General features: G+C 44.7%; 3 protein-coding genes, 2 long non-coding RNA genes and 1 other non-coding gene across 19 annotated transcripts; 2 read left to right on the forward strand and 4 right to left on the reverse strand.

Annotated features, from left to right (window-relative positions):
* Positions 1-16,784: 16,784 nt before the first annotated feature.
* LOC132687439 (uncharacterized) lies at positions 16,785-39,473 on the reverse strand. The gene is made up of 2 exons (XR_014136099.1): positions 39,367-39,473; positions 16,785-16,982 (listed from the first exon to the last, which is right to left on the reverse strand). It is a non-coding gene; the product is annotated as an uncharacterized LOC132687439 (long non-coding RNA).
* LOC132687438 (uncharacterized) lies at positions 31,748-39,486 on the forward strand. The gene is made up of 3 exons (XR_009614125.3): positions 31,748-32,011; positions 32,143-32,287; positions 39,400-39,486. It is a non-coding gene; the product is annotated as an uncharacterized LOC132687438 (long non-coding RNA).
* A 9,309-nt stretch (positions 39,487-48,795) lies between these two features.
* On the reverse strand, positions 48,796-72,528 carry NOL11 (nucleolar protein 11). 2 transcript variants are annotated; one of them, XM_060645638.3, is made up of 18 exons: positions 72,327-72,528; positions 70,473-70,586; positions 70,287-70,343; positions 67,083-67,231; positions 65,648-65,705; positions 65,198-65,342; positions 62,811-62,999; positions 61,058-61,134; positions 58,345-58,468; positions 57,665-57,753; positions 57,033-57,101; positions 56,117-56,301; positions 55,839-55,964; positions 55,456-55,623; positions 54,944-55,022; positions 53,968-54,060; positions 49,371-49,478; positions 48,796-49,205 (listed from the first exon to the last, which is right to left on the reverse strand). In XM_060645638.3, the coding sequence occupies exons 1-18, from the start codon at positions 72,465-72,467 to the stop codon at positions 49,089-49,091; spliced, it is 2,088 nt and encodes a 695-aa protein (XP_060501621.2). In that variant the 5' UTR covers positions 72,468-72,528; the 3' UTR covers positions 48,796-49,088. The 2 variants fall into 2 exon arrangements, with proteins under 2 accessions (XP_060501621.2, XP_060501620.2); XM_060645637.3 differs by having other exon boundaries at positions 55,456-55,683.
* A 14,402-nt stretch (positions 72,529-86,930) lies between these two features.
* PITPNC1 (phosphatidylinositol transfer protein cytoplasmic 1) lies at positions 86,931-355,071 on the reverse strand. 12 transcript variants are annotated; one of them, XM_078438266.2, is made up of 11 exons: positions 355,015-355,071; positions 353,029-353,154; positions 352,002-352,066; positions 343,845-345,608; positions 218,994-219,142; positions 202,153-202,249; positions 179,044-179,115; positions 137,575-137,670; positions 110,892-111,047; positions 107,449-107,512; positions 86,931-91,614 (listed from the first exon to the last, which is right to left on the reverse strand). In XM_078438266.2, the coding sequence occupies exons 4-11, from the start codon at positions 343,890-343,892 to the stop codon at positions 91,298-91,300; spliced, it is 999 nt and encodes a 332-aa protein (XP_078294392.1). In that variant the 5' UTR covers positions 343,893-345,608; positions 352,002-352,066; positions 353,029-353,154; positions 355,015-355,071; the 3' UTR covers positions 86,931-91,297. The 12 variants fall into 12 exon arrangements, with proteins under 12 accessions (XP_078294392.1, XP_078294391.1, XP_078294395.1 ...); XM_078438265.2 differs by having other exon boundaries at positions 354,795-355,036; XM_078438269.2 differs by lacking the exon at positions 343,845-345,608 and having other exon boundaries at positions 354,795-355,037.
* Positions 355,072-355,178: 107 nt separating this feature from the next.
* PSMD12 (proteasome 26S subunit, non-ATPase 12) lies at positions 355,179-385,602 on the forward strand. Of its 2 annotated transcripts, XM_060645634.3 has the most exons (11): positions 355,180-355,382; positions 364,861-364,920; positions 365,008-365,136; positions 370,004-370,111; positions 373,972-374,076; positions 377,158-377,307; positions 377,402-377,536; positions 378,502-378,614; positions 379,300-379,474; positions 382,097-382,174; positions 383,127-385,602. In XM_060645634.3, the coding sequence occupies exons 1-11, from the start codon at positions 355,275-355,277 to the stop codon at positions 383,334-383,336; spliced, it is 1,371 nt and encodes a 456-aa protein (XP_060501617.1). In that variant the 5' UTR covers positions 355,180-355,274; the 3' UTR covers positions 383,337-385,602. The 2 variants fall into 2 exon arrangements, with proteins under 2 accessions (XP_081647220.1, XP_060501617.1); XM_081791094.1 differs by lacking the exon at positions 383,127-385,602 and having other exon boundaries at positions 355,179-355,382; positions 382,105-382,173.
* On the reverse strand, positions 376,441-376,527 carry LOC132688664 (small nucleolar RNA SNORD35). The gene has a single exon (XR_009614643.3). It is a non-coding gene; the product is annotated as a small nucleolar RNA SNORD35 (small nucleolar RNA).
* Positions 385,603-443,905: the final 58,303 nt, after the last annotated feature.

Here is a 443,905-nt window from a genome sequence, read left to right on the forward strand (position 1 = left end):
TCACTAGATCTCAGCTTAGCCCAGGGAATGAATCATGATGATGAAGTGTCAGGCACCGCCAGACCAAGTCAGGTGTTCAACTCACAGGAATCAAGGTCAGCTCGGGATTAGAGAAAAGTTTTATACATGTATTAATATCTATCAAGGGGCGTATGGGTGGCTCAGTCGGTTAAGGATGGGACGCTTGATCTCAGCTGAGGTCTTGATCTCAGGATCCTGAGTTGAAGCACTAAGTTGGGATCTGCGCTGTTCCTGAAGCCTACTTAAAAAAAAAAAAAACAACAAAAAAAAAACAAAAAAAAAAACGAATATGTGACAACCAAAAAGTGATATTTTTTTTAATGTTTTTATTTATTTTTGAGGGAGAGAGAGAGACAGAGCACGAGCTGGGGAGGGGCAGAGAGAGGGAGAGAGATACAGAATCTGAAGCAGGTTCCAGGCTCTTTGCTGTCAGCACAGACCCAAGGCGGGGCTGGAACTCAAACACGAACTCATGAACCTCGAGATCATGACCTGAGCCAAAGTCAGGTGGTTAACCGACTGAGCCACACAGGCGCCCCCAAAAAGTGATTTAAAAATAGTTAGGAGGATTCTGTCCACCAAGTGGCTTAGTACAACCTAATTAGAAGAATAGAACACAAGTGAAATGAAAATGAAAATACAAGCGTTAATTGCCAAGTAAACTCAGTATAATTCTATTTCATCAAGGGTGGCGAATTTATAGGCCTTCAAGGACCACGTAAGCAAAGAAAACAAAGTGGGCAAAGTGAAGACTGGCAAATGGAAGAGCCTGTGCTTTGTTTACAGAGGGCAGCTATAGAAATATGGGTGTAAAATAGTGAGATCTTCAAATTCTTCGAGGGAAGGTGGAAGTGTGCATTTCATAGGAAATCTCTTGGTTTATATAGGGCCACCAAGTCGATTAAAAAAACAAAAACACGGGGTGCCTGAGTGGCTCAGTTGGTTGAGCATCCGACTTCAGCTCAGGTCATGATCTCATGGTTCGTGAGTTTGAACCCCGCGTCCGGCTCTGTGCTGACAGCTCAGAGCCTCGAGCCTCTTTGGATTCTGCGACTCCCTCTCTCTCTCTCTGTCCCTACCCCGTTTGCACTCTGTCTCTCTGTCTTCTCTCTCAAAAATAAACATTTTAAAAAATTAAAAAACAAAAAACAAAACACTTCAGACTGGTCAAAATAAATGCAGTTCAGATATAGTCCAGAGTCTACAAGTTTGCAACCTGTATCCTTCCCTATGTAAAGCACAGCATTCTGGGACATCTGGCTGGCTCAGTTGGTAGAACCAGCAAAGTGCCAAAAGTCGGTAGACTTCTAATCTCGGGTTGTAGGTTTAAGTCCCACATTGGGTGTAGAGATTTCTTAGAAACAGTCTTTAAAAAATAAAATCTTTAAAAAAAAGTTTAGGGGGCGTGGGTGGCTCAGTTAAGCATCCGACTTTGGCTCAGATCATGATCTCACAGTTCGTGAGTTCGAGCCCTACCTTGGGCTCTTTCCTGTCAGCGATGAGCCCATTTGGCATCCTCTGTCTCCCTCTCTCTTTGCCCCTCCCACCTCACCCCCCTCTCAAAATGAAATAAACATTTAAAAGAATCTTTTTTTTTTTTAACGTTTATTTATTTTTGAGACAGAGACAGAGCATGAACAGGGGAGGGGCAGAGAGAGAGGGAGACACAGAATCGGAAGCAGGCTCCAGGCTCTGAGCCATCAGCCCAGAGCCCGACGCGGGGCTCGAACCCACGGGCTGCGAGATCGTGACCTGAGCTGAAGTCGGACGCTCAACCGACTGAGCCACCCAGGCGCCCCTAAAAAAATCTTTTTAAACACAGTGTTTTATATACTATAGGGAATACAAAGATAGTAAAACTGCGGACAGCCTTTAGGGTTTGCAAGCTAGTAGTGGAGGAAGACCTTTACAAAAAAAAAAAAAAAAAAAAATTAGATGCCATAAACCGAGGTCGGTTGGTTGTTTTTACGTAAGCTCTATGCCCAGTGTGGGGCTTGAATTCACAAGCTTGAGATCAAGAGTGCCATGCTCTACCAACTACGCCAGCCAGATACCCGAGAGGTATTTTTGTTGCAAGCAATGGAAACTGACTCTAGCTCATTTAAACAGAAAAGGAACTCCTGAGAAAGACACGAACACCTCCAGAAGTGCTGGGTCCAAGTATAAATGGAATCCACACTCTCGAGCTTTTGTCTTCCACCTGGCTGGGTAGCTGTATTCCATGGACCATTGACTACAAAGCCAGTTGTTGGGGTCCACAACAGGGCTAGGAGTCCAGTAGGACAGCCAGTTTCTTTCCTCCTTTCACTGTTTAGTTCCTCGGTCAGATGCTGTTTTGGACCCAATGTTTGCATACCCAAAAATTCATATGTTGAAACTGTACCTCCCAATGTGATGGTATTAGGAGATGGGGCTGGGGCGCCTGGGTGGCTCAGTTGGTTGAGCACCCAACTTCAGCTCAGGTCACGATCCCACAGTGAGTTTGAGCCCTGCATTGGGTATTGTGCTGACAGCTCAGAGCCTGGAGCCTGCCTCAGATTCTCTCTCTCTCTCTCTCTCTCTCTCTCTCTCTCTCTCTTTCTCTCTCTCTCTGCCGCTCCCCTACTTGCACTCTGTCTCTCCCTCTCTCTCAAAAATAAATAAACATTAAAAAGAAAAAGATTCCCCAGACTATGGTAATTTGCCCAAAGTGACTAAGACAGGTGCCATGATGTATATATAAGACACCGTGATGGCGAATAAGGTCTGTAGTAAACCCATCTAGGAGAGCGATGGTGAAAGCATTGCTGGTGGGAAAAGCAAATCCAAATTCAGTGTAAGCCTCTTCCCAAAGAGGCTTGACTCACTGTACCCACCGTGAGAGAAAGAATCCATTCTAATGATTCCTGCAAACATGGGCACTCAGCAGTAGCCACAGCCAGGTCAGCCTCACCGAGGAGAAGCCCATGTTTGTGTGACCCCAACCAACAGGCATTAGCTTGACTAGAAAAGGAGCTTGATCTACAACCACAAGGCGGGTCTTCTTGTCCACAAGCTTTAACCTTCTTTAGCCGTGGGAGCATTCTGGTAAGTGTTCATGCAGGACACAAACGCTCTTACTTTCTCGGTCTACTCTGAGAGGTTCGTCTATGTTCTCTCACTCAGACCTTGTCACCAATCGAAGTCCCTGACCACCTGCCCATGAATTGGTATAGAGTCTTTCTCCAGGCAAAGAGGACCACGAGAATACCCCTCAAAGCTCTACCCACTGGGCGATTCCCTTGCGCCATTGTCCTTCCAAGACCATTTGCAAGCGCAACTATAACCCCTTAGCAATCCACTCCCGGCTGACACCATCTGTAAAACGAGCTCAAGTGACCTCCTTTGTCACACGGTCATAGGAGTTTCCCAGGAGGCCGCAGTTGTGAATTGAGGGAGGATGATAGTAAAATGTGAGTAAACATATCGGGAGTTGCACGATTGTGTCTTTTCCAAAAAAATGCTCAGGCCTGCTCTTATATATTCCACGTCCTCTTGAGGAAGGGAGGACTCCTGGGCACTTGATGGCCAATGGGGACAGATAACTCGGCTCATGATAAGCCATGTAGGTTACATGGTCACCTGGTACTCCAGGGCCAGACTGTCAGTCTTGCCAGGGCCCAGCAGCAGCTTAAGAACAGTTTCCAGAGGGGCACCCGGGTGGCTCAGTGGGTCACACATCTGACTCTTCGTTGCGGCTCAGGTCACGATCTCACAGCTCGTGAGTTTGAGTCCCACATCCGGCTCTGTGCCGACAGCTCAGAGACAGGAGCCTGCTTCGGATTCTGTGTCTCCCTCTCTGCCCCTCCCCAACTTGTGCTCGCTCTCTCTCTCTCTCTCTCTCAAAAATAAACATTAAAAAAATTTTAAAAACAAAACAGTTTCGAAAAAGGAGAATGGTTGTTAGCCAAAGAGAGCAAGCTTTGCTCCAAAAACCCTAAGCACATCATAGTGATGCTCTTTTGGGGGCTTGCCACAGGTTCTATACAGCATCCCAGCATGTGGTTGTTCACGGAGCACCAGTGGACCCACCGGGTCATGAGGAACCACTTAGCACAGTTCCTTGCGCTGCAGCCTAGATCTGCTGAAGAACCTTTTGCTTCGTGCTGTTGCTCAACGTTAGCGAGCTTTCGGGTCATTTAGAAAACGTGTTAGGGGCGCCTGGGTGGCTCAGTCGGTTAAGTGTCCAACTGCGGCTGAGGTCGTGATCTCATGGTTGGTGAGTTCGAGCCCCTCGTTGGGCTCCCCGCTTCGGATCCTCTGTCTCCCTCTCTCTCGGCCCCTCCTCTGCTCAAGTTCTCTCTCTCTCTCAGAAACAAATAAATAAACAGAAAATGTGTTAAGCAGCATATATCTAAATGTGGTATATATTTGTCTTGTGAATCTAAGAGAGTCGCCAAATATTCAGCACTGTCGGAAGAAAGCTCCACACCCCACAGTCAAAATTTTCACATCCATTGTATGTTCTATGGTTACAGCCATTCAGTCTTCTAAAGACTTGCCTTTAATTCCAGGTGACGCATATTCTGTTGAATCATTTTGCCGTGGGGTGTTTAAATCTCAAATCTCGGGGCGCCTGGGTGGCTCAGTCCATTAAGCGTCTGACTTCGGCTCAGGGCATGATCTTGTGCTTCGTGAGTTCGAGGCCCGCGTCGGGCTCTGTGCTGACAGCTCACAGCCTGGAGCCTGCGTCCGAGTCTGTGTCTCCCTCCTGCTCTGCCCCTCCCCTGCTCATGCTCTGTCTCTCAAAAGATAAATAAATGTTAAAAAATAAAATAAAATAGAAAATAAATCCCAAATATTAGAAGAAGCATTTTCTCTCTCATCCAGCTCAAAAGACTCTCCAGACCATCCCCACCCCATTTCCCTGAGAGTCTATAGACTTCATCCAGTCTGGTTCCAATTTCTTTATCCAGTTGGGTTCTTGGTTGTAAGCAACAGAAACCAACACTGCCTGATTGCAGCTCACAGGATCTCTGGGAGGGCCCAAGAACCAGACTTTGAGTATGCAACCAGGAAGTGCCACAAAATCAGGCTGGCGATAGCCTGGTTGTTGCCTCCTGGCACAGGTCCCAGCTTGTCCTGGTAACACACTGACACTAGGCCCCGGGCACTGCCCCACAGCGCTGCCAGCTTCCAGTTCCGAAGCTGGGATGCGTGTGTGCGTGAGTACAGAGTCTGGCTGCGGGGAAGGCCGGGAGGGGAGGACCTGGGTTTCAGCTCCCATAATGTGAAGGGTTCCTTCCCCCCGGGGAGGGGATAGAGACCGAGGGAGATCTGACACACAGAGAAAGAAGTCAACACGAGTTGACTTGGACTTGAGTGACTCAGAGAGTGATGGTCACAGACCTGCTGTTAAGACTCAGAAAGTCAGCACAGGCGCTGCTTTAGGAAGGAAGTGATTAGCTCTGTGACCTTAGCTCACTCAACCCTGGTGGAGCCCGGGTTTCCTCATGAATAAGTGAGGGGGACTAGGTCAGACCTGTGCTTTCCAATCCTTTCACATGACAGCATCCAGTGGAACTAGAGGGTCATTTCAGGGGCATACTGCATTTGTAAAAATAAAGTGTTCTCTTCCTAAGTACAATGGTACTAAAAATTAAACTTAAACATATAGCGGTAGATAGAAGATATCAAACAGTGAATTTGTAACGCTTCCCCCAAAGCCCTTTTTTTTTGTATTAAATGACAAACTTGAATTTGAATCCCGGGACCTAACTTTATATTCTCAGCTTTGTGTTTTAAATAGCTCTTGCAATTCCTGATCCAGACGCTTTAACAGTGATCTCTTTAAATGACAAGAAACTGTTTGCAGCAGTAGGTGATAAAAAAATCGAAGCGTCTTTTATAACCGTTGCAACACTTACCACGGTAGAAATTATACTTGAGTTATATTTAAAGCTCTTCCTTTTCTTTCATTGACAAACGCGCCCATGAAATTTCTTGTTCATGTTAGAGCCAATCAAACTTTTTCGTGGCTAGTATTTCCAGATAACAACGAGACACAGGCATCATTAGAATGGCTTGTACGTCGTTTGCGGCACATCAGCCACAGGCAAAATTGTCCAACATAAAAGAGTGCGAGGGGGCGCCCGGGTGGCTCAGTCGGTTAGGTGTCCAACTTCGGCTCGGGTCACGATCTCGAGGGGTGTCAGCCCTGTGCTGGCAGTGGGGAGCCTGCTTGGGATTCTCTCCCCCCACCCTCTCTTCCCCTTGCTCTCTGCCCCTCCCCTACTTGAGCTTTCTCTCTGTCTCTCTCTCTCAAAATAAATAAACGTAAAAAAATAAAAGTACGCGAAGACAGTTTCTGAGCTTCTGCGCTAGGATCTTCACCCCTACACCCCCCCACCCCCCCACACACACTCACCCATACCCCCCTCTCCACCAGATTGCTCCCCACAACCCTTGGGCACCTGGGTCCCAAACCCCTCCAGCCTCTCTATGTAGACACTGATGTGCCCTGCAGCTGACTGCCAATGGTTGTCTTTTGCTCACTATCAGACCCCACTCTCTTAAGGCCATCAGAGAACGAGGCCATAGTGGACAGAGAGGTAAAATGTCCAGGGAGGATGATGAACTCTGAGGGCAGGGAGGATGAACATCTCCACCTGCCCAGATCTCATTCACCGTGCTCTAGTGTGTGCCATAGCTCCCTGGTGTGGCAGGTCTGGATTAGGTCATCTCTACGGTTCCTTCCAATGCTAACGTCTATGATTATGATCCTGCCACGGTTCATACTAAGTAGGCTGGATTTGGCTTGTTGGTGGGGAAATGAAGTGGAAATGTCCAGGAGATTGTTTGAAATGCGGATGGAAGCTCTGAAGAGATTGACACTGGAGGTAGAATTTGAGAACCGGCCTCGTTGAGATGTAAACGGCGGCCATGCGGGTAAATTAAGTCATCGTGGAAGAGAGTGCAGAGAGAAAAGAGTATCTCATACAGACTTTGGGGAATCACTTACATTCCAGGAACTAGAAGAAAAGGAAGAGAAGTCTAGAGACAGATCAGTCAGTATTAAGAATGGCTCTGGGGTAAGGCGTGGCCAAACGGAAACCAAGAACTGATTGGGGAGACTGGGCCCCAAAACTGCAAACCTCAAATTCGACTTTTCCTCCTATCTCTTTAGCCACTCCCCTCATTTCTTTTGTGGATTTCTTTCCCTACACCTGTTGGCTCACATGTCATTATTTTCAAGCTGCTGTCCTAATTACAAATTTCCCAGATCCGCTAGTCCGCTTCCTTGACTTCATGAGCCACCATAAGTTCACATCCCCCAGACCAGCACCTGTTGTCCAGACCTATGCTTCGATCGCTTGTTTCTCAAGCAACCTTTTGATTGGTTGTCTCACTTCCCTGGGAGCAGAGAAAAGTCCCCCGAATCCAAGCCTAAATCTTCTACTCACCTAGTCCTCTGTGTGATCCATCAGGCCTTACTCTGGGAGGAACACAGCCTGGTTCCTGCCGAGAAGACAAACCTCACCTAAGAACTTTGTGGCCTTGGAAGTTCCCTGTGCAGTGAGATAGGAGGGCCAACGTATCCCAGTTTGCTAAGGACTCTCCCAGTTTGGGTACCAAATGGCTGGCATCCCAAGAAGGGCCTCAGGCCCTGGCAAACCAGATGGTTGGTCACCCTACAGGGGGGCGTCCTTTGTGAGGTTGGCAAGGGCAAAGTCCTGGAAAAAGAGTAGCTGTGTCTATCAAGTACCTACGTTTTGAATACTGGGGACATGGGACGGAGGGGCAAGTAGGTTCTAGCTACGCCCTAGGTCCCTTAGGGCCTTTGTAGAGGTCTGCAGGAGCAGGTGGGGGCAATGAGGCAGAGAAATTTGGGTAAAAGGTGAATGTAGCTTCATTAAACCCACAGGCTGGAAAGGCCCAGGGACGTTGGGGATGTATTTACATAGCCAAGATGAGGCCACATACACCCATTTTGTCCAGTGCCTTTGTATCTATGACTCTACAATACGTTCTCACAATTTAATGGCTGCAGAATGCTCCGACAAGAGGATTTTGCTGGCTTCAAATTTTTGCCGGCACTTCACAAACATCTTTGTGCCGACAGCTTCTTTTGCTGTATGTAAAATTTGTGTTGATTCGGCTCAGGTCATGATCTCACGGTTCATGAGTTCGAGCCCCACATCAGGCTCGGCGCTGAACGCTCCCTCTTTCTCTGCCCCTCCCCGGCTTGCTCTCTCTCTGTCTCTCTCTCAAAAAATAATTAATTAATTAATTAATTAATTTTTTAAAAACATGAAAAACTTTTTTAAAAAAGTTTTTTGTCAGGGCAGCTGGCTGGCTCATTCAGGAGAACATGCAACTCTTGATCTTGGGGTTGTGAGTTTGAGCCCCACGTTGGGGGTAGAGTTTACTTAAAAACCAAATTAAAATTGGGGCGCCTGGGTGGCTCAGTCGGTTAAGCGTCCGACTTCGGCTCAGGTCACGATCTCGTGGTCCGTGAGCTCGAGCCCCGCGTCAGGCCCTGTGCTGACTCCTCAGAGTCTGGAGCCTGTTTCAGATTCTGTGTCTCCCTCTCTCTCTGACCCTCCCCCTTTCATGCTCTGTCTCTCTCTGTCTCAAAAATAAATAAACGTTAAAAAAAAAACAAATTAAAATTTTTGTCAGCAGTAATTCAAACATATCATTGATTAAGTGTATTATATTATGAAATGTTATCTCATTTAACCCTCTCAGCGCTGCTCTGGATTAAGTATTATTTCCCCTAGGTAGAAACGAGAGCCCAGGGATTACATAATTTGTGTAGGTCACATAGCTGGTGCACGGAGCCAGGATGTGAAACCCGAGGCACCATACGTGTTTTAAAATATGTTGATGGCGAATTCTGATTCGTTCAGGGCCGCATCGACTCTTGCCTGGGTTTGCTATACTGAGCCTTACAGATGCATCTCTTTATTTGTGGTCATATGTTGAGCAAGTGATCACCTGTGTCTCTCTTTTGCACTTTTCTCGCCATGTTGTATTTGCTTGTTCACACATCTGTTCCACCTGCAAGTGGAGAGAGCCCCTTAGGGTAGAACTGCCTCTTGTTCATCTCCTTCCAGCGTATCTAGCATGATGGAGGAGAAACTGAAGAGAGACTCGTGGTTGAAGGCACAAAAAAAAGACATCGATTGGTAGCTTGAGACTGAAGGGAAGGACCACTTCAGGGTTGAAGGGACTGGAACAGCTTGATGGGTGAAAGCTGATCATTTGGTAGGTGCTCAGAGGAGGTGGTATCCTTGGGGGGGAAAGGACTTGAGCCAGGCAGACAAACCATCCTGGCCTGTGGGAATGGGGGAAGCAAATTTAGGGGGTTGGGAATGTCCATGGGGCACCTTCCCTTACTCAATAAAGATTTACTTTTATTATTTATTTACTTATTTTTAAATAGGCTCCATATGCAACGTGGGGCTTGAACTCACGACCCGAGATCAAGAGTTGGATGCTCCACCAACTGAGCCAGCCAGGCGCCCCACTCAATATTTATTTTTATTTATTTTTTAATGTTTATTCTTATTTTTGGGAGAGAGGGAGACAGAGTGCGAGTTGGGGAGGGGCAAAGAGAGAGGGAGACACAAAATCTGAAGCAGGCTCCAGGCTCTGAGCTGTCAGCACAGAGTCCGACGCGGGGCTCGAACTCACAAACCGGGAGATCATGACCTGAGCCGAAGTCACAAACCACGACATCATGACCTGAGCCAAAGTCGGCTGCTTAACCAACTGAGCCACCCAGGCGCCCCTGAACTGTACACTTTAAAATGCCTAAAATGGAGGCAGATGGGTGGCTCAGTCGGTTGAGCGTCCGACTCTTGATGTCAGCTCAGGTCATGATTCCAGGGTCAAGGGATGAAGCCTGGAGTTGGGCTCTGTGCTGAGCGCAGAGCCTGCTTAAGGTTCTCTCTCTCACCCTCTGCCCATCCCCCGTTTGCTCACTCTCCAAAATAAAAACAATTAAAAACTTAAATGCTTAAAAATAACTAAGTACATAAATAAAATGTTTAAAATGGTAAATGGATTTTAAGTTAAGTGTATTTTTCCACGATTAGAAAACTTATGCTTAGTGAAAGAAGCCAATCACAAAAGGCCACATATTATATGATTCATTCACACGAAATGTCCAGAATAGGCAAATTCATAGAAACAGAAAGTAGCTTAGTGGTTGCTGGGAAATGGAAGAGGGGAGAATGGGGAGTGACTGCCAATGGTCACCAGGCTTCTTTCTGAGGTGATGAGAATGTTCTGGAACCAGATAGTGGTGATGGTTACACAACGTTGTGAATACACGAAAATCTACTGAATTGTACCTTTATTTAAAAGGGTGAATTTTACGGTATGTGAATTATATCTTGATAAAAATTAGTAAGAAATACGTAAGTGCTTTAAGGAATGGGGGAAAGTTATAGGTATGCTTCAAGTCTTCTTTTTTTTTAATTTTATTAAGTTATCTCTACACCCAATGTGGGGCTCGAACTCACAACCCGAGATCAAGGGTCACATGCTCTACTGACTGAGCCAGCCAGGTGCCCCTCTTTAGGCTTCCTGTAATCAGTTCTCTTCACCCTTTCAGCAAAAAATTTATTTTCAGATGACAGTGTGTTGTTTTGTTTTAAGTAAACTGTACCCCCAACGTGGGGCTCGAACTCACCACCCAAGATCAAGAGTCACATGTTGCATGGACTAAGCCAGCCAGTCTTATATTATTAACTATTATTACCTCTGATAATTCTGATAACTGTTATTACCCATTAGTAAACTTTCTAGTCCCTTTTCTAAGATTTAGAGAGACAGACACACACACGGAGACGGACACAGAGAAACAGAGAAAATATGCAAGGTGATTTGTGGACCTGTTTTTCTTTGTGATTTTTACACTCTTCAAAATTAAAAAAGTATTTTTAATGCTTATTAATTTTTGAGAGAGAGAGAGAGAGACAGAGTGCAAGCGGGAGAGGGGCAGAGAGAGAATCCGAAGCAGGCTCCAGGCTCTGAGCTGTCAGCGCTGAGCCCAATGCAGGGCTTGAACTCATGAACCGCAAGATCATGACCTGAGCCAAAGTCAGACGCTTAATGGACTGAGCTGCTCAGGCGCCCTGATACTTTTCAAATTTTTTCTTTTACTGTGTCTCTGCTTCTACACCTTCCTTTTTTTTTTTTTTTTTTTTTCCTTCCCCTCCATGGACTTTCTTTCTGTCTCATTTGGACTCTGCTTAAACTGACCTAGTTTTGTCTTTAATCAAATCTTCAGGAACCAATTCATTACCATTAGAAATGATCTAACAAGCTTCATTTTGATCATTGTTAAAAACCCTTTTTTATTTTTGGATAACGCAATCACAAAGTAAAGAACGTTATCATTTATTTGACCGGTAAAAGACAACACTTGTGAATAAAATTTGAAAAAAAACATATGCCAGCAGGTTTACCTTGATGATAAAAATGATTGCAGCTGAAACCTGCATCAGCCAGACAATGGTTTTAGATCTGCCGTGTGCCCTGAAAGCCGTGAAAAATGTATCACCCGGCATCTTGATAAGGAAATCAATTACCTCCCTCATTCTGAGCGAAGGGAATGAAGAGATTAAAATAATAATAATAACAACCCAAAGGGCAAGGATAAAACAAACTGGCAAGAGACGCACATTTCCAGCTAGTGTTGCTTTGCCTGAAAATAGGCTTTATGCTTTCAAATATTCACAGTGATTTTTAGTCCTTCATTCCCGAGTCTCAGAAGCCACTGGGAACACCCATCCTAGAAGCAGCCAGCTGCCAGCCTTCAGCCACACCCGGTGCCATTCTTCTGAGATTGTCAGGACAGTGACAGGGTCGCCTCTGATCCTCCCTACCACAGGCGCACCATTCAAGAATCCGGACCCCCCCACCCCCACCCCGCCCCCGTGGGCCTGGCAGTACAAAACAAATTTAGTTTCCGGGGGGGCAGTGACACACGAGCTTTTTTTCTAACCGGGGACTCCATCATACTCTTTGGGACCTCGCTGCTCCCTGAACAGCCCTGGCAAATAGGCAGTGAAGCAAGTGCAAGTATATCCAAGCCCCATTTGGTCTTCCGAACAGGTCTTTTTCCCTGAGCGATACGGAGACGGAATATTTTTATTTCCTGACCGTGGAAAGCTACCCCGAGTAACATCGGCCCCTTCGTTCTCTCCTCACCCTCACGAATGCCGCTTTCTCAGCCAGGCAGCTAGAAAGCCAACGTCTTAGGAGAGTCCAGCTTTTATTAAACATTTATTTGCTTTACTCCAAAGTGAATGCATGTGAGCTTGGTCATAAAACGAATGACCTTTTTTTAGGGGAAGGGAAGGTGGTGAATGAAACATGGGACTCATTTGCCAGCTGATGCTGGAGGCATAGAGTAAATAAGAGGCTATGGGGAGAGCTCCCCACGCCTCAGCTGGGATGGTGTACCCGTGGACTGAGACTAGAAGGAAAGGGTCCGCTTTGCCCTGCCGTGGGAACGCAGGCACACACACAGGCACACACACGCGCACACAGTGGATCACGCTTGAGGGCAGTCATGGCCAGGCTGGACCTAATTTCACAGGCTCTGCTGTTTGGAAAACTAGAAGCAGATCACAGAGGCAGGGAATGGAAGGCAGTCTTGCAGACATGCCTCAACCTTTTTGCAGAGAGGGGGTCCCCTGGTCAGAGCAGTGGCCCAGAGATGGAAGAAACAGAAGCGCATCTAGCAAGGGGCCTCAGATTGCCTGTAGCTCTGCCTCCTTCCTGACCCCTCCACTAGGGGACCCTGGGCTCAACATAACTGAGGAGGGGGCTGGCCAGGCTGCAGGACTCAGGGGGGGAAAGTATAGTGGATCCTCAATCTAGCCCTACTTGCAATCCTTTCCTTAAGGATGTCAGCTGTATCTTTGGCCTTTGAACACTCAGAGTACATTTTGATCAAGAAGAATTTTTTCTTTAAGTTTGACTTATTTAACCTATCTCTACACCCGATGCGGGGCTCGAGCTCACAACCCTGCAATTAAGAGTTGCGTGCTTTTCCGACTAAGCTGGCCAGGCGCCCCTTAATCAAAAGAGTTTTTAAGCTGTGTCCTGGAAGGATTCGTGGTAAGGCCAGATTCGAAATGGTTTACGATGGGGCGCCTGGGTGGCTCAGTCGGTTGAGCGTCCGACTTCAGCTCAGGTCACGATCTCGCGGTCCGTGAGTTCGAGCCCCGCGTCGGGCTCTGGGCTGATGGCTCGGAGCCTGCTTCCGATTCTGTGTCTCCCTCTCTCTCTGCCCCTCCCCCGTTCATGCTGTGTCTTTCTCTGTCTCAAAAATAAATAAACATTAAAAAGAAAAAAAAAAAAAAGAAATGTTTTACGAAGAAATCGGAGAAATCGGGGTGTCGTATTTAGAACCCAGATCACTCTGGATCTAAGGGGATGGGATTTAAACACAGATTTCAAGATAGACCTGGAGCAATTCAAAGACGTGGCAGTGCTCTTAGGCTTGGGCGATGCCCCTGTTCTCTTCCAGGAGATGAAAGGGACCAGGCTAGCCCTCAGGACATCTTCCACTGGGTAACATCCTCCTCCAGACCTGCCTGAGCCTCCGTCCAGTGGTTCCAGACCAACAGCAAGGGCGCCACCTCCAGGCCAATCCCAAGAAGTGTAGTTTGGTGATCCAGACTGATGTTCCTGGACACATCTGTGTATCCTCGAGACGAAAGGTAAAAAGGTCTGGCCTCGTGGGTTAGGAGCACCTTCCCCCGGGGAATTCTGGAATCTAGGGTTTCTTTGGGGATCAAGAATCTGAACAGCCCATGCCCTATTTTCCCACCCTGATTGCCCCAAGGGACTTCAGAAAAGAGTTGGGATTCCTCCCATACCAGCCTCGCTGTGTGTTTTATTCCAGGGATTGTTCTTTATTTCTAACTTGTCCTTGACCTCCATCTAAACCATTCTAACTTTATATCCTCAAAGCCAACTCTTCCAGCCTGTCTCAAGAAGTCCCCAGCCTAAGCGACTTCTGTTGTGACATCATGGGAGGAAACACGTAATGGCTAACGTATATGACTCTGTCAGGGAGACATTGCTACTGAGCCAGTGGTTGTCTGGGAGGGTAGTTCCCATCAGCTGACAGCCAGCTCCTGTGCCTGGAGCTCTCTTGGTTCAGCGCCTACCTCATCGCAGTCTTCAAAGAGTTGTATATTCACATTTGCCAGCTGAGCAGCCCAAACTGTCCGGTAGGTATCCTGTCGCATTAGCTGAGGGTGGCAGGAAAGCCCCACCTCCAAAGCCCCATGGCCTGAGACCTTTGCATCATGCCAGTTTGGTTGCTGCTGGTCTAAGCAATTCTGCAAGACTATCACCGAGTTGGCTGAAATTCAAGTCCACCCAAAGGTAAGGAATGCATGGATCCTCTACCTCCTGAACAGCCACCCGTACCCCGGCAGCATATACTGCACATCAGGGTTGAGATCAGACGAGGCATCACTCAGCGTGTCGTTGAGGATCATTCAAAATCCTGAACGTGATCGTTCAAGGGGACTTTTGGTGGCCCTGTGGTCTGGAAACTGCCCCTGAGGTCTATCAGCTGTTGAGTCCCAGGTACTCTGGCTGAGGACAGACAGTAATGGTTCTAAGGATCAATGGCCGCCTGCCTTGATGCCCATGGCCATCACGTCATCACGGTGGGAAGCAGGTAGCCTAGCTAAGGTGGCACAGTTCACCCTCACCACTGAACCTTACCACTAGATTCCTGATGGAATACATCAGTCAAGCTCTAGAGAACTCTCTCTGCTGCTCCCTGACCACCAGGTAACACAGCTGCACCGCCCACCTTAACTCTGCAAAATTTGCATACAGTTCACTACATTGCCATGTCTACAATACGCTGACACGCATCTCCCCTTCAACCTTCTAAATCATGAACCACCTTACCAGCAAATGGTCAGGACCCCAAGGGTGTACATTAGAATCACCTGAGGGGCTTTAAAAACCCAGAGGTCCTACCAGAAGTAGACACGTATACGGCCACCTGGTTTTCAACAATGGCATAAAAGCAATCCAGGGGCACCTGGGTGGCTCAGTCAGTTAAGCATCTGACATTGGCTCGGGTCATGATCTCGTGATTTGTGAGTTCGAGCCCCGTGTCAGGCTGTCTGCTATCAGCACGGAGCCTGCTTCAGATCCTCTGTCCCCCTCTGTCTCTGACCCTCCCCTGCTCACGCATTCTCTCTCTTAGAAATAAATAAACATTAAAAAAAAAAAAAAAAAAGGAATCCAGTGGGGAAGGGAATGTGTGCTTTCACAAATATTTCCAGGAAACTGTATATCCATATGGAGGTAAAGAAACAAACAAACCCCAACCTCTTACCTCACATCATATACAAACATCGATCCATGATGGATCCTAGACCTAAATATAAAAGCTAAAACTTTAAAGCTTTTAGAAGAAAACATAGAATATCTTCATCACTCAAATATAGGCAAAGGTTTCTTAGGATACAGAAAGCAACAACCATAAAAGAAAAAAAGCCAATAAAATAGACTTATCAAAATTTATAACTTTTGCTTATCAAAAGACATCATTAAGAAAATGAATAGATGAGCCACGGACTGAGTAAAAGAATTCTCAAAATATATATCTGACAAAGGAAAGGTATCCAGGATTCAAAAAGCATTCTTAAAACCCAGTAATGAAAACAATCCAATTTTAAAAATAGGCAAGGGATTTGAAAAGACACTTCACAAAGACAGATGGATAGCCAATATGCACATGAAAAAGTGCACTCCATCATTTGATCAGCAGGGAAACTAAAATCACAATGAGATACATCTACACTGCCACCAAAATGGCTAAAATTCAAGACTGAACACACCAAATGTTGAAGAGAACATAGAGTAACCAAAGTTCTTTTTGGGTAGAAGCTTAAAAATGGCACAACACGCCTGGCTGGCTCTGTTGGTGGAGCATGCAACTCTTGATCTCAGGGTCATGAGTTCGATCCCCACGCTGGGTGTAGAGATTATTTAAAGTGAATAATAAAACTTTTTTAAAAAATGGCACAACTTTGGGAAAATGTATGACGGTTCCTCATAAAATTGAACATGCACCTTACCTATGACCCAGCACATCTGTTCCCCTGTATTTACCCAAGAGAAATGAAAACAGGTGACCACACACAGACTCAAAGTTGTACAGAAATGTTTATGGAACTTTTGTTTGTTTGTTTGTTTGTTTGTTTTCCTTTAAGTGGGCTCCATGCCCAACGTGGGGCCTGAACTCACAACCCCAAGATCAAGAGTTGCATGTTCTATTGACTGAGCCAGCCAGGCACCAATGTAATTTACTTTGAAATGCATGAAAAATGAGACGATTTGATGGATGGATAGATGGGTGGAGAGATGAATAATTGTGTAATAAGACAAATAGTAAAAGGTGAATTATAGAATCTAATGGTGAGGAGATCTACAATCACTACACAGGCTTTTCAATTTTTTTGAAGTCACAGGATCACTAAATTCTTATTTCTCCAGTGGTAAACACACGTGGATGTTTGTTACACATCTATCATATTTTTGCTATTGAAATATTCCATAATAAACACATGAATTACCAGATAAATAAGTAAATGTCACCTGGTGATTCTGACACCCACCACATTGGGCCCTGACGGCTCAGAAGTCTCTGTGTATAGCATGATGAGGAGCTATACGGCACTTATCCTGAAGGCTGGAGAAGAGTTTCCTGTGTCTGTTGGAACAAAACATCACAAACACAAAGGTTTACAATCACACACGTTTACTATCTCACAGTTCTGGAGGTCCGAAGTCAGAAATGGGTCTCGCTGAGCGAAACTCAAGGTGCTGTCAGGGCTGTCTTCCTTCTGGAGACTCTAGAGAATCAATTTCCTTACTCTTTCCATCTTCTAGAGGCCATTTTCTGGACGCCTGGCCACTTCCTCCACCTGTGAGATAATGACCTGAGCCAAAATCAAGAGTCAGACATTTAACCAACTGAGCCACCGAGGTGCCCCCCAAATTTCTTTTTTAAGTAGGCTATATGCCCAACATGGGGCTCAGACTCATGACCCAGAGATCAAGAGTCCTGTGCTCTTCTGACTGAGCCAGCAATTAACGTTATTTCCCATATAGAGTTCTATGTGTCAATGGGTCCATTATACTGATAGACTTTCCTTTGTCAAAGTCTATGTCACGTCTATGTTTTTAGCTTTAGGGACACTGCCAATCTGTGGTTATTATAAATATCTCTGGGGGTGCCTGGGTGGCTCAGTTGGTTAAGCATCTGACTTGAGCTCAGGTCACGGTCTCATGGTTCATGGGTTGGAGCCCTGCATTGGGCTCCAAGCTAACAGCACAGAGCCGACTTTGAATCCTCTTTCTCCTTCTCTCTCTGCCCTTTCCTCCCTCCCTCTCTCTCTCTCTCAAAAATAATTAAATAAACATTAAATAAATAAACAAATATCTCTGCAATGAACATCTTTATTCAAATTCCTTCAGTTTCCTTTTGGGTTATTTACTTGGGACTAATCACAAACACAAGATAATTGGGTTGAGGTATTCACCTGTTCCTTCTTTGTCTGATGCACATCCCTTTCCACTGGGAACAGCCTCTCTCCACTTTATGGTTCTGATGTGCTTTCAAGCAAAAGTCCCCACCCGTCCTATCCCTGGGGCGGGCATTTGAGCCAATTTGCTCATGGTAGAGTGATAACAACAAACCACAAATCTCGGTGGTTTATTTCTTGGTCATATCATTGCTTGATAAGAGTTTTTGGGAGATAGAGGGGGTGGGACATGGGAAGGCCCTTTTATAAGTAGAAGTTCATATATAAGTTCCTTCCTTTTAGTGTCTTCAGGGTTCGCTAGGGCTTCTTTGGGGCCCTTCATTAGACCTGTCCACCATTAATGAGCAGAGAGTAGGGAAGATTGGGGGAGGGGGTACATTTTAGGAGTCTGCTCAGAAGTTGTACACCTTACTTCTGCCGTATTTCATTGGCCAGAATTAGTCACATGCTTTCATTAGCCATGAGGGCCCCTGGGAACTGTAGTCTTCTATGCTGCCCAGGAAGAAATGAAACAGTCTAGTCAACACACAGCATTGTCTTTGCCAATTCGAGTACCCCATACTTGAACATGAGGTTGCTCAGTAATGGGCATATGACCTAAGTAGATTTCTCAGAGTTATTCTGTCGGATTACTATGGATTCTGGGAATTTTTCTAAGGATGGTTAGCTGTGTAGCTCTTGCCAACATGGAGGAAGCAGGGCTTCTTCCCCAGCAAAAAAAGAGAGGAAGGCTGCTAGAAAACAAAGCCAGAGGGGGAGAGCCCAGAAGCTCAGACCCCCAGGTTTGTGCTTTGAACTCTTGGATCCAGGATCAACTCTCTTGGATAGATTCCCTTTGCTTGAGCCAGTCTATGTTGGATTTCTGTCACCTTCAAACCAAGGGAGTCCTGACAAATGATACATAGGTCAAGACACAAAAAGATTTAATAATATTTGAAATCTACTTCTAGATTGCTCTCTAAAGCAACCTAGTAAGTCAGCTTGTTCCCCAACTTTTGTTTTCATCACTTACATTTTTAAGCATGATGCCTTAATATTGTCATACTCAAATGTTTTATTGCTGGGAGAGCTGAATCTTTTTCACGGTTTACATGCTGTGTTTTCTCGGGTTTATCTCTTCTAACCACATGTTAAAGATATTGACTATATAAGTCTGGATAAAGATATTGACTATATAAGTCTGGATAAGACTGGACTAAAGCAGTCTATGAGTCTTACTTTCCTTATATATTTTGAAGGGTAACCTGTTATTGGTTACATCCATCATGTAGAAACGTGCACAGAGGCTTAGGTGGATGGTTGTAGCAGGAATGTCTTCCATTCTCTCAGCAGAAATGTACTTATTATGAGAGCTAGTATAGCACAAGGGTTGAGCGTAGAGGCCTTGAAGCAGACTTCCTGGGTCCAAAATCTGGTCTATATACTTACTAGCTGTGTAATCTTGAGCAATACCATTAACCTCCTCCTTGTCTTGGAAATGCAGATAACATCTACACTGCAGATTTTTTTTTTTCCTACAAGGTTTTTTATGAGGATTGGATGAGGTAATGTATATAGAATGATCAGAACAGTAACTGGCTTCAGGAAACACTCATTAGGACGCTGGCTTTGTTATTATTATTACCAAGCACCTACAGCTGGCCAGACACTGGCCTAGCCACTTGGGATACAGCAGCAAAGAAACCAGATAAAACTCCTGATTACCCATATGGAGCTTATGTTCTAAAACAGACTGATTAAATAAGGGAAGTATAGAGCATGCCAGATGGTGATTAATGCAGCGGAGGGAAATAAAGCAAGGAAAGGAGATACAGAGTAGTGGGGAGGGTGTTCTGATAAAGGCATCACTGAGACACTGATGTTCAAGTTCAGACCTGAAGCTGGGGAAGAAATGAACCACATGGCTATCTGGGAGAAAGGTGCTCCAGATAGAGGGAGAGGCAAAAGCAGGGGTGCGAAGGTAGGAACAGACTTAGCCACGCTGACCTCCGTATTGGTTAGAGTTGAGTGGAGTGGAGAAGTCAAGGCAAGGGAGGGGGATGGGACCTGATCATGTGGGGCCTTGATGGCCTTCTTTGTAACATATTTGGATTTTACTGAGAATAAAGTAGGAGCCATTGGAGGGTATTGAGCAAGGGAGTGGCATGTGGTGACATGTTTTAAGGGCACTGCTCTGAAAAAGCAGAGAGACTAGCTAGGGGGCTACTCAATAATCCCCGTGGAAAATAATGCCGACAGCTCAGAGCAGGCAGCCAGCAGTGAAATGAGCAGAGTGGAGTCAGAGTCCGTATGTATACTGCAGACAGAGATGACAGGATTTGCAGGTGGGTATGACACAGGGAGAAAGGTCCTTCAAGAATGACTCCAAAGTTTTGGCCTGAACAACTAGAAGGAATGCCTAGCAGATGTGGGGAAGACTAGGCAAGGAACAGGTTAGATCAGAGTTCAATTTCACACTTGTTCACTGTGAGAAACCTACTAGTTCTGCATTTATTCCTCGTTACGTTTGTGCAAACTTTCGCATAGCACGAGTGGTAACTACTTATGATTGGTCATATTTGTTGTAAATAAAACCTTTATCTCAATATTTTTCCTATTCCACTGGTTCTGTTGGTTTTTCAGTAGACAGAAGATGAAAAACCTCACAACACTGTGCTAAGGTCTCCGTGATTTCTCAGAGGGCTTCAGAGTTCTTTCATTCTGGGTTCTTTCCTGTTGCCCACGGAGAGAATATTTTTTTAAGTAACCTCTACCCCCAGCGTGGGGCTCAAACTCACAACCCCAAGATCAAGTGTCGTCACTTGCTCTACCAACTAAGCCAACCAGGTGCCACGCCAGGGCACCAGGGCACCTGGGTTGGCTCAGTCAGTTGAGCATTGGGTTCTTGATTTTGGCTCAGGTCATGATCTCACAGTTTGTGAGATGGAGCCCCCCGCCTTGGGCTCTGTGCTGACAGTGTGCAGCCTGCTTGAGATTCTCTCTCTCCCTTTCACTCTGCCCCTTCCCTGCTCCCACACACACTCTCTCTCTCTCTCAAAATAAATAAACATTAAAAAGAAGAAGAAGAAAAAGAACATGCACCAGAGGGGATGCCTGGCTGATTCGCTGGGTAGAGCGTGTGACTCTTGATCTTGGGGTCGTGAGTTCGAGCCCCATGTTGGCCGTAGAAATTACAAGAAAGAAAGGAAGAAAGAAAGATGCGCCAGAGGATGATGGAAAAGACCACTTTGTTACAGTTAGAAATAACCCTTTGGAAACTATTAGTTTTCATTTTACTCTAAAACTGCAAAGGTAAATGGGATTGATGGTAGATCTGACCTTTTCAGTTTAATCTCATCTAGTTTTAAAATTCCATGAATAGGAGGTCAAATATGTCAAATGACATTTATCACTGGCTTTTAACCAGTGTTTCGTGGAGATGTTTGGGGGAGGGGAAGCACTGAAAGGATGGGACTCCAGGGTCACTCTCTGTGTCCACGGGGAGCTCGCTCTTACATATTACATAGACCCTGTCCTATATATAAAGCTTCTGAGCAGGAAGGACTTCCTATGAGACAAGTTTCTGCCATTTAAAAAAAAAAAAAAAAACTGTGAAAATAATGTGGCACCATGTTATTTCAAGAATTAGGGTCACAGTCACATGTCCTATTTTCCCAACCAGTATTGTTTTATAATGGCTAAATTTGAGAAATGTGCACTTTCTTTTTCTTTCCTTTTTGTTTTTAAGTAGGTTTCACGACCGGTGCAGAGCCCAATGGGGGCTTGCACTCACAACCCTGAGATCGAGACCTGAGCTGAGATCAAGTGTTGGACACTTCACTGAGTGGCCCCCCGCAGGCCCCCCAGAAATATGCATTCTCTTTGAGTGGCTCTTATATGTCCAAAGTGAAGTTAATTCCTAAATATTTACTGGTTGATTTGCATTTACCATCGTCTGTGGGACCTTTCCCTTCCCGCTGAATTTTCCACCTGTTTTTCCAGCAATGGACTCTTTATAACCTAAACTCTTTTTTTTTAATAATTTTTTTAATGTTTATTTATTTTTGGGAGTTAGAGAGACAGAGTGGGGGACGGGCAGAGAGCGTGGGAGACACAGAATCTGAAGCAGGCTCCAGGCTCGGAGCCTGTCAGTGCAGAGCCCGACATGGGACTTGAACCCACAAAGCAGGGGATCATGACCTGTGCTGAAGTCAGACACTCAACTGACTGAGCCACCCAGGCGCCCCTCTTATAACTTAAAATCTTGCTGAACCCATTGCTGAACTCCAGTAGGTTTTTTTTGGTTTTTTGTTTTTGTTTTTTTTTTTAATTTTAAGAGGGCTCCACATCCAATGTGGGGCTTGAACTCATGACCCTGAGATCAAGAGTTGCTCGCTCTACCAAGTGAACCAGCCAGGTGCCTCTGAACTCCAGTAGTATTTGGGAAGATTTTCCTAAATATAAATATCTTGACTTCCAAAAATGATACATGCACTTCTTTCTTCTCAATTCTTTTGTATCTTACTTTTCTTTCTTAGAGAATTATGACAAACATGTCTAATATAGCATCTACTAAACTAAATTGTATCAGTTAAACTAATCAAACTAGGGGCACCTGGGTGGCTCAGTCGGTTAAGCGGCCGACTTCGGCTCAGGTCATGATCTCGTGGTCCGTGAGTTCAAGCCCTGCGTCGGGCTCTGTGCTGACAGCTCAGAGCCTGAAGCCTGTTTCAGGTTCTGTGTCTCCCTCTCTCTGACCCTCCCCTGTTCATGCTCTGTCTCTCCCTGTCTCAAAAATAAATAAAAAAACGTTTAAAAAATTAAAAAAAATAATAAACTAATCAAACTACATTAAGTTAGGTCATCTTGGTTTCATGCTTTGAAAAATTCATCATATATATATATATATATATATATATACAGGTTTGAAGATTCAAAGGTTACAGATAAAAGCTAAGTGAAAAGTAGTCTTTCTTCCTTACCACTTATCCTACTCCCTATAAGGCAAATCGTTTCTTGAGCTTTGAAAACAAATAACTATATATGTGAAAATTTGATGTGTGTGTGTGTGTATGCACAAGTTCTTTTTTTTTTTTTCAAAAGTTCTTAATTATACAATTACACCTGTCTTTAATGATTCTACTGCTTGTCAATTAAGTGAGGATTCTGGGTAGGAGCAGCACTCCTTAGCCTCTTAAACCAGGAAGGACGAGAAAGAATGCATTCACCTGGTCCTCTTCAGCATTTGCCATTTTGGGATGAAATTCTTTCTGGGCTGTTGCATAGCCTCTCTTGTCATCATTATTATTTCTTTTCTGATTAAAAATACTCTGGTTAATGCTTTTTTGCAAGTCTTTCCTTTCTTGAGATATGTTCATTGGGAGTTCCTTTTCGGCTCCCCTTCCCCTTTGTGGTGGACTTACTGAGGCTCCGAGGGGTGCCTGCGAGGGGTGCCTGTGCTCCTTCGGGTCTTGGAATGTGAGCATGCCCCCGGGCGGGGGCAAGCCCTGCCAGGAGCCTGGCTGCCTATAAGCGAGTTATCTCCTGGGGAAGAATGAATCCTAAGAGAAAGCAGCAGCATCCAGGCAGACAGACCTGGCCTCAAGAATAAACCTCAGGTGACAATGTAGAGGGGGTGTTTGTTGCTCATGCTTGTCTAGTCTCCAACCTACCCAACTGGACTGAGCTGTCTCAGTCCCTAGGCAATATATATAAACTAAATCTGGAAGAGCTGTTTCCAGTACAAAGTCTATACAGGACTGGAAGGAATGACGGCCCCTTTTACTTTGTCCATGTGACACAGTATGTTGGTAAAGTAGGGAGAGTGGCCTTGCTCTCCACTTCTACGTGGACATGTATGGAAGACAGAGCCCTGAGTCTGCCAGAAAATACAACACAGCTTTGGCCTCCTGCTCATCAATATGGTTGGCACTCATGCATGATGATCTGTTCAATGGGTCAACGTGGCTGTTAAAATATCCGGTTATTCAATCAAATAGTAATCGAAGTGTTGCTGTGAAGGCATCTTGTAGATGTGATTAATATCTACAGTCAATTGGTTTAAGTAAAGGAGATTATCCTTGATAATCTGGGTGGGTGTTATTCAATCTATTGAAAGGCCTTAAGAACAGAACCGAGATTTCTCTCAGGAAGAAATTTGTAGATTGTAACATCAGCCCAAGAATTTCTTGCTCAAGAGTTTCCCCGCCTGCCCTGCCCTACAAATTTCAGACTTGCCAGTCCCCACAATCACAATTCCTTACAATACATCTTTTTTTTTTTTTTTTTTTTTTTTTTAAGTAATCTCCACACTCAACTTGGGACTTGAACCCACAACCCTGAGATCAAGAGTCACATGCTCTTTCAACTGAGCCAGTCAGGGGTCCTTAGAATAAATCTTTTTAAATCTGGGGCTGCCCGGGTGGCTCAGTCGGTTGAGCATCTGACTTCGGCCCAGGTCATGATCTCACGGTTTGTGAGTTCAAGACCCACGTCAGGCTCTATGCTGACAGCTCAGAGCCTGGAGCCTGTTTTGGATCCTGTGGCTCCCTCTCTCTCTGCCCCTCCCCAGCTCTCGCTCTGTCTTTCTCTCTCAAAAATAAACTAAAAACATTAAACAAACTAAAAAAAAAATCTGTCTATCCATCCATCCATCCATCCATCCATCCACCTTGGCTCTATTTCTCTGGTAGAATCCTGACCGATATACCATGAAAGTGGCTGTGGTCAAGAAAGGCAGTGGTGAAGCCTTTGGTAAAAATGGCAGTGCCTATGTGACGTTGGCCTGATTGTGGGTATCAGAAAAATGCCAAGATGCGACCCTGTACCTTCTTCACTGGACGTGTCACTGAAAGAAGCCAGGGTAGAAGAAAGAGCTGGTTGGTGAACACGTGTGCACACCCTCTGGGGATGTTCAGACCTATCTAGGTGAGACTTGAAGGTTGGTCGGGGATCCTTCCTCATCAGCAGGTGTCAGTGGGAACCCAAATAATACAGTTAAGCCTCATGTGACCCCATTCATAGTTCCAGAACAGTGTGGTGCAGAAAAACACAGGGCTCGGGTTCCAGCAGGAAAAGGACGGCACACCCAGATTATGATCACGCAAGGCGGGTCTGACAAACGGACTCTTGGACACCGCAAGGGACAGTCCAGTGCTCCGGGGGCTGGTAACGGCCTGTTACTTCTCCTGGGCTGAAGGGACAAGAGGAGAGAAAGATTCCCAAAACTGGAAAGAGAGTTGTGTACGGAAGTTTGCCTTGCAAGGACCAGGAAGCGGAGGGACAGTCAGAGCAGGGTGACCCCTTAGGAAGGGAGCTGATCTTCCTTTTTTTCTTTCTCTGATGTCTTGATGGGCTCTTCCCATCTAGGAGCCAGGGACACAAGAGGCCCTTTATGAGATCCATACAGGTCAGCCTCTAGCTAGAAAGCCAGATAGAGAATGATGGAGAATCATCTGGAAGGGTAGAGAAATGCTGTCTGGCCTATACAGATTGCACTGAAATACTGAACTTAGGTAGATCTTTCCTCTCCCCAGAAGACATTTTTTAGTGTTATGTTATATTTATAGTTTCTCTTTCTTCTGGAGATTTTTTTTTTTTTTGAGTTTATTTATTTGTTTTGAGAGAGAGTGACCAAGTGAGTTGGTTTTATTTACATATGTGTTGCATATAAGATGTCATCAATCGTAAAACACATCCCGATTTCAGATGTAATATATGAAAAAAAAATCAAGAATCTTAGACTTGATGAAATACAGTTCTTTGACTCGGTTCTCTCAGCAACCCTAAAAAATGTAGGTGATGTTATTTCTATGTACCAATGAGAAATTTGAGGCTCAGAGAGAGTAGGTAACTTCCCAAACGGGAGGTTTTAATCCAACAGGGAACTTATTTCTTCCAGAGCTTTCTCTGGAGCCAGAGATGCTCTGACATGTCCGTTTAGCAGGAATTGGGGAACAGCAAGTGGCTTGGAAGGAACTGGAAGCTAGCTTGTCTTGAAACCTATCTGGGAAAAGTCATAGGCTTACTTGGGGTGTGTTGGGGGACTCCTAGAGATACCGGTGGGGATTCAAATGTCCCCAAGCCACCCCCTTGGGGCTGCCACTGCTTGGAGATGTGAACCGTGAGCCCCGACTTATCTGTCAGACACCAGCAGTCCGGGCTGGGGACTCCACCCTTGCCAGACCCTCTCAGGACACTGACTGACTCCGCCCACCCCGCCCTTTGACCCCAGCTTGCCTGAAGCCACGGTGAGTGTCAGGTTTCCTGGAACCAGGTTCCTGATACCTCAGGGATGACTCTGGAATGCTGAGGGATCGTGGGGACTCCACATAGGCCACAAGCCCAGCCAGTGCTTACTCTCTGCCTGGGGCCCCACCGATTCCGGGCAGGCCCCGCTCTCCCTTGAGATCTTCTGTCTCTTCCAGAATCAAGTCTGAAGTGTCTAAGAAACAAGTCCAGAACCCTGGGCTCCATCCCCAGAGGCCCCATCAGCTCTATGTAGAAGAAAGACTGTGGCTTCAGGCTCTCGTCTGACCCTGCGTGTTACGGAAACTTCTGCTTGGATATTGGGCATATCTGAGAGAAACCGGAGGCCCAGGCGTGCCTCTCAACATGGATGCCCTTGCTTCTAGAAAGGTGTGCTGGAGCATCTTTGCGAATAAAGAAAGCACGTTTGGCCTACGTTGGCTTATATGTTCAGCTAAGAATCTTGGTTTAAGACTCTAATGTATTAAGAATCCTAGCGAATTGGCCCTTAGTAGGGCCTTGTGGTTTCTCCAGGGCTTTGGAAGCCAATGTAACATTAAAGCAAATTTCAGACAAAGAAAAAAACCTCAAACCAGAAGAGAGTCTTAAATACAGAGAACAAACTGAGGGTTGCTGGAGGGATATTGGGTGGGGGGATGGGCTAAATGAGTGATGGGCATTCAGGCGGGCACTTGTTGGGATGAGCACTGGGTGTTATATGTAAGTGATGAATCACTAAATTCTGCTCCTGAAATCCTTATTACACTCTATGTTAAGTAACTTGGATTTAAATGTTTAAAAATACTGAAACGTTAAAAAAGGAAAAAGAGACAACCTTATCCCCAACCCCGGCACCTTAGCACTGTTTCCATAGCTACACATCACTCCTGCTACTTATTTATTGAGCATGTACTACGTGCCAAGCACTGCACATACATCACTATGTGCAGTGCTCTTAATTACATCCATCCTGGTTCCATCATACATTCTGCTTAAAAGAGCAGGCTCGTAACTGATTCGTAAACATTATCCACATTTTCACATAAGCCTCATGATTATTTTTTCATGATGACTATCAAAATGTAATACATTATACAAATTTCGCCAACTAAGCAGGAAAATATCCTATCTCAGCACCTAACAACCCATTACCTTCCCTGTGTATTTCTCTACGCCCTTCTATACAAAACAGTAATCCCGCACGCTGCTTTTCCTAACGTTCGTGTCCACAGTGTTTCCCCATCTCGTTACCCAGCCCTCTTTCAAAATAGCCTTTGCTTCTAGAAATTTCCAGCTTACTGGCATCTTCCTGCCCCTCACTTCCGAAGCATTGCTGGAAAGGTGCCAAGATGATTGTCTGAGTTGGGATTTGTTCTAGGTGGTTTCTTGTGTTCTTGCGGGAGTCCGTCCTGTCCCTGTGTGAGCAAGGGCTCTCCTCCATGAGCCCCCCTCAGAAAAAGGGATGAGATCGACAGAGTTTTGCAGCTTCTTCCTTTGCCCCCCTCGCTCGCCCTCTCCCCCCATCTCTGATGCCCATTTCTTCCGGTCGTGGAGTCAGATGGTCCCGGGCTCGGCCATTCGGCAGAGTGACCGAATCTCTGAACCTCTGCGTTTCCTCAGCTGTGGGACACAGCCCCTGTCTTCACGGGGACGTCCCTACACCCGAGGGACGGTGCAGGTAAAATACAAGCAGAAGACTTGCTACAATTGATGCTCTGAAGTCGTTCTGTGCCTGGAGTTTGATCTCCACCACTGAGTCTCTCTGTCTGGACCTGACCCGTGGACTCCCAACCCTGGGATCCAGCTACGAGCGAGTTTGGCAGATGAACCGAGTTCTCTGGGCCCGAGATTCTATAACCCTGTTACCCAGAGCCTCCACATCCTGACCTCTGCCACGCCTCGGTTTGACCTCCTCACCAGAACAGTAATCCTCTTACTGACCGGTGGCAACGTCCCCAGGCCCCAGACTTCAACAGCCCCGTTCCGTCTTTGCTGCCTAACTCCTTCCCCTCTTTGCTTTGGGTCTCTTGACGCAAGCACCCATCCAGACACCAAAGCACTGAGACCAGCCGGTGCCTTCTACTCAGGACCTGGCTCCTGACGTGCCTTGCGCATCTGTCACGTGGCTGCCTACAGCGAAGTGTCTTGCACACACGTCCTTGGCCGTGTTAAGAAAGCAGTGTGATTCGACGAGTCACTAAGATAAATAAAAACAAAACCTTGCATGTGTAATGGCAACTGACACTATGTATAAGGCACCTGCTGGCAAGTTATCACCTTGGATTATCACAGCAGTTTCATGCGCGAAATGAGAATAATTTCACTTACTTTGAAGATGAAAGATGAAGGCACAAAGGAGTGAAGTGCCCAAGGTTGGTGACTTCGTGGTGGCGCCAGAATGAGTATCCCAGGGGCGCCTGGGTGGCTCAGTCAGTGGAGCGTCTGACTCTCGATTTTGGCTCAGGTCTTGATCCCATGGGTTCGTGGGTTCGAGCCCCGCATCGGGCTCCACGCTGACCGTGCAGAGCCTGCTTGAGATTTTCTCTCTCTCCTTCTCTCTCTGCCCCTCCTCCCACTCTCCCTCAATAAATAAACTTTTAAAAAATTAAAAAAATAAAATAAAATGAGGGGCACCTGGGCGGCTCAGTCGGTTAAGTGCCAGACTTCGGCTCAGGTCAAGATCTCCTGGCTTGTGATTTTGAGCCCCGCGTCGGGCTCTGTGCTGACCGCTCAGACCTTGGAGCCCACTTCGGATTCTGGGTCTCCCTCTCTCTCCGCCCCTCCCCCGTGGCTGCGTTGAAGGCTACAAAAGCCACAGAAGCGAGCTGCCATGCCAATTTAAAAAGGAGGAGGAGGGGCACCTGGGTGGCTCAGCCAGTGTAGGCCTCGGACTCTTGATTTCGGCTCAGGTCATGATCTCACACTTCAGGAGTTTGAGCCCCGCGTCAGGCTCTGCACGGACAGTACAGAGCCTGATTGGAATTCTCTCTCTCTGCCCCTCCCCCTCTCACGCTCTCCCAACAAATAAATAAGTAAACATTAAATAAAAATTAAAAAATAAAAAAGGAGGAGGACTGAGAGAGGAGCGACTCCGAGGGCAGCAAGGGGGGACAGAGGGAAGGAGAGAGAACTTTTAGTCCCAAGGGTAGGGGCCCCCAAGCTTACACTTTGGCACGCTTCACAGAAATGGCAAGTGCTCAGAGGAGATGGCCCACTGGTGTCCCCAGGAGTCTAGAGCCTTGGCTCTGGGGCGCCCACTCCGGCCACAGTGAGAATTCCTGGATGTCAGACATGGCACAGAAACAGAGATCTGCAAGACTTCAAGGGACTTCAGGGGTTTGGACAAAAACCATGGTGGACTGACCATCCCCCATATCTCTGGCATCATCAAAACCTCCTGGTAGCTATGGAAGGGGAGGGAAACCCGATCGTGACTGAGATGGAATTGCCTAGAAGTCTGCTGAAACAAACGCTTGAAGTAGGATTTAAGTTGATTTGATTTAAAGAAGATAATTAGAATGGTTCTTGAACCCCTGGGGCTGTGGATGCAACAGCTACCATTCCTCCTTCATTCGTTCATTAAGAATTTAGCTAATATGGGGAGCCTGGGTGGCTCGGTCGGTTAAGCGCCTGACTCTGAATTTCCGCTTAGGTTGGGACGTCACCGTCGTGTGATGGAGGCTCAAGTCGGGCTCCGGGCTGGGTGTGGAGCCTGCTTGGGATTTTCTCTCTCCCTCTTTCTCTGCCCCTCCCCCACTGGCATGCTCACACGTGCACTCTGTCTCTCCGAAAAGAAACAAATAAATACAAAGGGGCACCTAGGCGGCACAGTCAGTTAAGCGTCCAACTCGCTCTTGGCTCAGGTCATGATCTCATGGTTGAGGAGTTCGAGCCCCCATCTGGGCTGTGCGCCGATGGTGCGGAGCCTGCTTGGGATTCTCTTTCCTTCTCTCTGCCCCTCCCTTGCTTGTGCTCTCTCTCTCTGTCTCACAAAATAAATAAATACACCTTTAATACATTTTTAATGTTTATTTATTTATTTATTTTGAGACAGAGAGAGAGAGCAAGCCGGGCCAGGGCAGAGACAGAGGGAGAGAGAGAGAATCTCAAGCAGGCTCCACAATCGCTACACAGAGCCCCACACGGGGCTCAAACCCACGAACTGTGAGATCATGACCTGAGCTCAAATCAAGAGTCGGTCGTTGAACCGACTGAGCCACCCAGGCACCCCCAAATAAACTTTAAAAAAAATAAAAAAGAGTTTAGCTCATTTGATTGAGCTCTTAGGAGGTACCAGGCATTGGAATACCTTTTGTATTGATATTACCCTTACCTGATAAAGCAAATAAATAATGGTAAATAGTGAGGCACCTGGCTGGCTCAGCCAGTAGAGCACGAGGCTCTTGATCTTGGGGTCATGAATGCAAGCCCCATGTTGGGTGTAGAGATTGCTTAAATAAGCTTAAAAAACAAAGGGTAAAAAGCCATACATAGCAAAAAAAGGAATTGAAGAAGTTGAAATGATAGAACATAAGGTAAGAAAAAGGCAAACGAACCCTACTAAGATAAGGTAGTCGGGGAGTCTGGCTGGCTCAGTCAGTGGTGCATGCAACATGCAACTCTCGATCTTGGGGTTGTGAGTTCAGGCCCCACGTGGGGTGTAGAGCCTACCTAAGGGGTACCTGGGTAGCTCAGTTGGCTGAGTGTCCGACTCTTGATTTTGGCTCTGGTCATGATCGCGAGGTTTGTGAGTTCGAGTCCCACGTCAGGCTGTGTGCTGGTGGTGTGGAGCCTGCTTGGGATGCTCTCTCTCTCTCTCTCTCTCTCTCTCTCTCTCTCTCTCTCATAAATGAATGAATGAATGAATGAATGAATGAATAAACTAACATTAAATCACATAGGCCTCCCTGAAGAATGCTGTCCATTATCTTCTGAGAGTCCTGTTAAAAATGCAGATTCTGGGGGCACCTGGGTGGCTCAGTCAGTTTAAGCGTCCGACTTCGGCTCAGGTCATGATCTCACAGTTCATGAGTTCGAGCCCTGCATCGGGCTCTGTGCTGACAGCTTAGAGCCTGGAGCCTGCTTCAGATTCTGTGACTCCCTCTCTCTCTGCTCTTCCCCTGCTCATGCTCTGTCTTTCTCTCCTTCAAAAAGAAAGAAAAACATTAAAAAAAAAAAAAAAAAAGAAAGAAAGAAAAAGGGGCATCTGGGTGCTCGGTCTGTTGGGCATCTGACTCTTGGGTTCAGCTCAGGTCATGATCTCACAGTTTCATGAGTTCAAGCCTCACATTGGGCTCTGTGCTGCCAGGGAGGAGCCTGCTTGGAATTCTCTCTTTACCTCGCTCTCTGCCCCTCCATTCATGCTGTCTGTCTCTCTTAAAATAAATAAACCTTAAAAATTTTTTTTTAAAAAGAAAGAAAAAAAATTGTTTTAACTTAAAAAAAAATTGTGTCTTCAAAAAAAAGTTGTGTCTTCTTTTGGGGTGCCTGGGTGGCTCAGTTGGTTAAGCATCCAACTTTGGCTCAGGTCATGATCTCATGGTCTGTGAGTTCGAGCCCCGCGTCGGGATCTGTGCTGACAGCTCAGAGCCTGGAGCCCACTTTGGATTCTGTGTCTCCCTCTCTCTCTACCCCTCCCCCGTTCATGCTCTCTCTCTGTCTCAAAAATAAATAAACATTAAAAAAAAAAAAAGTTAAAAAAAATACTCATTCCTTTCAGAGACTCCTTATCATGAGTTCTGGGATTCCTTCCAGCCTACGGGTCTGGGGGTGAACGCCCACTGGGGGCGTCCTCCACGCAGAACACTTTGGGACCATTTGATCCTCTCCCACCAGCAGCTCAGTAAGGTTGTCCTGTGTGGCCATGAAAGAAAACCCTATGTGGAATATCCCTGGGAGCTCCAGGACCACCTGGGAGGACCTGGGGAGAAGCAGAATTCAGAGAGAGCTGTGGCATGGGGTTGGGCACCCCAGCACCTAGGACACCTCTGTGACAGAGCTGATACCCATTGATGATGCCGCCAATCACACTTTGCGTCTCCCCGATGACGAGAATGAGAACCAGAATAACTCCAAGGACGTTCCAAGGACAATGGTTCAAGGGACCGCTGCTCTCTCTAATCCCTTGAAAACTGACTATCTTGGATTTTACCTCTGAACCCGCCCACTAGCCTCATGGGAATGAGCCCGTTTTCAAGGTGGAGGATTCTTCCCCAGACCCCGTCCCTTCCAAATATCCGACCCAGGGGCCTCCATCAATCTGCCTAATGTGGTCCTACTCTCATCCAACTTCTTTTGCCCGGATCCTGACACCCTCTACTTGTCCTAGGTCCTCCATGGAGCAACCGGCCATCTCACCATCCCAGGAGCCAAGAGGCAGCCCCAGCTGTGCGGGGTGAGGTAGGAGATGCTCACTGAAGTAGGAATGGGGCCTGCGTTCTCTCAGACGACTATGAAGACAAGGGAGAACTGAGGTAACAGTTCTAGACACTGTCAATACTCTATTTCAGGTGTTCTTGTGTCATGCAAGCTTCTGTGGGCTGACCTGTGGTCTGTAAGCTCTGCGTGAGCCAGGATCCACATCTTTCTTCTTGTCTTTTCTTTTTTAAAGTTTATTCATTTAGGGGCACCTGGGTGGCTCAGTCGGTTAAACGTCCAACTTTGGCTCAGGTCACGATCTCACAGTTTCTACGTTTGAGCCCCGCAAACTGTTAGCTGTGCTGACAGCTCAGAGCCTGGACCTGCTTCAGATTCTGTGTCTCCTTCTCTCTCTGCCCCTCCCCAGCTCACACTCTGTCTCTCTCTCTCTCTCTCTCTCTCTTTCTCTCAAAAATAAATAAATATTAAAAACTAAAGAAAAAATGTTTATTTATTTAGAGACAGAGAGAGAGGAGAGGGGCAGAGAGAGGGAATCCCAAGCAGGCCCTGCACCGTCACCACGGAGTCCGATGGCAGGGTTCGAACCCACAAACCATGAGATCACGACTTGAGCTGAAACCAAGAGCCGGACGCTTAACCAACTGAGACACCCAGGCGTCCCACTGGGAGCCACATCTATCTTGTTCAGTGCTGTATTCTCTGACCCCAGAACTATGCCTGGCACAAGCAGGCACTCATTTAATATGTGCTGCATGAGAAACAGCCTGGGATCAAAACCATTGTTTAAAACATTGGCTCTGGGGGCGTCTGGGCGGCTCAGTCAGTTGAGCGTCTGACTTCAGCTCAGGTCACGATCTCACGGTCTGTGGGTCTGTGAGTTCGAGCCCCACGTCAGGCTCTGTGCTGACAGCTCAGAGCCTGGAGCCTGCTTCGGATTCTGTGTCTCCCCCTTTCTCTGCTCCTCCCCGTTGCGCCCTCTCTCTCTCTCTCTCTCTCTCTCAAAAATAAATAAACATTAAAGAATGTTTTAATAAAAATAAACAAATAAAACATTGGCTGTGGTCTAAATTCCAAATACCTAATTACCTTCATGGTGACAGCTGGCACTCACATAGAGCCGACAGTGCCCCGGGCACTCATTCACTAGATGGCTTCAAAGCAACCTGTAAAGCAAGTCTTGTTATCCCACTTGCTGGATGTGGAAACTGGGTCTCAGGGTGTGACTTGCCTAAAGTTTCATGGAGATTAAGAACTGGGGTTTGCAAAGAAAGGCTAGGGGATCCCATTGTGTCTTTCTGTTAACACATGTTCGCTGGGATACGACCCGGGTCCAGTTCCTACAGATACATTCTTCTACGAATTTATTTTGTATTTATTCTGTTCTGAGTCCCCTCTCACCAGGTGGACCCCCATGGAAGCAGCCAGGCTCAGTGCTCCCCTGGAGTTGGGTTACTGTGGACAAGTCATTTGACTCATCCTATTAGCTTCTTCAGAGAATTTTTAGAGTCCCCATTCCCCAAAGAGATACTGTGAATGTAAGGGGGAGAGAGACATGAAATTGAATACTATTCATAGTGAAGTTTTATACACTCATAAAAATGAGGTCTTCAGATGTGACCGAGTAGTGAACTTAAGAATACAAGTTAAGTAGTTTTTAAGACTTGCCTTCGAACCAAGATTTGTTTTGTTTTTTTTTTTTTTCGAACCAAGATTTGACCATAGCTCCAATCCTCTCCTATGGACAGGGCCAACTGGCCATTTCAACACACTTTACAAGTAGACTAGAATGAGCTAGAAACACCCTATATTTAGAAAGTATTTTGGGGCACCGGCTGGCTCGATTGGTAGGGCATGCAACTCTTTTTTTTTTTTTTTTTTTTTTAATTTTTTTTTTAACGTTTATTTATTTTTGGGACAGAGAGAGACAGAGCATGAACGGGGGAGGGGCAAAGAGAGAGGGAGACACAGAATGGGAAGCAGGCTCCAGGCTCTGAGCCATCAGCCCAGAGCCTGACGCGGGGCTCGAACTCACGAACGGTGAGATCGTGACCTGAGCCGAAGTCAGACGCTCAACCAACTGAGCCACCCAGGCGCCCCAATAGGGCATGCAACTCTTGATCTCCAGGTCATGAGTTCACACCCCACGTTGGGCAAAGGGTCTACTTAAAAAAACAAATGCAAGTAGGAAGTATGTTCATATTGATGGAATATGTGTGTGTATGAGTGTATTCAGTTTCCTTAAATCATTATGAAAATTAATTTCGGATGTATACAAATGTAAAGAGACTAGTATAATGAATCCCATGAACTCATATGTAGATTCAACAATCATCAAATTCATGGCTAAGCACCTTTCATCTAACCCCCTCCTTTTCTCCCTCCCCATATTATTTTGAAGCAAATATTAGAAAGCATATTTCTTACATAAATATTGTAGTCTATATCTCTGAAAGAGAGGGGCTTCCTTTCGAAAAATATAAAACAGCTAAAACAAAATAAAAATAATTCCTCTTATCGTCAAATATCTAATCAGAAATCCACCTTCTCTTTGTATTTATCATACGTTTTTTTAGGTTTGTTTAAACTGGGATCCAAATAAAGTTCCCGTATTGCAACTAACTGATGTCTTTTAAGTCTCTTTAGATGAGACTTTCCCGCTCTTTATTATACTCTTGCAATTTATCTTGTAGTCGAAAACCTAAATGATCTTTTAAAAGCCTCTAAATAATTAGAATTATCCTGAGATCACATGTTGGTCTTAAAGAAAAACTGTATCAATTAAGAGAAGACAATCATCCATGCTTTCTACCTCCCTTTTGTAGTCAAACATGGATTCATTCACAAGGTGGTCATCAACAAAAAGATACATTACCTTGTAGTACACAGGCATCCCTGCTTAAGATAATTTTTAAATTGTATAAACCAGTTTTTAAGCCATGGAAATCCTATAGAGCTACTCCTTTCATTCGCGGTTTCTAAAAGGAAAAATAAAGTCCCCGAGCACATTGTATATGAAAGAACAGCATACAGAGCTATGGCAAGGGCGAATACCCAGGGCACAGGGCAGAGAGTGTTCTGCATGGATAAGAGCATGAAAGTGCATAGAGATTAGCTGCTCTTTATTACGGGGCTCAAGGCTTCCAGAAACATGAAAGTTTAAAGATACCTGGTTGCTATGGCTGCACAAACTAAAGAGAGACAATCCTCCTTTACCTACAATGTAAGGAAGAGTTTAAGGGGCTGCTTTTATCTCCATAATTGCTTTAATTTCCCATTACCCACTGCGGGAGGAGAACGAGCGGAGCTCCTGCCGCTAACGGGCCTTGGCTGAAGCCCTGTGGTCCCAGGGATGAGCCTGGGTGGGGGAGGGGAGGGAGAGAGGACCTTCTCTCCCTCCTGTCTTCTCTGGGCCCTTTCACCCCTTGCCCTTTGAGTCTTCCCAGGGTACACCCTGCCCCGAGAGGGTGTTTCCGGGCCGAGAGCAGAGCAGCTGGGCCTGGCGGTTGGTCAGAAGGGACTGGGTGTGGACTGTGGTCTGGATGACGCGAGGGGCGCCTGCCCTGGGCACGGAGCCAGGCTGAATTATTTTTCTGGCTATTGTGGGTCTCAATATACATTCCTGCCTCCCTGTCCGGGTTGGAAATTCCATTGCGCTGAGCATGGTGTGTGTGAGCACGTGTGTGGTATGAAGAGCATGTAGGGAGAGGCTGGAAGGACCCGGCCTGGTGGCTTTCCCAGCCCTCTGCTCCCAGCCAGGGTGTCGCCCCTTTCAGGTAGAGCAAAGAGGCCCTCAGTTCCCTCCAGGCCACCTTGGCGGGGCGGGGGGTGGGGGGTGGGGGGTGTGGGGGGGGGGGCAGCGTCAGCTTGACATTGAGTGGAAAAATTACAACACTAACAGGCCTTGATGGAAGGCTCCGGACCACAGCCTGGCATTTGCTATGCATTGTTTATCCTCCTTGCAACTCCCGCCCTGGACGGGAAAGGCCTGGAGGGGACGCAAGGAACGGGAGCGAGAGCTGGGTGAGGCCAAGCAACGCGCTCGAAGTGAAGCCGATGAGCGCATTTGGCTCTGGCGCTGCGATTCTAGGCAAGTCATTTGGCCCCTCGGAGCCTCGGTTTCCATAGTTGCAAAGCGGAAATAATAGAAATACCCACCTGGAGAAGTTAATTCAAAGAAAAGATGAGCTAATGCGTGGAAGGTCGCGTGATGAACTAAAGCACTATCCAAAAATAAGGTCAGGAGGTCGGAAAGGAGCTTGCTCGGCCCAGACCCAGGTGCTCTCCTAGTAACAAGGCACAGCTTCTTGGATGAAATACTTCCGGTCGGTCAATTAGGTTATCTCTGTAAGAATATCTTGTCTCTTTGCATAACATTCAAGATTTTCATATTATGTTTTATTTACTTATTTATTTTTGTTTTATTGGGGGAGGGGCAGAGAGAGAAGGGAGAGCGAGAAGCCCAAGAATCTCCCTCCCAAGGGGGAGAGAGAACCCCGACTCGCGGCTCACTCTCATGCACTGTGAGATCAGGACCTGAGCCAAAATCAAGAGTCAGATGCTTAACCGACTGAGCCACCCGGTAAATTTGGGGGCAGAGGGAACAGCCTGAACAAGGACTGGGGGTGGGCTGGCCCCAGGTGAGGCTCAGAGTACGGGACAGGTAGCCAGGGGCCAGATCACGCAGGGCTTGGTGGACTATAATAAGCAATTTTTTTAATGTTTATTTATTTTTGAGAGACAGAGGGAGGGGCAGAGAGAGAGGGAGACAGAGGGTCTGTAGCAGGCTCTGTGCTGACAGCAGAAAGCCCGACACCGGGCTTGAACTCATGAACCATGAGATCGTGACCTAGGCCGGAGTCTGACGCTTAACCGACTGAGCCACCCGGACGCCCCTTACTTTTGTTTTAAGCAATCTCTGTACCCAACATGGGGCTCGAACTCAGTACCAAGGGGTGCATGCTCTACTGACTGAGCCAGCCCAGTACAGGCTTCTTAGAGGGCGTGTGTGGACCAGTCTGATTTACGTTTCCGGGTCCCATTTACTGCTATGGAGAGGAAGGACAGGAGAGAAGCCGGGGGGAGAGTAGGCAGGTGAGAGAGGACGGAGGCGTGGGAGGGTGGCTGCAGTAGAAATGCCGAGGAGGCGCTTTTGAAATATTTTCTGGGTAAGGTCGACAGGACTTGGTGACGGATGGGGGGGCAAGGGACGTGTGGCATCAAGTCCCCATGAAGTCCAGGCCAGGGTTATTTCCCCGATAAATACAGTGCGGTGCTGTAAGTGTATTTCCCTCATGATTTTTTTAAACATTTTATTTTTAACAGAATTTATTTATTTGTATTTATTTATTTATTTATTTTAAAATTTTATTTATTTTTTTATTTAAAAAAAAGGTTTTTTTGGTATTTATTTATTTATTTATTTCTGAGACAGAGACAGAGCATGAGCAGGGGAGGGACAGAGACAGAGGGAGACACAGAATCAGAAGCAGGCTCCAGGCTCTGTCAGCACAGAGCCCGACGCGGGGCTCGAACTCACAAACCGTGAGATCATGCCCTGAGCCGAAGTCGGTCGCTCAACCGACTGAGCCACCCAGGCGCCCCAAATTTTATTTATTTTGAGAGAGAGAGAGCACACGAACGGTGGAGGGGCAGAGAGAGAGGGAGAGAGAAAGAATCCCACGCAGGCTCCGTGCTGGTTTGACGTGGGGCTCGAACCCATGAACCACAAGACCATGACCTGAGTCAAAACCAAGAGTTGGGACGCTCAGTCAACTGAGCCGCCCAGGTGCCCCATAGTTACATTTTTTTCTCTAGCTCACCTATTGTAAGAATACAGTGTATAATACATATACAACACACAAAAGATGTTAATTGACTATTTATGTTACCAGTAAGCCTTCCGGTCAAGAGCGGGCTATTACTGGAGTTTTGGGGGAGTCAAAAGCTATACATGGATTTTCAACTGCAAGGTGGTCGGCATCCCAACCCCTGTGTTGTTCAAGGGTCGGTCAACTGTATTCATAAAGTGCTTCTACGCCGTCATGTTTTCGAGGGATTTGACTCTTCCTGGACAATCCAGGCTCCTGTATGAACGGCCATCCTAATTGTGGACACAAAGTCTCTGGGAGAAGTCCTGTAACCAAACGCCTCACAGGGGAGTCCACTTTCGCTCAAACAGCAGTGACGGGGCCCCACCCCAGCCTCTGGGTGGGCGGCACTGGGAAGGAAGGGAAGATGTAGATAGACTTCCAACAATTGTCTTCCTGGTCTTGCCCAAATCTGTTTACTTCAATCACTATAAAACCCAGGTGCAGGAACTCAGGCAAATAAGGGGAGAGAGCGGCGCAGGAGGAAGTGCCCTTGACCTCTCCAATCAAAAAGAACGCTTCTCCCTTTGCTGAAATGATCCTTTCGCGAGCAAGGGGCACGCGCTGGCGAGGATGCTTACCAATCAGATCCCTGGCTCTAGAGCTGCCTGGTGGTTCACGGTCAGCAACGTCAGGGCAGAGGGCTTCGTTTCTTTATCTCGAGGCCCTGGCTGCTCTCCTCACTCGCTCGGCAAAGAAAATGCCTCCGTGCACTAGGCGCTGACCTAATGCTTGCAGTTAAAGCAGAGAACAAGACAGGGATTCTGGCCCCATGAAGCCCAAACGGACGAAAAAACTCCCAACAGATTAAGAAGTAAAATATAAGGGGGGGGCGGGGAACCAGGTGGCTCAGTCGGTTAAGCTGCCGACTTTGGCTCAGGTCATGATCCCACGGTTTGTGAGCTCAAGCCCCGCGTCAGCTCAGAGTCCGAAGCCTGCTTCAGATTCTGTGTCTCCTTCTCTCTCTGCCCCTCTCCTCCCCTCCACGCTCTCTCTCTCAAAAATAAACATAAAAAAAACTTTTAATAGGGAAGTAAAATATAGGGGATGTTGGATAGTTAACAGTTTTCTGGGTGGAAATGAATGAGGGAAAAGCCATTGAGAGCGGCATTGTGGCCACAGAACGGGAGGCTTCGCTGAGGTCCCATTTGAGGACAAACCCCAAGGGGGCGGGGGAAGAAAAAGATTCAGGAAGAAAGAATAAAGTACAGAATTGCAGGAGCAAGACAGAACAGGAGAGCCGCAGATGAGGTCGGGAGGACTACAGTGAGGAGAGACACAGGGACGCAGGTTTGAAAGACACTCACGTGATTTGTCTTCCTCTTCTGATTTTTTAACAGGATCGCTCCATCTGTTACACTGAGAACGGACTGCAGGGAGCCAGGGTGGAAGCAGGAGGCTGTCTGGAGGCTTCTGTAGTAACCCGGTGGAGAGAGCATGCGACCGGGAGTCGGAACTAAAAAAGCAGTGCCTTTCAAATCAAAACCACGATGAGTTACCGCCTCATACCTGTTAGAACGGCGACTGTTAACAACCAAAACCACACCCAGAAAACACCAAGTGTTGGCAAGGACGCAGAGAAATTGGCGCCCCGGTGTCCCGCTGGTAGGAATGCGACACCGTGGCAGTTTCTCAAAATATTAAAAATAGAATTATCGGATGATCTAGTAATTCCACTTCGGGGCATACATCGGAAGAGTTGAAAGCAGGGTCTTGGAGAAATATTTGTACATCCGTGTCCATAGCGAAGGGGTTCAGAACACGCACCATGAAATACGCATTAAGAATTATTTGTTGTTGTTGATTTGAGTAAGCTCTACACCCAACGTGGGGCTTGAACTCACAACCCCAAGTTCACACGCTTGAGAGTCATACGCTCCATCGACTGAGCCAGCCAGGTGCCCCTGATAGAAGAATTATTTTGAGGGGTGCCTGGGTGGCTCAGTTGGTGAAGCGTTTGACCCTTGACTTCAGCTCAGGGCATGATCTCATGGTCTGTGGGATCAAGTGTGGGGCCTGCTTGGGATTCTCTCTCTCTCAAAATAAATAAATAAAACTTAAAAAAAAAAAATTATTTTGAGCTGAAAGGAATTGGAAAAAAAAAAAGGGACACAGGAAAAACTGCCCCCCCCCCCCCCTTACAGGACAGGAGGGCAGGACAATTCTTGATCATCAGAGACACCTCTAGACTCTAGCTCAGAAATAGCACCAGAGGACTCCACGTAACAAACCCTATTAGGTAACCTTTATCCTCACTCTCTCCAAATATTTACCTTCCCACAGTTTGCTGCCCGTAGAAGCACATAGTCCTGGTGCTTTGTCTTGTCACTTCTCTATCAGATTCATTGTTCTTTTGTTCGATGCACTACAAGCCCAAGTCCTAATCGCCCCTTTGAGTTCTCCGGTGCACATATGCTCATGAAGAAACCATTCTCCTCCTATTAATCTGTTTTGTGTCAGTCCACTGTGCAGGGCGCCAGCCAGAGAACCTCAGAGGGTAGAGGGAAAAGTTCATTTGCTCCTCCCCTACAACGGCAGCATTACTCCCAACAGCCAAACATGGAAACACAAGTGCGACACCAACAGAATGGATAAACAAAAAATGTATGTACGTGCGATGGAATATTATTTGACCTTCAGAAAGGGCATTCTGACACAGGCTACGACGTGGATGAACCTTAAAGATATTATGCCAAGGGAAGTAAACCAGTCACAAAAAGCCAAAGATCCTATTTCACTGATGTGAGGCATCTAGAACAGTCAGACTCAAGGACAGAAAGTAGAACGGTGATTGCCAGGCACTGGGGAAGTGGGGAAAGGGGAGTTGTTTAATGGGCACAGAGTTTCAGTTTTGCAAGATGAAAAAGTTCAGGAGATTGGTTGCACCACGGTGTGAACGTACTTAACAACACTGAACTGCACACTTAAAAATGGTTAAGATGGTAAGTTTTATGGTATGTGTATTTTGCCACAATTTTTTTTTAAAAAAAAGCCATGCTTTTATCTATTACAAGATAAAGTGGTTCAGGAACCACTGACTTAAAACCAAGAGTTGAACACAACTGACGGAGTCACCCAGGCACCCCCACTGTTCCTAACTTCTTTTGCGTCCTCCTATAAATATTCTAAGTGTAAACATATCCCATTATTTATACTAACCATAGCACTCCACCTTGCTTTCTGTTTTCACCTATTATATTCTGGAGACTGGTCCACATCAATACATGCTGACCTGTGCCCTTTTTTAACGCCACTCGCTGTGTCAAACCACTGCACAGATGTACCGTATTTATTTATTTAGCTAGTATTCTCTTGGACATGTAAGTTATTTCCAAATGTTTCCTATTGCAAAAAGGGCGGGAATGAATATCCTTCTACATGCTTCTGTGGGCGCAGGTGCCCTACATCTGTAGAATAAATTCCGGTGAGAGAGGAGTCAAAAGATACCCGATTTTCACTTTCAGGAGATACTGTCAACATTTTCTTCTGATGAGGCTATACCAAATTTACATTTACACCTAAACTGTAATGCATGCTTGATTGCCCACCTTGTCACATCTGTTCATAAAAAGCCCAAACATTTCATCAGCCAACTTAATCTGGTCTACATCCCTCTTCCCTACACTCTGACTGCAGGTGGCTCTGGATTTACTTTCCTTGTTTTATATCCAAAACACAATTTCTGATTCTTATCCTTTAACCTCAGGACTCATGAGCAGCATTCCATCCCAGAAGGCTAGTAAATAGCCCTCAGTACCATCCCCTTTCCACCCCCTTGCTATAGGGGGGCAGCGGTCTGATGATTGAGACTTCTCCATGGAGATTCTCCCTTTACAACCAATAGTTCTGCAACATGAACCGGATTATGCTTGCGATAATCCAGATTACTCACTGTGCAATTCAAACTCCCCCATCACAACCCTCATGGCACTTAGTCACTTGGGAGCCTTGCCACACGCTGCAGATCCCCTCAACTGGAAGTAAATAAGGCCCCCCGAACAGTAGGTTGATAAAGAAATATTCTCAAATGCCATTTTATCCCAACGATCTGAGGGGCAGTGCCTCAAAGTGCCCTTCTTTGGTACAATCTGCCCTTCATGACCCCAAGCCTGTAGGTAGGAACTTATCCATAGTCTGAGCTGATCTCCAGGTCCTGCCATACTCGCTGCCCTGGGACACATCATGATCTCGCGTTTTTGTTGTTTGTTTGTTAAAGGCTATATCTTTAAGTAATGTCTATACATACCTAAGATGGGTCTCGCACTCAGGACCCCTACATTAAGAGTCCCACGCTCCGCTGACTGAGCCAGCCAGGCACCCTGGGATCTCGGTTTTGACGTCGTTTATGCTGTTCCCTTCCTTTGGAAGTATCCTTCCCTTTCACTGCTGTATTTCCAGTCTTTACCATTTTATAAGACAAACTTCAAATGCCACCTCCTCCACAAAGCCTTCCATGATTCCCTAACTGGGAGCAACCTTCACCCTCCTCAAAACTCCCCCAGCGTTTAGGACACTTGACATTTTCTAACCTTTTTGCTGACAATACATCTGGGCTTCCCTGTAGGCCTGGGAGATACTTGGAGGTGGGGACGGGACAGCGCTTTACTCACCTACATACTCTGTGCCACCACAAGCAGGTTACTTAAGTCATAGGCTCCTGGATATCCTGGCAGAAGTTCCTAGGCATGGCCTGTTTCACGCTGACCCCATAGAAAACTACCTGTACCAGATGTCACAATGCCCTCATCTAGCTGCTGATTCTGCTGGTCAAATTTATTTATTTATAATGTTTATTTATTTTTGAGAGAGAGACAGAGTGCGAGCAGGGGAGGGGAGAGAGAGGGAGACACAGAATCCGAAGCAGGCTCCAGGCTCTGAGCTGTCAGCACAGAGCCCGAGGCGGGGCTCGAACCCACGGACTGCGAGATCATGACCTGAGCCGAAGTCGGACGCTTAACCGGCTGAGTCATCCAGGCGCCTCTCTTGGTCAAATTGAAACCTCTGAATAGAATCCTGGCACTACCCGTACTGCCCGCATCTGGGCGTGAGCCTCTGTAACCTTCCTGGGCCTTGCTCTTCTGGCCATACTTACCCAACCCATCCCACCGTTTCACGCACGGCAACGCAGCCACTAAGCTTAAAATTACACGTGGACTCGGAGCGCTGTCCAAATCCCAGGCTAGGCATGGTATGCTTCTTTCAGGCTGGGTTGTTTCATTTCATTTCTGCAATGATCTCGGAAGGCAGAGGTTATTGTCCTCACTTTGAATAAGGAAAATTTTTTTTCCTTTTTTTCTAATTTTTTCTAATTCATTTTTTCTAACTCAAATCACTCTTTCATCCTTAGACAAGTATACTTTTATCTATTACGGACATAAACTATCTCCATTTTGATTCCGCGTCTTTCTTGATGGTAACCGCCCAAGGTATTCAGTGTTTGATGAGAAAATTTACTAGGTCTTGGGAGTCATAATGCTTTCTGCTAATGTGTGCATGCATGCTATAGATATTTAGAATCTATCAAATAATCTTTTGAGCACTATATAGATGGCACCCGTTTCTTGTCACAAGGTGTTCCTGTAAACTACATCCCAAGAAACACTACCGTGAAGCAGGTCTTAACGTATAATTTTTCCTACATAAAATTAAATGGTAATTCAGTTATATTCCTCAGATCAAACACCAAGTTATAGATATAAGCAGCCAGGTAGCCTAAGTATAGCAGTGGTGAAGAGGCAGCACAGCGTAGGGGGTTAGGAGCAAAAACCGATAGCTAAAGCAACCTGGATTCAAATCCCGATAGTTACTTGCTACATATACTTGGAAGGGTCTCTTACTGGTGTGTGCCTCAATTTCATCAACAGTAAATCCTACTTCATGGGACTGTTAAGCAGAGTATTAAATTAATTAATTTGGGGGATGCATTTAGGACAATGGCTGGCACACACTAAGTATTACATAATCTAATATATACTAATTTATACATTATAAGCTTCAGGGGCAAATACACACCTGTACATTTGTCTTACCAGTTAAAATACAATTAAAACAATAAAACTCTTCTACTCTAAGTCTGAAAATAAGCGTAGAATAGCATAGCACCTGGGATCTGAAATGTATTAAAAGCTCAATCCTACGAACCAGGAGATCATGCCCCGAGCTGAAATCAAGAGGTGGACGCCTAACTGACTGAGCCACCCAGGCCCCCGACAGACATTTGTTTAAAACCACTTCAGGGGTGTCTGGCTGGCTCAGTTAGTAGAGCACGTGACCCTTGACTTTGGGGTTATGAGTTCAAGCCCTACTCTGGGTGTGGAGCCTACTTAAACAAAATTATATACACACACATATAACTTATTATATATTATATACATATTATTTATATATAAAATACATATATATTATTACATATATACGTATATATAAAATCACTTTAATAGTAGTACACTGCTCTCTTAAGAGAGAAAAAGTCCTGAGGAGGTAATTTAAAATGATGACTTTTTGGGGTACCTAAGTGGCTCAGTCAGTTGAGCATCTGACTTGACCAGCCGAGGTCATTATCTTGTGGTTCATGAGTTTGAGCCCCACACGGGGCTTGCTGCTGTCACTGCAGAGCTCGCTTTGGATACTCTGTTCCTCTCCCTCGGCCCCTCCCCAACTTGCATGAGGGCCTCTCTCTCTCAAAAATAAATAAATATTTAAAAAAATGATTACTCTTCAAAAAAGTTATCCAGAATTTAATCTTGTTTCCTTAAGAAACTTGTAGCAAACAGAAGCATTCCAAATATTCCACTGATTTGGGTATTCTCTTAAGTATCCCGTAAGTATAATGGAAGTGGGATGGTATAATCCAAAGTTACACTTTAGTTATGCAAAGTACAAAGCTGTGGGAACTGCGTGAGACACTTAACATTTAGGAATAAATCACTGGTAAGCCTTTTCAGTTGTACAGTTTTCTGAGTCTGAAACTTTTAAGAATCAAAACATAGTAACTAGGTAAAAATAGCTTTTGATGAAGATATTAAGTGAAGGAAAATAGACCACACATGGTACACTCAATGTGATAATAACTATTCAAATCTGTGAAACAGCTCCATCCATCTATAGATTAGAAAGCAGACCGCAGAGAGGATAATGGTGGCTACTGGCACAGCATTCGGTTTAAAGTGAAATTTATGCCAAAACAATTTTCCGCTTTGCAATCACAACCACCAAAGTAACAACTGATTCAGGCAAAAATCACCAATAGATCCAAAAAGCCATTGTTGGGCAGAATATTCCAGAATAAGATATTCACAGTCTCAAAGATACACACAGGTTACTAATGGGGTTACAAAGGAAAAAGACAGGGGCACCTGGGTGGCTCGGTTAAGCGTGTGACACTTGGTTTGAGCTCAGGTTATGATCTCATGGTTTGTGAGATCGAGTCCCATGTCAGGCTCTGCGCCGACAGTCAGGAAAACTGCTTGGGATTCTCTCTTTGGCCCTCCTTTGCTCCCTCACTCAAAAAAGAAGAAATAAAAGAGGGAAAGGCAAAAGATAGAGGCAGTCTGGTACAGCGAGGCAATCTGGTACTCTACCAAAGTGATCCAATTTAACATCACCAACGATGGGACGAGTCCCATCAATGCCTCCTGATGCTGTGCCGTCTCTGTAGCTTTCCTGTCAAAAATGTTTACTCTGAATCTAATCATGTGAAACAAGATAAATCCAAACCGAGGGACGTTGTGCAAAATAACTGGCCTAGATTCGTCAAAATTGCACTGTCTGAGGAAATTAAGGAAACATGAAAACTAAATGCAGTGCAAGATCCTTGGAAGGATTTTATAAGGAAAAAGTCCAGCTATAGGAGACATTACTGAGACAACTGTGGAAATCTGAATAAGGACTGTAATCATTCCAAATAGTACTGTATTTAATATGAATTTCTTGAACTTGATCATTTAATTATGGTCATGTAAAATAATGCTCTTATGAGATTAAACTGAATTATTGTATTAATCTGGATGTTTGCAAATCTCTCAAATGATTCATTAAAGAAAGAAAACAAACAGGGGCTCCTGGTGGCTCAGCTGGTTAAGCACCCAGCTCTCCGTTTCAGCTCAGGTCGTGATCTCACGGTTTGTGAGTTTGAACCCTGGGTCAGGCTTTGGGCTGACAGTGTGGAGCCTGCTTGGAAATCTCTCTCTGCCCCTCCCCACTCTCTCTCTAGAAATAAATAAATAAACTTAAAAAAAAAAGAAAAAATATATGCAGAGTGGTGAAACAAACATGGCAAAATGTTATCAGGTAAACTGAGGTCAAGAATAAATGGGTATTCGTGGTTTTTTCTTATAACTGTTTTGGGATTAAAAATTTTTTTAAAGAGTTGGGGCAAAAAGTCCATCTTTTTTTTTTTTAAGATTTATTTTTGAGAGAGACAGCGCAAAGAGGGAAGGAGCAGGGAGAGAGAGAGACAGAAGATCTGAACAGGCTCTGCATTGACAGCAGCGAGCCTGATGTGGGGCTCGAACTCACGAACCACAAGATCATGACCTGAGCTGAAGTTGGACACCCAACCGACTGAGCCACCCAGGCACCCCTAAAGTTCGTTCTCTCCTTTTCTTTTCTTTCTTTCTTTCTTTCTTTCTTTCTTTCTTTCTTTCTTTCTTTCCTTTTCTCTTTCTTTCTTTCTTTCTTTCTTTCTTTCTTTCTTCTTTCCTTCCTTCCTTCCTTTCTTTTTTTAAAGTTTATTTGAGAGAAAGAGAGAGACAGGAAGGGGTGGGGGGGGGAGACAGACAGACAGGCAAAGAATCCCAAGCAAGCTCAGCCCTGTCAGTGCAGAGCCCAACATGGGGCCCAATCTTATGAACCATGAGATCATGACCTGAACTGAAATCAAGAGTTGGATGCCTAACCAACTGAGCCACCCAAGCGCCCTGCTTTAAAGTTCTATACATGAAAAAAATAAAATAAACGTAAAATACTAAAGTTCTAACATGATGCAGAGGTGTCTGGCTGGCTTAGTCGGAAGAGCATGTGACTCTTGACCTCAGGGTCGTGAGTTCCAAAAAGTTCTATACATGATCCAGAATGGATTCCACTATAGTTACAGTCACCAAATATTCACAAGAAACCTAAAGAGACAAAAGGCAAACAGATGTCTAATTTCAAGTATTAAAGATAATTTGTTAGTCCACATTATCCTGGTAAAACATTAAGTTCACAGCAGGAAATCGCTTCCTAAATGGAGAATTTAAGTTTAAAAAACAATTATTTTTCTTTTTATAGATGTAGTATGTAACCAGAAACAAATCTGAGATATAATTTAGGGTTATGAAAAGTAAGTATAAAGGCAAAAGGTACGCTGACTATACGTAAACACAGAGGATTTAGTTTCCAGAAAAATTAACTGCTGCAAACCTCAGAATTTACTCAATAGCTGGACAGATAAGTTCCATTATTCAGTAACTTTATTCAGCAACCATCTACTGAACGCTAATTATGTGCCCGTGGTCCCGTGTTTAGTGTGCAGAAAGGATAAGACGTAACCCTTGCCTTGAAGGACTCGGCCTACAAGAGTCTACTGTCAATTATACTTCGATAGAAAAAAAGTCTCTACGTATCCTGATAAAATCCTTATTTTTAAATTTAGTGACTTAGGCTGTGGGCAACCTAATTTTATAGCATGTAGCATCAGCAAAATTTCCCTAATATTAAATCCACACTATTAAACTTTACAATAAAGACTTTATAAGGACCATATACAGAAACTCTACTACTATGAAAACCTGGATTTTCTATTTCTGCTGAGAAGTACCCTATCACTTTAAGAGCAAAAATTCCTGTTATGTAAAGTGAGCGTGACAATTAACATAGGCTGCTACCTTTGTAAGTCTTTTCTCTCTGGATTAAAGAGAGATTAAGAACAACTGAGGGGTGGCTGTTTGTTAAACGTCACAGTTGTAACTAAAGTTTACATGGAGTGCCTGACATAAAACGAAGCCTCTCTCTGATGCAAATTAAGTTAAGCAATCCGAATTCTGTAACTCTGGGCTCTACAATCACATTTGAACTTATATTTATGCACTAGAATTTACAGGAATTGTTTTTCACATATTGTAACTCTTCAAGTTAAAACAGGTTTCAATATGATTTACTCAACAGAGATTTCATTGCTCAGAAATGTTTCAAGTTATTTACAGGGATCTTAATTCATCACCTGAAAGAATGATTTCATTTTTAACAAAGATAAATCCTGAGTTTATCTCCAAGAAACAAAAGCATCCATTTCATCTACATAAAACCCCTCATCTGTCCTAAATCCAAAGAGTTAAAATGGGAAATTCTATGGCCAACTAACCTATAAAGCTATTTTCAGAACAGACTTTTTTACTATTTAGTAATATAAAAACCTAAATTACCTACTCATCATGAAGATGATCTGAGGGACAACAAATAGAGGGAGGTACTGTTCAACCCCTGGGCATATAAAGAAGGTAAGCAGAAGTCGATAAAGGACAGGAGAAAATGGCAGAAGACAGGCACATGCCTGTACAGACCTTTCTGCTGAGGGTCCTGCTTATGGGACTGACTTCTTCGGTCCCCCACAAGCACGGGTGAGCTAGGACACCTTCGGACTCTGATAAAACTACATTCTTCTTAGAATCACTGTTTCAGTGGTGATTTTTCCTATTATTATTATTAATTTATTATTTATTTTTTTTACTAAAAGAAGAACTAACCAAAACACATGGTAAGAAATTAGATTTTTATCAATACACAAATAAGTTTACTTAAAATCAGCTCAGTTACATATTTAAAAAAAGTTTCAGAACCTCTCCCCACCAACGTCCATAAACTAAAATAGGTTCACATGAAACCTACGTTCCAACCCAGAAGAATGCAACAGTGATGGTCCAGGTACTAGAGGACTCATTTCTCTGGTCACGGAGACAGTTACAAACAAAACACATCTCTTGCCTGGAAGAGCAGGAAGAATTCACATAAAAGAGCTTCATAAAACATCTATGAAGGAGAATCGGTAGCATCAGAAGAGTTCCAGTACTTCGATTGAATATAATTCCCTATTATTCTTTTCTTGATTTAGTTTCTGCAGCTCACGAAAACTTACTTCAATCTTGTTGAGCTCGGAACAAATGCATATCTAAAGAAAAAAGTTTCAGAGTAACTTGTACCGTAACTTCCACACACAAACAAATCCTCCACGATTACTTATAACTATGCCAAGACAAAAATGTTAAGAATAAATTATAATGTAAGTGATACTCGGGTACAAAAGGAATTCAGCATATATCAAATAATCACACACCTGGGATTTCACAAACTTATAAAGACTTAACAGTAGTCTTTTTGCTTCTGGTATCATTACCACAACGGTAAAGTTAGCATCCAGAAGGAGGCATATCCAATCCATAATCTGAGGATAAACGGGAAAAGGAAAGTTAAGATTTTAAATTTAATTTTAGGTGAATTCATTTTAGAAAGTCCAGAATTATATCAAATAGTTATAAGAAAAGTTAGTCTTGTTTACAAAAATCTAAGCATTTAAGTTTAGAAATGGAAGAATTTCTAAACAATATAAAAATGGTCTTCCTTGCTTTACACTTGTTATTTTACAAGCATAACTCAATCTTTTTCACAGCATTAATCTGTAAAAAGAAAGCCAGAGTGACATTTAATCCAAGGGAGAGTTAGAACATGGTTTTTATTAAAAATTTTTTTTGTAATCAGGGCCCCTGGCTGGCCTGGTCTGGTCGGTGGAGCATGGGGACTCGACCTCAGGGTTGTGGGTTCGAGCCCCACGTTGGGTATAGAGACTACTTAAAAATACAATCTTAAAAAAAACTACTGACAGTTACAAAAAACAACCCACTCATCTCCTACTCTGAAATATACACTATGCCCCAAGAATAGGGTGTGGTATATCAGAGATGAACTACCATGAACTAAAATACAATCGCTATACATTTATTAAAGTATTCTACATAGTTTGACACCTTCAGATGGGCTGTAGTTAACATGCAATATCACTTGTCATGAAAAAGCATTAAGGAAACTCATCCACCATTTGGGTGGAAAAGGGAAGGTTCATCCCTATGAAACTCCTTACACCAAAATAAATTTTTTTATGTGAATCAAGGAATTAAACACAGAAAAGGAAACCATGAATGTACTAAGAAAGGGTGGCTATTTTTATATTCTCTGAGTTGAAAGGGCCTCAAGCATGACCTAGCCATAACGAAGCCAAAAAGGAAAAGCTTAATAATTTTAAAAATTAAAACTTTAAAATAAGATCAGAAACTTATCTATCGCAAAAATTACACTGAAAAAAGTAAAAGGACAAGTGATAGGAAGAAAGTACTTATAATACACTCCATAGAAAAAGACAATTTCCTAATACACAAAGAATTCTTTATAAGCCAAAATGAAAAAGACAGAAAATGCAATTGAAAACTGGACATTGGGGCGCCTGGGTGGCTCAGTCAGTTAAGCGTCCGACTTCAGCTCAGGTCACGATCTCACGGTCCGTGAGTTTGAGCCCCGCGTCGGGCTCTGGGCTGATGGCTCAGAGCCTGGAGCCTGCTTCCGATTCTGTGTCTCCCTCTCTCTCTGACCCTCCCCCGTTCATGCTCTGTCTCTCTCTGTCTCAAAAATAAATAAACGTTAAAAAAAAAAAATTAAAAAAAAAAAAAAAAAAAAGAAAACTGGACAGAGAACCCAACCTGGCAGTTCACGAAAGGAAATGTAAATAGACAAGAAAAGATGGTCACAACCCTTCAGAAAGGTACTGGCATTTTGAAAACTAAAAATGCAGGGCATCTGGGTGGCTCAGTCATTAGAGCATAGGACTCTTGACCTCCGAGTTGTGAGTTCAATGCCAGGTGTAGAGATTACTTAATACGGAAAAAAAAGGGGAGGGGGAGAAATTATTTAAAACAAACAAACACCTAAAAAAAAAATGCATGTACCCTTTATCCAGTAATTTCAACTCCTGGGAATTTACTCCACAGGTGTTCCCTTATAATCATACTAGAACATCTGTGTAGGGGCACCTGGCTGGCTCAGCCAGTAGGGCATGTGACTCTTGATCTTAGGGTTTTGAGTTTGAGCCCCAGATTGGATACAGAAATTACTTAAGAAAAAGAAAGTGTGGGGGGGGGGGGAGTGCCTGGGTGGGTCAACCAGTTAAGCAGCCGACTCTTGATTTTGGCTCAGGTCATGATCTTATGGTTTGTGAGTTTCAGCGTCACAGTGGAGCCTGTTTGGGACTCAATCTCTCTGTCTCTCCTATGCTTGCTCACAATCTCTCTCTCTCTCAAAATAAATAAATAAACATTTAAAAAAATTAAAAAAAAAAGTGTGTAAAGATGTTCGCTGAAGGTTTGCTGAAGTTTTTTAATAATAAAAAAACTGTAAACAACTTAGTGCAAATCAACAGGGGACTGACATAAATTAAGATTCTCCATAAAATGAAATAGTATGCAGCGATTAAAAAGAATGAGGCAGGGAGCGCCTGGCTGGCTCAGTCAGCACAGTATGTAATTCTTGATATCGGAGTCTGAGTTTAAGTCTCATGCTGGGTGTAGAGATTACTTAAGAAAATTTTTAATTAAATTTAAAAAAAAAAAAAAAAAAAAAAAGAAGAGAAATGAGGCAGATGTTTGGTCCAGAAAATGTCTAAAACTCAGGGCTGAATAAAAAAGCAAATTGCAAATAGCATGCATACTATGACCTAATTTCTGTTAGAAAAACAAGAGGAAGATTAAGTTAGGGTATAGAAAGAAAATTCCCAGACATAAAAGAGACTTTTTTAAGTTAACTTAATCTCTTCGCCCAACACGGAGCTCGAACTCACAACCCTGAGAATGAGAAATGCACGCTCCACCACCTGAGCCATACAGGTGCCCCAAAAGAAACTCTTAATATTGGTTATCCCTAAGACGGACAAGGGGAGTGGAGAAGCAACCTCTGATAATGTTGGAATTTTTGACTCCAAAAATTAACTTCTTAGGGGCACCTGGGAGGCTCAGGTGGTTAAACATCCCACTTTGGCTCAGGTCATGATCTCACGGTTCATGGGTTTGAGTCCTATGTGGGGCTCTGTGCTGACAGCTCGGAGCCTGGAGCCTGTTTCGGATTCTGGGTCTCCCTCTCTCTCTGCCCCTTCCCCACTTGCGTTCAGTTTTTCTCTCTCTCAAAGATAAATAAAAACATTTTAAAAAATTAAAAGAAAATAAAAATTACTTAACAAAATTTTACTAAAAAAAAAAACGAAAGCAGGAGTGCCTGGGTGGCTCAGTCGGTTGAGCGACCGACTTCGGCTCAGGTCATGATCTCATGGTTTGTGAGTTCAAGTCCCGAGTCGGGCTCTATGCTGACAGCTTGGAGCCTGGAGCCTGCTTCAGATTCTGTGTCTCCCTCTCTCTCTGCCCCTCTGCCACTCATGCTCTGTCACTCATGCTCTGTCTCAGACATAAATAAACATTAAAAACAAATTTTTTTTAAATGAAAGTAGTCAAATTAAGTGTTTAAACTGCTTAATTAGGATAACATATTCTTAAACCACAATACTTTTTTTTTTTTTTTTTAAGGAATTTCTATACCCAACATGGGGCTCAAACTCGCAACTCTAAGATTGAGAGTTGAATACTCTACGGACTGAGCCAGCCATGCGTTACTGGCAACAATAAACTTTTTAATGTTTTAAACTGCTTCTCAAATAAATACTGTATTTAAAGAGATTCTCTGAAAACATTTTTTTCCATTAACCTTAATTCTCTTATTCCTAAAGAGATTTGGACACTTACACCATCTCCCAGAGAGATAAGGAAATTCTTGAAAAGGGTCACAATAGCAAGAATTTAAGATGTATTTAAGTTCTTTAGCACAGAATTTTGACCCCAAATTGAGAGATCCTCCCCACCTCTCACTCCAGTGGTTTGTATACAGGGTGAGAGAGGAAATTCATATGGACCAGGAGACAAAGAGAAATCAGTTACCGAATTCCAAGTTCTGACACTATTATATATAACATTATTTTGTTCTTACAGACTTTTCCTAGCACCAGATCAAGTTAACAAGTTAAAAAGATGATCTCACCCCTATGTTTACTCTGGCATTATTTACAATAGCCAAATTATAAAAGCAGTACAAGTGTCCATCGATATATAAACGGATAAAGAAGATGTGGGGAAGGTGTGTGTGTGTGTGTGTGTGTGTGTGTGTGTGTGTAATGGAATATCACTCAGCATTGAAAACAAATGAAATCAAGGGGCACCTCGGTGGCTCAGTCGGTTGACTATGTGACTCTTGATCTCAGCTCAGGTCATGATGTCACGGCTTGTGAGATCAAGCCCTGCATCCGGCTCTGTGCTGACAGTGTGGAGCCGGCTTGGGATATTCTCTCTCTCTCTCTCTCTCTCTCTCTCTCTCTCTCTCTCTCTCTCTCCCCACCTCTACCCCACTTGCTGCTGCTGCCCCATTCATAAATAAATACACATTAAAAAAAAAATACCTGGAAAGTTGCTATTTGCAATAACATGGATGGAGCTGGAGTGTATTCTGCCAAGTGCAATCAGTCAGAGAAAGACAAATACCACATGATTTCACTCATATATGGAATTTACAAAACAAGTGAACAAAGAAAAAAAGAGACAAACCAAAAAAACAGACTCTTCCTGTAGAGTACAGACTGCTGGTTACTAGAGTGGAGGTGGGTGGGGAGAATGGGGGAAATAGGTGAAGGGGAAATAATGAGAGTTCACTAATTACGATGAGCACTCAGTAATGCCTAGAACTGTTCAATCGCTATACTGTGCACGTGCAATTGATATAATACTGTATGTTAGCTCTACTGGAATTAAAACTAAAAAGTTAAAAAAAACTTTTAAAAAAGATGATCTTACTTGGTTCAAGGTTGGAGGGTGCAGTCCAGGAAGAGTCATAGTAGCATTTTCACTACACTTCAGATAAAGGAAATACAAATACTGGAGAAATAGCTGCGTAGGAAGAAAAAGGACAATTTATCACTTCGATAGAAAAATTTTCTCTCTATAAAGCTAACAAAGAGACTGAAGAATTTTTTTTTTTTTAAATTTTTTTTTATTTGACGTTTATTTATTTTTGAGACATAGAGAGACAGAGCATGAACAGGGGAGGGTCAGAGAGAGAGGGAGACACAGAATCTGAAACAGGCTCCAGGGTCCGAGCTGTCAGCACAGAGCCCGATGTGGGGCTCGAACTCACGGACTGTGAGATCATGACCTGAGCCGAAGTCGGTCGCCCAACCGACTGAGCCACCCAGGCGCCCCGAGACTGAAGAATTTTAAGAAGCTACTGAATTTAATTATACAGCAGACAAATATGCTAGACATCTGGGGATATAAAAAAGAATAAAACACAGTCTTTGCTATCAATGGGGAGTTCATCTGGTTGGGGAGGGGTAGCTGGGAAGCTTATCCTGTTTGTAAACAATAAGCAGAAAAGAGAGAATCCATCTCTGGGCAATTCTTTTTAGTTTCTACTTTTTTTTTTTTTTTAAATATTTGTTTCTTTAAAAGTAAGCTCTACGCCCAACATGGGGCTCAAACTCACAACTCCAAGATCAAGTGTCATATGCTCCACTGAGAGCGAGCCGGCCAGGCACCTGTTTTTAATGCAGATGGATCAACTTGGCCTTCAGGCTTGGCACCAAGCATGCCAAGATCTGCCCACCAAAAATCACTCGTCTCCTGGGCACAGTTTTTTATCGTGGGGGCTGGGAAACCTCTTATTCACATGAAGGAACCTTCACTGATCACCTTTCAAATGCCCTGAAGTCGGTCAGTTGAGCAGTGAAACGTATAGAATATAAAATTCCATAGGATGTCCACAAACACTTACAGTGACATGCTGTGCTGGGATGTCTTTCAAGTGCGGCAGAAGAAACATTTCGCTATAAGCTGAATGAAGAATTGCATTTCTACTCAGGACTAAAGGAAAACCTTGTTTCAACAAATGAAGGCTTTTCTACCGGAATTATGAGTAACGCCCTGCCTCAGTGAGATCTTTTCTAAATTTATATGAAAGTTTCACTTTTCTGAAAGAGCTCGATCACTGAACTTTCTCCTCATCACGACAGGTCACCTCGAATACTTCACTCATCTAACTGGTATTTATTCAGAAGACTAGTTTTTAGAATTGATAGAGCTTCTGCTTTCATACGCCTTCTTAAAACAGGTTTAAGTAAGTTATTTGAATCTAGCACTGAATGTATTCCACATTCAGGCAGAAACTGAAAAAAACTGAAGAAAACAAAAGCACCTGAAATGATCTACTTATTCCCGGGTTACTGCCTGGCACTCGCCTGTATCTGTGGAAAGAGACAATACGGGGGAGAGGGTTTCAAAGGATACAGCAGTGCCGCTCTCTTCGGTACCACAGGGCACGAGGTGGTCTCCTCGGCTGCGTCCTGAGGCTTTTGGTTTAACTTCCGATCACAGCTGTCACAGTTTTGTTCGTCAGCATTGAAACCGTTTTGAAGAATTTCCGTTTGCTCGTCCATTTTCTCTTGCACAGGATCACTACAGTCAGAAACTGATTCCATATTGATTTCTGTTTCTTGAAGACTGTCATCACTAATGCTATCATGTTAATTGAAAGTGAGAAATTAATTCTTATCGCTGCATGAACTTACTAGAAAAATGTTCATTCTGTAAGCATCAGACGTTTTAGAAATCAAGGACTGTAAGAGAGTAAAGATGCAGTGGAGCAAAAGGACCATCAGCTTCTAACTTACCTCAAGAAAATTTTTAAGCAAGCGCAGGTGATCGATTCAGGAATGTCGGGGAACTGCTGTAGACACAGCTGTAACATCTGCACATCTGTCTTTTCCAAGGCCGCCTCCATCAGGCCGGGGCACAAGCTGAGACAAAACACCATGAACCACTTTTGTATAGCAAGAAAGATCTCAACTGCAAATAACGTATAAGCTTTTTCAGAGTATGAATACTAGAACTGTAAAAAACAAGGTCAGAAGAGTTACAGACACAAAGCGTGGTACACAGAAACACTTACCTGTAAGAAAGCACGTGTGTCTGGATAAGTTGCATCAGAGAGTTCCGGGGGTAAAATGATGGCTCTGTTGTATGTCGTCCCAGAAGTTCTAATACTATGTCCCCAACAACAGTATGAAAGTCAGGTGTCCGCTTCACAGCCAAAAATTTACATAGTTCTACTTCAATGTCTTTTTCTGAATCTTTCTGAAAGGGTGGAAGTAACAGACTTCAGTCTAGTACAGGAAACAAACGTCACTCCGAAGTCAAAAGTTCCTAGCTCAACATTTTCTCAAATCACTTAACAACATTCATGCATTCCTGTGAAACTGGGAGTTGATACGATATGCTACACAAAGACCAAACCAAAACAGAAATTAATTCCAGGGTTTAGAGATCAAATTCTTTAAGAGGCAAAGTGACAAGTATATTCAACGCAAAGGTGAAAGAGATCCTGATGAGGCCACCTCCCTCTCACAAAATGGTCGGTAAGAGTCAAATAAGCCAAAGTATTAGGTAGCTCTGACAACCTGAAGACACTATACATATGTTAGCTGCAGATATTAAACAGTGATCAGAAAAATTAGAATGGAAAGCAGATGGGATTTCTTTTACTGCTTCGGTTGATTTTTCATATTATCTTTTTTTTTTTTTTTTAATTATTTTAATGTTTATTTTTGAGAGAGAGACAGAGAGAGAGAGAGAGAGAGAGAGAGAGAGAGAGAGAGACAAAGAGAGCGCAAGCAGGGGAGGGACAGAGAGAGACAGGGAAACAGAGAATCTGAAACAGGCTCCAGGCTCTGAGCTGTCAGCACAGAACCCGAACGCGGGGCTCGAACTCACAAATGGTGAGATCATGACCTGAGCCAAAGTCAGACGCTTAACTGACTGAGTCACCCAGGTGCCTCGATTTTTCATATTTCTAATATTTTATTTACCTTTATTGTTGATAAAAGTTGTTCGAATGCTGGAGGCGGTACATTCACTTCAATTTTCCTTCTCCTTAACTGGAATTAAGTAAATTGATTAGGATCTCAAAACATGCAAAAGATCCAACATATATTTAGAAGAATATAAAATGTCCTAAAGACACTAGAATTGCACCCTTAATGCTCTCATCACAAGCTTTTCAAAATATTATAGCTTCGTTATAGTGAAGAGTGGGTTTATTTAGAGTAATTTAAATACCTTTAAGGTTTTTGTAACACACACACAAAACTCGCTATACTCAACAAGGTATTATTACTAATTGCAAACTGTCCATTTTCACACCTGTGTCTTAGACACACACACATGCCCATAAAAATTAACTACTAAACTACACCTGACATTTTGGATAAAGGCTGTCAGGTCACTGGGTTCACGATTCAAATTGCCGTCATGAAGATCAAAGCCATAAGAGTTGTACAGATGTGAATTATTAAAATAATCCCACCTTTTTTTTTTCCTCTCTTTAAAATATTTGCACTAACATTTTTGGAGAACTTTTTTTTTCTTTTTTTAAGATCTTATCTTTAAGTAATCTCTACCCACCCTGCACTAACATTTCTATTTCAACTACCAAACTTACAATTCTCTTCGACTGCTCTGAGTTCTGGGATCCAAATCCATATCCTCGAGATGTTTCCCAGTTTACAAAATGAGGCACAGTGTGAGTGCCTAAGAAAACACAAAGCATACAATTTCTGAAAATTTTTGACCTATTGGTGTTTAGCCAAACGACAACCATTCATGCACAATTCAAGAGATGCTTTAAAGACCATTGAATTCTACTGATAACCCCACATCAGTAAGTCACAATACAGTAAAAGGGTATGTGCCCAGCAACATTAAGCCAACAGATGAGATCACTGGGAAACACGAGAGGATAAAGCAATTAGTGATTTTGCCTGGGGGACTCTTCCAATGCCCTAAAGTCAGAACACTGGTGTTCAAAACAGTGTAGCTCTTCAGCCTACACCAGTACCTGCAGTATAGACTGTTCCCAAGGTAGATACCTGGGTCAAGGAAATTTCAATGAACAGTGGCAAATTTCAACATCAAAAACAGGCTCTGTAAACTGATGGCTGTAGAAATATACATCACACTGGAAGTTAATAAAATGGTTTACATTAATAAGAAAAAAACAGAAGTTCCTGGGGTGCCTGGCTGGCTCAGTTGGTACAGCATGCGACTCTTGATCTTGGGGTCATGAGTTCGAGCCCCACATTAGGCACAGAGGTTACTTTAAAAAAAGGGGTGGCCTCCTACCTGGATCTTGACTATGCTTGAGTTTTCCAAGAGCACCTGCTAATGAAGATACTTCACACTTGTATGGAATCACAGTAAGAAATTTTCCATGTAGCATAAATAAATTTTCCCCAAAATACCAGAGCTACAAAAAATGTTACAGAAAATGTAAGCAATTTTTTTCTAAGATCTGAATCACATTTATAACAATAACTTAGTGTTAAGTAATCTTAACATAACAAAAAACAACAGGATAAAGTTAAACAACTTTCCAGAATAACCTCACATGTACAACTTATTAACTGGGTAGGCTTACACAGCTCTTATTTCTACCCACGTCTGAATGAACCACAATTTAATGTTTATTTATTTTTGAGAGAGAAAGAGAGAGACAAGCACAAACAGGGAAGGGGCAGAGAGAGAGGGAGACACGGGATCTGAAGCAGACACCAGGCTCTGAACTGTCAGCGCAGAGCCTGATGTGGGGCTTGAGCTCATGAACCATGAGATCATGACCTGAGCCAAAGTTGGGCACTTAACCGACTGAGCCACCCAGGCGCCCCTGAATGAAGCATAATTTAAAGGATACTCTCAACTCTTAAAAATCTGATCACTGTATGCATTTAAAATAATTATTTAAAAATAGTATTGCCACTATTCTAAAGCTATTAATGTGATGATTACAAAGGCTACTTAACAGGGCACTCAGTTAATGATGTGCTAGATGAAAAAAGCAGACGGGAATGCAAGCTGGTGCAGCCACTCTGGAAAACAGTATGGAGGTTCCTCAAAAAACTAAAAATAGAACTACCCTACGACCCAGCAATTGCGCTACTAGGTATTTATCCAAGGGATACAGGTGTGCTATTTTGAAGGGACACATGCACCCCAATGTTTATAGCAGCGCTATTGACAACAGCCAAAGTATGGAAAGAGCCCAAATGTCCATCGATGGATGAATGGGCAAAGAAGATGTGGTGTATATATACAATGGGAGTATATATACAAAAATTTAGTCTCTTTATCCTCTAATTACAATTATCAGTAAAGCTGTATTACCTTTATTTGCATTTTATTCGCAAATATATACAATGGGAGTATTACTCAGCAATCAAAAAGAATGAAATCTTGCCATTTGCAACTATGTGGACAGAACTAGAGGGTATTATGCTAAGCAAAATTAGAGAAAGAAATCTCCTATGACTTCACTCATATGAGGACTTTAAGAGACAAAACAGATGAACATAGGGGAAGGGAAACAAAAATAATATAAAAACAGGGAGGGAGACAAAACAGAAAAGACTCATAAATATGGAGAACAAACTGAGGGTTAATGGAGGGGTTCTGGGAAGGAGGATGGGCTAAATGGGTAAGGGGCACTAAGGAATCTACTCCTGAAATCGTTGTTGCACTATACGCAAATTTGCATGTAAATTGTAAAATAAAATTAAAATTAAAAAAAAAAAAAAAGAAAAAAGCAGAATTTAACATTGTTTCTATCTTAGGATTCCAATTATTAAAATAGTATAAATAAGATATATGAACAAAAAGCTTAAAGAAACATGGAAATCATATGTTAGAGCAGAATTGTGAATGGTTAGCTCTGTTGTAAGTATAAATTACAATTTTTTTAAATGTTCATTCATTTTTGTGAGAGAGAGAGAGGGGGTATGAAAAGGGGAGGAGCAAAGAGAGGGGAACAGAAGATGTGAAACAGGCTCCACGCTGAGAGCAGCAAGCCTGATGAATTCATGAACCGTGAGATCATGACCTGGGCCAAAGTCAGATGCCCAACTAAACCACCCAGGCACCCCTATAAATTAGAATTATATTGTGTGCTGAGAAATTTAGTCTCTTTATCCTCTAATTACAATTATCAGTAAAGCTGTATTACCTTTATTTGCATTTATTCGCATTCACTAAACCACCAATATTTACTGAGCACCTCTCCTAGACACTGAAGATAAAACGGGTAACAAAATAGACAAGGACCCCCGGCCTCAGTTTACAGTTTGGTTGGTCTAAAATTTTAATTCTTTAATAATTCTTGTGTAACTCCACGAGAATGTTTAACATATATCTAAAAGACTAATTTGTTAGAAAAGTAACAGCCCTGGCACATGGTTCAAAATACAAAGGCAGGGGTGCCTGGTTGGCTGAGTCGGTAGAGCATGTGACTCCTGCTTGGTCTCAAAGCCGTGAGTTCAAGCCCCACACCGGATACAGAAAATACTTAAAAAATAAAAACAAAATACAAAAAACAATACAGAAGTAAAAAGGTCAAACCAAAGAGCAGCTAAAAACAAAAGTTGTTTTATTTACTAATTATTCTCCCTTGGTCTAAAATTACCCCAAATTTAGTGTTTTGAAAGTAACAAACATAAAAGAAAATTCAAATAACCAAACAAGTATACTCTTGCAGATAAAAAAAACATTTCTCATTTTAATCGAAAATTGCCAAATAGGGACGCCTGGGTGGTTCAGTCAGTTGAACCATGAATCAGCTCGAGTCATGAATCCAGGGTCTTGGGACTGATCTCCACGCTCAACATGGAGCCTGCTTAAGATTCTCTCTCTCACTCTCCCTCTGCCCCCGGCTCACGTGGGCTCACACGCACTTTCTCTCAAAACAAAAACTGCCAAATTATTTAGATCGGAAGTCTCTTCCTTTACAGTGTATTTATCATGCACAAAAGTACTAAATTTGAAAAAAGAGTCAAGGACAAAAACTTACTTGACCGCTGGTCCCCTGTGGTAACTCTCTGGAAGTCTGTAGTGTTTGAAATTTTGTGTTCCATATGGAAAGGCATTCTGTAAAATAAGACATACAAATTCAGACGTCGTGCCACATGTAAATATGTGATGCTGAGGGCAGGGGGAAGTGGGGAGACTGGGGAGAGTCACAGTTAAACACACAAGTCTTGCCTCATGCAGTATAAAAATGAGTCACAAAGATAGTGAGTACCACAGAAATTCAAGGAAATGAGGCCTCATGACAAGTGGACATGTGCGAGGGCAGGGGGCATATGGGAGATCTATGTATCTTTCCCTCAATTTTGCTGTGAACCTTAAACTGTTCTAATAAAAGAAAGCTAACAATACTAACAGTAATAATAATGACAAATGTCAATATGGAAAGGGCTCTTTGATCTCTCAGGTAAGTGAGTAAATAAGGTACACAACAGCGTGTACGGTATGCTACCATTCATGGGAAAAGAAGAGGAAAAAAAATAAGCAGTAGTATTTGCCTGCATACGTATAAAAACCCTCTGGAAAGAGACGACGGAAGCTCTAACGGTGGTTACCAGGTTTCGGGGGGTAGAGCAGAACCAGAAAGAGGGAGGACGGTGGGGGAGAGAACAGCACAGGGCGGTAAAGTGGCGGGGCGCCAGGACTTGAGAAAAGTAAGGTCCGTGACCGAAGAGGCAATCTGCTTGGGCCGAACCCCCGCTCTACTGAATCCTCTAACACTTGTCTCCTGGTCTGTAAAACAGGAGTGCTATTAGTAACTACCTTCTCTCCTGGCCTTGTTGGAAGATTAAATAGCGCAAAGGGATAACACAAGTCAAATGCCTGGCCCAGGACAGCTACGCTGTGTCTAGTAGCTCCTATCTCAATAAGCAGGAGAAACAAAGAACCACAGACGAGCACAGGCAGATGAGAGTGCAAGCAGATGACGCGTACAGTCAATAGGAAGCCTGGACTGAATAAATCAAAGGGTTTTTGCTCTGCAACTGGGAAAAGAGACCGGAAAAGATGGGTGGGGCCTAGACTGTAAGACACCTGAACACCAAACAAAAGACTCTTGAGTTTTATAGCGTTGCCTAAGAGATCCCAATCGGGCACTGGTCAGGAACAAGTATGTTCTTCGTGATAGACTACAAGTCTGTGTTGTGTGGAGGGGTGTTTGGGGGCTAGGGGAGGTGCAAATGAGAATCATGCTCTGAAGTCACAGATGGAAAAGCATTCTAGTAGACCCTGAATTTCAAGACATCCAGGTCGTGTGGACTTCCATTCTGCTGAAATGCCACCAGGCTATGAATTCAATTCTCTACTGTAAGGCTTACCAATGATCAAACGCCCACGGGCTGGTACAGATATTTGCAGTTTTTATTTCTTTAAGACATTAGTCACAAGCAAGGTCATGATATAAGGAAATGTTTTTTAAAAAGATGGGGCATCTGGCTGTCTCAGGAAAGTATGTGACCCTTAATCTCGGGGTCGCTGAGTTTCAGCCCCACGTGGGGCATAGAGATGACAAAAAAAATAAATAAATAAATAACCTGGGGGGAAAAAAAAAAAGATTAACTAATGTTAAGATAAAATCAAAGACCTATTCAAGAAGAGTTAGGAAGCTACAAAAATAATTTGAGTACGATGATAAAGAAAACGAATGGGTGGTAATAAATACAAAAGAAAAAGAAGAAAAAGAGGCACACGTTGAAGGAAAAACCCAAAGGACTTCTTAATTGATCACATCCAGTCACCCTTGGAAGCTGGCAGCGGCGGTCCTAGGACTGCTACGTGATCCTGATCCAGGACGGTGAGTGCAACACCACTTCGGGCATTACCGGCCACCACAGTCTTGAGCAATAGCGATCTGACTACCCTCTGATTTTCGTCTGGGTCCCTCGGATGTATTGGTATCAAGGTTTCATATACACACCCATCAGAGCCTGTTGGGAACAAGCATTTGTTGCTCATTATCAGTTAAAGGACAGTTCTAGATCTTTTAGAGCTAAAGGTACCAGGTTATTTGTAAGTTGGACCAATTTGATAGAAGATATAATCAGAAAAATAAAGTTAACAATCACATTGCTCTTTGCTTTCCCTTAAAGAACGCACTGCACTACAAACCTAAAATTGAGCTGGGTGTGGAGCCTGCTTACGATTCTTTCTCTCTCCCCCCTGCCCTTCCCCGGCTCACTTGCTCTCAAAAAAAAAAAAAAAAACATCGTCACAACAGGTAAGAATTACAAACTGTAGATACTAGTACGAACTTAAAATATGAGAAGGAACTGTCAGGAATACAGACAATCTAGTCACCAAAAGGATGTATCTCACATTCAAGATTAATTAGCATTCGGGTCTGCACATGACATTTTTTGTTACTCCATCACCCTGAAAACTGTATGAAGTTGCCGTTTTTGGTATGTCAATTGAAGTTGGGCAATTTCACGTGGTTCTAGCTGAATAACACAAAGGTTTTAGGGCTCTTTGGTTCAGATTCCCTTATTTCTATGTTCATTCATTAACCCACAAGCTTTCATTTAATCGTAAGTATATCTGGGGTGCCTAGCTGGCTCAGTCAGTAGAGCATGCAACTTTTTTTTTTTTTTTTTTTTTTTTAATGTTTGAGAGAGAGAGAAAGAGAGCACATCCAGGGAGGAGCAGAGAGAGGGGGACAAAGGATCCAAAGCGGGCTCTGTGCTGATAGCAGAAAACCCAAAGTGAGACTCAAAGTCACAAACTAGGAGATCATGACCCGAGCTAGCATCAGACACTTAGCCAATTGAGCCACCCAGGTGCCCAAGCATGCAACTCCTAGTCTCAGGGTTGTGAGTACAAGCCTCATGTTGGGCATGGAGCCTACTTAAAAAACAAAACAGAACAAAACCAGTAAGTATATAAGTGAAACCATAAGAAAACCAGTCCTTCTTGAGCAAAGGCATTAAGTGCATTCCAAAGATCTTCTAGATAGGAATCTTTTTCTTAATAGCCATTGCAAACATTTGCACATTAAAAAACTTCACAGGTTTTTAATTGTGATAATATGAAAATGCTGCTTTTGTTTCTTTCTCCCTTTTCTCAAAACAACTTCAAGAGGAGCCATAAAGAGCAGGAGGATGAGAATCCCACACAGGCACTCTTCTTTCTCCTAGTCACATGAGATTGGATTATACTTTAGACCATTACATACAGCTAAACTCCAAGGCATTAACAAATCTATAAAATGCTGGCTGGCAGAGGCCACGAATGCTTTGTTAGTCTCCTTTAACCCATCTGCCTCCACCACTGTTCAAAGAAGGGCAAACTATACCTTAAGGCTAAACAAGAGGACTACCGGAGCCACTCAGTACCAACCTTAGGGGCGCCTGAGTGGCTCAGTCTGCTGAGCGTCTGGCTTCAGCTCAGGTCATGATCTCGCGGTTCGTGGGTTCGGGCCCCGCATCAGGCTCGCTGCGGTCAGTCTGTCAGTGCAGAGCCTGCTTTGGATCCTGTCCCCCTCTCTCTGCCCCTCCCCTGCCTGCACTCTCCCAAAAATAAATATTAAAAAAACAAAACAAAAAAAACCCTCTTAATTTATGGGCCACTATTTACAATATCAAACAACCTGACCTTATCACGATAGTGATTTTTCCTTCTTTATTGATATTACATTTATTGCTTATGATAAATTTTAAGATATAAAAGGTACCTGCCGATGGGGCGCCTGGGTGGCTCGGTCGGTTAAGCTTCCGACTTCGGCTCAGGTCACGAAATCATGGTTCATGAGTACAAGCCCCGCGTCGGGCTCTGTGCTGACAGCTCAGAGCCTGGAGCCTGCTTCAGATTCTGTGTCTCCCTCTCTCTCTGCCCCTCCCCTGCTCATGCTCTGTCTCTCTCTCAGAAATGAATAAACATTAAAAAAATTAAAATAATAAATAAAGAAATAAATAAAAAATAAAAGGTACCTGCCGACAAATACTGACTTAATGCGTGACCAGACATGACAAAGTGCAAAAAGTGAGGGCATAAATGCTTGTAAGGAAGCACGTGAAGGGAAGTGTTACAATAGACAACTGCAAAAACCTAAGACTCAAACTCCAAAAAACCACCATCCTGTGATATCCCTTTATTTACTATCTCTGAAAGTTCAAAGAAAAATACTTACTTAATGACATCAGAGAGATGAATTTCCGATCCACAGATGCAGTAAAATTCTGTATGACGGATTTTTCTTCTTGTCCATGGAAGAGTGTGTATTTGCTTAAGGTGCGAGAGCTAAATGTTTGTATGTAAGTAAAGTGATTTCCATGCTGCACACAAAAAAAGGGTTTATTTAAAAATATTTCCATTTCAACCAACTGTACCTAAATGTTAAAGCCAACTGTCACTCCAATTACTTCAACGAGTGCTTAAAAACCTCTTATCCATTTAAACGTATTCTAAAATGTATTTCCTTGTAACTAATAGGTTTTTTAGCATTTAAAAATACACACACACACACACACACACACACACACATCTGAGAGAAATACTAATGCCCGATTTTAGTTTTAAAAATAATACAGGTGAATTTGAAATGTCGCAAAACAGGCCAGGAATCAGAGCGATCACTTACTTTTTCAGTAATAAAGATTAAGACAGGATGCCTAAATACCATGAAAACCTTTGTCCACCTAAAAAACAGAACAATTATAAAACATCAAATCACCAGCTGAGAGAAACCGATCAAACTAAATTTAAGAGGATACCTTATCTTCAATATTTTTTAGAGCCAGAGAGACATCAGAGAACATTTGATTCGGTGTTTCAGGATACATATACGACAGGGAATCAGTAGGCATTTCTCTGTCAAATGCATCTCTGGATTAAATGCAAGTTCCTGAACTTCCCGGAGCTTTGAAAGACAATATGAGGGGCGCCTGGGTGGCTCAGTCGGTTAAGCGTCCGACTTCAACTCAGGTCACGATCTCGAGGTCCGTGAGTCCGAGCCCCGCATCAGGCTCTGGGCTGATGGCTCAGACCCTGGAGCCTGCTTCTGATTCTGTGTCTCCCTCTCTCTCTCCCCCTCCCCCGTTCATGCTCTGTCTCTCTCTGTCTCAAAAATAAATAAACGTTAAAAAAAAATTTAACAAAAAAAAAAAGAAAGACAATGTGAATTGTAAAGCTCCAAAGGGGTGGCTGTGGGACATTGTGCAGTGTTATTAACCTTATCTGACTCACCTCCTCTCCCTTTCCAGTCACTTTTGGGACCCGTGCTCTGAGGAAAACATGAGGCGCTCATGTGCCTTCCTCGAGCCGCAGGACAGTGGGCCGGGGGTTGGGGGGGGGGGGGGTGGTGACGGGCTTCTAGGCAAGGCCACACACAGCCAGACTCTGGCAAAGTGGCCATTAGAACCCAGGTCCTCCACCTACATCCCTTTTCCGAGGGATTTCCTCCACTTTCCTCCACACATTAGGAGCATTCAACAGGGCGGTCCAAGATACACATGGTCACTGTCCACACTGTTCACTCAGTACAAGCCTGCACCTTGACTTTCAGGAACTTAGCTTGCATCAAGTAGACCTGGACAGGGAGCAAGTTCACTAAACAGGAAATGTGATAAAATAATGGGGACTGGAGGGGATTTCCTTCTATCATTTGAGTGAGTCATTTTTCCAGTTTTATTCCAGAATGTGGGACAGCAGAGGGCTCAAAGCACTATCATGATTTTACTAACAACAAACTACTTTTGCTCAGGGGTAAGGGTTCCAATCTTGGCAGTCAGGGCAATAGGACAGAAAATAGAGATTTTGGTCTCCTGGAGTTACCCACTTCATCTTCAAATAATTGACTATCCAGTTCTCTGTCATTAGAACAGGATTCGTATGTCCCTGCAGTTTCCTCAATCGCCTAACACTCTCAAGGCTTCTGGAGGATGCTAATTTGGCCAACAGCACATACATGGTTTTTAATTAAGGTTTGTTATGTTTATAACCAAGGCAAAGAATGTTAAAAAACATGCAGAGTCTACTATTTTGGTAAAAATTCACTTACAAGTATTGGAACTTACTTAATCACTTCATCATCAGAGAGAACAGTTTCAATTTTCTGCTGGGGCTCTGCAAGCAAGGCCTCTAAACCACGAACAGCACCTTCCTTGAATAGCACTAAGGGTTCTGTCCCTTGTATTGAATGTATCCTATAGATCTCAGCTGACAACTTGAAAAACATAAGAATGCATTAATTTTAATTCTAAAACAATTGCCACCTAATAAAATAAGGACGTTTATAGAAAGCTTATTTTTAAGAACTGATTTGTTTTCATTTTGATTCAGCTTTGTATGGTTCCAAAGTCAAATGTACAACATAAATATACATAGAAGCCTTTTCTTTATAAAGTTTATTTATTTACTTATTTATTTAGAGTGCAAGCAAGAGGTTTAAGGGCAGAGAGGGAGGGAGAGAGAGAGCATCCCAAGCAGGCTCCACACTGTCAGCATAGAGCCTGACTCGGGGCGCGATCTCACGAACTGCAAAATCATGACCTGCGTGGAAATCAAGAGTGGGATGCTCAACTGACTGAACCACCCAGGCACCCCCACACAGAAGCCTTTTACTCCTATTCTGTGTACTCGGTCCCCTGCTCTCCCCCTTAAGTATTTTTTTGCATTTCTACGCATTTTTGGTTTATCCTTTCATTGTGAGTACTGGAGGTTAGGTACAACCTAGCTTTCCAAAAACTGAAGGTGGAAGAGGTATAAATAAAGCCACTAATTAGATTTAAGCAGTTGTGGTGCAAGACAAAGACTGATGCCATAATTACAACTACAGCCTGTAAACCCAAGAAAATAAGTTAACCCCACTGTAAAAATCAAGATCATGTTACCGCAGGGTAAATGAAAAGACGGGGGCCGAGAGACAACATAGTTAGCTAGCCAGAAGTTTCAAGGTTCCAGGTGATAAATGCGATTATATCTGAACCAGCTCCATTATAAGCCACGTCTACAATTTGCCAATTAGGGGCTCCTAAGTGGCTCAGTTGGTTACTCCTCCAACTTTGGCCCAGGTCCTGATCTCACAGTTCCGTGAGTTCAAGCCCCTCGTCGGGCTCTGTGCTGACAGCTCAGAGCCTGGAGCCTGCTTCAGATGCTGTGTCTCCCTCTCTCTGCACCTCCTCCACTCACATTCAGTCTCTCTCTCAAAAATAATAAATTTCAAAAATGTTTAAAATTTGCCAATTATACTTAGAATTAGACATCTTTATTTATTCACAGCACATGCAGAGTGGGGGGAGGGGGGCAGAGAAAGGGGGAGAGGGACTGAGAGAATCTTAAGCAGGCTCCACACGCAGCACGGAGCACGATGCTGGACTGGATCCCATCACCGTGAGATCATGGGAAGCTCAGTCGATTGAGCCACCCAGGCACCCTTAGAGTTAGACATCTAGAACCGGAAGGAACTTTGGAGTGCCTGGGTTGGCTCAGTCAGTTAAGTGTCCAACTCTTGATTTCGGCTCAGGTCATGATCTCATGGTTCATGAGACTGAGCCCTGTGTTGGGCTCTGCAACGGTGTGAAGCCTGCTTGGGACTCTCTCTCTGCCCTGTCCCCACTAGCGCTCTCCACTAACATAAATAAAAAGTAAAAAGTAAAAATAAATAAATAAATAAATAGATAGATAGATAGATAGAAAGAACTGGAAGGAACTTTCAAGGTTACCCTAATTTGAGACTCTCAATTTGTAAGAAAAAGTTAATTAACATACTTTAGGTCGTCACTAGAAAATGCACAGTTCCTCATGGTTATTTTTTACTGCATTCTGAGCCACTCTTAAAAATACATAATGCAGGGACGCCTGGGTGGCTCAGTCAGTTAAGCGCCCAGCTCTTGATTTCAGCTCAGGTCATGATCTCACAGTTCGTGAGTTCAAGCCCTGCATCGGGCTCTGCGCTGATAGTGGAGCCTGCTTGGGATTCTCTCTATGTATATAAATATATATGTGTATATATACACATATATATATATATGCGTGTATATATATATATACATATATATATATATATATATATAGGCGCGTGGGTGGCTCGGTCAGTTGAGTGTCCAACTTCAGCTCAGGTCATGGTCTCACAGTTCGTGGGTTCAAGCCCCATGTGGGGCTCTGTGCTGACAGCTCAGAGCCTGGTGTCTGCTTTGGATTCTGTGTCTCCCTCTCTCTCTGTCCCTTCCCCACTCTCTCTCTCTCTCTCTCAAAAATAAACATTGAAAAAACAATACATGTGTGTATACACACACACACACACACACACACATTGCATCAAAGTAGCAGGACGTGTTCTACTTATTTTAAGAAAGGGCATGGTAAGTTCTCACAAGAGACATACCATAAACACCTGAACTCGTGGAAATTAACTGTAAACTTATTCAAGAATTTAAAAAAATTTTTTTTAATTATTTATTCTTGAGAGAGAGAGAAAGAGAGCAAGCGAGCAGTGGAGAGGCAGAGAGAGAGGGAGACACAGAATCAATCCGAAGCAGGCTCCAGGCTCTGAGCTCTGAGCTGGACAGCACAGAGCCCGACACGGGGCTTAAACTCACGAATCATGAGATCATGACCTGAGCTGAAGGTGGGACACTTAACCGGCTGAGCCACCCAGGTGCCCCAGGAATTATTTAAATTCTTAATCTCATGGAATAAAAAAGTTTATATTTTCTAACATTAACTCATGAACTAAGATGTGTTACCAAGATACACTATAAGATAACTAGAACGAAAGCTAATGTAACCTTTATGCTCACTTTCACAGATGCATGAAGAGAAATGATCTACTACATTAAAAACGTTAGAAAATTCCGGGACACCTGGGTGGCTCAGCGGGTTGAGTGTCTGACTTCAGCTCAGATCTGATCTGGCGGCTTGAGTTCAAGCCCCACATCGGGCTTGCTGCTGTCAGCGCAGAGCCCACTTCCTATCCTCTGTCCTCCTCTCTCTGCCCCTCCCTCCCTCTCAAAAGTAAATGAACATTTGGGGCATCTAGGTGGCCCCGTCAGTTGGGTGTCCAACTGTTGATCTCTGCTCCCGTCACGATCTCACAGGGAGTTCGAGACTCACATCGGGCTCTGCACTGATGGTGTGCAGCCTGCTTGGGATCCTCTCTTTCCTTCTCTCTCCCCCTCATCTGCTTGTGCTCTCTCTCTTTCTCTCTCAAAATAAATACATAAACTTTAAAAACAAACAAATAAACATTTTTTTTAAAAAGTCAGAAAATTCAGACTTACTGTAGCTTTAAATACTTTATCCAGGTTTACATCTTCAGTATTCCATATTCTCAAAACCTTAAATCAAAACATACAAGCTAAGAAAGCATTCCAGTTTTCATTTACACATAACAGTTTTCATGTACACAGTTAATAAATCAACACTTGTGCTGTATATATTATTATATAAATAGTTTTAAAACTCACCTTATTGTCATGTACAACAATAAACTCTCCAGTTTGAAAGTTGCACACAGCTGGACACGTTATAATTTGGCCTTGTTTCACTGACCAGCTCCCCAAGGGTTTCTGATCAGAAACCTAGTAAAATTAACATACAATATTCAAAAGGTCAATTTCAGATATTATAAGCAATTAAAGTTACAATCAAGACAAAGGAAGAAATCATTAACATAATAGCATTTGACAAACTTCCTAAATTAAAAAAGTAAGTAGTCACAAAAGACAGTGTATGATTCCACTTAAGACAGAAAGTAGAAAGGTGGTTTTCAGGGGCTGGGAGAATAGAGATTTATTGTTTAATGGTGGAGTTTCAGTTTTGTAAGATGAAAAGAGTTTGGGAGGTGGAGGGGGGTGATGACTGCACAACAACGTAATGTACTAAATACCCTAAGCTGTATGATCAAAAAATGGTTAAGATCTAAGTTTTTTTTTTTTTAAGTAGGCTCCATGCCCAGCATGGAGCCCAACGTGGGGTATGAACTCACAACCCAGAGATCAAGACCTGAGCTGAGTGAGATCAAGAGTCAGACGCTTAACCAACTGAGCCACCCAGGCACCCTGAGATAAATTTTATGTGTATTTTACTACAATTAAAAAACATAAAAATTTTTCAAAAAGTAATTTAAATGAAAATATGACTAAGTTCCTAAAATGAAAATGTAAATAAACAACACTATTTAGTGAACAGTACATTTAAAAAATGGATTCCACTGTGCCTTTGAACAGAGGCATGGGAAACTGAGTAGGGACAGTCCCGATCATGTCAGTTCCAATCAGCCACTGTATTCCTATGCAGGAACTACAAAATTTTAAGTCCACTAGACAGCCAAGGTAAAAACCAACAGTGTCATCAGAGGAGTCAAGGGGCACCTGGGTGGCTCAGTCAGTTAAGCTTCTGACTCTTGATTTTGGGTCAGGTTGTGATGTCATGGTTCGTGAGTTCGAACCCAATATTCGGCTCTGTGCTGGACAGCAGGCAGCCTCCTTGGGATTCTGTCTCCCTCTCTCTCTGCCCCTCACCCGCTTGTTCTCTCTCTCTCTCTCTTAAAATAAATAAAACTAAACTAAAAAAAAAAAAAAAGGAATGTTGGGAACCTGTTCCCCAAACTTCCAAGCAGACAGCTAGCTTCTTAAAGACACGTGAAACTATGTTCAGCAGCCCAAATGAAACAGTTACTTTCTATGAGACCACTAAAAGCACAACGTAGAACGTGTGGTGAGCCAAGAGCGAGGATGAAAAGGGGGTGGGACGTATAGAGCCTGTCCAGGACTCAACTCCAGGATTTACAACATGGGAGTTGGCAAGAGACAGCTCACTCGGAATCAAAATTCCATCAAGCTACCAAGGACACAAACAACCAAACAAACAATAAAACAATCCACACGTCTCTTTTCCCCAAAGAGAGGGAAGAAGGGTAGGGACACAAACACTGTTCCCATGCTGCCAATCATGCTCTCCCGCCCAATCTCTGTTCAACCTTCTGCGGGCAGCTGGGGTGACAAGAAATCCCAGGAGGGGATGTTAAGGCCCTGTCGGACAGATGCGAAGCGAAAGCACAGGTTTTCTTTTCGTTTCTGAGTCTAGCCCACGTGCACTTAGACGCTCCGCCACTTGCGACTCCGAAATATGCCTCTCTCTCCAGGAAAACAGCCGAATCCTATTCTAGACCTCACTCAGCGTCCCGGAGGGGCCAAGCCAGCTCTCCAACAAGCTGCTCGGCGATCTCTTTCTGAAGCCGTGAGAAACCTGCGGCTCTAGCTCAGTGAACAGAAAGGGGCAAGACCTCAGCGGGGGCTCTCCGATCACATCGCCCTCACCTTATAGAGGATGACGGTCCTGCCACCGTGCGTCACTAGAAACTGGTCTGTTTTGTCGCTCTGCTCCACACCTAGGAGTCCGTTAGGCCCGGCACCCAAGGGTACCGTAGACAACGTGAATTCCTCCTCCAGGGCTGCCATTTTGGGCAAACCTACCGACGGCCGCGCATCCCTCCCGGCAGGCTTTGCGCTTTCTATCGCGAGAACTAGGATCGCAACTGGACAGGCGCTCGCCAAATAACAAACCTGTTTGCTGAGCCTGCGACCTCTGCCGGGCGTGGCGGGCATGCAGGGCTGTGGGCGCCGCCGGGTGGGCGGAGCCTGGACTTTCCTTCTAGACTCCGCCTCCCAGCCCCGCCCCGTCAGCGTCCCGGATGTACTCTGTGTGACGGGGATGGGCAGGCTGGGGAAAGCTTACGTTGCGTACAGCTGCCCAAAGTGCAGCGCCTTCTGCTAAGGTTTTGAGAGTCTGAAGGGTGGGCGTGGCAGGTGACCAAACAGAAATAAGCTCATTCTTGTTTTGGTTGTGGGTTTGTTTTTGTTTTGTTTTGTTTTGTTTTGTTTTGTTTTTACTTTACGTGAACTCTGGGAATTCTTTACCAAGGCCTCAAGGAACAGTGCGCTAGAGAAATTTACCTCTTTAAATAAACTCTTGATAAACTGCTGTCCCTAAGTGAGATGCCTAACCCACCTGCCTCTGTCTCAGTCGCCTTCTGTTTTCTGAGCCCTGTCTAGCTAATAAGAACTTGTCTGATAGAAGGTGAAGGCCAAGGTCCTCTTGGGCAATTTTTATTTACATCATTTCTGGGAGAGATTTCTAATGTCAACATGATTGATTTAACTAGTAATGTAAAAAAAAATAGTAGCGATAAATAGTTCATGTTCTTAGGGAGAAACCATCTAAATGGGCAATTACTAAAAAACCTATATCAGGTGTTACATCAGGGCAACATTTAAATCAAGCATCCACATGGATCGCCATATGTGTGGAGATACTTCATGGCTACAACATTACAACACTGGAGACAAGAGGATATTTAACTACTGTAAAGGAATCAAATACTGTAAACTCTTAATAAGGCTAACAGGCCTTTAATTTTTCAAAGTTGCCAAGGAATTTGACTATGAATTTGTGGCCCCTTTGTTAGTTGGAAAAGAAGTACTATGAGATTCGACCCATCTTGGCCTCTGTGAAACCTTCCTTTTCCTCCCAGGACAGTTAATCGGCCTCTCCACTGAACGTTGTCTGGTGCATACTGCCCATGGTTTGGTTCCAGCCTAGACGTTTCCTCCTTCTCCAGGAAGCCTACCCTGATTCTCTGGGACTGGATTAAATGATTCAGTGCACCGATGTTATTGTAACATGTGCCATCCAGTACTGGGAAAGCCTACTCAGATATCTGACCCATTATGTTTTATTTCTTTGAAGGAACTCTGGATTTTTCACTAGTATCTGGCATAATGCCTGTCCCATAAATATTTGTGCGACTAATGAATAAATAGTGAAAGCTTACTCATAATTTTGAATTTGTGCTTTCCCTTTTCCTTCAGCTTGAAGACTTAAAACAGGGGTTCTTGGGATACCTGGCTCACTCAGTTGGAAGAGGGATAGCTGGATAGCTCAGTGAGAGGCACATGCAGCTCTGGATCTCAGGGTTGTGAGTTTGAGCCCCACATTGGGTGTAGAGATTACTTTAAAAAATTAGATAAATACAGGGTTTCTCAAACTTTGTGATTTCAAGATTCCTTTACATTCTTTATTTTTTTTATTTTTTTTTATTTTAGGTAATCTCTATACTCACCATGGGGCTCAAACTCACAACCCCAAGATCAAGAGTCACATGTTCCATGGACTGAGCCAGCCAGGTGCCCCAGGATTCCTTCAAATTCTTAAAAATTATTGAGGATCACAAATAGCTTTTGTTTCTACGGATTATATTTATCGATATTTACTGTATTGGAAATTAAAACAGGAATCAGGAAAAAAGTTACTCATTTTAAAATAGTAATAAACTCATTACATATTAACATAAATAGTATGTTTTATGAAAAATAATTTGAAAGACAACTTGTTTGAGTTTATTCGTTTTGAGAGAGAGAGAGACAGTGAGTGAGGGAGGGGCAGAGAGAGAGAGAGAGAGGGAGAGAGAGAATCCCAAGCAGGCACTGCGCTGTCAGCACAGAGCCTGACACAGGGCTTGAACCCACAAACGGAGAGATCATGACCTGAGCTGAAGTGGGACACTTAACCGACTGAGCCACCCAGGTGCCCCTACATTTTCTTTCCATTCTTTCTTGTGATAGAGGTTATGGGCTGAATCATATCCTCCCCTAACCAAGTTAATATGTTGAAGATTTAGCCTCCAGTACCTTAGAATGGGACTGTATCTGGAGACAGAGCTTCAGAGAGATCATTAAGGTAAAACGTGGTCATTTGGGTAGGCCCTAATCCAGTATGACTGGTTTTATTATAAGAAGAGGAAATTTAAAAAGGAGAAGGAGAAGAGAATAGGACACAGACCCACACAGAGGAGGTCTTGTGAAGACATGAGGAGATAGCCATGGACAAGCCAAGGAGAGAGGTCTCAGAAGAAGTCACCCTGAAGACACCTTGCTCTCAGACTTCTAGGATCCAATTATGGCAGCACCAGGAAACGAATATGATAGGTTACGCAGAATTCCAAACATACAAAGGCTATGTGGAGTAAAAACTCTCCCATCCCTGTCTCCAGCTACCTTATCCTCCTCCTCAGAGATGATCAGTGTTAACAATTTTTATGTAACATTTCAGATAGATTTTCTACCCATATAAGTCTTGTGTACGTACACCTTTTTCCATCTCGCTTTTACGAAAAGGATGGCATAGTGTATCCAGTGCTCTGCCCTTTGCTTTTTTCACCTAAATAATATGTCTTGTAGCTCACTCCCTATCAATACATAAAGAACTTTCGTCTTCTTCTTGATTCTTGCATAATCGGTAATAGATTTTTGATGGTTTGGGGATTTCATGAAATATGCAGCCGTATATGGAGTAGCTATTGATATCATTCTATTTTTTAGGTTGGGCGGTGGGTTCAGGAATATGTGTTTTATTACGCACGTATTATGCTTTGTAACTTACATTATTATAAGTGGCAAGGAGGAAAAAAAAAAAAAGCTCAGAAGGGGGAAATGAAAAGGGGAGGGGGGAATTGGATGATAGGTGTGTATGTGAAATTTTAGTAAGGATGGGACCATAGAAGGTGTTCTTGAGAAGATGTCTTTTGAGTAAATGACATGAAAGAGGAGAGGGAGCTAATTATGGAGTTAGCCGAGACAAGAGCATTGTCGGCAGAAAGTGCAAATGTCCTGTGGCACAAGCAGGGGACTTTATTGGAAGGCTATTGCAGTTACTGTAGTTATCCAGGTGATAGATGATGAGGATACCATCATCAGGGAGGCCTTCCTGTCTACCTTGTCTAAAACAAGTCTTGCCCATCATTCTGTTAACAATTTGTTTCCTTTTTATCATAGTTTGTAAATTTTTAAAAATTAGTTTTCTCACTCACCTAGGCTCCCCAACTATATCATAAACTTTTTTTTTTAGTTTATTTATTTATTTTGAGAGAGAGATTGAGAGTGCACACACAAGCGAGCAGCAGAGGGGCAGAGAGAGGAGAGAGAGAATCCCAAGCAGGCTCCATGATGTGGAGCCCAATGCAGGGCTTGATTTCCCCAACGTGAGATCATGACCTGAGCCCAAATCAAGCAGCGGATGCTTAACTGACTGAGCCACCCAGGCTCCCCTATATCATAAACTTCTTGGGCCTAGGGAGTCCCTGTCTCTCCTATTAACCTACACATTCTCATTTCCTAACACTTAGTAGGTACTCATTAAAAATATGCTATTTGAATGAATGAATCAATCGGTCACTTTACATCTTTGCATTCCTAGCAACAGCAATTGTGTCTGATCTATATAAAGGGTTCAATACAGGGGTGCCTGACTGGCTCAGTCAGTAGAGCATGTGACTCTGGATCTCAGGGTCATGAGTTTGAGTCCCATGTAGGGCATAGGGTTTACTTTAAAAGAAGAAAGAGTTTAATACACGTTTGTTAAATAGAAGAACACTCAACTGGCAAGCCATTGTAATAAATGGGCTGTGGGCTTGATCCATTAGGATAAAGTAAGACTTGGTGGTTGAGAAAGCTGAAGCTGCATTTGCGTGTTCATCTGTCAATTCGAGTCTAAGTTTGGTAAACTATTAAAGGAGATTGCAATCCTTTCTGGAAGGACACCAGCCGTAACAAGGGAACTAGGAGGCTTCAGTAACCTAGTCTCAGATAAGAACGGGTCAAAATGTTCCACTTTCAAGATGCATCCGTCAAGGTCAATGAGCAAGAACATAGCCTGGGTATCCATCGCCAGTGAGAGACACAGAAGAGCCAGGCTTCACAGGCAGCTGTGACCCTGTACATTTTACTGTGAGCTGTGGCTGTTCCATCTGAATTGTTTGTCATGTTTATGCTGCTTGGCTGCCTAGCCGTGAAGACTGGGGGAAGTTATCGCCTCTCACATTCAATTCCTAGAATAGAATTAGGTGATAAATATACAATGAACAAGTCTAATTATGTAACGGGTAGGAAGGGATGCCTGCCCATATTCAAAAGGGAGAATGTTGCCCATTATGGATTTTTCATGGAAGGTTGACAGTTGGTGGTGTGCACATTGCATGAGTGGGTTATAGTAAGAGCTTTGCCAAAGGAACATTTCTAGAAGCACCATTCTGAAAAGAAGATACATGGCAGATATATATATTCTACCAGATCTCCATATCATATGGAAGTTATGGTGGTTCTTAAATATGGTCTAAGATGCTCCAAGATATATTTTCCGGTGTTAGAATCTCAAAGTACCTTTGAGGCAAATGTTGAGACCGCCATGATGAATTGAACAATATCACTGAAACTCGGGCAGGCACCTCTGTACTTCCCACGGTAAATTTCAGAGATAAAGGAAGAATCTAAGCTTTTTTTTTTTAATTTTTATTTTTTGGTAATTTGGGGCACACATTTCAGTCTAACGCTAATGCCCTTCCGTTGTGCCCAAACGCAACAGGTGTGTTTGGAATTTGAGGTCAGGCAAACACTTGTAATTTAATTTCACAGGACAGGGAAGGAGGAGGAAAAAACTTGAGCTGAGGAGCAGAAGAGGTTTTTGTTTTTGTTTTTGTTTTTTAAGATTTTATTTTTAAGTAATGTCTACACCCAACATGGGGCTTGAACTCCCAACCCCGAGATCAGATTAAGAGTTGCATGCTCCCCTGACTGAGCCAGCCAGACACCCCTTAAGCTGAGGACTTTTAGACAGGTGGGCGGGGTACAGTGTCCACAGAAGCCAACAATCTTCAGGAAGAATTTGGACAACTTGTCACTAAGGGTCCAAGTTGAGGTCAGAGCAGTAACCAGGGCTCTGCAAAAGTGATTGCTGGCAGGTGAACAAATAAACAATCTGGGAGGGGTCTGGCCTCTGGAAGTGGTTTCTGGACTGAGGATTGGATCTGGCCAGAAATCACTGATACTTCCTCTCCCTTGTCTCCCAGATCCAAACTGTTCCTATGTATTCATTCACTTCACAAATATTGATGAGGGCCTAGGAGTTGTGAATTTGGCAGTGAATGAGACAGATGAGGCTCCTACTCCCAAGGAGCTCTCAACCCCATGGGAAGTGGGGGAGACAGTCTGCTCAAGAAAAGTCTCCCTGAAGGTGGGACTTTCCCACTGAGATTCGCGAGACAAGAAGGGGTCAGGTGATGGGGGACAACCGATGGTGATGAGGCGGAGAAAGGCAGGAGCCTTGATCTTCTAGGACTCTCTGTAAGCCAGGGTGAGGAGCTGGCACATTCTAAATGCCATTAGGAGTGCTGGAAGGGTTTTAAGCTAAGATCTGATTTCTATTTTGAAAGGATTACCCTTGCTCCCGAGGGGAGAATGGGTTATAGGTGAAGAAAAGTGGAAACGGAAGGACCAATTTTGAGACTCTTCCATTCATCTGGGTGCGACAGATGGTGGTGACTTGTGGTTGGTAGTAATAATGGAAATAGAAGAAAGTGGACTGATTCAGGATGGGATTTGGGGTGAAGTCAACAGGATTGTAGATGGATGGAGTGTGATAGTGAGAGAGGGAGGGGAATCGAGAGCAAGCCCTGTGCTTTTGGCTTGAGTGACCAGGTGGATTGGGGTGTCCTTTACTGACATAGGAGGTCGGGGCTGGGGAGGGGAGATTTGGAGGGAGTGGTTTGGAGAGGCCAGACCTAGAGTTCTAGTCTGGCTGTGTTGAGCCTGAGGTGCCACGTAAGCAGTAGCTCTCATGGGCCCGGAGTTCCTGGCAGAGGTTCAGGTCAGAGACACGGATTTGGGCATTTCAGCACCATCGGCATGTGGAAGGTGGGACCAGAGTAGGTAGGTGTCCAACGCTGTTGATTTGATCTTCTCAACCTAGCTCAACGTGTCCACCTCGCCCCTTCTCCCCTACCATCCCTCAGGGCCAGCCCCCTGCTCTTCCTTGGGCCACTGTAATTGTTCCTTGTCCCCGTGCTTCTCTGCTTGTTCCTGTTTAATCTGTAGCCAGTGTGATCTGTTCAAAATGTAATCAGATTATGCCGCTCCCCAGCTTCAAACCCTCGAATGCCTTGGTCTCAGGAAGAACAAAATCAAATCCTTACCTGACCCACAAGTAGGGTTGCCAAAGAAAACACAGGATGCCCAGTAAAGTTTGAATTTCAGATGAAGAATCACTTTTAGTATAAATATCATCACTCGCCTTAAATTAAACTCAACCTGGCATCTTGTACTTTTTTTAAGTTTATCCGTTCATGTTGAGAGAAAGAGAGAGAAATAGAGGGCACGTGCACACGAGTGGAAGAGGGGCAGAGAGAGAATCCCAAGCAGGCTCCACACGGTCAGCCTGAAAGCCCCATTTGGTCCTCGAACTCATGACCCTTGTGCCTGTGAGATCATGACCTGAGCCCGACCGAGAGCCAGATGCTCAGCCGAATGAGCCACCCACCCTTGGCATCTTGTATTTTTATTTGCTAAGTCTGGCAACCCTACCTACCCACCAGGGCTTTGCAAGATTTGACCCCTGCCATTCTTCCCTGGTTCATCTCTCATCAGATATCCCTTGTTCTCTGACTCAAGTCATATTAGTTTTCTTCAGAACCTGAAATACACTCTGCCCTCTCCACCTCAAGGCCTTGAGGAATGCTTTGAGTATTTATTTATTATTAAAAACAATTTTTTTAACTTTTTAATGTTTATTTACATTTTAGAGAGAGAGACAGAGAGACAGACAGACAGACAGTGTGTGTGAGCGGCGGAGTGGGAGAGAGGGAGACACAGAATCCAAAGCAGGTTCCAGGCTCCGAGCTGTCAGCACAGAGCCCGACGTGGGGCTCGAACCCACAAACTGTGAGATCATGACCTGAGCTAAAGTCGGACGCTTAACCGACTGAGCCACCCAGGTGCCCCATTAAAAATTTTTTTTTGACGGGCGCCTGGGTGGCTCAGTCGGTTAAGTGTCCGACTTTGGCTCAGGTCATGATCTCACGGTCTGTGAGTTCGAGCCCCACGTCGAGCTCTGTGCTGACAGCTCGGAGCCTGGAGCCTGCTTCCGATTCTGTGTCTCCCTCTCTCTCTGACCCTCCGCTGTTCATGCTCTGTCTCTCTCTGTCTCAAAAATAAATAAACATTAAAAAAAATTAAAAAAAAATTTTTTTTTGAATGTATTATTTATTTTTCAGAGAGACAGAGACAGAATGCAAGCGGGGGAGGGGCAGAGAGAGAATCCAAAGCAGGCTCCAGGCTCTGAGCTGTCAGCACAGAGCCTGAGTGGGGCTTGAACCCATGATCCATGAGATCATAACCTGAGCTGACGTTGGACACTTAACCCACCAAGCCAGCCAGGCAGCCCTGCTAGGAATGCTTTAAGCTCCTCCTGGATTAGCTATGACTCACCTTTCAGATTTCACAGCCTTCTCCTTGTGTTGTGTACTCTCCTAGAGTGGTGTAACTTTCCTTCACTGACCCTGTGTCAGACTGCAATTACACATTTGTGTGACTATGTTAAGTATTATATCTTTTTCGCTAAACTGTAAGGTGAGAAACCAGATTTATTTTTGCTCACTCTGTGTCCCCTGTGCCTCTCCTCGTGTCTGATACATGATAGGCACTGTGAAGGGAGAGAAGAAAGGAGTTAAAGGAAAAAGGAGGGGAGGAAAGAGAGAAGGAAAGAAGGAAGGAAAGACGGAAGGAAAGAAGGAAGGAAGGAAAGAAGGAAGGAAGGAAAGAAGGAAGGAAGGAAAGAAGGGAGGAAGGAAAGAAGGAAGGAAGGAAAGAAGGGAGGAAGGAAAGAAGGAAGGAAGGAAAGACGGAAGGAAGGAAAGACGGAAGGAAAGAAGGAAGGAAGGAAGGAAAGAAGGAAGGAAGGGAGGAAGGAAAGAAGGAAGGAAGGAAAGATGGAAGGAAAGAAGGAAGGAAAGAAAGAAAGAAGGAAGGAAAGAAGGAAGGAAGGAAGGGAAAAAGATGAAGGATAGTACTAGATTACTGAATAAGTTTTATCAGGACCAGGGTGAGGAATGAAGTCTCCAGCAGAGATTGGCCCTAGGAACCAGTTTCACCGAGAAGGCAGGAAGAGAATGCAGGGTAACGACAAAATACCCAAGTCAGCTTGGGAATAGTTTTCCCAATATGTGGGGGATGGGGCCGAGGATGAGGTTTGAGGCTGCTTAAACATATTCTACCTCTAACCTCTATTAGGTCCGGCATATGGGGCAGCACGGGGGTGGGTACGAGTGAATTTCTTTGTGCAGTTGTTGCCTCAGGGAAAGGTCAAGTGGGTCTGGGCTAGGACGCTGCTCAACTATGTGGGGATTGTTCCCCTCCACCCCTGTGGCCCCAACATCTTCCTTTGTCAGCTTAGCATGAGCAAGGGTTAAAGACAATCCGTTCACCAAGCTCTTCTTCCTCAGTCAGCTCTACAAATAAATTGGTTTTATTCCTTTTTTTTTTTTTTAAGTAGGCTCTACACCTAACATGGGGCTTGAACTCACGACCTTGAGATCGAGAGTTGGGGATTCCACCAGCTGACCCAGCCAGGCACCCCTAAATTGGTTCTATTCTTTTCTTTCTTTTTTTAAAAAAATTTTTAAGTGTTTATTTATTTTTTGAGAGACAGAGTGCAAGTGGGGGAGGGGCAGAGAGAGAGGGAGACACAGAATCTGAAGCAGGCTCCAGGCTCCGAGCTTAGCACAGAGCCCGACATGAGGCTTGAACCCACGAACCGTGGGTGGCCCAGTTGGTTAAGCCACTGATTTCGCTCGGGTCATGATCTCACTGTTCATGAGATCGAGCCCCGCATCAGGGTCTCTGCTGTCAGCGCAGAGCCCGTTTCTGATCCTGTGTCTCCCTCTCTCTGTCCCTCCCCTCTCTGTGCTCCCCTCCTTCTCTCTGAAAAATAAACAAACATTTAAAAAGTATCTATCTATCTCTATGCATATGGCGCCAGGGTGGCTCAGTGGGTTAAGTGCCTGACTCTTGATTTTTGGCTCAGGTCATGATCTCACGTTTGTGGGTTCGGGTTTGAGCCCTGTGTAGGGTTCTGCAGTGACAGTGCGGAGCCTGCTTGGGATTCTCTCTCTCCCGCTCTCTCTACCCCGTCTCTCAAAAATAAATAAATAAATAAACATTAAAAAAAAAAAAAAAAAGATTCCAGAGGGAGAGGAAGAGAGGAACTCACCAAAAACACTTAAAATAATTGATTCATATTTGGATCCAGATCTGAAGAGGCTCTTGTTAAAGATATGTATGCTTCTTTGAGTACATTTGGTTTAATTTTACTTAAAAGGATTCACTGAAGAGTTTCAGCTGAGGCGGTGTTATTGCTTAGCAAATCCAAATAACAAAATGTTGGTTTTTCTAGTTAAACTTCTGCGTATTAATTAGATCTGTCTCAAAAGCCATTCATCAGGTTGGGGAGGGTGTCTTATGTGAAAAAGCTTTTTCATTTAGATGTAAATTAGACCTAGCCTATCAGGAAAAAAAGGAAAGTTCTTGACATTTTTATATTCTGAAAATACAAGGTCATGTTGCTCAAAAGAATCTGAGTATACATACTATTGACCCACCAGATAATATGAATTAGCCGGTTTTTTAAAAATGACCCAAGCACCCTCATTTAATTATCTTTATAGAAGTAAAATGTAGGGGCGCTCGAGTGGGTCAGTCGGTTAAGTGACTGACCCTTGGTTTCGGTTCAGGTCATGATCTCACGGTTTCATGAGTTCGAGTCCTGCACCTGACTCCGTGCCGACAGCGCAGAGCCTGCTTGGGATTCTCTCTTTCTCTGCCCCTCCCCCTCTGGCACACGCTCTCTCTCTCATTAAAAAAAATAAAAGAAATACATATAAATCCAAATGCTTAGCCTTTAAAGGTTTTAAACAAGATTGCCTGCCCCTAAACTCAAAGATTAGCCTTCCTCCCACATCCCCCAAAGCAGCCCCTCAGCTGTAGCTAACCCAACTGTGCACGCACTCTCTCTAAATTAATAAACATTTAAAAAATAGCCAAAAAGGGGCGCCTGGGTGGCTCAGTCGGTTGAGCGTCCAACTTCAGCTCAGGTCATGATCTCAGGGTCTGTGAGTTCGAGCCCCGCGTCGGGCTCTGTGCTGACCGCTCAGAGCCTGGAGCCTGCTTCGGATTCTGCGTCTCCCTCTCTCTGCCCCTCCCCTGCTCATGCTCTGTCTCTCTCCGTCTCAAAAATAAATAAAAACATTTAAAAAATCTTTAAAAAATACCCCCAAAACGTTTGAGAGCTGTGATGAGTATGTTATGGTGAAAAAAAGATATGGCTGCGAAATATGTCACTAACAAAATATTTCACAAAGGTTTGGGAGGCGGAACCAGTGGCCGCATGTATGAGAGGGTCCTGTGGGGATCAAACAGTTCTGTAGCTTGAATATGATGATTACATGAAGCTCCACAGGTGGTGAAATTGCACAGATCCACACACACACACAATGTGGTGCACGTAGAACCGGTGAAATCTGAATGAGCTTTATGGATTGCATCAATTTTGTGGTTATCGTATTTATTGGGGGAGGCCGGGGTAAGGATGTACGGGACATCCCTACCCATTTCTTTGTAACTCCCTGCGAATCCATAGTTCTTTCAAAATAAAAAGTTAACCCAAACACACGACACGGACAACAAAAAAGTAAAGACAGCAGTCAGATGGCGAACGAATTTGAGGGTAGATTTTATTCCTTGTCCTTGTGATATGTGAGGAATGACCATTCTCCTTGAGGAGAATTCTCTCTTCTCCAGGAGTGGCTCTCACCTGGCGTCAGTGAGAGAGGATGATGCACAGTCTGTTGACGTCCTTTTTTTCTGGGGACACACATGCAATCTATCATCATTTTCTTTCCAAGAAGTTAAAGGAAAGACTTAAGCTTCTGCTGTCCTTACCAAGGTCCTGTTAGAATCAGGAAAGCATGGATTCTAAAATAACAGTGAGCTTGAGTTCTTACTTTCATTCTCTCCTGGTTAAAAACAAAACAAAACAGGGGCGCCTGGGTGGCTCAGTCGGTTAAGCAGCCGACTTCGGCTCAGGTCATGATCTCGCGGTCCACGAGTTCAAGCCCCGCGTCGGGCTCTGTGCTGACTGCTCGGAGCCTGGAGCCTGTTTCAGATTCTGTGTTTCCCTCTCTCTGACCCTCCCCCGTTCATGCTCTGTCTCTCTCTGTCTCAAAAATAAATAAATGTTAAAAAAAAAATAAAACGAAACAAAACAACCCCAAAAAATTCTGTTGGCATTTACATGGTGGTTTTCAGGAAATCCTCAAGTAAAGATGCATTCAATGTTATCACTGAAACTGCGAACGCAAATGAGAATTGATGTTTGTTTATTCAATTAAATGGAGTTCCTTATGTTTTTGTCTCTTTCGTAGCACATGTTTCTGCAGTGTAGTAAGCCAGCGAAGACACTGAACCTCTAAATAAATCAGAGAACTTCTTTGTCTACGTTTGCCCTTCATCACATGAACACCCAAAAAGAGAGTATTAATACGTTAAACCAACAAAGGACTTCAATGGGAATTGGATGCTAGCAATTGCTTAACAAGTGGAGAGTAGTAAACTTTTAAAACTGTAAATACTTGTTTAAAAAGACAAATGTTCTCACTCATATATTGTCAGCAGAACTGTAAATTGTTACAATTTTCTTTGGAAGAGATGTTGGCAGTAAATACTCAGTCATAAAAACATTCATATCCTTTGGCCCAGTAATTCAATTTCTGGGAATTTACCCAAAACAAATCATTAGAAAGAAGACATAAACTATGTTATAAAGATGCTCCTAACAACACTCTATATAATAACAAAATCCAGAAAATAACCTAAATGCCAAATAATAAAGGAATGTTTAAGTAAATTACGGATTTCCAACCTGGGGGACTATTATATAGCTATGAAAAATGGTAAACAGGCTATGTACCAAAGGGAAAGGTGCTTATAAAACAATTAGTAATCGTCAAAGCATTTTATAGAAAGGTATGCACTTATGAGTTACCTTCCATAGAAGAAAGAGCAAACTCTACAGTGCTTAATTAAGGTGGGAAGTGAAATTCATGTCCTTGGGTCTATAGAATAGATTTTAGCAAAATGCAAATACATAGAATAAGTCTAAGATGGGTGTGAGGAAATTCAAACTTGTAGAAACATTTATCAATTTTCAAGTTACGTTCTGAGAAGAGGCATAACACACATTAGAACTGATGGCTGGTCTTGGGGCGCCTGGGTGGCTCAGTCCGTTAAGCGGCCAACTTCGGCTCAGGTCACGATCTCACGGTCCGTGAGTTCGAGCCTCGCGTCGGGCTCTGTGCTGACTGCTCAGAGCCTGGAGCCTGTTTCAGATTCTGTGTCTCCCTCTCTCTGACCCTCCCCCGTTCATGCTCTGTCTCTCTCTGTCTCAAAAATAAATAAACATTTAAAAAATTAAAAAAAAAAAAAAAAGAACTGATGGCTGGTCTTTAACCAGTGCATACAGAGGGGAGCAAAGCTATCTTTGGAATGCTCTGGATGTGATCACTAGTGTGCTTAAGATGACACAATGATTCTCAAGCGTTTCTCAGGAGCAGCGAACTGCCAGCATCTTGCATGTGGAATCGCTTAGAAGCAGGAAAGTTATTTAGAAAGATAAAGGTTTAAAAAAAAAAAAAAATCACAAAGGTCCAGATGTGGCTGTCCTTAAATATGCTCGAGAGACAGAGTGGGCAGTCTCCCTTCTATAAATTGGAGGGGAAATGATGATCTCCAGGCTTTTGTGTCTGTCTTCTAAATTCCAGGTGTTTAATTCATTTTGTAAGGTTGGTAACGTTGCTCTGTAATGTTGCTGTACCGAACAGCCACGTTCAGTAGGATTTGAAGCCATGTCGAGTTTCCTGGGGTACATCTTACCTTGAGTCCTCACTGCTGGGACCAGAGCCAGAGCATTAAGGCAGAGTACCAGACTGTTTCCAGTCTTCCCAGTTAAATGTTTGGACTTGAATGGCATATCCCACTAGGTTGCATGTTATAGAAAAGGAATTTTTGAGAGCACGGAATATTAGAGGGCTGATAATTCAACGGAGAAAGTCAACATAACAAACTTGAAAACAGGACTTTGCTTGGATCAACCACGTGGAGTTAAACACACACACACACACACACACACACACACACACACACACACACGTATGTACATGTACACACAGGTTGATTGCTGTTCCAAGGCCATCAAAGCTTCAGGTTTGAGAGGAACATTTTCATAGAGGGATATTTCAGAACAGGGCTTGGAGGAAGCATACATGATTTATCCTGAACTTGACAGGCCAAGGTACAATCGGAGGTTGGAGGCAAAAACTCCCAAAGGGAAACAGGGAATTTTAGAGAACAGTGTGGTCATTTGGACGTCTAAGAGTAATACTCAAGCAGGAAACACTGATTAAAAGCAGTACTGGTAAGCTGGTAAACTACAAACTATTTATTCACCAGTAAGCGTCCAAATACTTAGCAACCTTTCTAGTTTGGCCCCAGGAAGAAACAGCCAGGCTGGCTGTACCTGAGTTTGCTGGCACAAAGTGAAGTCTGCGTGTGTGGAAAAGAGAATTTAAAGGCGGGGTGGGAGTGGCAACGGCGAAATGAGAGCTATAAAAGCAAGCATGTTTTAGTTCATCGGCTCAGTGTGACAGGATTACGTGAAAGTTTTCGGTGTAGAAAGCCTAGTTATGGTGCAGTTATATGAAGCCTGTGGCCTGATGCAATCGGGACACGGACGTTGACATCAGCTTCAGGTTTGAAGAGAGCATAGGCTGGGAGGTAGGTAGGAAACGACTGCTGACAAAGGGCAGTAAAGCATTTCTGTCTTCACTCTACCCACTCCCACTCCTACCTAGACCTAGGCCTCAGTGCCGACCATTGGCTCATTCCTTCTTCCTTGAAGCTTCTTTTCCGGCAACCCGCAAGTTCACAATTGCTAACATTCCCTTGAGAGTGGCTGAGAAAGGGAAAGAAGGAAGCTACACTTGGAAAGAAGATTGCTTTGTAGTTTATTTACAATAGAATGTAAGAAAAAGGAAGTTATTAACAATAATAAATAACTGGGGGAAAAAAACCAACAACACTAAACAGCCATGAAATGACACAGAAGGATGGCACGTATGATGATCAAACCGTGCTTGCTCTGCTCGTAGTCTGTAACACTGTGCATTCCAAAACTTGGTCCTTCGGCAGTGGCAGTGGTATTTTGACTCCATATACGTAACTAATCCAGATCCCGGCTTGAAATGTAAACACTAAAAAATTACACTCGAAACCACATGTAAGGGGCATAGAGATAACAACAACTCAAAGAACCTCTTCTTGGTGATGACACAGAAACTGAAGGGAAACTTGCAATTCGACAGACGTTTTCCATTTTAAGCAAAAACATCCAGAGGCTTATCCTAATGCACTTGTGAACAATGAAATTGTAATAACGGCATCTGAAAAATTCTTAACATATTCACATTCTCTTATTGCACTAACTCCTAAAAAGCTTACACACTTCTATTTCAAATGCAAACAGATTGTTTTGAAGGTAGAACACAGAAGAACCCAGTAGGTGTTGTCTCTGCATGCCAACGCTGTGCTCTCGAGTAACACTTCAGTTTCAGCAAGAATGGAGAGTTTAAATGGTCTATTTATGATCAATTGCGGTTATTAAACAGACCTTTTTTTTTTCTTTTTAATTTCAAGAATTATGGCTCAGATGGCAGGTTGTCACCTAGCCTACTGAGTCAGATGATCAGAAAGGGACTAAAGCTATTTAGACAATTCTTCTCTATTGGATTATCTGAATACACATTCTATGTGACTAAATTATACTCTGGCCCTTGTAACAAGTAAAATTCCTATTGACGTAAGCCAGCCAGTGACCTTGTTTCTGAGGCCACGCAGAGATGCTAAGGTAAGTAAAATTGGAAAACACACATAAAGACAGTAGTCTTGAAATTTCCATGGAAAAAATGACTTCCTGAGAAGTGTCAGAATCTTTTCTCTTAGGTCACTGTTGATGACAGTGTCATTTGCTTTTGGAGGTCTCGTGTTTTTTTAAGTGTCTGCGTTCATTCAACACCCACAACTGCACCCCTTAGAGATTTATTTTCACAATCCAAAACATGGGTATTAAATCCTCCCAAATTAAAACCATTTCCCCACACACACAGATGCAAACCCAAAGCAGAAGGTTTATAACTTAGTTCACCAGCAAACTCTTTGTTTCTGTTATTACGTTGGTAACTGAAAGACGTCACAGACTCCTTTGTTATGCTTTTCCTTTGCTTTGCTTTATTTCAGCCCAACTGTAGGAAAATGCGATGATCTTCAGAGCTCATCTAGGAGAAAGTCTGTGCAGTAAAAACACGGAGACCTTCTTATCCTGGGACAGCACAGCCAAAGCCACAATGCTGTATTATAGCCAATGAGCAGCACAGGGGTATTTCACCATTTGAAATCCATCCAAAGCAATGATATTTATGGCCATTTTGATGGTCTCCACTAACGACAGAGATAAAGATGGGGTGAACATATGTGTTCTTGTATGGATTATTTATTTTAATTTGGCTACCAGAGACTTAAAACTGGTGGTGTCTGATTCACTATACTATATTTATATATATACAGGTATAATACAATTTCGGTGAACAAAGTTGAAGGTTTCCACACTGCAGACAGAGGCACTGAGTTAAGATTCTATGTTTCCCCAAACATGCTTAATAAATTCAAGTTTCGGCTTTGTTTTCTTCTAAGTTTCCATCATGCAAGCATTTAATTTCCATCCTTATAGGAATTATTAATGGTCTATATACACATTCATCGCAGGCTTGTATCACACAAGAAACAGACTCATGTATGGAGAATATGAAAGGACAGGTGAAAAATCAAGATAGACAAAATATTGAAGTCATTTATGCCTTGTGATGACCGGATTAAATATTCAAAGCAGCTAAGGGAATATTTGCACCCCCCACCCCCTTGTTTAAATGCACACACACCACATGTAGACAGGAAAAACTGAACATACTTGGAGTGCACACACATTTGTTGGCTAAAAACCACACGATCATTGGCAGCTTTGAAACTGATGTCTGTGTTACTGAACTGGCTACAGGAGAAAGAAAACTCACAGAAAGAAATCAGAAATCAGCTTTCTAAAGCATATAGCATTGTTGACCTTGATAGCAGAAGCTGCTTTACAAAAAAAGAAAAATGGCAACGGTATTAATGGAAAAACTGGGTGCCAGATGTGTTAACAACCTGCACAAGATAAATCTGTTCTGTGCAAAAATAACGATCCCGCCCCATCCTGGCAAATTTCAGCTGGCAAATGGTAAGCAAATACGTATACTATGTCAGTGTCTTCTGAGCGTAGAAGCTTGCACTCGAAAGCCACACATTCTCATTAAGTACTACTGTGTGGAGAGGGGACCACTGAGCAAGTCCAAGAGGTTTGAGAAGATTAAGTTTTCCCACAGGCAAAAATCATGCTACTATACCATGCAGAGAGGTCTTACTACAGCGCCGTCATTCTCAGGGAAGAGACGCACTGTGGATCAAAGCTATTTGCAACTGGTTTCCTTTGAGTTCTGGGTTTATTTATTAAGCTCAATGTCAACCTGTAGATAAAGAAATGATCTTGACAGTCTGACGTAGGACTTAGAATACTCGGTGCTGGGTTCGTGGGGCCAGCGCCTGCACCTTGGGAGAGTTGATCAATTGGAAAGACACTATGCAGCGTGCTGAGCGCTGACACAGAGAAGCAGGCAGGGTCCACTGGCTGAGAGGCTGTGTGGGAAGGAGAACACGCTCCTTGGTTTCTGTTGTTTCCTTTGGAATCTGTGTTTTGGGAAGGTCCCTTTCCTGAGGTTGGAGGTTATGGTCAGGAAGGCTAGCTGGGGCCTCGGAGTTGCCCAACTACCTTGTCGTCTTCCTCTCTTGGAGGACAAAAATAAATGCTAGGTTCTGCTTGCCCTTCCTTCTGCGTTTAAAGGCAGTGAGGCGCGATGATGGCAGATTTTTCTCTTTAGAGCAAAGGAGAGTTCGCTTTCTGCCACTTGGGTTGAATGGTCTTGCTTCCTGTCAGCCTGGGTTCTGATCCTGCATTACGGCTACTTGCAGAAAAGAAAGCTAGCCAGGGGGGCACCTTTTCTCATGCTTCCTGTATACTCTACAAACAGGAGTCATCAATTCTGCTCATTCTCTCCGCCCCCCCCCCCCCGCCCCCCGACAGCATTTACTCCACTTCTGCAGCATTCCCAATATTTGGATTTCAAGTAAGAGCAAGAGAAGGACAGTCTTTTTTAAGGTCCGGTGATGGGCAATCTGTTCCAGGGAAATCTGGATGCTATGAAAAGTAAAACCTGGAGAGGGATGGGAGACAGTTCTCTTTTTCAGGGTTCCCAAACCAGACATCCTGACAGTGCTTAAGTCCAGTTAGCTTAGGCTACCCCTGCGCTTTTTAGAATGGACAAAGAGTCAACGAATTCTACTCAATTAATTGCAAATACTGTGAATCTTAATGGATGACGGAAGGTGGACAATTCAGGGTTTGTTGGTACCTGTGGAGACAAAGGACGTTTGCCTCACCTGGGCCTCTTGGTTCCTAAACCAAGCCATCCCCAAATCAGTCAGTTACGGCCACACTCATCCATGCAATTCTGAAAGGTTTCTGAGGCCACAAGGGCACAAAGGGGGAAGTTATTAAAAGACAGAAACAAGTGGAATCTTTATTAAATTCTGCGAAAGGTATAAATAAGTTCTCACTAATTGCACTTGGAGCCTCTATAGGTTGATAATTAAAATTTTCAAAAAATTTAAAGAGTTAATTAGGCCCCAAATCCTGAGTCAGATTAATCAAAATAGGAATCTCAGTTAAGTACTAGTATTCAAGTCTTGGTGATAAACAGTTTGAAACCGAACAGTTAGGTATGTTATGCCTGAGAGTATTTTTGAGAATTCAGGTTTGATGAGAGGAGACTGACTTCACTATTTTACCACCCCTGTAACAGTGGCATAAGGTTTTCATTTATTTACTCTTTACGTCCACACCTACCTCATCAAATGCTCAATAACAAGGCTTCCTGCCTTCCTCCCGGCTTCCAGCTGTGGTTACAGAAGATTCCTTCTGTCCTTTGCAAGCCTTACATTTTACATCTAGTATGATGCTGTGTGGCATACTTAGGGAATCGTATTATATGGGAAATTACTTAACCACATGCATACTCAGAGATCGAAAGAACATGGTTGAGTGACAAAGCAGTCTTTTTCTCTATCAGAAGATTCTTAAAAACAAACAAACAAACAAACAAACAAACAACCCAAATGAAAATATAAAAACCCCATGAAAGATTCATAGGAAGTTACTCTAATTTGGGCCGACATGGCTTATCTGAAAAGTGTATGCCAGGTAAATTCAGGGTGGCTTTTTTCTCAGGGTCTGGAAGCGTGAGAGTTTCTGGGGCTGACTTTTTCCGGGGTCGATCTTTGGGAACGGACAGAAATTCTGGTGCGTCTGTGGAGAGAGGTGTGGACGGAGCACTGGAAGGGGCACTGCGGACTGAGGAAGGCAGCAGGGGGATGCTCGAGATAGAAATCGCAGGAGGGAAAACACCAATTTTCCTGTTGGTGGCTTCCTGAGTGGCTCGTTCAAATTCTCGGACTTCATCCATTGTCATGTCTTCAAAGAAAAAAAAAAAAATAGAAAAATGACCAGTCATTTAGAAGAGATGCAAATGGCTTTATCTCTACACCTGATTTTAAGGGAATTACGGGAACTGTACCATAAAGAGGTCTGTCCAGATTATAAACCAAAAGTAACATTGAAATACTAAACCCTAAAAAATTTTTTTTTTTTTTTTTACTAAGGCAAACCTCTGGGGGAAAAAAAAATTCCTTTATGAATATCCATCCAAGATTTTCCAAAGCATTCTTCAGTGAGTAGTTTAAATATTCTGAATTAGAACTGATCAGCAGAGTACAGAACAAGACTGTGTGTGTGTGTGTGTGTGTGTGTGTGTGTGTGTGTGTGCGCGCGCATGGTGGGTATATGGTATGATATATGGAGCTATTATTAGACCTAGTCATCTTTTCTATAAAGGGAAGGCAGTTAAAGCCATCAATGGCCCAGGAATGACACATATTACTACCTACTTTAGGTCATGCAAGTATACCTTTATAGGGTAAAACAGGCAAATCATCAGATTTTCTTCTTATTCAATAAATATATTTTTTTGTATTCTGGGGGTTACTGGTTTCCTGACTGTGAACCCATCCTGACTATCCATCCTGTATTTTAATTAATTCAGCTTAAAAAAACAGGTAAGATAATGACAACAACAAACCCTGCTAATTATCCCAAAGCCAAGAAAAATAAAGCCATTTTTCAAGGAAACATAAAAGAAAAAAAGCATTCAAGAAATAAATTCAGTGATGCCCCGTGTAAGAGGAATTGCCAGATGATGGAGATTTTCTAAACACCTGAGATGTTTTTATTTAAGAGAGAAAGTAAAAAAATATATCTATTTTAAATGTAAATCTTTCCCTAATCTTCTATTTATTTCTTAAACAGATTTTATTTTTAAGTAATGTCTATGCCCAGCGTGGGGCTTGAACTCACAACCCTGAGATCAAGACTTGCTCGCTCTACCAGCTGAGCCAGCCAGGACCCCACCCCGCCCTGCCGCTCCGGCCATATATTTAATGTATTATATACACTTGCTACCATTTAGACCTAATACATTGAATATATCATTGTGCTACAACACAGTGATGACTCCTCTATCACGGCCTATTTTTTTTTTTAATAGTTTGAGATCTCTAGTTTTCAAAACTCTACGACTATTACCATCATCACTATTGTTACGGATCTTATTAATTACTCTCTGGCTATCCCTGGTCCCCTTTGCCATTTTTCCTTACTGGGAACAGAGAAAATAGGTAACTGGGCTTATTAGAAAAAGCACTGAGTGAAAGTCTAAGGGCTTGTCCTTGAATAAAAGGTGAAAGCTATTGCCCATGGATTTTCTACATGTGTTTTAACTTCCCACAGACCCATTTTTCATTCTTGTCCTCTCCCATGCACCGAGTGGTAGAACCATGAGATGACAGTGCATCAGCTAGCAAGGCGCAATACATCCACTTTGGAAATATTAATTATGGGATGAATATTCATAACATGGTATTAATCATTAGGAGATATAGATGCATATATTAGGTCATATCGTAACATGAGCAGACCAGAAATGTTTCTTTGGGTGTTGAGTTTGATAAGTTCCTTATAGATTTTGGATACTAACCCTTTATCTGATATGTCATTTGCAAATATGTTCTCCCATTCTGTCGGTTGCCTTTTAGTTTTGCTGACTGTTTCCTTCGCTGTGCAGAAGCTTTTTATTTTGAAACCAGAAATATTTCTTAAAAAACTAAACCCTTAAGAGGATTTCTTGGGAGCAATTGTTAAAAGATTCTGAAAGGGGAAATTTATAAAGTAAATAAAAAATTACGATCGTATCGATATCGTAGAAAATTTAGACTATAACAAGAAAAATTGTACCTATAAATTTACCACTTAAAAAAATACTAAGACTATTAAACAAGCTAAGAAATGAGACTAAGTTTTTAAAAAAAGAAGGATTTACTCCAAAATATAATTGAGACTCCCAGAAAAATTTTAGTGAATGGAGTATGTTTCTGCTATAATAAATAAATGTCATCTTGGAAAATTAGACTTCCTAGTGGCTAGTATAATGCTCTACTCCACACATCCAGCAGGGGGCAGAGAGCATCCAAAATACAGAATTTGGTTTTTACATTCCCAGAGTCTCTTAGAAGTTCCCTTCCTTGAAGGCACTGAAACTGCTCAATGGAAAAGAAGCCTGTGATTTTCTTATTGCCATGTTCATGGATGCTAATTTTGCATAATTTCAACCTACCACGTCCTGTCTTAGGTTGAGGATTTAAATTTTACTGAGCACGCCTGCAGTTTTTACTTGTGACGGACAGCAGCCTCTTGATGTCAACTGTTTTTCATTATGATAGAGAAGAAAGACAATGGAAAAATAAATGGTCCCCAATTTGATGGAATTCCAAAGCATAAGGGAAATGTCGTCAGCACTCAAAATAACTGCTCTGTATAACTTCTGAGGAGATAGGCATCTCTTATGCTGAAGTCATGGGAACCACAGTGAATCTCAGCCAGAGAACTCATGGGGCTTCCCCATGGGAGAATCATTCTAGGTACCACTGTCTACATACATAGTAAACGGACTTTCTAATGGTAATAATCACAGCCAAACAGAAAGGAAACCAAACAAACAGCCGTAAGCCATAAACCATAAGAGCCTGGAATGAGAAAAGCGCTTCGCTTAGTATCCCTGGGAATGTGGCATTTCTCCCCCTTTCCCCTGGCTTCCTTTGTCTGGTCACACTTCCAGCAAAGCAGCTTTCAGAGCGCGGCTGAGCGAGCGCTAGCATCTAAGATTCCAAAAGGAAAGGGAATAGAAAATGATGCATATTCAAGGACAGTGTCTTCAATGAGCATTTCCAACGTGAGCACAGGGACAGAGGAAAGGGGGAGGTCCCGCTGGGACTGGCCTGTGCATAGAGAGGAACACCCCAGTTAAGTCTACCCAACAGCTTTCCGCAAATCCAATCACTGCGCGCAACCTGGGGAGGAAAGGTCAGGGCCATTTCGGCCTCAAGGACAGCCACACACACCCGGCAGGAACAAACGAGCCTTGCGGGGCACACACCAAACACGTGCTCTAAAAACTGAACCAAGAATTTCCAAAGTGCAACCAAAAGATCTTCACAATTCCGAAGCGCCCATTTACAACAATGGCCGTTGCTCAACTTTCCACAACTAGGTTACCCGTTTCTTAACAATCTAGTACGTTCTGTCCTGCGGCATGGGCCAGCTGACAGGCAGGCTCAAGCCGATACCCAGAGAGATCACGGCTCTGGCCAAAAACACATACAAACAACTTGATGATTACATTTTCTTCGTTATCTGTATCTCCCCTTCATTAGCACCAAATGATTGGGAGGGAACAATATTCAAAACGCTGACATACGCCATGCAGTCAGCTCTCCATGTCCAATGTGCCACTAAATAACCTGTGGCTCTCTGAGTCTCATTTTAAGTCCCAGGCCGGACGTGCTACATGGCCCAGCACACTCCCAGCTCACCACACCTTCACCGCTCAGCCAGTGTGTGCACAGATTGCACCCCATCTTGAGATGAACCCAAGTAAAAAGGAACTGATTGGCTAGAATAGAACAGCTATAAAGAGCCATAGAAAGCATTTCAAAGGAAATGTAAAGAAATCTCAAATACCAGATGAGTCACAAGCTGTCCCTTGAATGAATAACTTGAATGCTAACTACGTTCTTAAAAGTTACGGTCACGACGTTCTAGTTTTCCTAGGACTTCTGTTTTCACCCCTGTCTTCCTCCATGGTGCAGGCCATTCACCAGCCACAAATGTTTCCCCTCTCCACGTTCTTGGGTTGTAGGAGTGTAACAACCCCCAAATCAAGCGGCTTTTTGAAGGAGCGAAAAGTCGAGAGGGGGGTGACACTGTCCAGTTTAGACCCAGCTCAGGTTCCTCACCAACAGCCTCTGGGCGACGACGACATGTTTTTGTGGCAGGTCGAGAACTGAATGTTTGCAGTATTTCATATTATCAGTTTATGTGTACGTTTGGTAAAGGGTGGGCAACATGTTTTAAAAATTCTACATACACTTGTTTGGGCATGGCTCTCTATGTCATCCACAGTGGAGGAATGCTGATTGCAAACTTTTATGTTGGTTTGTTCATGCATGTTTTTCTCGTATTCCCGAACATCATCCATTGTCATATCTGAAAAAAGGTCAAGACGTTGGCAACTACTGTTATTAAACGCAGACTTTCAAGGGGGAGACTTTAGGGAAAGATGACAGCGGAAGCCAAAGAGAGGTTTAAAAAGCAGGGAATTCACTAACTTTATGAAGAGGATGTCATAAAGTTAGCTACACCAGCCAAACGGGGAGTGAGTGCAAGGAAGTTAAGTTGAAATAGTCTTAGAACAGAGAAGAGTGGAAATTATTTAGGGGTGAATCTTGTAACGTGAGCTAGATGGGTAGGAAGTATTAGCACGTGGGCAGAGCCATAGCCTGAGATCTCCTAAAGCGATCGTTAGAAGATCCCTTCGGGAACGGGGTCAGGTTTGTTTGGTTTAATACTTACCTTTCATACACCCTTCAAAACAGATTTGGAGATTTTTTTTTAAGTCAACGCATTCGACCATAGAAAGGACACTTTCATTGCTAGTGCAGGAGACACGACATGGAAGGCAGACAAACGATGTTTACCGGTACAAGGGATATTGGGCGAAGTGCTCACACATGGATGTATTTCTGCACAGAATTCATAGTGTTGGAGAGTGCGGGTCTACATCGAACTTCAAGTCTAGTCTAACAGCTTGGAGATGGCTGGCATTACTTCCACCTACACTGATCTATAAATAAAATGGCACATGACATTATGCTTTTGGGTCTGAGTCTGTAGTTTTTCAGCATTTCAGGATAACGATCTCCTAATCTAGTGGTTCCCAGCAGGGGACAACTTTGTGACAGTTTCAGTTGTCACACCTGGGGTGGTGGTGCCACTGGCATCTAGGGGGTGGAGGCCAGTGATGCCACCGAATATCCTACCAATGCACAGCACTCTCCCCTTCTCAACGGGGAAGTGTCTGGGCCAAAATGTCAACCGTGGTAAAGGCTGAGGAACCCCCGTCTAAATCCAACTGACAAAAAGCTGAAACAAAGAACCCATTCATCTTCAGTATGTGAAATGCGTAAAAATAACACTTATTCTCACTTTCAAGATGGCTGCTGTTTTACCCTCAACTCCCCACCCCGCTCTTTGGTTATTTTACACCACGCTACCAGCAATCTTCCCAGACAGGCATTCCTCTGTTGCTCTCATGGCAGAATTTAACTTCATGCCCCTCTACAATGAAGGTATGCTGAATTGGTTATGCGACCACCCCGATCACGAATTAGCTTGGTGGGGATTCAGAGAGGGTATTCACAGCTGGAATTTTTCCCTAAGTATTTGCTGCATCATGTGGTTTGCTGTCTTTTTATATCAACCCATGTATGTCATGTGAGCTTCTCTTCATCTCCACAGGGTACACTTGCCAGAACCCTGTGATTCAATTCAGTGTGGTCTGGGGCCAAGATGGAGGGCGGCTCTAAATCCGAACCTGGGCTATTTTATTTAGCCGATGACCCCCCTCCCGCCCACCCCAAAACCATCAATCAAAAATACTGTCCATAAAGCAATGTAAGTATCGAGGATGCTAAGCAGCAGTCTGGCCAGGCAAAGAGCATGCTTTTCTTTTAGAAAATCGAGGTAACTGGAAAGCAATAAAGAGACGCTGCTTTGTAATTAGAACAAACGTTATCTTAATTAACAATATTCTTTCAATACAAGCAACTTTAACCTCAAAGGCTAGTTATCAACATTTCTTAAACACAAATGCACCTGGAACAAATACTGAGGTCATTTTTAAGCTAAGACTTTGGGGACGTTTCTCTATATATGTGTTCATTAGACATTTCCCTCCCTCCCCTCCCTTCCCAGCCACTGGCATGACAGTATTTTGGCAAACAAAAACAAAGGCATTGTAGTTTTTTTGTCCTAGTGAATCCCAACAGAAATCGTTCTTTATCTTTAATTAGCTCAACGTGAGGAGAAGGGTTTAACTGTGTAACCGTGTGCTTTCAGAGATATTTCAATTTTGTAGATGTGAAGAAGGATTTAACAACAAAGGTATTCATTACTGCCTTGTTCGTAATAGTGAGAAATGGAAAACAACCCAGGGGACTGATAGTAATATACAACCATTCAAAAGTGATGTAGAAGAAAATTAACACTATAGAGAAATGTTCTTGGTATATTGTCAAAAATTGGAGGTGAAAACACTGTATGTATTATATGAAATCATTTTTGTCAGAAAAGCATTACATACATTTTAAAAAGACTAAAAGAATACATTTCAAAATATTAACGGTGATTGTTTTGAGGAGTTGGAATTATAGGTAATTTTCATTTTCTTCCTTTTGTTTATTATTTCCTACATCAAATCTGCTGTACTTGTGTAAGAACAAAAACGAAGAACATTATTTAAAATCTATTGTTTGGGGTCAAATACCATCAGTTTAGGATTGGTAAGGAGAAAATACAGTTTTCTAGGGGCACCTGGGTAGCTCAGTAGCTTGAGTCTGACTTTGGCTCAGGTCATGACGTCGGGGTTCGTGGGTTCAAGCCCCACTTCGGGCTCTGTGCTGACAGCTCAGAGCCTGGAGCCTGCTTCAGATTCTGTGTCTCCCTCTCTCCCTGCCTCTCCTTTGCTCATGCTCTGTCTCTCTCTCTCTCTCCCAAAAATAAATAATAAATATTTAAAAATAAAAAAGAAAATATAGTTTTCTAGAATTTCTGCTCCTTCTAGAAACATGGTACCTTTTAAACAAATTTTTTTTTTAAGTTTACCTATTTATTTATTTTGAGAGACAGCACAAGCAGGATAGGGCAGAGAGATGGGGAACAGAAAGAATCCCAAGGAGGCTCCACGCTGTCAGCACAGAGCCCGATGTGGGCCTCGAACTCAACAACCGTGAGATTGTGACCTGAGCCGAAATCAAGAGTCAGATGCTCAACCGCTGAACCGACTGAGCCATCCACGCGCCCCACCTTTTTTGTTTTGTTTTGTTTTGTTTTAAACGAAGAGTTACAAAACAAAGTTCCAGGAAATTTCACCTAGAAGAAGAAAATCTCCCAATTAGACCACATAAGACTCCTGAGTTCTCCCCATGTACCATACATACATGCTTATGGATATGATGTAAATATTTTCAATATTCCTTAGTAATTTATGGAGAGCCTAATCAGTGAAAATATTCCTGTTTAGTTTATGTGGTGAAATGCATTAGGTCTTGCTTCTGCAAAGTATATTACCTCAAAATCTATATATGAATCAATTTTTTAGTGAATTCGATTGCACTGCCCAACGACAGATTATACTTTCAGAGATGATTCATCTTCATTATGGATTGATTTTCAATGATCAGAGAATGACTTCTAACAGTTTAGGTTCAAACCTTTTTATTTCTAGTTCATGTGTACTAAGACACTCTAAAAGGAAACTTATGTTAATTGTTTTGTAAATAGACCGATAAGTAATCACCCCTCAATATACAGATTTGGAAGGTCATAATTTACTTTTCATAAATAACGTTTCTTAGATAAAAGGTTTTTAAATAAGTAACACTGGGCTAGTTCCTTGATTTAAGAGTATGTTGTAACTAGTATGATGTTTCTGTTGGTAAGAAAGGTACATCATAGTATCTCTGACATTAGGCTATCGGAAGTTTTATGTGTGTGTGTGTGTGTGTGTATATATATATATAACACTGATATGATCTGCTCTGGGAAGTATGCTGGGGGTATAAATGCCCTCATTACACTTCAGTGGCACAAGATTTCCTCTCTTTGCCCTCTTGCGAGGCCGTTTCTTTCCTTCTCTTTCTTACCCTCCTTCGGATGAGGGGAGAGCTGATCCTGTCTCCTACTCCAGCCACGTGGAGGTCACACTGAATGTGGTCCAGATAGAACCTTCCCCCCTGCCAGATGACTGGGCTGAGATGGGAACCTTCTGCTTTTATTACCAGTCCGCTTTGTCAAAGCAGCTCTGGATCCAGGGAATTTGTTAATTGAGGAATCTGCTTTGATTTCTTCAGCTGTGAACTAAAGGCTTTCATTTAAAAACAAAATATAGGGGGTGTCTGGGTGGCTCAGTTGGTCGAGTGTCCAACTTTTGGCTCAGGTCATCATCTCATGGTTTGTGGGTTCGAGACCCTCTTTGGGCTCTCTGTTGTCCGCACAGAGAGCCTGCTTTGGATCCTGTGTTCCCCTCTTTCACCCCTCCCCTGCAGCATGCACATGTGCTCTCTCTCTCAAAAAAAAAAAAAAAAAAAAAAAAAAAAAAAAAAAATATATATATATATATATATATATATATATATATATATAATATGGGGGTGCCTGGATGGCTCAGTCAGTTAAGTGTCAGATTCTTGACTTCAGCTCAGGTCATGATCTCATAGTTTGGGAGACTGAGTCCCGCTTTGGGCTCCTTGCTGACCTCAAGGAGCCTGCTTGGGATTCCGCACCCCCCCCCCGCCCCTCCCTCACTCGCATATGCACTCTCCCTCTCAAAATAAACATTAAAAAAAAAAAACGAAGAAGTGACATTAAAAAAATATATATACACCTCCACTCTATGAATGTTGGTCTGCTTCAACCATTTTCTGCTTTTTAATAAAATATGGATTTCAGTGACTGTTTATGAAATCACTCAAGTAATACATGAATTGTGTTCCATAGAAATACTTCAAATAGTACTGATTTATATTGAGAAAAGAATTTAATTCCTTGTAACCTCTCCCACTAATCCTATTTTTTCTGAATATCACTACTGTTAAGAGTTTGAGGTACAGGCTTTTCTTTTCTATGAATTCTTTCTATGAATTCACATGTATATTACTACACATATAGTCTCACTTATTTCTACATTTATGGAATCATACTATATAGTACCCTATGCCATACATCCTACAAATACTGTTCTTTTTCTTTTTAAATTTTTATTTTATTTATTTATTTATTTATTTATTTATTTATTTATTTAGAGGGAGAGGGTACAAATGAGCGAGGGGCAGAGGGGGGGAGAGAGAGAGAGAGAGAGAGAGAGAGAGAGAGAGAGAGAGAGAGAAAGCTCACCCAAAGTGGGGCTCAAGCTCATGAACCTGGAGATCATGACCTGAGTGGAAATCAAGAGCCGGATGCTTAACCAACTAAGCCAACCCGGGCACCCCATTTTTATTTTTTTAATACACTTTTTAAAAGTTTTAAAGGCGCCTGGGTGGCTCAGTTGGTTAAGGGTCTGACTTTAGCTCAAGTCATGATCTCACAGTTCGTGAGTTCCAGCTGCAAGTTGGGCTCTGTGCTGACAGCTCAGAGCCTGGAGCCTGCTTCGGATTCTGTGTCTCCCTTGCTCTCTGCCCCTCCCCTGCTCACGCTCTAGGTCTCAAAAATGAATAAATGTAAAAAAAAAATTAAACAAAATAAAGTTTTATTTATTTAAGTAATCTCTGCATTCAACATGGGGCTTGAACTCATGACCCTGAGATCAAGAGTCACATACTTTACCGATGGAGCCAGCCAGGCACCCCTATACATATTGATCTGATTTGCTTTTTCCACTAATGGAAAATATACATATTTCCATACTGGTATATATAGAACTAGCTTATTCTTTTTAACTGTCACAAACAATATTCACAGTATGGGTGTATCGTAATTTATTTGCTCATATTCCTATTAATAAAATAAACACTTAAACTGAGACTAATTTCTAGCTTTTATAAACAACACTATACTGAATAGCTTCTTTGTACCTATATTCAAGGGCACATGTATAAATATACAAATTTCTATAATAAATTTCTAAAAGTGGAATTGCTGGGTCATAGGTTTTCGTACTTAATCATTTTTATAGAAACTGTTTATTTGTTCTCCCACTTTATCCAAAACGGAATATTTTCAAGATCTTAAATTTTTTGCTATCAGATGAACAAATGTCATATTTTGTTTTCATTGTATTTCTTGTGATTAGTATCAAAGTTATTGGTCATTTGTGCTTTTTTCTATGGCGTACCTATTAATGTTCTTTACCTTTTTTTTCTACTGAGTTGCTGGATTCTTTATTTACAGGACCTCTTTATACATTATAGATATTCTCTGTTGGCTACCCTATACTACAAATATCTTCTCCTCGTCTTTCGACTTTGTTTATGGTGGCAATTTTTTTTCAATCGCTTTATTTTTTAAAGGAGGCAGGCTGACTTCACCGTTTGTGGAGGTAAGATCATATATTTGAAAGGACAGAAGTCAGTTGAACATACAGAGAAGTTACAAATGCCATGGGACAAAACGTCTGCAATCAAAAATTTTCCTTCATTGTATTGCATAGCTACAGCAGCTAAAATTTTAATGGAGTTATATACTTTAATTCAATGACCTGTCTAGTAGTACATGTTTTATTTCCTTCTACAAACATTTTCTCTCTACTTCTAGGATCTTCAGTCTAAACAGAAGCAATTTTTTCTTAATGCTAGGTCAAAATGGAAGTGTTAAACAAGTGGTTGGGTTAGGGGCGGCGGGAGGCTCCAGCAACCATGAATGAAATTTGATACTCCTCGGCTCTAGCAAAATGGCAATTATCCTTTGGCGTGGGGGGGGGGGGGTGGTGTGGGGCAGAAGGGAAAGAGAGAATGAGGTAGGGGCAGAGAAAGAAGAAGAGAGAGAATCCCAAAGCAGACTCCGCACTGTCAGCACAGAGCCTGATGCAGGGCTTGAACTCACGAACCATGAGATCATGACCTGAGCTGAAATCAAGAGTAGGACGCTCAACCAACCGAGCCATCCAGGTGCCTCCTGCCTTTAAAACTCTTTACAATGAGGGGCGCCTGGGTGGCTCAGTTGGTTGAATGTCCAACTTTGGCTTAGATCACGATCTTGTGGTCTGTGAGTTCAAGCCCTGTGTCGGGCTCTGTGCTGACAGCTCAGAACCTGGATCTTGCTTCGGATTCTGTGTCTCCCTCTCTTTCTGCCCCTCCCCCACTCACGCTTTGTCTCTGAAAAATGAATAAACCTCAAAAAAAATTAAAAGAAAAATAAAGCTCTTTAGGGTGATTATAAATTCAATACAAGCTTGTTATAAATAGCTTAGGGGTGGGCTCCACTTTGTAGTGAAAGTAGCCAATCCTCAAGTCTTGGTCAATTACCCTTTCCATGTAATTCAGACCCCTAAGATCTAGAACTGTAATACACGGTTATGATTTTTTTTATAGTTCTTAATTTGGGGAGGTAGAAGACAGTCGCAGATCCCTTTGAAAATCTGATGAGAAGCTAGGAGTTCTCTCCCCAGAAAAATGAACACAGGCACACACACATAAAACGTTGTGTCATAGCCACGGCACTGAAATTCATACTTCAGGAAACTGGAAGCCATGGGAAAATACCGGCTTGGTGAGTTCAACCAGCTAATGCTAGTCTAGTCTCTCAGTAGGCTTCCTTCTCCACCTTGGGCTAGCTCCATTCATTTTTAGGCCTGCTCTAGGGACTGGAGAATAATTTCTAAGTCACTTTCATGAGGGACTTTCACCTATACTAGCAAGACTATGCCACCCTCCCCACCCCACCCCCCACCCAGTCTCATAATTTTTTTGGAAGGGTGACTATTTCAAAGACGTTCATGAAGTTCCATTCAATCATAGCCTCTCTTTGGCAATCCTCTTTGTGCCTCTCTCAAAATACCTCCAGATTTGTGAACCTTTTGTGGACATGGTTACACTTCACAATGAACATGAGCAGAATAAAATTTGTTTAGGGAAATAGTTATGCGACAGCCACGTGCTCAGACTCAGAAAAGATACAAAATTAATCCTTGGGTAAGAGAAGAACAACCACCATGGACAATGTCCTTCCCACCGACCCCCCTCCCCCCTTCTTTCTTCTTAATTAAGCACTGGAGGTGGTTAGCTTAATTAGAGAGAAAGACATTCAGGGGTGCCACTGCCTATGGTGTAGAGTTTGTGTCCGGTACAAACACATCGCCAGGGAGGCCAATGGGACTAAAATTCAGCCCTAAGCTGAGATCACCTGCTGAACCGGCCCAGAAGGATGTTCTTTTTTCCAATTCTCACAAGGCACCGAAGCCTACCAGTTCGCCCGGAAGACATCCACCATTCTCTAATCTGTTTGGACTGAATTAATTAAGCTGTACTTGCAATCTAATCTGATTTAAAGTTGTTCTTAAACTTTAGCAAGTATCCGAATCATCTGGAGGGCTTGTTAAACCACGGATTGCTGGGCTATTCCCCCAGAGTATTTTATTCCGTAGGAGCCCAGAATTTGAATTTCTAACAAGTACCTGAGGTGGGGGCTGATGTTGGCCTGGGGACCTCACTTTGCACCAATGCTACAAACCATAGGCAAGGGTTTTTTAATTTTAACTTTATTATTATTATTATTATTATTATTATTATTATTTTTAAACTCACCATTTTCTCAATGAAGTCTTCCATTTCTATTCCATCTAATATTTTTTAATTTTTTTTTCAACGTTTTTTATTTATTTTTGGGACAGAGAGAGACAGAGCATGAACGGGGGAGGGGCAGAGAGAGAGGGAGACACAGAATCAGAAACAGGCTCCAGGCTCTGAGCCATCAGCCCAGAGCCTGATGCGGGGCTCGAACTCACGGACCGTGAGATCGTGACCTGGCTGAAGTCGGACGCTTAACCGACTGCGCCACCCAGGCGCCCCTAACTTTATTATTATTTATTATTATTTTTTTTTACTTTGGACCTTTTCTGTGTCTACTAATGAGAGCCTCACTGAGCCTACTGGGACCAAAGAAAAATAAGTAACTTCAGGTAGCCCAAACTGAAGGGCCATCCTCATGGACAGTGACACACCCATTTCCCCCGAAAGGCCCACAGTCCCTAGGATCACCTTGAATAAGGGACTGAGAAGGCACTCTGTGGGCAGGGCTATTATGACTGAGCCGTCTGTAGCTGTGTAAGGAAGGAGCCACAGTTTTCCTGGCAAGCAGTTGCGGGGAGGGGGGCGAGAATGCCAGTAATTTACATGAAATTGATGGGGTGGTTCCTAGACCCCTTGCCTAGTGAAAAGGCTGCCTGTTTTGGTTGGAGCTAAGACTGTGTATACAGGGGGTGGAGACCTTCTCTGCAGAGTACATGGCTTCCCCATGATCTACATCCACTAAACCACACACTGCTTTTCTGCACTCAGATACAGAAAGGCTTTTTGTCAATAGACTCCTTGAGTTGTTAATAGGTCCACCTAACCCATCCTGAGTAAATAGGTAGGCATTCTCCCTCTGAAAGCTCTCCAGGACTGGAGGCCTCTATTTTCCTTTGATGCATTAGTCTAGCTTTGGGCCCCCTGGAATGGTCTGAGATTTTTTTTTTTTTTTTTTTTTTTTTTGGACTAAAAGACTTTAAGTCTCTTCCTTGCTCTGGCATGTCTGAGACAGAAAAGAATAAGCCCCCATTTTTTTGTACCCTAGCCGTTCCGCATTGGATGCCCACCCACATTTTTTTTTTTCTATATCCTGCCTCTACTCAAACCCTCTTTTCTGATCAACAGGCTTGAAGTGTTTTGTCCTCTTAATCAGGAACCAGCTACCCTTTTTTTTTTTTTTTTTTAATTTTTTTTAACGTTTATTTATTTTTGAGACAGAGAGAGACAGAGCATGAACAGGGGAGGGGCAGAGAGAGAGGGAGACACAGAATCTGAAACAGGCTCCAGGCTCTGAGCAGTCAGCACAGAGCCCGACGCGGGGCTCGAACTCACGGACCGCGAGATCATGACCTGAGCTGAAGTCGGCCGCTTAACCGACCGAGCCACCCAGGCGCCCCCCAGCTACCCTTTTTGATGTTGCCTTTTCTGAAAAGACCTCTATGGCATTCTGGTACTGGAAGGAAATCTATCAAAGTGCTCTCCCTGTCTCTTCGTCTTCAAAGTGTCAGATTCTTGGCCATTCAGGTCCCCATTCACTTGCCAATTATTCTCTGAATATCCTTTTGATATTCTCTTAGTGTTGGTGGCAAGGACACCACGAGCTTAGAGAAGTCAAAGTTCAGAGAGAGCAGCAAGTCTTCAGGATTTTTTGCGTCTATGCGCCCTCTCTAAGAAGCTGAGAAAAGCTCCGGGTGTGTGTGTATAGGGGGGGGGGGGGCGGGAAGCAGAAATATTTGTTTCATGATCAGGGTAAGTAATCACAGGAGGCTCTCCCTCTACCTGCCTTGGGGAGACATCATGAAAATCATGACAATGTGGCAAGCCAACATCTGCTACACGTAAGCAGTGTCCTGGGGGTGTGCGGTAAGAACGAACAAATGATGATCTTTCAAAAGAATCTCTTCCAGAGGTCTGCCTTTGGACAAACCCAGGAAGATGCACTTGGCTCTCCAGAAGATGCAGATCTGGGAAAAATGCACACACACACGCACACATACACACACAGACCAAGCCCTCCAGAACAAGGTCTTTTGAAATGTGGCTCGAAGCAGCTAATGACATTAATGACAATCATTTTCTTTGCCTGTTTAGTCCAATGTATCTTTTCATTGTGGATTTGATATCTTCTGCTAATAAGAGGGAGGGATTGGTGGAACAATGACAGACAAGCACCAAAATGCAATGTAGGTTACACTGAGGACAAATTCAATTGACTTAGGAAGAGGCCAAGGAGGACAGCATTTCATTGGCTAATCAGATCTAACCCAAGTCACCAATTGGGTGTGTTCATCTCTATTTATAGTCAAGGACAAGAGCCTCTGATGACTGATTCTGGGAATGTAGAAGATTCATGTGGATGAAATGATAGTGCTGCGAATCTGGAAAGGGTGGTCCATCCATCACAGGATGAAGCAAACCTTATTTTCTTTTAGTGGAAATGTGCAGAACTTGTTTAACTCCTCCCAAATCATGAAAAAAAACGAAAGAAAGAAAGAAAGAAAGAAAGAAAGAAAGAAAGAAAAGAAAGAAAAGAAAGAAAGAAAGAAAGAAAGAAAGAAAGAAAGAAAGAAAGAAAAAGAAAAAAGCCACAACAGTCTTAGTTAGGATGAAGGGGCACCTATGGATCCTTGCAGAATCCTTAGGTTTTTAGTGAAAGAGTATTGCAAAGTGTCCTGTGAATCCAAGGATTCACTTTCACTTGATATGATGCTTCAGACAGTTTTGATCTTGAATCGAAGTCTGGGATAAATCAGGATGGGTTTAAAACCCATCCAACAGAAGTACAGAGCCCTTGTGTTCTCAAGTATGCCAGCAGCAAAGGTACGGAGGTCCTACTTATTAGTCAATAACTAAGTACAGTTGACCCTTGAACAATTAGGGCGTTAGGGGCGCCAACACGCACATGCTCTCCTGCGGAATCGAAAATCCATGCGTAACTTTTGACTCCCTCCAATAGCCTACGACTGACTGGAAGCCTTACTGATAACATTAACAGCTGACGAACACATATTTGTATGTTCCATGTAATCAATTCTGTATTCTTACCATCAAGAAAGCTAGAGAAAAGAAGATGTTGTTAAGAAAATCATAAGGAAGAGAAAACACATTTACAGCAGTGTACTGTGTTTAGTGAAAAAGAAAATCTGCCTAAGTGGATCCACACAGTTCAAACCCGTGTTGTTCAAGGGCCAGCTGTACCGTGGTTATTTGAGACAAAGCTTCGATCGTTATACTCTTCTTTGTTATGTTCCCACAGACAGCGCTGCTGGCAATTCAGGGCGGAATAGTCCTGCCTTTGCTGTGTCTTTCTAGGTAGCATCTGAAGCCAGGTGGGATGAAGGTGGGGAAGGTGACTTACCATACCACTCATCAACCCATGCAAAAGCCTGTCTATGTCCAATCAGCAGAATATCCCGGACCACCTAAAAAAGTAGAAGGAGGAAGGTGAAGTAATAACCACGTCTGACGAAAACGATCCAGAAAATAGGTTGTTCCCAATTCTAGGAATCCTGGCAATTACAAATTTCTCAATCACTCTGTCCATGGGACGGCAATTATAGTCTCATGGACACAGATACGGGCTCGTTCGTCCCGAGTCCTTCCATGGCGTGCTCTACTCGCTGTAAGTTAATCTCTTCATCTTGTTTGAAACTTGGACTGGGAGTGTATACATTGTGGACAACCTTACTTGGCAGTCGTACAGCAGGGGCTGGGATGGATCTCTAAGCTCATCACCCTGAGACTTTTCATTTATCTTTACCTAAAACAGGTTCAACTTTTCGCTTGTGGGACGGTGCGTGTCTCGCTGGTGCAAGGAGGTCCTAGGTGTTGGGAATCAAGAATGCTTTTCTGGATAGCAAGTGACTTCTAAGCAAAGAGCACTTAACTCTTCCCTGAGGAAATAACCTAAATATTGATAAAAAAAATTTTTTTTTAAAAATTTAATTGAAGGTGTGGGATATGAGATAAAGAAATATCATTTGGGGAGTGACTTGCACATAACAGAAGGGGAAAAAAGCAGTTTACACAAGTATTATTGAAAGAGACGAAATAGGGGCGCCTGGGTGGCTCAGTCGGTTAAGCGGCCGACTTCGGCTCAGGTCATGATCTCGCAGTCCGTGAGTTCAAGCCCTGCGTCGGGCTCTGTGCTGACAGCTCAGAGCCTGGAGCCTGTTTCAGATTCTGTGTCTCCCTCTCTCTGACCCTCCCCTGTTCATGCTCTGTCTCTCTCTGTCTCAAAAATAAATAAACGTTAAAAAAAATTTTTTTTTTAGAAAAGAAAGAGACGAAATAAAGAGACCTCAGCAGGTATAGAACAGATGGGGATGGTAAGCTTGGCTAGGAGACAAAAGGAATGAAATTGTTTCTTGTAGTGACACGCAATGGCAACAGAAGACTAAGAAAGATAATATATACATAGCTTGTGTGTATATGTGTGCCTGTGTGTAACACTGTTCATGAGTTTTAATTTTATTTATTTATTTATTTATGAATCTTCTGGTGCTCTTTTTGTCCTCTATAAATATGCCGCTTTACGTTTCTTGGATACGCACACGCTCCCTTCAACATTCCTTTCTTCCTGCCAAACAAAATCCAGCAATTGTCAAAAACCTCTCACGAAAGGTTCAAGCACGTTTCAGTAAATGAAGGAGTTTAATCTGGCGAATTTGCAGAAACAAGGGAAGCGTTTATAATGAAGTGTTTATTTCTCCATGCCTCTGGATAGCTGGTGAGGCTTTTATGATTTGGAAGGAGGAAATATGTCACGAAAATAAGAAACAACATGAAACCATACACACTCAAGTGCTGACTGTCAAATTCATGGAAATGAAAAGAACGGCATCGAGCCATCAGTAAAATATACCCTATTACATTAAGCACAACACAGCTGTCTGCTGGAACCAAGAATTCAATAATGTGCTAATGGCTCGCTTTCGAACATTTTTTTCCCCCTTAACTGTGAATAGATTCTTAAAAAACAAAAGTATTCAGAGAAAGGCATTCCTGGTACTTTAAACGCATGCAAATACTAGCCTCCTATACTCATTAGCAGCTCATGGGCCACAGCAGGTGTGGTTAGGGGGTGTAGATAACACTTCCTTATATTTGGAAACGGGCATGCCTTTTACTAGAGCATAATTCCTACAGGTATTGTAAAGAAACAGAATCTCAAAACTAGCCAAAGTCATCGGATGAGAAAAGAAACACAATAAGCCCTACAGCAATCTAAATAGGCTTTGAGAAGAGAAAGGAGGATGTGACAAGTGCTCTGTGTAGTGGCCCCGAGAAGAGGAGATCATTTTGGGCTAAAAAATAAGGGGGTAGAGATAGTGCAGGAAGTCAAAGAAGATACAGCCCAGGTTAGACACAGAGCCGGGAGCGTCTTCCCGCTTAATCGCTTGGGACACGGCTGGGAAACAGGTGGTCCTGTTTTCTTGATTTCTATGTGTCTCTCACGTGGCTCCCACCTCTTGATTTCTATGTGTCTCTCACGTGGCTTGATTTCTATGTGTCTCTTGATTTCTATGTGTCTCTCACGTGGCTCCCACCTCTGGCTGGGCCGACAGGGCTCTAGAGCGCAGAAGAACGATACACCTCTCCGTTAAAAACACACCAAAGCTCTCAGATCTGTTCTAGAGTCTGCCATTCTCATGAGCCCAGGTTCAATCTATTCCTTTGTACTTAAATTCAAAATGTATACGTGTTATTGCCAATCGGCCTTCAATCTCAGTAGACCAATCCGTCTAAGTAAGTAACACAAAGCTCAGTGCATTAACGTTAAATTCCAGCGGCCCCAAAAGAATTTCAGAAAGCTATTCTTTATCAGTTTTTAAGTGGAAAAATAAACAGATATCCAGCCTATCTGGAATGTAGAGACAATGTGGGTAGTATTTATTTTTATGAAAATGGGAGGCACTACAAAGGGTAATGCAAAACACTACATTTTCCATTTGTTTCCATGAGGTAACAGTCATACTCTAGAAGCCCCTAACAAACTTAAGTCATCACCAGGTGATGATTTCCTGCTACACAATTAACATGTTTAGCTAAAGTGGGTATACAGTTGAAATCTGTGTTTCGAGGCTATTAATAATTCTTTGGTAATAGAATTATTAAATGACCAGAAATACTGAGATGCACCATTTAGGGGACAATCGTGTTTTCTCTTGGGGCGTCTTCTACCTTAAGTGTCTATATTTGCAGAGTCTTTTGAGTGAGAATGATCTTGGGGGCTGCACACACAGACAAGCCCCGTGCCTCTGCCTGGAATCCAAGTACCCAAGTACCAAGTACAAGTACTTCTGCCTGCAACGAGGTTAGCCTGATGCCAGAGGGAGAAGTATGTTTTAAATTCAGTTAATTTCCTGAATATACTCATCCAACAGACACGGAGGTCACGGAATGAGAAATGAAGCGCAAAACATCAAATTAAGCCTGGATGTAAGAGGCATTTTCACGAAAACAGGGTTTTCTAGATGCAGTTGGCTCGTGTTGGCTCAGCACTGTACAGGTGTTGTGCGTTGTGCACTCCAGCTGACAATAAAGACAGTCACGGAGAGCCTGGGTGGCTCACTTGGTTAAGCATCCGACTTCGGCTCAGGTCACGATCTCACGGTTCGTGAGTTCAAGCCCCACATCAGGCTCTCTGCTGTCAGCCCAGAGCCTGCTTCGGATCCTCTGTCCCCCTCTCTTTCTGCCCTCCCCTCTCTCAAAAATAAATAAACATTAAAAAAACAAAAACAAAGACAAAAAAACAAGTCACTGTGTCCACAGTCCGGGAACTGCTGTTTATTCACTTACCTTGTGTACAAATTGTTCCACTCTGGTCTGAAGTCCCCAGACCTCAAACTTCACGGTCACCAGCTTGTAGGAACACATGATGGGTTGATGACTATCTCTCCAGCCTTCCCTTAATTGGCCGCGTCCTGTCTTCTCTGACTTGAAGTGTTTAGGATCCTGAAAAGGATACATCAAAGAAATGATAACTTTAAAGCTTAATTATCATTTATATAGGAAATTTCCAGAATAGGTAAGTCCATCGAGACCAGCAAGATGAGTGGTTGCCAGGTGTTGGAGTCACTACTAATGGATAAAACGGTTCCTGTTGGGGCGATGAAAATGTTCTGGAACCAGGTAATGGTGGGAGTTGCATAGCTTTTGTGAATACACTAAAACCCTCTGAATTGTACACTTAATTAAAAGGGGGAATTATATACATCTCAATCAGAAGAGGGGCTTACGGTGTAAGTAAATAGCAAAATGATAGCTCACCTATTCACATGTCAAAAACGGGATTTATTTATTTATTCACATTTGAAAGATTTTATTTTTAAGTAATCTCTACGCTCAAATTCACAAACCTGAGATCAAGAGTTGCCCATTCCACCAACTTAGGTAGCCAGGTACCCCTCAAAAACATGATTTTAAGCCAGATTTGTGCTGGGATGCCTGGGTGGCCCAGTCAGTTAAGCAACAGGCTTTGGCTCAGGTCGTGATCTCACGATTTGTGGGTTCGAGCCCTGCGTCGGGCTCTGTGTTGACAGCTCAGAGCCTGGAGCCTGCTTCAGATTCTGTGTTTCCCTCTCTGTCCCTCCCCTGCTTGTGCTCTGTCTCCCTCTCTCAGAAATAAATATTAAAAAAAAAAAAAGCCAGATTTGTGCCACTGCATTGTATTTTCTCTGACCTTAGGTTCGATAAACTTTACAAAAAAAATTTTTTTTAGGTCCAACCCATTACTGGGTGTGTAAATTTGGACAATTGCTCAACAATGTGTATAAATATCTAAGAGCTAAGCATATGCACCTACCTATGACCCGACAATTCAATTTCTAGGTGAAATGGGTGCATTTGTCCATCAAAAGACTGTACTTGAATATTCACAACAGCTTAAAACAATTTTTTTTAATGTTTATTTATCTTTGAGAGAGAGAGAGAGAGAGAGAGAGAGAGAGAGAGAGACAGAGCACAAACAGGGAAAGGCAGAGAGAGAGGGAGACACAGAATCTGAAGCAGGCTCCAGGCTCCGAGCTGTCAGCACAGAGCCCAACGTGGGGCTTGAACTCACGGACCGTGAGATCGTGACACGAGCCAAAGTCGAACACTTAACCTAATGAGCCACCCAGGTGCCCCCAAAATATATAAAATATTTAAAAACAAAGAAACAAATAAATAAGAAAGATTAAAAAAATTGTTTTAATGTTTAACCATTTAATATTTCCTCAATGATTGCCATGTGGAAATCGGCTTCTGATTTTTTATTTAAAAAGAAATTTTTTTTTAATGTTTTATTTATTTTTTGAGACAGAGAGAGACAGAGTATGAGCAGGGGAGGGGCAGAGAATGAGAGAGAGAGAGAGACAGAATCCGAAGCAGGCTCCAGGCTCCGAGCCAACAGCACAGAGCCCGACGCGGGGCTCGAACCCACAAACTGTGAGATCATGACCTGAGCCGAAGTTGGACGCTTAACCAACTGAGCTACCCAGGTGCCCCAGCTTCTGATTTATCTCATCAGAGGATTATTTTTCAGAGAGACCTCAGAAGAAATGTGTGAATTAATAAAGTAAGAGAAAATGCATATATACACCTAAAAATATTTTTATTTATTTTCCCAGCTTAGAGTTAGTAACAGATAACACTGTGTAGGCTTAAGGTGTACAACGTGTATGATTAAAAAAAATGTTTAAAAATTTATGTAGGAGAGAATTTTCGTTAACACACAGAAGACTTTGCTCTGGGGATTACTGTCCAGCTCTGTTTCGGGGCTCCCCTCTACCACAACCCTGCCCCCGCTCAGGGGGATGTAGGAATTTGGAGGAAATGAGCCCCCCAAACACAGCAGAGGCCACAAGATAAAGCAGAATGAGGCTCCCCCCACCGCCCCGTCCAAGAGAGACCTGGGGACCCTGTGCAGGAAGGGAGGTAGTCTGAGCCACGGAACTGGATTATCTCGGGCTGCCCAGCCCTTTTAACTCAGCCCGGACTGTGCCTCAGGGGTAGGTCCAGCAGGTGCAAGCAGGATCCTTACAACTAAAGAGAGTGTTATCACTGGGGTCTGGCTGAGGCTCTGGCAGGGACGTCTGGCTTGGCTCTGAGGGGCTGGCAGGCTGCCCCTGCCTTTCTTTACTGGCGTGCCTCCTGCGGACAAGACTTTGGCTGCGGTGGCCACTCCCAGAACTGTGGCTCCCCCAGAAAACACAGCACAACCCCGAGACCAACTCCCACACGAGGCTGATGCCAGGCCCTCAGCGACGTCCAGGCAGAGCCCACAGCCTCCCTGCCCCTGTGGCCTCTGCCTCTCGCCGACATTCCCCATGCTGCTGCCAGAGTGACCTCCCAAATGAAGACTTAATCCCATTGCTGCCTTCCTCAAAATCCGCCTACAGCACCGTGACTTCAGGATAACATTAAAATGCCTGGCATGAAATACAAGGCCCTTTATGATCTTGCCTACCTTTCCAGCAGCTCTTCTGGACCACTGTTCCAAAGCCACACCGTTCCCTTCAGCCTTATGAAGCTCCTGCATCCCCATGCTCCAGGGCTCCAGAACCTTCTAGGCAAGTGTCAGTTCTTCTTCCTGAAAATTTTCCTCCCCAGCCAACTCCTCCACTTTGCCTCACTCTTCTTTTCCTTCTGTAAGGCTCAGCTTGAGGGTCCCCTCCTCCCAGAACACTGTCCTATGTGGTTCCGAATGAACACTCCTCCTTTATGCTTCCAAAGCCTCTTCTGCCATGAGCCTGGCAGGTGGGAAGGACTCTCATCATTGGTGTGCTTGCCCATTTCCACAAGACCACAGTCATCTTGAGCCCAGTGGAGGCTGAATGCCCATGATGCTGGTACACAACACAGGCCGAACAAATGTTTGTTGAATGAATGCCTGAGTTGTTTGGACCCACCATACACACCCATGGCTGGGCATCACCATCTCAGCTACATTTGGGTAAATCTTAAAGTGAAAGACAGGTGAAAAATGCCACGTGCATCATTACAACTGCCGGCAAGCGTGTGAAAAAATTAGAACCCTCACACCTTGAGGATGGGAATATAAAACAGTGTGGCCACTTTGAAAAACGACGGGGTAGTCCCTCGAAAGGTTAATACGGAGTGAATTTGGCTCTGCCATTCCACTCCAAGATACCTCCCCAACAGAACTGAAACCTATGTCCATGCGAAACCTTGCACATGAACGTTCAAATTCCTAATAGGCAAAAAATAGAAACAGCCCGAGTGTCCATCATCTGATGAATGGATACGCAACATGTGGTCCATCCATACAATGGAAGATTATCCAGCCATTAGAAGGAATGAGGTACTGATCCATGCTCTATAGCACGGATGAACTTCAAAACACATTACAATAAGCAGAAGAAGCCAGTCATCAAAGGCCACATCGCATAATTCCATTTATCTGAAATATCCAGAGTAGACAAACCTACAGAGAAAGAGAGCAGAGTAGTGGCCTGAGCTGGGGTGAGCTGCTATGGAAACAGAGTTTCTCTTGGGGCTGATGAAAATGCTCTAAAATCAGGTTTTTTGTTTGTTTTTTTTTTTTTTTTTAATTTTTTTTTTTTTTTTCAACATTTATTTATTTTTGGGACAGAGAGAGACAGAGCATGAACGGGGGAGGGGCAGAGAGAGAGGGAGACACAGAATCAGAAACAGGCTCCAGGCTCTGAGCCATCAGCCCAGAGCCTGACGCGGGGCTCGAACTCACGGAGTGCGAGATCGTGACCTGGCTGAAGTCGGACGCCCAACCGACTGCGCCACCCAGGCGCCCCACTAAAATCAGGTTTAAGGTGACGGCTGACAACTCTATAAATATGCTAAAAGCCATTTAACTGTACCCCTTAAATGGGTGAGCGTTATGTAAATTATGTATCGACAAAGCTGTGAAAAACACACCAATGCAGTATAAAAATGCCACGTGCTACCTTAGTCGGATTTTTCAGGGTATGTACTAGTTCTGAGATTCCTGAAAGTCCTGCATAAAGTAATATTATAACAGTCATTATCCTAAGCATTTACTGAACGCACAATGTGGGCACAGTAGAGAACCAGATATTACATTATGCTCTCCCTTGACCTGGTTTCTTTGCCCTGAGGGGTGTGGGAGGGCAGCAGCAGCAGCTGTGTGTGTGTGTGTGTGTGTGTGTGTGTGTGCGCGCGCGCGCGCGTGCACATTCGCACGCCCTGGAAGGTGTGGGCTGTGTGTGGTCACAGAGCTCTACTTGGCTGATTTCCATTCCTTGACCTTCCCCCGGGTCCCTCATTGGCATCGGTTGCAGGAAGACATTGGGCCTGGAGGTAGCAGGGACCAGAGCGGGACAAATATATAATTAATGGAATACTCAATTGGCAAAAGAGATTCTGAAAGAGAGAAGGAAAAGAGAAGGCACAGTAAGTATCCCATAGGAATAAGTGTTCTGTGAAAGGAATAGCTGTAGATTGGAGTATGGGTAGCATTTTCGAATCTTTGATACCAATATTGTCACGCTGTGTTTTTATCACCCGAACCAGCCCAGAAACGACTACTGAAATATACATACAGGCCTGGAAAGATTATGTTAATTTAATAATAACATGATTCAGGAAAAAGGCACAGGCCTAGGGTCTGGTTCACGGCAAGTGTTCAACTGACGTTAGCTATTACGGTACTCCGAAGGCAGTCTCAGATGTGTTTGAGTAACATGCCCAATCCTGCAGTCAAGGGCAGAGCCACTGATGCTTTTCCAAAGTACCCTGGAATTGCTGGTAGGAGATTTGATGGTTTAAGGCCACGGGACTAATTCCTGCCTACCCCATGTTCCTACAGTCTACAACGCCATTGAGAATAGAAAGAGAAAACCAATAAATCAAGAGGTATCACCAGGGAGTCTCTGGTGGATAATCTCCAAAGATGGCCTCCAGCAGTTCCTTCCCTCTCTGTGCCAGTATGCTGTTCCTCCCACCAAGAGATGGAGGCTACCTCCCCTCACTTTGAATCTAGGTTGGCCTAGGTCATGCTCTGACCAATTGCAAATGGCAGAAGAGAAACTGCGTCAGTTCAGGCCTCTAAAGGAAGCTAGTAACCGGACGCCTGACACGACGTACGGAGTCTGGTCTGATTACCCTGAGCCCACCATGTTGGGGGGAAGCCCAAGATGGCCTTGCGGAGAAGTGCCCACCCATTCCAGCTAAGAAGCCAGCAGCCATGCGAGGGAACAGGTCAAATTGGATATTTCAGTCCAAACATACATCGTGAGGAACAGAAGATCTGCCCAGTTAAGTCTCGTCAAAAAATTTACAGCTGCCACGTACTCAATGTGAGTTAACAGACAGGAGCTGGAGTTAAACAGGGAGGCTTGGTTTCTTTCGCCACCTGCCTACTAACTTTCCAACAAAAGGCAAATGAGGAGTATAATTGTCAGCACGTGGACAGTAACTATCCTTTTTGAAACAATTTTTTTTTTACGTTTATTTATTTTTGAGAGACAGAGAGCACGAGGTGGGGAGGGGCAGAGAGAGAGGGAGACACAGAATCCGAAGCAGGCTCCAGGCTCTGAGCCGTCAGCACAGGGCCCGATGTGGGGCTCAAACCCGCGAAACGCGAGACCATGACCTGAGCCGAAGTCGGACGCTTAACCGACTGAGCCACCCAGGTGCCCCTGGACAGCAGCTAGCTTGAAGCTTAGAAGACATGGCCTCCATGCTTTGGCCGACCAGAATACACATAGGCAAACCCCTGAGAACCTGAGAGAACGTCATCCTTCTTGAGTTTGCAAGTGGGTAATCAAACCACAGTTACGGAGCCAGCAAGTGGCGGAAGGCGGGAAGGCAACTCTCTCAGCAACGCAGACGTGTGGGAGACAAAGGACCCCGCAAACAGAGCAAGGGGCCAGGCACAGGAGGTGGGGGAATGGGGTAAAAGCCATGGCTGGGGCCTGACTGCCTTCATGCGTCTCGGATCTTGTGCAGGGAGTCGGAGAGAGGCCTGAAGATGAAGGTCCCGGAGCCACCCGGCGGCGCCCTGCCCTGGTTCATGGACTAGCCTTAGCTCGCCTCTTGGGCTGGCAACTACTTGACTTTGAAATGGTACCTGTTCCCGAATCTTCATATACATTCTAGGCATGGGCTTCTCAAGAAACCAAGCGAGACTCTGCAACATTAAGCAGGGAACGCTGGTAGGTCACATTTTCCCAAACAGTGAAGAATCACAGGCCCTCACGGCAACCATCAGCTCTGAAGAAGACTGGAAAAGTAACGTCTGCACAGCGAAAACCATGCACATGCCAACATCTATGTGTGGCTCCTGATCACGCCACAGAAGCACTAGGTCACAAGGAGGAGACTAGAATCCCAGCTCCCCTAATTCTAGGCCAAATGTTCTTGCCACTACATTTACTTTCAATGTTAAACAGCAAAGGGTGTTTTTGTTATAGCCAGATGCCAAAGAAGCAATTAACAATTGGGCTTTTTATGGCAACAGTGGGTTGATGTTTTTGCAAGTCTGGTGTCATATCTACAGCTGCTGATTTCATCTAGTAAATCTTATACGTGGCCTATAATTAGGGATTCACTTTCAAAGAGAGGGAGGGTGGGGCACCTGGGTGGCTTGTCGGTTAAGCGTCCGACTTCAGCTCAGGTCACGATCTCACGGTCCGTGAGTTCGAGCCCCGCGTCGGGCTCTGTGCTGAGAGCTCAGAGCCTGGAGCCTGTTTCAGATTCTGTGTCTCCCTCTCTCTCTGCCCCTCCCCCGTTCATGCTGTGTCTCTCTCTGTCTCAAAAATAAATAAACGTTAAAAAAAAATATTTTCAAAGAGAGGGAGGGAGGTAAGAGAGAGGATTTACCGGAGGACTCCTTTAATCAAAACTCGAGATCTGGGGCGCCTGGGTGGCTCAGTCGGTTGAGCGTCCGATTTTGGCGCAGGTCATGATCTCGCGGTTTGTGGGGTCGAGCCCGGCATCGGGCTCTGTGCTGACAGCTCAGGGCCTGGATCCTGCTTCGGATTCTGTGTCTCCCTCTCTCGCTGCCTCTCCCTGCCCCCCCCCCCCCACTGCCCCTCACATTCTGTCTCTCTCTCCTTCAAAAATAAATAAACATTAAAAAAATTTTTTTTAAACCCCTCAAGATCAGAAATGAACGTCCAGCTGAATGCCTTTTAAGTGAGGATGGAAAAAAAAAATCAAACCACCGGGTCTTATCTGAAATATTCTGGTCACTGCACACCTTTCTCCTTGGTCATGTTCTCCCCCTCCCCCACCCTTGCCCATGCACCCCCTAATATCCATTCCACTTGAAATCATCTTCTTCAGTTTCATTTTCTCACTTGAGTTTGTGAACATAAGTGACTAAATCGCCCCATTCACACATCAGTTGACCTTTCTTCTAACCTTTTAAATTTTTTAAATTTCTGGTTTGTGTTTCTATAGCTTCTGTACTATTTTGGTCCTGACTCAAAAAAACTCTGTGATAGGATTCACTCATTCTTTATAAGACTTGGATTATTTTTAGGTTTTAAACTTTCATTTCTAGGTTTCTTTATTTTCAAATGAAGTTTGTAAAAGCTCCACCTTCATCTCCAATATTACGAATTCCACACTTTCCCACCTTGGCTTTTTTTAAATGAGGACATCAATCACATTGGATTAGGGTCCACTCAGCCTCATTTTAACTTGATTCCTTCTGTAAAGATGCTATTTCCGGGGCGCCTGGGTGGCTCAGTCAGTTAAGTGTCTGACTCTGGCTCAGGTCATGATCTCGTGGTTGGCGGGTTTGAGCCCCGCGTCAGGCTCTGTGCTTGCTATCAGTGCAGAACCTGCTTTGGGTCTTCTGTTCCCCTCTCTCTGCCCCTCCCCCACTTGGGTGCTCTTTCTCTCCCAAAAATAAAAAAACATTAAAAAAAAAAAAAGGATGCTATTTCCAAATAAGCTCACATTCTCAGGTGCCAGGGGGTTAAGGGCTTCAACATATCTCTTCTGGGGGACACAACCCAGCCCACACCAGTGGGTCATAATTTTCACAAGGCAAATCTTACAGGGTCCCCTGTAACTAGCTCTCGCGTAGCATGCCCACTCACTGGGTCACGGAACAATGAACCTCGCGCCCTGGCTGCGGGTGGATCCACGGGCTGCCGGGGAAGCAGTGCTCTTGCCTCCAGGCTGCTTGATGTACGGCTCCTGGAGCCCAGCAGCTGGCTGGGGGGCTGGGATCATGTCAGGCTGCAAGTTCCTCTGGCTGGGGGCTTCTAAATTCATCTCCGATGAGAGCTCTGGCTCTGGAGTCTGCTGGTACTCCCCAGGCTTGGCACATGGCAGATCGGGCCCTCGTAGTGAGTTACAGCCCATCTGTGTGGAGGGAGGTAATCTCCCAAGCCAGACGGACCAAATTGGTGAAGGGAAGGAAAAATTCTTCCTCTGACTTTCAAGGTCTTCCAGTTGGACTAAGAATTCAATTTACATGAGACAGATTAACAGGAGGAAAAAACCCAAAGTGGTATTATGTGCGCACAGAGGGCCAATAAGGAAATTGAGGCCTGAAGAAATTACCAAGATACATATATATATATGTATATATGTATATATATATACATATATATATATGTATTTCCCCCCCCCCCCCATGTTTATTTATTTTTGAGAAAGACAGACAGTGTGAGCAGGGGAGGGGCAGAGAAAGGGAGACACAGAATCTGAAGCAGGCTCCAGGCTCGGAGAGGTCATCACAGAGCCCAATGCAGGGCTTGAACTCACGGACCGCAAAACCATGACCTAAGCCGAAGTCAGACACTTAACTGAGCCACCCAGGCGCCCCTGTTTTCATAAATTTTACACAAAGAGAATAAATCTGTGAGGGATTGACAGGACAGAGAAAACTTTGGGAGCTTCAGTTAGGAAGGTATTCTAAACAGAATTTGGGCTGGGGTAGCAAATACACAAAAACGTAACAAGGGTTGTTTACACAGGCTTCTGCACCCTGAATTTCCCACCTCTGGTGATAAGGAGGTCTCTCTACTTCCTGATGAGGCTACCTTTCACAAGGGAGATTGATTTCCTGCATTCGGGGGACAGAGAAGGGTCTGAGTGTCCTCCTTTTTTTTTTTAAAGATTTTATTTTTTTTCAAGTAATCTCCACACCCAATGCAAGGCTTGAACTCACAACCCTGAGATCAAGCGTTGCATGCTCTACCAATGGATTCAGCCAGGTGTCCTGGAGTGTCCTTCTTGCACAGCCAATCTCTTAAGTAACTTTTATTTAAAATAACCAAATGCCAAATTGGCACATTTGGAACAGCCTGCCCTTGGCCTCCACATTGGCCACCCCTTCCATGCAGGCACATCTTCTTTAGGAGGCTTCCTCTCCCTGGAGTCACTCACGCCTCCAGGCTTCATCCATCTTGCACTTGGACAAAGCAGAACAAAGGCGAAGCCGAGGGCCTCTTCATTTAGTGCAGTCCTTTCGAGACGGTGTCTCTTTGTTTGTTAGAATCAGTCTCACATCCGGGAGGTGCAAGGAGGAGCCCCCAGGAGGTCCTGGCCTGGCTGGGGCTCAGCTAGCATCTCAGAGGCAATATTATCAGTCTACATTCACTGAGATTTAAAGTCTCCATGATTAATTATGCTTTCAACGTGAACCACAAAGGACTAAATCCAACGGGGGCTTGCCCTGTTAATTGAAATTAGAAGTTTTTGATAAATGTTAAATGAAATAGGGCTAAGCAGTAACTGGGTAGGAATTGTTACATTATGTAACTACAACGCTCAGTCCTAAAATAGGGATGAACTAACAACACTTATCGGACTTTTTTTCCTGCATTCTTGGAGTCTTGAAGGCTCCAAAGTGATGAATATATCCTCATTCCCCATCAATGAATGGCATTTCAACCAGGTAAAATTCGGCTCTGAATTTGGACTCAGATTCCTTGAACTTGAATCCTAAAAGGAATGCACATAAAAAATTAAGGAGCTTTCAAAGCAGCTAGTCACAACAGACCACATATTAAAGGATCCCATTCAGATGAAATATCTTGACCTGGGAAATCTACAGAGACAAAAAGATTAGGGGTTTCCTAGGGCTGGGGTGGGATCGGGGCGGGGGGGGGGGGTAAAAAAGCCGGGTGTGTGTGTGTGTGGGGGGGGGGGGGGTGATAGTTAAAGCATGCAGGGTTTCTTTTTGAGGCGATGAACATGTCCTAAATTTGATTGTGATGATGGCTGCCCATATCTGTGAATACACCGAAATCCGTCAAATTGGCCACTTGAAATGGGTCATTGTATGGTATGTGAACTCTTTCTCAATAAAGCTGTTGAAATAAGCAAAACAAAACTAAGGAGCTTTCAGAGTGCGTTGGAGAAGTGACCTAAAACTTTACTTAAAAGGTCAACTGCTGTGCATCAGCTTAAAAAAAAAAAAACCAAACAACAACCCTAAATGCAAATTGTAGCCACAAGCAGCCAATTCTTGCTTTGTTAGCAGTTAATACCTAAAGTGCTATTTTTAAAGCATTTGCTCTTGGCACTCGAGTATACCACAAACGCCGAGTGATTTGTGCTATTCCTCTGCAAAGTGACTCTCTTAAAGGAGCCTGACTTATAAAGTGCTACTGACATGCAGAAAGGCAGAGAAAAGGGGGGATGTAGTGGGGAGGCGTTTTGGTGTGTGTTCTGAACCCTTCTCAGTTATAATTCAGTGCCAGAAAAACTCAAAACTCTACTGGAGGAGGGAGCATGAGAATGGAAAATATGAGCACAAACCACAAAATAATTTAATAGTCGGTGGTCTCCAGCTGGAAGGGTAACCACTGTTGATGCCTGTTAGGACCGAGGGAGAAGATTAAGTCCAAAGAAAATCCTCAGAGGTGATCAGAAGAAAGAGAGGCTGGAAGGAAAAATAACCACGCTAGCTAATGTTTATTAGATGCTTCCTGTGCACCACAGCCAGGGTCAAGCACTTTATAGATACACTTTTCCTTTTCATCTTTATATAATAAGAGACCTATTTTGAGGTGACTTAGGGTGAGGTCCCCAGATGGCCTCAGAATGGAGCTGGTTACAGGAAGCTCTCGTGCTGAGGGTGGAAACCCTCAGGCCCACCCACTGACCTTTGGGGAGGGAGAAAGGGGGGCTGGAGATTGAACTAGAAAAACTCTTGACAAGATCTGGAGAGCTCCCTGTGGACACAGGGATGCGCTGGGGGGTGTGGCAGGCCCAGAGAGCGCAGGGAAACTCTGCACCTCCCCCCACCCATACCTCGGCCTGTGCCTCTTTTCCATTTGGTTGTTCCTGAGCTGTACCCTTTGTAATAAACTAGTAAACATAAGTAAAGTGTTTTCCCGAGTTCTGCGAGCCTTCCTAGCAAATTTTCCAACCAGAGGAGGAGGCTGTGGGAAGCCCTGACTTGTATGCGTGGTCCCGGACTCGTGACGGGCGTCTACAGTGGGAGCGGCCTTGGGGGACCGAGCCCTTGAACTTGTGGGGTCTGACGCCAACTCCAGGTAATGTCAGAACTGAACTGAATTGTCGGACACCAGGTCAGTGTGGCAGAACTGGAGCAACAGTTGGTCTCAGGGCAAATATACCAGAATTCTCCGGACAAATCTCTAAAACAGTACACGATAATCTTCGTTTTGCATGAGGACCAAGGGAATGTCTGCATCCTATTCCCTGACGGACTCACCCACATTTCCACCCCAGCTCCCACCATGGGCTCCTTCCAAAAGCCCCCTCCTTCAGAAATCTCCAGATGGGCAGTAGGCATCAATGTCTATGTTCCCCTACAAACTTCTGGGGCCACTTTTCAGTCTCGCCCCTGTCCCATAGGGTGGCAGTGCTACGGCTGGACCTGGAGGTTTGCAGCTTGGCAAAGAGTCAGCTTTTTTGCAGATGTCCCAATTTCTGTAATTAATGCCCTCCGAACACTCCCTTCACAAGGCTTTGGGGTTAGGCAAGAAGTGTACCCCCAATGAACTCTCCTCCCCCCTCTCCAAATACAGACTAGAAGCGGGGCAGGGGGGCAGGGGAGTGGGGTGGGAAGACGGATGGCCCGGCCATGATGAGAGGGCCAGCTGGGCCACCTCAGTCCCAGCCCTGGGGAGAACCTGGCCTCGGTGATTAGCACCTGCCCGTGGAATGTGGAGTCATAACCCCTTGGTCCCCAGCTTTGGGCCTGGCTCCCATTTCTAGAGCAACCAGAGACGGCTCCCTAAAATCCTGTTACATAACACTAACCTGTTCCTTTCAGCACTAACACATATGACTTTATATTTTTAAGATCACCTTATCAAAACCAGTACGGTCACTCAAGGGCACATTGCAAAGAACCCCCGTCTTACTGTGTGTGACAGTGAGGCCAGGCACCAGCTCTCCTAAGAGCCCATGAGGCAAGCTCTGCTCAAAAAGGAGGGTGGTTCAGACTTGGCTCGGTTTGCAGCCTTTGAACTGGGATTGCTTGCTGTGGACTGTCCCTGCTCACTCTGCTTTTAGCAGTGCTGTTTGGACACAGGCTATGACGCATGAGGAGCCTTGATCCATACCGAGGACATACAATTTGGCCCTTAGATAGCTTGATAAATCAAAAGCTTGTAATAGACTAACAAATATTCTTGATGAGTTGCAACATGGCAACAGCAATCAGCACTGGATTAACTGTCCCTAAATCGAGCTTGCCTTTCATGTACTGTATTATTTTGGGAAACCTGGACCTCCAACTTGAAGAGAAACCAGGATAGAGATGTTCACTCAGCCAATCAATCTGTAATTTGAAGGCAATACAGGATTTCCATTTTTAAAACTGGAGGAGATTTCAGACATATTTTAACTTTAGGACCCATTTCATTTTTCCAAATATAATATTATTGGGAATCCCAATACATTTATAAGGCAGGTGAAAGTGACAAGTGGAGTCCTAGGGCTATTTCAACCTTTATTGTTTGACACAATGCATTGCATTATTTACTGAGCCCAGAAGCACCTCTGAGGGGCGCAAGGTTCTGTGGAACCGAACTAAGGAGGCAACAGAAAAGGCTTTGGAACGAGACACGCCTGGGTTCGAATTTCTGTTCTAGCAACGACTACCTGCGTAAACCTGGGCAGGTTATTTAACTTCAAGACTGTCGGGGTGCCTGGGTGGCTCAAGTCAGTTAAGTGTCCAACTTTGGCTCAAGTCACGATCTCATGGCTTGCGAGTTTGAGCCCCGCCTTGGGTTCTGTGCTGACAGCTCAGAGCCTGGAGCTGTTTCAGATTCTGTGTCTCCCTTTCTGCCCCTCCCCTGTTCACACTCTGCACTCTGTCTCTCTCTCTCTCTCTCTCTCAAAAATTAATAAACATTAAAGAAAACAAAAAACCAAAAACTTCAAGACTGTTGTGGGGATGATAGGGTGAGAAAAGGAATGTTTTCCAAACTGGGGTCTGGAGAGATCTCTTTAGGGGCTAGGACATCTTTTTTTTTTTTTTCTTTAATGAGTCCCTGCATTACCTAGTTATAGGAAGGCCAGTTTTTATTTTTTCCAGTCTAGGTTTGTTTTGTCCAATCCACTATTTTCTAGAATATTCACAAAGAGGAAAATTTCCCCCAAAGATGTAAAATGGAGTGCTAGCAGATCAATAAACCCAAGGGGAGTTAAAAAGGCCCTTTCTCTTGCCCTGTCTTTCCCCCAAATCCTCCATTCATATGATCAGTGAGACTCGGGGCTAATGAGGTACATTTAGAGACGAAACCAATTGAGTGTTCTTCAAAGACAGACAACAGTTGTACCTCCAGCTTTAACCGAAGGAACCAGCTTGGTGTGGGGGAAGCTCAGTCTGTAAGCCTGGACAATTCGGGGTCTAAATCGAGGTTCTGGAAACTTCCAGCAAGTTATTTAAGATTCTCTGAGCTTCGGTTTCCTTATTTATAAAATGGAGGCAGTATCTATTCTATTGGATTGTCAGGCTTAAGCGACATAACTGAATAAAAACAACTTAGCCATGACTTTTATTTTTCTCAAAAGTTAGTTCTTGGCCCTCTAGGTCTGGGTCTAGCACTTCTGTGAGAAATCTGCTGAAACTTCTGAGGCCCAAATGAATGAGCTGGTAATTGTAGGTCTTTCTCTGGGCCCCTTAAGACGGAGACAGGCAACTTAATAACACCTATTCTTTCCTGGATATTTTTGGAGCAGAAGCTGAACAGTTGTACTTGGGAGTCTGAATAAAGAGAAGGAGTGGAGGAGAGAATCACAGGGTCACGTCTTGTCTCTCAAGGGGAAAAATATGACCTCCGTCATTAGCCTTGTAGCCACAGATTCTTGGAGAGCCAACTGGGAAAAGGCCGGGACAAGACTGGGCCAAAGGGCCTGCTGGACACGGTGAGTCTTGGAGAGAGGAAATTAACTTAAATGGGGGTCAATCTGAAGCCAGTCCCCAGCTCAGAAACCATTTAGGAGGGAACCTGCACAAATGTATATTATAATTAACACCACTGGCTGGCAAGGACAACGCTGATGTGACTCCCCAGATGGTATCAGATTCTCAACAGATGGAGTGATATTCAAAGGCATTGACCCCTCCCCTTAGTAGGGAAATAGGCAGTTTTCCAGGCTTAGGTTGCTATTACCTTCTCCCTCCACAAAATCAAATAACGATAAGTTGGCAGAAAAACGTGACCACAGAAAATAAATAATAAAAAAACCCAACAGCTCGAATACAGAAAATGGAGCTCTCTTAGGCAGAGCTGCCTTACCTTGAATAGATCATAGATGTGGAAAGATACAGATACTCTTTCTCTTGGCCACCGGCTAAGCACACTAGGCCATCTGACCCCGCGACGCTGGTCAGCTCTCACCGGGAGGTCCTCCCTGATATGCCAGTCAAAAAACTACTTTCCACATGTATCACGGCAGGCAAAAGTTGGGAAGGTCTGCCCTGAGGCTATTTCCCCAAACCCGGTGTAATTTTATGTAGATCCTTGGGTCCTGTCTTACTGCCGTCTCGTTTGGTAAGTCTAGGGTAGGGTCCAGATATCTGCTTTTTTTTTTTTTTTTTTTTTTTTTTTAAAGGTGTCAAGGTGATTCTGACCTGATTTGGGAGCTCTGCTCTAAGGGCTAAGAAATTCTGATGCTTTAATTTAATAAAACTAAAAACAGCAGAGGCTGATGTAGCTGGTCCAAGTCCTGAGCAAGTTGTGGATTTAATGCCTGTTTTCTTAAACAGGTTCTCCACGGGACAGAATTTTTTTTTAATTTTTAACATTTATTCTTCTTTTTTTTTTTTTTGAGAGAGAGAGAGACAGACCGTGAGCAGGGGAGGGGCAGAGACAGAGAAGGAGACACAGAATCCGAAGCAGGCTCCAGGCTGAGCTGTCAACACAGAGCCAGACGCGGGGCTCGAACTCACAAACCGTGAGATCATGACCTGAGCTGAAGTCGGATGCATAACCGACTGAGCCACCCAGGGGTCCCTCCATGGGACAGAATTGAAAAGCTCGGTTGCATCTATTCACTTTTGGCTCCTTCTTTCTTCTTTTAAAGTCTTAAAAGTTATTCTTCTAAAATACGCCTGGTAAGGACGCCGGACAGTGACAGAATGCCCCAAACTGCCTTGGGCACCCTCTTGGACTCCGGTGCCACAGACAGCTCGAAGTTAGCATGACAGACGGTAAGCCTAACTGCTAAGGTTTCCTAGAGGTGAAGTATCAGAGACACGCGTCACTCTGGATTCAGATGAAATAACAGCAGAAGAAATAACATAGTTTTTAAAAAGTCTCAGCAATAAAAAAATGGTTGTAGTTTCTGAAGGAGCTCGCTGTACCCTCAGAGGATTCTGTGATCTTGAGAACTAGAGGGATTGGAACCAACCCTCCTCTGTTTCTCTTCTCCATTCAGTCATGCCAATAGGTAAAACGCAATATGCAAACTCCCAGAGCACCATTCACGGCAGCCGCTTTCTGAAGACACATGGTTTCTACTGAGGAACCATCCCAGCCACACATCTGTAGATCTCAATGCCGGAGCCCAAGCAGGGGGAGGGGACGTTTATTAAATGCTTACTATGAACCAGAGACTATGCTAGTCATTTTCTTTGTTTGTTTATGTTTATCTTATTTTTGAGAGAGAGAGAGAGAGAGTGCAGAAGGGGCAGAGAGAGAGGGGAGACACAGAATCCGAAGCAGGCTCCAGGCTCTGAGCTGTCAGCACAGAGCCCAACACGGCGCTCGAACTTACGAACCGCGAGATCATGACCTGAGCTGAAGTCGGAGGCTCAACTTGAGCCACCCAGGCGCCCCTGTCCTAATCATTTTAGTGTCGTGCCTTTCACGTCATATCATCCCATCCCATCCTGCCATCTCTCCATCCACTCATTTGAAGATACAGTAATTGGTGGCCATGCAGCACAGCACAATGACTGTAATCACTTGGGAGGCGACTGGGAGCCAGGGTCCCTTATTACCTTGGGGTTGAGTCATTTTCACACGGAAAGAATGGGTGGGAATCCCCACCCGTAGGTTCTAGAGGTTATCTTTTGCATAGATCCCTCTACAACAAGCCTAATTGTTTCTCCTTTTATGGATGTTTTGCTTGGATGAGTCCTTCCCTTTGGGGCATGGAGCCATTTCCCAAGGACTTTTTCTTTTATAAAGTAGGCTTCATGCCCAGCTTGGAGCCCAATGAGGGGCTTGAACTCCAAGGCCCTGAGATCAAGACCTGAGCTGAGATCAAGAGTCGGAGGCTTATCCGACTGGGCCACCCAGGCATCCGAGCCCCAAGGACTTTTTCTATTCAGTCGGTGATCCAATGCCACAATCAGCAACTCCACTCCCGGCAGAGGCTTAGAATCTCTGGTTCCGAACTGTTATTTGGGAATTCATTTGCCTCAATTTTGTTTGACCTACTTGGTCTGGCCTTTCACTACCTGATCCAATTGGTAAGATTTGATCCTCTGAGCCCTGAGCTCTGGGGGACCTCGTTCGTGCGAATTGCTGCAGCAGTTAAAATTTTTTTTTTTCCTTTGAAAAATTAAAAAACGAAAACCTTTTCTCGAGGCTGGAGTTGGGCACTACTGTTTTCCTAGTAAAATTGGCTTTGCTTAAAACAGTGCAGTAGTTAGCTCCACATAATCAGGCCAAAAGAACAGAGGTGCTTTTAAGAATCAGCACGAGGTACGGTACTTTGTCAAGACTTGGTGACCTAGCTTTCTTTTGTTTGGAAGAAATGAGATCCCAAAGAGATTACCTATTTGTTCCTAGGGAAGTGAGCTCCTGATTATTGGTCTAAAAATGTGGTAGCCAGGGTTGCTGAGGGCTGGACTGCTGTTTAATGCCTTTTCACTTCTAAAAGTTCCTGTTCATTAACAAAATATTATTGCTGTTGAAACGGCTGAAGCCCGCTTGTTCATGAAAGGGATGGCGGAGGGAGAGAAACAGGCTGGTGGAGAATCACCAACCCGTTGGCATCCAGAAGCCCGGCCTCACCATCCCCTGGAGGAGTTAGACTCTCAGGAGAGGTCACAAATGGGAGTCCCGCTGCATGGTGGCTGGTGACCCCTGCTGTGAAGGCCCTCTGCTACTTGCAGAATAAAATCCAAATTCCTCAGCTTGGCATTCAAGGCTCTTCTTCCCTTCTGACTCAGTCAGTTATTCACTGACCCCTGAATAGGCACGGGGATTATTACTGCCTCTGCCCTCAATACACTGCTCTTCAACCTTACTCATCTTCAAAATTCAGTTTGCTCCCACACACGTGTGGATCAGAAGGTAATTTTTAAAAATATTTTTTAATGTTTATGTATCTTCGAGAGACAGAGACACAGAGCTTGAGTGGGGGAGGGGCAGAGAGAGACAGGGAGACACAGAATCTGAAGCAGGCTCCAGGCTCTGGGCTGATGTAGGTCTCAAACTCACGAACCATGAGATCATGACCTGAGCTGAAGTCGGGACGCTTACCTGACTGAGCCACCCAGGCACCCTTCTATTTTTTTTATTTGAGAGTGAGAGAGAGAAAGAGAGAGAGAGAAAGCCAAGTGGGAGAGAGGGGCAGAGGGAAAGAGAGAATCTTAAGCAGGCTCTATGCCTAGGGCAGAGCCCAATGCAGGGCTCGATCCCACGACCCTGGGATCGTGACCTGAGCCGAAATCGAGAGTCAGACGCTCCACTGACTGAGCGAGCCACCCAGGTGCCCCATAATCTGCGGCAACATTATTAGAACAACACGGAAAAGATAGCACGTGAGATGCTTCCTAGAGTACTATCCCCGCAAGAGAATGGAAAGCCCTCTCAAATGTCCAGCAAACGACGAATGGCACGAGAACGGAGGAACCACACACTGGCACGTCATACAGCCCTTACGAAACCTGCCAGGGACACGTGCGCTGCCACAAACAGGCGGCAAGCTCATATGGTTCGTGAAAACGTACACGTTGCAAACGGTACAGTGTGGTGTCGTTGCACAGGGTGGGCTTATTTTCATACAATAACGTCACTTATGCATTATGGTTAAGTATACACATCAGAAACACCGACTGTAACTACAGCTATCTCTGGGATGACACATCGCAGGACATTTGTCTTTTCGATGTCATATATTCCTATGCCGGTTTTTTTGCTCTTGTTGGTGGTGGCTGTCGTTGTCGTTTACAAGGACCACATCTTACTTTGTGAACAAAGAGGAAAGAACATCATTTTTGAAAGGTCCGGCTCAGATCCCACCATTCCTCTAAAGCCTGTCTTGGTTGCTTCTGTTTAGAGAGCTGCCCCCTCCTTGAAATCCTGTAGTGATGACAGAACAGAGTTTCAGGGGAGTAAACCTCAGCTGCGAAGCCTCCTGGTCCGCTGCCTCCTGCTGTTCCTTACTTAGCCTTTTATGTTGTGACACCTGGATTACAGGCTTCTTAAAAGTGAGGGTGTCCCACTTTTTCCCTTTATATCTGCTGCTCTGGCCGCTTCCAGAACTCCTCCCCCCCCCCCCCCCCCACCCCCCGCTCCAAGTCCTTCCCTCTCTAAAGCACTGCCCTCATGGAGACCCTGCCACCGAGGAGGGCTCCGGGTCCTGCGACCCGGCAGCTGATGTTAGCGTCTGGTCACCAGGGAGCACTTTGGTGGCAGAGGGTGTCCCCTCCTCTCCACGATACGGTCAGTCCAACTACCCAGAAGCACCTGGCCCCAGTGAGTTGGAAGCCATCACAAAACAGTTGCGTTACTCTCAGAAACAGACAGAGGGAGGGAAAGGGGGGGGGAAAGATGACGTCACGTACCCGGTGTGAGGCAGCTGTGTTAAGCCTGGCCATTTGGAGACAAGTGAAAATTATTACCACCCTAAATCGCCAACATGAGGACCAAAATGAGAAGATTTTAATCTGAGGGAGCCGAGCAGTTCGGACGAAGCACTTTGTACGGAAGGGTAGAGCGAAGCGTGACAATATTTACTCATTTGGTCTCTCGGTTCCCTTTCCGGGGCCCGTCGGAACTTAGCAAACAGCATTTAATCTCTCACCCTGGGCGGTTATTGGAAGAGTTAGATGTTTCTCTCTTTGTTCTGTTCTTTTCCCTTAAGAGAGAATTCAACAGGTGTTTAGATCGGTGTGACCAATGAACGGGCTACCGGTCCAAGAAGATTCTAGAATCCAGGGGCTTACAGGCTGAGTTCAAAGGAGTCCCCTTAGGCATCCAGCTCAAGGGGAATGCTCTCAAATTCTGCCTAAAACCTCCCTGGTACTGTCCTAATTCTATTACACCACTTCAGGAGTCCATGCTTTTGGGCAGCATCACTCACATGTGCCCTTCCCAGCGCCCGAGTTCCAAACATTGTAAATTTCTCCATTAAAATTATTATGCTCTAGGGGCGCCTGGGTGGCTCAGTCGGTTAAGCGTCCAACTGCAGCTCAGGTCATGATTTTGTAGTTCGTGGGTTTGAGCCCCGCGTCGGGCTCTGTGCTGACAGCTCGGAGCCTGGAGCCTGCTTCGGATTCTGTGTCTCCCTCTCTCTCTCTCTGCCCCTCTCCCACTCGCACTCTGTCTCTCTCAAAAATAAATAAACAGTTTTAAAAAAATTAAAAAAAAAAACTATTATGCTCTAGTGGCACCTGGGTGGCTTAGTCAGTTAAGTGTCCAACTTCAGCTTAGGTCATGATCTCACGATTTGTGGTTTCAAGCCCCCATCAGGCTCCCCACTGGCTCCCGCCCCAGATTCTTTCTCTCTCCTCTCTCTCTGCTCATCCTCTGCTCGTGCTCTCTCTCTCTCAAAATTTAAAAAAAAAAAATTTTTAAATTATTATGCTCTCTTTATCACTGGTAAGATGGGGACTTCTTTTACATCCCTGTAAATAAAGGGAAAGAGGAATTTCTGTCATTAAAAATTTTTTTTTTTATTTTTTACTTAAAAAAATTTTTTTAACGTTTATTTATTTTTTGAGAGACAGAGACAGAGCATTAGCAGGGGAGGGGCAGAGAGAGAGGGAGTCACAGGCTCTAAAGTGGGCTCCAGGCTCCGAGCTGTCAGCAAAGAACCCAACGTGAGCCTGGAACTCATGAATTGTGAGATCACGACCTGAGCCGAAGTCAGACGCTCAACCGACCGAGCCACCCAGGCGCCCCAGAATTTCTGTCATTAAAAAAAAAAAAGATCCAGTTCAAAGGCAGAGACTAGACACAATCATGGCCTCTGTAGCCTCAGTGCCCAGCACAGAGCCTGGCACACAGTAGGCCCTTAGTGAATGCAAACTAAAAAAATTCACTAAGGAGTCTTGCTACCAGGAGCACCTGGGTGGCTCAGCTGGTTAAGTTTAAGTTTCTAACTCTTTTTTTTTAATGTTTATTTATTTTTGAGAGGGAGAGACAGAGCGTGAGTGGGGGAGGGGCAGACAGAGAGAGAGAGAGAGAGAGAGAGAGAGAGGGAGGGAGACACAGGATCCGAAGCAGACTCCAGGCTCCGAGCTGTCAGCACAGAGCCCAACGAACCCATGAACCGTGAGATCATGACCTGAGCCGAAGTCGGACGCTTAACCAATTGAGCCACCCAGGCGACCCTAGGTGTCTGACTCTTGATCTCAGCTCAGGTCTTGATCTCAGGGTCATGAATTCAAGCTCTGTGTTGGTCTCTGTGCTGGGTGTGGAGCCTACTTAAGAAAGAAAGAAAGAAAGAGAGAGAGAGAGAGAGAGAGAGAGAGAGAGAGAGAAAGAAAGAAAGAAAGAAAGAAAGAAAGAAAGAAAGAAAGAAAGAAAGTCTTGCTACTACTGCTTTTACTAAATTTCCTTTCCTTGGATTGGTCTACAACACGGTTTCTCGACTTAGCCACTCCCGGTGTTTGGGGACGTCCTGTGCATTTGTAGGACGTTTAGCAGCGTATCTGGCCTTTCCACCCACTAGACGCCATAAGGACCCTATCCCCCGCAAGTGGTGACAATCAAAAATATCTCCAGACAGTGGCAGATGTCCCCTGACAGGAAAAATTGCCCCTCTGTGTGGCACAATGAAGCTCCCCTCTTTGCTTTACATAAATCAATGAAGATTAAAAACAACAACAACAACAAATAAAAACAAAGCACAAAAAAGTCCTCTATGTATAAACTTAGCTCTGGCAGGTAATTACGTTCCCTGCTCCTTTCTACGCAAGGCATGTCTGAACATTTAGAAGCATATGCCCATATGCCACCCCCCCCCCCAACATTTGTGTCCCTGGTGGAGAGCTGTGGGGGGGCAGCACCCTGGAGGCCAACACAGACATCACCGTCTCTGGTCAATCAAGGACACAGAGCGCGGACTCTACCTTAAGCCAACACCAACGGCCTCCGAGCTAGAGCTCTCTAAGCTCGACTCTGGGAATTGGCCGGGCCGGACCAGTCCCGTAGGCTGGGTGTTGAGATGTGTTCCTGCGCCCCCCAAACTGCCAACTCAGCTTTGCAGGCCCGGGCTCCCGGCCTGTGTCCTCTGCAGGCACGCTTCTGACATATTGTACAGAGTTCCTCATTCCTGGGCTGGGATCTTCACCTTGAAGCCTTGGCAGAGCATGAGAAGGTTGGGATGGAAATCTTGGCAGAGGAAAGAACCCACATATCAAGTGCCTGACAAGCACAACCTGTTCGGATTTTGGTTTCACTTCCCCTCTCCTGCTTTGGGGGGTGCTAATGTGACTTGATGCAAAGAGCTTTATGACTGATGGGGGCGGGCCCTTGGTGGGGCTGTGCTGAGGTGAATGGAGGTGCTCCCCGTTTCTGGGAAATGGCGCTGTTTTGTTTTGTTTTGTTTGCAGAGTCTTGCAATGGTCATGAGAACAAAACCTGAGGCTAAGAGGCTCTTGGGGGTTGAAGCTCAGGCCCTTGGTGTGGCGAGGAGACAGCAGCACTGCAAAACGAGAATAAGGAGAGCACCGTGTTGTCACCTGATCCGAGTCTCCAGAGCGTCCTTCTCAATCTCTGGTGAGTGGTGGCACAAGGCTCCGCCAGGCGGAGGGCACCCAGTGGAAAATTCCCAGCTCCAGTCACCTTAACGAAGGGAGGCACTCTCGCCTCTCGTGTGGCTCGGAGGTTTCCAGGGAGAAACGGGAGGAGGAAAGCAAACGCTTCAGGCCGCTGCCTCGGCCTGGACAGTGGTGCGTGTGACCGGAGCTGGGAGGAGACGGGTGACCCACATAGCCCTGGTCTGAATGCATAAGCATCAAAAATCGCAGAACGCAGTCGGCCCACGAGCGCCTGAGCTTTCTCCGTGGAAAACGTGCTCCTATTTATGATGCTGACACAGCCAACTCGGCTGCCCCGGCTTTCACTTATTCATTCAACGACCGTCTCGTAAGCGTCTGCCACGTGCTGGCCGTGGACTAGCTGGGCAGGTACGGTGATGGGAGAAGACGGCTCTTGCTTTCGCGGGTGGGGTGGGGTGCCCAGGAAAGGCCCCAGTGGAGAAGTTCGCCAGCTGAGTGGCGCAGAGGTGGGGAGCACCGGGGAGTGGAGAGGGCGGAGGGCCCTGCTAAGGCACGGGGCTTCCTCCCAGTCAGTGAGGGGGTCTGAAGCAGAGCATGACAAGGTCAGTCATTTTAGAAGAAAGCTCTTGCGGTGGGGAGGAGGATGTGAATTATTTAGGGTGCCCAGGGGAAACTTATTTGGAAGTGGTTTGCCTTCCGAATCGGCTCCTTCCCTTGTTCCCAGCCCCTGGCTGATGACACACAACCAAATGAGCCTAGGACACTCCCTTCTCTCCCTTCAGGTGGGTTCCTATGCGGTCTGGAGCCTGGAAGCGGAATGATGTGGGGTTGGGGTCACGAGGGAGTCCCACGGAGCATACTTTCCCTAAGATTTTGTCGGGGGCTCCCGATTACGCCTCTTCCTTTGTGGTCTAACTGCTAGGGCAAGTGAGGAAGAATTCCACCTGCAGTTTGGGCCAGGGATCCTCCGGGAAGGGGTACCTGATGGAAAGCGTGCAGGGCTGAGCGCTCCGGAGCCCCTTTCTTCCACAGCCGCTAAGAAATCCTGAGACTCCGGGACAGGCAGGGCTGGCTCTGCGTGGGAGCCAGAGTGGCAGGCTGGGAGAGCTGGATCCCAAGTTCCGTTCATCTCCAGTGACCGTTTCCCTATCTAGGGCAGGGTTTCCCTAGGGTGTCACTAGCCTCGGCACGAGCGACATTTGGGGCCAGGTAATTCCCTGTTGGGGGCAGGGGGCACTGTCCTGTCCATTATGGTATCTTTAGCAGCATCTTTGTCCTCCACCCATCAGCTGCTGGTAGCGTCCCCAAGTCGGGACAATCAAAAACGTCTCCAGATACTGGAAGCATCCTTGTGGGGTGAACTCCCCCAGCTGACAGCCACCGCTCTATGGGACAGTATTCCATTCTTATCTTATCGGACCTCCCGGCAGCGCTCAGTGCAACGGGTCACTCGCTTCCTCCTGAAACTTCTATTCCTTCGTGCACTCTCCGTGTCTTCCTTCCAACTTTCTGCCCGGTTCTTTAGATTCCTGGGGCCTCGCCATCTTCTTCCTGATCTCCAAATGCAGCCCCCTCCCTCAATGCTGGTACTCAAACTCATTTCCTGCTTATACTTTATGCTTTTTCCCTCTCATTCATCCCCAGGATTTTCCAAATATTCCCGCATCTGTCACCAGCCCAGATTTCTCTAGTCTATGCTCTAGACTCATTTCTCTGTGCTTTGGATGTCTCGCTGGCATCGCAAAATCCATCTATCTTTCTCAGAAATCCACTCTTCAACCCTGTCAACTTGTTGTCCGATCCATTAAACCTTAAGGTCATCCTGACACCTGCTTTTCTCTCATCTTCACATCCAGTGCATGACCGATCCCGGTCAATTCTATCTTCAAAATCGCCCCCAAAACCATCTGTTTCCAACCACACTAGTTCAAACCACCCCATAAGGTGAAAAACCAATAATGCAGATAACTCCAATGGCCTCAGTGGTTTCCTGACTTCTGCTGTGTTTCTCTCCAGTCCATTTCCCATCCCGAGAAATCTTTCATAATTTTTTACAATGTTTCTTTCTTTATTTTTGAGACAGCACACACGAGCAGGGGAGGGGCAGAGAGAGAGAGGGAGGGAGAAAATCCCAAGGAGTCTCCATGCTGTCAGCGCCCAGCCCAACACAGGGCTCAATCTCATGAACCACGAGATCATGACCTGAACTGAAATTAAGAGTCTGATGCTTGACTGACTGAGCCGCCCAGAGGCCCCCAGAGCAATCTTTTAAAAGCACAGATCAGATCACATGATGCACGGCTTTAATTTCTGCAAAGGCGTTCCGTTGCACTTGAAGAAAATCTAAGTGTCGCTTCCCTGGCCAACCGCATCCAGAAAAGAATACTTTGTGACCAAGAGAAATGAATGACCGTGGAGAATGAAGAAAAAAGCTCCTTGAATGTCTGTGTAAATGAAAAGAAGCTTTCCAGGGACGGTTCTTGAGAGCACAAAGCACAAGGAGATGAATCGGGTACCCGCTGACTGGCAATGAGACTTGTTGATTTCGTCATTAGCATTTTCCATATTTATCCTAAGACTTTCCACCAAATCAAGAGGGATCCCCGTGAGTCCCAGGCAGGATCACATCAAAGCAATCTAAGAGGCAGAGCTGAAATTAATTCAGTCTTCTGCCTTCCTGGAAGGCCTGAGCTCGCGAAGAGGGAGACGGGAGCCCCCCCACCCAGGCCGAAGGAGCCACGGAAGTGACGGGACACAGCTTCCCCCGCTGTGCTGCGTGGTGCTCTAATGCGTCCCCGAAGCCCCGTACGTACTGGGGGACTTGATATGAAACCGTAGAACATCCTCTGTACGATGAGACAAGGAGAGGCCATGTTTCTCCTCCTCCTCCGCGGGCCCAGTGACGCAGAGCGCATTTCACTCTGTTTTTCTGAAAATTCATGAGGGTGGTTGGCTGCACAGTGTTGGTGTCAGTGGATGACGCTACAAAGCTCAGCCTTGGAGGCCAACCGAGAGTAATTCACATCAGCCTCTCCCCATCGTTTGAAGAAGGGACATCAGCCCTAGAGCTCTCACGCCCGCAATCAAACAGCTAAGCATTTGCTAAGGGCAGGTTAAGATCCCAAAATGTGGAGGCAAAAAAAAAAAAAAAAAAAAAAAATCCAAAACCATACTGGGAGCCCAGTCGGTAGAACAGTGGAATTCATTTTTAACAGGTTTATTTATTATGTCTTAAATCAGCCTTAATGAATCTGAGGAAAGAGTCTCAAGGTCCATGTGTTACGGCTCAAGGACGAGCCTGGGGCCCTGAGTCCAAACATATTGTGATTGGCTGCCTGTTGCTAAACAACAGAAATAGCCCTGCATCTGCTGTCAGCGCAGGGCTGGGATGTTATTTACAAGGGGGGGTCACCCAAGTTCCGCCAGCAGCCATTAATAAAATACGAACGGGATATAAATGGCAACTCGCACCAACAGTAAAATCACAAGGTTGGATGGACTGAGGCACACGACGGATTCTAGTAGGGTGGAAGCTGTAGAAAAAGACATGCTCTTAGATTTACTCTCCATCAAGAATGGAAAAAAAGAGAAGCCCTCACGAAGGCACTTCCTGTTTTGAGAGAAAAGTTCTGTGTCAAGATGAGCTGTTTCCAGTTTCAGTATTCGCTCAGAGGATGGAGAGAGCATTTTCTTTGTGTTACACCCCAAAGATACAAATAAAACCCAGCCCCTGCCGTCACAGAGCATGCAGATGGGGAGACGGGTTGTGCAGGGCCTGGCAAAACAGGAAGTCACAGGTGACTGCTGTTTTTTTGGAGGCCGGTATGTTGGATGGTTTGGCCTAAAGGATATTTTGCTACCTGGAATGATGGCAGAGCTGGGGAGACAGGAAAACTAAACTGAAATGGAGTGGCGGCCAGAGCCCTGAGGAGTAGGAACTTAATTTTGAGACTCGTATCAAATAATCCAGCAAGATGTGAGGCCAAATTGAATCAACACAGAGATGGATGAAAGTCTCCCGGTTTAGGACTTACTTAATAACTATCTGTTGAATGAATGAATGAATGAATGAACGAATGAACGAATGAATGAATCTCTTCTATATATCATCCCACATTTACTGCTTACCTCAGATTCTTTGTAGTAACGTTCTGGAATTTCATCGCAGGCAATATCAATAAAGCAAACTTCTCTCTCTAGGTCTTTGGCCTCATTGTCAAAAATCTGAAAGGGCAGAGCAACATATCAAAAGTTAGTATCTCCAGGCGCCTATGGTTGGCGTGACTGTGCCCGAGGCAGAATAACACCCCACGGAGTATCTTCACATGGCTCAGTGCTCCTGGCTGGGGCTTTCTGCCGGCCTTGGCATGTGCAAGACTCATGAAAGGCTTTTTATTCGTCGCTTACATTTTGTCACATCAGAGGCAGGTGTAGCATCAATCACCGCCTGGCGAGGAGTAGAAGAAAAAGTGGTCTGTTTTTAGAAGTCCAAGAGTGAAGAAATAAATCTCTTCCAAAAATGAAGACTGCTGAGTTTTTTTTGGCAGTGAATCTGAACAGGGGGCGTGAAGAGGCTACAAAGGGTCTGGCTAGATAGAAGACCACAAGTGGCAACAGAGCCCAAGATTTAGGGAAGACAAATGCGTTTTGTTTTGTTTCATTTTCACGAAAAATGTTATATATGTTTACCTTCACAAACAACACATGCCCGTGGCAGAAAAAAAAAAAACAAACAAACAGATAAACCAAAAGAAGAAAATAGAGATTGTCCACAATCTCATCACCCAGGAATAAACCCATGTATTACTTTTGTTTATTTAAGAACACGATTTCTTTGGGACACGTAGGAGTAAGAAGGGAGAGCTTGCGGAGAAACGGCGAGGGTTCCCTGATCGTCTGCTTTAGGTTCCAATGGCCCAGAATGTCAATGAAATACGTAAGACAGCTACATATCTGGATATAAATTCTGGTGGAACGATGAAGCTCTACTTTTCTCCCTTCTCATTTTTTCTAGCCTAAAGGGATGCTCTTCCCAGCCCTGCTGAAGGCTGGTAGACAGACTAAGTTTGCAAAACCACTTCATCCTTGGAAGACATCTTAGCTTTAGCTGTATCCCCACCTCACTGTTTGGCTAATTCCTGCCAGGGAAATCAACTGTGGCCGCTGATTAAATCTGATTCTTCAGAAGACAATGAAATATCTTGGCAGAACAGTGTGCCTAAGAACACTGACTTGACATGTGACACAAATTGGTGCCTATTAATAACATGATCTCCCACAGGACAGCCTCTGCAGGACCCTTTCCATGCTACACTCTCCTTGGTTGATTCTTGACTTGAAACTATTAGTCTTTTCCAAATGCTTTCCAATAATATCTGTGCTGGTATTTATCCTCCAAGTCTGATGTTTGCTCTGTCGTCTATTTTCTTCTAAAATGGTCGGGGACTGGACGTTTCGGATTTGTCCAAGGAGACTGACTGTCCAGTCTGACCTGAGGTGGCCACCGCCTCTTCCTTAAAGGGAGAGAAGGACCGGTTCTCGGATCAGCTCTGGCTCCTTCCACTGCCACTTGAGGTCAAGTGCCTGGGGACACTCAAGAGTGTTCAGGAAGGACAGGTGGATGGCTTTGAAATGAAAGAGATTGTATGGAAACAAGTTCAAGTTTGAGTGGAGAAATAAATAAATGAAATACTGGGTGTCAGGTTGTTCTCATGAGTCTCCTTCCCTCCCCCTCTCTTCCTCTCTCTCCTCCCCCACCCCTTCTCTTTACCGGAGTCTCTTTTAAGTGTGTGCCAAGAGAAGAAAGACATGTGCCTCATTAAGAAAACAAAACAAAATGGAATACCCCAGAGGGAAATGAGCTTCTAGAGAGTAAATTACAAAAGAAGTTAGAGAGGTTTGACATTTATTGGTGGTAAAATTTATGGGACTGAAGGAAGGGGAAATAAACAGGGGTTAAGGGAGGCACTGACAGATTGTGTGGCTTTTCCTAATTTAATCCAAACATTTTGGATCACCTATTATACCAGTTATCACATTATTGCCCCTCAGCTGCGAATTAACCCATTAGTTTCTGCTCTGAGATAACGCACTGGACCCTAGAAGCACGTCTTCTTTACAGCAGTTATGACATTACGTCATTTACTGGAGGGACGCGGCAGGAGGAAGGGGGCTTCTCTTCCTGGTGTTGGATCTTCTCCTGGTGCAGAGTCCGTCAGTGGGGACATTCGGTGGCGTTCTGTCTCAGCTGCACGCCGGGAGCGCATAGTTGCCTGGTGACCTTGCGGCCCTGGCCTTCACCTTGGCCCTCTGCATGTAGGACCGTGCGTTCCAGGGTTTGCATTGGCTGTGGCACTCGCCTCTACACACCTGCCCAACAGTGTCATCTGACCAGTGCCCAGCGGGCTGTTTCCCAGTGCCTAGCGACCGTGGACCAGCCCTGGTCCAGGAAAACCTGCAAACTCCACCTTTCAGTGGGTTATGACCACAGACTCTCCAGTAAAGGCTGAGCCCCACAGCCACGGAGAGGAACCTCTTCCGAGTCTGTTCCTCATTCTGTATTCTCCCTCAGCCTTGGGTACCCTTTGGGGTTCCCTTTACATCTTTATAGTTACACCTATCAAAGTTCATTCCCTCTATTCAAATTATCGTGTGCCTCCTGATCGAGCCCCGACTGACACACTGTGTATATAAATTGCTGCCCTCAGCTCTGCAGGCTACAAAGACAAGGAGGGCTGAGTTCCTGCCCTTACAGAGTTACCATTTACTAAGAACGATTAGGAAGCTATTTCGTAAGATGCAAGGCAGAATAAAGTATTTGGTACAATGAAAGAATAGACTATAAAGCCAGGGGGAGGAGCCATTTATGTTAGCAATTACATTATCAGGGACTCCTGGGTGGCTCAGTCGGTTAAGCGTCCGACTTTGGCTCAGGTCATGATCTCACAGCTTGTGAGTTCGATCCCGGCGTAGGGCTCTGGGCTGACCCGTTGGAGCCTGGCGCCTGCTTCGGATTCCGTGTCTCCTTCTCTCTCTCTCAAAAATAAATAAACATTAAAAACCAACCAACCAAACAACAAAAAACTACATTATCAGGACACTGAGAGAGAGAACTGAGATGAGAAAATTCTCATTTTTCAGATGAGAAAACCAAGGCTCAAGGAAGCGAAGAGCTTTGCCTGAGGTCACACAAGAGCTGGCAGAGAACCTCAGATTCAAGGCGAGTCTCCAGCCTTCACAACCAGACCCCTCCAGGGATAAAAAGCTGCCTTTCGGCACCCAAGCGGGAAGATAAATGCTTCCTGCTTCTTCCCAGAAAGAGGAAACTGGAATCTGCTTCTCCTCTCACTACTTACAAAACGTATGTCGTGAGCAACTGAGTTTGGGAACTCCCCTCAGACTGGGAACTTTTCTGCTTTGTTGAACAGCAGAGATCGTCGCAGAATCTACTCGGCCTTCCCTACCTTGACACTGAATTTACACTGGAAATACGGAGCACCATCACAGTAATTGTTCCAGGGTGGGGTTCCCACCGCTTGAACACAGCCACAGAAACCACTTGAGGCTCGAGACTGAAAACTCTCTTCAGGCCTGAGGTTCCAAAGAGTTCTAATTTTCAACAAATAATTAACCTCCCAATGATTAGAGATTTGGGGAGATGCTCTTAGGCGCTCAATCAGTGCCCGCCGACTTAATGGATGGCATTAGCTTTTACTTCCCAAAGAGGAATCCACGGCAGGAGTATCGCTTACTAATCGATCTTAGTTGCCTTTCATGAGCAGGAGTTCTACTGCCTTGGTCGGAAGCACCCTAACTTTCCGTAATTCTCAACAGAGGGCTCAATGTCCAGCGGGAACTTCACAGTATTCGCCGACAGGTCTTAGATTGGGCACCAGGTGAGCTGAGCTGGACTTCAGTGATCTCCTCTGTGTAACCTTGGGCGAGACCTTGTACCTCCTTGGGGTCCCTGTAGCCTCACCTGAAAATAAAAGCCTTCGTCAAACGGATGGGTACCAGGAAGCTGTGAAACATCCTGGACTCGCACCCCAAATTTGGCGAGGTGCGTTTTTCTGGAGCAAGCGTTCCTTCTCTGACCCTTCACAGCCAGCTGCCTTGGGTCGTCCACAGAGGCGCTGAGGCGGAGAAATGGAACAGAGCCGGGGATCACGACGACGGAGTGGAATCATAGGCCACATGGGGTGGGGGGGGGTGTGAAACGGTTGGATCTTCGTGCTCAGTTTAAGGGCACAATCCAGAGCTAAGCCACCACTGTTACAGAGGCTTAGTCAGGCCCCAGAGGAAAACACCATGAGTAACTACTATTCATTTGGGTTTCCCCAGCAGCAGAAGTAGCTGCCAAAATGCTGGTCAAACCATTGGCTCTCTCAGCTGGAACACGAGATCTGCTGAGATAGCTTTATGATGAGATGCATCTCGTTGATACATCAAGTCCCGGCTCCGTCAGGCCCGCACCTAACACAGGTGCCGTGCACCTTGACGGTCTTGGGAACTTCTTGGGGAGAAGCTGTTCCCTTCTGAGATGGGAGCTGGGTTAGGGAGTTAATTGTGGTACTTTCCCTACATCCCCAAGAATAATGCTCCCATCTTTGGTTAATTACCAGAGACATGCCCGCCCACAGATCATCTGCAGTGGATATCAGTGCCAATCTGGTTGACTCTCCCGACCTTCTCCCACCCACCCACCAGGCAATGAGCGCTCAATAAACAAACTCTTTTTGATTTGGACTGAGCACTACGACAATGAGAAGGCAGATCTCCTGAGTAAACATTATCTTACAGATTCCAAACAAAAAGGGAGTAATTTCCCCTTTGTTGTAAAGTATTAGGAACAAGCATCTTTAAAATCTTAATATACTTTGACCTAGTAAGCTTAAGCTTTGAGAATTTATCTTAAGAATCTTAAATGAAGGAAAAGCTTCGTGCGCAAAGATTTTCATCCTGACATTATTGTAATGGCAAGAAAAAACAGAGACAGGAAGCAAACAGCTTAAATATCCCAGTATGGGAGAATACCCATGAAAACTCCATTCTTAAAAGTCATTTCCCCAGGAGACTATAGATACATGGAGGTGGGTGGGATGGAGAAGGGCAGACACTCTATTTTGTTTTTTTTTTAAAGATTTTATTTTTTAAGTAATCTCTACACTCAACATGGGGCTCGAACTCACAAACCTGAGATCAAGCGTTGCATGCTCTGACTGAGCCAGCCAGGTGCCCTGAAATACCCCCTATTTAATAGGAGTCATGTGGTCCTAACTCAGAAGGGAAAGGTACATTGACAAATATGAAATGCGTTTTAACAATGCACTAGATTTCTTCCTCGAACAGGGAGGGGTGTCTTTCTAGATTTGGAATCTCTCTTGTTACAGTCCAGTGAGGGACAGCACTGGGTACAGTGGCTTTTCAGAAATCCACAAACCTGGGAGTCACAGATTCTGCATCCTTTTTCTCTAGAATGGTAACTTTTGTGGTTTAAGATCCAAGTTTGTTTGTTTGTTTATTTACTTATTTATAAAGTAGGCTCTCTGCCCAACTTGGGGCTTAAACTCACAATCACGAGATCAAGAGTTGCATGCTCTACTGATTGAACCAGCCAGGTGCCCCTAAGATCCAAGTTTAGATTGGAACTACCTGTACTTTCCGCACAATTTTTCTGTAAACCGAAAACTGCTCTAAAAAATAGTCTATGATTTTTTTTTTTAATTGAAGAGGAAAAAAAAGATCCAAGCTTAATAGCTGTGTGTATTTTATATTCCTGCCATCAGCTGAAGCTATCAGTCCAAGGTAGAGGTGGGTGATTGGTAGGGATTTTGAGAAAAATTCACCAGTCATCTTGCTTTATGCTTCACATATGATTAAAGGGAAAAGAATCCCAGCTGAGCCACTGTTCTCTAACGTCATTTTGCTGCACTTGGGAGGTCTCTGGGGAAGCAACTGACGGAAGACATACCAACAAAGAACAGGTTCAACAAGAAGGAGCCTTGGAGGCAGAATTACTGTTTTAACAATCCTTTCATTTTAATGCTCTCGATTTGCAAGATGGCCATTGGTTTGGTGGAGGGCAGGCAATGATGGTCCCTGGGTTAACACATTAGGCATATGGGGCTAGAGTCTGATTCATGGTTTATTGGTTGTTCTCTGTCATCAGTACACCCAGTGGACAGAGCCTAAAATGCAATTATGGCTGGGATAAAACATAGTCCAAGTTATTGACAAGGCAAACCGTCATTTCGTTACCCCATCTTTACTGGTATTCTCACCAAGAACATTTTCACACCTACACAATTCAATGGTGACTGTTTCATTAATATGTATACTCTGTGATCCAACCCAACTTATTTTCCAACTGCCATTCAGATAGAGATAAAAAAGCTTGGTCTTCTTTGGTCTTTTAAAAGCACTGCGTCCCCTTCCACTCTCCCACCTAGAATACAGAGTTGGGTAACTGTTATTTGTTCTAACGGTGCAATTACTTAAAAATGGTGCTCTGAAAAGAAAAAACTAGATGCACAGCAATTAAAAAATCAGTATTTTATTTTACTTTATTTACTTATTTACTTATTTATTTATTTATTTAGTTAGTTAGTTCTGCGAGAGAGCGAGAGAGAGACCAACCACAATTGGGCAGGGGCAGAAAGAGAAGCAGACAGAGAATCCCAAGCAGGCTCCATGCTGTCAGCACAGAGCCTGATGTGGGTCTCCATCTCACAAACCATGAGTTCATGACCTGAGCCAAAATCAAGAGTCGGACACTTAACCAACTGAGCCATCCAGGTGCCCCAATTAGCAAATATTTATGAAGCACCTACTATGTGTTCAACACTATGACTTTTAGAATGTGTCCACTCTCAAGGGGGCTTGTGATTTTGGAGAGAAGACTAGATTGAATGCATGACTGAACCAACACCACCATATAAAATATAATCTATATGTTACTAAAGTACTGAGTACTAAAAGGTATGCTTCAGACAAGAGTATTCCAGTCCAAATTCAGCAAGGAGGAAACTCAGCAATGGCCCATAGTAGTCTGGGCTCAGGATCATTATTTAACCAGCAAGGATGGTTCAAAAGATTGGCCATTTTGGTGTGGCATGGAAAGGAGCCCCTCCATGTGCCTGCACAGTGTGGTCCAGAGACACCTGAAGCTGGGATATAACTTATGGCTGCTGGAGTTTCTGTCTAGGGGGCCTCAGAGAACTGTCTACCAGTGCTGGGGGGTGTTGGGGTAAGTGATCACCCCAGACTCACTTCTGAACTGACCCTGGTTTTGGAGCCAAACTGGAGCCCCATATGGTAATAGCATGGGAAGTGAATTGCATTGACTTAATTCTCATCAAATGCTCCACTGGCCATTGGATTTAGGGGGTATTAAGGCTGAGTAAAGGAAACTCATCTATCAGGGTTAGGCCAGTTTGTCTTAGCTACTGGGTAAACTTCAGTGCTTCCCCAGAGAATGTTCCCTGGTGGACAATATCATTAGGCTTTTCAGCACAGAATGGAAGACTGTTTTCCCAAAGCCAGCGGGAGTAGCAAAGCAAACTGAAGGCAAAGGTTTCCACCCACAAGTGTCTGAGAAAATTCTGTCTTCAATGAGGTGGTAATGATGTGTGCAGAGCTGCAGGAGGGGTGGAGAGGGGTGAGGGATGGGGCAGGGGATCTCCAAAGAACGCCTCTGTGAATCTCAGCAGACCTTTCTAGTTGCGCCATTTTCTTTACACTGCCCTCTCTCCTTTAATCGCCAGCTCACTTACCTTCAAGTGTATTGGGTTTGAGTTTTAAGGGGCTTTATGTAGACAATCGGACGAAGGGTCTCTCAGAGGGACTCTTCTCTTTGCTGGTAAACTGGGGAAAATATTGTCATGACCCAGCAACCCTATAGTGTCTTAGAACTGGGGAGGGGCCACTGAGTTAGGGGAGGATGGGGCAGGGACAAATAAAGCTCTGGGTGGTGGGAGACAGCTTAGATCAGAGACGAAGATGGGTGGTGGACAAGTGGCTTCCCTCAGCATCATCTGTGGGTATTCTGCATGTAATCTACAGGTCCCTGGACAGTAACCAAGGGAAGCTGGCAAACACTTGGGTAAGGCCAGGGCTCCCAAGAGGGCTGTAGAGTTTCTAACAGAGGGAGGACCACTCCCACCTTGGAGAGGAATAAGGATGTGAGTGGGGGTCCTTGGGAGGCCAGGAAGCAGGAGTAGAAAAGAACGCCACATGGTCAGCCATCTTGAGGGAGCCGATTCAAAAAAGTGGGGCATTCATGATGTCGGCAACAGGGGCTTGCCTGTTTCCTACATAAGTTACTGAATATGTTTCTCTATATTAGTTCAAATTAATTAAACTCCTAAACAGATCTCTCTGCCAAAAAGGCTTCCAAGACAGGTGCCTGGAGAAAGCTCAATGCAATGGTTATTCCCAGTTTGAGCACATAGAAACAATGGGTACGACTCCCAGATCGCTCAGTCTGGCCCCTTCATGGTTGAACTAGCACAGAAGGCACACCACACCCCTCCAGAGTTGTTTTTTTTTTTTTTTCTTAAAAAAAAAAAGTGTCTCAGGAAGTAGATGTTTTTAGTTAGAAGAAGAATCAAGTACAAAGAAGAAATCAGCAACCACCCATAAAATGTTATCCATATCTTAATCCCCTAGTCTTTCTAGTACGGGACAGACACAATTTTGAAAAACTAACTTTATACAAAACCCAGTGCCATTTCATCATTCACAAAAAATAAATGACAACTCAGTATCTCAGCAAGATATGTTGATCCTTGTTTTTTCATGTTAGACTCCCTGCCCCTGAAGCAACCTTTTAAAAATGTTTTTTGGGGGGCCGTACAGTTCTGTCAATTTTAACACATGGATGTGTTCCTGGAACCACCACTACAATTAAGATACAGAACAGTCTGGGGCGCCTGGGTGGCGCAGTCGGTTGAGCGGCCGACTTCAGCCAGGTCACGATCTCGCGGTCCGTGAGTTCGAGCCCCGCGTCAGGCTCTGGGCTGATGGCTCGGAGCCTGGAGCCTGTTTCCGATTCTGTGTCTCCCTCTCTCTCTGCCCCTCCCCTGTTCATGCTCTGTCTCTCTCTGTCCCAAAAATAAATAAAAAAAAAAAATGTTAAAAAAAAAAAAAAAAAAAAAAAGATACAGAACAGTCTGAGCAGCCCAAAAAACTAATTTATAGTCACACCCTCCCCAGGCCTCAACCCCTGGCAACCACTGATGTGTTCTCCATCCCTTCAGTTTTTTTTTTTTTTTTTTTCTTTTTAAGAATGTTATACAAACGGAATCCTATAGATTTTAACCCTTTGAAACTGGCTCCTTTCACTCAGTATAATGCCTTTGAGATTCATCCAGTTGTGGCGCAAATCATTCTTTTTTATTCCTAAGCAGTATTCCATCGTGTGGACGCACAACAATTTGTTGATCAATCCTCCTGTTTCTAGCCTGGGGCAATTATGAACGGAGCTGCTGAAAGCATTTGTGGACAGGCTTTTGTGTGAATGCATATTTTCATTTCTCTAGGGTACATACCCAGAAGTGGGATGGCAGGGTGGTAAGGTTTCTGTAGAAGCAGATGTATCAACACCCCCGTAGTGGATTCAGATTCACAGCATGCCCAGAAACCTCTGAATGTGACCTTATTTGGAAATGGAGACTATGCAAATATAATTAGTTAAGGATTGCTATGGACTGATATTTGTGATTCCACCGTTCCTGGCCCAAAACCCCTCTGGTGAAACCTAATGCCCCATGGGATGGTGTTAGGAGGTGGGCTTTGGGGAAGTGATTCGGTCATGAGGGTGGGGCCCTCATAAACGGACTAGTGCTCTGCAAAAAAGACCCCACAACGCTCCCTAGACTCTTCTACCACGTGAGCTTACAGGCAGAAGCTGCAGCCTGCAACTCAGAACTCAACCTAATGGTTGGGTTCTGAACCCACTCTTATCCTGGATCTCCTGCCTCCAGACCGTGAAATGAATTTCTGTTGTTTATCAAGTTCCTAGTCCGTGGACCGAAAACGATCCTGGATTTAGGATGGCCCCTAAATCCCGTTGACTAGTGAGACAGAGAAACACATGAGGAGATCATATAAAGCCAGGCAGAGATAGAAGCGATGCTGTTGCAAACCAGGGAATGCCTGGAGCCACCAGAAGCTGGAAGAAGCAAGGAAAAAGTGGCCTGTGGTGATCTTGGACAATGGTTCACTCTTCACTTGACCCTGAAGACCAGACAAAAATCATGCAAGTCAAGAAGTTCAAATCTTCGTGTTCGCTTTAAGAACACACGTGAAACTGCGCCGGCCCTCACGGAGTATGCATCTCCGAAAAGCCACCAATATCTGAAAGATGTCACTTCACAGAAGCAGCGTGTGGCACTTTGTCACTACAACTGGTAGAGCCGGTAGGTGTGCCCAGACCAAAGAGTGGGGCTTGGACACAGGGTCAGTGGCCCAGAAGGAGGGCTGAATTTTTAGTGCACCTGCTTAAAAATGCAGAGAGTAATGCTGAACTTAAGGGTTTAGATGTAGAGTCTCTGGTCATTGAGCACATCCTGGTGAACAAAGCCCCCAAGATGTGGCATAGAATTTATAGGGCTCATGGTCGGATTAATCCATATATGAGCTCTTCCTGCCATACTGAGATGATCCTTACCGAAAAAGAGCAGATTGTTCCTAAACCAGAAGAGGAAGTTGCACAGAAGAAAAAGATATCCCAGAAGAAACTGAAGAAACAAACTTATGACCCGGGAGTAAATTCTGCGTAAAATAAATGCAAATAAAAGTAACAAAAAGAAAAAAAAAAAAAGAAAAAGAAACAAGGAAAGATTCTTCCTCAGAACCTTCATAAGGGAGCAAGGCCTTGGCCCACGCTTTGATCTCAGACTTCTGGACTCCATAACTGTGAGGGAATACATTTCTGCTGTAATCTTAAGCCACCCAGTCTGTGGTCATTGGTTATGGCTGCCCTAGGACACTAATACAACTGTCCGCTCTTTGAGGGGGAATGGGGGGAAGGGGTAGATCTCTTTCCTTTCTCAAGTTCAAGATGAAACTCCCTGGAGTTGAAAAAGCTGGCTTTCCAAGAGGCCTCACTGTTCTGAACTTCCATGACTGAAGGCAATCAGGCCTTCTTTGTTCTGTTATTACATGTGTGCGGTCAGTAGAAAAAGGTTAGAAAAGGAAAAGCAAATCTGAGCACAGGAAGTGTGGACTTCAGACTAGTGACAAAGACTCACCCCCTTTCACCCAACTTTCACCCTTGGGTCCTCTTTTTGACTAGGCCTCACCTCGGTCTCCGTTCTTGGAGGGTTTAGTCTTTTTGTTTAGCAAGAAGCCTGTTGGGTACGTTTAGGGAGAAATCTCCTACTCTTGCTATCACCCTGGCTTGCCTTCAGCGAGAATCCCCCTTCCATTCACTGACCCCCATCCTGCTCCTTGGCTGTCGATCCCCGCTAGTCCTTCTTGTGCTCACGGTGGAGCCCATCTCTCTCCCCTACGACAAACACCCATTCGGAGGTCCCCCTGAATGAGGCTGCCTTACCACCTTTAACAAGGGTCAGGAGTAAATTTTTCTTCAGCATTGGCCAGCAGAGGGGATTTTCCTTTTCCTTTCTCCACCCACCTCGAAGGTTGCAGAAAATTCAACAGGGACAGTAACCTGACGACAGCAGTACAGAAGAGACAAGGGCACTGCTCATCGGTGAAGTTCAAAATAAAAAGCTGTTGGTAAACGCACCTGGGGAATGAGGGCATCAGAGAGAAGAAACCAGGAAGGATGCCTGGGAACTTGGCAGGGTGGAGATCTAAGGGTAAAAGAACCTAACGAAGCAGAAATGAATTCATAGTGTGATCCCTCTGAGAGAAAGGACACTTCTTTCTATTCCAGGGTAGGTCTAGAAACAGCTCTGGCAAACTGGTGGAGGGCTGAGAACCACTCTCTGCCGTGACCTGAAGTCCCACGCAAGGAGCAACGGTGAACCCCGGCTCATTTGGGCGAGATGAAAATGTGAGGAAGAAGGTTCAACAGACAGTAATCAAAGTGACATAGTGACCGATGAGAAAAAGATTCTGATTGGAAAAACGCCGTTCTAATCATGTGCTCCGGGTCACAGCAACTAATTAAGAAAAGGGCAGAAAAAGACATTCAAGCGATGCAGAAGGCCGTTCGCAAATGCTCGGACACAATTCATTTACTAAAAAGGCTTTAGTAGCACAAAAACGCTTCTAAGCTATGGTTCCCGGGGCAGCTGGAACAAGGCTCTTTTCATAAACTTGGGCTAATTTCGGCACAGAGCAGCCTCAATCCGAATTCCTCCTCTGGGCCACAGCCTCCTTTGGACACACAGACGGTGCCACGCGATCAGGCCAACACCGCACACGGGCACCTGGGTCGGTGGATGGTTTCCCCGCAGCATGATCAATAATGCTTCCTAAAATAAGTCTCAGAGGCTGAGCTTAAAATAGTTTCAATTTCTCCCAGTTCCTTCTTATTTCAATTCACAGGGTGGTCTCTGGGAACTAGAGCTGATGGTTTTCTCTGAAGTTGACAAATTGGTATTTCGCCTGGAGGCCGCCACGGGCTCGCTTTGGGCCAGCCTTCAGGAGCCCCAGTGTTTGGGGGTTCGCCCCATCAAGGTGGCTCTGATCCCCTGTCCTTCCCTAAACCTTTTTTTGAGCCTCAACAATGAATCCTCTGCACAAAGTGGCAGAGTTCCTGACAGAGAAAAATGACTAGGACCTGCCTTTGCCCTCAGAAGCTACCAGCTCGGCCTTGAGGGAAGAGAATAAAAGCAGCAGAGACAGATGGCTTGCTGAAGCCCGCGTGGTGGGGTGGCCACACTGGGAAGTCAAGACACAATGGGGAGAGCTGGGAGACGGCTGCCAGCAGCTCAGCTCTAGAGGCCAGAGAGTTTCCGCCTCTTGTTCGCCAAACAAGCGTCCTGAGGTACTTCAGGGCCTTGTGTCTCCTTGCAGCTCATTCCTGGCGTGCCTCTCTGGGCCAAACAATGGAATGGGCATCAGCCCAAAACCGCTTCAGAATCATGATAGATTGCATCTACTGTCAGAAAAAACAAAATAAAGGAACAAATTGTTACATTTGCCTGGTAGGTTGTGTTTTGTTTGGTTTTCCCTTCTGCGGGATTGGTTCTAAATACCTCTCGAGGCAAAGTTGGGGAACTGTGCAAGGCCTCCTGGCTGAGCTCCACGGGAGGGCCCCAGGCAGCCAGCCGGAAGGCTCCAGAAGGATTGCTCCAGGACTGGATAAGAGAGACATGGGCCAGCAGGTGGGAGACGGTTAGCCTCCCAAGCTCTTCCCAAGGTGGTGCGTGATCAGGCCTGACGCCCCCAAAGGGGCACGTCGCTGCTGCTTTCCGTCGTTGGGCAGGGAGGACTTTGCCCTCTGCTGTGTCTTTCCTGCCCTGACAGGCCAGCGCAGGGGTCAACTTTGGACTGTCCGTGATGTCATTCCTGTAGTAACAACCTTTTCTCTTTTTTCCTTAGCATAATACTTCTTTATTATGGGAAATAGAGGAAGAAAATTCCATAGAGAGGTAATACAGCACAACAATGGCAAGCCCGGACCCCAGCGTCAGCAGACCTAGGTTTGTGGTCGGGCTCTGCTGCTTGGCTGGGTGACCTGTAGCAGGATACTGAAGACAGCCGGACCTCATTTTTCTCATCCGTAAAGTAAAGCATCACCAGATCTTTCCTCTTGGGGTAGCGGTGAGGGATCAATGACATAAAGCAGGCAAAGCCCGCTTCATTTTGACCTAGCCTTGCTCTGTGAAAAAAGCCCACAAGGCTGACACTTTGAAAGTCTGAATCGCATTTCATTATATCCCTGTAATATAAATGAAATCGTCTTCCCACTGTTAACTCTTTAAGATCATTCCTTCCCCCCCAACTTTTTGTCCCCTTTCCCACACCATTGATAATGCTACAGGGAACGCCTGTGATAAAAATGTCAATCTTTGATTGCTAAGAACCTAACGAATCTCAATAACCCCGGCATTTTTCCGGAATTCCAGACCTTTTGGTACCAACTGACTGTTGGACACCTATCTCTGGTTTTACTCAAAATTAAATATGAAAACTACATTTGCCATCCCCATCCCTACTCTCTTGGTTCTAGGGTTTGAGTCTGCTCCTCCGTGGTCCTTGAATCACCCAGAATAGAAACTTGGGTGTCATTCTAAGCTCTTACTTCTTCCTTGTCCTCACATCTGCTCAGGCGCTAAGTTTGATTAACTCACTGCTTCTGTATTTCACCAACCCATCTCCTTCTATTCTCTATTCACCTGGAGGAATGCAGGACCTCATAACTTCCTCCCCACCCCCCCCCCTTTTTTTTTTTTAAATAAGCTCTATGTTCAACATGGGGCTCAAACTCATGACCATGACCAGGAGTCGCATCCTCTACCCACTGAGCCAGCCAGGTGCTGCTAACTTTCATATCTTTTGAGACTCTGGTTTCCACAATCCATTCATCCATTTGTCCATCCGTCTGTCCATCCGTCCGTCCATCCATCCACCCATCCATCCATCCATCCATCCAACCAATCCATCCAGGCCTCCACCATCCCGTCTATCGGAAGGGGAACACAATATGCCACCCCAAAATATGCCGTTTCATTTTGAATTAAAGTTACTTGAGGGACGCCTGGGTGGCTCAGTCGGTTAAGCATCTGACTTCAGTTCAGGTCACGATCTCATGGTTTGTGGGTTCGAGCTCTGCGTCTGGGCTCTGTGCGGACAGCTCAGAGCCTGGAGCCTGTCTCTGTCTCCCTCTGATCCTTCCCCGCTTGCTCTCTGTCTCAAATATAAATATTTAAAGAAAAAAAAAGTTACTTGAGAGACAGCCAGTTCAAGAAGCACACTGTGACCCTTCTTCGTCCCCCTGAAAGCAGGAGATAAATGTCCCAGGTGAAAGGCACCTTCCTTGTACCCGGAGGGTAGATGGCATCCTTAACACCAGAAACAGGGAAGGTAGAGAGCCAAGAGGCTGTATAAACACACTTGTTACTTCTTCACTAACTTACTGCTCCAAGCCTAAACCCCTTTATCTGGTCAATGTTTTCACAAATTTACTGTTTCTTTGTCTAAAAGGTAGACAAGCCCCCCGCACTGGTCATTTCTTTGAGTCCCATATTTGTATAGGGTTCCTGTGCATACGAAATTAAATTTGTTTCGCTTCTGTCTTAAATTTGTCTTCTGTCCATTATTAGGTCAAAGAACTTAGAAGGAAGGAAGGGAAAATTTTCCACCCCTACACACCTATCTATCCATCCACACGCTCCCCTGTGAGTTTTCTTCCCAATATGTTAGAATGGTTTCTTCATCACAGTTCAGGGGTCCAAACATCTGGTCCCACTCTAGGTCCCACGGCTTAGCAATTGTGTGTTCCTACAACCCCTCGAGGTCCCCATATCATCATCTGGAAGTCAACGCTCTATGCGTCCTGCCCCCTCACTGGGCCATCAGAACTGGATAAGACAATGGATGTGAAGGTGCATCTCAAAATGCTCCAAAAGGCTACACAAATGTCTGGCATTAGTACACCTGCATCCACCTATCAATTCATACTGCCTGGACTGTCCTTTCTGTCTTCACGGCCCCAGGCGTGCCCTCCTCCCCATGATAAGCATCCGGTTTTCTAACTCACTGTTTCAACCTTCCACACCCGGGGTCTTCCTCCTCCTCCCTACCTGACTCACACCAACTCATCTTTCCAGTTCACAGCCTCTGCCAAGGCTTCCGATTCCTGAAGCCACAGTACGCGTAGCGAACAATGAATTCATTTTGGGGGGTGACATTTGGTTGTGGTTCAGTTCTTGGGTTCCCAGAGATCCCAATGCGTGGCTTCCTGGTGGACTTCCCAGGGGGAGACTACCACTACATAAGTAGTTTGTCTCAGCTGTTGCTACTTTTGTTCCATCAGAAGGTCACAGATCATTAACACTCACGGAAAGGTGGCACAGTTATCTTTCAGCTTCAGGCCTCTGAGGTCTCTTCAAGTAAAGTCAAATCTAACAAGTGGCAACAGGTTCATTGCGATTTTTGTTTTAAAAACCACTTGTCAAGCTGGAGAACCACGCGTACATGTCCTGGTTGTATCAGCTTGGAGAGCGAGCTGGCCGTGGAAGGATGAAATCAACTTGACAGGTGACAGCAAAAGTTTTGCAATTCACTGAATTCTGCAGATCTGGACAAGCAGCATCTCAATGAGTCCGGCAGAAAGATGGTCACTGCCTAGGTCCCAGAAGGTGCCCCAGCACTATGAGCACCTGCGGCCCCAGGGTAGTGGGGGCTATGCTACACAATTGATGTATATCATTCACCCGTGCCTCTCTCTGGCATGAAAGCCTCCTACGTAATCAAACCTAACGTTTTGCTGTTGCCAAACTGAACTGTTGGACCATCAACTCGAGTTTTCATTTTTTTAAATGTTTATTTATTTTTGAGAGAGAGACAGAAAGAGAGAGCGCACGCAGGGAGGGGCAGAGAGAGAGGAGACACAGAATCCGAAGCAGGCGCCAGGCTCTGAGCCATCAGCACAGAGCCCGACGCGGGGCTCGAACCCACGAACCGTGAGATCATGACCTGAGCCGAAGTCGGACGCTTAACCGACTGAGCCACCCAGGCGCCCCCATCAACTCTTGAGTTTTAACACTAGCATTTGTTAGCTGTTAGTCCATCCATTTTGTTGTCGGCCAGCGGAGGACTATCCTGTTAACTAGGAAGTAGTAGCGGATGTCAAAGTTTAGGAGAAAAATTGTGATGGAAAAAAAGAAAAACAGAAAAAAACTCATCGGTGAAATTTCCTTCTTTTTGCAAATTAGGAAAAATGATTGCAACATTTGATTTTAGGGGCTGAATCCCTTGGATCAAAGAATAGTTTGAGCCTCAGGCCTCAGTACCAAGGACAGTAAGAGCCTGAGGGGCAACCTAAGATCTTGCACAGAACGGTCCCTTCCAGCACGTTCTAAATAGCCCTTCCTGCTCTTTCTTGTGGACACAAATCTGGGAAATCTTGCTAAAATGCAGGTTGTGGTTCAGTGGCTCTGATGTAGAACCTGAGATTTTATCTAAGAAGCTCCCAGGTGGTGCTGTGCTGAAGTTTCTATAAACATCTGATATTGGGGGCCTTAAAGTTGAGGCAGGGAGTATGGAATAAAGAAACCGCAGGGGAAAGTAGCGGTCAGATGGAATTCTATCCCGGCAATGGAAGCCACTGTGAAATTTTCCGATTTGGGCTCTACGCGGATCCCGTCAGACAACTCTGTGGGAGGTGGGTTTAGTGAGACTGCTCTAGAAAAGAGAGAAGGATGTCATCTAGAGTAACAGTAGTTGGAATGGAGAAAAACGAGATGGATGGAATAGTGGGGAGGTAAAACCATCCAAATAGAATTCCCAAGCTCAGCAACATGGGTACATAAGGCAAATGGAGGGAGTTTGGTCTTTTTTTCCCTAATCCAGTCAGACCCATTTCTCCTCTGAACAATCCTGTTACGGATTCGTCAGCAATCTGCACAAGCAAGAGGCCAGGCTAGAAGTCCATTGTTGCCCTTGCTTTGGGATTCTTCCTGCTCTCTCTCAGGTGACTTTACGGACCAAGTGGCCATCACGCCTCCAGTGCTGGGAGAACGCGTCAGCCTGAGCCTTGGCTGACACCAACCCTTCACACCGGTGCCACGCAGCTCTGCGATGAATGCAGCTTGGAAAACGGAAGGAGGCCAGAGTCTTCTCAAAGGCCAGAAAACGAAACACAGGGAAGCCATACGTGTTGGGGAAAGGACATTTTGAGAGTCCACAAAGACCCAACATTGCTGTTACAGAATTCCTGCAAGGGGCACCTGGGTGGCTGACTTCGGTGATTTCGGCTTGGGTCGTGATCCTAGCGTCATGGGATCGAGTCCCGAGTTGGGCTCTGCACTGCATGTGGAGCCTGCTTGGAATCCTCTCCTTCTCCCTCTTCCTCTCTCACACAAAAAAATATAAATAAACAAAAGAAAAAAAAAAAAAAAAAGAATTTCTGCCAGAGATGCAGGTCTGAATCTAATCATGAGAACACAGTTAGGAAAACCCAAGAACGAGGAACATTCACAAAACACGGCCTGTGTTTCTTTTCAACTGTCAGTGTCACCAAAGACAGAGAAGGCTGAGGAAAGACCTCCAGACCACAGGAAATAGCAACTAAACGCAGCGTGTGTGCCTGTGTTGAGACATGAACCTGAAGGTTTTTATTTTTGTTCACTATAAAAGTCATCGTTGGGACAACTGGCGAAATGTAAATATGAGTCTGTATCAGATAATAGCATTGCATCACTGTTACATTTCCAGAATTTAATCATTGCACTATGGTTACGAAAGGGAAAGTCCTTGTCCTCCCCCCACCGTGTTTATTTACTTATTTTTGAGAGAGAGAAAGAGAAAGCGTACGCGAGAGGGGCAGAGAGAGACGGAGGGAGAGAGAGAATCCCAAGGAGGCTCCACACTGTCAGCGCAGGGCTCAAATTCATGAACTCTGAGATCACGACCTGAATTGGATGCCTAACTGCTTGAGCCACCCAGGCACCCCGCTGTCCTTTTTTTGTTCATCGATTTTATGTCTAAGTAATCTCTACACCCAGCATGGGGCTCAAACTCACAACCCTGAGATCAAGAGTCGCATGCTCCACCCAGGTACCCCAGGGAAAGTCCTCATTGCTAAGACCGCACACTTATGTATTTTAAGGGTGAGGGGTCATGATGTCCCCAACTTACTCTCAAAAGGATTCTGGAAAAAAAAAGTGAAGTGTTAATATTTATACATAGAGAGAGACTAAGCAGACGTGGAAAAATGTTAACAACGGGTGAATCTAGACTCACTCGCAACTGCTCTGTAGGTTTGAAAGTTTTTTAACTAAAAAAGAAGAAGGTTTAAGAGAAGGTCGCAAGAAATTGTTTGCTGGTTTGGAGAAAGCGGCTAAGATGCCAGAGGCAACTTCTGAACTGGGGAACTGGGCACCTCTTCGATTCTCGAGAGTTACTGGCGACAGAGGATGCCCCGCCCATCGGGGCTGCTCAGAGATCGGGGGTGCCCTGAGACTGGGGGTGGGCAGCCCTAACGTCTCTTGGAAAACGCTGCCTAGGCACGGTTTCATCTTCAAGCTCCTGGGGCTGACTACCTCCCCCGAAATCTCAGAAGGCTGCGCCCTAAAGGATCCAGCTTGTTAGAAAAGTGCCACCTTGCAACAGGTCTCACTGGGCCCCGTATCGACGTGCCATCATCCCAGGTGACGGGTGCCCCAGGCTCCCCACCGCCTTCCTCGGAGCTCCACAGGGTGAGAAGGCGGCCGCCTGAATTTTTGCTCAAATGGTGTTTTCTCCAACTCCAAGTGGAAAAATGGGCCCTGCTGATCATTCTTTTCCCTTTGCGCCTGGGCCAACGAAGGACGCAGAGAGCGGCTGGTCGGAAGGGCTACCTCGAAGGCCATTTTTACTTTGCAGACAGACGGTGGTTTGTTTCTCTGCTTATCTGGACGTCGGAGGAGAACAATCTGAAAGAGGGCTGCTAAGCAAGAATTCTTTCGCACCGTTCCTTCATTTTTTTTTCTCTCTCTCTGCCTTTTTTATTATTATTTTTTAATGAAAAGGAAAAAAACCTCTCCTGGCCCAGAGCCTAAAATCTCTTACTTGTGATGTTAATCTCTCCTCCCTGGCTCTGAGCCATTGCTGTTGGCTCTGTGCCTGTTTAATATCGTGGCTGCTGATAGCAGGTTCTTAGTGTTTCCATTATGAAGCTCGGCTTTGGAAGTGTTTTCTGAGATGGACGTACAGTCTTCCAGGCAAAGGGCCCTTACTCCATGCCTGGTCATCCACATGTGGCCCAGGGGTCCCCAGCCTGCATTTATAGACTACTTGGCCTGGAAGGGTGCTTCTGTAGGGCTCTTCGGAAAAGCTCATTCTCTGTGAGATGCTTCATTCCCTAAACATCTCTTGGGATGTATTTGAATTTGGGATTTGGGTTAAGAAGGGTCACGTGTATGGGGGCGCCTGGGTGGCTCATTTGGTTACGCGTCCGACTTTGGCTCAGGTCATGATCTCACGGCTCGTGGGTTCGAGCCCCGCGTCTGTGCTGACGGCTCGGAGCCTGGAGCCTGCTTTGGATTCTGTGTCTCCCTCTTTCTCTCCCTGCCCCTCTGCTGCCTGCTTGCACTCTGTCTCTCAAAAATAAATAAATACTAAAAAAAAAAAATTTTTTAGAAGGGTCACTTGTCTTAACGTTTTTTCTTTTTTTTAAAGAGAAATGCCACATTAGGTATTTTAAAAAGAGTGTTTTCCCTTAAGGCTTGATAAAGAAAATATTTTTGTCCCTTTACTCTCCTGTCTCATTTTCCTCAACCCCATTTTTCATGACTTATGTAAGACTTGTTTACATACTGAAGACTTTTTCAACCGAACTAGTGAATAATTCTTTCATTTATCACCCATGGCCTACTGTTGTGTTCATTCAGACAGCCGGTGTAGGGCAGAAATCTTCCCCATCTCTGACGCTTCCCACTGAGGGGCACTCTGGCCACACGATCTGTTTCTTGGCAGCTGAGGTGGAATGTGGAAAGATCAAAGGACATAGAATGAAAACACTGGGGACCTCAGTTCTGTCAGTTATTAATCATGTGGTCTTGGGCAATTCATTTAAATATCTTTCAACAGGAGCGCCCTCATGTACAAACTGAGCAATAACAGTATCTACCTTAAGATATTGTGAATGAGGGGCGCCTGGGTGGCTCAGTTGGTTAAGCAGCCAACTTCGGCTCAGGTCGTGATCTCACAGCTTTTGAACCCGAGCCCCGCGTCGGGCTCTGTGCTGACAGCTCGAAGCCTGGAGCCTGCTTCGGATTCTGTGTCTCCTTCTCTCTCTCTCTGCCCCTCCCCAACTTGTGCTCTGTCTCTCTCTGTCTCTCAAAAAAGAAATAAGTGTCAAAAAAATTTTTTTAATAGATTTTTTAAAGATTTAGAAAAAGATGTTGTGAATATTAACTGAGATAACATGTAACACAAGGCTCTCCTAACTTTAAGTGCTGGGATATTACACTTTGGTGGTCACTTAACGGGAGCTCCATGAGTGCCTATTGAGTTCACCCAACTTTTTATAACGGCAGGAGGTGTTTTTTGGTCTGGCACTGATGGAGTTTTCCCACATGGTTTCAAGAGCTGTCTTCCTGCCCATTACATATTATTGTATTGCCCATTATGACTCCCAGGCACAGCCCAGAACGAATACAAGCACTTACTGGACTGCCTTTACTTACCACTCCCATCATTTAGGTGATCTCTGCACCCAACGTGGGGCTCGAACTCACGACCCCGGGATCAAGAGCCCCACGCTCTACTGACTGAACCAGGCAGGCGCCCCATCCACACAGCACGCACGGCATTTGGAAGGGTGACAGCAACACGTGAGCCATTAACGTAATTTCTCCCAAATGAAATCTTCATTAAGAAAAGGTCAGGGTGAATATGCAAAACAGGGGCAAGTCACGATAAAGCCAGTGAGGACTCTCCTGCATCAGGGGCGAGGTCATCCCTAGGCCGGGTGGCAGCTGCCAGTTGCAGGCAGCATGTGTTCAAAGTCTTGCACAGACTATGGAAAATCCATAAACAGTTCAGGACAAAGACTTTTGCAGAACTGTTGTCCTCCCCACATGGTGAGATGTGCTGAGTAGTTGTGGCTGTGGATATTTTGAGATGTCCTTTGGCACTCGATGTCAGCCGAGGAAGGCGCACGGGGACTAAAAGGTAGGAAAAATAAATTGTTCGGACGTCGGGCTCTAGGAATAGAGTTGTCGTTTCAACTTTGCTCCTGTCAAGGAGCCCTCAGGTTTATCATTAGCCCCGTTTTATTTTTAACTCGTTTCCTTTGCCTTTGGGTCTCTGGGGCCGGTCTCTCTCTCTCCCCTATCATGGTGTTTCCACCCAGGTCCTTCTTTTCTCAGAATCTGATCATTTTCATCTCCTTGGCACGTGTCACCGGCTTACCATCCTTCTAACCCCCGGCATCTGATTTGAGCTGGACGCAAGATGACCCAGCTGTCCTTCCATCCACACTTAACTCTGTATAAAAACTGAAGACACGTTTGGAAAGCCGTTTTCCTGACTATTCCGGTTGATAAGCATGCTTTATAAGGCGCTAAACCTCTGAGAAAATTCCTCCCAATAAAGACTTTTTGAAAAAAAAAGATCATAAAGGATATCATGACAACTACAATCCCTTTCAGGAGTATTTGCTGCCCTATAAAACTTGGAAGGAGGAAAAAAACGTTTTTTTCCCGACATTGCTTCTGTAACGTGGGAGGGACTATTTCCCTTGCCTCTCTATGAAAATTTAAACCCTCAGCCGGGCTTGAAAAACTCAGGTAGCAGATTCCACATACGGTCTTATAATTCAATTTTGAGAGCCAAATATAGCATATTAGTTATACGAGACTTTGTGCTCCAAGGCCAGACTGACCTAGAATCAAGTCCCAGGGCTGACGCTTGCTAGCTCTGATCATGTGCAGACCACTTGCTCTCATTAAGACTCAGTTCTCAGCTGTAGAATGGGGATAATAATAGTTGTGAGCTTTGAGTAAGAGCATGGCTATAGATAGGCTAGCAGGATGCTGGGCTCATGCTCAGTAACTATTCCTGCCAATACCCACATGACTATCATCACTATTACTCCCCCACTCTTGAAGACGGTGCTTCCTAGCTGGGGCCAGCTGGTACCCTCTACCCTTCTGCCTCCCTTTGGCTGACAAGAGGGGCCCAGGAGAGTCGGCTTGCTCCTCCTGTACTTTGCAAAAGGGCCATTAGGTGGGGCCCTGCCTTCATCGCCCACGTCAGCAAGCTGGACTTTGGAACCTGGGTAAAAGGTGTGAGAGAAAGGTCGAATTCTGCGATGGCTGCTCAGGTTGAGCAAATGAACCCGCGGCTCTGGTGAAGCGGGGGCTTAGGGTCTGCAATGCAGCAAACACCGCAGCCCCCGCGGCTTGGCGCCGGGCGGGACAAGCCGGGTGGCCGGCGTGGAGGAGAGGAGGTGGACTCCCTTAGGACCAAGAGCTCAGTGTTGAAGAGACGGCATGTTCGGAATCATTCATCAAGCCGTGCCCAGAAAATGATTATGAAGACTCCTGGGGAGTGAATTCCTAGAGGCCACTGGTCACTCGGAGAACGTGCTGCTAGGCTCGTGCTTTCTAGTTGCGACGTCTCACGGCCAACGCGTGTTACTTACAGACCACCGATCTGGAAAACCTTGGCCCCTCCATTCACTGAACAAGGTCCAAGGAGCCACACTCAAGGTTCTGTTTTACCCCGACTCATGCCCATAACCTGTGATTTCAGAGTCCACGTGGACGACCCCCCCCCCCCCCCCCACCCAAGGGCAGAGCCTAGTGCATTTTCTGCTCCTCCTCTAACGACCTTCACGTCATTCTACTTCTTACCCGCTTCCTCCCAAGCCCCAGCCTGGTCTTGGATCTCCTGGAAGTGATTCCACGTCCGAAATCTGGAAACTCTAGTTGCCTTTTCTCCAGCCTCAACCTCACTCCCAGGCACTTTCACCTTGACCTTGCTGGGCCCTCCACTCCCTGAGAGCTTCCACTGGTCTCAAGGCTCATTTCGACTTTCACTTACTCACTCGGTTTTTCCATAGCCTGCTGAGCCCACCCTGAAAGCAAATCCCGAATCAGTCCAACCATCTCCTCTGCTCCCACATGTCGGCTGCAAAGCACAACTGGGAAAATGACACAATTCCTTAGGCTGGTGGCACCAACTCTTTCAAAAATCCCCAAACCACCAGCCTGCCAAACCTTTCAAGACATCCTCTTAACTCCTCTGAGGTTGGCTCCCTCCTCTATTTCCCACACAGGTTATCTTGAACTTTCATCGGCCTCCTTAAGTCCTTTTTTTCCTAAGTCCTTCCTTTTCAGTGGATGACACTTCTTCTCACATTCCTGGAAAGGAGAGGTCATCAGGCATGACCACCTCTTTCCCTTCCCTGGAGACATATCCCCGCCCTCTGGCCTCTCCTCGTCTCTTGGAGGTTTTCAGGAAGACCATCCCCTCTAACTTCTGGGAGCAGGTTCTTTCTCCTGCTTCCAAACTCTCACCCACCTGCTGGTTCTTTCCTCTCTATATTTCACGGGCAAGAGTTCATTTATATTTTACCAGCTGATGGGCCCACATTTGTTTCTTGTACCCCCGTGCCTTTCCCTGGGTTCACTTCTCAAATATATCTTCAATAACTTCATTCATCTATTGTTGCTAAATCAGAGAAGTCCAGTCAGGGTTATTGCTGTCCCTTCGTGTGTGATCTTTCCTCTGAAGCAGCTTCTAATGACTTTTTAAAAATCTCTGATATCCTGCAGTTTCATTACAATGTGAGTAGATACGGACTTATTCTTGCCTATCTCCGCAGTCTCCAGAGAGGTAGTTGAGGGTAATCAGATTGCTTGGGGTTAAATCCTACCACCTAGCTGTGACACTATCACCTATCCATGGCAAAATCCTGAATTATCGCAGACCCCTGAGCTGGTCTTCCTGTCCCATTCCCAAATTTAATCTGGCACCCATGTCTCTTTCTCCTCCTAATTTACCCTCTCCCTCTTTCTGCTGTCACTGCTTTCTTTAAGCTTTGGGCGGTGTTCCTTCTCATCTGATCTACTGCAAACCTCCTGTTTTCTCAACTAGCCTCTGCCTGCATTACAATCCTGCCTTTCTTTCCAGTCCCACCCTCCCTCCTGTGTTCTCTATAGCATCTTCCACTTTATGCTGCAATGAATTAATGCACTATTGAGGTCATCTTCTCTTTTCAGTGCAAAATAAAGGACTCCCCAGGTTCTCACTGGGAAGTGGAGACATGGGGATCAAGGAAGATAACTGGTATTTACTAAGCATCTATTAACTGTAGGAATTGTGATAGGTGGTTTTATCAATTGTTTGGTGCAGAATATTCATTATCATTTAAAAAACTGATCCAACGGCCGGGGGAGGGGGGGGCGCCTGAGTGGCTCAGTCGGTTGGGTGACCTATTTCGGCTCAGGTCATGATCTCACAGACTGCAAGTTCCAGCCCCGTGTCAGGCTCTGTGCTGACAGCTCAGAGCCTGGAGCCTGCTTCTGATTCTGTGTCTCCCCCTCTCTCTCTGCCCCCCCCCCTTCTTGTCCTCTGTCTGTCTCTCTCTCTCTCTCAAAAATAAATAAACATTTAAGAAATTAAAAAAAAAAAGAACTGATCCAACTGGGTAAGGAAAATCCAGGGGGAAGAATGTTCAAAACATAAGAATTTACTCCATCTCCAGGGAATAAGAAACACCCAAGGGAACAGTCTTTAAACCAGAAGGTTTAACGTTCTTGTCAGTTTGGAATAATAATGGTTGGGGGCAACACAAGTCAATTCAGGTCTGTGGACAACAGCTCTGCTTCCTCCACCTTTTAAGGCAGGTGCTGACTGCCCTTGAGACAAAGTAGGACTCTTCGGCCACCTGACCCCAACTCTGCAGCAGGAAAAACCCGTTCAAGTCCCCGAAGGTTTTGCCCAACAGAACCACTTCTTGACTTTGCCCAGTGTAACTAACTAAACACCTGTTATCTGAGGAGGGCACTGGCTTGGTACGAGATAAAACCCACAGACTTTAAAAAGCCCTTTACATTGGACCTTCCTGTTTGCACAAGTACTTCATGATAATTCTAACCCATTGTAACATTCTGTTCCTCAACACCCCACGGTGCAAACTTACAAAGTGGGCACCAGAAGACACAATCTTCCAGGCAGCTAGAGAACAAACCTGGCAAAAAACCACAACTTCCAAAAATCTGTACCCAGTCACTAATTAATTTTTTTATCCTTAACCGTATGAGAGAATATTCTTCTCTAATAGTACGATTGCTCAAATAATAAGAGCAAATCTCAGAAACAGGAAGCAACATGCAGTTACATGAACACTTAACCCAAACAGAGTATTAAGCCACTCCTGGGTATCACAAGACAACTTTTTTTTTTTTTTTAACCAAAATTGTTTTCTATCTCAGTTACGAAAACCTTCAACAAAGGCATATCATGTGTGCAACTGGTGTATCTGGTTTAACATCATCTATTTCAAGCGACCCAGATGGTTCTAAGCAGATTTAGCTAGGTGTTGAAAACAAGGCTTCATATATAAATCAAAATTAAGTTACTAGAAAAATCAATCTTGCCAGGGTCCTGCATTCCTGAGGACCTTCCTTAGTATGTTTCATGTTTCATTTCGATGTTTCACTGTAGTTTTCACATGCCAACCAAGGTGAAGTTGAGTTCATAACAAACTCAAACTCGTGACAGATTTCTGATTTCCTCTGAACCTAGGTGTGAGGGACAATAAAACATTTCAGCACCGAATGGTCAGTTATTTGGTTTCACCCCCTGAGTATCTACTCCATGATGGCATTTCGTTCATGCTTTTCAATATCTACTTATTACCAATCTAATGGGAATAGCTAAAGGAAATTAAAATGATTCCTCATAATGTACATATTCCGAAGGTATTTACGACAGTCTCTTTGAAGACCTGGGAACGAGATGGGAGATCTTCAGACGCAGCTTCATGAAGTTTCTATTTAACAAATTTATGTGCCAAAATGGCTGTAAAGTCTGATGGGCTAGAAACAGTCCTTCAGTGGGTATTAGTGTGGAAATATGATGTAAATATGAGTCAGAAAGACTCATATTTAATATTAGTCAGAAAGAATCGCCATTAGTCTCAGAAGATCAGGTGTCGAATTTGGTGCGCAATGGCTGACATGTGCTTGCTTAAAATACATAGTTTGTGGGGGCGCCTGGGGGGCTCAGTCAGTTGGGCATCCGACTTGGTTTCAGCTCAGGTCACGATCTCATGGTTTGTGGGTTCGAGCCCCCATCGGGCTTGGCACTGACAGTGCGGAACCTGCTTGGGATTCTGCCCCCCCCCCCCACCTCTGCCCCTCCCTGGCTAACACGTGTGCTTTCTCTCTCTGTCTCAAAATAAGTAAGTGACCTTAAAAAACAAAACAAAAAAAAAACCCAACCAAACAAGAAAAACCCCCCAAAAAACCCACACAGTCCGTGCACAAGTAAGGGAGCACATGAAAGCAACGCTTTCAGTGCGTCAAAGGGAAAGAAATGCTTTTAAATCATGTCTGCTGGAAATCATTACGGAAACTTCTTTTCCATAAGGTCAGCCCCTATCATCCCGTTGCCCCATTTTTTTTTTTTAAAGACTCAAATACTAGCAGCGACTTTGTCCTTGCGGGTATTTATCGGCGCGATGATATCCAGGGATTTGAGAGAGAAATCCATTTGACAAAAATGATGGCTCTGAACCCGTGAGTGGAGACGATCCACCTGTTCCTTTTTCAGAGCTCTATCAAGTCATTCTCTTTACTAGGAAGGCAGTCAGTGCCCTGGGAAAAGTTAACACGCCACCTGCCAGGCCTGAACAGCTTACTAATCAATGACTTCTCTTCCGCAGAATCCGGTACAACGTTCGCACTTTACCTGCAAACACCATTCAGGGCTTACATTCACTATTCAGACATCTGGACGTCCTGTCCAGGAGGAGGAGGTCTCACGCTGAATTCATTGAATCTAAGACGTTACCAGTTATAACACCAAAAAAGAAAAAAAAAGGAAAATGGTGCCAGTTATAACTGCAGAAATGCCATCAACCCCAACATGCGTTTCATTTTTAGGGTTGCTGACATGTAAAAATCAGTGGCCACCTTACACTTGACGAGATAGAGAAATGCCAGTTACAGCTGACACGTCGAGATCCTACTATGTGTAACCAGCACTATCCTGAAAGCTCTTCACGTTTAGTGCATTCAATCTTCACAAGTACCGATGAGCAGGAACTGTTATTAAACCTATTTGTGGGAGCACTAAGAGGTGAAGTAACATGCCTTCGCCAGCTAAGCCAACTGGTCTTAACCCAACTGGTGTGATTCCAGCACGTGCAGCCCGAATCTCTCCACCGTTCTGCAGCTCTCCTGTTGGTTACTATTTTGGAGCGACAGGACAGGTGTCTGTCACATCTTGCAGCCAAGATGTGCCAATCAAGATCCTCTACAGGTGAATGAGAGCCAAGGAAGGACTGGCTCCGAAACCGGAATTCCCAACTTCCTGTAAAGAAGCTACTGGACAGAGGGTCCCAGGCTCCAGCCTGTGTTCAATCCCTCCTCGACCTTGGCAAAGTGAACACAAAGGTCCTAGGGACGTGTGACTTCTCAGCCCATTCTGGAAGGTGGAAAATGAGAAGAGACTACAGACATTGAAAATGCGAGAACTCAGCACTTTTGCGCTGAAGAACTCCATCAACTTCTCTGCTGGCCGATCTCTGAGAGTCTCTCAAGTGGTTTTCATGAAGCGTAACTGAAGTTAAAGAGGATAAAGAATCACTGTTTATGGAGTATTTGACATGCATCTTCTCACCAAATCCTCCCAATGACTCCCTGAAGTGGGAAGGTTCAGGACAATGAAGCCCCATTGTCACGAAGTGCCTGAGCCCCGCTTTGGACTCTGTTCGGTCCAAGGCTGGTGAGTTCTCTGAATCCAGTACATCATCCTTCTAAATGGGCCTGGCCAGCTGCTAGCTTTGGGCAGACTCCTAAAGTGTCCTCATCCAAAATGCTCCGAGACCCAAAGGTTGTTGGCCACCATCTGTTGTAAGCAATCCGTTCACTGAGGTACCAACAATTGGGCTCAATAAACATAAACACAAAGCTCTAGGTAAATAAACAGGAAAGCTGTGCTTTATTTTTAAGTGAAGTGCACTGTTTTCCCACAGTAATTAGGTTTTGTATGTAGGGGGAAGAAAAGCCAAGCATTTGGGAAAACAACTGCAAATCAACGGGAACTGAGAAAGGATCTCAGAAAACAGGAGAGGTTTGAGTTTCATGGAACCCACGAGTTGGAAGAGTATTTTTTCTTCAAAACTCAAGATACAAACCTCCAGAAGAATACCAAGGATCCCATGACAAACAGCTACTACCCACCACTCAAAACGAACACGTGTAACCATTTTGTCACATTTGATTCTGAATCTGCCCCTCCTTTTCCTTTCTTTTCAAAGAAATGTTCACGTTTAAAGTTGAAATCTCTTCCCCTTCTACCTCAGGCTGCCAGTTATTGTAAACTTGTGGTGAACCTGATAAATTTTATATTTCATTTGGTATGTAAATGTATCCATAAACAGAATATGCTTAAGTGATTTTAATGGCTATCCATACTTAGGTTTGTAAACTTCTTTGGGAGATTAGTTTTTCATATGGAGTGAGGTAGGGATCTAATTTTATTTTTCCGTATGAATAGTCAATTGACTCAACTTCATTTTCTGAGAAAATGACCCAATTAATCTCCCTAATAATTTGAGTTGCTTTATCTACTATGTATCAAACTTCCCTCATCACCTTAGATCTACTCCTGTCTTTGTGCCAATACCATGCTCTTTTAATATGGTTTTGTTATCTGGTGGGATAAATCTCTTCTTGTTCTTTGTTCAAAATTTGTTCTGGTTATTTTTAGACTTTTATTCCTCATTTCAATTTTACAATTAATTTATGACAATCCTGTTGGGATTCTGAATGGCATTACAATTAATTTGGAAGTTAATTTAGAAAATGACTTACTTCTTTATTGTCTTTAGTTTGCCATCCAGGAACATGAAGCATTTATCATTTATTCACGTCTTTGTTATGTCCTTTTTTGTCTATGAAAGTTAGATTGCTCCCAGGTACTTTAAAGATGTGTTGATATTACTCATGCTATCTGACCTTATTCAGCTTTAAATGAGTTTATGAGTGATTAAATGAGCAATTACTATTTAGCATGACAAGCGATAGGGAAGGAGGCACAGATAGGGTAGTATACAAACATCTAGAGAGGCACATAGCCTGGGCTCTAACCCTTAGCAGAAGGGTATACTTAGAAGGCTAGTCTAAATCATCTTATCTGCCCTTTCAAAATTTCAGGACACATCCCATAGAGTGAAATTTCTCACAGCGAACCTAGGGTTTCTGCAGTTCAAAAAAATCTCCAATTCATAAATATCTTTTGAATGAATAGAATCAATGTTGATGCTAATAACAATAGTTCTGATTAGGCTCATATTTCCCCCTATTTCATTAATGAAATCAGGATATCATTGGAAAGAAAGAGGACTGAAAACTTGTTTTGTGGTACAAAAAAAAGAAAAACAGGGGGGCAGGGGAGAGGGGAAAATGGGTGATGGGCATTAAGGAGGGCATTTGTTGGGATGCACACTGGGTGTTGTATATAAATGATGAATTATGGGAATCTACCCCTAAAACCAAGAGCACACTGTATACACTGTATGTTAGCCAACTTGACAATTTTATATATATATATAGTTTTATTATATTTTATTATATATTATATATATATATAATATATATATATATATATAAAAATATATATAGACTCATCACCGTAGTTTGTTTATATATATATAAACAAACTACGGTGATGAGTCAAAGCATAGAAATAAAATCACATGGTATATGATTGATAAAACCCATACCACCTGGGCAAAAAAAAAAAAAAGAAAAACTAAAGACTCATTGTGCAACCTTGAGTAAGTTTTTTGACATCTCATTGCAACATGTGAACAGTTCCTCAATTTTTAAAAGGCTTTTTTTAAAGAAAATAAAACCTATATAAATAAAATTTTATTTCTGGCTGTACCATGTGACAGTAAGATACATTGCATGACACTTCATTCCTGAATATGCCGGCACGTATCTCCCAAGAACAAAGAACAAGACATTTCACATATCCACAAAGCAAAGACCACAGGCAAGAAATTTAAGATTGCCTCAATACTATACCATGCTATTTACCTAATATATGGTCCATATTCAAATTTCCCCAAATGTCCCAAGAATATTTTTCCTTGCCCTCTGTGCTGGCCCACCCCCTGTTAATTCAGAATCCAATCAAAGATTGGGCCTTAAATTTAGTAGCTGGATTACTTTAGTCATTAATTGAGGGCAGTTCCCCAAGTTAACAACATGTTCTTTTAAAAAGTCTTGGCTAGTCGTTTTGTAGAATGTCTTTCAATTTGGATTTGTCTGATTGTTTCCTCCTGATTGATCCAGGTTAAGCATTTCTGGCAAGAATCCACAGGTGATGTCGTGTTCTCAGTGTGTCACAATGGGAGGCACATTATGCCAGTGCGTCCTATCACTGGTGATGTAAAATTTGCTTACTTGATGGTATCCAATATATTTATCTACTGTTTATAATTAATACAGAATCTTATAATGCTTTGAGACAGCGTGAATTCCTGTTCCCCAATACTGTTTCCTTCAGTGGTTTTAGCATCCATTGATGACTCTTGCTTGAGCCAATTATTACCGTAATAGCTTAAAACGGTCACCTAGACCTTGTAGTTGGTGTTGCTTTTCTAGCCCTGATTTCTGGTTTCCCAACCATGATTCAGCCTTGTCCCTTCGATTACGCTGCTTTTGACCAGTCTGGTTAACGGTCTTCCTAACCCTTAGAACTAACCACCAGGCCTTTTTGCATTTACCACAGCGTCCGTGAACCAAGCCTCGACAGAAAGCAAATATTGCTCTAAGCTATATCGACTACTACTAATGATCATGAGCAGTATGTTCTAGCTCTGAATGCAGAGTAACATGCATTCTGAGTACAACTTTGAGAATCAGAAAGCTAGTTGGATAGATGCTACTTTTGTTCACGTGTCTTTTACATCCAGCTCTCAGATCACAAATTATACCACAAACAGCAAAGTTACCATCTTAAGGAATCAAACCTGATCTGTTTTCCATTGTCCTCAAAATGATACTGTTAGACATGGAGTGAGCAAGGACAGTGACTTTCCACGTCATGGACCACAGTGGATAATAATCCTTTGAAACCGCAAATGGGGGTATTTTGTGCAAACTTCTTTTTAGCATGTACTGTTATATTAGAGAAAATTACAGATTTCGTAGGTGGCTGGTTATAATAAGGTTAAAAAGAGAACCATAAAAGTTGAAGACATCAGAGATCACATCTAAAAATAAAGCAAATGCTTTTTACTTTCTATAAGACTCAATGAGAAGTCATTTAAGGAAAAGAAGATCAGCTTCAGAGACCTGTAAATATGGATTCTATAGTTCTCACTGGCCCCCTGCTTTGTAAATTGATTTTAGTAAATTTTGAAATCTGCAAACAAATTATTTTACTGTACATCCATCCAGGTCATCCTCTTTATGTTAAAAATATGAAAGTAATGGGGCACCTGGGTGGCTCAGTTGGTTAAGCATCCAGTTCAAGTCATGATCTCACGGTTCGTGAGTTCGAGCCCCACATCGGGCTCTGCACTGGCAGCATGGAGCATGCTTGGGATTCTCTCTCACTCCCTCTCAAAATAAATAAAATAAACTTAAAAAAATACAAAAGTAATACTAATAATGAAACAAACTTCATAATGACTACTGCAATAATAAATGTTCAAGGGGCGCCTGGGTAGCTCAGTCAGTTAAGCGTCTGATTCTTGATTTTGGCTCAGGTCATGACCTCCCTCCTGGTTTGTGAGTTCAAGGGCCCCCCCCCCCCCCCCCCCCGTTGGGCTCCATGTTGACAGTGCAGAGCCTGCTTGGGATTCTTTCCCTCTCCCAGAGAGAGAGAGAGAGAGAGAGAGAGAGAGAGAGAATCCCAAGCAGGCTCCATACTGTAAACACGGAACCCAATGTGGGGCTTGAGCTCACGAACTGTGAGATCGTGACCTGAGCCGAAATCAGGAGTGGGACGCTTCACCGACCGAGCCACCCACGCACCCCCCAAAAATGAGTCTTAACCAAGAAGAGATAATAATAATCAGAAGCTGGACTTGAAAGCCAAGGTCCTTCTCAGGACCGGGGTGTTCTCCATCCTGGAGCACTGGAACTTTCATTTTGCTGTCACTTCTCTCCCTAGATAACTTTACTCATTTGTGTCTCTGGGTCATGACCTACACACCTCTCCGAACTCCAGATTCCTATATCCAACTCCTTACCTGCTGGTTCCAGTTGTAAGTCTCAATGGCACCTCAAACTGACTGTACCTCGGGTGAAACCCCTGCACTGTTCCCCCCGATGGCAATCAGGGTCAGGAGACAAAGCTGGATATCCTGAGGTCATACTTACGCCCCCCTCCTCTAATGCGTCAAGTGCAAAAGCAAGTTGGTCTGTTTCCAAAATATATCTATCCTTCCTCTCTTTATCCATTGTCACATCTCCAGCCCAAGCCACCATTATCTTTGGTCTGGATTATTACCACCGCTTGCCAACTGTCCTCCCTCCTGCCCCCACTCTTGTTCTCCCTACCATAGTCTCCACAGAACAGCCAGAGCAAACATTTAACAACATAAATGACGTACAGCAACGTGGTCTTCTAAAGTGGATTCTGGAACCGAAAAAGGACATTAGTGGGAAAACTGGTGAAATCTGAATAAAGCCCACGGTTATGAGAAACGTAGCGGGTTTACGTAAGATGTTAACATTAGGGGAAGCTGGGTAAAGGGTATATGCAAACTCTGTCCTATCTTTGCAACTTTACTGTAAATTTAAGATTATTCCAAACCAAAAAAGTTTATTTTATAAGCCCATAAATATCGTGTCTTGCCTTTGTTTAAAATACTTGCATAGCTTCCCACTGTGCTAAAATCCAAACTCTTTGCCATGGGCTCACAGGTCTTACGTCATCGAGCTTCCAATACTTTTTTTTTGTCGTTAGGTTTATTTATGTAAGTAATCCTAATGTAGGGCTTGAACTCATGACCCCGAGATCAAATGTCACATGCTCTTCTGATGAGTCAGCCAGGTGCTCCTCGATACTTAAAAAAAATTTGGGGGGGGGGGGCGCCTGGGTGGCTCAGTCAGTTAAGCATCCGACTTCGGCTCAGGTCATGATCTCATGGTTCATGAGTTCGAGCCCTGCATCGGACTCCTCGCTGCCAGTGTGGAGCCTGCCTGGGATTCTTTCTGCCCCTCTTTCTGCCCCTCCCCTACTCACACTTTCCCAAAAATAAATAAAAACTTAAGAGAATAAAAAACAATTTACAAATTTCATTTCTGAACAGCTACTGCTCTGGCCACTGGTTTTCTGACAGTTCCTAGAACATATCAGGCTGTGTCAGGGGCTGTGTTAGTCCCTGTGGTAGTTTACGAGGGCTGCCTTAACAAAATATCACAGATGAGTGGCTTAAACAATGCAATCCGAAGCTACAAGTCCACAATCAAGGTGTTGGCAGGTTTAATTTCCTCTGAGACCTCTCCCCTCAGCCTACAGGTCGCCATATTTTTGCTGTGTCTTTATATGGTCTTTCCTCTGGACTGACACACCCCTAGTTTTGTGTGTCCCAGTTTCCTCTTCTGTAAGGACAACGGTCAGGTTGGATAAGGGCCCACCCTAATGGCCTCGTTTAACTTCATCAACCTCTTCAAAGCCCTATCGCCAAACACAGTCACGTTCTGAGGTACTTCAACATAGGGGTCCTGGGAGGACACAATTCCGCCTACAACAGTCTCCTTTCCTGGACAACCCTTCAGACGGTTGGCTCCTTCCGTGCTCACATGTCACCTGGACCCGTCACCTCTTCCGAGAGGCATTTCCTGACCACCTGGCTTCGAGCCGAGCACCTCCCCCCACCTCTCCACCGTATTTATTGCTTTCTTTGCATTTACTACAGCTGGCATTCTTTGTTTACCTGCTTGTTCATCTGTTTTGCCCTACTCCAGGAAAGGTGGAGGCCTCGTCTGTCTTACTGCTGTCTCCTCACTGCTGGTTATAATGCCCAGCACATTAGTATCAACGCTTGTTCACTAAGAAATAGCTTACTGACAATTCGGACAAAAGCAGGGTCTTGCTAGGAAATCATTAACGGAGTTAATGCCCAGGTATGACCGTAACGGAAAAAAACCTAATATTTTCACAGCACTTTACAGTTTATGAAGTGTTTCCAGGGAAATGAACCTGTATGAATCCTCGTGATGCAAGCATTATTTACTCTCCTTTCTCGATAAAGAAACCAACACTCCATTGCTTAAGGTCACGAGGCTGGGACTTCAATACTGATCTTTTTGTTTCACAAGGAATGACTTCGTGTTCTCTGATTATAACACAGCTGAACCAGAAACTAAATAGATTCACATACCACTTTTAGGCAACCTCCAAGGAGAGCTCTGTGAAGGACATAGACGCATTCTTCCAGGAACTAAGCTGGACATTCTTTCCACCTGATCAGAAGAGTCTTGTTGCTGAGGAATAATGGCTAAACAAGAATAAATACGGTGCCCTAAGGCCCTTTTACTGTGTGTGTGGGTGGTGCCGGTGGTTACATAAACACGCTTTTTGTAAACTGTTCTGTTTCCTGCGGTGTGAAGAAGCGAAGAAATTGGGAGAACCTGATTTCCTAAGCGTTCACAGTTGGTTTTAAATAGCGCTTAATATTTCCTTTAAAATCTATACTTCTCAGCTTGGACACACCTTAGATTCACCCGGGGGAGCTTTACAAATCCCAATGCCCAGACCCCTTTCCAGACAAATGAAATCAGACTCGTGGAGGGATGGGACAGTGGCATCAGTGAGTGCTAAAGCTTCCCCAAGTGACTTTAATGCGTGGCCACCACGGACGACCATTGGTCTAGACTTCAAATGGGGTGGGGGGAGGGGTTGCATATCTTACCCGCAAGAGAACATATCAGGTTTAATTGGAGGATGGATAGATTCTCTAAAACTGCAGACACTCCTGATGGGAGACTTTGGCATTCCTAGAGGGCTCATGTTCTATGCTTCATGTGTCTTACCTGCCTTAACCCAGTCTGCACCCAGGACCAATAAAATCAGAAACCCAGAGGGATGGAACTCAGACATGAGCTATTGTTCAAACTTCTCAGGTGACTCCAGTGTGCAGCTAAGGTTGAGAGCCACTGCTTTAAATGGTGCTGACTTTGTCTGGGAGAGGAAGTAAAGGCACGGCGGCTGGCTCCCCATTAACCCCACTGAGCCACTGAGTGGCTCACTGCCCACTGAGTCGCCCGGCGGCAGCTACACAGGGACTCTCCCAGACCTAGATTTATGGCCTCGGACAAACAACAGATCCCTACCCTGGCGTGGTGCTGGCCTCCCCAGCACTAATTAAAACCTAAACAAGTCTCATCATTACGCGCATAAAATAAATGGGCCTCAATTTAAGACAACTTTCCCACTGTGCCCCGGTGAATGTAATCACAATTTACGGGGTTTTCACAATCATCAATATACGCGTTTTATTTTAACAAGCAGGAGAAGATATTTATAGCTAGTCATCCCACTACCTTTTTTTTTACTAGATAGCGGGACACGTAAAAAAAAATTACTTGCACGGTAATTGATAATGGGATGGCAACATGTACTCTATTCAATCACTCATCAATATGATTATCACTGGCGTCTTTCAATTTAATTATTGCTTCTTATCGTCTGTCATCAATTTCATTAAGTTTTTGGCAGGTAGGGGAGGAAACAGGGTACAGATAGCAATATGAAGGATGGAACGATAAGACTATACGCTCAGAAGATGCAAAGAAATACACTGAGTTTATTAAATAATTTGGCAAAGCAGTGAGACCAGAGAAATAGCCCACGACTCCGCTATTTTCTCTAGCAACTAGCTATGCCTCCCACCAACAACTCCGTACGGCTCCCCGGACAGAAAAAGGACATGTCAGCGCACACCATCTGCCGAAGGCTCTAGCTTTGAACCCCTGGACAAAGCTATCCTTTAACAGTTTAAGTATTATTACATAAATATGTATTTGTCACGTTCTGATTTTGAAGCATTAACAAGTTTTCATTTTGAATGAAAACCAATGAAGTCTTCCTTTGCCGCCTCCCTGGGACCAACCTTGAAGCAGCTGGCGACCAACAGCTGCTGTTGAATATGGAAATCGGAGGAAGGCGAACGGGCAAAGAAGTCTAATCAGGCCAGGGTTGGCCTGTCTGGTCTAAAGCAAGACCTGGGGATCTATGGAGTGGAGCCAGGCAGAGGCTGGGGTGGGAGCTTAGACAAGTTGGGCGCCATGACAGAGAGAGGAAGCCCAGGACCCCACGGGCAGTCGGCAGGCTGGGGAGGAGGCGGCAATCCAGGGGACAACAGCTGGCATTTCTCCTGGAGGCAGCAAACTGTGTTGACAAGGACTGCATGCAAGTGCCCGGGGGCTTAGCGCTTCTCTTGTGGACCGGCCCAGGTCTCCGAGGGCAAGGACAGAGGATGCTGATGCCAACCCCGGGTCCTGACTTTAGGGTGGCTAACCTGGGATTTCAAAGTCCTACCAGAGTAGTGAAAAGAACTCAGCACCTACCACAAAGGGATACGAGATAATAAAATGACAACCATGGACATTCTTCTTGACTGTTTGAATTCAGCAGAGAATAAACCAGAAGATCACGCTGGTCCTATCAACCCATGGGGATCATGGTGAGCCTGCGCATGCCCTCACACCTCTCCGAATGGCGCAGGTACAATCTGCTCATGAGGACAGAGCCATAGAGGAAAAGAGAAAGCAGGAAAATTTGTTTGTAAAGACTGAAAGATATTTGAAAACATTTCTCCCCCACCCTATTTTCAGATTGTGCTGCTTAACGCAGCGCAGGCATGTCTGCTCTGTATCACCCGTTTCCTGATGGTCCTCAGCCACATGGAAACATCAAAAAGGTCGAGCCCATTTCAAGTACACTTAAGTGTGGAATACAGTGCAGCCATTAAAAATGATACAGGGAAGGGGCGCCTGGGTGGCTCAGCCAGTTCAGCGTCTGACCTCGGCCCAGGTCATGATCTCACGGTTCACGGGTTCGAGCCCCGCACTGGGCTCTGACAGGTCAGAGCCTGGAGCCTGCTTCAGATTCTGTGTCTTCCTCTCTCTCTGCCCCTACCCCGCTCATAATCGCTTGCTCTCTCTCTCTCTCAAAAATAAGTAAACATTAAAAAAAAATTTTTTTAAATCATATAGGGAAGGATACATCACGACATGTTAAAAACAGTCTACTGAGTGATTCAATATTGGGGGAATTGGTCAAAAAATACATTTATTCATGGTCTGCAACATGAACATGAAGTGCTATCAGCAGTAATCTCTAAATTACAGAAAAGTTACTGGCTTTTCTTTTCCTTTTTTGGGGGGGTACCCTTTTGCATTTTCCAGGTTTTAATAACCATGTATTAATTTTCCAATCAGAAAAGTCATTATTGGGGCGCCTGAGTGGCTCAGTCGGTTAAGCATCCGACTTCGGCTCAGGTCATGATCCCTGCGGTTTGTGAGCTCGAGCCCCGCGTCGGGCTCTGTGCTGACAGCTCAGAGTCTGGAGCCTACTTTGGATTCTGTGTCTCCCTCTCTCTCTGCCCTTCCCCTCCTCACACTCTGTCTCTCTGTCTCTCTCTCAAAAATAAATAAACATTAAAAAAAAAGAGAGAGAAAAAAGTCATTATTTTACCAAGGGTTCAAGTTTAAGTACGATGTAACATTATTTTAGACATCGAGGTTTTAATGTAGTTGGCCACCACAGCACCTTTTATTTCAGGCCGCTGACAGGGATACGGTCCAAAACTTTCCCCTTGAGGTTACCAACCACCAAGGGACACTAACCATTGGAGATCCTGAACTTATGGGGGGAGGGTACCCCAGCCAGTGGCATTCCTCTCTCCTCTGGAAAGTTCCAGGAATTCTGGAGAGGGCATTTGGCTGGGACAGATGGTGAGATCTATCAAGTGGTCAAATTCTGAGATCTGCTGGGTGCTGTTCTGATGTGAGTCCCTCCAACCAGGGGTGAGCAAACATTTTTCAAGTAGTAAATAGTTTAGGTTTGATGGGCCACATGAGCTCTGTTGCAATTATAAAACTCTGCTGTTGTAGCATGAAAGCAGCTTAGACGATACACAAATGAGTGAGCGTGTGGTTGTGTTCCAATAAAACTTTATTGACAAAAAAGGTAGTTTGCTGACCCCTGATAAACTCCAGGTTTCTTAACTTAGTTCAGGAAGCTGAAGTGACCTGGTACAAGCCAAGTCAGTCCCTGCAAATATAGTAAATAACCCCTTGTCCGCATGTCGTGTTCCGCGGTTTCGGTTACCCACGGTCACCCGTGGTCTGGAAGCAGATGAACCTCCATCGGACCTCTCACCAAAAGGTCAATAGCGGCCTAATGGTTACGTCACTGCCTACATCATTCAACTCGCTTCATCTCATCGCGTACGCGTTTTATCACCTCACATCATCACAAAAAGGCTGAGAACAATCAGATATTTTGAGAGAGAGAGAGAGAGAGAGATCATATTCATATAATAAAAGTTATTATTAGCTTTAGTAAAAGCTAAAGAATATTGTTCTATTGTTCTATTTTATTACCGCGGTTGTTGATTTCTTATTTGTGCCCAATTTATAAATTAAACTTCATAATGGGTACATATATGTAAGAAAAAACCCAGTATATATACAGTTTGGTATTATCTGTGGTTTCAGGCATCCCCTGGGGGTCTTGGAATGAATTTTTCCTCTCCAGCGATGGCGGGGGACAACTGTACAGGGCTCATTACGGAATGCTGCTCTGGCAGCTCCTTCCGCTCTCAGGGCTTAGCAGTGGTGGCTCTCTACACTGAAGGAAGGGAAGCCCCTTATTGTGCTTATATTTTAAATTATTTACTCTGTTGGTTTTTGCCCCAGCTAAACTAGGAGTACCTGACGTTTGAGAATTGAGCCTGCATTTTTAATACCATGCATACAATTCATACAGTGACATATAAATAGAAGGTGCTTGATACGCCCTTGCTGAAGACTGAGTGAATAAATGAATTTCCTCCCACACCAAGCTGGTGTGAAAGGTAGTTCTTGAGTGACGCCCCTTGGGAACCACTCACGCTCTGTCCAGGCAGATTCCACCTTGAAAGGGCAAGCTGTGTTCCCCACAAAAACACCTACACCTTCTAGAAGAATTTGTTACTGCCACAGGCAGGAACTTTCTAGAAGATATTTCTAGAAGATATCAATGTAAAGAGCCATAGAGTAGGCCTGGCCAAAGCTGTTCTTTCTAAAGGGTTTCTTAGTTCTTTTCAGTGACGGTTTTCACCTGAATAAAAGATTTCAAGTTGCTGATGCTTGGGAGTCCTTAGATCTTGCCTCGTGGCACTCCGTTACCTCCACAACTTCCTGCATCCTGTTTTGCATTCCCTTGGCTGTGTCAAGGCACCACAGGGATCACCTAGTCAGGAAACTCTCTCTTGACCATTATGACCCGGTCTCAGTCTTCATCATTCTCCACAAATGCAAAACACGTAAATGACGTAGCAGAAGACATGTAGCTTCTCGATCCAGGCTCTTCCCTGAGTGGATCCTGATGGAACCCACAGCCCAATCTCAGGGCGAGGCTCTCGACAGGTCAAAACATCCACTCCCCAAGAGAAGGCAATTCAAAATTATATTGCCCCAACAGAAAGAGGCTGGCGTAAATGCTAGGTCAGAAGATGGATTCTCAGCAATACTAAGCAACTTCATGGCTGAGATCCAGTAAGAGTCAGAATGTCCCACAAGGTAAGTATTTTGCAGGAGGGGTACGCTGATTTTAATGTGGGATATGTGCGTCTATATGTGAATATAAGCATAGTCCCGAAAAAATATACAGCATGCGCACATATATTTGCTTGTATTCATTTTTCTAGGTACATGTGAACAGTCACTGAGAAGACGTATGCTCAATCCAATGACCAGAAACCGAATCCTGGAGTTCAAGGTCCCCACCGTCCCCCTCAAATGCCAGTGAAAACCACCGCAGGCCACAGAGATTTCCGCACGGAGGCCCATGGAAAGTACATAAAGATGGGAAGAAAGGCGGGACTGCAAAGTAATTCCAGGGAGCAATCCCAGGGAAATGGCCCCAGAAAGCAAATGCCAGAACTTGTCTGGGGTCCTAGGTACAGATCCTCCTGCTGGGCGCTGGGCCTGGCCACCCAAGGGGCTGTGAAAAGTGCCGCGACTCTGAGAGCCCAGCGGATGAGGGCACAGTACAAAATGGGGGTTCTACAAACGTCCACTGATGGATAAAGAAGACGTGGTGTATATATATACAATGGAGTATTACTCGGCAATCAAAAAGAATGAAATCCTGCCATTTGCGACAATGTGGATGGAACTGGAGGGTATTATGCTAAGTGAAATAAGTCAGGCAGAGAAAGACAGACACCATGTTTTCACTCATGTGGAATTTGAGAAACTTAAGACATAGGGGAAGGGAAGGAAAAATAAGTTACAAACAGAGAGGGGGCAAACCATAAGAGACGCTTAAACAGAGAACAAACTCAGGCTTAATGGGGGTAGGGGGTGGGGGCGCAGGGAAAATGGGTGATGGGCATTGGGGGGGGCACCTGTTGGGATGAGCCCTGGGTGTTGTATGTAAGCGAAGAATCATGGGAATCTACCCCCCAAAACCAAGAGCACACTGTAGACACAGTATGTTAGCCAACTTGACAATAAATTATCAAAAAAACCCCAAAACCATGGGGGCTCTACTCACGCGGTCGTTGCTTCCCTTGTTGTCTTCATACTTGGTTTCTATATGAATGGAGAATTTTGGCAGAAAGGAACACTACGGGGAAAAAAAGGAAAGTTTCATTAGCATACCATTCTTCCTCTCTTTACACCCTCAGCACAGCCGCCGGATGCTCTCCTGACCATGACGTTGGGAGCACCATTCTCCATCAGCAATGTTAAGATACCAGGTCAACATCCAAATTCGGACAGAAAAGCCGCCTTTGGCAACATGAACACGATCGCATCCAGAAGCCAGGCCGGAGAGAACGACCAAGCAATGGAAGGCACGTTGTCCATTTCCAGAAAGAATACGTTCTGTCAGTCCTACCACAGGCTTTAGAAAAGCGAACCCCTGAAACAGAGGCAGGTCCGGTCCCGGGGTGCTGACCTCTGCGGCGAGAAGCTGTCACTGCTGGGGACCCAGCCTTCACCTTCACGTAAGTATTCCCATAAAGCGAGGGAGGTAGTGAGTATGGGAGAGCTTTAAGATAACAGATTACCGAAGTCAGACACACCTGGCTGTTCGTTTTGAATTTATGACTGGATAGCTATGTGAGTTTGGACAAGTCATTTAACTTTTCTGAGCCGCGGCAGTAATAATATGGGGATAATAACTATTACCCAGTAGTGACTTTTTGAGGGTTAAGTCATCACGCGTGTAAGTCGTGTAAGTGCCGGGCGCAGAGGAGGCATTCAGCAAATGACAGCAATTGGCTGCGGTGAGCTTGATGTAAAAGGCAGCCCCCCTTTTTTGCCAGTACGAGGGGGAAAAACCCCCAAACCCTCTGCCCTACCACCCCAGCCTCACTGAACCACATTGTGTGTATTAAGTGGACTTCAAGGGTTAAGGTGGCTTGAGGAGAGGCTTTTGATGGATGTTGACGTAACCTCCCTCCTGCTGGCACTGAGCTGCCCAGTGACTTCCTCGGCCACCAGAGATGGGACTGAAGGCCTAATAGGTACAATGACCCGGCAACTCCACTGGGAGCTGCAGGTGTCGGAGAAATGAGACTCCTGCCGATAGGCTCACAATCCTGAGTCTGGCTCTTTCATTTATTTACCCCACGTGCACAGAGCACACATTCTATACATCAGGCACCAGTCTAAGTACGTCCAAGTGCTCGTTCATTTATTCCTCCTAACTATGCCATGAAGTAGACACTACTGTTACCAGCCCTGCTTTAGAGACGACGGAATGGAGGCAAAGAGAGGTTAAGTAAACGGCCCATGATCACACAGCTCGTAAACAGTAGCATCAAGATAACAAGGCTAGTGGCCTGGTCCCAGTGTCCTTGCTTTTCATCACCCCTGCCCCCAAGCTGGTTCTCAAAGTGGGGTCTCCACACCTGTAGCAGTACCTGTCAGAAATGCCAATTCTTGGGCCCAACCCCGTACCCACTGACTCAGAAACTCCAGGGAAGGTGCCCGGGCATCTGTGTTTCACAAGCCATCCAGGGGATGCAGATGTGGGCTTGCACTGGAAAACCACCTCATTACCCCGCGCATGGGGAGAAAACAGTGCACTATCTAAAATCCATTAGTCCCCAATCCCTCACCCCATGTGCTTCATCCCCCCAAGTCCAGGATCCCCTTTCAGCCTAGCTGAGAACCCCGGTGGCATGTGTACAGGAAGGCAGAGGCCTTGGACGTGCCATTGATAATTCTGACATCACGTGACTGTGTGCATTCGGCGTTCATCTGTCTCAATCCAAGTGAAACAAGCAAACTGAACCGTGACTAAGGAAACACAGAAACAATCAATCCCAGTAATTGCCTTTATGGAGAATGAGGCTCTGAGATTATTCATTAACACCTTCTTTGCTGTCTCCTCTCAAATCTCTCACTCCACAGTTGCTGCCCTCACACCCTCTGTCCCTGGGGGTTCCAAGGAGGGGCTGCTCCTCATGAATCGAGGCCCTGGAGGAATCGGAGCGGCTCAGAGCCCCATGGCAGAGCTCTTGACATGTGAACCTGGAGAGATGCACCTGCCAAGACCCTTTTAAAAATGTCAAGCCTTCTGGCAAACTGATCGGTCCTTTTTAACCCATAATTCATCTGAGAATCAACTTAATGCGTGCATAGAGCCAGATGGTGAGAGAACAGAGCCGTCTTGGGTGGGGAGCTGGGTCCGGGTGCATCAGAGTGGAACCCCACAAGGAGTTTTTATCGGTTGAAACTGTAAACCACTTAACTAAGGTCAAACAAATGAATCCGGGTATTCAACCCAAATACGAAATGCAAAACTCTTATGCAAATTAGCAGATGCTGTTATTTTTGAGTCAAGGGCTTAGGTTATTTTCATATCAGAATGGCAATCTTGCCAGAGGCAGGGAGCACACCTGGCTCCGGTGAGGCAGCGGGGAAAACCCGGATCGGACAGGTCAACTCCGGGCTGGTCAAGGTCTTCCCCTATAGCACCGGTTCGGGACTGACAATCTCCATGGGCTATCTGATGGCTGGTTCTCAGAGCCCCAGAGGCTGGTGTCTCAGCCTCTGAATGTGGAGGATCTCTGGCCTGGGGCATTTCCAGAAAGATCACTAAAAACTTTCCGGCTAGAAGTCTATCTCGAGATCGAGTTCTGCTTGCCCTACACAGGTTAACTTCCCTAAAGACCCAGCCCACTAATCCTAGTAGAGCCTCGGTGATTAAGCAAGGTTCTTCTTTCTCCCTGGCTGGCTTCCTGTTGTGTCTCACTGAGGTTGTCATAAATCCCTTCCCTTCTCTAGACCACCCAGGTCTAGAGAAGTCTGCGGGCTTCCCTCTTCCTCCCTCGCAACTAGTAATTTTGATCCATAGTTTAACGAGACCATGTGATAGAAACACCAACAACTTCCCTCTCCTCCACTGCTAATCTGCTTATTTCTATATGCTGCTTCTTATTCCTTGTGAATCAGACAAAGGTGTTGCTTTCTGTATTCCAGTGGAAAATAATGCAACGACAAGGACTGAGGCAGTGAGGGCAGCAGACCCAGGCTCAAATCGGAGATGTACGGATTTGAGCAAATTATTTTGGCATTCCCGGCCTCAGTTTCCTCGCAACAGAATGGAAACCACCCTTCTCTACTCTGTAGGAGTGTTGAGAAGATCACTGAGATCATGCCAGTAACCCCCAGCACAGTGCCTGGCACATAGCAGGTGCACAGCAAAAAATTTTAAGTCTCTTCCCTGGAAACTTGTTCCGTCGATTACTTGCATCTTCTCCCTGCTTCCTTCCTGCAGCCTAAAAATATCATGAAAGGTGTCATCTTCCTAAAAAACTAGTATCAAAGTACCCTTGGTGATGTTCCTTCCTTCATCCACAATTAATTCCATTTCTCTTTGTCTCCCCATCAAACTCTATTAAAAAAGTAGCCCATGCTCTGCTGTTTTTTCGCCTCTCACCTCTTCTCAACCAGAGCAACAGGGTATGGAAACAACCGAGAATCAAAGAATTTTCAAACAAACATCGCTTCCCCGTCGTCCACACCCTGAGGAACTCTCTATCCTGTTCGGTAGGAGTCAAGAATTCCACCTTTCTGGAAAGCGGTTCCTTCTCTGCCTTCCGTTCCCTCCCCCACCCCTTCAATGGAGGGGTCCCCTAGGATTTTGTCCTCTGCCCTATTTTCTTGTACCAAACCCTCTCCCCTGGGGAATAATCTCATCTGCCCCTCACTTTTCCTAGACCATGTTATCCGGCTGCCTCCCAAGCTGACGTCTAACCCCACCTGCTTTTCTCACGTATGCAGCTGCCCGCCGGCCATCCCTAGCAAGGGTCCAAACTGAAAGGTCCATACTGAATTAGAATGTTCTCTGCACTGTATGAGATTCCTGGGGCTGCCGTAACAAACTGGTACAAGCAGGGTAGTATAACGCAGCAGTTTACCTGCTCCGTTCTGGAGCCCAGAAGTCTGAAATCAAGGTGTTGGCAATGCTGCCCTCCCTCGGAAGGCTCCAGGGAGAGAACCCTTCCCTGCCTCTTCCAGCTTCTGGTGGCCCCAGGGGCTCCCTGGTTTGTGGTTGCCTCCCTCCAGTCTCTACCGGTGTCTTCACATCACCTTCTTCTCTCTGGGTGTCCTCTCCTTTTCTTATAAGACACCAGTTACTAGATTCAGGCCATCTTAAATCTAGTGTGATTTCATCTTGCACCTTGAGGTCCTTAACTGCAAAGAACCTATTTCCAAAATATCTGCAAATATCTGCAAAGAACCTATTTCCAAAAAGGTCACGTTCTGAGGTTCCAGTGGACACGAATTTTGAGGGGACACCATTGTAGCGAGGGACACTACACTCACCCATCATGGCCAGTGAACCCCCAAATCCTGCTGGCTCAGCTTCCCCCCTTAAAGGCAAGACCTAGAGTCTTCTATATCCGAACCTAATTTTCTTTATATCTCTGTCCTGTATTCCTCCCATAGTCCACCACAGAAGAGTGCTCGCCACTCCCTGGAACACTTCTGGCTGCCATGTTTTTTTTTTTTGTTTTTTGGTTTTTTTTTCCCTGCCTACAGTTCCCTCAGCCTGAAGTCTCCTACACAGCCCATCTCAAATCCCATGTCAGAATGCTGACCCCATGTGTGCAGGTAGCGTTCTGTTTGTACCTGTGTCATAGCACTTATCTCCTTGTCCATCATCACCATTAGCTGCCAGGTGTCCGCCTCACCAGCCAGAAGATAAGTCTGTGACACTGTTCCATCAAGAAGACCCCCTCCTCACTCCCTGCTGTCACGAGGAATGGCGTAAGTCACAGTCACCCCCCCCCGTCATTCGGGCATCAAAGCTTCTGTGACGGAGGGCTTTGCTCCAGCTAGGAATACACCATCTCACCTGGTCACTCTCACATTTCTCAAAGTGGAGTACCCCACCTTCCAAACCTAGACTTTCTCCAAACACGTCACATCCCCTAAAGATTCTGACACATTTCCATCGGGGAGGGGGATTCCATAACACTGAAGGAATGATCAGGAGTGTGGGAGCAGAAAAAAAAAAAAAAGGGAACCCAGACACAACCAACTGGAACATGCTGCAGGAAGGGAGACGTCAGGAGCGTCCCCCATTGGCTGAACCTGGAAGGCGTCCAGGGATGTGGGGGACTCCTATGCTCTCTAGGGCACAGTCACTTGGGAACAGCGAACACTTCAAGTCCCATCTGGCCCATGACCCAACATGAAGGACAACCTGAAGGAAAAGACTAAAACCCTCCCGCCAGATAGAATGCCCGGATGGCCCCCAAGATTCCCAGCCCTTGAAATACACACCTGGCACAGTTCCTTCCCCTCAAGTGTGGGCAACACCTGTGAGCACCATAGGGTAGGAGCCCCTCTGATGGGATTACCAGGGTGATCAGTTGGTGCACCTTACATAAGACTTCTGTTTTGAAGAAGCAGAGATTCTGGCTGCTCTTGAAGAAGTGAGCTGCCATGAGGGGAGAGGACCATGTGGCCAGAGCCCGAGGGAACCCTCCAGGAGCCCAGAGAGAGAGAGACCTTGGGAGACCAGCCAACGAGAAAAGCGGACTTCAGTCCTACAACAGCAAGGAACCGATACTTGCCAAAAAACTAGTGAGCCTGAAAGAGGACCCTGAGCCTCAGATGAGACTGGAGCCCAGCCGAGTGAGGCTCTGAGCCAGGACCCTGCCAACCTGCGCCCAGGAGACACTCTGAGGCCGTAAATGCGTGTTGTTTAAAGTTGCTACGTTTGTGGGAAATTTGTTATGTGACGATAGAAAAGCCAACACAACACCCAACCTCAAGAATCCAACCACGCTTCCCTTTCAAATCACCCATCCGGCTTTCATCTGAGTAGAAGATCACTCAAGTTGAAGCGTGAATAGGTCCCAGGAAATGGGGACTCTGTGCTCTTGGAACTTAGTAGCTCCGGCTGTGAGGTCAACTGCTTTGTCAATGACCACAGAGAGAGCAGGACACAACGACCCCACAGGAAGCAAGAATACAGTAGAAGGAATACAGATTTTCGAGTGAGATGCACGTTAGTTCGAGCCCCGGCTTCTTTTTTCACAAGTTACCGTGTGATTCGGAGTAAATTCCTTAGTCCCCTTTGAGCCTTCGTTTTCTCACCCATAAAACGGAGACGATACCAACCTCAGCACCGTGGGGTGAAGACTGAATGATCTAACAAAGGGCCATGCAGTGTCTGGCAGGACAGGTCCTCAGGTGCTGGCCCGTCCCACTGTACCGGTCCTCACGAGATCCCACAGGCTCCGTGGGGAGAAAATAAACTGGGTGGGGAGATCCTCCGCTGCTGCATAGGTGCATGGACACGCTGGGAGGCTGTGGGCTTGTGGGTGCGGTGCAAGAAAAGGACACTTGATTGGTCCTTCCCATGACGTGGGCGGTGGCCATGCCACAGAGTGGGTTTGGGCTTTTTCCGCCTTGCTCTGCAGCCGGACCCGCTCTGTTGTTGAGGACACGTCCTATCGTCCGTGCCCACAGTGTCCTCCTTTTCCTGAAAGCCTGGGAGCTCTTGCCTCTGAGCAGGGGCTCGATCCCCTGACCTCTCCTCTGCTTCCCTCGACCCCCTGCCAGCTTCAGGCAGGGAAACAAGAACACTACCGGGATCCCCGTGGACTCTCTTCTTTCCTAGATGTAAAGCCTCTACGCCTGCGCGTTCACTCAGCCTTATTACAAAAACTGAGGTTCAGACGAGTTGAAAAATAGCATCACAAAACAGCATTTGGGAGCCCCGGGGGCCCCACGAGATGACCCTGCTTACAGGCTGAAGACTGGGGCAGTGACTCTAGGGTAGTAAGATGAGGCAGGGAGACAGGCAATAAAATGCCCTAATCCCCTTGGAGCCTGGGGGACACCATGAGTCACTTCAGCCCCTCCCTGCTCTCCTTCCTCTCCTGGGCCCTTTCAAGATCTGGAATCTTCGTTCTCACGAAAACTCTTTCTCCCTTTCTCTTCTTGACTAGAAGAAAAACAGCTTGGCCAGGAGAACTGTAACAAATATTCACCTTCTTACATCCAGGGTCTGTTTTGCCCCTAACCCCGTAAAAATAGTAGCAGGGTCACGGAGAAATCAGAGAAACGAGGCAGAGTTCTGCCGTCATCTCCACTTTGATTTGCTAGCTTAGATCCTCCGGAGCCAGAAGAGTCTCAGTAGGGCTGCTGTCATCTGCTCCCGCTGTGACCAAGCTTCCTTTGTACCCAGTATCTACACATCTTTCATTTGCCTTCCTAACGCAACGGCAGCCAAGGAGATCGCCGGGTACCTGTGAAATCTCTAGCACCTAAAGCTGAATGTGCAGGAAAGTGATGGTTCTTTGTCGAACATTTGAACGCATGTGCTTGTATCTTTTGGAAGTGACGAGAGAATCTGCAGTTGGGGAAAAAGAATGCCAGGAAAAACAAGCAAAGTGCCTCCCTTGGCTTCTGCAAGAATAATTTTCCAGACCAAGCAACTCCCAGGTTCAGTGTCGGGAAACGAAAGCAGCCTATGCAAAATGCACGGCAGGGCTGAATTTTCAATTCACTACAGACATGCTTTGGAAAAATGAAAGGGCTATTTTTAGTCCAGTGATTGATTAGGGTTGCTATGGCAATCAGAAACACTTACGAGAAGAAAACTAAATGTAAGCAAGTCTTAAAGAGAAAGGGGCAAGCCCATGGGAATTTCATAGTTAGCTTCTGGGTGGTGCTGAAAACCCTTTCTGCAGTCCCCACACGTGCACAGAGAGAGCAAATGGTGGCTGCAGAGACCCAGGCAGGGGAGTCAAGTCTGAGGCTCTCCAGGGGGCTGCCCTTCAGAAGCGTGCGGTGACAAAACTTCTGGAAGAATGAGCGCCATTCAGGTAGAGGATCGCCATTCCTGTCATGCTATAGAAGCCCACAGCACCCATGAAAACCATGAGCTAAAGGGTAGTAATCCCCCCCTACATCAGTTTACAAAGGAAAGTGAAAATCATATTCTCTCTCACAGTATAGTTCTTTTTAAAAAATTTTAATCTTTATTTATTTTTGAGAGAGTAAGAGAGAGAGAGAACTCGTGCCGTGGGGGAGGGGCAGAGAGATGGGAGAGAGATGGGTGGGGGAGAGAGAGAGAGAGAGAGAGAGAGGGAGAGAGAGAATCCCAAGCAGACTCTGCATTGTAAGTGCGGAGCTCAGGGTGGGGCTCGAACCCAGGAACTGTGAGATCATGACCTCAGCCAAAGTCATATGCTCAACCAACTGAGCCACCCAGCCACCCCTCCGTTTAACCTTTTGAGGAACTGTCAGGTGGTTTTCCAAATCGACTGCGCCATTTTGCATTCCCGATATGAGGGTTCCAGGTTGTCTATATCCTTTCCAACATTTATTACTTACTGCCCAGGTGTTTCTTCACCTTGGGAAGTTTTGGTATATCTTTGGGTCAAAATGATGATGCAGGGTAACCACAGTCAGCCTGCTTTATGCCCGTGCTGAGACAGACATGACCCAACACTGAGGTAATGGTGACCATGATATGAGGTAACGATGACCATGATATGGCATTATTCCAAGTATTTGATCTATAATTCTGTTATTAACCCTTCACCCTCGTACAACTCGATGAGGGATGTACTATCATTACCCCCATTTTACAGATAAGAAACAAAGGCACGGAAAGGTTAAGTCATATGCCCCAAATCACGGAACATTTACATGATGGAGCTGAGATTCAGCGCAAGCTGTCAGGCAAGGAAGTTCGTCCTTGTGACCCTACATTCTGCTGCCTCTTGAGCACCGGGAAAGCACACGAGTGCTTCGAGTGGAGTTGAGCACTCGGTCGGGGGTGATGGTGACTAAGGCAGAGGCTTTGCTTTTCAGTTTGTCCTGTGGCCCCCGAGAACAAAGAAAATGTGTGTGTGTGTGTGTGTGTGTGTGTACATCTGCCAAATGATAGATGTGTCCTACTTCAAACAAGCCCGAAGAAGAAAACAACTGTTTACTCAAAAGATAAATTGAGGGGCGCCCGGGTGGCTCAGCCGGTTAAGTGTCCAATTCTGGATTTCAGAGCAGGGCACAATCTCACAGTTTGTGGGATTGAGCCCTGCATTGGGCTCTGTGCTGTCAGCGCAGAGCCTGCTTTGGATTCTCTCTCTTCCTCTCTCTCTGCTCCTCCCCGCCCCCTCTCAAAATAAATAAATAAATGAACGTTAAAAATAAAAGAAAGATAAACTGGGGAAATAATTATTCATCGAAGAAATTCACAGTGCTAGCCCTTCAAATGCCAAACTATCCTAGTACCTTTCAAATACAATCATTTTCAAAAACTGATTTTAAATATGATGGCTTAAGTGGACTCCCGCTGTGAAGGGCTTTCAAAACCCTGCTCAGGACTCAAGGAAGGGCATAAATTCTCAAGTGTACAAAATATTACTTAGAAAAAAAACCATTCATTATCGCATTGCTGTTGTATTTTACGATAAACATCTACTTTTATAAAAGACATGGAAACAATCCAAAGACCACCAACAGAGGGTTGGTTAAGTACATTACGGTGAACTCTAAAGCCATTAAAATGTAAAGTGTAAAACAGGACGATCCATTTTTGTAAAAAGAAAACAAAAACATGCTAAAAAAAAAAAGCATGTTAGTATAGGCACAGAAAACATGGAGAAACAGACACCAAAATATTCTCATGGAGGAGGTCAGCAGAAATCATGAGCCCCTTTTATCTGTCCTCATATACATTTTTATATTTCTATGTTTTAATTTTTTTAATATTTATTTTTGAAAGAGAGAGAGAGAGAGAGACAGAGTGTAAGTCGGGGGTGGGCAAGAGAGAGGGAGACACAGAATCCAAAGCAGGCTCCAGACTCTGAGCTGTCAGCACAGAGCCTGATGTGGGGCTCGAACTCACTCAAATGGCGAGATCATGACATGAGCCGAAGTCAGACCCTCAACCGACTGAGCCAGGGAGCACCCAGGCGCCCCCTGATATACATTTTTATAATGCTTGCATTTGACAATAAACATCTACTTTTTCAGTAGGAAAGAAAAATTCAAAGCGGTAAAAAAGTAAATAAATATGTCAACGAGATCCCAAAGGAACTATATGGGATCTAATGGAAATCGCAAGGTATTCCAGAAATTCTCTTCATCTTAGTCCACTTTAAGCTAAAGGGGAGCATATTATAAAGAGCATGGTTGAGTAGATGGAGGAGGTGTAAGTGAAGGAAGTTTGGGAAATTGCCACTTCAAGTGGTCCCCATCTCATCCATCATACTTGTTCACGGATGAGGAAGGATCTCAGGGATGATACAGTCCTGGAGTTCACACCGCTTTTTAAATGGCACCAGGGTTCTTTCTACAAATAAAGCATTATGTAGGGACATGGTGGCTGGTGAGGCATGTCCATGGAACCTCCTGGACCAAGACAAGCAAAGTTTGAGAACCAACGACTGAGCTCAATAGCAGTGTTTTATTGCCGGTTACCAGCCGGAATCCTTCCACGTCTGAGCACAAACCTTCCAAGGAGGCTCAAAGACAAGACTGTTAAATGGAAGACTTGAGAAGCTGGCGTGGGGTAGATGAAGTGTTTATAGGCTTTCAAAAGATCATTTCCTTTTAGCTTTTATCCGGAACTCAATGCATTCCTCTCCGGCCATCTTGTTCTGTCTCCGTGCACACGGGTCCCCCTGCTATCCATGAACATTAAACTCAATATAGACTTGACCTTCTCTCTAATGGAATTCCCCTGAAGACATTGATTCTCTGGTACTGTATTCTATATTATCATATTAAATGTACTCCAAGGCCGTACAGGGTATTTCAGCCTGAGATGGGGTCATTAATAAAAATGAATCTGCAAATGTTTTCAAGTTTCACCAGCAGGAGACCTACACGAGAATGTGCCACAGGGCTCGTGAGGTCAAGTCTAGAATTTAGGATTTACTGTCTTTTTGGACTCTGGGGCTGCAGCCTGTGTTGTTTGTAAACTAGGAGACTATGGGTGGTCAATCTGTACGTAAAGGCAGCTGATAGATATCTAGATCTTAAAGTACCTCTCAACTTCCTTTACTCTGTTTTTAAATACTTTTCTTTGTTTTTTTAAATTATTAATTAATTCATTAATTTTAGAGAGTGAGAGAGAGCGAGCGCACATGGTTGCACGTGAGCAGGAGAGGGGCAGAGAGAAAGAGAGAGAGAGAATCCCAAGCAGATTCCGGGATCAGCACGTAGCCCGACGTGGGGCTTGATCCCTTGACCCTGGGAGCACGAGCAGAGCCAAAATCAAGAGTTGGATGCTCAACCGACTGAGCCATCCAGGCGCCCCTTCCTTTACTCTTCATGAGGAAGTTTTACTCTTCCAATTTGAAATTTTGCCCCATAATTGTAAAGTGTTTTGCACACACATACACACACAGTCACATATATAAACTCCTCTATTAGGCAGAGATCCTTCACATACACACCCACCAATTTCAAGAAGGCTTATGTCCAGCTGTCCGTCCCATCTACTCAGAATTGCAGTCATCATGCAGGCAAAGGTGCATAGGAAGGAAGGGGAGCTATCCGGGCTTCCACTGGGTTCTTGGGTTCCGAGGGCCATGTATGACTTTACACCTAGATAGGGTGGGTGGCAATGCAATGGGGTGATTGGAAAAATAAACTGCAATGACAGTTCCAGAAAACTGAGAAGAGGAACCCAGGTGGAGAGGAGGAGGAGGAGGAAGAGGAGGAGGAGGAGGAGGAGGAGGAGGAGGAGGAGGAGGAGAAGAAGAAGAAGAAGAAGAAGAAGAAGAAGAAGAAGAAGAAGAAGAAGAATTTTAAATTACTATTTTTTTAATGTTTATTCTTACATTGAGAGCAACAGAGCGCGAGCGGGACAAGGGCAGAGAGAGAGAGGGAGACACAGAATCAGAAGCAGGCTCCAGGCTCCGAGCCGTCAGCACAGAGCCCGACGCAGGGCTCGAACTCAAGAACCGCGAGATCAGGACCTGGGCCGAGGTCGGACGCTTAACCCACTGAGCCACCCAGGCGCCCCAAGAAGAAGAATTTTAAAGCAAAGAGAAGGAGAAAGGGATTGCATGTAAAGGATAACGATGACGATGAGTCTGAGTGACTTCCCTAATATATGCTGCACAGGAAGAAAAGGGTGGCCAAGAAGAACAGTGGGGCCTGAAAGAGAAGTGGGGGAGGACGAGAGGATGGGACCGAGTGGATGGAAAACTTCTGTCTGTATTCTAGCCCCCGCCGAAAACATCTGTCTGTATTCCAGCCCCCAGCCTCTGCGAGGCTACTCAGCAGCTTGCACCCTACACTGAGGCTCTCTGTTCATTCATTAGTTCATTCATCGCAGGAGCCTCTTCTGTCCTCTGACAAGCTGAGTAACAGCATCTTGCAGGAGAAGCAAGGCCAGGAGGGAGAGGCAGCGAAGACATGAATGAAAATATGTTTTCTCAATGGGGCATGGTTTGCTCCTGGCGCCTCTACGAAAATCGAGCAGGGAAACTAAATTCAGGCTCATACAGTCTAAAGCTGGACCTGTCACGGAGAAATAAGCAGAAGGTGCCCGTGAATACTGATAGCTACACACAATGAAGGCAGGACAGGGATTTAAAGAGACAGGCAGAACACATCCAATGAAAAAGAATGACACGTAAATAATAGAGATGGGAAAGACTCAGAGGAACTCCCCAAATACACAGGCTGCATAGCAAACTTTATGACAAGCCTTTTCAATTAAAAACTGTAAGAACCACCCCTGTGAACCAAACCAGGCACATTCCTTATTTAAAAATATATTAAAAAAAAAAAAAACAACAACAAATCGCACTCACTCTTAAAAAGAAGATCAATGTTGAGATTCTGAACTGAAAAGATGTTAGATATCACATAGTTGAGATTATCTTAGTGGGTAGAGGGTCAAAAACACGGGGGCAATTTTGCACTCACTTTATTCTAATCACCAAATTTAGGCAATTTATTGTATTTTTACACAACGAAATCTGCCCCACAAAATCTGTGCAGTTGTACTATTCTTCCCTCCCCAACATACACTGAACACAATTCCATAGATACTAATAAACCAGAGAAGAGAAATCCAATTTTCAGTGCCACAAGTGGAAAACAGAAAACAAAAGAGAAGGAAGATTCTATGACACATGTATTTTTTCTCTGATGACTGACCCATATAAAGTCATTCTGAGCGGTGTTTAAAAAAATGCAAACAATTTCAAAATGTTAACGTTATGGTAGAGAAGCCCATTTTCTCGCCTGCTCTCTCCCCCAAGATGGCTGAATTAATTTTCTTTGAAGTACAAGGAACAGCTTGGGAACAGCCAGAGGAAATGGAAAAGGGGATCCACCAGTCAAAGAACACTGCTTTTCCAAGGATCCTGAGTCACCAGGCACCAACTGACTAGGTCTGTGAATAAGGTCCCCCCGCCACCCCCTATATGACCAGTTCATTTTCAAAATGGAAACAAATCACTGTCATCTCCGTGCAGGGCTGCCTTTGCTGTGGGGTCACCCGGCACCATTTGGAAAGAAATTCACAGGTCATTACTGTTGGGAGTCTTTCAAACCACTGGTATTTGAGGAACAGTAATCACTATGCAATATATTAACTCACTGAAATTTTAGAGAAAACAACATTTACTGAAATAGAATTGATCCACTGACCTACTTTGTGGGTGCATAATGGCTCTAACCCTGAGAGAAGTTTCTGGAGCTCCCTTAAGGTTTAGAAGGTTGTCCTTACAAAACCCAAGATCCCAAGGAGAAAATAAGTGTGGAAAGTACTGCAGCTCCCATGTGAAGATTCACAATGTATGGCAGAAAAGTGAGGCCTCTGACAAGTCCTGCAATAACTTAAGCTTTGTAGCTTTGCATAACCCAGTGCTTCCCTATCTAACTGACTGTGCACAATTTAATGATAGGTATGAGTGGTTTTAGACTTTTTCCACCTAAAATCTCTTGACCCCTGAAGATTTCTGAACTTGGCTATTCTGACTCTCGACTATTTATGGTCTATGACCTGTGTCATGACCTATGTCCCCACTGACTTTTTTCTTTTCTTCCTCTGGGAGGGTCCTCCTCCGGCCTGTGGCTAATTGCTGCCTTGCTCATCTGCGCCCCCAACTGGAAGACTATTTCTTTTTGATCACCACGATTACCTTCTGCCCTGGATATTCAGGGTTAATTGCGACGTGGAGATGAAAGTTATTTCCCAACTATCTAACCCCCATCCCTACCCTTGTCTCCATGACTCCAGAGAAGGAACACTTGAGGACCATCATTCTCTTAGCTTAGTTGAGATGGCCAGATTGTACTCTCATGTCCGTCTGAATAAGACTAATCCTAGCGTTCAGGCGTTGAGTGTATTTTCTCTGTACTGGCACCTATTTCCTAGTTATGTAATTCGGTGATTTCTACTACCCTTGGCTGGGACTCAGTGGAAGGTGGGGATGGGGAGCTCAAGAAAAGCCTGATGGGCATGGAGATCATCGGTCTCACACACAAGCACCCATCAGCACTTTCAATTATCGGGGATCTACTGGGGCTAAGATTTCAAGGGAAGTTCCTATCCAGAGCCGTTAGTTGCTTTCAGAAAAATACCTCAGCCTCCCGTGCCACTCCAGGGAAGATGGCCCGAGTTCACCTCGGGTGACTCATGATACGTTCTCAACGGTGAGCAGGCTCGACTCTCTACCCTGGCTGGTCTGAACCAACCCCAGACAACCCCATCTCTCATTGTGGCTCAACACCATTTGAGCTATTCATTCAAGAGTCATCTCCTTCTCCCTGGTCTGTTATAATTTACCTTGTCCACCTTTTTCAACGAAATAACGACAATGTGGAGGAACACGGGACAGCTCACCGCCTCTGCATCTTGGGCAACAGAAGCCATTCTCACCAGTACAAAGGGGCTTCCCATCTGTCATGGCTTCTTCTGTGAATTCTTATTGAAAGATATTTTAGCGGAGGGGAGCCTGGCTGGCTCAGTCGGTAGAGCAGGCAGCTCCTGATCTCGGGGTTGTGAGTTCAGGTTCTGCACTGGGTGTGGAGCCTACTTTAAAAAGCTAAAATCTTTAAATAAATAATAAAAAAAAAAAAAGATATTTTGGTGGAGTGGGATGGTCATGGCCCCCAAATATATATAGTAACTGTGTATCTGGGTCACCACTATCAAATTACTGTAAGCTTCAGTTTTCAAATTCGTACAAATGAGAAAAAACTTTTTCCCCTTTATCACGACCAAGGCTGAACTGATGCGGCTGAGCTATGTTCGTAGTCCAGTGTCGCCTTTTTTTAGCTCAAGAGAAACAAAATCAGTGACTTTGGAAGGCAGCCAGTCTCTTCGGGCACCTTCCTTTGTGACTTTACAAACTACAGAAGAACCGGCAGGTTTTGAAGAACAGGCTAGATAGTCCGTCCTCTGGAAAATTGTCATCGTGTTAGTCTTTGTTTACTGTGTAATTAAGACTTTTTCCTATAACCAAGCTAAAGATATTTTTTCCACTTCCTGGGCACATGGCATTTCCACGTAATCCTAACGACTCAGTCATACACAGTGATGAAAAAGCTTTTATGTTTTGATCACTGTGATAATGTTGAAGCCTTACATGACCCTAAATAGAAAGTTCTCTTGTCTGGGTTTTGTCACAAATGAGGGCAGCATGAGGTCTCAGTAATAAGCTGGACAGTCAGATAAGAGGACCAAGGGGATCCTAGGAATAGATGAACATTGCTCTGGGCTAATCCTATGAGAACAGAGAGCGGTCTAGAGTATTAGGAGCCCCTGTGTCTCCAAGGAGGGTAGGGAGGGCAGGGTGTGGTGATCCCAGCTGAGAGTCAGGCATTGGAGAAGTTTTGCTCTGGGCAAAACTTTGGGCACAGACAGGAAATATGGGCTTGAAACGACATCAAGAAGAGGTATTTAGGATGAAAGGATTGGGGGACAAAAAGGCCAACGGAAAAGCATTTAAAACAGGAAAAAAGGATGAAGACAATTGAAAGCATCTGTCGTAAATCCAGGGAGCAGAGCCTGGAGTCAGGGAGAAGAGCGGGCTCTTCCTCCCGAACTGTCGGGGCAGAGACCGTGAGAACTTGGCTGAGTGTGAGGCAAGGGGAGGGAGGCAACTTCAGAATGACCACTGCAGCCAGAGGGAGAAACCCAGACCCCCAGTCACTGGGAAGGCAGACAGAAAACCTGTGCTATGTTTAGGATGGAAAATCAAAGTGAACTAGCCAGGAACAATGTGGCCTCCTGTAGAGAGTTAAATACAGACCTCGCATGACATTCAAAGCCACCATGACCTGGCCTCCAAGCTTCCAGGATCCAGCAATGTCACTTACCCACTGGGCCTGGAGTGTGCATGCTCCGGACTGCCCCCCCGCCCCCACACCTCACCATCCCATATTTATATTTGAAACCTTAACCTCCAATGTGATGGCATTTGGAGGGAGGGCCTTGGAGAGGTGATGAGGTTTAGATGAGGTCATGAGGGTGGGGCCCTCACAATGGGATAAGTGCCCTCATAAGAAGAGATCAGAGCTGGCTTTCTGTTTTTCCCAGTTCTATGAAGCCATAGTAGGAGGAGGGCTTTTTCTCCAGGAACTGAATCAGCTGCTACCTCGATCTTGGACTTTCCCAGCCTCCAGAGCTGTGAGAAATAAATGTCTCTTGTTGAAGCCACCCTGTGCATGGTGTTTTTTGTCATGCAGCCTGAACTGACGAAGACACAGCGGGTGTCTGCAGGTAGGACTTCTACTATTCCCAAGGTCCAGCTCAAACCCCGCCTTCTCCAGGAAATCTTCCCTATTTCTTCCAGGCAAAATTTCTCTCTCCTTTCTACAACGCTCTGTGCTTCAACCACAACCCTTAGCACACATATTCCTTGAAATGTTGACAGTTCTACACTCATCTGCTCTCCTCTCATCTTCCCAAGCCCCGCCCCCTTTAATCCATTTCACTTCCTGAGCCAAACCTACCTGAGGCAGGAAGTACTTAAGTTGTTCTGACAGGCCACTGGATTGGCCTTCGGGTTAAGGTGGCACGTTAACTTTAGGACAAGCTGCCGAGTTGTACAGTTCCCTCTCCTCCTTTTCTTCTGGCCCACCAATGTGCCCCTGTCCTTATAACCTGACTTTTGTCCTTAAGTCTCTGACATGAGCTCTGCCCCAGTGCTGTCCCCCCTCCCATAGGGTTGCCAGAAAAAAAATAGAAGATGAGCAATCTTTCAGTAGAAGTATATTCCATGCAATACTTGAGAAGTACTAAAAACGATATGCCATTAATCTGAAAAGTCAAATTCAACAGGACATTCTGTATTTTTACTTGCTAAAGCTGGCGACTTTATCACTCCCGTATCTCACGATCAAGTCCCCTGTGAAAGATGGCCGTGTCACCTGTACACCAAGCTCCGGGCCCCGGTCCAGAGACCAAGGCTCTTCTTTTCACCTTTGCTCCTTGCACCTGCTTGTCTGCCTGGATGGCCCAGTGCCATGCATTCTGCCCTCTGGTCTGAATTTCTGCCATCAGCCTCACTCAGAGCTCATCCAGCTCAGTGGGCAGGTCTGGTGTCAGCCTGCCCTCTGGGCTGAACGATGGCCTGTCCCATTTTGCCTCCAGAAAACCCTGTGCCTTGCTGATGGCTGCCATTGGAATGTCTAGCCTCTCCCCCACAAGATTGTGGCTCCCCAAAGGACAGCAGCTACTCAATGGAACCTAATAGCATGATGTTCTATACACTGTCGGTGTTTAATAAATGATTGTTGATCTAAAACTGAAAGATGGTGTTATGGGTTGAATTGTGTGTGTGTGTGTGTGTGTGTGTGTGCGCGCGCGCGCGCGCGCGCGCGCGCGCGCATCCCTGCCCACCCTACCGCCCCACGATCCAGATATGTGCTTAAGTCCTAACCCGGGTTCCTCAGAATGTAATCTGATTTGGATTTAAGGCTGCTGCAGATGGAATTATTTATAATAAGATGAAGTAGGGCAGGTCCTTAATCCAACAGGACTGGTCTCTCCCTCTTTTTTTTTTTTAATGTTTGTTTATTTTTGAGAGGAGGGGAGGGGCAGAGAGATAAGGAGACAGAGAATCCCAAACAGGTTCTGTCAATGTGGGGCTCGAACCCACGAACCATGAGATCATGACCTGGGCTGAAGTCGGACGCTCAACTGACTGGGCCACCCAGTCACCTCAGGACTGGTGAACCGATAAGAGGAGACACAGGAAGGAGGACACCAGGTGAAGGCACAGACACACACAGGGAGAAGATGCCATGTGAAGACAGAGGCAGAGACTGTAGTTATGCAGCCACAAGTCAAGGAACACCTGAGGCCATCAGAACCTGGAAAGAGGCAAAGAATTCTGCCCCTATAAGGCATCAGAGGGAGCATGGCCCAGCCAACCACTGATTCAGACTTCTAAGCTTCCAGAACCATGAGAAGATGCATTTCTGTTATTTTGGGGTACTTTGTTTCAGCAGGCCTAATCAACTACCCCAAGGATTGGGGGTACCGTTAGGGGGGAACTGACAAAAAAAAAAAAAAAAAAAAATAAGGGCCCTAGAAAAGATCAAGCAATACATCGAGTCAAACAGAAGGGGGTGAGTATGAGCCTATACAACTATAACTAACTTCTTTATGTTTTATCCCAAAAGTTTTCTCAAATAGAAATAAAATAACATGCTCCTTTGAAAGTCTGAGCTGTGTGATCAGAACTACAGCTGGGGCACCTGGGGGCTCAGTCAGTTAAGTGTTCGACTTCAGCTCAGGTCATGATCTCGTGGTTCATGAGTTCAAACCCCATGTCAGGGCTCTGTGCTGACTGCTCGGAGCCTGGAGCCTGCTTCAGATTCTGTGTCTCCCCTCTCTCTCTGCCCCTCCCCTACAGGAGTCCCGTGGGGCAGAAGCTAGACAGAAGGAAAGGCCACGACCCCTGAGAAATCCGCCGTGGCCTGTGCAGAGGTCAGCACAGGAGACCGAGTCCACGGTAATGGGGGCTGGCCAGAAAGCTTTTCATAGGAGGGCTGCCCGAGGAGGTGCGTCCCCATGGGAATGGCTTTGTCAGGAGCTGTGGTCTTCATTCTGATGCAACCTGTTTTCAGAACCAAAGTCCTATAATGTATATTCTTAAAAACTGAACGTGATGTCAAGCATTTTTCAGACTTCATTTCTCCATGAATCACCCCCACATTTCATGGTATGGTCATTGGCTTCTGGGGGAATAAGTGCCATGAGTTTTGGGTCAAGTCAAGGTGACCTAATTCTAAAGCTCGCTGAGCAAATAACTGCCTTTGCATAGTTATAGGGACATGAATTCTTTTGTCCCTGTAACTACTGATCACATTTCAAGTGAAAAGTCCATGTACGAGCTTTCGGAGAAGCAGGAAAAAGGGTAACATCAGATATCAATAAAATCAAATAATATCCTAGACACTTAGCCCCATCCAGTCTAAGAATTGGAGCCCAGTCAGCATTGAAGGGCACCAAGATGTATTCCCATTTATTCGCCCATAGGACTTCCATTGTAATGATGGCAGCTTCTAGCATTGAACATTTATCGAGCATTCGCCAGGCACCAAAGACTGGGCTAAGATTTCACGTTAGATTATTTAATATCATCTTCGTATCGCCCTTATGAGATAGTTACTACATTTTCCCCGCTTACAGATGATGAAATGGAGGTTTAGAGGGAGGTAACTTGCACAACTGTTAACAGAAGCAAGACTCAAAAGTTACCCAAGCATTCCTCTTAGAGGCGGTTCAGTTGCTAGCAGCCATGGAACTGGGGATAGTGTTGGTGGGGAACCATTTAATTGCCTGCTATGTACAGGCAACGTGCTAACCATTGTATACATCAGGGGTTGGCAAACTATAGCCTGGGACCCAACGGGGCCTGCTGTCCGAGGAAATTCAACCAGGCCAACATCTTTCACATATTGTCCATGGCTGCCTTCACAGTGATGGAAGCTGGCCCGCAAAGCAGAAAATATTTACTATATGACCCTTTACAGAAAACATCTTCTAGGGGCGCCTGGGTGGCTCAGTCGGTTGAGCGTCCAACTTGGGCTCAGGTCATGATCTCACAGTTTGTGAGTTCGAGCCTTGCGTTGGGCTCTGTGCTGACAGCACAGAGCCTGCTGTAGATCCTTGGTCCTCCTCGCTCTGTGAACCTCCCCCACACGTGCTCTCTCTCAAAAATACATAAAATCATTAAAAAAAAAAAAAGTCTTCTGATCCCCATGTTAAATCACTGAATCCTTCTATTAATGGCTCTATGGAAGAGGGTTTAGTCCAATTTTAGAGATGAAGAAACTGGTTCAGAGAAGTTAAGCTGCTTACTTCTAAAATGTAATATTTGTATTTTGCCAAAGAATTGCCTTTTTACAGACATTAGGGAAGAAATGCTACATATGTTCCTATCGTTTTGTAAAAGGAAATATATTTTATTATCTTTTTATCTAAATTTTTTTATCTAAAATTTTTTTTATCTAAATGTTTTTTAATTTTTTTTTAACATTTATTTACTTTTGAGACAGAGAGAGACAGAGCATGAACGGGGGAGGGGCAGAGAGAGAGGGAGACACAGAATCGGAGGCAGGCTCCAGGCTCTGAGCCGTCAGCCCAGAGCCCGACGCGGGGCTCGAACTCACGGACCGCGACATTGTGACCTGAGCTGAAGTTGGACGCTCAACCGACTGAGCCACCCAGGCGCCCCTATCTAAGTTTTTTTAAATAGGCTTTACACCCAGCATGGAGCCCAATGCTGCACTTGAACTCACGACTCTGAAGACCTGAGCTGAGATCAAGAGTCAGATGCTCAAGCGACTGAGCCACCCAGGTGGCCCAAGGAAAGACATTGTAATACCCAAGAATGAGGGATGTAATTTATTCTCCTAAAGGAAACTTTAAGTGGAATAAATTTAATTTTGTGAACAACTTTGGATACTATTTTCTTCATTTTGCAAAGGACAGGGGAGAATATACTCATAGAGTCATGTAAGTTTAAAGAACTGGCAACTGGGGTCACTTGCTTAAGAACTTTGGGCAGGAAGGTGGCAAAGCCAGAGCCAGAGGACACTCAGGCCTACCTGACTCCAAAGCCGGTGACCCTTCTCCTCTGCCTGAGGAGATGATCCATCTGTCTTCGTCTTCCTTCTGCCATTCAATAACTATTTATTGAGCATTCATTATGTGCAAAGCACTGTGCTCTTGCCAAGGACACAATGAATCATTTTCCTCCACTTCCCTCTCACCAGGTCTCTTTCCTTTGATTGTTTTGATTAAGACCAAAAACTCAACTCCATTATAGCTCAGTTAACCATTTTCTTTTTTCTTTTCTTTTCTTTTTTTTTTTTAAGTAGGCTTCACGCCCAGAGAGAGCCCAGTGCGGAGCTTGAACTCACGACCCTGAGATCAAGACCTGAGCTGGGGTCAAGAGTTGGATGCTCAACTGACTGAGCCACCCTGGCAACCCCCCATTTTTTTATTATGACAACTTGACCTGTTGGTTGTTGAGGAAAATGATCCAAATGAAAACGCGGTGACACAGAGATACTACAGGGTCTCCTTTTTTAATGCTAACTAAGTAATGATTTTAGAGGCCCTTAGGGCAGGAAGAAATCAAATGATTTTCATCAAGCCATCAAGACTGCCCAATCCAGAGCTCAGAGGAAAATAATCTGAATGAACGTCTTTCTAGTTACGAGGTTCTCCAATAAGTGATCAGATCACAGCCTTTAGGTATCAGCCCCGCCTTCTGTCAACAGCTATTATCATCACTTTAATATTGTATTTCTGGCAACTGCTCTATTACATTGAACTATCACCAGTAGAGCAGTCAAGCTATTTAAAAATACAAGCAAAAGTTAATTATGTAAGGTGAATATCAAGGCATTTCAAATTAACATTCATATTCTTGAACAAATGAGAACATGCAAGTTATTGCATTACATACAGCTATGTAATAGCCTACATTTAAATATTTCTGATTTGAATTATTCCCCTATTTTTTTATTACGTGGTACGATGAGAAAGACACAGGAAGTTCCAATTACTCCACTGTTCTTAAACTGAATATTTAAAAATGATTAAATGACACTTACTGTGTATTCTGGTCCCGGATGTTCATTTGGGCAAGAGGGAAAAGAAAAAAGAGAGACAAAATGATGATTTAGACCATGCTTATATGCAACCACATGGCTTATAAAACCACAGAACTAACAACTACTGGTGAATTATAATTATTAAAAATATGTTAAAGAAACCTTCCAAAAACGGAATTTTCATAAATATCTCCATGTTTGCTCATGAAACTCTTACAGATGATACTTCTGTGGTTGGGCAGATAAGGACTGTAAGACAAGGTTCAATTAGCCTATAGGTTTGTGGCTAATTAAAAACCAGCGAGCTGGCATTATAAAAGCAGAATTAAAGACTAATAATTTCAGTGGAGCATTTCATTAACCACAAAGGAAATCTTTTAAGTGGAAAAACAGCTTTTATAACCAGTAAGAAGAGCCTGTTATGATATTCAAGTAGGGTCTTGAATTTTCGTGTTTGAGGGACAGGAACCAAACCTTCCAAATTTGGGAGCACAGTTTCTAGTTCAGAATCAACACAGAGTTTATTATCATCCCATTCCAAGTAAGAGGGAAAGTGATCTTATAATTATCGTATTATCCAACTGCAGAGGAAGTAGTTGGGGCAGAGAGACCCAATAGAACCTTTGACATAAATTATAGTCAACGTTTTGGGAGAAGCTGTAAAACAAATCAAAGTAAACAAACTTGTTTATTTACAAACCACATCCCCAAATTACTTGGGGACTACTGAGGAAATAGGGAGAAATAGGGATCATGAAAACTCTAGACAAATTACTAAAAAAAAAAAAAACAAAACAAAACAACAACAACAACAACAACAACAAACCTTTCACGTTCCTTCTCCACAAGCTATTTAATAAAATCACTTTAAGAAGCAAGCTGGAATGGTTTAGTTCAATTCCTACCAGCCCCCCCTAGGAAGAGCACTGATCTCAAAGGACGAAGGCAAATGGTGAAGAGACAGATACTACGGGGCTCTCACAGTCCCTGCTTGGATAATAAACCCTGAATCAGTGAAATCTGACTACCGCACTACGTTCTCTTGCTACATGTGACCTGCCGGTTGTAAAACGGACTTACCTGTAATCGTGTAGGGATAATAGTTCCAAGCCTTTTCTGTAACGTAAAATATTTTGGGAACAACAGCTCTAGCCCAGCTGGGCAGTTTGCTAAGAGGAAAAAAAAAAAAAAAAAAGACAATTAGAAAGAGTCTGTCCAGAATCTCACGTGCTCCCACAGCTTTCTGGATAAACTGCCAGAGAAAGTGGAGGCATGCCTAGACAGCCCTTCTCTCCACGGGTCATCTCTTCCCCATCCCTCTGGTTTTCACCATAGTTCACCATTTTCTGTGCATATTCATATGCTCTTTTTTTTTAATGTTTATTTTTTATCTTTGAGAGAGTGAGACCGTGCGCACAAGTGGGGGAGGGGCAGAGAGAAGGGTGACAGAGGATCCAAAGCAGGATCTACACTGACAGCAGAGAGCCCCATGCAGGGCTTGAACGCACGAACCACGGGATCAGGACCTGAGCCAAAGTCGGATGCACAACCGACTGAGCCACCCAGGGGCCCCTTCATATGCTCTTAAAATGTGGGGAGGCAGATGGCAGCCTGGGTGTGGGGACGGGGAACCTCATACGATTGTTAGCCTGTCCTCTTTGACCTGATCTGCAAGGACATGAGGTTTCAGTGCCCAGAAGGTGCGCCGTTGGGAGGGTGTGGCCAGCCTGGCCTTGGTCTCCTAGGAGTCATATGGCGGAAGTGGTCGGACAGGATGTTTAAGACCGAATAGGGAGGGAGACGGAGGCAAATGTCAGAGCCGGGTGTCAGCTCAACAATCCACAAGGGCGATGTTTTAAAAACGAACTAAAACGACAGACAGTAATGATTTTAGAGATATGAAGAAGAACAAAACATAGCCCCTTGGTGACTGGAGTTGGGGGACTTGTGTCCCCTCCAAAGATGTAGCCACGTCCTAACCGCCAGCACCTGTGAACTTAACCTTAGGTGAAAGCTGGCCTTTTGTAGGTAATTAAGGATCTCAAGATGGAATCCCGTTGGATCTAGGCTAGGCCCTCACTCCAGGCACTAGTGTCCTCGTAAGAGAAAGGAGAGGGAGATTTAGAGACAGGTATACACAGAGGGGGAGAAGCCAGGTGAAGACAGAAGCTGGAGACAGGAGGGACGTAGCCATGAGCCATGGACTGCCTCAGACACCAGAAGCTGGAAGAGAGGCACAGAACAGCCTCTCCCGCGGAGCCCCCATGGGCAATCAGCACTGCCCACACCTTGATTTCAGACTTCTGGCCTCCAGAATCGAGACAGGACAAATCTGCGTTGTTTGAAGCCACCCAGTGTGTGGGGATCTGTTAAGGCAGCCACTGGAAATGATACAGTGATGGAGCCTTTCCCTGGAGCAGGAACCCGGGCAGCCATGAGCAGAAAACAAATTCTTAAAACAAAGAAAACCCAGGGGCCCAGGTCTCAAGACCTTTTGTACACCAAAGACTCATTGAGTTTTGTTTAGTTTTATTTGGCTTTGTTTTCCTTCAGGGGCCAACTCTACAGCAGTACAGGCCCAGAGAATTCTGTAAATGCTATTTTTAAATATATAGTACCCTGTATTGCTTAAATATGTCTGCATGATTTTATTCTACCTCCCTGCCCCCGCCCCCAGCACTATACCTGGGGGCTTTGTGTCTTTCCGGATGCTACCATTTTGTTTTAATTTTTTTTAAGTTTATTTATTTTGGAAGGGAAGGGCAGAGAGAGAGAGAGAGAGAGAGAGAGAGAGAGAGAATCCCAAGCAGGCTCTGCACGGTCAGCACAGAGCCCGATGCAGGGCTCAAACTCATGAATCATGAGATCATGACCTGAGCTGAAATTAAGAGTCAGAAGCTCAACAGACTGAGCCCACCAGGCGCCTCCCTGGCCCCCACCCCATTTTGCTCCTTTCCCATCCTGGGGCTTCCAGCTCAAGGGTCTGGGACTCTGGGCCTAGCCGGACATCAGACCCCGAGAGGACACAGACTCTGAGCTCCTGAAGGCCACCATGTTGACGATAACACTACGGGGCAGTTGTGAATTCCAAGAAAACGGGGCCATCAAGCTAACAGAACCCCAAATCCCCACCCTCTCTCGGACATGGAGTTTAAACGACAACCCGAGCCAGAAAAATACTGTGCACCTCGCATGTCTTCTCGAATTGTTTCTCTTATTTCTGACAGTGTCCAGGACCCCCTTTTTTTGTTTTTTTTTAAAGACAAATATGTATTTTCAGTGGCCAGCCGGACCTAACCCAAAGCTCCGGGCGGCTCATCAGGGCCAAATCAAATGGGGGACCCAAAGCTTCCCCAAAGTTGGGGGGGGGGTGTCAGACAGAGGGCCACCACTCTCCGGTGGGCTGGGCGGCGTGGGCAGGAGCATTTTCTGCCCCGCATCGCGATTTTTCTTGCCGCTCTCCCGCAGAACGTCTCACTCCCATAAAATCAGGTCTGCAGTAACTGCTCATTTACCTTACGTTCACACTGCTTGAAAGGAAGGAGCTGCTTCCTGATGGGGGTTTTTATAGCTTTTGCCTTTGATTTATCCTTTCTGTCGCGGAAGCAGCAGGGCAACCAGGGTTGACGTGCAGGGTGGGAAAATTGCGCTGGGCTTGCTTGCAGTTAATGGGCACGAGCACAAGTCCCCCCGGGGCTCCCTCCTTTCTGCCCCAGAGCCCAGGGCGATGCGCGTCAGCAGGTGGTGTAGGAAGACACAGCTTCTACTCACGGGCAGGTGGCTTCCCTGGGCTGTTAATGGACTGGAACAGAATGGACTGGAACAGCACTGTAGAATCTCCCCCAAAGAAAGCTAGGCATTCTCTAGCTCGGACCAAGACCAAGTACCTAGGTCTCCCTACAAGCATCAGAGCCCATTCTCCACTGTCCACACTGGGGGTGGAACCCCTCCCCATACGCATTAGGCTCCTGAGGCATAGCACTCTGGGGCCCCAGCCCCCTCCCTCTATAACTCAGACCCCAGGTCACTTAGAAAGCCTCCCAGAAGAACCACATCCCCATTCGACAACTCTTTCCTGGAAGGAGACTGGCTGAAAAGCACTAGCAATTTTCTACCCACGCCAAGACCTTTCCTATTTGTATGTGGTCAGGACTTCAGCCCCTAGAATCTTTAGCTCAGGTGTTTCATCCACCAACTCATCCAGGATACGAAGCACTGGAAAAAGCTGCCTTTTCCAAAGAGACGCCCTAAAAATACCCCACAACATTCAGCCAAGAGGGCTGATGCCACTTTACAGGATTCTTCAATTAGTCTAGGAAGGAAAACCTCTCACTATAAGCCATTTACCGGGCCGGGGGCAGGAGGCATTGGCAGAAAGTTGCATGATACAATATTCAAATATTTTAATCCCACTAACAGACTTTCTCTCAGCCCCCACTTTCCCCAGAGCACATCATTATTCAAATCATTTTTGTCTGAGGAAGTAAAATTTATTTTTCCCCGTGGCAATGATTTATCAGGGCTGCAAAGGAAAATGGAATTAAATTAGTCCCCACTGCTGCTGTCACTTTCATGATGTATACTGTCACACAGCCTCCAATTCTAAGGAGAAGTCTGTCACTCAAACTCACTCCCAGGTGTCAAACAAGAGTCTCTCTTCTGGAGGGGGCGCCTGGGTGGCTCAGTTGGTTAAGTGTCCAACTCTGGCTCAGGTCATGATCTCACAGTTCGTGGGTTCGAGCCCAGTGTCAGGCTCTGTGCTGACAGCTGGGAGCCTGGAGCCTGTTTCGGATTCTATGTTTCCCTCTCTCTCTGTCCCTCCCCCTCTTGCACTCTGTCTCTTTCTCTCTCTCAAAGATAAATAAACATCAATTAAAAAAAAAAAAATGTAAGAGTCTCTCTTCTGGAATGGTGGCACGGTTTGAATCATGTCCTCTTGATCCACTGGCCGGGACCAGACCTCCCAATGGCCCGTATCACTATGTCAGGCTTCAGAGGCACGGAGGAAAAGGACAGATGGACAGACAAAACCCTGAAGCCTTTACAGAATCGTAAAACATGCTGACGTGGAATGATACTGTTGTCCAAACACCTCTGTCAATGCTCCCCAAAGACTGACTTTTCAAAACGCTTGGCTTTTCACTTTTATGTATTTTTTTCCACTTTTAAACTCTAGTATGAAACACAGAACCTGTCAATGACACACCCAGGTGACCCACCCATCCCAGTCTACATGAGGCTGTCCTGCTTTTAGTTGTACAAGTCCTACATTCCAGAATTCCCCAGTCCTGGGCAAACTGGTATGGTCGTCACCCTAGAGCACTGGTTCTCAATGGGGCGGAGGGGGAATTCTACACCCCGCCCCGGGGCGGGGCGAATTTGACCAAGTCTGGAAACATTTTTGGTTGTCACAAATGAGAGGTTGGGGGAGGGGGGGCAGGGATGCTGCTGGCACCTAGTGGGTAGGGGCCAGGGATGCTGTTCAACACCCTACAATGCGCAATGCTCAGGAAAGCCCCCACAGCAAAGAATTCTCTGGCCCCAAATATTAGTAACAGTGCCGAGACTGGGAAACCGGGCCTTGGACTTCAGTGGATATGGTCACTGAAACCTTCTCACCGGTTCCCTAGGTCTCCCTAAATTACAACTGATCTGATAGGAAGGCCCCAAAACGCAGGCATAACCTGAACTGGTCTCAGCTGAAGCGTGTTTATTTACTTCATCAAGAGCTTCCGGAACTGAAAACCCAAACCATCCCTTCTTTAGAAGCTTCTGGCACTTTACAATCCAGATTATTACCAGACTCGCCCTGATATCTAATCTCTCTTAACAATCTAGGCTCCTTTGGGAATATTTTTTTGGCCCCAGGAGGTACTGAACATCATTAGGCCAGATGTGGTCTAAATGGAGTCTAATTTCATTTTCTCAACGGGGATCAGAGTTATGATGGTCTGCACCAGAATCTTTATTTGAGCTGTTTTACCCACCGACTTACGCGGGATACGCAGCACTAGAATCAACCACCTTTTGGACTTAAAACATTCCCTGCAGAAAGACAGCCCGTCTGGGTTCCCTTTGCTCAGGCGTTTCTCACAGTGTCCCTGAAACCTGTCACTGTCGATGCGGAGATTGTGCTCACATAAGCAAAGCCCACTTAAGGGACTTCTAAAAAGGACGAAGCTACCTTTTAGAACCTCATTTTCCGCTGGTCCAGGAGGGATGTTCTCACCTTTTCTTTCCAACCTGGCATTTGACAATTATTTGATAAGAATCGTCGGTACCCAGTTCCGCGTATGCTGATCTCCGATTAATGACTGTTCTGGCCGGTCTTTGAATTCTGCTCGTAATTTCACTTACACGCCACCACCGCTCTCCCTACTTAAAAGAGTAGTTTGGGGGCACCTGAGTGGCTCAGTTGGTTAAGCGGCCGACTTTGGCTCAGGGCACGAGTTCGCGGTTCGTAGGTTCGAGCCCCGTGTCGGATTCTGCGCTGACAGCTCAGAGCCTGGAGCCTGCTTTGGATTCTATGTTTCCCTGTGTTTGGATTCTGTCTCTCTCTCTCTCTCTCTCTCTCTCTCTCTCTCAAAAATGAGTAAGCATTAAAAAAAAATGTTTTTTAAGAGCGGTCTGCATTGGGATTCTGGGAAAAAAGGTCTGCCAGTGTGTCAGTTCTTGGAAGGCTGTGCTCGGACAGCGTTACGGTAACACGGCTAGCACACTGGGAAGCACTCAAGGGAGAGGGCCACGTGATGTCAGTGGCATTGGTCAGGAGTGAGGCAGAACCGAGGTGGCACGGGTTTGACTGGATGGACGTCCTAGTTCTTTTCAGATCCAGCCAGGCCAACATTCTGTTCCTGTGAGTTCCCATGGGAGAAGGTGAATGAGGAGCAGAAGGGAGAGATCCTGGCAACGTGAGAATGCACCATGTTCTTAAGGACAAAGACGGAACGGAGAAGACTTGCATGGACTGAAAGGCACGCTGGCAGGAAGTCGCTTACATGTTCTACTTCTCCAGGATACAAAATACAGTAGGTTAATCAATCTCATTTATTGAATATTATATTCAATGTTTACACACCGACTATATATTTCCGTAGAATATGTAAGATGGAATATTCTAAAATACTTGACGTTCAGGGGCGCCTGGGTGGCTCAGTCGGTGGGGCGTCCGACTTTGGCTGGGGTCATGATCTCACGATCCGTGGGTTCTGGCCCCGCAGCGGGCTCTGGGCTGACAGCTCAGAGCCCGGAGCCTGCTTCGGATTCTGTGTCTCCCTCTCTCTCTCTCTGCCCCTCCCCCACTCACGCTCTTGTCTCTCTCTCTCTCTCTCTCAAAAGTAAACAAACACTTAACAATTTTTTAAAATAAATAAACACTAAAAAATGAAATATCTGATGTTCCCATACGTTATGGCCACTGCGCACTGTCACTCCCACCTAGAAGGTAAGATCCCCCAGGACAGGGATCCTCGTTCTGCCCCTGCTGCATGCCCAGCACCTAGGACAGTGCCTGGCACACAGCAGGCACCAACAGCTATCTCCTGAATGAGTAACGGTTGACTCCGAACATTCAATACTGATCATAAAGAGTCTTTCAACATGGCAAGGAAATAAGCCCGCAGGTCAGAATCTTTGACCCCGACAATCTCTCTCTGACCTGTTGCCTGGGCAGCGGGCTCTCCCCAGGCCACACAAGCTCTGGGCACTGAGCTCTTACTCTGGGCAAGCTCTAAGAGATGAGACCGATCTGCTTGGCAGATCTGGCAGACGTGGGAGAAGAGAAAGGCAACATGAGAGAAAGAGCCAAGCCCTGGCAACCAAGCTGGACCAACGAGCTGGTAGGCAAAGTGACCGGCGGGCGGCTTTGCTCGCCCAAACAGGACTCGTAGCTTGGGGAAGTTGGGCCCTCTCTTACCCAGCGACACACAGAGGCCGGGAGAGTGACCCTGGAAGGCCAGAGCCATGGAACAGGAGAAAGGTGGTCCTGGTCATTAGATCGATTCAGGCATTGGGCGGAATCACCGTTATAAGCTGGCAACCCTCCCTGACGGGCAGCTGCCAGCACAGCCTAATTAATCCAGCAGCCGTGGTGGGGAAGAACATGACACTTCATGACTGAAAAACAAGCCTAAAAATAGGCTCCCTCTTTTCTCCCATGCCCCCCACCCCCATCCCTGAATCCCTCCCCTCCTGGGCTGCATGGGAAGGGACGGGAGAGATGCTGCAGATGAAAAGAAAATGAAAAGGGACCAGAGAAAAGACCCACCCGCATCTGATTCTGGGAGACAGGTTTTATTTAGAATCACTATTGGAGAGACTGATGAGTATCTCGCCTCCTTTCCCTGGATGCCAGTTGAAACGGGGATTTTTTTGAAGCCAAGCCAAGAAATACCACTTATTTGGTTAACTGAACTGGATCGGAGGCCCAAGGACAATCACCAAATGTACTAACGTAGGAGAAGTAATGTAATGTTCTGAGCGCATGAGGCAACCGCCGAGACGAACGGTGCACCCAGCGGTGCCTCAGACGCCGTAGGGAGGGGCCCGAGGAATCCCCTCCCTGGGAGAGGAGATACAAGCCAATAAAAGGACGGATGGCATTTTCGAAAGACATTAGACTCCATTTAAAAATGGGCAAAGGACAACAACAGCCATTTCTCCAATAAATGGCCAATGAGCACAAGAAGAGATTCTCAACGGTCATTAGTCATGAGGGAAATGCCAATCGAAACCAAGATGAGATACCATTTCACACCCACGAGGATGGCTAGAATCAAAAAGACAGACAATGGCAAGTGGCAGTGATTACGTGGAGAAGTTGGCATCCTCACACATTTGCTGGAGGGAATGTAAAATGCAGCCACTTTGGAAACCAGCCTGGAAGTCCCTCTCCCCACTCACTGGCAGCCCGAGCCTGGATCGGAAACTCAGTGGGATGCTTGTGTTGGGATTTTGGAATAAGTGATAGCAAGAAAGAAAAAAAAGGGACAATTTGGACCCATCCATGGCAGTCGTGGTGGTGCCGGCAGAATGGAGTCTGTCTGCTGCCCTTGGCCCCTCGCAGGTGCCCAGGCAGCTGCCCGTTCTCAAGCCTGCAGGCAATTCTGTGGGCCACTGACATCCTTCCACGAAATGTCCTTTCTGCTCAGGTCAGACTCAGAGAGAAGGCTCTGACTACCCAGGCTCTGAGCAACTCCAGTAAGAACAGATTGATAAACCTATCTCTAAATGTGATTTGCCTTCCCATATGACATAAGGAGGGGCGCCTGAGTGGCTCAGTCGGTTGAGCGTTCGACTTCGGCTCAGGTCACGATTTTTGTGAGTTCAAGCTTCACGTCGGGCCTTGTGCTGACAGCTCAGAGCCTGGAGCCTGCTTCGGATCCTGGGTCTCCTTCTCTCTCTGCCCCTCCCCCACTTGGGCTCTGTCTCTCCCTGTCTCTCAAAAATAAATACACGTAAAAAAAAAAAAAAAATTTAGGTTGATGTAAGGGAGAAAATTCACTCACTTTGCCAGCTCATGAATGCAGGTTCACGGGACACAGATGTTCCTGCGTGTAAATTATTAAGTGGGCACGGTGACGTCTCAGCTAATGCCAGTCCAGCTCTCAGAACCCACTTCCCTGCGGCTGGCAAAGGGGTCTCCAAGATGCCACCCACAGCAGTGTAAGAATTATTTGGAGCTGAAGATATTTGAGAATCAACAGTTGCAGGAAGATGCTTTCACTGAACTGCCCTTATCAGCATAAAAGCGGAGCCTCTCGAAAGAATTCAGCTGTCATAAATCCCCTCCCCAGGAAGTTCACAACCAGGGAAGACTGACTCCTATCACCAGAGATGAGAAGTTATCATCGAGATAAGAAACTGGCTAATAAACAGCCGCTGTCACAAAACTATCATATCTCCTATCCATCCTCCTCAAGTCCCGTTTTTCACGAAAGCCATTTGTTTCTTCCAGAAGTGCCTTTCCCTCTCACCCTGCTCGCCCCCTAGTAAAATGGCATATAAGCCCCAAACTCTAACTGACTGTTTTTTGGGGGGACTCCCATGTACATCCATGAATAAAACAAATGTCTTTTCTCCCACGAATCCGTCAGTTTTAGTTTAATTTGCAGGCCCCCGCTCACAGAACCTAAGTGGGCTGAGCAAAAGATTTTCCTCCCTGACACCATTCCCAAGATGGACGGATAGACTCGCAAATGCTAAACACCGTCAGCCCAGATCTTGTTTTGATCAGAAGGCAAAGGCCACGTGTTACTTACTAAGCGATCCTAATAGAGGAACAATTCACTATACGTTTAAAGTTCCAATAAGTACCTATTTAATGAATTTCAATTAGGAAGCAGCCTTGCCAAGACAGCAGTCCCATGACCTGTGCGTGCAGGACATGATTAACTCAAGGTGGCTCCAATGTGTAACAAAGTAACAGATCTGGTGTTCTTTTATGATTACAGAGATCCATATTCTTATTTTCTAGTATGTCGCATAGACATTTTTTCTTTTTCTCTTACTAAACCATCATCTCCCTGGTCCTAAGAGATGTGCCACACTCTTCCAAATATACCAAGAGTCTTTTATGTTATAAAATGATGGACCTAGTTCAGACTCGTGCAAAGGGAACACAAAGTACTTTTCTCCAATGTCTCATTGGTTACTCATTTACGAATGCTGGAGGTGAGTCAGGATAATGTCTGCCACTTACTTTGAGCATAGAAAATTAAGGTTGAAAAGGATCTGAAAGGGTGCCCAGTTTAACCACCTATTTGATGTTCAAATCTGCTCAAGGACAGTCCGGTAGGTGGGAGCCCCGCTCATGTTCAGGCATCCCCAGCAAAAGCATAACGGACTCTTAAGGCGCCCTTCTGGGTTCTCACACACGCACTTAGATTCCTTCCTTAAACTGAGCCTAGACCTTTCTCCTGGCATTCTTACCCGTTGGTCTTGGTCCAGTTGGTCCCCTGGAGGTCTTATCGAATATGCATGTCTAATTCTTTTCCCACCTGCCTACACCATTACACACCCTGAGTCTGGCCTTTCCAGGTTAAATGCCCTTGGTTTTTTCAGTCATTCTTCACATCATTGGTGGTTCTCTGATCTTAACATTCATATTAACAATTTTGGAAAAATTGAATAAGTAGAAGGGACTTGCCCCACTAGATACCAAACCTCTATATTATAAGGCTATAACAACTAGGAATTTTAGAATTATATTTTCAAACTCTATTTTAGAAACAACCCTGTTGGCATCTTAATTAGATTTGTATTAAATTTATAATTTGGGAATTGATGGCAACTTTATAATACGGCATTTCCTATCCATGAACATTACCACTTGTCTAGGGTGTTATTTTGGGTGCTTTCGGTTTTGTTTTGTTTTGTTTTTGTAAGCTTTATACCCAGTGTGGGGCTTGAACTCATGACCCCTGACAAGAGTCACATGGTCCACTGACTGAGCCAGCCAGGTGTCCCTGTCTAGGGTTTTTAAAAATGTCCTCCACTGGGATGTGTGGCTGGCTCAGTCAGTGGAGCATGTGACACTTGGTCACAGGATTGTGACTTCAAGCCACAGGTGGGGGCATGGAGCCTACTTTAAAAAGATAAAAATGTCCTCCACTACTGTTTTGTTTTGTTTTGTTTTTCCCTCCAAAAAGATGTTGTATATCTTGTAGATTGATTACCGGGTACCTTTAAATTTCTTTGCCTATCCTTTTTCTATTATGATGGATTTTTTTTTTTTTCCAGAGAGAGAGAGAGAGAAAGAGATAGAGAGAGTGCAGGGGAGAGGGGAGAGGGGGAGAGAGAGAGAGAAAATCCCAAGCAGGCTCCATCCATGCTCAGTGCCAAGCCCGACGTGGGGCTCGATCCCATGACCCTGGGATCATGACCTGAGGCGAAATCAAGAGTTGGAGGCTCAACAGATTGAGCTACCCAGGCACCCCTCTAATGGAATTTTGTCAAAGTTACATTTTCCACTTATTGTTCCTGCTGTATAATAACGCTGATTTTGTACATGGATTTTATCCCCAGCAATCTTGCTGAATTCCCATATTGGTGTTAACAACATGAGAGTCTGGTCGAGTCATGATTTATTATTATCATTATTATTATTCTTCTTCTCCGAGGTATTTGATCTGCTAATGTTTTATATGGGCTTTTCACGTCTGTGTTCTTAACAGAGGTTGGTCTATCAGTTTCCTTCTTGCACTACTGTTCAGTTTTATTGTCAAGGTCCGGGTGGTAGACACTGTCAGTTACCTTCCCAGAAGTCTCCTCTCATTTCCTCCCTTTCTTAGAGCAAGATTATGCCTCTTGGACGTCTTTCTCTCTCTCTCTCTGTTTTTAAGATTTTTGTTTTTAAGTAATCTCTCTACGCCCAACGGAGTGCGGTATCGAGGTCACAACCCAGAGATCAAGAGTCACATGCTCTACCCTGAGCCAGCTGGGTGCCAGACTCTTCATCAGGGAGGAAAATCTTACATCTGGTTGGCCAGAACTAGGTCACATGGCCATCCCTAACTGCAAAGGTGGCCGAGAAAGGGAGTATGGACATTTTTATCCCATGAATTATTTAAAAATTTTTACATTTCTGAATGATGAGGAAGTTGACTTGTTGTCAATTTCTTATTGTAGGGCTTTGTAACCAGCAAACAGGATCTACATGATACTGATATTCTGGTAGTTGTTGACACTGATTTCTTGCCTAGTGTGTCGTCAGTTTTTTTGTACATTTTCATGTGTTTATGAAAAGCAGGTTGGTGGGGCACCGGGGTGGCTCGGTTGAGCGTCCAACTTCGGCTGAGGTCACGATCTCATGGTTCATGAGTTCGAGCCCCACATTGGGCTCTACACTGACCGTGTAGAACTTGCTTGGGATTCTCTATCCCCCCTCTCTCTCTGCCTCTCTCTCTCACTCAAAAATAAATAAACGTTAAAAAAAAAAAAAAAAGAAGAAGAAGTAGAAAGAGAAAAAGCATGTTGGTACTAGGGTCTATTAATGTCCACTACATCAAAGTTCTAATTCTGCTGTTTACATCTGCTCTATGTGTGCTAGATTAATTTGGCTATTTGCTCTATCCATTTATTCAACAGGTATATTAAAATCTCCAGTTATAACTTCAGGCTACCTGTGTTTTTGTCAGTGTGGTCCTATGTTTGTTGAGTTGGTTCAGGTGTGGGATTTAACTTACAAACCTTCAGTGTGACCACTGATATATTTTGCTTTATCTTACCATCAAAATTTATGTTTTTTTTAAAGTTTATTTCTTTATTTTGAGAGAGAGAGAAAGAGAGAGAGAGTGAGCCGGAGTGAGCACAGAGGAGGGGCAGAGAGAGGGAAAGAGAGAATCCTAAGCAGGCTGCACGATGTCAGTGAAAAGCCCAATGAGGGGCTCGATGCCGTGAACCGTGAGCAAATATCAACAGTCCAATGCTTAACCAGTTGAGCCACCCGGGAACCCCCCAAATTTACATTTTCTGTTTACCATGACTTTTGTAGGCTTGTCTCTGTTCTTACTCTGTTTTCTGTCTGATGGATCACATTTTCTCTTGGGAGTTTTGTAGTGTTTTACCATTTCTTTAGAGGTCATCTTTACATTTTTGAATATGCACACATGCCTTAACAGTTTTTAAATCAATCAACATTTGTCTCCTCCTCTTAAACAATATTAGCAACTGACAGTGTTTTTTTTATGATAATTACTACCCTCTCATCTTCTATCATTGTCCATTATTTAAATTCCAAGAGTATAGGCCCATTAGCAGGATTTTTAAAACATCCTATGCTGATTCAGACTCAGTGAGATGTTTACCAATTTCTCGGCTTATTACTTTTGGATCCTCCGCTCCTCCTTCTTGGGCTCAATTTCCTTCTACTTCTAATAAAACCTTTAGTAGTTCTGTCCATGTGTGCCTCTGAGTGATAACCTCTCTGAGTACTCGATCGTCAGGAACAATTTTTGTGCACGACTCTCAGCTCCAAGTCCCCGTTTGTAGGGGCCCAAACCCACATTTCCTGTCTCCTTATGGGCACGACATTCCCTGTATGTCAGTTCTGACATATCCCAGCGTCTGGAGCCGTATCGCATCAGCTTTCCACTCTGGTTTGCGTTTCCTCTTTATTTCTCGTACCTGAGGATTTCCCTTTCTTTGTTTTGAGCCAGCTTTATATTGTTATATTTCATCCTGTGTTTGCCACAGGAGGTGCGGGGCGGAGGGTCCACATTCATCTCTTTAGTTTCTATTACTGGAAGTCCAGATATTCTATTTATAACAAATTTCCCTCTTACTAATGTTTATTATTCTCCTTTAAAATAAACATCATATATTCTGATAGAGAAAACAGCCATGACAGAGACAGCTGGACAGTTCTTGCTCTGTTTCAGGAAAAGATCGAGGTTTATTTTTTTTTAAGTTTTTGTTTATTTATTTTGAGAGAGACAGACAGAGAGAGACAGAGAGAGAGAGAGTGGAGGTGGGCCAGAGAGAGAGGAAGAGAGAATCCAGCGCTATGGGGGAAGGGGACAGAGAGAGAGGGAGAGAGAATCCAGTGCTATTAGAGAGAGAGAGAAAGAGAGAGAGAGGAGGAAGGGCAGAGAGACAGGGAGAGAGAATCCAATGCTATTAGCGAGGAGGCTAATGTAGTGAGGGCTCGATACCACAAACTTTGAGATCAGACCCTGAGCTGTAATCGAGAGTTGGATGCTCTGGCACAAGAACAGACGCTCAGGGGCACCTGGGTGGCCGAGTCGGTTAAGCGTCCGACTTCAACTCAGGTCATGATCTCGTGGTTCACGAGTTCCAGCCCCACACTGGGCTCTGTGCTGACAGCTTGGAGCCTGGAGCCTGCTTCGGATTCTGTGTCTCTCTTTCTCTGCCCCTCCTCAGCTCACTCTCTATCTCTGTCTCTCTATCTCTGTCTCTCAAAAATATATAAACATTAAAAAAATTAAAAAAAAAAAAAGAAGAACAGACACTCAGATCAATGGGACAGAATAGAGAACCCAGAAATGGACCCACAAACGTATGGCCAACTGATCTCTGACAAAGCAGGAAAGAATATCCAATGGAATAAAGACAGTCTCTTCAGCAAGTGGTTCTGGGAAAACTGGACAGCGACATGCAGAAGAATGAACCTGGACCGCTTTCTTACACCAGACACAAAAATAAACTCAAAATGGATGATGAAAGACCTAAATGTAAGACAGGAAGCCATCAGAATCCTTGAGGAGAAAGCAGGCAAAAACCTCTTTGATCTTGGCCGCAGCAACTTCTTACTCAACACGTCTCTGGAGGCAAGGGAAACAAAGCAAAAATGAACTACTGGGACCTCATCAAAATAAAAAGCTTCTGCACAGCAAAGGAAACAATCTGCAAAACTAAAAGACAGAATGGGAGAAGACATTTGCAAACGACATACCAGATAAAGAGTTAGTATCTAAAATCTGTAAAGAATTTACCAAACTCAACACCCAAGAAACAAATAATCCAGTGAAGAAATGAGCAAAAGACACGCATAGACACTTCTCCAAAGGAGACATCCAGATGGCCAACCGCCACATGAAAAAATGCTCAACATCAATCATCATCAGGGAGATACAAATCAAAGCCACACTGAGATACCACCTCACACCTGTCAGAATGGCTAACATTAACAACTTGTGCAACAACAGATGTTGGCGAGGATGCGGGGAAAGAGGATCTCTCTTGCACTGCTGGTGGGAATGCAGACTGGTGCAGCCACTCTGGAAAACAGTATGGAGGTTCCTCAAAAAACTAAAAATAGAACGACCCTATGACCCAGCAATTACACTATTAGGTCTTTATCCACGGGATACAGGTGTGCTGTTTCAAAGGGACACATGCACCCCATGTTTATAGCAGCACTATCGAAAATAGCCAAAGTATGGAAAGAGCCCAAATGTCCATCGATGGATGAATGGATAAAGAAGATGAGGTGTACATATACAATGGAGTATTACTCGGGGATCAAAAAGAATGAAATCTTGCCATTTGCAACTACGTGGATGGAACTGGAGGATATTATGCTAAGCGAAATTAATCAGTCAGAGAAAGACAAATATCATATGACTTCACTCCTATGAGGAATTTAAGAGACAAAACAGATGAACATAAGGGAGGGGAAACAAAAATAATATAAAAACAAGGAGGAGGACAAAACATAAGAGACTCTTAAATATGGAGAACAAACAGAGGGTTACTGGAGGGGTTGGGGGGGGGGGGATGGGCTAAATGGGTAAGGGGTATTAAGGAATCTACTCCTGAAATCATTGTTGCGCTATATGCTAAGTAATTTGGATGTGAATTAAAAAAAAAAGAAAATTAAAAAAGAAAAAAAAGAGTTGGATGCTCAACCTGCTGAGCCAACCCAGACACCCCAGATATGAAGTTTTCTAATTTTTTTTTTTTAATTTGGTATGTAGGGAACATTTCCTAAGCAATAATTTAGGAAAAGGCAATTGTCTGCCAAGGAATGGAATTTTCCATAGGTCTGTATCTATTTTCTTACATCACGCTCACTCCTCTTTGCTCTACACAGGTGATTCCTGCTCAGTATTAGATTTTCACCCTCCACACTAAGAATGCCAAAGCAGCACATTGAGAAACCGGTCTCTGTAAGGAAGTCATCCCCAGGCCAGTCCCAGGGCTCAGCTACTCTTGCAAATCGGCAGCTGGCTGGAGGCTGAACTGGTTCCAAATCCTGCGAATTCACAGCTCCTAATAGATGAATAAGATCAATCTCATTTGCATTTCATCGTGACTCGGGAATTCCCTGATACTGCATCCCTGGGTAGATTAAAACATGTCAGTTTAATCAGCCCATGGCCTTCACTGTCAGGATATCGGCCTGAGAGATTTCCATACACCGTAGTGACAGGACCCAAATGCACCCATCGAGAAGGAATAGTCCACTTGAGCTTGCTGGAAGGTGGAGGCCATGTGGGCATGGCAGAGTCCCAGTGTGGCTCCTCTCAGAAATGTCTCATGGTCAAGGCACAAAGAATGGATAAATATTCACGAGTATCAGTGAATAAACTGGGGCGCTGTCCAGTTATTACGTTGGAAATGCTTTCTGAATAATCACATCGGGGCCAACAGGAGGAGCCGTAGGTGGGGGTAAAGAGTATGCACAGAAATGGTAGCAAAGACCAAACCAGTCATCCACTGGTTCACTGGAGCAGACAGTTAATTCCAATAAAATATATTTCCAGTGAGTATACAAATGTCCTGACCTGGAAGAGAAAAAAATGGAAGAAAACGGGCTGGAAATGGGTACTGGGTGGGGAGAAGATCAGACGAGCCCCGATAATCAACTATGCCATTAATGGTAAGAAAACAGCAAGAGATTAAAGAATACGCTTTGCAAAGCAGAAACGGCTGTCCCGATGAGGGCTGGGTTATGATCCTTGCTTATTTACCCTTCCAAAGAAGCAACGACAAGCGTTCATTGTCAGTTCCCTTTGTGAACACCCGCGTGGTCACCTGGCAGGAACGAGAACGCTTACCAAGTCAAGACCCCAATGGCACACTGCGTCTTTGACACGTCTCTACAACCCTCAGGCTTTACAACCCTCAGGCAAAGCTGTCTCTTTCCCGCTGCTAACACCAAACCAGGGGTAGAAGACAAAGCTCTGTAATCCCTTAGACCAAATTTCATCTTAACATGTCATCCAGAGGGTGGGAAATGGAAGAGGAAAGCCCCTCCTCATGAAAATGCAGTTGGGGACTCTCTTGCCGAAGGCAGGGGACTCTGTTTTGGGGAAGCTACGAGACTGGTGGATGGAGCGGGCAAAGGTAGTGACTTTTCAGGTCACCTTTTTATCCCACACGCCGCCCCCAGCTCGGCCGTGGGGTGGCGTGGGAGAGCCTGCAGGTGGATGGCCGGCTGCCGTGACTTACCTGTTGAGATACACCCGCTTCTCGGTGAACTGCCCGTTGCCGTGGTGAGGATCCTCAAAGGGCTCATTCTGGACGACCTCCACCCCTTCTCCTCGGTCGCTCTGTTCGTGGCTGTGCTTGCTGATCATGTACAGCTGTCCGATTTTGTACTACAAAACACACAGTGAGAGAAAGGTCAGCCCCGCCGCTTGCCTTCGAAAACATCCCCCTCCCCCCCAACTTCCACGGCGTGGCAAGCAACTATGGTCAACACTTTCTGCCAGAAAAGAAGGCAGACACATGGGCCTGGTGTTGTTTTTCCTCCGGAGCGGGGAGGAGAACCAGTTGTGAGTAGAGTGTAGATACGGCGTGTTCCTGTGAATGTTCTACATCACCCTGGTGATGCTTGCCGGGGTGGCTGGCAGACTAAGCAGTGGGGAGGGGGGTGGGGGGGAGGTACGGAGCATCAGCCCTACAGGGTTAAATGGTGCTAAAGTCCGATTTTGTTTGGCAACAAACAGGCCAGGACGTGTTATTTCTGTCCCTTCTCTGCCCAATTAACTGCATTGCCGGGCAGAAGTGGACTAGATGTCACCTATCTCTTCCGTCATCTGTCTCAAACTCTCCTGGAGTTCTCTGTCCCCTAGATCTGCAGTTCTCAAGAGTGGCTGGACATGAGAATCACCTCGAAGCTTTAGCAAACTCCAGATGACGGAGCCCCACCAAGAATGGAACCTGTATTCTACGGACTGATCCGCAAAGAGGCGAATCTACAGAGTCTTTAACTCTTTCTTATCCAATTGCACCCACAGTGTGGAGCCTTCCAGCCTGAGGTTCCCAGAAGCCACGTGTACTTACAGGAAAATGATAATAAGGAGCAACATACAATGGGAACATTCTCTGCCCTGTCTGCATTTTACAATTGTTCCACTCTCCTTCCTGCCTCTCTGAAAACCCCAGGGCCAACAGGCATTTCTTCCCCCTGTGTACTTTCCACATGGCAAAACTAATTTGATGGAGAAGAGAGAGAGAGAGAGAGAGAGAGAGAGAGAGAGAGAGAGGAGGGGGTCAAATGCCTTTTGCAAAAAGGATGTCTGCTCAGAGCCAGGAGACAGGATGCTGTGGTCCTTCGGGCAGATTTGGTGTGAAAACAACACACACTGTGTCACTATCATCAAGGCCCCTGGGATGGGGAAAAGGGGCTTGGGTCTGTAGCAAAATAATGGTGGGTTGTTCTGGGTTGTTCCCCAAAGAGCCCAGGCCGGCAGGGCTGTAGGTCTCCTATCTGTGTGCCTAAGAGAGAGAAACAGATTTTAAATTAAGGGAGCAGATGAATCGGACAAATCAACAGTGCGGTCAATTCTAAGGCTGAGAAGACACACACCTCCGAAGGTCCCTCTTTCGCTGTGAGGCAGGTGCAGGGAGGGGAGTGTGAAGACGAGCTGAAAGCCTCTGGTCTGAGACCAGCCCTGGGGGCCAGGCCAGTAACCATGACAATGGGAACGGCAGGCTGGGTCTCCTCAAAGGGCAGTGCCACGATTCTGTGCCATACGCCTCCCCAGGATGATCCGCACTTAAAATGCTTTTCACATGAGCGTGTATGTGCGTACATGCGTGCACGTGCTGTGCACACCCGGGGGGGAAGAGGGGGTGCTGAGGAGAAACACAGGAAGGGGAGAGAGAAACATCAAAGATAAAATCAATCTTTGAGTTTATTTTCAATCAGAAGTTTGACCTGGCTTCCCCTTAGTAACTCTGGCTCTTACTTTTGCTCATAAAGACTAACTACGGCTCTTTCAAGAAGGAAGACGGTAAAGGGGCGCCTGGGTGGCTCAGTCGGGTAAGCGTCCAACTTGGGCTCGCGGTTGGTGGGTTCGAGCCGCGTGCCAGGTTCTGCGCTGGCCGTGCGGAGCCTGCCTGGGATTCTCTCGCTTTCTCTCGGTCCCTCCCCAGCTTGTGCTCTCTCTCTCACACAATAAATAAATAAACTTTTTAAAGTAAAAACAAAAACCAAAGGCCACCAAGGGCTTTAGTTGGGGGTGGGGGAGGGGTCTGGCAGAAGGCGCATGTCTTCAGGAGCTCCAGCCCACTCACATGTGAAGAATGCATGGCATTAAGGACAATGCCTGACACAGAAGAGCCGTCCCTGGTTCAAGCGCTTCTGCTCTGTGGAGACGGGAACGGGCCGAGGCGGCCGGCAGCTGATTCACCAGTGGCCAGAGAAGGGCCCGTCTGCTCAGCCTCATTGATCATTCCAGCGGCTCCGGAACGAGCCACTGCGGGGCAGACACCAGCCTTAGCTCACTAAGATAACGTCAGTCTGGGGGCGACCGACAGACGCTGGATGCAGTAGGTGACATTACTGGGGGTGGCGGGACACTCAAGGCCAGACGCGGAGATGGCCAAGGGTTCGGCGGCTGTCACTCCTTTCCCTCCCAAGCAAATCAGGCCTGCTCTGCTGGTTGTGACCGTCTGAGCTGGGCCATCCAGAAGCACAGGTTTTGCCGTTGTTTTTAAAGCCACAAATTAACTCGCAGACACATGCACCGAGCAGTTTCTCAGTGACGCGGTAGAGGGTAGGACAGATGGTCCCTGAACCATCGATCTCAAAGTCGGCAGACATGTTCCTCAAAATGTTGGATCCCAGGCCATTCCGGTGCTTTGACATCCAGACCCTTGGGGAAGAGGCAGTTGGGGACCGGGCTCGGATGCACACTGAATGCTGAGAGCCACTGGGGCAAATTCGGCGAAGGCATTCACAGCACTTATGGGGTACCTGATGGTACTGAAGCCAAAATGTTCCATCTTTAGGGGACCCGTCTTTTCTTTCGTCCTGAATACCATTTTTTTTGCAAGGCTCCATCCCTAGTTTAGTGAAAATACCACCTTCCTCATCACTGTCTCCAAACAAACTTTGTCAAATGAAGGCTGCAAATCCAAAGATTCAGAAGGACTCTTAAGACTTTTGAAGCCAGTGAACTGATAACAGATCCGATCACTTCATGCTCACGATGACTTCCAAATTAGGAAACTGAGTCTCGAGAGAGGGGTGACTTTCTCCGGGGCCACGTGGCTTCTAGGTGGCAGAGCTGGGACGTGACCACAGGTCTACTGTTTCTTCTTTACCCACCTTCAGCCTCTGTTTCTCTGACAGGTGAATTGCTTTAACACACCTGGGCCTCACCATGATTTTGGAAGAAGTGATGGATGAGTTCCATCGCTTCTGAACTTTGCTATTTCAGAAGCCGAATAACCAAAGCCTGATACCATGTGAAAGACCCAGGTTGTTTAAACTGTGCTCACATACGGACTTGTGGAGGAAGTAAGCTCCAACTTCGTAAGATCTATTGTTCTAACTCCAGAGTCTGGGTAATCATCATTACAGGCAATCACGATTCCAGACAGCTCTGTGCTGCAGGGCTGAGCCTCCGTGTGAGCCGTGATCGGAACAGCTACCCCAAATAATGATCTCTATTGTCAAAAAAAAACCAAAAAAATCATGGGGATTCAGATCCTTCTCACTTGCACACAGTGCCACAAGTTTGATAGAGCTGCACAGTTTAAGAAAAGGCACAAACGTGGGGCGCCTGGGTGGCTCGGTCGGTTGAGCGTCCGACTTCGGCTCAGGTCACGATCTCACGGTCCGTGGGTTCGAGCCCCGCGTCGGGCTCTGGGCTGACCGCTCAGAGCCTGGAGCCTGTTTCCGATTCTGTGTCTCCCTCTCTCTCTGCCCCTCCCCTGTTCACGCTCTGTCTCTCTCTGTCTCAAAAATAAATAAATGTTAAAAAAAAATTAAAAAAAAATTAAAAAGAAAAAAAAAAAAAAGAAAAGGCACAAACGTGTCTGGGGAAGCCAAGGGTTTTTCTCAGTCTGTCCTACTGCAAACTCTCCGACTGGGCACAGTCAAGTGACTCAATATAGTTCGACCTCAAATCTCGACTTTAGAAAAGGTGACCCTGAGCCAGAACCTCTGGGTATATACTTTATTAACTGAGCACCACCAACACCTGAAATGTCCTCCTTGCCAGAATTACTGGACCCAAAGTTTTAGGCTCAGGAGAACCCCGAGCTATGATTTTTCACTACATTGCACCCCCACCCCCCGCGACCCCCCACCGCCAGTGCTGCACTTCAGAGATCTCTGCGAGGCCAGGCTCTCATATATCCCCACCCTAAAGCACCAACCAAGCGGCTGTCATTTTCCAACCAATCCCTGTCTCATCCCTTCCTGTCCCCTTTCTCTTCCTCCATTGGTCTCAATACCATTCCTAAATATCAAGATGGGAAAAGGGGGGCAACCCTTTGTAATACACATGACCCACTCTGAATGGAGTTATTCCCCAAAGATATGACTCAGGACATCAAAGCCCCAGCCCAGGAATCAGAATTTACACGTGCTTTTGCCTTTACGATCAAAATCGATAAATGCCACATAACCACATAACCACGGGGAAACGTCTGGCCCTCTGACTTAACATGATACCATGTAGTTTTTTCCAGCTGTGAAATGGGCGCAATTCCTGCCTGTCTCCGCTCTGGCAGTGTGGAAAGAGGAACGAGCAGGGGATGATACAATTTGGCATTCTTGGGACTTTCCCACGGGATTCACATCACTGGAAATGCTCTGTCAAAACGCTTCCAGCTTTCTCCACTCTCAACACGTGGACCTCGAAGCAACTGCCTTATGATGTGCAAAGAGCCCGCCGAAAAGAGGGTCTGAGATGTTTTATCTTCAGGTGCCCTGCGAGCTTCACACCAAGTGGTGCCAAAATTGTAATTGCACACAGGAAGGGAGATACAGTGAGTCTAGCTTTTCACCGCCTCGGAAAACTAGGGTCTAGAGCTGACTGTTTTCTGTAATCCGTAGCACAGCTAAGGCACCGGGACAATGTTCTGGACCAGCGGTCGGCAAACCGTGTGGGCCGTTTCTTGTTTGTTAAATGAAGTTGCGGTTGTGGTTGTGGTTGTTGTTAAATACAGTTTTAATGGAACACGGCACTACTCGTTCATTCTGTGGCTTTCGCCGCACGGCAGTAGCATTGAGTACTTTCGACACAGACTGCATGGCCTGGCAAAGTTGAAAATATTTACTGTCTGACTCTAAAAATAAATAAATAAATAAATAAATAAATAAATAAAAATAAAAATAGATAAATAAATAAAAATTAAAAAATAGAAATTTAAAACTGACAGGGGCGCCTGGGTGGCTCAGTCAGTTAAGCGTCTGACTTCGGCTCAGCTCACGATCTCACGGACTGTGAGTTCGAGCCCCGCGTCAGGTTCTGTGCTGACAGCTCAGAGCCTGGAGCCTGTTTCGGATTCTGTGTCTCCCTCTCGCTCTCTGCCCCTCCCCTGCTCACGCTCTGTCTCTCAAAAATAAATAAGTGTTAAAAAAAAAAACCTCAAACTGACACTTGATTCAGCTATTAGAAAACTTTTACACAAGGTCGAAACACCTTGGGCATGGGAATCTACTTTTTCAACTGGAAATTTTTATGAAATTTAAATTCAGATCAGATGCCACCGATGAAAATTTAGCATCTGACTTGGGATTGCTGTAAGCATAAATGCACACTGGATTTGGCGGACTTGGTAACAACAACAACAACAAATGTTTTTACCCCTAATTTCTATGTTGATTACATATTGAAACGATAGTGGCTTGGATATACTGGGTAACTGAAATCCATTCTCAAAATGAACTTCACCTGTTTCTTCTCACTTTCATGTGGCTACTAGAAAAATTTTAAACCACTTTCAATTGAAACCACCGCGGCTTGCATTTGTGGCTCACATATCTCTGTCGGACGTGCTGGTCTAGACCCTGATCTAGATCAATGGGGTCTGAGGCTCAAGCCATTAGGCTGCACTGAGACTCGTTGAGGCTGGCTGGTCAGGAAAGCGTTTCCATGCGTTTCCAAGCTAACTAAGTGGAACACGGACAATTAGGGATACATTTGGAGAGGCTTCCCTTTTCTTCTTTTTTTTTTTTTTAGTGTTTATTTTTGATAGAGAGAGAGAGAGAACCAGAATCCAAAGCAGGCTCCAGAGCCAGACGTGGAGCGCGAGCTCATAAGCTGTGAGATCATGACCCGAGCTGAAGTCAGATGCCCAACCGACTGAGCCACCCAGGTGCCCCGAAGGTTCCCTTTTCTGAGGACTGGCGATTACCTGGACCTCTAGAGAGGTGATAATTGCTCACCGCGTGCTATGGTGGAAAGCACTGGGGTTTTAAAATCGAAACCCGGAGCTGAAGTCCTGATTTTGCCTTTGATTAGCTTTGTAACCTTGGACAATTTACTTATCTGAGCCACAGTTTCTTATCATTAGAATGGGACTACCAAAATACCTCATGGGCCATGGTGAGAATCAAGTGAGAAGAAACTTACAAATTAAAATGCCTTGTAAAATGTAAAACTGTACCCAAACCGCCGTAGTTACTGCTCCTTCTGTTGGGCAATGCATCTGGCTGGGTCTTGAGATCTGTTTTGCCCATTTCCCTGTTATGCCACGGCTCTGTAAGGGACACGCATGAGAACAGGGCATTGCCACACGCCCGTATGACGCAAAAACCAAAGAAGATCGGACCCTTTGCCCAAGACGAGCTCTTCTTTCTGTAAAAGTTTTCTTAGATGGTCGTCAGATCGAACACTTCCCAAATATAAAAAAGCCTGGGAACTTCCACTTACAAAGTAGTCAGCTTCACAGGGACAGAAAGTAGGATGGCAGTTGCAAGGGAGGATGGGAAGTCAGTGTGTAATGGGAAGACAGAACCGTCCTGGAGACAGACGGTGGTGATGGTCGCACAGCCCTGTGAATGCACTCAGTGCCACTGAACCATACCCTTAAAAAATGGTCAAGACGGGGGCGCCTGGGTGGCTCAGTCGGTTAAGCGTCCGACTTCCGCTCAGGTCACGATCTCGCGGTATGTGAGTTCGAGCCCCGCGTCGGGCTCTGGGCTGACTGCTCAGAGCCTGGAGCCTGTTTCAGATTCTGTGTCTCCCTCTCTCTCTGACCCTCCCCCGTTCGTGCTCTGTCTCTCTCTGTCTCAAGAATAAATAAACGTTAAAAAAAAATTAAAAAAAAAAATGGTCAAGACGGTGAATTGTATGTGAGGTCTATTCCACGACAATCCTTTTCCTTTAAATGTCTTAATTTAGGTTCCAGTTAGTTCGCGCAGTGTAATATTAGCTCCAAGTATACAACAGAGTGATTCAACACTTCATACGTCACCCGGTGCTCATCACAAGTACACCTCTTCATCCCCATCACCTATATACCCACCCCCCGCCCTTTTCCTCTTTAATGTTTATCTTTTTTTTTTTTAATTCTTTTTTCTTAATGTTTTTATTTATTTTTGAGACAGAGAGAGACAGAGCATGAGCAGGGAAGGGGCAGAGAGAGAGGGAGATACAGAATCGGAAGCAGGCTCCAGGCTCTGAGCCATCAGCCCAGAGCCCGAGGCGGGGCTCCAACTCACAGACTGTGAGATCGTGACCTGAGCGGAAGTCGGACGTTCAACCGACTGAGCCACCCAGGCGCCCCTAATGTTTATCTTTTGAGAAAGAGAGTGAGCGCATGTGTGAGCGTGGGAAGGACAGCGTGAGGGAGACAGAGGATCCAAAGCAGGCTCAGCCCCATCAGCACAGAGCACGACACCCGGCTCGAATCCACGACCCAAGAGACCATGACCTGAGTGGAAATCAAGAGTTGCACACTGAACCGACTGAGCCACCCAGGTGCCCCCCTCATCCCAATTCTCAAAAAAGCCTGGGAACGTGTCATTCTTCAGTGAGTGTGGCTCCCACCTGCTTCCTACCTCACGGTGGCCATCTAACAGAGAGTCTGTCTTTTTCACTATGAAAAAAAAAATATTTAAGGACAGGGACTTTTACATTTGATGGATCTTTGGTTTGGACGCTAATTTGAGGGTGCTGGGCTGCGCCAGCCAACGGGAGAACTTTAGAAAAGGACTTCTCTCAGAGACAATGTTGCATGAATGCCCGATTCCTGCCCTGCTGGTTACTTGTCTGGCTCGTGATGGCCTAGAGTTAAATGTCTTTATCATTGTTATTTTAAAAAATTTTTTTTAACGTTTATTTATTTTTGAGACGGAGAGAGACACAGCATGAACGGGGGAGGGGCAGAGAGAGAGGGAAACACAGAATAGGAAGCAGGCTCCAGGCTCTGAGCCATCAGCCCAGAGCCCGACGCGGGGCTCGAACTCGCGGACCACGAGATCGTGACCTGAGCCGAAGTCGGACGCTCAACCGACTGAGCCACCCAGGCGCTCAGTTTTTTTTATTGTTATTTTTTAATGTTTATTTATTTTTGAGAGAGAGAGAGAGACAGAGCATGAACAGGGGAGGGGCACAAAGAGACAGACACACACACACACACACACACACACACACACACACACACACACACACAGAATCTGAAGCTGGTTCCGCGCTCTAAGCTGTCGGCACAGAGCCTGACCTGGGGCTCCAACTCATGAACTTCGAGATGAAGTTGGCCGCTTAACCGACTGAGCCACCCAGGTGCCCTGAGTTAAAAGTCCTTGATATTGGCATTCTGGAGGGTTCACAGTAACGATGCTCCCAAGTAACACGGTTTGACTATGACGACTTGCACAGACCCTGACAGTCCAGAAAGAATGATTAAATGCAAAATGCATGCTCATCCCCCCCATCCCTAACATGCGTCCATGAAAACACCAGCTCCTTATTGAGAAAGGACCGTCTCGTTTCATGACCCTCCCCCTCCATCTGCTAGTCAGCCTGGGGCTCCGACTGAGAGCAACTCTACAGCAAGACCAATTCCAAATCCTTTCCTTTTGGAAAGGTAGTGCGTGCTTTTGCTACCAAGGGCTGAATCTGACTTGGGTTCCACAAGGACACGGCTGCCAACCCCTTAGTCTTTCTGACTCCGCGATTCAATGTCCAGATTTCTCCAAGCAGACAAGGAGGTTTCAAAAAAAAACCAAAAAACAAAGGTGTAAGGTTCTCCGGTGTTTCGTCAGATCTCCCTGCCAGGTCAATAAACCACGAAAACCAATATCCGATCCCACAAGGAAAATACAAACTTGCAGCTCATATTTTCAAGATATCAGTGCATCATCGCATATTTATCTTTTCTCCTGGATTTTTATAAGCAGCCCTCTGAGGTGTCTTGTTTACGGAATACCTGCGTCATTATGCCAGGGTGCAGGAATGAAAAAGCTGATAAAAAGATTTAAGAAGGAGCTGGGTGATGGACTTTAATTCAAAAAAAAAAAAAAAATCTTTTGTGACGAACTCATAGAAATAGCATCATACACCGATGCTTAACCTGTCCTAAGTTTTGGACCCAACTGAATAGAAATAGAGCAATTTAACGCCAAGGGACGGGCTCAGGATAGGCTTTATGCTGGTGCAAGCAGAAGTCTGCAACCCGTGGCTGCCACAAGACTGCAAATCATTTCCAGGACGCTCGGCGTAATCTACCTGACCCCGTAAGGGAAGGTAACTACATTCTTCACAGTGCAGGAAAAAGCAAGAGTGCACATTTGATCTGCCCCTTCCAACACTGGCTCGCCTTTGGGGTGGTATTCTAGCCCCAAGAATTCATCTGATGCCAATATTGAATAGCCAAACTGGTAAGGTGCAGCATCTATCGGCCGCTTTATGAGCATCAGCTCGAGCAGGAGGGGTCATCCCCTCGTGTTTATAAATGAGAAGCTGGGGCACCTGGGTGGCTCAGTCGGGTAAGCGTCCGACTCTTGGTTTCAGCTCTGGTCACGATCTCCTGGTTCGTGGGTTCAAGCCCCGCGTCGGGCTCTGTGCTGACAGCATGGAGCCTGCTTGGGATTCTGTCTCCCTCTCTTTCCCTGCCCCTCCTTGCTCTCTCTCTCGCTTTCTCAAAAATAAATAAACATTAAAAAATGTTAATATTATATATATGTGTGTGTGTGTATATGTGTATATATATATGTGTATATATATGTGTATATATATATACATACACACACACACACATACATATATATACCTGGGTGGTCCAGTCCATTAACCGTCCAACTTCGGCTCAAGTCATGATCCCATGGTTCGTGAGTTCAAGCCCCACATCGGGCTCTGTGCTGACAGCTCACAGCTCGGAGCCTGGAGCCTGCTTCAGATTCTGTGTCTCCCTCTCTCTCTGGCCCTTCCCCTCTCGAGCTCTGTCTCTCTCTCTCTCTCTCTCTCTCTCTCTCTCTCTCAAAAATAAATAAACATTAAAAAAATTTTTAAATATATATATATGTGTGTGTGTGTATATATATATGAAGCTGAACGAATTAGTCATTATTGACTGCCATGAAGAACCAAAGATAGGACATGCTAGAACTCAACTCAAGGCCACAGGGGTAGCTGGCCTTCACGGCAGAATGCGAGATTTCTCCATACCGTGGTTGTGGGGACAAGCCTTGGTTCTGGAGAGCCTTGTCCATCCTGGCTTGTGCACTGAACAAGCACTCAGTGTGTGCCAGGCCCCGGAGGCACTGGAAGCAGAGCTAGGAACAAGACAGACCTCATCTCTGGCAAAGAGGAGGGTTTCCACACAAGCTCCGGCGTGAAGACAGAAGGCTTTGAGCTGCAAGAAGCAGAAGCTCCCATCTCAGCTATCAGACCGTTTGCTGAGAAACCAACTGCAACTCAGATAAGTGGAGAGGTCTGGGGACAGGTCTGACCTCAGGAAAGCGATCAAGGCACTTGTGTTTACTACTGAACATAAACCCACAGCCAATCACAAGGCCCTAAAGGGGAAAGACTGAGACAGAACTGTCCTGGGAAATGAATCCTGCACCTTCTCCTTGCTTCCCCCTTGCCAGTGCTCCTCTCCTTAACTTTGGCCCCATAATCAAAGGGAGAGCGGTCCGTCTACTATGCAAGCAACGGGGTCTTTCCAGAATTAGGGTCTTTCCTGTTTGCGAAACCTATTGTGGCACCTATCCATCTTTTAGGAAAATGACCAGTAGCATCCAGGGAAGCTGTTGTACTGGCTAAAAGTTGAAATAGACTTACAGGAATGATAGCAATTAGTTTTAGTGTCTTTGAGACCTTCTGAGAACAGAAGCGCAATTGAATGCAAAGAAAAGCACTTGCTGCTTCATATACAATTGAACAATGGGAGTTCTTGCTGTGTTGAAAGAGTTATTCAAGCCACTTCATGCCTAGAATAACATTTGAAGGTCACCGAACTCCTTTGTTTGCTTAAGTGCTAGCTGCCTCTGCGAACTGTCTAGCAATGCGGGGAGAGTTACGACCAGGTTGTAACCGGGGATCTAAGTTTGGAAAGTTCCAATACCTTTCTTCACCTCGCTTTGGAAGAGAGGCCCCAGGCTGCACACTCATGGTACCTGTAGCCCAGAGGCAGCCAGCATTTGTAGGGTACTTGGCTGGCTGCAGGGAAGGCACTATTCGTTAATGGCAATGGCAGCCTGAGGGTGTTTTGTCCTTGCTTAAAAGAAGCAGATAACTGATAGAGAAAGGCAAATGGCAGTCAAATCCTGCTCTCCTGAGACACTGAATGAAATAGGCAAGACAGAGGAAATCGGGTACAATTTCAGAAATTACTACGTTAAGAAATCTATCTTCTGAGCTCCTCTTGCATTCTGGACTTATGACCTGGGGAGGTAGTTTATCAACCGGCACCTTTGAGGCCAACCGGTGGCCCTTCTGACTCTCTCTATCCTTGTTCTGGCAACCCCCCCCCCCCCAACAAGTCCCCAAGGCAACGCCAGGATGAAAGAGAATGTATCAAGTTTCAAAGGGTTGACAGCAAAGAGAATGTGACAAACAAAATGAGGAGCAGGAAGTGTTGGTCTTCATAGGATCCTTACCCCCCCCCCTTTTTTTTACTGTGGTAAAATATACATTACCAAAATCGACCGTTTTCACTATTTAAAAAAATTTTTTTTGACATTTATTCATTTTTGAGAAACGGAGCACAAGTGGGGGAGGGGCAGAGAGAGAGGGAGACACAGAATCAATCCAAAGCAGGCTCCAGGCTCCGAACTGTCAGCACAGAGCCCGACGCGGGACTCGAACTCACAAACTGCGAGATCATGACCTGAGCCGAAGTCGGACGCTTAGCCGACTGAGCCACCCAGGCGCCCCATCGTTTTAACTATTTTTAAATGTACAATTCAGTGCTGTTAAGTACATTCACGATGTTGTTCGACCACGACCACCACCCATTCCCAGACTTTTTCATCATCTCAAGAAGAAACTCCATACTCATCGGACAACAACTTCCAATCCCTCCCAACTCCTCCCCCCACCCCCATGACCTCTAATCTCCTGTCTGTCTCTATGTATGGACTTGGCTATTCTAGGTACCTCGTATGAGTGGAATCACACAACACGTGTGTGTCCTTTTGTGTCCGGCTTCTTTCACTTGGGCATAATGTCTTCAAGGTTCATCCATGTTGTAGCGAGTGCCAGAATTTCATTGCTTTTTAAGGCTGACTAATAGTCCATGGCATGGATAGACCACATTTTGTTTATCCATACATCTGCTGATGGATATTTGGGTTGTTTCCACCCTTTGGCTATTATTGTGAGTAACGCTGTTACAAACATTGGTGTACAAGTAACTGTTTGAGTCCTGAGAACTGACTTATAACACGTGTGTATGGTTTATATTCAAAGGTTTGGGGTGAAAAAGCCATTCTTGGTAATTTTAATTTTTCTTTTTTTTTTTTTCTTGCAAATTAAGTAAGTCACTTCTTATTCTATTTCAGGTGACAGCTACTCTTGAAAAAGTAACCCTGGAAATGACTTGAAACTCGGCAATAGATTATACAGATCTTCTCATACCTTTTTTTTTTTCTTTTTTTTTTTTTTTTTTTTGAGTACACAATTCAGTGGTTTTTAGTACATTCACAGGGCTGTACAACTATCACCGCTATCTAGTTCCGGAACATTTTCAGTCACACCCCGCCCTTCCCTCCTCCCAGCTCCTATCAACCACCAACGTATGTTCTGTCTCTAGGGATATGCCTACTCTGGATATTTTATACCGATGGTATCATTCAACACGTGGCCTTTTGTGACTACTTCTTTAATTTAGAATATTTTTTTAATGTTTATTTATTTTTGAGAGAGAGACAGAAACAGAGACAGAGAGTGAAAGCAGCGGAGGGACAAAGAGAGACAGGGACAGTTTCTGAAACGGGCTCCGCTGCGGAGAGCAGAGAGCCTGATGTGGGGCTTGAACTCACGAACTGCGAGACCATGACCCGAGCCAAAGTCAGAAGCTCAAACGACTAAGCCCCCCCAGGGGCCCCTAGAATCGTGTTTTTAAGATTCATCCATGTCATAGTATATATCAGTATTTCCTTCCTTCCTTTTTTTTTTTTTTTTTAAAACCAAATAATGTTCCATTGCATGGAAACACCACATTTTGTTCATTCATTCCTTAGCTGATAGACATCTGGGTTGTTTCTACTTTTGGGTTAGTATAAATAATGCTGCTATAAACATAATGTGTACCAGCCTTTGTGTGGACGTAGGTCACACGTCTTCAGTTCTCTTGGGTAGACACCTAGGGGTGGAACGGCTGGGCCACATGGCAACTCTGTGTTTAACCTGCTGAGGAACCGTCAAACTGTTCTCTGTAGCAGCCGCCCCATTTTACATCCCTGCCGATAACGTGTCATCCTTACTTTTTGGGTGACAGGTGTTAAGTTACTTGTAGAAACAAGAAAAGTCAAACAAGTGACTTCGAAAGCCAAGAGTAAGCTACAGAAGGGTAAGGTTTTCTTTGCTTCCGTCACCGTTATTTTACACGTGGGCACATCCAATGGACAAATACCATGGGCAACTATCCAGCCACATGGCCTCTTTTCATTACCAACGGAGAGCTAAACTGGACACAACAGACTATTAGAAGCTGCGGTAGCACATCCAAATCTACTGATTATGTGGCACAGACGGAAAGTGGAGAAGGAGTTAGGAATGGAGCAGAGCAGCGGGGTCTGCGGTTACCCAGGAGGCGTCTCATGGGAAAAAAGGCTTCACCTGTGCCTAGATGGCACTAGCTTGGCAAGAAGAGGGGGGGAGGTCACAGCCTACAAGCAAATCCTACACACTTCCTTGCCCACAGCAAAACGTCACTTCTTCCCAGGAGCCCTGACGATGCACAACAGAATAATAATAATAAAAATAAAACGTAACAATAATAAAATAAAATAATAAAAATATAAAATAATAACAAAAATAAAAGCCACCACCCTGTTCTAACTTCTCTAGGTCAGCATGGTTCTAAACTGTGTATACGTCTTCAATCCTTAACAACCCTTTGAGGTAGGTAAGTGTTTTGTGTTTTGTTTTGTTTTGAAGATTTTTATGTTTAAGTAATCCCTACACCCAGGTGCCGGGGTGGCTCAGTCAGGTAAGCGTCCGACTCTTGCTTTCGGCTCAGGTCATGATCTCACAGTTTGTGAGTTCGAGCCCTGCATCGGGCTCTGTGCTACAAGTGTGGAGCCTGCTTGGGATTTCTCTCTCCCGCTTTCTCTGCCCCCCCTTGGCTTGCTCCCTCTCTCTCTCTCTCTCTCTCTCTCTCTCAAAACAAACAAACAAACAAAGTAATCTCTACACCCAACATGGGGCTTGAACTCACAACCCCGAGATCAAGAGTTGCATGCTCTTCTAAGCCAGCCAGGTGCCCCAAGGTAGATTAAGTACTTTTATCCCCATTTTACAGATAAGGAAACTGGTGCACAGACAGGCTGCACAACTTGCCCGAAGCTATGAAGCAGGTGAGTTGGGATTTGAACCCAGGGAGTCCGGTTTCAGGATTCACTGTCCCCTGTCTCTGGCATAATCTCCTCGGCCATTTGGGTGGCATCCAGATAAAAGGTTATTTATTTATAAGGCTGGAAAAAGTACCCTGTAAGGAACGTGAGTTTCCTCACCCTCCCGTGCTGCTGACAGTTTCAGGTTGATATTAGGAAGAGTTTTTTAAAGAGGTGGGAGACAGCAGTACCGAAGAGAGCAAGGAGAGAAGAGGTCACAGGGGGAGTTAGCAGCGGGGACAAAATTAGAAGCCAGGAGCCCAAGGTTCTCAGCCCTCGTCCTGGAAAGCCTTCCTCCTACACACATCGTGACACACGGCAATTAAAAGAAGCATACCCACTCACAGAAATCCCCGAGATTTTTAAGTAAAAATTTAAATTAATGAGTCCATCTAATTTGGACGCACAAAATGCGTGGGTGGAAGACATTTCTGGAGCCGACGGCTGATGTGACAGTTATTTCGCGAAAAGGAAGAGAAGTTGCCTGCCTTCAGATTTGAATGTTTCCAAATGGGATTCTAAACCCCAGCCTGGAACAACACACAGGACGAGGGCTGAATATAGAGATTCTATGGGAGAAAATCCCTTCGGCTTACCCAGTCAACCCATCGTGCAGGAAAATGAAATGGACTATCCCCTTCTAGTTCACCCTTCATGAGAGCGCGCCCAAGAAAGGCAGCAGGTTCCCTATCTAGCTCATACGCTCCTATCCATTGGAAATTGGATTCCTAAATGCTCTGTGGAGGACAGAATCATCTATTCAAAGACTTCATTAAGCTATCGCAATGGATCTGAATCAGAGGGTTTGGGGACACACTGGGTGTGTAGTATATATGACCGTTTCTGCTCACTCCTCCAGAAGCAAGGTAGAATCTCAACCCCACCTATAGATCGCCCCCTAATAATGTGCCTTATAGGACTGTCCACAAGGCAAACCACAAACTCCTGGAAAAATCACGTCGTCCCTGGTTTTCCTTTCTCTTCTTTCTCTGCCCTCCGCCCCATTCCCAGAGGAAGACAGTTCCAGAACTGCTGACAACCCCCCAGAGGAGGAAGGCCTTTCTTCCTTCCTCCTCTTGGGCAGATGGTATTTGCATACTGACATATTGTAAATCTAGTCACCCAGGTAACGGGCTCCAGTTAGCAACAGCGCAATGAAGGTCAGCCTGATTCCTTCTAAAATTAGAAGTCAGACCAATCTGATTTTTAACTGTTCAAGGTAGGATGCCCAGTTAGATGGCGAATTCGGTTCTTACAGTGAATTTTCACTTGGGAGATTCGGCACTAGTTAATAAAGGCCAGGTGGGGCATTTCAACACGACACCGACATCGGTTTTGACATGTTGAATGAAGTTTCAGCCGCAAGAAGTTGCTGTTTTCTGTAAATAATCCTACTAGAACGCTAGTCTCTGTCAGTAAAGTCATCTTTGGCCTCGGCTCTCCCTTGACCTTCATAGTCAGTTGGTCGTTAAGGACTGCTGTTCTGTGCCAGGCATTTCAGCCTTTATGCAGTTGGCCTCCCCGACTCCGCTGTGGCCCCCTCTCCCTGCACAACCTCTCCCCACCCCCTTCCAAAGTGACTGGCATTGATCCAGGACCATCTTTTCCAGCCTCTTTTGTCCTGGTCCACAGGCATCCCTCTTACTGGGATCTGCGCCCTTCTTTTCCGTCCCTGACCATGGACAGCGGTCTTGGACAGGCTTCAAGGAACGCATAGATGGTGTACAATCCTCCCCCCCACCATTAATTCTAAAAAGGTCCATGCGCCCCCAAAACGTGAAGACCCACCAACTGTCTAATTACAGATGGTACCTACATTGGCATTTCCCTCAATGATTTGAAGGAATGACAGTTCCAAAGGATGTTAAAATGGTGAGGGAAAAAGAGCTCCAAAGTCAAGTGAGTGACTGTTTCAACTGAGTGTGGGAAACACTAAGTCAAACAGAGTTGGATGGGTTTTTTTAATTTTTTTTTTTTTTTAGTTTATTTATTTATTTTGAGAGACAGAGAGAGAGAAAGCACAAGCAGGGGAGGAGCAGAGAGCAGAGACAGAATTCCACACAGGCTCCCGCACCATTCGTACAGAGCCCCACGCGGGGCTCGAACTCACGAACCTCAAGACCATGACCTGAGCTGAGACCAAAAGTTGGGACACTTAACCGGCCGAGCCACCGGGGCCCCTGGATGGGTTTTTTAATGCAGGCTATCTCAGGGCCTTTGCTGTACTGCCACATGCCATGGATCACTGATTTCACAGTGGAGCCCCATTCCCAGCAGACACTTCTAAGTGGTCCTTGGTCTCCGATAGGAAAGTTGAGCTTTATTTCCCCCTAACAACCACCTAAGCCGTGCACTGCTTTGTGATAGTTCTTCCCTTATGGTTTTGAGCTACTTATGTTTTACTCTATATATGTAACCATTACTAGAAATTGTATCATTGCACTTCCACATTATGGCGTGTGTGTGTTTTATATCGTTTTATATCTGTCTCCCCTACTAGACTGGAAGCCATTTGACACTAGGCTACACACCTCGGTAACTTTACATCCCCAGGGCCAAGCTAGCCAGACCTTAGAAATGGTGCAGAACTGGGGGCGCCTGGCCGGCTCGGTCAATGCAGCACCCGACTCTTGATCTCAGGGCTGTGAGGTCAAGCCCCACACTGGGTGTAGAGATTACTTAGGAAAAAAAAAAAGAAAGAAAGAAAGAAAGAAATGTTGAATAACTGAATGTATAAATGAAGGTTGATAACTGGATAATGAACTCCTTCAGAATACAAACTGCATTTTGACCTTCTTATATTCCCACGGCACCCAGAGAAGTTTTTCATATAGCAAAAGTCAATAAAATTTTTAAGACCTAAATCCCTTAGGAAATATTTATGGAACATCAGTTATGTCCTGGGTACCGAGGACATTAATATGATAACAGGCAATCGGGGAGCTTAGATTCCAGTAAGGGAGACAGACATGTAAACAAAAAATGATGGTAAAATATAAACACTCTAAAAGGAAGGACAGGCTGTCTGGGAGCACAGGTGGAGTATTTCGTTCTGTACGTGCTGGCAGGGAGGCGCGAGGGGTCAGTACTAGGATACTCGGGATTGATGGTGGCACCCAGGTCCCCAACTAGACCACATTTGCGGGGGAAACGGGTCAAGAGGCAGCTCCAGTTGAGTGAGTACAGATACCCACTGGGTGAAGCTTTGGCCTCAACCCCAATGTGGATCCCAAGCCCCAGTGAATGGGCCTCCACCACCTGGAGCTGGTAGGTTCTTGTTGCCCAGGGAGAGCTGTGCCAGGGCCTACAGCCACACCCGCGGCACGGCTGCACCATCCCCAAGTCCACGGTCAGAGCCCAGCCCTATGTTGTTACTCTGAGACCAAAGGATGGATCCAGAGAAAAGAACACAGGAAAGGGGCGCCTGGGTGGCTCAGTCGGTTGAGCGTCCGACTTCGGCTCAGGTCATGATCTCACGGTCCGTGAGTTCGAGCCCCGCGTCGGGCTCTGTGCAGACCGCTCAGAGCCTGGAGCCTGCTTCGGATTCTGTGTCTCCCTCTCTCTCTGCCCCTAACCCACTCGCATTCTGTCTCTGTCTCTCTCAAAAATAAATAAACACTAAAAAATAAATAAACAAACAAAAGAAGAGAACACAGGAAAGAAAAGAATGGAAGTGCTCCTCTCCTTTATGAGAACTAGGGCATGGCCAGTCTCATTCGCCCATCGGCCCTTCCAGGCAGGGCAACCTCAGAGCCCAAGAATCCCAGAACTTACAACCCGCAGTTCTGAGGGGAATCCTGGAGTTCCCAAGAGACAGTATACGCCAAGGAAGACAGATGACGCTCCTAGACAGAAGTCCAATAGACGTTCCTCTCTTGACCCCTCCAAGAAGGTTCTTCCGCTCTTTAGGAAAGCAGTGAGGCAGAGGGTAAAACACCCCAACACCCAGGCCTGAGTATTTTTAAAAAACGTCCAGTTTAAGACTGAGAACTACTGGGGTAACAGGAGGAGAGAAAGTGAGAAAGAAAGCCCTGTAGGGGCAGGCTGTTAGAACTGATTCATACATGAATCACATGTTCATTGCCTTGGCAGGTGGGGTGGGGTCAGTGAATGAAACCCATGGCTAAAACGACATAATTCCTCAGCAAATTAAACACTTGGGAATATCACTCGCCTATACATAGAAATATGCTTGTTTTAATATTTTTACCTTGGTACATGGGTACCAAGAAATATTCCTCTATGGTTTCGAAAACAACAGGGCCTTGTGGTGATGAATTACCAACGATACCCAGCTGCACGGGTTGGAGAGGACAGAAAACGGCATGGCCTGGAAACCTGGAGAACCCATGCCCTGTCTACAGAAGGTAGCAGCAACCCAGCTCTCGTGGATGCTTGCCAACATCTTCAAAATATTTCTCCAGAAAAGCTAGAAATCTAGATTTTTATATTAATGGCCTAACTTCTAAATGTTGGCTTAGATTAAAACAAAATGAAACAGGGGCGCCTGGGTGGCTTGGTCGGTTGAGCGTCCGACTTCAGCTCAGGTCATGATCTCACGGTCCGTGGGTTCGAGCCCCGCGTCGGGCTCTGTGCTGACAGCTCAGAGCCTGAAGCCTGTTTCATGCTCTGTCTCTCTGTTCATGCTCTGTCTCTCTCTGTCTCAAAAGTAAATAAACGTTAAAAAAAAAAAAAATTAAAAAAAAAAAAAAAAACGAAACAAAACAAAACACAGGGGCGCCTGGGTGGTTCAGTTGGTTAAGCAACTGACTCCTGCTCAGGTCATGATCTTGCCCTCGGTGGGTTCAAGCTCCGCGTTGGGCTCTGTGCTGACAGCTCGGAGCCTGGAGCCTGCTTTGGATTCTGTGTCTCCCTCTCTCTCTGCCCCTCCCCCAATCGCGCTCTGTGTGTGTGTGTGTGTGTGTGTGTGTGTGTGCGCACGCGCGTGTATGTGTGTGTGTCTCTCTCTCTCAAAAATAAACATTAAAAAAAATTTTTTAAATCACAAACCTCACAACCCTCTGAATAAACATAAAAAATTGGTAAGCAGCTACCTTTAGCCATATGGTTTTAACCTCCAATTACATGTAACTCAGTTACGATAAAAAGAAAGAACGGAGGTGCTTGGTCAGAATCATGCTGCCAAGGGTGACATTTAGAGGCAAGCAACTTCATTAGTGCTTGAGGCTCAGGGCGGTTATGGGAAAGGGGAAGATATAAAACACTGTAAATATCTGAGCACCGTAAATCCTTCGTCATCTCAATATTGCTACTGGTCAGAAAGCTTAAGTTAGAAAACAAAGGGCACAACTTATTAGAACAATAATAACAGTGATTAGTATTTCCTGAACGTTTACAGTGTAAGAGGCAAGGGCTAAGTGCTTTACATAAAAATTACCCCATTTAATCCTGAAAGACAAATTACCATCTCAGTTTTCAAATGAGGACATGGGGCGGGGGCGGGGCACACAGAGAGAAGGTAAGGAAAGCGTCAAAGGTCACGCCATCTGTGGAGCTAGGGGGTGACCCGAGTCTTTCCTGCTGCAAGTCCTGGGCTGGGCATCGCTCTGCAGCTTTGAGGCAGGGAGTGGTCTGAAGGAGAGAACGGACTGAAATATAGAATAAAAGTGTATAGTCAGTAGAGGTCTGGGCGAGAACCTAATGAAATAAAGTGGGCCCGGGGCGCCTGGGTGGCTCAGTCGGTTAAGCGTCCGACTTCGGCTCAGGTCATGATCTTGCAGTGCGTGAGTTCGAGCCCCGCGTCGGGCTCTGTGCTGGCAGCTCAGAGCCTGGAGCCTGTTTCGGATTCTGTGTCTCCCTCTCTCTCTCTGACCCTCCCCCGTTCATCCTCTGTCTCTCTCTGTCTCAAAAGTAAATAAACGTTAAAAAAATTAAAAAAAAAAAAAAAATGGGCCCATAAACAAGTGAAAAACGTAAAACTTTTAACCTCGGGTCACCGGTATCGCCTCAGTTTAGCCATGAGGGAACAAGTGAAAAAAAAAATTGTTTAATGCAAACTCAACACCTATCAGATTAGTAAAGATTTAAAAGGCTACCCAGTGTTGGTGAGGTGGAGGGAACAAATCCTGAACCACACTGCTGGGGGGAGCAAGGTGGTTAGGAAGATGATCCGGCGATTAAAATTTAAGATGTTTATACTGTTTGACCTAGCCACTCTACCTAGGAATTTCTTCCAGAGAAGCTCTTATGCAATTGTGCAAAGATTTATATGCTTAAGATTCTTCACGGCTACATGATATGCAGTAGAAAGAAAGCTGGAAAAACTCCAGTTGTCCATCAGTGGGACCGCTTAGATAAATCAAGGTACATCCAAATAATGAAATACAATACAGACATTAAATCATGAAAGAGATCTCTACTTGCCAAAATGGAAAGATGTCCCAGATGCATAGTTAAGTGGGAAAAAAAAGTAAGCTGCAAAATAGTAGGAATAGGAAGAGTTTCAGTCAAGTGCATACACATGAGAAAAAAGTACAGACATGCCTACTAGTACCTGAACAGGGAGGGGGGGAAAAAAAACCCTAAAAGAATATATATATATAGCCAATTTTTAATCGCAATTACCTAAGAGAGGACTGTGGGAAATGTACTTCTATAAGGTTGGAAGTTTTCACAAGAAGCATGTACATTCCAAGTAAAGAAATAAGCTGACATTAGAAACGTGGCCCTATGCTGAAATTTCAGGGCAGGATTCCAGTTCCTGGGGAGGAGGGTAGATAGACAAAGACCTGGGAGTCTTTAGGACATGGTCAGCCACATAGGTTGTGCACTGCACAAGGGCACCCTCTTGAGATGTGCAGGCTTGGGGCATTATATGGATTCCCGAAACAAATTCAGAAAGGCAACCAAAGCAAAAGGTCAGGCATCTAAGCAGGGCAGGAAGGGGGCTCAGAAAGAAGAGGGTGAGCATGTCAATTCTGAACATCTCAGGATATAGGAGTCAGTGACAAGGCCAGGTCAAGGTGGTCCTGAAAGCGAGCAACACGGTCGCCAACGGAACCTGAGTGTGGCTCTGATTCTCAGATCTGCAGGTGGGTTTAAGACATGAAGCCTTCAAGTGGGCGGAGCCTCTAAAGTACTTCCTGCCTCAGACCCAGATGGGTCTGGGTCCTGAGACAGAAGCGAATGGAGGAAGAAATGCAATGCCCCAAGCTGCCCATTTCGGTACCTCTCTCACTCACACAATTCCCTGTGCTCAAACCTGAGTTTCAACACCTCCAGACTGGTGACAGTGACCAGAAACTGGAAGTTACCCCCAAAACAGGTGGAACCGCCTATCCTTCAAAATATAAAGCGAGCAGACTGTGCACTTAGACCTGTCGAAATAGATCTCTCTCCAATTTGAGTGAACAGTGTTCTAGAATTTCCTTTTCAGGCTAAAGCTCCAAATACCCTCTCCCATAGAAATAACGATATTAGGTCGGCACAGAAACTAGCTGACCCGTAATTGCCCTAAGGAAAAGCCTAATCACCATTTCTAATAACATTTCTGAAGGAAATGCATTGAGTTCCAACAGGGTGTGAGGCAATGAGGAACTTAATTCCTCTTCTCTGTTCCCAAAAATGTGGGAACGTTGCCCAAAGCGTGTTCCTTCAACATCTAAATGATGCGAATATATGTTACACTTTAGAACACTTTTTCTTTTGATACAGGCTTCCATTGTCAAATAAGACCGGGAGAAACTAATTCAAACCAGGCCAAACAGGCTTTATTATTTAAAAAAATTTTTTAATTGTGGTAATATATACACAACATAAAATTGACCATTTTAACCATTTTTTAGTGTACCATTCAGTGGCACTAATTACTGTTACAATATTGTGCAACCATCACCAACCTTTTTTATCATCCCCAAACAGAAACTCTGTCCCTATTAAAATCTCACTCCCCATTCCCTCCCTTCCCAGCCCCTGGCAACCACTGTTCTAATTTCTGTCTCTATGAATTCGACTATTCTAGGGATCTTTTTTAAGTAGAATCACACAATATTTGTCCTTCTGCGTCTTTTGTGAGGACATGCCAAGCTTCAGTCTTCAGGAACGGGTAGGATGGGGAAATGGAGACTATGCCCAGGGTCTAGATAGAGGAGAGAGAGAAGCAGACTTGGGAAGAAAGACATTTCTGGGAGGCTGGGGAGTCAGCAGGTGAAGGTGAACTGGACATAATTAAACACATACTGGTTTGGAGCCTTTGAGCCAAGGAAAGAGATCCGGGCTGGAGCTCGGGACTGAAACCAACAGCATTCTGAAGGTGGGTATGGCGGGGGAATCATGGGGACAGTACACAGTACTCAGGAGGACGCAACAATTAAGGGAGAGAGGAAGCAAGAAAAATTCGGGAAGATGTCTGAAAAATTCAGGATCAGCCAGAAAAAACAGAAGACACCAGGAGCATACCTTCTAAGTGTTTCCCAACCTTCCCTTTGCCCTACTCGTCACTCCTTTCCAGAACCATCTGTCTAAAACACAGATCTACTCCTCATCTGAGTCTCTTGCCCCAAATCTAAAACCTTTAATGATTTTGTCCAGTGTTCAGAGCAAAATCCGAACCTCTTACTGAAGTTTCCAGTGCTCTCCCCAGCTCACCCTGATGCTCTCCCGACTCACCCCACCTGGTCCAGCCGCTCGGTTCATCTGTGGTGCACATGTGTGCACGTGTTCCTAACCAGCGTCTTTCTCTTGGTGTATGTGTTATTCTTTCTGAATATTGGCTTCTGGTCTCCCTTCAAAGACCACATGCAATCCCACCTTTTCTGAGAGATCCGAATCGATCCCTGGAGTGGGGATAAATGTGCCCATTTCCCATAATCCTATACAGCAGGCATACATCCTTTAAAAACAACAAGGGACACGTGGGTGGCTCAGTCGGTTAAGCCTCTGACACTTGATCTCAGCTCAGGTCGTGATCTCGTAGGTTCATGAGTTTGAGCCCCACATTGGACTCTGTACCAACAGTGCTGAGCTTGCTTGGGATTTTCTCTCCTCCCCGCCCCCCCCCCACCCTTCCCTCACTCTCTTTCTCTCAAAATTAAAAAAAAAAAAAATTTTTTTTTAAATTTTTTTTTAATGTTTTATTTATTTTTGAGACAGGGAGAGACAGAGCATGAACAGGGGAGGGTCAGAGAGAGGGAGACACAGAATCTGAAACAGGCTCCAGGCTCCGAGCTGTCAGCACAGAGCCCGATGCAGGGCTCGAACTCATGGACCACGAGATCATGACCTGAGCTGAAGTCGGATGCTTAACCGACTGAGCCACCCAGGCGCCCCCCAAAAAAAATTTTTTTTAAATAAAAACTTTAAAAACAACAAAACAACAAAATCATACGATCATCTGGTTACAAAATGAACTTTTTTCATCATAGAAAAATTAGAATATGGAAAAAGTTTGAGGTTTTTTTAGTCATCCAAAAATAACATTAACGTTTAGGTACATATTCTTTTTTTTTTTTTTTTTAACGTTTATTTATTTTTGAGACAGAGAGAGACAGAGCATGAACGGGGGAGGGTCAGAGAGAGGGAGACACAGAATCCGAAACAGGCTCCAGGCTGTCAGCACAGAGCCCGACATGGGGCTCGAACTCACGGACCGCAAGATCGTGACCTGAGCCGAAGTCGGCTGCTCAACCGACTGAGCCACCCAGGTGCCCCTTCTTTTTAGGTTTCAAAAACGTTGTAGATAAATTGGAAATTATACTGAATATATCACTTTGTAAAGTGCTTTTTTTAACATATATTATCAGCATTTTTCGTATCCTTAGTCTTCAAAACTTATTAATGGTTGTATTCACTCCCCTTGTGTGGGCATAATTTAATCAGTCCCCAATTACTGAATGAGAATTTCAAAAATTTCTGCCTCCCCCAGTACATTTCACCTGGTAAGTATTCAGAAGATGTTTGTTGAATTGAATGGTTATGATCAGGACAAAGCATTATCAATAGCTAGATCCTGTCCTCAATTGACTTTATCATTCAATTAACAGAAAATTTTTTAAATGGGGAAAAAACTGTTTTCCGCTTGTGTGGTAACACATATCTGCAGAATTTGTAAGCCCAATGAAATCAAATGAAACTACTGCTTCCTCCAGCCTATGGGGATCACTCCATCTTCTGCAAAGACAAATCCACGATGAAGGCAGTGATTTGGAAAGAAACAAAGAATGGACACTCTGAGCTATAGAGAATCAACTGAGGGTTGGTGGAGGGAGGTGGGCTGGGGATGGGCTAAACGGGTGACGGGTATTAAGGTGGGCATTCGTTGTGATGAGCACTGGGTGCAGTACGAGTAAGTGACGAGTCACTTTTACTCCTGGGGCGCCTGGGTGGCTCAGGTGGTTAAGCGTCCATCTTTGATTTCGGCTCAGGTCATGATCTCACGGTTCGTGAGTTTGAGCCCAGCATCAGACTCTGTGCTGACAGTGCAGAGCCTGCTCGGGATTCTCTCTCTCTCCCTCTCTCTCTCTCTCTCTCTCTCTCTGTTCCTCCCCCACTTGTGCTCTCTCTCACTCAAAATAAATAAATAAACTTAAAAAAAAAATTCTACTTCTGAAGCTAATATTGCACCGTATGTTAACTAACTAGAATTTAAATAAAACCTTAAAGAAAAAGGAAAAAACAAAGAATGTCTTAAATCTATAAGGAGACGGTTATGTTCAGAAACCTTCTACAGATTTTTAGTGTCATCTAATCTGAACATTTGTGCAAAAGCCCATGTCACCTTTTCCTGAATCTCCTTCCTTCAGTGTTTTCTCTTCACATTAAAATATATTGAAATTTTTTCAGTTGGTAAAAGCCAGTTTAATATGATTTATGTACTTGCCCACAAGAAAGTGAACTTTCCGTATCACTAATTAATATCTACCCGACGCACAGTTTTATCAGCCAAGCATAATGATTTGAGGGAGGAAGGAGAGAAGAGTGGAAAAGAAAAGAATGGGACTGAGATCGAAGGTCACGATCTCCACGTCCATGAGGGCAGGAAAGGGGTCTAAGGATGGACTTATTACAGGGGACCAACCACTGGACAAAAGACGCAGCCTAAAGCCATGACAGCAAGCTCCAAGGCTATGTAGGTAAAGACGCAGAAGCGGACGTTGCTGGCCCGAAGGCAAAAAAAATAATAATAAAATAAAAACCTTCAGCACATGAACTTTGGGAGTAAAAGAGAATGACTCCAAAATTTTACATATGACCTAGCCGCCATTTGCGTGAAAGGGCTCACACACAGCCCTGACAGGTGTTCCCCAAAAAAAACCAACTTGAAGATCTCTTCTAGATGTCTAATAACTATAAAAATTAAGAGCTCAAGGTCTGGAAGATCTAACGATGTACATTGAAACCGGCAAAACAGTGATGTCTAAATAATCATTGCAAATATGATATAATATTGTGACATTTTAAAAACTTAAATGTAAAAAAAATAAAAATTAAAGTAAAGTAAAAAAAACTACGGGCACCTGGGTGGCTCAATCGGTTCGAGCATCCGACTTCGGCCCAGGTCATGAACTTGCGGCTCGTGAGTTCCAGCCCCGCATCGGGCTCTGTGCTGACAGCTCAGAGCCTGGAGCTTCCTTCAGATCCTGTGTTCCCTCTCCCTCTCTGGCCCCTCCATCGCTCGCACTCTGTCTCTCAAAAATAAAAAATAAAGATAAGAAATTTAAGAAAGAAAAAAAAAGTAAAAAAACTAAAAACTTAAACGTAACGTACAATGCAAAACGTATTAAGAGCGTTCTGAGTTCCACATATTATTTTAGGTGGAAGTGACACGCAAGTTCATGAAAGGGGACATGGAGGAGAGATAATAAATACGGCTCTGAGGGCGCCTGGGTGGCTCGGTCGGTTAAGCGTCCGACTTCAGCTCAGGTCATGATCTCACGGCTCATGGGTTCGAGCCCGCGTCGGGCTCTGTGCTGACAGCTCGGAGCCTGGAGCCTGCTTCAGATCCTGGGTCTCCCTCTCTCTCTGCCCCTTCCCCACTCACACTCTGTCTCCTTCTGTCTCTCAAAACATAAATAAAAACATTAAAAAAGAAAAAAAAGTACTGCTCTAAGTACTGATTACCTTGACCTTGACAATCCAAAAACGGAAAGGTTGAGGAATGCTCACATAAAAGTAACCACCAGAATTAAAAACAGGACATGAATTTGCAAATTGCTAGAGAAGACACAGTGCATACAGAAAACAGCAGTTGTTAAAAGAAAAGATATAAAAATACAGACAAAATGAGATGAAACAAGACCGTACCATTAGCTATAATGATAAATGTAAGTTACACTTCCGTATTAAAAGGAAATAACTTTCATATGGGATTATAAAATAAGGCCCAGTGACTTTTTGCTTACAAGAGGCAGAACTAAAACAAAATGAGGCAGAAATGGTCATAATAAAAGGATGATCAAAGATTTAGCAGACAACAAACAAAAAGAAGTGCCTTTAATTCATGATAATATCGGCCATATTTTATTTTTATGTGTTCACGCAACGCTTACAAAAATTAGTCATGTCATAAACCACCATAAAAACCCAAATAAATTCCAAGAAGAAACTACACAGGACTCAACGTCACAAAATACTCCACTAACAAAATATCTAAGTCTAAATCAAACCCCAACACTTGGAAATTTAAAAGAACTTTTCAATAAGCTTTCTGGTCAGAGTAGACACCGAAACTATAGTTACACGCAATTAAAAAATAGGAAATAATGATGGGAGCACTACATACTAAATCTCAGGTGACAAAGACAAAGCTGTATTCAGAGACAAGGCAAGCAGATGGGAACAGGCCTATTTTATAACTCGTAGGCTTAAGGCAACCTAAATCCAAATTCGGATGCCATTTAAATACTCTAAGGACATACAAACATACACGTTCAGAGAGAGAGAAAAGACTCTAAAATATTAAGAATAGTAATCTCCAGGTTATGGAATTTCTACTTTCTTCTGAATTTCCTAAATAAGTCTCAATGAGCATGCAGCACTTTTATAATTAGAACAAGATTAAACAAAAGCACAACAAAATACAGAATTTACAGTCACAGGAGAGAAATAAAACATCATCTTGCCAAAATGATCAAGGCAATTAAAATTCTCTCCTTTGCTTTGACTTTCAAGTTCTAGCCTAGTGATGGTTAATACAAGCCTGTTTTTACTATAATTCAGCACAGTTCTGTCTTCTGGTCTTGTGCCTGGAAGTCAGGGTATGATGCACCGGCTGAAACCTAACCATTGTTGTCTCTTTTGGGGGAAATCAAACATCCAGACAGGTGAGCAACCAAGGGTGGCCTGGTGACGCCTATGTTTAAAAGCGAACGGTCCCGTAGGACAGCACTCACATTCTAGAGTTGGTGGGGAAGAAACAGAAGGGCTGAAGAGAATTCCCTTTGTGGTTGTGATTGTGCACTGTTTTGTGGGGTTTCTGTGTTTTATTTTATTTTATTTTTTATTTGAGAGAGACAGACAGACAGAGCGTGCATGCATGAGCAGAGGAAAGAGGCAGAAGGAAAAAGAGAGTGGATCCTAAGCAGGCTCCACGCTCAGTGCAGAGTCCAAGATGGGGCTTGATCCCACAACCCTGGGATCATGACCTGTGTCGAAATCAAGAGTTAGACGCTCAGTCAACTGAGCCACACAGGCATATTTTAAAAACAAAATAGGTGGGAGACAATATACATATATTATGTATGTATGTATAAATCACGTATGTATATATAAATTATATTATATTTCATTAATATATTTTATTAATATATATTATAAATATATATATTATGGTTTTTTTATTTTTGAGACAGAGAGCATGAGCAGGGAGGGGCAGAGAGAGAGGGAGACAGAGAATCCAAAGCAGGGTCTGTGCTGACAGCAGAGAACCTGATGAGGAGTTTGATCTCCAAACTGTTGAAATCATGACCTGAGCTGAAATCAGACCCTTAACCAACTGAGCCACTCAGGTGCCCCATAGGGGGAGATAATATTAAAAAAAAAAAAAACAGTATAAATGCATATTTCTTCTCCTTTTCTGTCTCAACTGATTTAAAAAGCAATAGTATAGGGGCGCCTGGGTGGCTCAGTCAGTTAAGCGTCTAACTTCGGCTCAGGCCATGATCTCACGGTTTGTGAGTTTGAGCCCCGCGTTGGGCTCTGTGCTGATAGCTCAGAGCCTGGAGCCTGCTTCAGAATCTGTGTCTCCCCCTCTCTCTGTCCCTCCCCCTATCTATCTATACAGATATAGATATATTCATATATATAACTATTATATATAATATAGATTCATATCTATTCATATATGAATAGATATATATGAATAGATTCATATATATTCATATATAATGAATTCATATATATTCATATATTATATCTATCTATTCATATATATTCATATATCATATATCTATTCATATCCATATATTATGTATCTGTTCATATCTATTCATATATATAATATATATTCATATATATAATATATCCATGTATAGTGTATATATATATATATATATATATATATATATATTCAGGGTACCTGGGTGACCCAATCAGTTGAGCATCCAACTCTTGATTTTGGCTCAAGTCACGATCTCATAGCTGTGGGATCAGGCCCCGTGTCAGGTACCATGCTGAGAGCATGGAGACTACTTGAGATTCTCTCTCCCTCTGTCCCTCCCCTACTCTCCACTCTCACGTGCAGGCAATCTCTCTCTCTCTCTCTCTCTCTCTCTCTCTCTCTCTCTCAAAAACAAACAAACAAAAAAACAAGATCCAACTATATGCTGTCTATAGAAGAGTTTAGTTTCAAAGTCACAAATAGGTTGAAAATGACAGAAAAAAATATACAAACAATAACCATAAGAAAGTTGGATTAGCTATACTAATATCCGACAAAGTAGATTTTAAAACAAAAAAAGTTACCAAAGGTACAGAGGACATTTCATGATGGAAAAGGGCCAATCTATCACGAAGATACAACTAGAAACATAGTATGCCCCTAACAGAGCCCTGAAACACATAAAGCAAAAACAGACTTCAACCCCCCATTTCAATAACAGATAGAACAGCTAGGCAGAAGACCAACATGGAAACGGAAGGCGTGAACAACACTATAAGCCAACCAGACCTAACATATCTATAGACCGGTCCACCCAACACAGCAGAATACAGTGCACATGAAACAGTCTCCAGGATAGACCACGTGCTAGACCACAGAACAAAACTTCAATAATTTTGAAAGGACTGAATTCATACAAAGCACGTTCTCTGACAACATGGAATAAAGTCAGAAATTTGAGACATTCACAAATATGTAGAAAACTGGCGCACTCTTAAACAACCTATGACTCCAAGAAGAAACCACAAAGGAAATTAGTAATTTCTTTTCGATGAATAAAAATTAAGACACAACATACCAAAGCTTCAGGGATGCAGCTAAAGCAGGTGTAAAGAGAAATGGAGAGCTGTAAATAGATTTAGTGAAAAAGAAGAAAGATCTCGAATCACTAACCTAAACTTCTACTTGAAGACACTGGGAGAAGAGCAAACTACACCTAAAGCAAGCTGAAAGAAGGAAATAATAAAGATCAGAGTCGAAATGAATGAAATGGAGAATAGAAAAACAACAGGAACCATCAACAAAACCAAAAGCTGGTGCTTTGGTCACACAACAAAGTTGACACACCTTTAGTTAGACTGACCAAGGGAAAAAGAGAGATGATTCCCATTACAAACATCGTGAGTGTGCTTTGTTTAAAATATATTTTCCAGGGGCGCCTGGGTGGCGCAGTCGGTTAAGCGTCCGACTTCAGCCAGGTCACGATCTCGCGGCCCGTGAGTTCGAGCCCCGCGTCAGGCTCTGGGCTGATGGCTCGGAGCCTGGAGCCTGTTTCCGATTCTGTGTCTCCCTCTCTCTCTGCCCCTCCCCCGTTCATGCTCTGTCTCTCTCTGTCCCAAAAATAAATAAAAAACGTTGAAAAAAAAAAAAATTAAAATATATTTTCCAGGTCTTCTTTTTGCCCCAGGGAGGAATGGGTTCTAGAAAGATCTTGGCTATTTCCTTATAGCTTTTGAGCAGGTTGAAAATGTGCTCTTCAATAGTTTTGCTCATTTGGCCACCTGTTCCTGGAATAGCAAAGCAATTACTGTCTCTGCGCCTTTTCAGCTGCTTTAGATGAAACCCGTTTTGCGCCCACCTGAGAAAATGGGAAGATCTGAGGTGCTTTTCTGTGTTGCGTTGATACAGTGTTGTCAGGTTTTCACTTGCTCCAGACTTCAAGGCAGATACAAAAGAAAATGAACACAACTTCTATTCAATAACAGAGTGGTCAAGTGGTCTTACTCCTTTAGGGAAGAATGTTCCTCAGATTCCTGGAAGGTTGGAGAGAATGCCAGGGTTGCAGAGCAGTTACCCAGAGTGTGAGACGGGTGACTGGGCAACGTGACCTGCTTTTTCCCTTTAAGACAGAGCCACAGCCACCAGGATTCCACTGGCAGCTCTGTGAACCAGACTCCCTGACCTTTGCTAAGCTCTAGCACACTCGTATGTGAGAGGGAGGGGTTCAATAAGTGGTTGGATTTCTCCCAGTTCCTACCACCCTTCACCCAGGTCTCCAGGTGGAAGTCCAGGAGTCAGCATTCTTGATGCCTCCTGCCTTGCCCCCCGACACATCCTGTAGACTGATTTCTCCCTCTCCCCCTCTCCCCTCCACTGACTTCTGTCCACCCCACAGCTGTCGCCCTGGGCTAAGATACAACCACATTCCACTGGACCCTATAAGAGCTCCTAAAGACCTGTCCCTGAATCCGTTCTGGTCCCTCGGTTCCCATTTCACTGCAGATCTGTTTTTGTCATTACCCAAGACAATCCCTTCGGGGCGCCTGGGTGGCTCAGTTGGTTGAGCGTCCAACTTCAGGTCAGGTCGTGATCTCGCAGTCTACGGGTTTAAGCCCCACATCGGGCTCTGTGCTGACAGCTCAGAGCCTGGAGCCTGCTTCGGATTCTGTGTTTCCCTCTCTCTCTCTCTCTCTCTCTCTCTCTCTCTCTGTCCCTCCTCTGCTCGTGCTGTCTCTCTCTCTCTCTCTAAAATAAATAAACATTAAAAAATTATTTAAAAAAACAATAAACCTCTTATTAAAAAAAAAAAAAGGCAATCCCTTCCACTGCTCTTGGAATAAAGCTCTAGTCTTCAGCACGGCAAGAGGGATGCCCTGACCTGCTGGGCACCTACTCCTCCAGCTCAGGGAGGAGTTTGAAGTTTCGTGCCTCGGATACACTGAACTACTCCCTTCCTCCGAGGAGCCTTTGTGCTTAGGTTCTCTCAACCTCCTTCCCTTTGGCTGGTTGACATCAGCCTCGCAGGCTCACTCAAGCTTCCCCAGATACCTTCCCTGAGCACCAAAGACTAGACCCCCTCTCCCTCTCAGAGCCTCTTACTAACGCCTTGTATCTTTCTTCATGAGAAAGGATTAAGGTGAAGCCAGGAATGACAGATGCAACTACAATCTCATGGCAGACATCACCTGGAATCCTCTCCAACACAGCGGTCCAAGCAGCCACTGTAGATTGACCACACTGAGGATTTTATGTTTTTCGGCTTTTGTACTTGAGCCAACCTATTCCTTAAATCTTTAATATCCTAAGTTTTCCATCCCCCTTAAGTAGCTTGCATTGTTTCTCTCCAAAACTGCTTTCATACGTCTAAACTGAATTTGCATGACAATTTAAATCCATTTCCTGGAAATGACTGTGCTTTACTAAAAACCCAGAGAGCTGAGAAGAGCCTAGTGACCTAAAAAAAAATAAAAAAAGTACAAGTAAATCCTAAAACACTGATTGCGACTTTATGAAAGAAGGGAAGAAAAACACTAAGAAATAATTCATAAGCCTATGGGGCAACTGTGGAAATAGGACTGTTTACTTAATCACACGAACTTTCATCTGACTGCTTTACTGTTAGCCCATACGATGTTTTCAGAGTGCTGAATGCCACGGTGCATCTAAATGCACTTCAATTACAACATTAACAGCTAATATTTACTGGACAAATTTATTATGTACCAAAGATCGTCTAACAGCTTTTCACACACTAACACATCCAATCCTCACTAATAACTCTAAGAGGTAGGTACAATTATGATCACTCTCGTCATACAGATGAGGCAACTGAGGCACGGGCAAAGCAGCAGACAAAAATTGAGTTATTTTCAGGCAGGGGGCACCTGGGTGGCTCCGTCAGCTAAGCATCGGACTCTTGGTTTCGGCTTAGATCATGAGTTCAAGGTTTGTAGGATCAAGCCCCGTGTCAGGCTCTGTGCTGACAGCATGGAGCCTGCTTGGGATTCTCTCTTTCCCTCTCTCTCTCTCTCTCTGCCCCTCCCCTGCTCATGTTCTCTTCCTCCCTCTCTCTCAAAATAAATAAACATTTAAGAAAAAGATATTTTCAGGCATGCTAGAATTCAGAACGGTTAACTCTCTCATACTTTTTCTTGTGTGTACGTTCCCTGAGCGATACGCGTTCAAGAGGCTTCAAAATAAGGGAAGAGAACAAAATAGAGAAAGACAGCAATCCAAGAAAATGCTGAGCCATGGCAGAGAAAGGCAGGGGGCAGGGCCTGGTGGGATGGGGCAAGATGACAGTGGCTCTAAGAAGTAAGGGGATGTCACGGAACCAAGAGCTTGGTAATCGCACTAGAGAATGAAACCATGCTATTTTTTGTTCCTGTAAAAATGAAAGGGAAGTAGTTTCCAGAAAAACAAAAGCAAAAAAGCTGTAATTGATACATAAGAAAACAGGGCAACTCTGTTGAGAGGGTAACTTTATGCTATGTAGTTGTGTGTGTGTGTGCGCGCGCGCGCGCGTGTGTGTGTGTGTGTGTGTGTGTGTGTGTGTGTGTGTGTGTGTTACCGCAGTTTAAAAACAAGCAGAGACGAAAGCCGGGAGGATGCACTGGTCTGAAGGGGGGACGTGGCTATTAGTGGGGAAATTAGCCAGTACCGACAGGGGCAGACCACGTATGAGAAGGCTCACCTTTATAAAGAGAGCTTGCCATCTTGTCAGAAAATCCCTCTGACAGCAGTAAGGACAAGAGAGAGAGTTCCCCAAGTCTTTCTCCATCACTGAAAGGTAAGTTCCTTGAGGGGACAGATCTTGTCTCTGGTATTAGATAAGCCAGAGTTGCCAGATTCAACAAATAAAAATATAGGACACCCAGTTAACTCTGAATTTCAGATCAACAATGAATAATATATATATATTTTTAGTATAAGTATGTCCCATTGGGGCATTTATACTAAAAAAAAATTGTTCATTCTTTATCTGAAACTCAAATTTAACTGGGCATTCTATATTTTATCTGGCAACTCTAGAGAGAGCCAGTAATTATGGTGGAAGAGAAGGAAATAGAAGTAACTGGAAAAAAAAAGACAACAACAGAGGATTCAAATTTAGAGATAAAACCGCCAGACATTCCTTATTAAGTTCGCAACGTTATCTTTACTGAGCAACCCTGTTTCCTGCTGGAAGCATGTGCTGTTAAACAGAGTCAAGGAGAGCCACGGCCGAGTCGTGTCACCGGGCACGCAAAGCTAAGGTTCTGCGGGCGGTATTCCCCCATCCACCACTGCCGCCATCACTAACCCAACCATGCGCCATGTACCGCCCACCAAAGCAAAGAGAGAAAGTGAGATTGTTCCAGCGCCACCATCCCATTTAAGTTCGCAAGACAAAGGCAAGACACCAGCAAAAAATATATAGTCCTCACTGGTTTGCTGAGCGAAGCTGGGAAAATAATCAAATGCTCAGACTTTTCTGGAAAAGATCCCATTCACAGTAGCAACCCAAACCATACAATGCCTAGGACTCCATCTAACAACGACGACAAAAATGTACAAGGCCTATATGAAGAGAGAAATAAAATTTTATCGGAAAACATTAAAAATAAAGACCAGGGCGGGGGCTGGCGGGAGGGGGTTGCCTAAGTGGCTCAGTCGGTTAAGCATCCAGCTCTGGAGTTTGGCTCAGGTCATGATCTCACGGTTCATGGGATCAAGCCCCGCGTCAGGCTTAGTGCTAACAGCGTGGGGCCTGCTTGAGATTCTCTCTCCCTCTCTCTTTCTGCCCCTCCCCTGCTCATGTTCTCTCTCTCGCTCTCTCTCAAAAATAAAATAAACACTGAAAAATAAATAAATAAATAAAGACCTGGAATAAGTGGAGAAACTTAGAGAGGAATTGTCTTCTTATATAGAGAGAGTCAGATTCTAAATTTACTATATGAAAAGAGCAGAGGAGAATATTTTTGTAGAAGGCGTTTCAAAGCAAGACATGAAATCTAGGAACCAAAGAGAGAAGACTGACGGATTGACTATGAAGCAATTTTAAATTCCTCTACAGTAAAAGACATACTCACATAAGCAATAACGATAGTCTGGGAGAAAATATTTGTAACCTATTACTGAAGATCACCAGTCCTAATATATAAAGAGTTCCTAAAATCAATTAAAAGGATAAACAACCTGATTAAGAAAAACAATGAGCAAAAGATATCTGGAAGCAAGTTACTAAGAGGATATACACATGGATTATCAACCTAAAGAAAAGATTAGTCAACCTCATTAGGAATCAGGGAAACGCAAATTAAGTCACTCCCGATATTTTTAGCCAAAAGATTAGCGAAAACTAAAATACGAAATACGAAATGGCAGCATTGGAGAAAGTGCGGAGAATCTGCCCTGCTCACCGTGGGTAGGGCTATAAAGCAGTCTGGCTCGGAAAAGGCAAGAGGCTCTACCAAAAATGAAGATGTGGGCATTTTGGTCTAGAAGTTCCCCTTTAGGATATCCATCCTGGGGGGAAATACATACACGTATGCATGACAACACGAACAAGCAAACAAATGGGTTTGTGGAGACAGAGATTTAGCTCATTTGTAGTAACAGCAAAACCCCAAACTTCCTAAATGTCCATCATTGAGGGCACAGATACCTTTTTGTTCATCTATGTAACGAGCTGCTGTTCAAAAGAGTGTGGGAGACATACGCGTAGCCACACAGAGAGACTCCAATTATAAATTAAGTTCTAAGGGGCACCCGGGTGGCTTAGCTGGTGAAGTGACTAACTCTTGATTTCCACTCAGGTCGTGGCCTCACGGTTGGTGAGTTCAAGCCTCACGTCGGGCTCTGGGCTAACAGCGCAGAGCATGCTTGGGATTCTCTCCCTCTCCGTCTCCCTCTCCCTCTCCCTCCCTCTCTGTCTCTCTCTCAAAATAAACATTTTTTTAAAAATAAAAAATAAATGAAGTTTCAAAAAAGCAAGTTTATAATAATGTGTCATGTGTGGACAGTTATGTTAAAAAAAAAACTCTGTATGTTTTAATCTTTTTTTATGTTAATTTTTTATTTTTGAGAGACAGAGACAGACAGACAGAGACAGAGACAGAGCACAAGTGGAGGAGGGGCAGAAAGAGAGGGAAACAGAATCCGAAGCAGGCTCCAGGTCCTGAGCTGTCAGCACGAAGCCCCACGTGGGGCTCGAACCCACGAACCGTGAGATCATGACCTGAGCAAACTCGGCCGCTTAACCAACTGAGCGACCCAGGTGCCCCTATGTTTTAATCTTTATGTTTGCAAATGTACAGCATAAGCTCTGAAAAAAGGTACACAGCACATTTTTTTACTGTGGTGAGCTCTGCAGAGAAAGGCAGAATTAAGACTGTTAAAAATCATCACCCTTAATTTTCTCTATTCGAAACAGAAATAATTTTCCTAACCGGTGGTAACATGGACTCTTTCAGAAACCATGCATGAGTCCCGGTTAAAACCATTCCAGAGGCCTGACAGAATTGCAACCATGTTTTCTAGAACTAATCGCCCCTCATACTCTCAGGAGGGCTCAACCAGAGGGTGGAACAGTGAGTGCTTCCCATGCAGAAGGAAATTCAAATTTAGGAATGTGAAGCAGACCCAACAATTTCACAGTAAACATGGGGAGACTGGGATGCAAGTTTGGGGTACAACCTGCACAAACGGACTCAACCTCACTTGGTTTCTGCAGAGACCAGCGGTAACGTTTACAGGACTCGGTGAGAGCCATGGATGCCTTTTGGAACAAGTTAAAAAGCTGCACATTTGGTAATGTTGTTAGAAAGCTGAAAATGTTTTCCCCGTAATTTACATGGGGGAATTGCTACATGCAAAAATCTGTAGTTAAATAGGTGGAGGAAATGGAGAAGAAAAATAAAGGGCAAGGGGAAATGTCTTCCTCATGAAAGTGTTTGTTGGAGAGGTGGGTGGTATTTTGAAATTTTGTTCTTTTTTTTTTTTTCCCCCAATTCAAGTTGTGCTCTCCGGCATTTTTTCCTGTAAGGACAAGTATTATGCTTGGCCCTGCTCCAAAAGTGCTGGCTAAAATTCCTGCAACATTTTCTTCTCGAAATTCAACTCCCAGCAACACCAAAAATTCATTTGTATTTCAGAATTTCCAAAAACCTAAACATAAGGAAAGGGGAAAAAAATCAAAATCAAATAAAAGATGGTCAATTATAAACTGTCCCATATCTGAAGACATTTCTTTCTTTCTTTTCTTTCTTTCTTTCTTTCTTTCTTTCTTTCTTTCTTTCTTTCTTTCTTTTTTAAATATTTATTATTGAGAGAGAGAGAGAGAGAGAGACAGAAGGGGAGGAGCAGAGAGAGAGGGGGGCAGAGGCTTCCAATCAGTCTGCACTGACAGTAGAGAGCCCGATGCGGGGCTCGAACCCATAACAGTGAGATCATGACCTCCACCGAAGTCACTTAACCAACTGAGCCACTCAGGGTGCCCCCCGAAGACATTTCTTTCATTCTTTTTTTTTTTTTTTTTTTTAATTTTTAAAATTATTTTTACTTTTTTATTTTTGAGAGGGAGGGAGGGAGAACAAGTGGGGAAGGGGCAGAGAGAGGAAGACCGGATCTGAAGCAGGCCCTGTGCTGACAGCAGAGAGCCCAATGCGGGGCTCAAACCCATGAACCACGAGATCCCAACCTGAGCCCAAGTCAGCCACTCAACGGACTGAGCCCCCCAGGCGCCCCAAAGACATTTATTACCATAGGACCTTTTACATTCCGGTTCGACTCTTCAGTCTAAACAAACAAACAAACAAACCTCTCTAGTAAGGTCACTGTGACAACAAAGGGGAATCAGCTCAAGTTCTCTCCCTGGGAGTCCCCGTATCTGTTACGGCAGGAGCTGTATCAGTCAGGATCGGCCAGTTCTGCTGAGGCAACAAAGAGCCCCAAGATCTCCAAGGTTCAAAACCGCCCCAAGTTTACTCCTTGCTCTTGGCAAGTCAATGGGGTGTCCTGATCGTCCCAGACCCAGGCTGACAGAGCGGTCACCATCGCCAGCCTTGTGGTCACCACACGAAAAGGAGAGCAAGAACTCTGGAGACTCCACAACCAGCAAGCAAATGTGGAGTGTCGCAGTTATGTTGTTCTTGATACAAGCCATTGGCCAGAACTAGTCACACACGTGGCCTCACCCGTGACAGACATCCAGGAGCACCCTTCTCTCATGCCCAGGGTAAGGGGGAACTACAATTATTTGAAGAACGGCAACAAACAATAAATAGCCAACAGCTTTTCAAAACCACTAGAAATGAGACTAGAAAATAGGCGGAGTTTTTTCAACGTGATTTTATCATCAAAATGGATGTACTATTATTCTGAATGTCCCTTCCGCGACAAGCTCCAGGTTGAGAAACCCTTTATCCCCATCAGGGTTGTCTTTACAAGTTTAAGTTTGTGGCCCAAATCCGTAAACCATCCTACCTTCTGTGAGTGTTTCCTGGGAAGTGAAAAATAAACTTTCTATATTTTAATTTTTGATAGATTTTTGCTTCTCAAGAAAGGAAGTATGACTAATTAGGAGGTCGACTGAATTAGTGAGGGCATCAACCTTTTCCCGTTTTACCTTCTTATTTTGGCATAACAAGATGCCCAGCAAGAGAAATGTCGAGTTCTTTAGGTGATCTGAAATAATCTGAGCTAAAATCTACACTTAGCCACTAAGTTTTTTTAAAAATCAGGGGCGCCTGGGTGGCTCAGTTGGTCGAGTGTCCAACTTCAGCTCAGGTCATGATCTCACAGTTTGTGAGTTCAAGTCCCACATTGGGCTCCGTGCTGACTGCTCAGAGCCTGGAGCCTGCTTCGGATTCTCTGTCTCCCTCTCTCTCTACCTACCCCTTCCCCACTCCTGCTCTGTCTCTCTCTCAAAATTAAATAAACATTAAAATATAAATAAATAAATAAATAAATAAATAAATAAATAAAATCAGAAATGTGATTTGCCAGTTCAATCAAATGTCTAAACGGGAAGTGGGCAGCTATCAATCACCTAAGACATCATTCTGGCTTACTTAACGCAGAATTTCTGTTGTCTAATAAGCAGTTTCAACCTGCTAACTTGCATTATTTATCAAGTACGCAATGTACTGTTGCCGAATTCATTGGTCAAGACAGCCACTGAGAATGTGCCATCTCATTCCCGAACTGAGTGGATTTTCCCCTCGTGTTGCAAGAATTCTGTAGACTTATGCCATCGGACTGTTTTCTCGTTTTTCATTTGTCTTGACCCGCTCAACAACGTGGCCGGCTATCCCTCCGAGTAGATCACCGGAAGGGAAATTCAACATCATAGATTTGATTCTGACATTGGCTCGTGCTCAGTGTAGGTTCCCTCAGAAGCATATGCTGAGAAAAAACTCAAATGCGAACAATTTAAAGGGAATGGGGAAGTGATATAGGGAAGAAGAAACAGGAAATAAATGGCATGTTTCAAGCCAATTACCACTCTGGGCAACTGGGCTTAATCCCACTGGGGAAGTCTCAAAACCCATGTGGACACATTCTTTAGATTTACCCACCCTGGCAGGTGAGGGGGCTGGGGTATTGATACACCTGTCAGTCATTACTTAGGCTGCTCCCAGGAAGCACTGGTTCATGGGCAGCAAGGTGGCCTACAGGCCAGAAGAGTCCTCAAGCAAAGAAATGCAGCTGCTGGAAGTCAGAAGTCGGGCCAGTGTGCACTGCAGTGGTGAGGATGAAGGGATACAGGTGAGGGCACAACATTTGCTATAGCTGTTAACTCACCTGATAATGGCCACCAGCTCTGAGTCTAACTTCAGCCAAGTGCCTTGTTATTGGTCACTAGAAGAATCCCACTGAGCGACACACGCCCATATTTCTAACCTAACCGTAGTTAAAATAGCAGAGAACCAAGATAGTTATTTTTAATATACTTAGGACGAGTAAAACTAATGACAAACCAGAAAGAAAAGATTAGAATTCACAAAACTCCAGTGACGCAGCAAAAGCAACATTTCCCAAAGTGAAAAAAAGGTTCCCAGGCCAAAAAATAAAAAGGCTCGGGAACACTCCCTCCAAACTCAACCACGACATCTGGCTTGACTGTCTTCTCAGCTTTTGTCACGACCAGAAACGATGTATTCTTTATTTCATGTACAGATTTACTTGTTTACTGGTTGCTTCATATCATTTGATTGCTTCCTAAGTTATAGAACACAGACTCAAAAGCTAGAAAGGGGAGTTAATATGGCTTATAAGAAGTATTAATGTCTTATATACGTCTTATAAGACGGCAAATTTATTTCTGAGTTTCAAGATGGAGATCCAGCAGCTGGGCCACTGATGGGTGAGGTGTATTTAAAATTTACAGTCAGGAGCCCAGCTTCTCTGACACACCAGAAAGTGGGGTGCTCTTACAATTGCCCAGACCTGTAATGGGTTCTTCTGAGACATGGGGTATTCCTCATTGCGAATGCAGAGTTCTGATCTAAGGAGGGGAGCCTTGCTCCTAGAAAACCCTATGTCCAACACTTGGTTCTTGCACAATATCCCATTAAAGAATGGTTATTGAATTCATTGTTGGAGTCTCCATTTAACAAAAGAATTCTGAATGTGATTGGCTATTTTAAAAATTAATTTGAAAACTGTTTAGCAGTATCTACTAAAGTTGAACATATAAGTAGCCTATGACCCAACACTTCAACTCTTGAGAATATAACCAACAAAAATGAACACATGTGTTCACCAAAAAAACCCATATAACAGAATCCATAACAACGCTATTTGTAACAGCCCTAAAAGGAAAGCTACTCAAATGGCCCCAAAAGGAAAAGAATAAGTAAAGAGTGGCATATTCACATCGTAGAACACTGTATGGCCAAAACAATGATCACACACACAATAACAATGACACAAATACAGTGTTGAATGGAACCTGATACAGAAGACTACATACTATGTGATTCCATTTAATTAAGTTCCAAGAACATAAAAACTATCTCTGATGTTAGAAGTCAGGAGAGTGGTTACCCCGGGGTGGTGTGAATTCAGGATGAGGCATAAGGTGAGTTTCTGTGGTTTTGGTAACATTCTATTTCTTGATCTAGGTGTTGGTTATTATTTTAGTTTCCATACCAAATTACCACAAACTTGATTGTTTAACACAATAGAAATGTATCTCTCCCAGTTCTGGAAGCCCGAAGTCAGAACTCAAGGTCTCGGCAGGACCAGCTCCCCGCTGAAGGCTCGAGGGGACAATCCACTTCTCGGCTCTTCCAGCTACTGGTGGCCCCAGCTGTTCCTTATGGCTGGAACTCCCCCTTCTCTGCCTCTGTCTTTATGTGGCCTTCTCCTCCATGTCTGTGTCTTCTCTCCTGTCTCTTATAAGGACACTTGCCATTGGATTTAGGGCCCACCTGGGAAATCCAGGATGATCCCATCTCAAGATCTCTTATCTAATTATATCTCCAAAGACCTCCCTCCAAGTAAGGTCATATTCACAGGCTTCCAGGGACCACCATTCAACCCATTACAGGGTGTGAAATTTTAGCCAGCAATGCATGCATGCACTTTTCTGGTTATATGCTACACATCTGTGAGGAATTTTTTTTTAAGTCAGCTTACAACTTTTTAGAGAGATTTGTTAGGGCACCTTGGGGGGCGCAGTCAGTTGAGCCCCTGACTCTTGATTTCGGCTCAGGTCATGATCCCAGGGTCATGGGATGGAGCCCTGTGTTGGGCTCCGCTCGCTGGGCATGGAGCCCGATTGGGATTCTCTCTCTCTCCCTCTGCCCCACTCCCCCACTCACATGTGTACACACACTCTCTCTCTCAAAGAAAAAAAGCACTTTAGAAATACACTTGTTCTGGGGCGCCTGGGTGGCTCAGTCAGTTAAGGGTCCGACTTCAGCTCAGGTCATGATCTCGCGCTCACAAGTTTGAGCCCCACGTCGGGCCCTGTGCTGACAGCTTGGAGCCTGCTTCGGATTCTGTGTCTCCCTCTCTCTCTGCCCCTCCCCTGATTGCACTCTGTGGGTCTCTCTCTCTCTCAAAAAGAAATACACATTAAAAAAAATAACAAATACATAAATAAATAAAAGAAATACACTTGTTCACCCACCATGAGGTATCTTACACACATCTAACAAAAAAGACGACCCCTGGCATTTTGTTGGCCACACGCCCACAGAGTTTTGTCTTCTCACAACATCCCATCCCCCTTCTGATCTTAGTTGAATATACAGAAACTTTATAGCAACTCACATGTATGGTTTTATCAAGTGACTTTCCCCCACCTTCTACTGCCCAAAGTGATGACATCCTTTAGCAAATTACAAGGCAGGGACCATCCGAGAGTCTGGGCTCTGCACCGTGTCAGCTCAGAGAACCGGGCTGTAATTTTAGACAGATGTTAGTGAACTTGGGGATTCCTGGTGTGTGGACGTGTGCCTCCAACCCCAGATGGCAGGGAAAAGAGCCAGGACTCCTCACCCAGATGACCCAGAAAACGTTTCTTAATGAATCGTCCAGCGTGACTCACGCTGGCTCCCACATCTGGCAGATCTGGGTTACATCACTCACGGTCCTCAGTGTCCTGCGGGTTCCTGGGAACATGCCGCCCAGAGTCAAGTGCACCAGCTGCAGCGGCCGGCTGTATTCACACGCCTCTCTGCGTCATCCTGACGGCCACACGCTATGGGGCGGTTCCAGAGAAGGTGCCACCCCCCCACCCCAAGAGGCCACCTCCTCTTACTTTCCCATGGGCCTAAGAAGTCACCATGGAAGAAAAATTCCATGCCCGGAGGTGTCCAGGACAGAAGTGCATTCTCTGCTTTTCTACACTAACATCTCCGGCACCGTATCCCAACTGCATTAGCTTGTGTTAATCTGGAGAAGGGGGGGAAAAAAAAAAAACCCAACACACACATAAAAACTTGGGCCATCCATATTCCTCGAATAGGCTCAGAGGAGGGGAGAAACAAACTGTACAGTATAAGCTTTGAAAGGATTCAGAAGATATATGATAAACAGCTCGTGGCAAGAGGCAAGGAGGTGACAATCTTCAGGGGGACAGGGACCTCTGGCACTCTGTTCCACTAGACCAAGTCCTGCTGTGTTCCCTCTATCACTTAAGACGTCCCCAACACTCTCTAACAATCTGCCTGGCACCACATTCTTGCTTTATTAACTACGTATCCTGCAAGATCTTTATTTTGCATCCTTTTATTTACTGATCAGAACTGCCCTGAAGGCTGCTTCTGGGGCACCAGATCTCCCAGTAGCGCCCTATGGGGAAGTTCTTCATCCTCCTACTCATTACTAGAACATGACACAGTTCACATTCATGAACTACAAGCCTCCCTTGTTCCACATCAATCCCCCCTGCTCATTCAGAGCATGTTAGAGCTGGAGGGGATATCTTCTTTTAATCATTAATTTCATTCTTTATGGATCAGATGCTGATCCATATTCTAATTTTGAAGACCAAAAAAAAAAAGGGGGGGGGGAGGGGGGGGAGAAGAAAAGGCTATGATTCTGACAAGTGAAGTAATTCATCATCCCTGGCTAGATAATGACATACACAAGTATGACCCAGGTCTCCTCATTCTTGGATTCAAAATTACATCATGCAGCCTCATGAATTTAAACAAGCAAAAAAGTCAATTAGAAGACTTTCAAGTTTGAGCTGAGATTTACAAATCTGTAGATACGGTCTAAAGAAATAATCAGAGGGGACGCCTGGGTGGCTCAGTCGGCTGGGCGTCCGACTTCGGCTCGGGTCATGATCTCTTTTTTAAAATTTTTTTTTCAACGTTTTTTATTTATTTTTGGGACAGAGAGAGACAGAGCATGAACGGGGGAGGGGCAGAGAGAGAGGGAGACACAGAATCGGAAACAGGCTCCAGGCTCCGAGCCATCAGCCCAAAGCCCGACGCGGGGCTCGAACTCACGGACCGCGAGATCGTGACCTGGCTGAAGTCGGACGCTTAACCGACTGCGCCACCCAGGCGCCCCTCGGGTCATGATCTCAACAGTTCATGGGTTTGAGCCCCTATCGGGCTCTGTGCTGACAGCTCAGAGCCTGGAGCCCGCTTTGGATTCTGTGTCTCCCTCTCTCCCTGCCCCTTTCCCGTTCACACTTTGTCTCACTTCGTCTCTCTCAAAAATAAATAAAGATTAAATTTTTTTTTTTTACAAGAAAGAACCAGAAAGAAGACATAAAGAGAGGGGTGAAGAAAACATTTATTTACGTGTGGTCATTTTCCTGGGTGCACATTAGACTTGCCTGCAGGCCTTCCAACCCCCACGCCCAGGCCAGGCCTCAAAGCAAATGGACTCAGAGTCTCTGGACGTAGGGTTGAGTTGTCGGCACGAAACCAGGTGACTCCAACGGGCAGCACCACTGATTTACTGGAGTTTAGGCTAAAACAGATGTGCAGACACCATAACCAGAGTTCTCAAAAGAAGAAAAAGGAAAGAAAAGAGGAAGAAAAGGAGGCAGGAGGAGTCATTTGTATGACTTCAATCTACTTTGTTCATCTCTCTGTGCTTTAGCGGGGGAATCAGATGTAGGGTCAAACTGAGAAGGTCTACACCGGCAATCTCAGTCCAAACAAGGCCAGCTTCCCCCACCAAGCTGATTACCACTGAGGCATGTAGGCAACAGGTGAGGGGAGAAGGAAACAGCGCAAGCAATCAAGTCCTGTCCTCTGAGGGTAGTCACACACTGTCATTATACTGTCTTTCTCTGTTTTCTTTTCTTTTTTCTTTTTTTTAAGGAGTCCATTACATATGACCTGGCAATTCCATTTATGGGCGCATATCCAAAAGAATGGAAAGCAGGGACCCAAAGAAGTATCTGTATGCCCACGTTCACAGCAACATAATTCACAACAGCCAAAAGGAGGAAGCAATCCATCTACCTGCGCACAGATGAATGGATAAACAAAATGTGGTCTATCCATACGGTGGAATATTATTTGGCCTGGAAAAGGCAGGGTATTCTGACGCAGGCTCCAACATGGATGAACCTCGAAGACGTCATGCTGAGTGAAATAAGCCGGCCACAAGCGTCCAATACTGCGCTTACATATGGTACTTTGAATAGTCCAATTCATAGAGACAGAAAGGGGTATGGTGGCTGCTGGGGGGCTGGGGAGAGGGGAAATGGAGAGTTAGTGTTCAATGGGTACAGAATTATTAATGCTACAGATAGTAGCAGTAGCAATAGAACAAAACGGATGTACTTAATACCACTGAAATGTACTTTTTTGAGAGAGAGAGAGAGAGAGAGAGAGAGAGTGCATGCATGCGAGTAGGGGAGGGGTGCGGGGGGGCGGGAGAGAGAGAGAGAATTTTAAGCATGGAGCCTGATGGAGGACTCAATCTCATGACCACGATATCATCATGACCTGTGCCTAAATCAAGAGTCAGACGTTTAACTGACTGAGCCACCCACGTGTCCTGAAATGTACCTTTAAAAATAGTTAAGGGGGCATATTTTGTTATGCGTATTTTAACACATTTTCAAAAATAAAAAAAAAAAAAAAAAAAAAAAAAGAGCCCATGTCATGTCCCTCATTTACTTCTCTCTGGTGTTCACGGCAGTTGCTAAAGACAAAATCCCAAAGGCAGAGATATCGTCTGTTAAACTGCGAAGCCTGAGGTCGGTGTCCAACATACCCCAGGCCCCTGGAATCTATCTGGCAGGCCTGGCTGACTCAACAAAGAGTTATAAAGCCTCGCCAATCCCCCAGGGCACGTGGAGGCCCGGCTGGCAGGCCTTGCGTTCCATGTTATGTAACAAGCAGGTTGCCAACTTTCAAACAACACGAGGTGAATTCCGATGTGCTCCACGTCTGGGATCAGCCAACTGGTGATTAATTCCCAAATAACTCCATATGGGGCCTAGTCCTAATTCCCAGATGCAGTAGTCCCACCTAATTTGTGAGTTGAGAAAGCTCAGGTCTTCTCTTTGATAGGGATCGACTCGAACGTATTTTGAAAGAGGGGCTTATCTTTCTTCTTTTCCCTCCTTTCTGCTCAGTATTCTAGAGGCAAAGAAAAACCCCAGCAAGAAGAAAATGCCTCTAGCGACTGCTCGGAGCTGCCTGGCAATCCGAAGCTTTCAAGCGAGTAAGGTTTCTCCTTTACGGACATCCCTGAAACAGGCAGAAGAAAAACATGGCAGGTGTTCTCTGGTCAGTGATCCTAACTCATTCCCTCAATCAGTCTGTGATGATCCTATACAGGGAATGACATATGAAGATGTTTTCTAGGGGAAGGCACGTCAGCCCTAGAGGTGGGTCACCAAGCACATGTGTCTGAGCTCTGGCCAGGTGTCTAAATAAACCCGGGGCCCCACAACAGCTCTCCCACTCGGCCGAGAAAGTCTGTCCCAATGATTCACCATGAAGCCCAAAGTTTAGCAGCTGGAAGAATGTACACTTTCCTCTTTCTTAAGAGTTTGCAAATTAACAGTTCTGCCAGAAGCCAATCATTCAATGGGAGTTGGATTAAGTCCTTGGACACCCTTCCACTGAGCTCAGACAGACACAGGAAAACACTCACTGGTTTCTTTGGCACCAAGTTCTGCAAAATAAAAGAAATTTCTCTAAATTTGAGCAATAACAGAAAAGGCGGGAGGCTCTTGTTTGTGGAGGGAAAGGGAAATCTACCTTCAATGGTGTGACTCGTGTATTCTGAGGTCTAACCTGTGCTCGTATACGTTTTTTTCTATGTAGGTATTTAGGAATACATGCCACAGTACTCTTTAATATACAACATACAACTTTGGGGACTCTGGATGAGAGCCTGAAGGGTGAGGGTTTCCTGCCTCTGAATCGCCGCCACCACCTTCCCTGCTCCTAAAGCACAGCCTGTCAGTCAACTATAGTCCTCGTTACATGTCTGGATTCAAAATGCTATCTCCCTGCCTCTCCCTACACTCGTGTTTGCCCCCATCTGATTGTCCTCAGGTGGAAAGGAGAAGACCCCCTCGCTCACAGTTGCCACTCATGCTTCCTGATTTCTACAAGGCTCTCTGGAGTCTATGGATCCAGGAAGTTCACGAAGTTCATGGACAGCAGTATCCCAGCGGCACACTGGTAACCACCTCCGGTCAAAGTCATCTTCTCATTAAGTCTTGGGGCGCAGACATAAGGCTAGCAAACTACGTATGGCCACAGGAGGAAAAAAAGGTGTGTTTTCCACCATTACTTCCTTAAAGGCATGCCAAGCACCATATGTAAGTTAATAATAGTCTATCCCTTCCTTTGCCCTTAAGAGAGAATTCAGCTCATGCAGTCCCACCATCACTATATATAAAGTGTTCATTATATACATAGCCCAACACTAAGATAATATACTCTATTCCAAAACACTGCCAAGACTCTGAGAGCATCTTCTGGCACCCTGAAACAGCGGAGTGACCATAAATTAGGTAAAAGGAGAAATTTCTTAGTACATTTCAGAAAAAAAAAATCAAAATAACCCCCAGCAACAGAATTTCATGTGTAAACAACTCTCGCGTGTTCAAGTTTCAGCTCAATCAACTGTGTTGATTGATTCAACTCAATCTCTCGGAGTCTCTGTTTCCCCATTTGTAAGATGGGAAGACTAGTTGTAATCACCTGCGTTGACACAATGTCCGAGAGTCAAAAGAAACCCTAGTACTTAGCATGATGTTTGAAGTTGTCATTAATTGTTAGTCTGCTTTCTTAGGGAATCGTTCTAATATTTTCATAGGTCCTGGGTCACCTCACTGGCTCACTCAGTGGAGTGTCCAGCTCTTGATCTTAGGGTCATGAGTTTGAGTCCCACATTGAATGTAGAGATTATACTTATTAAATAATCTTTAAAAAAAATTTTTTTTGGGGGGGACGCGTGGGTGGCTCAGTTGGTTGGGCGTCCGACTTCAGCTCAGGTCATGATCTCGCAGTCTATGGGTTCAAGCCCCGCATCGGGCTCTGTGCTGACAGCTCAGAGCCTGGAGCCTGCTTTGGATTCTGTGTCTCCCTCTCTCTGCCCCTTCCCTGCTCGCACTCTGTCTCTCTCTCAAAAAGTAAATAAACATTAAAAAAAATAACAATAACAATACAATTTTGGTTTCACGGGTCCAGACTAATGGGCCAAGCAAGAACCACTAAGTCCTAAATTAGGGTTCCACCGCCTTTAATATTTTTTTTTCAGAACCAGGTCAGATATAAATTAATAATGACAGCCGCCCCTAGAGAATTACACCAGCTTACGTGATGACTGAACTAAAAATGAATTCTTGGGTATAAAGTCAGGATGGTCCCAATTTAGAATGACAAAACCTGTCAACAGAGGCCTCTGTTTTTCATCTGGAAGACACTGGCTACAAATTATCTCAAGCTTAACAGAAATCTTAATTAGGCTGAGCTAGCGAGTAAGCATTAGCATGAGTATCCAGGACTCTGACAGCAACCTTCTGAGGTGGGTGCGGTGCCCATAGCGCGGGTAAGAAAACGGGATGAAGAAACCGGTTAATAGGGATGAAGAGAGCATAGAGAGCATGGCTAACCCACGACAACCAACAGCGTCGGTGACATTATAAAACTTACTCCTCTTCAGCTACAAACCGAGCTGTGTTTTGAAAATTGAGATCAATATGCTTTTCAAGCAGAAAAAGCACAACGTAAAGTACCAAGTCCCCTCAGGCTACCTACCAATCCAGGCGGTTGGCCCCTCTCTGTAAACGTCCCATTCGCCCCTTCTGCTCTCAGCTGGGTGGGTGGGGGATGCGTGGACCGGCAGATGTACGTACAGTCTTTGAAATCGATAAAACCAGAAGTCATAAAACATCTCCCAAAACATTTGCAATGATTAAACCGGAATCATGTCCCCAAAGAGACAATCCATCTTAATGTTGGTCAAAAGAACGTCAGTTAAGAAAATTATTTTACTGTACTGTTTTTCAGTTCTTTGATCACTTTATAATAAGGAAATATTTTATTTTTGTTGTCACTGTGCGAGTTCCACTCTCAGAGCTCTGAACAACAGTTTAAAAAAGACAGGGGTGCCTGGGTGGCTCACTTGGTTAGGTGTCCAACTTCGGCTCAGGTCATGATCTCGCGGTTCATGAGTTCAAGCCCCACGTCAGGCTCCGTGCTGACTGCTCAGAGCCTGGAGCCTGCTATGGATTCCATGTCTTCCTTTCTCTCTGCCCCTGCCCTGCTCACACTCTGACTCTCTGTCTCTCTCAAAAATAATAAGACATTAAAAATATTTTTTAAAACATTAAAAAAAAAAACAAAGATGGCACCCTCGCTCCCCCTTCATCTCATTCCTGATCTACCACCCCATGAGTCAGGAACTGTGAAAGTATTACCTGCACAAAACCACCAAAGCACCAAATGGTTCTTACTGTCCTCCTTCAACTACTTTCTTGCATCTTATGGACTGTCAGCGAAATATCAAATCACAGGTATTTGGATAGCAGTGGGTTTTAGGGACTGTATTTGGGGTGGGTTAAAGAATGGGCCCCAATCCTCCATTTGACTTCTGGAGGGTTTGTTTTGTTTTATTAGCTGGAACTCTGCAGACTTGAAAAATCTGATGCTAGGCACAAGATATGCAAAATTTGATCCTATCGTGAAGAAGGTAATAGATCATATGATTGCCAGAAGTCTATGAAAGACAGAAAAATTTCTAACCAGGGGGGAAAAAAACTAGTATGCTTGTGGTTTGTCTTCCAACTGGGTCTAGAAACACCTTATTCAAGATAACCACATTAAAAAGCTTTTATTAAAGTTTATTTATTTATTTTGGGAGAGAGAGAGCATATGCACGTGCAGGGGAGAGGCAAAGAGAAAGACAGAGAGAGAGAGAATCCCAAGCAGGCTCCGCACTGTCAGCTAGAAGCCATCTGCCAATGGCAGGGCTCGAACTCACGAACCATGAGATGGTGACCTGAGCTGAAATCAAGAGTTGGACGCTTAACTGACTGAGCCACCCAGGCGCCCCACATCAAAAAAACTTCAAAACCATACTTTTGTAAGTTTATTTTTAAAATAACTCCTACCAACGTGGGGCTCCACTCACAACCTGTTGCCTCAAGAATCACATGCGTCACCAACTAAGCCAGCCAGGCGCCCCTTAATTAATTTTTCATTGCTGGACATTTGCTTTTTTTTTTTTCTCCGGACCCTTTTTAAAATTCTGGTGTAAACAACACTGAGAGAACATTATTATACATAAACTTTCACGTATCTGTCAGTTCGTTTTTTTCCCCTAGGTCTCTATTCTTGGCATATCTTTGCAAACAAAGATGTTTCCTCTTTCTGGGTACGTATATTAAGTTTTTGTCTGATAGGTGTTTGCAAGGCTACATTCATTAATTATGTTTTTGGATGAATTCCCCTTCATGTTTTGACACCCATAGACAACTGGGAAACCAAACATGGTTCCAGCTCCCCGGTCAGCACCCAGGATGAATAAATAAATGACCCCCTACAAGTTGGTATCAGCCAAACTCCCTTTATTCAGTGTCGCCCTCGTTAGTGACACGAACAAAAGGAAAAGCAGTAGGAGACCTTGTTTCCTGCTGACAAACCTTGATCTACATCTGTGTTGCCAATTACTTGCTCAACAAACCTGTTACTTTTTTAGAAATAATAAATAATTCAGGGAAAGTCATTTTGAATCGTCTGACATCTGTTGCTTGTATGACTCTGAATTATTCATCAGTGAGCATAAACAGTATTAATTAAAGAAAAGTACTGAAGCAAACCACTGAAATAGAAATGAACACTGCAGAAGAAAATGCCTTTACTCAAAGCATACTCCCTTGTCATTGACAAATATCTCAAAGAACATAACGGTCCTTGGAATTTAAAGGGGCCGGCGGGCACACTTAGAAATCAGAAGGCAAGATAGAAGTAATGAACACTATTTTGTTTCCGAATTTATTTTGTTCTCTCCTTCAGGAAAAAAAAAATCGCTCTCTTAGGTCTGCTCTCTCAGCATTTTACCTCCTTGGTTTGGGGGAGTTTTATTGTATTCCAGGGGAAAGAAAGTTTACTAAATGAGGTTCAAAAGAATCACAACAATAAGTACAGTAGTGGATTCAAGTCACCTCGTGCTCATTTGTCAACTGAGATTTCAATATATTAGTGGAAGAGCTGCTCCCCCACCCCCTCAAATTAAGGATGGCTCCATTAATCTGGCTGCCACCGCCTGATCGTTTATTTCCATGACGACTTGGGCACTTCCTTTTGACACAGCGCTTTCTTGTGGTAAAAGAGCAAAAGAGAAAAACCTTAACGGCCCTGCTGGCCACAGGGGTGGCCGCTGGCTAATTCTGCCCCAGTCTGTCTGTCGACTCAATTAGAGCGACATTAGATTCAGTAACACCCTCGGCAGTAGGAGACACTAGGGAACATGCGTGTGTGTGTGTGAGTGTGTGTGTGTGTGTGTGTGTGTGTGTGTGTGTGTGTGTGTAGGAGAAGTGTGGGCACAAAGGAAAGGTGTTAAAAGTGTTTACGAAGCACTGTTGGTAAACAGATGCCTGGGAGAGGGGAGGCAGGGGTGTCTCTGTAACTGGTTTCTCAGGTGCCAGAAGAAACAGGGCTCTCAGGCAGAGCAAGGTTGGGGAGCCGCTGAGGGGGGCTTGAACCGGGAGATTTGCACAGAGACCTATTCCTTTGTGTGGCTCCAGTGAATTGCTGAGCAACCATTGCTAGACTCCCAGGTAACCAGGCCTGCTCCTTCCACTCCAGGACCGACTGCTGGGGTTGCTGTGGGCAACACAAGAGAAACACTGGGGAGGGCAGAGGGGCAGCACAGGACAGACAGGCGGGAGGAGGAAGAAGGATCGAGAAAAGGACTGAAGGGAAAGCCACAAGCCCCGCTTGGGGTCCTTTCAAAAGCCCTGAATTCGGAGGGATGGTAACCGACTGGCAATCACTGGCACTCGACTAATGAATGGCTTCTGTGCATAAATTAGCAGTCCAGTCTCTCCAGATCAGATCTGCGGGAGACCTCCCAAAGCTTCCAGAAAAAGAGAGCCACAGCAACCCTCTTTCAGTGACACTCTTTGAAGGGATTTCACGAATGGGGACAAGCCTCCCTTGTTCCTCCAAGTTTGGTTTGTTCTGGTGGTTTTGTTCCTTTGCAGGAGGTACAGGAGATGGGGGGGGGGGGGGTGCTGCTTGGAGAAGACGACAAAACGGCCCTGCCTGGCTTCGAATGGCCGTTCATCACAGAGGGCTTGTTGTCAAAGACGGCAGAGAAAAGAAGCCAAGGATCTCCGTTTCCCAAAAAAGGCTGAACAGGGACTTCAGTGTCTCTTTTAGGCACTACTCAAAATGAAACTACAGATTTAGAAAAGATCTCTCATATAGCATCGCGTTTTAAGAAACGAACTAAAAAAGATCTCTTTTAGAAAGACGATGGATGGATTCGTTGGATCAGAAGAGGGTTGCCCGGCCCAGAGGCCCCTCATCCGAACCCCAAGTCCGACCGGGATGAAGCCTGTTCGTAAGGTCAGATGCTTCCCAGATGCCCCCACAGCCTTAATTTCATTCAAATATTCAAACACCAACGTTTACATTTAGAAAAACAGAAACCAACAAAGAGGCGCTGCCTCCCTCCTTTTCAACACAGGCGGCTTCTAGGCTAGAGATCGAGGGAGAGTCTTGGGGAGCTGCACCCAGGTTGAACCTGTCCTCATGGGTTCAGCCGGCACTGACGCACCATCAGTCTCAACAGGAAGAGCCCAGAGGTAACCCACAGAGTGGAGTCTGGGTTTGGCGATTACGCCGTGAGGCACCAGTGCTGTGAAACACACTCTAACGGCTAGCTGTGAGCAAGACCGGGTGGGGGTAGAAGAAGGGCCCCTGGGTTCTCTTGTGGCTTCGATCTGGGACGCCCACGGCACCCACCGAGCAGGCGGAAGCTGGGGCCCTTGACGAAGGCCACCCAAACCGTGAATGGTAAACGTGAAATACAAACAGGTGTCCTCAGTGGGGATACCAACGGGCAGCTCAGTACACCCCCCTCTTCAGAGGCAACACCGTGTGCTTCCAAACTCCACCGTGCGCAGGGATCACCTGGGAACCTTGTTCCCATGCAGACTGATTCAGAAGGTCTGGGAGGGGGCCTGAGAATCTGCATTTCTAACAAGGTTCCAAATGCAGACCACACTTTGAGGAAGAGCGGCGTGCCTGAATCACTGTGGTTCCAAAAGTGGAACCCATGACCCAGGGCTTCTGCAGGGGAATTAAATCAGTACCGACGGCAGGGAGGCAAACCTCAGGGATGTTTTACGTTTTCCAGGTGATTCTTACGTATGGTCAGGGCTGGGTATCCACTGGTTGGACTCATGCTGGCTTTCATTTTTAACGGCATCTGTGGACCCAGGAAACCCAGTGTCTGGGAATCACGGTTTTGTATCCAAAAAGGGTTGCTGGCCGAAATGGATTGGTATAGACACAAACAAACAGTATTTGAAAACACAACGAAGAGAGATATAATATGATACTTATTTTACATGATAGTGTGTTAGTTTCTTTGATTAAAGCGAGGAGTTCATAGTGTCCCTGACCAATCAAATTCCACAAGCGTGGGCCACATGCTAAGGCTCTGGAGGAGACTGTTGTAGTTAAGGGTCCTCCCTGCTGTTCTGTTAACCCCCCGCCAAGGCCAATGCCTTGGGACCGTAACTTTCTTTTTTTTTTTTTTTTTTTTTTTTAATTTTTTTTTTTTTTTTAAATTTATTTTTGGGACAGAGAGAGACATAGCATGAACGGGGGAGGGGCAGAGAGAGAGGGAGACACAGAATCGGAAACAGGCTCCAGGCTCCGAGCCATCAGCCCAGAGCCTGACGCGGGGCTCGAACTCACGGACCGCGAGATCGTGACCTGGCTGAAGTCGGACGCTTAACCGACTGCGCCACCCAGGCGCCCCAAGGGACCGTAACTTTCTTAGATGACAACTGACTCATAAATGGATTTTAGGTCCCAATGGCATCCCAGCTAGTACCTTTAAGTACTGAGCATGGGTGGTTCAGTCTGTTAAGCCTCCACTCTTGATCTCAGTTCGTGAGATCGAGTCCCAAATCAGGCTCTGCGCTGATAGCGTGGAGCCTACTTGGGATTGTCTCTGTCTCTCTCTCTCTCTCTCTCTCAAAATAAATAAGTAAACTTAAAAAAAAATAAAAGTCCTGAAATTTTTTCAAATATGGATTCCTGCCAACAACTAATGGCCCATGCAGGACCTATAAAGCAAACTCACGGTCCCTTCCTTTCCACCCCTGTCCTATCCTTCTGATCCACAGCTCCAGGCTGCAAGGAAGGTACCCTGCAGCCAACTTTCCACTTTCTGTGCGATAAACAGAACTCCGAAGGGCATCAGTTCTGCCAGCTGCCAACAGATGGCATCAGCGGTCGCACAAGGTCGTTTGAGCCTTAGCCTTGGCTTGGTTCCTTAATCTCTGTCATGTTTGCTGTTGGAAATGCTGTTAAAAAACTTACTGGAGGTGAAAAAAAATTAGGCCAAAATGCAAGCCATCTTTGGATAATAAAATGAGAGCCACGGGGCGCCTGGGTGGCTCTGTCGGTTAAGCGTCCAACTTCGACTCAGGTCATGATCTCGCGGTTTGTGGGTTTGAGCCCCACATCAGGTGCTGTGCTGACAGCTCAAAACCTGGAGGCTGCTTTGGATTCTGTGTCTCCCTCTCTCTCTCTCTCTCTTTTGGATTCTGCATCTCCTTCTCTCTCTCCCTCTCTCTCTGCCCCTCCCTCACTCGCTCTCTCTCTCTCTCAAAAATAAATAACATTAAAAAATAATAGTAATTTAAAAAAAAAAATAATAATAAATAAAATGAGAGCCTTAAAGGAATTCAGAGTCCCTGACATCCCCAGCGCTCTTAAGAAACAACTGTACCAGCAACCAATGCTCACCCAGCTAGGTTAAGTGTCATGTCGGTTTTTAGAACAAACTGGCTTTTGGAAACTCACCTGTGAAACAGCTTCTATGTCCCCATGTGACATAACAACGAAGTTGCTTCTCTCGGCCCACATAGAAACCACAGAGAAAGCAAAACAACCCTCCACCGTGAAGCAAAACTCTAACCGCAACAACGCTTTTCAGAAGCAAAGACGCTCTGAGAAACAGAACCGTGTTTCCTCTTGATTCATCCGGCTTGTGTGCTCAGAACACCCACTATCCCCAAGGAAACAGGGCCCTGCTTCACCAATGGCAACAAAGCCGAGCGTTCCAGCTGGGACAGCTCAGTTCTTTCTGCGGGAACTTAGAGGTGAATGCCTCGTCTTAGTCTTTCGAAGGTTAAGATCAGGAATCCTGTGGGTTGCCAGACTTCTGTGTAAGTTATTTTACATCAGTGGTTCTTAGCCAGGGGTGATTTTGCTGTCCAGGGGACCGCTGGTGGCACTGAAGACATTTTGGTGGTCACACTGGGGGAGGAAGCGAGGATGTTGCTGGCATCTTGTGGGCGCAAGACAACCCCCACAACGAAGAATGATCCAGTCCGACTGTCAAGAGTGGAGCGGTTGAGAAACCCTTCTCTGGAGGCCAAGAATTGGGGCCAAGGAAATTTAAATTCCAAAAGTCAGTTTCCCAACTGACCGAGAAGACAAAAGCTAATTAATGGGAACTCCCTCCTGACGTCAAATTTGGCCGTCCAGTCTTTCCTGGTCCCTGTTTTTGAGAACAGAGTGTCCCTCATTTTCACCAAGGCGTCCCCTCTGAATGTCATCATTGCTGACCTTCTCAGGAACTTCGCTCCATCCCCCATGTGCTCTTGATCCGCACTGACACTCTTACCACCTCCCTCCACCTCATTCAAAGAGGCTGTTTTCCTATTTCAAAAACCTCTCAGGGGGCACCTGGGTGGCTCAGTCCGGTTGAGCGTCCGACTCTTGATCTTGGGGCCATTGAGTTCGAAACCCACACTGAGTGTAGACATACCTTAAAAATAAAATATTTAAAATAAAAAAAAGCTCTTGGGGAACCCTCTTGCACTGTCGCTGGGAATGCAAACTGGTGCAGCCACTGTGGAAAACAGTGTGGAGGTTCCTCAAAAAATTAAAAATAGAGCTGCCCTATGACCCAGCAACTGCACTACTAGGTTTTTATCCAAAGGATGCAAAAATGCTGATTCGAAAGGGCACATGCACCCCACTGTTTATAGCAGCATTATCTATAATAGCCAAATTATGGAAAGAGCCCAAATGTCCATCAACTGATGAGTGGATTAAGAAAAAGTGGGATGTATCCACAATGTAATACTATGTGGCAATGAAAAAGAATGAAATCTTGCCCCTTGCAACAAGGTGGATGGAACTGGAGGTTATTATGCTAAGCAAAATAAGTCAGAGAAAGATACTGTGATCTCACTCATATGTGGAATCTGAAAAACTTAACATGTTCATAGGGGAAGGGAAGGAAATATAAGATAAAAACCGAGAGGGAGGCAAACCATAAGAGACTCGTAAATACAGAGAACAAACCGAGGGTTGATGGGGGTGGGGAACTGAGGGGTAGGGAAAATGGGTGATGGGCATTAGGGAGGGCACTTGTCGGGATGAGCCCTGCATGTTATATGTAAGTGATGAATCATTGGTTTCAACTCCTGAAGCCAAGACTACACTGTATACTAACTAACTTGAGAATAATTAAAAAAACAAAAACAAAAACAAAAACAAACAAACAAAAAAAAACACAAAAACTCTCACCCAAAGAATGAAATAAATATCCGTGAGTCCTCACTGATACAAACAAATGAATCGATAAGCTAATAAATAAATAAATAAATAAATAAATAAATAAATAAATGGAAGAGAAGGGACATGTCTTCCTTACAGAGGAATTCCAAATAATAAATACAGAAGGAAGGAGAGAAAATAGAAAATCTCTAGAATGCCAGCCACAGTAATCATAGCTGCAGGATCTCCTGGTGAATGTTCAAGGTTTTTAAAGGGGAACTAGGATACTTGCAGAGCCTGAAAGAATCTTTCTGAAAGTATTTATTAATTACTGTGATGGTTTCAGCCCATCTGAACCTTTCTTTGATAGCCTCCCCTTAGGAGGTAGAGCTTACTGCCCCTCCCCCTTGTGTGCTGGGTTTAATGGCCCACTTCTAATGGATAGAGTATGTCCTAAGGACAGCTTTCTAGAACGTCAGGCTGACCTCTTTAGGGGTTTTATTCTAAGGTCACGGAGACCTTAGGTCAAGGTTATGGACACAATACCCAAACGCAACATGCACCCGGGTGTGGCTGGTAGGCACCTTTGTTGTTTTTTTATGATTTTGAATTTTCCATCAAGATACAGATGGGGCGGAGGGGGCGGGGGGCGCCTGGCTGGCTCAGTTGGTACAAACATCGGATTCTCGATCCTAGGGTCATGAGTTCAAGCCCCACGCGGTGGGTGGAGCCTACTTAAAAAAAAAAAAAAAAAAAGATACAGAGCTTGGTGTTTACCCTTAGTGACAATAACCTGCGGAGCAAATATATTTGGGGTGCAGGCAAGGCAAATCTATCAGACCCCTAAAGGGATTTGAGGGTTTAGCAAAAGGACAATACTGGCTTCCAGAATTCAGAATTTTGCAACAGCCCTTCAATCCTGGAGAAATCACAGAGCAAGGACACTTCAAAAGCATGGCTGACAGCACCCATTCAGTTAACACCCCATTCACAACTGACCCCTCTCTCACCATTCCACACCCTCTTCATCGGGTCTTGTGTCAGGGCAAGAAATTTGAGTTGGTGGGGGAAAGGAGGGGAATTTCTTGGATGCCTCAGAGCCCTTTTAGCCTGTTCACAGGAGAAAAATACTTACTTTCTACTAAAAATAGGTTGGTTGTGAACCGCCTGGGTGGCTCAGTCGGTTAAGCATCTGACTCCTGATTTCGGCTCAGGTCATGATCTCACGGTTTGTGGGTTCGAGCCCCACATCAGGCTCTACACTCACAGTGTGGAGCCTGCTTGGGATTCTCTCTCTTTCCCTTTCTCTACCCCTCCCCTGCTCATGCTCTCTAACTCTCTCAAAATAGATAAACTTAAAAAATAAAAATAAAAATAAATAAAAGTAGATTGGTTGCTGGGTTGTTTGAGGCAGAAAATTAACACTCCCTCCTGAGGCCTATTTAGTTGACTCTGGTACAACGTGGTTGAAAGACAGACCACGAGTAAAGCATCCGTCTCCTCCCACCCAGCACCAGGGCCCCCCACTCCTCCCCAAGCCAGAGAACCCCCAGTGGGATTCAGCTCAAGCCACAGGTGCAGAAGGCACAGGCTTCTGACTTTTCTTCCCACTCTGTCCATGAGTGGAGTTTTTCCAGGGAGGAGGGGAGGACACTGAATTTGGAGGGCGGGGGGTGGGGGGGACTCTGAAGAGGGACACTTGGAGGACAGGTAAATTATGTTAAAGGGGACGAGCTAGAAAAAGGCCAAAGCCTGGCCCTGGTCTCTTTGCTGGGGAATGCCAGAGGGCCCTGCCTGGACCCCTTCAGCAGGGATGGCTGTTGTGAGTGTCACTGCTAAGGGGTCCCATCTGCCTCCTAGTCCATGAAATTGCCTTTTGCCTCTGGAAGCCACTCCTCCTGGGAAGTTATACTTACGCTGAAGGAGGCCCGCAACCTATCAATGGTTGACACGGGCGAGGGGCACAAAAGGTCGACCCTCGGGCGTTGGGGGAGACCAGCTCTGTAGCACAAGTCACGCTCCCAAATTCCCCACGAACCTGGCTGAAGCTCGGCATTCCCCGACCTGCCCTGCCACTCTCCCTACCTCACCCTCACACTATCCCTCAGCTCCCTGCACACAGCCTGACTTCTAAGGAAGTCCTGATGCAAGACTCTGGGAGTTGAGCTTCTATGAAGTTTTGGAAGCATCTGGCAGATCCTGGACGAGAACTTCCAGCCCAAGGATTCCAGCACTCCCCCGAGAAGAACCGAGCAGAAGGGACTTAAGACCAAAGCCCAGTTGATGCCCTAACCACCAGAACCTCCTGGTTCTTCCTTATTCAGGTTGGAGAAAAAACATTAGAAGGAGGGGCTCTGCCACACCTGGGTGACAGACCTGTGTCCTAACAAGATTCTACAACAAAACGCTGATTTTGCTAATTCCTGGGCACCCTGCACCCAAGTTAGGAAAAACTCAACATTGGCAAGCCCAATCTCACTGATCACTCACAAAAAAAAAATTTTTTTAATGTTCATTTATTTTTGAGAGACAGACAGAGTGGAAGCAGGGGAGGGGCAAGGAGAGAGGGAGACCACAGAATCCGAAGCAGGCTCCGGGCTCCGAGCTGTCGGCACAGAGCCCGATGCGGGGCTCGAACTCACAAGCTGTGAGATCACGACCTGAGCCGAAGTCTGACGCTTAACTGACTGAGCCACCCAAGCACCCCTCACTGATCTCTTATAAGGCAAAGAGTTATGCCATTCATCAAGTCTTTTTCAACAAGGTACATATGGGATTTCATAATGGTGTTACCATCATGGCAGACTCTGGCCTTAGTGCCTTTGAAGGCCATTTCCTAAATACTGGATCGGTTGGAAATCCTATCCTTTACACACACACTATTACCTTCCCTTCCTCCCTTTTCTTATTTCTCCTGGGACTTCTCAGGATCACCTCCCCAAGTCTTCAATCTTTGGGTCAGCCTCTGGAGACCACTCTAAGACAGATATATAGATCCAATAACATAAAATCTTAAAATCATAAAATTTTTTTCCAAAGGGCATAGTCCCAGTGAACAGCCCAAGAATGCAAAGCATGCCTCTGTGATCTAACTAGGAGTAATGCTAAGTTAAAGTACTTGATTCGTGGGCAAAGTAGCTTAAGACCCAGGTAATTGTAAAAGAGTAAAACTTGTAAAAGCCTAAACACTCCATACAACTCATAAGACGGTGCTTCTTGGGTACAATTTTAAATTAGCTTTTTAAATTAGCTTTCATAAATCTTTGCCTAGTCCGTTATATTTCAGATGTTGAATTTAGAACAGCACTCAAAAGATTTTTATGGGGCAAGTTTCACGGTTCCAATTCCAATTTACGATTCTTCCTTTACGGACTTCCTTTTGGAGTTCACCGGTATATGAGTCCTTGAGGACTAAAACACCAATGAATTAATCAAAGGAAAAATGTTCTGTTTCCCTCCCCCGTTTAGAAATTCGTTGAAATATAGATGAAGTTCCATCCTGAAGAGCAGAACGTTCTGAGAAAGCCATCAGCCTAAATGCCTTTATGAATAACTACGATGTTAGAAGCTCAAAGATTTTACATCTCGGCCACACAAATAATCAGACCACTAAGGAACACAGAGAAGAAAATGCACATAATGCAGGTCTATATATTTTTTTCTCTGCTTATATGAACGCCTAAGTTATCCTGTCATTTTTACCATCATATACACATTCAGGTACCTTCTCCTGATATCTGTGGTGCTACCTGACCCTAAGGGAGGGACTTCTGTAAGCTGATTTTGCTTCCTCAGACCTCCAACTATGTGAAGCACAAACTAATCTCAGCATGAAGGCAACATCCTGCTTAACCTGTAAGAACTGGTAGTTTGGGCTCAGGGAAAGCTGAATCAACGTTGCCACAAATGCATACGATGGCAAAATATGCCACAAATTCAATTAAAAAGTGATTATTCAGTACGGCAGATAAGTATTTAAACAAGAAAACTTGGGGCACCTGACTGGCTCAGTTGGTAGAGCATGTATGTGACTTTTGATCTTGGGGTTGTAGGTTCGAGCCCCACGTTGGATGTAGAGATTACTTAAAAATAAAATCTTTAAAAAAGAAAAAAAGAGGGGCGCCTGGGTGGCTCAGTCTGTTAAACGTCCGACTTAGGCTCAGATTATGATCTCGCGGTTCATGGGTTCTAGCCCCGTGTCAGGCTCTGTGCTGTCAGCTGGAGCCTGAAGCCTGCTTCAGATTCTGTGCCTCCCTCCCTCTCTCTCTCTCTGCCCCTCCCCTGCTCATGCTGTCTCTCTCCCTCTCAAAAATAAACATTTAAAAATTTTTTTTTATTAAAAAAAATTTTTTTTTCAACGTTTTTTATTTATTTTTGGGACAGAGAGACAGAGCATGAACGGGGGAGGGGCAGAGAGAGAGAGGGAGACACAGAATCGGAAACAGGCTCCAGGCTCCGAGCCATCAGCCCAGAGCCTGACGCGGGGCTCGAACTCACGGACCGCGAGATCGTGACCTGGCTGAAGTCGGACGCTTAACTGACTGCGCCACCCAGGCGCCCCAACATTTAAAATTTTTTTAAAAAAAAGAAAGAAAGAAAAAAGAAAACTAACACAAATCACACTTTCAACTCCCCCTAGCTGTCAATCAGAGGTACAAAGAGAGAACTGTCCAGCAATATTCATCCCCCTTAAGCTATTATAAACTGTTACTTGCTATGTAATAGTATTTATAAGTACAAATTACTACAGGATGCTTATCATTTTTAAAATAAAAAATGCTGGGGCACCTGAGTGGCTCAGTCAGTTAAGCATCTGACTTTTGGTTTCAGCTCAGGTCATGATCTCACATGCATTCAAGCCCTACTTTGGTCTCTGCACTGATGGTGCAAAGCCCGCTTGGGATTCTCTCTCTCCCTCTCTCTCTCTGCCTCTCCCCCGCTCACTCTCTCTCTCTCTCTCTCCCTCAAATAAATAAACTTTAAAAAAAACTTTAATTAAAAATGCCAAATACCATTAGTATATTACTATATATACATGTGTGTATATATAAACACAATCTATGTATTTGTCTATATAGTTATTAACCCTTGAACAACACACGTTTGAACTGTGTAGATTCACTCAGATGCAGATTTTTTCAATAAAATACGGTACAGAACTGCAAATGTATTTGCTCTTCCTTATGATTTTCTTAAGAACATTTTTCTTTTGTCCCATCCAAGTACTAACCAGGCCCGACCCTGCTTAGCTTCCGAGATCAGACGAGATCGGGCGCGTTCAGGGTGGTATGGCCGTAGACAACATTTTCTTTTCTCTAACTTACTTTATTGTAGGAACACAGTATATAGGTACATATAACATACAAAAGATGTGTTCGTCGGCTCTACGTAACAGTAAGGTTTCTGGTCAACAGTGGGCTGCTGGTAGTTAAGTTTTGGGGGAGTCAAAAGTTATACGTAGATTTCTACCTGTGTAGGATGGGGGGGAGGAGGTCAATACCTCCTGACTCCTGCAATTGTCCAAGGGTCAACTGTAACTATTTAGTGATCAAACTAGTCTTCACCCCCCACACCAAATTTGCCAATTAGGAAATGTCATTACATGATATAAATCAATTCCCTGGCTCCACCCCATTGGCATAAAAGCAGTCTTTTTTCCAGCACAATATGTATTTGGAAAGTGCCCACTATGGAGCAGTAGGCCACTATACCTTACTATACTAGATTACTATACCTTAAGCACAAGACAGAAAAAAGAAAAGAAAAATCAGAGTTAAGCTCACTCTTTCCAACCCATAATACACAGAACTCTCTTTCTGATCAAAGAACCAAGCAAATGAACTTCAAAGATGAGAGCTACGAACAGCACAGGTTTTCAATTCACGAAGCGTGTCTGTCGTGCAGGCAAACCGAGCTCTGCCCAGAGTTCCCAGAGAAGCAGAGGAGAAGCCCTCCCAGGAAGGGTAACGGGTGACAGGCGGGTCGTCATCCTGGCCGCGCAAGTGACTCGTTCTATGACAACGAACAAGCTATCGAGTACTTGGCAGGGTCCAGATTCCTAGTCTACATAAAGTTAGAAGAGTGAACGAAAAGATCTGAGGTCCATGCGAGTCGAAAATTTTTAAGATTTTAAAAACAACTGCCTCGATATCTGAGCATTGCTGAAGATGGAGGACACTGAGCCTGACTCCCAAGGCTGAACTGTGGTTGCTGAGAAGATTTCTGCTTCGTCACTCTCCAACACAGTGGGACGGGTTTGGAGAAAAACAGGAAACACGTGTCCTGTGTGATATGCATGTGGTCCCCTCAAGTGAAAAGAGACTCCCATTTCATTAGTTCCTACCAAATGTTCCATATCATCAACTAATACAGACCAGCCCTACTCAGGCACTGCTCCTACAGCTGTCTATTATCCTGTGCTGTTCTACTGAGCCTATGATTTCTTTGACTCGAATAGGAAGATTCTAGAAGCCTTTTCAAAATGGGAGTATAGAATATGTTTTACTTCTAGTTGGAGTCATCCCAAGGTACCGGTGGAATTTATCCTTCTCATACAGTTGAAGGCAAAAGTCCTGAGCCCTCCAACACAAAGAAAGGCTAACCCAACCCCTGCGGCAGAGTGCCCAGACTGGGAGAAAACCCGGCCACCTTAAACTGTTTACTCACCTCTAATGAACAATGGCAAGCCAGAGGCAGACAGAGAAAGTATGGAAAATCAATGAGGCACTAACTTTGACAGACAATTTTGGGTGCAGTATACCTGTCACAGGTAATAAATCACTTCATTTAAGTTTATCTTTTTAGCAGTGCACAGAGGATTATACCCATATATCACTTCAACCTCTTTTTTCTGTCCTGTTGACAAAGGACAAATTGAGAAGGATGGTGGGAAAGCTGGGAGAAAGTGGGGAGGAAAACAGAGAGCTCTATTACTAGGCCCGTGCAGTAAAAGAAATAATGACAAAACAATGTCATCATTTTTTAAAATGTTTTTAAAGTGTATTTATTTATTTTGAGAGAGGGCAAGCAGAGGTGGGGCAGAGAGAGAGGGAAAGAGAGAACCCCAAGCAGGCTCCACGACATCAGCACAGAGGCCAATGCGGGGTTCGATCTCATGAATGGTGAGATCATGACCTGAGCCAAAATCAAGAGTCAGACACTTGACCAACTTAGCCACCCAAGCACCCCCATCATCATTTTAATTTTTTTAGTGTTTATTTATTTTTGAGAGAGAGAGGGAGAGACAGAGCACAAGTGGGGGAGGGGCAGAGAGCGAGAGAAAGAGAGAGAGAGAGAGAGAGTAGGACACAGAATCCAAACAGGCTCTAGGCTCTGAGTTGTCAAGCACAGACCCCAACGTGGAGCTCGAACCTGGGAATGGCAAGATTATGACCCAGGCCAAAGTCAGATGCTCAACCAACTGAGCCACCCAGGCACCCCCTCCCTCCCCATCATCACTTTCTAAGTATCAGTTTTATTTGTAAAATCTTAAAGGGCTTCGTGATTTACCAATGAAGTTACCACAGATTGGAAGATAAAGGTAATCTTTCCAAACCCTTCAAGATACACTATAGACCTACAGTCTCAACACAATCAAAGGCCCGGGTTTTCTAATCATGAGTGAGTTTATGGGTTTCACTAATGACACGGCTTAGAAACTGGTGCCCAGAGAAGGCTTGAAGCATAGAACTGAATGTGGCGGGGGGGCGGGGGGCAGGGAGGGGGGTCAGTCTGGGTGGCTCAGTGGATTAAGCATGAGACTTCAGCTCAGGTCATGATCTCACGGTCCGTGAGTTTGAGCCCCGAGTCCAGCTCTGTGCTGATAGCTCAGAGCCTAGAGCCTGCTTCAGCTTCTCTGTCTCCCTCTCTGCCCCTCCCCACTCACGCTCTGTCTCTGTCTCCGAAAAATGAATAAACCTTAAAAAGTTAGGGGGGAAAAAAAAAGAACTGAATGTGGTAAATAGGGCTTCTGATTCAACAATATGGTGATAGGCTAAGATATTTGAAAAAACAAAAAACAACTTCTCGCTACAAACGCATAGGAATGCTGGGTAAAATATGACCTGAAAAGGGGAAAAAGTGAGTGAAAGCAAGTGAGCTAATCCTGAGGCTGCTTTGGTAACTTACAGACTTGGATTTTAAAACCCAAGTGGACAGAGGAGATAAAACCTTGAGCTGCCATAAGCAGAGCTAGAATGAACACCCTTCAGGAGAGGCGGAATCCTCCAAGGATTGCTTCCTCAGTGAAGATTAAGGGGAAAAACTCTTCCCCTGGGAAAAGGGTCCAAGACGACAATTTCATAGGTCCCTGGGCTCTACAGGGAAAACAAAAACCAAACAAAACTCTCCCCTAAAAAATGGATATCCCAGATCCAAACCATGAGCATAATGATTGGAAAAATTCCAAACTAAGAAATTAGCAGAAACGTTGGTCCCAAGCCAGGGATACTCATGGGATCTCTAGAACAATAATGCAAATTGTTCTGGAGAAGTCCCACTATCAGGCCACATGAGATCCCCACAGAAAAAGAATAATCCCCACTAAAAATCAGCTTATAAGAAAATCTAAAATTATAAAATACCATGAGCAGAAAACAGCAAACACAACAAACAAGTCCAGGAACTTGGGATAATAAAATTATAATTTGAAACCGAGAATACTAAGTAAGTATGTTTAAAACTATTAAAGACATGGGGCACCTGGATGGCTCAGTCAGTTGAACGTCCGACTCTTGATTTCTACTCAGATCATGACTCCAGGGTCGTGGGATCGAGCCCTATATCAGACTCCACACTGAGTGTGGAGACTGCTTAAGATTCTCTCTCTCTCCCTCTGCTCCCTCCCCAACTTGTGCTCTCTCTCTCTCTGAGAGAAAGAAAGAAAGAAAGAAAGAAAGAAAGAAAGAAAGAAAGAAAGACTATTAAAGACATAAAGGAGAAAATAAAACCCTGAGGAAAAAAATATGAAAAAGGTAATAGTCAGATTTGAAAATATGCCAAATAGAACTTCAACAAATGACTATTATAAACACTGATATTAAAAAGTCAACAGAAAGGTTAAACAGCAGACTAGACACAAAAGAAGAGAGAATTAAGTAAAATGGAAGACAGATTTGAGGACATTACCAAAGGGATCAGAGAGATGAAAGGGACATGAAAGAATGACCATAGAATAGGGACAATGAGTACATGAAAAATGAGAAGGTCCATATGAATTTAATGCAAGATCCAGATGACCAAAATAGAAATTATATTAGTTTGGATCCTCCAAGATGCAGATGCCAAGGAAGGATGTTAGAGAAAAACAGGAGTAGCTAAGGAGGACGTGCAGACCATGATGTAGGTATAACTTCTAAAGGAGGAAGAGGAAAAAGGCATGTTGGAAAGGATGAGACTGAGAATGAAGCACAACTCTGAGAAAGTTTTTGGCCACTTGGCTGAGAACCCTTGAGCCAAAGTCACTCGTTGGACGAGTCCAACATCTTACAGGAATAGGCCAGCACTAGAACCCCCATCACACTCAGTCCAAAACAGGGAGCATCCCAGGGGAAGATGGCTTTTGAGTAAATCCTTAGATGTGGCATCTGGGGGTCAATCAACTATGCTTCCCACACCAGATGTGGAGGCACATTTTATGGCTGCTAAAATGAAAGAGAAGCAATATTTTTTAAAAATTTTTAATATTTACTTATTTTTGACAGAGAGACAGAACATGAGCGGGAGAAGAGCAGAGAGAGAGAGGAAGACACAGAATCCAAAGCAGGCTCCAGGCTCTGAGCTGTCAGCATAGAGCCCAACACAGGGCTCGAACCCACAAACTGTGAGATCATGACCTGAGCCAAAGTCGGATGCTTAACTGACTGAGCCACCCAGGTACCCGAGGAGAAGCAATATTTTAAAAGACAGGATGTTCCAGAACTGTGAAAGCCATAAATCCTCCAAGTAGAGAATAATACCAAATTCTGAGCAGGATAAATCAAAATAAATCTACACACACTGTAGTCAGCCTGCAGAAGATCAAAGACAATAAAATACCAAAACTGGGGAGAAATTATAATACTAAATAAAAAGAAAATAAACCAGGCAGAGGTATAATTAATTTTAAACTGTTATTTAAGTCTTAAATATTAAGGGCGCACCTTAAATATTTAAGGCCAACAAAACTAATAGAGAAAAAAAGGAGGGGTAGGAATAGATAAAATTGAATTCAGTAAGAGATAAGAAAAGAGAAAAAGAAAGCAAAGGAAAGGTGTTGGAAATAGCATGAAATAAGGGAAATAATCTAAAATATGTCAACAATTACTATGAATGCAAACAAACTGGGGCGCCTGGGTGGCTCAGTCAGTTAAGCATTCGACTCTTGGTTTCAGCTCAGGTCATGATCTTACAGCTCGTGAGATCAAGCCCCACATCAGGCTCTATCTACACTGTCAGCATGAAGCCTATTTGGGATTCTCTCTCCCTCTCCCTCTCCCTCTGCCCTCCTGTGTGCATGCTCTCTCTCTCCCTCTCTCTCTCTCTCAAAATAAAATAAAATAAAATAAAATAAAATAAAATATAACATCATAGAGGGGCACCTGGATGGCTCAATTGGTTGAGCATCCAACTCTTGATTTTGGCTCAGGTCATGATCTCATGGTTTGTGAGTTCGAGCCCCGAGTCTGGCTCTGTGCATGCTTGAGATTCACTTCTCCCTCTCTCTCTGGCCCGCCCCTGCTCACGCGAGCGTTCTCTCTCTCTCTCTCTCTCTTTCAAAATAAATAAACATTTTAAAAAACGTTTCAATACAGAAAAAACAAACAAATAAATAAAATAAGAAATGTATGTTTACATATGAACGCTACAGACTGTAGGGATAGATGGTGACATGCTACCAATAAAACATCTTTGGATGATGGAGATTCTGGATGACTTCTGTTTTATTGTGCACTTCTGTGTTTTCCAAATTTCCTCCAGTGAGCATATGGTGCTTTGCAATTAGAAAAAAGTAATCATTATTTCCAAAATAAGTGGTAATAATTTCAGTTTATATGCTACTGCAGGGGCCCATAAACTATGTCCTGAAGGCCAAACCCAGCCCTCCACCCATTTTTGTACTGTCTGTGAGTTAACAATGGTTTTTCACATTTTTACACGGCTGAAAATCAAGAGAAGAATAATATTTACAAAATGTCATTCTGAATCTCTGTATTTAATCTTTACAATATCCTTGTGAAGTAGGTGCTATTACTCATTTTATAGATGAGGGAACAGAAGCTTCTAGATACGTTTGTAAGTAGTCAAAGATCTCATAGTTACTGAATCTCTGCAGGCATTCAAACCCAAGGAGTCTTAGCCCAGAGCCTATGCTGTTAATCAGCTCCTCCCTGTGAAAAGTTTTCCAACGCAATCAGAGCCAACACAGCCAGCACATTCTGGTGAATTCTCAAGACAGACGACCATGGTGTTTTCAGGGAAGCTTTATTGGATAACGAGGCCCCGTTTCTACCATGATGATAGGAAACATTACCTTTGAACTCTAAGCAAAATGTTATTCTCCCCCGCCAAAATTCTATTCTCATTAGTAAATCTGTATTATAAAAAATCGTACCCGATTATTAATATGTTTTGAATTTCATCAATAAAAATTCATGGAGATTTGCTCAGTCTCTCATTATATAAGCGCCCATGTAACATCCTTGATATTGTTTCCTGGCCCACAAAACCTGGATAGTTACTATTTGACCCTTTACAGAAAATGTCTGCAGACTTCTGCTCAAACTGAGAGAGAAGTGGAGAACTGGCAGATAGTCATAGTACTGGTGGAAATCCCCCACTCCCAGAACTTGGGAGTAATCAATAACCCAAATGGCTCTCTCTCCCAAGCTATTCAACAAGCTCTTAGTCATTTAGAGATGAAGTTTCTGTCTACATGTTTTAATTCCCACCGATGGGTGAAAAAGAAAAGAAAAAAGAGAGGAGAAGAAAAGGGAAAGGAAGGGAAGGGAAGGGAAGGGAAGGGAAGGGAAGAGAAGAGAAGAGAAGAGAAGAGAAGAGAAGAGAGAAGGAAAGGAAAGGAAAGGAAGGGATAGGAAAGAAAGGAAAGGAAAGGAAAGGAAAGGAAAGGAAAGGAAAGGAAAGGAAAGGAAAGGGAAGGGAAGGAAAGGGAAGGAAAGGAAACAAAATTTACTTCAGTCAAGGTATTGCTCTTTGGAAACTCTGGAAAAAAAAAATGTGTTCAGGGGATGAAACTTGACTTTTCTATCATCTCAAGAGTTAATTTATCAATATTTTCTGTTACCCGAAATGACTGAGAATTGGCCACTCATACTAAGTATCAGTTTGCTCATTCATTCCTTCAACAAACCTTAAGTATTTAACAGGTACCTGCCCAATGGCACTCTGCTAGATAGATGGATCAGCCCTAAAATAGCTCACAGATTAGAAGAAGATAAATATCAATACAATACATTCTATAATACAAAGCAGTTTTAAAAGACCACAGGAAATGCAAACCAAAACTACAGGGAGATAACACCACACACCCAAAACGATAGCTATAAGCAACAGGACAGATAACATCGAGTATTGGCATCAACGATGTGGGGAAACCAAAACCCTTATACGCTGCTCGTCGCAATAGAACATATAACAGCCACTTTGGAAGACAGTCTGCAATTTTCTTCAAACGTTAAACATACACTTAACATCTGACCCAGAAATTCTACTCCTGAGTATCTACGCAAGAGCAATGGAAGCATGTGTCCACACTAAGACTTGCAGACCAATGATCATAGCAGTATTTTTATAATAGCCCCAAACTGGAAACAACCCAAATATCCATCAACTGGTGAATGGGTAAACAAATGGGGTACATCCATACAATGGAACACTACTCAAAAGGTAAAAAGGAACCGACTACTGATACACTCAACAACATGGATGAGCTCAGAAACAGGATCCTAAGTGAAAGAAGCCACTCTCAAAAGACCGCGTACTCCATGATTTTAGATGAAATTTCTAGAAAAGGACAAAACCACAGAGGCGGAAAGCACATGAGTGGTTGCCTGGGATTGGGGCAAGAGCAAGGACTGACCACAAACAACCATGAGGGAAATCTGGGGGATGATGGAAAGTTACAGAACTGTATTGCAGTGACGGTGGCACAAACGTACGCATTCACTAGAGCTCATCGGCACGCTGACCACGGGTGTATTAACCGTACGCGGATTACATCACAACAAAGCTCTTTGAACAAACGCAAGGATCAGAGGGGCGGCTGACTGCCTGAGGTGGAAAAAAGGGTAGGGGAGGCTCTGCAACAGACAGAACCGTGCGATAACATTAGAGTAAGGGACGTGTCGTGGAGGCGAGGATTTAACGGTGTGCAAAGGCAAAAAGAGGAATGAAAACTAAGGTAGCATTTGAGGAAGGAGAACAAATACGTGATCCTGGAGGGCAGGGTGCACAGGAGGGTAAGCAAGAAATCAGGAGGGGTCGCTAGGAAGTTGGTACTTCATCTCATAGGTGATAAACGTCATTAAGAATTTTAAGGAGGTGACTATCAAATTTGAGTTTTGGAAAGCTAACTCTGGAGCCTATGTGAAAACGTGACTTAGAGACAGGGGAAAAAAAAAACCAAGACGCTGCGTCCAGGTGAAAGACAGAAATGAAAGTGGCAGAAGTCAGAGCAAAGAGACATTTGGAAGATAGAATGAGCCTTTTAGGTTCTAATGAGGTAGTGGGAGAGAGACACAGCTGGCTTCTGGTCCTAGCACCTGCAAAGACAGTGGTGTCACTGAAGAAGGCAAGGAACACAGGACCAGAGGCTGGTTTGGGGGGAAGGGCACAACAAATCCTGCTTTGGGTTGATTTTTGAGGTGTCGTGAAGATATTCACGTACAAACATCCGGTGCACAGCTGCAAAATTGGAAAGCGTCTGGGGCTGAAGCTATGCCTTGGGGAATCCTTAGCAGGGGGGAAAAAAAAAAAAATATATATATATATATATATATATATATATATATATATATATATATATATGTGTGTGTGTGTGTATATATGTATATATATATATAATCATATATATATAAAACTATATATATATGTATATGTATATATGTGTGTGTGTGTGTGTGTGTGTGTGTGTATATATATATATATATATATATATATAGTCACTAAACCCACTGAAGTGAGTTCAAAATCATATGGACTCATACAAGCAGCAAGTAGATAGGGCTCAAGATTAAAAACGCCAGCAAGAGTCTACCTTCCGCATCATGCCTGCAGAGACATTAAGAAAACGCCTTTTCCTCTCTTACTATTCTGACAGTTTGTTCCCAGCAGATGGCTAACGGATTTTTATAAAGAGTTAGTAATTACAGGGGCGCCTGGGTGGCTCAGTCGGTTAAGCGGCCGACTTCCGCTCAGGTCACGATCTCGCGGTCCGTGAGTTCGAGAGATTGCACCTGTGGCCCCTCAGTTCACCTACAACCACCCAAATGCACAACAGTTCTACAGTTCTTTCAATAATATACTATGCAAATCAGCAGCCTGGAGACTTACCTTCCTGGACCTTCCCAATGCCCAACAATGGCTGACACATGACATGACCAAAACATTTCATACACTATTACATACAGGAATAGTAGGATAATTGTAGGACATTAGGAATTGTAGACAAAAAGGGGTGCCTGGGTGGCTCAGTTGGTTAGGCGCCCTACTTTGGCTCAAGGGCGTGATCTCACAGCTCATGGGTTCGAGCCCCACGTCAGGCTCTGTGCTGACAGCTCGGAGCCTGGAGCCTGCCTCGGATTCTGCGTTCCCCTCTCTCTCTGCCCTTCCCCAATGCGCACTCTATCTCTCAAAAAATAAAATAAAATTTAAAAAATTAAAAAAAAAATAAAAAACAAAGAATTGTAGACAGAAGAACAGTGAACTAAATGCCAGGAAGCCCAGATTCAACACTTTATTCTTCCATCATGGACAAGTTCATTATATTCTTTGTATTATGTACAAATGAGAATATAGTGCACAGAACAGATTTTGAAATTGTGTTCTACAATGTATGGTAATATTGCTTGAAAGTTGATCGTCTCATACACACAACCTTCTGTCTATCTGCGGGCCAGGAGAGATCAAGTTGTGCTCTACTGTTATAGGAGGGAAGAGTCTTTGATGGTAAAACTTGAAAATAATTTACTGGAAATCATGCCTAGGAATGGAATGACTGCAGCATTACAGATCCCCCTTATGTAGATGGTCTTTGATTCTGTTCCTGTCCATTTCTAGCCTTTTGGGTAAGAGAACTCTGAACGTAACCTAGAACCCTTCATTCCTCAGGCCTTCCCCCACTCCCACACACCCACCCATCCACTGCCAGTGAATAGGGTCCTTCTCCAATAGTGAGTCTCCCACCTTCCCCTCTGCTTTCTGCTTGCATGGCCGCCTGTCTGTATGGGCCTGTCAGACAAAAAATTCCCCAAGAGCAGGGTAGAGGTTGTTCGTCATTATACGGTCAGTACCTCGCACAGTGGAGGGGCTCAAGAAATGACCCCCAAAGCGAAAGAAGAGCTGGAAATTAGAAGAAAGAGAGACTTCCAAATGACACCTATTAAAAAGAAAATTTGGGGGCACCTGGATGGCTCAGTCGGTTAAAGTGTCTGACTTCAGCTCAGGTCATGATCTCACGGTTCGTGAGTTCCAGCCCCATGTTGGGCTCTGTGCTGACAGCTCGGAGCCTGGAGCTCATTTCGGATTCTGTGTCTCCCTCTCTCTACCCCTTCCCCGCTCATGCTCTGTCTCTCAAAGATGAATAAACGTTAAAAAAAGAAAAAAAAAATTTAGGGGCGCCTGGGTGGCTCAATCGGTTGAGCGACCGACTTCAGCTCAGGTCATGATCTCGCGGTCTGTGAGTTCGAGCCCCATGTCGGGCTCTGTGCTGACCGCTCGGAGCCCGGAGCCCCCTTTGGATTCTGTGTCTCCCTCCTTCTCTGCCCTTCCCCCATTCATGCTCTGTCTCTCTGTGTCTCTCAAAAATGAATCAACATTAAAAATTTTTTTTAAAAAAGGAGAAAATTTTTATGTTATTTTAAAGAAAAATTGCGTATAAAAGGGAATAAAACTATGATGACACGGTACACGTATACGTATTGAAATGATTACTACAGTCAACCTAACATACTGGGTTGTGTGGTTATTTCTTGTCGGTCTGTAAGAGCTCTGTGAATATTTTTTTTTTTAATATTTTTAATGTTTACTTATTTTTGAGAAAGAGAGACAGAGCATGAGTGGGGGAGGGGCAGAGGGAGAGGGAGACACAGAATCGGAAGCAGGCTCCAGGCTCCGAGCCGTCAGCACAGAGCCCGACGCGGCGCCCGAACTCACCAGCGGTGAGATCGTGACCTGAGCCGAAGCCGGGCGCTTAACCGCCTGAGCCACCCAAGCGCCCCTCTGTGAATATCACCGTATCAGCTGAAGTAACACCAGTTGTTGCAACCAGCACTCAGGGAGAGGTTCATTGGCCGTGGGATGGGGCACCCTGCTCCACACAGTCATTCAGAGATCCAGGCTGATGAGGGCTGTGCCGTCACCAACAAGTGGGTCACCTTTGCTGTTCTGCCAGGGCACCGGGAAGAGAGAAAGGCTCACATGTGGGAGGTTGGGCCTGGAGGAGTGCTCTCACTTCTGCTCACATCCCTTTGGCCAGCAGCTCGGCGCTTGGCCACCCCCTGCGGGAAGGGTGAGAAAGGTAGTGTACCTGGAAGCCCGTGGGGGCAGCGTAGGGGGTGAGAAATGGGCTTCAAAGGGGCACCGGGAAACCGTTAGGGATGACAAATATTTCTTTACCTTGATTGGGGCGATGATTTCACGGGCGCTATATGTGTGGCAAGACTCGTCAGACTGTACATTTTAAGTCAGGGTGGTTTATTACACCTCAACTGTACCTCGACTAATAAAGCTGTAAACATAGTTTTAAAATCTTTCCATTAATCTTTTACCTAATAATTAAATCTAATACCACTTCCCACAGGAGTCTCGTGTGCAATCTCGTGTGCGCTAGATCAGATGAGCAAAACTAATGTTTTAAAAGTCTCTGGTCGGGTGCCTTGGCCGGCTCAATGGGTACAGCGTGTGACTCTTGATCCTGGGGTCATGAGTTTGAGCCCTACGTTGGGCAGAGAACTTAAATAAATAAATAAATAAATAATCATTTTTAAAAATTAATTAAATAAAAGTCTCTTGTCCGTTCATCTGATGATGAATGCTGATACACAGAATGTGGTACATACAGACAATGGAGTATTTTTCAGCCTTGAAAAGGAATGAAATTCTGACACATGCGACAACACGGAACCCAGGAAAAAAGAAAAACTCGGTATGATTCCACCTATATGAGGTACCTAAAAGAAAACAGTCAAATTCATAGCGACAGAAAGTATAAGGGGTGGTTGACAGGGGTCAGGGGAAGGGAGAATGGGGGAGTTCGTGTTTAATGGGGACAGGATTTCTATTTGGGAGGATGAAAAAGTTCTGGAAATGCACCGTGGTAGTGGTTACACAATATTGTGAATGTACTTAATGCCAGTGAACTGTATACTTAAAAAAGGTTACAAAGGTAAATTTTAGGTCATATATATATATATATATATATATATATATATATATATATACACACACACACACACACATGTGTATATACATATACACACACATATATATGTATATACACATATGTGTGCGTGTGTGTGTGTGTGTGTGTGTATATATATATATATATATATATATAAAACCACAATTTCTTTTCAAAAGTCCCCTGTACAGGGGCACCTGGGAGGTTCAGTCAGTCACAAGCGTCAGACTCTTAACTTGGCTCAGGTCATGTCATGATTTTGTGGTTCCTGGGTTCAAGCCCTGCATCGGACTCTGCACTGTGAGATTCTCTGGGATTCTCTCTCTCTCCCTCTCTCTCTCTCTCTCTCTGCCTTTCCCCAGCTCATGTGTGCACTCTCAGCCACTCGCTTTCTCTCAAAATATATAAACATTTAAAAAACAAAAATAAAATAAAATGTCCCCTGTGCCATATTCCATCTGAGGAGGAAGGATATGAGATGTGGCCTCTGGCCCACTTTTAGGTAGCAATTTCTTGATAAGTTAAATATCTAACTTAATAGCAAGAGTAAAAACACATTCAGCAAGTCCTTAGTTTGGAAAGTACCGTAAGAATCATGAAACTGATTCTAAATTTACCTCTAAATCATGAAAGCAAAATGAAGTGTGATTTCAGTTGGATTTTCTGAGAGTGTAAGTGTTATTGTAGTTGGCTTGTTATTTTAATTGTTGGCAATCACTGCTAATGGACTAGCCTCACTGCTAGAAAGATAAACAGTTAAGTAATTATAATATTCAAAACCCAGGGCTCCTGGGTCAAACTCTTGATTTCGGCTCGGGTCATGATCTCACAGTTCGTGGCATCGAGCCTCAAGTCGTGCTCCTTGCTGAGTGTGGAGACTGCTTGAGATTCTCTCTCTCCCTCTCTCTCTCTGCCTCACCCCGGCTCATTCTCTCTCTCTCTCTCTCTCTCTCTCTCTCTCTCTCTCTCTCAATAAATAAGCTTTAAAAGAAAGTCCTTCTCCCTTTAAAAAAGTGTTATGATTATTCCAATGGCAGTTTCACAAATAATCTTGGGTCCTCGGCGAGGCTTCAGATGAGTGATTAGAATGCAGAAGCTGACAGGCTCCAAATTAAATTAACAATACCCAGTGTCAGGCTTCAAGACAAATGTGTATCAACACTATCAAACCAGCAGTTCTCTGGGTCACTTGAACGTCTTCCAGACGCCAAGCCTTTCCGAACTCAAACATGGAAGAGGAGAAAATACAAGGGAAGGGACTTTGCTCTGTCAACACGGACACCCCCCTTAGCAGGTCGGCGCAAATTAAATAAGTACAACCAAATGGTTTTAATTGCCTGGGTCTCAACATGCAGGTGACAAGGAGGAAGGGCAGAGAGATAAAAACGTTAGCACTTGAAGGAGCAGAGCAATAAATACTATCATGGATGTGCTCACCTCTGCAGTTCAGTAAAGACGGCCTGGCCTGGAGGTGATGTTGACTGTGAACGATGAGAAGGGACTTGGCACCAGAAACCCTCATCCTTCGACTAGGACTACAATCACAGGGCCACGGAAGAGAGGAGAGAATGGGCCGGTGGGGGTTCTAGACGGGCCCAGCAGAGGGGAGAAGCGGAGGCAAGATTATGAGAGCAGAAACCAGAGCATGTGTGAAGTGCCCACAAAGGGCAGATTTTGGGGTTCTGAGGAAGCCTTGAACCCTCTCCTCTAAGTCAGCGAAAACTGCATCAGTTCTGAGTGCATCTGGTCCCAGATGAGAAAATCACTTTTACTCTGGGAAGCGGAAGCACAGACGGCCACACGCTCAGAAACCTGTGGAGACTGAAGTGAGCAAAGGAAAACCAAAAACCAAAACACCCAGATTAAGCCCACAAACCATTTTCAAGAAGCCTTTTCGAGCAAGGCAATGTAATAAGTAAGTCCTAGGGACGGAGCGTACAGAGTGGTGATCGTATATTTGAAAGTTGCTAAGAGAGTACATCTTAAAAATTCTCATTACATGGAAAAAAAAAAAGAAATACAACAACAGTAACAAAATAGCAATGTGTTAGGTGAGCTCCCAGGTAAAAATTTCAGAAAATAAACACCTTCAAAGAAAAGGGTTTCTCTCTGTTTCAAAGACAAAGAAAGCTTCATATCTGCTGCTCCTAGGGGCACCCCCTTCACAAAAGGCATATTGTGCTCGGGAACTGGGGTGTGCACGCTTTGAGATTTGTATAAATAATCAACTCTTCCTTTAGACATTCTAAAATGTCTTGTCCTCCTAAGAGATTCCAGGGAGCAATAAATTGATAAATTCACTCTATATTGTTCTTCTAAACTTAAATTTAAAAAAATCTTGGGGCCCCTGGGTGAGCTCAGTCTGTTAAGCATCTGACTTCGGCTCAGGTCATGATCCCCCCTGTTTGTGAGTTCGAGCCCCGCGTCGAGCTCTGTGCCGACAGCTCAGAGCCTGGAGCCTGCTTCAGATTCTGTGTCTCCTCCTCTCTCTGCCCCTCCCATGCTCATGCTCTGTCTCTCAATAATAAATAAACGTTAAAAAAATTTTTAATCAGAAACAAAATTATTTATTTACCATATTCCTAAATTCTGTGTGAGATTCTGATTAAGCTTGCATAGACTTTTATTTTCCAGTCTTTTGGGGGGGTAGGGGCAGAAGAATTTTTCTCCCATCTCTTGGTAGAAAAAGCTCCAGTAAAAGGATTGGTTGTGCCCTAGTTCTAGAAGGTGCTGAAGAGGCAGGCCCTAAAGCAATATGGAGAAAACTACTACTTTGGGGGTGTGGGGTAGAGGGAATCAACCAAAGATATCTGGAGTCCGACTGAAACTTCTAGAGCAACTGAAGCCTTATGTTCCAAATACCTAAACAATGGCCGCTATTTATGCACAGTTCAAAAGAACTCATGGCATCAGAAGGCACCTTCGGAATAAGATTGCAGCTAATTCTCTCTGCAGCAGAAATCCACCCCCATGAATAACAAAGCTTCGCTCTGTTATTCATAGTAAGGATTAAACCCAGTGGGATAAAATGCCCAGCTGCCAGGTCACCTTAGCGCAGGGCTGAGCGTGGAACACCGACTTATAATTTCTCACCCCCCTCGGGAGCCCCGCGGTGGGTACAGGAGCCAGTTCCTTCAAATGCGCCAGTCATAATCCCTTTCGCTATTTTTTTTGTTGTGTGTATATATTTTTTTAATGTTTGTTTATTTTTTGAGAGAGAGAGAGACAGAGCATGAGTGGGGAAGGTCAGAGAGAGGGAGACACAGAATCCGAAGCAGGCTCCAGGCTCCGAGCTGTCAGCACAGAGCCCGATGCGGGGCTTGAACCCAGGAACCTCGAGATCATGACCTGGGCTGAAGTCAGACGCTTAACCCACTGAGCCATCCAGGCGCCCCATCCCTTTTGCTGTTAAAGGAGAAATTAGTTAAGAAGGAAAATGCTCCCAGAGACAGAGCTGAAGGGGGTTCAATAAATAGGAGTACAACCCTTGGCCCCACTCACCAAGGGTGAGTGCAACCATTCAGAGTAACACAAAACTGGGGGCGCCGAGGTGGCTCATTTGGTTAAGTTTCCAATTTCAGCTCAGGCCATGATCTCGCGGTTCGTGGGTTCAAGCCCCGCGTGGGTCTCTGTGCCCTCAGCTTGGAGCCTGGAGCCTGCTTCAGATTCTGTGTCTCCCTCTCTCTCTGCCCCTCCCCCGCTCACACACACACACACACACACACACACACACACACACACGCGCACACTCTCTCTCTCTCTCTCTCTCTCAAAACTAAACCAACATTTAAAAAAAAACTTTTAAAAAGAAAAAAGAGTAACACAAAACTCATAACACAAAATGAAAATAGGGGCACCTGGCTGCCAGGCCCCCACGTTGGGCCTAGAGCTTTCTTTAAAAAAAAAAAAAAAAAAAAAAAGGAATGAATAAATATCAAAATGTAAAACCAAAACAAAAAGGTTCCCAGCCTATCCCTACACCTCCAAAAGGCTGCCTCTGGAGCATGGGGGGGGGGGGGGGGGGGGGGCGTCAGCCCCTCCATTCCACAGCTCGGCCTCCCCCCCATTCACGGCTCCCCACCCTGCCCCACTCCAGCTAAAACAATCTGCTGACCGTGCGCCGCTCACATGATTTCACAGCTTCCCACCTAACAGAACTTCTTTGCCAAAATCCATAACCATCCTTCAGGACTTGCTGCAGAGGGCCTCCCCATGATCCCCACCCTTTGTGAACTCTTCTTGGCACCGGGTTCATAGTGAGCTTGCAATCAGTTCCAAGTTTAGTGTCCTTACCGAAATAATTCTATGCGGAAGAATACGTCGTCTGGCGTTTGCTCCCGGGTCGTCCCGGGCTGGGGGCGGGCGGCGCGGCCTCACCCGAAGCCACACTGGTCCTGGGCGGACTGTTATAGATGCAAGTGGGTACACGCGGGTTCATCATAGGGTTCTCTACTTGTGCTTATGTTTGGAAGTTTCCACAGTGAAAATCTGAAAATAACTAGCATCACAAAGCCAGCTAATGACAGAACTAAGATTGGACTCCGTATTTTAAGACCAGGGCCCTCCCTGCCTGCTACGGTTTCTCATGGATTATTTCACAGCAGCTCTTGCTGCTTTTTTCACTGTATCCAAAATCGTATTCATTATTCATTTGACAGGAAAGCCTGGTTGCTCTCCTCAAAGAGCAGGCAGTGTAACCAGGGACACAGGTAAACAGATAAATCACAGTGGAATGGTGAGGACAGGAGCCAATGGAGGAATCCGAGTGGAAGCAAACAGTTTTCTGTGGGGGAAACAGAGCAGTTAAGCACACTTGAGGAGCCCAGAAACGCAGCCGCGCCAGAAGGTGGTATCCCAGGTTGAACTCAAGAGCTAAGCAGGGATATTTTAGGTTCAGGAGTTTGGGGACAGAGGCACGACTCAGGCATGGGCCAAGGTGCGGTCTTGTGGAGGCCTGGTGAGGAAAAACAGGGCCAGGTGGGGCAGATGCCCTGGGGAGGTGAGTGGGGGCCGGGCTGTGATAGGGCTTGAAGCCAAGCCAAGGGGGTTGGATTTCACCTCCCAGGCAATCAGCAGTCGACACGCAAGGGACATAATCGCCATCAGGATTATTAGGAAGGTAACTGGCAGCTGTGTGCATGGCAGCCGGGAGTGGGCTTTCACAGGCGACCGGAGCCAGGATTAGTATGAACGAGGGAGGTACAAAATCAAGGGGGGGCCAGAAAGCCCAGCAATCCAGATACCTATTACTTTAATGCAGTATTTCTTTAATACTCAAAAGTAATGCAAGAAAACCCACAATTAAAACAAAAATCCAAACTGTCAATAAAGCCAGGTTGTTGCTGTTTGTTTTACAACCCTGCCTTACGCAACTGGCCGTGCAAACCTCCCCCCAACTCCCCATCCCCTACCCCAACTCCACTGGGGGAGTCTAAGAGAGCTGACGATGATATGGGAACAGATTGAACAACATGAGACTTTATATATATTGGTGTGTGTGTGTTTAATATTGTAGAGCTTTTATTAACTTTTCCCACTTGGTTCGCAATATGGGAGGATATTTTGATAAGTGCACAGAGGGACACACAGCTTTCTTTGCCTCCGGCTCCAATAGGGCTTGGCAGGGCTCTCAATAGACCCAGACAGTAAATGAGGAGGGACCACCCTTAAAAAGCACCTGGCTAGCTCAATCCGAGGAACTCCCTCCAGACTCCAGATCTCCGGGTGGTGAGTTCGGGCCTCACACTGGGTGGAGAGATTACTTAAATAAATAAAGCTTAAAGAAAAACAAAAATAAAAACCACAAGAGCAAATGCCCAGAGGGTGAAAGAGGAGAGGGCAGATTCAAGCAACATTTCCAGGGCAGAAATGAGAGGGGCGTGGGCGGGTGGGAAATGCAGGACGGGGAGGGTGAGCCCAGTGCTCAACTCAAGCAGAATTTATTCTACCCAACTACATCCTGAATACTTCAGGGGCAAAAATCCCATTCCCCTCGTTTTTTGTATCATTTTGCACCCAACTCAATAAGTTCCTATTAATTCATTAAGCAGAAGAGAAGAGCTTACATCCAAAGCACACACGACTGAAAGCCCAAATGTGTATTTCCTTCATGTTGCCTCCCTCAATGAAGCCCGGGTCACTCATGAATATTCAAAACACATAAACCATTAATGATAACTAAGACCCTCCCCCCAACACACAAAGCTAGCAAGTTATTTGAGTGACACTCTCCTGTCCTCTTTCCATCTCATTTTGCATCCTGAGGACTAAGGAGGAGAATAATGAAAGGGAAGGCTCAGTTTATAGTCTCTGCAGCCACAATCAGATTAGAACAAAGGCTGACCAAAAAATGGTTGTTCCCGCCCACCCTGTACAATTGGGAGAGAATAACTGAGTTGCTTTACAGTTTTCTGTATCAAGTATTAACTGGATTCCCACTGCGCTCTCCTTCCCTGATTTGCAGTCTTGCTCATGTTAGCTTCAGCCTTGCGTGGTAAGAACATTTGCTCGCTCCATCTCTATGGAGCAAATCAAAGGCCAGCTCAGGACTATGGACAGTTCAAGTGACAACAAGAGTGAGGCATCACCCAGATGAATCATCAGGTGTGGAAATACGCTCAAGAGAGACTCACAATGACCAGGGAGACCTTCATAAATAAAAGCCGCTGTGAAACCTGATTTCTGGATGGCTTCAGAAGGCTGAGTTGCTCTGGGAAAGAGGTACTGAAATGACAGCTTATGGCCCGTGGCTAAGGCCCAGGCAAGAAGCCATGACTAAACAGGAAATGGGTTGAACCGATGTATGAGTGTTCAAAGCACAGGCGCGGGGCTATTCTCTGCTACATCCTACAAACTGAAAATAAAGCTGCATTAACCCTCACAGCTCCCATCGTTTATTGGGAGACTACTATGCACCCAGTGTTTCACAGACATCATTTTTAAAAATATTTTTAAGCCTTTTTTATTTATTTTTGAGAGACTGGAGGGGGTGGGGGGAGGAGGGGCAGCGAAAGAGGGGGAGACACAGCATCTGAAGCAGGCTCCGGGCTCTAAACTGTCAGCACAGAGCCCAACGAACTCACAAACCATGAGACCATAACCTGAGCTGAAGTCTGATGCTTAAACAAGCGAGCCACCCAGGCTCCCTGCACAGACATAATTTGTTACCCAACCAAAAGCCCTGCAACGGATAGCGTGATCTTCATTTTACGAAAAGACGCTCAGAGAGGTTAAGTCATTTGCCTGAAGTCACAAAGCTGGTCCTAAAGGAGCTAGAGTTCAAACCCGGAGGAGCAAAGGCAGGCTTAGAGAAATGAGAAACTTTTCCTTTCAAGCTCTTGATGACCCTACTTTTAATTAGAGGGAAGCGAATGAGGTTGAGGTTGCCAGTGCTGGGTGAGATTCCCGTCTTCAACATTTTAATACTTTGTTCATCGTGGAGTATTTGCATGAATTATGATTTTTTAAGTGTCCCATATTAAGACATTATTTATGAGGTTTTTTTTTTGCACCCCAGAGGCATGTCTCACCGGCCTCACCCTCCGTTTGGCTCTGTTCCGGGCTGCCAATGACCTGTAATAACCTGAATGAAGCCTGTGTTTTCACTGCTGACTTTTCACTTTCCTCCTGTCTATACTGCCTACTGGGAAAGAGGTGTTTGTTGTTGTTTTTTTATTTGCTTGTTTGCTTCTTTCATTTGTTGTTGTTATTGTTGTTTGTTTTGTTTTTTCCTTTGCCCTCCTTTTTTTACTCAACACTGGTCAGGATACTTACAAGCAAGAAATGTGGCAAAAGGTGGTAAACTGGAAAATGGGCTGCAAAAAATTCCACACTGTCCATGAATATATGCAAGCACATTTAAAAAGGAAGTGTCTTAGAGTAATGTCTTGCCCCCTGCCCAAAGCTGGAGAATATATTCATTTTTGTAACAAATGAGCTTCCATAATGATCAGATCTTCACACATCTGCTTCACAAAATTATCTCTGAGCCCCATTACCAGACACAAAATTAAATAAATACTATGAGCTGGGGCTGTGGGTTGTCGCTGGTAGCTGCAGGGAGAAAAGTCATCCTTTTTATTTCTAAACTTTTGTTGCTACAAATGTGGTGCTGTTATGACATACTCCAGGACGAGGAGGGGAACAGCCACGCCAACAGCAAACACAGCTGTTTTGATTTGTATTCTGTGGGCTTTTTTTTTTTATTAACTAAATACAGTGTTTGATTAAAAAAAAATCAACATTGGGACGCTCATCAATTACACGGGAGAGAAACTGATATAGAAATTGACTAGGTTCAGGTACCCATACATAACCACTTTGCCATTTCAGCGCTGATGTCAATAAAAACAGCATTCATTCAGCACCTACTGTGTGTCCAAACACAGCCAGGAATTTGAATCACCAGGACAAAAGGCCAGGTTTCCAGGGCATCACCATTTGGACCCATGTTTTACAGAGGAGAGTGCAGTCTCTTTGTTTAATTAAAAAAAAAAAAAGCTTGATCTCAGTCCATATACACTTTCTGTAAGACAGGCCAAGAGAAATTTATAGAAGCAGAGGGGGCAGACCTCTGGCAGGGTTACAACAAAATTAAATGCTCGTGGCCTGGAGTTTCCTGTCCCTTTTCAGCACTTTCAACTCCAAACAAAAACAAAATTAAAAAAAAAAAAAAAACACACACACACAAAAAAGAAAACCAGGAGCAATAAACCAGCAACAGGACTGCTTTTTGTTGCTGGGGCAGAGGATTACACTTCTGGATGGCTCCTTCAGTTCTCCTAACTTGACCTATCTGACCGACGTTTAAAAGGGGGCAACAAAAAATTACCTCTGGGCTCAGAAAATCAATGTTAAAAGTCCAGATTCTAAGTCCCACACATTCTATGCATTAGAAAGTCATTTAGGAGGCCCTCACTCTGTCCCCTTCACCTGAATTCTAACAAAGATCTTAATTAATCTGGTTTTTCAACTCACAGGAGTTTAGAGGGCACATAGGAGAAGGGGTGGTGGCTCTACTCACTAGCTCAGCCCTCGCCCTATGGATGGCCAACTTTCTTTTTTTTTAATGTTTATTTTTGAAGGAGAAAGCAGTAGAGGGGCAGAAGAGAGGGAGACACAGAATCCGAAGCAGGCTCCAGGCTCTGAGCTGTCAGCACAGAGCCCAACGCAGGGCTCGAACTCACGAGCTGTAAGATCATGACCTGAGCTGAAGTCCGACGTTTAACTGACTGAGCCACCCAGGCGCCCCTGGATGGCCAATTATATATATCATATTTAATGACCCGAAGGGCAGGCACTCATTGACTCACTCACTCATTAACTCATTCATTCATTCACTCACTCATTGACTCACTCACTCACTCACTAACTCATTCATTCATTCACTCACTCACTCATTGACTCGCTCACTAACTCATTCATTCATTCACTGATTCATTCACTGATTCATTCAACCACATCCATCAGAAGCCTCCTCTGGGCTGCTCCAGCTCCTTCAAGTTCCTGCTAATACCACCCTCTCTGACTTCAAGGGATGTCTACAGAGTTGCTGGCGTTCCTGGTAAGACCGTGCCCCCCACCCCCATGCCAGTGCAAATCTCCTGAACCAAAGACCCTTAGGAGGTGTATTAGTTTCCTGCGGCTTCTGTAACAGAGTACTATGGACTACATGGCTTGAAGCCACAGAAATGGATTCCCCTGCAGGTCTGGAGGCTGGAATCCACAGTCGAGGTATCAGCAGGCTCTCCCTTCCCCTGAAGGCTCTAGGGAAGAATCCTTTCTCTCCTCTTCCATCTTCTGGTGGCCCTGACAGTCCTTGGCTTGTGGCTGCATCACTCCAAATATCTGCCTGTGTCTTCATGTGGCATCTTCTGTGCCTCTGTGCGTCCTCTCCTCTTCTGAGAAGGACACCAGTCATTGGATTTCAACCCAGGATGATTTCATCTCGAGGTCCTTAACTAATCATATCTACAAAGACCCTGTTTCCAAATAAGGTCTCATTCTGAGGTTCCAGGTGGATGTGAATTTTGAGGGGACACTATTAAACCCCCCTACTGACTCTCCATCTTCCCCCAAAAAGCTGTCAGAACAAGCCCCTTTACCTCAGCCTCCACGGAAGTCCAAGAATCCCCTGCGCCCCTGACTTTTACCCGTTCCCACTGTTACCTCAACTTTCCACACAGCAAACAGAAAAATTACGTACAATTGTATATAGCTAAATATATAGTTATGTAGTATTTGATATATATTGTATAATCAATATAAGTCAAGTCATATCACTCCCTTGTTTATAACTCCCAGTGACTCCCACTGCAAGGGGACACTTCCTGGCCACCCTCCAGAGCCCTGAGCCATCTGCGCTGGGTACCCTCCCCCCATCTTCCCTTCTTTCTCCCTCCCCTGCTTCACTACTTCCTGCTCTCCTCCTGGGTACACCCACCTTTACCTTTTCTCGCCTCCTTGCCCAAACACACCAAGGTCATTCCAACACTTGCCGATCCCTCCGTCTGGACAACTGCCCTCCAGACTGTCACACGCATCAGACCCTTGTCCACACGTCACATCCTCAGAGAAGCTTCCATTTATCCTATTTAAAACAATGCATGCCCCCAGCCACACCCACCCACCCACCCACAAACACACGCACGCCTTAGGTCACTCTTGACCACATTACCCTAATTTAGTTCTTTCTTTACAGCACGTAATACCATCCAAAAGCATCTTATTTATTTCCGTGTCTGCTAATGTGTAGTTTGTGTCCAGCGATAGAATGTCAGCCCCACGAGGGCTCCACGGTTTAGTGAAGGGGATACGGATTCGTCCGAAGCGGAAACGCTCACGGGGCCGGAACTGTGCTGTGGAGTGTATCTTCACGACCATCTCACCAGGCAGGTACTATTGTTATTGCTATTTTACAGGTGGAACAAGGGAGATGGGGTAACTTGCCCAAGGGAAGCCAGCGTTCAAACCAGTGGGTCTGACTCTAGATCCCATGCTCTGGGCTCCCTCATCAGGGCCTGCCTCGCAAACAAAGATTACATACAGCACTCTGCCAAGGGGTAAAGGTTATGCAATAGGCCTGTGGGGGCCGGATGAGGAAACTCCGCCCGAGTCGGGGCGGGGGCTTCCTTTTGCAGCTGAGTTCTCAGGCAGAGGAGGCAATCAACAAGTGAAGATGGACAGCCGGCACAAGAGTGTGGCAGAAAGCAGACCGCACCAAATGGAATGCTAAGGTGTTTCTGGTCATCCCCTGTGCGCACGGGGAGGGGACACAGGACTCTGGTGCCAGGTCTAAGGTGCCAGCATTAAGTCCTGTTGCTGCAAGGCTCCTTCCCCAACTGCATCCTGGTTCTAAGCATTAAGCTCTTGCCTCCTTAACGAGGCTCTCTCTGAAACCAGACACGGCTTCTGCTTCTGGGAGCCGGCCTCGCTCTGCTCCGTTCCATGGAGCGCGGGGGTCCTGGTCTAAGCCCCAGGAGCAACGCCATCTGCCAGCTGATACCTTGTGGGTCTCTCTCTCTCTCTCTCTCTCTCTCCTTTCTAGAGCTGGCTTCTCTCAGTCTGGCTCCCCTGAGCCCATTTCTGACACGGATGGCTGGGAGGAGACAAGAAAACTATCAAAAACAGAAGGAGGAGAACTATTTCGTGCAGGAGTATATGGCTCTTTGGCCAAACACCTTCCAGTCCCGTTCTGCGATGCATTCGGGTCTCTGTTCAAATGTCACCTCATCAAACGCCTTCCTGCATCTCTCTCCCCATGCCCACTTCCTGTCCCTTTACTGTTGTTGTTGTTGTTTAATCTCTCCCTGACATATCTGTAGTTTTGTATACTTACATGTTATTGCCGGGATCTCTCCCATCACCAGCACCCCCGTCCCCAGCAGAGGACAGAGAGTTTGTTTTAGTCATTGCCATGTATCTGCAGGGCTCAGAGCAGTGCCTGGCACATAATAATCACTCAATAAAGAGTGGTAAGCTGCGGGACAACAGCAGTCCCCATGAACCTGAAGTCTGAAATCACTAGGTAGAACACACTGTAACAGGTGACGTTTACAAAGATCTCTCAAGAGATCAAGGCAGGTAAGTATGGTAAAACCTTGGTTTGTGAGCATAATTCGTTCTGGAAACGTGCTTGTAATCCAAAGCACTTGTAGATTAAGGCGGATTTCTTTTTTTTTTTTTTTAACGTTTATTTATTTTTGAGACAGGGAGAGACAGAGCATGAACGGGGGAGGGGCAGAGAGAGAGGGAGACACAGAATCAGAAGCAGGCTCCAGGCTCTGAGCCGTCAGCCCAGAGCCCGACGTGGGGCTCGAACTCGCGGACCGCGAGATCGTGACCTGAGCTGAAGTCGGACGCTTAACCGACTGAGCCACCCAGGCGCCCCTCAAGGCGGATTTCAAGAGCCATTGGCTCAGCTGTGATCCTGTGACGTTCGGCGGCAGGTACTAACTCAAATTGCAAGACATCGCTCTTTTATCAAGTTAAAATGTATTTAGAAACGTCTGCTCGTCTTGTGGAACACCGGCAGAACAAGTTACCAGCAATCCAAGGTTTTACTGTATTTCTTTTTTCTTAGAGTTGAATGAGATAACATTCCGGTAACAAAGGCGGTAACAAAGTTTCTAGAACATAGCAAGCCCACCAAAAGGTTAGCTATTATTATAGGAAACATTCTAGAAACATTTACAGGATCTGGATAAATATAAACCTTCCTTCCCAGGAACACCCAGGTCATTTCCTGAGTTTCAGATGGTTGGAGCTTTCCTGGAGGGCAAACCCAATGGGAATAAAATAGAAGGTAGGGCGGGTATGGTCGGTGCTGGACAAAACTGAAAATATCTGATAAAGGTATTTGCTGGGGCGCCTGGGTGGCTCAGTCGGCTAAGCATCAGACTTCGGCTCAGGTCATGATCTCACAGTTCGTGGGATCGAGCCCCACGTCGGGCTCTGTGCCGGCAGCTCAGAGCCTGGAGCCTGCTTCGGATTCTGTGTCTCCCTCTCTCTCTCTGCCCCTCCCCTGCTCTCACTCGGTCTCTCTCTCAAAAATAAATAAACATTTAAAAAAATTTGTTGAATTTTTTCAAATTCAAATTTTTTTTTGAAAAAGACATTGGCCAACGAGAGGGGACTTTGAGTAAACAAAGATGTTGCTGAAATAAACAGAGTCCGTGGTCAAGAAAGGCACGACTTTTGGAATAAACGATCCTCATCAAGCCCTTGGAAATGAAGTAGGTGCAGAGATGTAGGAGTTGTGCACGTGTCCGTGTTTGTACTCTGAAGAGGAACTGTAGTAGGGGACAAACCTCTATCAGCAGTCAAGGCCACAGAAACCAGTCTGTTTTGCAAATTACCATGTCATTAAACAGAGGGCGCATGAGAACTATTTTAAGCACATCCTTTCCTTAGTCTTGGTTTTCTGCTCAACTTCCAAGGCCTTACCAGCCAAAACCGCCAGCTTTGAAACTTCAACCTCACTGTACTATCAAGGAATGTTTTCTAATCGTGCCCTAAAACCAGACGACCCAGCGAGCTGCGCTCCTGTCATGAGTGATGTTGTAGAAAGAGGCTGGCAGGGCGTGAAAACAGGGCTAAATCTTGAGGGTAAGACAAGACAAGAAACAAACAAGTGTTCTTCACATTAAAGGTCCTTAATGGGATAGCACATCATCGTGCAGAAGCACATAATAACAGACTTCTTCCCACATTCCAGAATTTCCTAATCACAAAAGCAGCAGAGAGAGGGAATGATCCTGAGAGGGTAACATTTATCAACACCTCTGCATCTGCAATGGTCTTAAACCCTTTATAAATCTTATCTCTATACCTCTGAAAGGTACCCCTTTTGCAGATGAACAGAAAGAAGGAGGCTCTGAAAAGTTGAGTGATGTGCCCTAAATGGCCAGGATTCAGAACTGGTTGCTGACATTGTACCGTCCCAAAGCAACATTCTTTTGGCAACACTGATAACTTCTCGATGATTCCTAAATGTTACTGCTTTGCAAAATTTGCACCAGTTCACTGCCAGAGAGAAAAAAACAAAGTGAGTGCTGTCTGTTTTCAGAAAGCTAAATATATTCACTATTTACATCCCGAAACTGTACCCTTTACAAAGTTTCACGTTTAAATATTCTTTCATAGGGGCGCCTGGGTGGCTCAGTTGGTTAAGCGTCCGACTTCAGCTCAGGTCATGATCTCGCAGTTCATGAGTTCGAGTCCCTTGTTGGGCTCTGTGCTGACAGCTCGGAGCCTGGAGCCTGCTTCGGATTCTGTGTCTCCCCCTCCCTGCCCCTCCCTCACTCATGCTCTGTCTCTCTCTGTCTCACAATAACAAATAGACGTTAAAAAAATTTTTTTTTTAACCAATAAACGTTTCTTGGGGGGCCTGGGTGGCTCAGTCGGTCAAGTGTCCGACTTTGGCTCAGGTCATGATCTCGCAGTTCATGAGTTCGAGTCCCTTGTTGGGCTCTGTGCTGACAGCTCGGAGCCTGGAGCCTGCTTCGGATTCAGTGTCTCCCTCTCTGTCTGCCCCTCCCCTGCTTGTGTTCTCTCTCTCTCTCTCTCTCTCTCTCAAGAATAATAAAAAAAAAAAAAAAACCACGAAATAGTCTTTCATAAAAGAAAGGATATTTTGACATGAAAATTCCCCCCAAATTGTAAACATGAAAAATTAATGACGGAATAGCAATTTAAGTTTTAGAATATCTTTTAAAAAAATTTTTTTTATTTTTATTTTTTGGAAGAGAGAGTAAGCAGGAAAGGGCAGAGAGAGAGAGGGAGAGAGAATCTCAAGCAGGCTCCGCACTGCCAGCACAAAGCCCAGTGCGGGGCTCAAACTCACAAACCGTGAGATCATGACCTGAGCTGAAATCAAGAGTCAGACCAACTAAGCCACCCAGGCGCCCCTAGAATATCCTTATTCTGCAACATCATAAGTGAATGATCTTACATCATTCGCTGAAATTTCTTCTGAAATTTTACTGACCCATGAAATAAAAGTCTGGCATGACTGCACTATATAATCAGTATTTTTCAATTTACCCATCAGTGGCTCATGAAATCATTTCAGTTGGTCAATACCTATACTCTCTTCTTTCTTTCTCTGCATTCGGTAAAACAGAATAGACAAGTAGTAAAAAAAAAAAAAAAAAAAAAAAAAAAAAAAAAAAGTCAGAGGTGAGGACAGGTAGCAGAAAGGTTAACTAATGTTTCATGAAACTCTTTGTTTTAATTTGATAAACACAGAAATGCAGGTTTGTACTGGGTCAGGTCGTAAAATGTACTTACCGGCAAAAAACTTTGAAAGCCTTAGCACAGTTTTTCTTAGAGTAATACATATTCACTACAGAGCATGTGTGAAACAGAAAAGTCACAGAAGTCATCTATAATGCCATCACTCACAAATGACTATAATTAATATCTGTTATCTCCTAGGCACATTCTGTTTCTGTATCGTAGCAGACACTAAGTATCCCTAAATTCTAATATCCCTAAATCCTATAACGTCGCAGCATGATTTAAATAAAAGAGTGTCAGTCAGGGGCGCCTGGGTGGCTCAGTCGGCTAAGCATCCGGCTTCGGCTCAGGTCATGATCTCATGGTTCATGAGTTCGGGCCCCACGTGGGGCTCTGTGCTCACAGCTTGGAGCTTGGAGCCTGGATCCTGTTTCAGATACTGTGTCTCCCTCTGTCTCAGCCCCTCCCCCACTCAGGCTCTATTTCTCTCTCAAAAGAATAAACATTTAAAAAAATAAAAATAAATAAAAAGACTGTCACTCAATGGCAGTGTGCCACAAATGGGAAGCAGGGGGTTGGGGGGAAGGCCCTCAAACAAGAGGAACTACTGTCATTTCAGATGCTTAGGCATCCACCCATCTCTGATTATATCAATTGATAGGTGGAATTGATTTCTCTCCACCCGTCCACAGAGAAAATGCAACATTCCACCCTAAAGGTAAGCATTGGATTCCACCATTAACATTTTCAACGAAGATTCAATCAAATCAGGTTATATATTCGCCTGGAATTTTGCTTCCAAGTGTTAAATATGGCTTATTTTTAGCCTTGGGAGCGATGAAACTTGTGTTAACAGGTCCTGGTGAGAATAATCCGTTCACAGCCAAGCTCGGGGTGCAGCCAATGTTCGTGGGCAACGAAGGATGACTTTGAAAATATGGCAGATCCGGCTTGCGCTCTCTTGTGCGAGGAATCGGGTCAGAGGAGGGTTCAGTAGTAAGGAAGTGTAAACTGTGTGAGAGGAATAGAGTCTCACAACACCACAAAGCCCTACGTACTAGTGTGGACTTAGCCCAGACGACCAGGAGAACTTCTCCCAGGGGAATCGTGGACACTCTCAGCATTAAGAGAGTCACCTGGGATGGGAGCAAGGAATTTCAGGGATCCCACGCTTGTGCTTGCTACAAAGGAGACATGCGTGAAACGTGGCACTGAGAACGTTGCTGGCACGTGAAAATTAACTTCAAAGTTACCAAGAGTTCAACCATCATCAATTAGTTTCGTATCAAACGTGGGTACCCTTACCAAGCTTTTATGAGGAATCTAGTTTCCAGGAAATAAATGTGGACCACTTATCTAAAAATTAAATAGGCTGTAAGAAAACACTGTGATGTGTAAATACGAAAACTCTCTCTCTGTTATATTCAAAAGAGTGTCTTACTCCGAAGTATGAACTTTCATACTCACAGGGGTACAGGAAGTTTATGATAACCTATGCATGTGTCACCACACCAGGGGCTCCATGCCAGAGGCCCGTTTGCTAAATAAAGTTTTATCGAAACACGGTCACACTCATTCCATTAAACCATCGTCTATGGCTGTCCCTGAGCTACAACAGCAGAGCTGAATGACTGTGACAAGACGTGTTATGGCCTGCAGAGCCGAAAAACAGTTACTTGCTGACCCTTTGAGAGAAAGTTTGCCTATAGCTAGGATTTCTGCGGAAGCAATGCGCCTCGTTAACAGGTGGCATATCTTGAGTCATCTGTCGCCATTTCCGAGGGCCTCATCCTTCTGTACAATGAACTGGTGACTCTTCTTCCTCTACAGAGGTCATTTATTACGAAGCGCACAGGAATAGCTGTAAGATGTAACAGAAACACCAGTGGGGTTTGGATGGGTGTTAAACCAATTTCAGAGAAGCGTGACTTGCAGCGTTGCAAGGAATCTACTCAAAACCTCTCCCGTGAAACCAATCTGGATGTTTCGGTACTGAATCTATATAAGGATAAACACACCCAAGAAGTAACACTGCAATGCTCTGCATGTAGAAAGTTGGGGGGGGGGGGTGCATATTCCTTCCAGGCTGGATACCAATCTGGAGCCTACTTTTCAAGCTCTCCTCTTTCTTCTAGCAACTTTTTCTTTTCTTTCGTTTATTTATGTTGAAAGAGAGAGAGCATGCGTGGGATGGGCAGAGAGAGAGAGAGAGAAGGAGAGAGAGAGAATCCCAAGAGGGCTCTGCACCATCATCACAGAGCACGTTGCGGGGCTCAAACCCATGAAACGTGAGGTCATGAGCCAAAACCAAGAGCCGGACGCTTAACCGAGTGAGCCACCCAGGTGTCTCCTTTTAGCAACTTTCTTGTATTTATTTGTCCTTCGCCTTTGGATGGAAACCCACAGGGACACATCTGGATGCACACAGATCACCACTCCAATGCAGGTAGACCACGTACCCTTGTAGGCTGAAAATACTGGTCACCAGATGTCACCAACTCTACATACCAAGCCCATGTCCTCGCCCTTAGAAAAGCCACACCTGCCGAGCAAGGTACCAAGGATGCTCCGGGTGAATATCACTCCCAGGCAAGGCCCTTAGAGACGACAGAAGTTGCAAGGCATCGTGGTTCCTATGTCTGTCAGGGAAAAGACCTTTAGTTGACTTGTAACACATGATTTGAAAGCCAAATCCAAATCTCAGTGCCATCCTGACAATATTTCCATTAAATGAAATCCTGTTTTGCTGGGGGCTTTTAAAATCAATCTGCTGCAAAGAGCTTCTGGACAAGTTAATGATGCAGGTGCCTGACTCACACGCTCCAACAAGCCCTCCTCCACGAAGAATCAATGGACTTTGTTCAACATATCAAAACAGTTGGCAACTGAACAGTAATACAATTAAAATCCTTATATTCTTTCTCATATTTAAAAAAAAAAAAGAGCAAAATAATTAAAATTTAAAAAAAAACTTTTTTGAAAGCAAGTATGCTGACGTCTGGGAGTAACAGAACCCAGACATAACTGGGTTTTCAAACCCAAGCTCCACCCCTTAAGAGCAGAGGCAGCACCTGCTGAATGTAGATCATATTTAGGCACGTACACTATTTTTCAGTTTTTTAAATTTTTTAAATGTTTATTTGTTTCTTTGGGGGCAGGGGGAGACACGAGCGGTGGAAGGACAGAGGCAAAAGGAGAGGGAGGATCCCAAGCAGGTTCTGCCCTGCCAGCACAGAGCCCCATGCAGGGCTTGAACCCACAAACTGTGAGATCGTGACCTGAGCTAAAATCAGAGTCAGACACTTAACCGACTGGGCCACCCAGGCGCGCCCCCCCCCCACCACTTTTTTTTTTACTATAGAGAGAGGGATAGCACACACAAGTGGGGGAGAGGGGAAAAGAGTCGGGGGGGGGGGAGACAGAGAGAGAGAGGGACAGTGGGAGAGACAGAAAGGGACAGGGAGGGAGGGAGGGAGGAGGGAGGGAGGGGGAGAGAGAGAGAGAGAATGAGAACATCTCAAATAGGCTCCACGCTCAGTGCTCAGTGTGGAGCCCAATGTAGGGCTCAATCCCACAACCCTGGGATCACGATCTAAGCTGAAAATCAAGAGCTGGACACTCAGGGCGTCTGCTGGCATCTGACCCTTGATTTTGGCTCAGGTCATGAACTTACAGTTCATGTAATAGGCTTTGTGCTGACACTGCAGATCCTGCTTGGGATTCTCTGTCTCCCTCCCTCCCTCTCTCTCTCTCTCCCTCTCTCTCTCTCTGCCCCTCCCACGTGCTCTCTCACTCACTCTCAAAAAAAAAAAAAGAGTGGGACACTCAACCGACTGAGGCACCCAGGTGCCCCTCTCTCAGCCCACTTTGAAGCTCAGGAGGTTTGAAATGACTTGTTCAAGGTCAAACACCTAATAAGAAGTGGCAGAACTGGGATTCCAACTTAGTCTGGCTCCAAAGCCCTGTTTTGCCTCTAACCCGCCCGCTGCCCCCAACTCTACACCACGGAAGGAAGTTCGACAATGTCAAAGGGCTCTGACCCCCTCCCTTCCTGGAAGAGGCCTGAGAAGACACTCGCTTTGTTTTCCTCCGTCTCTCCTTTTATTCTTTCTTATTCTTTCCAAGCATATGCTAGTGTCGTTTCTTCAGATGACTTGGCTTAAGCCGTCTTCATTACAGTCACAATTGAGTCATCCTTCCTGCAAGTTCTACCAGCTCACTTGCTGGGTTCTGAGTTCACAGATTCTGGGCTCGTCTCTCATACTGTGAATCTTGACTTCAGTTTGAGGTCATTTCCTGTGGCCCTCATGCATCACCTATACGTGGGATTTGCCTCTCAATACTATTTCTGGAAGGTCTCTAATTGCCTTGGCCGTGCTAGACTGTGGAAGGAAGGCTGTGCTGGCTCATTCACCACAGCCTTCCCAGAACTTGATACATATTTACTAGATGGACACTGTCTCTTTGCCACATTTCAAGATCAAAGTAACTTCGCTAAGGCCACGCAAGAGTGCGGCTGCAGGCAAAGTGATTTAAGGACGGTCATAATCCGCAGGAGGGTTACCTTGTAAAGCAGCAACCTGCCTCTCGATACCACACTGGGCACAAGTGTTCTGAAACAACATAAACGGGTTCCAGAAGTTTCCGTCCTCTGTTTCCGAGTCTTTGACACCCAGGTAAAAGACATGCACCCTAGGGGCGCCTGGGTGGCTCAGTCTATAGGGTGCCCAACTTCAGCTCAGGTCATGATCTTGTGGTTTGTGAGTTGGAGCCCCACGACGGGCTCTGTGAGGACCACTCCGAGCCTGCTTTGGATCCTCTGTCCGCCCCCTCTCTCTCTCTACCCCTCCCCCGCTTGTGCTCTCTCAAAAATAGATAAATATTTTTTTTTATTTTTTTTAACGTTTTTATTTATTTTTGAGACAGAGAGAGACAGAGCATGAATGGGGGAAGGGCAGAGAGAGAGGGAGACACAGAATCGGAAGCAGGCTCCAGGCTCTGAGCCATCAGCCCAGAGCCCGACGAGGGGCTCGAACTCACAGACTGTGAGATCGTGACCTGAGCCGAAGTCGGACGCTTAACCGACTGAGCCACCCAGGCGCCCCTTATAAATATATTTTTTTTAAAGGTGGGGGAGGAGGGCGCCTGGGTGGCTCAGTCGGTTAAACGTCCGACTTCGGCCCAGGTCACGATCTCGTGGTTCACAGGTTCGAGCCCCGTGTCAGGCTCTGTGCTGACAGCTCGGAGCCTGGAGCCTGCTTCAGATTCTGGGTCTCCCTCTCTCTCTGTCCCTCTCCCTGCTCTCTGTCTCTCAAAAATAATAAACATAAAAAAAAAAAAAAAAAAAAAAAAGACGTGCATCTTAGATACGGGCCGTGTGTGTGGATGAATCCAACACAGGGTAAAAACCTAAAGTTCTTCTTCCACCTGCCAAGAAATCACTCACGCTATGAGGAGGAAAGCCTTCACTCAGCCGACCTGGGAGGAAGCCAGAGACGAGGACACAGAGGTCTCTCCAAGAGCCATCTTCCCTCATACCCATAAGGACCCTACAGAGCCGAGGCCCCCCCAGAGACGAGGGCCAAGTATGTTCTAGTTCACATCAGCGGTAATACATCATCATCCTGGTGGCTTCATTGCACATGAGGACCCACATGAGGCATTGCTGATTTTCTCTGCACTACACACACATAGGAGTAAAGGACTATTGATTTGATCCAAAGGAATACTGGAGAAGAAGCCTGAATACTGACACACTAAGTGCTCTGTGATGAGAAAACACATTAAATGTCAGGAAATGCCATGTAAATAAAGACACAAGCAGGAAATTGCACTGCTTCGTCTCTGTACGCCCCCCAAGAATTTAGGAACTTGGCTGCACGTTGAGATTTTTGCGCCAATGTTTCTGGCTGTGTTTAGGGGCATGCCGACCCGGCTGTGACTTCGTAATTCCCAAGAACCTTTCTTTGAAGGTTTTCAAATTGTATTTCATACCAAGCATGTCATAAAAAGGCTCACTAATCATTGATCAATAAAATATATTCCCTTCCACGGAGTGCCTTTTTTTAGCTCCAACCTGAAAAGCATTGCCTTCTTCCCACCCCCTCAGGGATCAAAGACAGACTAATGTCAGGCCCACGAGCACAAAGCAAAACGAGAGCGTGACTTGTCTCTGATTACCTTGTGCTTTAAGTGCAGCCACAAGTGGATCTTTCTGGAACAAAACGTTTTTTTGTTGTTGTTGCTGTCTCATGAGTCAACGTACCGTGTGATTCAGGAGAAAGAGGGTCTTCCTTTTCTCAGAATTTTCCTGATACCATATTTAAGGTCAGAACTAGAAAGTGTCCCAGGAGCTATGAAAAGTCTGGCTACCCCTCTCATCTAAAGCATGTCCTGAAGCCACAAAACTTGAGACAAGGACACAGAGAAGGATCCACGAGTGTGGCACAGCAATTTGAGATGCCGTTTGCTGGATGTAAATCTGTCTTCCTAGGAAATGCACCAGATCTACGCTCTTGCCCCAGAAATAGGAAACTTCTAGAATTGTTGCCAATGAAATGCTGCTGACAGAGCAACCGAGAAAGCTTCCATTTCCCCGCCATATGTACCTATTTCCTCCCCTCAGCTCCTACACCTGCCTGTCTTTTCCAACCTTGCCCGGCCACCTCCCTTTTTGCTCTCACATTTTTCGCTCCCTTTCTCGTGCTCTCCCTAAGCAAACTTTTACCGTGGTTTCGAGCCACGGTCTCTGCGTAATTTCCCGGAGTTGTGCATCTGGTGTTAATTGGGGGCAGAGGATGCTGCTCTCTGCCCCTTACCACGTCACCTGGCCTAGAAAGAAGCGGTTACTCTGTAACACCAACCTAATCCTAAGCAACAACCCAAGGGATCGCCAGTGTCCATTTCCACTGGTCAAGGGCATTTGCTTTCATCATGATCACAGTAAGCCGGATTCCTAATATGACCCCATACTCGGTGGTTGCTGATTTCTTGTTTGTTTCCTCCCCTCCGGCAAGACTGTTTCGTGCAACGCGTGGAGAAACGTGCCTACCTACCCAAAGAATGGAAAACGGGGATTCTCTTGTGACAGAACTTTTCGTGTGAAACACTGAAGTTCCGTTTCCATGCGTTGTAATTTTTAGGTCACTACTTACTAAGCAAAGTTGGAATATTCCATTTAAATGTAAAATTGTCTTCTCCCAGGGCCAGCAGAGCAGCACGGCCATAAACAAACCAATTGAGCAAGTTAGAAATTTAGTCTCTTAAAAAAATAGGTATTCTGGAGGCTTTATATAGTCTGCAAGGCAATAAGGAGATCTTAATCTACTGCCTAATAATGAAGTCATGTGGCTGGGAGCCTAAAGACTCAAATCATCTGTGGATAAGAAGATTTATGACACGTACTTCCCACCCAAAGAAAGGATACTCCAATAGGTCTAGTTCCATCAGCTAAGCAGTCAAAACCAGGAAGGCAGGATACCAAGGAGATCTTTACAATGGTAATGACCTCAAAGGTATGCTATCAGCAGGACAATTGATGAGAAACTATTTAAAAAGGGTGCAAACACAAATACGATCCACAGCAAAGGACATCTAGAATGTTATAGAAAAAAACAAAAAAAGAACAGATTCAAGACTTTAAATACTCGAGGTTTGTGCAACAGGAGACCCAACCAAGAGATGAAACGGAGATCAAGTTAACTGTGCCTCTCCTACCCTCACTGACACCACATTGGGCTCAAGAACCAGGAGGGTCCCGAATGTTGGGAAATTTCCTCTTAAGGGCAACTTAGATCACTGATATAAATTCTTCTTGAATGGGGATATAGATGCCAAGTTACATGAGAGAGGAATGTGATAAAGCAAAAGTCGAATTTCTCAAATATGGCAGGACCCCACCCCAGCACATCAGCATCCCTCCACCTGGGAACCTGGACAAGAGCTGGGGGGGGGGGCAAGGAATTTATGCAAAAATACACCGCATCTCCCTATGACCACCTTGTTTCTCCTAGGTTATACATCCTTAAGTAAAAAATACAGCTTCTTCATCGTCCATTGTAAGTCAAATATATATAAATAACAAAAAGGAGGCATAGGGCTTCCTATGCCTAACTCAGTAGAGCCTGTGACTCTTTTCTTTTTTAAACGTTTATTCACTTTTGAGAGACAGAGAGAAACAGAGCATGAGTGGGGGAGGGGCAGAGAGAGAGGGAGACCCAGAATCGGAAGCAGGCTCCAGGCTCTGAGCTGTCGGCACAGAGCCCTATGTGGGGCTAGAACCCACGGACCGTGAGATCATGACCTGAGCCGAAGTCAGACACTTAAACGACTGAGCCACCCAGGCGCCCCTGAGCCTGTGACTCTTGATCTTGGTGTTGCAAGTTTGAGCCCCACGTTGGGTGTCGAGATTTCTTAAAAATAAAATCTTAACATAGCAGAAGGGAAGCAAAAATAATATAAAAACAGGGAGAGGGACAAAAACATAAGAGACTCTTAAATATGGAGAATAAACAGGGGTCCCTGGAGGGGTTGTGGGAGGGGGGATGGGCTAAATGGGTAAGAGGGGCAGTAAGGAATCTACTCCTGAAATCACTGTTGCACTATATGCTAACTAACTTGGATGGAAGTTAAAAAATAAATCAATTAAATTAAAAATAAATTAAATAAAATCTTAAAAAAGAGAGAGCAAGAAAGAGAGAGAGGTGCCTGGGTGGCGCCATCAGTTGAGCATCTGACTCTTGATTTTGGCTCAGGTCTTGATCCCAGGTCGGACTCTGTGCTGAATGTGAAGCCTGCTTCCGATATTCTCTCTCTCTCTCTCTCTCTCTCTCCCTCTGCCCCACTCCCTCGCTTTCCTTCTCTCAAATTAAAAAAAAAAAGAAAGAAAAGAAAGGAAAAGAAAAGAAAAGGAGGCGTACATTTTTCTACACAAAGTACAAAGCCTGATTTGGAAAGTTAAGTGAATTTTCAGTCGGTTCCCTGTGTTCGTTACACTCCAGTCACAGCCATGCCGTTTTCCATATTATTCCATATGTAACACTGATACTGCCTTCAACTTTGTGATTGTCCTTCAACTTACAAGCAAATGAAGTAAAAAAAAAAAAAAAAAAAAAAAAAAAAAAAAATTAAGACCTTTTGACACATCTACCACATATAAAAAGTATTCAGGTTTGTTTGTCAGGCAAGCATGATTTTTTTAAAGTCAACATTTTCATTCTGGAAGATGTGACCTACTGCACAGGTAGCACGTCTCAGTCAGGACTTTATCGCTTTCGGCCAAAGCTCCTTGCAAATCATCCAGAAGAGAGAGGAGTAAAACATGAGCTTCAGAAAATGTTATAAACCTTCAGACAGAATAAAGTGTGAATCTAGAATGAGTTTTGGGGTTCAAAAAGATTTGCCACTTATTTTTTTTTTAATGTTTATTTATTTGAGAGAGAGAGACAGAGCATGAGCAGGGGAAGGGCAGAGAGAGAGAGGGAGACACAGAATCCGAAGCAGGCTCCAGACTCCGAGCTGTCATCACAGAGCTCGACGCGGGGCTCAAACCCACTAACTGCGAGATCATGACCTGAACAGAAGTTGCACACTCAACCGACTGAGCCATCCAGGTGCCCCAAAGGTCTGCCACTTTAGATTTCATTTGTTAAGGGTATCTTGAGGCCAGGATATAACCATGTCCATGTAGCTGTAATACAGCCAACACTTTATTAGCACGGGGTACGAGGGAGGGCAGAGGGTGATAGGAAAAGTCTGTCCAGGAAGACTTTAATGGACATAGACTCATAAAGGGGGCTATGCGGATCCAAGGGATTTGGAGAAGGCAGACACGGGTCTTGTTATTAGGAATCTTACAATCTAATCGAAGCAACACCATGAGATTCATGAGCTAAAGAAAGGCAGGAGAGGGGCAGCTGGCTGGCTCAGTCACAGACCGTGCAGATCTTGATCTCAGGGTCATGAGTTCGATTCCCCACACTGAGGGCAGAGTTTACTTTAAAAAAAAATGGGGGGGCATACCCAAGTGGCTCAGTCAGTTAAGCATCTGACTTTGGCCAGGTCATGACCTCACAGTTTGTGAGTTTGAGCCCCACATGAGGTTCTCTGCTGTCAGCACAGGACCTGCTTCAGATCCTCTCCCGGACCCCCATCTGCCCCTCCCACACATGCACACATTCTCTCTCTCTCAGAAATAAATAAACATTTGAAAAAGAAAAAGAAAAGCAATTGTTTAAAAAAAAAAAAAAAAAAGGAGGTGCCTTGGTGGCTCAGTCGGTTAAGCATCTGACTCTCGATCTCCGCTCAGGTCGTGATCCCACAGTTCCTGAGTTCCAACCCCGCATCGGGCTCTGCGCTCATGGCACGGAGCCTGCTTGGGATTCTGTCTCTCCTTCTCTCTGCCCCTCCCCTACTTGTGTGTGTGTAAGGTCACGGAGAGCAGGAGTGTGCAAACAAGTGAGAAACTGTCAAGTATCTACTTTCCAGTTGAGCTGGAGGACTGGGTTAATGCCAGGCATCCTGGGGCTAGTTGGAAGACGCATCTAGTTCTGTCAGTACTTGCTTGGAATGTTGACCCCCCCACCCCCGCCCGCCATGTCTCTCTTCTCTCCCTAGACGAAGTACCTGATTTTTGCACACAACATTAAACCCTGCTCCAGGCCCCAGGCCAAGTCCTTTCCTCAGTCCGGAAAGGTTTTTCAGTAGAAGTATTTTTTTTTTTTTTTAATGTTTATTCACCTTTGAGAGAAAGAGAGGCAGAGCATGTGTAGGGAGGGGCAGAAAGAGGGAGACACAGAATCGGAAGCAGGCTCCAGGCTGAGCCGTCAGCACAGAGCCCAACACGGGGCTCGAACCACAAACCGTGAGATCATGACCTGAGCCGAAGTCGGACGCGCAACCGACTGAGCCACCCAGGCGCCCCTCAGTAGAAGTATTAACGAACACCGTACACTAGGCAAAGGTGTGAGGCACTTCCACATATGATGGGCAAACCAGGCTCTTACTTTATAAATAAACTGTAACAGAAAATGGAGTTGTCTTATCTAAGACCATAAAGATAACACGAGGTTGAAGTGAAGGCATGACTGTCTGTTTGAAAAGTCATCTAGCGGCTCTGTGCCTCGGTTTTCCCATTTGTAACAAACAGGAGGCAGTAACGGAAGCCACTTCACAGGATGATTGTGTGCAGCGAACAAATGAATATACATAAATGCTTAGCCCATATGAAGCACCCAAAAAACAATGACGGCTACTATTTGTGGGAGGAGTAGAGGTCGGGCCCACCTAGCTTTGCTATCGTGAGCCGGTTCCAGGAACGAGCTGTCTCGGTCCATTCGGGCTGATGTAACAAAATACCACACGCTGGGTGGCTCATAAGCAAAACAAATTTATTTCTCACAGTTCTGGAGGCTAAGAAGTCCGAGATCAAGGCACAAGCACATTCAGTGTCTGGTCGAAGGCCTGCTTCCTGGTGCATAAATGGCTATGTTCTCTCTGTGCCCTCACACGGAAGAAGGGTCGAGGCGGCACTCTGGGGTCTCTTTGATAAAAACCCTAACCCCATTCTTGAGGGCTCTCAGAGGCCCCAGCAACAAACACCATCACATCGGGGACTGGGTTTCAAATGAATCTGGTGGGGGGTGGGGGTGCAGGGGGGCGCATATATAAATGTTCAGTCTATATAGCGTGAGGCATAACATCAACTAATTCCTGAGACTAAGTTGCTTCCTTCCATCCTAGTTCCATTTTCTTTAATACGGGGCCTGATGACCTACTGAAGAGCCCCTAAGGTTGGGGAGGGCGGAGCGTCTTGCCAACCTCCTCCTTCCCTCCACCCTCACTCCTGCTTCGTAACTGGCATCCCGTCACTAAGCCCCACTCTGAGCTGGAGCACCTCCCCACGTGCTTCTCTGATGCTGCTGGGCGAGAGGCCCGCGCCCCCCACCCGCTTGCCCTCCAGAGGCCTCTGGCCACCTCCTGGCGGCCACCAGCCTGTCGCTACCCATCTGCCTGGACCACACTGGAGGTCTGGCGCAGCTCCCTTTAATCATAAGCAGTGGATGTGTCCCCACCCCAGAGGGCATTTCCATCTCCTTCCGAGTTCTGAGCACCATTGGCCCAAACTGTCATCAGTCAACCTTTTCACACAATACTACAAGATAAGATAGGCCATGTTTCCCATCATCGTGGACACAATTTTACTCAGCATCACCACTGTGTGCAAACATGTGGATGCCAAGAAAGGGAAGCATCCTCCCACCCACCCCTCCATACCCTGGTTCCACCAACTGTTATATCACACTTGCTTCAGGCTCTGTGTAAGACAGCAACAGTGGGCTGGCCATGATGAAGCACACACACGCTCATTTACTAGTAGCAGAAAGTTTCAGGACCTCGACCAGCCAAAGATCTGCTCAAGCCTCAGACTGATATTCACAAATTAAAGAGACACTGATTGCATACTAGGTTTTCCAGCTAAGGACCTTTCACTCGTTCAGAATAATTCTTACTAATAAAATATCAGAAGCCCAAAAGGCAGATTTCACTTGCAAATACTACAACTTTCCTTTAGGTAATGACTGTTTTCAGACAGACGCTAAACAAACAGAATGTTTAAAAACGGAGTTCTCCCAAATGTAACTCTTATACGTAGCTGATAGGAGCATAAATATTACCATCACTTTGGAGAACATGTGTGTAACTCTACACCTCTAGGTATATTCCCCACACATTCTCACACATGGGTAGTAAGAAATAGTTTCAAGTCTGTTCTCAGCACCAGTGTTCCTAAAAGCGAAACTCTAGGAACAACCCAGTGTGCATGGATCAAACAGCGGATAAAAACATTTTGGCAGATTCATATAAGAGGATATTACAGCCATAAGGGGTGCCTGGCTGGTTCAGTCAGAAAAGCACAGGACTCATGGGGCACCTGGGTGGCGCAGTCGGTTAAGCGTCCGACTTCAGCCAGGTCACGATCTCACGGTCCGTGAGTTCGAGCCCCGCGTCGGGCTCTGGGCTGATGGCTCGGAGCCTGGAGCCTGTTTCCGATTCTGTGTCTCCCTCTCTCTCTGTCCCTCCCCCGTTCATGCTCTGTCTCTCTCTGTCCCAAAAATAAAATAAACGTTGAAAAAAAAAAAAAAAAAGAAAAAAAAAAAAAAAGAAAAGCACGGGACTCTTGATCTTGGGGCTATGAGTTCCAGCCCCACGTTGGGTGTAGAGATTGCTTAAATAAATAGGGGCGTCTGGGTGACTCAGTCAGTTAAGTGTCCAACTTCAGCTCAGGTCATGATCTTGCGGTTGGTGGGTTTGAGCTCTGCATCGGGCTCTGTGCTGACAGCTCAGAGCCTGAGGCCTGCTTAGGACTCTGTGTCTCCCTCTCGCACTCTGTCTTTCTCTCTCAAAAATAAATATACATTAGGGGCACCGGGGTTAAGCTTCCGACTTCGGCTCAGGTCACGATCTCACGGTCCGTGGGTTCAAGCCCCGCATAGGTAGGGCTCTGTGCTGACAGCTCAGAGCCTGGAGCCTGCTTCAGATTCTATGTCTCCCTAGCAATCTGCCCCTCCCCCACTCATGCTCTGTCTGTCTCTCTCTCTCCCTCTCTCAAAAATAAACATGAAAAAATTGTTTTTCATAAATATACATTAAAAAAATTTTTAAGAGACTGCTTAAATAAATAAAACTTTTTAAGTATACTACACAGCCATAAAAATGAATGAATGATAGTTAGATGCATCAATCTCAGGATCAAAATGTTGAGGGAGAAAGAGGAAGTTCTGCAATACAGTGGGGAAAAACAATCTTTTCCAACACATGGTGGTGGGACAAATGGAAAGCCACGTGCCACAGAATGAATTTGGATCACTACCTTACATGTTTTGAGTTACACAAAATTAACTCAAAACGGACCAAAGACCTAAATGTAAGAACTGAAACTATAAAACTCTTAGAAGAAACCTTAAGTGTAAATCTTTGTGACCTTGGACTAGGGAATGGTTTCTTAGACAGGACACAGAGAGCGAAAAGAGCCAAAGTGAAAACAGATACATTGGACTTCATCAAAATTTAAAGTGCTTGTGCTTCAAAGGACATTATCCAGAAACTAAAAAAGACAACCCCCACAATGGGGGGAAATAATCTGCGAATTATGTCTCTGATAAGGTCTAACATCCAGAATACAGGCACTCTTCAACCCAACGATAAATAGATCCGTAACTGGAACCGAACTTTCTCCCAAGATTTATAAATAGCCCACTAAGTACGTGAAAAAGATGCTCAGCAGTATTAGTCATTAAGGAAATACGGCCATAAAAAGGGATGAAGCACTGATTCATGCTACAACATGGATGAACCCTGAAAACATTACGCTAAGGGAAAGACGCCAGGCACAGAAGGCCGTATATTGTATGATTCCATTTATATGAAATGTCCAGATTATGCAAATTCATAAAGATAGAAAGTAGACTTTGGTTGCCAAGGGCTGGGGAAAAGGGCTAATAGGGAGTGACTGCCAATGGGTGTAGGGGCTTTTGGGGGGGCAATAAAAATGTTCTGGAATTACGGGCGCATGGGTGGTTCAGTTGGTTAAGCATCCGACTCTTGATTTCAGCTCAGGTCATTATTTCAGGGTTCGTGAGATCGAGCCCAGTGCAGAGTCTGCTTGGATTCTCTCCCTCCCGCTCTCTCTGCCCCTCCCTCACGTGCATGCTCTCTCTCTCTCAAAATAAATAAATAAACATGAAAAACAATGTTCTGGAATTAGATAGTGGTGATGGTTGCACAACCTTGTAAATATACTAAAACCACTGACCTGTACACTTATTTATAAGAGTGAATTCTAAGGGTGCCTGGGTGGCTCAGTCGGTTGAGCGTCTGACTCACGGTTCGTGAGTTCAAGCCCTGCGTCGGACTCTGCATTGACAGCGCAGGGCCTGCTGGGATTCTCTCTCTCCCCTTCTTTCTGCCCCTCCCCTGTTTGTGCTCTCTCTCTCTCTCTCTCTCTCTCTCTCTCTCTCTTAAAATAAATAAGTAAACATTAAAACTTTTAAATTAAAAAATAAATAATAAATAAAATAATTAGAAAAAACATTTTAAATAAAAAACTAAAAGTGAATTTTACGATAGGTGAATTGTATCTCTATATTATGATACGTGAATTATATCTCAACACAGAAATTTAACAGAAAAAAATGGCAAGCTGTTGACAATTAAAATATTAAATACGTTTTATTTTCAGAGCTCCGAATTTTCATTCGGAAAATTTGTTTCATCCCCCTTCTATAAATCTGCTTTTAAAGACTCAGAAGTGGAATTAGAATGCATAGTGAATTATAAAAAATTTGTTTACGAGACTTCCCTTTTCACTTGAAGTAATGTATTTTTAAAGCCCTGATTTAAATATCTTTAGATTATCACACATTCTCATCTAGGCTCTATTAGTTTTTGAATATTCATATAATGGCATCTTGAAGTGCCTTGTTGCAAGATAGAGTCTAGATAAATATAGAAGCTTTCTAAAAACAATCAAGGTTTCCCTCAAGACTTATAATAGCTTTAAGGTAATCCACAATTGTATCTATGTTCCCAGTTTTACCAAAGAATGGCAAATGCAAATAGTTTTAACTTGATCACTCTCTTTCTATGAAGGAGGTCAATTTTCTCATTTTATACTGTTTCTAAGACATACCTTGCAAAATATATCCATTTTAGTAAATACCTCAGGAATATACAGTATATCCATTTTAGGATCAATGGTCTATGCTGATGCAATTAACTTGCTAATGAACAAATGTCAACTTCTCTGGCTGTAGAAAGCAATGGTGTAGGGGGAGAAAGCAAATGGAATTTGTAGTCAAAGACCCCTGGGTTTGAATCTAGTTCTGCCATTGACTCTCTGAGTGACTTTAGCAAATCCTGTGAGCCTCGATTTCCATATCTGTAAAATGAAGATAATAGGATCCACCTTGGACACTGACTTGTAAGGATAAAATGAGACAATTAACATAGTGGTCCTTAGGGGCGCCTGGGTGGCTCAGTCGGTGGGGCGACTGACTTCGGCTCGGGTCATCATCTCACAGTTCGTGGGTTCGAGCCCCGCATTGGGCTCTGTGCTGACAGCTCAGAGCCTGGAACCTGCTTCCGATTCTGTGTCTCCCTCTCTCTGCACCTCCCCTGCTCATGTTCTGTCTCTCTCTGACTCTCAAAAAATAAATAAATATTAATAAAAAATACAGTGGTCCTGGTACACTTGAATGTTCCACAAATGTTGGCCTACTGTGCTTTCCCCTTCCCCTATGAAAGCAAAGCCTTCCTAAGGAAATGCCCACATAAACAAGCATATAATTTTAATTAAATGTTTATACACTTAAAAAAAAAATTGGCTTCACCATTTACTAAATTTTCTCCTCCACAAGGCTAAATTATAATCTTAGTTAAACAGTTTCACAAAACCGTTTCACAAAATCTAATGAGGACCATTTTTTAAAAATTAAAACTAATGAGGAAGTAGAGAATAATCCATTCTTAAGCTTATGAAAATAGAATGGAGGGCTTCATTTTTATACCCAAATGCCTATTGGTTTCTGCAACTGAGGTAAGCAATTATGAGCTATATTTTGTGATTTGGATGCTACCGAAAAGTTGGTGGCTTGGATAAAGACAGAAAGGCATGCTCATTACATCTGCCACTAAGCTAAGAGAATTCACCAACACAGTAAATAACAGAAGCAAGAATCAAAAAACATTTTGTCCAACTTGAAATCAGCAGACAGCATCCATCGCATTTACATTTCAAAGTCCTATGGTAATGACCGTTGTTGCTATAAGGTGACATTTTTGTAGATCTTACAGGCTCCGGGTAGAGAGACTGAGCTTTGCCAGGAGGCTTAAGGGAGCTGATCACCTTGTCAGAAGCAGCCAGCAGTTTTGTTTTTGTTTTGACAGAGAGAGAGAGAGAGAGAGAGAGAGAGAGAGAGAGAGACAGAGTGTGAGCAGGGGAGGGGCAGAGAGAGAGGGAGACACAGAATCTGAAGCAGGCTCCAGGCTCTGAGCCGTCAGCACAGAGCCCAACGAGGGGCTCGAACTCACGGAACTGTGAGATCAGGACCTGGGCCAAAGTTGGAGGCGTAACCGACTGAGCCACCCAGGCGCCCCAGCAAACAGCAGTTGAACGCAGCTTCTGAAAATGGCAACGGCTAACGCTAAAGCATCCACAAAGCCTTAGGTGCTGAAGTAACAGTTCCCCTTGTTTTCAGCCCGGGTCCTCCCAGATCTTGGACCAAACCCGGCCCATGCCTGTTTTTGTATGGCCCTTGAGCTACATATGGGTTTTGTGTTTTCAATGGTTGAATTAAATTAGAATTAGAATAATACCTTGTCAAGTGTGAACATTATATGAAATTCAAATTTCAGTATCCATAAACAAATAAAATGTCATCAGAACAGAGCCATGCCCATGCATTTACAGAACTGCCTTCGCCTGCTTTTTTGTGTTACAGGCCAGGGGTGAGTTGTTGTGATAGGGATGTGATGGCAGGTCTATAGTGTATCCCTCGGGCCCTTTACAGAAAGTTTGCTGACTCTTGCTCTAGAGCATTGTGGTCAGTATTTTTTAAACGCCAATGACAAAGGAGAACCACGGGAAGGGTGAGGGCATCTGGAAACCATTTTGTAAGGTGAGTCATTGACAGAACTGTGGATATTAAAGCCAGCAGAAGAGAAAACCAAAGGACATTCGAGTTTTCTTTAAATACTCCAAGAGCCAGCATGTGGAAGTGTCTCGTATCTGTGTCATTATAGAGGGGGAAATGAGTGACGACCATGAACGTTCCAGGGAGGCAGACGTCAATGAAACAAATGAAAAGACAATCATGAGTGGACAATCATAGGACAATCATGGCTTTTGGGGTCATACCGCAGAAGAGTGAGCAACCATGCCATGCTGGTATTTAGGCTAAAAGGCAAGATGATCACCGTGCAAGATCATTATAGGAAAGATTCTTACAGTGGGCAGGAAGCTGAACGGTTTTAACGGTAGGGTTCTATGATTTTATCTAAAAAGAAAGAAAATTGTCATTTAACGGCGGGTGAACGCTTAACGATAGGTCATTGGAAACAACAACTACTACCAAATTCACTAAGGATTACACCTCTCAAGGAAATATATACATAATAGGTATTTATAGATATGAAATATAATACATGCATGTGTGTATGTAAATGGCACATTAAAAAGAGGTCTTCCATTTAAATAAAGAGTGCATCAGCTATAAAAAGAATCACAAAGCAAAGCAAAGAAGGGTTATTTTTAGGAGGAGGGCTCCAGCTACACAAATAAGGAAAGGACATTCACCACTAAATAAAATGAGCTGAAACCTTGTGTTACTACAGGAAACTGGCATAGCACCGCTGGAAAGAGAAGGGAAATCTATATATAAAATAAAAAAGGGAGGCATGTGTTAAAGAAGAAGAAGAAGAAGAAGAAGAAGAAGAAGAAGAAGAAGAAGAAAGCAAGCATGGGTAAGATATAAAATGCAGTAAAGGGCACAGTTGTGTGATTTACTTGTACTGGACCTCTTCACAAAATGGTTTTACAAACATCACAAAGCACAACCACCTGTTAAGCTGTTATTTTGGCCTATCTATTTTCAATGACAATCCTGACACTCAAGCAAGAGTGTCAATCCTGACACCATAGCAACATAAACATCACGGTGCTGGAGAGTAAAATTTTAAGAAGCAATTTATAGCCCCCGCATGCTTGGAAATAAACTAATCCTTAAACATGTGTTACTATGACATAACATTTCCACTGGGCAAACTCAGATCCCATGGATACCTTAGGTTTCCTTCCCATGGACCATTTGGAAAGTAGCCTCCAAAATGTCTATTGCACTCTATGGTCCCCTAATATTAAGGTATTTAAAATGTGAGACAATATCATTTCCTGCATAGCCCAGGGACTGCATCACCAGGAACTCACGCGGCACCCACTGATGGACAATCATCAGTACTTAACATTTGCCAAGGAAGTTCCCTATCTCCTATGATCAGCCCCTGATGGAAGTAAAACAGAGAGGCATTTACCAGTAGGGGAAACGGAGGCACAGGAAATTCCGAGTCTTCCTAAATCAACTCATGACTATCACCCAGGAAGGACTCAACGTGTTCTACATTCTTGTTCCTACTCCTCGATATACTGCACTGCCCTAAAGCAGCAACCCAGAACATAGAGCAACATACGTGCTTTGGATTCAAGGAGATAAAACGCAAAGGTGCTTAATTAAAGGAAAGGGTGGAGAAAAATGAAAGGAAAATCTGTTTGAAAGTAATTATGCCTTTTTTCAGGGATGCTAACTCGGTGTGCATGCGAGGTGGAGCAAATTTCCAGGACTTAAAACGTGAACATTGTAAGGTGTGGCTGATTTGCAATTCAAAAAGATCCAACAAAAGCAGAAAGAAAGCGGATCATCCAGCTTAAAGATGAGACACACCCAAAAGGTGAGCCAGAGGGGGGATCTGGGGGTGGTGGCAACCACCCCCAGATGTGGAGTCCGCTTCAGGGCGAGCAGGCTCCATCCAGGGGAGGATCCTGAGCCCAGGGGTCAGCAATACAGGCCTGGACTCCAGCCCCAAACCACAGTCCATTAGCCCTGGCCACCACTTCCCTCCCCCGACTCCTGGCCTCTTTTCACTTTGTTCTCAACTTTCCTCAAAAACAGAGGCCGGTAAGGCCCTTGGGCAGTTCCTTCTCCAGGTGCAAGGAAAAGGCTGTCTGAAGGCCAGAACCCTAAAAGGAGCCATTCTGCTGATGAAAAATAGATCAATCTCCAATATAGCTTCTGGGATGCCCAGCACCCAGAAGATGGCTGCTTTTGCTCTAAGAACCAGTACTGAACCCCTTGAAAAAATAAGGTGGTTTCTGACACATGGTAACCAACATCTTTTTACATTTTTTTTTTTAATGTTTATTTATTTTTGAAAGAGAGAGAGACAGAGCATGAGAGGGGGAGGAGCAGAGAGAGAGAAGGAGACACAGAATACGAAGCAGGCTCCAGGCTCTGAGCGGTCAGCACAAAACCCGACTGGGGGCTTGAACCCACGAACTGTGAGATCATGACCCGAGCCGAAGTCGGACCTGTAACCAACTGAGCCACCCAGGTGCCCCCAACCAACATCTTGTTTAAAAGAAACAACTCCTAGGCAAGCATGGATAAAAGGCTAGGCACCTATGTAAATAATGACTAATTTTAAACACACCTGACCCTTTTGGAAATGTTTTTCTTGAAAAGGCTTAAGGGGATTATTCCATTTGGGCAACTAATAGCCTAATTACTTTTTTTTTTCTTTAAAAAAAACAACCACCAAGCTCCTTTTCAACTGGATCTTGGCAAGAAATCTCTAAGTGCGCCCCTATCCGCAGCACCATAAGTCACACGGCTGAAAAACATAATTACACTCAGCTGTGTCCAAGTTGCTGTGAACCACGATCCGAAAGAGGTGAGCTATTAAATCCTGAATCTAAAGGTTTTTTCATTTTGGACATGATGCCTCTTTATGAGCAGTGAAAACGTAATATATAAAAAAAAAAAAAAAAAATGAGCATTCATCACGGCCTTCAACAGAACGGGGTTTGGGTTTCTAGCACGCACGGTACAATCTGTACCCCACTGATTAAATGCAATTCCAGTTATCAAACTCTTTGCACTTTGCGAGGGGAGGATTAAATAACTACATTTCACATCTTTAAGCCTGTCTCACTGAGCAAAAGGACTATTTTCACAGCACTTGCTAAGTAGGAAGAAAACCACCTTTATCCACCGCGTCACTTTTACGGAGGCTGAAAATACTCCCCAATGAAGGTCCGTGTGAGGTGATACCAAGGGTCACATTCGCTCTTCATCAACACCAGCATCATCGTTATTCCGGATGAGGACAAACTCAGCGGAATGTTTCCAATGGAGGCAGTGACCATAGGAAACTCACATTTCAGACAGAGGACATGCCCACAGGCTCAAGTAGTGAGTGACAACCCCTAGCTTCCCAACTACCTGTCAAGACAAGTAGGTGGTTACAAATTTAGCTTTCTCAAACATCCACCCAAAATTGTTTCTCTATTTTGTTTAATCGCTAATTACTAGTTTAACAAGAGTGTTGTTTTCTGTGGTTTTGTATTTCAGGTGCATTAGAGGCTGAATATGCCTGTAAGCTGCTCAGGCACACTGGAAAGTGCTTCTGAGACAGAATGAAAACTGAGGACAAACATCTCATTACATCCCCCTCCCTGCTTGGGTATGGTAAAACAAGTCCTTGAGCGTGGCAGGACCATCATCCTATACAATCTAACGAATTCCAAGTTGTTGGCTAGTAAGTTGAAAACTACGTGCAGACATCACGAAGAGAATTAACAAGAATGAAAATGATTACAAAGTTAATTTATATTTTTCAAGAGTTTTATTTTTAGGGGCGCCTGGGTGGCTCAGTTAAGCATCCGAATTCGGCTCAGGTCATGATCTCGCGGTTTGTGGGTTCAAACCCCGTTGTCAGGCTCTGTGCTGACAGCTTGGAGCCTGCTTCAGATTCTGTGTCTCCCCATATCTCAGCCCCTCCCATGCTCATGTTCTGTCTCTCTCTGTCTCTCAATAATAAACAAACGTTAAAAAAAAAAAAAGTTTTATTTTTAAGTAATCTCTCCACCCCAAGGTGGGACCCCAACCTACAACCCCAAGATCAAGAATCACAGGCTCTTAACCAACGGAGCCAGCCAGGCGCCCCCAAAGTTAATTTCTTAATAAGCCATCATACTGACAAATTATTTTTTTCTCCTGCATTAAACATTTACAAAATCAAAAAAAAAAAAAAAAAGTCAACTGTATTTCTTTATTCAGAAAAAGGGTCCAATTAATGTCTATTTCCACCTGGAACAGGAATAAAGCATTATCATTAATCAAATACTCTGTCTTCTGCTTTAACAGAAGAACATTTTTCAGTGCCAATCCTGTTTCTTTGAAATGCTTCCAAAATGCACTGGTACTTTTTCCTGCCTTAGTAAAGGATTCTGAGCAAAATGCCCTTTTTCTGTTACGTGACAATAGAGTAGTAGCCCTGAATTTAAGTTGCCAACCACTTCAGCTGTTGCTACAAAGGTAGAGGTCACTGAGTCATTAATGTCACCCAGACTATGGATATGAACCCATTTTGTACTTTTTCTTCCTTGAAAGAAGGCAAAATTCAGGGAAAAAATTCTATTTCGTTAGATCCCATTAATTTAACTTTTATTAGGTATGTTTTCGGAAATGGCGTATGAGTTTAATGATAAAGTAATACAAGCAATACTTTAAGAAACAAACAAACAGGGACGCCTGGGCGGCTCAGTTGGTTAAGCATCCTACTTCGGCTCAGGTCACGATCTCACAGCTCACGAGTTGGGACCCCCGCGCGTCAAGCTTGTGCTGACAGCTCAGGGCCTGGAGCCTGCTTTGGATTCTGTGTCTCCCTCTCTCTCTGCCTCTCTCCACCCTCGCCCCCTCTCTCTTTCTCAAAAATAAACGTTAAAAAAATTTTTTTAAACAAACTGAGCAGATACCTAGAGTAAATGTATATGGAAAGAAAGTAGAATGGTGATTCTCAGGTGCTGCAGGAAGATGGAGTGGAGATTTCTTTTTTCCTGGGTATAGAGTTTCAGTTTTGCAAGACACAGAGAGTTCAGTGGATGGATGGTGGTGATGGTTGCCCAACGACACAAAGGTACTCAATGCCACTGAACCCTACACTTAAAAACTGGTTAAGACGGCAAATTTTGTGTTATATGTATCTTACCACAATTTAAAAAAAAATGACCAGAATGTACACATCCAACTATGAGTGGTCCCCTTCAAATAGTTCATTTAAAAATCTGTTTTAAATGTTTATTCATTTTTGAAGGAGAGAGAGACAGATCGTGAGCAGGGAAGGGGAAGAGAGAGGGGGAGAAGCAGAATCCAGAGCAGGCTCCAGGCTCCAAGCTGTCAGCACAGAGCCTGACGCGGGGCTCGAACCCACGATCCGTGAGATCATGACCGGAGCTGAAGTCGGACGCTTAACCGACCGAGCCACCCAGGTGTCCCTCAAATAGTTCATTTTAGATTACGTACCCGTTCATTTCAACAGTGCCGAGACAGAGCAAAACGTCTCTGAATCGCCACTGTGAAACTTGGTAGGGGCAGGTTTGTTCGGGTTTCTTCAAAACCCATTTTTGATAATGGTAAATGTCTCTCGAGGATAATTTTTAATTTAGAAAAAAAAATGTGACAGCTCCATTTTCAAAATGATGATCAAGTTAAAAAATTTTAGTCTGCATGAGGTGTGACTTTAAAAGAACAACATTAATTTGTGAGTGTGGGTTGTAAACCGCATCTGGAGGCAATGCTAGTAAAGGGGAGCCAGGAGTTTCCAAGGAGCAGCTAACTCAGCAGGAAGAGGTAAATACACAACTTTGAATAGTACATTTTGATCATTTTCAGATCCTCCAATTTGCTTACCTACCTGCCTGTGAAGAGTCTTTTAAGTTTTCAACTAAATGTGCCCAAAACATGGTGTCACTTGTCTGTTCCCATCATTATTTCCTGATACTAATTTTGACAAAGTCACTGGTGCTCATCAGCGAACATCTCTGCTGATGAGGTCTATGAAAGCCAAAGCCTTTTACACCCATTAAAAGGAATAATTTCCAAAAGTGTAGGGGTGGTTCTCTTTTTAGAGCGTGAACCACAAAAGGTATTTTCAAAGGAACATGATTCATTTCTCAAAGTTAAACAGAGGACTGTCACTTGGTTTAATACTTGGGTAAAATGGATCATTCAATGGAAGATAAAACTTATGGGCCATGCTCTCAGCTTAACTGGAATGGAGGAACTATCTACCCGCCCCCCCAACCCCCCCCCACCCCCGCCAAACATTTCCTTTGATAATCCTCAACAAGTTCTCCAATCTTGAAGATTCGTGTGTGTGTGTGTGTGTCTGTGTGTGCCTGTCTGCCTCTGTCTGATGGAACTGGATAACCTTCCCTCGTTCTTTCCAGCTTTCAGATTGTAGGGAAGGCAGAGCAGAGCTGGGTAGAACAAAGAGCTTGGGCTCTGCTGTCTGATCAGCCCAGGTGTGGATACAGACCCACCACTGACCAGCCATGCAAGTACCCATGATCCATCTGGAAAGTGGGATGATAACATCTAACTCACAGGACCATTATGAAGACTAAATAAAACCGAAAGGCACTCAACACGTGTAATTTCTCTCTCTCCTTCGCCTGTACAACGTGACTGCTATCGGTCCAAGCTATGAAAACAGAAACCAAATTTTAAAACACTTTCCAAAAAGCATGTTTCGTGGGATGCATTGCTGAGGCGTACAATGCTATTTTATCGTGTACATAAAAGCAAGGTTACTGCGAGACTACACTCAACCATGACCTCGTGACACAGGGTAAGTAGCTAGCTTCTGGATGCTGTGATCAAGAGAGGCAGGGCAAGGAACTTCCACAGTTTCTGTAAGATGGAGATAGCTCAGATGAGCAGATATCACTGTCTCTGTAAACTGTCTACACGAGTTGGAAACATTTTTGCCAAAGTGATAAGTGAAGCTTTGCTATGTTAACAATAAATAAATCCCCCCAACCACACACACATACACACAAAACAAAAAACCAAACCAATAAATAAATCTGACTACAGGAGTTAAAACTATAAAATATTGGGGTGCCTGGGTGGCTCAGTCCATTGAGCGTCCGACTTCGGCTCAGGTCGTGATCTCACGGTTCGTGGGTCCGAGCCCCACGTCGGGCTCTGTGCTGACAGCTCGGAGCCTGGAGCCTGCTTCGGATTCTGCGTCTCCCTCTCTCTACCCCTCCCCCGCTCATGCTCTGTCTCTGTCTCTCTCTGTCAAAAATAAGCATTAAAAAAAGAAGTTTAAAAAAAAACAAAAAACTATACAATATGGGAGCGCTCTGAGGAATACAAACAATCCAGCAAATAAGATCCAGTGAATTTGAGGTTTTCAACAACTTAATTATATCCAAGTTAATAGGGACTTCTCATTCCCCGGTTAACTTTTTTCTTTTTTTTTCAAGCTTTTATTTTTAAGTAACCTCTACACCCAAGGTGGGGCTTGAACTCACAACCCCAAGATCGAGTTGCACGCTCCAATGACTGAGCCACCCAGGCGCCCTTAAATTTTCTTCTAAATAAACACACAGATTAGTTATTTGGGGCGTAAAAATACACAAATTAGTGCTTAGAAACACCTGGATCTGGCCTTACTACAGCAAATATAATGAGACTTCAATGGGGGGAGAGGTGTATGTGTAGATGACATGGGGCGGGGACCGGTGTTTGGAGATTAGCTGCTTAGATTAGGTGCTTAAACAACATTATTATAGGCTGTCATCAAATTACATTTGTTAGACCAATCTTATTTCTCTAGGTGATTCACTCTGGGAAAGAAACAACACCCTAAAGATTGTCAGATATAATCCAAAGAAATTAAAGGATGATTTTTTTTTTTCTTTGCTCAGGAACAAGAAGAATCTAGAAGGTCTTGAAACTTAAAAGGAGCAAAAAGAGAGACATAAAAGAAGAAATGCAGAGTCATTAGAAAAACTGGATCAAGAACTTAGGTACTTGTTTAGATTATGAGTCGACTTCCACTAAAGTCTGAAAAGGAGTTTCAAGAGCGGGCCCCTTTTGTCAGAGGGCTGAGAAATGAAAGAATGAGTCACTTTAATACTTGATGTCAAAACCCTCGGTGAGCACTGGCTTTCGTGTTTCTGTATCAACAAACAGCATTGGATAATGCTGTTCGGGCAGTCTGCCAGAAAGTCGCGGGGTGGGGTGGGGGGGGGGAGGGGGGGCGGGCTAGACTCCTTCCTGTGACATGGGTGAAGTCAATGGCCAAGACCTTGTGTCCTATGCAGTGGGGCAGTCTGGCATCCCGGGAGATTTGCCCAGCCTAGTGTGGTACGATCTTGCCATCCCAGACGGAGATTGTTGAGACAGATTTTTGTTTTCATTTTAAGATTTATTTTTAAGTAATCTCCACACCCAACATGGGGCTCTAACTCACAACTCTGAGATCAAGAGCCGTATGGTCCACCGACGGAGCCAGCCAGGCACCCTGGGACAGATTTTAAATAGTCAGTAAGCCTCCTTTGCGATAAAACCAGTGATGGGAAGGCTTCAGGACATCTGTCTGAGATGAGTAAGGCAGAAGATTCAACTCCCATGTAGGACCATCTCCTCCAGAATGTGTTTTCTAGGATTCATTCGGCTAACACATATACTTCCCATTCAACGTGCATAGAAAGCAGAGAAATGCGGGGTTCCTGGGTGGCTCAGTTGGTTAAGCATCAGGCTCTTGATTTGGGCTCAGGTCATGATCCCAGAGTCATGGGAATGAGCACCTCCTTGGGCTCTGCGCTGAGCACAGAGCCTGCTTAAGACTCTCTCTCTCTTTCTCTCTGCCCCTCTCCTGCTTATGTGTGCTCTCTCTCAAACTAAATAAAGTGGGGAAAAGAGTTGGGAAAAAAAAAAAAGGAGAGAAATGCACTTAGAGCTATAGCAGAAAGGTCCCCAGGTACTGTTTCTTCCACCCATGAGGGCCACCAGCCTGTCCCCTTGGGGTGGGAAGTGGGGGCAGGTACTCCCGAGGGTTGTGAAATCGGTCAGTGAAGGTTCCCCAGTACTCCAAAGCCCTACAGTTGGCCTTAAGGCAGCTATTCAAGCTGGACTGCTTCTTTCCCCTAAGTATCAAGTTCTGACCTAAATTGCGGTCATTCTGGTCCAAATCTGGCAGATTTTCTGCCCACACTGCTGCAGACAGGAACAACCTCCTTCGGAAAGCTATCTAAATTCAGGATGACTAGAGCCATCTCCTTGAGGACGGGGACCACAACTTTTCAGTATACTGATAATTCAAATTCAGCACCTTCTGTCGGTGGTTCTCTCTCTAAACACAGATGTCTATTCTGCTGAGAAAAAAAAAAAAATCCATAGCCACCTAAAGTTTTTAAAACCAGTTTAATTGAGGGGTGCCTGGGTGGCTCAGTCGGTTAAGCGTCCAACTTCAGCTCAGGTCATGGTCTCATGGTCTTGTGAGTTCGAGCCCCACGTCGGGCCCTGTGCTGACAGCTCAGGGCCCGGAGCCTCCTTCGGAGTCTGTGTCTCCCGCTTTCTCTCTGCCCCTCCCCTGCTCACACTCTGTCTCTCTCTCGCTCACTCTCTCTCTCTCTCTCTCAAAAACAAATTGAAAAACTAAAAAAAAAGTTTTATTGAGATGTATTTTATATACCTACTCAATGGTTCTTAATCTAGTTACACAGAGTTCTGCAACCACTGTCATAATCTATTTTAAAATGGCAGCAAAACTTCTCTCCTGGCCTCTAGACTGGAAGCTTTAGGAGGACAGGAACCACGTCTGCTGTGTGTGCTGCTCAATCCCTAGCACCTGGCCTAGCACCTGACATACAGAGTCCAAACCACATTTGTGATATGAACACTTTCGTGCCACCCAGAGCACCAAGTTAGGTACAAGAAATAACTACTTCTCCTCTCCTCTAACAGATGCTGTCAATCCAGCTATTCTCCCTGTGGTAGGCAGAAAGGCCCCCCAAGATTCCTGCTCCCTGGTGTGCACACCCTGTTTATCTGTTTTAATTCCTTCCCCCTTGAATGTGGGTGGGCCTGACCTCATCAGGCCAGGCTTTTTGAAAAAGAGTCTGAAGGTCAGAGATAACACATCAGAGAGATTCAGAGTCGCAGCAGATGCTTGCCCCTCTTGAAGGGGCAAACTGCCAAGTTGTGGAGAAGGCCAGGTCACAGGAAATAGCAGGTGGCCTCTAGGAGCTGGCCCCTAGCTGATGGCTGGCAAAAAAAAAAAAAAATGGTGGGGCTGGGGGGGTGCGGGGCAGGGAGGGTGGATCTTGGTCCTACAACAGTGAGGAACTGAGTCCTGTCAATAACCACACAAGCTTTGAAGAGACACCAAGCTCCTGAAGGAAATGCAGCCTGCCGGACACCTTAATCGCAACTTTGCGAGACCCTGAACAGAGAATCCAGCCACGCCATCCCCAGACTTCAGGCCTACAGAGGCTGAAGTAATAAATGGGTATTGTTTTGAGCCACTGAGTTCGTGATAATTTGTTACAGAGTAATAGAAACCGAGTACTCTCCTCCAGAAGTTAGGAGGGAAGCAAAATGACTGCGTTAACTCCCAGGAAAGACTGGCCTCAAGCTTCTCAGGGGGAGGGTATGGCTGAGGAGTCTTACAATGAAGATGTTTTCTTAATATAAAAGAATCTCTAGCTTGCAAACTTGTCAGGTGGCATAAAACCTAAGCGGAAAAAATTGTAAACAATGTGAAGGAGGACAATGCGATCAGCTTTCCTGATCCCTTATCCCTGCTTCTTCCCATCCGTGCATTAAGCATTTACTACGTGCCAGACCAGAGGTTTAAGCATTAGAGGCGCCCTGTCCCGAATGGCAGCCACCACCACGGCTGGTGGGAACTGACACGTGCCGCAAACAGAAAATACACACTGGGTGTCAAAGACTTAGTATGAAAGAAAAGTAAGTTAAACTATGTTCAGCATCTTCCCATGTGGATTTCATGCTGAAAAGATGATGATGGAAATGAACGCCATACGAGGAAACAAAGAGATAAGCACAGATTATGATAAATGCTCTGAAAGGAAACAAATTAAGTTCAGAGATAATAATAGGAGAAAGCCATTTTAGATGGAGTACTCAGGAAAAGACATCTCTAAAGAGGGGACACTTCCACTTAGAAACCCACAAGGTTGCTGTAAACTTCCAAGTATTTTTTTTTTAATGTTTACTTATTCATTTTGAGAGAGAGAGAGAGAGAGAGAGAGTGGAGCGGGGGGGGGGGGGGGGGGGTAGACAGAGAGAGGGAGAGAGAGAGAGAGAGAGAGAGAGAGAGAGAATCCCAAGCAGGCTCCACGCTGTCAGCACAGAGCCCAACGGGGGCGGGGCTCGATCTCCCAAGCGGTGAGATCATGACCTGAGCTGAAATCAAGAGTCAGACGCTCAGCCAACTGAGCCACCCAGGCGCCCCTCTGGTTTTTATATCTGTAACTCACTAGAGCCTCATCTGCCATATAGACTACCAAAAAAAAAGAAAAGAAAAGAAAATCTCCACTTGGGAATACCACAAAATTCCCGCCTGCCAGCAGGCGACAGGGAGGGCGGGCAGCTGGCAATCTACAATCTGAAATTCTCCTTTTCCTCTCCCAGTGGGCTGAATTTACAAAAGATATATAAAACCTTCCTGACTTCTTGCTACAAATCAGCTGATTTCTATATCTGTCGTCTTCTCCAAACAGGGGCAGAAGTGTTAGCTAGTTTCCAAAGAAGTTTCCCAAGTTACTTGACCGTATAAACCTCCAGGCTACTGAAAGCAGGCCAAAGCCCACACAGACCACAACCAGGTCACCTGCGCCCTCACTCAGGCGGCTAAAGCAATGAACCTCGACGTACTTTTCCAGTAATCACTGCCCCTGAAAAACACGTTTACTGCCTGTCACTGTGCACACAATTTTATATTTAAAAAAAAAGAAGAAGAAAAAGAACTTTGTGAACGCTTTTCCCCTGACACACACTTTCCTCATTGCCATTCTGGGGCAAAGAGTTGGGGGGGAGGGAGGGTAGGTCACGGTGGATCTTAATGAGATTGAGTGTTGAAAATATATTAATTTTCTCAAAACTGCTTACAAAAAATAGTATTCTCCGTTCCCCTGAAACAAGAGCTTTTCTGAAATGAAGGCGACTTGCTTTTCTTTGAATATCAGTATTACTCATTTAATCAGACACAGGGTTTTTAAGTAGATTTTCAAGAGCCTTAGGGACTCACTCGATCCTTTTGTAATGAAAAGCAAAAGTTAATTACCACCTGCTTTTAACTAAGGTTTTGTTAACAATAATGTCCTTTTTTTTTTTTTCTCCAAGCCCCAGCATCTGTTTCGTGTGACAGACATTCGCTCCCAAATCACAGGGGAAATGGCAGTGTCCTTTGCACACGAAAGTCAATTTCACTGACCAGCCAGGAGGTCAACATCTGCTCCTTGTCAGTGCCATTAGTGGTGAAAGGTTTGCACTTATCCATTAACCCGCCCAGGTGCCCCTCCCAACCAGCAAGGGACCTTTCTTTGCAAGATAGCTGGGCAGCATGCGGAACGTGGTTCTCTGACTGTGGGACAGGCAAGAGAAGCCACCATGATCACTCAGAAACCAAACTCATAACCCTGGCCTTGGTCCCTCCCAACTAGGCTGAGAGTCCGGGGGGGGGGGGGGGGGGGAGTCAAAATAGTGCTTGTTCTTAAAAACCTTTTCAAAATTATGTTTATGAGGAACCCCGGGAGAGGTGAGATTAACCCAAGGAGCCTTTATTCTTTATATTCAGGGTATCGCTTTGTACAACATACAGTGTCAATGCCAGCATTAAACTTACACTCCCTTTCCTTAAAGAATTTGTGCTCCAATATTTGCAGATGCATTTCATGAAAATCGTTTAGAACAGATTTAAGGAGCATTATTGGGCATTTTGGAATCTCCATTTAGGTCATTCCAGAGCCGGCACTACCCCAATCCCAAATCTGTTCTCAGAAATGTGCGCAAGAAAATTCTCCCGGGACCCAGGGGAGCCTGGATAAAGTGCACTGGCTCCTGGCCAGGGCAAAGAACAAAATAATATTCTGTATTTAAAAAGTTGTTTTTCTTTCTTTCTTTCTCTTTCTTCTCTTCTTGGAGGGGAGGGGAGGGTGTCTATCTTTCATTGTGCAACAAATCCCTAAGGACCACAAATAAGTCCCTTAAAGTGCTCCCATTAACGTTAATGCAGTCAGAACAGGAGCTGTTAAAACACGAGAGCAAGCAATGAAAATAAAAGGGGTCCTGCCTTAGATAATATTAGGATGTGCTTCATTCGCTCTTGACGATGCTGATCTTACGGGCCAGAACCTGTCAGGGAGGGGTGATCTTCAGACCGCTGCAAGGAGTCCAAGGAAGGTGGAGTCTGGGATGCTGGCAGCAGCAAAGAGAAGCTTGTGGGGAAAGGGCCTTGAACTCCGCCATGATCTCCATTGAGCCACACACCCCAAAGCCACCCCAAATAAATACACAATCTAAGGAAAAGCAGTAGATGAGTTATACTAAATCAGCCTCAAATGGAGCCCCTGGCCATCCTTCTGGTCAGCTGACTTAATGTCCCCTAAGTAGACGGAAGGTCAGCGTCTTCAACCCACCTTCAACTAGAGACTACTTAGACCTCTCTAGTGGCCCTGCTTTTGTAAACGGGCTAAGGGATAATATTTCCTTCCAACGAGGAAGCCCCCAGAGAAGGAAAAGTGGGAGAACCGCTGGCCAACAGTAAAACAGCTGTGCACCGGAAATCAGAAGACCCGGGTTCTGGCCTAGACCCTGCCCTTAGCTATGAGATGGACCTTCTACAACCGTAGTCTTCTCCACGGAATGAAATGGCTCAACTACAGAAGATCTCCACCAGCCCTTCTAAAATTAAAGAATCTACATCACCAAATGTTCCAAAGGAAGACAGTGACAACTGTCTCTTTGAAATCAACTATCAGCCCTCAGGAACCTTTCCTGTTTAGAACTTTCCAGTGGAGGGGAATATATATATCCAGTTCAGAGACGACGCTAAACATAAATGAGGAAACTATTCCAGTGAAATCTTTTATTAAAATTAACCCATGAGGGGCACCTGGGTGGCTCAGTCAGTCAAGGGTCAGGCTCAGGTCACGGTCTCACAGCTCGTGGGTTCGAGCCCCAGGTCGGGCTCTGTGCTGACAGCTCAGAGCCTGGAGCCTGCTTCGGATTCTGGGTCTCCCTCTCTCTCTGCCCCTTCCCCGCTCACGCACTCACGCTCTCTCTCTCTCTCTCTCTCTCTCTCAAAAATACATAAACATTTAAAATTTTTTTAATTAAAAAAATAATGAAATAAAATTAACGCATGGGATGTTAATTAGGATCTTAAAACCCTTTAATCCGAAATTGTCTAAAAAAACAAAACACCAACACTCTGATCTAGACCGTAGTTCAGCTTTACTTTCTTTACCTCCCAATGCTTTTCCTCTTTCCTGGAACTAGGGAACATTTCATGAGTTAAAATAAGGTTTAGAGAAATAGTAGAATCTAGTACCCTCTAGAACAATTCAAAAGGTCTTTGGTTTTTCATTTAGTTGACAGAGGCAATGTTACCGGTTTTCAAGAAAAGTGTTTGTTTGTTTTTTTTCCTTTTTCCGCATTAAATACCAGGAACAGGCAAAGGGCAGCACAAAGAAAAACAATGGGTTTTGCCATGGCTCTGGTTGTGGCTTGGCAATTAATTAGTTGCATGACCTGGCGCACAATACTTAACCTCTATTACTCTGTTTACTTATCTGCAAAAATGTGGATCCTAGCACACGAGTTCCCCCGACACTCCCCTCCACTGGGAGTTAAAGGGGATAACAAGGCCAGGGAAGAAGAATGGACAGTGTTGGTTCAGTTCTCTCACTGACTCTCCAAATTGAGGGCGTTTGCCTCATTTTCAAAACTATGGGCGCCGCTAATTAACCTTGCTGGTTAGGAACAAATTCCTGTGTGGACGGAATCAGGCCCAAAGCAAATGGAAGTGTTGAAGCAAAAGTTAGGCTTCTAAGAGCCTACCTAGGTTGACGGAACTGGCTTCTTTGAAGGTACCGTTCAATTCCTTCCCAGTTTTTAATGTTAAGGACGGTAGGACGCAGCACAAGAGAGACTGAGTCAGACTCCAGGGATCTAACCTCCGACCAGCTGGGCCTAGTTTCCTCATCCATCATCTGGCTTGGAAAAATCTGAATCCTATCGGTGTGAAACTCTCTATCGATCTATACACTGTCCTGCAGCTTCCCCAACCAAGTAGAAGACTAACTTCAAAATTCAACTTTTATAGTAACTGAATCATGCGCTAGTCTGAATGAATTATACATTAGGTAAATTATAATTACACATTTTATTGTTAAGCGGAGCCTGATTTCATTTGCCAATTAAGAAAGGGCCTCTGCCTGCACCATTCAAATGCGATTACTTCACCCTGAAGCGGTGGGTATTTCAGCACCAAAAATAAATAAGTAAGTGCAGTAAGAGGCGTGCCTGAGCGCTCACCAAAGCCTGCGAATAAAACCAACCAGAATAAAGAGAATAGAAAGATGGGGGTGCCTGCGTGTCTCAGTCGGTTGAGCGCCCAATTTCAGCTCAGGTCATTACCTTGCAGTTTGTGGGTTCAGGCCCCGCGTCAGGCTCTGTGCTGAGAGCTGGGAGCCTGGAGCCTGCTTGGGATTCTGTGTCTCCCTCTCTCTCTCTGTCCCTCCCGCGGCTTGTGCTCACTCGCTCTCTCTCTCAAAAACAAACCTTAAAAAAAAATTTGTAGGTAGTAAGAAGATTCTAGAACTGGCTATTTTTTTTTTCAATTATCACCTGCATTGCGGGTTATTTCACACAGCACCAACACTGTCCCTAGCTTCCAAACTCCTCTCCATAAATAAAGTCATTAGAAAGAGATGAAGAAGCTCTCATACCTCCAGGCGGACCTGCTGCAGCTTCAGCTGCCCACGGTGGGAACATCTCAACTCTTTCTAGAAACACTCTGATTAACCAGATTCACTCATTTGTCTCCCCACCCCCACAGCTGTGTGCTGCTCCCTCCACTTGATTTGCACCTTCCGGATGCACCCTCCAAACTCTGCCTGTCCACATGGATTCCATCCTTCAAGACTCTACTCCAATGTTCTCTCAAACGCCACCGGGCAAGAACGCTCGGTGCATCATTCCGGTGGGGGCTGTCCTCTCTCTTTGGCAGCCAGTGTTCTTGGGATGTGTGTTTTGTCAACCCGGAGCTACTTTGATCTTGCCTTGGACTGTACCGGGGTCTTGCCTGAACACTTGCTCCAAATGACAGATGAAGCCTGCCCCTCGGGAGCACAGCCACTTACTTTACCGGTTAAATATCCTTTTCTTTCCCAAAGCACCAAGCTCGCGCCACAAGGTAGTGGCTCAAATAACGCGTCTGATAGATTAAATGCTCTGTAATTAAATATAAATACGGTTTGGCTCACCCGTTTCTTTGGTGTGGCACACCAAAACACACTGGTGAGTTTCAAATTTCCCTGATTGGCTTCATGCTTCCTTGATGTCCCTGGACAGGCGCTAAGCAATTGTGAAATCACCAAAAAGGTACGGAGGCGAGGGGGAAGAAAGGGAAGCCGGGGCCTGAATAATCCTCACTGAGTCATCATTTCCTGAACGATGGAGCTTGCTGCTTCGGGGGATCTGGAGAATGGAACCGGAGCAGCGGGTGGAGGACGAGCCCCCGCCCCCCGCCCGCCCTGCAGCTGCAGGACCCAGACCCGGGCCGGGCCCGCACCCACGTGCTGGAGCGCCCTCCTGTGGCCGCGCCGCAGTCCCCGCCGCTCCCGGCTCGCCCGCAGACCACGCTCCCCGCCGCTGAAGAAACAAGAGACGCAGAAAGTTTCCGAGCCAGGCGGTTAGCGAAAGGTCGAAGCCAGGTCTGGGAGCCTCGATGCGCGGGCGTGGCGGGAGCGGCGCCCAAGGGTGGCGGCGAGGGCGAGCAGTGCGGGCCCAGGAGGACTCCCGTAGGGCTCTGAGGTGCTCCCCCCTAGCGGGTTCGGGGCCTCGAGATCCCGAGAGCAAAGGCTTCCCCCGTACCCCGGCCACACAGCAAAGCGCGGGAGGGGAGCCAGGGCCCACGACAGGACCGGATGCCTCCCCTCGACCCCCAAGCTACCAGGACGCTCTTGCGGCGCTTGGGTTTGTTTTATTCATTTTCTTAATTGGAGGGAGGGGCGCACCAACTCCCTTTGGTGCATCCGACCCCCCCACAGTCAGGATTCTGGGTGCCCCCCAAGAACCCACCTGGAGTCCACCGCCCCACCCAACGCCGCCCTCCCCCTCTGGGGTGACAAGTGGAAGCAGCAACCCCCTCTCTTCCTCCTCCCCGCTGGGGAGGCAATGCTCCAGCAGGGTCTCCCTGCGGCCGGCAGAGGACCCGCCGACCGGGAGGCGGCAGCGGGGTACGCGGCGCCCCGGGGCGAAGGGCCCCGAAGCGGGCGAGGCCGGGCCGGCGCGGCGCTTACCTCGTCCACGGTGAGCGGCATGCAGATCCGGTACTCCTTCAGCAGCATGGTCCTGCCGGCCGCGGGCCCCCGGGGCGGGAAGCGAGGGGCGCCCCCCAGACCAACAAGGCTGCCTCCCAGGCGCAGGGCAGGGCGCCCGTAGCCCCCCGTTCGGGAGCCGGCCGGCGAAGCAGTCCCGGCGGTGCGCTCAGCTCCTGGCTTCCTCCTCTCCGCCCGAGAGCATGTCAAGGTTCGGGTCCGAGTGTTCGGGGCTCCCCCGCCTCCTTCCTCGCCGAGGTCGGTCCTCCCGGTACGCGGTGTTGCAAAGTCAGGGAGGGATCGGGGCGGGAGGGAGGGAGACCCGCTGGAAACCGCTCAGATCGGCAGCCCTGGGCGGTAGGAGCGGCCACCGGATCAGGACATGCCCGGTGGCGGGCAATGGAGGAAAAAAGAGAGATTTCCAAAAATTGAAACGAATGCACAAAAGTCACCCGCTCGATCCGCCTCCGAAAGCAGACATGAACCTGGCGACCCCCCCTCCTTCTCCGGCGGGTCTGCCAATGCTAATGTCACCAGGAACACATTGCAGCCGGAGCTGGAGATGCTGACTTTCCAGACAAAGGCTCGATCGGCTCCTCTCCCCGGGCGGTAAACAAGATTTCCTGCTCTTTTAGGGCCGGTCCCCGAGGCGCTCCGGGGCTCTCAGCAGGAGAAAAGGGAAGCTGCCGCCGCCGCCGCCGCCGCCGCCGCCGCCGCCGCCGCTCGGCTCTGTCGGGCTGGGGCCCGGGGTTCCTCCAACCCGGGCTCGCGGCGGCGAGGGGCGGGCGAGAGGAAGCTGGCGCCTTCCGCGCACGTCCCCTCCCCCGGGTCCCTTGGCTCCCCGAGCGCCGTGCGTGCCCGCGAGTTTGCAGCCACCGCGCCGGAGCCGGAGAGTCCGCGCGGAGCTGCAGTGTGCCTCGGGCCGGGGAGGTGGGTGCGGGAGGAGCGAGCGCCAGCGAGGCTGACATCAGCAGCGGCCGCGGTGGGGAGGGTAGCCCCATCCGGCCAATGGGGAAATGGCAAAGAATGTGGAGGATTTAAACAAAACAGCATGTCTCTCTCTCTCTCTCCCCGGCTCCTGCCAGACGGCAGGGCTGCCCCGGAGCTGAGCTCGGCCCGGCGCTGGGGTGGATCGGGAAAGGGGGCTTTTCCCTGACTCCCCTACCCTTGGAGTCCGTTCTCCAGTGTTCCCTGGGTGCCTCGGTGCTCCGCCCGGCCACTCTGGGTAGCTTCTGGTTGCCAGGTGCACAAGCGAGGCTTGACCTTTGGGGAAAAAAAGGTCTTTGCAAATGCCCACCGCGAGCGTTTTCACTTGGGTCCAGGGAGCAAGCCCAGCGCTGGAGAGGCGATGAGCTTTGGGAGCCTGAGAACGAAGTCTCGCCTGGGTTCCTGACTGATTTCCGAGGAGGAATCCTGTTAAACTGGGAAGTGCAACAGCGTGGAAGAAAATGAAGTACAAACAGAGAGCACACGACCAGAGGGAACGTGAACCGGACATAGCCTTTTACCTCTCCCGGTCCGCAGGGCTGCAAGAAGAGGTTTTCCTGTCAGCACTCCTAAGTTCAAAAAGTCACAGTGAAATGTCAATGAAAATGCCTGGCGTGTTGGTATTTCATCCATATTAAACAGATCCCTCGTTTTAACCACAAGAGGCACATTCTTCAGTTACTCAGGAAGCTGCATGTAACTGCTGAAGTCTGTTTTTCATTTGTCTGGTATTTTTAAGCTTGTTTTTCTGAAAAGTTGCTGGATGAAAAAAAAAATGCATCGTTTGCCTCTGTGCAGAATAACCAGCAAAGCATCATCTTTTCTCAGAGGAAATATTTGTGCTCTAGAGTCCCACCGCTACCCACAGAGCTTGGATGGTGCTGCGGATGATCTCAGTGTCACAGTATTTAAAATTATGATTAATAAATAGTTAACCAGAAGAACTATGGTGGGCTGTGGCAAAAATCATCCCAGATGGCTGGAGGGAATTTATAACTGTGTGAACATGATACAAAGCCTCATAGAAAAACAACACCCTATATCCAGTTTATATTTTAGTGACAACTATTTTTCTAGATAGATGCTTCCCAGAGTTGGCCCCGAAATATTCACAGCAACTAATTAAAGCCAAACCAAATTCCTCGAGGTGGAAAATCTAAATCTGACACGGACACCGTAGTGGTGAATAATAACACATTGAAAGCCTGTGATACGGAAGCTCAAGCTGTTTTTCCTTTTTTCCTACTTCTTACTTGAAAACAAGTGTAGCGGCTTCGCTTCTGGTACCCAGTCCTCTTCCCAGAGGCAGCGAGGCGATGTGCTGGCTAGCCACACATACACATGCACACAGGACATCAGAATGGGTAGGTATATTCCTAGCTTCCTAGATGTTTCCTGACATTGATTCTGTAACTGTTTGTGTTTGTTTTTTATTGAAATTGATATTAAGGTTGAGGAACTCCCTCCCCTCACTTCCCAAACTGCAAATTACGCTTTATACACTTCTCTCCTGACTCTGGTAAGCTGCCTGAACTTCCTTTTCATTCAGTCCATCCGCATGCCTGGTCACATTAATCTTGTTCAAGCACTGCACTAATCCTGCCACCTTCAAAACCTCTCGCTGATTCTCTGTGGCCTACTGAGCCCGTTAAAATTCCTTGGCAGGAAGATCAAGGCTCTGAATCTACCTTTCCCCTGTTCGCCAGTTACCTTTCCCCTGTCCTTCTGCAGCCAAGTGAGACAAATCTGTTGGCCTGGGAAGGCATCCACTTTACCTTGACCCTTCTGCTCCTGTCACTGCCTTCACAGAGAATCCATACCCCCCAGTTCTTCCCCCATGACACCATCTTTCAGCAGTCTGTTTTTGGAAAGTGACTCTGAGGACAGTGTATTGGATGGGATAAGGCAGAAAGATACCAGAGGCAGGAGGTTATTGGTTATTAGAATACTACAGGAGACCTATGAGGAGGATCTGAATTAGCACAGAAAGAAAAGACGATGAATTTTGAAGATTCGATAAGGACTTGGGGAGAATCCGTTTTCACTACAACAGTACTTGGGGGAGGGGAGGGCAAAGGGAGAGCTTATTCATTCATAATGCAATCGCGCAAAGGGAGGAGAGCGCCATCTACTGGTCAGATACGCTGTTTAAAATGTTTTCAGTCCTCTCGTCGGCAAGAGTCTGGCAAGAATTCCATCTTTGTTTCTTTTCCACCAGTGGAATCCCCAATACCTACTGCCAAAGAGCTTTGAAGGTGTTGCTATCATCACCAGGAATAGTACTGATGAGGGGCGCCTGGATGGCTCAGTGGGTTGAATGTCTGACTCTTGATTTCGGCTCAGGTCATGATGTCAGGGTTGGTGGGTTCGAGCCCCATGTAGGGCTCTGTGCTTACAATGCAGAGCATGCTTGGGATATTCTCTCTCTCTCTCTCTCTCTCTCTCTGCCCCTCTCCCATTTGCATGCTCTCTCTCTCTCTGTGTGTCTCTGTCTCTCAAAATAAATAAACTTTTAAAAAGTTTAAAAAGGGAATAGTGTGATGATACATTAACAACTGTATAATCTACAGTTACTGATTATCACATATTAAAAAATAGGATGGGGCACAAAGCAAAAAGAGGAAGAAAGAGTTAAGTTATCAGTGAGGAATGACATGAGCAGTAGGAAAAGAGTTATCAGCCTATACAAGTCTCTGACAGCATATATTCTTGGATAAGTGACAAGCTGTGAAGGCACGGGTTCTCAGAAGGTGAGATGGGGGAGGTGCACATCAAAACCGATCATCTAAGGAGCTTTTTCAATCCATTGTCTTCACCTGGATTCTGATTATGTGCACCCCCCCCCACACACTGAAACCTTTCTCAGTCCCTGTGAATAAAAATAGGACCCACCCTGTAAGTTACATCTGAAAGAAGAATGTAGCAACAGTCTTTGTGACCGTTCAAGTCATGTTTTATTCCTAGAATATCCCTGGCACTGCTGAAGTAAAATATTACAGTTCCTTCCATCTTCCTCTTTTCTACTCTCTAAGTTGTGTGGGCTTGTCAAAGCCCATTCAAAGTCCCATCTCCTACACAGAGCCATTCCAGACTATTCTTTACCTTTCTAGACTGCCCAGAACATTTATCTGGACTATTCATCTTTGGTTCTTGTTTGTTATACAAGTGTGGCCTTTGTATACAAAATGCCACCTGTTCTCCAACTGCCCGAAATGGTTTTAAGCTTCCAGAGGACACAGACCATATCCTCTCTGAATCATCTGGAAACTGTTTTCTGCTAGAAGGGGTAGTGTAGGTACCTAATAAACATCTATTAGAGGTGTGTATATATTAGTTCAGGGTTCTCAACCTCCGAGCTACTTGGCCCCTGGTGCCAGGTTAATTCTTTGTTGTGGAGGTCACTGTAGGATACTCAGCAACATCCCTGATCTCTACCCACTGAGTTATCAGTATCATCCGCCCCCACCCCCCCTAACACACACACACTGCCAAATATGGGGGTGCATATGGAGGGGGCGAGTCTTGCTGCGGAGACCTGCTGTATCTGCGTAACATTCGTTAATCTTATCTAAATGTTTCGCTTCTCCAAGAAGAAGCTTTCGGAGAGACTGTCTTTCAACTTGTCAAAATTGGGGCTAAGGAGAGAAGGATAAGACAAAACTGTTACACCACAGTAACATAAAGATGTACCTTCTCATTCCCATGCTTCTCTTCACATTACCAAAGTGGCCCTTGAAAAAGGGCTTGACTTTAACCTTGATCACTTGGTTAAGGTCATGTCTGCCCATTTTTTTTCCACCATAAAATTACTATTTTTCCCTTTCCATGCTCTGTTCTTTGGAAGTAAGTCATTAGGTCCAGCCCACAATCAAGGGAGGGAGAATTAAGCCTGTGTCCTGAGGAGAGGGTATCTACATATATAATGGGACGTTCTGTGAGATTTGTCTCTTCTCCATTTATTTATTCATTCAATTATCTATATTTATTTTATACTCTGAGCAACAACTCAATACTGTGTGAGTTTTCTTGCTCAGATCGTTTCTGCTGTGGACACGCTGTGGTAGCTCTCCCAGGTTCCTGTGTCCATTTCACATACCCCTGTTCAAGGGCTGTTTTTGAAAAATCAAGCATTATCCTTTGCAATTAATTTTTGTTTTAATAAATATTGTTTTAATTCCAGCAAAGTCTAAGCCTGTGTGTGTGTGTGTGTGTGTGTTTTAGGTTTATTTATTTTGAGAGAGAGAGATCACGAGCAGGGGAGGGGCAAAAAGGGAGGGAGAGAATCCCAACCAGGCTCTGCACGATCAGCATAGAGCCACGCAAGGCTCAAACCCATGAACCAACTGTGAAATCATGACCCGAGCCAAAATCAAGACTTTGGACGTTTAACTGACTGAGGCACCCTGGCTCCCCTTTGTGCGTGTTTTAAACACCTGTGTGTCTGATTTTGTTAGGAAATAAGCAAATGTTAAATTCATTCTTAACACAACTACAAAAAGCAAGTCCCCAGGCAATTCTTATGTGTAGACCCATTTATCAGGCCTCTATTAAATACAGAGAATGACTGACATGTAATTGCTTATAGCTGTGCATTAAATGCTCATAAAATAAAAATTCATCCATGATGATGTGGTATAAATTGCTTCACATAGAAAAAAAAAACAGGAAGTTCTGTGGCCAAAGGTATAGTTTTGTCTTTTTAAAAAAAAATAAATTAGCGGGGTGCCTGGTTGGCTTAGTCAGTTAAGCATCAGACTTCGGCTCAGGTCATGATCTCACGGTTCATGGGTTCGAGCCCCACATGGGGCTCCGTGCTGACAGCTCAGAGCCTGGAGCCTGCTTTGGATTGTGTCTCCCTCTCTCTCTGCCCCTCCCCTACTCATGCTCTGTCTCTCTCTCTCTCAAAAATAAATATTTTTTTAAGGTTTTAAAAATGAATAAATTAGCTAGTAATAAATTTGTCCTTTTATTGCATTTCCTGTTTTTACAGATATTTGCAAAACACTGGAATAATCTGAAATAAATTCTTAGACTATATGTAACTATACTCACTGGAGAGAAATTTTAGTGATGAAAGAAGACACTATCCTTGATCCTAAGTGTCCTTTAAAGGGAGGCACCTATGCAACCATAACTGATTGTAGCTATTTAATGCCAAAGCATATTTGATGTAGTATCATCAAATGATGTCAACACAGATCTGGAAATAGTATTTATTTTCTTTTTTTTTTTTTTCCTTTTTTTTTTTTTAAGATTTTACTTTTAAGTTATCTCTGCACCAAACATAGGGCTCAAACTCATGACCCCAAGATGATCAAGTCACACGCTCTCCTGACCGGTCCAGCCAGGCGCCCCTGGAAATAGTATTTCTCAGCAATGTAGTGCCATAGGAATAGCATGTAATTCGACTTTTTGTGGAACATTTTTTTAAATGTTTACTTATTTATTTTGAGGGTGGGGAGGGGCAGAGAGAGAATACCAAGCAGGCTCCACGCTGTCAGGGCAAAGCCAGATGTGGGGCTAGAACTCACAACCATGAGATCATGACCTGAGCTAAAGTCGAGTTGAACACTTAACTGACTCAGCCACCCAGGTGGCGCCCCTAATTTTATTTTACAGAGAGAGAGAGAGAGAGAGCAAGCAAATGGGGGAGAGGGACAGAAGGAGAGAAAAGAATCTCAAGCAGGCTTCATGCTCAGCACACAGCCCAACGTGGGGCTCAATCCCACGACCCTGGCATCATGAACTGAAATTCGGCTCACCAACTCGGAGAGTTGGATGCTCAACCAACGGAGCCACCCAGGCGTCCCTCAGGCATTTCTGTAACGCAGACCTTGTGGCTTACGTTACATGACTCCCAACTTCAAACCTCTAGCCCAAATGACTCCCCCTAATTTGACCCTTGTACATGCATTTGCCTTTTCAACACTGTCACTGTCACTGGATACCCAATAGGGCCCTCAAACTTAACATATCCCGAACTGTGGACTCCTGTCCTTTTCTGCCTGGCTTGATTGTCCCCAGTCGGCTTCCTCCTTGGTAAACGGCAACTCCGTCTTTCCAGACGCTCAGCCCAAAAATCTTGCCCACATAGTTGACCTCTCTGCCCTCAAGGCCAGCAATCTTGGCTCCACCTTCAGATTATATCCAGGATCTAGCTGCTGCTTACCACGTCCACTGCCTCCACCCTAGTCCAGGCCACCATCGTGTTCCTCCCGAACTACCGCAATAACCCCCGAGCCAGTCTCCCAGCTTCTCCCCAACCTAGTCACCACATGGCAGAGACTCTTTTACTATGTAAGTCAGCTCATACCACTCCTTCGCCCAAACCCCCCCCGTTGGCTCCCCATCTTACTTAGGTTGAAAACCAAGTCCCGGGGCACCTGGGTGGCTCAGCCGGTTTTGCGTCCGACTTTGGCTCAGGTCACGATCTCGCGGTTCGTGAGTTCAAGTCCTGCAACGGGCTCTGTGTTGACAGCACGGAGCCTGCTTTAGATTCTGTGTCTCCCTCTCTCTCTGCCCCTCCCCTGCTCATTCTCCCTTTCTCTCTCTCTCTCTCTCTCAAAATAAACAAACATAAAAAAAAAAAAATCCTTTATAATGGCTGAATTGCCCCAAACTTCATCTCCTGTAACTCTTGCCCTCACGTATTCTGGTCTTCAGACAGGGTGACCTGATTGCTCTAACCTCAGGGTTCTTGCTCCTGCCTCTGCCTGGAATCTTCTCCCTTGCAAACTATCCGCAAGACTCCTTTACTGGGGCACCTGGCTGGCTCAGTTGGTGGAGCATACGACTTCAGGTCTCAGGGTCGTGAGTTCCAGCCCCGTGTTGGGGGTAGAGATCACATAGAAAAAGTTAAAAAGAAACCAAAAAAGACTCCCTTACTTACTTCAGGTCTTGGCTCACTAGCGAGGCCTTCCTTGACCACCTCCCACTCACTATCACCCCTACTACATTATTTACATGTTTATTTTCTATCTCCCCTCCACCCTCCTGCCCCCTTTATAAGGTTCACTTCACAAAGGCGGGAACTTTGGGTCAGATGTGTGCACAGCCAGTAAGCTGAACGTGCCAAAGATGCCAAATATGGAAAAAATAATAATAATATATAGACACATTATTTTCAATAATGAGTATCGTAATATACATTACCCCTGCTTTTCCAATCAGTTTTTCTCTCTGTTGTCGAAAACTGACGTCTGTGCTCAGAGCAGGAACTGGAAGACAGAGTTGGGGTATACAGAAGGAAGACAGTTTACTACTTTGCCAGGCAAAGGAGGTTACAGCAGACTAATGTCTCCAAGACTGCAAGCCCGCCTGGGAGAAAGGGCTGAGGGCTTTTATAGGAAAATACAGGATCTGGGCATTTGGATAGCAGTCTGGTCCCCGCTGCCAGCCTGGTTCCTCAAGGTGGTCTCATGACTAGAGCTGGCGGGGCCATCTGAGTCTCGTTACTAAGTATACATTGAGGGCGGCATGTCAGTATCTGTACTGAGTTCTTGGAACAAAGGATTCCACAGAAAAACAAGGGAAAGGGAAGGGGAGGAGGAGGCTTTCAAGAATGAGGAAGAGAAAAATTTGTTCAGTTTATAAAGTCCAACCCAAAACAAAAAATAGTGATAAAGTCAAGCCTTGCTGGGGGACTAGCACGGTCACCTTTTTTTGTTATTTATTTTTAAGTAATCTCTACTGCTCAAGTGGGGGTCAAACTCACCACCCTGATTCTTTGTTTTTTAAACCTCTAGCTCCAACGTGGAGCTTGAACTCAGAACCCCAAGACTAAGAGAGTCACATGCTCTACCGACTGAGCCGGCCAGGTGTCCCAACTAGTTGTCCATCTCTCTCTTTTTAATGTTTATTTGTTTAGTCCTGAGAGAGAGAAAGAGAGAGGCAGAGGGAGGGAGACAGAGAATCCCAGGGGCTCGAATGCAGGCATCATGAAATCATGACCTGAGCCAAAATTAAGAATTGGACCCCTAACCGGCTGAGCCACACAGGCACCCCTAGTGTGTCTATCTTAATTTCCATCCCTCTTTACATTTCTATAGAGGTTTCATCTCTACCTTTTAGATTCCTTATTCTTTGCTAATTTTTCTCTTCTGAAACTAAATTCTTTCTTACGATGTCCGATTCAGACAAATAAAGGATTTATAAAGAGTCTACGTAACCGCACTCTCACCTATTTTCCCTCTTGCTCAGTCTTTCACCGGGTTTCTTCTTTATTTATTTCACTCTGTTGTTGTTGTTTCCTTTGTAAGCTTTTCCTTAGATTTCAAAGTGCTTTCATTGTTCATTTCCTCCAGGCCTAGCAAGGAAGGGCTTCGGTTTGGTGGAGTTTTCTCCAACCTCTCTCGCTCTTACTTTTTGAGTCCTGGAAACCAGGATTTACTCCAGATTTACTCCACCACAACTTTGTTACTTTTTGTCTTTTCACATTCTTGACACAAAACGGTAGACCTCCAAAAGCTTTGTCTACTCTTCACCAAACCAACTGCACACTAAATACAGAGCCAGAAACAGCTCAGCCTAGTGCTCTCAACAATACTGGCTCCTAGAAATGCGTTTTAGAAATTTGTGTGGGTATTTCAGGTTGTCACGATCACTGGGGGGTAAGGGGAAATCAGCATGTAATTGGGATGCCAGACATCTACGATGCGACAAACCTGCATGGTAAAATATTGTCCCACAATCCATCGGATTTTTCTTTCTTTTAAAAAAATTTGTTTTCCTTAACAAATTTTGAAGAAGAAAGACAGAGTGTGAGCGGGGGAGGGGCAGAGAGAGAGGGAGACACAAATTCCCAACAGCCTCCAGGCTCTGAGCTGTCAGCACAGACCCGGACAAACGGCGAGATCACGACCTGAGCCAAAGTCGGCTGCTTAAGCGACAGAGCCACCCAGGTGCCCCTCCACCTGACTTTTCAATGTCCTGCCAGACACCCACTTATGTGTCTGAGGCCTAGACTCGAACTTCACTTTACATATGCTCTTTTTTGACGTTATAATATACACTAAAATTTCTAAGAATTCTTCTATGTAAAAAAACAATGGAAAATTGTACTTTCACAGAGTCAGAACTTTACCAAGAAGTTGTACACCATTTTGGAGAAATCATGTCACCCACAGTAAATCCTTACGTTGCTTGGGGGACCAACCTATTGAGGTTGCAACTTCTGATTTCACAGTTATGTGTGTGAACAACCACACAACTGCTTCTTTTTTATTTTCTATAGTAGACATGTCTTAGCCTTTAAATTTTGAAGTTTATTCATTTATTTACGTAAGTAATCTCTACACCTGAGGCTGGGCTGGAACTCAGGACCCAGGGATCAGGAGTTGCCTGCTCCTCCAACTGAGCCCGCCAGGCGCCCCTAGCCTTTATATTCTGAAGTATTATTATTTTGCTATTTTGCGATGCTTCTCCTTTACCTTACAGCTAGGGTGTTTTGTTGTTGTCGTGTTTAATTATGTGTGCAGGTGGGTTATAGTACCCATGATTTTCATTACAGAACAGTAAAAACAAACAAAAACAACCAAAGGAGGTCTATTCAGTATATAAAAAGGGATGTTGGTGCTGATTTAATTCGCTAACAGGTAGACCATTCCAAGATTTCCCATTTGCTTTGGAAGCTACTGTTTATACTTTGACCACACCACACACAACCTCATTTTCACTTTCAAGCATCCTAAGCTGTTAAATAGGGACCCAGACGATGCAGATGCTAATGAAAACTTGCACGGTTCTTAAAAATGGAAATAATCCTGCATGCGTAAAATCTCATTTGAGAGTCCTACAAAGAAAAGTCCTACAAAGAACTCATTTGAGAGTCCTACAAAGAAAAGTCAACAAAATCTTTCTAAAGATTCTTCTTACCCACGTAGTGGATTATAGTAAAAATGAAAACAAACAAAAAGTACTTGTTACATTACTGAGCCGCTGTCATACCTTCTCTTTGAGCTTTGAGAGATCCCACAGATTAAACCAAGATTCTCAACCAGATGAAACTTTTTTCTTTAGGATTTCAGCCTGCTCATGCAGAGATGAGAAAACGGAGATCCAAGAAAAGCTAAGCGACTTGCCCACGGCTCTGAGAAATAACATTTGCCAAGCAGGGAGACGTAAGAGTATACGGGATGGCCTACTCTATTACACTAGCTTTTCTCACCGCAGAAGCCGTGGATGAAAGTCGGTTATCAAGGCAAAACCGGACGTGAGCTGCAGGCTCGAGGGCGAGCCCCGCCCTCCGCCCCGCCCCCAGGGCTGTCTGAGGCAGTGCCTGACTGGCGGCCAGCGCAGGGGGCCTCGTGGGGGTCCTTCGCGCGGGCTCCCGACGCACTGCCTGAGTGGGTGCGCAGGCGGCTTCCGGTGTGGGTGACGAGTGGTGGCCGAAGCGGGGGGACATCAAGGGACGTTCAGGCCGGGACCATGGCAGACGGCGGCTCAGAGCGGGCTGATGGGCGCATCGTCAAGATGGAGGTGGACTACAGCGCCACGGTGGATCAGCGACTGCCAGAGTGCGAGAAGCTGGCCAAGGTGAGGGGAGGCCGGCTGGCTGTTCGCGGGCGCCAAGGGCTGAGTCACGGCGCGGAGCTTACTTAGGCCTCAGGGGGCCTGCGGGCTGAAGGGTGCGTCCCCCACTGCCTGCCCAGCCCGAGTTGGGCCTGCGTGAGCAGGAGGTCCCAGGTGTGCCCCGCAGCGGGAGTACGCTGGTGCATACAGCTTCCCAAACTCTTCCCCTGGACTGATGGCCACTTCCCGGAGGACTTGGGGCCTCATAGTACTCTTTGCCTTTTCTCGGTACTGTTTAACGTTTACTTTAACAGTTCCCCAGGGGTTACGGCCGCTTTAGCGTTCAGGCTAGATCAGAGAGTTGAGTTCTCTTACTCTTGCTGAATGAACGTATGTCGTTAAGTTGTTTATGGATCATGGGATGCTCCTGGCCTATAGCCAGGAGAAGCAGTAGGAAAGTGAAACAGGACGAAGGTGATGAGCGCAGGACCCCTGCCCTTAAGGAGTTCGTATATATAACGAATTAGACGAGTCAGGCGTGGTGGTGCATGTTACTCAAGTATAAAAGTGCTTATTGGAACGCAGAGAAGGAAGCTGTTGTGTTTTTTACTGGTGGGATAAGGGAAGGTTTTACGGAGAAGTTGACGTTTGTTTTGGGCCTTGAAGAAGAAAATTGGGATGGGGAGGAGTCGTCCCCGGAGCGGGAACTGCAGCCGCAAAGACTAACAGGCACAGCAGTGCAGAATAACCTAATTAGGGGAGGTCATGAACCGTGGTTTAGTCCAACGGCTTATCTCCTCTGGAACAGAAATTGAACTTGATCCGAACATTTTTCACATCTCCTGATACGTGTCAGGCAACTTTATGTACCATTTTACATATAAAGAAACCAAGCCTCCTGGAGGTATTTGTGGAACCCAGGTAGGAACAGAACCAGGGGTTCAAAACTAGATTTGTCTGACTAGGGTTTGAATGGTTGTGGAATCAATTCCCATCATGGGCTGTTGCTAAGGATTACGCTCAGGCCTCATTAAATTCCTTGATCAATCTAGCCATAAATATTTATTGCTATTCACCTGGGATGCATGTACTAATAGGGTTGTTTTTGTCCCTTAAGGTGCTTACCACAGAAGTACATTTAAGTGTAACTAATTCAGGGACAGGAGGAGTGTCAAGTAATATTTCACAGTAATATTTCTTAAAAAAAAAAAACAACCTTTCCACTGCTTCCCTTTTTTTCTGATAAAGGATTTAGTGGGGCTTTAAAAAGACAAGGATAGGGAAGGCTGATGAAGTTGATACACCTGAATTTCTTAGCTTCAGTACACTTGATGGAGGGGAGCCATAAATTCATCTCTGAACTTTCCAGCAGCTTGTGTAAAGAAACATCCTCACTTACATGAGGGTTGGAAAACCCCGACGGTGCCAGGCAGATAACGATAGCTGGCATTTGTCGAGTATTTTCTACACTGCCAGGCAACCTTCTGCGTGCTTACACGCATTAGCACGTTCGGGCCTCACCTTAGCCCCATGTGATAGGTGTTGTTGTTTTACAGGCAAGAAAAGAGTCTAAGAGAAGTTGAGTCACGTGCCCCAAGGTCATACAGTTAGTAGAGTGATGGAGCCAGGATGCAGAGCGAGCAGACTGATCCTGGAGCTTCTGCTGTCTCCATGCTGTCCTGCCTAGTGAGCCAAGTGTGATGAAATCCTGAGCCAACTTCTGACCACTTATCCAGGGAAGGGGGGGGAAGTAACTCCTCACCTCCAGTTAATCTTTCCCAATTGGGCACGACAGCCAGACCTCACCTCTTCTAATTTGAGGGAGAAACCAGGGGTATGGATTTGTTTTATACGAATTGCCTCAATATTTAGAATCCGGACACAGATCTGTGTTAAAACACCATTTGAGCCAATACCACATAGATGAGACAAAACATACCTACGGTCCAGAGTCAGCCCCTGAACGAGCACTTTGGAATTAATAGATGGCTGGTTTCCATAAGGAAGAAACCGTCTGCTGAAAAGAAGTACAGCTATGCCTAGAGCTGAGGCCTGGGAGAAAAAAAATCTTCCCTTTACCAATTTCTGATAGCCTACTGTCAGTAGTCCGTGCTAGACATTGTGGGGAGTAGAAAGGTTATTAGACAAAGCTCTTGCCCTCAGAGAGCTTATAGGCCAGTAAGAAAAAAAAAATATTTCGCTGCTACAGTTGTAGTAATCATGTGTATGGCGTTTATGTAGGATGTTATGGTTATGTGTTCAAGACAGTTGGAAAGACTTGCAAACTCAAATGCCTTTTTAGGTGTCAAGTGGGTAGCAGAAAAGTTTAAAACAGGGAATGTTGGGGCCTTTTAAACTATGTAAAATAAAAGCCGTTTGAATTTTTTTTTTTAAGTTTGTTTATTTTTGAGGGAGAGAAGGCACGTGCACACAAGCTGGAGAAGGACGGAGAGAGAGAGAGCGAGAGCATCCCAAGCAAGCTCTGCCAAGGGGTTCAGTCCCACAAACCATTAGATCATGACCTGAGCCGGAGAGTCAGAGGCTCAACCCACTAAGCCACCCAGGTGCTCCTGGATTTTTTATTTATTTTTTTTAAGCCAGTGTGCCAGTGGAACAAAACAGGGTACAGGTGTGGATTCTTTTTGTGAGGGAGGAAGGTAGAGGGCTGGGGATGGGAGGGCATAAATGTTTGTGGTTTTGTTTTTTATTTAAAAAAAAAAAAAAATTTTTTTTTTTTTTAACGTTTATTTATTTTTGAGACAGAGAGAGACAGAGCATGAACAGGGGACGGGCAGAGAGAGAGGGAGACACAGAATCGGAAGCAGGCTCCAGGCTCTGAGCCATCAGCCCAGAGCCCGACGCGGGGCTCGAACTCCTGGACCGTGAGATGGTGACCTGAGCTGAAGTCAGACGCTTAACCGACTGAGCCACCCAGGCGCCCCTGTGGTTTTGTTTTTTAATGCAAACCCACAGTTTTCAACTTTTGGATTAGACGATTGTCTTACAGTCTAGTTAATTTTTTTAAGTTTTGTTTTGCCTTCTGTTTGTCATTTTATATTTTCTAACCATTCTGCCAAATGTAAGAAAATACCTATTTAAAGCATTGTATTTTTACACTGGAACGTATGGGACACTTTAGCATACATTCTTTTGCTTTTTTACTTTAAGCCCATCAATAAAACTGAAGAAAGTTTTGTTGTTTTTACTTTACTTGTGAAAAAACTAAGGTTCAGGCAGTTTAAGTGGTTTATCCAAGGTCTACAGCAAAGCCAGATCAAGCTCAGGTCTCCTGGCAACAGGTAGTGTTCGTTTTTGCTACATCTCACGATATCTTTAAGAGACTTGCTTCCGTGCTGATTTTCCTTACAGCATTTTTAATTTATTTTTTATTTTTTATGATGTTTATTTTAAGAGAGTGAGAGTACGAGTTCTTGCACTAATGAGTGGGGTAGAGGCGAGAGAGAGAGAGAGAAAGAGAGAGAATCCCAAGCAAGCTCCCCATTATCAGTGCAGAGCCGATTGGGACTTGATTCCACAAACCTCGAGATTATGACCTGAGCCAAAACCAAGAGTCAGATGCTCAACTGACTGAGCCACCTGGGTGCCCCAAGACATTTTTTTTTTTTTTAATTTTTTTTTTTTTTCAACGTTTTTTATTTATTTTTGGGACAGAGAGAGACAGAGCATGAACGGGGGAGGGGCAGAGAGAGAGGGAGACACAGAATCGGAAACAGGCTCCAAGCCATCAGCCCAGAGCCTGACGCGGGGCTCGAACTCACGGACCGCGAGATCGTGACCTGGCTGAAGTCGGACGCTTAACCGACTGCGCCACCCAGGCGCCCCGACAATTTTTATTCTTAATGTGAACAACATTTGCAGGTAAAAATTGTGTGTATAGAAACTTAATAAGAATATACCCAGTGAGAAAAGCACAGAGAGCAGAAACCTTCAGAAGGCATCTTGAAGTCTAGACCTGGGTGGTAAAATTGACAAATCCAGGCCATTTGAATCTCCTACAGTTGTGACTTACTATGACTCTGTTTCTGTGTCCTAACACTCAACATAGAACACCAGTCACTAATATCTATTGCTGTGTACTTTATAATGTTAGCTGTTAGGATGATGATAATGTACCTAGTATATTCCAGGCATGTCTTCATAAGTATTGCTTTAATGCTTACAGCAACCCTGTGGGGCAGGAATTATTTTTATTATACTCATTTCATTTAAGAGAAAATTAAGGGTCAGAGAGCATGAGGGTCTTGCCCTAGGTAGCACAGTGGTGGACCTGGGATTTAGACCCAAGCAGTCTGGCTGCAGAGCCTGTGTTTTTAACCGTTACGTTCTCCTCTGCTGCCTCTGTGATTGGTATTTGATTGATGAAATAATGAAAGTGATACTAGTTCTTGATACTGGTTAGGGCTTCACCGTCCTGTTAGCTAAGGAGTTAAAAATTAATCTGAAGAGGGCCTTTTCTGAACTGTACGTGGTATTTAGCAGTTCTTACTACACAGAGGATCACCACCCCCCTTTTCGATTACACTATATTTGGTACGTGGTTGTTTGGGGATTATATTCTTAAATTGAACGTATCCTTTGGTTCTCCTTCTTCATGTCTTTTCATTTCATTTGGTTACCTGCAGCCTCTTCTCCAGGAGGAGGTGAAATGTAAAACAGTTTATTGATTGCCAGCAGCTCGGACAAAAAGACCCTCTTAAGAAATAGGTAACGTTAGGGGCTTCTGGGTGGCACATTTGGTTGAGCATCTGACCTCGGCCAGGTCACGATCTCACAGTTGGTGAGTTTGAGCCCCATGTCGGGTTCTGTGCTGATAGCTAGAGCCTGGAGCCTGCTTCAGAGCCTGGAGCCTGTCTCCCTCTCTCTCTGCCTGCTCATGCTCTGTCTGTCTGTCTCTCTCTCTCTGTCTCTCGATCTCAAAAATGACAGTAAAAAAAAAAAAAAAACTTTTTAAAGAAATAGGTCATGTAAAAATACTGGATTAGCTTTAAATTTCAACTACTTGTGGTTAACTTTTTACTGGCCTTTTTTCTTGTGTAGGTTGTTTAACAAGTCATCGAAAGGTTGGATCCATTTAGGAGGTAAAAGGTAGAAACATAGAGAACTTACAGATACATAACATACATTGATATGTATGTTGAACAAACTCCTTAGTAAGTTACCTCATTTACAAAGATTTTAATGAGAAAAGTGAGTCACAAAAGTCACATGTTCTAATGAGTTGGTTTTGGTAGCTTTGACCGTCTCCTTCCTCTGAGTTGAAAGGCAGCAAGGTGGGGTGGAATTTCAAGAACTGTGAATAGTTAGGAAAGGAGGAAGGTGGTTAGCCATAGCATTGACCGTGGAAGATTTGGAGAAAAAAGTGGAATAATTAGAGAATTGGGAGTTGTATTTAATGAAGTTGATGGTAGCATCCCCCAGATAGAACTGAATTGCCAGCCATATAACTTACCACATCCTACTTACCTTGACAGTAAGAATCAGGAATTTTGGGTACCTGGGTGGCTCAGTTGGTTGAGTGTCTGACTTCGGCTTAGGTCATAATCTCGAGGTGAGTCAGGAATTGTAAGCCATTAAGATCATCTGCTAGTTGTGGTCCAGCCATTCAGTGCATACTATGTACAAGTTGGTGTGAGGGAAACGATCGAACAAGGTCCACCCCTGAAGGAAGTTATGGACCACTTAGGAGGCAAGACATGCACGTTAATGACTGTAGTACAAGGTATAAAGGGATGTACCGTAGTAGCTACGGAAGCAACATCATGTGCTTGGCCAGGTACTGAGCTGCATTGGTGAACAGTATAGACACAGTCCCTCCTCTTGCAGAATTTACATTCTAGTGAGATTAGAAAGACCATGAACATTAAAAGAGAAAAGAGTTTGGGGTCATTACAAAGCAGAAAGTCAGTGGGCTTGTTAGTTAAGGAAGTGCTGAATGACTACTGACTTCCGGGGAGTTATTTAAGAATGCCTTCCTGAGAAGGTGACCTCTGATGTTTTGTTGATACCCGCAGATGATGGCTCTAAAGCAATATGTGATTTCTTCACATGAAGAATACAGTTCTTTTACTGGTTTGTTTTTTCTACTTTTTTTTTTTTAATGTTTTTTGTTTTGTTTTAATTTTCTTTATGTTTATTCATTTTTGAGAGAGACAGCACAAGCAGGGGTGGGACGGAGAGAGAGGGGGACACAGAATCCGAAGCAGGCTCCAGGCTCTGAACTGTCAGCACAGAGCCTAACAAGGGGCTCGAACTCACTGAACCATGAGATCATGACCTGAGCCACCCAGGTGCCCCTGTTTGTTTGGTTGGTTGGTTTTTTGAGAGAGAGAGAGTGAGTTTAAGTGGGGAGGGGTAGAGAGAGAAGGAGACACAGAATCCTTAGCAGACTCCAAGCTGTCAGGAAAGAGCACGACGTGGGGCTCAAACTCATGAACTGTGACATCATGACCTGAGCCTAAGTTGGCCACTTAACTGACTGAACCACCCAGGTGCCCCTAGAATGCATTTCTTTAAAACCTGTACTTCTGGGGCACCTGGATGGCTCAGTCAGCTAAGTGGCTGACTCTTGATTTTGGCTCAAGTCATGATCTCACAGTTTGTGGGTTCAAGTCCCACATTGGGCTCTGCACTGATAGGGTGGGGCCCACTTGGGACTCTCTCTCCCTCTCCCCCTCCTGCGCTCTTGTGCACTGTCTCTCAAAATAAATAAACTTACAAAAAAAAAACCGTACTTCTGAATTAAAATACCATAAACAGCGGGTGCCTGGGTGGCTCAGTCAGTTAAACATCCGACTTTGGCTAAGGTCATGATTTCATGGCTCATGAGCCTCGAGCTTTGTGCTGACAGCACAGAGCCTGGAGCCTGCTTTGGATTCTGTGTCTTCCTCTCTCTCTCTACATCTTTCCTGCTCGCAGTCTCTCTCTCCCTCTCAAAAATAAATGAACGTTTAAAAAAAATCTAAAATGAGTTGATTGGATTAAATAATCTGGGGCAGTCTTTAAGTTCTGAGATTCTTTGATCTTCTATGATTTATTAGCTTTTAACTTTGGAGAATTTATGGATTTGTTCTTTGTTCTTTTCCTCTGATGGGCATTTAGTTAGCCTTTATTGTACACATGAATCTGTAGAGTTTTCAGAACTGATGCTCTCCTTTGCGTAGGAAACATTGTTACAACGCTAGTCATCGTGTTTCAGATTTAATTACAGTAATCATATATTTCAGAGTTAAAGAAAATTCAAACAATGACCATACAGTACATAATCTGTACTCCATAGAACATTCATAGTTTAAACGTTATTTTGGAAAATATAGAAAGTGTTTTGAAAAATCCAAACATTATTTGTGTCCTTAATTCAAAAACTGTTTAATTACTTTCTTTGATCAGTTAAAGAGTAGTACTCATGTACTGTCCATGAATGTCATGAAAATAAAAAAAAGTTCTGGGGCTCCTGGCTGGCTCAGTTGGTGGAGCACATGGCTCTTGATCTCAGGGTTGTGAGTTTGAGCCCATGTTGGGTGTAGAGATTACCTAAAAATAAAATCTTAAAAAAAGGCTCAATCAGTTAAGCATCCAGCTCTTGATTTTGGCTCAGTTCTGAATCTCACAGTACGTGAATTGGAGCTCCCCCTCCCCCGACAGCCCGGAGCCTGCTTGGGATTTTCTCTCTCTCTGTCCCTGCCCTGCTGTCCTGCACAGGCACGCGTGCTCTCTCTCTCTCAAAATAAATAAACTTCGGGGCGCCTGGGTGGCTCAGTCGGTTGAGCGTCTGACTTCAGCTCAGGTCGTGAGCTCGCAGTCTGTGAGTTTGAGCCCCGCATCAGGCTCTGTGCTGACAGCTCAGAGCCTGGAGCCTGCTTCTGATTCTGTGTCTCCCTCTCTCTCTGCTCCTCCCTGACTCATGCTCTCTCTCTGTCTCAGAAACAAACATTAAAAAAATTTGAAATAAATAAATAAACTTAATTTTTTTTCATTTATAGTTAGAAAAACAATTTCAAAATAAAATCCTCATCACTTTTGATTCATTCATTGTTATTAATACCAGTATCTTAAATACTTGTAATTTTTTTTGCTGTGAGCTGGTTTTGTTTTTATTAAAATGTGTGGTTTCTAATAGGATGGCTTATTTTAGTCCTGGTGTATTATCATTTAGGTTTATATGATTTGAATTTTGTTACTCCTGTTTCCTAATGTGCGCCCCAGGGGGAATATTTTGTTTTTGCATATGAGATGGAGGTCATTATCAGTTGACCAAAAGGGGTATATTGCATTTGGATCAGTATCTGCTTAAAGGCATGACCTTTGGTATAGCATGCATGGATATTCTCAGGTGGTCTTTATTTCCTTTAAGCACAGTTATAATTTGTTTTTTTAAATTTTTTTTTAAACGTTTATTTATTTTTGAGACAGAGAGAGACAGAGCATGAATGGGGGAGGGTCAGAGAGAAAGAGACACAGAATCTGAAACAGGCTCCAGGCTCCGAGCTGTCAACACAGAACCTGATGCGGGGCTCGAACTCACGGACCGTGAGATCATGACCGGAGCCTAAGTCGGCCGCTCAACCGACTGAGCCACCCAGGTGCCCCAGTTATAATTTATTTTTAAAGGCATTGAAAAATTAGGGGCACCTGGCAGGCTCAGTCGGCAGAACCTGCAACTCATGATCTCAGGGTCGTGAGTTCAAGCCCCACTTTGGCCATACAGCTTACTTTAAAAAAAAAAAAAAAAAAGTCATTGAAAAATTAAACCAGGGTTTCTTGTCTTTTTACCACCAGATATCCTTTTTATTTTTCCTCAAAACTTCGTGTTTTAAGTTTGTTTTGAGAGAGACAGACAGGCAGACAGAGCGAGAGGGGGAGGAGCAAGAAGAGAGAATCCGAAACAAGCTCTCTGCTACCAGTGTGCTAAGCCCAGCACGGGGTTTGAACTGCCCAACCGTGAGATCGTGACCTGAGCGGGGATCAGGAGTTAGAAGCTTAACTGACTGAGCCACTCAGGTGCCCCTCAGGTGCCCCTCAGAACTTCGTGTATTAAAGTATTTGTTATGGTGACTTCATAGAGAAATCACTCGTTTTTCCCATTTTTCTTCTTTAAAGACACGTGTGACTGCCAATTAAGAGTCTATTCAGAACAAGATAATCTGGTATTACCACACTGAGTTGATAATTAGAATCCAAAACAAAGACTTGAGGTTTTTCTCAGGTGTTAAATTATTGTTCTATATTCAGTTTTCTCCTAGGTGATTTGAAATGTTAAAAATAGCTTGTGGACCCCAAGTTGGAAACCACTGACTTAAGGAGTCCACAGGAAAAGCAAGCACTACGATGGAAAGGAACAAAACAATAATAGTAATGGGGCTGGACCTTTTCCTCAGAAATGGGTTTTTTTTCTTTTTGTGGCAGAAACATCTCATTTTAGACTGTTGTTTGGTTTTGTGTTGATGGTAGTGTTTTCATTGTTCGTTTGTATCTCTTGTTTTAGGAAGGAAGACTTCAAGAAGTCATTGAAACCCTTCTCTCTTTGGAGAAACAGACCCGCACCGTGAGTAGATTATAGTGAGAACCTCAATTATCATTGATTTTATTTAACAATGTTCCGTTGACTCTCGGCGTATTTTCATTCTTCCAGGCTTCGGATATGGTGTCTACATCCCGTATCCTAGTTGCAGTGGTGAAGATGTGCTATGAGGCTAAAGAATGGGATTTACTTAATGAAAATATTATGCTTTTGTCAAAAAGACGGAGCCAATTAAAGCAAGTGAGTTCGTGACTGCTCATAAAACAAATACATTTGCATTTAAATAAGGACATTTAGAAAACCTTTCTGTGAATCTGTTTCAAATTACTGTTAAATCAGCATTACAACATTCTAGACAGTTTTTAAAAATTCTGTCCATATTTTCATGTCAGCTGCTTTTATGTTTTTTTTTCTTCTAGTTTTCATATATTTGCATATTTTTACAAAATTGTGCTGAGAATGTTGGTGCAGCTTTGTTCTGTTTCCGTGTTGCTCCCTATCTTCATATTTATTATTTTAAGCGATTGTGTTATAAGCCATCAAGCTGATGATCTGTCATTTACTTAATCATGTATTTTGGGGCATCTGAGTGGCTCAGTCAGATAAGCCTCCAGCTTTGGCTCAGGTCATGATCTCGTGGTCTGTGGGTTCGAGCCCCGCATCGGGCTCTGTGCTGACAGCTCAAGAGCCTGGAGCCTGCTTCAGATCCTGTGTCTCCCTCTCTCTCTGCCCCTCCCTTGCTCGCACTCTGCCTGTCTGTATCTCAAAAATAAACAAAGGTTAAAAAAAATTTTTTTAATCATGTCTTTCATTAAGCATTTAATTAATATTTCACTTATTTTGAGGCAGTTTTTCAGACATTTTGACTACTTATTTTGTTTAAAGATTATGTTCTCTTTTGGTGTTTTGGGGAAGCTAGATTTTACTGTTTCCCTGTTCTTTTGCTTGAGGTGTTTGTTTTGTTTTGTTTTGTTTTTTAAGTAAACTCCATGCCCAACATGGAGCTTGAACCCATGACCCCAACATCAAGAGCCCCATGTTCTACGAACTGAGTTGGCCGGCATCCCTTTCTCTTGAGATATTTAAATGATCCTCTGTACAAAAGAGTCCACTTTTGTCATTTATATCTCATCTTTCAAGTACTGTTCCCTGAGTAGCTTCTGGGTTTTTATTTTTTGCTTTCAAATAAAGGTATTGACGTAAAACGGGAGTAGTAGAACCAAAAAACAAATAGGGTGTTCTTGTTCAAATCCCTTGTTTTATTAGTTTACTGCTAGAGTGAACTTAGTGATAGAGTGGGTTAAATTATTTTTTGCAAAAAACAATTTGTTGTTCTTTTTTTAGATAAGTTTACATGCATATAATTTGTTGTCAAGAATTAACATAGAGGGACACCTGGCTGGCTCAGTCAGTGGAGCGTGCGACTTTTGACCTCGTGAGTTCGAGCCCCGTGTTGGCTGTAGAGATTACTCAAAATATTTTTTAAAAAAGAATTCACATCGATTTGAGGCAATCTAGTACATGTGAATGCGAAATTCCTTTCAATATGCGTTTTGTTGCTCAGTTCTGTGCTTTCAGAGACCATCATAGAGTTGGTTGAGAGACTGGCATAGATGAGTCATTGCCTTCCTCTGGTTTTCTGAGATTTGCTTGCTATGGGACGATTTGGAAAGGGCTGCTTCCCTAGACATCTTGAGGTAGCCTGGCTTAAACAAAAATGTGTTTTGTATAGGACTGATGCCGTTCAAACAAAGCACGTATCCTAAACCAAAGGTTTTTTTTGTTTTTTTTTGTTTTTTTTGTTTTTTTTTTATTTAAAGTTGGTTTTTTTTGTTGTTTTTTTTTTGTTTTAACATTTATTTATTTTTGAGACAGAGAGAGATAGAGCATGAACGGGGGAGTGTCAGAGAGAGAGGGAGGCACAGAATCGGAAACAGGCTCCAGGCTCTGAGCTGTCAGCACAGAGCCCGACGCGGGGCTCGAACTCACATACCGCGAGATCGTGACCTGAGCCGAAGTCGGACGCTTAACCGACTGAGCCACCCAGGCGCCCCCTAAACCAAAGGTTTAATAGAGTCCTAGCATTTCAGAACTAGTAGAGGGACTGTTAACTCTGTCCCTTTTCTGATTGAGAAACTGACATTTCTACGTAAGACTCTTGGAATGTGAAGAGATGTGCCAGGTCACCTTTGGTTCAATGCAGAATATGATCCCTGATAGTTGTGTAGTACCTCTTTAACAAGTGCCCTAAAGGTGACTTATTTTTTATTTTACTTTTTTTAAGTTACACACACACTCCCAGCAGTATGCAGTAAGTGACACACAATGTCAGCGGTGCTAGGAGACCTGATCGGAGGAAGAGAGGGTTTTGATTACATTTGTCGGGGGCGGGGAGCTTCCCGGAGAAAGAGGAGTGTGAGCCCATCTCCCAGCTGGCTGACGGATGACCCCGACTGCAGTGGCACTGCCCTTTTCACCTTGACATGTTATGTCTTAGCTCTGGAAGGTGCTTAGGGACTCAGAATGTCTCTTTCCTTTTCCCATAATTACTTTTTACCTAAAGCTTTTCTTTCTGCTTTACCAGACTTAGAAAGTAATGATTTTCTTAAAATAACCTTTTCTGGATTGCTTAAAATTAATGGTTTCTAATTCACTGTCTGTCACTTGAGCCCAGGGGGTAAGCCTCACTCCTACCATGACTTCCCTAATGACTTGTGTTTTTCTCAGAGAGCAGCAGGATGTTCATTTATCATTAGAATATTGATATAATTGTTTTGTTTGTTTTTCTTTTACCCCATCTGATTTCTGTTAATGTAGTTTTTGCACAGCTTTTAGAATTACTAATTTGTATGCCCTTGTAGAAATCATTATTATAATTAGTGTTGGAAGGATCATGTTTTTTGGGGTTTTTTTAAATTTTTTTTTTTAACGTTTATTTTTGAGACAGAGAGAGACAGAGCATGAACGGGGGAGGGTCAGAGAGAGGGAGACACAGAATCTGAAACGGGCTCCAGGCTCTGAGCTGTCAGCACAGAGCCCGACGCGGGGCTGGAACTCACGGACCGCGAGATCACGACCTGAGCCGAAGTCGGACGCTTAACCGACTGAGCCACCCAGGCGCCCCAGAAGGATCATGTTTTGAGATACAAAGTGTCCCAGACCCTTGCTGAAAGAGTTGTATTTTACAATAAAACCTTTATTTTCTGGAACTCCTGTGTGTCTCTGAATGGCCATTTTTTCAGTTAATTAGAAGTTTGACCTGAACTACACGAATACTGTTTTTTAAGGAAATCTTTGCAAGATATACAATGGGATTTTTTTTTTCCCAGCATGATTGAGGTACAGTTGACAGCAAGATATTCTGTTTACTTTTCTGCTGTCTTAAACAAAATGTATTTAATATAGTTTAACATCTTCTTTATGACAAAGAGTCCTAATTATTATTCTCAATGATTATCATAACTGATAATGCTGTTCAGAGTCTATATTAGAGGTTGCAAACTACAGGCCACGGTCCAAATCCCACCTGCCAGCTTTGTAAATAGAGTTTTTGGAACACAGCCACACCCATTTGTTATATATTGTCTGGCAGCTTCTGAGGTTACAAAGGCAGGTGAATAGTTGAGTCAGAAACCCTATGGCCCACAAAGTTTAAAATATTTACTGTGTAAATGTTTACTAAAACGTACAGAGAAGTTTTGCTGACCCCTGACCTAGAATGTTAGAGCTAGAGAAAATGTATCCAACCCACTTATATTATCTGAGAAACCTGGGCAGGGGATGCTGTGACTTTCAATGTCCTGTTTCACTGAGGGGAGTATGGGTGATTGTGGCTTCTCCTCCCTCCTGAGGCCCGGGGGTGGGCGGGCGGCTGCTAAACCCTCTGCCTCTGCTACGGACTCTTTCTTAACTCACAGTATCTGCTAGCTATGGCTTCATTGCTGTTCATAGCCACTGGTGACCCTGCTTTTCTCTTGTCCTTTTTCCCCCTTTCGTCTGTTACAACTTCTTCCATGCTTTTTTGTTTGGCTCCAAAAAAGCTAGCTAGGAAGCCTTCTAATAGACATCGTCAAATACCCCTTTTATGTAATCATGTATGTTCGCTCTTTGTATTGGGGGGTGGGGGGTAAAGTCTTTGCACCTGAGGTGTTCCTAACCTTTTTACGTTATTCCTGGGTGTTCAGTACATCTTAGCTGTCAGAGACATTTTGATTTTTTTTTTTAAGCAAGCTCTATGCCAAACATGGGGGTAGAACTCACGGCTCTGGAGATTAAGAGTTGCATGCTCTAGGGGCACCTGGGTGGCTCAGTCTGTTAAGCGTCTGACTTCAAGTCAGGCCATGATCTCGCGGTTTGTGAGTTGAAGCCCCATGTCAGGCTTGTGCTGACAACTCAGAGCCTGGAGCCTGCTTCAGATTCTGTGTCTCCCTCACTCTCTCTCTCTCTGCCCCTCCTTGCTCACTCTGTCTCTCTCAAAAAAAAAACATAAAAAAAAAGTTGCATGTTCTACCAACTGAGCTAGCCAGGCACCAGGCACCCCCTCCCTTTTATTTTTTTAAGATTTTATTTATTTGTGTATTTATTTATTTAACAGAATGGAAAGTATACCTATTCTTTTTTTTTTTCTTTTTTCCCCTTAAGGTTTATTATTTATTTTGGGAGAGCGAGCAAGTGAGGGAGAAGTGGAGGGAGAGAGAGAAAATCCCAAGAAGGCTCTACACTGTCAGGGCAGAGCCCAATATGGGGCTCCAACTCATGAACCATGAGATCATGACCTGCGCTGAAGTTGGACACAACCAACTGAGCCACCCAAGTGCCCCCCAAGATTTTATTTTTTTAAGTAATTTCTATACCCAACATCAGGCTCCAACCTATAATCCCAAGATCAAGAGTTGCACGCTCCACTGACTGAGCCAGCCAGGCGCCCCTTACTTCTAAGTAACCTCTTCACCCGACTCGAATCCACAACCCAGAGATCAGATTAAGAGTTGCATGCTCTACGAACAGAGCCAGCCAGGCACCCCTTATGTTTCGTTATGGGCATAATACTTCTTTTTTAACTGTATGAGAAATGAATCTTGCTTATGAGTGGTTTTTATTATTTTAGGCTGTTGCAAAAATGGTTCAACAGTGCTGTACTTACGTCGAGGAAATCACAGACCTTCCGATCAAGCTTCGATTAATTGATACTCTGCGAATGGTTACAGAAGGCAAGGTAAGTTTTCCATTGGCATAACTCATAGTGGAAATTACTATCCTATCTGTGTTCAGAGATATTTAGATATGCAGACATTAGGTCCGTATATATTTAAGATGACAAAATAGGTCATCACCTTGATTCAACCATTATCTTTGTACTTTTCCTTGTAGTATCTTCCCATTTACAAATGAATATATTTAAAATAGTGGCAGTCTTGATATATCCAGATTTTTCTGGGAATTAGTGATCTTACTCCATATTTACATGTGGCAATAATTAAAGATAAAGTTAATTCTTCACCCTGGCCTAGATCTGCTTGAGAAATCTATGCTTAGGATAGCTACAGTTTCACTCTACTATTTAAATTAATAGAGGGGCTCCTGGGTGGTTCAGTTAAGCATCTGACTCTTGATTTCAGCTCAGATCATGATCTCATGATTCCTGAGATGGAGCTCTTCGTCAGGCTCCATGGGGAGTATGGAGCCCTTCATCAGGCTCCTTGGGGAGTATGGAGCCTGCTTGGGGTTATCTCTCTCCCTCTCTCTCTGCCCCTCCCCAGCTCACGTGCACATGTACTCGCTCTCTCAAAACAAATAAAAAAAAGAGTATCGGGGTGCATGTCTGGCTCAGTTGGTAGAGCTTGTGACTCTTGGAGTCCTGAGTTCCAGCCCCATGATGAGTGTAGTTTACTTAAGAATTAATAGTAACAGGGGTGCCGGGGGCGCTTACTTGGTTAAGCATCCGACTGAATTTCGGTTCGGTCATGATCTCCTGGTTCATGAGTTAAGCCCTGTGTCAAGCGCTGACAGTGCAGAGCCTGCTTGGGATCCTGTGTCTCCCTCTCTCTCTGCCCCTTCCCTGCTTGTGCTCACTCGCTCGCTCTCAAAACAAATAAAGTAATCGAGTATTTGCAGTGTAAACTTAATTGTAAAACTTTTCACTGCCTTACCAGAATCTGTTTGTGTTTGTTTTGATGCTTTTTTTTTCCCCCTCCTAATCTTGTTTCTTTAAAAACGGCAAATATAAAATGGTGACTGAGGTAAATATATTTTTTTCTGGACAGATATTTGTGATTTGAGGACAAAACTTTAGCTTATGTTTAACTTCTTGGGTCTTGGTTGGACTGTCCCATCAGTTCAGTAAATGTTTATTGAGCACCTGTGTTGTGCTAGATCCAGAATGAACATGACGCTGTTCTTTACCACCGCAAAGAGATCCATCGGAAAAATAGTCACCGCGCTGTCTCGACAGTGGCAGTGGGTCTGCTGTTCCCATGTCACAGAGGCAGGATGTGACGGCTGAGCTGGCTTTTTAAGAATGAATAGAAATTTGGGCGCCTGGGTGGCTCAGTTAAGCGCCCAACTCTTGATTTCAGCTCGGGTCGTGATTTCACAGTTCGTGAGTTCAAGCCCCACGTCGGGCTCTGTGTTGACAGTGTGGAACTTGCTTGGGAGTCTCTCTCTCTCCCCCCTTCTCTGTCTGCCCCTCCCACACTCGGGTGCACTCTCTCTCTTTTTCAAAATAAATAACTTTTTTGGGGCGCCTGGGTGGCACGGTCAGGTGAGCATCTGACTTCAGCTCAGGTCATGATCTCTCACTTTGTGAGTTTGAGCCCCGCGTCGGACTCTGTGCTGACAAGCTCAGAGCCTGGAGCCTGCTTCAGATTCTGTGTCTCACTTTCTCTCTGCCCCTCTCTTGCTAGTGCTCTTTGTCTCTCAAAAACAAACGTTAAAAGAAATTATTTTTTTAAATAAAGTTTTTTTAAAAAAAAGAACGAATAGAAATTTGGGGCACCTGGGTGACTGAGTCAGTTGACTGTCCAACTCTTGATTTCAGCCCAGGTCACGATCCCATGGTTCGTGGGATCAAGCCCACATAAGGGCTCTGCGTGGTGCCTGCTTGGAATTCTCTCCTTTTTTCTTTCTTTGTCCTTCCCCCACTTGTACGCTCTCTGTCTCTCAACATAAATGAACTTTATTAAAAAAAAAAAGAATAGACATTCACAGGGGTAGGGGCATAGGGAGAACGGCAGTTTAGACATAGGGGAAATTCTATACAAATATGTCAAAGTAAGAAACACATGGAACATTTAGGAAAGTGGAAGTACTTATTCTTGGAGATTAAGGTTTTTGGGGGTGGAGTGGTAAAAAGCGTTACTGCAGAGCAAAGGCTGAAGGGACAAGCAAGCCCAAACATGAAAATTAGTTCCCTAGACTTGATTAGGCTATAGTTCTTTAAAAAAAAATTTTTTTTGTTAGGTTTATTCATTTTTCAGAGGCAGAGAGAGGTGGAGTGTGAGCGGGGGAGGGGCAGAGAGAGGGGGAGACACAGAAGCAGAAGCAGGCTCCAGACTCTGAGCTGTCCGCACAGAGCCCGACATAGGGCTCGAAGTCACCAACCGTGAGATCATGACCTGAGCTGAAGTTGGACGCTCAACCGACTGAGCCACCCAGGTGCCCCGATTAGGCTATAGTTCTATCTTTTATGTTTAATTTGTCGGAAATTATATCATCTAACATTACATAGCTGCAAAAAATGCTCATAACTTTAATACTTAGGATCAGATATTTTTATCTTATTATTTTTTTTTTTTAAGTCAGCTCTGTGCCCAACATGGAGCTTGAGCTTATGACCCCAAGGTCAAGAGTTGCATACTCTACTGACTGAGCCAATCAGGCTCCCCTCAAATAATTCTTTTAAAGGCACTGTTCTATTTTCTGTGCTATTTAACGTAGCATGTGGTTCTGTTACTCATTAAACACAAGGATTTCATATTTAGGTTCTCAAAGTAAAGCTACAAAATATGGATAATGTTTTGTAGAAACATTTTCTTTTCTTTTTTTTTTAATTTTTTTTTTTTTTTTAACATTTATTTATTTTTGAGACAGAGACAGGGCATGAACAGGGGAGGGGCAGAGAGAGAGGGAGACGCAGAATCTGAAACAGGCTCCAAGCTCTGAGCCGTCAGCACAGAACCCGATGTGGGGCTCGAACTCACAAACCGTGAGATCGTGACCTGAGCCGAAGTCGGCCGCTTAACCGACTGAACCACCCAGGCGCCCCAGTAGAAACATTTTCTTAAAAAATTACGTGATTGTGAGATGTAAAATCATACAGCTGTATTTGTACATGGAGGATAAAGTGCACCATAACTGGATGATAAATACTATTAGGCTTGGTTTGAATAATAGTTCGATTCTACCTTTAAAAATTTAACACACGCACACAAATTTAACACATTTTGGGGCACCTCAGTGGCTCAGTCGGTTGAGCATCCCACTTTTTAATGTTTTTTGGTGTTTGTTTATTTTTGAGAGAGAGAGACAGAGCGTGAACAGGAGAGGGGCAGAGACAGAGGGAGGCACAGAATCCAAAGCAGGCTCCAGGCCCTGAGCCGTCAGCACATGAAGTGCGAGATCATGACCTGAGCCAAAGTTGGATGCCCAACTGACTGAGCCACGCGGGTGCCCCTTGAGCATCCCACTCTTGGTTTTCACCCACTCAGGTGAAGATCCCAGGGTCATGGATCAAGCCCTGCATCTAGCTTTGCCCTGCGCTTGGAGCCTGCTTGAACTTCTTTCTCTCTTTCCCTCTGCCCCTCTGCCCCACTCACTTGTTCTCTCTCAAAACTAGGGGCACCTGGGTGGCTCAGTTGGTTAAGTGTCCAACTCTTGATTTTGGCTCAGGGTTCACGAGTTCCAGTCCCGCGTTAGGCTCTGCACGGACAGCACGGAGCCCACTTGGGATTTGCCGTTTCAGTCTCTCTCTCCACCCCTCCCCTGCTCGTGTGCTTGCTCACTCTCAAAAATAAACATTTAAAAAACTTTTAATACGTGTCTGAGAATTTTCATAATACAGATTTCTCGTATTTGTAGATTTATGTTGAAATTGAGCGTGCTCGACTGACTAAAACATTAGCAACCATAAAAGAACAAAATGGTGACGTGAAAGAGGCAGCCTCCATCTTACAAGAGTTACAGGTAAGGAGTTGTATTTAGAATGTGAAAATCCTGATATTTAGTCGGCAGTGTTTCTTGTAGATAGAGCTTATTTTGGCACCTGGTCACTTCTTCAAAACTACCAAGGTTGAGGGTGAGGGCAGTGGAGGGTGAGGTTATTCAAGTACCTGAAAATTATGTCATTATGGTCCCAACTAAACTGCTAAAAAAAGTTGTGAAGAAAAGTTAGAAGCAATGAAGCAGTCTTGATGTATGCTATTATTTTAACATTTTCATCCTCTTTAGAACTTAAATCAGTAATTCATGTACTGTTTACTGATGCGTTAGGGATTTGCTGTTAATCATCAGCTTCGTTTTAAATGAATACTTGATTGTTGGTCAATTTCCAGACTAAATTGGTTTAACAAAGACAAATTGCATCATAATTTGCTGTGTTTCAGGACAGATTTTTAGGAGAGATCTTAAAATGAGATAGCAAAGAGCTAAGAAATCTGAGAAAAGCCATAGACTCCCTAATAAAAAAATGTACCTGAACTGCACTCAAAATTTTGCTTATAATTTTGGCCCATCAAGGTTTCCCCAGTAAGTTAAATTGTTTATTCTGATTTTTCAGTCATGTGCCATTTTAGCCAGAGGAAGGGAAACCATAGTACTGAGAGGATCTTGTGTGCTCTGCGTTGTCTGTGTTCTTTTTCTTAAAGCATGTCTTGAGTTCTCTATACGCTTTATCTTATTTAACGTTCACACACGACACTATTTCTATCCCCATTTTTCTGCCAAGGAAACTGAAATTTAAAAGGATTAAGTAATGTGCCTAAAGTCATTGCCAAGAATTGGTAGAGTTCAGATTCATACTAGTTGTGTTTGACTTCAAACTTCTTTTCTTCTTTTTAATTAAAAGACTGTGTTTTTTGGAGCAGTTTTAGGTTCACAACAAAGTTGAGTGGCAAGTACAGAGAGTTCCCATATATCCCCCGATGCACCATCCCCCCCACACCCACACATACACACGCACCACTTCCCCTCCTGCCAGCATCTCGAACCAGAATGGTTCGTTAGTTACGGTTGATGAACCTGTGTCAACACATGATCACCCAAAGTCTATAGTTTGCCTTAAGGTTCACTCTTGATGTTGTACATTCTGTGGATTTTGACAAATGTCTAATGACGTGTGTTTATCAGTGTTGTACCATGCAAAATAGTTCACTGCCCTAAAAATTCTCTATGCTCCAACTGTTCCTCCCTCTTTCCACTCCCCCACCCCCTGGCAACCACTGATCTTTCTACCATCTCCATAGTTTTGTCTTTCAACCAGGAGGATTATGTGCCCCACGATTTAACATCCTCTGAAATATTCTTGCCAGAAAAAATCACCTCAATTATATAAAGCTTCTAGGTTTAACTACCAGTTTACAAGATACACTGGGGACAGAGGAGCTTATTAAATGATACCACAGGGATGCAATCAGTGTAATTTAGACTCCAGGAAACTGTAGGATGATTGGCTTGATTTTGTCAGTAAATAAATGGCAAGGCTAAAAGAAACTTACCTACCACTTGCAAAGTATAAGCCTTATTTGGATTCTGATTTAATTAAATGAGATATTGAGGACTGAGTAGATATTTAGTGATCTAAGAAATTTTCGGTATGATCATTTTTTTTTTCAGTTTCTCTTTTAGAAATACATACTGAAATAAATGTAAGATGTTACCTGAAATTTGCTTCAAAATACTTGACACATGCAGAGTGAGTGAACATACATAGATGGAACATCGATGGTTTCATTCCTTAGGGATTTGCATACATACATTCATCAGTGTATACGTTTTTATTTTCTTTAATAAAAAAATTACAAAGACCATGAAATAAAAACCTTTTCAGACCTAATAATAATAGCCTTACTTCATTTTACTTTGTTATTCTACATTTTATAAATTCATTTGCAATATGTGTGTACCAAGTATTAAAAATGTTTTTATAGTATTTGACAGAACTGGTTTTCTATGTTGTATCTGTTGCATATTGACCGTAACTGTACATCCTGCATCCGTTTGGAGTCATGTCAGCCTTGTTATCTGAATTATAAAAAGGCTAGAACCTCTTTTTTTCCTTAATTTTTTTATCATATAAATAGCCTGCAAGTGGCATCATATTTTGGGTTCAGAATTGCAATTTCCTCACTAGCCATGAGGAAAACGCAAATTAAAACCACAGTGAGATGTCCCTACGCGCGCATTAGAATAGCTCAGAAAAAAAAGTACAGAACCAAGCGCTGGCAGGGATGCGAAGTGATGAGAACTCTCATCCGTTGCTGATGGGAATGAGAAATGGTGCAGTCACTCTGGGAAACAGTTTGGCAGTTTCCTTCTTTTTTTTTTTTTTTTTTCCTGGCATCGGCTGAGCCATTGGCATTATCGGCGCTGGCCACAGTGCCATCCGCAGACCATCGTGAGAAAGGGCCATCATCTGCAGTTTGGCAGTTTCTTACGAAGCTGAACGTATGCTTGCCAGACGACCGAGCAGTCCCACTTCTTGTGCCCAAGAGAAATGAAAACTTAAGTTCACACTCAACCTGTCCACTGATGTTCAGAGTAGCCTTGTTAGTGATGGGCACAGGTTGGAAACGGCCCAGCTGTCCTTCAGCCGGGGAGTGGATAAACTGGTTCCTCCACACGGTGGAACACTTCGTGGCCGTAAAAAGGAATGGACCTGTTGTTTCAGAATCATTGGCTGTCGAGGGTTCAAAGTGGGGGAACTGTGTGGCTGTAAAGGGTAGCACGAGGGAGTATTTGGGGCTGAAAGAACTGTTCTGTATCTTGATTGTGATGGTGGTTAAACTACATAGGTTAACTACGTTAGTTCTGTCGTTAACTACGTAGGTGAAAATTCACAGAACTTTTTATACCAGAAGGAAAAATAGCCATTTACTATATATTTTTTAAAATTGTGATTTCCTGGAGGAAACCAGCTTTTTAGATCATCATCAGTACTCTCTCAGTGTGCGAGAAGTTTCTTGTTATTGGACAGGTGTGAATGTTTTAATACATTTAACTTTGCAGTTTTTAAAAATTAAATATAAACTTATTTGGGGACTTCGCTAGGTGGAAACCTACGGATCAATGGAAAAGAAAGAGCGAGTGGAGTTTATTTTGGAGCAGATGAGGCTCTGTCTAGCTGTGAAGGATTACATTCGTACACAAATCATCAGCAAGAAAATTAACACCAAATTTTTCCAGGAAGAAAATACAGAGGTAAGCGTGTCTCTTAACTACAAGTTTGCTATAGGAGTATTTGGGGGAAAAAACCATAAGCCCCAATTTATTTTATCAACTTTTTTTTTTCCAGAAATTAAAGTTGAAATATTATAACTTAATGATTCAGCTGGATCAACATGAGGGGTCCTATTTGTCTATTTGTAAGCACTACAGAGCAATATATGATACTCCCTGTATACAGGCAGAAAGTGAAAAGTGGCAACAGGTAAGAATATATTCTTATACTGGACGTCGATACTTATTAGGAAGAATTTGCATTTTTTATTTTGAAATAAGTTTAACTTCAGTAATCATAAGCAGTTGTATGGTGCTGCTTTCTATTCAGTGTGTTGACAATTCAGTTCATCTTTACTGATTCAAACAAAGTGTGGCGATACTCTAAATTCTTTGTCACTTTTGAAGAATGTAGGTTTGCTATTTAAAGTGTGTGTAGCGGCACCTGGATGGCTCAGTCGGTAGAGCATGCAACTCTTGATCCTTGAGCTTGTGAGTTCAAGCCCCATGTTGGGTATAGAGATTACTTAAAATACAGGGCACCTGGGTGGCTCAAATCAGTTCAGCATTCGACTTCGGCTTAGGTCACGATCTTGAGGCTTGTGGGTTGGAGCCCTGTGTCGGGTTCGGTGCCAACGGCACAGAGCCTGGAGCCTCTCTGAGTTCTGTGCCTCCCTCTCTCTCTCACCCTCCCCTGTTCATACTCTTTCTTTCTCTCAAAAATAAATATTTTTAAAAGTTAAAAATAATAAAATAAATGAAATGAAATAAAATATGTATAGCAGGTCACTTGCTACTAAGGTTACAAGCAAAGACCTGGCATTACTTTGGAAAATTATTTCACAATACTATTTCAAATAGTTGATAGGTATATTCCACATTTGTGCTGCTAACTTGTTGTAAGAACTTTTTCTTTATACATTTGTCACCAAAAAAGATGTCAGCCCGGAGAGTAATTCAGATTAGCGAGGATTTACGTAATTGCTCCAGAAGAATTGATGACGGAAAGCCACTGTGTAAAGATCAGCTTGCTAGGGTGTTTATTCCCTAAGACTTTTGAGTACAATATCAAACATGAATATAGACAATTCTCTTGTGATTTTTTTAGTTCCTGCCAAAGTTTCCATTTTGTTTCTAAGCTTACATATAATCCATTGTGTTATAAAACATTTGTAGGCTCTGAAAAGTGTTGTCCTCTATGTGATCTTGGCTCCTTTTGACAATGAACAGTCAGATTTGGTTCACCGAATAAGTGGCGACAAGAAGTTAGAAGAAATTCCTAAATACAAGTAAGTACGTTTATAGCTAAAGTAGCAGAAACACCATCATGAAAGAAAATCGGTTAATCTAAGTGTACACCTTCTTACTTGGTTGCTGATAGATTGTATTGGCGAATAAAGCCAGAGTTCATGAAATAGCGAAATGTGTTTTCGCGCTGTATTCGAAATCACAGTCTTCGTTCTAAACCACTTATCAAGTAGAAGTTGCATTTCAAGCTCACTTTAGCAGCTTTTGGTTAATTTACCATTTGATAAAGTTTTAGTAATTTGGGGCTTCGTGATTTTCAGAAGTACATACTCTATGAAACAGACACACGCTTCATAAGCACAGTGGGCTTTTATTTAAAAGCTGTTTTTTTCTTTTATCTGCCTCATTAGTAAGTTTACGTTAATTATTCCAGAGATTGGCAAATACGTTGCAGTAGGGGATAGAATGTTAAGTCGGGGAATGCTCCGTTCGGAATTACTATGGAAGAAATGATAGTAAAGTAGGCAAGATAAATAATAATCGGGGGCTCCTGGCTGGCTCAGTCAGAAGAGTGTGCGACTCTTGATCTCAGAGTCCTAACTTTGAGTCCCCATTGAGTGTAGAGATTTTATAAGTACAGTCTTTGACGGTTTTTAAACATTTGCTGTTATATTAGATAAAACAATTTTTACAGATTGGGAATATTAAGTTTTATACAATTTACAGGGATCTTTTAAAGCTTTTTACCACAATGGAGCTGATGCGCTGGTCCACGCTTGTTGAAGACTATGGACTGGAATTAAGGAAAGGGTCTCCCGAGAGTCCGGCAACTGATGTGTTTGGTTCTACGGAGGAAGGTGAAAGAAGGTGGAAAGACCTGAAGAACAGAGTCGTTGAACATGTAAGAATCTGGCATGGTGGATGGGGCACCTGGCTCAGTCAGAAGAGTGTGCGACTCTCGATCTCAGGGTCATGCGTTTGAGCCCCATGTCGGGCATAGAGATGGCCGAAAAAAATAAATAGTGAAGAAAAAAAAAGGCATGACAGAGTTGCCAACCTGGAAGTAAAGTTGAGCATAAACTTTGATTTTTAAGTTTGATAGTCCAATGTTTCTTTGGAGGTTATGTCTTTAGTTCTTTGCTTTAGGATTTTTTGGAGGTAGGGAGGCTATTCCCAATGTAGTAGAGATGTAAATTTGTTATTTAAATGTTTATTGTATACTTTCCCAAAGCACATCAGAATTTATCACCTCCGTCTTACTCCCTCTTCCCCCCCCCCCCCACATTCCCCTATTTTTGGCTTCTCAGAAAACTATGTTTTAGCATGCTTATTTTGTGGGGACCTCTCGAGAATCCAAAATTTTACGGCATATAAACCAGCAGGAAATTCTTAAGAATGTGGGGGGTAGTTGTGGGTGAAAGGAGTGTTTTCCATCTAATACTCGCTTAGTAGTTTGGAGAATGGGTAACATGTCTTAAACCTGACCTTTGATCTTGGTGTCACTACAAATTGAATTAGCTCAGCATTCATTCATATAACATCCTATTGAGCCTTCTGTGTGCCAGACACTGTTCAAAGTGCTGAGGCATGTGGGAAAGGAAGACTTGGTCCCTGCTTTCAGAGAGCTTAAAAAGAAATCATAGGAAAGATGCATTTATAAATAAAAGCGTTACAGGGGCACCCAGGTGGCTCAGTTGGTAAAGCGTTCGACCCTTGATTTCGGCTCAGGTCATGTCCTTGCAGTTTGTGAGTTCACCCCGCATGGGGCTCTTTGCAGACAGCTTGGAGCCTGCTTGGGATTCTCTCTCTCTCTCCCTCTGCCCCTCCCCCGTTCATGGACATGCACACGCTCTTGCTCTCTCTCAGAATACAAATAAGTAAACTTTAAAAAATGTTACAGATATTAGGGTACAAGTATATATCGAATGGAGTAGAGCATGAGGAGAAAGTTGATTGGTTCTGCCTGAAAGAACAGTCAGGCAAGAGCCGTGGTTAATTGACATAGGAGGGAAGATTCGTAAGAAGAGAACCAGGTTAGCGTGCAGGTGGATAGTCTGAGCAAAGGCATGGAGACACCGACCAGCAGGGGAACCCTAGGGCCTCCAAGAACAGGGCTCAGCCAGGAAGGAAGTCGGAGATATGGTAAGGGTCTGGAACGTAACAAGGTGTATATATTCCAGTCGTGGAAACCGAGAGGACGGTGACCAGGCCAGTATCTGACACAGAGCCCTCTAGCAGTAAGCGTGGAGAATGTGTTTGGAGAGAGACCACAATGGAACTGAGAAGACGAAGCGAGGGCCCCTGTGGGCTCCAGCCAAAGCAGTAGCTGAGGATTGAAGAATGGATGAGGTGGAAATATTTTAAGAAAGAAAATCAATCGAATTTGGTCACTGATTAAATTGAAAGTTATGAAGGAAGAGGAGTCCAGAATGATTCCCCTGCTTCCTAAGAAGCTGGTGTGGCCCTGGACCCTAACAGAGATGGGAGAAGACACGGCTTCTTCAAAGATCCATTCATTTTTCTTCCCACTGTTCCCCATTTTCCCTGTGAATGCTGTTGTTTTGTTAATAACATAATGATAAAGGGAGGTCTCTAACTTGAGCACCATTTCCAGTGAAAATTGGGACATTTAATTTCAAGTTACCTTTCAACGGTTATGATAATGTGTTTTGAGATACTCTCGATCATTTTTTGAATCTGAGCCTTTTAAACATCTGTGTCATAATTAGGAAAGTTTAACTTTAGATTCTTGCATTTAGCAAAAATAGTTTAGTATCGTTACAGTTTTTAACCATTGTTTTAGTTAAGATAAGCCTAGGTTTTGACCACATATATGTATTTTTAATAGATTTCTATTTTTTTTTTATTTTAGAGAGCGAGCGAGCACATGCATGAGCAGGGGAGAGGTCCAGAGAGAGAAAGAGAATCTCAAGAAGGCTCCACACAGCACAGAGCCCAATGCGGGCCTTGATCCCACAACCCTGGCATCATGACCTGAGCTGAAATCACGAGTCGGATGTTCAACTGACTGAGCCACCCAGGCAGCCCTTGACTATATATATTTAAAGAGAATTGGAGAGAATAGGGGCGACTGGTGGCTCAGTCGCTTAAGCATCTGACTCTTGATTTCGGCTCAGGTCATACATGGTCTCACGGTTTCATGAGTTTGATTCCCGCATCAGGCCCTGCACTGACAGTGTGAAGGCTGCTGGGGATTTTCCCTCTCTCTCTCTGTGCCTCCATGCTTATGCTATCTCTGTCTCTCTCGAAATAAATAAATAGATAAATAAGCTTTAAAAAAGTTGTGGAGAGTATTCAGAATAACTTCCAAATAACTACAGAAGTCAAAATACCTAAATTTTTTACTTTGTTGTTGAACTTTAGAACCGTGGTGGGCTATAGAGAAACAAAAGCTCTGAATCCGACATTTTAACTAAACCTGTTTGGAAATGAAAACAAATGAGCTGTTAGCTTTATCGACAACTGTTACCTGTCCTTCATATGCCCTCTGTTCTCTCCCCAGAATATTAGAATAATGGCCAAGTATTACACGAGGATAACAATGACGAGGATGGCCCAGCTTCTCGATCTGTCTGTTGATGTAAGTGGTAAATGTTGCATGAGCTGTTTGTAGCCAGTCATTTTGAATATCAGCTGACTTACAAAAATCAAATGAGAAAATCGGTTTTGTTTCATTATTTAGTTTTAAGCTTAGGTGGCAGAAGGTTTCTCCAGGCCATCTTGAGGATCAAAAAATAGCCTAAACACCAAGTTTATAATTACATTAATGTTATGTCCTAGTTAAAATCTTCTCTTAAATATGGCAGTTTTACATTGATTCATTTGCCCAGGGTTTATATTTCTGTCATAAATGTGTCTGGGTTCCCAGAAATAACCATAGAGATGTAAACTGTGACGGAGACTTTGCTGCAGCCCCCCTGCCGAGGGCCCAGGTCACATTAGAAGAATGTTACGTTCAGGCCTGAGTTCCTGTTGCTGGAATGTTCACCCACCACAGAGATAGGAGTTAAGTGATGTGAGCTAAAAGTCATCGCATAGTGTTTTCCAGTTTAGCTAAAAAAGAGGAATCACGGATGTTAGAGGTCAAACGCTTGATCGTTGGTTGGCTCATTAGCTCATTAGCTCCTCACATTTCTGGACCACGAGGACCAGAGTCCTTAGAAGTAAAGTGCCTTGTCCTTAGTTACATAGCTGCCAAGTGACAGGGCATATATAGTAACCCAGTGTTTCTGGAAACAAATTAACTGCATAATGTGCTGGGGGGGGACCATTGTAGACCAAGAGCAGACATTTCCTAGACTCGCAGTAAAATAAATACGTTATTATAGGAAGCCTGCTTTGGGTTCTGTGTCTCCCTCTGTCTCTGTCCCTCCCCCGCTCACATTCTGTCTCTCTCGAAAATAAACATTTTTTTTTTTAAAAGACAGAAAATGCTTTCCTTAAATTTTTCCTTAAATTATTTTCTGTAATTACGCTTTTTTTTTTTTTTTTAATTATCCTGTCTTAATCCAATTTGTCTTTCTCTCTTGCAGGAGTCAGAAGCTTTTCTTTCGAATCTAGTAGTTAACAAGACCATCTTTGCTAAAGTAGACAGGTTGGCAGGAATTATCAACTTCCAGAGACCCAAGGATCCAAATAATTTATTAAATGACTGGTCTCAGAAACTGAACTCACTGATGTCTCTCGTTAACAAAACTACACACCTCATAGCCAAAGAGGAGATGATACATAATCTACAGTAGGGTCTCCGTGCCCTTAATGCTTTTAGAAAAGAGTTAAAATTGGAAGTCATTTAAAAACAAAAAAAAGACTGTTATGGTGTATATGTTGGGGTTTTTTTTCTATTCTCAGCTCCTTTGTCTAAAATTTAAAAGATAGTGACTATGTTTAAGGCCCCTTTTGACCTTTCACTTCCCTGATTTTATCGTTAACTTTGCATTTGCAATTGGTGCAAAAAAAAAAAAAAATTTCTATTTCTATGGTCTACGTACTCAAAAACTTGTGTCATAACTTACCCAAATGTGTTTTTCTATCATTTGAAAACTTTTTAGCTATTATTTGTTCTCATTCAGCTAACAACCGTCATTATTATAATAAAAGCAGTATATGCACATTGACTTTCTATAGTTACCTGTGTTTCTGAACATTTTGTGGGATAGGGATTTAAGTATTTTTTAAATAAAAGAAATTCTGTTGTAAAGCTATCAATTATTTAGTAGAATTTCAAAAACAACATAGGGCATATCAGAACATTTGGGATAGAGTTGTAATTTGTGAAGAATTTGTATTTTAGTATTGTGGCAAAAGGCCTCTAGACTGAGTGTAGAGAGTGATTGGTAGGCTAAAGACTTAATGTAGACTTAATTTTTTTTCCTTGAGTCAAACTGGTTTCGATCACAGTAGCTCGATTCTTTCCGTTCCCCGTCTTGACCAGTTACTGAACAAAATCAAGTGACATCGTGTTGACACAGGTTAACACACAAAGTCATTTTTATAAGATTTGTTCGTGGCTTTCACATCTAGGTCTAATTCCATCATTAGTGTTCCAAATTCATTAACTCTATAGGAACTTATTTCCATTACGTGAACACTGGATAACAACCTAAAACGTTTTAAAAATGATCCAGAAGGACTCAGCCATCCTCTAAGCAAATAGCACAGTATTGACATTTCTTTTACAGAAGTAAACAAAAGTAGTTTTACTGTCAAAAGAAACATCTGAGATCAATTAATACGAGCAAATTTTTGGAAGTTTTTAAAAAATTTGATTTATTTCAGGGAAAACAGAACAATGAAACAATGTTAGAAGGTTATTTAAAGTAAAGAAAGTGGGAGGTCTGCTTTTTTGAAAATCCAAACGAAGGGGGGGGGGGAGCAAAAGGCATTGTGGAAATAACATTTTTTTCATAATTTGTTTTCATTTAGTGGTCACTAAACTGTTCTGTGATCCAGAGCTGGGGACAATTGTAGGGACCTCTGCTATTTATGCTGAGTCATTGTGAGTAATAACCCAGTATTAAATCCAAGTCTATTCTTCGGAAATTTATGTATCGGTCACATTGATGACAAACATCTGCCACCACTCATCTTCAAAAATCTAACCAAAACTGTGGTGGCAAGTTCAGGAACATCAGAAGTTCACGCTAGCAGTAGAATATGGTTTCAATTTTCTGCTGAATGAAAAGGATAGAAAATGAAATCATTTTGCATTGTTCATTTGTGAACCAAATTGGAGCTAATTTGAATCTAGCTTCTCGTTAACTCACCAACTCGTTACCCTTGTACTTGGCAAACACCTAGGCCATCTGGCCAGATGTATTGTTGTAAAGCTCTCAAATGACCCTCTTTCGTCTTTGTTTCGCGTGCTTGCCCTCGAACTAAGCTTTTTGTGTGTCCTGATTTGGTGCCATTTGTAACGGTGTCCCAGTCGCTGGATCTCATTTAATTTAACTGCTCATCCAGTTCTTGAGTTTTTCCTGTCCAAGCAACTTAAATTTCTTAGTGTTACGAAGAAGAATCAACTAACACAGGGCAATAAAATATTCGAGACGTTCAGAACCCCAAACCCTGGCTTCCATTTCAGACTTCCAGCTGGCTGTTTGTGAAAAGGACAGAACCACTTTGTTTTAAATATGGAGAAGATAATACTTAGCTCCTTTTCGTTTTCATTAGGTTACTAACTACAGAGAGATGATGAGCCACTGTTTTTTGTTTTTGTTTTTTAAATGAAACACTTTTTACCCTTTTATTTTTATATAATTTATGTTTTTATTTTAGAGTTCAATACCGATTTCTGTAATTATCCTCAATTTCCATATGCTTACTGAATCATTGAGAACTAATCTTTAAAAATCATGCTGTTCCATTCTATCTCTTACAAGTGTTACATGTATGATACAACAAGTACGTATTTTACATTGTGTTTGGCTCCTGGATATAGCTGCAATAAAAGCACTGATTTGTGGGTGTGTAAAACCCTGGAGAATAAACTCATACTTTTAAACATCACGTCTTTTTTCAGTTCTCTTGCCGTCTAAAGCAAAAAGCCATAGGATTTTCGTTCTTTCAAAATCATGTCCTCTCAATAAACCTGTTTTTGAAGCCGGGGGACAACATTGTGCATGTTTTACACGCCAACTGGTTGGCTTTTTTCACACCCCCCCCCCCGACTCCTTTCTGATCTGGGGTTCACGACAGGCCATACCTTATTGTGCCCTTGACCAGCGGTTCTCCAGTGGAGCCCACATCAGAGTCACTGGCGGGGCTTGTTAAAACAGATGGTTGGGCCCTGCCCCCAGAGTTTCTGATCCAGGAGGTCTGGGGTAGAGCCCAAGAACTTCCATTTGTAACAAGTTCTCAGGGGTGGCGGACGAACACTTGCATAAATGGTAGGGTTTTCAAAAGGGCTTTGTGAGAAAGTACTGCGTGGACATGGGCATCAGTACAGTTAGGCTTATGCTCCGGCGTGATTCTTTTTTTTTTTTTTTTTTTTTAATTTTTTTTTTTTTTCCAACTTTTTAAATTTATTTTTGGGACAGAGAGAGACAGAGCATGAACGGGGGAGGGGCAGAGAGAGAGGGAGACACAGAATCAGAAGCAGGCTCCAGGCTCCGAGCCATCAGCCCAGAGCCTGACGCGGGGCTCGAACTCTCGGACCGCGAGATCGTGACCTGGCTGAAGTCGGACGCTTAACCGACTGCGCCACCCAGGCGCCCCTCCGGCGTGATTCTTAAGTCCCGTGCCCGCTGTTTCTGAGTCTAGTGATCCAAAGTTCTGGGTTTTGTTATCTTGCTTGCGGACATGGAGAGAGATGTTCTTGCTTTCTGAGTGGATACAAAGCAATGTCCCTGACCTGGGGCTCAATATTTACCATGTTGAAAGAATTGAGGATTGGAAAAGTTTCATTATGTTCCTATTTCTTTTCTCTCTGTAAGATTAGTAATTAGGACTCCTGGGTGGTTCAGTGGGTTAAGCCACCAAATCTTGATTTCAGCCCAGGTCACCATCTTGATGGTTCCTGAGTTCAAGCCCTGCATTGCTGACCATGCAGAGCCTTGGAATTCTCCCTTTCTCCATCTCTCTCTGCCCCTCCCCCATTCATTTTTTTTTTCTCTCTCTCTCTCTCCCTCTCTCTCTCATACACGCAAAATAAAAACTTAAGATTGGGAACCATGTTTATCTTATCCATCATTTCTGTTACATAGAAATGTAAATGCTTGCTGAGTTTAATTGTTGCATAACCAATTAATCTTTTAAAATCTCTCCTTATACCTTACTGGGATTTTGTTTGATCCTCACTTCCCACTGTATATTACCTTTATATTATGTAATTGTAATACAAGTCAGTGGCGTTAATTACATTCATAACGTACAAACATCATATCTATTTCCAAAACTTTCTTCATCTTTTTTTAAATTTTTTTTTTTTTTTTTAAGTAATCTCAACAATCAACAGGGGGCTTGAACTCACAACCCCAAGATCAAGATCAAGAGTTGTGTGCTCTACCGGCTGAGCCAGCCAGGTGACCCTACTTGCGAAATTTTATCCCAACCAGAAGTTATTAGGTGGTCGTTCCCCATCCCGCTCTCCTTTTCCCTTGCCCCTGGTAGCTTCTAATCTATTTTCTGCTTCTCTGAATTCACCTACTCCAGATATTTCATGTCAGCGGAGTCGTACAATTTGCCTTTTTGCGCCTGGCTTACTTCACCTAGAGTAATGTTTTCGAGGTTCGTCCATGCAGCATGTATCAGAACTTCGTTTCTCTCATGGCTGAATAGCATTCCATTGTATGGATATAGCGCATTTTGTTTATTCGTCTTTCGGTGGCCACTTAGGTTTCTGCTCCTGCCTCTTGTGACTAGTGCTGCTATGAAGATCGGTATACGCGTGTGAAGTCCTGTTCACAATTATTTTAGGCATTTCTGCATGTTGGCTTTTTTTTTTTTTTTTTTTTAATAAAAAGATTCAGGGGCACCTGGGTGGCTCAGTTGGTTGGGCGTCCGACTTCAGCTCGGGTCATGATCTCACAGTCCATGAGTTTGAGCCCCATGTCGGGCTCTGTGCTGACAGCTCAGAGCCTGGAGACTACTTCGGATTCTGTGTCTCCCCCTCTCTCTACCCCTCCCCTGCTCATGCTCTGTGTCTGTCTGTCTCAATAGTAAACGTTAAAAAGAATTTTTTTTAATAAAAAAATTTAAAAAAATAAAAAGACTCAGAAGAAATTATAAAGATTGTGCAGCATATCTTTCACTCTTTACACATTGGCTTTTTTTTAAGATTTTTAGTTTTTTAATTTTTGTTTATTTTTTTTCGTCATCTTGACACCCAACCTGAGTCTCAAACTCACAATCCCGAGATCAAGAGTTGCATGCTTTTCTGATTGAGCCAGCTAGGCACCCCAAAGATTTTCTTTTAATTATTTATTTACTTTATTTATTTTGGAGAGGGAGAGGGAGAGAGACCATGTGAACAGGAGAGAGGCAGAGAGAGGGGGGAATAGAGCGTCCTAAGCAAGCTCTGTGCTGACAGCAGAGAGCCTGACGGGGGGCTCAAACTTGAACTGTGAGATCATGGCCTGAGCCAAAGCCTGATGCTTAACCAACTGAGCCATCCAGGTGCCTCAAGATTTTATTATTTAAAAAAAAAAAAATTTTTTTTAGTGTTTATTTTGTATTTATTTTGAGAGAGATTGTGCATGCCTGAATGGGAGAGGGGCAGAGAGAGAAGGAGAGAGAAGATTCCAAGCAGGCTCTATGCTGTCAGTGCAGAGCCCGACATGGGGCTCAATCTCACAACCGTGAGATCATGACCTGAGCTGAAATCAAGAGTCAGACACAACCAACTGGGCCACCCCGGCGTCCGAAAGATTTTTATTTTTAAGTAATCTCTGCACCCAATGTGGGGCTTGAATTTACACAACCTTGAGATCGAGTCGCATGTTCTACGTACTGAACCAGCCGGGTGCATATTGGCCTTTAAAACCAAAAGAACAGGTGCCTGGGTGGCTCAGTCAGTTAAGCTTCCCACTTCAGCCCAGGTCATGATTTGCAGGTTGGGAGTTCGAGCCCCCCATCGGGCTCTGCACTGACAGTGCAGAGCCTGCTTGAGATTCAGTCTCTCTCCCTCTCTCTCTCTCTTTCTCTCCCTCCCTCCCTCCCCCATCTGTGCACTCTCTCTCAAAAAAATATGTACAAAGGAATGATGTGGTAGGCCAGAGAGACCCAATTTCTGGCCAAGCTGTTGCTATTTCAATCTTAACACTAACTTACTAACAATCTTAACACTAAACATAAAGACAAATTTCACAAGAATTCTTGTTCTCTTACACCTATTGCCAGGAGAGGCCAAAGTCAGTGGAACAGGAACTACTTGTGATCAAGTTATCAGACCACATCTCAGCCTTTTGGAGCATATATCATATGTATATCTCAGAACAATTAGCATTAAATAAGGCATTCCTGTCTCCATAATAGGTGATCTTGTATCTGAAACCCTTAAGGACTTTTTAGGGTTCAGAACCAAAACGTCTAAACATTTGGTATAACTGGGACAAATAAAAAGAACTATTCAGTATGAATCAAAAGTAGCCACGGGGCTCCTGGGTGCCTCCCTCGGTTGAGCAACTCTTAATTTCCGCTCCGTTTGTGATCCCTGGGTTGTGGGATCAAGCCCCTAGTCGGACTCCACATAGAACATGAAGCCTGTTTGGGATTCTTCTGCTCTCTCCTCCCTTCTCCACCCCCCCCCCCCCCCCCCCCCGCCATGTCCCTCTTTCTGGCTCAAGGTCTGTCTCTCTCTTTCTCTCAAATTAAAAAAAAAAAAAAAAAAAAAAAAAAAGCTAAATAGAGGCACCTGGCTGGCTCAGTAGACCCTATGACTTGATCTCAGGGACATGGGTTCAAGCCCCAAGTTGAGCATGGTCCCTACTTTTAAAACTCATCTTCAGGAGTTTTAACATTTCTAAATTGAATAGCCTGCTTCAATTTCCTATCTTAATTTGAACTCTGGACACTTTCCTTGAACTGAGAAAGGAAACTTTGTGGTTTCATAATACCTTTTTTTTTTTTTTTTTTATGCTTCAATGTCACTGGCCAGTGCAGAAAGTAAAAAGATTAAAGCAATATGATGTAAACTACTTTTACTTCCTCAAGATTTTGGCATTGTATTCATTTGAAAGTTTTTAGGATTTGCAAATTAGATAACTTTAGAAGAGTTCACCTTCAAGAAAGAGCAAAGATGATGTTGCAAAGGAGTAAGACGTTTCTTAAAATGCATATCATGTCTGCTACCGCTGAATGTGCTGCATAACGCCTCACTACAGAATACTAACCAGCTGGTTTCCCGACGCTTCCACATTGATTTCCATTGTGCCTGGAATGCAGGCCAGATATTTTATTCAAAGTGTTCCACTTAATGGAAACACGAGGAGACCACATTTCCTGCACCTTTTAGAATGCAAATCTTGAAACAGAAGGATGATGTGACTTTTTTTTTTTTTCCTGCTGTCAGTACTTGGGGATTACAGTAAGAGTTTGGAAATCAGTTTCTCCTGTAAGATTTAGATTATAACAGCAGCATATTCTGGGCCAGAGTGGATAAGCAGACATAATGGCCTCCTGTCTTGCAAAATCTGACGACAAAAAGGCAAGCGTCTAGAGGACAACTTTTACATGAGTTGACAACAAAATTTCCCAACACGGGGCATTTATGCCCCGCGTATAGTTGCAAAATGTATGCACTTTGAAAAATGACCAGATAACTGGCTTGGGTAGCCTCGCGGTATGGAACTGGAAGACAGAATGTGTCGATCAAAGAGCCACGAAAGCTAGGAGAAGAGTTTTGGAAGCACACATTCATGGTGTCGGTGGGGGACGAATCCTTAGCGAACTGAATCCAAGTGTTCTGGACTTGCAGTCAAGGCCATCCCAACCACGGAAATGGATACAGGAAATCTAGCCAAACCCCTGTGACCCCCTTGCTGGAAACATTTGTCTCATGAAATTGAGACAGCACGTACAAATGGCCTAAAATCATATAAGCAAATTTCTAATGATGATATTTACCTTATCATGAAGTTGATGATAATTTACCAAGTGTTATTTGGTAACTTACCAAGTGTTATTTTCAAAAAGGTAAAATTGAGGGGCACCTGGGTAGCTCAGTTGGTTAAGCATCTGACTTCGGCTCAGATCATGATTGCACAGTTTGTGAGTTCAAGCCCCGTGTCGGGCTCTGTGCTGACAGCTCAGAGCCTGGAGCCTGCTTCGGATTCTGTGTCTCCCTCTCTCTCTGCCCTCCCCTGCTCATGCTCTGTCTCTGTCTCAAAAATAAATAAACATTAAAAAAAAATTAAAAAAAAAACAGAATAACAGGCGCTCCAGGGGGGCTCAGTCAGGTAAGTGTCGGACTCTTGGTCTCAGCTCTGGGGACCAACGTCTCTTGGTCTCGGGTCTTGACCTGGGGGTCGTGAGTTCAAGTCCCATGTTGGGCTCCGTGCTGGGCATGAAGCCTACTTAAATAAATAAAAATGAAAATAAATAAAACCATGTGACCCAGCAATTCTACTCCTAGGTATATCCCCAAGAGAACAGTGAAAACAGTGTTCAAATACTTGCAAGGGAATATTCATAGCAGCACTATTTGCAATAGTCGAAAGGTAGAAACTACCCAAATGGCCATCAGAGTATGGATGGATAAGTAAATGGTGGCATATCCATACCATAGAATATTATTTAGCCATGAAAAATCATTGTGATCTATGCTACAGTGAGGATGAACCTTAAAACATACCAAGTGAAAAGTCAGACACAAATGATCACACATGATATGAATCTATTTATATGAAATATCCAGAATATGTAAATCCAAGAAAAACAAAGTAAATGATGATTTCCAGGGACTGGGAAGGTGTAGGGGAAGAATTAAAATAACTGTTGGGGCACCTGAGTGGCTCAGTTGGTTAAGCGTCCAACTTCGGCTCAGGTCATGATCTCCTAGTTTGTGAGTTCAAGCCCCGCATCAGGCTTTGTGCTGACAGCTCGGGGCCTGGAGCCTGCTTCAGATTCTGTGTCTCCATCTCTCTCTCTGCCCCTTCCCTCCTCATACTGTCTCTCTCTCAAAAATAAACATTAAAAATTTTTTAAATAACTGTTTAATGGATAAGGAATTTTATTTGGGAGCAATAAAAATGTTTATGAGCTAGGTAGATATTAGATATGATGGTTATACAATACTGTGGATGTACTAAATGCCGCTGAATTTTTCATTTTAAAAGGGTTAATTCTTTTTTTTTAAAGATTTTATTTATTTTTAAAGTTTATTTATTTTGAGAGAGACAGAGAGTGCAACCAGGGGAGGGGAAAAGAGGAAGAGGGGACAGAGGATCCGAGGCAGGCTCTGGACCGACAGTGGAAAACCCGATGCAGGGCTTGAACTCATGAACCATGAGATCATGACCTGAGCTGAAGTCAGATGCTTAACTGACTGAGCCACGGAGGTGCCCCATAAAGATTTAATGTTGAAGTATCTCTACACACAACATGGGGCTCAAACCCACAACCTCGAGATCAAGAGTCGAATGCTCCACCAACTGAGCCACCAGGGCCTCTGGAATGGTTACTTCTGTTTTGCTAATGTCACCCTAATTTTTTTAGAAAGGTAAAAACATGGCTCATGTAAATATAAAATATGTACATCAAAGATTTGATTCAACTTACAATTAATGAATAAGAGAACCAGTAAAAAAAATTTTTTAATTTTGTTGACGTTTCTTCATTTTTGAGAGACAGGGAGAGACAGAGCACGAGCAGGGGAGGGGCAGAGAGAGAGGGAGACACGGCATCCGAAACAGGCTCCAGGCTCCGAGCTGTCAGCACAGACCCTGATGCTGGGCTCGAACTCACGAACCGCGAGATCATGACCTGAGCTAAACTCTGACGCTCAACCGAGCCACCCAGGTGCCCCTGAGAACCAGTAAAATTTTAAAACCAGTTCAAAGGCGCCGGGGGGGAGGGGGGCACCTGGGTGACTCATCAGTGAAGCATCGGACTCTCGATTTCGACTCAGGTCATGATCTCAGGGTTGGTGGGTTTGGGCCCAGCGTCGGGCTCCGTGCTGACAGCAGGGAACCTGCTTGGGGTCTTCTCTTTCATTCTCTCTCTGCCTGTCTAAAAAAATAAATAAAAATAAACTTTAAAAATAAATGAAAATAAAACCACTTCAAAAGGGTATTTAAGAATAAAATCGGGGGTGCCCAGGTGGCTCAGTTGGTTAAGCGTATAGCCCTTTGCTTTTGGCTCAGGTTCGTGCCTGCGTTCGAGCCCCGAGTCGGGCCACGCTGACAATACGGAGCCCGCTTGGAGTCTCTCTCCTTCTCTCTCTGCCCCTCCCCTGCTCTCGTGTGCGTGCTCTCTCTCAAAAATAAATAAATAAACTTAACAAAAAAAAATTGCGCGTGATACAAAAATGGTTCGTGTGAAACAGGCCCAGGCATCGTAATGTGTTGAGTGTCTTATCTTTTTGCCAGACAGGTATCACTTCCGTCTTTAGTGAACAAAAATCTCTAAGTTAATCTCCGCTCCTACAGAATTATTAAATAGTCCAGACAATACAGAGTCAAGCTCAGCCACTGCACTGAGACAAAGCCCAATAATCTCTTTTATCCATTTCCAAGTTTTAAATACTTTTTCTGACATCATGTATGTTCATCAACCAGGAGAGAGGGAGGGTTGATGAGGTGTTTTCTTGGATGACCGTGAAATGTCTTCTCAGGAAGAAGTAAATGGTTGCTCTGGTTTTATACATAAGTATTACCATGGACGGATAATGGACATCCGTCTCTGAAAGATCTGCTCCGTGAGCTGGAAACACAGAGCCCGTGGGCCTCTAAGGCGAGAGGCCAGGCTTGGCCTATAGAAAAATTAACCGAGAAAACTCAGATGATCCGGTAAAGTCCTTCTGGAGAGGCAGCTTCTTTTCTCTCCGAAGAGAGAGACTCTTTTTCTAATTTTGATGTTTAACAACTTCATTTGTGGCCTGGACTTTTTTCCCCCCCCAAACCTTGAAATTAAGTGTTTAATCATATATGTACTTCTCTGGTTTTTTAGATACATCACGTTGGTAAAATAATTTGCTAAACTCCAATCACTATTGAATGTTTGCTGATATATTCAGGCAAATTATCCACTCCTTGAAGTTATTCTAAGTATACTCAGTTGTCAGGAAGGAGTTGTGTGGGACACAACTACAAGTGACTATATATCATTCATGTCTTTGTGAGGAAGTTGTGTTCCTTCCCATGAGATAACTATCATTCATTTCCTTCCTGGTTTTTAAGTTCCCATGCTATTTGTGAATGTTCATGACAGGTTTTATGAAGAGGAAAACATTGGCCAATATTATATTCAAGTGCTCTTTCTCTGAAAAGCATTTTCTTTTCTTTTCTTTTTTTAAATGTTTATTTATTTTTGAGAGACAGAAAGAGACAGAGCAGGAGCGGGGGAGGGGCAGAGAGAGAGGGAGACACAGAATCCGAAACAGGCTCCAGGCACTGAACCATCAGCCCAGAGTCCAACCCGGGGCTCGAACTCACAAACTGTGACATCATGACCTGAGCCGAAGTCAGACGTTTAACCAACTGAACCACCCAGGTGCCCTGGTTTCTTTTCTTTTTTTAATGTTTATTTATTTTTTCTGAGAGAGAGAGAGAAGGGGGGGGAGGGGAGAGAGAGAGAGACACAGAGAGAGAGAGACACACAGAGAGAGAGAGAGAGAGAGAGACAGAGACAGAGACAGAGAGAGAATCCCAAGCAGGCTCCACACCCCATACAGAGCCTGACTCAACCTTGAGATCATGATCTGAGTTGAAATCAAGAGTCAGATGCTTAACCACCCAGGTGCCCCTGGATGCATAGATTTTTAACGTATTAAATACCATCACTTATTAAACAGTCCCCCCTTGACTGAATGGTTATCTTCAGGTTTTTAAATTTTGCATTTTTTATTCTTTTTCTTTTTTTTTCTTTTTTCACCCTAACTTTGTTGGAGACTGATTGACAAATAAACACTGTATTATATTTAAAGTGCACAGGGGCGCCTGGGTGGCTCAGTCGGTTGAGTGTCCAACTTCGGCTCAGGTCATGAGCTCACGGTTTGTGAACCCCACATCGGGCTCTCCGTTCTCAGTGCAGAGCCTGCTTCAGATCCTCTGTCTCCCTCTCTCTGTGCCCCTACCCTGCTCTCTCTCTCTCGGAAATAAATAAAAACGTTTAAAACTTTAAAAAATAATAATAATAAAGGCATATATTTTTATTTTATTGAATACGATTTTATTAATGAGTTCCCATTGGATGGTTTTTCCCAGTTTTTAAAAAGATTTTCTTTATTTATCGTTATTATTTCTTAAGGTTTTACTTTTAAGTAATCTCTACACCCAATGTGGGGCTCAAACTCACAACCCTGCGATCAAGAGTCACGTGCTCTACTGACTGAGCCAGCCAGGTGCCCTCCCAGTTTTGGTTCTGGATTTTGATTCCCACCCTCCCCCACCCCCATTACAAACAGTGCTGCTGTAAACATCCTTGAATACCTATCTTGGTTCAGTTCTCTTGAAGACATGAGGTGTTATGGATATTTCTAATTATATTTCTAATTATTATGTTCTTTTTTTTTTTTTTTTTTTAGTTTATTTATTTTGAGAGTGAGAGACGGCGCACAGGAGAGAGCGCGCATAAGCCGGGGAGGGGCAGAGAGAAGGTGGGAGAGAAAGCATCCTAGCAGGCTCCCCACCATCAACACAGAGCCCTATGGGGGCCTCGAACTCACAAACCCAAGATCATGACCTGAGCTGAATCAGGAGCTGGACACTTAAATGACTGCACCACCCAGGAGCCCCTAATTGTTATGTTTTTTAAAGTGACCGTCCAGGGCTGCCTGGGTGGCTCCGTCGTTTAAGGGTCCGACTTCAGCTCAGGTCATGATCTTGTGGTTTGTGAGTTTGAGCCCCACTTCAGACTCTGCTGACAGCTCAGAGCCTGGAAGCTGCTTCAGATTCTGTGTCCCCCTCTCCCTCCGCCCCTCCCCCACTCACACTCTGTCTCTCTCAATCAATCAATCAATCAATCAAAACATTAAAAAATTTGATAAAGTGACGTCCAGACTATTATTCAGGTGACATATCAGCTGACTCGTAGGCACCCCTTCAGACCTTCTGGGCACCCTCTGTCACTTTTCCAGCTGCCAAAGCAGCAATCACTCTTTTGTCGACACAAGTGATGTGGAACTGGTGTGCCCATACCATGGGTCGCCTTGGGTCCACCCCCCTTCTCTCCTTCTTCTCTAGGACTTCCCTGTTGACGGGAGCCCAGCTGGCACCACCAAAAGAGAGTGAGAGTTGACGTCCCTTGAGGTGAACCCCTGACCAAGGGCTTGCCTCTTTCCCACTTCTCCCTGCTGGACCGTCCTGAGCGCAGGTCATATAACGTCTTAGAGGACAAGCCCCCCAGGATGGCACAGTCAGCCACATTGAGCAGCGGCCGGTTTGATAATGCAATTTCTTGGGCGCCAGGATGGCTCAGTTGCTTGGGCGGCCGACTTCGGCTTCGGTCACGATCTCGTGGATCATGGGTTCGGGCCCCACGTCGGGCTCCGTACTGAGAGTGTGGGGTCTGCTTGGGATTCTCTCTCTTTCTCTCTGCCCCTCCCCCTGCTCTCTCTCTCTCTCTCTCTGTCTCTCAAAATAAACAAACTTTAAAAAAAAACAAATAATGCATCTGCCTCCTGGTAGGGTCTCCTCCTGCTCCCGCCTCCCTCCTCTGGCCCTTCTCTCCCGCCCCCTGAAATCACACTCGCTAGTAAATTAGTAGCACCTAAGCTTTTGCCTCAGGTTGTGCTTCCTGGGGAATCCAGGCTGAGACAGTTGGTATTTTCCACGCGATTGTACTAACTTGAAATTAAGCCATCTGTAAGTCTTTCTAGCGATCGATGTTGAAATAGAATCCCGAGTTCTCAGGATTGTACAATACGGTACATCACAAATGCAGACCTGCTCCTTCTTCTTCTGGGTAAGAGAGGGGTGAGAGTAGAAAGAAGTCCAACAGAGGGCGGAGCCTCTGACCCAAACACTTCCTATAGATTTCCTCACTGGGTCTGCTTTCTCTCCTCAGCCTACCGCAATCTGGCTTTCAGCCCTACTATCCTTCTGAAATGGCCCTTTCGAAGACCCCCGTGCCCACCATCATGTCACATCCAAAGGTCGGGTATCGCGTCCCCCTCTTACGTGGTCTCTCAGCAGCGTTTGGCTCAGTTAACCACTGCCTGCCTTATTGAAACATTTTCTAGACTTCTCTGATAGAGCTACCATCACACCCTACCTCAATGGCTGTCTCCTCCTCCAATGCCACCGGATGGCTGGCCATTGAAGGGTGCCAGGGTCTCTCCTCAGCCTTCTCCTCTTTTCCAACCACGCTCTCTCCCCAGATAATCTCATCCAATCCCGTGCCTTCACATATCTCTCTAGGCTGATGACTTCCAAAACCCTATTTTCTACCTTCGCCTTTCTTTCGAACCCCAGACTCTCAACATGTTTCTACTCGGATATCTAAAAGGCAACTCAAGGGGCGCCTGGGTGGCTCAGTCGGTTGAGCGACCGACTTCGGCTCAGGTCATGATCTCACGGTTCGTGAGTTTGAGCCCCGCATCAGGCTCTGTGCTGATGGCTCAGAGCCTGGAGCCTGCTTCGGATTCTGTGTCTCCCTCTCTCTCTCTGCCTGCCACCCCCCGCCCCCCACTCATGCTCTGTCTCTCTCTGTCTCAGAAATAAACATTAAACAGTTTTTTTTAAATATTAAAAAAAAAAAGGCAACTCAAATTTAACCTACTCAAAGCACCTCCTGATTTCCCCATCAACCTGCTTCTTCCTGTTCTTCCCACATTTCAGGAAATGATACCACGTGGTAGCTCAGGACCAAAACTCAGATGATGTCATGTTTTCCCCTCTCCCCTCATCCTATCCATCAGCAAGTCCTGAATCTCTACAATTCATCCCCAATCCAGCCACTTCTCATCACCTCCACTGCTACACCCGGACCCATGCCACTGTTGTATCCAGCCTGGACCATAAGAACCTTTTGTACCGGCCAAATGCAACCAGAGTGATTTTTGTAAAACTTAGCTCTGATTATCTCTCTCCCTCCTGCTAAAAAATCTTCTAACAGCGTCCCTTGCAAGGAGGATGAAATCCACAAGCCCCTACCTGATCTGTCCTTGGCTGATCTCTCTGATCTCTTATCTGGATCCTCCTCTCCCTCTTCTTTCCTTCTCACTTGCTTGCTTGCTTGCTTGCTTTTAGAGAGACAGAGCCTAGGAGCAGAGGGAGAGAGAGGGAGAGAATCTCAAGCCCAATGCAGGGCTCAATCCCACAACCCTGGGATCACAACCTGAGCTGAAATCAAGAGTTGGACACTCACCTGATTGAGCCACCTAGATCCTTCCTCTCCCTCTTCTTGTCTGCCACTGGAACATGTTGAGCTTTTCTTGGGTCGGCACCTTCCCACACTAAGGCCTCTCTTCCCCAAACACTCTTCTCCAGATCTTGACATGGGTGGGTCTTCTTGGGCTCTTTCTTATCACTTGGGGCTCAGCTCAAGGGTCATTTCAAGAGGACGTCCCTGATGTCCCTTATTAAGGATGACCTGACCTGATCCTCTCTATCCCACTATCCAGCTTTATTTTGCCATGTCATTTGTCACCGTCTGAAATTATCTCATCGTTTATTTTCCTCCTTCCTTATTCCCTTGTGCAAGTAGTGATGGTCTCCATCTCCTAGACTGAGTGGCCCAGAAGGGGTAGAACTTTGTCCTGTTCCCTACTATATCCCGGAAGTGTAGAATAGAATCAAGCCTAGAACCAAGCCCCTAGGAACTCGGGGCGCCTGGGTGGCTCAGTTGGTTAAGCGTCCGACTTCAGCTCAGGTCGTGATCTCACGGTTCCTGAGTTCGAGCCCCGCGTCGGGCTCCGTGCTGACGGCTCAGAGCCTGGAGCTTGTTTCGGATTCTGTGTCTCCCTCTCTCTGACCCTCCCCCATTCATGCTCTGTCTCTCTCTGTCTCAAAAATAAATAAACGTTAAAAAAAAAAAAATTAAAAAAAAAAAAAAAAAGAATCAGGGCGCCTGGGTGGCCTAGCCGGTTAAGCGTCCAACTCTTGATTTCAGCTCATCACGGTTCGTGAGTTCCAGCCCCGCATCAGACTCTGTGCTGGCAGTGCAGAGCCTGCTTGGGATTCTCCCTCTCTGCCCCTCTCCTGCTCAATAAATAAACTTAAAAATAAAAATAATAATAATAAAAGACAGAATAAAGGAGGTCAGAAGGTGGTTTGCAATCTTTGGACATAGCTGGCTTTTATTGCCCATGAAGAGATAAAGTTCCCCGGCCTTTCTTCATTACCTTTACAAATTTGCTCAGGGTGTCGGGGTCACCAAAGAGCTCACTGTGAGAAGCAAAAATCATCCTGTGCCTCTCCCCATAGGTCATGGGCTTGGAGAGTGTCAGAGCTTGGGGGAGGGACCTGAGACACAGAGGACCCAACGTGTCGGGAGGAGTGTCCTGAGAACCTTGACCTCAGTGCCGCTGCCTGGCTCGGCACAGGCACGAACATGTGGTCGCATCACTGGAGCCCGGACACTGATCCGGACTTGAGACTCCCCTTGTTCAATAACTCTGTAACCCCTGGGTACGTCACGTCCCCTCTCTGTACTCCAGTCTCCCCATTTGTGTGGGGATGATGATGATGTTACTTCTTCCCAGGGTTTGCATAAGGCTTAGATAAATTTATCTACGCCAGTAAATATTGGCACAGTTACCAGGCTGGATCCCGAGCCAGTTTGCTAAAAAGGGGCCAGGCTTGAGGCGGCAAAAAGCAAATGGCCTCATGCTTCTTTTAGGAAAATATTTAACCCTGCCTCACATTTACTAAACAGGTTAAAAATTCCCTCAGTCCCTCATGCACACCTCCCACCTAGCTTCTTTCTCTCCTTTTCTGTCTCCTTCCTCTCTTAGAGATATAGGAGAAAAGAGAGAAATAAACACTTCCTCCAACATTTACATTTTTTTTTAAGTCCCCCCCCCCCCCCCCCTTTTAGGGAACTCTAATTCCAATACACGACTTTCTGGAGAAGCCTGCCTGGCCCTTAGGCGCCACTAGGGGGCAGCTCTGCTCGTGGGTCCCGGCACCTCTCCCAGCGGTGGGCTATAAATAGGCCGCAAGTGAGAAGGTCTGAAATCCCTTCCCACTCTCTTCCCGCTCCTGTTCTCCCCCAGGGAAGTGCAGGGCACCGGACGCGTCTCTAGTCTGTCAAACGGCAGCAGGAGAGAGATGCTGTCTCCTGTTTGTGGTGGCCAGTGGCCCAGGTGATCAGTGGCCTTGGGTCCATCCATGACCCGCGGTCCCAAGAATGACGGGGCTACAGGAGACGCAGAGGCTGAGGCCTTGGGGACTTTCCCTTGTGATATGGAGGGACGGGACTGGAAGTTGAATGGGAGAGAAAGGGAGGAAAAGAGGCAGTAGGCCAGGTGTCCTCTCCCTACCCAGGCGCCCCTGGGGACGAGGTCTTTAAAGAAGTGATTATGTTAAGGGGCACGTGGGTGGCTCAGTGGGTTGAGTGTCTGACTTAGACCCAGGTCGTGCCCCACATCCGGCTCTGTGCTGTCAGCGCGGAGCCTGCTTCAGATCCCCTGTCCCCCTCTCTCTCTCTGCCCCCTGCCCCACTCATACTCTCTCTCTCTTAAAAAAAAAAAAAAAATTAAAAAAAATTTTTTTAATTAAAAAAATAATAAAAATAAAGCCCTCATCTCCAAATATGGTTACTTGCCGAGGCACCGCAAGTTAGGCCTTTGTTATAGGAGTTCTGGGGTCACAGTTTAGCCCAAGATAGACTGTGACTCACTGGGCTCAGTTCTCTTCAATGTCAAGGACAACTAAAAAGACCACCAGAGATTTCACATTCTGCCCCCCCCCCCAACACCCCCCCCCCCCCCCCCGGGATGATAGAGGCAAGGAGGGGAGGTGGGGACAGGGAGCTCCATGAGGATCGGAGTGGCCTTTTGGTGGCTGGTGGGAAGGCCAGGGAGAATTGTGTGAGGAAGGTAGTATGAGCAGCGCTGTGGGTGCATAGAGTGGGGCTGTCCCGGACCCCCACACCCTTGCACCAGGGCCAGCGGCACCACCTGAAGCTGCTGTCTGGTCCTTTGAGTGGGGACTATGATCCCTTTCTTCACCCTCCTAAGATGAAGCCCTTTGTGCGGTAGGGAAGGGACACAGACAGTGGGAAACATATGCGGGGTCCGGTTCAGTCCAAGGGGCATTTGCACCGCCTAGAGAGATCGTGAAAAGGCCCAGACTTCTTGGTAGGAGGCCAGGGGAACCAGGACCCGTTTTGTGTGTGTGTGTGTTTTAAGTTTATATATTTGTTTTGAGAGAGCACAAGTGGGAGAGGGGCAGAGAGGGAGAAAGGATCCCAAGCAAACTCTGTACTGTCAATGCAGAGCCGGAAGCAGGGCCCGGGCTCACACACCGTGAGGTCACGACCTGAGCTGATATCAAAGAGTTGGATGCTTCACGATCTCACACTTCTTGGGTTCGAGCCCCGTGTCAGGCTCCGCGAGGACAGTGCAGAGCTTACTTAGAATTCGCGCGCGCGCTCGCTCTCCCTCTGACCTTCCCCTGCTTGCATTCTCTCTCTCTCTCAAAATAAATAAATAAACTTAATAAAAAGAGAAGGTTGAACTAAAAAAAAAAAAAAGTCAGATGCTCAACCGACCGACCCACCCAAGCACCCCAGGAACCGCTTTAACGTTGGAACGTTCCGCCCCGCCTTGCTCTCCTTCATTCTGTCTCTGGAGCTACACTTCAAGAGAGCCTAGCAGGAGGGCAACCCCTGTTCCCAAGTGCTGTGGCGTGTGTGTGTGTGTTACACCTGGAGGCAGTGAGTGGAGGAACTTTCTAGCTCTCCTCACCTCCTTACCACACACTTCTCTCAAGCCAGGGCCCGTCTCTCGCACTCACCCAGCTTCCGACGTACCCACGTCTCCTCACAGTATTCTTGACGATTAGACCACCTTCCGAAGCAACTGGAACATTCTCGACGTTACCTTCTGAGGCTCCATGCGGCCCACCCGACCGCACGGTGGGAATTCTGACGAAGCATCTGGAATGGTTTTGCTCTTCTGAGGTGGCCGTAAATACAGCTTCCCTACAGCGTCCACGTGAGGAAAATCCGTTCTGTGGGAAATCAGGGGCTGTGCAAAAATCTAATAATGACGGGGGAGGGGGGAGGCCGAGAAATAGATTTCTGCGCAACCCAGAGATTACTGCACCGTCCCCAGCTCTCTGCTGTTCCTTGGGATGAGCTCAGTTTTTCCTCCCAGGGAAGAAGCCAAGTGTTTCTAAGGACAAACTGTCTATGTCATTTTCCACAGCTGCAGGCTGGTGTTAGCGACGTGGTCCCGACGTGGCTGAGCAGGCCCGAGGGATGGTTCGGATCGAAGCAGGGGCAGAGTGGGGCCTGAACACAACCAGCAGCCCCGGAACGTAGGCCACACTCTCTGGAGCCTCAGGACGTGGGTATCCGAGGACCAGGCAGAGGGGAGCCCTTTGGGGAGAGGGTGATGTCAGGTGAGGGACGTAGGGCTGGCAACCGAGGCAAGAAGCTAATTCAGTGCTGGGCGTCTGGACCGTGTTCTACGGGGGAAAATATCTGCTACCGTGTTTCTTGATCAGGAGGCCCACGCTTGGGAAATATGGAATAACTTCGAGAAACACTACCAAGCAAAAATCAAGGGGGGGTACCCCCACCTCCGGCCTTCCAGACAGACGTTTCCGCTCTTCGCCTGGGCAGCAAGCTTTTTGCAACTGGCAAATCTTTCCCAGGGCATTCCCCACCCGTTTTTAAAAACAATTGTTTTTGTCCGATGTACGGGTTCAACTCACGACCCTGAAACATTTTTTTAATATTTATTTTTTAGAGAGAGATAGAGAGACAGAGAGAGAGAGAGAGGGAGGTGTAGAAAGAGAGGGAGACCCAAAATCCGAAGCAGGCTCCAGGCTCTGAGCTGTCAGCACAGAGCCCGTCACGAGGCTTGAACTCTTGAACAGTGAGACCGTGACCCAAGCCGAAGTCAGACGCCCAACCGACTGAGCCACCCAGGTGCCCCATTGAACTCCCCTAGATCAAGATCAAGATCAAGATCAAGATCAAGATCCCTAGATCAAGAGTCTAGGCAGCCAATCACCACCCCTGATTTTGTTTTTCAATACATGCTTTAAAATTTTTTTTAAACATAAATGCGATTAAAAAAAAACACATAGATGTGATTTATATTTCCATTATATTATATTCACACAGATGTTATATATATATATACTTTATCTTGACTTTTCCATTTAACATTTTATCGTAAGCATTTTCCATGGGTGGTGTCCTTTTGCAAGAATTCCTCAGACATCAGGGAAAGCTACCGGGCAGAGCCTGCTGGGCCGGCTGCCTCCCTCTCTCGCTCCCTGAGAAAGCACAGGATGTCAGCACTCCGGGCCGAGCAGAGGCGCTGGATGGGACCCCAGCCCGGTGCTCCCTTCCAGGGTCAGTCGGAGATGTTTGCCCGCTCATGCCAAGCTTCCTCCCACGGGGCCTTCTGAAGCTTTCCACAGCTTCAATATCAACGACACTTTTGTCTGCTCCTCTTGGGGGAGAGGGCTGGATAGTCTGTTTTTTGTGTCCTCGATGGATCCGGCCCAAGTTCAATGGACCCATGTACTTGCTCAGTTTCCCTGGATGGCCCTGCTCCAAGAACAGCTCAGAAGCCAAGGAAATCAAAATCCCTGCCTCTGAAGCCAAAATGGACAGGCTGTTTCCTGATACTCTGTGTGTGTGTGTGTGTGTGTGTGTGTGTGTGTGTGTGTGAAGGGAGTCTCAACCTGTGAGTTTATTTCTGCGATCGTACGAAACAGCTCGGCGCACAGTACAGCACTGTTTCCCTGCTGCTTTCACGCCAAGTGGATGAGCTGTCCCGCCCCAGCTGCCTCCGTCGTGAAGAAGAAGAAGTGACCGAATGAACACGTTTACAAATGAATTAAACCAACAACTGGACCAGAGCTTTGTTGATGAAAATAACCGATGTTTCCGTAAACGGGCAGGTTCCTCGGGTGTGAGCTGGGTCGTAGGTAATTTGTTCCTCGTAATAATCGCCAACGTACCAGGGTTTGCAACTGATTTCACTGCGATAGAACATGCGTGACATAAACCTCGCCGTGTTTACCATGGTGAGGTGTATACTTCTCTGGGTTAAATGCATTCACATTGTTGAACGACCAGTACCACCATCCGTCTTCAGAACTTTTCATCCTCCCAAACGGAAACTCCACACCCGGTAAACAGTAAATCCCCATCCCCTTTCCCCCAGCCTCTGGCAACCATTATTCTTTCTGGAAAACGACTTTAGAGCATACCCTGGATTATCCTTATGCCATCCCTCACATTTATCTATTTATCTATCCATTTAACAAATATTTACTGAGTGCCCATACCAGCAATTGAACAAAACACATGCCCATGTGAAGCTTATGTGCTTAGGCGATAAACCAGTTAAAAAAAATACAGGGGCGCGTGGGTGGCTCAGTCAGTTAAGCGTCCGACTTCGGCTCAGGTCATGATCTCATGGCTCCTGAGTTCGAGCCCCGCGCCGGGCTCTGTGCTGACAGTTCAGAGCCTGGAGCCTGCTTCGGGTTTTGTGTCTCCATCTCTTTCTGCCCCTCCCCCCACCCAAGCGCTCTCACTCTCTCTCTCTCTCAAAAATAAACATTTAAAAATTTAAAAAAATGTGTATGTACATATATATACTACACACACACACACACGCACACACACACACACAGGGGCACCTGGGTGACTCAGTCAGTGGAGAATGTAACTGTTGACCTCAAGGTTGTGCGTTTGAGCCCCACATCAGGTGTAGAGATTACTAATGTGGGGGGGGGGGGATAGTAATAAATGCTTTGTAAGAAAATAATTACCAGATGGTCCAAGATGGTTTCTCTAAGGAGGTGAAATTTCTGATGGAGACTTTAATGAAGTGAGGGAGTCATGCAAAAATCTGAGAGAAGAGCATGGGCGGGGTGGGGGGGGGGGGGAGCCGAAGGAATGGGTACACCAGTGCTGAGGAGGGGAAGCAATTGTTGGATCTTTGCTCCACGTAGTAGGACATACAATTAAGAAAGGCTTAGGGGCACCTGGGTGGCTCAGTCGGTTAAGCGGCCGACTTCGGATCAGGTCATGGTCTCGCGGTCCGTGAGTTCGAGCCCTGCGTCGGGCTCCGTGCTGACGGCTCAGAGCCTGGAGCCTGTTTCGGATTCTGTGTCTCCCTCTCTCTGCCCCTCCCCCGTTCATGCTCTGTCTCTTTCTGTCTCAAAAATAAATAAACGTTAAAAAAAAAATTTTTTTTAATTAAAAAAAAAAAAAAAGAAAGGCTTAGACAACGCTTTCTCAAAGTGAGATCTGGGGACCCCCTGGGAATTCCCAAGACCCTTTCAAGGCATCCATGAGATGAAAGTATTTTCATAATAGCACCGAGACCACCCTCATTGTTCAATGAGTACAAAACTGTGGGGGCTCCAGGGGCTATGTGATGTGTGATGGCACAACAGATGAAGTGCAGAAGCAGGTATTAGAATCCAGCCGTCTCCCGTTAATTCAGACGTTAAAGAGATTTGCTAAAGGGTGGGACAATTCTTCTTACTAATTCTTTCGCTTTTGGAAAATGTGATTATTTTTTCACAAAACTGTGTTGTTTATATTAACATGGAATGGGTTTACGATTTTATTATTTTTTAATTTAAATTTTTTTATTTACTATTTTTGAGAGAGAGAAAGCACGTCAGTAGGGAAGGGGCGCAGAGAGAGGGGAACAGAGGGTCCCAAGCAGGCTCCACGCTGACAGCAGAGAACCCGACGCGGGGCTCGAACTCACAAACCACGAGATCACAACCTGGGTGGAAGCCAGACACAACTGACTGAGCCACCCAGGTGCCCCTGTTATTTTAAATTAAAAAAATTTTTAATCGTTTTTTCATTTTTTTATTTTCTTTTTCTTTTTTTTCTTTAATTTTTTTTTTTAACGTTTATTTTTTATTTTTGAGACAGAGAGAGATAGAGCATGAACGGGGGAGGGCCAGAGAGAGAGGGAGACACAGAATCTGAAGCAGGCTTCAGGCTCTGAGCTGTCAGCACAGAGCCCGATGCGGGGCTCGAACCCACGGACGGCGAGATCATGACCTGAGCCGAAGTCGGATGCCCAACTGACCGAGCCACCCAGGTGCCCCTCATTTTTTTATTTTAGAGAGAGAGAGAATGAGCGTGCGTGGGGGAGAACATGACACTGAGGACCCAGGTTGCTTTCCAACTTTCCATTTGGCCACGCTCAGCTGGCCAGCAGCATCCCATCTTCATGGTCAAAGACAGATGGCTGAGCTGTTCCAGGCATCGCAGGCCTGCACACATCAAACCAAGAAAGGCATTTGCTCCCATGAGTCTCTGCATTAGGGGAAACCTTTCCTAAAAGCTTTCCTACAGGTCCTGTTGGCCAGGATCCCGCCACATGCCTACCCTCAGTCCCAAGGAAGGTGAGAAACAAGCCTTGACCTTTTCATCTTCTATAGAACGGGGTCCTGCGACAGGAAGGGCAGTGGGGGAGGCTGCCGTTGGGCTGGACCACCGGAATAGTCCGGCCTGTTGGAGAAGCAGCAAGCAGGCCAGCACGGGAGCACGGGAGTGATGTTGGCTACCCGTGGGCAGAAAAGTGGGAAGAAGGCTGGGATCCACCTGCTTTAGCTCCGAACTGTGGTTATATCTGGGTCCTGGGTTGACCCGGGTCCTAGGTGCCTTCTGACAAAGTTCTGTCAACTGCAAGAATGAGGCCCAGGTGTTTTGCTGGGTGAAAACCTGATACAAATTTGGAATCCATTATATAAGTTTCCTTAAAACATAAGCCATATACGGTCAGCAAATTAAACGACTGACTTGTTAAAAAGGAGACAGCAGGCCCAAAATGGAGTCACTTGTGCTAAACCTTACATCACCAAACCAGGACTTAATACCTAATCTAATTGTAGTTCCCACCCCCAAGGAACGTAACCTTTAAACTCATCCTGGAACTACCTGGTCAGCACTAGTAAGATAATCCACCTGATAGCCCCTTCCCTAGATTGCCACTTTAGGAAGGTGACCTTGCGGGGAAACAATGCATTCTTTGCTAATAATGTTCTTTTTCCAATCCCTTTCTGCCTTTAAAACACTTTCCTTTTCTATAGCTTAGGGGAGCTTCTTTCTACTGCTAGATGGGACCGCTGCCTGATTCACAAATTGTTGAATAAAGCCCATTTGATCTTCAAATTTACGAAGTTGATTTTTTGTTGTTTCATGGATTTGGTGTCAGTGATTGGGAGCAAAGGAGACTTCCAAGGATTCTTCCAAGGAACCACAAGAAACACAGACGTGGTCCCCTGCCAGCACTTTTGAGTTCTCATCCTGAGGGCTGTGGGTGAGTTCCTCTTGGTTCTGAGCGCTGCTTTCTCTGCACCGAGCTCCCGATCAAATTGGCTTTCTGGTCCAGGGCTTAGCGGGTCAGCTCGAGCTGGCGGATGGTTCCATTGAGAACTCTTGGTTCAGTGTGAAATTCTCTTGTTGTTTGCAATCGCTTTTCCCAATTCCAGTCCCCAGGCCCCACGTACTGGGGTTGGCTGGTTTAGTCCTGAGCCCCATCCCAGTCTACTATCCCCGTGTACTGGAGTCTGCAGATTTAATCCATGCTGAGAATTTCTGGTCATGCGCATAGCCTTCTCCTGGCTGTCCACAGTAACTCCTTTTGGTTGCTGCCCCTATGTTAGGTGCACATGTTTGTCTTGTTTTTTGTGTATAAATGCTATTGTTCACGGGGATCTCAGAGGCCCAAACGCTGCAAAAATCAGTGGTCATGGGTCAAGCCCTTAAAATCTATTACAGTGCTTGCCACATCACACGAAGACTCCCGTGCTAGAATAAGTTGGTGGAGTAATGGGTTAGATTGCCACTAAGTCACCCGCCAACTTCAAGAAAACTTCCATTCCCTGAGGTGCACCAAAAAAAACACTCACAATCCCCAACCCAAAAGCACATCCATCCCAGTTGGGTGTTATTTTGGCTGCAAGAGATCCCAAGGCTCAGCTGGAAAAATAATAATAATAATAGAAATGAAATTCTTGAAATCTATACAGTTAAACATGCCACCTTCTGGCACCCCCTCTGATTTTCTGTCCAAGAACTTTGGTCCCGGAAGCTATAAATATCTACAAAAACGGCAAAACCTTACTATGCTTGTTTCGTGTCCTGAGAATTTGGCTTGGTAACCGCCGGATCGGGGGGACTCAAAATATGGCCTGACAAAAATGTAGGTCACACCCTGTTTGTGACCAGATATAGCTGGACAGAAAATGTGAGTTAAATTCCTTTTGAGGCTAGGGTCCTACCCAACTGCTGCCAGCTCTCAGGGGAATTACAACCTAGAATTACAAAGGCCTTTAAAAAGAATGTTCCAATTAGATAAGATCCTTTAAGAAGTGCATTTAAAAGCAAGGGCTCCCAAATCAAACAGGATGGAATACCTATTTTCATTGGCATATCAAAGCCTCCAAACTTCCAAAATAGCTTCATTAAATGATGGGTTGTAGGGGTGCCTGGCGCCACTCTTGATCTGGCGATCGTGAGTTCGAGTCACACATTTGGTGTAGAGGTGACTTAAACGAATAGGGGCGCCTGGGTGGCTCAGTTGGTTAAGCCTCCCACTTCTGCTCAGGTCTTGATCTTGAGGCTCATGAGTTCGAGACCCCCTGTCGGGCTCTGTGCTGACACCTCAGAGCCTGGAACCTGCTTAGGATTCTGTGTCTCCCTCTCTCTCTGCCCCTCCCCTGCTCATGCTCTGTCTCTCTCTCTCTCAAATAAATAAACATTAAAAAAAAAGTTTAATAAACAAAAAAATTTGAAAAAAAGATTCGTGGAAAAAAACTAATGAAAAATTAAAGAGATAAGAGGCACCTAAAAATAAGAAACAAGGAGCGCCTGGCTGGCTCAGTCCGTAGAGTATGCCAGGGGCCCCTTGTTTCTTATTTTTAGGTGCCTCTTATATGAGATCAAGCGTACTCTTGATCTCAGGGTCATGAGTTCAAGCCCCACACAGAGCTTAGAGCTTACTTAAAAATAAATAAAGAAATACATAAATAAAGAAATAAAAGAGACAATAAGATTGATGCAACCCTCACTGCTTTTCTCTATCACCCATTATCTGAGTACTCATTCCAGTAATCCTCTGTCTGAATTGTCTTTCTATGACTGTAAACAAAAGTCTGCCATGTTAATGACCTTACCTTGAAGAAGGAGGGTGAGGGGCAGGGGGAGGGGGGGCATATGGACCCCTCCCAAAGTTGACGGGACTCCGAGGGATTTTCTGATAAACTGCTACGTTACTCTCTTAACCAGCCAAGGGAAAACTAAAATGAAAAATAGTGAAAAACCTTGCCAAATTCTGGTAAATACCAGAGCTACAGATGGGCTCCTGGAAACGCTGGCAGAAGCTGGCTGAGGGTGAGAATTCTTGTGAGGGTGGCACTTCCAGATCTTTGTCTTCACTGCCTGATAGAAAAGGGAAAATAAAATACCTTCTGCACCTTCTTTGGGGATGCCTCTGGAGTCCAAGGAGTTATCTGATACCGTCAGAAATATTTACTGTTTGTCCCGACTAAAAACTACAAACGTAGTGCTGCGGTCAGGAATTGGCCGAATTGCAGAGCAAGAGAGAATTCGTTTTAGGCCCTCTCCCTTCACTTGCAATAAAGTTATGAACCCAGAGGGAAGAAAAAGTCTTCCCAAACGGTTGTAAAAGGATTTACGGGTGAATCAACCTATGATGCCGGTTAAATTGCAGCGTGGCTCTTTGAGGAATTGAGAGCAGTCCTTGTCTTTATAGTTCTTTACAAAACTAAAAATGCAGCTAGAAAGGCAGTTCAAAGTTCATGTATTCCTTTTTTTTTTTTTTTTTTTTTTTTTTACCAATCCCCAAACTTCCCCTATTTATCTTACAAGTCTTCTAACTTGCATTCTTCCCTGTGCCTTTGAGATGTAAATATTAAAGTAAACACTTCAGGGAGGTAATTTTTTTTGGGGGGGTCGGGGGGAAGGCAGGGATTGCAGTAGGTCAGTTAGAACTTGGGCTAATGGGAAATCTTAAGTGTACAGAAGCTATAATCTGTTTGCGTCTGTCCCTAGGTTTATGTGGGTTTATATAATACATATATTGTGGGTATGTGGTATTTTCTACCTCTGGATGGTATTACCAACATTAATTTGTAAAAAAGCTCTGTTTAATTGGCTTAAACAAACAAGCCCATATAAACTGAGTACTCAAAACAATTCTCAAAAATGTAAGAAAAACTAATCCAAATGCTTTTCAGATTTACATGATCTGGGAAAATATCCAATATTAAAGCTAATTTAATTTGGGGGGCTTAGTGAACAATAGACATTTCTTTTCTTTCTTTCTTTCTTTTTTTTTTTTTTGAGAAAGAGAGACAGACAGCAAGCAGGGTGGGGGGTGGGGGGGAGGCACAGAGAGACAGGGAGACACAGAATCCGAAGCAGCCTCTGGGCTCTGAGCTGTCAGCACAGAGCCCGATGTGGGGCTCGAACCCACAAGCCGCGAGATCATGACCAGAGCCAAAGTCAGACACTTTACTGTCTAAGCCACCCAGGTGCCCCTATTATTAGATCTTTGAAAGTAATTTGCCTAGAAAACAAGCATTCGGAGTTTTGCGAAATAATTCCCTGTATTGTTTCTCTCAGGTCTTTGATAATTTAAACTGAATACTCTTGAGTTTTTTAAAAGAACTAAGTTTTGCTCAAAATTATGTAAATTTCAATATTTGCCTGTGAAGGCTTTAATTGTCACTTTGGTTAGATAATTAAATATCCTTTCACAGTGACCTATGACCTTATTTGACCAAGTGTTTTAAAACTGTTTTGAGGGGCGCCTGGGTGGCTCAGTCGGTTAAGCGGCCGACTTCGGCTCAGGTCATGATCTCACGGTCCGTGAGTTCAAGCCCCGCGTCGGGCTTTGTGCTGACAGCTCAGAGCCCGGAGCCTGTTTCAGATTCTGTGTCTCCCTCTCTCTGACCCTCCCCTGTTCATGCTCTGTCTCTGTCTCAAAAATAAATAAACGTTAAAAAAAAAAAAATAAAAAAAAATAAATAAAAATAAATAAATAAAACTGTTTTGATAATTTTTACAAACGTCCCTTGAAATCAGATTCTAAATGATGTCTTTTTTTTTTTTTAATTTCTAAAACCTCTAGAGGTTTTATTTATTTATTTACTTATTTATTTATTTTGAGAGAGAAACAGAGTACATGAGCGATGGTGGGGGGTGGGGGGGTGGGGTAGAGGGAGAGAGAGGGAGACAGAGAGAATCCCAAGCTGGCTCCGCACTGCCAGCACAGACTGGAATCCTTGAACTGTGAGATCACCACCTGAGCCGAGGTCAAAAGTCGGAAGCTTGGGGGATGGGCTAAATGGACAAGGGGCATTAAGGAAGACATCTGTTGGGGGGAGCACTGGGTGTCATATGTAGGGGATAAATCACTAGATTCTGCTCCTGAAATCCTTATTGCACTATATGCTAACTAACTTGGATGTAAATTAAAAAAAAACAAAAACAAAGACTCGGACACTTAACCAACTCAGTCACCCAGGCACCCCTAAATGAAGTCTTTTTGACCTCGAACTAACTTTGGGATTTTCCAGAGTGTCCGTGGAACATCTCAAAAGATTTGTGCACGCTACTTGTAAAAAGATGTTAAACTAAATAGGCTTAGTTGATATGTTAAATTTATATGGAAAGCATTGTCGAATAAGAAACAAGACTAAGCCATCATTATGTTGTATACGTATAGGTATTTGTTATAAGTGTTCCAGAAATTGTGTAACATTCCTGAAAATCTGATGTCCTAGCTTAATGTTATCACTCACAAATGCTGTTATTATCTTAAAATGTTATGTGTCATCTCAAAAGGACTCATGGAAAGTACTCTAAAAGACAGATTTCTGATAACTTTGAGATAAAAAACAAAGGAAAAAAAAAAAAACCCTAAACCCAAACTAAGTGAAAATTTCCAGAGCTAATGAAAAAATTAGACTCAAGCAGAGCAAATGTTGCATAGAACTGAATGAACTAAGGAGGAGGGTTATAACTATTTATGGCTTTTGTTTAAAACCTTGCTGATTCTTTAATGTTTTATTTTTCCAGATTTAAAGAAACCTTTTCTTTTACTATGGCCTACGACAGAGTGGTAAAGTATACCTTTGTAAACAAAGATGAACTATCTGCTTTTTCTCCCTCCAAGATCTCTCCAAAATTCATAAACTCTTTTAAGTTTTTTTAAAAATTAAAAAAAAAAAAAAGTTTTATTTATATTTGAAAAAGAGAGAGGCAGTGGAGGAGCGGGGGAGGAGCAGAGAGAGTTAGAAACAGAATCTGAAGCAGGCTCTAGGCTCTGAGCTATTAGCACAAAGCCTGACTTGGGACTCAACTCAGGAACTGTTGAGACCAGGACCTGAGCCAAAGTCAGTCGCTCAAATGACTGAGCCACCCAGGTGCCCGTTTTGTAAAGTTTTTATAAAATTCGAGTTAGATAAGGGGCTCCTGGGTGGCTCAGTGGGCTAAACGTCCAACTTGGCCTTAGGTCATGATCTCACAGTCTGTGGGTTCGAGCCCAGCCCAGCGCTGGGCTCTGTGCTAACAGCTCAGAGCCTGGGGCCTCCTTCAGCTTCTGTGACTCCTCTCTCTGCCTCTCCCCTGCTCACGCTCTGTCTCTCTTTCTCAAAAATAAATAAACACTAAAAAAAATATTTTTAAAAATTCCAGTTGGTTAAAATACAGTGTGTTATTACTTTCTGGTGTGCAATACAGCGATTCAATTCCATACATCCCCTGGTGCTCATCTCAAGTGCGCTCCTTAATCCCCATCACTGATTCCACCCATTCCGCACCCCCAACGCCCCTCTGATAACCACCACTTTGTTCTCCATAGTTAAGAGTCTGTTTATTGGTTTGCCTCTCTCCAAAATTCATAAACTATTGAAAATTCTTTTTTTTAAATATTATTTTCCTGGCGGTATAGTTATTCACATGATTTAATAAGAATCTGTTCTCCTTATAACAAGATACAATTGAAGATACTGGTTATATCATCAAAGCTTGGACTAGAAAGTCACATTCGAGAGAGACGTGTGTAGACTCGGGTATGACCCAACCGTTTTAAGGAACTAAGGTTGATTTTACAGAACCAATAAACCAGCCTGGAACTTTGCTTACAAGGTTCCAGCAAAAAAAAATCTTAAATAGAACTTACAGGAGGGATAGGGTGACTCTTGGGTAAGCATCCAGCTCTTGGTTTTGGCTCAGGTCGTGATCTCACGGTTCATGGGTTTGAGCCCCACGTCAGGCTCAATAATCAGGCCAAGTCTGATACAAACAAATTAGTTTTACTGTGATTATCTTTAAAACAAAATGGGAATAACTGTAGAAAGAAAAATTATGTTTATGCTTTTATAGATATTACATTCTTTATTTTTAATTTTTAAAAAGTTTACTTATTTATTATTATTTTTTAAATGCTTATTTTTTTTTTATTTTTTTTTTCAACGTTTTTTATTTATTTTTGGGACAGAGGGAGACAGAGCATGAACGGGGGAGGGGCAGAGAGAGAGGGAGACACAGAATCGGAAACAGGCTCCAGGCTCCAAGCCATCAGCCCAGAGCCCGACGCGGGGCTCGAACTCACGGACCGCGAGATCGTGACCTGGCTGAAGTCGGACGCTTAACTGACTGCGCCACCCAGGCGCCCAATGCTTATTTATTTTTGAGAGAGAGACAGACAGACAGAGCTCGAGAGAAGAGGAAGACACAGAATCCGAAGCAGATTCCAGGCTCTGAGCTGTCAGCACAGAGCCCGATATGGGTCTCAAACTCCCAAACTGTGAGATCATGACCTGAGCTGAAGCCGGTCGCTTAACCATCTGAGCCACCCAGGCACCACCAACCCCCTTTTTTTTTAATGCCTTAAAATTTGATCACATTTCTCAAGTTAAGTTGAAGGAATTGGTTTTTGTTTTTTATTTTTTTTTTAATGTTTGGTTTTGTGAGAGAGAGTGCAGAAACAGGTGAGGAGCAGAGAGAGAGGGAGACTGAGAATCTGAAGCTGACTCCATGCCCACAGCAGCGAGCCCAATGTGGGGCTCGAACTCACAAACCATTAAGTTATGACCTGAGCCAAAGTTGGGCACTAAACCGACTGAGCCACCCAGGTGCCCCAAAAGGGGGGGATTTGTTAAAACGACATAGCAGGACCAATATGGAGTCACTTGTGCTAAACCCCATATCAGCAAACCAAGACTTAATACCTGATCTCAGTGTCCACCCCCAACGAATGTAACCTACAACCAGTCAACATGGAATTACCCGGTCAGCACTGATGTGAGAAACAAAGGCAAAAGAAAAAATCAAGTTTTCTTCAAACTTACAGCCCATTGACAAGTCCCTGAGACAGGCAGAGTGACATTGCTCTAGGGGTTCAGCTGCTTCCGTGATGATACTTTGCTAAGGGCAAAAGACAACTTTAGGTGAATATTAGCCCAATCTGCAGGACCCAGTAAGTCCACTTTAACATATAAAAATTTCTTTGCAGGGATGCCTGGGTGGCTCAGTCAGTTATGTGTCCGACCTCAGCTCAGGTCATGATCTCGAGGTCCGTGAGTTTGAGCCCAGCAATGGGCTCTCCACTGACAGTGCACAGCCTGCTTTGGATCCTCTCTCTGCCCCTCCCCTGCTTGCTAGCTCTCTCTCAAAAATAAACACTAAAAAAACGCTTTCTTTGAAAACTTCCTTTTTCTCTACCCTCCAAATATATGTTAGCAATCATCTTCCAAGCACATGGCCCCCTGTTATACATCTGAAGGGCCTCATGACTGATGTGTTACCAAACAGTAATAGGCGACCTTTTCCTAACAACAGTAGCCCCCTCCGAAGGTCCTGGAAACCTTGCTTCCAAAATCCCTTAGAGACTTAGGCTATCCCCAACCCCCTCCTAACTTGAAAGTGTATAATCATTTACCTGTCACAACCCCAGTGCAGCTCTTTCTGCCCAGGGGTCCTGTCCCTGTGCTTTAATAAAACCACCTTTTTGCACTGGAAGATGCCTCAAGAATTCTTAGCCATTGGTTCTGAACCTGAATATTTCCACATCAAACACCAGTGAGGTAATATACCTGATAGCCTTTCCATTCCCCTCAGGAAGGCAACCTTGCCTGAAACAAGGCATTCTTTGCTAATAATTTCCTCCCCCCCCCCCCACCCCCCACTTAACCCCTTCCTACCTTTAGGAACCTTTCCTTTTCTACAGCTCAGTGGAGATCTCCTTTCTGTTTCTAGTTGGGATGCTGCGTCCTTCACGAATTGTTGAATAAAGTCAAATCTTTAAATTTCCTCAGTTGAAATTTTTGTTGCTTAACAGATTTCTTGTGATGTTTGAACTTCTTTGCCAGCCTTTTAATTAAAAGGTTATCTGATCTAGGGGCAGCTCTTTCTGCCCAAAGGTCCTGTTCTTGTAATAAAACCACCTTTTTTGCAAGGAAAAAAAAAAAAAAAGGTTATCTGATCGATGGCAGGGGAGCCATGTAGGACTATGGAAGTGTGGAAGTGTGGGTGAGGCATTCTGTAATTAATTAAGACAAGGGTACCCAGCTTTTTATCTGGAGAGCCTGCCTTGCCAGGCTGTTCCTTGCATCTTGGACTCTGGTTGCGCTTTCTGTAGGCAAAAGGCAGAGGTGCAGGTGACCCCTCAAGACAGTCTCTCTGGGTGCTGTTGGCCCATTGTGATTGTGATTGGACTCGGAAACAAACCGAAACAAAATACAAAAATGCAAATAAACCCAGGCCAGATGGATCACAATTCTGCTTGCCCGCTGGATTATCATTTCCCTCCAATGATTTATTTTTTTTTTTTTAATGATCGATCCAGTCTTTATTGATGATTTTCTAAATCCAGGGATAGGGCTGGACCCTAGGAAATTGATATCCGACAAAAAGTGTCATTGACTGACTGGGGCACCTGGGTGGCTCAGTTGGAGGAGCATGACCCTCAAGGTCATGATTTCAAGCCCCATGATGGGCAAGGAAGGAGTTTACAGAAGAAGAAGAAGAAGAAGAAGAAGAAGAAGAAGAGATAAGAAGAAGGAGGGGGAGGAGAAGAAGGAGGAGGAAGAGGAGGAGGAGGAGGAAATCGACCAGGAACCGGACTGAGAGAGTGTTTATGGTGTGCATGTATCCCAAAAGCAACACAGTAAAGTTTGTACAATAAATTTGATTATCTGGCCTCACCTGGGTAATAACATTTTCTAGCCTGGAAATATTGTTGTTGTTTTATTGAGGTTGTTTTGTCATTGGAGTTCTATTTGTTACAGATTTACTATTTAGGTCAGACATTTGCTGACTCAATTTTTAAAGCATTTGCAAACAGTGCTTCCTCTGGCTCTCCCAGCCCCGGTGGGGAGGGCGCAGAGGCATGAATAATAATGGCAATTGTGATGAGACTGGGTGAACTGAACTTTTATCTTGCCCGCACCCCCAAGGCGCCAGACCTGTGGTCTAGGGAGAAACTTCCTAGCAATTCGGGCCTGCTAGCAATCTTCGTCGGCCGAGGTAGGACGCTTTGTCATGCAACTGTGGGCAAGGAAAATGTGCACGCTCACGAAGCAAGGGGCTTAACGGATTAGTTTACTGGAAACAGTCAAAGCTGTGTTAATAGAAGGAATACAAATTTCTTATGTAGTCCAGACAGGGGAAGGTTTGGGGAGAAAATTAATCCTCATCAAGGCAAAGAGAGGTTTGATTTAAATGCACTAGGAGAAACGGGCTGTGGTTCCAAGTGGAATCTGCCCCCATCTTTGAAACCAGAGCTCCCTCTTGCCGGCTCCCTGGGAAAGCCGGGAAGTACTGAGTTCCTGGAGCCTCCCCTCCCCCCTCCCCTCCTCCCCACCCCGCAGCTCTGCAGAAGCAGCAGTTACTAGGTGGAGGAGAAGGGCCGTCAATATCTTATGACATCAGAGGCCTGTGAAATTTGCAAGACACTGAGAGAAGGAGCCGCAGAGTTGAGGCTTGACCATTTTTGAAAGGAAGGGTGATGGATGGGGGAGGAGAGTGGGGGCAGGGTGTTGGAATGGGAGGGGGTTTGAGGGCAAGGGCTGCCTGAGAGAAGGCAAAGAATCGCAAGAAAAGAATTCTCTACGGCATCTCCGAATACTCTAGATGCTGTTTCTAATTTATCAAAAGGAAAAAAAAAGACAATTACATTCAGGATTCGAACAGATTTCGTGAATTTTACATATGGCAAAAGGCTAGATGTTCATGATCAGGGGCTGGAGGCGTGAGGAAGGAGTGATAATCTGCACTACACTTCATCTTAGCCAAAAGGCCGAGAAGGCATAGGAAGGAGTGATAATCTGAATATATCTGGGGTTGTCTAGCAACCTTCAGAAATACTAGGTTCAGTATAAAGCCCAGAAATCCTCTCAAAGAAACGGTGAGAAGAACTTTGCAGGACGAGTAGTAGCTGATTTAGGCTTTTCCAGTCAGGGCTGCTCATGAGTCTAGACACTAGGCACTGGTTGCTCTGAATTTCTTTTGCAAAAATGAAATAAAGATGTTGGTGTTGGGAGAGCCCCTATAGCAACCGTGAGGCAGATGATGGGGAGGGGGGCTCTGGTTTCTGCAAAGGCAGAGGCCAGGATAGCGGCCATCTTTCTCTCCCTGACAAATCGGGCCTTCGTTTCTAGTGCCAGCCAGGAGCTCGGGAGTTGGGGCTGCCCTTGGGGGAGGGTGTGGTTGGTCAGCAGTTAGAAGGCAATGGAACCAGAGTGAAATTGGGTCCTGGGCAGGGGCGGGTTAGGTCCATGCGCTGGGTCATGATGCAAAAGGGGAACTGGTGTTGGGTCTTGGGAAAGGGCAAAGTAGGAAGCAAGTTTGGACTAAAAACATCACCCCCAAAACCAGGATGTGAAGGGGTGGGAGAATGAGTTTAGGAAGACGTCAGAGGAAAATCTATATAGGCAAGAACTTTTATGGAGAGGAATGGACAGAAGTGTAAGAATCGGCATGAGCACTGTGGACACTAAGACCTTCTGTGGCCCTTGGAAAACCACAATGGCTCCAAAAGAGAATGAAGGAATCTTCTGTAGTACTTCCCAGGGAGAAGGGGGAGGGCAAAGTCTGTTTGCAGTCATGGAGCAGCACCCCCCTCCCCAACCATGCTTTGTCCTCTTCCATTCCAAAATGGTGTTTCTAGCTGTTCTTTGTGGAACAGGTAATTGGGCAGTCCTCTCCTGGGCCGTGTGCTCACCGTTGGGGGGTGCTCTTTGCTGTTAATGATCCCTGAAGAGGGGGTTGCTGATGTCTGGAGGAGATCTTGGACAAAGGAGATACCCTTTGCTTGCTCTGGGTAAGTCTTTGCCCGTCTTTCTCTAAGCCAATTACATACTCAACGCTAATTACTGTATAAGCACCTCTTCTGTGAAGGGTTTAAGAACATACCCAAAGTTGGGGCGCCTGAGTGGCTCAGTTGGTTAAGCATCCGACAACGGCTCAGGTCATGATCTCACAGTTTGTGAGTTCGAGCCCCACCTCGGGCTCTGTGCTGACAGCTGGGAGCTGGGAGCCTGGAGCCTGCTTCAGATTCTGTCTCCCTCTTTCTCTGCCCCTCCCCCGCTCAAACTCTCTCTCTCTCTCTCTCTCTCTCTCTCTCTCTCTCTTTCAACAACAAACATTAAAAAAAAGAACATACCCAAAGTCACAGTGGGAAAGGGAGGGTAGTTGGGAGCCATATCCTTGTCTGCCAGGATGAGAACCCGTGCCTTCTTTCTAACCAAATTTTTGTAATACCCTCTCAGTTCTTAAAAAAAAATTCTTTTTAATGTTTATTTATTTTTGAGAGAGAGAGACAGAATGCAAGTGGGTTGGGGCAGAGAGAGAGGGAGGCACAGAATCTGAAGCAGGCTCCAGGCTCCGAGCTGTCAGCACAGAGCCTGACGTGAGGCTTGAACTCATAAGCTGTGAGATCATGACCTGAGCTGAAGTTGGACGCTCAACTGACTGAGCCACCCAGGCACCCCAATACCCTCTCAGTTCTGAAACGAAATTCATACATAAAATAACAAACCTACATACATCATTCCCAAAACAAAACCCCACATATGAAGCCTCAATATAAAGGAGAAATAAATGGAAAGTAATTTATAATAAAATAATATAAATAGGGGTGCCTGCCTGGCTCCGTTGGTAGAGGATGTGTCTCTTGATCTCAAGGTCTTGAGTTCAAGCTCCGTGTTGGGTGTGGAGTGCCTACTTAAAAATAAATAAAAAAGTAAATAAATTTTATAAATAAAATATTTTCATATGTAAGTGCTTGGGCTCGACTACACTAGAAGACATAAGGAACTAAGCAGATGTTTGTACCTCTGTATAGAATCCCCTTGAGGGAGACACTATGAAGGCAGATTGGTATAGGTGGATGGTTATGGACTTAAATATCACGAGGAATGTGGCCATTAAAGACATCCTTTCCGGGGCGCCTGGGTGGCTCAGTCGGTTAAGCGTCCGACTTCGGCTCAGGTCATGATCTCACTAGCCATGAGTTCGAGCCCCGCGTCGGGCTCTGTGCTGACAGCTCAGAGCCTGGAGCCCGCTTCAGATTCTGTGTCTCCCTCTCTCTCTGCCCCTCCCCCGTTCATGCTCTGTCTCTCTCTGTCTCAAAAATAAATAAACGTTAAAAAAAAAAAAAAAAAAAAAAAAAAAGACATCCTTTCCAAAAAAGTTAACCTTTGGGAGTGGCCTATTGCTTGGGCTGAATGTTTATGTCCTACCCCCCCCCCCCCCCCCCCCGCCCCATTCATATGTTGAAGACCTAATGCCCAAGGTGATGGTATTAGGAGGTGGGGCCTTTGAGAAGTAATGAGGTCATTAGGGTGGAGCCTTCAGGAATGGAATTGGTGCTTATTTTTTTAATAAGAGACCCCCCCAGAGCTAGCTTGCCCCTTCTACTGCAAGGAGGATGTGTGAAGATGCAAGGAGAATCTGGCAGTCCCCAACCTGAAAGACCACCTTCACCAGAACCCAACTAAGCAGCCATCTTGATCTTGGACTTCCAGCCTGCGGAACCGTGAGAAATAAATTTCTGTTGTTTATAAACCACACAGTTTATGGTTGGTTTGTTTGTTTCTTAAGTAAACTCTGCACCCAGTGTGGGGCTCAAACACACGACCCTGAGATCTGAGCTTGCCAGGTGCCCTTAGGGTATTTTGTAAGAGCAGCCCAAATGGACTAAGACACACGTATACAAGACCAAGCACAATTGTCCCTGAATTTATATGATAGCTGGATCCCCCCAAATTTTTATGTTTAATGAAAATATGGTAAGACTCTAAGATTATAATGTAAAACAGCTTCTAGGCTGAGATAAAACCTATATGATAATTCACACCTAAATGATAATTTTTGCCTCTGAACATCCAGTGGGATGTTTGAAAGTCCTGTGCTGCCTACCATGTGTATTGCAGGATGTCTGGCACGCCTGGTTTCCAACTTGATTTTGCAAATTCCCCATTGATTTTGAAAAGAAAAACTGTCCGTACAGATTTCAAAAGTCTCATAGGGAGCAGTACCAGCCTCTCAGAGAATCTCTTCTCTACCTACAAAGTTCCCCACCACGGGATGAAGCCAGTAGCTTGGGTCTTGGGGATCCATTGGAAATCGATGCATTGGTACTTCCTTGTTCCCTGTGATGGTTGATTTTATGTGTCAGCTGGACTGGGTCACGGGGTACCTAGACATTTGGTCAAACATTTCTCTGGGTATATCTGTGAGAATGTTTCTGGATGAGGTTACCAATTTAATTGGTAGACTGAGTAAAGCAGATTGCCCTCCCTAATGTGGGTGGGCCTCACCCCATCTGTTGAAGACCTGAATAGAACAAAAAGGCTGAGGAAGAGAGAACTGCCTGCCTGCTTGAGCTGGAACATCTGCCTTTTCCTGCTCGCAGACTAAAACTTGCACCATTGGCTCTCCTGGTTCTCAGGCCTTCCAACTTGGATGGCACTACAGCATTGGACTGGGGTCTCCAGCTTGCTGATTGCAGATCTTGAGGTGTTTTTTTTTTTTTTTTTTAAGTTTATTTAACTTAAAAAAGGGAGAGGGAAAGAGAGGGAGAGTAGGGGAGGGGCAGACAGAGAAGGAGAGAGAATCCCAAGCACAGTGTGCTGTCAGCATGCAGCCCCATCCCAGGAACCACGAGATCATGACCTGAGCCAAAATCAAAAGTTGGACACTCAAGTGACTGAGCCACCCAGGTGCCCCAGATCTTGAGATTTCTTAACTTCTGTAGTTCTTTAAAAAATTTTTTTTAAGATTTATTTATTTTTGAGACAGAGAGAGACAGAGCATGAGCAGGGGAGGGTCAGAGAGAGAGGGAGACACAGAATCCGAAACAGGCTCCAGGCTCCGAGCTGTCAGCCCAGAGCCCGATGCGGGGCTCGAACTCACGGACCGCGAGATCATGACCTGAGCCAAAGTCGGACGCCCAACTGACTGAGCCACCCAGGCGCCCCTTAACTTCTGTAATTCTGTGAGTCAATTTCTTATAATCAATCTCTTTATGAACACGTATATACGTGTGTGTGTGTGTGTGTACGTGTGTGTACTAAGTATGTTACATACATTATATAATCTGGTTCCATCTCTCTGCAGAACCGTAACTAATAAGTTCCCTAACATTACCCCTTCTCTTTCACTGCTTGCCCTCCTGTTAACCCTCTCCCCTACACTGTCTCTTCCTTCTTAACTTTCTTCTCTTATCATTCTTCCCTCCGGAAATAATCAAATCTCAGCCCTTTTCATTCTCTCCTTCTACTGTGCCTCTGAGTCTTGGTGCAGAAGAAGGAAAGAGCCCCAATGGAGAATAAAGAAAGTTAAATTTTAATCTTGGCTCTTCCGTTTATTAGCTGTGCTGACCTGGACATGAATTAGGGCTGATCATTGTTTGCCATGATGGTTAAGCTGAATGGAGACTTCACAGTCCCAGGACCTGTGTCCAGTCCAGAAATATTCTTTATTTTATTAAAATATTTTTTTGTTTTAAAGTTTATTTATTTATTTTGAGAGAGACAGAGACAGTGTGATGCAGGACTTGAACTCTAGATCGTGACCTGAGCCGAAACCCAGAGTTGGACACTTAACTGACTGAGCCACCCGGGCACCCCTAAAAAAATTTCTTTTAAGTGTATTTATTTTGAGAGAGAAAGAGAGAGCACAAGTGGGGGAGGAACAGAGAGAGAGAGAGAGAGAGAGAGAGAGAGAATCCTAAGCAGACTCCACACTGTCAGCACAGAGCCCAGTGTGGGGCTCGAACTCATGAACCATGAGATCATGATCTGAGCTGAAATCAAGACTCAGCTGCTTAACCAAGTGAGCCACCCAGGCGCACCCCCCCCCCCTCAATTTTTTTTTAAAGTAAACTCTCTACCCATTGTGGGGCTTGAACTCACAACCCTGAGATCAAGAGTTGCATGGTCTAGCGGCTGAGCTAGCCAGGCACCCCCACCCTGGAAGTAGTCTAAGCCAGCCGACTTCTCAGCTTCCTGAGAGCAGGATTTGTCTTATACTCTGACAGTAGCTTCTACCTCCAAATGTACCTGCTGCCACATGAGACACATCCTAGGCATTTGCCATGCACGTGTCTTGTGTCAGGAGCTGTCACAAGCACCTACAGTGAGACCAGCCGTGCCAGGAACCCACCTGTCTGGAATGTAGAAATGAACATCTCTGCAGTTCCTAAAAGGCTGGTCAGCGGGAAAATCACCCAGTTTTCCTCTAAATCCAGCTACAAGATTACCTAGACTCCCAGGCACAACGTGATCCTTGGTTTCTGTCTCGGGTGTCTCATTCTTACCACACTCTTGTCCACACTCAATGTCTCTGTTGTATCCTGCCTTCCTGGATCCTGACGTCTGGCTCCTGATAAAGATCTTTGTTTCACTCCTGGTTTTAGCTTTGGCCCATCTATGCTCTTTGGCCTCGGATTCCAGCTCCAAATTCTTGATCTCGGTGTGCCGGGGCTGGTTTCTTGCTCTGTTCCGATCCTAGGTCTGGACAAGTTTCGTCACCGGGAAGAATGCATTGGGCCCCCACTGCACACTGTTACACACACACACACAGTGCACAGGCAGGGCCTGTGACTATACGTAGGACCCCATTTAAATAAATGTCCAAATCTCAGTTCCCATGAGCTCTCACTTTTTCAATCCTTTATAGTAGCCTCGCCTACGTTTGCAAAATCACTTCCGAAAATACCAGGGTCCTTAGGCATAGTCACCAGCAGTCACGGTGGCCACGTTGGCTACCCGAGTTTGGACCTAATGGAGCCAGGTCCTGACAGTTATACACGGCGCTGCTCTGTGGGTAATACTTAGCTTCCATTGCTATGATCACCACCTAGGTGCTGATGGGACGGGAAACCCCCATGCACAAAGCCAGTAAAACTGGAACACCACCGGTGCTCTAAAAAACCAGCAATCTGGGGCGACTGGGTGGCTCAGTCGGTTAAGTGTCTGATTTTGGCTCAGGTCATGGTCTCAAGGCTCCTGAGGCTGAGCCCCGCATCAGGCTGTCTGCTGTCAGCACAAAGCCTGCTTCAGATCCTCTGTCTCCCTCTCTCTCTGCCCCTCCCCCACTTGTTCTGTCTGTGTCTCTCTCCCTCTCAACAAATAAATAAACTTTGGAGGGGTGGTGGGAGGGGCGATGGGCTAAATGGGTCCGCTGCATTAAGGGATCTACTGATACTGTCGCACTATATGCTAACTAACTTGGATGTAATTTAAAAAAATAAAAAATAAAAAAAATACCAAAATAAATATATAAATAAATACATAAACTTTAATAAATAAATAACCAGAAATCTCTGTTGGCACCTTGGGAAGCAGAAGGCCATTACTTTTCTTGCAAGAGCAAGCTTACCATCTGAGAGGTCTGCAGGACAGGTTCAAGTACCAGCAGTCACATCAGACCTGGAAATAACCACTTTTCCCTAATTTTCAGATCCTGCCACTAGATTTAAGACTTTTAGGAGCGTTGTAAAATTCAGAGGACAAGATAAGCCAATGGGGGGGAAGGATAGTCTTTTCTTTTCTTTTTTTTTTTTAATTTTTTTTAACATTTATTTATTTATTTATTTATTTAATTTTTTTTTTAAAATTTTTTGTTAACGTTTATTTTTGAGACAGAGAGAGACAGAGCATGAACGGGGGAGGGTCAGAGAGAGGGAGACACAGAATCTGAAACAAGCTCCAGGCTCTGAGCTGTCAGCACAGAGCCCGACGCGGGGCTCGAACTCACGAGCCTTTGAGCTGTGAGATCATGACCTGAGCTGAAGTCGGCCGCTTAACCGACTGAGCCACCCAGGTGCCCAACATTTATTTATTTTTGAGAGAGAGAGAGACAGAGCATAAACGGGGGAGGGTCAGAGAGAGAGGGAGACACAGAATCCGAAACAGACTCCAGGCACTGAACCATCAGCACAGCCCGACACGGGGCTCGAACTCACGGATGGCGAGGTCATGACCTGAGCTGAAGTCAGATGCTTAACTGACTGAGCCACCCAGGCGCCTCAGGAAGGGTAGTCTTTTCAACAAATGCTGCTCCAACAACTGAATACCTACCTGTAAAAGAATTAAATTGAACTCCTATCTGACACCATGCACAAACACTCACTCACACTGGATCATAGAAGGGTAAAATGCTAAAATTCTTTCTCTCTTTTTTAAAGATCGTATTTTCAAGTAATGTCTACACCCAACGCAGGGTTTAAGCTCACAAGCCCGAGATCAGGTGTTGACTGTTCCACTGACTGAGGCAGCCAGGCAACCCCCAAATTATAATACTCTTAGAATAAAACATAGGAATAAATCTTCATGATCCTGGCTTGGGGAATGATTTCTTAGATACGACACCAAAAGCACAAACAATAAGAGGAAGAATTCGGGGGCACATGGCTGGCTCAGTTGGTGGAGCATGGGACTCTTGATCTTGGGGTGGTGGGCTCGAGCCCCATGTTGGGTGTAGAAATTACTTAAAACTAAAATCTTAAAAAATAAAAATGGGCAGGGGAACCTGGGTGGCTCAATCGGTTGAGTGTCCAACTCTTGATTTCGGCTCAAGCCATGATCCCAGGGTTGTAGGATTGAGCCCCGAATTGGGCTCCATGCTGAGTGTGGAGCCTGCTTAAGATTCTCTCCCTTTCTCTCTGCCCCTCTCCCCTGCTCACACTCTCTCTCAAATTAAAAATGAAATGAAATGGGGCGCCTGGGTGGCTCAGTCGGTTAAGCGGCTGACTTCGGCTCAGGTCATGATCTCGCGGTCCGTGAGTTCGAGCCCCGCGTCGGGCTCTGTGCTGACAGCTCAGAGCCTGGAGCCTGTTTCAGATTCTGTGTCTCCCTCTCTCTGACCCTCCCCCGTTCATGCTCTGTCTCTCTCTGTCTCAAAAATAAATAGACGTTAAAAAAAAAAATTTAATAAAAAAAAAAATGAAATGAAATGAAATGAAATGAAATACAATAAATGGGCAAAGGATTTGAATAAATATTTCTCAAAGAAGATACACGAATGGCCAATAAACACATGAAAAGATGTTTGACATCACTAATCATTAGGGAAATGCAGAGCAAAACCAAAATGATGGACACCAGGGCGGTTCAGTCAGTCGGTTAAGCATCTGACTCTTGGTTTCAGCTCAGGTCTGGATCTCAGGGTTCCTGAGCTTGAGCCCCAGGAGTACAGAGCTTTCTTTGGATTCTCTGCGCCCTTCCCCCTCCCCCTCCCTCCTTCCCCGTGTGAGAGTCTGCACGTGTGCACAATCTCTCTCTCTCTCTCTCAAAATAAATAAACTTAAAAAAAAAAAAAAAAAAAAGAACCACCCAAAATGATCTACTACTCTATACCCACCAGAATGGCTGGAATAAAAAAAGAGAACCACAAGTGTTGGTGAGAACGTAGAGAAAGTGGAACCCTCATTCACTGCTGGCAGGAACGTAAAATGGTGCAATCACTGTGGAAAACGGTTTGGCAATTTCCCTAAATGTTCTCACATGACCCAGCAGTTCCATTCCTGGGTAAACAAAAATACATATCCACACAAAGACTTGCACAAAATGTTCACAGCTGCATGGCTTACAATAGCCCCAAAGTGTAAACAACCCAAGTGCTCAGCCGCTGGTGAATGGATAATGAAATGTGTTCCATCCATACTAAGTAGTACTTAATCAGTAATAAAAATGAATGAAATACTGATACATACATGCTACTGCATGGATAAACCTCAAAAACATTAGACTACGTTGAAAGAAGTCAATCACAAAGACCACATATTATACAATTCCATTTATACGAAAAGTCTAGAAAAGACAAATCTGTAGAGACAAGAAAGTAGTTGTGTGGTGGCCAGGGATTAGGGGAAGGATGGGGGAGTGACGTTAAGTGGGCACAAGGTTTCTATCTGGAGTGATGAAATGTTCTAAAATTAGATGGTGCTGATGATTGCGTAAGTCTGTAAATGCACTAAAGACCATTGAATTGTACACTTTATTTTTATTTTTTTAAGCTAATTTATTTTGAGAGAGAGAGAGAGAGTGTGTGTGTGTGTGTGTGTGTGTGTGAGCAGGGGAGGGGCAGAGAGAAAGGGTGGGGAGAGAGAGAGAGAGAGAGAGAGAGAGAGAGAGAATCCCAAGCAGGCTCCTTGCTGTCAGCACAGAGCCCGATTCGGGGCTGGAAGTTACAAACCGTGAGATCACGCCCTGAGTCAAAACCAAGAGTCCGATGCTTAAATGGCTGAGCCACCCAGATGCCCTGAATTGTACACTTTAATGGTATGGAAATTAAATCTCAATAAAGCCGTTTTTTTTGTTGTTGTTGTTCTCTGTTTTTTTAAGAGGTAAGTTTGAGGGGCGCCTGGGTGGCTCAGTCGGTTGGGCGTCCGACTTCAGCTCAGGTCACGATCTCGCAGTTCGTGAGTTCGACCCCCGCGTCGGGCTCTGGGCTGATGGCTCAGAGCCTGGAGCCTGCTTCCGATTCTGTGTCTCCCTCTCTCTCTGCCCCTCCCCCATTCATGCTCTGTCTCTCTCTGTCTCAAAAATAAATAAACACTAAAAAAAAAAAAAAAAAAAAAAGAAGTAAGTTTGATTAATTCAGGGACATTTGTCTCTAAGATAAAGTAAATAAAACTTCTTGCAACTTAAAATTCATTAGGTACTGCAGATGCGGTCCCTTAGTCCTATGAGCTGTGCAGAAGCCTACAAAAAGATTTGATACCTCAAGAAAACACATTGCCTTTACACTCAAAACTTACTACAACTAATCAAATGCTGACAAAATAGGCCAACTAACCAGTGAAAACCGACACATATAATGTAACACAGATACCTATTAATTGATGTGATTACAGGATGTGGATGTATTTCATGTTTGGTACAATGCCGGGTGAGATCTCCCCAGGTAGGTGCTAGGACCATGAAGATACTGGGATGGGAAGGCTGACACCTAGCCAATTCTTTCTTTCTTTTAATTAAATTTTTAAAAATTTTTATTTATTTATTTGTTTTTAAGAGAGAGAGAGAGAGCAAGTGGGGGAGGGGCAGAGAGAGAGAGGGGGACACAGAATCAGAAGCAGGCTCCAGGCTCTGAACTGTCAGCACAGAGCCCGATGTGGGGCTCGAACCCATGAACTGTGAAATCATGACCTGAGCCAAAGTCGGATGCTCAACTGACTGAGTCACTCAGGCGCCCCTCATAAAGAGATTTCTTAATGGGTAAATTATTTATTTATTTTTTTAAAAATTAAAAAAAATTTTTTTGTTTAGTTTATTTATTTATTTTGAGAGAGAGACAGAGAGAGAGAGATGCAGGGAGGAGCAGAAAGACAGGGAAAGAGAGAGAGAATTTCAAACAGGCTCCATACTATCAGCGCAGAGCCCGATGCGGGGCTCGAACTCATGAACGTCAGGCCATGACCTGAGCCAAAATCGAGAGCGGGATGCTTAACTGACTGAACCACCCAGGCGACCTTAAAAATACTTCTAAGTAATGCTTACACCCAACGTAGACTCAGATTTACAACCTCATGATCAAGAGTTGCATGCTCTGCCTACTGAGCCAGCCAGGTGCCCTCGGGTAAATCATTTTTATTTATAGCGTTCATGGAGAGAATCACCACCTGCCTGGGTTTTTGCTTTCATGTTCTAAATTTCAATCATATGTCAATCAAGTGGGTTCAGAAGCAAATAAATAAAAATTTAAAAAATGAAGAAATTTTGATCCTCCTTAGAAATGAAAAACTGTTATAAAATCATTTGCTGGGGGGAGCATGCCTGGGTGGCTCAGTCGGTTAAGCGTCTGACTTCAGCTTAGGTCATGATTTCACGGTTAACGAGTCTGAGCCCCGTGTTGGGCTCTGGGCTGATAGCTCAGAGCCTGAAGCCTGCTTCAGATTCTGTGTCTCCCTTTCTCTCTGTCCCTACCCCGCTCCCTCTCTCAAAAATAAGTCAGCATTAAAAAATAATAATGATAGTAAGTAAAATCATTATTGGGCAACAAGTAGAGTAATAATTGATTCACACAAGAATCATCAATGGATGCTAAAATTAGTGGGTAAAAGCTAGAGGATTAGCAGGATATTTCCACAGTCTCCGAGTATCTCTCCACAAGATACCTATTAATTTTTCAAAGAGAAAACAATAACCTTGCAGTGGCCAAACCTGGCAGACACAAAGCTAACCAATGGTCAAGGTTAACATCACCAGTAACAGGAGAAATCGGTGCCATATGCCTCCTGATAGGGTGGATGCACTGAGAATCAACAGAGCATTAGTTCTGGAGTATTCTGGCCCCCAATTCACAAACTGAATCTAATCATAAGAAAAGCATTGGATGTACCCAAACTGAGGGACATTTTACATAATAACCAACTCTCCAAAAAATGTCAAGACTATGAAAGACGGGGTAAGACACATTTTTCCAGATTGAAGAGGGATAGAGAGACACACGAGAGACTGCAACACGTGATTTGGGATTATCTTTTGTAGAAAAAGACTCGATCTGGGCAACCGGTAAAAACTAAGAGAAGTCTATTGGTTAGGTAATAGCATTACATGAGGGCTGATTTTCTGATTTGGATAATGTTACTGTGGTTATGGTGTCACATAAGCCCTTATTTTTAGGAAACATGCTTAAGGTATTTCTTGGTGAAGGGCCAGTGTGTCTGTAACTTACTCTCAAATGTTTCAGGAAAAAAAAAATTGTGTAACAGAGAGTGATAAAGTGAATGAAGTAAAAGGGTAACTTTTTTTTTAATGTTAGTATTTGAGGAATGTGGGTAAAGATTGTATGGGAACTGCTTGTACTATTCTTTTTTTATTTTAATATTTATTTATTTATTTATTTATTTATCAAGTAGACTGCACACCCAACGCGGAGCTTAAACTCAAGACCCTGAGTTCAAGAGTCACAGGCTCTGCTGACTAAGCCCCTCCTTAGAGTATTTTTTTTTTCTTTTAATTTTTAAATGTTTATTTATTTTTTGAGGAAGAGAGAGACAGAGCGTGAGCGGGGAAGGGACAGAGAGAGAGGGAGAGGCAGAATCCGAAACAGGCGCCAGGCTCTGAGCTGTTAGCACAGAGCCCAACGCGGGGCTCGAACTCATGAACCGCGAGATCATGACCTGAGCCGAAGTTGGATGCCCAACAGGCTGAGCTACCCAGGCGGCCCCCTTCCTTGTGGTCTTCTTGCAATTTGTGGCTAAGACTGCAGTCGCCTCTCCATCCCCCCCAAAGTTCCAGAACATTAAAATATCTTCTGCCTCTGGACCGAAAGGCTATATTATTGCTCATCATTTGTGGCACTGAGGGAATCTGGTAAACCTATGAAAAGATGGTCACCAGGGTTTTGAGTAATTAGAATTTCTTTCCTTTATGTCTGTTCTCTTTGCAAGGCCCAACCTTGGGCATGGGTCTCAGCAAATTTGATTTATGTGCCATATGATTTTATACATTCCATGTTAGAATGTACATTTGGCTACATCTATCTTTCAAAGACAATTGTGCCTTAAATGTGATGGAAGGTTAGCTTCTTCCTCCAGTAACAGAACTTGGCAGTCAGTCCAGGGCTGGTACGGAGGCCCTCTAATCAAGAGACCAGAGACCCCGCCCCGGTCTTACTGCTCTGTGGCTCAGAAAGCAGCCTCATGATCTAAGCTGGCTACTGAACCTCCAGACAACACTCATATTCTAGTCGGTAGGAACTAGGAAGGAGCAAAGAAGGGTGCTTCACGTTACCCTTTAAGGACGTTTGCTAGGCACTCCACATGGCAGTTCTGGGGTCACCTCTTTGTTCAGGGCAACTTCTGGCTGCAAGAGAGGCTGTGAATTGCAGTCTGGGCAGCCATGTTCCGTCCAAAAGTGGAGGAGAAGAAAAATGGCTATTGGGGTGTGTGACAAGCCTGCATTCCAAAGCCAGAAGGAAGTAATCACCAAGGACAATTTAACAACTCTGACTCCGGGGACAGTATCGGGACTGGTGGCATACAAGACACTAGATTTGGGTGGGGGTGGCCTGGGCCCCGTACGTGGAGACAGGAGATGTTTGGAAAGAGGAGAAGAAAACAGGAACAAGTCCAAAGGTGCCCCGGAAAGTAGGATGAAGGACAGTAAGACGTCTGGTTAAGAGGTGTGGTATGAGTAAGACTGCGGCTGCTAAGGGAGGAAGGGGAGAGAAGGAAAACAGGAAAAGGAAAGAGGCAGGCAAGAAAGCACGAGATGCGCCAAGCAAGGGAGAGAGGTCGGGAATAGCAGGGGAGAAAGTTCAGCTGTTCCCGTCGGCCTGAGGCTGGCTCCTTGGTCTCCGGGGCTATGGCTTTTGACCCGTCTGGAAGGAGAGTTCCAGGAAGCACAGCTTTGTCCGGTGCACTGAACCACTATCTACTTCCAATGGTCATTTGGTTGGAGACTCTTCACTTCACACAAGCCTTTATTCAAGTAAATCAGGCGAGCGGACGTGAATACAAGGGCCAGCAAAAAATAATTAGGCTGCGCTGAAAAGAAATCCAGCTGTCTACAAGTGGGGATTTGAATAACGGCTGATAAATCAACCCTTGGCCCTGCTGCTGTCTTCTGGGACACCGGGGTTCACTGTTATGGGAGGGCCTCTGGTTGTGGCTCTGAGGAGGACCGCTGAGTTCCATGAAAGCTGGTCACAAGGCTCGTGGGTCTGCAAGGTTTTTTTGGTTGTTGTTTATACTTTCAGGCCCCTTAATAAAACGGACTTACATCCACTATACATTTGGCTCCTTTCTTGTCCGGAGAATCACAAGGGATATTTACCTTTCCGCCAAACCTATGGAGCAAAAGGAGGTGTTTAGGTAAAATTAGGTACTAGAAGCTTTCCGAGGGAATGGGTGTTTTCACAAAGCACTTCATGTATAGTAAATGTTTATATTATAGCATCCTAGAGCTGAAAGGGACCCTTTTCGCGGGGCATAAATATTTCCACAAAGGGCTGCAGAGATTGGAGTTTACTTTGTTTATAGAAATTTGCTCTACCCCACTCATGAGAATTTCACGATCGTAGACGCTTGCCTGTGCCAGTAATTTCAAAATCTAGAACTGGTGAATTTTTGCAAGTTTTGCAAAATATTTTGCAAGCCTGGATGCGAATTCCTTTGAAGAGTTTAGGTCGTGGTCAAGGGCCTGTAGCTACTCCCAGGAAATCACTCTCCCAGTCCCCAAATGGTTCTTTAGAAAGACAAAGGGAAACCAAGATACTAACCAAAGCAGTGACAACACAGTGGGAAAGTTCTGGTGTCTCTGAGTCTAGACCCAAGCACTGTGATCAAATAAACTGCTTGGCCTATTAAAAACACACTGAAGGCAACACATTTTTGTTTCGCAACATATGAGAGGGCCGGTTGCCAAGTACTTGGTTATGAATGTGGAATCTAAAAAAACAAAACAAAACAAAACAAAAACCCCTGCACTTTGTCACTCTCTTCATACCGGATTAACCCTGTAGCATCAGAAATGGCAGAAGAAATTGACTCAATGCACTTGAACAGGGAGAGTTTCTTTGCAGGACTTTATGTAAAAATGGGAAATCAGCTTCTGGGGGGGGTGGTCTTTGGTATATAACTGGCCTGTAGATAGAAACTGTGAGGAACCTTGACCCTTTCCACTGAAGAGTTACCTGCTGGAGAGAAAGATTAAAATTAAGCTAAATAGAACAGAAAAAGCCTAAGGGTTGTTTTTTCCCTGAAAGTGAAGTTTGACTTGTAATTAAAACACTGTTCTCCCACCCCCTCAAGCTGGTTCTTAGCCAAAACCCTCATGACTATTTTTTTTTTTCTTTTTAGTAAACTCCACACTACACGTGGGGCTCGAACTCACTACCCTGAGATCAAGTCACGTGCTCCACTGACTGAGCCAGCCAGGCACCCCTCCAACAACCCCAATCCGATGGGCAGTAAGGCCCAGGTCTCATGGCCTCTCAAGACCTAAACACTTTTCCTGGTACATCCTAACATTTCTAAAGTTTATTTATTTTGAGAGGAGAGAGAGAAAGAGAGAGAGAGCGCTGGGGCAGGACAGAAAGAGAGATAGAGACAGAATCCCAAGCAGGCTCCGCCCTATCAGAGCAGAGCCTGACGAGGGGCTCGATCTCAGGAACCATGAGATCATTATCTGAGCCTATATCAAGAGTCGGATGCTTAACTGACTAAGCCACCCAAGCACCCCAATCCTGATACTTGTAAAGATGAGGTTTGCCATCTAAGGCTTCCTCCCTGAATTGTGTATTTCTTGCTGTGCTTGTTGAAGGAAAGTATCCACTCTGAACCTTCCACTGCTAGAATATGGGATTTGGACTTGTGGCCCTCAGTTCCAATGGCAATAGGACCCAGGATGACAGTTTCCTCTGACTTCACCCTGTTTGGGTGCCCTTTGCCTGTGGAAGAAATCTTGGTTCCGTGGCAAGTGCCAAAAATAGGCTAGCAGGGTGTTTCTGGTTTGTTCACTGGTTTGCTCATTTGATGTTCGTTATTAACTGGAACACAAGAGATGAAAGGCAGGAAGAAAATAAATGGGTCTTTTCCAATTCTCGACTTTGAAACTGAAACGTTTGAAAGTAGGAGGAGGTAGCACTTAACTCTCGCCAAGCTCTGGTTTCAGATGCCTAGGATCCTCGCGACAACCAACGGGAAAGGCTATTTTATCGTTCCCATTTTACAGATGGGGAAACCACAGGAGGGAGAGAGGCCAAGGACTTACCCAAGGTCGTTTGATTGGAAGAAACAGCATCGCTGGAGCCTTGCTCTGGAGCCTCTGCCTCTATTCGCGGATGATGGGACTCCAAGGCATCACACGGTTTCTTTTTCTCAGACCTGTCCCTAGAGGTACAGATTCTGCCCTCAAGTTGTCTTCTTCCTCTTCGACAGTTCTGTGGCCTTTTTATTTCCTTCCTGCTCTGCTGATTCAGGACCCCAGGAAGCCTGGCTTCCTCTGGCGATCAGTTTGAGGACCGCCTGTAAACATGCAGACTCAGCAAAGCACGCTCCCCACAGGAGCGCCTGCGAAAGGTCAGAGAACTGAGGCAAAGGCAAACCACAGAGGTGCCTGTGCATGCTCACAAACACAGACGCACTGAAAATATCCAACTGGCAGAGAGAAGGAAAGGTGGTGGGTACAAGACTGAAAAGCAAAAACAGCATGGCTCAAGCTGGAGGACGTTATGCCGCGTGACGTAAGCCAGACACAGAAAGAGAACCACTGCATGATCTCGCTCTTCTATGTGGAATCTGAAAAAGTCAAACTCCTCTGGGAAGCCTGGGTGCCTCAGCAGGTTGAGCGTCTGATTCTCGGTTTCGGCTCAGGTCGTGATCTCACGGTTCATGAGTTCGAGCCCCACACGGGGCTCCTGGCACTTGACGGTGAGAAGCCTACTTGCGATTCTCTCTTTCCCGATCTCCCGGCCCCTCTCCTGCTTGTGCTCTCTCTTTCTCTTAAAAAAACAAAACAAAACAAAAAAAACTTTAAAAGTAAAAATCAGGGCGCCTGGGTAGTTGAATCGTCCGACTTCGGCTCAGACCATGATCTCACAGTTTGTGAATTTGAGTCCTTCAGCAGGCTGTCTGCTGTGAGCACAGAGCCGACTTCAGATCCTCTGTTAAAGCTTTCTTTCCACCCAGTGACGTGCGCGTGCGCGCACACACACACACGCACACACACATGCACACACACACACACACGCTCTGAAAAATAAACATTAAAAAAATTGTTTTCAATAAAAATAAAAAAGTCAAATTCCTTGAACCAGAGTAGAATGGTAATTGCCAGAGACTGTGGGATCAGGGAAATGGGGAGATGTTTGTCAAAGGCTACAAATTTTCATGTTTCCTAAGATGACAAGGCTCTGGGGTCTGACGAATGGTGTGGTGGCTATAGTTAATAATACTATATTGTATACTTGAAATGTGCGAGCAGAGTAGTTCTTAAGTCACCCCTCAGAAAAGTAAACTATGCAAGCAGATGGATGCGTTAGTTAACTTGATTATGATAATCATTTCACCAGGTATACATGTATTAAATCATCACATTGTACACCTTAAAAAATCACCTTGCGCAACCTTAAAAAAAAAAAGAAGCAACTTGATAGGTTTAGGGATGCCAGACACTTTATTTTTCATTGTTAAATTTTTTATTATTTTTTACTATTTTAAGATTTTATGTTTAAGTAATCTCTACACCCAATGTGGGGCTCAAACTCCCGAACCGGAGATTAAGAGTTGCATGCTCTTCTGACTGAGTGAGAAGGGTTGCCAGAAACTTTAAAAGTCTATTTCTTTTTAGAAAGATATGTTCTGCCTTTATGTCAAAAGAAAAGTACATAGTCTTTTGCTTGTTTGTTAAAGATGTCCACTGAGTTTCGCATCATTTTTATTTTTTTTAATATAAAAAAAAATATTTATGGGCACCTGGGTGGCTCAGTTGGTTAAGCATATGACCGGCTCAGGTCATGATCTTGCGGTCCACTGAGTTCAAGCCTCGCGTCGAGCTTTGTGCTGACAGCTTAGAGCCTGGAGTCTGCTTCGGATTCTGTGTCTCCCTCTCTCTCTGACTTGCCACCATTCACGCTCTATCTCTCTTTCTCTCTCAAAAATAAACAAACATTAAAAAATATATTAAGAGATATTTATTCATTTATTTTGAGAGAGAGAGAGAACGAGTGAGGGGGGAGCACAGAGACAGGGAGAACTGTTAAACATAAGTTTAACCATCTTTAAAAAAGATATTATTTGTAAGTAATCTCTACACCCAATGTGGGACTCAAACTTACAACCTCAAGATCAAGAGTCACATGGGGGTGCCTGGGTGGCTCAGTTGGTTAAGCGTCCAACTCCTGGTTTAGGCTCAGGTCATGATCTCATGGTTTGTGGGTTCAAGCCCCACATCCGGCTCTGTGCCAATGGCACGGAGCCTGCTTGGGATTCTGTCTTCCTCTCTCTGTCCCTCCCCTGCTTGTTCTCTACCTCTCTCTCTTTCTCTCAAAAATAAATAAATACACATTAAAAAAAAAAAAGTCGCATGCTCCACTGACTGAGTGAGCTAGGTATCCTTAAGATGAACCATTTTATTTTGTCTTATTTTATTTTTTTATTAATTTTTTTTAACATTTATTTATTTTTGAAAGACAGAGAGAGACAGAGCCCAAGTTGGGGAGGGGCAGATAGAGAGGGAGACACAGAATCTGAAGCGGGCTCCAGGCTCTGAGCTGTCAGCATGGAGCCTGACGTGGGGCTCGAACTCATGGAGTGTGAGATCATGACCTGAGCCGAAGTTGGACGCTGAACCGACTGAGCCACCCAGGCGCCCCTAAGAGGAACCATTTTAAAGTGTACAATTCAGTGGCATTTAGTACACGGCTTATTACACTACCACCCGTAGTTCCAAAACATGTTCACTCCAAAAGCAAACGCCGAATCCGTTAAACAACTGCTCTTCGTTCTTTCCTGCCCCCAGCCCTTGGCAACTGTAGAAACTTTTAAAATGCCTAGTGAGCTGGCAGAAAGTACCGTCTTCCTCTATCCCCCACAGACAGCTGGGAAGAGTGGGTGACAGGACCATAACACTGGAGTAAGGGACTGCTTCTCCTGTCCTGCCTTCACTGAGGCTGAAAGGGAAAACACCCATGGCCAGTGCTGGTTTTGTTGCACCGATGTTGTCCTTTCTCCGGGCCAGACTGAAGTTCCGTGCCCACTCACACGCACGGTCTCTTGCTGCAGTCTGGGCCTCTTGGAACTCCAGAATTTCAACACCATCCAAATGCTCCGGCCGGGCATGAATAGATAAGCGTTAGGACCCCCAGTATCACTGAAGCTTAAATAAATGAAAAGAACATGGTTAAAAAAAAAAAAAAAAGGTGCCAAAATACCAAATACATATATATAAAACCAAATATTGGTTTTATATACATATTTATATACATATTTATAAAACCAAATATTCAGCCCAATATTTCATAACTTTTATTTATAAATGTTTATTTATTTTGAACTTTTAAAAAAATGTGTATTTATTTTTGAAGGAGAGAGAGAGATGGAGTGTGAGGGGCAGGGGGGTGGGAGGGTCAGAGAGAGAGGGAGACACAGAATCTAAAGCTGGTTCCTGGCTCTGAACTGTCAGCACAGAGCCCTAGGCCGGGCTCGAACTCATGAACCGTAAGATCATGACCTGAGCTGAAGTCGGACCCTTAACTGATTGAGTCACCCAGGTGGCCCAAATGTTTATTTATTTTGAGGGGGGGAGGGGCAGTGAGAGAGGGAGAGAGAGAAACCCATGCAGGCTCTCCAAGGGCTCGATCTCCGTGTTCTCAAGATCATTCCCTAAGCCAAGATCAAGAGTCCTGCACTTAACCACCTGAGCCACCCAGGCGCCCCCAAGTTTTTGTTTTAAACTTTTTCATTGTGAAATAGGACACCCTTCCGGAAACGCATAGGAGACGGAGATGTTCAGCTCATTGTTTTATGGAAATAGCCACATCACAAAACATTCGGTCAAGCAACTTAGACCTCTCACTCCTGCCTTCTACCTCCTTTGGAAGACAATCATCTCCTTGGTAAACAGAGGTATTCGTCAACACTAGGGTTTTGTTTGCATTTTGAACTTTGTATAAATGGACTTACACAGTATAGACTGTATTGTAATTGCTGTGTTTGGCTCAGCACAGTTTGTGAGATTCATTCATGTTGTTCAATGAAACAGTAGTTCATTCTTTCTCATTGCTCTGTGGTATGCCATTACGTGAGTATGGCAGTTTACTTATTTTTTTTATGAGAACAGTTTTATGTAGTGAAGTTCATTGTTTTCTGTTTGGTTAGTGTGTGGTTTTTTGTTGTTGTTGTTGTTCTGTTTAAGAAGTTCTTCTTGGGGAGCCTGGGTGGCTCAGTTGGTTAAGTGTCCGACTTCGGCTCGGGTCATGATCTTGTGGTTCATGGGTTCGCGCCCCGCGCCGGGCTCTGTGCTGACAGCTCGGAGCCTGGAGCCTGCTTCTGATTCTGTGTCTCCCTCTCTCTCTGACCCTCCCCCCATTCATGCTCTGTCTCTGTCTCAAAAATAAATAAACGTTTAAAAAAAAAAATTAAAAAAAAAAGTTCTTCTTATCCTCAGGTTGTGGAGATAGTTTTTGGTATTATCTTCTACTTCTGAATTGTCCAATATGGTAGCTACTTGTGGCTGTTTAAGTGAGATTAATTAAAATGAAATAAAATGAAGAAAAAAATTCAGTCCCTGGGTCTCTAACAGCCTGCCCTATTGTCAGTCTTGGCATTACCTAGGAGAGTCACCATTATTGAACTTCTTGGTGGAGCTGGTACCCTTCGAACCAGCACATTCCTTACGGCCTGATAAACAGTATGTCTTTTGAGCCTTTCTGTGAAACCTAACAAATACCCGGTGGGTCCTGCTGTTCAGTGTTCCTACTACCCTAAACCTTTTAATTCACTTCTTCACCTTCTACCATGGCAATTCTGGATCCTTAACAGAACTACTAAATCCCGTATCTCAACAGAGCACTCCCAAGTCAACAGAGTTACCCAGTTTAATCTTCTGGCCCCTTTGATGAAGCATGCTTAGAATCCAGTCCCTGGCTGCAGCCAGTGCCTACTGGAGATGTCTTGAAGCCCTTTTACGGGGTATAATCCCTTGGCATGTCCTTGGCTGGCATATGCCATGACTTACGCTATAGGCACGGTGGCGGGGGAGGGGGAATTCTCACAGGGGCCTATACTCTTCTCAGGGAGAGGCTCCCACTTGGGAGGTTAGGGGGTGATGGACCACTTCTGCAGGGTCAGAAGGTTCATAGGACCTGAGGGAGTAATCTTCAGAGCTATTGTCCATAGATCTTTATCCCATCTAGGGTCCTGACATAACAGACCTGACTTTGTTGGGTGTTTAATCTTCTTTGGCATGGTCCTTAGCTTTCTCTGCCTTGCCACTGCAGGAGATGAACACTTCATTAGATGCAACCAAGGGGTCTGTTTTTGATACCTGGCTTTCCATTGCTTATTACCTCCCGCTGTTCATCATCTTCTTGTAGAACACGCGTGGTAATTATCGATCAGCACCGAAATCTTTGATCTCTCTAGTAACCATTTCCTCCAAAAGTCTCAAGTGCCTGATATGCTGCTTCAGTTGGTGCTTTCCCTTGGACCCGGACACACATTCTCATGCACCAACAGTAAGGCTCTGAGCAACTGAACCAGCACCTTATGTCAAGGGCTGTTTTGAGACCCACCAACTTACCGCCAGTGAAGGGGACCTCCTTGCCGGCCTATTCCAAACCCATCTTGTCACCCGCTCCCTGGAACTGCCGGTGTCAGCTGTGGTGGGTTATGCTCTCCAGAGGCGGAGACACAGTGTGGGGTGCAAGATGTTTATAGGTATCGGTACTGGGGGCAGCGAGGTCACGCAAAGGAAAGAGTGAAAACGGCGACACTGGCCCAACAAAGCTTCGGTCAGTGATGTGGCAGGAAGTTGCCTTCAGTCTCCAGGGCTTTGGAGGGTCCTGCATGAGGTCGAAACGGCACTTTCAAGTTCCTGTCTCATTCGGTCACTGCACGCGTGCTGCTCTGGGTCCCATGTGCCCTCAACCAAGGCAGCGCTGCAGCTGAGACAGATCCTGAAGGAGCTGGGCACAAAGTTCCTTCCTTCCTTCCTTCCTGTGTTTAGTTCTACATCGAGGTCTGGCATGTTTCATTAGATTTATTCCTGTGTACTCAGTATTTTGACATTGTAGCATCTTTTTAAGCTTTTTAGAATTTACGTGATCATTGCTTTATTTTTTAATTTTAATTTATTATTTTTAAAAATTTATTTTTTAATGTTTATTTTTGAGAGAGAGAGAGAGAGACTGCGAGCAGAAAAGGGAAGGAGATAGGGAGACACAGAAGCTGAAGCAGGCTCCAGTCTCTGAGCATTGGGTCAGCATAGGGCCCAATGCGGGGCTCAAATCCACAAACCATGAGATCATGACCTGAGCCAAAGTCGGAGCCTTAGCCGATTGAGCTACCCGGGTGTCCCTATTTTTTTTTTTTTTTTTTAAGTTTATTTATTTTGAGAGACAGGATGTATACGTGAACATGAGTAGGGGAGAGGGGCAGAGAAAGAGGGAGAGAGAATCCCCAGCAATCTCCACGCTATCAGTGTGGAGCCTGACTTCGGACTCAGCCCCATGAACCATGAGATCATGATTTGAGCCGAAATCAAGAGCCCCTAGAAATACATTTTATTACTGATATTAGCAGCCTTACTGAACTCACCTGTTAATCCAAATTATGCATTTTTGGATTTTTCTACATACATAATCAGGTTATCTTGTAAACAATGAGAGTTCTTTCTTTTCAGACTTACATCTTTTACTTTATTATTTTTTTTTCTACTTACTGCACTGGCTTGGTCCTTCACAACGATGCTGGACAGAAATGGTCAAAGAAGGGGCACCTGGCTGGCTCAGTTGATGGAGCATGTGACTCTTGATCTTGGGGTTGTGAGTTTGAGCCCCACGTTGGGCAAAGAGCTTACTTAAAAAGAAACAGAAGTGGTCAAAGCAGGCATCCTTGTTGCCAATTTAAAGGGAGAATTTTTAATATTTGACTATTTGGTGTAATGCTTGTAGGTTTTTGTATACCTACACTTTGTTTGTCAAAGGTTTTGTACAACCTTAAATGAAGTTAAGAAAACTCCTTTCTTGGGGTGCCCGGGTGGCTCAGTTGGTTAAGTGCTAGACTTCAGCTCAGGTCATGATCTCACCAGTTCATGGGTTCGAGCCCTGCGTCATGCTCTGTGCTGACAGCTCATAGCCTGGAGCCTGTTTCAGATTCTGTGTCTCCTTCTCTCTCTCAAAAATAAACATTAAAAAAATTAAAAAAAAAGAAAACTCTTTTCCATTCCTATTTGGCTAGCACATATATTTAAAAAAAATCATAAATGGTGTTGAATGTATTCAACACTTTTTTTTTTTTACAACTCTTAAGATGATCATATGATTCTTCCCTTTTAGTCCATTAAGATAGTGAATTACACAGATCAATTTCTCAAATGTGAAGGCAAGCTAACATCCCTACAATAAATCCATGCTGGCAGGCTCTGCACAGATATCGCGGAGCCTGCTTGGAATCCTCTCTCCCTGTCTCTCTGCCCCTCACCCACTTGTGCTCCTTCTCTTTCCCAAAATAAAAAAATTAAAAGTCCAGACTGGCAATGATGTACTATGTTTATATATTGCTGGATTCATTTTGCTGATTGTTTGTTTAGGAGTTTGGTGTCTACATTTATAAGTGAGGTCAGTCTATTTTCCTTTTTCTGTAATGTCTTTTTTAGGTTTTGGTATCAATATTATGTTGGCCTCAGAATGAGTTAGGGATTATTTCCTTTTCCTATTCTCTGAAGTTTATCTAAGGTTGGTGCTATTTCTTCATTAAATAGAACACCCTGACAAAACTATCTAGGCCTGGAGTTTTCTTTGAAGATTTTATTTAATTATTATTTTGAAAAGATTTTATTTTTAAGTGATCTCTACACCCAATGTGGGGCTTGAACTCACAAACCCAATGTCAAGACTCATGTGCTCCATTGACTGAGCCAGTCAGGCGTTCCTGAAGATTTTAAATTATAGACTTAATTTTAAACAGTGGGTACAGGACTATTTAGGTTTTATGTTTCTTATTTTTATGTATCTTTATATTTCTTATTGGTAAACTGTATTTTCAAGGAACTTGTCTTTTTTAATCAAATTTTTAGACTTATTGTCATAAAGCTCAGTATGATCTCATTTGTAAGGACTGAAAATCTGTAGAAATGTTTCCTTTCAAATTTTTTGGCATTATTTGTGCTTTTTAAAATTAGTCTCACCAGGGGCTTAATAATGTTATTAGTCTCATCTAAGAAAGAACTTTTGACTATGTTTCCATTTATTCGCACTTTCATTGTGCTTAATTAGCTGCTCTCTTTCTAATTTCTCATGAAGAATACTTGGCTTATTTTTGTCTTATTTTCTATTAAGAAACATAACTTTCAATGTTAGTATGGCTTTAGTTGCACCTTAATTTGAGAATGTAGTATTCGAAAGTTTTTTCAGTTTAAAATATTTTCTAATTCCTATTGTGATTAAAAAATTTTCTTTTAAGATTTATTTATTTTTGAGAGAGAGACAGAGCGAGAGGCAGAGCGAGAGTGGGGGAGGGGCGGAGAGAGAGGGAGACACAGAATCTGAAGCAGGCTCCAGGCCTGCGGGGGTGCGAACCCAGAAGTCAGACACTCAACTTACTGAGCCACTCAGGCGCCCCCTATTGTGATTTCAAAAGAAAAAAAAAACATCCATGCGTTATTCAGGAGTATACACAGTTTTCAAATATGTAGGTATTTTTTTACTTACCTTTTTTCTTCTCGTTTTCTAGCTTCATTGCATCATTGTCTGAGAATGTACTCTGTATAATTCAGAGCATTTGAAATTTGTTGAGACTTGCTATATTGCCTGGCCTTTACATAAACATTCCACGTTCACGTGAAAAGACTCTGTGATCTGCAGTTGTGAGCCCAGTATTCTCTATATCTATTAGGTAAAGCTTTGCTTATCCTGTTATCCAAATCTACTTCTTACTAGTTTTACATCTGTGTGTTCTAACAGTTGCTGATCCACATATCGTCTGCTAGAAGTGTAGATTTGTCTTTATCGTCTTGCAATTCTGCCCATGGTTTTGCTTTGCAGATTTTGAGGATATGTGTGTTAGGCTTGGACAAATTTAGAGTTGTTATATCTTCTTGGTGAATTAAGTATATTTTCATTATGATGTGTCCCTCATAAAAATTTCTAGTAATGCTTTTTGCAGTAAACCCACTTTGTTTTGGTTAGTTTTTGCATAGCGTGTGTCTTTTTAAATTTGTTTTTGTTTGAAAAATCATGGGGGTGTCTGGATGGCTCCGGCGGTTAAGCGTCTGACTCTTCATTTCAGCCCAGGTCATGATCCTATGGTTGGGGAGACTGAGTCCTTCGTGGGGCTCTGGCTGACAAGGCGGAGCCTCTTTTTCTGCTCTTCTCCCACTTGTGTGCTCCCTCTCAAAATATATAAAGATTAAAAAAAAATAGTGGTAAAATACACCTAACACACAGTTTACCATCTTAACCATTAAAAAAATTGAAAAAAAAATGTTTGCTGTTTTATTTATTTTTGAGAGAGAGAGAGAGAGAGAGAGCGAGCAGGAATGGGGGCGGCGCAGAGAGAGAGGGAGACACAGAATCTGAAGCCAGCTCCAGGCTGAGCTGTCAGCACAGAGCCCTGACACGGGGCTTGAGCTCATGAACCGCGAGATCATGATCCGAGCCAAAGTCAGATGCTCAACTAAGCCACCCAGGCGCCCCTAAAACATTTTTTTTTTTTTTATGGTGGTAAGAAACACATAAACTTTACCATTTTAATCATTTTCACAGTGTACAGTTAAGGAGTGTTAAGTACGTTCACAATGTTTTGTGATTTCTCTCTATAACTTTCTTGCCAAACTGAAAACTGTACCCATTTAACTACAATCCCCCCATCTGCCCTCCCACCAGGCCCTGGCAATTACCCTCTACTTTGTATGATTTTGATTAACTTAGGTATCTCATATAAGTAGAATCATATGTAATTTGTGTTTGTGGTCCTGGCTTATCTCAAGTAACACAATGTGCTCAAGGTCCATCCACGTTGTAGCAGGTGTCAGCATTTGCTTCCTTTTCAAGACTGGATAATATTCCATTGTATGTGCAGATCACATTTCTTTAATCCATTCATCTGTTGATGGACACTTGGGTCGCTTCTACCTTTTTGCTATTGTGAAGAACGCTCATACGAACAAGGGTCTACAACTAAATAACATGTTTCAGTCCTTGCTTTTGGGTATATACTCAGTAGTGGAGTTGCAAGGTCATATGCTCATTCTTTTTAATCTCTTGAGGAACTGCCATAGCTTTTTTTTTTTTTAATGTCTACTTATTCTTGAGAGAGCGCAAGCAGGGGAGGGGCAGAGAGAGGGTGACAGAGGATCCAAAGTGAGCTCTGCACTGACAGCAGCAAGCCCAACGTTAAGGTTCGAACTCCCCAACTGCAAGATCATGACTTGAGCCGAAGTCGGATGCTCAACTGACTGAGCCACCCGGGGGGCCCCAACATGCAGCATTGTATTAGTTTCAGGTATACAATATAGGGACTCTACAATTTTATACATTACTCAGTGCTCATCACGATAAGTATACTCATTAATTCCCATCACCGATTTCCCCCATCCCCCCCCCCCCCCCACCACCTACCTCCTCTCTGGTAAACTGTGTGTTCTCTATAGTTAAGAGTCTGTTTCTTGGTTTGTCTCTTTTTCTTTGCTTGTTTTGTTTCTTAAATTCCACGAGTGAAATCACATATATCTTTCTGTAACTGACTTATTTTGCTTAGCATTATTCTCTCTAGCTCTATCCAGGTCATTGCAAATGGCAAGATTTCATTTTCTTTATGGCTGTATAGTATGCCACATAT

The sequence above is a fragment of the Panthera onca genome, chromosome E1, assembly GCF_046562875.1.
Source record: "Panthera onca isolate mPanOnc1 chromosome E1, mPanOnc1 haplotype 2, whole genome shotgun sequence".
NCBI classification, from domain to species: Eukaryota; Metazoa; Chordata; class Mammalia; order Carnivora; family Felidae; genus Panthera; species Panthera onca.

Bases quoted from the DNA above. Each gene is read 5' to 3' on its own strand.
- NOL11 (XM_060645637.3), bottom strand. From the start codon at position 72,467: ATGGCAGCCCTGGAGGAGGAATTCACGTTGTCTACGGTACCCTTGGGT. The intron at 70,344-70,472 runs GTGAGTTTTAAA...TTTTGATTTAAG, and splicing joins TTGTTGTACATGACAATAAG to GTTTTGAGAATATGGAATAC. The intron at 54,061-54,943 runs GTAAGTGTTTGT...CTTCCTACGCAG, and splicing joins TCCCAGCACAGCATGTCACT to CTATTTCTCCAGTATTTGTA.
- PITPNC1 (XM_078438262.2), bottom strand. From the start codon at position 220,584: ATGTACGCACATACACGCTCATGTGAAAAGCATTTTAAGTGCGGATCA. The intron at 219,143-220,356 runs GTGTGTGTCTTC...TGTGTTTTGTAG, and splicing joins CGAAAGAGGGACCTTCGGAG to TACAAAATCGGACAGCTGTA. The intron at 202,250-218,993 runs GTAAGTCACGGC...TTTTCCTCTTAG, and splicing joins AAGCGGGTGTATCTCAACAG to CAAACTGCCCAGCTGGGCTA.
- PSMD12 (XM_060645634.3), top strand. From the start codon at position 355,275: ATGGCAGACGGCGGCTCAGAGCGGGCTGATGGGCGCATCGTCAAGATG. The intron at 355,383-364,860 runs GTGAGGGGAGGC...CTCTTGTTTTAG, and splicing joins AGTGCGAGAAGCTGGCCAAG to GAAGGAAGACTTCAAGAAGT. The intron at 365,137-370,003 runs GTGAGTTCGTGA...TTATTATTTTAG, and splicing joins GACGGAGCCAATTAAAGCAA to GCTGTTGCAAAAATGGTTCA.